Source organism: Scyliorhinus canicula, chromosome 14 (genome assembly GCF_902713615.1).
Source record: "Scyliorhinus canicula chromosome 14, sScyCan1.1, whole genome shotgun sequence".
Classification (NCBI taxonomy): Eukaryota; Metazoa; Chordata; class Chondrichthyes; order Carcharhiniformes; family Scyliorhinidae; genus Scyliorhinus; species Scyliorhinus canicula.
Genome location: NC_052159.1, coordinates 42384912 through 42961627, shown reverse-complemented (window position 1 = coordinate 42961627; position 576716 = coordinate 42384912). Strand labels below are relative to the sequence as shown.

At 47.8% G+C, this 576716-nt stretch overlaps 1 protein-coding gene and 1 pseudogene across 4 annotated transcripts; both read left to right on the top strand.

Moving 5' to 3' along the window:
- Positions 1–89983: 89983 nt before the first annotated feature.
- LOC119977793 (protein furry homolog) lies at positions 89984–573658 on the top strand. 4 transcript variants are annotated; one of them, XM_038819001.1, is made up of 63 exons: positions 89986–90722; positions 142826–143025; positions 159282–159335; positions 197588–197727; positions 221644–221734; positions 223417–223496; positions 223582–223662; positions 229985–230153; positions 231092–231184; positions 231267–231365; positions 239038–239139; positions 242638–242741; positions 252244–252352; positions 254980–255066; positions 256953–257124; positions 277756–277888; positions 291499–291606; positions 292260–292515; positions 298201–298356; positions 299047–299133; positions 302357–302616; positions 303458–303647; positions 308495–308619; positions 319021–319078; positions 331818–331909; positions 332850–333022; positions 338851–339011; positions 347445–347555; positions 348261–348415; positions 349480–349579; positions 367463–367634; positions 376398–376654; positions 388344–388490; positions 396680–396848; positions 406292–406382; positions 413121–413206; positions 436050–436200; positions 441503–441606; positions 443030–443215; positions 445565–445763; positions 455624–455745; positions 467512–467699; positions 469369–469463; positions 473485–474092; positions 480064–480161; positions 480259–480429; positions 490224–490364; positions 493878–494057; positions 498490–498651; positions 498787–498861; positions 499360–499533; positions 501994–502002; positions 507256–507456; positions 516134–516295; positions 522374–522522; positions 527049–527256; positions 528871–529020; positions 535760–535858; positions 539969–540052; positions 540846–540863; positions 556345–556455; positions 558025–558227; positions 571929–573658. In XM_038819001.1, the coding sequence occupies exons 1-63, from the start codon at positions 90653–90655 to the stop codon at positions 572176–572178; spliced, it is 9036 nt and encodes a 3011-aa protein (XP_038674929.1). In that variant the 5' UTR covers positions 89986–90652; the 3' UTR covers positions 572179–573658. The 4 variants fall into 4 exon arrangements, with proteins under 4 accessions (XP_038674932.1, XP_038674930.1, XP_038674931.1 ...); XM_038819004.1 differs by lacking the exons at positions 501994–502002; positions 540846–540863 and adding an exon at positions 519200–519233 and having other exon boundaries at positions 89984–90722; positions 516134–516279; XM_038819002.1 differs by lacking the exon at positions 501994–502002 and having other exon boundaries at positions 89985–90722.
- LOC119977921 lies at positions 564261–564465 on the top strand (annotated as a pseudogene).
- Positions 573659–576716: the final 3058 nt, after the last annotated feature.

Genomic DNA, 576716 nt, shown 5'->3' with positions numbered 1-576716 from the left:
TGTTCCGTCGAGGATCCCGGAAGATCAGCCACAGGACAGCCAGTGCTGACTGGGGTGAGGTGGCAGCGGCTGTGAGCGCCAGGAGTGTGACTAGGACTGTCGTCCAGTGCTGGAAAAAGGTCAACAATCTACATAGGGCAGCACGAGTGAGTAGACACCAACCCCCCCTTCCCCAGCGAGACCTTTCCGCCCCCCTCGCAAGCATCCACCCCAACTCTCCTTGCGATCTGCAACCCTCCCTCTACCCCTCTCTCCCTTCAACTCCCCAGCCCTTCCTTCACACACATCCCCTTCTCACCACTGTGAATCAAGCATGTTGCTAATGATGCCCTCTCTGTGCCTCCTCAGGAAAAGCTCTCCCACAATGGCCGGGAGAGGGCCCAAACTGGCGGAGGAGTGCCAGACATAAGAACCCTGACCTTTGCGGACACAGAGGTGGCTGATAGAGCAGAGGCGAGGAACCACTGGGCCCCAACCAAAGGATCTGTCAAAAGTGAGTTGTTATTGCCTTATTGACTGACCCATCCTTCCCACTGACCACATATCCATTCTTCCACAGGTCCTCCAGCCTCCCACCAGAACACCTCAGAAGAGAGCTCCGAGGAAGGTACGGTCGAGGTGTCACAGCTGTCATCCCCATCCTCCACCAGCGCAGCTACACGCACCTCAGTGGGAAATGTTAGTGGTCAGGCTTCTGGTGCACAATCTGGTGAGCATCACAGCTGCTGCTGCACATCAGGTGGAGGCAGAAATCCCCAGGTGAGACAGCAGTCGGAGATCTGCTGGATCCCAAGACCTAGCTGGGTCCCAGCCTGATGCTGAGCCTGTGGAAGAGGTATACCCAGAGCTGGTGGAGATGTTGTGGTGCAGCCATGTCATTCAGAGGGAGATATCAGCGAAACTCCAGCAAATTCATAGCCAATAGGAGGGTTCCCACAGGCTACGGGTGCAGAAGATGTCGCCAGCAATGCGTGGCACTGAGGCCAACACTGCTAGGCTGAAGGGGGCCATCTGGGATGGGCTAGGTATGGGTTGGAATTATTAATAATAATAATCTTTATTAGTGTCACAAGTAGGGAGAATTCAGAATGTCCAATTCACCTAACAGCACGTCTTTCGGGACTTGTGGGAAGAAACCTGAACATCTGGGGAAATGCATGCAGACACAGGGAGAATGTGCAGACTCCGCACAAACAGTGACTCAAGCCAGGGGCAGGAGTTAAGTGGGGAAGATGATGGACTGTAGAGGGGATTGGAGGTGTAAGCCTCCGGTAAGGCTGATAACATGAAGGTCCGGGGACTGAATGGGTTGGTTATAGAGCCATAGAGTCATAGATGTTTACAGCATGGAAACAGGGCCTTCGGCCCAGCTTGTCCATGCCACCCAGTTCCTATCACTAAGCTAGTCCCACTTGCCACATTTGGCCTATATCCCTCGATACCCACCCTGTCCATGTAACTATCTAACTGCTTTTTTAAAAAATAATTTTTATTGAGATTTTCAAAAACATATCAAAAACAGAAAATAACAACAAGAAAACAGTATTAACAACAACAGAAAGAAAAACACACTAACCCCCAAAAGCAAACCCCCCCCCAGTAACTACAAAAAGAAGAATTAGATAAACACCCGGCATATTCAATAAACACATATACACATTTCTCCCTTCCCCCAAAACAACCCCCCCCCCCCCTCATCTGGCTTGACCCTGGATCCTACCACCTCTAGACCGTCCTTGCTACCCTCTTCCAAAACTCCCCCAACGGTGGGCATGCCCAGAACATATGGGCGTGGTTCGCTGGGCTCCCCGAGCACCTAGCACACCTGTCTTCGCCCCCGAAAAACCTACTCATCCTCGTCCCAGTCATGTGGGCCCTGTGCAGCACCTTGAACTGTATGAGGCTAAGCCTCGCACAGGAAGAGGAGGAATTCACTCTTTCCAGGGCATCCGCCCACGTCCCCTCCTCAATCTCCTCACCCAGCTCCTCCTCCCATTTACCCTTCAGCTCCTCCACCGAGGCCTCATCTACCTCCTGCATGACGTGGTAGACGTCTGAAATCTTCCCCCCTCCAATCCACACCCCCGAGAGCACCCTGTCCCGTACCCCACATGGGGGAAGCAGAGGGAACCCCTCCACCTGCCGCCTGGCAAACGCCCTAACCTGCATGTACCTAAACATGTTCCCCAGGGGAGCCCAAACTTCCCTTCTAACTCACCCAGGCTCGCAAACCTCCCATTCACAAACAGGTCCCTCAACCTCCTAATACCTACCCTGTACCAGCCCAGAAACCCGCCATCGATGCTCCCTGGAACAAACCGGTGGTTCCCCCGTTTCGGGGACTCCATCGAGTCCCCCACCTCCCCACTATGCCGTCTCCATTGCCCCCAAATTTTGAAGGTAGCCGCCACCACCGGGCTCGTGGTAGACCTCGTTGGAGGGAACGGTAACGGCGCCGTTACCAGCGCCTCCAGCTCGTGTCCACGCAGGACGCCATCTCCATCCTCTTCATGCTGCCCCTGCCCCGTCCATTACCCACTTACGCACCATCGCTGCGTTGGCAGCCCAATAGTACCCACAGAGGTTGGGCAACGCCAGCCCCCCCCCCCCCCCCCCCCCCCCCCCCCCCCCCACCGCTGCCCCGCCCCTCCAAAAACACCCTTGTCACCCTCGGAGTCCCATGCGTCCATACAAATCCGGTAATACTCCTGTTAACCCTCCTAAAAAAGGCCTTCGGGATAAGGATGGTGAGGTACTGGAACAGGAACAAAAACCTTGGGAGCACCGTCATCTTGACGGACTGCACCCTGCCCGCCAGCGATAGCGGCAACATGTCCCATGTTTTGAACTCCTCCTCCATTTGCTCCACCAGCCTAGTGAGGTTAAGCTTGTGAAGGGCCCCGCAGCTCCTAGCCACCTGGACTCCCAGGTACCGAAAGCTCCTCCCCGCCCTTTTCAGCGGGAGCCTACCAATCCCCTCCTCTTGATCCCCCGGGTGCACGACGAACAGCTCACTCTTACCCAGGTTGAGCTTGTACCCAGAAAAGCCCCCAAATTCCCTAAGGATCTGCATCACCTCCGGCATTTCCCCCACTGGGTCCGCCACATAAAGCAAAAAGTCATCTGCGTATAATGACACTCGGTGCTCCTCCTCACCCCGCACCAGAGCCCTCCAATTCCTCGACTCCCTCAACGCCATGGCCAGGGGCTCAATTGCCAACGCAAAGAGCAAAGGGGACAGGGGACACCCCTGCCTCGTCCCCCGGTACAACCGAAAGTACTCCGATCTCCTCCTATTCGTGGCTACGCTCGCCTTCGGGGCCTCATATAACAGCCTCACCCAACTGACAAACCCCTCCCCGAACCCAAACCTTTCCAGCACCTCCCACAAGTACCCCCACTCAACCCTATCAAAGGCCTTCTCCGCGTCTAATGCTACCACTATCTCCGCCTCCCCTTCTACCGCCAGCATCATTATAACATTCAGAAGCCTACGTATATTGGTGTTCAGCTGCCTTCCCTTCACAAACCCTGTCTGGTCCTCATGAATGACCCCCGGCACACAGTCCTTTATCCTTGTGGCCAAGATCTTCGCCAACAGCTTGGCATCCACATTTAACAACGAGATTGGCCTATATGATCCACACTGTAGGGGGTCCTTGTCCCGTTTAAGGATCAAGGAAATCAGTGCCCGTGACATAGTCGGGGGGGAAAGCCCCCCCCTCCCTTGCCTCGTTAAAGGTCCTAACCAAAAGGGGGCCCAACAGGTCTGCATACATTTTGTAAAATTCGACCGGAAACCCATCCGGCCCCGGCGCCTTCCCCGACTGCATGCTGCCTATCCTTTTTGACCAGCTCCTCCAGCTCAATTGGCGCCCCCAGCCCCTCCACCTGTCCCTCCTCCACCTTCGGAAAACTCAGCCTATCCAAAAAGCCCCCCCCCCCCCACCCACCGGGGGCTCGGACCGGTACAATTCCCCATAAAAGTCCCTGAAGACCCCATTAATGTCCACCCCCCTTCGCATCACATTGCCTCCCCTATCCGTCACTCCACCAATCTCCGTGGCCGCATCCCGCTTACGGAGCTGATGCGCCAACATCCTACTCGCCTTCTCCCCATATTCGTACACCTTTCCCTGTGCCTTCCTCCACTGAGCTTCCACCTTTCTGGTGGTCAGCAAGTCGAACTTGGCCTGAAGGTTACGTCGCTCCCCCAACAGTCCCTCCTCCGGAGCCTCCGCGTATCTCCTGTCCACCCTCACCATCTCCCCCACCAACCTCTCCCTCTCTCTTTGCTCTCCCCTCTCCCTATGGGCTCGGATGGAAATTAACTCCCCTCTAATCACCGCCTTCAATGCCTCCCAAACCGTCCCCACCCGGACCTCCCCATTATCATTGGCCTCTAAGTACCTCTTGAAACACCCCCGAACCCGCCCGCCCACCTTCTCATCCGCCAGCAGTCCCACCTCCAGGCGCCAGAGCGGGGGCTGGTCCCTCTCCTCCCCCAGCTCAAGGTCTACCCAGTGCGGGGCATGGTCCGAAATGACTATGGCCGAATACTCGGCATCCTTCACCCTCGAAATCAGCCCCCTGCTCAGGACAAAAAAAGCGATCCGGGAATAGGCTTTATGCATGTGGGAAAAAAATGAATACTCCCTGGCCCCCGGCCTCGCGAACCTCCAAGGATCCACCCCTCCCATCTGGTCCATAAACCCCCTCAACACCTTAGCCACCGCGGGCCTCCTGCCCGTCCTGGACATGGATCAATCCAATGGGGGATCCAGCACTGTGTTAAAGTCCCCCCCAGTATCAGGCCCCCCGTCTCTAGATCCGGAATGCGCCGCATAAAACCCGCATCGTCCCAATTTGGGCCATAGACATTCACCAGCACCACCCGCTCCCCTTGCAACTTGCCGCTCACTATCACATACCTCCCTCCACTGTCAGCCACCACCTTTGACGCCTCAAACGACGCCCTTTTTCCCACCAGAATCGCCACCCCCTGATTTTTTGCATCCAGCCCCGAATGAAACACCTGGCCTACCCAGCCCTTCCTCAGTCTAACCTGGTCCGCCACCTTCAGGTGCGTCTTCTGGAGCATAGCCACGTCCGCCTTCAGCCCCTTCAGGTGCGTAAACACCTGGGCCCGTTTGACCGGCCCATTCAGCCCCCTCATATTCCAAGTTATCAGCCGGATCAGAGGGCTCCCTGCCCCCCTCCCCTGCCGACTAGCCATAACCCGTCCCCTGCCCGCCCCAGGCCAGCGCCCCCCGCTTGGCCCGTTCCCCACGGCGGCAAACCCCCACCCCGGCCCCTCCTGCATACTCCAGCTCCGTCCTGGCCATTTCAGCAGCAACCCGGTACCCCCATCCCCCCTCCCCCCCCAGGCTAGGACCTCTCCCAGCCGCGTTACTCCCTCTGTAGCACTCCCGTGAGCCAGCTAACTTCTGCTGACCCTGGCGACTCCCACCACACCTCCGACCCCCCCCAACGTGGGGCTACTCCTCCTCCCCCAGACCCATCAGCAAACCCTCCTCCTCCCCCTCCCGCCCTCGCGCGGGAAAAAAGCCCGCGCTTCTCAGCTCTGACCCCGCCCCCATCCACCCTCAGCGCGGGAAACAGAGGAAAAGCCCGCGCTTTCCCTCTGTCCGACCCCGCCCATGCAAAAAAGACAGCACCCCACCCGCCCCAGAACCAACACACAACCAGCTTAAAACAGCATAAAACAGAGACCCTTCCCACCAAAAGTTAACACAGTTATTTACAAACCCCCGACCCTCAGTCAGAGTCCAACTTCTCGGCCTGCACAAAGGCCCACGCCTCCTCCGGGGACTCAAAATAAAAGTGCCGGTCCTTGAAAGTGACCCACAGATGCGCCGGCTGTAACATGTCAAACTTCACACTCTTTCTGTGGAGCACCGCCTTCGTCCGGTTGTACCCGGCCCTCCGCTTAGCCACCTCCGCACTCCAGTCCTGGTAGATCCGCACTACCGTGTTCTCCCACTTGCTGCTCCGCTCCTTCCTGGCCCACCTAAGCACACACTCTCGGTCAGCGAACCGGTGGAACCGCACTAGCACCGCCCGTGGCGACTCATTCGGCTTGGGCCTCCTGGCCAGTATTCTGTGGACCTCCTCCAGCTCCAGGGCCCCTGGAAGGACCCAGCTCCCATCAGCGAGTTCAACAAAATGACCACATAGGCCCCCAGGTCTGACCCCTCCAGTCCCTCCGTGAGGCCCAGGATCCGCAAATTTTTCCGCCTCGACCGGTTCTCCATCTCCTCGAACCGCTCCTGCCACTTCTTATGGAGCGCCTCATGCATCTCCACCTTTACCGTGAGGGCCACGGCCTCATCCTCTCTTTCGGAGGCTTGTTGTCAAGGGCTGCCTGTGTCGCCAGCAGCTTGTCCGCATTCGCCTTCAGCGAGTCTAGCAGCTCCACTTTTAGCTCCTGAAAACATCGCTGGAGAGTCTCCTGCTGCACCTGCGCCCACTGCCTCCATTCCTCGAGGCCTCCGCCGGCCGCCATCTTGATTCTCTTCCCCCGCTTTTTCTTAGGCGCTGCCACCGCTATTTTGCTGGCCCCACTCCTGGTCAAGACCATAGACCACTGAGGATCCGCTGCAGACACCTTCCCACGTCGGGAACCGTCAAGCAAGTACCGCTGGGGGCCCTTAAAAGAGCCCAAAAGTCTGTTCCTGGCGGGAGCTGCCGAACGTGCGGCTTAGCTCCGCATAGCCGCAACCGGAAGACATCTAACTGCTTTTTAAAGGACAAAATTGTACCCACCTCTACCACTGCCTCTGGCAGCCCGTTCCAGATGCTCACCACCCTCTGTGTGAATAAATTTCCCCTCTGGTCTCTTTTGTATCTCTCTCCTCTCACCTTAAACCTATGCCCTCTAGTTCTAGACTCCTCTATCTTCGGGAAAATATGTCGACTAACTACGTTATCTATGCTCCTCACTATTTTATAGACCTCTATAAGGTCACCCCTCAGCCTCCTCCGCTCCAGGGACAAAAATCCCACTCTATCCATACTCTTCTCATAACTCAGACCATCAAGTCCTGGTAGCATCCTCGTACATTTCTTCTGCACTCTTTCTAGTTTAACAATATCCTTCCTATAATAGGGGTGACCAGAATTTAACACAGTATTGCATGTGTGGTCTTACTGATGTCTTGTACAACTTCAGCAAGATGCCACAACTCCTGTATTCAATATTCTGATCAATAAAACCTAGCATGCTAAGTGCCTTCTTCACCAACCTGTCCACCTGAGACTCCACCTTCAAGGAGTTATGAACCTGTACTCCTAGATCTCTTTGTTCTGTAACTCTCCCCAACTCCCTACCATTAACTGAATAGGTCATGCCCTGATTTGATCTACCAACATGCATCACCTCACATTTATCCAAGTTAAACTCCATCTGCCATTCATCGGTCCACTGGTTGAATTGGTCAAGATCCTGTTGCAATCTTATATAACCTTCTTCACTATCCACTATAGCACCAATCTTGGAGGTTTAGGCCAGCAGGGGAGTGTAGCTACGTCACATATCCTAGACCGGCAGAGCAGTCCTCTTCTAGGGGGTCATCCTCTGCGACCAAACACTGAGCTTTGGGAAAGACACACATGGAGCTGTGAGGGAATGTGGACACCCGCCCTAGCCAGCCAGATCAGCCGAATCAACCCTAGCGATCAATAGGGTGACAGATGGGCGGCATGGTACACAGTGGTTAGCACAGTTGCTCCACAGCTCCAGGGTCCCAGATTCGATTCCAGCTTGGGTCACTGTCTGTGCGGAGCCTGCACGTTCTCCCCGTGTCTGCATGTGTTTCCTCCGGGTGCTTCAGTGTCCTCCGACAGTCCAAAGATGTGCAAGTTAGATGGATTGGCCATGCTAAATTGCCCTTAGTGTCCAAAAACAAAAGGCCCTTGCCTGTCTAAATGCCTGTCTCCATGCCCGATCTCGAAGCGAGAGGAGCTGACAAGTGAGATGGCACAAGCCAAATTCTTTACAAAGCTGGACGCATCGCGTGGCTTCTGGCAGATTCAACTGGACGAGTCCAGCAGGAAGCTGAGCAAATTTAATACACCTTTCGGAAGCTATTGCTACAACCGCATGCCGTTTTGTATTGTTTCAGCCTCTGAAATCTTTCATTGAATAATGGAACAAATGCAAGAGGGCATTGAGGGTGTGTGGGTTTATGTTGATGACGTCATCATTTGGTCCACGACCCCGGAGGAATATATTTCTCGTCTGCAACAAGTCTTCAGTTGCATACATGCCAACGGCCTGAAGTTAAACAAAACCAAATGCTCCTTCGGCATGTCGTCAATTAAATTTCTGGGTGATCAGATATCCCAGCAGGGTGTGCAACCAGACTAGGACAAAATCAAGGCCATCAACAGAAGACCCCAGAAGACAAAAAGGCGGTCCTCTGCTTCCTGGGTATGGTAAATTTTTTGGGGAAGTTCATACCCAACCTTACTTCACACACCACGGCTCTCAGGCATCTGGTAAAGAAGTCCACCACTTTCCAGTGGCTACCCGCACATCAAACAGAGTGGCTTGAGTTGAAAGCGAAGCTAACCATCGCTTCTGTTTTAGCTTTTTTTGACCCAGCGAGGGAGACTGAAATCTCCACAGACGCCAACCAGGACGGCATTGGGGCAGTGCTCCTTCAGAAGGACGACTCCTCGTCCTGGGCTCCAGTGGCCTACGCATCAAGGGCCATGACCCCCACTGAGCAATGATATGCTCAGATAGAGAAAGAATGCCTGGGCCTTCTCACTGGCATTGTGAAATTCCACAATTATGTCTATGGTCTCCCAACCTTTACAGTAGAGAAGGACCACAGACCCCTAGTGCACATTATACACAAGGACTTAAATGACATGAGGCCCAGGCTCCAGCGTATTCTCCTTCAACTCCGCAGGTATAATTTTGAACTGGTTTACACACCTGGAAAGGATCTAATCATCGCGGATGCCCTGTCGCATGCCATCACCTTGCCATGTGAGCAGGTAGACTTCATACACGACATTGAGGCACAGGTGCAACTGTGTGCCAACACCCTCCTGACATCCGACGAACGACTCGTCATCATTCGAGAAGAGACCGCCAAGGACCCTCTTCTGCAGCGGGTCATGCATCACCTCACGAATGCCTGGCAGAAAGGGCAGTGCCCCCAGTACTATAATGTGAAGGATGATCTAACAGTTGTCGAGGGGATCCTCCTTAAATTGGATCGCATCGTCATTCCTCGCAGCCTCCAGAGCTTGGTGCTCACGCAGATCCACAAGGGACACCGCAGTATTGAGAAGTGCAGACGCAGGACCTGGCAGGCTGTCTATTGGCCCGGCATTAATGAGGATATATCAAACGTCGTCCTCTATTGCGTGGCCTGCCAGCGCTTCCAGTCTGCTCAGCCCAGAGAAACGCTCCAGCAGCATGAGATCGTGACCTCTCCGTGTCTAAGGTAGGAGTTAACCTCTTTCGCGCCAATGGGCATGACTATGTCCTTATAATTGATTACTTCTCCAGTTACCCCGAGTTAGTGAAACTGTCCGACCTAACATCCAGGACTGTCATAAAGGCCTGCAAGTAGACATTTGCCAGGCATGGTATCCCGCTCACGGTTATGAGCACAACGGTCCCAACTTCGCAAGGCAATACCAGTTCCAGCGCATTACTTCGAGTCCGCATTACCCGCAATCTAATGGGAAGGTCGAAAAAGGGGTCCATATCGCGAAGCAAATGCTCTGTAAGGCTGCGGACTCAGCTTCGGACTTTAATCTTGCTCTTCTGGCGTACAGGGCAACCCCTCTGTCCAGCGGTATGTCTCTGGTACAGCTCCTTATGATTTGTAACCTGCGGACGACTGTTCCGGCCATTCATTTACCTGACCTGGATCACCTTCCAGTGCTGCAAAAGATGCAGCAAATCAGAACCCGGCAAAAGCTGACATATGATGCTCATGCTACTGATCTGCCCGTGCTCTCTCCGAAGGACGCTGTTCGCATCAAGTTGCCTGGTGGAGGCTGGTCAGCTCCAGCTGTTGTTCAATAGGCTGCTCCCAGGTCGTTTGTGGTTCGCATGGCTGATGGATCCATTATCAGGCGCAACAGAAGGGCACTACGCAAACTTGCCTGACCACCTCTGGATCTCATGTTCCCAGATGTCGTTATGCCTTATCCAGACACACCTCCTCCACGAGGCCACCAGTCTGGCTGCATGCCAGCCTGTCAAGATGCCATCATCCCCACCTCCACCTCTCAGGCTGTCCACAAGAATCCGACGACAGCCCCAACAACTGGACTTATAAATAGTTCCTTTGGATATATACTGTTATGTTCCTGCACGCTAGACACCTTGCATGTACATATGCGTTCACTCACCAATTGCTGTAAATAGTTACTTCTGTAAATATGTCATATATGCGATAAGCAACCGACAAATTTATTTAAATAAAGGGGCTGTCATAATATGCACGCATGCACATCATGAGGTAAAAACAGGCAGTGACAGACACCCAGGTAAGCCAATCAACATACAGAACAGAACACAACCAATCACCAGACAGAACACCAGAGGGGGGATTCCAACTATAAAACACACGAGGCATCAGCACTCTGCCTCTTTCCACTGGTGACAACTATAGTGACAGTCAGGGTGTACAAATCATTCAACACCTTCTACACGTGGATAAGAGCTAGCCTGGTCTAGATAGTTAGAGTTAGTTTACTTAGAGTAGTAGAGAGTCAACTCACAGGCTGCTGTGTGCTTCGTTACTGAAGTTCAATAAATCTTATTGAACCAGCGCTTACGTTTGGTATATGCTTTATCGTTTACCTGCATCGTGTTGCAGTCCGTGTTACCCCAAGGTGAAAAACACGACAGGCACCGTCCCAGACTCGTGAGGGGGTCATCCTGGCCATTTGGCCTGTTTCCCCCCATCTCCCTTCCCCCCCCCCCCCCCCCCCACTCTTTTGGCCCTGGCAGGGCCCCCCCACCCCAGCTAGCCCGGCCAGTGTCCGGGCTGGCAGCCCGCAGTCACTCCTCTTCGTAACCTACCTCCCCTCTCTCTCCCTCAGCAGCCACCATGCCGGTTTCATGATTTGTAAAAGCACAAGTGAACCACGTCATCGGGAACTCGACCTATCGGAGGCGAAAAATCACAGAGAATACTGGGTTGGACCCACTAATGATATGCAAACGGTGCCTAATGTACGTGCGGAGTGAAACGCATTGACACCGTTTTGGAGGTGACGGAGAATCGCGATTTGGCGTCAAATCAGCGCCTGCCGTGATTTTGGCGTCGGAAGCTATTCTCCGCGCAATTGAAGTTCCCAATTTCGGCATCACCTACAGGCAATCCCGCCCCTTGCATATTGGTCCTAAGGAACGATAATAGAGACTAAATGTGGAGATTGACAGAATACATGATACAGCAAGTAAATTCTCTTTTTTACCCTTTTACTTTTAAGGATAACATTGTATTGTCATTTTATCTCAGTATACCATTAGAAAATAATCTAAATGATATGTTTTGCACAGGATAAAGTTATGGTTGTGTAACTGGGAATCAGTTTTGAGCCTGACAGCGATCTGCAAGAATGTTGTGATCCAAATTGGAAGGCCATCATTGCATTGTGTGTATGTATATCTTAATTTGTGTTTTTTGTTTGTCAAAGTTATAAATGTTGACTTTAGGAAACAGATCACTTTCCTACCTTTAGCGCCCACTGTCAACAACAAGCCTACTCAGATTAAGGTTATTCTACCTCAACAGTGTTTCTTAACCTCGGGTTAGTATAGCACACCTGTTTTGTTTTGCTTCCAAAGCCAGCCAATTTTACAGTATCACAGGTCAACAATTTGCCTCAAACCTGTTTTGCCATGTGCCTGTATTGTGCTCATAATGAATAGGTTGACGCTGCTTAATTAATTTCATGCAGAATCCTTGCAGCTAGCAGTCTGTTTTGAATTTACACCCAGCTCCCAGGGTTCTGTCTTCACAAAAGTGGACACAAATCAGATATCAGAAATGTTAGAGAATGAAAGGTTTAGTGAGAGGGAAGAACTGAGGGAGGTCAACATTAGTAGAGAAATGGTGCTGGGAAAATTGATGGGATTGAAGGCGGATAAATCCCCAGGCCCTGAAAATCTGCACCCCAGAGTGCTTAAGGAGGTGATTATGGAAATAGTGGATGCATTGGTGGTCATCTTCCGGGATTCCATAGACTCTGGAACAGTCCCTGCAGATTGGAGGGTAGCGTACGCCACTCCAATATTCAAAAAGGGAGCTGGAGAGAAAGCAAGGAATTTTTGACCAGTAAGCCTAACATCGGTAGTGGCAAAAATTCCTGAATCCATTATCAAGGGTTTTATAGCGGAACATTTGGAAAGCAGTGGCAGGATCAGTCAGAGTCAGCATAGATTTATGAAGGGAAAATCATGCTTGACAAATCTGTTGGAATTCTTTGAAGTTGTAACCAGTACAGTTGCCGAGATGAGCCAGTCGATGTGGTCTATTTGGACTTTCAGAAGGCGATTGACAAAGTCCTGCATAAGAGATTATTGTGCAAAATTAAAGTGCATGGGATTGGGGGGAATGTATTGAGGTGGATAGAAAACTGGTTGGCGGAGAGGAAACAAAGAGTAGAAATTAATGGGTCCTTTTCAAACTGGCAGGCAGTAACTAGTGGGGTGCCAGAGAGATCAGTGCTGGGACCCCAGCTATTCACAATATATATTAATGATTTGGATAAGGGAACAAAATGTAACATCTCAAAGTTTGCAGATATTTCCAAGTTAGGTGGGAGGATGAACTGTGACGAGGATGCAGGGATCCTACAGCATGATCTGGACAGGGTGGACAAGTGGGCAAATCAATGGCAGATGCAATATAATTTGGATAAGTGTGAGGTTATTCACTTTGGAAGCAAAAACAGGAAGGCAGATTACTACCTGAATGGTTGTAAATTGGGAGAGGGGAGTGTGCAGCGGGATCTGGGTGTCCTTGTGCACCAGCCGCTGAAGGTAAGCCTGCAGGTGCAGCAGGCGGTAAAGAAGGCTAATGGTATGTTGTCCTTCAATGCGAGAGCTTTCGAGTCTAGAAGCAGGGATATGTTGCTACAATTATACTGAGCCTTGGTGAGGCCACACCTGGAGTATTGTGTGCAGTTTTAATCTTCTCTGAGGAAGGATGTTCTTGTCTCAAGGGAGTACAACAAAGGTTTAACCAGACTGAGTCCAGGGATGGCAGAACTGTCATATGAGGAGAGATTGACTAGGTAGGGATTGTTCTCGCTGGAGTTCAGAAGAATGAGGGGGAATCTCATAGAAACTTATAAAATTCTAACAAGACTAGATAGAGCAGATGCAGTTGTTACCAGTGATGGGTGTACCCAGAACCAGGGGTCACAGATTGAAGATTCAGGGTAAACCATTTCGGACAGAGATGAGGAGACATTTCTTCATCCAAAGACTCGTGAGCCTGTGGAATTCATTACCACAGGAAGTAGTTGATGCTAAATCATTGAATATATTCAAGAGGCAGCTATATATAGCACTTGTGGAGAATGGGATCAAAGGCTATGGGGAGAAAGCCAGATTATGCTATTGAGTTGGATGGATAGCCATGGTTGTGATGAATGGTGGAGCAGGGTCAAAAGGCCTCCTATCTTCTACGTATCTATGAAATCGCCCAACCTTTTTCCTCCTCCTTCTGAAGGTGCTGAATTACACTTATGCTTTGAAGGTTTCACTCTCCAGAATACCTTGCTCGACTAGCTTTATGTCAGACTAAGAATTGTGTGCTGCAAAACCTTTCAGCTATGGAAGCACCACATGTGAGGCAATCTGTGTTTTGCGAGTTCCATACCTATAACTTCAATGGCGCATCAGAATAAAGAAAAGTGAGTGATAACACAGAACCAGGGAATGTTGGGTGAATTAGTTTGACTTCAGTTATAGGTAAGATGGGAGGGAACTTAAAATATTTTCTATATTAATACGTGGATAAAGAGGGGTTCAGCATGGACACTTCATATGGCTTCACATGGAAAAGGTCAGATTTTAATAATCTGATTAATTTTTTGGAAGACACATCGAGATTAGTGATGATTAAAACTTGGTCGCATAGATTGCCTGGATTTTCATTGATAAGATACTTCCCAATAAATTGCTCTGCAAGGTAGAATCTTAGAGAATTAGTGAGGACACCAGCTACAATGGGGGAAGGCAGATTTTGCAGGAATGAGAAGGGACTTGGCTGAGAAGGACTGGATACCATTGTTAAAGGGTAAACCAGTGGAAAACTAGTGATAAGCACTAAAAAGGGAGATCCTAAATGTACAAAGTTTACATCTCCCCTCCAAAAATAAGAGTGGCTCTGCCAAATATAGGCACCCCCTGGTTGTTGAGAGGAATACAGGGGAAGATCAAACAAAAAAAGGCGTATGATAGGCACAAAGAACTAAGCACTGCAGATAGCATAGATGAGTATAGGAAGTGCACAGACCAGTAAAAAGGAAATAACAAATCAATGAGAGAGCATGAAAAAAGATTAGCAAGTAAGGTTAAAAAAAACCAAAGATGTTTTACCAATATATGAATGGTAAAAGGTTAGTTAGAAAAAAGTGAGACCTATCAGAGATGAAGAAGGGAACTTGTATGTAGGTGCAGAGGCTGTGAGAAGGGTTTTTAATTAATATTTTGTCTCCATTTTTACAAGTAAAGGGATTGTGCAGATATGGTAGTCCCAGAGGAACACTGAGATATTGGACGGAATAATCAGAAAGAGGGAGGAAGTACTCAAAGGGTTGGAATCCTTGAAAGTTGATAAGTCGCCAGGGCCAGATGGATTGTTTCCGAGGCTTCTGAAGGGGGTCAGGGAAGAGATAGCAGATGCTCTGAGGATGATTTTGCAATCCTCACTCGATAGAGGGGAGGTACCAGAGGACGGAGAAATGCAAACGTAGTTCCATTGTTTAAAAAAGGATCTAAGGAAATGCCAAATAATTATAAATCAGTTAGTCTTATGTTGATGATGGGCAAATTAGTTGAAACAACCCTGAGGGATAGAATTAACTGTCAAGCAGAAAGGCATGGACTAGTTAGGGATAGTCGGCATGGATTTGTTAAAGGAAGGTCTTGCCTCACAAATATGATTGAATTCTTTGAGGAAGTGACAGGATGGGTTGATGAAGGTAGTGTGATGGATGTTGTGTACATGGATTTTAGCAAGGGGTTTGACAAGGTCTAACATGGCAGATTGGTCAAAAAGTAAAAACCTATGGGATACAGGATAATGTGGGAAACTGGATAGAAAGTTGACTCATTAACGGAAACAAAGGACACTTCACTTCGATGGATGCTCTTGTGAATGGAAAGTTGTTTCAAGTGGTGTTCCACAGGGCTCGGTGTTGGGACCCTTGTTATTTGTATTATATATTAATGATTTGTGCATGAACGTGGGGGGCATGATTGCGAAACCTGCAGATGACACAAAGATTGGCCGAGTAGTGGATAGTGTGAAGGATAGCTATAATCTCCAAAATGATACAGATGGGTTGGTGGAGTGGGTGGTAAAGTAGCAGATGCATTTTAACACAAAAAAGTGTGAGGTCATACATTTAGGGAGGTCAAACAGTTTTAGGGAGTACACAATAAATGGGAATATATTAAGCGAGGTTGATGAAGTGAGAGGTAGTGACGTACAATACACAGGTCCCGAAAGGCAGAAGCTCAAGTCGACAAGGTTGTAAAGAAAATATATGGAATTTTCTCCTTCATTCGCAGTAGTATAGAACATAAAATCAGGATATAATCGGGCAGCACGGTAGCACAAGTGATTACCACTGTGGCATCACAACACCAGGGTCCCAGGTTCGATTCCCTGCTGAGTCACTGTCTGTGCGGAGTCTGTATATTCTCCCCGTGTCTGCAGGGGTTTCCTCCGGGTGCTCCGGTTTCCTCCCACAGTCCAAAGACGTGTAGGTTAGATGGATTGGCCATGATAAATTGCCCTTAGTGATAAAAAAGGTTAGGAGGGATTATTGGGTTATGGGGATAGGATGGAAGTGAGGGCTTAAGTGGATCGGTGCAGACTCGATGGGCCGAATGGCCTCTTTCCGCACTGTATGTTCTATGTTCAATAATGTTGGAATTGTATAAAACACTGGTGAAGCCACAACTGGAGTATTGTGTGCAGTTCTGGTCACAACATTACAGGAAGGGCCTAATTGCTCTGGAGACTGCAGAGGAGGTTTACAACAATGTTGCCAAGGCTAGAAAGGTGTAGCTACGAGGAGAGATTAGATAGGTTGGGGTTATTTTCGTTGGAACAAAAAAGACTGAGGGGTGACTAGATTAAGGTGTATAAAGTTATGAGGGGAAGAGATGAAGTGGACAGGGTAAAATTGTTTTCCTTGGTGGAGAATTCTAGAACCAGGGTATATAGATTCAAGAAAAGTGGCAGAAGGTGTAGAGGGGACAAAAGGAAAAGTTTTTTCATGCAGAGGGTAGTGGATGACTGGAATTCACTGCCTCGGTTGGTGGTGGAGGTAGAGACCCAAAACTCTTTTAACCAAATCTGCACCTCAAGTGTTGTAAGCTACAGGGCTATCGGCCAGGTGCAGGTAGGTGGGATTAAAAAGGGCTGCTGGGTGTCCTTGGGCTGGCAGGGATAAGATGGGACAAACGGCCTTCTGCTGTGCTGTAACTTTTCTATAGGTCTAATGGATTAACAATTTTCTGTGAATTTCCTTGGCGAACAGTAATGTCTCACAGGAATCAGTGCTTGAGCTTTAGCATTTACTATCATAAGAACCTTTGTGCAGGAATTGAGGGAAGAATCTGCAATTTTATGAATGGGACAAAGATTTATGCTAGTATTAAGATGGTGCAAGAGAGTTAAAAACATGGAATTCCTATAGTGCAGGAGGCCATTCGACCCATCGAATCCGCACCGATGCTCTGAAAGAAAACCCTAATGAAGTCCACTTCCCCGCTCTATCCCGGTAACCCCACCTAACTCTCACATCTTTGGACACTAAGGGGTAATTTAGCATGGCCAATCCACCTAACCGGCACATTTTTGGACTGTGGGAGGAAACTAGAGCATCCAGAGGAAACCCACACAGACATGGGGCGGAATTCTCCGACCCCCCCGCAAGGTCGGGGAATCGCCCGGGGCCGGCGTAAATCCCGCCCCCGCCGTGGCCGGAATTCTCCGCCACCCGGGAATTGGCGGGAACGGGAATCACGCCCTGCCGATCGGCGTGCCCCCCGCGTCGATCAGCGTGCCCCCCGCAGCGATTCTCTGGCCCACGATGGGCTGAAGTCCCACCGCTGAAGGGCCAATCCCGCCGACGTGGTTTAAACCACCTCTGTGCCGGCAGGATTGGCGGCGCGAGTGGGCCCCCGGGGTCCTGGGGGGGGGGGGGGGGGGCGCGGGGCGATCGGACCCCAGGGGGTGCCCCCACGGTGGCCTGGCCCGCGATCGGGGCCCACCGATCGGCGGGCGGGCCAGTGCCGTGGGGGCACTCTTTTTCTTCTGCCGCCGCCACGGTCTCCACCATGGCGGAGGCAGAAGAGACCCCCTCCACCGCGCATGCGCCGGTGGTGACATCAGCGGCCGCTGACGCACCGGCGCAGGTGTGGACCGCCGAAGGCCTTTCGGCCAGCCCCGACGCCAGGCGACGTAGCGCCAAAGGCCGTTTGCGCCAGTTTTGGCGCCGGCCGGCGGAGCGGAAACCACTCCGGCGCGGGCCTAGCCCCTAAAGGTGCGGAGAATTTTGCACCTTTGGGGAGGCCCGATGCCGGAATGGTTGGCGCCACTCCGCTACGCCGGGACCCCCCGTCCTGCCGGGTAGGGGAGAATTGCGCCCCTGGGGAGAAAGTGCAAACTCCACACAGACAGTAACCCAAGTCCGGAATTGAACTCTGGTGTAATCTCAGCACAGCAACCACCCACAAAGAATAATGTGTTAATGATTAGGTGATTTGTTTTGTTGATGCTGGCTGAGGAACAAATATTGTCCAGGACATTGAAAGAGCTCCCACGTTCTTGTACAAATTATGGGTGCGAGTCTCCGCTGCCCACGACGGGTCGGAGAATAGCGGGAGGGCCTTCCCCGACATTTTTCCCGACCTCCCGCTATTCTCCCACTCCCACCCCCGCCCCCCACGGCCGCCCCACGACACGAATCGCTGCTCGCCGTTTTTTGCGGCGAACAGCGATTCTCCCCTGGCCGATGGGCCGAGTTCCCAGGCCTTTACGCCCGTTTTCACGAACGCAAACACACCTGCTCTCACCGTTCGTGAAAATGGCCGCAAAGTGCCGTCCCGGACAACCATGGCACCGACTGGCGCGGCTGCACCACGGCCGTGCCAAGGGTGGCATGGGCCCACGATTGGTGGGCACCGATTGCGGGAAGCGGGTCTGATACGCGCGCACTCTTTGTTCCACCGCCGCCCCTCAGGATCAGTCCGCGGGGCGGCTGAGGGGCATGACATCCCGCGCATGCGCGGGTTTGACGCATATGCGTGATGACGTCATCCGCACATGCGCGGGTTGGAGCCGTCCAACCCGCGCATGCGGGGCTGATGTCATCGTGCGCATCAGCCGCCGTGACGCTTGGCGCGCGGGCTTAGTGACGGTCGTTCTTCACGGGGCTGCGCTGCGAGCCCCGACCGGGGGGGGGGAATCGGGTCCCAGGAGGGGGCGTGGAGGCTGCCATGAAACACGGCCAGTTTCACGGCAGCCTTTACGACTCTCCGCATTTGCGGAGAATCGCGCCCAATGCCTCGGAATCTTTTAAGTCTGGAAAGACAACCTCAGCTTAACATTGCACCTGAAAGATGTCACTTTTAACAGTGCACAATTACCTGAGTACTGCAGAGAAGTGTCAGCCTAGATTGTGTTCACAATTCTCTGAAATGAGTCTTGAACTGACAAACATTTGACTGAGGAAATGAGCCAAGGCTAACATCTAAAGTAAATTGAGGTGTTAGGGCTTGAGGCATGATTATACTTTAGAATGAGTTTTAACTGATGTTAGTGTTCAGCATGTACGCAAGGGATATAGATGGAACACTTCACGGCAAGCAATGTTTGGGTTATCTTCAGGATTGGGGTGGGCTCCGAATGTATAATTTTACTAGTTTGGTGGGGAGGGTGAAGACTAATTTGGCAAGGTGGGACAACTTTCCTCTGTCGAAGGTTGGCCAGGTACAGGCAGTTAAAATAAGTGTGTTTATTTGGGAGGGGAAGGTGGTCAGGATTCGGAGGGTTGTCTTGCAGAGAAGATGACAGGCAGGGGGGGGGGGCTAGGACTGCCAAACGTACTGTATTATTACTGCGTGGCGAATGCGGAGAAGGTGCGGTGCTGGGTTGGGGGCGTGGGGGAGTCCCAATGGGTTAAGATGGAGGAGGTCTCGTGTAGGGCATCAGGGTTGAGGGCACTGGCAATGGTGCAACGCCCAAAGGCAACGGGTGAGTATTCAGGGAGTCCGGTGGTGGTGGCCACTTTGAAGATCTGGAGGCAGTTGAGACAGCACTTTAAACTGGGGACCGGGTCAGGGAGGATACCAATTAGGGGTAATCATGGGTTTGAGTCAAGGAGGATGGATGCGAGATTTCAGAGATGGGAGGAGAGGGGGATTACAGAAATGAAGGATCTGTTTCTTGGGGGACGATTTGCGAGCTTGGAGAAGCTGGGAGAGAAGTAGGGTTGGCTCAGGGGGAAGGGTGGGAGGATTCTGGAGGCGGATAGGGTGCCCATGGAGGAGGTTAAGGTGAAACGGGTGGAAGAGCGGGGGGGGGGGAAGGAAGAGGGTCTGTAGTGTGAGGTGCTATGAAGGGTGAATGCCTCAACCTCATGTGCGAGGTTGGGGCTGATACAGTTGAAGGTTGTGTATAGGGCTCACCTCAAAATCAAGGATGAGCCAGCTGGTTGAGGGGCTGGAGGATGTTTGTGAGCGGTGTGGGAGGGGACCAATAAACTATGTTTGTATGTTTTGTTCCTGGCCAAAACTGGAAAGGTATTGGAGGGAGGTATTTAGCACTATCTTGAGGTGTTGCATCTGGATGTGGAGCCTGGTCCCCATCAGACCATTTTTGGGGTGTCAGTCCGGCCCGAGTTGCAGCCGGGTGCGGGGACAGATGTTTTGGCCTTTGCCTTGATAATCACTCATAGGCGGGTCCTGCTGGGGTGAAGGTCAGATTCTCCGCCCTGTGCCTTGATGTGGCGGGGGAACCTGCCAGAGTTTTTGACCCTGCAGAAGGTGAAGTTTAAGCTGAGGGGGGTGAAGGAGGGGTTCTACAATTCTTGGGTTTGTTTGTCATGCACTTTCAGGAGTTGGTTGCTGTTGAATGCTAAGGCGGTGAGAGGGAGGGGGGCTTGTTTGTTGTCTGTTATTCGTTTTCAATCTATGAGTCGATATTTTAGGTTTTACATTGTTGGGGTTGTTTGTTGTTGTTTTCTTTTTTTGTATGGTGAAAATGATGAAATTATGGTGAATAAAAATATTTTAAAAATAAATTTGTGTTGTCTATATGAAACATGTTGTGATTGCGTACTGCTTCCATTCTTATCACCTGACGTGTACTTTCCTCAGGGAAGAGTGCTCAGAAATACCAAATTGAGCAATCCATAACATTGCCTCTGTAATAGCCCTCATGGGATCTTGGGGATTGGAATGATTATCTTCCCCATTGTTATTGCGGAGTATGAGCTCCCTCGCTATGAAATGCCGGCCAGTAAGGCACCGCCCAGAACAGGAACCCGGTAGGGATCTACCCGACGGTATACACATCATGTTGTTAATAAAATTATGTTTCTTTATTTTACTCGGTGTGGACTCTCCGTGTCCTTATCAAAGTCTCCTTCCTTTGCAGCTGCATGTTGACTTATTAATCTCTGAAACAAAGGAGTATCTGCTGTATCACTCACTCGTTGTCACAAAATTGTTTTTTTAACCTCCATATTTTTTTCCTTTCACTTTATTTGTTTCTGTCTTTTTCTTTGTTCTCACCTCAGCTTTTGTGAAAGGTCACAGATCTGTGAAATTGATTTTGAAGCTTGATAAAGTTGAAGTAAATATTTGTTCTCATGATAGCCATTCACCTTTAAATTGAACTTCATAACCAGAAGTTCCACTTTTTGCAAAGAGCTGACTGTTTTTGCAAGGGCAGAGCTGCACAGACAACTATGCATAGTTATTCAAATTACTGAATTGCAAATTTCAGTGCAGTCAATGCACTTCTGTGCAATAAGTGACACAAAAATCTCTTGCATCAAGACTGCAAAATCAGGCCTTACGGGGATGTGCTAAACATTGTTTAACACCTTCACTTTAATGTAAAACAGGTTAAAGGGATATGGGGAACAGTTGGGAGGTGGATTTGAGACCAGGAAGAGATCAGCCATGATGTGATTGTATGATGGAGCAGGCTTGAAGGGCCGAATTGCCTACTTCTGCTCCTAATTCCTATGTGATGCACGATCAATAACTCTCGAAGCGAGATTGGAGTACAATTGAAGGCTTTATTGGACTAGATGTTTCCCCCAGCAGTGCAGGTACAGAATGCAGCAGCTAGGGAGACACAGACTCTTATACTCCGCCTTACTGGGCGGAACCAGCAGGCAGACTTCATCAATGATCTTGCTGTCTCAGGTACCTCCCACACCAATGGTCTTACAGTCTCAACCTGGTTACCGTAATACCCCTAATACCGACTACCACACTATGTTCCTAGTATATGAGGGGTATGCCAGAATACCCCCTGAGCCTCTGAGCAGCACTGCTTCTAATGGGAATCACTTTCAGTAATATTTAGTTTTCCTTTTTAAAAGTCAGGTACGTTTTTTTCAATAAATGGCAAACTTGTGAATGATTTCCCTAAGGCAAGTTATGGATTGAATAAAATGTTCCCTGAATGGCAATGATTTCCACATAGGGGAATATAATATTAGGCATCATGATGTTGGGCTGTGTTTCCAATATCATTAAGCTGGATTTGAATCATATACTATGCAGGCATCGTCTAAATTCTGAAATTCGCCACATTATGTAAATGTTAATTAAAGTAGTAAATAAGGTTGATAATAACCCAGTTGAGTGCCAATATACACCTTTAGAGTCAGAATCATGCCATGTGGGGAATATTTTTATGAGTCAGCTTGTTAGGGTGAGTTTAAAACTGCAACTGAGATCAGAGTATCAGCATAGCAGTTAGTTCATTATTGTCTGCAGGGAGTGCTCATTTACATGTGTAGACTATCTACTTTGATATCCTTTGAAATAGGTGACTTTTTTCTGTTGCTCTGTTGAGTGCTGGATTTTATTCCTGCCCACCTCCCAAGCTACAATGTCACAACCTCCAGTGATAGAAGAGGATGAAGAAATTGAGGAGGAGAGTTGGAGGAAGCAAGGCAGAGTGGTAGGTCCATGATTTACTGCATGGAGGCGACAGAGGAGAGTGAAACCCTGAGGATCAAGAGACATTCAGACATCCTAGGCGGAGGTGTGGATAGTCTTATGCAGCCCCTGGAATCTACAGGCAAAGATTAAGCTAAATGCAACTGTTCTAGACTTAATGCAGGAGAAGACCCAGGCTATCAAGTGCCACTGACACATCACTCTGTGGCATACGGCCTGGATTCATGTGGGCGAGGTTCATTTGTGGTCTCTACAATTGTGAACCTGACGTGGTGGACCTCGCGGTAGTCCACAATGGCCCATCATGAGGTCCACCACGCCAGGACCATGATGGTAGAGGCCATCAGACCTCATCTCTCCTCTGCCCACCCACTCCGCACCACAAATCAACCCTGAACAGCCCCTCACTTCTCCCATACCACACAGCAGCCCCCCAACCCCGGATTGCTTGAGTGCACCCCCACTCCCAAGTATGGGGGTGACCTGACCTGCCCCCCCCCCCACCCCATGGGGACCCCTGTAATCTTGGAAGCCCCTCAGTAACCCTCTGCCTCTGTGTGGGGGGTTCAGAGAAGTGGGTTCCTTTAAGCAGGGGGTCCGACTTGCGGTTTTGGGGAGAGGGTGGCCAGCCACGGGACTCTGCTCCTGGGCCGCCTGCTCATGATCAGAGCCTGATATCAGGATTCCCTGCATGCCGTGGAAATCTGAATTGCATTTTGCTTTACGACTGCAAGGGGGATCGTAAAACTAGAACAATTCTGCTCCGTCGTAAGAACAGTCTCCCAAATGGAGAATCCCGCCCATGGCTATACAGCTGATGTAAATTTTTGAGCAAAGCAAATACCAGAGAGGAAACTTGGCTTACCCTTCTTTCTTTCTGTATCCTTAAAACAAGAAGAAAATGTACTAAACTTAGCTGCAGAAAACCCAATAATCTTTTTAGGATTTCAAAAGTAAAAGGTTTATTAAGAAGAAGAAAAGAAAATTTAAGCACACAAGATCACAGTTACATAATATGTTCCTGGAAGGGAGCTTTGCGATATGTTCCTGGAAGGGAGCTTTGCAAGTCGGAGGAGCTTGGAGGAGAAATTTGGGTTGGTAAAGGGAAATGATTTTAGATATCTACAGTTGCGGGACTTTGTTCGTAGACAGGTCCCATCTTTCCCACGCCTCCCGCCAATGGGGATCCTCGACAGAATAGTCTCTAGGAGTGACGAAGGGGAGGGTAGAGTCTCGGGTATATATAAGGTGCTCATGAGGGAGGAAGGGTCCCAGACAGAGGAACTGAAATTTAAATGGGAGGAGGAGCTAGGCGGGGAAATGGAGGATGGGCTGTGGGCAGAGGCCCTGAGTAGGGTAAATTCGACCGCGACATGTGCTAGGCTCGGGCTGATTCAATTTAAGGTCGTTCACCGGGCCCATATGACGGTGACTCGGATGAGCAAATTCTTCGGGATAGAGGACAAATGCGCTAGGACCAGCAAACCACGTGCACATGTTTTGGGCATGCCCTAAGCTGAGGGGGTACTGGGAGGGATTTGCGGGGGTCATGTCCCGGGTACTAAAAACAAGGGTGGTGATGAGTCCAGGGGTGGCAATTTTTGGGGTTTCGGAGGACCCGGGGGTCCAGGGGGAGAAAGAGGCCGATGTTTTGGCCTTTGCTTCCCTGATAGCCCGGCGACGAATACTATTGGCGTGGAGGGACTCAAAGCCCCCGAAGACGGAGTTGTGGCTTGCGGACATGTCGAGTTTCCTGGGTATGGAGAAAATTAAGTTCGCTTTGAGGGGATCTGTGCAGGGGTTCGCCCGGAGGTGGCAACCATTTATTGACTTCTTTGCGGGAGAGTGAGCGTCAGCAGGGGGTGGGGGGGTTGGGGGGGGGGTGTAGAGTAGAGTAGGAGGGAAAATATGGCGGGTAGTACCGGTGGGAGAGGAGCGGGCTTGTGCAATATGTTATGATTGAAGTATTGAAAGTACATGGATGTTTGTACATTTTTGCCTTTTTTTTTGCTTTCTTTCTGATGATGTCTGTAACTGTTTATAAAGCCAAAAACTACCTCAATAAAATTGTTTATTAAAAAAAAAGATCACAGTTACATAGTTAAAATTAGTTTTACAAACCATTTCTCCCACAAAACCCATGATAGAGTCCCTCTTGTCCTCACTCCTACCCCACCAGCCTTTGCATTCAAAGGACCATCCTCCACCATTTCTTCCAATTCCAGCGTGATTTCAGTATAAAACACATCTTCCCTTTACCTCCTGTCAGCATTCTGCAGGGACTGCTCCATCCATAACACCCTGGTCCACTCCTCCATCATTCCCAGCTCCTCAGCCTCTTCGCATGGCACCTTCCCTTGCAATCACGGAAGGTGCAACACCTGCCCCCCTATCTCCTTGCTTCTCACCATTCATGGTCCCAATTCCCAAACATACCTTTGAGGTGAAGCAACATTTCTCTTGCACCTTCTTCAATATGGTCTACTGTATTCACTGCTCCCAATATGGTCTCCTCTACATTGGGAAGACTAAATGCAGACTCGATGACCACTTTGTGGAAAATCTTGGCTCAGCTGCAAGCAGGACCTCAACTTACTTATTGCTTGCTGTTACAATTCAGCGTCTTGCTCTCATGCCCATATGTCTGCCCTTGACTTGCTGCAATGCCCCAGTGAAAGTAACATAGAACTGTACAGCACAGTACAGGCCCTTCGGCCCACGATGTTGTGCCAAGCTAGTCTGAAACTAAGATCAAATCAACCTACTCCTAATCATTCTAGTGCACTCCATATGCCTATCCAATAACCCCTTGAAAGTTCCTAAAGTGTAGCTGGGAGTGCGTTCCACGCCCCAACCACTCTCTGAATTAAGAACCTACCTCTGACATCCCTCTTGTATCTTCCACCATGAACCTTATAGTTATGCCCCCTTGTAAAAGCTAGTCACCTCTCATCCTCCTTGGCCCAATGCAAACTGGGGAAGCAGCATCCAATTTTCCAATTAGGAATGTTACAGCCCTCAAGAGTCAACATTGACCCTTTTTTTATATCCAAAACATTTTTTGTCCCAATGTAAACCTCCGGGAGACCTGTGAGCCAGGGTACACTGTCAGCAGGACCTGAGAATCCTGCTGGAAGTGAATGGCTGGAGAATTCCAGCCCTTACTTCTATGCATCTAGCTAGCATCCTCCCCTGTCATTAACGCTTCCTCATGACCTCATGACCTACCCATCCTTGTTGCATTCTCTTCTAGCTCCAAACAATCACTGTCCTACTCTGCTCCACACCCTCTTATACAGTATATAATCCATCATATCACTCCCTCTCTTTAGCTTTAAAGAGGTATTACAGATCTAAATGTTACCTTTATTTTCTCTTCCACAGATGCTGTCATTTCCAGCATTTTCTGTTTTTATCTCCACATTCAATCCTTCCCTACATTGACAAACACTGTGGGATTCTCTGTCGGTGAGATCCTCTGCTTCACCGGCAGCGCACCCACGCATGTGGGTTTCCTGATGGCGTGGCATAGCCACAATGGGAAACCCCATTGGCTGGCTGCATGAAGGGAGAATCCCACAGCTAACAAGTTTGCACTGCGCAGGAAAACGGCACTGACAGGCTGGAGAATGCCACCCACGATTCCTCCTGCCCATCCTCAAAATTTTCAATCTTCCCTCAATCTCCACAAACTATTAGCACAACCACAGCACATAATTAAAACTTCATTACGAGTGTATGTGAGCTGTGTGTTTATTTACAAATGTTAAAGTATTACTAACAACAAGAAATCTGTAAATCACGCACATGCCCGTTTTTGTGACTAATGTCGATTTTTCTTTACACATTGAAGAGTGCTGTCGTGCAGTGCACCCCATCACTTCCAGCTGCACTGGAGAGTGGCAGCTAATTTGTCACTTCTCTAGCCCTGGATGACCTCAGCAGTTATCCTCTGAGTGCTTATGGCCTTGAGCGGCCTACCACTTTAGAGATACCTTAGATTCTTCAGTCGCTGCGGTAATGGTCGAGGACTGTGTCAATGGCAGGTGCACAGAGAGGTGCATCCCTCATCAGAAGTGCCCTGAAAGATGCTTTGAGATGTGCGTAACTGCTGCTTACCGTCTGCGACAAGGACCGTCTGGTCCTTCCTGCTAACTGGTGAGGTTCTAGGAGCTGGATCTACAACCAAGCTTCGAGTTCTCCTGTAGCCCTGGCTCTGTGCACCTGAGCCATGTGATTGTGTGCAGGTCAGAGCACATCCCAACAATTGTGTCTGCAATGTGCTCAGTATGCCCCTCCAGGACCGATGCCAGTCTTCCAAGGAAGCTTGATGCTCTAAAGTGTGGGTGCACATGGTCTCGATGGACACCACATGGTCCCAACCAGAGCACGCAACCTCCTTGGATACCTGCCAATTCTTAACGAGCATCTCACTGGACATCCTGCATCGGCGGCCTTATGGATGAATCCAGAAGCTCATTATCCGACTCACACTCAGTTTCTTGATCATCCCGGACAGTCCTCCAACATCCCTGTTCCGCCACATGCTCCGGTAACTGCATGTGTGAATGTAAAGGGCTCTCACCAGTGTGTGGATGACCTATGAGTGACGTACTAATCGATTCCAAGATGTCGGTACCTCCGATGGTGCTTGGTGTTGAGAGATGATGTAATGCAGCATCTTCCGCGGCTTCTTCGTCCTCCTTGCAGGGGTGTAGCAGCAGGGTTTCTGGCGTGGTTCAGCAGAAGAGGCTTCTCCTGAGAAAAAGAGACAGAAGTCACGGGGTTCGTGGGCACCCAAGACATTGTCAGATCAGGACTATTACAAGAGGGACTTCTGGTGTTGACCATGGAGTAAGTGGTCACATACAGGGCAGCTCCTGCTTAAACTCACAGAAAGAGCTCTTTTTACCCAATAAGGGGCAGGATTTTGATGAAAAGACATAGGTGTAGGAGTACTTTCCCCCGGGTGTGGTATGCCTGTTGGTTTCTAAACCCGGCAGAAAACAGTGAGAGATTTGGCTGAAAAGTTGGAGCAGACTTGTGCTGCAGAAACAGCAACAGGACTATTACATGACTCTCAACAGAATCAATAGTGCAACATGACTGATAATACTGAAGCTTCATATGATGAGTTTGTCAGGATTCCAATGTATGAACTGTATTCAACAGCCTGATTGCTTAATATCAACCCGTCACTAACTTCCACTAGCCCTGGTCCATTTTGTATCTGAATGAGCCTTTTTACATCTCACCAGATGAAATGAAATGAAAAATGCAGGTCTTCTGCCAATATCACTGCTCCCTGTACTTCTCGAGGAATCGGGTTCAAGAAGATCAGAACCTCCTCTTTGAAAGGACTCAGGACTTTTTTGTGTGTTCTGCGGGTGTTTCATGTGGCACCGGTGCTAGCCCCTCACCAGTAGCAGAATCGGTGCGAGTGTGGCACCGATTTTTCCATCGTGGAACTCCACAGATCCTCCATTGGCGTCAGCACTTAGCTGCAGGAATGGAGAATCCAGCCCCATAACACTGAGAACATTATCAATACCCCCTAGGATTGATGACATTTTGTCTGGTAAGGTCTGGAGGCTTTTCAGAGGTCTCACAAGAGCTCTCTGCTGACAAGAGCTGCTATGCAGAGGCTTTCTAAATTTAAGATGTAGAATGGGAATTTCTCTGATACCCACTTTATGCGGAAAGGTAAGCAGAAGATCAAAACACAAACCTTACAATAAAATAATAAATTGCTAAAATTATTTTGATTGCAATGTGTGGGCCACACAGTAATCTCAGAGGTTCTGCGCAGGCCATGGACAATTCAGCATTATTAAGTTACTGTGTGTCCACAGCCATGCAAATAATTGTGAGGCCTTGCACACTTGCATAAATTAGCCACACAATAAATGAAATAGAGAATGCACTGCCCATTTGGGCAGCATGGTAACATTGTGGTTAGCATAATTGCTTCACAGCTCCGATTCCTGGCTTAGGTCACTGTCTGTGTGGAGTCTGCACATTCTCCCTGTGTGTGCATGGGTTTCCTCCGGGTGCTCCGGTTTCCTTCCACAATCCAAAGACGTGCAGGTTAGGTGGATTGGCCATGCTAAATTGCCCTTAGTGTCCAAAATTGCCCTTAGTGTTGGGTGAGGTTACTGTGTTATGGGGATAGGGTGGAGGTGTGGACCTGGGCAGGGTGCTCTTTCCAAGAGCCGGTGCAGACTCGATGGGCACAATGGCTTCCTTCTGCCCTGTAAATTCTATGAAAAATTCTATGACTGCAATTATTTATTTGTATCTGTATAAAGATCTGATGATCTTATAATCTAAACGGAGAGAGAAAGATAGACAGTGACGTGGAGACAGCGAGAGAGGTTTGATGAGTGAGATAATTTACAGGCTATGGGGAAATGGGGAGAGAAGGGGAATGGAACTAATTAGATAACGCTTTCACAGTGCTGGCACAGATTTGATGGGCAGAATAGCTTCCTGCACTGTGTCATATATCCCTACCCTTAGGTAACACCTTCCAAACGCACAACCACTACCATCTTGGACAAGAGCAGCAGATACCTGGGAACACCACCACCTGGAGGTTCCCCTCCAAGTCATTCACCATCCCAACTGGAAATATATTGTCGTTACTTCACTATCGGTGGGTCAAGATCCTGGAATTCCCTTCCCAACAGCACTCTGGGTGTACCTACACCTCAGGAACTGCAGTGGTTCAAGAAGGAAGCTCACCGCCACTTTCTGAAGGGCAACTAGGCAAGGGCAGTAAATGCTGCTCTAGCCTGTGATGCCCACATCCCGTAAACGAATTTTAAAAAACATTTTAGCATCATTTTCGTTTTCACGTGTACTCAAGTTTCTCAATTCTAAATTGACATTCCAAATTTGGAATTAATTTGGCATCAAATTTGATACTGTGGTCAAAGCTATTGAGAGCACCCAATCTATATCCATGTGTGCTCCAAGCTATCCATGCGTGTTGGAAACTATATAGCGTGGCCACTGTTTCAGGTGAGCTCAGCACTTGCTCTGCTTCCCCTGCAGTGGGACTGCGCTTCCAATGGGTGCACTGAGGAGTGGCAACACTGAGGAGTTGCAGCACCTGGTGGGCTACTGGTTGCGCTTGACCGTGCCCTATCCATTGATGGGTCAGCTTGGGTCTGAGGGTTTCCTTGGGGGTGGCCTCGGGGGCACCCAAATGACCGGTTGGGGTCTGCACATTTACAGGACACCGTGAGCAGTCAGCAGAGTGCGCAGCCAGGGGCCTGTAACCTGTACACAGTGGCTGCCTTGAAGTCTGCAGCAATGGCGGTCTGTACCCGATCACCCCAATCCTTAGGATACACCCCAAACCCACGGCACCTTTATGAGTTGATCCCACTACCCACCCTCCCCCTGGCCCTGCCAGACACCTTCTAGTCAGCGGCACAGCTGTCAGCACAGTATTGCGATTTTGGAAACTTTTCTTCCCTCCTTTCTCTCCCTCAGCAGCCACCTCGCCTGGTCCCCATTTTTAAGTACCTGTCGTGAACCGCACCTAAGTGACTTCCACCTGGCATGGGCGGAGCATTGCAGAAGATCAGAGAATGCTGGGCCGAAACCAGTAATGATATGTTAAGGCATGCAAATGCCGGTTTGCATACTGTCGCTGGCTCGGGGCGTGGAGCTTGTTGTTGCCACCGTAGGGGCCCTGGCGGTCGGTTCAGCACCTGGCGTCAACCTCTATTTTCGGCAGACGCCCAACTCGCCGTCCGAACGCGATCCACGTTTACAGCATTACGGGGCGGAGATTCCACTCCTTAATCTCCGAAACGGAAAATTTCAGCCATTGTTGGTGACACTTCTTGCATTTTGTCATCATGCAGATAATTGAATATCTATTAATAAGGTTGCTAATCAATGCAAGGATTTGCTAGATTCCTTGTGCCATTGTACTTCAGCACATGACCAGTATTTAGTACTTTACAAGAATATACTATTGTTTTAAGTAAAAAACTATAAATAGATGAACTGAAGTTTCAATGAGGACCATACCATCTGATTTTCAGGACATGTAGAGAAGTTGGAATGTTTGCACATGAAGAATATACCATCATATTTTTATGAGAATGTTTCTGAAAATTAATTAACATATTACAATTATTTCTACATCTTTGTAGCTGTTTGTGAGGAATATAATCTAAGGGCTGCGGGTAGCAAAACGGTTAACATTGTTACTTCACAGCGCCAGGGTCCCAGGTTCGATTCCTGGCTTGAGTCGCTGTCTGTGCGGAGTCTGCACATTCTCCCCGTGTCTGCATGGGTTTCCTCCGGGTGCTCCGGTTTCTTCCCACAAGTCCTGAAAGACATACTGTTAGGTAATTCTGAATTCTCCCTCCGTGTACCCGAATAGGCGGCGGAATGTGGAGACGAGGGGCTTTTCACAGTAACTTCATTGCAGTGTTAATGTAAGCCTATTTATGACACTGATAAAGATTACTATTATTAAGGGTGCAATCCTCCAGCCACGGTGCGCCGGAAGAGCAGCTCGTCGCAGCGCAGCGTGACCAGTGAAAGTCGGGAGACCCCGCTCCCGGGATCTACCCGGCCCGCAATGCCTCGCGAGATTCAATGCAATCTCGTGAGACGTTGCAAAGAGAATCCCACCTACAATGGAAGGGATCACTTTTTAGCAAATCTGCATATTAGAGACAGGCAGTAAGTCTGTCATGTGCAGATTCACGAGGCTTTGGGATTCAATCCCTTTGCCTCGGGGACTTCTGGTGAGCGTCGTTTGGTACTTTGTCCCCACAAACTGGAACCAGACAGAACCACACTCGTGGGGGTCTCCAAGGGGATCGGAGGCCCCAGCTGCATGCCCTTTGGCAGGTGCCCTGCCACTGTTGGTACCACCTGGGCACCCTGCCTTCCACCCTGGCTGCGCCACCTGTGTGCCAGCGTGGCACTGTCAAGGTGCCAGGTTGGCAGTGCCAAGCTGGCATTTTTTGTGTGCGCACGATTAGGCTGGGGTTGTCCGGTGTGGATGTTGGGGGTGTGCGGCGGGGAGGGGGTTGGCGTACTGGGGGATCCTTCCACGTTGTGTTTGGTCTGGGGCGGGCGGAGGTCAGGGATTATTTTTGGGGCTTTTTACGACAATGGGGAATTCCGGCGAATGGAGCTCCCCATTGTGAAAAACTGGACTATGTGAGCCTTAGCTGCGTGTTCCCTGTTCAGGCCCCTTATTCAAAGCAAGTCACGTTGAATAGTCATGTGTTTCTTGGCACTGCGGGTGCCGGGAAACACACAGCTAAGCCCGCTCGCTTGGGGACTTTATTCCTTTTTGAGAAGATCGTGCTCCAATAATTTTTTTTTTTTTTTTTTTTAAATTTAGAATATCCAATTAATTTTTTCCGATTAAGGGGCAATTTAATGTGGCCAATCCACCTAACCTGCACATCTTTGGGTTGTGGGGGTGAAACCCACGCAGACACGGGGAGAATGTGCAAACTCCTCACAGACAGTGACCCAGGGCCGGGATTCGAACCCGGGTCCTCAGCGCCGTAGGCAGCAATGCTAACCACTGTGCCACCGTGCCGCCCGTGCTCCAATTATTTAATTGTTTTTCTAACTGTGTTCTTAATCTAATAATAATAATCTTTTATTGTCACAAGTAAGCTTACATTAACACTGCAATGATGTTACTGTGAAAAGCCTCTAGTCGCCACATTCCGGCACCTGTTTGGGTGGACAGGGAATATTCAGAATATCCAAATTACCGAACAGCATGTCTTTTGGGACTTGTGGGAGGGAACCAGAGCACCCAGAGGAAACCCACGCAGACACAGGGAGAACATGCAGACTCCACACAGACAAAAAAGCCGGGAATCGAACCTGGGAGCCTGAGTTGTGAAGCAACAGTGCTAACCATTGTGCTACCGTGTCGCCTATCCACTTTTTGTAAACCACAAACGAGCCCGGACCAAGTAGTTTTAAGGAAACTTGGTTTATTAACACACATTAGTATTTACAATATACACCAGATTACAACCGGGTCTGAAACATACCTGGCTGACTTTATACAGAACTTAATTGTGGAGATTTAGGGTTCCCCGCCCCTTTAGTGTGGGAGTTTGTATTTGGTGAGACTCACAGGGAAGTTGATCGCTCCAACCCTGTAGGACTCGTGTGGGTTATAACACTACTGCTGCTAGGAGAAACTATTTTGTAATTCTACACCTGTGTAGACCTCGCCCATTAACTCACTGGACTGCTCTTACAAGAATGTGAGGTAAACCATAGGCAGTCAGACAGTTGAGAAACAAGATCCTCTGAGAATCCTTTCCACGTGAAGCTGAATTTAGTTCCTGTTGTTTTTGCTAAGTCAATTTCAATGGCACTTGACGATAGCAACTTGAACTCTGTGAACAAAGATACTGCAAATTTATGCCAGGATGAATTAAATTCAAGAAGGGTTAGCCTTCCACCAGAATTCTTGACGGGGTCTGATAATTACGAAAAGGGTAATAGACACTACAGGAATGTAGAACAGATCCACTTAAGGCGCCCTAAGAAACGACCGTCTATATTTCAAGGTAGGAAATGTTTTTATGATGTCTGTTGATTGTGACTGAAGATATCGAACAGTGTTTAAAACATGCAGATTTCAGGATAGATTTCAGTTTAAATTGACATCTATATGTGCCAGTTGAACTATATGAATAGAGAATTATTTGTGAAATTAATATGTTAGGGGTGTTGTCGATTTTAATAGCTCAATACCGCACAAGTAGTGTTTTATAAACAAGAGTTCAAAAAGTGCCCATGGCAAAAGTCTGTTTATGGCTAAGTTGAACTAATGGTTGCGCAGCTAGCAATTGGTAATTATTTTGAGTTATGCTTTGCATTCCTCTCCCTCAGCAGAGCTTGAAGATTATTGATATGACTGGTTATTTCAACCAATCACGATGTGTTCTATGTGAGAAAGTTGCTGAATGTAAAATTACTGTGAAGCAGTATTAAAATGTGAAATTTTAGGGCAATTGGCAATGTTTTTTATACTGTGATTAGTCATAAAACTTATTTTATTAATTCATGAAATGACTGCATCTCTGGCAAAGCCAGCATTTATTATCCATCCTTAAGTGCCTCTTGAGAAGGTGTTAGTGAGACACCTTCTTGAATACAACTGAGTCACTTGCATTCAAGACGATTTCAGAAAGCAGCTAAGTGCTTTGGTTCTAAATTAACATATGGACAATCCCAGCAGCAGGCAGGGCCGGATAATTCTGTCCATGCTCGTCATTACTGATGCTGTCTCTTCATTCTAATTATTTATTTATTTAATTAAGATTAAATTTCCATATGCCATGGTGGGATCTGACTGCATAGTCTCCAATGGGATCATTTAAATTCAGGCCTCTGGACTGCTAATCCAGTAGCATAATCACTATGCTAGCATGCCCAAAAAACATACATACAAAATATAGCATATCATGTATTTAATTTTATGTAATGCAGTAAGGTGCGTGTTATATTTATATGAAGGAGACGACTGTTTCTCCTGCAGTATTCCTCATAAATTGGAGTGGGTGGGGCGGGGACAGGTTAGGTGGATAGATTGAGAAATGTAGGATATGAGGTTTTGGTGCAGAAGGAAAGGGCTTGAAGCCAGAGGTGGACTAAAACTAAACTGGGTAAAATAGTTGTTAAAATAATAATATTTGTTGCGACATTCTTCATGGTAAAATAGCAGCAATTTTATTTTGCTAGTTGTTGGTTCCCTATCTCCCTTTGACGTTCTGTTTTGTTCATGGACTGAATAATACACTCCTTCAGTTCTGATACTGCTGGGTACTGCTTCATTCAAAAAGCAGAGTTTCCATTTAAAACTTATATTCATTAGAGGCCTTTTTATCCTCCTGCTGAGTGCTCCATTTAGTCCTTGTCCATCATCCCAGACTTTAAAGTATCTGAAAAAAAAAAGGATCTCAGAGGGTGACACAACCGCCAGTGAGGAGAATGAAGAGGTGGAAAGTGAGAGGAGGAAGGGCAAATCGGGAGGTCTAGGAAGCACAGGTGGTTCATGAAGGGGCCAGAACTACACTATGCTCAGAGCTGATGAAGCCGTCATTCACCCTCAATGGAACGTCGAAGGACTTCACAGAGGAAATCTCCACCAACTGCATTGGGGGACACCCGATGACTGTAGCTCTGAAGATCACGGAAGCACTCAACTTCTTTGCAACAGGATCTTTTCAAGTAGCATGTGAATGTCTCAGTGGCATAATGCAGCCTTCTATGTACCATTGGAGCAAGGTCTTCACTCATGTCTCCACCAACAGTGATTAGGCAGGGTGATCACTACCCAAAGGCCTCAAACACACCCTCTTTTGTGAGGGTCACGAAGAATCCAGCACAAGTTTGTAGAATAGAAAGAAATACCTTTATGTACAATTACATATATACAACAGCAGCAGTACTCCCTTGCTGCTCACTCCTCCCTAGCTGTTTTCATACTGGCCAGCTCTATTTATGCAGGGACTCTGCTAATGATTTCTCCACACCCCCCCCCCCCCCACCCCCTCATTCAGGAACCTCATACTCCCTAAGTATTGTGGGATTTCCATTAGTCCCCAGCCAGTGGTAAGCAGGTAGGTTATAACACCCTCCAAACTCAATTTGCCTGTTTCAAAGGCAACCCAGAAGTTGGAAGGCCGTCCACTTCTGCGTGCAGGTTTCAACCCCACACTGGAGCATGTGGCACAAATCTCCGGCTGTGTTGGGCCCTCGCTTGAGCACAAAAAGGCCAGTGAATGCCGGGAGAGGCCTCTAGCGAGCCTCCTGACAGCCTCTGTGCCTCGTGAGATTCTCCGAAGTCCAATGAGACGTTGGAGTCTGAACCCCACCCCAAATGAGCATGCCCGAATGACGCTCGCGGAAGTAGGTCGTAAACTTACTTATAACCAACCTGCGTGGGATCCAGTGGCCTCCCTCGATTCTTCGGCCTCCCTAGGGAGGCTGCAACCAGGCAAAGATCAATGCTGGCCCACACGAGCGTGGACCAGGCGTAACGGCACACGTGGGGTCTCCCGGGTCATTGGAGACCCCAGAGTGGTCAGGATAAGTGCAGGGTGGCTCTCTAGCCATCCCCCTGGAGCACAGGCACCTTTACACTGCCCAACTGGCACCTTGACACTGCTACCCTGGCAGTGACAAGGTGCCCTGATGGCACTGCCAAACCAGCAGGACCACTGCCTGGATGCCAGGGTGGCACTGCCAAGGGCCCATAAAGAGTTCATGCCCATAAAATGAGAGTTTGAAGGATGGGAGAGTGAAGGGCAGGTAAGTAGAGGCCCGGATCCAGGAGGAGGGGATGATGGGTGGGGGTCCTGGAAGGGAGGGAGTGCTGTAAGGTGGCAGGGGGCCTGAAGAGAGGGGACACCAGTCACCTCATAATGAGGTGTCCTCACTTCATGGAATTTACAGTGCAGAAGGAGACTATTCAGCCCATCGAGTCTAGACTGGCTCTTGGAAAGAGCACCCTACTTAAGCCCATGCCTCCACCTCATTCCCGTAACCCAGTAACCCCACCTAACCGTTTTGGACACTAAGGGCAATTTATCATGGCCAATCCACCTAATCTGCACATCTTTGGACTGTGGGAGGAAACCGGAGCTCCCGGAGGAAACCCACGCAGGCACGGGGAGAACGTGCAGACTCCGCACAGACAGTGACCCAAGCTGGGAACCGAACCTGGGACCCTGGAGCTATGAAGCAACTGTGCTAACCACTGTGCTACTGTGTTGCCACTTGGGGGTTGTGGAGTAGTATCCATGTGTGTGGGGGGTGACATTGCCCATGGGTGGGGTGGGGGGACCCACAAACTCACTTAGAGATTGGGGAACCCTTTCAAAATGATGGCTTGATCTCGGAGTTCAGCTCCCCAGTGCTAAAATAAATTCTAAGTGTGGCCTAAACTTCCCAGGGCCAAAAAATGTGACTAAATGTCATTGAATAACGGTGGAGAACTCGCCGGCAGAGCCTGACGGTGGGGAACTCCCTGAAAACAACCACCACAAATGAACTTTGAAATTGTTTGGTAGAATCGGGCTCATATTGTTCAGCCATTTGGGTGGGATTGTCCGCACGCCGCATGGCATATTTTGCCGATGCCATTGGCCAGCAGCAGGATCTTCCAATATTGCAGCTGTCAACGGGGATTCCCATTGTTCCCACTTTCCACCGCTGGGGAAGCCGCAGCAAAGGGCCACTATCAGCAGGACTGGAATATCCCGCTGGCGGGAATCGCCGGAAAATTCCGCCCTATGTCTCTGCACCTCTTGCATTCTCTTTGTTTTCTTACTAGGATCAGAATTCCAGATCTTGCCCCACCTTTGTACTTATGCATAGAAATACTGGACATCCTTGAATCCTAGTGGAGATGCTGGGCGTGATTCAGCGGACTTGAGTTAAACATGGGGCTGGTTTAGCACAGGGCTAAAGAGCTGGCTTTTAAAGCAGACCAAGGCAGGCCAGCAGCACGGTTCAATTCCCATATCAGCCTCCCCGAACAGGTGCCGGAATGTGGCGACTAGGGGCTTTTCACAGTAACTTCATTTGAAGTCTACTTGTGACAATAAGCGATTTTCATTTCATTTCATTTTCAACATCTCGCTATTCAATGCCACTTTGCTGTTTTTTTGGAGTCGGGGTGATTTTCTCCACCGAGGTCGCAAGAGGAATTTCCTGTGGGCAATCTAAACTCGTCAGCAGGAAAGGCTCCTCGCAGATCAGGGTGCCATTTTGTCTGGCTGCCCGGTCTCTTCCCCTCCCTTTCTTTTCAGGCCCTTCCTCCATTTTCAACCCCTCCTCAACCCCCTGGCCCGATCCCTGGCAGTGCCAGCCTGGCATCCTAGTAGTGCCCCTGTCAACTGGGAAGTGCCAGGGTGCACTGACATCGTGCCCAGGTGGCACTGCCAATGTGCCAAGCTGGACATGCCAAGGTGCCCAGGTACCAGGGGAGAGCCAGGGTGCCACCCTGCCCTGTCCCCGATCACCCAGGAGTCTCCGATGGCCTGGGAGAACCCCCCAGATGCTGTTACGCTTGGTCCACGTTTGTGTACTCTTCCAGGTGCGGTCGTTCAGACCCGGGTGTTGGGTGATTCCGGTGAATTTGTATTTAAATGAACAGTCTGGCTCATTTAACTATGCTGATCCAGGTCACGCCAGTAGGGGCATTTCGAGCATCGCAGATCTCACGAGAATGAACAGCCTCGTCCCAACACCAAGTTGGGCGCCTGCTGTTTCAAGATGGAAGACAGGAATATTCAAATACTCCGGATTAATTGACAGTTAAAGTTTATAATAATAATAATAATTGCTTATTGTCACAAGTGGGCTTCAATGAAATTACTGTGAAAATCCCTGAGTCGCATATTCCGGCGCCTGTTCGGGGAAGCCGGTACGGGAATTGAACCCACGCTGCTGGCATTGTTCTGTATTACAAGTCAGCTGTTTAGCCCACTGTGCTAAACCAGCCCAAATAATAATCTTTATTGTCACAAATAGACTTACATTAACACTGCAATGAAGTTACTGTGAAAAGCCTCCAGTCGCCACCTGTTCGGGTACACAGAGGAAGAATTCAGAATGTCCAATTCACCTAACAGGACTTGTGGGAGGAAACCCACGCAGACATGGGGAGAACGTGCAGACTCCACACAGACTGTGACCCAAGCCGGGAATCGAATCTGGGACCCTGGCGCTGTGAAGCAACATTGCTCACCACTGTGCTACCGTTTCTGAGAAGTGTGCACTGTAAAAGATTGGAGGGGTGCCACAGCAGTTGAATGGTGGTAAGAGGTCGAGGAAGGAAAGGAACAATTGCTAAATTTAGAAATTGCTTTTTGGGGTGCGAAAGGCCATTGTTCGAAAGGTAATTAATGTCCTGTGAGATTGACTACTTTTGTGTGCAGAACATTTGAGACATTTACTGTGCTATGATAAACTCTTGCCAACTGGCAACATCTCAAACCAAATGGGGACACGAACAAATTCTTGAAGTGGCTTGGGAACTCTCCCAGACATCCGCACTGTGATATTGGGGGAGGGGGAGGAAAACAACCTGCTCCCTTTTAGCTGATTTAAGAAGAAATCAAAAGCTGCTGCTCTGCATTCAGCTTTTGGTCACTGTCACTGAAAGCAAAACATTTGTAGTCTGGGTTTTAGGTGTGTCATAAATAGTTGTACATCCTGTTTCAGATTGAGATATTTCTGGAGCTAACCAGTTTGACTTGACTTAATTATTATGAAAATGCCATGAGAAAGATGTGCTATCTTTCTTAGATTAATTGTAACTATCTATCAGGATATGTATATCTATCATTAACATTTTGGGACTTCAAATCTCAGTGGACCGAATTTTAAGTATGGCACTTTGCAGAATACGAAAGTACCACTTCCACTTCCCACACAATTACAACTTAATTTGTGCATGGTAGCTTGCATGAGAGACATGCTATCCCAAGGTGGTGAGGCTTTCAGTAGTGAAACCCACTGTCAGTTAACAATGCAGCAGGCACCTATCTCGCTCCTCAATGTTGACGCTAAGTTGCTGGCGAAGATCCTGGCCACCAGGATAGAGGACTGTGTGCCAGGGGTGATACATGAGGATCAGACAGGATTTGTCAAGGGACGGCAGCTCAACACGAATGTGCGGAGACTGCTAAATGTTATTATGATGCCGGCAGTGGAGGGGGAGGCGGAGATAGTGGTGGCGCTGGATGCGGAGAAAGCGTTTGATAGAGTTGAGTGGGGGTACCTGTGGGAGGTGCTGGAGCGGTTCGGATTCGGGGAGGGATTCATCAAATGGGTGAGGCTGCTCTACGCGGCTCCGATGGCGAGTGTAGTTACAAATGGAAGGAGATCGGAGTACTTTAGGCTCTACCGTGGGACCAAGCAGGGGTGCCCCCTGTCCCCCTTGCTCTTTGCACTGGCGATTGAACCTTTGGCTATGGCGTTGAGGGAGTCAGGGAGATGGAGGGGTCTGGTGCGGGGTGGGGAGGAACATCGTGTATCGCTGTATGCGGACGACCTGCTGTTGTATGTGGCGGATCCAGAAGGGGGAATGCCGGGGGTGATGGAGCTGTTAGCGGAATTTGGGGGCTTCTCGGGCTATAAGTTAAATTTAGGCAAGAGTGAGGTATTTGTAGTACACCCGGGTGATCAGGAGGAGGGAATTGGGAGACTCCCATTTAAGAGGGCAGTGAAGAGTTTCAGATACCTGGGGGTGCAGGTGGCCAGGAGTTGGGGGACTGTCCATAAGTTTAATTTTACCAGGCTGGTGGAGCAGATGGAAGAGGAATTTAAAAGGTGGGACATGGTGCCGCTATCGTTGGCGGGTAGAGTGCAGTCCGTCAAAATGACGGTTCTCCCGAGGTTCTTGTTCCTTTTTCAGTGCTTGCCCATCTTTATCCCTAGGGCCTTTTTTAGAAGGGTTACGAGCAGCATCATGAGCTTTGTTTGGGCGCATGGGACCCCGAGGGTGAAGAGGGTCTTCTTGGAGTGGGGTAGAGATGGGGGGGGGCTGGCATTACCCAATCTCTCGGGGTATTATTGGGCGGCCAATGTGTCGATGGTGCGCAAGTGGGTAATGGAGGGGGAGGGGGCAGCATAGAAACGGATGGAGAGGGCGTCCTGTGGAGATACAAGCCTGGGGGCCCTGGTAACGGCGCCGTGGCCGCTCCCTCCTACGAGGTATACCACGAGTCCGGTGGTGGCGGCTACCCTCAAGATTTGGGGGCAGTGGAGGCGACATAGGGGAGAAGTGGGGGGCTCGATGGAGGCTCCGTTAAGGGGGAACCTATGGTTATAGGTTCGTCCCCGGGAACATTGATGGGGGATTTCAGGGTTGGTACAGAGCGGGCATCAGACAGCTGAGGGACCTGTTTATTGATGGGAGGTTTGCGAGCCTGGGGGAGCTGGAGGAGAAATTTGGGCTCCCCCCGGGGAACATGTTCAGGTATCTGCAGGTAAAGGCATTTGCTAGGCGGCAGGTGGAGGGATTCCCTTCGCTTCCCGCGAGGGGGGTGAGCGACAGGGTGCTTTCGGGGGTCTGGGGAAGTTATCTGATATCTACAAGGTTATGCAGGAGGCGGAGGAGGCGTCAGTAGAGGAGCTGAAAGCTAAGTGGGAGGGGGAACTGGGGGAACAGATCGAAGACGGGACATGGGCTGATGCCCTGGAGAGGGTTAATTCTTCCTCCTCGTGTGCGCGGCTTAGCCTCATCCAATTCAAGGTGCTGCACCGGGCCCACATGACTGGGACAAGGATGAGTAGGTTCTTTGGGGGTGAAGACAGGTGTGTCAGGTGCTCGGGGAGTCCAGCGAACCATGCCCATATGTTCTGGGCATGCCCGGCGCTGGAGGAGTTCTGGAAGGGGGGTGGCGAGGACAGTGTCGAGGGTGGTGGGATCCAGGGTCAAGCCAGGATGGGGACTCGCGATTTTTGGGGTTGGGGTGGAGCCGGGAGTGCAGGAGGCGAAAGAGGCCGGTGTGCTGGCCTTTGCATCCCTAGTAGCCTGGCGAAGGATCTTGCTACAATGGAAGGATGCGAGGCCCCCAAGCGTGGAGACCTGGATCAATTACATGGCGGGTTTCATTAAGCCAGAGAAGGTCAAATTCGCCCTGAGAGGGTCGGTACAAGGGTTCTTTAGGCGGTGGCAACCTTTTCTCGACTTTCTGGCTCAACGATTGGGTACGGGGACAGTAGCAGCAGCAACCCGGGGGGGGGGGGGGGGGAGGAAGGGGGAGGGAAAAGGTGGGGGGGGAGGGGAGGAAGGGGGAGGGAAAAGGTGGGGGGGGGGGCGGACGATGACTATGTTTGTTTATTTAATTTAAATTTATTTTGAAGTTCTTTTGTTGTTCATTGGGGTTGGGGGGGGTGGGGGGATGTGATACATGCGTCGATACGGTCTGGGGGTGGTACGGTTATTATGGGTTATTTTGTTGCATTTCATTGTTTGTCGTTATGTTTTATATTTTCTGTAAAAAATTCCAATAAAAATTATATTTTTTAAAAAAAACAATGCAGCGGGTACAGGGAATCTATAGCCTCCTGGACAAACAGGGAGGCTCTTCAACAAGGCCACAACTTTCCTTCCCAACCCCATTGCCATAAACATAAGGAAAGTGATTCTCCGGGGCTGCTAGCTCCAGGCTGAATTCCCAATGTGCCGTTGAATCGGGTGTGAATGCCAAAATGGGATTTTGGACAGGCATCAAATCCATTACAAGTCTCCTGGCTCACTGCATCTGGCAAGATCATGTTCCCGCCCAAAGAGGGTGAGAACCTGATCCAAACTAATTACCGTTCACCTGAATGTAATGAGCGATTTTTAAAAATAATTTACGGGATGTGGGCGTCACTGGTTAGACCAGCATTTATTGCCCATCCCTAGTTGTCCTTCAGAAGGTGGTGGTGAGTTGCCTTCTTGAACCGCTGCAGTTCTTCAGGTATTTGCACACCCACTGTGCTGTTAGGGAGGGAGTTCCAGGATAGTGTCCCAGCAACAGCAAAGGAACGGCGTATTATTTACAAGTCAGGGTGGTGAGTAACGTGGAGGGGAACCTCCAGGTGGTGAGTTTCTAGGTATCTGTTGCTCTTGTCCTTCGGTTGGTAGTGGTCGTGGGTTTGGAAGGTGTTGTCTAAGGAACCTTGGTAAGTTACTGCAGTACATCTTGTAGATGGTACTCAAGGCTGCTACTGTGCATTGGTGGTGGAGGGTTTGAATGTTTGTGGAACGAGGAGCAATCAAGCAGGCTGCTTTGTCCTGGATGGTGTTGAGCTTCGTGAGTGTTGTTGGAACTGCACTCATCCAGGCAAGTGGAGAATATACCATTACACTCCTGACTTGTGCCTTGTAGATGGTTGAAAGGCTTTGGGGGGTCAGGGGGTGAGTTACTCACTGTAGGATTCCTAGCCTTTGACCTGCCCTGGTAGCCACAGTATTAATGTGGCTAGTCCAGTTGTTTCTTTTCACTGGTAATCTCCAGGATGTTGATTGTGGGGATGCCATTGAATGTCAAGGGGCGAAGGTTATACCCTCTCTTGTAGGAGATGGTCATTGCCTGACACTTGTGTGGCGTGAATGTAACTTGCCACTTGTCACCCCAAGCCTGGATATTGTCCAGGTCATGCTGCTTTTGGACACGGAGTGCTTCATTACCTGAGGAGTCGCAAATGGTGCTGAACATTGTGCAATCATCCGCAAACATCCCCACTTCTGACCTTATTGTAGAAGGCAGGTCATTGATGAAGCAGCTGAAGATTATTTGGCATAGGATACTACCCTGAGGAACTCCTGCAGTGATATCCTGGAGCTGAGATGATTGATCTCCAACCACGCAACCATCTTTCTTTGTGTCAGGTATGACTTTAATCAGTGGAGAGTTTCCCCTCTGATTCCCATTGACTCCAGTTTAGATAGGGCTCTTCGATGCAACACTTGATCAAATGCTGCCTTGATGTCAAGTCACTCTCATCTCATCTCTGGCATTTAGCGCTTTTTTCCATGTTTGAACCAAGGTTGCAATGAGGTCAGCAGCTGAGTGACCCTGGCGGAGCCCAAACTGACCGTCCGTGAGCAGGTTATTGCTAAGTGAGTGACGCTTAATAGCACTGTTGATGACTCCTTCCATCACCTTGCTGATGATGGAGAGTAGACTGATAGGGAGGTAATCGGTTGGGTTGGATTTGTCTTGTTTCTTGTTTACAGGACACAACTGGCCAATTTGCCCCATTGCCGGGTTAAAGCCAGTGTTGTAGTTGTACTGGAACAGCTTGGCGGCAGTTCGGGAGCACAAGTCTTCAGTACTATTGCCGGAATATTATCAGGACTCATAGCCTTTGCAGTATCCAGTGTCTTCAGCCGTTTCTTGATATCATGTGGAGAGAATCGTATTGGCTGAAGGTTGACATCTGTGATGCTCGGGATTCTGGAGGAGACCGAGATTTTGAAACAGAGTTCTCCTGCCTCCAGAGATGCTCCCGCCCTCCCCCCTCTCCCCCGCAGCTGGAAGTCACCCGGGTGTAAATCACTACTAGTCCCTAAAAGCGGGGACCAGGCACGATGGACACTGAGAGGGAGCAAGGGCGTATGTACCCTTTCTACACTTACCTCCAGGGTGCTGAGGTGGTCCTTCAGGAGAGGTGGAGGTTGGGGAGGGCTCGGGGCTGTTGAGGCTCAGGTCAGGGGGTCTTTCCCAAGATGGGGGTCATGTGGCAGGTCTTCCCTCTGTAGCTTTGAAGATCATTAAACAATCTTTCAAGTTGTAGTTAAAAGTGCCTCATAGTTAAAACATTTTCCCTCTGATGTTTTTGAACCCTTTGATATTTGTCCCAGCATATCACGTTCAAAGAACTGACATAACGGGGCAATAGTCTCCCCGCTAATATGTTGGAAATCTTTGAAGTGCTTTTTTCACAGTCAATTTCATTCCTCTTTTTCAAGCCTTTGGGGCATGCTGAGAAGCCTAAAATCTTTGGGCAAGATCTTCCAGTGTTGTTACACTCGCGCTCAAGTGTAACGAGGCTGGTGAATAGCGGGAGAGGCCAAAAACGGGAACTCCACCATGCGCCAAACAGTTTGTGATGCAACCAGCCCACTCCTGTAGACAAAATCAGGATCTTGCCATAGCGTGGCCAGAAACCAATAGAACATAGAACATAGAACAGTACAGCACAGAACAGGCCCTTCGGCCCTCAATGTTGTGCCGAGCCATGATCACCCTACTCAAACCCACATATCCACCCTCTACCCGTAACCCAACCCCCCCCCTTAACCTTACATTTATTAGGACACTACGGGCAATTTAGCATGGCCAATCCACCTAACCCGCACATCTTTGGACTGTGGGAGGAAACCGGAGCACCCGGAGGAAACCCACGCACACAGGGGGAGGACGTGCAGACTCCACACAGACAGTGACCCAGCCGGGAATCGAACCTGGGACCCTGGAGCTGTGAAGCATTTGTGCTAACCACCATGCTACCGTGCTGCCCCATATCTGATATGGTCAATCAGATTGCATAGTACCGGGTCTTCTCAACGGTCAACCTCTCATCTGCCTACCACCAGCTCCCCATAATAATAATAATAATCATTGCTTATTGTCACAAGTAGGCATCAATGAAGTTACTGTGAAAAGCCCCTAGTCGCCACATTCCGGTGCCTGTTCGGGGAGGCCGGTACAGGAATTGAACCCGTGCTGCTGCCTTGTTCTGCAGTACAGGCCAGCGATTTAGCCCAGTGTGCTACACCAGCCCCTAAAAAGCCTCAGTTCCATACAATTATCAGGAGCCACCCCTTATCCAGTTGCTTCCCATCATTCAGTGGCCTCCCCAGCAAGTGGTTGCGTTGGCGCCGATTAGTACTCCTTTTTAAAAATGTAAACCTGATGAAAGGGCTTCAGTGCGGAGCTGAGGAGGCAAGTCGCCATCTTTACTCACAGGCAAAGAGCCTGGGGGCGCTGGGCTTGCTGCCCCTGTGCTCAGTGAGGGATGGGGGACCCTCGGCTGGGGGTGGGGCACCCTCGGCTGGGAGTGGGGGACCTTTCGCAGGAGTGGGCTTACATGGGAGGGTGGGGGGGGGGGGTGCTGGGGTGGCAACCAGGGGGGTAACTACTCACTGCACCACCATGCCAACCCCTGGATCGTGTGTACCTATTCCAAAAGCAACCCTTGTCCCTGCCTGTCTGTCCCAGACCACCCATAACCCTCACCGACTGCCGAGGCATCTCGCCGTGCAGCTGAAGGCTAATGGGGAATTGCCAATTGTGATTAAGTGAGCACTTCACACATGCCAAGTGTACTCCCGTGGGTGGGCGGGCCATGTAGCATGTGGGAACCATTGCCCAGCATCCCAATCAGACCACGATCAATGGACAGTGTACTTGAACACTGCGGGAGGCAACACCACACAGGCAGCAGCCAACATCCGAACACTCAGGGAATGAGACACAGCTCCGGGGGACATGTCCATGGCCGGAGGGTGGGCGAGTGCCACGGGGAGGGGGCAGCACCCTGTCCGGGTGATGTTGTGAGTGGGTGACTGGGGAACAGGGTCTGGGGCCCGGTGAGGGGGACCTAGAGTATGTGGGGAGGGCATTTTGGGTAGGGGGGGGAGGGGGGGCGGAATCAATGGGGGAATGGAGGGTCTCAGGGTGGGAGCCACTGCTGTTTGTCAGTCTAACACACTCTCCCAATGCCTTACAGATATTGAACACTATGGCAGGGCTGCTGGACACAGAGATTGTCCTAGTGGTGCTGGTGCTACACGATGTGGCCAGACGCCGGAGAAGGTTGCAGCAGCAGCATCTGCAGATGTACGAGACAGCGGCCCATGTGCCGGACCCTGCCCCACACCCTGAGGATCTGGCCACCCATCAGGCTCAGGAGGGACCCAGAGGGGGAATCCCGCGACAGCCCAGGGTGTACAGGCGTTGCTAGTCATTCGAACAAATGACGGACAGCATGTGCCACAGGAGGCTCCACCTTAACAAGGAGATGGTGCGACACCTATGCTATATCCTCACGGGCTCGGCACCGCGTAGAGGAGGAGGACATCTGCTCCCAGTGGCCGTCAAGCTCACTGCAGCCCTGAACATTTTTGCAACGGGATCATTCCAGGGCTCGAGTGGGGACCTGTGTGGCATCTCACAGGCCACAGGTGCACCCGGCAGTTCACGGATGCACTGTATGCCCGAGCGGAATACCACATTGTTTTTGACATGGGCCAGGCCCAACATAATGCTCAGGCAGCAGGTTTCTGTGCCATCGCCGGGATGCCCTAGGTCCAGGGAGTCATAGATACCACGCATATTGCCCTGGGCTCAACAGGCCATCTGCACTGCCCTATGTTAACCGAGAGGGGTTCCACTCCCTCAACGTACAGCTCATGTGCGCCCATCAGATGAAGAAAATGCACGTGTGTGCCCGCTTTCCGGGAGTGTGCACAACAGCTACATCCTGGGGCAGTCGGTCATCCCTGCCCCCTTCGAGAAGCTCCCCAGGATGGCTGGTTGGCTCTTGGCTGATAAGGGATATCCGCTGAGGACCTGGCTAATGATGCCAGTACGTAGGCCGGAGACTGAAGCGGAGACCCAGTACGAGGCCCATGCAGCCACCTGTGCTGTCATTGAGCGGTGCATTGGACTCCTTAAGATGCAGTTCTGGTGCCTCGATCGCTCCAGAGGTGCACTCCAGTACACCGCCCGGAGGGTCCCCCGCTTTGTTGTGGCCTGCTTTGTCTCGACCTTGCACAGTAGCGGGGTGTCGAGTTGGAGGTTGGTGACCAGGAACTTGTGGCCACCTAGGAGGAGGAGGGGGACAGTGACAAGGATGATGATGACACGCCGGGCCAGCACGAGGCCGAGAAGGAACCTGAGGCCCAGCCAGAGGCTGCAGGACAGGTGGCAGCGGTGAGGATCCGGCAAGCTGGGATGGCCAGGGAGGCCGTCACACTCACCTGATTTATTTAGGACATGGCCTGATCCATCATTGCATCCTTACCCACCCATCACCCCCATTTCCAACCCTCCCAGTATATGTGTCACATCATTTCAGGTGCTTGGACTGTGTCGGCACTGTCAGTAGGTCACTATCGAGGGCAGGGGGATGATGATCATCCACAGAGAACTGGGCGCTGGTGCTCCTCAATCTATGCCATAGTCTGACCCCTGCCTGTCTGCTGAGTGCTCCCTTACACCCATCACCTGCACGCGGTGATGCATTGCGGAAGAAAATTACAGAGGTTTTCTACTGGTTGTGCACAAGGGTATTTATTGTTCAATATATGGCCCCACTCTCCCGATGGTGCAGCACTACCCCACCCACCCACCCCTCACCCATACCTATCTTAACCCCCCCTCCCCCCGGTGTCCACAGTGATTCTCAATGTGTTTTTCCCTCCTAGCTCTAACACTATGTCTAGGTGTGTCCCAGGAAGCACATCTGAGGTGGAGGCAGCCAGCTGCTTACCTCATCCCGTGGCGTTTGATGCTCCTGGTACACGTCCTTCAGGGACTCTGGGGCCGGAGAGCCCCGGCTCACTTTTCAACGACACATGTACAAACGTGTCCCCCTGCCCCGTATGCTGACCCTGAGACATGGCCTCATCAGAGAGGTGACCACCGTCGCAGCCCCATGGGACGTTGGCACTCAGCGCCCCCTCCCAGTTGGTGCCCATCAGGCCCTGGGGTTCACCTTGGGACAGAGAGTCAGCTGGTTTGAGCCCCGGTTGCTCCTGCATCATCTGGCTCTGTCAACCCTGGCTGTTCCCATGGTCTGCACCATCGCGTCAATGCCCTTGGCGATGCTCCTCAGTGACTGGGCCATGCTCTGCAGTGCCTCAGCAATGCCCACCTGCGACTGGGAAAAGCTCCGCAGCGCCTCGGCCATTCCCATCTGAGAACGGGACATCTCCCACAGAACTTCATCAAGGTCGGCCTGGTACTAGGTGACATGTCTCAGCGAGGCAGACGTGCTGCCTAAACCCTCAGCCGTGGCTGTCACCGAGGGTGTCAACGTCGTGCACAAAGTTCTCCACTGCGGTCGCTACTCGAACAGTGTTGGCCTCGGTGCCGCTCGTTGCCGGCGCCATCTCCTGCGCATGTAGCCTCTGCGACTCCTCCAATCGGCTATGGATCTGCTGGAGTGACGCTGACATCTCCCTCTGAATGTCCCAGCCACTCCCTTTCACCTCCATCAGCTCCGGGTAACCCTGTTCCAGATGCTGAGCATCAGGCTGGGATCCATCTGGGTCCAGGGTCCAGACCTCCAACTGCTCTCTCACCTGGGGGTTCCTGCCTCCACCAGATAGGCATCATCAGCAGTGTGGTGCTCACCAGATTGTGCCCCAGAAGCTTGAGCTTGTCCACATCATGGACTGCAGCGGTTCAAGAAGCTGTCTTAGTGATGAGCAATAAATAGTGGCTTTGCCAGTGATGCCAACATCCTCTGAAAGAATGAAAAAAATTACTTCTCATTCTTCTCAACTGCAATGAGTACAGACCTGACCTGCTCAACCTTTCCTTATAAGACAACCCGTCCATCCTAGGTTATGCTGGTAGGGGTGGGAAGGGGCTCTTAATAAAGACAATAAGCGGCTCAATTGGCCACCCAGTGATGCTGCTGTTTCCAATGCTAACAATGGGGATGAGTTTCCAGATGCGTTGCTATGTTAAGAAAATTTGGGGAGAGGCCAAGAATGGGTTTTGCACCGGCCGCTAAATGATTTGTGATCTTCCTGGGCCCTTTCAGCTTGCACAAAGGGGTTCTCGCCCTTTCTGGGCAAGAAACTGATTAATATGCATGTTCATATGATTAGTGAGTTTAATGTCAGATTTTCTGACAATCCGGAATGTTCCCCTCTCAGCAGGAAGACACCTGGGTGCAAATCACTACTTGTCCATAAAGGCAAAGACAAGGCGTTATGGACAACGCGAGTGAGGAAGGAGGTGAGCACTCCTCCCCACTTAGTGCCAGGGTGCACCAGAGCAAAGTAACCACTGGCCAGATGCCGTGGGCGAAGGCCCTTTAAGAGATCTGGAGGTTGGGGGTCTCCGGCTGGGCTGGAGGGGACCAGATCAGGGGTTGCTATTGGGTTGGGTGTTGCTTTGTGTCTGTAAAGCCTTGAAGCCTGCTTTCTTTTATGTTTAATACTTCTTAAGAACACACACCACAGCTGCAGTCTGTCTGTCCTAAAAATCCCCTCACAGGACAGAGCCATTCTGCAGCTTGTCTCTTGGAGAAGCAATTCACATCCCTTGAAGCTTCAATAGGTTCTGTGGTTTCACTGTTGCAGTATGCCTGTTTTTATCTTTTTATACTTGTTTGTTTATATTCAATTTCAGACCCTATTGACTTCAATAAATCTTTGCAGTTTAGCCAGCTGCAGTCTGTTTAGTAGGGCATATGGAGATTGTTTGTTTACAATACATTTCATACCCCATTAACTCCCAAGAGCTTCCTATTGCACACTTGGGCCCAGACTGAACTCATATCTTTCCAATGGAATTTGTTTCATCCTCCATTATGACGGAGCTCTTGGCTTACTTGAGAGGTTTGTTTTCCCCATCCGAACAGCTGGCTGAACTAAAATATGAGAGTGCAAGGGTTCTTGAATGGTAATCTTCTCACAACCACTGTTGAATTTGCAGGCTGAGCATCAGGAAGCTGAGCAGAATCTCCCTAATTTTGGCTCCCAATCGCCTGGGGGATGGACCTCCTGATCTGGGTGGAATGGAGTATTAAAACGTACTAAGGGGCTAAATGCATGTAACACCTGAGCAATGGTCCTCAATGACTAGACCATACTCTTGAGGTGCTCAGCCATGATCCTCAGAGACTAAGCCATGCCTTGGACTCTGCCACTCATGGCTCGGATGACCTGCTGCAGGCTTTCTACTGCGGTTGCCGCACATGCAGTGTTGGCCTGGGTATCACGCAATGCTGGCAACATCTCCTATGACTTTGGGATTCCTCCAATCGGCCTTGCTGTGGGAATGTCGCTGATAACTCCTCCTGGATTTCTCGGCTCTGCCTTTGTATCTTCAGCAGCTCAGGCAGAAACTTTTCCAGAAGCACAATATCTGGCAGGGGGGCCAGCTGTTTCCTGGGATGCAGTAGGCTGCCTGACTGCCCGATCCCTGAGACAGACCTGCCTCCACCAGATGTGCATCAGCAGATGTGTTGTGCTCATCAGATAGTGACCCTGAAGCCTGTCTGCTGTGTCTCTGCACTGGTGAATGGTGTGATGGTGGATGTGACGTCGCATTGCTATATTCCTCAGAGCTCTCCTCCAAGGTGCTGCCGAGGGTTGCGGGGGGAGTGGGGTGTGGCTTTGACCCCGGATGACCCAGCCTCATCAGATTGTAATCCTGCAAGATATGAGACACGGGTTCTGTAATTGGGAAAGACAAGGATCTGGGAAACTTACAACTCACTTGAGACAGGTCATATGGATGAAAGTGCAGTGGATCCTCACTTCTCTGGCACAGGCCAAGTTCGCAGTCAGTCACGGCTCACTCCTAGCCCTCCTCTGTGATCTCCATCACCTTTTCCTCATAGGGAATTAGGAGTCGTAACTTGGTCGTTCCCCCCGCCCGTCTTTTTCCTCTCCCTTTTATTATGGGCTATCTTCTCCTGAGGGGACACAAAGAAGACATTGTGACCAGATGTCTCGTGGGTCGGGGATCTACAGCAAGTGACATATGTGGGCACTGCACCTAGGTTTTTGTATTTTTTTTGTATTTGTTTATTGTCACATGTACCAAGGTACAGTGAAACTGTTGTTCTGCGTACAGTCCATACAGATCATTTCATACATGAAATAAAACATAGGGCAAACATAAATACAAAATGTAAATACATAGACACAGGCATCAGGTGAAGCATACAGGAGTGTAGTACTACTCAGTAGAGCAGATGTGTGAAGAGATTAGATCAGTCCATAAGAGGATCGTTTAGGAGTCGTAACAGCGGGGAAGAAGCTGTTTTTGAATCTGTTAGTGTGTGTTCTCAGACTTTTGTATCTCCTGCCCGATGGAAAAAGGTGGAAAAGTGAATACACCGAGTACGAGGGGTCTTTGATTATGCTGCCTGCTTTCCCAAAGCAGCGGGAGGTGTAGACTGAGTCAATGGATGAGAGGCAGGTTTGCGTGATGGACTGGGCTGTGTTCACGACTCTCTGTAGTTTCTTAAGATCTTGAGCCGAGCAGTTTCTACACCAGGCTGTAATGTAGCCAGATAGGATGCTTTATATGGTGCATCTGTAAAGGTTAGCAAGAGTCAATGTGGACATGCCAAATTTCCTTAATTTCTTGAGAAAGTATAGGCACTGTTGTATTTTCTTGGTCATAGCGTGGACATGGGTCGACCAGAACAGATTGCTGGTGATGTGCGTAATTAGGAATTTGAAGCTGTCAACAAGCTCCACCTCGGCACCGTTGATGCAGACAGAGGTGTGTACGATACTTTGCTTCCTGAAGTCAATGACCAGTTCTTTAGTTTTTCTGACAGTGAGGGAGAGATTTTTGTCGTTACACCCCTCCACTAGATTCTCTATCTCCCTCCTGTATTCCGACTCATCGTTGTTCAGTATCCGACCCACTATGGTTGACAGGAAGGGGTTGTGATGAGGAGTGCCAGGTGGTTCTGATGAAGATGCTGGGAGGTTGGGTGTTGGGAGGCTGCGATTAATGGTGACATTCCAGGGGTGACAGACAGGACTGATGCCAGGAGAAGATGGGTGTAACTCACTGTTGCAGATCGTAGGAGGTCATTAATTTTCTTTCGACATTGGGCCTCGATCCTCCATGTCAGGCTGCTGACACTGACTGTAGCTGCCATTGCATCCTAGGTGAGATTAATCACGTGATTTTGGAGTCTCTATCCGCGCAGGGCTACAGGCTGCCCCACCCTTCCTCCATGGTATCTAGAAACCTGTTCAGGTTTCCCTCCAACAAACGAGGAACAGAACTCTGCAATACTATCTGTGATGTTTGTTTAAATTAATATTATTAAGGTTGTAGTGTTCCTAGAAAGAACATGCAGACTTTGTATTAAATCAAAGTCAATTTATTTACACTACACTATAAATTGAAAAGTATTAGATTAAATAATTACAATACACAGAGCTACTAAAAAACACGACTGTCTCCAACCCTCTCTACTAACTCATCTCCAAGAGCATGTGTATGGCCATGTGGGTTGTGAGATGTGCTCTTACTCCATCTAATGGCTGGATGCTGTAATTACATACTATTCTACATGATCATTCATATCAACAAAGATGATTACACATGAGTGCAGAGGGACCGTTTAAATGCAGGCCCCTCTTAGAACATAGAGCATACAGTGTAGAAGGTGGCCATATGGCCCATCCAGTCTGGACGACCCACTTAAGCTCTCACTTCAACCCTATCCCCGTAACCCAATAACCCCTCCTACCCCTCCTAACATTTTGCACACTAAGGGCAATTTAGCATGGCCAAGCCACCGAACCTGCACGTCTTTGGACTGTGGGAGGAAACCGGAGCACCCGGAGGAAACCCACGCAGACACGGGGAGAACGTGCAGACAGTGACCCAGCGGGGAATCGAACCTAGGACCCTGGCGCTGTGAAGCCACAGTGCTATTCTCTTGTGCTACCGTGCTGCCCTGTTAACAGTGCACAGCTGAATTCCAAGTTGGGCAAATCAGATGCCTGGGGATTCCACCTTGGCGTGTTTCATGTGGGGGTTTATTTATTGCACTAAGTGTGGGAAGATTGTGATCAGTTTTGTGTCTGGCTTTCGCATCCATAATGACACTTAGCCATGTTTTGGGAAAATACCGCCCAATATGCCGCGGCAACAGGAAGACATTGTGCTCCCTTCCTGATACCTTCCCCTTGCAGTATTTCCAGCCCTCCTACTACTAAGCTGTCTCCAAATGACTGTGAAAATTCATCCAATGGGCAGAATTACATATAGGCAATTGGTGTCTCGCCCACTGGCTGGTGAATCTCAAAGTCAACTGGAATCCTAATGTCACCATTCTGCACCATCAGGCAGCAGGAACCTTTTGTCGCTATCTCATTGCCATTGTAGTCAGCTAATCTACAAGTCGTTTTTTCTGAATTTTGGAAGGGTTTCTACTTTTCTCAAATCTGATTACATTATCAGATGAGCGAATGTGCCTGTGTCCAATTTGAACTGCACATCTGATCCATTTACAATTAATGTCTCAATCCAATCCTTTTTCAAATTGGGAGTTGCATAATTTGTTTATCAACTTTAGTTATGGCTTCAATAATAAAGGTGTCCAGTGAAGGAAGCACAGTGGAATTAATTTCTGACTTTAAAACTTTTTCTTCATCCTCATTATTTTGTATGCTGTAAACCTTTTTGTTTGGTTGACACACCTTTTTAAAATTGTTCTGCTGTGTCGCTGTATTAAATTGGCATTGTGCAGCAAAATTGGCATTGTGCAGCAAAATGATTAAATTTGTTACATACTAAACATCTTTATTCAAATGCAGGGCACTGTTGCTTTAAGTGGGCGTGGCCATAGCTTTGACACATCATCATGCTTGTGACATCATGCGCAAACCTCTCTCGTGCATGGTCGACTTCCTGTTAGCGTCGTTTTTCAAAGTGCGCATGTGCGAACTAGTCCTGCACATGCGCAAAACTTTCAGCATCCGAACCGTGTTTTTTTTCAACTGCATATGTCGAAAATGTCTGTCATCTGAAGCGCTTTTTTTTTATACATGTGTGCTTGCGTAAACTGGCCTTTTTCTATAGCGCGCTGTTTTTCCAGCTGTGCCACAGCTTCAACAGCATCAACTATGTTGAGTATTTTCGCGCCACTTTCACGCACTAACATTTTGGAACTTTTATTTTTAGTGACTTTGCTTGCACGGGATTTCTGAATAGATTCTTTACTGTTAGTTCTTTTTCTCTGAACCGGTTTCCATTGATGTCAGGCTCACAGTACTGATCAAATGTTTTAATTACCAGCTGATAGCTATTTTTATTATCTTCATTTTCAAAGTTAAATTATTTAAACAAATCTATAGCTTGTGGTCCAGCTATATGTAGGAGGAGAGATATTTTTCTACTATCAAGAGCTGATTCAAGTGCAGAGGCAATTATAAAAACTTCAAATTGTTGCTTGAAGTTTCTCCAATTCAAGCTTAGTTTACCATACATTTTTGAAGGCACTGGTTTGTTCAGACCTTCCATGCTGCTCTTGGTGTTTTCTTGAAGATTCTGAGATGTGTAGCGATGCAATGATTTTCTTTCTTTCTTCCTTATTGGTTACTATTCTGGAACACACTCCCTGGTACAATGTGGTGATCTTTGTGAGGGGTTTCCAGGACGGAAGGCGTAGTGATCACAAAAATCGTTTTAAGAACTAAACTAATTTTATTTGCACTACTAAATTAGAGTTTGACACTTATTCTAAATAGTAAACATATATATAATATGTAAGAATTAAACTACACTCACTAAACTATCTTTACCTACTAACTATGACTATAATATCTTAAGTAGCTCTGCAATACACTTCTAATCTTGTCTTCTTCAGCTCTAATCCACTCTCTTCCCAGAAGTTCAAGAGCCAGTGCAACATATAATACTGTCCCTTAGCTCCCTCTGGTGGCTAGGCTTAACAAATTAACTCTTCAATACTGTGTATTTGTATAATATCACACGTGTGTTAAACATGTGTTAAAGGTACACCGACAGATCCACTCGATAGGGTGTTCCTGCGTTATGACTCAGAGGCAATGAAGGAATATCAATATACTTCCAAGTCAGGATAGTGTGTAATTTGGAGTGGAAATTGCAGGTGTTCGTGTTCCTATGGACCTGTTATCCTTGCCTTTTGAAGAGGTACAGGACATGGTTATGGGAGATGTTGTTAAAGAAACTTTGGTGAGTTACTGCAGTGCATCTTGTATATTGAGTACATTGCAGCCACAGTATTCTGGTGTAGAGGGAGTGAGTGGTAACAAATAGGGTGCCAGTTAAGTGGGCTGCTTTGTCGTGGATGGTGTTTTTTTTAGTTTTATAGGAGCTGTATAACAAATGAAAACTTTATCTCACTCTTGAGTTATGCCTTGTTGATTATGCAAAAGCTTTAGGGATTGAGGAGGCAAGCCATTTTCCAGAGTAGCCACAGTATTTATATGGCATGTCTAGAGGTACTTCTGGTCAGTAGTGACACGCTCCATGATATTGATGGTGAGGTATTTGGAAATATTAATTCCACTGAATATCAAGGAAAGATGCTCTGACTTTTTAAAGTTCACAAGAATGCTCAATTTTTAATATTAACATTCACCAATTTAGTTCACCAATCTTGGGTCTTCAACAATTGGATTTTCTTTTTCAGGCAATCATGGACTCATGGGGCCAATTTCCCTCCACATTGACCCATATGCCCATGGGGGCCTGTTCAAGTTACACTCCTGTAATGACCCCTACCTCTGGGGAACAAGACAGAAGAAAATTGGGATGGTGACCATTTTGATGGATCATCTTCTCATTGTGCTTCTTGTGCAAGTACTGATCATGGGTTATAATAATAATCTTTATTATTGTCACAAGTAGGCTTACATTAACACTGCAATTAAGTTACTGTGAAAATCTCCTAGTCGTTACACACCGGCACCCTTTCGGGTAGACTGAGGAAGAATTCAGAATGTCCAATTTGACCTAACAAGCACGTCTTTCAGGACTTGTGGGAGAAAACCGGAGCACCTGGAGGTAACCCACGCAGACACGAGGAGAACATGCAGACTCCACATAGACAGTGACCCAAACCGGGAATCGACCCCAGAACCCTGGAGCTGTGAAGCAACAGTGCTAACCATTGTGCTACCGTGCCACAGGAGTTGCACTGTTGCATCTAAATAGGAACTACGATGCAAATTTAATTTATCAGGGCTGGCAATATGCCATTGAATTCAGCACATAAATCAAATAAAATTACTTGAACAAAAATCAACAGCAATAACTAGTATTTTTTCTTGTTTTTATGTAGTTACTTTTCTATAGTAAAGCACTTCAAGGACCTTCGCAGGATTGTAAATGAACGAAACTTGACACTGAATCATTTGCAGATTGCTCCCATGTTAACTGGGCAAACAATTTCCGAATACTACATTTGAAATCTGTCCTGTAACTCGGCCACTGTCCTGACAGAGTGCCCAGAGCATCGTGATCCACGGCTGATACATTCGCTCCCAAGGCTTCCACTGCGGACGCCACCCTTGCGGTGTTGGCCGGGGTAGCATGCGTGGTTGGCATCACCTCTTGTCTCTGCAGGCGGTTGGACACTTCCAACTGCACCTGCAGGTGCTGGATGATTGCTGACAACCTTCATGTAGTCCCTGGCTCTGTGCCTGCATCTCCAGCATCGATGGAACCGCTCTTTCCAGAGACCCTAGTCCCTGGGTCTAGTCCCTGGGGTCGTGCCGCCCTTTGACTGTCCACTCCCTCGGGGGTTCCTACCGCCAGCTGATGTACCATTGTGCATGTGTGGTGCACACCAGATAGTGCCCCAGGAGCCTCTTCACTCAAGTGCCTAACTGAGGTGAGTGTCACTGCGATGGTGAAGGGTATTAAAGACAACTGTGACGGAAAGTCAGTGTTTCCTTAGACTGGTGCTCCGAGATGTTGCGGAGGGGGACTTGTGTCGCTGTCCGTTGCTGCCTCGTCACTGGTAGTGTCATGGGGTTGTGGCCGGGGGCAGGGGACACCAAAAGGGCTCGCCTCGTCGCCGGTATTGTCTTGGGGTTGTGTCGGGGGCAGGGTACTCCAGAAGGGCCCGCCTTGTCACTTGGTGATACATAAGAACATAAGAACTAGGAGCAGGAGTAGGCCATCTGGCCCCTCGAGCCTACCCCGCCATTCAATGAGATCATGGCTGATCTTTTGTGGACTCAGCTCCACTTTCCGGCCCGAACACCATAACCCTTAACCCTTAATCCCTTTATTCTTCAAAAAACAATCTATCTTTACCTTAAAAACATGTAATGAAGGAGCCTCAACTGCTTCACTGGGCAAGGAATTCCATAGATTCACAACCCTTTGGGTGAAGAAGTTCCTCCTAAACTCAGTCCTAAATCTACTTCCCCTATTTTGAGGCTATGTCCCCTAGTTCTGCTTTCACCCGCCAGTGGAAACAACCTGCCCGCATCTATCCTATCTATTCCCTTCATAATTTTAAATGTTTCTATAAGATCCCCCCTCATCCTTCTAAATTCCAATGAGTACAGTTCCAGTCTACTCAACCTCTCCTCATAATCCAAACCCTTCAGCTCTGGGATTAACCTAGTGAATCTCCTCTGCACACCCTCCAGTGCCAGTACGTCCTTTCTCAAGTAAGGAGCCCAAAACTGAACACAATACTCCAGGTGTGGCCTCACTAACACCTTATACAATTGCAACATAACCTCCCTAGTTTTAAACTCCATCCCTCTAGCAATGAAAGACAAAATTCCATTCACCTTCTTAATCACCTGTTGCACCTGTAAACCAACCTTCTGTGACTCATGCACTAGCACACCCAAGTCTCTCTGCACAGCGGCATGCTTTAATATTTTATCGTTTAAACAATAATCCCGTTTGCTGTTATTCCTACCAAAATGGATAACCTCACATTTGTCAACATTGTATTCCATCTGCCAGACCCTAGCCCATTCACTTAACCTATCCAAATCCCTCTGCAGACTTCCAGTATCCTCTGCACTTTTCGCTTTACCACTCATCTTAGTGTCATCTGCAAACTTGGACACATTGCCCTTGGTCCCCAACTCCAAATCATCTATGTAAATTGTGAACAATTGTGGGCCCAACACTGTACCCTGAGGGACACCACTAGCTACTGATTGCCAACCAGAGAAACACCCATTAATCCTCACTCTTTGCTTTCTATTAATTAACCAATCCTCTATCCATGCTACTACTTTACCCTTAACACCATGCATCTTTATCTTATGCAGCAACCTTTTCTGTGGCCCCTTGTCAAAGGCTTTCTGGAAATCCAGATATACCACATCCATTGTCTCCCCGTTATCTACTGCACTGGTAATGTCCTCAAAATTCCACTAAATTAGATAGGCACGACCTGCCCTTTATGAACCCATGCTGCGTCTACCCAATGGGACAATTTCTATCCAGATGCCTCGTTGTTTCTTCCTTGATGATAGATACCAGCATCTTCCCTACTACCGAAGTTAAGCTCACTGGCCTATAATTTCCTGCTCTCTGCCTACCTCCTTTTTTGAACAGTGGTGTCATGTTTGCTAATTTCCAATCCACCGGGACCACCCCAGAGTCTAGTGAATTTCGGTAAATTATCACTAGTGCATCTGCAATTTCCCTAGCCATCTCTTTTAGCACTCTGGGATGCATTCCATCAGGGCCAGGAGACTTGTCTACCTTTAGCCCCATTAGCTTGCCCATCACTACCTCCTTAGTGATAACAATCCTCTCAAGGTCCTCAACTGTCATAGCCTCATTTCTATCAGTCGCTGGCATGTTATTTGTGTCTTCCACTGTGAAGACCGACCCAAAAAACTTGTTCAGTTCCTCAGCCATTTCCTCATTTCCCATTATTAAAACTCCCTTCTCATCCTCTCTAAAGGACCAATATTTACCTGAGCCACTCTTTTTTGTTTTATATATTTGTAAAAACTTTTACTGTCTGTTTTTATATTCTGAGCACGTTTACTCTCATACTCTGTCTTACTCTTCGTTATAGCTTTTTTAGTAGCTTTCTGTTGCCCCCTAAAGATTTCCCAGTCCTCTAATCTCCCAGCCATCTTTGCCACTTTATATGCTTTTTCCTTCAATTTGATACTCTCCCTTATTTCCTTAGATATCCACGGTCGATTTTCCCTCTTTCTACCGTCCTTCCTTTTTGTTGGTATAAACCTTTGCTGAGCACTGTGAAAAATCGCTTGGAAGGTTCTCCACTGTTCCTCAACTGTTCCACCATAAAGTCTTTGCTCCCAGTCTACCTTAGCTAGTTCTTCTCTCATCCCCTTGTAATCTCCTTTGTTTAAACACAAAACACTAGTATTTGATTTTACTTTCTCACCCTCCATCTGTATTTTAAATTCCACCATATTGTGATCGCTCCTTCCGAGAGGATCCCTAACTATGAGATCATGAATCAATCCTGACTCATTACACAGGACAAGATCTCGGACCGCTTGTTCCCTTGTAGGTTCCATTACATACTGTTCTAGGAAACTATCGTGGATACAGTCTATAAACTCCTCCTCAAGGTTGCCTTGACCGACCTGGTTAAACCAATCGACATGTAGATTAAAATCCCCCATGATAACTGCTGTACCATTTCTACATGCATCAGTTATTTCTTTGTTTATTGCCTGCCCCACCATAACGTTACTATTTGGTGGCCGATAGACTACTCCTGTCAGTGACTTTTTTGCCTTACTATTCCTGATTTCCACCCAAATGGATTCAACCGTATCCTCCATAGCACCGATGTCATCCCTTACTATTGCCCGGATGTCATCCTTAAATAACAGAGCAACACCACCTCCCTTACCATCCACTCTGTCCTTCTGAATAGTTTGATACCCTTGGATATTTAACTCCCAGTCGTGACCATCCTTTAACCATGTTTCAGTAATGGCCACTAAATCATAGTCATTTACGATGATTTGTGCCATCAACTCATTTACTTTATTCTGAATACTACGAGCATTCAGGTAAAGTACACTTATGTTGGTTTTTTTACCTCTGTTTTGAATCTTAACATATCCAGTTTTATTCCTTTTAGTATTACTGGGCCTATTCACTGAGCTCCCCTCAGTCACTGTACCTTGTACTGTCGCCCTTTTAGATTTTTGACTATGTCTTCTCTGCCTTGCACTTTTCCCCTTACTTCCTTTTGCTTCTGTCCCTGTTTTACTACCTTCCAACTTCCTGCATCGGTTCCCATCCCCCTGCCACATTAGTTTAAACCCTCCCCAACAGCTCTAGAAAACACCCCCCCTAGGACATCGGTTCCAGTCCTGCCCAGGTGCAGACCGTCCGGTTTGTACTGGTCCCACCTCCCCCAGAACCGGTCCCAATGCCCCAGGAATTTGAATCCCTCCCTCTTGCACCATCTCTCGAGCCACGCATTCATCCTATCTATCCTGACATTCCTACTCTGACTAGCTCGTGGCACTGGTAGCAATCCTGAGATTACTACCTTTGAGGTCCTACTTTTTAGTTTAACTCCTAACTCCCTGAATTCCGCTTGTAGGACCTCATCCCGTTTTTTACCTATATCGTTGGTGCCTATGTTCACCGCGACAGCTGGCTGTTCACCCTCCTCCCCCCCCCCCCCCCCCCCCCCCCCCCCAGAATGTCCTGCAGCCGCTCCGAGACATCCTTGACCCTTGCACCAGGGGGGCAACATACCATCCTGGAGTCTCGATTGCGTCCACAGAACCGCCTGTCTATTCCCCTTACGATCGAGTCCCCTATCGCTATAGCCCTGCCATTTTTCTTCCTGCCCTGCTGTGCAGCAGAGCCAGCCACGGTGCCATGAACCTGGCCTCTGCTGCCTTCCCCTGGTGAGCCATCTACCTCAACAGTATCCAAAGCGGTATATCTGTTTTGCAGGGAGATGACCGCAAGGGACACTTGCACTGCCTTCCTATTCTTGCTCTTTCTTTTGGTCACCCATTTGCTATCTCCCTCAGTAACTTTCACCTGCGGTGTGACCAACTCGCTAAACGTGCTATCCACGACCTCCTCAGCATCGCGGATGCTCCAAAGTGAGTCCATCCGCAGCTCCAGAGCCGTCAAGCGGTCTAACAGGAGCTGCAACTGAACACACTTCTTGCACGTGAAAGAGCCAGGGACAGTGGACGTGTCCCTGAGCTCCCACATCGCACACGAGGAGCATGACACGTGTCTGGGATCTCCTGCCATGTCTTAAACCTTAGGTAAACTTATACAACTACAATTTCAAAAAACGAAAGAAAAATAAATAAATTAGACAATGAAAAGAAAAACTACTTACCAGTCACTTACCAGGGTTAAAAAGCACCTCCTCACACTCTGCACCAAATTACCTCACTGCACCAAATTACCAAGTAAGACACTGAAAAGCACAAGACATGACGTATGGTTGGATTGGGGGATGGGGGTGGAGTGGTGTGGGGGTTGTGTGGGTGGTGTGGAGGTCATGGTGCGGTGGTGTGTTGGGGTTGTGCCATCGATGCTATAGGAATACCACAACTCAGCGGGAGCTCACTTGCCCAATGCTGACCTCCGCCACGACGACTGCGCTATCTCTGGGCCAGCCAGGTCCAGTGCCCGCTGCTCTACCCGGGTGAGGGCCTGGAAGTCTGGTGGTCCCACTCCAGTCTTCTATCTTACCGTGGTTGTGTGCCGCCTTCTCCTGGGGAGGTGGGAGGTGGGTGGTGGGGGCAGAGGCAGATTGCCGGTGGGTGGGATTGGATCGCCTTCCGGGTGTGGATGGTGTGGTTTGTAGTCATGGGTGTGTGGGACAGGGGTTGGTGCCAGGGGCACGGTGTTGGCTACTCACCCTGGCTGCCCTGAGGAGGTTGTGCAGCTTCTTCCGGCAAGTGCTGCTCGGCCCTGTACAATTACAAAGACTTCTTTATTCTTGTACTCCAATCCTCCTTGCAAAATGGGCCAAAACATGTGACTATACTATTCCCAGTGTGCATCTGCTTCATTTTAATGAGGTCCCAGAGGTTCTGTGTTTTGCTGAAGTATTGCCATAACACTTACGGCATGTTGCACACTAATTGCTCAAAGACATTGTCAGGAGAGGAAAATTGGTCCTATCAAGTATAAACTAGGCTTTGGGGGAGTTGGAAATCTTCAAATAAAATCCAATAGAGATACTAAAAAACACAAAAGATCAGTGCCTATAGTTTTCATTTCTTGTGAAATATGTAATTTAAAACTAACGAGCAGTGATTGGCATAAGGTGGTACTGGCATAGGGTGGAATGGTAGAACAGTGGTTAGCACTGTTGCTTCATTGCGCCAGGGACTCAGGTTCGATTCCCAGCTTGGGTCACTGTTTGTGTGGAGTCTGCATGTTCGTCCCGTGTCTGCATGGGTTTCCTCCAGGTGCTCCGGTTTCCTCCCACAAGTCCTGAAAGATGTGCTGTTAGGTGAATTGGACATTCTGAATTCTCCCTCAATTTACCCAAACAGGCACCGTAGTGTGGCGACTAGGGGATTTTCACAGTAACTTCATTTTAAGCCTACTTGTGACACTAATAAAGATTATTACTAGGGCAGCACGGTGGCGCAATGGTTTAGCCCTGCGGCTTCATGGCGCCGAGGTCCCAGGTTTGACCCCGGCTCTGGGTCACTGTCTGTGTGGAATTTGCACATTCTCCCCGTGTTTGCGTGGGTTTCACCCCCACAACCCAAAAAACGTGTAAGCTAGGTGGATTGGCCACACTAAATTGCCCTTAATTGGAAAAAACGAATTGGGTACTCTAAATTTTAAAAAAGATAAAGATTATTTTTACTTCCACCCGTCATTGGGAGGATGTTCCATCTTGGAGAGCTGCTGTCAAATTAGGTTGGCCGACAGCCCTTCACACCCTTTCGGAACATTGCTGCAGTGGCCAGAAGAGGAGGGAGGCCATATTGGACTTGGTGCTTGGCAACGAACCAGGCCAGGTGTCAGATGTCTCGGTGGGAGAGCATTTCGGTGACAGTGACCACAACTCCTTGACCTTTACCATAGTCAGGGTGAGGGATAGGAACATAGAGTATCGGAAGGTATTTAATTGGGGGAGGGGAAATTATATTGCTATTAGACAGGCGCTGAGGAGCATAAAGTGGAAACAATTGTTTTTATGGAAATGCGCAACAGTAATGTGGGGGTTGTTTAAAGAGCACTTGCTGCGAGTGCTGGATAGTTTTGTCCCACTGAGATAAGGAAGGAATGGTAAGGTGAAGGAGCCCTGGATGACAAGAGAAGTGGCGCTTCTAGTCAAGAGGAAGAAGGAAGCTTACATAAGGTTGAGGAACTTGTGCTGGAGTCTGAGGAGATGGGGGAGGACCTAAATGAATATCTAGCTTCAGTATTCATGAGAGAGAGCGACCTTGTTGCTCATGAGAACCGTGTGAACCAAGTTAATAGACCCGAACAGGTTGATATTAAGAAGGAGGATGTGCTGGAAATTTTGAAAAGTATCAGGATAGATAAGTCCCCTGGGCCTGACGGGATATACCTAAGGTTACTACGGGAAGCGATTGAGGTGATTGCTGCGCCATTGCCGATCATCTTTGCATCCTCACTCTTCACTGGAGTAATACCGGATGATTGGAGGGAGGTGAATGTCGTTCCCCTGTTCAAGAAAGGGAATAGAGAAATCCCGGGGAATTACAGACTCATCAGCCTTACGCCTGTGGTGAGCAAAATATTGGAAAGGATTCTGAGAGATAGGATTTATGATTATTTAGAAAAACATAGTTTGATTAAAGATAGTCAGCATTGCTTTGTGAGGGGCAGGTCATGCCTCACAAGCCTTATTGAATTCTTTGAGGATGTGACGAGACACCTTGATGAAGGTCAGGCAGTGGATGTGGTGTATATGGATTTCAGTAAGACATTTGATAAAGTTCCCCATGGTAGGCTCATTCAGAAAGTCAGGGGGCAAGGGATACAGGGAAATGTGGCTGTCTGGATAAAGAATTGGCTGGCCGAAAGAAGATAGCGAGTGGTAGTGGATGGAAAGTATTCCGTCTGGAGGTCGGTGACCAGTGGTGTCCCGCAGGGATCTGTTCTGGGGCCTCTGCTCTTTGTGGTTTTTATAAATGACTTGGATGAGGAAGTGGATGGGTGGGTTAGTAAGTTTGCCGATGACACAAAGGTGGAGTTGTAGATGGTGTTGAGGGCTGTTGCAGGTTACAGCAAGACATTGACAGGATGCGGAGCTGGGCTGAGAAGTGGCAGATGGAGTTCAGCCTCGAGAAATGTGAAGTGAGTCATTTTGAAAGGTCAAATTTGATTGCTGAATACAGGGTTAAAAGCAGGATTCTTGGAAGTGTGGAGGAACAGAGGGATCTTGGGGTTAACGTACATCGATCCCTCAAAGTTGCCACCCAGGTTGATAGGGTTGTTAAGAAGGCATATAGTGTGTTGGCTTTCATTTTTTAAAATAAATTTAGATTACCCAATTATTTTTTTCAATTAAGGGGCAATTTAGCGTGGTCAATCCACCTACTCGGCACATTTTTGGGTTGTGGGGGCGAATCCCACGCAGACACGGGGAGAATGTGCAAACTCCACATGGACAGTGACCCAGAGCCGGGATCGAACCTCGGACCTCAGCGCCGTGAGGCGGTTGTGCTAACCACTAGGCCACCGTGCTGCCCTTGTGTTGGCTTTCATTAACACAGGGATTGAGTTTAAGAGCCGCGAGGTTTTGCTGCAGCTTTATAAAACCTTAGTTAGACCACACTTGGAATATTGTGTCCAGTCCTGGTCGCCACATTATAGGAAGGATGTGGATGCTTTGGAGAGGGTACAGAGGAGATTTACCCGATGTTGCCTGGACTGGAGGGCATGTTTTATGAAGAAAGTTTGAGGGAGCTAGGGCTTTTCTCACTGGAGCAAAGGTGGAAGAGCGGTGACTTGATAGAGGTGTACAAGGTGATGAGAGGCATGGATAGAATGGATAGCCAGAGACGTTTCCCCAGGGCGGAAATGGCTGTCACGAGGGGACATAATTGTAAGGTGATTGGAGGAAGGTATAGGGGAGATGTCAGAGGTAGGTTCTTTACACAGAGAGTGGTGGGTGCGTGGAATGCACTGCCTGCAAAGGTGGTGGAGTCTGAGTCATTAGGGACATTTAAGCGACTCTTGGACAGGCACACGGACAGCAGTAAATTGAAGGGGTGTAGGTTAGGTTGATCTTAGATTAGGATAAATGGTCGGCACAACATCATGGGCCAAAGGGCCTATACTGTGCTGTACTATTCTATGTTCTAAGAGGCACTGCAGAGAGCTGCCTAGAACTGAGACTCGGGGCACATAGGAGTGGGGAGGAAGGTAGGGGAGGTTGGCTGTACTTGAAGTTGATAAATCACCAGGACTGGCTCAGTTAGATTTAAGTATACTGCTGGAAGTAAGGTGGAAGTTGTGGAGACACGAGCCATTATCTCCCAATCCTTCTTAGGCAGGGGTGGTGCAGAGGATTGCAAATGTTATATTTTTGTTCAAAAAATGATGTAAGGACAAGTCCAACAAATACAGGTCAGACAGTTTAACTAAAAGCAATTAGAAACAATTAACTGGGACAAAAGTAACAGTGAGTTGGAATGTGGATTAATTAAGGAAAACAACATGGAATTTTAAAATATTCATTTACTGAATGTGGGCATCGCTAGATAGACCAGCATTTATTGCCCATCCTGAATTGTTATTGAGAAGATGCTGGTAAGCTGCCTTCTTGAACCGCTGCAGTCCATGTGGTGTATGTACATCCAGAGTGCTGTTAGGGAAGGAGATCCAGGATTTTGACGCAGGGACTCTGATGAGAGGAATGTATATTGTGGGGTTCCCCAGGAATCATAATTCGGACCACCGCTTTTCTTGATCTAAATTAATGACCAGATTTGTGTGTATAGAAGACAATTTCAAAATTTGTGAATTCCACAAAACTTGGAAGTATTGTGAACTGTGAGGAGGGTTGTGATAGACTTCAAGAGGACATAGACAGGTTGGTGAAATAGCAGATGTAATTTAATGACGGAAGGGTAAAGTGATACATTTTCATAGGAAGAACAAGGAGAGCCAGTATGGGAAAAGCAAGAAGTGAGAGTAGCTAAGTTGCTCTTGTAGAGAACTGAGACATGATGAGCTGAATAGCCTTCTTTTGTGCTCTCACCATTCTATGATTGTAACTGAACTCCAGTGTTCAGGTCAGGCAGGATTATAGGACAGTTATAATTAGATCAAAGTGATGAAGGAGAGAGAAGAAATGAGGAGCGAGCAGTCAGTATGAGTAATTGAAAGGAAGAGGATAGAATCTGGATAGAAAGATAACATGGAGGACAAGGAGAAAAAGGGGAAATAAAGAGCAGAAGGCGGGGAAAAGTAACAGGATGGTGGAAGGACGGAGCAGATAGGGACCGACACCAGGCCAGCTAAAATCTCAATTCAAGGGGTTGAGTCAATTAGACCAGCACACATATAAGTGGAAAGGGGTAGCAATTGCGCAGTGGGTGGAAGGGATCAGCAAACATATTTCCTAGAGTTCAAGCCAAGGACAGTCTATCAATGGGAGAGATGGGAAAACATTATTATGGGGTGATGGGGTGGCCATAAAACTCTCAGTGAGAAGGTCATGAGCAGAAAATGGAATTAGATAGGGGATTACAATTGGGAAACACATACAATTGGGAACTGGAGGTGATTTGAAAAATCTTTCAGGGACTGGGAGAGGTGAAGTGTCATTTTCAGCAATTTAGGTGTGCTAACATTCTCATACATAGAAACATTCATAGAAAATAGAAGCAGGAATAAGGCATTCGGCTTGTCGAGCCTGTTCTGCCATACACTGCTGTCTCACAGCGTTGAGGACCCAGGTGGAATTTGCACTTTCTCCCCGTATCTTCATGGGTCTCACCCTCTCAACCCAAAGATGTGCAGGGTAGGTGAATTGGGTCACACTAACTTGCCCCTTAATTGGAAAAAAGGAATTGGTTACTCCAAATTTATAAAAGAAAAATGACCATGGCTGATCATCAAATTCAATACCCTGATCCCGCCTTCCCCCCATATCCCTTGATCCCTTTACCCCAAGAGCTATATCTAATTTCTTCTTGAAATCACACAATGGGTGGAATTTACTGGCTGTTCACGCCGACGGGAAATTCCGGTCCCATGCCGGCTGTGATAGACTTTAAGAGGACATAGACAGGTTGGTGAAATAGCAGACGCAATTTGATGCAGAGAAGTGTAAAATGATACATTTTCATAGGAAGAACCAATATCGGAAAAGGCAAGGTTTGAGAGTGGCTAAGTTGCACGGGTCTCCCAGCGACGAGGGGTGTTGTCAACGGGAAATTCCGGTAGATTTTGTTGGTGGGTTGCCTCTGTCGCCAAAAAACACGGCGAGGTGGTCGATAAACCCCACCCACCCAACATTTTGGCCTCAAATATTTTCTGTGGCAGTGAATTCCACAGATTCACCGGTCTCTGGGTGTTGGAATTTCTCCTCACCTCAGTCCCAAAAGATTACCCCTTATTCTCAAACTATGACCCCAAGTTCTGGACGCCCTCACCATCGGGAACATTCTTTTTGAATCTACTCTGCCTAATCCTGTTAGACTTTTATAAGTATCAATGAGATCCCCTCTCCATATTCCAATGAATATCATGCTAACCGACTTAATCTCTCTGCATATGACAGTCCCGCCATCCCAGGAATCAGCCTGATGATCCTGCAGAGGGCGGCAGAGCAGCGATGCTGATTGGCTGTTGCAGGGAGTGATTTGCCTCAGGTGCAGTCACTGCGACTATAAGGAGCTCTCAGTGAGGATAGACTGCGGGGACAAGTTGAGGCAAGTATTCTGCAGAGGGCGGCAGAGCAGCGACGCTGATTTGCTGTGTGGGGAGTGAATTGTGGAAAGCTGCAGGTAGTGTCTCCCACCCATCCTCCTCCTCCAACCAAAAAAAAGACTCTGTGGTCAGTTGGTGAGGTAAGCTTTTCTTTCCTTTCCCTCTCTCCACCCTTCTACCACCTCTACCCTGCGGGGAGTGTGAAAATCAGGTAAACATTTTTTTCCCCTCTGTAATTGTCAAGTGGATAAATGGAAGGGATGGCAGAGAGAACAATGCAATGTTCCTCCTGCAAGATGTTCGAGGTGAGGGACACCATCAGTGGCCCTGCTGAGCTCACCTGCGGGAAGTGCATCCATCTCCAGCTCCTCAAAGACTATATTAGGGAACTGGAGCTGGATGAACTGAGGATCATTCAGGAGGCAGAGTTGGTTATAGATAGAAGCTACAGGGATGTAGTTACTCCTGAGAATGAAGGTAGTTGGGTGACGTTTAAAAGGAGGGAGGTTTAAAAGTGCAGGGATCCTCTGCGGTTGTTCCCCTCAGTAACAGGTATACCGTTTTGGATACTGTTGGGGGGGGGGACTTACCATAGGTAAGCCACGGTGACCAGGTCTCTGGTACTGAGTCTGTCCCTGTGGCTCAGAAGGGAAGGGGGGAGAGCATTAGTTATTGGAGACTCTATAGTTAGAGGTACAGACAGGCGGTTCTGTGGCAACGATAGAGGCTCACGGTTGGTGTGGTGCCTCCCGGGTGCCAAGGTCTGTGACGTCTCTGATCATGTTTTCAGGATCCTTAAGGGGGAGGGGGAGCAGCCACAAGTCGTGGTGCACAGCAGTACCTTCGATATAGGTAGGAAAAGGGATGGGTAGTAAAACAGGAATTCAGGGAGCTAGGGTGGAAGCTGAGAGCCAGGACAGACCGTGTTGTCATCTCTGGTTTTCTGCCAGTGCCACGTGCTAGCGAGGTGAGGAACAGGGAGAGAGTGCAGTTAAACACGTGGCTACAGGGATGGTGTAGGAGGGAGAGTTTCAGTTACTTGGATAATTCGAGCACATTCTGGGGAAAGTGGGCCCTGTGCAAACAGGACGGGTTACACCTGAACCAGAGGGGCACCAATATCATAGAACATAGAACATAGAACAGTACAGCACAGCACAGAACAGGCCCTTCGGCCCTCAATGTTGTGCCGAGCCATGATCACCCTACTCAAACCCACATATCCACCCTATACCCGTAACCCAACAACCCCCCCTTAACCTTACTTTTATTAGGACACTACAGGCAATTTAGCATGGCCAATCCACCTAACCCGCACATCTTTGGACTGTGGGAGGAAACCGGAGCACCCGGAGGAAACCCACGCACACAGGGGGAGGACGTGCAGACTCCACACAGACAGTGACCCAGCCGGGAATCGAACCTGGGACCCTGGAGCTGTGAAGCATTTATGCTAACCACCATGCTACCCTGCTGCCCCTAATATCCTGGGAGGAAAATTAGCTGCAGCTCTTCTGGGGCGGGGGGGGGGGGGGTAAACTAATTTTGCAGGGGGATGGGAAACTGATTTGTAGTCCAGGAGATAGCGTTTCTGGTGTTCAGGAAGTTGAGGGTAGTGCAGTACTAAGGAAGGTACCAAGGTCACAAGAGTGGACCTGCAGGCATGAAGGTAGTTTGAAGTGTGTCCACATCAATGCGAGGAGCATCAGGAATAAGGTTGGTGAGCTTGAAGCATGGATTAGTACCTGGGACTACGATGTTGTGGCCATTACGGAGACGTGGATAGAACAGGGGCAGGAATGGTTGTTGGAGGTTCCGGAGTTTAGATGTTTCAGTAAGATTAGGGAAGGTGGTAAAAGAGGTGGAGGAGTAGCATTGTTAATCAAGGATAGTATAATAGCTGCAGAAAGGTAGTTTGAGGAGAATCTGTCTACTGAGGTAGTGTGGGCTGAAGTTGAAATGAAATGAAGTTAGAAATAGAAAAGGAGCAGTCACTTTGTTAGGCGTTTTCTATAGGCCCCCAAACAGTAACGAAGATGTGGAGGAAAAAATTGCAATGCAGATTGCGGATAGGTGTGGTAGTCACAGGGTAGTTGTCATGGGTGACTTTAACTTTCCAAATATTGTTTGGAACCACTATAATTCGAATAGTTTGGATGGTGCTGTTTTTATCCAGTGTGTGCAGGAGGGTTTCCTCACACAATATGTGGATAGACCGACAAGAGGCGGGGCCACATTGGATTTGGTACTGGGTAATAAACCGGGCCAAGTGTTAGATTTGGTTATGGGAGAGCAATGGAGAGGGATAGGAACATACGGCAGGGCAAGGTTTATAACTGGGGGAAGGGTAATTACGATGCGATTAGGCAAGAATTGGGGAGCATAAGATGGAAACAGGAACTGTCAGGGATAGGCACAATTGAGATGTGGAGCTTGTTCAAGGAGCAAATACTGCGTGTCCTTGATATGTATGTCCCTGTCAGGCAGGGAGTAAATTGTCGAGTGAGGGAACCATGGTTTACGAAAGAGGTTGAATGTCTTGTCAAGAGGAAGAAGGGGGCTTATGTAAGGATGAGAAAACAAGGTTCAGTTAGGGCACTTGAGGGATACAAGAAAGCTAGGAAGGAGCTCAAGAAAGGGCTTAGGAGAGCTAGGAGGGGGCATGAAAAGTTCTTGGCGTGTAGGATCAAGGAAAACCCCAAGGCTTTTTACACTTATGTGAGGAATAAAAGAATGACCAAGGTGAAGTTAGGGCCGGTTAAGGACAGTAGTGGGAACGTGTGTATGGAGTCTGAAGATATAGGAGAGGTCCTAAATGAATACTTTACTTCAGTGTTCACAAAGGAGATGGGCCATGTGTTGAGGAGGATAGTGCGATACAGACTGGTAGGCTGGAGGAGGTAGATATTTGGAAGGAAAATGTGTTCGAAATTTTGAGAAGCCTGAAGATAGATAAGTCCCCTGGGCCTGATGGGATATATCCTAGGATTCTTTGGGAGGCGAGGGATGAGATTGCAGAGCCTTTGGCCTTGATCTTTATATCCTCACTGTCTACAGGAATAGTGCCAGAAGACTGGAGAGAGACGAATGTTGTCCCCTTGTTCAAGAAAGGGAATAGGTACAACCCTGGGAATTATAGGCCTGTTAGTCTCACTTCAGTCATAGGTAAATTATTGGAAAGGGTCCTGAGGGATGGGATTTGTGATCATTTGAAAAGATACAGCTTAATCCAGGATAGTCAACACGGATTTGTGAGGGGTAAGTCTTGCCTCACAAGTTTGATTGTATCCTTTGGGGAGTTAACTAAGTACATAGATGAAAGTAGAGCAGTTGATATTGTATACATGGATTTTAGTAAGGCATTTGATAAAGTGTCCCATGGTCGGCTCATGCAGAAAGTAAGGAGGCATGGCATAGAGGGAAATTTGGCCGATTGGATCAGTAACTGGCTATCACATAGAAGACAGAGGGTGGTGGTCGATGGTAAATTTTCGTCCTGGAACCCAGTCACCAGCGGTGTACCACTGGGATCAGTGCTGGGTCCTCTGCTATTTGTGATTTTTATCAATGACTTGGATGATGGAGTTGAAGGTTGGGTTAGTAAATTTGCTGATGACACCAAGATTGGTAGAGTAGTGGATAATGTGGAATGCTTTTGTAGGCTGCAAAGGGACATTGATAGGATGCAGAGCTGGGCTGAAAAGTAGCAGATGGAGTTTAATCCTCATAAGTGTGAGGTGATTCATTTTGGTAGGACAAATTTAAATGCGGATTACACGGTTAACAGCAGGATTCTGAAGAATGTGGAGGAGGAGAGAGATCTCGGAGTTCATGTCCATAGATCTCTGAAAGTTGCCACCCAAGTGGATAGAGCCGTGAAGAAAGAATATAGCGTGTTAGCATTTATTAACGGGGGATTGAGTTTAAGAGCCGTGAGGTTATGCTGCAACTGTACAAGACCTTAGTTGGACCACATTTGGAGTATTGTGTGCAGTTCTGGTCACCTCATTATAGGAAGGAAGTGGAAGCATTGGAAAGGGTGCAAAGGAGATTTACCAGGATGCTGCCTGGATTGGAGGGTAGGTCTTATGCGGAAAGGTTGAGTGAGCTAGGGCTTTTCTCATTGGAGCGAAGGAGGATGCAAGGTGACTTAATTGAGGTGTATAAGATGATGAGAGGGATAGATAGAATAGACATTCAGCGACTTTTCCTTGGGTGGATGTAGCTGTTAGAAGGGGGCATAACTATAAGGTTCATGGTGGAAGATATAGGAGGGATGTCAGAGGTAGGTTCTTTACTCAGAGAGTGGTTGGGGCGTGGAACACACTCCCAGCTATGGTAGTGGAGTCGGACACTTTAGGAACTTTCAAGCGGTTATTGGATAGGCATATGGAGTGCACTAGAATGATTGGGAGTAGGTTGATTTGATCTTAGTTTCAGACTAGTTCGGCACAACATCGTGGGCCGAAGGGCCTGTACTGTGCTGTACAGTTCTGTGTTCTATGTAAACCTTCACTGCACTCCCTCTACAACAGGAACATCTTTCCTCAGATAAGGACGCCAAAACTACACACAATATGTGTGATTTAATAGCCATGATGCGCTTAAGTGACAGTGTGACAAGGCCGTTAAATTGTGGGAGAGGTCAAAATCGAGAACCACGCCGGGTGTCGATCTGTTTGCGATCTAACCGGCCTGCTCCCGTTGGCAAAATCAGAATCCAGCCTTAGCATAGCGAGAAACCAATAATCACCAATTAAGCCATACATTTACGGGAGCGGCTGCCTATTTTTTTAATAAACTTCGAGTAGCCAATTATTTTCCTTTTCCAATTAAGGGTCAATTTAGCATGGCCAATCAAACTAACCAGCACATCTTTGGGTTGTGGGGGTGAAACCCACGCAAACATGGGGAGAATGTGCAAACTCCACATGGACAGTGACCCAGGGCTGGGATTCGAACCCGTGTCTTTGGCGCCACAATCCCACTGCTAACCACTGCGCCACACGCACCCCTTGACTCCCTATCTAATGACCCACCCCCGTAATCTAATGGTCACCCCAGCAAGTGGTCATGCAAACGCCGATTAGTACACCTTTTTGAAAATGTGAAGCTGACGGAAGGGTGCCTGCGCAGACCTGAGGAGGTGAATCGCCACCTTTGCTCCCAGACAGTGAGCCCGGAAGCACTGGGATTGCTGTCCGGGTGCTTGGAGAGGGGTAGGAGAGTCCAGCCTCTTTCAGGGTGGGCTGCCATCGGGGGACCGGAGAGGGGGGGGGGGTGCGAGGCGGTGGGGTGGCCACCCACGGCCTGGGCTGGGAATGGGGGAGATGGGTATCTTGGCACCTGTGGGTCTGCCGCCAAGCCCTGGATCGTGTGGTCCTGTTTTGGAGGCAACCCCAGCCCCCCTGCCCTACCGACCACCCATACCTCCCATTAACAGCAGAGGCCTTGGCCACGCAGCAGAAGGCTATTGCTAAGTGGGAATTGGCAATCGTAGTTAAGTGAGTAGGCGTGCCATCTAGCATGTGGGGTTATTGCCTAGCATCCCAATTTGACTGTGATGCCTGGATACTGTGCCTGAACAGTGTGGAAGGCAACATCATGGATGCAGCGCCCAACATCTGAACACCCAGGATCTGGGCCCCAGCACCAGGGACATCCCCCCCGACCAGAGGGTAGATGTGTGACCGGGGAGGGGACCAGAGCCCTGTCTAGGTAATGTTGCTTGCCGGTGTCTGGGTACATGGTGTGGGGTCGGTTAGTAGGGGCCCCCACTGTGGCCAAGGATGCATGGGCAAACGTGGGGAGTTGGGGGGGGAGCAATGGGGGAAATGGAGAATCCTGGGGTGAAGGACACCGCTGGTTGTCAGTCTCTCATCCTCTCCAAATTCCTTACTGAAATGATACGGTAACGATATCTTGGACCCCGCGGAAGCTGTCGGCAGGCCAGGTAGTCAGATGCAGGTGGAGGTGGCGGTAACCGTGTCGACAGAGACTCGAGGTGGTGGCCTATGTGCAGGGACCCGCTCCGCACCTGAGGACCTAGCCTCCCATCGGGCCAGGGAGGCACCCTGAGGGGGAGGCCTGAACCTCTACGACATAGGATCATTCCAGGGCTTGAGCAGGGACCTATGTGGCATTTCATAAGCTGCAACCCACAAGTGCATCCGTGAGGTTACGGATACTCTGTTTGCCCGGGCAGTGAACTGTATAAACTTTGACATGGACCAAACCCAACAGGATGCCCAGGCAGCTGGTTTCTCCATCGATGGGATGCTCAAGGTCCAGGGGCTAATAGATGGTACGCATGTTGCCTTACGCTCACCGAGCCATCAGGGAGTGCCCTACATCAATATGAAGGGGTCCACTCCCTGAACATCCAGTTTCTGTGCGACCACCACATGAAGATCATGCATTTGTGTACACGCTTCCCAGGGGGTGTGCATGACCACTTCATCCTGGGGTAATGGACTGAATGGCCTACTGTTTTATGGTCCTCTTCACAAATTACTTTCCTACCTATCTTTGCGTCATCAGCAAATATAGCAACCATACCATCAGCCCCTTCATCCAAATCATTTATATAAACTGTAAAGAGTTGAGGCTCCAGCACCAATCGCTGCAGCAAACCATTTCTCAAATCCTGCCAAACAGAAAATGACCTTTTTATGGCTTATCTCTGTTTACTGTTAGCTAGCCAATCATCTATCCATCAGGAGCCTTTATTTTCCACAATAATCTTGGATGTGGCACCTTATAAAATGCCTTCTAGAAGTTTAGGTGCAGTGCATCAACCTGTTCCCCTTAACCCACAGTATATGTGGGTCTTTGGGTCTGTACTTGATGGAGTTTAGAAGGATGAAGGGGGGATCTCATTGAAACTTACACTACTGAGAGGCCAAGATAGAGTCTACATGGAGAAGATGTTTCTACTAGTAGGAGAGACTAGAACCCAAGGGCAGTGAAGGTACGAGCTTTTAAAACTGAGATGAGGAGGAATTTATTCAGCAAGAGGGGGGTGAATCTGTAGAACTCATTGCTGCAGAAGGCTATAGACGCCAAATCACTGAGTGATTTTAAGACAGAGATAAATAGGTTCTTGATTAATAAGGGTATCAGGGATTATGGGCAGAAGGCAGGAAAATGGGGATAAGAAACGTATCAGCCATGATAGAATGGCGGAGCAGACTCAATGGGCTGAATGGCCTAATTGTGTTCCTATACTTTATGGTCTTAAAGTCATATGATCATAGATCAAAAAAAAAAGTAAGGTTAAGGGGGGGTTGTTGGGTTACAGGTATAGGGTGGATACGTGGGTTTGAGTAGGGTGATCATGGCTCGGCACAACATTGAGGGCCGAAGGGCCTGTTCTGTGCTGTACTGTTCTATGTTCTATCATAGAATTTACAGTGCAGAAGGAGGCCATTCGGCCCATCGAGTCTGCACCGGCTCCTGGAAAGAGCACCCTACCCAAGGTTAACACCTCCACCCTATCCCCATAACCCAGTAACCCCACCCAACACTAAGGGACACTAAGGGCAATTTAGCATGGCCAATCCACCTAACCTGCACATCTTTGGACTGTGGGAGGAAACCGGAGCACCCGGAGGAAACCCACGCACACACGGGGAGGATGTGCAGACTCCGCACAGACAGTGAATCAAGCCGGAATCGAACCTGGGACCCTGGAGCTGTGAAGCGATTGTGCTATCCACAATGCTACCGTGCTGCCCTTATGTTACTTATGTTACTTTTTCAAAGAACTCCAATAAAGTGGTTAAACATAATTTCCCTTTCACAAAACCTCTGCCTAATTACCTTGAATTTATCTAAGTGCCTTGCTATAAGGTCTTTAATAATAGCTTTTAATATGTTTTTCTATGACAGACATTAAGCTAACTGACCTGTAGTTTCCAGCTTTCTGTCTCCCTCCCTTTTTGAACAAATGAATTACATTTGCGATTTTCCAATCTAATGGAACCTTCTCTCAATCTAGTAAATTTTGAAAATTAAAATCAATGCCATCAAATATGTCCTAGCCACTTCTTTTAAGACCCTGGGATGAAATCCATTAGGATCCAGGGAGGTGTATACCCGCAGTGCCACTTGCCTGGTGATTGTAATTTTCTTGGGTTCCTCCCTCTCTCCCTTCTAATTCCTGATTTGCAGCTATTGATGGGATAAGAACATAAGTACGTAAGAACTAGCAGCAAGAGTAGGCCATCTGACCCTTCGAGCCTGCTGCGCCATTCAATGAGATCATGGCTGATCTTTTGTAGACTCAGCTCCACTTTCCTGCCCGAACACCATAACCCTTTATTCTTCAAAAAATTATCTATCTTTATCTTGAAAACTTTTGATGAATGAGCCTCAACTATTTCACTGGCTAGGGAATTCCATAGATTCACAACCCTTTGGGTGAAAATGTTCCTCCTAAACTCAGTCCTGAATGTACTTCCCTTATTTTGAGGCCAAGCCCCCTAGTTCTGCTTTCACCCGCCAGTGGAAACAACCTCCCCGCATCTATCCTATCTATTCCCTTCATAATTTTATATGTTTCTATAAGATCCCCCCGCATCCTTCTACATTCCGAGTGCAGCCCCAGTCCACTCAACCTCCCCTCATAATCCAAACCCCTCAACTCTGGGATTAACCTAGTGAATCTCCTCTGCACACCCTCCAGCGCCAGGTAAGGAGACCAAAACTGAACACAATACTCCAGGTGGCCTCACTAACACCTTATACAGTTGCAGCATAACTTCCCTTGTCTTAAATTCCATCCCATTAGCAATGAAGGACAAAATTCCATTCGCCTTCTTAATCACCTGTTGCACCTGTAAACCAACATTTTGCGACTCATGCATGAGGACACCCAGGTCCCTCTGCACAGCAGCATGTTTTAATATTTTATCATTTAAATAATAATCCCTTTTGCTGTTATTCCGACCAAAATGGATAACCTCACATTTGTCAATATTGTATTCCATCTGCCAGACCCTAGCCTATTCACTTAAACGATCCAAATCCCTCTGCAGACTTCCAGTATCCTCTACACTTTTTGCTTTACCACTCATACTCATCTTAGTGTCGTCTGCAAATTTGGACACATTGCACTTGGTCCTCAACTCCAAATCATCTATGTAAATTGTGAACAATTGTGAGCCCAACGCTGATCCCTGAAGGACACCACTAGCTACCGATTGCCAACCAGAGAAACACCCATTAATCTCCACTCTTTGCCTTCTATTAATTAACCAATCCTCTATCCATGCTACTACTTTACTCTTAATACCATGCATCTTTATCTTATGCAGCAACCTTTTGTGTGGCACCTTGTCAAAAGCTTTCTGGAAATCCAGATATACCACATCCATTGGCTCCCCGTTGTCTACCGCACTGGTATTGTCCTCAAAAAATTCCACTAAATTAGTCAGGCATGACCTGCCCTTTATGAACCCATGCTGTGTCTGTCCAATGGGACAATTTCCATCCAGATGCCTCGCTATTTCTTCCTTGATGATAGATTCCGGCATCTTCCCTACAACCGAAGTTAAGCTCACTGGCCTATAATTACCCACTTTCTGCCTACCTCCTTTTTTAAACAGTAGTATCACGTTTCCTAATTTCCAATCTCCGGGACCACCCCAGAGTCTAGTGAATTTTTGGTAAATTATCAACAGTGCATTTGCAATTTCCCTAGTCATCTCTTTTAGCACTGTGGGATGCATTCCATCAGGGCCAGGAGACTTGTCTACCTTTAGCCCCATTAGCTTGCCCATCACTACCTCCTTAGTGATAACAATCGTCTTCAAGGTTCATAGCCTTATTTCCATCAGTTATTTGTTATTCCAGCATGTTATTTGTGTCTTCCACCGTGAAGACCGACCCAAAAAACCTGTTCAGTTCCTCAGTCATTTCCTCATTTCCCATTATTAAATCTCCCTTCTCATCCTCTAACGGATCAATATTTACCTTAGCCACTCTTTTGTTTTATATATTTGTGGAAATATGTGGAAGTATCCTCTATGCAGGGTTTCCAAAATTTTTCCAGCCACAGGAATCTTTTGTCCTCTCAAGGACACTGATCAAACCCCTCAGAAACATTCTTCTTATGTTGAAGAGTTAAACCAAAATAAAATATTTTTTTTGTGCAACAAGTACAAACATACTGAAACAACGTTATAAAGTATTTTCTGTTTCTTATATGTGTGCATTTGTTATAATTAAAAAGTTATCTTATTCATCTACTTAAATCTTACCTTATTTTTGTCATTTTTAATGGGAGGCTGCTTTTATTGCTCTCAATGTTTAATATTAGGGGTGCTGCTGAAGAGTTGGATTCTCATTTCAGACATGCTCAGACACATGCACACATATACACACTCACTACCTCTCTCACACATAGGATCAGGGGTTATGAGAAGGCAGGAGAATGGGGATGAGAAAATATCAGCCATGATTGAATGGCGGAGCAGACTCGATGGGCCAAGTGGCCTAATTCCTCGTTGGGATGAATTTCTGTTGTGCCTCCCGAATAACCCCCCAAAACTCCTGCCATTGCTGTTCCACTGTCTTCCCTGCAAGGCTCCTTTTCCAATCAACTCTGGCCAGCTTCTCCCTCATGTCTTTGTAGTCACTCTTATTTAATTGTAATACCGTTACATCTGATTGCAGCTTCTCCCTCTCAAATTGCAGGGTAAATTCTATCATTTTGTGGTCACTGCTCCCTAAAGGTTCCTTCACCTTAAGTGCCCTAATCAAGTCTGCCTCATTAGACATCACTAAATCCAGAATTACCTGTTCCTTAGTAGGCTCTGTCACAAGCTGCTCCAAAAAACATCTCTTAGATATTCCACAAATTTATTTTCTTGGGATCCACTACCAACCTGATTTCCCCAGTCCACTTGCATATTGAAGTCCCCCATGATTATTGTAATGTTGCCTTTTTACATGCCTTTTCTATCTCCTGATTTATTTTCTGCCCCATCTCCTGACTACTACTACTCTCCCACGGTGCAGCCTGAAATACTCCGAGCTCACCTGGTTCGTTCGCACACTCACTGTTGGCGCCTGGTACAACAGCCGGACCCAGTCCACAAACCCCTGCCCAAACCCAAACCGCCCCAACACCTCCCACAAATAGTCCCACTCCACCAAGTCGAAGGCCTTCTCTGCACCTATGGCGACCACCACCTCCCCATTTCGTCCCTCCTGGGGCATTATTATCAAATTTAACAACTCCCTGATATTAGCCGACAGATGTCTCCCCTTTACAAACCCCATCTGATCCTCCCCTATCACCCCCTGGCACACAGTCCTCAATACGCGAGGCTAGAAACTTGGCCAGCAACTTAGCGCCCACGTTTGGTAATGAAATTGGCCAGTAAGATCCACACTCCAGATCCTTATCCCTGTTTAAAATTAAGGAGATCGAGACCTGCAATAACGTAGGGGGGAGCATCCCCTTCTCCCTCGCCTCATTGAATGCTCCTTACCAGCAGGGGCCCCAGATCCCCCGAAAAAGTTTTATAAAATTCCACCAGGAACCCGTCTGGGCCCGGGACCTTCACCCGTATACCTTCCAACACCTCCACCAACCCAATGGGGGCTCCCAGTCCCGCCACCAGATCCTCCTCCACCTTAGGGAACATCAGCCCATCCAAGAAATACCTCATTCCCTCCACCCTGGCCGGGGGTTTCGACTCATGTAGCCACTTATAAATGTCCCCGAACACCCCATTCACCCCCACCGGGTCCAAGACCGTATTCCCCCTCCTATCCTTCACCTTTCCGATCTCCCTCGCCGCCTCCTGCTTCCTCAATTGCTGTGCCAACATCCTACTCATCTTTCGCCCCGTATTCATAGACCACCCCCCCAGATTTCCTTAACTGCCCTACCACCCTACCTTTAGATATCAGTCCAGACGTCATCTGGTGTTTCTGCCGCTCCCTCAACAACCCTGCCTCCAGGGCCTCCGAATATCTCCTATCCACCTGCAGAATCACATCCACTAACCTCGACATTTCCGCCCGCTCCGCCTTGTCTCTATGTGCCCGTAATGAAATGAACTCCCCCCTTACCACTGCCTTCAACACCTCCCATAACGTGGCAGCCAAAATCTCCCACGTGTCATTCAACTTCACATATCCCCAAATAGCAGCCTCACCCACTCACAGATCTCCTCATCTGCCAACAGTCCCATATCAACCTCCACTACGGGCACTGGTACCCCCTCCGATTTGTTGTGTTATGTAATTTGGAATAACACAAGCTGCCACTTGATGCAGTTTTGAGTAAAAGATGCTCCAGGCTTTGAAGTGAGTTCAATGTGTTTTATTGAACTATTAGCACAGTTCTCAATGAGTTTGACTCTCTGCTAATCTAAATGTAGTAACTCAGTCTAACTGAACCAGCCTTGCTCTAAGCCACGTGCTGGGGTGTGATGCTGAGGATACACCCTGTCTCACTGTAGATGTTGGTCTGTGGAAAGAGGCGGGGTGTGAGTGCCTCATCCCTTTTATAGTGAGATACCACCCCTGAGTGTCTTGACTGCTCATTGGTCGTGTCCTATTCTATGTGTTCATTAGCTGCATGTTTGCATATCATGACGTGATTCACCTGCAAGTCCACCCAATGCGGTTCGTTGTCCGAAACCACAATCGCCGAGTACTCCAAACCTCCCCCCCCCCGCCAACAAAGTCCTGTCCATCACGAAAAGATCTGGAAGATTCACCTATGTACATGGGAGAAAAACGAAAATTCCTTTGCCCTTGGCCGACCAAACCTCCACGGATCCACTCCTCCCATATGCTCCATAAACCTTTTCAATTCCCTCGCCACAGCTGATACCCTCCCCGACCTAGGACGCGCCCGGTCCAATTTCGGCTCAAGAACCATATTAAAATCCAACCTCCAGTTATCAGCCGGTGCAAGTCCAGGTCCGGGATCTTCCTCAGCACCCACCTCACAAATTCTACATTGTCCCAGTTTGGGACATAAACATTCACCAACACCGCTGGAATCCCCTCCAATTTCCCACTTACCATTGCAAACCTTCCCCTGGAGTCGGCTACAATGCTCCCCATCTCAAACGCTACCTGCTTATTAATCAAGACCGCCACCCCCCCTCGTCTTCAAATCTAACCCTGAATGAAAGACCTGACCTATCCACTCTTTCCTTAGCCTGGTTTGATCTCCGATCCTCAGATGCGTTTCCTGCAAGAATGCTACATCCGACTTTAAGCTCCTCAAATGCGCGAACACGCGGGACCTCTTGATCTCACATTCCATGCGATCAGCCTGGTCGGGGGACTCCCCCCACCCCACCAGGCCCACCGTCCACCGTCATCAAACCCTCTTATACCATACTTCAAAAGTCCCTCCCCGTCAGTATTTCCCCCCCCCCCGCCCCCCGACACAGAACAACAATCCCAACCCCCATCAACACACTACTCACTTGCTCACCCCCCACTGCGCTTCCGTGAACTTGCCCGCCCAGCTAGCCTGGCAGCCCCCACCCATGGCGCTTAGCATTCTACCCCCCGCTGATTACCCTTCCCCCCCCTCATTCACACACTACCTTGGTGCAAATAACAATATCAACAATAATGGGCAGAGAGAGAAAAACTCAGAAGAACAAAGGAAAATAGCCCCCCAGAGAAAAAAGCAGAACCCAATGCACTCACCCATGACCCAACCCCATCCCCTCAACACAGCCCTGAGTGCAGTCAACAAACAAAAAACCCCAATGAAGGTTCCACCCAAACCCCCGCATCCCAGGAAAACAAGAATATTACAGCCATAACATGCACATAAGAAAAAACAAACAACCATCCCAAGGGAAAAAAAAAGATGTGGGGGAAAGCCCGCAAACCCCGACCTCCCAGACCAGAGGGACAGGGAGAACCAATCTCCCCAAACACCGCCTCCAAAGTTCAATGTCCTCCTTCTCCTCCCATCCATTGTCTCTCGCAAACTCCATCGCTTCCTCCGGTGTCCCAAAATAATATTCCCGACTATTGTAGGTCACTCAGAGGCAGACCAGGTACAGAATCCCAAACTTCACCCTCTTCTTAAAAATATTCGAGGTCCCCCCACTAAGTGGGTGGGTAGCCCAAGGACATTTATGATTGAGATTTTCACTCTGTTCAAGCCCGCTCTCCTCTTGTCCAGCTCTGCACGCAGGTCCTGGTACACTCGAAGTTCATTACCCCCCCAGACACATCGCCTTGTCTGCCTGGCCCACCTCAAGATCCGTTCTTTATCAAGGAACCGGTGCAAGCGTACCACCATCGCCCTCGGCAGCTCGTTACCCTGAGGCTTCCCCATCAGCGCCATGTGCGCCAGATCCACCTCCAGGGTCCATTTGAAGACCCCCTTCCCCAGCATTGGCTACATACGAGCCAGCGTCCGTTCCCTCAATGCCCTCCAGCAACCCACAGTCCTCAGGTTCTGTCTCCTGGAGTGGTTCTCCAGATCTTCCATCTTCCATCTTCTCCTGAAGCCGCTTCTGGGTATCTCGCAACACCCTCATCTCTTCCATCTTCTGGACTCCTGACTTTGTGTCTCCAACCTCAGTGGTTGATCCCTGCCTTAAACGGATCCATCATCTTCACCAGGTCCTCCAGAGATTCCTTTCTCTGCTTGGTGAACTTCTCACTCAAGAAGTTGCTCCATGGACCATTGAGAAGATAGGGCTGACCCCTCTCCACCTTCTTTCCCTATGTCACAGAAAAGGTTTCTTGCACCGATAACTCCTTTTGCTTAAAATCACTTCTGGTCCAGAATCCATCCACAGGTGAAATAAACTCTTCCTCGACCACTCCTGCACCTTTTTTCATCAAAACATCTCCCTTTAATCGGGGAAATTGCCCAAAGACACTGGTACAAGCGGGAGCTGCCAAATGTGCGACCTCTCACACCATGACCGTCATCGGAAGCAGAAGCCCTGTCTTTTAATCAACATCCTCAGTTCTCAATTATTGTTCCCCAATCCTCTCCGCTCAGCAGCTGAAGCCTCTTGCCACCCAGCTCAGCAACTGAAACTCCCCCCGTCTCGCCCAGTTAGCAACTGAAGCTTTACTCATAACCCACACGAGACCTATGGGGTTGGAGCATCAGTCTCCCAGTGAGTCTCACCGAATACAAACACCCCCTGCTAAGGGGGTGTGGAGTCCAAGGACATTCATGATTGAGATCTGTATAAAGTTGGCCAGGTATGGAACCAGCAGGGCAGACCCGACTGGTATCTGATGTATATTGTAAATAGTTGCTTTGCAATAAACCAAGTTTTCCTTGGACCATCTGTAGCCATCTAAGATGGACACCAGTATACAAAATGGAGAACTGCAAAGAGTGCAGGGAAAAACGGACATAGTAAAGAGCACACAGCTTGCAGAAGCATTCAGCATTGAGACACTTGCAAAAACCGGTTTCCCGACAGCTGCAGAGTTCAGGCAGCGCTGTTAATGGGAAAACAGTTTACATATTAATGAGGTGATACCGGGACAGTCCCGGCACAATAGATACACTCAAGTATCTATTGATACTTTCATTAGAGAAGCAGACACGATGGAGCCAGCGAAACCAGGACAATGAGTCCTAAGAACCGCCCCAGCCATCAAGGAACGACCCTAGGATAGGAGGTTTCAAATCATATCGATTGGGAAAAGGCCCAATCGATCCCTAGCAGGTGAGGAAGCCCGCCCCAAGGGACACGGACCTCCTGGGACCTATAAAAGAAGGTCCCGCACATGGTTCGGTCTCCTGTCTCTGGCCTCCGACTCCAGCATCCAGACTCCTGTCTTTTACACCAGCCGTCGAGCAGCAGCCATCGATCAGTAAGTGCCAAAACGACGATCGCTACCTTGACCCAGGCATTACTTATACCCGTGCCGACCAGTAGTAACAAGAAGTTGCAGACCAGAACGGAACGAAGGCCTTGTTCCCTGACCTTGCCTGTTCCTTCTTAGATAAGTATTAGTCGTTTAATGGTAGAGAAGCAAGTTAGTCTTTAGTGTGTGCATGAGTATTTATTATAATTGTTATAATAAACTCTTAACTGTTTGGACTTACTAATTGGTGTATAGCTTTATTGCTTTGAACTTGACCTTGATACCTGTGACGGTGTCTCTTACGGCACCTGGCGACTCCAGAGCATAGAAATAAGAAACAGAGCCAAGCGAGTGTTAAGCACACTTCCTCTGTTGGCGGAGTGTTAAACACACTAACTCAAAACGAGCAACACATCTCACTTCGGACTTGTTTGTGGCCTACTAAAACCCACCACTCAGCAAATTAAGTGACCCTCACAATAGCTGACCTCCTCCTACTGAACAGCTAAACTCTTCCCCAACCCCGCTCAAGAATTGAAGCCTCCCCCCACATCCTGCCCTACTCAACAGCTCTTGTACCTCATTCCACATTTTTCAATCTGGGTTCACACAATGTCTAAGGCGTTAAAATGGGTGAACACCAGGATAAAGTTTGGGAACCACTGATCTAGTGACAATGATATAATACATTTTAAGACGATGATAGAGAAGGACATATGTTAATAGATTGGAGTAAAGATGATTTTGAGAGGCTGAGATCAGAAGTTCAGAAAATAAAATTGGTAATCATATTGGAAAACAATGATGTAGAACAATGGGACTTATTTTAGGCATGGCACGGGGGCACAGTGGTTAGCACTGCTGCCCCACAGCGCCAAGGACCCAGGTTCAATTACTGCCTTGGGTGACTGTCTGTGTGGGGTGTGCACATTCTGCCTGCGTCTGTGTGGGTTTCTTCCGGGTGCTCCAGTTTCCTCACAGTCGCAAAGATGTGCAAGTTAGGTGGATTAGCCATGCTAAATTGCCTCTTCATGTCCGGGGATGTGCAGGTTAGGTGGGTTTAATGGGACAGGGTGGGAGGATTGGTCTAGGTGGGGTGCTCTTTTGGAGGATTGGTGCAGACTCGATGGGCTGTATCGCCTCCTTCTGCATAGAATAAATTCTATGATTTTAAAAGGAACAAACTGAACACTAGTGGTGCTCCCTGAAAGAATAAAGACGTAAGGGAACAATTGAACGTTAGAAACAGGGCATAGGTTCAGCACAAAGAGAGCAGTGGAGTGTGTGATAAGAGAATGTATGAATTGATTACGTCAAAGTCAAAAAACAATTAGGAAGACAAAGAGGAACTATCAAATTATCAAGGAACATAAAACATTTAACGAATGAAATATTTTACGTAACAAAAATAAAAAGGAGGGTTGTGAATGTTTATTTCCACAACACCCAAAACATACCTCACACCTACTCCCTCAACCAGCAGGTACGCATACATAAGAAAATATGATTTGTTGAGATGTAATTTGCAGTTTGAATACTAACAGAGCAACAAAAGCAGGTAGCTTGTTTGCATTCCTTAAGGTTGAAAACATTACAGGCCTGATGGATTCTTCCTTGGTTCCTTGAAGACAAATGGAAGTTGTAAGTTTCTTGCACTCCAGGCAAAATTATGGATGAGCTCCTGTAGAGAAAAAGTAAAATCTTCCAGCTGAAACAAATTAGCCCATTTCCACTGCCTAAGATGACTGTCTTTTCCGTGTAAGATTATTTCATTTTGCTGGGTGATCTCTCCCTCTGAAATACTCCTCCCAAACTACCTTGCTCAGCTCCATCTCCAGCCAGTTTCAGTCATGTGATGTTAATATCATGTATTCCATTGCCCACACAATTGTGTTGGACATGATGTGGAGATGCCGGCGTTGGACTGGGGTGAGCACAGTAAGAAGTCTTACAACACCAGGTTAAAGTCCAACAGGTTTGATTCAAACACGAGCTTTCGGAGCGCAGCTCCTTCCTCAGGTGAATAAGAGTCACCTGAGGAAGGAGCTGCGCTCCGAAAGCTCGTGTTTGAATCAAACCTGTTGGACTTTAACCTGGTGTTGTAAGACTTCTAATTGTGTTAGAGCCAATGTAATTTAAACACAATGAGACAATGTTTCACATACTATCAACATTCTAATTATGATCATCTCATTGAATGGCTGTAATTGAAAACACATCTTCATGGTGCCAGCGGGTCCAGCAGTTTTTGTCATTTTAAAGTTTGTCCATTGAGATGGTGCAATTAGCACCTGGGAAAGACATTTGCATTTTCCAGATATATTGGCCAGGATTCTCCTTTTGAAAGACCAAGTGCTGATGCTGGAATGGATTTGCGAGAGTTCTACATGGACGAAGGCGGTGCCGGTCCCTGAGCGATTCAGTACATGTTAATGGGCTAGCACCAGAGCCACATGGATCTAGTGCAATTCTAGGGGCAGCACGGTGGCATTGTGGATAGCACAATTGCTTCACAGCTCCAGGGTCCCAGGTTCGATTCCGGCTTGGGTCACTGTCTGTGCGGAGTCTGCACATCGTCCCCGTGTGTGTGTGGGTTTCCTCTGGGTGCTCCGGTTTCCTCCCACAGTCCAAAGATGTGCAGGTTAGGTGGATTGGCCATGGTAAATTGCCCTTAGTGTCCAAAATTGCCCTTAGTGTTGGGTGGGCTCCTGGGTTATGGGGATAGGGTGGAGGTGTTGACCTTGGGTAGGGTGCTCTTTCCAAGAGCCGGTGCAGACTCAATGGGCCGAATGGCCTCCTTTTGCACTGTAAATTCTATGTCTAATTCCAACCAACGCTGGTGTCTGATAATGCCGCGATTGGGATTGACACTGTAGAGCCTGACAGCTGCAGCCGCATATAAGCACCCCACTCCCCACACACATTCTTTCGAGCCAGGATGATGCCACTCCAAAGAGCGGATCTGCGATTCACAGATACAGAGCTGGAGATATTGTTAGATGCTGTGGAGGGGAGGTGGGACACCCAGTTCCCCATGGTGGGAAGGATGCTGCCACCCGCGGATGTAAACTGCGCCTGGGCGCAGGTGGCAGAGGCCGTAAGCGCTGTGGACCTCACCGCCAGGATTGAACAGCACATTTGGGCAGCATGGTCGCACACGTGGCTAGCACTGTGGCTTCACAGCGCCAGGATCCCAGGCTTGATTCCCTGCCGGGTCACTGTCTGTGCAGAGTCTGCACGTTCTCCCCTTGTCTGCGTGGGTTTCCTCCGGGTGCTTCGGTTTCCTCCCACAGTCCAAAGACATGCAGGTTAGGTTGATTGGATTGGCCATGTTAAATTGCCCTTAGTGTCCAAAAAGGTTAGGAGGGGTTATTGGGTTATGGGGATAGGGTGGAAGTGAGGGCTTAAGTGGGTCGGTGCAGACTTGATGGGCTGAATGGCCTCCTTCTGCACTGTATGTTCTATGTATCTATGAACAGCAGTGCAGAAAGAAGCTGCATGGCCTTCTCACTGCGGCCCAGGTGAGTCACCACCTCCATGCCCCTGGTACCATCCCGTCCCACACGCATAACCCTCTCTGCTGAATGTTGCCCCCACCAGGCACGCTGGGTGAGGGTGAGCAACCACCCAGGCCAGCCAAGGTGAGCCACCTCCACCATCGTGCCCCTGGCACCAACCCTCACCCATAACCTCCCCCACGTAGGGGGCAATCGAACCCCATCCACTGGAGGTCCATGGGCACCACACCCTGCTTCACATGGCAACACCTATTCTTCCCACCATGGCCAGCTGCCCTGCACACACGGGCCACTGTGCTGGCCGCGTACGGTGCCTCCCACCGTGCATTGTCTGTTCCCCCTCTCCAACCCAGCAGAAGGTGGCCCACAACCCCAGGCAGAGAGAGAAGACCGGAGGGGACCTGCAGAATGTGTGACCCCTCACTGCCACGTCACACAGCAGAGGGTGTTAGACCTGGTTGGTTGTCCGGAGAGCGGGCAAATGCCGAGGCGGAGGTGGCACTTCCTCTCGACACCCCACCATCCTCACACCCTGACACCACCCCCATAACCCCACCACCCCAGCCTCGTAGGGTGACATGCATCCCATCGATCACCCCCTAGACCTGGGGCATCCCAATGATGGCGGCAAATCCCATTGCCCGGGCAACCGGTGGGCTCGGTCCATAATCAGCTTGATGTATTGCACAGTCCGTAACGGCACGGATGCACCTATGCATGGAGGTCTGTAGATCCTAGACTAGTCCCCATTTTACGCGTGGAAGGACCCCATCATGTAGAAGTTCAGGGAGACTGTCACCTTTACAACCACTGGGAATGGGTATCCTCCCCCTTACTGCTGCGGTTCCAGGTGCGCCATGATGCATCAGTGATGTTCCACGATCCCCCTGCTCAGCCGGAGCCTAGGGTGACACGCTCTGTCTGGCACGTCCTCGAATGACAGGCACTGCCAGTACATATGAGGCCTGATGTGGTGCCAACTTCCCACCTCCTCCTCAGTCTTTTGGATGGCCGGCTCTCCATTCTCGTTGGCTGGCCCCCTACTCCTCTGGCAGGCTTCTGCCCTGAACAGTTCTCCTCGAGTAGCTCCTGCTCGTACAGCCTCATGGCTTCCGCCAGGGCTTTGGCGGCCAGGCAGATGCCAACCATTCCTGGTTGTATACCAAAACCCATTCTCTGTAGGGGATGGAAGGCAGTAAAGTTAGCGGTTCCTTGTGCCCAACCAGGTCCAACGGATTACACCTTGGCCCTGTCCTGCACTGCAGCCTCTGCCCCACATGTCCCCCTGCCCTTCCCCATCCCCAGCCTATCCAGTCGTCCAGACACATTACCCTCCGCACTGCACCCTGGCAGTGCCTGTCTTCGGGGTCTTCTGACCGTGGCACCTGTCCCTGCAGGCAGAGAAACCAGTGGCTGGCACTACCCATGCCAGTGATATGCTCTTCTCTCCTTGTCCTGTGCCCTCCCGTGGGATCTACTGTGGGAATCCACCTTGGATGGGCCGCGTAGTGCCCCGCCAGCAGGTTGGCACCTGGTTGTGGGGGTGGGGAGCGTGGTCTGTGGGCTCCTTGGAGGGCAGCCTTGGGGGGGGCAGCCATACCGCTGGTGGCACCCTGCGCAACCACGGGCCACGGTGGGGGGTTTGCTGCAAGATAGCTTCCATTCAGGCCATGGCAATGGTGACCCGTGCCTGGCCACCCCGGTCTCGGGGGTCACCCTGACTCCATGGACCATGCCCTGGTTGACTCTCCCACTCTCCCCACCCTTGGCAGTTGCCCCCCGTCCAGCAGCAGGACTGGGAGATCTTGGTTGCACCTTTGGGAACATGTCTTACCTCCTCTCTCTCCCGCAGCAGCTGTGGCATCAGTTTCCTGATTTTAAGTACCACAAGTGAACCTCACCATCGATAATTTCTCCTGTAGGAGGCGGAGCAGGACTGGAGAATGCCGGGGCAGGCCTGTTAATGATATACCAACAGTGTTTACTGTACGGTTTGCATGCCCAAACCGGCATGCTGAATAGAATGTGGCCACGCCGCTGTCAAAGCACGAGATTATGGCATTTCATGTGGCGCTTGGCACCAGCCTCGATTTTTGGCCGGCACACAATTCTCCATTCGATCATGCTTCGCGATTCCGGCGTCGCTGGACAGAGAATCCATCCCATTATCTCTGCCTGTCCTCGAAATACAAGAGGTCATGTGACTTTCCAGGTTCATTTTTGTCAAGGCGCAGTATCCATCGTGTTGCTTTTCTCTAAAAGTAGTGTCCACCTCCCATCAAGATTTTTGGGCATGACTTGACTATAACAGCAAGGCCACGGGGAGAAGATGGGGGAAGTGACAATTGTCCGATTGTCTGTCATATTGTTAGGGCTTGTAGTTTACCAGAGCTAAATTCTGCACTTCTAATTTGTATCTAGCATGCAAATACAGCAGCTTCATAATAATGCAAACAGCAAAATGCTGTTTTTGTGCAGCACAGCAGCACAACTCGGACATCAACATTTGATCTTTGTGTTCATCTGCCTCTCGCCTGAAATTGCTTCATCATTTGCGCAGAAATAACGCAAGCACCATTTTGGTATTTTGATGGCAAAATCTGGCCATGGTATTCTGGGCCACGTGGGTTTGTACGTTGTTAGACCTGGAAGTAGATCATGCGTCCTGAGAGCAGTATTGGATGCAGTCTGCATTGATGCTGTCTTTCTGATGTACGCTTTCTTTACTGTATAAACGTTGTAATTGGTTGTTTGAACACTTAAAATCATTTATTAATCTGAAACAAGATGTTCCATTTAAATCGAGCTACATTGTATGATAATTGAATGAGTAAGATTATTCTACCTGTCCAGAAAAATAGTTTTGATCATTGACTGCATCCAATGATTGCATGTTTAAAATTTGTTGATTGGCAGTGTGAATTTAATGAGCCAAATATATTTTCCGTACAGGCCAAGTAACAGAACAGAGCCAAGCATAACGCCGAGCTGCTACTGATTGGCACGCGCACGCTCTCCCCCGGGATTGGGCTGGCTGATCAGTTTTTTAACGTCACTGCAACTAGATATATGGGTGCAGTTCTGTTTTACCGCAGCGTGATGCAGCTGAATATATTTCAGTGCAATCTGCTTGAAGAAAAGATCAAAACGTTGCACATGCCGAGTGTTCACTAAGGTTTTTTTTCGGGGCAGAAAGGATATCAGAACCGGTTAGGTTCCCGTGACTATAGAAAAAGCTTTCAACGCCTCTTCAGTGTGTTTCCAAGTCGGTGTTCTGTTTGCTTGTGGAAGTGCATGCATTCGGTGAATCAACGCAGCACTGTTCCCATTTTTGCATAGATGTAAGTCTGTCAGACAGCACAGCAATGAGCAGGACATCTCCAACACTATTGAAGGACCCATTCTAATAGTATTTGTCCAGCAATTGTTTTGAGCAAACATACAAAGAATGCATGTCGAAAGAGAACAAACGTCAACATCTCAGTCCACCGATAAATACCAGCCATTGACAGACAGAATACGGAGACGATAGAAGCCACACATCAACTAAAGACATCTATGCTCTTGAAAGGACTGTTAAGGACAAGGATAACAGTGTACACAGTATAAAGGTTTCTTGTCTCTCCAAACCTGCTGTTTGCGTTACTGATTGTGAACGGTACCTGCCATTGCTGTTTAGTATCACAGTAGCTTCTTTGTACATTGCTGATATGGCCAGCCAGCAAGATTCAGGCTTCTTTGAGATCAGCATCAAGTCTTTGCTGAAATCGTGGAGCAATAGTAAGTAAACACCGACTATATGTTTTTCTATTGGATACAATTTTATAATGGATATTAATTTTGGTTTATATATGCCATTGTTGAATATCACTGTTTTTGTTGTTTTACGCATGCAACTTGAAATCAAAATAACACGAATTTAAATATTTATCGTTATTTGCAGAGGAATTATGCAGGGTTTGTCTTGATTGAATTCCCTTATCAAACTGCGCTTAGGCCCACAATTGCTGGCAATCCAGAGTAGCATTTCCTGCCTTTATTTAATTGTGTTTAGTCTTCATCGGCTAAAAAATCCCTGCATTAAAAAAGCAAGCGGGAGGGTGGGACTCCATGCTACTTGTTTTTATAATTGCTTATTAGAACTGCGTAGTTCTGGTGGACAGCGGTTTAACGTTAATGCATGTTAACCGTCACATTTGACAATAGAATAATAGGCGACCCAACCACTCATTTCACGTGGCTGTGTTGGATTTTTTTGTCATTAAAAATAATAGTTTTCAGTCGGAATTATGTATCCCATATATTTAAATAGTAGGTGCAATGCTTTTACCTTGAATATTTGTTTATTTTGAACATATACATGGATGCTTTAGAATAAATTTGTAATACTTATCAGGCTTTAACATTTTATTGGTTTAGAAAAACAAAATTTAAAAATGTGGAGGTTTACATAGAATTTACAGTGCAGAAGGAGGCCATTCGACCCATCGAGTCTGCACCGGCTCTTGGAAAGAGCACCCTGCCCAAGGTCAACACCTCCAACCTATCCCCATAACCCAGTATCCCCACCCAATACTAAGGGCAATTTTGGACACTAAGGGCAATTTAGCATGGCCAATCCACTTAACCTGCACATCTTTGGACTGTGGGGGGAAACCGGAGCACCCGGAGGAAACCCACGCACACACGGGGAGGATGTGCAGACTCCGCACAGACAGTGGCTCAAGCCAGAATCGAACCTGGGACCCTGGAGCTGTGAAGCAATTGTGCTAACCACTATGCTACCGTGCTGCCCGTTATGCACAGGATAATCACAATTTGACAATAATTGGATAATGGTAGACTTGTTATGTATTACACAAAATTAGTAAACAAATATGTGAGTTTGAAAATTAACATTAGTGTGCATTAAGTGTCACATATTCTATCCGATCTCTGGACCCTGGTTTGAAAATGTTTTCTTTCTGTCTGACCTCTTGCATGTTTGTGCTCTTCAAAATATTTTAATGTGATGGCAATTTAGAATGGCCTAAACTAATGCTGTAAAAGGTCAGTAGAGTCAAAGATATGTGACTCTGCTATGCTGTTTACAGTACCTGTAACTCTCTTTTTAGGGTCTTTGTACAAATCCTTTGACTTTATGTTTTACATTCCACCCTCTAAATTTGATATGATACAAAACTCTGCTGCCCATACATTAGCTTGGAAGTCACGTTACTCTGTCAACCTTGTGCTCACTGACCTACATTGGCTACCAGTCAAGTATTGTCTTATTTTATAATTTCCATCCTTGTTTTCAAATCCTTCCATGGCGTTGCTCCTTTTTATCTGTATAATTTTCTCCAACTTCTCAACCCTGAGATATCTGTGCTCCTTTAATTTTGGTCTTTTGTGTATTCTCAATCATACTTGCTCCAACATTGGTGACTATGCCTGGGCCCAACCCCTTCATACACCTCTCTGCCTGTCTATCTACCCTGTTCTCCTCCTTTAAGGAACTTAAGAAAACTTACCTCTTTAACTAAGCTTTTGATTATCTGATCTAATATCCCCTTCCATAGCTCAGTGTCATACTTCATTTTATAGTGCTCCTGTGCAGTGCCTTGGGATGATTCATTATGACAAAGGCACTATATAAATGTAATTTGTCATGGTCTTGCAAAAATGTATTTACATCACCATTTGATTTTGAATTCCTTATGCAGTTTGTTGACATAATTCATAGCCATTTTACAATAACATAATTAAAAGCCCATTTTTCATTCAAAGGCGTAGACCATTAAAGATCTAGCACTACAGACTTTTATTCAAGGTTATTGAATTTTTGATTTTTGAGAAGGAAAAATAAGTACTATTTTAGTTACATAAAATTACATAGAGTACACAGTACTGAAACAAGGCCATTCAGTAGACTCCTGCCTTTACCAAACTTTCGCAAGCAGCATAATATTATTTGTTTCTTTTCTGTCATTAGCTTACCTAGCTCCATTTAAATGCATCTATGCTATTTGCTACAGCCACTCCCTGTGACAGCAAGTCTCACATTCTTACCACTCGCTGGATAAAAGGATTTCTTCTGAATTGATTTCTTGATGAATATCTTATATTGATAGCCTCTAGTTTTGCTCTTGCGCTCTCTCTCTCTTCCTAGTACCCTCTTTCTCTCTCTGCAATATTCAAAACCTTTCAGAATTTTAATGACCTATATTAGGTCATTCCTCAACCATCTGTTTTCAAGACCCAGCCTGTTCATCCTTTCCTGAAAGTAACATCAAAGTTCCAGTATCATCCTTGTGAATCTATTCTTCATCCTCATTATGTTATCTGATCACCAGGATTGTAAACAGTACTCTAACCAAGGTTCATTACAAGTTTAGTATAACCTCTTAATTTTTTAAATCTATCCCTCTTGAAATAATCTAAGGGCATTCTTATTTAATGGCCGATTAACCTTCAATGCTACTATTTAGTAATTTGCGTATTTGAAATCCAGATATATAACCCAATTTAGATCTGTTTTTCAAGTGATATGAAATGAAAATGAAAATCGCTTATTGTCACGAGTAGGCTTCAATTAAGTTACTGTGAAAAGCCCCTAGTCGCCACATTCCGGGGCCTGTTCGGGGAGGCTGTTACGGGAATCGAACCGTGCTGTTGGCCTGCCTTGGTCTGTTTTCAAAGCCAGCGATTTAGCCCAGTGTGCTAAACAGCCCCGGCACATGTTATGTTCTGCCCTTACATACGTGATATGTGCTGCCCTTGGGGTGACTTTTCCCAGGTTCTTGGAGATGGCGTGTGGTGGTAGCGGGAGATGGCTTCAGGGAATTTAGGGAAAGATGCACTGGGCCAGTTTGGAGCTGGCTGCTTTTCTGAGGGATGGGTTGGTCCTGATGCCGCAACCCAGTGTATCTAAAGTGGGAAATCAATTCAGATAGTTAAAGGATCAATTTCCAGTGATTTTCCTAATCTACCTTTACACTAAAAACATTTAACAAAGGAGTCTCAACTGCTTCACTGGGCAGAGAATTCCACAGATTCACGACCCTTTTGGTGAAGACGTTCCTCCTCTACTCGGTCCTAAATCTGCTCCCCCTTATTCTGAGGCTATGCCCCCCCGTTCTAGTTTCTCCCACCAGTGGAAACAACTTCCCTGCTTCTATCTTATCTATTCCCTTCATAATTTTATGTTTCTTTAAGATCCCCCCTCATCCTTCTAAATTCCAATGAGTATAGTACCAGTCTCCTCATAAGATAATCCTCACAACTCTGGAATCAGTCTAGTGAATCTCCTCTGCACACACTCCAGTGCCAGTGCATCCTTTCTCAAGTAAGGAGACTAAAACTGTACACAGTACTCCAGGTGTGGCCTCACCCGCACCCTATACAGCTGCAACATAACCTCCCTACTTTTGAGCTCCATCCCTCTAGCAATGAAGGACAAAATTCCATTTGCCTTCTTAATTATTTACTGTACAAGCAAACCATATTTTTTCGATTTGTGCACAAGGACAGCACAGTTGCTTTACAGCTTCAGGGTCCCAGGTTCGATTCCTGGCTTGCGTCACTGTCTATGCGGAGTCTGCACGTTCTCCTCATGTCGGCGTGGGTTTCTTCCGGGCACTCCGGTTTCCTCCCACAGTCCAAAGTTGTGCAGGTTTGGTGGATTGGCCATGCTAAATAGCCCTTAGTATCCAAAAAAAGTTAGGTAGGGTTACTGGGTGACGGGGATTGGGAGGAGGTGTGGTCTTAGGTAGGATTATCTCTCCAAGGGCTGGTGCATCTCTCGATGGGCCGAATAGCCTCCTTCTGCACTGTAAATTCAATGATTCTATGACACCCGGGTCCCTCTGCACAGCAGCACGCTGCAATTTTTTACCATTTAAATATTAGTCCATTTTTCTGTTATTCCTCACATTTACCAACATTGTACTCGATCTGCCAGACCCTTGCCCACTCGCTTAAACTATCTATATCCCTCTGCAGACTTTGTGTCCTCCGCACACTTGGCTCAACCACTCATCTTAGTGTCATCTGTGAACTTAGAACATTACACTTGGTCCCCAACTCCTGATCATCTATATTTTATTGAATACTGGCAAGAAATGACAGGGCTGTTGCAAAGTGTGAGAATTGCCTGGAGATTATCCTGAAATGCCTGCTACAAATCAAACAATTATGTTTAAATAACTTATATTGCGCCTTTTTTTGTGGTAAAACATCCCAAAGCACTTCACAGGACCATTATAAAGCAACATTTGACAACAAGCCAAATAGGGTGATCAGAGGACAGATGGCTAAAAGATTGGTCAATATGGTAAATTTTAAGAAAGGCCTCAAAGGAAGACGGAGAAGTAAAGAGGTGTTGAAGTGCAATGAGAAATTCCAGGGCCTATGCAGCTGAAGGCGCAGCCATCAATGGTGCGGCAATTAATATCAGGAAAGTACAAGAAGGCCAGAATTAAATTAGCACAGATATCTTGGGAGAGTTATGGAGCTGGAGGCAATTACAAAACTGGGGATAGGCAAAACCATGGAGGGATTTCAAAACAAGGATTTTAAAACTGAGGCATTATTTGAGCAGGAGACAGTGAAGATCAGTGAACTTGATGTGAGTAAGTACACAGGCAGCAGTGTTTTAGAAGACCTCAAGTTTTTGTTTAAAGCCAAAAGTATGCTATCTTTTTCCTGATCAATGTAATGGGGCTGGTTTAGCACAGTGGGCTAAATAGCTGGCTTTTAAAGCAGACCCAGGTAGGCCAGCAGCGCAGGTTCAATTCCCGTAGCAGCCCCCCCCCCCCCCGAACAGGCACCGGAATGTGGCGATTAGAGGCTTATCACAGTAACTTCATTTGAAGCCTACTTGTGACAATAAGCAATTTTTTTTATTATGTATTTTTTAACCCAGTTGTAGATTTTACTTTTTAAAAAAATAACTGTAAATTTTGATGGTTTAGTTATTTATTCTCTAATGAAGAACCAACATTCAGCACTTTCAAATAATATTATTAATGGAACTAGATGTTGGAGTTGATTGGTACACACATCAGTTTCATCTGATAAGGTAAAAGAGCCTCATATCCTCTCGTTACACATTGTTTTTATTCAAATTGGTCCAGGCAGTTGTAATTCGGCTTTTAATAGGTGTTATCTCCAGCTGAAAATGTACATAGCACAACAAATATTTGTGCAGCAGGATGCCTGATAAAGAAAATGCACATGGTCAACTGACAGTCATGCTACAATATGGGAAGATTGAGCGGGATTTTGCCTTGGATGTGAGAGTTATATATTTGAATAGAATGGGTTATGCTTCCGTGAAGCATTTTGGGATTTATTTTGTAATAAAAGTATATCAGTGCAAATTGTTATTGTTTGATGTTGACACCAAGTAACTAAATGAAAATTGTTCAATTTGCTATCACTGCCTTTCTTTATCACAAGAATACTGGTCAGTGGTGAAAACTTTTTGGTATCAGGATTATGTAGGTGGCCAGCGTGAAGGCCGATTTGTGATCCATGATGGAGCAGGTTGCATCTCGGAGGTCTGAGTTCCAGGCACTTTTCCACAAGGAGAAGAACAAATGTGGATTAATTAACGGCTCTCCCTGTCAGGGACTAGTCTTCCAATAATTTCCGATTTGATGCTGCGGTAAACTTTCCATCCTGAGATGGCTCCTGAGGATCTCACTTGAGATTTTGACACTTTAATATTAAGATAGTATTGTGGAAAATAAATTGCCCCTTTTGAGAAATGTACTCTCACTGACACAACTGCACATTACGGGTGTGATCTAACAGCCGCATTGCGCCCGGCGTGGATACGTGTGAGTCGGTTAGATCAAGTAGAGGCCGGGAACAGTGCTGGACACTGATTGGTTTCTGATCTAGCCAGCCTGCTTCTGTTGGCGAGTTCCAGATCCTGTCTAGACGTGGCGAGGTTCCAATTGAGGGCAATCTCCAAATTGTTAATGGGACGGACGCCCTATATAACGGCCTCCCGAAATGTAACCAGCTCCCCAACGGGAGGTCACACGAACACCCTGCCGAAATGGCTGCTGAGTGGATCGGAGAAGGTAAGTAGCCATCTCCAGCGCCCGGGGGCGGGGGGGGGGGGGGGGGGGGGGGGGGGAGACACACCCCTGGACTGGGAAGTGAGGGACTCAGCACCTGCGGGTTCCGCAGACCAACCCCGGGATTGTATAGCCCCATAACGGGCAATTTCAGCTGCTGCCTGTCCGTCCCACCTATTGCCCCCAGGGGCAGAACCCTGTCCATGGTAATATGACGTAGATATGCCGCCGTTGGACTGGGGTGAGCACAGTACGAAGTCTTACAACACCAGGTTAAAGTCCAACAGGTTTGTTTCAAACAGTAGCTTTTGGAGCACTGCTCCTTCCTCAGGTGAATGAAGTGGTATGTTCCAGAAACATATATATAGACAAAGTCAGAGATGCAAGACAATGCTTTGAATGCGAGCATTAGCAGGTAATTAAGTCTTTACAGATCCAGAGATAGGGGTAACCCCAGGTTAAAGAGGTGTGAATTGACTCAAGCCAGGACAGTTGGTAGGATTATGCAAGGCCAGGCCAGATGGTGGGGGATGAATGTAATGCAATATGAATCCAAGGTCCCGGTTGAGGCTGTACTCATTTGTGCGGAACTTGCCTATAAGTTTCTGCTCAGCGATTCTGCGTTGTCGTGCGTCCTGGGCTTGCCTGGATCTAGGATCACTGAGCCCGGGAGGGGAAGTGGGGGGGGGGGGGGGGGGGGGGGGGCTGGATCTAGGATCGCTGTGCGCGGGGGGCGGGCAGAGGCTGGGGGAAAGCGGAGGGAACAGGGGTTGGGATATAGGGCGACCCGCAACACGGAATTACGTAACAGAGGCTTCACAGGCCTCGGGTGTAACATGTTATAATGGTGAACAATCAAAACCCTAACTGTCCCAAGCTGCAGATGGTGCCTCAGCCACTATGACTAGGTGTGTCCCAAGATACATATTGGAGACGGAGACAGCTTGCTTCTTAATGCACCCTGTGGCCTTTGATTTCCCTGGCATGCATCCTGTGGAGGGTCTGGGGGCAGAGGGTCCAGGCCACCTTATCAATGGCACTCGCCTCGCCTTGCCACCCTGTTACGCCTTCTGACCTCGAAACGCACCGTTGTCTGGGTGGGACTCGGAAGAGATGGAGACCGCCGTCGTCTCTTGTTGGAAGTCTCTGCCGCGCGCTCCTCCCAGATGGTGCCCATAGGATAATGGAAGTCACCTTGGGATGGAGGGGCAGCTGTAGTGAACCCCCGAGGCCCTGGCGTTATCTGGCCTTGCCAGCCCTGGCTGTCCAAATTGTCTGCACTATGGTGTCGACGGTCACAGCGATGCTTCTCTGTGACTGGGTCATGCTCTGGAGTGCCTCAGCATTGTCCATCTGCATCTGGGAAATGTCCCTCAATGACTGGGACATGCTCTGCAGTGCTTTGACAATGTCCCCCTAAGACTGGGACATGTTCTGCAGCGTCTAGGCAAGTTCACCTGCGCCTGGGGCATGTACCTCAGTGACTGGGACATGATGTTGAGGTGCTCAGCTGTGGTTGTCACTGAGCAACTCCTTGTACACCATCAGTCATGTGGTGGGGAGGGGGGATGCGGTATCATCCGATGGAGATCCTGCGGGAGAATGGCATGTGGTCAGTGAGGGGGAAGGATCATTTTGTCGAACATGAACAACTCACTTGCGACAGGTTGTCTGGGTGAAGGATGGCGGATTCTTGCCTCTGCATCGCGCAGGCTAACCTCGATGTCAATGGCTGCTGTATCCTTGGTTAGCCCGGTGACCTCCAGGGCCATTCCTCATGGGGGGCGAGGACACTAATGTCTGGCATTCCGCCGCTTGTCAGGGCCACTTCCTTCCTGCTATTGGCCTACTTCTCACGCGGGGGTAGAGAGAGGGGGCATTGTGAGGTGCTTGCTACACGGGTGGGGAGGGAGGGGGGAGTTCAATGGCAGGAGACAGACATGGGCACCGCTGCTGAGCATGGTTTGGGTGTGCTGGTGGGTGCCAGGGTGTGCCGGGGCACAGGTATGGTATTATGCTGGGGAGGGAAGGTGGTGTGCGGTGCCAGTGGCTGTGCAAGTGCGGTTAGCCAAATCAGCTGGTGCGACAGCCATTGCTGCAGTGAAGCCTGTGGGGGATCGTTACGGTCACGGTTTCGCTGGGTCAGCCATCGGGAAGCATCAAACAAGCTGTCCTCGCTACCGCACATAGTGCTTCTCCTGTTAGATCTTACCCTTTTAGATTGCACCCTATGAAAAGTTGTGTGATATTGGATCTAAATGTGTATTGTTCCTGAGAATTATCATGCCAAACATTGCAAATTCTAAAGTGGAATTCTAGGGCCTGCATTAAGCTCAAAAGTCAGTGTGGCACAACGCGACCGATAGATGCTGGGTGACCTCTCTTCCAGGATCGATCTCGTTCGCCATGCCTCGTGGAACAAGATCCCATTGTAGGCGGGATCACTTTTTAGCAAATCTGCATATTCAAGTGAGACAGCTAGACTCGCTCTACTATGCATTCCGATCAACCCAAGGCATGTGATCTGACCCTCTTGCCTTGGAGATCTTGGGCGAGCATGGTTCAGTGTTGGTCTCCACAAACGAGGACCAGACGGAATGGCACTGGGTTCTCCCAGAGGATCGGAGACCCCCAGGTGCTTGCCCTGAAGAATGGCACCCTGACACTGGTGCCACCTGGCACCATGGCAGTGCTTCCTGGGTGCCAAGCTGGCATCTTTCCCGAGCTACAGATTAGGCCTGGGGGTGCCCTGTGCGGGTGCAGGGGGTGCAAGGGGGCCTGAGCTCCCTTAAGGTGAGTTGGGGCTTTGGGGGTGGTTCGGGGGTCACGTCGGGGGGGGGGGGGGGGGGGGGGGGAGATAATAATGGCTTACCAATCTCTCTGCATTGAGGAGTTCTGGCGAGCGAAGCTTCTCAGTACAGAAAACAGGACTAAGTGTGGCCTCGCGTTCCCCGTTGAGGCCCTCAATTTACCCAAATGGCCGTTCAATAGTGTGGCGTTTCTTGGCGCTCCTTGCGTCGGCAAACACTTGGTTAATCATGTGTACTAGGGGACTCTGTTCCCATTCGGGTAGTTCGCACCCCTAGGATCAGTTCATGACTGCAGTAAATAATGCCATGCTTAATATAGCTTGGGATAGACTGCAAGTCAAAATCATGTTGACAGAAAATGCATATGAAGCCAAAAAAGGTAGAAAATATTGGATTGAAACCAGCTGCAATTCGTTATCTGGTTATGGCAATGACAAGATTCAGAAGTGGGTCAAGTGGGATAAAATGCGCAGCATGTTTAATTTTTAAAAAGCAGTAGATGTGATTGGTAATATGATACATCAAGTTGCAGGTATCATCATTGTACTCTTCTCTACTTATACACAAGATTATATTGCAAACTTTTGTTTGATTTTGCTTACCTTTTCAGAGGTGTGACAGTGCAGGAGCATCATAATTTTCGACAAAGCCATTTCTACCATGATTGTTGCATAGAAAGTAACTTGAATAGTGTGTTTGTTTTCCCCGTAGGAGAGCACTGACTTTAATGGAAAATATAAAATTTACACTAAACATTGTGAATGGTATGATCACCTTTCAGAACTTTCATTTCTAAGAGTGCCATTCATCTCACTGAAGGACTGCAAACTGATTATAACAAAGCTGTTAATTCATAGATTCATTCATAGAATTTACAGTGCAGAAGGAGGCCATTCGGCCCATCGAGTCTGCACCGGCTCTTGGAAAGAGCACCCTACCCAAGGTCCCTATCCCCATAACCCAGTAACCCCACCCAACACTCAGGGCAATTTTGGATGCTAAAGGTGCATTTATCATGGCCAATCCACCTAACCTGCACATCTTTGGACTGTGGGAGGAAACCGGAGCACCCGGAGGAAACCCACGCACACACTGGGAGGATGTGCAGACTCCGCACAGACAGTGACCCAAGCCGGAAACTAACCTGGGACCCTGGAGCTGTGAAGCATTTGTGCTATCCACAATGCTACTGTGCTGCCCAAAAGCAGCATGGTAAGCAGAGAATCTGCTGGCAATAATCTAGTCATTCTTGCTGAATCATCCATTGTGTAAATTTAAACTTCAAATTGGAGTTAAGAACACAACATTGTATTTAATATTGTGCTCCATGGCCAACCAATTAAAATATATAACTTAATCATTCTCACATTTTACTTGTATCACCCTTCTCCCTGTCAGTCATCCAATCCCGCTGCAAGTCTCTTGCCACTACATCTTTCTATATGGTTTTCGGCCTTTTTCTTTTTCTTCCAGTCCCATCTCCATTACTCCCCTCACCACATTTCATCTGTCTCGCAACATATAACCATACAATTTCAATCTACTTTCTTAATTACTCCCACAATCTTCACTGACCGCCTTTTATATGATGGTTCTGATTTTGGGCGGGATTCTCCGTTGTTGCCTTCAAAATCGGTTGGGCGGAAAATAGGTTCCAACGCCAAAATCACGGCGGGTGCCAATTTGACTCCAAATCGCAATTTTCCGTCACCTCGACAGTGGTGTTAATGTGGTCAGGAATGCACGTACAGTAAACACCGTTTGCATGTCATTAGCGGACCTGACCCGGTATTCTCCAGGGCCTCCGCGATTCTCCACCACTGGTGGGCTGAGTTTTTGATGGCGTGGTTCACTTGTACTTTTAAAAATCATGAAACGGGTGTCGTCACTGCTGAGGGAGAGAGAGGGGGTACGGAAAGTGTCCAACATCGCCATAGTTTGCTGCTGACAGTTGTGCCACTGGCCGAGGGGCTTCTGCGAGGGCTGGGGGGAGTAGTGGGGGGTGGCCAGGAGGTGGGCTGTGGGTTCGGGGTGGACAGACTTAGAACACAATTGTTGCAGCAGGCAAGGCAGCCACGCCACTGACAGCCCCCTGTGAACTTAGGGCCACGGGTCATATAGGTGTCCCCTCAGGCCACCCACCTAGGTGCCCCCAGCCGATCCATCAGCTCTATGAGCGCACACCAGCACAACCAATGCCATCTTGTTGGCTGGGGCGAGTGTGAGCGGGGAGTGTAATGTGTATATGTGGCTGCAGCTTATCAGTCTCCTGAGTGTCAATCTGGGAAATCCAGCACCGTTGTTCATTTCAATTGATTGTGTTCCACAGGATACTGGTGCCAGCCCTTCCAAAGTCGCTGAATCGGTCCAGGTTCGGCGCCAGTTTTGCTGTCGTGAAAGTCCACGAATCCTGCATTGGCGTCAGCACTTAGTCTCAGAAACGGAGAATACTGCCCCATTCCTTTTCTCCTTACTCCACACTCACACCTCAGCATCTGCATCACATCCAGTTATTGTTAATCCCTTGTTGATGTTGCCCAAGCTTATGCGCTATGTATTTAAATTATACACTATCAGGTTGGCAGTACCATGGGGTGGGACCAGGGGCAAGGCCTCCAGGAAACCCCATGGGGGGTGCGGTTCCCACTATGAGGGTATTGGTATTGCTGGTGAATGGGAGGGGTGCCTTTTACTTTCACTTTGGGATCAGGGCACCTTTTCAAAGGGAGCCCCGATCTCTGTAGAGCCGGGTTTGCCAACCTGTTCCAGTAGAGTGACAGCACAAAACACGCCCCTCTGCTATTTTATTATAGATCTGGAGAGAGCGGCAGCACGGTGGCGCGGTGGTTAGCACTGGGACTATCGCGCTGAGGACCCGGATTCAAATCCCAACCCTGGGTCTCTATCCATGTGACGTTTGCACAATCTCCCCGTTTTTGTGTGAGTTTCACCCCCACACCCAAAGATGTCTGGTTAGATGGATAGGACACACTAAGTTGCCCCTTAATTAGAAAAAAAAAAATTTGGTACTCTAAATTTATGAAAAAAAAGATCGGGAGAGAAAATCTGGATGTTTCTGGGAGAAACATGTCGATTTTCAGTCAGACCTTGATACTTCCATTTTGGGGGAAAATTCTGCCCATTGTGATATCAGGCCCTGGAGATGTTACAGAATACCCCTGACATCATAACTCCACTGCAAAGTGAGAAATACCAAACTAAAAGACCAATGAATTTAAGCTAAAATTTATTCATGTAAGAAAATACATCAAAGCAATAAGATGTGGCAATATTTAAAACCAAGTTGGAATCAATCCACAACGATTTTATCTACTGTAATATTTTACTGTGCAATGTTTCGAAAATAACCAATTGATGTATATTTCAAACTAAAAATCCCTGGGGACAGAGCTGTCAGCCAGTTGAGATCAAAGGTACAATTGACCAGTGACACAATGAGTGCAGTATTGATTTTTATTCCATTCTTAAAGTTACAAAGCCAGTGTGCAGAGTGGACAGGTCAAGCCCTTTATCCATCTCATTGCTTGCTCCAAAACCCAATTCAAATTGAATCCAGTTCATGTTCTCCACAAGAGTGGAGGCGGTGATGTGGTAGTATTGTGACTGGACTAGTAATCCAGAGACCCAGAGTAATGCTCTGGGGATCCAGGTTCCAATCCGCCACTGCAGATGGTGAAATTTGAATTCAATAAAAACCTGGAATTAAAGAAGTCTAATGATGACCATGAAACCATTGTCGATTGTCGGGAAAAACCCATCTGGTTCCCTAATGTTCTTTGGGGAAGGAAATCTGTCACCTTACCTGGTCTGCATGTGACTCCAGACCCCCAGAAATGTGGTTTAACTTTTAACTGACCCCTCAGGGGCAGCAGGTTTCCAGCAGAAAATCACTGGTTTGCATTGGATTCACAGCTGAGCATGGCAGAATCCTGTACCAGCTTACCCGAACAGGCGGTGGAATGTGGCGACTAGAGGCTTTTCACAGTAGTCATACTTGTGACAATAAAAGATTATTTATTTATTTATTTAGAATGGAACAACTTAACATGTTGAGAAACGGTGACTGTCCGGTAGAAATTTAAATAACCCTTGGTTGTTTAAGAATAGAATTTTTGATAGATTTTACAGTGCAGAAGGAGGCCAGTAACCCCACCTAACCTTTTGGGCACTACGGGGCAATTTAGCATGGCGAATCGACCTAATCTGCACCATCTTGGTCTGTGGGAGGAAACCAGAGCACCCAGAGGAAACCCACACAGACAAGCGGAGGAAGTGCAAACTATACACAGACAGTCACCCGAGGCCAGAATTGAACATCGGTCACTGAAGCTGTGAGGCAGCAGTAATAACCACTGTGTCACCGAGCCACCCAGGACTTGGTAACGGAGGAGACAAGGAGAGCCTATGTTTTCTGAGGGAAAAACAAGAGTGAAATAAACTTCTTAAATGGTTTCTCGTGCTCCCTATTTGTTTCCTTGATTTTACAGGGAAAAGTTGTGTGGCTTCTTACTTGGGTTGGACTCAAAATTATAAATGTCGCCACAATCCCAGAGGACTATAAGCTCCCTTTGACAACTGACTGGTGGTGATTTTTGAAAAAAATATTTTATCAGGGTCTGATTTTTTTTTGGGGGGGGGATTTCACCCCTTCCATCTTCACCCCCCCTTCATAAAAAAACAAGCCAAAGCAAAATTATATAACATTATAAATAACCAACACCGCCAGCAGCACCGAATAAGATGGGGAAACAGGAAAATTAGAAAGAAAAGAGAGAGGAAAAAGAAAAACAAAGACAGCGGGGAACCACTGGAACGCGCAACCGGGGGCAGGGTGGGTGGGATTGGGGGGAGGGAGGGAGAAAAGGCTGGAGGGACACAAAAGGGACAACTTAGGAGGGAGGGAGAAAAGGCTGGAGGGACACAAAAGGGACAACTTAGGAGGGAGGGGGAAATCCCCCTCCCCAAATCACAGGAAAAGCACAGCCGAAGTTGATGGGGGAAGAAAACAAAGGTGGAAGGGGAGGAATCCCATCCCCCCCCCCCCCCCAAAAAAAATCAGACCAGAGGGACACGAGGGCGGGAAGGGGCAGGGAGAGCCGGGAGGGACCACAGGCCGAGCCAGAAGGCGGCAGAATGTAAATAGAGGAAATTAAGGGAAGGAAAATTAAGATCTCTGGGTTATCAGGGAGGCAAAGGACAAAACATCGTCCTCTCTCGCCCCTTGGACTCTCCGATGTTCCGACACAGAATAACGCTACCTCTGGACTCGGGGCCACCTTTACCCAACAACTAGGACGTAGGGAGCGATTCTCCCTGCCCCCGCGCCGGGCTGGAGAAACGTCGCAACCGTGCCACGCCGCCTCAACGCCGGCGCGCGATTCTGAGGTTTGGAGAATCGGCGCCATTTGTACCGGCGCCAGTCGCGGGCCACTACGAGACCGGACCACCGATTCTCTGGGCCGAGCGGCCGCATGGAAAAAGCAGAGTCCCATCGGCGCCATCCACACCTGGTCACTGCTGACGGGAACTCTGCGCGAAGGTTCGGGGGCGGCGGGTGGGGGGAGGATCCCGGGGGGGAGGCCTCCTATGGGGCTGGCCTCTTTCCTCCCCCCCCCCCCCCCGGGCTACATTGTTGCGTGTCCGGCCCCAGAACGCACGCGCCATGTTGCGTCGGGGCCGGTGCATTCCGTAAAGCCACCGAGCATTCGCGGGTTGGCTGTCGCACTGCGCATGCGCGGGTTGGCGCTGCCCCCAGTGCACGCCAGGAAGTGAGGCTGGAGCGACGTGAACCGCTCCAGCGCCGTGCTGGCCCCAATGGGGACCAGAATCGCAAGTGCCCGTGCCTGTTTTTGCGCCGTAATGAAACGCGACGGTGTTCATGACGGCACGGACACTCTGTCCCGCGATCGGAGAATCGCACCAGTAATGTCCACAAACACTGCCAGAACCCCTTCAGCTTCATACATCCCTAAAGCATGTGGACATGATTTGCGGGCCTCCCCGCGCACCGCCCAAACCGATTGGATTGGATTGGATTGGATTGGATTTGTTTATTGTCACGTGTACCGAGGTACAGTGAAAAGTATTTTTCTGCAAGCAGCTCAACAGATCATTCAGTACATGGGAAGAAAAGGGAATTGAACAGAATTCAAGAAAATACATGAGAATACATAATAGGGCAACACAATATATACAATGTACTACATAAGCATTGGCATCGGATGAAGCAGACATGGGTGTAGTGTTAATGAGGTCAGTCCATAAGAGGGTCATTTAGGAGTCTGGTGACAGTGGGGAAGAAGCTGTTTTTGAGTCTGTCCGTGCGTGTTCTCAGACTTCTGAATCTCCTGCCCGATGGAAGAAGTTGGAAAAGTGAGTAAGCCGGGTGGGAGGGATCCTTGATTATGCTGCCTGCTTTCCCCCGGCAGCGGGAGGTGTAGATGGAATCAATGGATGGGAGGCAGGTTCGTGTGATGGACTGGGCGGTATTCACGACTCTCTGAAGTTCCTTGCGGTCCTGGGCCGAGCAGTTGCCATACCAGGCTGTGATGCAGCCCGAGAGGATGCTCTCTATAGTGCATCTGTAAAAGTTGGTAAGGGTTAATGTGGACATGCCAAATTTCCTTAGTTTCCTGAGGAAGTAAAGGCGCTGTTGTGCTTTCTTGGTGATAGCGTCGACATGAGTGGACCAGGATAGATTTTTGGTGATGTGCACCCCTAGGAATTTGAAACTGCTCACCATCTCTACCTCGGCTCCGTTGATGCTGACAGGGGTGTGTACAGTACTATGCTTCCTGAAGTCGATGACCAGCTCTTTAGTTTTGCTGGCATTAAGGGAGAGATTGTTGTCGTTGCACCACTCCACTAAGTTCTCTATCTCCCTCCTGTATTCAGACTCGTCGTTGTTCGAAATCCGGCCCACTATGGTCGTATCGTCAGCAAACTTGTGGATGGAGTTGGAACCAAGTTTTGCCATGCAGTCGTGTGTGTACAGGGAGTAGAGTAGGGGGCTAAGTACGCAGCCTTGCGGGGCACCGGTGTTGAGGACTATTGTGGAGGAGGTGTTGGTGTTCATTCTTACTGACTGTGGTCTGTTGGTCAGAAAGTCAAGGATCCAGTTGCAGAGTGGAGAGCCAAGTCCTAGGTTTTGGAGCTTTGATATGAGCTTGGCTGGGATTATGGTGTTGAAGGCGGAGCTGTAGTCAATAAATAAGAGTCTGATGTAGGAGTCCTTGTTTTCGAGATGCTCTAGGGATGAGTGTAGGGCCAGGGAAATGGCGTCTGATGTGGACCGGTTGCGACGGTATGCGAATTGAAGTGGGTCAAGGCGTTCCGGGAGTATGGAGGTGAAGCGCTTCATGATCAGCCTCTCAAAGCACTTCATTACAACTGACGTCAGGGCCACCGGGCGGTAGTCATTGAGGCACGTTGCCTGGTTCTTCTTTGGTACCGGTATGATGGTGGTCTTCTTGAAGCAGGTGGGGACCTCGGAGTGGAGTAGGGATAGGTTAAAGATGTCTGTGAAAACCTCTGCCAGCTGGTCCGCGCAGGTTCTGAGTGCACGACCAGGGATCCCATCCGGGCCCATCGCCTTCCGTGGGTTCATTTTCAGGAAGGCCGATCTGACTTCGGAAACTGTGATGGTGGGTATGGGTTGCTGGGGCACTCGATAGCGGGTTGTTGGTTACCTGCTCAAACCGAGCATAGAATGCGTTAAGTTCATCGGGGAGGGGTGCACTGCTGCCAGAGATACTGCTCGGCTTCGCTTTGTAGCCCGTTATGTTGCTTAGTCCTTGCCACAACCGCCGAGGGTCTGTCTGTGACTCTAGCTTAGTTTGATATTCTCTCTTGGCATCTCGGATGGCTTTGCGGAGGTCGTACCTGGATTTCTTGTATAGGACAGGGTCGTCTGCCTTGAACGCCTCAGATCTGTCCTTCGCAGTTGAGCCATGGTTTCCGGTTGGGGAACGCACGTACTGCTTTCTTTGGCACACAGTCGTCCACACATTTGCTGATGAAGTCTGTGACGGTGGTGACATACTCATTTAAGTTAGTCGCTGAGTTCTTAAATATGGACCAGTCCACTGTCTCCAAGCAGTCACGTAAGAGCTCTTCTGTCTCCTCAGACCAGCACTGCGCAACCTTCTTAGCTGGATTCTCCCGCTTGAGTTTCTGCTTGTAAGCCGGGAGAAGGAGCACAGTCTTATGGTCTGATTTCCCAAAGTGCGGTCGGGGGATGGAACGGTAGGCGCCCTTGATTTTTGAGTAGCAGTGGTCAAGAGTGTTGTCGCCCCGGGTGGTACAGGAGATGTGCTGGTGGAATTTTGGCAGTACACTCTTGAGGTTGGCTTTGTTGAAGTCTCCGGCCACAATGAACAGGGCCTCCGGGTGTTCTGTTTCATGGTTGTTTGACTGTGTACAGTTCATCCAGCGCTTTCCTCACTTCTGCCTGGGGTGGGATGTAGACCGCTGTGATAATGGCTGAAGTGAACTCACGTGGAAGATAGTATGGGCGGCACTTTACGGTCAGGTATTCCAGGTCTGGGGAGCAGTAGGTCGCCAGGTTCACCACATCCAAGCACCAGGAGGAGTTGATGAGGAGGCAAACCCCTCCACCCTTCGCTTTGCCTGAAGATGCCGTGCGGTCCGCCCGGTGAATAGAGAAGCCTTCAGGTTGTATGGCACAGTCCGGTGAGGCGGGAGTGAGCCATGTCTCTGTGAAACAGAGCACACAGCAGTCTCTTACTTCCCTCTGTGAGGTAAGTCTGGCGTTAAGTTCATCCAGCTTGTTTTCAATCTGCCTCTCCTTCAGCAACCTTGCCTCGGGGGGCCTCCGAATACCTCTTGTTCACCCTCAGAATCTCTTCCAAAAGTATTGCCATCTCTGTCTGCTTTTACTGATAAACACCCTTCCCCCGCAACCCCATCCTGTGACCTCCTTCCCACCATCTCTCCCCTGTGTGTGGGTGCACCCTTGATCTGAGCAGTTGTGTGGATGTAGTACAGGCAACAACTATCGCACCTTCTCCCGCAGTGGTGGCATTGCTGAGTACAGGGGAGCTGTCAGCATCTTATTGGGCAGCAACGTTTCGAGGGTGGATCGTCCACCCCCAAGGGTCCTTGATTCTGGCCAAAGGCCCAATGTTGGCCTGAAAATGCCTGAATGGCACCAGATCTGGTGAGTCTTCTTGAAAAAAGGCGAAATGGCATTCTGACAAGGCTGAAATCTCCTTCAACTTGACAAAAATCTGTCTCAACATCAACACTGCCAGTGACCAATCTATAATACCTAATGTTCCATTACAAACTTATGATTTGGAAGGAAACATTAATATTCATTGCTGAAAAAGGGACATTTTGTTGAAGCGTTAATTTTGCATTCCATCAAGACAGTTTGCAAGCATACAATGTAAGGAAAAACAACACATTTATTCTGCATGAGAAGAGTGTGCTGATTAATTGGTAGATTGATTGGTTGAGGAGTTTCTATGGTGAATGCACAAGTTGCTGGTGACTGACAGTTAACTGTCAAGCATTGTTTGAAATTTAAACCAGACAAATTCACTCTGAATGGTCAAGGTATTACCCCGAAGAATGAACCAGTGAATGGCTGTCACTTGCGTACACGTTCTTTCTGTCTACGAAGAATGGGCAGCATGGTAGCATGGTGGTTAGCATCAATGCTTCACAGCTCCAGGGTCCCAAGTTCGATTCCCGGCTGGGTCGCTGTCTGTGCGGAGTCTGCACGTCCTCCCCGAGTGTGCGTGGGTTTCCTCCGGGTGCTCCGGTTTCCTCCCACAGTCCAAAGATGTGCGGGTTAGGTGGATTGGCCAGGCTAAATTGCCCTTAGTGTCCTAAAAAAAAATACAAGGTTAATGGGGTTTGTTGGGTCACTGGTGTAGGGTGGATACGTGGGCTTGAGTAGGGTGATCATTGCTCGGCACAACTTTGAGGGCCGAAGGGCCTGTTCTGTGCTGTACTGTTCTAATTCTCTAAGAAGGACAAGGCTCTGAGTATTAATATATGTAGCTTCCAGTACATGCAATTGTGCCACACTGCAAGCCCAGTTAACAGTCTTTAATTAGTTGTTAGCATGATTCTTATCACACTGACGATTATTTAGCTAATGGTGGACGGGATGCATGGTGGCCCAGTGGTTAGCACTGCAGCCTCACGGCACCGAGGACTCGGGTTTGAGCCCGGCCCCAGGACACTGTCCTTGTGGAGTTTGCACATTCTCCCCGTGTCTCACCCACACAACGCAAAGATGTACAGTTAGGTGGATTGACCACGCTACATTGCCCCTTAATTGGCAAAAAAAAGTACAATGTTGGATGAGTGCGAGCATGGGCTGATTGGATGCAGTCTGTACTTTGTTTGTTGCAAACAACGATCAGAACATGCTTTTTGATACAATTCGCCAATCTTTGGAACAAACGGCCAAGCATCACACTGGCATTGAATATATATTCCACATTACTCATTCGTGTGATGGGCAAGAAGTCTTTTTTGGCTTGATGGCAACATTCTATTAGTGGCAAATACTATTCATGTATATGTAGCAGCGTGAGCCACTTGCTCACCTTGCAAACCTGATGCTGCAATAGGGCTCATGAAAGGCACACTGCAGGATAATGGCTACCCAGATCAGATCATTTAATGCCGTAAATCATGTAAACGCTTGAAAGGGCCTAAGGCTGCCACTTTTGGCCCTGAAAGATGCCCAGCCTACCTGCGATGACCTATAGCAGTTAAGTATCTAAAAAATTGGAGCACAGCTGAATCTAGCTGTTTCACATACTACTAAGCAGTAGGAATATTTGCGATTAACAGGATGCTGCTGTCAAGACAAAAATATGTTCTGCCTATTATGCAATTGGGTAATGTGTGTGGATTTTAGTGCCAGTCTGGCGCCAAGTATGTAGGTCGTATATCCCAAAGACTGGCGGGTGATATCACAGCATGTCCTTTCCTCTGTTCGCAATGGGCAAGGTACAGACCGTACACAACATGCACATACTTGCAAAATTCAAAACACAGTGCCCGACCTCGGTGTGCTAAGAATTACACTGAGAACTAATTTAAGATTTGTCAGTAGAGCTTGGAGTGTGGAGCATGTGTGTACTGGAAGCTACATATATTTATACACGGGGCAGAGTGAAAGAACATGTACACACATGGCACCTGTTTGCACTAAACAAAATAAGTGACTAGTTAATCACTAGTTAATTCCTTTGGGCACTGCCTTGATCAATCAAAGCCAAGCTGCCTGGTTTAAATTTCAGACAATGCTTGGCAATTATCTATCAGTCACCATCAATTGGTGCATTCTCCATGGCAATGCTTCTACCAATCAGAGTCCACTTGTCAATCAACCAATCATACAGTAAAATTTGTTGTTTTTCTTGCATTGTATTCTTAAGAATTGTCGGCAAAAAGCTTCAACAAAATGCCTCCAAGTCGTTGGTTATCAAACGATTGGATATTGTTAAGCTCCCGTATCAGACCCCAACAGTTTTTAGAATACCGGATAAGAACCCCAAACACCTTTTTAAAAACATTTATAAAACAGTGAAGAAAGGATACTTTGCTCCAGAAGTGATTCCACTGACAAATAAGATATGGGGCGGGATTCTCCCCTAACCGGTGGGGCGAGCCGTACCGGCGCCGAGGAGTGGCATGAACCACTCCAGTGTCGGGCCGCCCGAACGTGCGGAATCCTCCACACCTTCAGGGGCTAGGCCGGCGCCGGCAGGGTTGGCGCCGCGCCAGCTGGTGCTGAAGGGCTTGGCGCCGTGCCACACGACTCCGATGGGCCTCTGCCAGCCGGCACGAGTTGGCGCATGTGCAGGAGCGCCAGTGTGTGCTGGCGACAGCCCAGCGCGTGCGCAGGGGGGTTCTTCACTGCGTCGGCCATGGCGGATCATTACAGCGGCTGGCGTGGAGGAAAGAGTACCCCCACGGCACAGGCCTGCATGTGGATCAGTGGGCCCCGATCGTGGGCCAGATCTCCAACCCCCCCGAGTACTCCGCAGGCAGCCCGCAGAGCCGGGTCCCACAAGTAAGGACCCGGTCTAACTTACACCGGCGGGACCGGCCAAAAACAGGCGGCCACTCGGCCCATCGCGGGTCGGAGAATTGCTGGGGGGGATCGCTACCGACAGCCCCCAACCGGCGCGACGCGTTTCCTTCCCCCGCCGAAAAGTCCATCAGCCAGCTTTGGGGCGGCAGGGCGAGATACATGCAGCCCCCCAGGCGACTCTCGGCCGAGAATCCCGCCCATGGTGTATTAAAGCAAACTTTAATATTAACAGAGCATTAAACTACATTAACATCACTGAAGATAGCTTTCAATTAACAGTAAAACATTCTTAATAACAGGAAAGACTTTCAAAACTCACACAATTCAAAAGGTACTTGCAAACACAGGGTTATTTGCTTTACATTTGAATAAATATTTCTTGGAAATACTGCATGAAGAGAGCGAGAGGAATCCTGCAAGAAACAGCCTGCAAATTTCTTGGGCGCAATTCTCACAAAGGGAGACAGAGTGCCGACGCCGGAGTGACGCGGCCGGCGGCGCCTAAATGACGTCACCCGCGCATGCGCAGGTTGGGCGGCGCCGACCCGCGCATGCGCAGTTGCCGTCCTCCCCGCGGGCGCCCCGCAAGGATGGAGCATTGATCTTGCGGGGCGGCGGAGGGAAAAGAGTGCGTCTTTTAGAGACGCCGGCCTGACGAACGGTGGGCACCGATCGCGGGCCAGATCCCTCCTGAGCACCCTTTACTGGTGCTCTATCCTCTTCCCCCCCCCCCCCCCCCCCCCCCCCCCCTTTACAGGCCCCACACGCAGTGGTCGCACGCTGTTCACGCCGGCAGCGACCAGGTGTGGTTGGCGCCGGCGCAAACTGGTCGGATTAGGCAGGTGAGCGGCGATTCTCCAAGCGGCCTGTCGTAAAACGCGACACGGTGGGAGTGGGAGAATCGCGTGCAGGTGCCAGGGAGGCGTGGCGTGAATCGCCCGGCACTCTCGTGATTCTCCCACCCGGCGTGGGGGTCGGAGAATCGCGCCCCTTGTATCTGTGTCAGGCTACAGCTCAACCTGAAGGCCTTTGGCAAAAGCAGCTCAAAGCTCCCAGGAAAACTAAAATCTAAACTGCTGCAGATCTGGCTCCTCTGTATCTAATTACATCATCTGTATCCCACGCAGATCCACTGACCTCCTTACCTAATCTAAACATAATTGTCTCAAATTATCTATTTCCTCAGGAATCTCCAGAAATTACAACAAAATTCCATTAAGCCTCTCTTTGCAAACTCACACATGATTGGAATGAATGATGATCTTATTTTGACAACATTTTAATTGCACTTTCTGAAGTCCGTGTCTGGGAAAACTTGACCTAGATTATTTAATAATATTTCTGCAACAGATAAAAAATACAATATACATAGCAATTTCTTACATTAATCATGCTATGCAAGAAGATATTGCACAAGAACACATAAAATAGAAGCAGGAGTAGATGAGACAAACCATCAAACCTACTCAACCACTTACTACAATCATGTCTGATGTTGTGCTTCAACTCCACTTTTCCGCCTGTCCTCCATATTCCTTGAGAGACCAAACATTCATCTGTCTCAGCCTTAAATGTATTCAACGATGGTGCATCCACATGCCTCTGGGGTGGAGAATTCGAAAGATTCACAAACCTTTGAGTGAAGTAAATTTTCTTCTCTCAGTCCTAAATGATTAACCCTTTATCCTGAGACTTCGTCCCATTGTTCCCCAGCCATCCGTGAATCATGTTTCCTCACAAAATGGACCCTAACTCCAGGAAAATAATGAGGGATTTAAAATGCCCACCCCAACAAAGGACTAGGCAAGGGAGGAATTCTTGTGTGCGGGCTCACAACCAGTCCCTTTATCCTGTGGCCATAAAAATCCTACACCCCAGGAATTGGTTGGGCATGGCGAGAGCCCAGAATCCCAGAACCCCGCCACAATTTTTAAATCCCCTTGGCTAAGTTCCAACTCTGAAGAGGCATAATAATCCAACCTGCTCTTGTGGCAGAAAATACAAACAATTTTGGTAATAATGGGGAATCAAGGATCTCATCCAGTGATAGTAAAGAAATAGTGGAAAACATTAATGGGACTTAAAGACACCAAATTCCCAAGAACTGAATGAGCTGGAAAGAAGAGAAATTAGATATAGTGGTCTCGATGTTCCAGAATTCCCGAGACTCCAAAACAATCCACATGGATTGGAAGGTAGCACACAACCTTACGATTAGTACTGCTGCCTCATAACGCTAGGGACCAGGATTCAATTCCAGCCTTGGTTGACTGTCTGTGTGGACTTTGCATTTCCTCCCCATGTCTGCATGGGATTCCTCGGTGTTCCAGATTTCCCTAGACTCCAGAACAATCCATATGGATTGGAAGGTAGCAAAGATAGCCTCACAGTGCCAGGGACCAGGGTTCAATTCCAACCTTGAGTGACTGTGTGGAGTTTGTATTTGCTCCCCGTGACTCCGTGGAATTCCTCCAGGTGCTCTGGTTTCCTCCCACAGTTCAAAGATATGCTGGTTAGGTGGATTAGTCATGTTAAATTGCCTCTTAGTGTCAAGGAATGTGCAGGTTAGGTGGGGTTACGGGAATAGGGAATAGGGGAGTGGGCCTAGGTATGGTTCTCTTTCAGAGGGTTGGTACAGACACTATTGACTGAATGGCCTAATTCTGCGCTGTGGGAATTCTATGGTTCTGTGGATTCAAGAAAGAAGGGAAAACTAAAACGGGGAACTGAAGGCCAGTTAGCCTAACACCAATACTAGGGAAAATTCTAAACAATTAGGGTGGAATAATAAAACCTTGAGAATTTATGACATGATCAGGCAGAGTTGTTAACCTTTTTGAGGTTGAAATTAGCATGGTAGTAAGGGGGTGTATTTGGATTTTCAAGACGTGATCTGATGTCACACAAGAAGTACACATCGTGGGATTCTGGGTAATATATTAGCATAGGCTGGTTAATGGACAGAAAACAGTAGGAATAAACAGATCACTTTCAGGTTGGCATTCTGTAACTAATGTGATACTGCTAGGATCAGTGGTGGACCTCCGCTATTTACAATCTATTTTAATAACTTAGATGAGTGGGCCAAGTGAACGGTCTTCTCCACCTTTCACCTCATTTTTATTTCAATCAATTTCTTTTCATTTCTTCCAGTGATTCATTTTTCTATCCCACTTCCCGTCTTAATTTTCCACTTACCCACTTCCCATCTTAATTTTCCACTTACCACCATCTCCCTTCCCCGCCAGCCCACCCCACTAAGGCCATGGGCGGGATTCTCCCATTCGGCGGCAGAGTGTCCATGCCGTCGGAAACGCCATCACGTTTCACAACTGCGTGAACGAGCCACTGGGAGTACCGATTCTGGCCCCTATAGGGGGCCAGCACGGCGCTGGAGCGGTTCACTCCGCTCCAGCCTCTCATTCCGGTGCGAACTGTGCTCCGCGGGATCCGCGCATGCGCAGTGGTGCCGGTGTCAATGAAGACATGTGCAGTGGCACCGGCGCCAACCTGCGCATGTGCGGTGGCCTCCCTCAACGCGCCGGCTCCGACACGTAAGAAAATAGGCCTGGAGAGTGAGCGGCCGACCCGCCGATCAGTGGGCCCTGATTGCAGGCCAGGCCCCATCGGAGTTTCCCCCCCCCCCCCCCCCCCCCCCCCACCCACCAGGCTGCACCCCTGACGCGCAGAGATCCCGCCGGCTGTGACCAGGTGTGGACGGCGCCGGTGGGACTCTGCATTTTTAGAGCAGCCGCTCGGCCCATCTGGGCCGGAGAATCAGCGGCCCAGCCGCCTGGAGCGGCCCGCGACCGGCGCCGTGTCAATGGTGAAGCGGAGAATCGCATGCCGCCGTCAAGGCGGCGTGGCGTGTTTGTGGGGATTCTCTGGCCTGCCGTGGGGCTGGGAGAATCCCGCCCCATGTTCCAATTGTCCTTTGACATGAGAATGTCACTTTAAGAAATGTTTGCTCAAGTTACTGCAGTGATGTGTGGGTGGAGCTAAGCTCTGGCTCTGCTTTTTAGTTTCATTTTGAGAAAGGCTTGGGTGTGTCTGTGTTTTTTGGTTTTGTTTTAGTGTTGGAGTTGGAGCCAGCCAAAGAAGAAGGTGTAATGTTGTTTCTCTCTGCCATGAAAAGACTATCTCTTGATCATTTGGTGAATTCAGAGTGATAACTGTCCTCAGTAGAGAATTTAAACCTGATGTGCTTCTGTTAAAAAAGTTTTTTTATGTCTTATGGATTACTTAGTAATGTATTCTTTGGGAGTTGTATTTGAATTGATGGTTGCTAAGTTGTTCACTGTATGTTTTAAAAAGATTAACTTGAGTTCATAGAATAAACATTGTTTTGCTTTAAAAAATACTGTTAGATGTCTGCTGCACCACACCTATAGAGTGGGTTGTGTGCTCCCCATACCACAATCTAGTAAATGTCGTGGGTCAGGTGAACTCCATGATGCACTTTGAGGTTCTCCATAACACCTTTGACACCCTGCTTATCTTTTGTTCTGCCATTAACACATTCTGATCTCTTAATGTGCTACAATCAGCACCCTTCTTAGCCTTGATCACCCCATTTACATTCCTTTTTGTTGTTTTGTCCACGACCTCTTTGGCAATCTCTCCCTAGCCTCCACCTATTGCTGGCCCTCTATCCAGTCCTACTGCTCCACCAATCATTCCCCCCTCCCCCACTGTATAAATCATCCTATTTCCAGTCTTCGCCAGCTAAAAACATTAGCTCCGTTCTCTCTCCACAGATCCTGTCAGGCCTGCTGAGATTTTCCAGCATACCATTTTCTGTTTTTTGCTTTATCCAGGTTTGCTGACATTGAATCATAGAATCTTTTGCATTTACAGTGCTGAAGGAGGCCATTTGGCCCATCGAGTCTGCACTGGCCCTTGGAAATAGCACCCTATCCAATCCCACACCTCCACCCTATCCCTGTAACCCAGTAACCCCACTTAACCTTTTTGGACACTAAGGGTAATTTAGCATGGCCAATCCACCTAACCCACACATATTTGGACTATGGGAGGAAACCGGAGCACCCGGAGGAAACCCATGCAGACACTGGGAGAACGTGCAGACTCCACACAGACAGTGACCCAAGCTGGGAATCAAACCTGGGACCCTGGAGCTGCGAAATAATTGTGTTAGCTACTGTGCTGCCATGTTAATTGGGAAAGTAAGTTGTGAGGAGGATTTCACCAGTTAAGTGAGTAAACAAGAAAATGGCAGATGGAATAAAATGAGCTTAAGTGTGAAGTGGCGGCACGGTAACACAGTGGTTAGCATTGTAGCTTCACAGCGCCAGGGCTCCAGGTTCGATTCCAGGCTTGGGTCACTGTCCGTGTGGAGTCTGCACGTTCTCCCTGTGTCTGCGCAGGTTTCCTCCGGGTGCTCCGATTTCCTCCCACAAGTCCTGAAAAACGTGCTATTAGGTCATTTGGACATTCTGAATGAACCCTCCCTGTTCCCGAACAATCGAATGTGACGACTAGGGGCTTTTCCCAGTAACTTCATTGCAGTGTTAATGCAAGCCTACTTGTGACAATAAAAGATTATCTAATCCACTTTGGATTGAAACATGTTTAGAGTAGGAAGGTGATTTAATTTAAAATTGTCTTGATTTCTCCTCTCACCACCTGTCCATACACCGAAGGTAGTTTTGACTTTTTTTTAAACTTAATTTACGGGATGTGGATGTCGCTGGCTAACATTTATTGCCCATCCCTAGTTGTCCAAAGATGGTGGTGGTGAGCTGCCTTCTTGAACCGCTGCAGAAATTGTCAACTTGTCAGACTACACCCTTCAACCAGATGAAATCGAAGTCCTCAGCAGAGGGCTCAATTTCTGCACCACCACCAAAATGGACCCCATCAGTCTCGTGGCAGACACGGAGGAATTCATCAGGCGAATGAGGCTCCGGGAATTCTTCCACAGACCCCAAGAGGCCGACAGCGAACCCAAGGAGATGACCAATGAACCGGTACAGCAGACCGCAAGATCTGCAAACGAAAAGGAAAGAGTCGAATTGGACCCCTCCGGAAGGCCGCTGCCCTAGACTCGACATGTATGCTGAAGCCGTCAGAAGTCGTGTCAATGCCAGATTCATCAGTCGCATTCACAAGGCAGCCCCGAACGTCACCCAAGTACAACGCAACGCCATCCGCGCTCTCAAAACCAACCGCAACATCGTCATCAAACCAGCAGACAAAGGAGGGGCCACCGTCATACTGAATAGAACGGACTACTGCAAAGAAGTATACCGACAACTCAACAACCAGGAACACTACAGACAGTTACCCGCAGATCCAACCAAGGAACACATCCGCCAACTCAACAGACTGATCAGGACCTTGGATCCAGTCCTTCAGAGCACCCGACGTGCTCTCATTCCCCGTAATCCCCGCATTAGAGATCTCTACTGCCTCCCGAAAATACACAAGGCCAACACACCAGGCCGTCCTATCGTTTCAGGCAATGGGACCCTGTGTGAGAACCTCTCTGGCCACCTAGAGGGCATCTTGAAACCCATCGTACAAGGCACACCCAGCTTCTGTCGCGACACGACGGACTTCCTACAGAAACTCGGCACCTATGGACCAGTTGAACCAGGAACATTCCTCGTCACAATGGATGTCTCGGCACTCTACACCAGCATCCCCCATGACGACGGCATTGCTGCAACAGCCTCAGTCCTCAACATTGACAACTGCCAATCTCCAGATGCAATTCTGCAACTCACCCGCTTCATTCTAGATCACAACGTCTTCACCTCCGACAACAAATTCTTCATCCAGATGCATGGAACAGCCATGGGGACCAAATTTGCACCTCAATATGCCAACATCTTCATGCACAAGTTTGAACAAGACTTCCTCACCACACAGGACCTGCAACCGATGTTATACACCAGATACATCGATGACATTTTTTTCCTTTGGACCCACAGCGAAGAATCACTGAAACGACCACACGATGAGATCAATAAATTCCATCCCACCATCAGACTCACCATGGACTATTCTCCAAATTCTGTTGCATTCTTGGACACACTCATCTCCATCAAGGATGGTCACCTTAGCACTTCGCTTTACCGCAAGCCCACAGACAACCTCACGATGCTCCACTTCTCCAGCTTTCACCCGAAACACATTACAGAAGCCATCCCCTATGGACAAGCCCTCCGTATACACAGGATCTGCTCAGACAAGGAGGAGCGTAACAGACACCTACAGATGCTGAAAGATGCTCTCGTACGAACGGGATATGGCGCTCGACTCATCGATTGACAGTTCCAACGCGCCACAGCAGAACACCGCACCGACCTCCTCGGAAGACAAACACGGGACACCACTGACAGAGTACCCTTCGTCGTCCAGTACTTTCCTGGGGCGGAGAAAGTACGACATCTTCTTCGCAGCCTGCAACACATCATCAATGAAGATGAACATCTTGCCAAGGTCATCCCCACACTCTCACTACTGACCTTCAAACAACCGCGCAACCTCCAAACAAACCATTGTTTGCAGAAAATTACCTAGCCTTCAGAACAGCGATCACGACACCACACAACCATGCCAGGGCAGTCTCTGCAAGATGTGCCAGATCATCGACTTGGATACCACCATTACACGTGGTAACACCACCCACCAGGTACGCAGCACATATTCGTGCGACTCGACCAATGTGGTCTACCTCTTACGCTGCAGGAAAGGATGTCCTGAAGCGTGGGACATTGGCGAGACCATGCAGACACTGCGACAACGAATGAACGGGCATCGTGCGACAATCACCAGGCAGGAATGTTCCCTTCCAGTCGGGGAACACTTCAGCAGTCAAGGGCATTCAGCCTCTGATCTCCAGGTAAGCGTTCTCCAAGGCGGTCTTCAGGACACGCGACAACGCAGAATTGCCGAGCAAAAACTTATAGCCAAGTTCCGCACGCATGAGTGCGGCCTCAACAGGGATCTTGGATTCATGTCGCATTACATCCACCCCCCACCATCTGGCCTGGACTTGCAAAATCCCACCAACTGTTCTGGCTTGAGACAATTCACACATCTTTAACCTGTGATTATCCCTCTCCCTGGATCTGTAATGATTTGATTACCTGCAAATGCTCGCATTCCAAGCATTGTCCAGCATCTCTGACTTTGTCTATATAAATGTTTCTGGAACATACCTCTCCATTCACCTGAGGAAGGAGCTGCGCTCCAAAAGCTCGTGTTTGAAACCAACCTGTTGGACTTTAACCCTGGTGTTGTAAGACTTCTTACTGTGCTCACCCCAGTCCAACGCCGGCATCTCCACTTCAGAAAGGTGAGCAGACTAAAACAGATCCAGTTTTCCACTAACATCCACAATGGGAGAAGCATGTGGAGATGAACTAGTCTCGTAATGGACGCTGGTACAGAAGTTCAGATGTCCCAGTAGAAAATAGTGCACATGAGAGCCAGAGCTCTGTTTCTGCTGCTGTTTTTGATGGAAGATAGCAGATAGGGCCTAGATACCTGTTTTTCTTCTGAGATTAAACAGAAACGGAAGGATAGAATCTAAAAGCTATATAATTAAAGACGTTCAAGTCTCGGTCATGTGACCTGGTGGTTTCCAGTCGAGCGATTCAGCTAACGGGACCCCTTGTTAAAAGTTAAAACCCACCAGGTAACTCTGGAATCATTAGTACAACAGTGGAGATGAAGAATCCCAATAGCTCAGCCATTGTCCAAGGCTGGCTGGTGCAGACATCTCACCTGCTAATCCATTATGTTGGCTTGGCTGGAAGGTTTATACAATGCAAGGAGGGTTACATTCCAGAAATTGAATAAATTGGCCATTTTTAAACTGCTCAAACTTCAAGAACCACCACCATGTGGTCAACTATGGTCATTTTATTAGTCCAGCCATTTGTCCTTTTTGTGAAAAAATACAATTTAAACAAGGGAATATGGAAGAATAACAAATTTCTTCCAGATTTTTTTCTTCTCTGTGCCTTTCCATCAGGCCACTAGGAAAACAGAATTTCTTTTAAATGGAAAGAGGCTGAGAAATATTGATATTCAGAGGGACCTGAATCACGGAATAAAGTTAACATGCATGTACAGCAAGCAATTTTGAAAGCAAATTACATGTTAGCGTAAGTAAAGAGTGATGAATTCTTACTGCAAATGTACAGTGCATTGGTGAGGTTACGCCAGGAGTATTTCCCTAAGGTAGGAAAAAACAGCCTTTGAGAGAGTGAAATGAAAGTTCACTAGGAACATAAGGGCCGGGATTCTCCCCTATCCGGCGGGGCGGGGGGGGTCCCGGCGTAGCGGAGTGGCGCCAACCACTCCGGCGTCGGGCCTCCCCAAAGGTGCAGAATTCTCTGCACTTTTAGGGGCTAGGCCCACGCTGGAGTGGTTTCCGCTACGCCGACTGGTGCCAAAATCAGCGGCAATGGCCTTTGGCGCTACGCCGGCCAGCGTCGGGGCTGGTCGAAAGGCCTTCGCCTGTCCGCGCATGCACCGGTGCGTCAGCATCCGCTGATGTCACCACCGGCGCATGCGCGGTAGGGGGGGGGGTCTCTTCCGCCTCCGCCATGGTGGAGGCCGTGGCGGCGGCGGAAGTAAAAGAGTGCCCCCACGTCACTGGCCCGCCTGCCTATCAGTGGGCCCCGATCGCGGGCCATGCCACCATGGGGGCACCTCTTTCCTCTCTCCTCTTTCCCCCCCCCCCCCCCCCCCCCCCCCCCCCGGGGGCCTGCTCGCGCCGCCAATCCTGCCGGCACCAGAGGTGGTTTAAACCATGTCGGCTGGATTGGCCTGTCAGCGGTGGGACTTCGGCCCATTGCGGGCCGGAGAATTGCCGTGGGGGGCACGCCGATCGACGCGGGGGGCACGCCGATCGGGGTGTGATTCCCGCTCCCGCCGATTCCCGGGTGGCGGAGAATTCTGGCCACGGGTGGGGCAGGATTTACGCTGGCCCCGGGCGATTCCCCGACCCTGCGGGGGGGTCGGAGAATTCCGCCGAAGAAATAAGAGCAGGAATAATCTTTTACAGCCCATCCAACCTGCCATGCCATTCACTATGATAATGACTGATCTTCGTTTCAACTCCACTTATCTGCCTGTTCCCCATCAGCCTTAATTCCACAAAAGAAACACTGTCTAACCCAGCTTGAAATATATCTGACGATGGAACATCTGGGATAAATTGTACTCCAGTCCTCTTGCAATAAAGGCCAACATGCCATTTGCTTTCCAAATTGTTTTCTGTACCTGCATGCTAACTTTATGTTCCTGGTACAATTTTTAAAATAACATTTGTAATGGGAAGCTATTGTTGCAGGCTGGGACACCATTTATTGCCCTTCCCTAATTTCCCTTGAGGGGGTAATTAAGAGCAACCACATTGCTGTGGATCTGGAGTCACATGTAGGCCAGAGAAGGATTGCAGATTTCCTTCCCGAAAGGACATTAGTGAACCAGATGGGTTTTAATGACAATTGACAATCGTTTCATGGTCATTAGACTTTTAATTCCAGATTTTTATTGAATTCAGATTTCATCATCTGCAGTGGCTGGGTTTGAACCTGGGTCCCCAGAGCATTACTCTGGGTCTTTGGTTTACTGGTCCACTATGTCACCACCTCCTCCATACCCAAGTCCTACTGGGGCAGCACGGTAGCATGGTGGTTAGCATAAATGCTTCACAGCTCCAGGGTCCCAGGTTCGATTCCCGGCTGGGTCACTGTCTGTGCGGAGTCTGCACGTCCTCTCCGTGTGTGCGTGGGTTTCCTCCGGGTGCTCCGGTTTCCTCCCACAGTCCAAAGATGTGCGGGTTAGGTGGATTGGCCATGCTAAATTGCCCGTAGTGTCCTTAAAAAAAAAAAGTAAGGTTAAGGGGGGGGGGGGGGTTATTGGGTTACGGGTATAGGGTGGATACGTGGGTTTGAGTAGGGTGATCATGGCTCGGCACAACATCGAGGGCTGAAGGGCCTGTTCTGTGCTGTACTGTTCTATGTTCTATGAACATCAACATGTACAAATTTCACATCTTTTAAAAATATTCTGATTTTCTATTCTTATAACCAGCCCCTTGCAGTAAAGTTCAATATTCTAATTGCTTTCCGTACCTGCATGCTAACTTTGTGTTCCTGGTACGAGTGTACACCCAAGTCCCTCTAAATGTCAACATTTACAAGTTTCAGGTCTTCTAAAAAAATTCTGCTTTTCTATTCTTACAAAGAAAGTGAATAACTTACTAGTTCCCACATTATTCTCTGCCACCATTTTGTCTACGCACTTAGTAATCTTTTTGCAGCTTCTCTGTGTCCTCTTCATGGCTCTATTCCTTCCTAGCTTTGTATCATATACAAACATAGATACATTACGCTCTGTCTCTTCATCAAAATCATTAATATAGATTGTTAATTGCAGAGGGCCCAGCACTGATTCTTGGAGTACTGCATTAGTCATAATCTGCCAACTAGAAAATTCCCATTTACCCCTTTGCTTCTGTCTATTAATCAATAATCTATCCATGCCAATATATTACCCCCAAAGAGCCCATATCTTGCAAATTAATCTTTTGTCTGGCATTTTATTGAATGCCTTTTGGAAATCCAAGTAAATTACATTTACTGGTTCCTCTTAATCATGCTAGCTATATCCTCCAAAGGCAGGCAGGAATAAATTTGTGCATGATTCACAAAATGTTGGCATGCAGGGACAGCAAGTATTTAGGAAGGCAAATAGAATGTTAGCTCTTATTGCAAGGGGGATGGAATGTAGAAGTAGAGAAGCCTTGCGGCAACTGTACTGGGCATTGGTGAAACTACACCAAAAGTACTGTGTAAACTTTTGGTCCCCGCCCTTAGGAAGCAGTTGGAGACAGTTCTTTTAAAAAAAAAATTTTAAAGTACCCAATTAATTTTGTTTCTCCAATTAAGGGGCAATTTAGCATGGCCAATCCACCTACCCTGCACATCTTTTGGTTGTGGGGGTGAGACCCATGCAGACCAGGGGAAAATGCGCAAGCTCCGCAGTGACCCGGGACCGGGATCAAACCCGGGTCCTCGTGCCGTGAGGCTGCAGTGCTAACCACTGCACAACCATGCTGCCATCATTGGAGGCAGTCCTGAGAAGATTCACTTGGTTGATTTCTGGGATATTTCATGAGGATAGTTTGAACAGATTGTGCCTGTACTTATTGGAGTTTAAAAGAAAAGGAGATGGATCTTTTTGAAACATGTAAGATTTTGAGCAGGCGTGCCAGTTTAGGTGGATAAGTCTTCTGGATCGGATGGACTACACCCCAGGGTCCTAAAAGAGATAGCTGAGGAAATTGTGGAGGCATTAATGATGATCTTTCAGGAATCACTGGAGGCAGGAAGGGTCCCAGGGGACTGGAAAGTGGCTAATGGAACACCACTGTTTAAAAGGGAGGGATGCAGAAGACTGGAAATTATAGGCCGGTTAGCCTGACTTCATTCATTGGTAAGATTTTAGAGTCCATTATTAAAGATGAGATCGCGGAGTACTTGGAAGTGCATGATAATATAGGACTGAGTCAGCACGGCTTCATCAAGGGGAGGTCATGTCTGACAAATTTGTTGGAGTTCTTTGAGGAAGTAACAAGGAAGTTAGACAAAGGAGAATCAGTGGACGTGATTTATTTAGATTTCCAGAAGTCCTTTGACAAGGTGCTGCATAAGAGACTGGTAAATAAGTTAAAAGCCCATGGTGTTAAGGGTAAGATCCTGGCATGGATAGAGGATTGGCTGACTGGCAGAAGGCAGAGAGTTTGGATAAAAGGGTCTTTTTCAGGATGGCAGCCAGTCACTAGTGGTGTGCCTCATGGGTCTGTGCTGGGACCACAATGTTTCACAATATACATTAATGATCTGGAAGAAGGAACTGAAGGCACTGTTGCTAAGTTTACAGATGATACAAAGATTTGTAGAGGGACAGGTATTGAAGAAGCAAAGGGCCTGCAGAAGGATTTCGACAAGCTAGGAGAGTGAGCAATGAAGTGGCAAATGAAATACAATGTGGAAAAGCGTGAGGTTATGCACTTTGGAAGGAGGAATGTAGGCATTGACTATTTTCTAAATGTGGAAATGCTTAGGAAATCAGAAGCACAAAGGGACTTGGGAGTCCTTGTTCACGATTCTTTTCTTTTGGTTAATGTGCAGGTTCAGTCGGCAGTTAAGAAGGCAAATGCAATGTTAGCATTCATGTCAAGAGGGCTAGAATACAAGACCAGGGATGTACTTCTGAGGCTGTATAAGGCTCTGGTCAGACCCCATTTGGAGTATCGTGAGCAGTTTTGGGCCACATATCTAAGGAAGGATGTGCTGGCCTTGGAAAGGGTCCAGAGGAGGTTCACAAGAATGATCTCTGGAATGAAGAACTTTCGTATGCGGAACGGTTGAGGACTCTGGGTCGGTACTCATTGGAGTTTAAAAGGATGAGGGGGGATCTTATTGTAACTTACAAGATACTGCGAGGCCTGGATAGAGTGGACGTGGAGAGGATGTTTCCACTTGTAGGAAAAACTAGAACCAGAGGACACCATCTCAGACTAAAGGGACGATCCTTTAAAACTGAGATGAGAATTTCTTCAGCCAGAGGGTGGTGAATCTGTGGACCTCTTTACCGCAGAAGGCTGTGGATGATAATTGAGTGTCTTTAAGGCAGAGTCAGATAGGTTCTTGATTAATAAGGGGATCAGGGGTTTTGGGGAGAAGGCAGGAGAATGGGGATGAGAAAATATCAGCCATGATTGAATGGCGGAGCAGACTCGATGGGCCGAGTGGCCTAATTCTGCTCCTATGGATAGGTGCTGAGAGAATGTTCCACCTCATGGGGGGATCTAGAACTAGGGGGCATAGTTTCAAAATAGGTCTCCCATTTCAGACGATGATGAGAGTATTTTTTCTCTTGAGGGTAGTTAATCTTTAGATTTCTCCACCCACAGAACAGTGGAGGCTGAGTCATTCAAGCTGAGTTCGACAAATCTTTGATTTACAAGGGAGTTGAGGGCTTTTCAGAGGCAGGCAGAAAAGTGGAGTTGATCGACAGTGAGATCAGCACAACCTTATCAAGAGGCTGAGCATGCTTGAGGGATCAAATGGCCTAATCCGGCTCCTATTTGTTATGTTCTTCTGACAATTAAAGGGAAGTGTCACAAAGTGGGGAGTAGAGTTACAGAAAGCATCAAAAGTAATCTCAACACATTAGTAACATTTACAATGGCTGAAGGAGAATTTGATGAAAGGAAATGGACCCCTAGTTGGCAGCTAACGGACAGCACAAAACTTGGGTCAGTATTTTACCAACCCTCCTGCCAGACGGATATTACGATCCGCCAAACTGAATGGAGATTTGAATGTGTCTCTGCATCCACTGGGGAGAGACACGCTGTGCTGGGGCTGTAAATCCCTGGCCATGGTCTCTGGCTGCTGAAGTTAGTTTGGTGCAAGGATGATATTTCTCAGTGCCACTCTGCAGCACCATCCTACAGGTAAGTAGTGCAGCATGTCTGCAAGAAGGTGCAGTCAGGTTTCTGACCACAACTGAACTTCACTCCACCAGCAGATGTGCAAGTTCAGTGACATGTGGGAGCTGCTGCTATCCTTGCAGCTGAGGGCAAACCGTGATTTATTTTCCTCCCCTGAGAAGGTAGCTCATCACTGTGATTTCTGAGTGGGTTTGTTAGAACTCACAGAAATGGTTATTGACATCTTGACAGGTAATACACTCACACATGTTCACCCTAGCATTTCTTTTTTTCATGTGGCACTTTGTACATAATGGCTTGCTGTGATGGAGAGACTTCTGAAGGACTTCCATGGTGGGAAAATTACTAGATACAATACCAAAAGCATCAAAAGTAATCTCAACACATTCGTAACATTTCCAATGGCTGAAGGAGAATTTGATGAAAGGAAATGGACCCCTAGTTGCAGGCATGAGTTGGCAGCTAATGGATAGCAGAATACTTGGGTCAGGATACCAAAATATTGATTCTTACTTGAAGATCATGGTTTACTATGGAGCAGCCAGCACAAATTTGTTAAAAGTCAAATCATGCCTGAGTAACCTGATTGACTTCTTTGATGATGTAATAGGGGCGGATTCTTTTATCCTGAGGCTAAGTGTTGACGTCGTCGGAAACGTCGTCGCGTTTCTCGACGGCATCAACACGGCCCCAGGATCAGCAATTCTGGGCCCTACAGGGGGCCAGCAGGGCCCTGGAGCAGTTCACGCCGCTCCAGCTGCTGATCTGGTCATGGAATGGGCACAGGGGGATGCTCGTGAACCAGCGCATGTGCAGTCCCACCGGCGCGATTTCCGCGCATGGGTGGTGTCTCCCTTGACCGCGCCGGCCCCGACCCAACATGGCGCAGGAGTACAGGCGCTGGCACGGAAGAAAGGAGGCCGGGAGACAGAGGCCGGCCTGCCGAATGCTGGGTCCCGATCGTGGGCCAGGCCACATCGGACCCCCCCCCCCCCCCAACACAGGCCTCCCACAGACCCTTCAACGCCGAGGTCCTGCCGGCTCAGAGCATGTTAGAACACCACCGGCGGGACTCGGGTTTCTTTACGGCCCATTTGGGCCGGAGAATCGTGGCCCCCCAACTGACGCTGCACTGTCCATGCCGGCCCCAATGCCACTGATTCTCTGCAGAGAATCAGGGCGGCATGGCGCAATTCGCGCAGCCCCCCCCCCCCCCCCCCCCCCCCCCCCCCCCCGGCGATTCTCCGACCCGGCACGGGGTCGGAGAATCCTGCCACAGATGTTTTCTTTTCACTTATTCACAAGATTTGGATGTCTCTGCTTAGGCCTGCATTTATTTTTTGTTTATTTGTTCAGGAGACATGGGTGCGCAGGCAGTGCCAGCATTTATTGCCCATCCCTAATTGCCTGTGAGCGGACAGTTAAGAGTCAGCCACATTGCTGTGGGTCTGGAGTCACATGTAGGCCAGACCAGGTAAGGATGGCAGATTTCCTTCCGTAAAGAACATTAGTGAACCAGATGGGTTTTAAGACAATCGTTTCATGGTCATCATTAGACTTTTATTGAATTCAAATTTCACCTTCTGCATGACTGGGTCTCCGGTTAAGTAGTACAATATCACTCCGCCATCGCCTCCCCCATCCTTAATTGCTCTTGCAAAGGTGGTAGTGAGCTACCTTCATGAGACACTTTAGTCCACGGGCTACAGGTCCACCCACAGTGCTGTTTGGAAGGAAGTTCCAGGTTTTTGACCGAGGCGGCAGTGAGGGAAGAGCGATTTTAGTTCCAAGTCAGAAATGTGTGTGACTTGGAAGGGTGTGTGACATGTCTGCATCATCTTTAGGTGTTGAGACTAATCTTAGGCCGGCACGCCTCATAGTTAGCATACGTCGTTAATTATGCGGGGAGGGGGGCATTTGTTCACTCGTGTCCATGTTAGATTGTACTCCCAACTTGCGGGATCAGCTGGCCCTTCATTCTATGCGTTATAGAGGACATTTGTTTGAGAACACACAGAAGGGATAATGGGAATGTTGTAAATAAACTCAAAGCCATTTAAGGACTCTGCCAGCCAACATTGTGAGACGGAGCTACATGTGAAGTGTATTCTTGACTAACTGGTCCCGCCACACCTAGAGCACCAGGCCATTCCTTCTTCTACTCCTCATGCCTTAACCCCACTCCACAGCAACCCCCAACTAGTGACTCGCACTTGCTTGTCCTGAACCTCCGAGCAAGCTTCTATTTACCTACTACCGTCTCTTATGTTGCAGTGTTCGACAACGAAAACTGCTGACCTAGAACACTATTGCACAAAGCCAATTATTTAAACAAACCTGAACAAGGTGCCATGAGATTCTTGTATGCCACTGACTTTATCTTGAATTTAAAAACATTTAATACCAATGAGTATTCATGGCATTACAAGAGGAAATCTGCCACAGAACTGAATCAGGCCCAACAGTCCACAAAGACACTCTTCTCTGCATCCCACCCTGTGGTAAACGCTGTTGCACCTATATTAGGTGATGTATGGTTGGACCTGTACTACAGGTACGTCGGTAGTCCCTGCCTGCTGGCTCCGCCCAGTAGGCGGAGTATAAATAGGTGTGTCCTCCATGCTGCAGCCATTTCACCAGCTGCTGTGGGAGGCCACACATCTTAGAGCAATAAAGCCCTTGGTTGTATCCAACTCTCGTCTTTATGCAATTGATCGTGCATTACACCCACCATCGGGAAATCAAAATTTTGGCGTCTGCCAAAATTCAGTCACCCCACGTGCAACGTTTCTGGCTTTTGCAAGCTTCATAAAATCTCCTCCTAAGTGCCAACTAGCTGGATGTAGAAGTTCCACAGAAATGGCCATTAAAACTCAAATGCATTTTATTTGATTCTATGGCGTTTATAAAGGCCCTCCTGTGCGCAGCATGCACATGGGGTATAAAATATTACTGAACCCTTCCACGCACACCCCTTTTCATTTTGGTAATGATGTCCATCCCAAATCTGGGGTGGAATTCTCCGACCCCCCGCAGGGACGGGGAATTGCCTGGGGCCGGCGTAAATCCCGCCCCCGCCGTGGCTGGAATTCTCCGCCACCCGGGAATCGGTGAGAGCGGGAATCACGGCACGCCGATTAGCGTGCCCCCCGCGGCGATTCTCCGGCCCGCGATGGGCCGAAGTCCCGCCGCTGATGGGCCTCTCCCGCCGGCAGGAATTGGAGCACCTCTGGTGCCGGCGGGATTGGCGGCGTGAGCAGGCCTCCGGGGTCCTGGGGGGGGGGGGGGGGGGGGGGCGCGGGGCGATCGGACCCTGGGGGGTGCCCCCACAGTGGCCTGGCCCGCGATCGGGGCCCACCGATCGGCGTGCCAGTGCCATGGGGGCACTCTTTTTCTTCCGCCGCCGCCACGGCCTCCACGCTGCCCTGGCACCCCCCACGATTCTCCCACCCCCCCCAAAAATGCCGTGTCGCGTTTTTCGACAGGCCGCTCGGAGAATCGCCGGTCGCCGTTTTTTATGGCAACCGCCGATTTGCCAGCCCGGATGGGCCGAGCAGCCTGCCGAACCCGACCGGTTCGCACCGGCGCCAACCACACCTGGTCGCTGCCGGCGTGAACAGCGCGCGACAGGTGAGTGTGAGGCCTGTGGGGGACGGAGGGAGGATTGAGCACCACGGGTGTGCTCAGCAGATGTCTGGCCCGCGATCGGTGCTCACCGATCGTCGGGCCTGCGTCTGTAAATGACGCACTCTTTTCCCTCCGCCGCCCTGCAAGATCAAGCTGCCATGTTTTGTGGGGCAGCGGAGGGGAAGACGGCAACTGCGCATGCGCGGGTTGGAGCCGGCCAACCTGCGCATGCGCGGCTGACGTCACTTCGGCGCCGCCGGCCGCGTCATTCCCTGGATTCACGCGCCGCCACTCCTAGCCCCCCGGGGTTGGGGGGGGAACATTGGGCGAGGAGCGGCCTCCGACGCGGGAGTGAAACACTCCGGGTTTCACTCCGTCGTCGGCACTCAGTCTCCCATTGGGAGAATCGCGCCCGAGGTGTTTACACTGTGTACCTTGTTTTGCCCTATTATGTATTTTCTTTTCATGTATTAAATGATCTGTTTGAGTTGCATGCAGAAAATACTTTCTCACTGTACCTCAGTACATGTGACAGTAAACAAATCCAAATCCACCTAATGTGTGCAACTGTGTGGTGGCCCAAAAGCCTGTCCACTACTTTCGCCCATCAAAGTATGTATCTCGTGCTGGTGAAGTGTGGGGAGACAGCCGAGATGCAGCATCTCCGAGGTGTTTTCTTGGATGGTGGGGGGGTACCCGGATGGACCGGCTGTGTCGGATGGCGGTTCTGCAGGAGAATGGACATGTGGTCAGTGGGAGGAAAGGATCATCATCCTTGCATGAGCATTTTGTGTGACGAGTCACCTGGGAGGGGTTGGTGGATACTCACCTCTGCGTCATCGGTTAATCTCGACATCAGTGACCGATCTGTCCTCGGCCACCCCCACAAATTCCAGGGCCCGTTCCTCATAGGGGATGAGGAACATGAGGTCTGGCACCCCAACGTCCGTTTGGGCCCTTTCCCGTCTGTTGTGGGCAAACGTCTCCTGCAGAGACACAGAGGAGGCATCGTGAGCCGCACGCTTCATGCATCACGGGTGTTTGGGGGCGTGCACCACTGCTGGCCATGGGTGGGATGTGGTGGGGGGGTGGGGGGGGATGCCAGGCATAGGGTCTTCGGGAAGGGTGGACCTCCAGAGGTAGCAGACAGGACCGGTGCCAGGGGGCCGTTGTTAACTCGTCAAGCTTCTTGTGCAATGGGTGATGGTCCCCATGATGACACTCCCCAAGCTGACGGCCACTGACTCTGCTGCCCTGTGGCTGCCCTCCGAGCCCCTGCGTGCATCAGTCTGGCCAGGTTGGCAGCCCCTCATTGCGGAGCTGGTCTGTGCAGTGGCCTGGCTGCGTGGTGTCTGAGGTTTGCTCTGCGAGTTCAGTTTGTGCTGCTTCCCCCATTAGCGGGGAGCTGCTGGGGACGGTCCCCGCGTTGATCAGCTGACGTGATGCCCATGGTGCATCATTAACTCTCCTAATTAACGTTAGCTACCAGTGACTGCCTCGCCGGTCGGCTGTCGGGAAACATCGGCATTTCCTGATCGCTACCCCACATAGAAACTTTTCAGTAGATCCCGCCCCAAATATTGGCATCCAGGATTTTTCTGCAACAATATTCTGAATACTTCTGGGTGAAAATTGTAACTTTGCACTGACTTGTGGCACTCACTGTGTGTTCTAGGGTTTACTGTGTTAGAATCTGAGGTATCTGTACCTTTTGCCAATATATGCTTGATTCAGCTGCATATTTTTAATATGTTAACCACTGTCATATCAATAATAGGTTAATGTATACAATTGTCAGTGTTTAGTGGCATTTATTTAATTTAAACTGTATATTGAACATCTAAAATCATTTTGGAGAGTGACAACTGTTTTATATAGAGACACTGCACTTGTGCCATCCACACTTATAGACATTTTAGTAATCCATAGCTTAGTATGTGGATAAATATAGACATGCAGCCACTATGCATGCGGTAGTCCAACATCGTGTACCTCATTTAAAAATGATCCTTTCTCTGACCTTCAGTTGTGGAAAGCTCAACTGCTAGGCAGTTGGGCGTAAGCTGTATTGCAACAATACATCCCTTCAGAACTTTATTTTAAATTGCCAAAATACTGGGTAGTTTCATATACTACGTCACGTACCTCAGGAAATGGGTGACAAAATGCCAGAACAAATATTTACGCATATCTTTTTAGCTCAGAAAGAATTACAGCAATTACATTGCACAGATAAACTGGAGCTAATGGAGATTACAACAGCCTGTTGGAGGAAGTCCACTGTGATGAGCTTGATAAAAGGGCTTGGTAGGTACTCTGTACTGAAGGATTTTTAATGTTTTTGTGAGGCAGGACATGTCAACCATGGACAATTTTTAAAAAATGTATCAAGGTTATCCAACAAAGTAGGTAGCAACACTAAACAACAGAATTGATGCCTAATACTAAAGTGCAACTGTATAATAATTAAATACTGTAAGGTAACAGAATTAAAAAAATGAAATTATTCTATATCATTGCTTTGAATTAGAAAATCAATTATCCACACAGGCTATTGGAATAACAAAGTAAATATACCTGTGGTTTTAAATCATAGCATCACTGTCAAAATTTCAAGCTAACTATTCAATAGTTGCTTTTTCATCATCTGACTGAAAAATGACTTTTTTGCTTGAAATTTGCTTTTGAATAGTTTTATTTCGCTGCTGCATTTTGGTAGTTTAATACTTTAAAAACTAGCAGTTGCCAATAGATATAATTTAATATTAGTAATTTAAAAATAATGAATGCAACCAGCTATGCAATTAGGAAATCCAGTTTCAAAACAGAAACTGCAGCAAAAATTATAATATTTTGTGGGCAAGTCAATTTGAGAAGCTACAGTCTTAGGAGCATATTTTAACTGTACATCAAAGTGTGTGTGAATGAAAGGAGTCCAATACCCTTTTTACACATGGAGATTGAATTTGGGTCTGGCAAACTTCTATGAAATTAATTCATGTTCCTTAGTGTTGATAGCTTCTGCCATTCTAAATAAGGAACCAGTGACTGACGGTATCAAATTACCCATATGATACTTGTACAAGCTTGTCAAATAGGAGCAGAAAGCTATAAGAAATCAGGATCTCAACTTGAGTGTGATTTTAAAGACCTCATGTTGAGACTATTTTGGAACATTTGCTTAGGATATAAAATGTATGAGATTAACTCCGGCTGCTTCCAATAATTAATATATTTCTGATATCCCAGAGTGTTCCTAAAAGTATGTGTATCGAAATGGCACAGATGACTGTCATCTTCCACTTCAAATAATTGATACATCTCGACTCAATAGCACCCACAATCTATTTTGAAGAATTTTGCCATCTTGAGGCCAATTTTGCAGTGACAGAACTCAATACAGAGATGGAGGGCGTGATCTAACCAAATTAGTTCTAAGTATGGTAGCGAGCGGGAATTGCTGGGTGTTTCCTGATGGCTGACCCGGCTAGGCCATCAGCGGTAGCGAACGTTACTTAGGGCACTTAATGATGCCCCATAGGCTTCACGCTGCAAATGACTGTCTCGCTGGATGATTCGTCAGGACCGCGCCAGACAGCTCCCTGCTAACGAGGGGAAGCAGCACTTCAACCGATGCAACCGAGCAAAGTAGACCAGCTCCACGATTTGAAGATGCCAACCTGCGCCCCCCACAACCGATGACCCTGCACCTTCCACTGCCACACGATGAATGAAGCATGCAGCTCACGATGCTCCCTCTCAGTCCCTGCAAGAGAAGTTGGCCCACAACAGACTGGGTAGGGCCCAGATGGATGGGGGGGTGCAGGACCTCGGGTTCCTCACTTCTACACAGAATGGGCCTGGAGATGATGGTGGTAGCCGAGGACAGATCGGTCACCAATGTCGGGCCTGAGCCGCAGATGGGGGTATCTACCCACATGACCTGTCACACGTGAGTTGTTCATGCCAGGATGATGATTCTTTGCTCCTACTGACTACATGACCACTCTCATGCTGGATCACCATCCGACGGCATTGGCCCATCTGGCCCCCCCCGTCATCCAAGAGAGCTCCGAGGATGCCACAATCGATGCTTCATGGGCGAAAATAGCGGACAGGCTTCCGGGCACAATCTGGTGAGCACCACACAGTTGGAGGCAGGAACGTCTGGGCGGAACAACATTTGGAGGTCTGCTGGATCTCCGGACCTAACTGAGTACAGGTCAGATGCTGAACCTCTGGACCAGCCAATCCTGGAGCTGATGCAGTTGATAGGGTGCAGCCATGACATTCAGAGGGGGATGTTAGCAACACTCCATGGAGTCATAGAAGTTTACAGCACAGAAACAGGCCCTTCGGCCTAACTTGTACATCCCTCACAGTTTTGACCACTAAGCTAGTCCCAATTGCCCGCATTTGGCCCATATCCCTCCATACCCATATAACTTGTCTAAATGCTCTTTAAAAGACAAAATTGTACCCGCCTCTAGTACTGCCTCTCGCAGCGCGTTCCAAATGCTCACCACCCTCTGTGTGAAAAAACTGCCCCTCTGGACCCTTTTGTATCTCTCCCCTCTCACCTTAAACATATGCCTTCTAGTTTTAGACTCCCCTACCTTTGGGAAAAGATGTTGATTATTTACTTTAACTGTGCCCCTCATTATTTTATAGATCTCTACAAGATCATCCTTAAGCCTCCTACTCTCCAGGGCAAAAAGTCCCATCTTTCCACCCTCTCCTTATAACTCAAACAATTCAGTCCCGGTAGCATCGTAGTAAATATTTTATAATAGGGTGACCAAAACTGTATACCGTATTCCAAATGAGGCCTTACTAATGTCTTGTACAACTTCAACAAGACGTCCCAATTCCTGTATTCAATGTTCTGACCAATGGAACCAAGCATGCTGAATATCATCTTCACCATACCCTGCCCACCTGTGACTTCACTTTCAAGGAGTCATGAACCTGTACTCATAAATCTCTCTGTTCTCTAATCGGCTATCGACCCAACGAGTCCACAGCCAATTGGAGGAGCTCCAAAGGCCACAGGGTAGGAGATTGCGCCTGCAATGCGTGACACCGAGCCCAACACTGCTAGGATCGTGACCACAGTGGAGAGCTATGGGCACGAGGTCAGCGCCATGACTTGTGGAGTCCAAGGAGTAGTCCAGTCAGTGACAGCCATGGCTGAATGCCTCAACAGCATTTTACAGTTAGTGGGGGACATATCCTTGAAGCAGGTGGACCTTTCCGAGGCGCTGCGGAGCATGTCCCAGTCGCTGGGGACATGTACCAGTCTCAGGTGAACCTTGACGGGGTGCAGCGGATCATGACCCAGTCTCGGCTGGGTAGCGCTGAAGTGTTCCAGAGCATGTCCCGGTTGCTGAGGACTGTGTCCCAGACGCAGGTGGACATTGGCGAGCTGCAGAGCATGGCCTGCTCACGGGGGCACCGGTGAGGGCATCAACACCAAGGCTAGCAGAGCCAAATGATGAATCTGGAGCTGAATCGAGCTGCCCTTCTGACTCGAGGTGACACCCAGGGCCCTATGGGCACCGATGGGAGGATGAAGCGTTGGAGATTGACCCGGAGCCTCCCCATGGGGTGGCGACAAGGGTCACCAGCTCTCCCGAATTCACCCGCCCGACAATGGCACATGTCTGGGTTAGCGTGCGAACTAGGGTGCGCATGTGCCACCACCAAGTAAGACTGGGCCCTTCAACCCCAAACTCTCTGGAGGACGCCCGCCACAGGGCATCAAAGGCCATGGGACGCAGTGAGCAGCAGGCTGCCCCACTAATGATGTGCAGCCTGGTGATACACCCAGATGTAGTGGTATAGTATAGAGAGTGCTAAGCAGATAGAGAATCATGGAGATGATGCTCCCCCACCCCCAGCAAGGCACACCATGTGAGGCCGATTGGTGTGAGCAAGCTGTCAGCAGACAGGCGGGGATCAGACTGTGGCATAGATTGAGAAGCGCCAGAGCTCCGCTCACAACCTGTTATCATCTGCTGACTGTGCTGACACAGCCCATCACCCTGAAGTGATGTAACACAGATCCTGGGATTGTGGAACAGAGTGATTGTGTGTGTGGGTGGGGGGGGGGGGGGGGGGGGGGGTTTGAAGTGGGGGAGTGGCCTGGGTTGGAGGAGGACAGTGAGCGGGGAAGGAGAAGAGATGAGGGACAAAGCCACGTGCTATGTGGAATGGGTGAGGATGACTGCCTCCCTGGTCCTCTGGGCATGCCGGACTCTCGATGCTGCCGCCTGCCTTCCACCTTCTGGCTGATCCCACGGGACCTCCAAGGGCTAGACCTCCAGCTCCTCCCGATCTGGCTCCTCACCGTCTTCCTCCTCAGAGGTGGCAGCACGTTCCTGAACCCGCATCACGTCACCGCACTGCTGTGCCAGGTTGTGAAGGGCAAAGCAGATCACCACAAAGTGGGCGACCCTCCGGGGGCTGTGCTTCAGTGCACCACCACAGCATTGGAGCCACATCTTGAGCAGTCTGTGGTGATTGTAGATCTGAGTAGATGCAATACAACTGAGCAAGCACCAGAGGGAGCACGGAAGAGCTATATATACACAGGGACAGGAAGTGACGACACACTTCATGGAAGACATAACTCGTAGCAGGACACAGGCAGGCAGCATTTGAGGTAGCCGTAAGTTAAGCTCTGAAGAGAGAACAAATTCACAATAAAGCATCTTCTCCACCTTTTGAGACTACGAGCTTTATTAAGACATGAGGAACAACACATGGTACCAGGAGTGAAAGCTGGTGTGCTTGCTTGTTCTGGAGCAGATGTGAGTTTGTGCGATTCGTTGTCATCCCATGGCATGTTTGTAGTCTTGTCATTGTTTTGCAGTGTGCTGTGGCATTGTCCTTCCTGTGCATAGTTGTACCATTTTGTACAAGTCGTTGTTTCATTGCTGTTGTTTGTGTCGTTCCTGTCTTTGTTGTTTTCGTTGCCGTTCTTGTTGCTGTTTTTGTCGTTTCTGTCTTTGTTGTTGTCGCGATCTTTGTTATGCTTCTTGTTGGTTTTGTTGTTCTTCTTGTAGTTTTTGTCGTTGTGCTTGTAGTTTTTGTTGGTGCTGTTGTTCTTGTTTCTGCAGTGCTTCTTGCGATTTTTGTTGTTCTTGTCGCGCTTCATGTTGCTTTTGTTCTTGCTGTTGTTGTTCTCGTTTCTGCTGTGCTTCTTTTGGCTTTTGTTTTTCTTGTTATGCTCAATGAGTGTCCTGTGTGGATAATTTGAGTCATTGTCACAGTTATTCGTGCGAGTGTCCTTTGTGGAATCTGTTACATTGAACGTTTTGTCTTGAGAATGGTGAGAATGATCTGATGTTGCATTGATGCTGGTGACATCAGTCATTTGTGGTGGATTTGATTCTTCGTCTTTGCTTTCTTGGTGCTCCTCTTCTGGAGTCAAATTCTTCACAATTTCATTTGACGCGGTCTCTCTGGACTCTTGATGCTCCTCTTCCGGAGTCCAAATCTGGATGATTTCTCTTGGCGTGGTCTCTCTGGACTCTTGGGTGGCCCTACTCTGTGCTTCTTTACAGACCAGCTGAGAACTGTCAGTCTCGCTGTGATCCTGTACCTCCTGTATGTCGAGTGTAATCACCTTGTCACTGTTTTCGCATGCAGTGGGTAGATGTACGTTGTCGTCTTCTTGTTTATGTGAGCTTGGTAGACTTTCATAGTCTGCTTGCGGTTGCTCAGATACGGCGGGTTGACCTTTATGGTCTTGTTCATGCATGGTGTTTGCCAGGGACTGTTTGCTTGCTTCCCTTTCAGAGTCTTTCATCATTCACTGTGGAGCCTGTCATCGCTCTCTGTGGAGTCTTTCTGTGCTCTCTGTGTGGCGTCATCTTTGTCTTGGGTATTGCTGTCATCCAATGTATCGACGATCTGCCATGGCACCATGGTATTGGATTCATCTACCACGAGTAGATTCGTGTTGAGCTTTGCGACCGTGTTGCTGCTGCTGTGATCAGCATATCCGAATAACTCAGCCATGTCTGAGTAGTATTCTTCGAAAAACAAATCATCTTTTTTTGTTTCGGATTTCTTTTTGTTCTCTTCACTTTGGGTGGTGCAGACTGCTTTTTCCAGGGTGTTGTGCGAGTTGTTTTCAACTGCTGGTCTAAGTTCAGGCGTTTTTCTGTCTTTTGAGGCAAGAAAGTTTGGTTTTACCGCTTTCAGTATCTTGTTTTCAATTATCGGGCATTTCCCTTTTAAGTAGGCGTGGTCCGGATGCTCAGACGTCATGACGCTCGTGACGTCATGCGTAGGAATGAATTGCGCATGCGCAAATCGGCCTTCCTTTACTGTGCGGTTTTGTATCCACTGCGCATGCGCATAACAATGGGGCGGGGCCTCCGCACATGGGCTGCCGCCTTCTGCAGCGTCTGGCCACCTGACCTGCCAACGCCACCACGGCATCAGCATCCGCAGGGCCCAGATTTTCATCCGTGATCTAATATCTGTAAAGAAATGGAGAGTATGCGAGTCTGACAATCAGCTATGGCTTCCACTCGGTACCCTCGGATGCCCCGAGCGTCCCCGCTTTTACACCCCCTGCCATCGTTCAGGGTGCCATCCAACACACGCACCCCCAGCTGCAGGGGTGGTCCTGGGCACTGGAGCCTAGATGCTGTACCCCAGACACATGCTGGTAATGTCATTGGACCAGGCCCTGGTGACCTCCCCACTCCACACACACATCCTCTGGTCTTGGGATGTCCCAAATACTGAGGCCCAGCTCTCGGGTATTCAAATGTTGGCTGCTGCTTCTGTGGTGTTGATGCCTCCGGAGTTCAGGACAAGTGTCCAGGCCTCGCAGCCTGCCTCATAGCACGTGTACCCATGGGAATCTACTTGGGAGCTGTGAGGTGCTCGCATTACTCCAATTGCCAATACTTTCAGATTGACGATTTTTCGAGGAAGGCTTTTCCCTCTTTCCTCTTGGCTCCACCCTCCTCCTTATTGAACAGTATTTTGTCTTTTGACGGGAATTATTTTGTTCCTGTACGGCCAGATGCTATCAGCTGAGTCAGCTCCATTGGATGAGGTAAAAGTTAAATGGGAGGGTGAATTGGTTCATATTCTGAATGATGAGTTGTGGAATCAAACTCGTCACAGGATCAACCCAACGTCCTCTTGTTCTCGGTTTGTTCTGATCCAGTTCAAAGTGGTGCACTGACTGGGCTCATCTGACCAAGACGAAGATGAGTGGATTTTTCTCTGGGGTGTGAGCGTTGTTCTTGATACCAACTAACCACACTCTCATATTAACTTTTGGGTCTTTCTTCAACACCATGTCAGAGATACTTAAAGTTGATCTAGAGTTATGTTCGTTGGTGGCCATTTTCGGCGTATTGGACTCAACGGTGGTGGGTAGGGTGGAGGTGAGGCGGATGTCCTCACCTTTGCCTCGTCAATAGCCCTGAGATAAGTTCTGCTTGGGTGGCAGTCTCCTACGATTTGGAGATGGTCAAGTACACCATTAAGGGGTCGGTAGAAGGGTTCTACCTAAGATGGCAGCCATTCATTTCCTTTTTTTTTAAAAGAGCGAGTCACCATCAGTTGTGAAGGGGTTTAGTTTATTATTGGGCCGAGTTAAGTTAATGAGTACATTTGAGTGTTTGCCGTGTTGTCATCGTAACTTGAATTAATTGTTTTATATTATTTTGTTGATAGTGTAACATTTTTCAACAAACATATTTTTAAAAAATGATATTGATAGGACTGGAAGATCCCGCGGGCTACCAATGATGAGCCATCTCTGCCGTGAGGTTGGGAGTTTCCTGCCCATATGTCTTTTTAATTACTTTTAGAAGAACCTTAAGTGAATGAGAACTTATATCGGGCCCAATGCACAATTGGAAGCCTGTCTTTTCTAATAGTGTAGAAATTGAGATTCCCAAAAGGGATTCTCCAAGCATGTCTGTGTTGCCATTTGTGATGTGCCATCTGTTTGTACTTTTTAAAAATGTTTTTTCTAATTAAGAGGGAATTTAGCGTGGCCAATCCACGTACCCTGTGCATAGAATTTAGACTTTACAGTGCAGAAGGAGGCCATTTGGCCCATCGAGTCTGCACCGGCTCTTGGAAAGAGCACCCCACTCAAGCCCTCGCCCTGTCCCCGTAACCCAGTAACTCCACCCCACCCCACTTAGTTGTGGGGGTGAGACCCATGCAGACACAGAGAGAATGTGCAAACTCCACATGGACCCGGGGCCGGGATCAAACATTGTGCTAATCACTGCACCACTGTTCCTTCCCCTGTTTGTACTTTTAATAATGGCGGCTTTCCAAATATCCTCCTCCTGTTGCTCCTCAGGCATCTGTTATGACTGCCCCTTCCCAGCCTTGACTGAAACCAACATTTCCTCTGCTTTCTCCCCCATTGTAACTGCCACTGTTTCTGATCCAAACAATGATTTCCCACTGTTACTAGTCATCACCGGGAACGTGACTTTAACTACTATGGGACTGGGATGGTAGGCATGTTGTAAAGCAGAGGCTTCCCTAGGTCAATCCTGGGAAATCCTTTTTTGCAAAACTTTGCAGAGTAAAGGTCGAAGTTCCACCGTATGCCAATCAATGCTCATTAGAGCATAACCTGGTAACTGTGCTGCTGGAGTCGGTGGGTTCCCTGTCACCCCTTCGGATGATGGGGGCCGAGCCCCTGCTATACTAAAAATTCAGACCAGCGATTCTATTCATCCAAAAAGTGCAAGTGGGTGCCCCTTTAAATATTGATCCAGTTGTGTCAGTCAGTTTCTGATATACATCCTGCAAGTTTTTGCCCAGTTAAAGCAGTATTGGGATCCCAATGACATCATGTAACCCCAATTTAAATATATTAAGCAGACACCTGCCAGTATCTGGCAGGCGATTTCCTACCTGAGTGGGATGGTTCATAAAAATCAGGATCATGTAATTTGTTTGGTCTTAATTCTGCCAGACAGATTACTTACAAGGTTTAATTTTCAATTGCCTGTGGAGACTTGGTCGGGTGCAGACATGCACTGAAAATAGCACGTCGTTTATCCAACATGCCCATGACGCACTGGAATTCTTTTACAGGCAGTCGGTGAGGCCAGGGGCCTAGCAACCTGTATCCTCCAATTAACTTGCGGTTAAGCTCGTTGAAGAACCCATTAACAGGCTGGAGAGGGACAGAATCAAATTTTCAAAGTTAAAAACAGGAAGTGTGAATAGTTTGGGGAATGTTAGTGCACAGCTGTCGGTAGCTTGGGTGGGGGCTGGTGAGGGGAGCACATTATTGATTGCGGCTGCTCGTGAAAAATCTTGAATAAGAAAGGACAGTCAAACAGAGGTATGCATTCAGTGGCAAAATGTTGCCATTGCTTGAGCAAAGTAGCTTGAGTATGTGAGGAGTGTGTATTTGGGCACTTGTCTGGACTGCAAGGCTGCTGGTCCTCTGCTCTCTTGCCATCTCCATTCCTCCAGGCAGTGGCAAGCCCAGTAATGGCTGTCATTTGCCTTGTAAAATCGCTCGCCAGAACTAATTCCTGCTTACCATGTTCAATGTCCTTAATTAGGTGTTGAACTTGCCTCTGGGCCAATTAAGACCTTTCCCTTTAAAAATCAGGTCGTCTCGCTGCATGATGGGGTCAGAACCCGAAAATGATCTGACTGTTGGAATCCTGACCAAGGATTGAAAATCCAGGCCATAATCAAGGCTATTACAACAGATGCAAATTATATTTGAACACTGGTAGCTTCAAGGCCACAACAGGAGTCATAACAGATGATGGGGGGAGGGGTGTGGGAGTGGGTGCGGACAATTTAACACACATTACAATATAAGAGGCTGATGTGATGCCCACCAGCATGGTAGCTGTGGCATACAAACCAAAGCCAAGGGTGCACCTATTCAACCTTCAGCACCTTTGAGTCACTTGTAAATCCTATTGGTGACAACTCTTCAATAGCAATACTGATACCCTCAGCAACTGAAGCCATGCTGCATTTATTGCCCTTGAATTGAGTAGCTTGCTAGGCCATTTCAGAGGGCATGTAAGAGTCAACCACATTGCAGTGGATCTGGACCAGAAAAGGATGACAGACTTCCTTCCTAAAAGGGTATTAAAGAACCAGGTGGGTTTCTACGATAGTGGTTGAATTCTAGAATTTCGTTGAATTCAAATTTAAACATCTGCCGTGGTGGGATTCAAATCCAGGTCCCCAGACATTATCCTGGTTTCTGGATTAGCAGTCCATTGAAAATACCACTACACCATTGCCTCCTCTGAAGTATGCAATTCAGTGGGTCCACAGTGTACGGAAGAGGAACATTTTTAATATAAAAGCACAACACTGGTGTTGAAAATCTGAAATAAAAACAGAAGATGCTGGAACGGCTCAGTGGGTTTTCAAACAATAACTCGGTTTCTCTCTCCACAGATGCTGCCAGAGCTGCTGAGCTTTTGTAGCACTTTCAGTTTTTATTTGACATTTTGAATACTTCTGTTACTTTTGTACCTGGGAAATGTCAGTGTTAAGCTTTTTAAAATTTCACCACAAAGGAAAGCTAAAGGATTGATGGTTGAAAGTAAATATTGTGTTAATCTCTGACTGCTTCTTACATGCTATGATGGTTAATACCATCTTCCCTATTCTTTCAGTGAAATGCAACCTTGAGAACCTGATTTTTTTGTCAAAATGTTTGTTTGCTAAATGTGTTGTTTAGACAGTTTACTGAATATTCTGTTTTTTTTGCCCAGCTTCCCCAGTAGGCAACGGATACATCAAACCACCAACAACACCTACAAGCAGCTTACAAGGTGACAGAGGTCCACCAGCCATGATGCCCGTCAATGTTGACCCTGATATTAAGTCAGGAGAATATGTCTTAAAAAGTGTATTTGCCAACTTTACCACTCAGGCTGAAAGAAAGATTCGCATCATCATGGCAGAACCGCTGGTAAGCTGAAGAAAAAATGTTTCTCATAGTTTAGGTTACTGTAAAATTAATATAGTCTTGCCAACTTGTATTTTTTTCCAGAGCTATCTTTTTAGATGAAGCTCTGGGCAATCCTGTTCATAAATGTTATTGCAGGTCTATTAAATTAAATTAAATTAAATTAAATTAAATTAAATTAAACTATGTTTTCCTTGGCACTGCTTGCTGATTAAAGCAAACAGTTTAGCAACCAGGCATGAAGCATCTTCTTTTGAATATCTCCCATGAAGCACCCTATTAATGAGTCGGTGTACAATTTAACCCATCTATTTGGCGTTTTGGACTTGTGTAGTTGTGATGGATGTGTTGGCATGCTGAGCACCTTCAGCCTCTCCACTAAGAAATCACTGTCTCCCGAGCACTGGCATGAATGTAAACCTGACTGGAGCCTGGCTCAGTCACGTCTCTTCAAGTATGTAATATAACTGCTTGTATGAAGCAGTTTTCTTCTCACTTGAGCTCCGGAAGGCCACATTTCTCTTCTCAGCAGAGCTGGGAGAAAACCTGACCTGGGAGAAAAGTGAGCTGTCTCCTGGGTGACCCTGATTACTAGTGAGAGCTGCTGGCCTAAGTGAAGACCTCTCCTCACTATCTAACCCAGCCAAGGTGTGAGTCTCTGTACCAAGGCATGAGAATAAGAGTTTCAGAAGGAGTTACCTCTGAGATGCCTATCTTGATGCTCCAGTTGTTGAGAAGAATGTAGAGGAAAGGAACAGAAGTGGATGATCCTGAGAGGATGGACAGAGGCATCACAATATAAGGTATATAGTCAAGCTGGGTGCTTATGGATTCCTCAGAGGTTCATGAAAGCATACAAAGAGTATTCCGAGATTCTGTAGAAGTATATGGCCTCCAAACGTCTTATTGTGTAATTCTTGTAGGGTCGCTGATCTCAAGCTCTGGCTTGAGTGGTGGAAGGTCTTGTTTATTTCTTTGTTGTTGTGCAGTGTCTTGTCCTGCAGAGGGAGAGCAAGGGAGTGGGAGTTATTGGGTGTTTTGTACAAAGGGAAATGCAGATATGCGAGGCTGTTGCTTGTTGTGCTGAGGTTGAGTGTGAAAAGAAGCAAGGGATGAACAGGACGGATTGTTGAATTGATAGCAAGTTGATGCAATGTGCAGTGAGGAAAGAGCCACTAATAAATTGTTAATTGTGTGAGATACCCTCAATTACGACACAGGAGAGAAGATAGCTAATTCAAAGGCTTTAATCATCTGAGAACTGAACAGAGCCGAGAAGTGTGCTCATCACATGCTGCCGAGTGAGCCTCATCTTGTATACCGTTTCCTGGGGGCGGAGCCAGAGGCAGAGTTATAGCCAGACCATAAACCGCTTTACGCAACTCGATGCTTACCCACTTCCCCGCATAGCAGAAATGGTGACTCACATCGCCCAGTATCGGGTATTCTCCACGGTCGACCTAAAATCGGCCCATCATCAACTCCCTATCCACCCAGAGGACCGCCCCTACAAGGCTTTTGAAGCAGCCGATCGGCTGTTTCACTTCCTCGGGGTCCCTTTTGGTGTTACAAACGGAGTCTCCGTTTTCCAGAGGGCGATGGATCAAATGGTGGACCAGTACGGCTTACGGGCTACCTTCCCGTACTTGGACAACGTCACCACCTGTGGCCATGACCAGCAGGACCATAACGCAAACCTGAGGAAATTCCTCCAGACTGCCCGGGCCCTCAACCTCGCATACAACAAAGAGAAATGTGTGTTCCACACAACCCGGCTCGCCATCCTCGGCTACGTCGTGGAAAACGGGGTCCTAGGCCCAGACCCCAACCTCATGTGTCCCCTTAAGGAACAACCCCTCCCCCGTAGCCTCAAGGCACTCGAACGGTGCTTTGGGCTTTTCTCCTATTACGCCCAGTGGGTCGCCAGATATGCGGACAAAGCCCGACTGAGATACCCTCAATCACGACATAGGAGAGAAGATAGGTGATTCAAAGGCTTTAATCATCTGAGAACTGTACAGCAGCCGAGAAGTGCTCATCACATGCTGCCGAGTGAGCCTCATCTTGTATACCGTTTCCTGGGGGCGGAGCCAGAGGCGGAGTTCCCCAGGGTTCCAAATCCGGTCTTAAAGGGCCAATGCATTAAAGGTAAGGTACCGTTACAGCAGCTACTGATAACATTCATCACATTGTGCAAAGGCTAGAAAGCTTGAAGAAAATAGTGCTCGCAGGTGTCATGTGAAGAGCCCCAGCACCCCCTTCCCGTAGGTGCCACGTGGCACTGCTGCCTGATATTTGTATCGAAAATGAAAGTGGTATCATGCGCTTGGTGGTGAAGGATATGATTTGGGGGGGGGGGGGGGGGCGGTGGGAGCATTGGTGTGGGGGAATGATTCATTGCCATGTGTTGTTGGATGATTGATAACTGTACTCATTCTTGTTACTCAGATTGTTGCTAGTCATTGAAGTACTTGCAGCAATGTGTTGCAGGAAACTTTCCTTGTTACTTATACTTCCAGGTCTTATGAATGATGTTCCTGGACCTGACACTCCTCAGCAGTAATGGACCTGGTTTTTGGATGTTTTCCTGGCTTTGGTTGGGAAGAGAAATTCACTCCTTGTGAAGATTTTTTGCATAGGACCCCATAGGAAGACTTTTGAGAAACAGTTTGAACTCATCTGTAACTCACTCTGACTCAGTTCCTCGCTGCACCAATCCAACATTGAAGTCTTGAGGCAGGTGGTTAAGTTCTGGAGTGCACTGCCTGCATGCGAGTGTGGTGAAGGCAGATTCAATCAAGGCATTCAATAGGGAATTAGACTGTTGGCAGTAAAGGAAAAATGTGCTGGGTTACGGGGAGAGTTATGGGAATGACACTTAAGTGAATTGCTTATTCAGAGAGCTGGTGCAGACATGATGGCTGAATGGACTCATTCTGTGCTGTAACAAGTCTGTCAATTCTATGATTCCGTGAAGTAAAATCAAATTTTCCTGAAGAAGTGCATTCTGACTTTAAATACAATTCCAGGTGGTTTGCCAGAAATTAAACTCTGGATGTGGACAGATTTTATCGTGGGTCATCGGTTTGAAAACCACAATGAAATTATAATTGGCAATTGGAAAGGCACTGCAGTGTCTGGAGTTGTAAGAGCCCCCCACCTGCTCATGGAGAAGGAAAGTGTCATTGGCAGTCTTGTGACAAAATATCAGTGGAAATGGGAGAAGTAATGGATAGGGTGAAAATTGATGGGGAAGGACGTACTGGGAAGGCTGGCTATGAGGACAAGTTTCCTGGTCCAGATTTCTTTCAGGTAGCACGTGGTTAGCACAGCTGTTTCACAGCTCTAGGGTCCCAGGTTCGATTCCCGGTTTGGGTTATTGTCTGTGCAGAGTCTGCACGTTCTCCCTGTGTCTACGTGGGTTTCCTCCGGGTGCTCCGGTTTCCTCCCACAGTCCAAAGATGTGCAGGTTAGGTGGATTGGCCATGCTAAATTGCCCTTTGTGTCCAAAAAGATTGGGTGAGGTTACTGGATTACGGGGATAAGGTGGAGGTGTGGGCTTGGGTAGGGTGCTCATTCCAGAGCCGGTGCAGACTCGATGGGCCGAATGGCCTCCTTCTGCACTGTAAATTCTATGATGTACGGAATGATCTGACTGAACTGTACGCCGAACAATACATTTCACTGTACCTCTGTACACGTGACAATAAACAAATCCAAGCCAATCCAACACCCCAGCTGCCATCCTTGCAGGATGCAGAGACTTCAGTTGACATTACAGGTGTACGTGTACAATATTACAACACTTGAATGACGCCTCCCATGCCCACTACATAGCCTCCTGTAGATATGCACGTACATTGTCAAGTAACATCCTCACTGCCCCTTGCAAAGCGCGGAAATTCATTCACCTTCTTCCAACTCCTGCAGCCAGGTCCTACACAGGAACCCATGGTACTGACCACCTCTGTCATTTCCAAGCAGATTTGCTTTTTCAAATGCCTAGTTCCCTCTTGCACCTCGTGGGAGAAGAATCTCTTGCTATTTGATGACAACCTAGAGAGTATGTAGAGATTCATCTGTGAACTGACATCCTTGAAAGATAGCATATGTTACTGAATCTTCAAAGACTTTTAAGCCTCTATTTTCTGTCCAGAAACCATCAGCAGAATTGTTACTGTGGCACCTCTGGTGAAGTCATTGAATTTCATTCAGTATTTCAACCATGCCCTGAAAGCTAAGCTCCTGACGTTCACCTCTTTGATGTCTGCCAGCTGGCAGCAGACCTGTTGCCTGGAGGACTTTACACCTTCTGAAGGGGAGGAGCATCTCTCTCTTCCCCTCCACTATCCAAGTCTTCAAAGCAGCATCACTGGTCCGGATTCTGACATGCTGAGGCTCTAAGACAATAAAAACAAAACTTTACTATTCTCACAGAAAGGACACTGAAAAAAACAAATATGAAAGTTTTGTATCTGCATACAATACAAAGTCGAAGGCACAAATAAAACATTATAATCTGACTGAAACACTCTTTACAAAATACCTGTTTAGATTAGTTACTAATTTCAAATTCAAATTAAAATATTTTATATTAAATCTTTTTATCAACACTAACAGAAAAGCTGTTACACAAATCAGCAACTTACAACCTGCAGTGTGTCTGCTAACACATCACATGAAGTAAAAAAAATTAAAACATTTCTTTCGTGATTTTTGGAGAGCAAAGGCATCAATGATGTCCTCAAACGATAAGCTACGAGATTTATTACTTTTGATGTAAGTAATGCTTAGGACAGAAAAATTTCCTTGCAGCATTGTTGTCTGCGGTTCATTCTTGATGATTTTCAATCACAAAAATGACCTTTTTCAGAAAAATGACCTTTCCCTTGAGCAGCTTGTAGCAATTAGACTCAAAAATAGCCATAATGTTGTTTCTACTTCAGGAAATGCCAACGGAATATGATCTTGGATGATCATTTGGTACAGGGCCTGGTGGCTTAAATGTATTTTATCTGCATATTATTCCTTAATGCATATTATTCCTTAATACAAGCATTCAAGTGCTCTATTTCCCAACAAGGTTAACATCAACATCAACATCTTCAGCAACGGTAAGATGGATACAGAGCTGGCTCGGTCACAGAGAAGGCAAAGGGTAGCAGTAGAAGGGTGTTTTTCTGAATGGAAGGTTGTGACTAGTGGTGTTCCGCAGGGATCTGTGCTGGGGCCTCTGTTGTTTGTAGTATACATAAACGATATGGAGGAAAACGTACCTGATCTGATTAGTAAGTTCCCGGATGATACCAAGGTTGGTGGAGTGGCAGATAGTATTGAGGATTGTCAGAGGATACAGCAGGACATAGATAGGTTGGAGACTTGGACAGAGAAATGGCAAATGGAGTTTAATACAGACAAGTGTGAGGTAATGCATTTTGGTAGGTCTAACATAGAGGGGAAATACACAGTAAATGGCAAAACTCCTAGAAATATAGAAAGTCAGAGATCTGGGCGTGCAGGTCCACAGATCTTTGAAAGTGGCAACACAAGTGAACAAGGTAGTCAAGATAGGCATGGGGAATGCTTGCCTTCATTGGACGGGGCTTTGAGTATAAAAACTGGCCAGTCATGCTCCAGTTGTGTAGAACCTTTGGTAAGGCTGTATTTGGAATATTGTGCACAATTCTGGTCGCCACACTACCAGAAGGATGTGGAGGCTTTGGAGAGGATGCAGAATAGGTTTACCAGGATGTTGCCTGGTCTGGAGGGTGTTAGCCATGCGGAGAGGCTGAATAGACTCAGACTGTTTTCATTAGAACAACGAAGATTGAGGGGTGACCTGATAGAGTTCTACAAGATTATGAGGGGCATGGATAGAGTGGATGGGCAGGTAGTCTTTCCCAAGTTGGAGGGGCCAGTAACCAGGGGGTGTAGGTTTAAGGTCAGTGTGGCAAAGTTTAGAGGAGATGTGCATGGCAGGTTTTTTACACAGAGGGTAGTGAGTGCCTGGAACGTGTTGCCAGGGAAGGTTGTGGAAGCAGATACATTAACAGTGTTCAAAAGTCATCTTAACAAATACATGGATGGGATGGGTATAGAGGGATATGGCACAAGGGAGTGCTGAGGATTTTGGATAAAGTTGGTATCATGACCAGTACAGGCTTTACAATAAATGCGTGCAGAAATTTTATATAAAAAGTGAATCTGGGTGTGAAACATCAATCTCAATTAAATTTTCTCTATATTTTCAGTGGATTTAAATGGTGCCCAATGCCAGCTTGCCAAATGTTTGATAATATTTAAAAGAAAAAGTCAGCATCACCTTTGTCAGAAGACGAGCATGTCGGGTTGATAGATTTGTGGATCAGTCCTACATTTGAGTAGAAGTGGCAGTTATAGTTGCACAGAATTATATATTAACTGTTTGGTTGTTAATGATCCTAAGTTTGGTTTCAAAGGGTGGAATCTTCCAATAATTTGATAGGTGGCATAGTGGCACAGTGATTAGCACTGCTGCCTCACAGTTCCAGGGTCCCGGGTTTCGGCCTCGGGTGACTGTCTGTGTGGAGTTTTCACTTTCTTCCGTGTCTGCGTGGATTTTCTCCGGATGCTCCGGTTTTCTCCCACAGTCTAAAGATGTGCAGGTTAGATGGAATGGCCATGCTAAATTGCCCCTTAGTGTCCAAAAGGTTAGGTCGGGTTACGGGGATAGGGTGGAGGCGTGGGTTTAAGTAGGGTGTTCTTTCCAAGGGCCAGTGCAGATTCGATGGGCCAAAATGCCTTCTTCTGCACTGTAAATTCTATGATTCTAGAGTGTCGGTTTCGGTGGGAAAACCAGTATGTAGCTCCCCAGCTGGACAACAGGTTTTGTTTCCACGTTCAGGCATTCTGTGCATAGCGAATCTGGGAGCAAGATGTCACTCTGGTGGACATGATTAGAGGCGGCAATATCGGCTCCACAGAGATCAGGGCACCGTCTTTGAAAATAAAGTCTCCCCCCCGCCCTCCCCAACCCCCCCACTGACACAGAGGTCACCCCTACAAGCATGGGTCAAGCTCCCCACCCATGCAGGTGTCAAGGTGACCTCCCGCAAAGAATAGGGAACCCCACCCAAGTGGGGCTCCCCCTGGCATATGCCCCACTGGCAGTGCCTATTTGGCATGTCCCTCTTCCCCTAGGGTTATACCTAGCTTTGCGCCCCCTCCCCCCAAAAGTCAGGTTCCCTTCAACTGTGTCAGGTCTTTATATTCTTGCTGTAGTCGGCAAGGTATGAATATTCAGTGAGGGGGGATGTATTGCAGGGAATTTATTTCAATTTATTGAAATAGAAAAGGTGGGAACCTCTTTACCTTACTGGTGAGGGGGTGTGGAAAAACAAAAACAAGATCTCGCTCCTTTTGTTTTGGAAAGGAGTAAAAGCAATGGGGTTGTTGTGATGGGAGACTTCAACTTCCCCAATATTGACTAGGACTCACTTAGTGCTAGGGGCTTGGACGGGGCAGAGTTTGTAAGGAGCATCCAGGAAGGCTTCTTAAAACAATATGTAGATAGTCCAACTAGGGAAGGGGCTGTACTGGATCTGGTACTGGGGAATAAGCCCGGCCAGGTGGTAGAAGTTTCAGTAGGGTAGCATTTCGGGAACAGTGACCACAATTCAGTAAGTTTTAAAGTGCTGGTGGACAAGGATAAGAGTGGTCCTAGGGTGAATTGGGGGAAGGCTAATTATAACAATATTAAGCGGGAACTGAAGAACCTAGATTGGGTGCGGATGTTTAAGGGTAAATCAACATCTGACATGTGGGAGGCTTTCAAATGTCAGTTGAAAGGAATTCAGGACTGGCATGTTCCTGTGAGGAAGAAGGATAAATACGGCAAATTTCAGGAACCTTGGATAATGAGAGATATTGTAGGCCTCGTCAAAAAGAAAAAAGAGGCATTTGTCAGGGCTGGAAGGCTGGAAACAGACAAAGCCTGTGTGGAATATAGGAAAAGTAGGAAGGAACTTAAGCAAGGAGACAGGAGGGCTAAAAGGGGTCATGAAAAGTCATTGGCAAATAGGGTTAAGGTAACTCCCAAGGCTTTTTACATGTACATAAAAAGCAAGAGGGTAGCCAGGGAAAGGGTTGGCCCACTAAAGGACAGGCAAGGGAATCTATGTGTGGAGTCAGAGGAAATGGGCGAGGTACTAAATGAATACTTTGCATCAGTATTCACCAAAGAGAAGGAATTGGTGGATGTTGAGTCTGGAGAAGGGTGTGTAGATAGCCTGGGTCACATTGAGATCCAAAAAGACTAGGTGTTGGGCGTCTTGAAAAATATTAAGGTAGATAAGTCCCCAGGGCCTGATGGGATCTACCCCAGAATACTGAAGGAGGCTAGAGAGGAAATTGCTGAGGCCTTGACAGAAATCTTTGGATCCTCACTGTCTTCAGGTGATGTCCTGGAGGACTAGAGAATAGGCAATTTTCCTTTGTTTAAGATGGGTAGCAAGGATAATTCAGGGAACTACAGGCCGGTGAACCTTGCGTCGGGGTAGGGAAATTACTGGAGAGAATTCTTCGAGACAGGATCTTCTCCCATTTGGAAGGGAGTCAGCACGGTTTTGTGAAGGGGAGGTCGTGTCTCACAAACTTGATAGAGTTTTTCGAAGATGTCACAAAGATGATTGATGCAGGTAGGGTAGTGGGTGTTGTCTATATGGACTTCAGTAAGACCTTTGACAAGGTCCCTCATGGCAGATTGGTACAAAAGATGAAGTCACACAGGATCAGGGGTGAGCTGGCAAGGTAGATATAGAACTGGCTAGGTCATAGAAGGCAGAGAGTAGCAATGGAAGGGTGCTTTTCTGATTGGAGGGCTGTGACTAGTGGTGTTATGCAGGGTTCCGTGCTGGGACCTTTGCTGTTCGTAGTATATATAAATGATTCGGAGGAAAATGTAACTGGTCTGATTAGTAAGTTTGCAGACAGCAGAAAGGTTGGTGGAATTGCGGATAGCGATGAGGACTGTCAGAGGATACAGCAGGATTTAGATTGTTTGGAGACTTGGGTGGGTGGAGAGATGGCAGATGGAGTTTAATCCGGACAAATGTGAGGTAATGCATTTTGGAAGGTCTAATGCTGGTAGGGAATATACAATGGATGGTAGAACCCTCAAGAGTATTGACCGTCAAGAGAGATCTAGGTGTACAGGTCCACAGGTCACTGAAAGGGGCAACACAGGTGGAGAAGGTAGTCAAGAAGGCATACAGCATGCTTGCCTTCATTGGCCGGGGCATTGAGTATAAGAATTGGCAAGTCATGTTGCAGCTGTATAGAACCTTAGTTAGGCCACACTTGGAGAATAGTGTTCAATTCTGGTCGCCACAGTACCAGAAGGATGTGGAGGCTTTAGAGAGGGTGCAGAAGAGATTTACCAGGATGTTGCCGGGTATGGAGGGCATTGGCTATGAGGAGCGGTTGAATAAACTCGGTTTGTTCTCACTGGAACGACTGAGGTTGAGGGGCGACCTGATAGTGGTCTACAGAATTATGAGGGGCACTGGCAGAATGGATAGTCAGAGGCTTTTTCCCAGGGTAGAGGGGTCAATTACTAGGGGGCATAGGTTTAAGGTGCGAAGGGCAAGGTTTGGAGGAGATATATAAAGCAAGTTTGTTTTTTTTTTTACAGAGGGTAGTGGGTGCCTGGAACTCACTGCCGGAGGAGGTGGTGGAAGCAGGGACGATAGTGACATTTAAGGGGCATCTTGACAAATACATGAATAAGATGGGAATAGAGGGATACGGACCCAGGAAGTGTAGAAGATTTTAGTTTAGACGGGCAGCATGGTCGGCACAGGCTTGGAGGTCCGAAGGGCCTGTTTCTGTGCTGTACTTTTTTTTGTTCTTTGAGAATTTTGTTTTCTGACTCTCGTGAGATTATGGGCCCACGTCGCCATTTATGTTGATGGCTAATGCAGGCTCAAAATCGCCCCCCAAATGTTATTGTCCATATGGTTATATTTAGATGGAAGAGTTCCCTGGTTCATTATTTGATCTTTATATATCAGTTTGTAGTTTCACTATAAAATGGATACAGGGGAAATCTTTCTTTATGGTTGTTCTGATTGAAATCCTTTGCACTAGTTAACTCTTGGGTAAATTAAAAAATTACAGTTGCAATATAACGACAGCTGTGATATTGTACATTGTTTTGGAAACAATTGGCTGTAATGTTAAAACGATGCGATCATCGGTATTTGTGTGTACTGTTTTTTAAAAAATCATGTTTTGTGTAAATTAGAACATTAAAGGATCAGTTATTGTAAAGTATTGTAGAGTTACTGGATGTAGCTTTAACTTTGTTGAAGTCCAACTTATTGGTAACAACTTGACAGCCCATTCTCTTGATTTTTATTTTCATTGACTATTCGCTATCACCAAGGTTACACAGTTCTACAAAGTCAATCCCATTATCCTTTCAAGACACAGGTCTTAGTCTCACGATGAAAATGATTCCAGGTTTGAGACTTCAACTGGATTTGACCAGTTGAACAGACGTCCTGACGCTGGGGCGACATGTACGTCACACGGGCAGGTGGTAGGACCTCCACTGGAATCTTTCCATCTACAACCACTTTGTGTGTGTGCGTGTGTGTGTGTGTGGTAGATGAATTGGCCACACTACATTGCCCCTTAATTGAAAAGCAATAATTGGGTACTTTAAATTTAACAAAATCTTTGCGTGCTAAACCAGGGTTCCATTCTGGGATTTTTCTATCCAGTTATAACATCAGCTAGCATTGTGACAGGAAGCAGGGAATTCTGCAGCGAGTAACTCAGAATTCCCCTGTCTCTCTTGTATGTCCAGCACCCAAAAGGCACAAATCAGCAGTGTGATGGAATACTCTCCACTTGCCTGGATGAGTGCAGCTCCAAAAGTACTCACAAAGCTCGACACCATCCAAGACAAAGGAGCCCGCTTGATTGGCACCCCATCCAGCACCTTACATTCATCCTCTCCACCACTGGTCTACAGTGACAGCAGTGTGTATCATCTACAAGGTGCACTGCAGGAACTTACCAAAGTTCCTTCACCAGCAATTTTCCAAACCCACAACCTCTATCACCAAGAAGGACCAGGGCAACAGATGCATGGGAACACCATTAGCTGCTAGTTTCCCTGCAAACCACACACCATCATGGCTTGGAACTACATCCCCATTCCTCCACTGTCGTGGGTCAAAATCCTAGAACAACCTTTTTTTAAAATATATTTTTATTAGATTTTTCAATTTTGTTTACCATTAACACAACAAAGGAAAGGGTAAACAATGCAAAACAGGTACAGGACAAACAAGAATTATTGTAAATTTAGGAACAAACAAGACAGGATAAGTTTAGAACCGTACACTTAAGGAACTAGTGCCTCATTTCAAAATTGCCAAAGCAGTCCAATAACAAGTTAACAACAGATTACAACTGAGGGAGAAATGAGGATAAGGCCATATTGATGGGAAAGAATAACAGTTCAGGACACATACCTTCATGTATTGCGAGGTCAGGACATACATAATGATATACCATACAATATGACTCATGCAAAGCCTAACAGATCAAGTCCGACAAGGTGCAGTCCATAAATTTAAGATAGGGATCCCGCACTTTATGGATTGCATCAGATTTCTGGCAGATAACCGATGTCAGGAACTAGTTTAAGCCAGTTTTGAATTGAAGGATATTTATCACTAATGCAGGAACACGGGATATTTTTACGAGCTGCAAAAGTCAGGATGTTGTACAACCATTTTTTCATGAGTATCAATAATTCTACCATCTGGAAGACCAGAGTTAAGAACAAAGGATTAAACTCTAAGGTTCTTTCAAAAATCTTCTCCAGCTCTCTGACTACACCAGACCAGTAGGATTGAATGTTAACACAGGCCCATACACACTATCATGACACTACATTACTAGGCACTATAGGCATATCGGGGATATATCAGGATCAAATCTGAGTCTAAGACTATGTAAGTGGTGCAGTATCTTAAATTAAGTCTCCCTCACTTTATTGCAAATGGAAATTTTACTGACATAATCCCATAAACTACCCCATGTCTTCTCATCAATCCTAGTCCCAAAGTCATTTTCCCAAGACTGCAGGGTATCCAATGTACTACCACAGGGTGTCGTAGAACTTACTAATTAACTCTTTCAGCTCCATAGAATTCAGGATTTTTTCCTTCAGGGGCATTGGAGGCCTATTAAATCGCCCTATTAAGGACAATTAATCTAAGCTGTAAATGCTTGAAAAAGGAATGCCTCAGGATGCCAAATTGTTTGTTCAAAGGATAGAACATAGAACATTACAGCGCAGTACAGGCCCTTCGGCCCACGATGTTGCACCGTCCTGTGAAACCCTTCTAAAGTCCCTCTGCACTATTCCCTTATCGTCCATATGCCTATCCAATGACCATTTGAATGTATTGGCGAGTCCACTACTGTTGCAGGCAGGGCATTCCTCACCCTTACTACTCTTGGAATAAAGAACCTACCTCTGACATCTGTCCTATATCTATCTCCCCTCAATTTAAAGCTATGTCCCCTCGTGCTGGACATCACCATCCGAGGAAAAAGGCTCTCGATGTCCACCCTATCTAATCCTCTGATCATCTTGTATGCCTCAATTAAGTCCCCTCTTAACCTTCTTCTCTCTAACGAAAACAGCCTCAAGTCCTTCAGCCTTTCCTCATATGATCTTCCCTCCATACCAGGCAACATTCTTGTAAATCTCCTCTGTACCCTTTCCAATGCTTCCACATCCTTCCTATAATGTGCCGACCATAACTGCACACAATACTCCAAATGCGGCCGCACCAGAGTTTTGTACAACTGCAACATGACCTCATGGCTCTGAAACTCAATTCCTCTACCAATAAAAGCTAACACACCGTACGCCTTCTTAACAACCCTCTCAACTGAACCTGTCTCCCAGCGTACTAAAGGCCCTATTGCCCCCATGTGTCGAATCATGGTCCATAAGACCCAGTGGGAAGTCTGGACTGCCCTGGATGGGAGAGAGAGTGGAAGTCAGTTTAGATCGACCAATCTCCCTGCTCTATGGGTATTGACAATAATAGGATTATCACATTTTGCAGTAGCAGCCTTAATGTCTCCAAATATAACAAGATCTGCCAGGATTATACTAACTGGCCAACCTCAATGTCGGGCCAAATGGAAGCGGGGTCCTTTCAAACCCAATTTCTTACGAACCTGAGGTGAGAAACAGTTGATAACAGCCTAATGTACGGGACACGCTTAGCCCCCGGAAGCTGGAGCTTAGTTAAACTTTAGGCATGGCTTCTTCTTATTCCAGATAAACAAACTAATCATTCCATTAATCTCCTTTAAAAATCTAGCTGACAATATTGGCAGCATCTGCAGGGAATTTAACAATCTTGACAACACATTCATTTTAATCAAGGAAACCCTGCCCCACCACGAGGATGGCGGGGACGACTAGTGAGCCAGGTACCACCTAATGGAAGCAATGAACTGAGGAAAATCAGCTCTGTACAACTTCTTAAAAATGGGTAATCATGACACCCAGGTCCTTAAACCACAATGTGGACAACCTGAGGGGAGGTCTACCCCTCAGCTCACCCACCAGCATGGCCTCTGACTTTGTAAAATCGAGCTTCTAACCGGAGAAGGCACCAAATCTATCTTATCACACCAATGTCAGCGGGGTTTGAGACATCTGGCTTTGAGACGAATAGCAGTACACCGTCTGCATAAAGCGTAATCTTGTGTTGCTTATCCCCAGATTCCAGCACTGATATTGGGGTTCCCGCCTAATGCCTCTGTCAGAGGCTCTGTGGCCAGTGCAAGTAACAAGGAGAATTGAGGGCAGCCCTTTCTGCTCCCGCCTTGAATCTCCAAAATTCTCAAACCTAAAGCTATTCGTGAGCACTGCTACAACAGTCCAATGATATAACACCTGAATCCATTTGTCAAAATCCTCACTTAGTCCAAGTCTTTGCATCGTGTACACAAAATAACTCCATTCAACCCGATCAAAGGTTTTTCCTGCATCCAAGGAGAACACCAAGCCATCCAGGGTGCTCTTTTCAACATCTCCTAATATTACTACCTGCCCGTAATAAACCCCGTCTGATGCCATTTTGCCATTACCTTAGATAATTTTGAGTCAGCATTCAAATAGGAGATTGGCCTGTAAGAGGCACAGTCCTCTGGATTACCTCTCTTCAAAATCAGGGAGATGTGGCTGGCAGCAGCCCTGCCTCGAAAGAGTAACAGTACATACCCACCAATGGATCCTTAACCTCCCTGTAAAACTCACACTCAAAACCATTTGGCCCTGGTACCTTACCCAGCTAAAGCTCCCTGATAGGTGCAGCCACCTCATCTTTAGAGATAAGTACAATAAAGGCTAAGGGCTGATCCTCCAATGCCACCAGGAGCCAAAGCAAAGAGAAAAAATGTTTGATGCCTGCCATCATATCACCAGACTAAAAATCTCTAAAGGCCCCATTAATCTCCTCCATCTTCATTAGCCTCCTACCCCCTGAATATCGCATGGAGGGAATACCTCTAGAGTCTGCCTTCTTCTTAGTCAGACAGGCTAAGCAAGTTCTCAAAGAACTTAACAGGAGCCTTACCCCCCCCCCCCCCCCCCCCCCACTCCCTCAAGCAGACTGACAACTTGGATATTCTTTCTCTGACCTCGATCCTCCAAATCTACCAGGATTTCTGACATGCCACATTGCTGGTTTTCTAAGAATGGAATACAAGCTTCATCTGAAGAAGCAACATTTCTGACCTTCAGGATTCTTTCCTTTGCTTTGTCAAATCTTTTATTGATATTCTGCAACTCCGTCTCATGAGCACTCAAGCCCTATGTCAGCACACCGAATCTCTGAACAATAACTAGGATAGTGCTGGAAGTCATCATTTTCAGTGCATCTGAGAGCACCTCAGCAAGCGCCAGGTCCAGAGACCTGCCAAGGATCAAGTCACCATATTGAAATGGTGGCTCCAGCCCCTGCTGAATCCAACTGTGCACTGTTATCGCCGGATATCTTCATGTTTTGCAGCATATTCTCATCAATACCAATCCAGAACTCTTCCGGGGACATAACATCAAATATTAGCTCATAGATTCAGCAAACCTGTGCTGGGCAATCAGGATAAATTATGGATTATAAAATGAGTGATGCCAGAACCCGAGGGCAGCTATTCCCGCGCCCACATCACATGGTCCCCCTGGAACGACTTTTCTAGTAGCACTTGCGGTGCAACAGTTGAAGAAGGCAGCTCTCCACCACCTTAATGACAATGGAATGGGCAATGAATGTTGGGCTAGCCAGTGACACCCACATCCCATGACAGATAAATAAAACCACACCTTTCGATAAATTCAATTAATGTTTCAGGGTCCCCAGTGCATTCATTTTGGATTGTTCTCTCAAATAGCCAGCACAATCACTGACTATCTAATGATATATCTGTGCTGTGTAACTTTGTGTACCACCCTCCCAGTACTGGTCTTCCTATGGCCCAGTGGTACTACAGCAGGAAGGCAAGAAAATTGTATGGTTGCACCAGATCAATCCCCCCAGATCCATGATTTAAATGTAGCAGGAAGGTCTAAGAGTAGCTGGCCAACACTGTAGCTAGTGGAAAGGCAAGGCATTTTGTAGGGCAGATGTGGGGCAGGGGTAGGCCTTTCTACTTCAATGTTGTATTATCCTAAAACTGCTTGAAATCAGGTGGTTTAATAGAATAAAACCCTGTCTAAAGACTGCTTCTAGAGAACAATCCAATATTATAGTTAGTTATACTTTCACATATTTTTGTGATGTCTTAAAATCTCCTTCCCAGTCTCCTTTGAGACGCGTAGCTTTTACATGTACCAAGCTAATGTCTGGCCACCTATATCTGCTTGTGTCGATGTATGACCACTGATGGTTGGGCAGAGAGCACTATAACTTGCAGCTTGACCAAGTGATGGTACAAGACCAGCAAATGATTGTATAATAGCAGCTAGTTTTGCTGCACACTAATACATTTCCACAACATCATTCTGATCTTTTTAATATTAGAATGCTTATAACCCACCATTTAAACACATTACTGGCAAATTTTAAGAAAACTCTTGAATAATTTAAAATGTTGCAAATGTGCACAGGAAGAATGTTACCCCGATAATGGGTTATTTAATGAATTTATGCTTAACTTTGTGACATTTTCTGTTGCAGGAAAAGCCATTGACAAAATCCTTGCAAAGGGGCGAAGACCCACAGTTTGATCAGGTAAGCAAAACAGAATAATTAATAAATGCTTGGCCCATTTATTTTAACAGGAAAGGATTTATTTACAAAATAATCAACAGGTGACAGATCATCAGAAAGCTGCAAAAAACGGTACAGGTTTTGCAAAACAATTTAAGAGATTGTAGTGATATATCTACCCTCAGCATTTAATTAACAGTTATGATATCTGGCAAAAACAAGAATATGCCTTTTATAGTAATGAATCAAGGTGGTTCACAGAAGTGTAATTATCTAAATGGATGCTGAACCACATGGTTATTGAGAAAGGTGACTAAAAACTTGATTAGACATCAAGGAGAAGTGTCTAGAGGGGCATAGACACTTTGAATTACTGAGCATAGAACATAGATTGTTGAAGGTAATTTTAGATGAAGTGAATGGGATCTGAAGAAAGATAATTTATTGAAGGTATATCCAAAGCATACAGAGAATACAGAGGAACAGTCCATAACACAAAACAACCTCTAATGACAAACTTTATTCATTCCAAATGAAGAAACTCAGTGAAGTCCCGTACCCATGACCCAGTGCTTGGTGGTTCTGTGGCCTGGTAATTAAGCACAATTCTCCCTCTAGGTAGGAGGGAAATAAAAGCCACGATATTGGCATCCTTTCTCACCATGACACCAGGATCCTCAGACACCCCAATGATAGCTACCCATGGAGAAGGCATGACCACCACCCGAGACAATACATATCTAACACCCTCGCAAAACCTCACTAGTTTTGGTCAGGATCAGAACTTGTGGACATGGTTCGCATGGGATCTGGCTCATCCTGGACTTTGATCAGCCACGTCTGTGAAAAACGGCCTAGCCGGTGTCATATGTGCTCTGTGCACAAACTTAAGTTGAATAAGACTGAGTCTAGCATACGATGAGGATGCATTGACCCGACACAGTGCTTCCTCAGCCCCGCACCACGCCTCTCAATTCTTCCTCCCATTTCTGCCACACCGTGACCATCGGAACTTCCTCCTGGCCAACTCAGCATACACATTGGAAATCTGTCCCTCCCCAATATCATCATCCGCGAGGAGCCTGTCCTGTAGACCCAAGGGCAGCAACATTGGGAACAAAACCACCTCTGGCTCTTATCTGGAGGTACCTACTGTTATGGGAGCGGCGTTTTCAGAACCCCAAAATGTATCATGGGGTTCAACCAACCTCTCCCTTTAATGTATTGTTGCTTTTGAAGCACACGGCTTGGTCTCCAGGTGTGGTATTACAATTATGGACATGTGGGTTTTTAAACACTAAACAATGTTTATTCCATGAATTCAACTTGACCTTATTGAATAAACATTGGATCACTTACCACCCCTTACTCCAAAGATAACCCCAAAAATAATACAACACTAAATAATCCCTCAAAATGTTCCTTCAAACCTCCAAAAGACTTAACACCTTTAAACTATTATGAGTTTAAATCACCCAAATGATTCAGAGATAGTCTTTCCTGGCAGAGATCACAGCAGATCCAGCTCACTGCAAACACAGACACACCCAAGCTCTTTTTCTTCATGCAGCTCTCAGCAAACCAGCCAGTCATTTTTCAGTTGCTCTCAAACTGAAACTAAAAGCAGACGTGAGCTCAACTCGGCTTCCCCCACCCTCTGACATCACTTCAGTAATATGAGCTGCTCCATTTCTTGAAGGTACATTGCTTAAACATCCATTTCTTAAAGGTACTCTCACATGATACTGCACTCATTACCGCTGGGTATTTGATAGGCCACCATCAGCTCAGTTAGGTCCGCAAACTTCCAACCAAAAACAGGTCCTCAAAGCATTTGTTCTCCAGCCGGTCCCATTCCTTAAACTTGCCATCTAATCCCACTGAGACAAATCTATGGTTACCACTAATCGGAGCCTTCCTGTACATGCCCTCCAAGCCAAAATAACCGTCACTGGTTTCAAACCCTCAGTGGAAACCACCACTGGGTTTGATGAGTACCTACCTGCTGAAAATGGAAAGGGAGCTAAAGCCAATGTCCTTAAGGAAGTCTCTCTACATGAGGCCTCCTCCACTCTGCACAATACCAACCCTTGGTGCATCCATCTTCGGACCATAACAATATTAACAGCCCAGTCGTAACATTAGAAATTGTGAATGCTCAGGCCACTCGTTCTCCCCGTGTGTGTGTGTGTGGGTTTCCTCCGGGTGCTCCCATTTCCCCCCACAGTCCAAAGATGTGCAGGTTAGGTGGATTGGCCATGCTAAATTTCCCTTGGTCTTGGGTGGGGTTCTGGAGATAGGGTGGAGGTGTGGGTTTGGGTAGGGTGCTCTTTCAAAGAGCCGGTGCAAACTCGATGGGCCGAATGGCCTCCTTCTGCACTGTAAATTCAATGATTCACTCCTCGTCTACTCCTCTCCGGACAAATTCTTTTAATATGGGGAACCCTCCCTGCCCAGGACAAGCATTTAATCTCTCTGAAAAAAGGATTTGGGCAGAAAGATTGTGTGGTTCGAAATGCAAAAAGGAATCTCGACAGGATCACCATCTTAATAGTCTTGTTATATTCACGAGACTTAAGCCGGAGTTGTGGTACAATCGTACAGTCTTCAACGTTACATGCTGGTACCACTTCTTTCTCTCCAATGCCGACACCTTTCACAACTTCTATAACTCCCAGATGCAGGGCTGTGAGACTGTCAGTTCCTTACACGGATTGGTTGCAATATACCCCATGGGACGTCCTTCGTCTGCCCCCCTCCCCCCGAATAGCAAAGGACAGAGTGGGAATCCCTGACTCGTCCCATACTGCAGAGTGACATACTCAAGAGTTAACCCCGTTAGTGGAGATGCTTGTGTTCGGAGCTCTATACAACAGTTTAACCCAGTCCACAAATCCTTGACCAAACCCAAATCGCTCCAAACCGTCAAATAGGTATGCCCATTCCACTCGTTTGAATGTCTTCTCAGCATCCATTGACATCACAACATCCACCTCATTTCCTCCAGCGGGCATCATGATTATGTCCAGCAATCTCTGTATATTGGTCGCCAATAATCTGCCTTTTACGAGCTCAGTTTGATCCACTCCAACCACATCTGGAACGTATCCCTCAACACAGGTAGCCAAGATCTTGGCCAGAAGCTTTGCATCTACATTCAGGAGTGAAAAAGGACGATAAATAAACCGCATCGCTCAGGATCTTTGTCCTTTTTTGGATATGGGGAGTGAGCCCCTCTCCAGCACTTCATCTTACATTCATACCGTTAACGGACCCGGCAACGTTTATAAAATTCGGCTGGGAATCCATCTGGCCCCGGGGCCTTCCTCTGACTGCACCGAATTCACACACCCAGCAGCTCCTGCAGACCTACTGGAGCCTTCAATCTCTGCGCCCTAGCCTGATCCATCCATGGAAACACCAGGAATCTATGTCTCATTTTGTCCCCCGGTGGCAGTACCAATTGATATAATCATAATCTTTATTAGTATCACAGGTAGGCTGACATTAACACTGCAATTAAGTTACTGAGAAAAACCCCTAGTCACCACACTACGGCACCTGTTCGGGTACAGAGTGAATTCAAAATGTCCAATCCATCTAACAGCATGGGTAGGATTCTCCCCTACCCGGCGGGGCGGGCGGTCCCGGCGCCGAAGAGTGGCATGGGCCACTCTGGCGTCGGGCCGCCCGGAAGGTGCAGAATCCTCCGCACCCTCAGGGGCTAGGCCGGTGCCGGCGGGGATGGCGCCGAACCAACCGGTGCCGAAGGGGCTTGGCGCCACGCCAACCACCACCGAAGGGCCTCTGCAGCCGCTCGGGCCCATTGCGGGACAGAGAATCGCCGGGGGCCGCTGCCAGCGGCTGCCGACTGGCGTGGCGCGGCGCGATTCCCACCCCCACCAAAACCCCGGCGCCAGAAAATTCGGCAGCACCTGGCGGGGCGGGATTCATGCCGACCCGTGGGGATTTTCCGGCCCGGCGAGGGGTCAGAGAATCCCGCCCCATGTCTTTCGAGAATTGTGGGAGGAAACCGGAGCATCCGGAGGAAACCTACGCAGTCTCGGAGAGAATGTGCAGACTCCGCACAGACAGTGACCCAAGTCTGGAATTGAATACGGTTCCCTGGTGCTATGAAGCAACAGTACTAACCACTGTGCTACTGTGCCGCCCACGATATAGCCTTTGATAAAAGGACGCAAAAGTTTTATTAATTCCTGCCGGGTCCGTAACCACCTCTTCCCCTCTTTGCTCCTAAGCGTACCTATTACCCTAGTAGCTGTCTGCTTCCTCAGTTGGTAGGCCAGCATCCTACCAGACTTCTCCCATGAACCCCCTGGCTCTGACCAGCTGTCTCACCGTCTCCTCTGAGGTGACGACCAAATTAAACTTCATCTGGAGCCTCTAACGCTCAGCACTGCTTCATCCTGTGATTCGAGGTAACTGCAATGAACTGCCAAGATCACCTCCACTAATCCCGATTGCTCTTCTCGCTCCACTCTTTGTCTATAGGTCTGTATCGAAATACGTTCTCCTCTAAACACAGCCTTCAATGCTTCCCACAACGCCCCAGCGGAGACCTCCTCAGTGTCGTTCTGATCATATAATTACGAATGACCCTTTCCAATCTCTCACATATTCCCTTATCTGCAAGGAGACCAACATCCAATCTCCACTGAAGTCTACAAGGCGACGGTTTTTCCCCTCGCAGGTCCACCCAGTGCGGGACGTGGTCAAACACCGCAATCGCCGATCTGCTCCTGCATCTCTAGGAATCAGCGACTTGACTAAAACAAAAAAATCTACTTGAATAACACTTATGAACGTGTGAAAAGAAAGAAAACTCCCAACCTTCGGCCTCCCAAAGCGCTACGGATCTACACTGCACTGCACATTCATGCACTGAATGAATTTTGACAGGCCCCCAGCCTTCACCGACATCCTCCCAGACCTAGGGCTTGATCGGTCCAACTCCGGGTCCAGAACTGTAATGAAGTCTGTCTACCCCTGGGATGAGTTTGTGCGAATCTAGATCCGGGATCAAGGACAGAAGCCACCTCACAAAGTCCACATCTTCCCAATTTGGGGCATGTATATTGCACAGTACCACTGGGGAGCCCTCCAACTGCCCACTCACCAACACATATCTACCACTCAGATCAGCAATGAACCTCTTCATTGAGACAGACACCCTTCTACTTATTACCACGGCCACCCCTCTCCTATCATATCCAGTCATGAGTAGTAAACCTGACTAACCCATCCCCTTCTCAGTCTTATCTGGGCTGCCAGCTTCAAATGAGTCTCCTGGAGAAACGTCACGTCTACTCCCAGGGTCTTCAGATGAGCAAATATGCGCAGCCTTTTAACAGGACCCTTCCAAGTTACCAATTGAGTGAGGGGGCACCTGTTCCCCCTCCCCTCGACAATCAGTCATATTTGTGCTTGAGCCAAACCCCCCAGGTTCTCAAGTCGCGTCTTCTGGGGCCACCACTAGGCTTCCACTGCTGTCGACTTCCACATCGCAGCACCCTAACAATACTTAAACGGTCAGCTATCCCATCCTCCCCACTCTCAAGATAAACCAAAATAAATAAATGTATTAAGCCCTAACCTCCTCACACCATTTTGACCCCCACATCCCTTCCGTTTATTGTTTTTCACACCAGTATGGTGGCCCCCGCACGAGGCCTGCGACTACCCTGAACCTGCCAAAGCACCTATTCCTGTTCGCAGACAAATAAAATGGAAAGTTCCCAAGCAGATACCCCCATCCCTTTCTCCCCATCCCCCCCCCCCCCCCCCCCCCCCCCCCCCCCCCCCCCCCCCCCCCCCCCTGCTCACGAGCACCAGACTCACCTCATTAGAACGAAAAAGAAAACTGGAAGGAGAATGATAGAAAGAGGAACATACCAACAGTATTAGAATACACAATCAAACTAACAATACAATCCCGAATGACAACAACAACATTCAACAATTTGACGTTTTTACAAATTCCTAATCCCCTGGTCTCGAAGAAACTTATCCACCTCCTCCGGGCTGATCAAAAAGTATTCCTGCTTATGGAAGGTGATCCACAGACGGGCTGGATACAGCATTCCAAATCTCACACCTTCCTTGTGGAGAACTGTCATGACTTTATTAAAACCGGCAGACTGTTTAGCCAGTTCCGTACCCCACTCGGGGTAATCCTGATTACGCTCCACTCCCAAAAAAAGGAGCCACCAAGTCCACGGCTGTCTACCGGATGGCCGCCACCAGAATCCAAGAAGAGGGAAATTTAGAGGAACAGAGACTTTTGGAGAGTTGTTGGGCTGAAGGAGCTTTCAGAGATAGGAAGGGTCGGGACCATGAACGGATCACCAACATTTTTAAAGTAGTGAGGGAACAGTTCCCAATGTAGATCAGCAAGCACAGGTATGTTGGGTGAACAGGACTTGGTACAGATTGTGATATGTGCAGTAGAGATTGGATGAGCTGATGCTTCTGGAGGGTGGGAAGTGGCCGTGAGATAATTGTGGCAGTTGAGGAAATATCTACTTTTAGCACGAGGGCTTCAACAGGAAATAGGATGTGACCGGGATGGAGGTGGGGAATGTTTGGGAGGTAAAAGTGGGCAATCTTTGTGAAGGAGAGGATACGGAGTATGAATTCTCTAACTCAGTATAGTTCTTGTACTTGGAGTACCCCAAGGATCCATCCTTGGCCCCTGCGATTTCCCATTTACTGCTACCACTTGGTGACATCATCCAAATGTTAGCTTTCACATGTACACTGTAAAGCCCAGCTCTACCTCCCCACCAAACCCCTCCATTCCTCCACTGTTACTAAATTATCAAACTGCTTATCCCACATCCAGTACTGGATGAGCAGAAATTTCCCATTTAAAATTGTGGCACGGTAGCACAGTGGTTAGCACTGTTGCTTCACAACACCAAGGTCCCAGGTTCGATTCCTGGCTTGGGTCACTGTCAGTGCGGAGTCTGCACGTTCTCCCAGTGTCTGTGTGGGTTTCCTCCGGGTACTCCAGTTTCTTCCCACAAGTCCCGAAAGACGTGTTGTTAGGTAATTTGGACATTCTGAATTCTCTCTCTGTGTACCCGAACAGACGCCGGAATGTGGTGACTAGGAGCTTTTCACAGTAACTTCATTACAGTGTTAATGTAAGCCTATTTGTGACACTATAGATTATTATTATAATTTCAACTTTGGTCCGTTAGGGTGCCACAGTTCTGAAAAGTCTGAATCAACCTTGGGCAGTGACCATCCCGTACCAGCCTCCCCGAACAGGCGCCGGAATGTGGCGACTTGGGGCTCTTCACAGTAACTTCATTGAAGCCTACTTGTGACAATAAGCGATTTTCATTTCATTTTCATTTTTTTTCATCAAAGGGGACAGAATTGGCTGGAAGGTTATAGCATGTGTGTCAGGGTCTGAAACCAATGGCTTTGGTTTTCCCAGTATTTAACCAAAGGAAATTGCATATTAACCAAAACTGAACATTGGAAAAGTATTATGTGAACAGAGGCATTGGAGAGGGAGAGGTAAAGCTGTTATGGCGCCTGAATGCTTGTATTTGGATTATGTCAAGGACAGCATGTAGACAAGTTCAAAGAGGAGTTCAAGGGTATATTCTTGGACCAATCCACAAGTTCAGGGATGGGATGAGAAACCCATACGAACTTAAGAAATACGAGCCCTTCAAACTTGATCAGACATTGAATCATAGAATCCCTACCGTGCAGAAGGAGGCAATTTGGCCCATCCGAGTCTGCACCGACCCTTTGAAAGAGCACACTATCTAGATCCACCCCCCCATTTACCCTGCTCTATCCCCGTAACCCCATAGCCTAACCTGCACATTCCTGGACACTAAGGGGCAATTTAACATGGCCAATCTACCTAACCCACGTTTCTTTGGACTGTGGGAGCACCAGGAGGAAACCCACGCAGATACGGGGAGAACTTCAAACTCCACACAGACAGTGATCCTAGGCCGGAATTGAACACTGGTCTCTGGTACTGTGAGGCAGCTGCCCCATGACTGATCTGTGTCAACTCCACTTTCCTGCTTATCCCAAATCCATTGATTCCTTTAATACCCAAAATCCGTCAAACTCTTTCTTAAATATAATAAACACCTGACTCATCCAAATGCCTTTGATTTAGAGAATTCCAAAGATTCAGAATCTCCTCAGTTTATCCCAATTCTAAATGATTGATTCCTTATTTTGAAACCATGCACCTGGTTATAGACTCTCCAGTAGGGAAGACAGATTCTCGGCATCTGTGCTGTCAAGCCCTCAAAGAATTATTTATATTTTATTGAGATCACTTCTCATTCTTTTAAATGCCAGAAAACGTAGGCCCTTTCTACTCAATCCTCCCTCATAGGACAACCTTCTCATCCCAGGAGTCAATCTGGTGAACATTTGTTATGCTCTGTCTGAGGTAAGTACCTCGGTGTGGTCTCACCAAACTCTATATAATTGCAGCAAGAGTTTCTTACTATTGTAGTCCAACCACCTTGCAATATGAATGTATGAATTAGGAGCAAGAGTAGCCCATTCAACCCCTCAAGACTGCTCTGTCATTCAATAGGTTAAGTGAATAAAGTCAAACATGCTCTCTGCCTTCCTAATGCTTGGCTGTCACAGTGGCAATGGATGTCATTTATGATTTTTAATGGGGCCACTTCAATGTTGTGATGGAGATTAACATATGAAGAAAGGTTTAAATAATGTGTTGCCTGTTGGATTGGCATAGATTCCAAAGGTGACAGCATGTTAAAGCAGTTTGGAGAGAGCTTGGAGATGGCATGGTAATTTTCATGCACAGAGGGATATGGTGGACAGAGGGTTAAACTTGGTTGGCAAGAAGAAGGTGGCACAGTAGTTAGCACTGCTGCCTCACAGCGCCAGGGACCCGTGTTCGATTCTGACCTTGGGTGACTATGCGGAGTTTGCATATTCTCCCAGTGTCTGCATGGGTTTCTTCCAGGTACTCTGGTTTCCTCCCACCATCAAAGGTGTGAAGTTTAGGTTTATTGGCCTTGCTAAAAATGGCCTTATATGCAGGTTAGGTAGATTGGCCATGATCAATGTTGAGGATAGTGGGGTGGACTAAGGTGAAGTGCTCTTTTGGAAGGTCAGTGCAGATGGGCTGAATGGCCTCTCTCTGAACTCTAAGAATTCTAAGACAGGATGATAGTGCAGGGGCAGCTGAGTGAATGGTTTCAATCACTGTTCTCCCTAACCTGAATGATCCCAAAAATATGTAGCAACCCAAGGTTTCCTTTCAGGCCAGGCAAAAGCTTGTCCTTTTAAGTTATTGCACAACAAAAATAAATTAAAGGTCCTGTACACTAAAATGAATAGGCCGTGCACAATTTTTCAAAAAAATTAGAGGTAGCATCAGTATCAATCTTTGCGACGAAGACATTATTGAGCCCTTCACATTTGTTAGATATAAGAATGTAAATGCAGTGGAGAGGGGTTTAGGGAGATGATTGTTCGTAGAGGATAGAAATTAGGCATCATCTTTGTCCTTCAGAATGCTCCTGGAGTAATGAGAATTTTTGACAAAGGGAATGAGGCACAGCTGTTCTTGATATGAATTACATAGGATAGACAGCACAGATACAGGCCATTCAGTCCAACCAGTCCATGCCCGTGTTAATGCTTCTCTAGAGCCTCCTCCATCTTCCTTCATCTAAATCTATCATCGTAACATTCCATTTGCTTCTCCCATACATGCTTATCTAGCTTCTCTTTAAATGCACCTCATCTTCATTTCAAATGCTACTTGTGGTAGGAAGTTTGACATTCTCACCACTCATTGGATAAAGAAGTTTATTTTAAGTTCCCTGTTGGATTTCTTGGTGACTGTCTTGTATTCATAGCTCTACTTATGCCTTCCCATATTATCTCTGCATCCACTCTATCAAAACATTTAATAACTTTAAAGACCTCTTTTAGGTCACCCAACTGCCGGTGCAGACTTGATGGACCAAATGGCCTCTTACTGCACTGTAGGGATTCTATGAATGCTCCAGCACCTCGAATCACAGGTTCCCTCTCCTAATATTGCTGCTCCTCCAGAGACAGATCGATGAGAGGAGGAGCAGCAAGGGCGGGAGGGAGGGAACCTGTCAATGGAGGTTGATAAGCAGTTGATGGCAGATGGTGAAATTTGGGAATTCAAGAAAAAAAATCTGAAATTAAAAGTCTAACGATGACTATCAATGCATTAACAATTGTTGTAAAAACACTTCTGGTCCTTTAGGGAAATTATTGGAGAAGATTCTTAGGGACAGGATTTACTTACATTTGGAAACAGATGGACTTATTAGTGAGAGGCGGCATGAATTTGTGAAGGGGAGGTCGTGTCTCACTAACTTGATCAAGTTTTTTGAAGCAGTGACTAAGATGATTAATGAAGGAAGGGCAGTGGATGTTGTCTACGTGGACTTCAGTAAAGCCTTTGACAAGGTCTCTCATGGCAGACTGGTACAAAAGTGAAGTCACACCTGATCAGAGGTGAGCTGACAAGACTGGCTCAGTCATAGAAGACAGAGGATAGCGGTGGAAGAGTGCTGTTCTGAATGCAAGGCTGTGACTACTGGTGTTTCGTGGGGATTAGTGCTGGGACCTTTCTTGTTTGTATATATAAATGATTTGGAGGAAAATGCGGCTGGTCTGATAAGTTTGCAGATGACACAAAGATTGGTGGAATTGCAGACAGTGAAGAGGAGATGTGCGAGGCAAGTTATTTACAGAGGGGGTGGTGACTGCCTGGAACACGCTGGATATAGATCGGTTGGAGAATTGTGTGGAGAACTGGCAGATGGAGTTTAATCTGGACAAATATGAGGTGTGCATTTTGGAAGGCCTAATACAGGTGGGAATTATACAGTAAATGGCAAACCCTTTAGAGTATTGACAGGCAGATGCATCTGGGTGTTCAGGTCCACTGAAAGTGGCAATACAGTTAGATAAAAAAGTCAAGGCATACAGCATGCTTGCCTTCACCAGTCGGGGCACTGAATCTAAAAATTGGCAAACATTGCTGCAGCTGTACAGAACCTTAGTTAGGCCATATTTGGAATATTGAGTAAATTCTGGTTGCCACACTATCAGAAGGATGTGGATGCTTTGGAGAGGATACAAAAGACGTTTACCAGGATGTTGCCTAAACTAGAGGGTATTAGCTATGAGGAGAAGTTGGATAAACCTGGATTGTTTTCACTGGAACGGTGGAGGTTGAGGGGCGACCTGATAGAGGTTTACAAAATTGTGTGATATGGACAGAGTGGATAGTCAGTCATATGCTTTTCTACAGGGTGGAAAAGTCAGTTTATTTTTTAAAATAAATTTAGAGAACCCAATTCATTTTTTCTAATTAAGGGGCAATTTAGCGTGTTCAATCCACCTACTTTGCACATCTTTGGGTTGTGGGGGCGAAACCCACGCAAAGACGGGGAGAATGTGCAAACTCCACACGGACTGTGACCCAGAGCCGGGATCGAACTTGGGACCTCGGCGCCATGAGACTGCAGTCTACCACTGCGCCACCGTGCTGCCCAGAAAAGTCAATTTCTAGGTACATAGGTTTAAGGTGCGAGGGGAAAGTTTAGAGGAGATGTGCGAGGCAGGTTTTTTACAGAGAGGGTGGGAGTGTCTGGAACGTGCTGCTGGGGAAGGTGGTGGAAGCAGATAAGAGGCATCTTGACAAATACTGAATAGAGGGCTATGGACCCCAGAAGTGCAGAAGGTTTTAGTTTAAACAGGCATTATGATTGGCGCAGGCTTGGAGGGCCGAAGGGCCTGTTCTTTGCTGCATTGTTCTTTGGAAAGAAGACTGCCATTCTTACCTGGCCTGGCCTACATGTGACTCCAGATCCACAGCAAACCCCTCAAATCAAGGACAATTGGGGATGGGCAATGAATTGTTGCCCAGCCAGTGATGCCCACACACTGTGAAAGAATTAAAATAAAACTTATGGGCGGTGACACCTTGCCCCTTTACCTGCCTATAATGTACATAAAACAGCAAAATCGTGTATTGCTGTTAATACAGACTTCATCCTGTATAACATATATTAACTGAATGAAAAGCTGACACGTTGAAGACATTGTGGTAATTTTACACAATTCATTAGCCCATAATCCTGACCATAAAATAAGTTAAACAAAAGCAAGTTTAATAATTTCACCTGTTTGGATTTTACTAATGATCTGATTATAAGAAGTGCTATAATTTCTTAATCAAGGGCAACTTGGTTACTTGGGTAACTGTCTGTGTGGAGTTTGCACTTTCTCCCCGTGTCTGCGTAGGTTTCCTCTGGGTCCTCCAGTTTCTTCCCACAGCCCAAAGATGTGCAGGTTAGGTGGAGTGGCTGTGCTAAATTGCCTCATAGTGTCCAAAGTTATGGCGGTTAGATGGATTGGGGAGGACACAGTAGCTGCCATGGACATGCATCCTCCTGAGTTGCTCATGCAACTACTTGGATGATAATGAATCCTTCCGTGTTTCTGCAGGAGAAGAAACTCCATAACAAGTGCAAGCTTTCACCGACCGGAAGTGGAATTCCGAATATTCAAATTCTCCCCCTATTAAGGAGCTGGCCGCAGAGCTGGCTGGGGAGGAGCAGGATTGTGCCTGTGTTATAAGAACATATAAGAACATAAGAACTAGGAGCAGGAGTAGGCCATCTGGCCCCTCGAGCCTGCTCCGCCATTCAATGAGATCATGGCTGATCTTTTGTGGACTCAGCTCCACTTTCCGGCCCGGACACCATAACCCTTAATCCCTTTATTCTTCAAAAAACTATCTATCTTTACCTTAAAAACATTTAATGAAGGAGCCTCAACTGCTTCACTGGGCGAGGAATTCCATAGATTCACAACCCTTTGGGTGAAGAAGTTCCTCCTAAACTCAGTCCTAAATCTACTTCCCCTTATTTTGAGGCTATGTGTAAGGGAGATAGGACTCTCCAAGGAAGCCAGTGAGGATGCCTCTAGTCTGTAGTTGTCTGCTGTGCCCACTGTCTGTCAGATTTATTTAATAAGGAAGCCTGCTTAGTCAATCTCACAACCATTCAATTCCCCAAAGCAGGTACCAGAAAGGAATGGGTGAGCTCAGCTTCCCCACACCAACCCCAGCCCAGATCCAACTCTGAGAAGAATGCCTCAGAACCCTCAAGAGGATGCACTGTTCACCTGCGCAGTGGGTCCAGGTTATAGAGTAGGCTCGGAGTCACAATCTGGTAATACATCACTGACATGCGTCCATAGCTGGTAGAGGTAGTGACTGCTGAGTTCTCGGAAGACTGCTGGAGATCAGGGGCTGGATTTTCTGTTTTTGGGACGATGTCCCCACGCTGGTGTGAAAGGGCCACATACTGCTAGTCCCGCAGGGCGCTAGCAGTAAACTGTACTGATCTTTACATGGTTATGTACAGAAGGGGCTGATGGGTAATGGAAAGACCACTAGGGGGAGCACTGGCGTGTATAAAAGAGGAAGCAAGCAGCTCTCTAGGTTGTTGGGTGGATTAGACTGTGAGGAGAACAGAGGCAGAGATTTAGCTCAGGGCTGCTAGTGTGGTCAGGCCTAGTTCTGGTGTATAGAAAAGTTGTAACCTTTCTACTAGTACAGTTCTTAAAGTAAGAACTCATGCAGTTATTGAAGTTGTGTTGCTCAATAAACCTGTAAAACTTCTGGATGACTTCCTGCCTTCTTCCAAAGCCTCTACTGTAACTGAGTTGAGTAGCACAGATTACCTGCCTTACAGGTAACAAAACATGAACCAGCATTAAACTAGCAGCTTTTGCTGCAGATATGGGTCCCTGCACTTCCAGGTCAGAGGCCGTGCATGCGCACGGTGGCGGCCTCCAGCGGCCACGCCATGCTCTATGGCAAACTGAATCTGCGGAACGAGACCTTAAACATAGTGCCCCCGATCGACCGCGCACCCGACCCGGACCACCCGCCCAAAAATTGCCTGGCCGCATACAAGGCCTCCCCTGACCGAGTCCACAGCCGCCACACTAGTATCCCGACTGGCAGGACCATGTTAGATCCACGCCGTCAAGATTTCGGGCGGTTGGGAGCGGAGAATGGCTGGGCGAGCATCCAGTAATGGCCGCAGGTGGGGGATATGTGGCGCAGCGTACTCCCCGAGTACGCCGCTTTTCGGGGCCCGGAGAATCGGGGAACTGCCACCGGTCCCGATTCCATGCCGGGGAAATGGATTCTCCGCCCGGCACGGCCGCGATTTGGGCGTCGGGGTGCGGAGAATCCAGCCCAGGACTTTGCTGAGCCCCATGCAACTGAGCAGCCTCTGGGCTCAGCTCCAAGAAACCTGTTGGAGAAGCAGCGACAGGCAGGGAGCATTGGGAAGAGATGGCAGAAGGTATGCTCAGACTGGACTAAAGGCTGGCGAAGTCCATCCACATTCTATCTGATGTGGGGTCTGGACAGTGTAGATGAGGAGAAGCTGTTCCTACTCTTGAAAAGCCATGATGTGGAGATGCTGGTGTTGGACTGGGGTGAGCACAGTAAGACGTCTTACAACACCAGGTGAAAATCCAACAGGTTTGTTTCAAATCTAACTAGCTTTCGGAGCACTGCTCCTTCCTCAGGTGAATCAAGAAAGGTGAATCACCCGAGGAGAATCAAGAAAGGTGAATCACCTGAGGAAGGAGCTGTGCTCCGAAAGCTAGTGATTTGAAACCAACCTTTTGAACTTTAACCTGGTTGTAAGCCTTCTTACTGTACTCTTGTAAAGATCAAGAACAAGAGGGCACAGATTTAAAGAGCTTCGCAAAAGAAGCAAGTGGTTAAAATCTGGAATTTTATTTTTACCTGGAATCTGATTGTGATGAAGGCAGGTTCAATCAAGACATTCAAGAGGGATTAGATGATTATTTAAAAAGAAACAACCTTCAGGATTACAAGGAAAAGAAAAGAGAATGGCACTTGGTGAAATGCACATTCAGAGAGCTGGTGCAAACATGATGGGCCAAATTGCCTCCTACTATGCTGTAACAATTCTGTGATCCTATGTCATGGCTCCAGCTTACATGTGCTTGACTGCCTCCAGGGATAAGGTGGCAGCCGCCTTGGACACCAACAGAATACACTGTGGCTGCCGGATATGAGCTTGGATCTGCACTCTGTCGCTTTAAGCATTAGTGCACTGCAGCAGTTGCTCAGGAAAGGGGAGTAAAGAGCACCTCAATCTTCCTCCAGGTGCTCCTTCTCCTCAATGAATTATGAAGGTGCCAACAGGCAGCCACAGCGAGGAAGATCGCGAGGTCTGCCTCCATGTCAGAGTCAGCAAAGCTGTATTAAACCATATTTCTGGCCTCCTCCTAGATTTGTCATCCCCAGCCTGCCCATTCCAGGTGAAGGATATCCTGGAGGATCAGTGATGGGTGTTCTTCCCGTTCATACATTGCTGTGCATGGAGACATTGCTCTTTGACCAAGTTGATGAGAGCCATTTGCGAGATGCCTCTCTTTGACACTATTCCGAACAATACTGAGTCCATTATTCTGTCCTCCAGACTCTATGAGAGACTATTGCCGTAGGATGCCAGAAAGACTAACCATAAGATCCCTTGTCGGGTGTGACCATTCACCTGGGAGGATGGAGGTTTTGAGTTATGAGTTGGCTGTAATTCACCAGCTGTACCCATTCTTGGCATCTACCCTTCGCCTTGCCTCTAACAGCAGAAGATAGCAAATGGCACTGAGTAAACGGCAGCTCCACACCTTTCGGAAACAAACCTGCTGCCGTGTGTGCTTCACCATTGAGAGAAAAAGACAACTGAGCATAATCATAAAAGCAAAATAATGTGGATGTGCACATCGGAAATCGAAAGTCCAAGAAAATGTCAGCAGGTCTGGCAATTATGTGGAAAGAGAAACCGAGGAAACGGTTAGGTGGAACAAAAAGGGAATGTCAAGATAGGTTAGAAGGCAAAGGAGATTAAATTACAAATATGTCATGGAACAAAAGACAAAAGAGTGAAATGGTGGTAGTAAAGGAACAAAACATTGGCTCAGGGAAGGTGTCATAACAGAATAAAGGCCAGTGCTATCTGAAAACAAAACATGAGAACAAGATATGAACTGGCATCTCAGCACTTTGTTCTCAGGTTTTGGAGGGGGACATAATTCCAGCGAGATGGCCTTGTCATGAGCATGCACAAGGTGTTAACACATGCAAAAGAGTTTCCCGACATTGTTTGTCCGGAGGCTCAGCCTGTTTTTAACCTGCCTTGCAATCCCCAAGAACAGAATTCCTATAGTTCATCCCAATCGCAGAAAACTGACTTTCAGCCTCACACCAAGTTCCCTCAGCAGTCAAACTTGTGGGACCGGAAGATTCCACCCAACATCAGGTAACTTAAATCTTGAATTATAATCTCAATATGTATCAAATAATTTTTCTTTTATAAACAAGTATAGAGCATTTCAAATTTAATTGCAAAATGATTCACTTCCGATCATGTCTAAAGTTCATGGACCTCAATTGTGATGACCGATCTTGGGCGGAATTCTGCCGTAATCGGCGGGGCGGGCAACTCCGGCGGGAAGGAGTGGCGTGAACAACCGGCGTCGGGCCGCCCCAAAGGTGCGGAATCCTCTGCATCTTCAGGGGCTAGGCCGGCCCCGGAGTCGTTTGCGCCATGCCGGCTGACGGGGAAGGGGCTTGGCGCCACGCCAACCAGTGCCGAAGGGCCTCCGCCGGCCGGTGCGAGTTGGTGCATGCGCGGGAGCGCCAGTGTGGGCTGGCGTCATCCCAGCGCATGCGCAGAGGGCTTTTTCTCCGCACCGGCAATGGCGGACCACTACAGCCACCGGTGCAGAAGAATAGAGTGCCCCACGGCACAGGCCGGCCCGTGGATCGGTGGGCCCCGATCGCGGGCCAGGCCACCGTGGGGGCAACACCCGGGGCCAGATACCTCCGCGCTTCCCCGAGAATCCCGGAGGCCACCTGCGCCGCCAGGTAAGGACCTACTCTAATTTACGCTGGTGGGACCAGCAAAAATCGGGGCGGCCACTCGGCCCATCGTGGGCCAGAGAATCGCAGGGGGCGCTGCCGACCGGCGCGGCGCGATTCCCGCCCCCACCAAATCTCCAGTGCCGGAGAATTCAGCAATTCTCCGACCCGGTGGGGGGTCGGAGAATCCTGCCCCTTGGGTTGCATTGCAACCTATCTCGTGCCTTCCAGATAGCTTTGTTTAACATTTTTTTAATATAAATATTTTTTATTCTCTTCCTTTTTCAAATTTTCTCCCAAATGTACAGCCACCAACAATAAACAATAATCAGTAACAAATATGTCAAACCCTATATCAATAACAACGATCCCATCCTCCCACCAAACCCCAAACATTAGCCCACATGTTCACATAAACAAATGACAAACACACCGCCCCCTCCCGCCCTCGTGAGGTGTGCTCTGTATACCACCTACATCTGTATCAGCCCCAGCCTCGCGCACGAGGTGGAGGCGTTCACTCTCCAGAGCACCTCACACCAGAACCCTTCCTCCACATCCTCTCCCAACTCTTCCTCCCACTTTTGCTTTGATCCCTTCCAGTGGTGCCTTCTCTTCCAAAATAGTCCCGTAAACTGCCGACACTACCCCCTTCTCCAGCCCCATTGTCATCAGCATCTCTTCCAGCAATGTGAAGGCTAGCTCTACTGGGAAGCCTTGTATATATTTTCTGGCAAAATCCCGAAGCTGCATGTATCTAAACATTTCCCCCTGCTCCAGCCCATACTTCGCTTCCAGCTCCTTCAGTCCTGCAAACCGACCCCTAAGAAACAAACCTTTGTGTTTTAATCCCCTTCTCCCATTTCCGAAAATTTCCATCCCACCTCCCTGGCTCAAATCTGTGGTTCCCCCGAATTGGCATTTCCCTTGACCCTGCCCCCAACCCGAAGTGTTGGCGAAACTGCTCCAAATTCTCAATGAAGCTATTATTACCAGACACCCTGAGTATTTCCCCGGGGCTATCGGGAGCGGCGTTGTTGCTAGTGCTTTCAATCCCGACCCCCTGCACAAACTTTCCTCCATTCTGACCCACTGGGAATCATCCCCTCTAACCCTTCTCCACATTCGCTCTTGTCTAGATTTAGTTTATACCCAGAGAAAGACCCAAAACACTCGAAGCAGCTCCAATATTCCCCCTATCGACACACTCGGTTCCGACATGTATAACAGCAAGTCATCGGCATATAAGGACACCCTATGTTCTATCTCCCCGCACTATTCCTTTCCATGCCCCCGAACTTCTTAATGCGATGGCCAACGGCACGGGCGACATAGGACATCCCTGCCTGGTCCCACGGTGGAGAGAAAAGTATCTCGAGCTGATGTTGTTTGTGCGAACACGCCCTCTGCTCCTTATATAGTAGTTTTACCCAGTTCATAAACCTTGGTCCAAACCCAAACCACTCCAGAACTGCCATCAAGTTTCCCCCATTCTATCCGGTCAAACGCCTTCTCAGCGTCCAATGCCACAACCACCTCTGTTTCCTTCCCCACTGCCGGTACCATAACAACGTTCAATACCCTTCTAATGTTTGAAAAGAGGTGCCTCCCTCTCACGAACCCCGTCTGATCTTCACCTAACACCTTCCAGAGGCACTCCTTCAGCCTACCTGCCAGTACCTTCGCAAATACTTTTGCACCCACATTCAGACGTGATATGGGCCTATACGACCCACACTCCATCGGGTCCTTATTTTTTTTAGCAACAGGGAAATCAATGCCAACCCCAAGGTTTGTGGGAACTCCCCCTTCCCTATCGCCTCTTCAAACATCCCCACCACCAATGGTGCCAGCTTATCCTTGAATTTTTTGTAATATTCCACTGGAAACCCATCCGGCCCTGCCACCTTCCCCGACTGCATCCTCCCAATCGCATCCTTTATCTCCTGCTCAGCTATAGCTCCTTCAAATGTAGCCCTGTCCCCCTCCCCTAACCTCGGGTACTCCAACCCATCTAGAAATTCCTGCATCTCACGGTCTCCTCCAGGTCTGACCTGTACAACCTCTCTCAAAATTTCTCAAAAACTTGTTAATCAGATCCGGAGCCACCACCAACTTCCCTGCCCTATCCCTCACCTGCACAATTTCCCTTGCCGCTGCTTCCCCCCGGAGCTGACCTGCTAACATGTGCCCCGCCTTATCCCCATGTTCGTAAACTGCACCCTTGCTCGTCTCGGTTGGCGCGCTGCCTTCCTGGTAGATAGTTAGTCAAAGCTTGCCTTTAGTTCCTTCCTCTTTTCCAGCTTTGCTAGGTCCCCATCTTCTGCATAACTCATATCTACCTCCAACATCTCATCTATTACCCACTGCCACTCCAACCTCCTCTTTGTCCATCCTGGCCTTAAACAAAATCACCTCACCCCTTGCCACCGCCTTTAGAGCCTCCCAGACAACTGCTTTTGACACCTCACCTGTACAGTTGAAACCTACATATTCCTTAATTACCTTTTCAATTTTGTCACAAACACTTGGTTCCCCCAAAAGTCCCACATCTAATTTCCACCCCGGCCTCTACGCTACCCCCTTCTCCAGCACCATATCCACCCAATGCGGAGTATGATCTGACACTGCAATTGCCGAGTATTCCGACCCCTTAACCCCAGCCAGCAAAGCCTTCCCCACCACAAAAAAGTCGATCCGCGAGTATACCCTATGGGCTTATGAGAAAAATGAGTACTCCCGTTCCCTCGGGTGCAGAAACCTCCCAAGGGTCCACCCCTCCCATTTCCACCATTAGCCCAGCCAAATCCTTCGCGCCCCCCCCCCCCCCCCCAATGGGACCAGCAAGCGCGGCCGTGACCTGCCAACCGTGGCTCCTGCACCAAGTTCCAGCCCCCCCCCCATCAGTTTGTGTGTGTCCAAGTCAGGGATGGCCCTAAACACCTTCTTTGCGAATCCCACATCATCCCAGTTGGGGCCGTATACACTTAACAGCGCCACTAACTTCTCCTCCAGCGCCCCTGTCACAATCACATATCTACCCCCTGATCTGCCACCACCTTCTCGATCTGGAAGCGTACTCTTTTGCTGACCATTAACGCTACCCCTCGAGCCCTTCCGTCAAATCCAGAGTGAAACACCTGACTAACTCGGCCCTTTTTAAGCCTCACCTGGTCCTTCACCCTCAATTGAGTCTCCCGCAGAATTGCTACATTGGCTTTCAAACTTTTCAGATGCACAAGCACTCTTGACCGCACCTCCTAACCCCATCACGTTCCACGTGACTATCCTAACTGGGGGTCTCTCACCCCCACCCCACCCTTCTTATCCGCCATCATCATACCACCGGGCCCTGCCCCATGAGCCTGACCCGCCCCTATCCATTATTAACATCGAACCCCTTCCCTCCCCCTCCCAAAAACCCCCCTTCATTTCCTCTTGAAAAAAACAACTCCCAGCATCAACCCCCCCCCCCCCGTCCTCCCCCCTCCCTCCCTTGCTCGCCTCGTAGGCCCATCGAAACATGCTAACCAGGTTCCAATGTCCGCGGCCCTCCTCTCACCTCACCTCCGTTCACTAGCCAACTTTAGTTAGCTAGCGCGGGTGGCCCCCTCCCCGCCAAGATAAACCGTCCCCTCCCACCCAGTCCCAGAGAAAGAAAAAACAAAAACAACAATCCACCCCATACAATTCACTAAACTAAGATATAACCGTCGCAACATAGAATGTCAATCAACCCAACCAATAACTTGAACTCTGTAACAATGTGAAGATGAGTAAATTACAATACACATCAGTAAAAAGAAAGTTGTAGCATTTATACATTTTCCAGCTCCCCAATCACAGTCCACATTCTCTCTTCCAGCTCTGCTCCTCATGTCTGTCCCAAGCCTTCTGCCCTCACGAATGCCTCAGCCGCCTCCGCTGTCTCGAAATTAAAGTCTTTGGCATCATACGTCACCCTCCGCTTCGCCGGGTATACCATACCAAATCGCACCCCCTTTTTGTACAGTGCCACCTTCACTCGCCCGAACGCCGCTCGTCTTTTTGCCAACTCCACCGTCAAGTCCTGGTAGATCCGAACTCCAGCACTATACCACTGCACCTCGCGCTTCTGCTTTGCCCAGCTTCAACCTTCTCCTTCATGCAGTACTTATAGAAGCAGATAATTACTGCTCTTGGCGGCTCATTCACTTTGGGCTTCGGCCTTAATGACCGATGAGCTCGGTCCAGCTCATACTGGGAGGGGTTGGCCTTGGACCCTCTGTCCCTTTGGGCAAGCCCACCATTCTCAGATTATGCTGCCTCGAGCGGTTCTCCAAGTCCTCGAGCTTTCCTCGGAGTCCTCTGTTGACCTCCACCACCCTCCGCAGCTCGTCCTCCATCGAGGTGAACTGGTCGCTGTGCTGCGACATGGCCTCCTCCACTTCCTTCATCTTCTCACCCTGCTCTCTCATCTCGGCTGATGTCTTTGCCACAGCTACTCTCACCGGGGCGAATGCCTCCTCCACCAATGACTTCAATGTGACCGCCGTCTCCTTTCTCAAAGCCTCCATGTGCCTCGCAAACTGCTTTTCCAGCTCCACCGCCATCACCTCTGTCATCTTCTCCACCGTAAGTAGTGCGGTCCCACCATGAAGTCCGGCATCCGCCGTCTTGTCAGCACTTTTGCTCGTTCTCTCATTCAACGGCGAGCCCGCGTTTCCTCCCTTCCTCGACGCTGCTTTTCGCATCCTTTAATGGCTTATTATTTTCCCTTTTTCTTTTTTTCACCCTTCCTTCCTTCTTCAATCTCAAATTTCTTTAAAACTTCTTTCTTTTCTTTTTTGGATTCCTCCAGAATTTCCCTGGGACCAGGCTTCAGTCTTCTGACCACATTCTCGGCGGGAGCCATCCGATGTGGGACATCTCACGTACATCGCGCCCTGGCTTCCGGCCTGCTGCCTCGGCCTCTATTTGCCTCCGCCCCCGCTGCTCCTTTCAAGTTTTCAGGAGAGAGAGAGAAAAAAAAATTAATGGAGAGTAGGTCTTACGAGGAAAGGTTGAGGGTGCTAGGCCTTTTCTCATTAGAACGGAGAAGGATGAGGGGCGACTTGACAGAGGTTTATAAGATGATCAGGGGAATAGATAAAAGAGACTTTTTCCCCGGGTGGAACAAACCATTCCAAGGGGACATAAATTTAAGGTGAATGGTGGAAGATATAGGGGGGATGTCAGAGGTAGGTTCTTCACCCAGAGAGTAGTGGGGGCATGGAATGCACTGCCTGTGTAAGTAGTTGAGTCGGAAACATTAGGGACCTTCAAGCGGCTATTGGATAGGTACGTGGATTATGGTAGAATAATGGAGTATAGATTAATTTGTTCTTAAGGGCAGCACGGTAGCGTTGTGGGTGGCACAGTTGCTTCGCAGCTCCAGGGTCCCAGGTTCGATTCCGGCTTGGGTCACTGTCTGTGTGGATTCTGCACGTCCTCCCCGTGTTTGCGTGGGTTTCCTCTGGGTGCTCCGGTTTCCTCCCACGGTCCAGGGATGTGCAGGTTGGGTGGATTGGCCATGATAAATTGCCCTTAGATTATCATAGAATTTTGGACACTATGATTAAACTAGGACAAAAGTTCGGCACAACATCGTGGGCCGAAGGGCCTGTTCTGTGCTGTATTTCTCTATGTTCTCTCTGTGCTCTTTGAGCCCTTCAGCTTTCAGGTTGTTTCTTAGGGAACAAAATCACGATCCCCTCTCCTCCTCCATGTGCAGCCTCTCCGCCGAACCCACCGGGATCAGTCTCTCCCCTCGCGCCTTCCAACCTGCCGGCTCCGTGAAACGGAGCCTTGATGCTTTAACAGTGCAAGGGATGCAGGGCTGACCCCGGAGAAGTTTAATTAAAAAAAATAAAAATAATAATCAGCGGTCTACTCGCGAACGCCACCGGAAGTCCCTTGTTTAACATTTATGTTAACCATTTGAGCGTATGCTCTTCAACCAAGATTCCCATCACGCTGCTGCAATTCTTTTTAGACCATATGCCTGAATTTTTCGAATAAGCTCTATCAAATGTCTTCTAAAAATATTTACACAGTGGCAGATTTCAAGCCCCTACCACCACCCTATCCCCCACGTGCTTGCAGGCAGGAATGTGGAGTTGTGTAAAATCAGATGGGATCGCAGGGGTGCCATGCGCATTGCCTCCCCACCAACGCTGGTATTTTACCAGTGGTGGAACGAAGCATGCCATGTGGTGAAGTCATCAGGTGGTGGTCCCGTCCTATTCAAGCACCCTGTGCCTACTGAAGGCACCCACCTACCCAGTGGCACAGGCTTCCATGTGGGCAGAGAACTCCACCCTCCCCTTGCATCCCAGCTCTTCACCCGTATCGACTTGATTGGCTCCGGAGGACACTGACTCCACTCACCTCTCTTCTATGCCTGCTCCAGCATCGCAGGTCAGAAGACTGTTACAGTCCCAGTAGTGGCAACTGTTCCTCGTGGTGCTGCTAGGACTGAAGAACTGCCAACTCTCTGATTGACCGGCGCTCTTGGAGGTGGAATATCCTTCTTCATGGGACTGGAAGTCACAACTTAAGACAACTAATTGCCTGAACTATGCAAAATAGCATTGTGGTTTTCAGGATTGGCTCAGGCAGGCTGAGCCCTGAATTTCTAGCCACCCTTTACACGTTAAATTGGGCCACTATATCTTTTGGATTCTCTTTATCCAATCAATTACCTCTTCAAAAACTCAAATAAATTTGTGAAACACAATTTCAGTGCTGGCTGGCTTGATTAGCTCATGTGTTTTATTGATTTTATCTCAGTTTTTGGTTCTGAGGTTTTGCCCACAAAATATATTGGGTTAACTGGTATAGCAATGTAAGGGTGATGATGTAAACAGTAATCTTTCTTGATTCCTATGTATATCAAACACCAATCTGGAATGGTCAAATGAGGTAGAAAAAAAATTACATGGCAAAGTTTAGCTTTTAAAATACACCTGTTATTGTTATAACTCCACATTAGTTGTTTTGAAATAAAATAATAATACATTTAGGTTTAATGTAATTTAAACTTCACACTTTTTGAAATCAGCTGTTAATAAATGAATTTGTTCATTCACAGAGTTTAAAAATGTGTCTGTATAACTTTCTAAGTAATGACAAAATAAAAAAACCTCTGAATTAAGATGATTGCTGCTTTAAAACCCAAGTGGCAGCATTATCCATACATATCTTGCAGTATAGTAAAGACATTGATTTGAAAATGTAAAATCTATGTGTGGTTGACAAGAAAACTTTCATTCAGTTTATTTATGTAAATGTGTGCCAGTAAAAATAGCACAGGGTTTCATTTTAAACAGACAAGTGAATTTTAGCGGTCGAAGCCCAAGGTCAAGACAACCAGGCATATGAGTGCATTGAAGTGATGTCTACCAACTGTATGAAGTTCATTTATAATGAAAGAAAATGAGTATTCATTGCAATAAGACCATATTTGCACATATATTTAATCTGTTCCAACTATAACACAGAGCTAGGATTCATCTTGCCACTGAGTGTGAATGAAGTCTGTAATTCACAGACTGTCCAGACTCTCCTCCCTTCCTGTTATAAATATGAAACCTTTACAAGGTCAACCCTTCCTTCCTGCTTTGACTTGAAGAAATTACTTTTCAAAAAGTCATGATAGATGAAATTATGCGAATCTCTTCCATGGCTAAATGTCTTAATTGTGACATATAAAGAACTAGAAAGAGGGGTGTTTAGTCCATTTAGTTGAAAAAAATTATTGGGCCGGATCGCCGACCACATTTGCCCGACGACCAGAGAATCCCGCTTGGGGGGAAATTTGCTAATGCTCTTCGGGAGGGTTTAAACTAATTCAGCAGGGGGTTGGGAACCTGAATTGTAGCTCCAGTATACAGGAGGTTGAGAGTAGTGAGGTCATGAGTAAGGTTTCAAGGTTGCAGGAGTGTACCGGCAGGCAGGTAGGTGGTTTAAAGTGTGTCTACTTCAACACCAGGAGCATCCGGAATAAGGTGGGTGAACTTGCAGCATGGGTTGGTACCTGAGACTTCGATATTGTGTCCATTTCGGAGACATGGCTAGAGCAGGGACAGGAATGGTTGTTGCAGGTTCCGGAGTTTAGAAGCTCAGGGAAGGTGGTAAAAGAGGGGGAGGGGTGGCGGTAAAAGAGGGGGAGGGGTGGCATTGTTAGTCCAGGACAGTATTACGGTGGCAGAAAGGATGTTTGATGAGGACTCGTCTACTGAGGTAGTATATGGGCTGAGGTTAGAAACAGGAAAGGAGAAGTCACCCTGTTGGGAGTTTTCTGTAGGCCTCCGAAAAGTTCCAGAGATGTAGAGGAAAGGATTGCAAAGATGATTCTGGATAGGAGCGAAAGTAACTGGGTAGTTGTTATGGGGGACTTTAACTTTCCAAATATTGACTGGAAACGCTATAGATCGAGTACTTTGGATGGGTCCGTTTTTGTCCAATGTGTGCAGGAGGGTTTCCTGTCACAGTATGTAGATAGGCCAACAAGAGGCGAGGCCACATTGGATTTGGTACTGAGTAATGAACCAGGACAGGTGCTAGATTTGGAGGTAGGTGAGCACTTTGGTGATAGTGACCACAATTCAGTTATGTTTACTTTAGCGATGGAAAGGGATAGGTATATATCGCAGGGCAAGAGTTATAGCTGGGGGAAAGGCAATTATGATGCGATGAGGCATGACTTAGGATGCATAGGTTGGGGAAGGAAACTGCAGAGGATGGGCACAATTGAAATGTGGAGCTCGTTCAAGGAACAGCTACTGCGTGTCCTTGATAAGTATGTACCTGTCAGTCAGAGAGGAAGTGGCCGAGCGAGGGAACCGTGGTTTACTAAAGTAGTTGAATCACTTGTCAAGAGGAAGAAGGAGGCTTATGTAAAAATGAGACGTGAAGGTTCAGTTAGGGCGCTCGAGAGTTACACGTTAGCTAGGAAGGACCTAAAGAGAGAGCTAAGAAGAGCCAGGAGGGGACATGAGAAGTCTTTGGCAGGTAGGATTAAGGATAACCCTAAAGCTTTCTACAGGTATGTCAGGAATAAAAGAATGACTAGGGTAAGAATAGGGCCAGTCAAGGACAGTAGTGGGAAGCTGTGCGTGGTGTCTGAGGAGATAGGAGACGTGCTAAATGAATATTTTTCATCAGTATTCACGCAGGAAAAAGACAATGTTGTCCAGGAGAATACTGAGTTACAGGCTACTAGACTAGAAGGGCTTGAGGTTCATAAGGAGGAGGTATTAGCAATTCTGGAAAGTGTGAAAATAGATAGGTTCCCTGGGCTGGATGGGATTTATCCTAGGATTCTCTGGGAAGCTAGGGAGGAAATTGCTGAGCCTTTGGCTTTAATCTTTGTCGTCATTGTCTACAGGAATAGTGCCAGAAGACTGGAGGATAGCAAATGTTGTCCCCTTGTTCAAGAAGGGGAGTAGAGACAACCCCGGTAACTACAGACCAGTGAGCCTTACTTCTGTTGTGGGCAAAGTCTGTGAAAGGTTTATAAGAGATAGGCTTTATAATCATCTAGAAAGGAATAATTTGATTAGGGATAGTTAACACGGTTTTGTGAAGGGTAGGTCATGCCTCACAAACCTTATTGTGTTCTTTGAGAAGGTGACCAAACAGGTGGACGAGGGTAAAGCAGTTGATGTGTATATGGATTTCAGTAAAGCATTTGATAAAGTTCCCCACAGTAGGCTATTACAGAAAATACGGAGGCATGGGATTCAGGGTGATGTAGCAGTTTGGATCAGAAATTGGAATGCTGTAAGAAGATAGAGGGTGGTGATTGATGGGAAATGTTCAGCCTGGAGTTCAGTTACTAGTGGTGTATCACAAGGATCTGTTTTGGGGCCACTGCTGTTTGTCATTTTTATAAATGACCTGGAGTAGGGCATAGTAGGATGGGTGAGTAAATTTGCAGATGACACTAAAGTCGGTGGAGTTGTGGACAGTGCAGAAGGATGTTGCAGGTTACAGAGGGACATAGATAAGCTGCAGAGATGAGCTGAGAGGTGGCAAATGGAGTTTAATGCAGAAAAGTGTGAGGTGATTCATTTTGGAAGGCGTAACAGGAATACAGAGTACTGGGCTAATGGTAAGATTCTTGGTAGTGTGGATGAGCAGAGAGATCTCGGTGTCCATGTACATAGATCCCTGAAAGTTGCCACTCAGGTTGATAGGGGTGTTAAGAATGCGTACGGTGTGTTAGCTTTTATTGGTAGAGGGATTGAGTTTTGGAACCATGAGGTCATGTTGCAGCTGTACAAAACTCTGGTGCGGCCCGCATTTGGAGTATTGCGTGCAGTTCTGGTCGCCGCATTATAGGAAGGATGTGGAAGCATTGGAAAGAGTGCAGAGAAGATTTACCAGGATGTTGCCTGGTATGGAGGGAAGATCTTACGAGGAAAGGTTGAGGGTCTTAAGGCTGTTTTTGTTAGAGAGAAGACGGTTAAGAGATGACTTAATTGAGGCATACAAAATGATCAGAGGATTAGATAACGTGGACAGAGAGCCTTTTTTCTCGGATGGTGATGGCTAGCACGAGGGGACATAGCTTTAAATTGAGGGGAGATAGATATAGGACAGATGTCAGAGGTAGGTTTTTTACTCCAAGAGTAGTAAGGGTGTGGAATGCCCTGCCTGCAACAGTAGTGGACCCGCCAACATTAAGGGTATTTAAATGGCCATTGGATAGACATATGGATGATAAGGGAATAGTGTAGATGGGCTTGAGTGGTTTCACAGGTCAGAGCAACATCGAGGACCGAAGGGCCTGTACTGCGCTGTAATGTTCTATGAGGTGAATGTACTTTTCCATTCTGCGCTGCTCGCCTCTTGTCTATTTAATGTGTTGTACGTTACTTCCGATAGAGAAAAGAGCTATGAAAAAGATAGGGACGAAATCAGCTTCCAGTGAAAATTCAGTGGCGTATTTGGAGTTTATGCTGAATGACAGAGGCCCAAAGTTTGTTCCATTTTGTGCCTCAAGCCTCATTTCCATAATACAGGCGAGTTGCATGCTTCAGGGCAACTCCCCAGTTAAGGCCTTCCCAATATCATAGAATTTACAGTGCAGAAGGAGGCCATTCAGCCCATCGAGTCTGCACCGGCCCTTGGAAAGAGCACCCTACTTAATCCCATACTTCTACCCTTTCCCCGTAATGCCACCTAACCTCTTGGACACTAAGGGACAATTTATCATGGCCAATCCACCTAACCTGCGCATCTTTGGACTGTGGGAGGAAATCGGAGCACCCGGAGAAAGCCCACGCAGAAACACAAACTCCACATAGACAGTCATCCAAGGCCGGAATTGAACCCTGGAGCTGTGAAGTAGAAATGCTAACTGCTGTGCCACTGTGCTACCCCTTAAATATCCGTTGGTTGAAACCTCAAAACCACTCACAGATAAGCTCTTGGGAGGGTGAACGGCAAATGTGAAAAGAGGCTCGTGCAAGTGGGCATTAACCCGCTTATAGGGGCACACAATAAAGCAAAACCTTACTTGTTCTTCTATAGCAACTGCTGGTCAGGACATGATGAACCTGCAAAACTGGGTAGAGTAAGTATGGTGCCTGCTGAGCCTGGTTTTAGCACATTTGGCATTGTTGCCTTAAAACGAGTGTTGGGCCCTGATTTGTATATTGAAGAAGCTTGTTTAACATGGGTGCCTATGGGATTTGGACTTCGACACCTACAACTTTAGCATATTTCAATAAACAGTGAGCTATCCAGTTCTGTAGACTGTAGGATTCCTACAAGTTTAAGGAGCCACTGAAGGAACATACACGCCCCATATGGTAAGCCCATCAGTTTTATGAATAGGTGAGGTTACTCTCTATTAGTGTGGGTGACATTTTCCCAAACTTTGTCAGAATGTCAGACACACAATCACACAAGTATCGGGGGGGGGGGGGGGGGGGGGGGGGGGGGTGGCTGCCCCTCTCTCACTCGCTCGTACCCCCTGTCTTCCACCCCTGCCAGACATGACCACGTGAGTATCAGGGGCGCGCCCCCCCCCCCCCCCCCCCCCCCCCCCACCCACCTGACCCATCATGGTGGCAGAATTGCAGGCATTACTTCCCCCGCCCATCTTCACAGGCATGATTTCCCTCCCTTCACAGGTATCGCGCCGCCGCCCCCCCCCCCCCCCCCCCCACCAAACATAAGGGAAACCCTTTCCAATGGAGCTCCCCAGAGGGCCTGCCCCTGACACTGCCCCCAGGCATGTGGGGCTGACAGCCTAAGCCAGGGATAGAAAATACTGAAATGGCTGGACAGAGTTGGTCCAAGAGAATGTTTCCTCTGACTGGGAGCCTAGAACATGTGGTCACAGTCTCAGATTACAGGGTAGGCCATTTAGGACTGAGATGAGGAGAAACCTCTTTACGCAGAGGGTGGTGAACCTGTGGAATTCTTTGTTAAGGTATAGGCCTGGATGAGCGCAGCTCCAACAACACTCACGAAGCTTGACACCATCGAAGATAAAGCAGCCTGTTCACAAACATTTACTTCTTCCACCATCAACAAAAAGTGGTAGCAGTGTGTAATATCTACAAGATGAACTGCAAGAACTCCCCAAGCCTCCTTAGAGAATATCTTCCAACCTTGACCACCACCATTTAGCAGGACCAAGGCAACAAAACACATGGGAACACTGCCAACTAGTTCCACTCTAAGCCACTCACCATCCTGACTAGAAAATATATCGCTTTTCCTCCACTGCCGCTCGGTCAAAGTCCTAAAACTCCCTCCCCAACAGTGCTTTGGATGTACCTACACCTTATGGACTGCAGCATTTCAAGAATGTGGCGCACCACCATCTTCTCAAGGGCAATTGGGGATGAGCAATAAATGCAGGCCTAGCCAGCGACGCCCACATCCCATGAATGAATTTTTTAAAACGCCAGTTTGCACACTGCAAGGGCTCAGAAACAATACTGATTGCATTACTCTGTTTTTGTGATGTTGATTGGAGGTAAATAACGGATAACGTTCTCCATATCTTCAAAATAGTGCTCTGGAGTTTATGAGAACAGATGTTTTAATGTTTTGGTTAAAGTTTCAACCCTTAAGGCATACCTATGGCAGAGAAACACTCCTTTTTAATATAGTTGAGTGTTAACTTATGTGCAGAAAACCATGGGGTGGAATGGAGCTATGTCCCCACACTGGCTTCAAAAACGCTGCGTTTCACTCCCAAGTTTCCTCATAACAATACAAGCTGATTCACTTACATTCAGGGGGCTAGCAGGGACCGGAGTGCTTCATGCAGCTTTGGCTGCAGATACAGGTCCCCACATTTCTGGTTTCAAAGTCCATGCATGCACACAGCTGCAGCCTCCAGTGGCCGCGCCGAGCGCCATGACTGACTCTGACCGCGGCGGCATCTGGATGATGTAGGTCCCCCCAAATGGTCGCCTGCCCGAGGATCCATTCGGCCCATTCTCTCCCCGGCTGCCCATTAAGGCCCCCCCCCCCCCCCCCCCCCCCCCCCCCCCCCCCCCCCCCCCCCCCCCCCCCCCCCCCCCCCCCCCCCCCCCCCCCCCCCCCCCCCCCCCCCGTGCCCGATCCCCTGCCACCCATTAGGGTGGCTGCGGACTGAGTCCTCAGTCGCCACGCAAGAGTCCCGACTGGCCATAGCACGTTAGTTCCATGCCGTTGGGAACTCGGCCAGTCGGGAGCGGAGGATTGCTGGGCGGGCTTCTGGCAATGGCCCCCCAGCCGCGCAGAGTACTACGGACACGTGCCGATTTATGGGGCCTGGAGAATCGCCGGACGGGCACCGGGCCCGATTTCGGCACCAGATTGAATCTCCGCTCCCGTGCCAAACATGATTTTGGCGCAGGGATGCGGAGAATCCAGCTCCATGTGCACTTTACACAACAGCTTTCATGAAAATGTGTATTACCATCATTGCTTTCACTACTCCATGAGACCATTTAATAGCCATGTGGTAAACCACTGTTACACGTTTATTAGGTGATGTATGGTATGACCTGCGCTACAGGTTCGCAGGTTGCCCCTGCCTGCTGGCTCCGCCCAGTAGGCGGAGTATAAATAGGTGTGTCCTCCATGCAGCAGCCATTTCGCCAGCTGCTGTGGGAGGCCACACATCTTAGAGCAATAAAGCCTCAGTTGTATCCATCTCTAGTCTTTGTTTAATTGATCGTGCATCAATTTATTGCTCTAAGATTTTCAAAAGATGGACCTCCGTATCAAGCCAGATCGCCTGCAGCTGGGTCCGCAATCAAGCGACGCCAAAAAGGACTTTAATCACTGGCTAGCTTGTTTCGAGGCATATATCAACTCGGCGCCCAGCGCTATCTCAGAGGCTCAGAAGATACAGTTCCTGTCCTCAAGGTTGAGCTCCAACGTTTTTCCTCTGATCCAGGACGCGCTGACCTACGCCGAAGCCATGACGCTTCTCAAAGAAAATTATGCGCAGAAGACGAACACGCTCTTCGCCAGGCACGTACTCGCCACTCGCTCTGAACTCCCTGGTGAGTCCATCAAAGACTTCTGGCGGGCCCTAATCCTACTCGTCCGGGACTGTGACTGCCAGGCCGTTACGGCCACTGAACATTCAAATCTCCTTATGCGGGACGTGTTTGTTACGGGGATTGGGTCGGACCTCATACGCCAAAGACTGTTAGAGGGGGCCATGCTCGATGTAGCTGAGACAAAGAAGCTAGCTCTCTCTATGACGGTCGCTTCGCGCAACATTCAGGCCTACACCCCCAGCAGCGCATCCCTCCCTTCCTACGCATTGTGGACTCCACAGACGGCCACCCCAGCGGGGCCCTTACCCAGCCAATACGCCTGCACCACACGCCAGCCAGCGCACCCCGCGGGCCGATGTTACTTTTGCAGCCAGCAGAATCACCCCTGCCAACGCTGCCTGGCCCGCGCTGCCCTTTGTAAAGCTTGTGGTAAAAGGGGGCACTTTGCCGTGGTGTTCCAGGCCTGTGCAGCCGCCGCTATCGCCCCCACCCCCCTCACTTGCGCACAATGGCCGCCGCCATCTTCCCCTCCCCGGACCACGCGCGGCCAGTGGGCGCCTCCATCTTCCCCCCCTTAGACCACGTGCGGTCCATGGGCGCCGCCACCTTGTCCAATCCCCGCAACGTGCGGCACATGGGCGCCGCCATTTTGTCCCCCTCAAGATCTTCAGGCGCCGCCATCTTGTCTCCCCCATGGCACATGGACACGGACAGCTCCCCAGCGACGACCAACCACGACTCGCCTCAGTGACAATCGACCAGTCTCGTCCGCACAACCTGGCCACCGCATCGACCAGCGTGAAAATCAACGGCCACGTAACCTCTTGCCTGTTGGACTCTGGGAGCACTGAAAGCTTCATACACCCGGATACGGTAAGCCGCTGCTTACTCGCGGTACACCCCGCCAACCAAAGAATCTCCCTGGCCTCAGGATCCCATTCCGTGGCGATCCGGGAGTACTGTATGGTCACACTCGCGGTCCAGGGCATAGAATTCAACGGCTTCCTCCTCTATGTCCTCTCTAACCTCTGCGCTGCCCTACTACTAGACCTGGACTTCCAGTGCAACCTCCAGAGCCTAACCCTGAAATTCGGCGGGCTCCTACCACCCCTTACTGTGTGCGGCATCGCGACCCTAAAGGTCGATCCACCTTCCCTCTTCGCAAATCTAACCCCGGATTGCAAACCCGTCGCCACCAGGAGCAGATGGTACAGCACCCAGGACAGGACCGTCATCAGGTCCAAGGTTCAGCGGCTGCTTCGGGAAGGCATCATCGAGGCCAGCAACAACTCCTGGAGAGCTCAAGTGGTAGTAGTTAAAACTGGGGAGAAACACAGAATGGTCTTGGACTATGATCACCCTACTCAAACCCACGTATCCACCCTATACCCCCCCCAACCTTACTTTTTAGGACACTACGGGCAATTTAGCATGGCCAATCCACCTAACCCGCACATCTTTGGACTGTGGGAGGAAACCGGAGCACCAGGAGGAAACCCACGCACACACGGGGAGGACGTGCAGACTCCACACAGACAGTGACCCAGCCGGGAATCGAACCTGGGACCCTGGAGCTGTGAAGCATTTGTGCTAACCACCATGCTACCGTGCTGCCCCATATCTGATATGGTCAATCAGATTGCATAGTACCGGGTCTTCTCAACGGTCAACCTCTCATCTGCCTACCACCAGCTCCCCATTCGTAAATCGGACCATCCATACACTGCCTTCGAGGCAGACGGTCGCCTCTGTATCACTTCCTCAGGGTTCCTTTCAGCGTCACCAACGGGGTCTCGGTCTTCCAAAGGGAGATGGATGAATGGTCAACCGGTATTGTTTGCGGGCCACCTTCCCGTACCTAGACAACGTCACCATCTGCAGCCATGACCAGCAGGACCACGATGCTAACCGTGCCAAATTTATTCATACCGCCACTCTCCTAAACCTCACCTACAACAAGGAGAAGTGCGTGTTTAGCATGACCCGCTTAGCCATCCTCGGCTATGTGGTCCAGAACAGAGTTCTGGGGCAGATCCCGACCTCTTGGAGCTCCCCCCTTCCCCATTGCCCCAAAGCCCTCAAACGCTGACTGGGGTTCTTCTCATACTACGCCCAGTGGGTCCCAAACTATGCGGACAAGGCCCACCCACTCATACAGTCCACCCACTTTCCCCTGACGGCCGAGGCACAACAGGCCTTCGCCCGCATCAGAGCCGATATCGCCAAGGCCGGGATGCAGATGCACGTAGTAGACAAGACACTGCCCTTTCAAGTCGAGAGCGACGCATCAGACGTCGCCCTAGCAGCCACCCTCAATCAGGCAGGCAGACCCGTGGCATTCTTCTCCCACACCCTTCATGCCTCAGAAATTCGGCACTCATCCGTCAAAAAAGAGGCCCAAGCTATTGTTGAAGCTGTGCGGCATTGGAGGCATTACCTGGCCGGCAGGAGATTCACTCTCCTCACTGACCAACGGTCGGTAGCCTTCATGTCTAATAACACACACTGGGGCAAGATTAAGAACGATAAGATCTTGAGGTGGAGGATCGAGCTCTCCACCTATAATTACCAGATTTTGTATCACCCTGGCAAGCTCAACGAGCTCCCAGACGCCCTATCCCAAGGTACATGTGCCAACGCACAAGTCGACCGGCTCCGGGCCCTGCACGACAGCCTTTGTCACCCGGGAGTCACACGGTTGTACCATTTTATCAAGGCCCGCAACCTGCACTACTCCGTCGAGGAAGTACGGACAATCACCAGGAACTGCCAGGTCTGTGCGGAGTGTAAGCCGCACGCCTACCGGCCGGACCGGGCGTGCCTGGTGATGGCCTCCCGCCCCTTTGAACGCCTCAGCGTGGATGTCAAAGGGCCCCTCCCCTCCACCAACCGTAACACGTATTTTCTCAGTGTGGTCGATGAGTACTCCATCCGTCCTTCCCATGCCCAAGGATGGAGAGGATTTCGGCACGCTTCCGGAGTCACCAAACATCAGGCCAGAATTGACATCGCTGCCACCACTACGTCGCTCCCAGTGGAACATTAAGGCCCCGGACCGTTTAAACCTCTAACTGGTCTACTGGACTTCAAAAGACATTTTTTTTGCTCTCAAGTATTGTAAATATAAATTCATGGCTGTATATCGTTCTCCACCACCCCAGCCGGACTCAGTTTTAACAGGGGGTGAATGTGGTAATCCACTGTTATACCTTTATTGGGTGATTTATGGTAGGACCTGTACTACAGATTTTCCAGTAGTCCCTGCCTGTTGGCTCCGCCCAGTAGGCAGAGAATAAATAGGTGTGTCCTCCATGCAGCAGCCATTTCGCCAGCTGCTGTGGGAGGCCACATATCTTAGAGCGATAAAGCCTCAGTTGTATCCAACTCTCGTCTTTGTTCAATTGATCGTGCATCAAGCCATTTAATCACTCTTTTAATAGCCTCAATGCTCAACAGTTGCATATACTGGCTTTCCCTTCAATCACGAGCACTGTTCTGAATTTCCCTCTTTTAAACCTATTGAGTGGCAAACAGCTGCCAAACATTTCTGCATATGTAATGAGAACTCAGCAGAAAATAGAAGCAGGCTTACGATGGAGTCACATGGTTTAGCAATAGCCTTGTTCTGACATTCATTTGATAATGGGAGGAAATGTCAACCCACTTTATGGCAATTTATTTAAACTTTGGGGCTACTCAAGTAGATGACAAGGGTATTATTTCTCAGGCCTTCCTGTTCCCATGGACTATATTTTCAGAATGGAGTGGGGAACTCCTTCCCCTGCAACTCCTGCCCTGCAAGACGCTAGGATCCAGTGCCGCCCTCTAGGAAAATAATTTGCAAATTGGGCCCACACTTGGCAATTGAAAATCCAGCCCTGTGTAACATTAGCGATTGAAAGTCAAACTTTTATTTCCTATTTTGAAACAAACCATTTTCTGACACCCTTCTAATTTGATATTGATTGAGAGAGCATAATGATTATCACATGCAAGAAAAGAAAGAACTCGTATTCATCAAAATGCCTTCCGTATCCTCGAGAATCCTGACGGCATCACAGCAAATTAATTATTTTGAAGTGCAGTTGTTCTGGACATAACCGAGCAGTCAATTTGCATAGTTTAATTGTTCATACAGAAAATGAGGTAAATGAATAGTTGATAGCTTCAAGATTTGGCTAAGCAACACCATATTTTCGGGTGCTAAGCCACCTCCTAAGCCCTCAATATGGCAAATGCTGTCCAACGTATTAGTCGAGGCCAAAACATTCTTGAAACCGGCACCAGACCGTTCACATATACAAATAAAAGCCCTCGCCCTTGTTTCAGAGCCCCACTGTAAGATTGATTTGCTCTAATGCAGCTGAAACCAATGCTTAAGGGACTGCCTGTTCGGTCAGAACCAACAAGATAACATTTTAAAATATACTTAATTGTGAGCTACCACCACTCCAGATGTTCTTCTGGCCACCAATTGTGTCATTCATCCCAGGAGAAAGTGATGGACATGGGTAGATACAAGTCCATGGACATAAGGTTGAGAATTTGAATTTTGTGCAGTGCTGGACATTGTAGCCATTGCTGGAATTCTCTGGCCATTTGCTGGTGGCTGGATTCTCTGGTTCCACCGGCAGCGCATCCCTGCCTGTGGGTTTTCTGGTAACGTGGGGTGGCTCCAATGGGAATCCCCAGTGACAGCAGTGGGACCAGAGAAACCTACCACCAGCGATTGGTGTATTGCCGAGAAACATGTGGCTGGGAGGCCGGAGAATCCTGCCCATTATATTTTTGGAGGCCAGCAGAGGAGTCATAAAGTAGGGATTACCATCCTGGGGGTATTGATGCGAATGCGCTCCGGCATCTGCCCCTTTCAGCATTTTTACCTCCGATGTTGAAAAAACTGTCTCCCCACTCGTGCCTGCCTTCTACTGCCCAGTATCTTAAGACCATAAGACCATAAGACATAGGAGTGGAAGTAAGGCCATTCGGCCCATCGAGTCCACTCCGCCATTCAATCATGGCTGATGGGCATTTCAACTCCACCTCCCAGCATTCTCCCCATAGCCCTTAATTCCTCGCGACATCAAGAATTTATCTATCTCTGCCTTGAAGCCATTTAGCGTCCCGGCCTCCACTGCACTCTGCGGCAATGAATTCCACAGGCCCACCACTCTCTGGCTGAAGAAATGTCTCCGCATTTCTGTTTTGAATTTACCCCCTCTAATTCTAAGGCTGTGCCCACGGGTCCTCGACTCCTCGCCTAACGGAAACAGTTTCTTTGCGTCCATCCTTTCTAAGCCATGTATTATCTTGTAAGTTTCTATTAGATCTCCCCTTAACCTTCTGAACTCCAATGAATACAATCCCAGGAACGCCAGCCGTTCCTCATATGCTAGACCCGCCATTCCAGGGATCATCCGTGTGAATCTCCGCTGGACACGCTCCAGTGCCAGTATGTCCTTCCTGAGATGTGGGGCCCAAAACTGGACACAGTACTCCAAATGGGGCCTAACCAGAGCCTTATAAAGGCTCAGTAGCACATCGCTGCTTTTATATTCCAACCCTCTTGAGATAAATGACAACATAGCATTCGCTTTCTTAATCACGGATTCAACCTGCATGTTTACCTTTAGGGAATCCTCGACTAGCACTCCCAGATCCCTTTGTACTTTGGCATTATGAATTTTCTCACCGTTTAGAAAGTAGTCTATGCTTGGATTCTTTTTTCCAAAGTGCAAGACCTCACATTTTCTCACGTTGAAATGCATCAGCCATTTCCTGCACCACTCTCCCAAACTGTCTAGATCCTTCTGCAGCCTCCCCACTTCCTCAGCACTACCTGCCTGACCACCTAACTTCGTATCATCAGCAAACTTCGCTAGAATGCCCCCAGTCCCTTCATCCAGATCATTAATATATATGGTGAACAGCTGCGGCCCCAACACTGAACCCTGTGGGACACCGCTGGTCACCGGCTGCCATTCCGAAAAAGAACCTTTTATCCCAACTCTCTGCCTTCTGTCAGACAGCCAATCCTCAACCCATGCCAGTAGCTCACCTCGAACACCATGGGCCCTCACCTTACTCAGCAGCCTCCTGTGTGGCACCTTATCAAAGGCCTTTTGGAAATCCAGATAGACCACATCCACTGGGTTTCCCTGGTCTAACCTACTTGTCACCTCCTCAAAGAATTCTAACAGGTTCGTCAGGCACGACCTCCCCTTACTAAATCCATGTTGACTTGTTCTAATCCGACCCTGCTCTTCCAAGAAATTAGAAATCTCATCCTTAACGATCGATTCTAGAATTTTACCAACAACCGAGGTTAGGCTAATTGGCAATTATTTAATCTTGTAGCAATGGAAGCTGAATGAGGCCCTTAATTGCCTCTTAATTAATTAGTAGGTGGGCTAGTGGTGCCTTACCCATGCGCAGTTCAGTTGGGAATAAGTCAGAGGTGGGCAGGATGCAGTGAGCTAGCCATCCATCATATTTGACGTGACCTCCATTCCTGCCCCCTGCTTAAAACATGCTCGGTGGGGGGTCGATAAAATCCACCCCTTTGTGATGGAGAAGATTAACTTTCTGACTTAAAAATGATGATGCAACCATTGAGCCAACTGGTTCAAACCTGGATCCAAATGTAATTGTTTTTTGTAAATTAATAGGTGTTTCACTGCATGTAATTTTTCATCTTTTGTGCTTTTCTCCCCCAGTTGATTATCTCAATGAGTTCACTTGCGGAATACTGTCTACCCTCTGTACTGCGCACACTTTTTGATTGGTACAAAAGACAAAATGGCACAGAAGATGAGTCCCATGAGTATCGGCCCAGAACGAGTACCAAATCAAAAGGGTAATTATTTTTCATTTTATTTTGGTGACTACTTCTGTTCATGCAGCTTGTCTTGTGGGCTCTGTTCCTCTGCCTATTGTTCTGGGACTTGCCACATAATACATCAGACTGTTTATTGACTCAAAGTGCCCAACTGGATAAAATTGTGGTAAGACCGCCTGACCGTCAGAATTATCTTTCTTTAGAAGCAACTGAATACTGCAAGTAGAGATTTTACACAGAATTTGAATGAATCAAACAAAGATTTAAGCTATGAGTAAAATGGAATGCACGTTAGCCTTTGTTTTAAGGTATTGGGAAAACCACAGAGGACCATATTTTCAATATGCACATGTCTATTTTTATACATACGCAAACAAAATTCCTTTGGGGATGTTCATAGAAAATCAGAGATATACTTTAGGTGAATTGGCCATGATATATTGCCCTTAGCGTCCAAAAAGGGTGGGGTCACTGAGTTACGGGGAGAGGGTGTAGGCGTGGGCTTAAGTGGGGTGCTCTTTCCAAGGGCCGGTGCAGACTCAGTGGGCCGAATGTCGTCCTCCTGCACTGGAAATTCTATGAAATCTATACTCATAGGTCTGCTGTTTTATAATGACAGGAGTATTACACTGTCTGATGCCCAATATAGTGCTCTGCCTCTAAAAGTATGCCTGTGATTCTTTATGGTCACAATGGGTGGAATTTTCTGGTCCTGCCAGCAGCTCGAGTTGTGACGGGTGGGGGTAGAAAATTCGGAGTGAGATCAAAAGTCAGGGCAGAATCTTCCCATAAATGCACAGTGTTGGCTCAGGCGAGAAAACTGTGTGAAGCTCGCAGACTTCACAGCTGGCTTTTCTCAGCGTATTGAACAATGCTCTGTGCATTTTAAAAGTGCTACAATCCTAGTTTTTATAAAATACCCAATTATTTTTTCCAATTAAGGGGCAATTTAGAGTGGCCAATCCACCTTTTCTGGACATCTTTGGGTTGTGGGGGTGAAACCCACGCAGATGCGGGGAGAATGTGCAAACTCCACACGGACAGTGACCCAGGACCGGGATGCGAACGCAGGTCCTCAGCGCCGTGGGCAGCAATGCTAGCCACTGTGCTGCCCGTTACACTCCTAGTTAATGTTATGACTGGACAGGAAGATTACAGATTGGAACCCTAGCTCAAAAGGTGGTGGGCGGGATTCTCTGACCCCCCTGCTGGGTCAGAGAATCGCCGGGGGTCGGCGTGAATCCCGCCCCCGCTGTCCTCCGAATTCTCTGGCCGCCCAAAAATCACCCCGGCATTAATCGCGCCGCCCGCTTTGGAGAATGGTGGGGACCGGCACGACTCAATGGGCCCTAATTCTCCGGCCCACAATGGGCCGAAGTCCCACCCGTTTTGTGCCATTCCCGCTGAGTAAATTGGAGTAGGTCCTTACCGGCGGACCTGGCGGCGCGGGCGGCCTCCGGGGTTCTTGTGGGGGTGTGGGGGATCTAGCCCCGGGCGGTGCCCCCACGGTGGCCTGGCCCGCGATCGGCACCGTGGGGGCACTCTATTCTTCTGCACCGGCGGCTGTAGCAGTCCGCCATTGCCGGTGCAGAAACAAAGCCCTCTGCGCATGCGCGGGGATGACGGCAGCACACGCTGGTGCTCCCACGCATGCGCCAACTCGCACCGGCCGCTGGAGACACTCTGGTGCCAGTTGGCGTGGCGCCAAGCCCCTTTCCCGCCAGCCGACGGGGCGCAAACCACTCCAGGGCTGGCCTAGCCCCTGAAGGTGCGGAGGATTCCGCACCTTTGGAGTGGCCTGTTGCCGGAGTGGGCACACCACTCCTTGGCGCCGGGACCTCCCGCCCCACCGGATAGGGGAGAATCCCACCCGGTAACTTTGACTTTTTTTATATAACACTCGGGGAAGAAAATTTGTTTTAACAAGAAAAATACATGAAAAGTTGGATGATTAACAATACTCCTTTACTCCTCCCTTAGTTTAACAAAAACACACTGATTTTAAGATTAACACGGTTTACAAAGTACATCTTAAACTACAATGGTCCGATTAACACAAAATATCTTTAAACGCATAGATTGGCTGTGGTCAAATACACACACGTTCTTTTTATCCTGGCACAGTTAAGAGCTGTTCACTCCCCAATGTCCTGTCTCCAACTGCTCTGGTTTCCAGTTAAAACTACGAACAAAGGAAAGCCTGTCCCTCTGGAAAGTGGCCTCTGTTGCTAAGCACTGACACATCTATTTATTCTTCATGCCGTATCCTCTCTAAGCACAATGGAAACATATTTGGAACTTAACCGACGACTCCTCATACAAACGCCTTCGGCCAGCAGGAATCTAACTGTAGGTTTTACCCTCCAGGCACAGAAACATTAAATTAAACACTTAAACTATAGCTTATTTCTAATGTTTACTAATACAAGTCTTTCTCTTAAAACTACCTTTGTTTTCTTGACAAAAGGAGAAGCAAGATTCACACCGTTGGCTGGAGGGGCAGGACCTAAAGTCACCAGCAAGGTCAGGAACCATGATGGTGCCCCGATCTCCGACTTAAATAAAAGCCCCGTGCCCAGGAGATTGTGACGCTCCTCTAAGCATCGAGCACTTCTTCCCACCACCCACAACAATGCCAAAATTGGGGCACCTCCTTTGTATCACAATGCCAACATTGGGGCATATCCTCCCACCACATGCCAACATTGGGGTATTCCCCACCCCTCATCACAATGCTAACATCACCTCCTCCTCCCTCACAGGCATCAAGGGTGTTCCAGCCCACCCCCCAAAACCACCACATGTAAGGGCAGATATTTTGGCGCCATGCTAGCCGGGGCCGAAAGGACTGCGTCAGCCGGCGTAAGTCCGCGCATGCGCCGGAGTGTCAGCAGCTGCTGACGTCACACTGGCACTTGCGCAGGGGAGGGGGACTCTTCCGCCTCCGCCATGGTGAAGACCATGGCGAAGGCGGAAGAAAAAGAGTGCCCCACGGCACAGGCCCGCCCACCAATCGGTGGGCCCTGATCGCGGGCCAGGCCACCGTGGGGGTACCCTCTGGGGTCAGATCGCCCAGTGCCGCCAATCCCACTGGTAAGGTAGATGGTTTAATCCGCGCCGGCGGGAGAGGCTTGTCAGCGGCGGGACTTCGGCCCATCGCAGGCCGGAGACTCACCGTGGGTGGCCCGGCGCGGCATGATTGCCGCCCCCGCCGCATCTCGGGTGGCGGAGAATTCGGGACATGGCGGGGGCGGGATTGACGCCGGCCCCGGGTGATTCTCCGACCCAGCGGGGGGTCGGGAATCCCGCCCCAGGTTTATGCCCTTTCTGGGTCTGATCACGTAGCCGGCGGGGAAGATCTCAAACTGAGATCTTGCTGCCGCAAATGCTGTTTTGGCGGTCACAAGATTTTGTGGCCATTATGGAATTTGCACCCACAGCTAGCACGGCTGCTAGATTTCTGCCAACAGGGAAAATCAGTTGGAATTTTTCCCTCAGGCTTTCCCTGTTCCACTTCTATTAACTCTCAGCTGCTCTCTGATAATCAGACGTAAATCATGTACATAGAACATAGAACGATACAGCGCAGTACAGGCCCTTCGGCCCTCGATGTTGCACCGACATGGCAAAAAACTAAAGGCCATCTAACCTACACTATGCCCTTATCATCCATATGCTTATCCAATAAACTTTTAAATGCCCTCAATGTTGGCGAGTTCACTACTGTTGCAGGTAGGGCATTCCACGGCCTCACCACTCTTTGCGTAAAAAAACCCACCTCTGACCTCTGTCCTATATCTATTACCCCTCAATTTAAGGCTATGTCCCCTCGTGCTAGCCACCTCCATCCGCGGGAGAAGGCTCTCACTGTCCACCCTATCTAACCCTCTGATCATTTTGTATGCCTCTATTAAGTCACCTCTTAACCTTCTTCTCTCTAACGAAAACAACCTCAAGTCCATCAGCCTTTCCTCATAAGATCTTCCTTCCATACCAGGCAACATCCTGGTAAATCTCCTCTGCACCCGTTCCAAAGCTTCCACGTACTTCCTATAATGAGGCGACCAGAACTGTACGCAATACTCCAAATGCGGCCGTACTAGAGTTTTCTACAACTGCAACATGACCTCATGGCTCCGGAACTCAATCCCTCTACCAATAAAGGCCAACACACCATAGGCCTTCTTCACAACCCTATCAACCTGGGTGGCAACTTTCAGGAATCTATGTACATGGACACCGAGATCCCTCTGCTCATCCACACTACCAAGAATTTTACCATTAGCCAAATATTCTGCATTCCTGTTATTCTTTCCAAAGTGAATCACCTCACTCTTCTCCACATTAAACTCCATTTGCCACCTCTCAGCCCAGCTCTGCAGCTTATCTATGTCCCTCTGTAACCTGCAGCAACATCCTTCCGCACTGTCTACAACTCCACCGACTTTAGTGTCGTCTGCAAATTTACTCACCCATCCTTCTGCGCCCTCCTCTAGGTCATTTATAAAAATGACAAACAGCAACGGCCCCAGAACAGATCCTTGTGGTACGCCACTCGTAACTGAACTCCATTCTGAACATTTCCCATCAACTACCACTCTCTCTTCTTTCAACTAGCCAATTTCTGATCCACATCTCTAAATCACCCTCAATCCCCAGCCTCCGTATTTTCTGCAATAGCCGACCGTGGGGAACCTTATCAAACGCTTTACTGAAATCCATATACACCACATCAACTGCTCTACCCTCGTCTACCTGTTCAGTCACCTTCTCAAAGAACTCGATAAGGTTTGTGAGGCATGACCTACCCTTCACAAAACCATGCTGACTATCCCTAATCATATTATTCCTATCTAGATGATTATAAATAGTATCTTTTATAATCCTCTCCAAGACTTTACCCACCACAGACATTAGGCTCACCGGCCTATAGTTACCGGGGTTATCTCTACTCTCCTTCTTGAACAAAGGGACCACATTTGCTATCCTCCAGTCCTCTGGCACTATTCCTGTAGCCAATGATGACCTAAAAATCAAAGCCAAAGGCTCAGCAATCTCTTCCCTGGCTTCCCAGAGAATCCTAGGATAAATCCCATCAGGCCCCGGGGACTTATCTATTTTCACCTTGTCCAGAATTGCCAACACTTCTTCCCTACGCACCTCAATGCCATCTATTCTAATAGCCTGGGTCTCAGCATTCTCCTCCACAATATTATCTTTTTCCTGAGTGAATACTGACGAAAAGTATTCATTTAGTATCTCGCTTATCTCCTCAGCCTCCACACACAACTTCCCACCACTGTCCTTGACTGGCCCTACTCTTACCCTAGTCATTCTTTTATTCCTGACATACCTATAGAAAGCTTTTGGGTTTTCCTTGATCCTACCTGCCAAAGACTTCTCATGTCCCCCTCCTTGCTCGTCTTAGCTCTCTCTTTAGATCCTTCCTTGTAACTATCAAGCGCCCCAACTGAAACTTCACGCCTCCTCTTCAAATAGGCCTCCTTCTTCCTCTTAACAAGAGATTCCACTTCTTTGGTAAACCACGGTTCCCTCGCTCGACCCCTTCCTCCCTGCTTGACTGGTACGTACTTATCAAGAACATGCAATAGCTGTTCCTTGAACAAGCTCCACATATCCAGTGTGCCCAACCCTTGCAGCCTACTTCTCCAACCTACACATCCTAAGTCATGTCTAATGGCATCATAATTGCCCTTCCCCCAGCTATAACTCTTGCCCTGCGGGGTATACTTATCCTTTTCCATCACTAACGTAAAGGTCACCGAATTGTGGTCACTGTTTCCAAAGTGCTCACCTACCTCCAGATCTAACACCTGGCCTGGTTCATTACCCAAAACCAAATCCAATGTGGCCTCGCCTCTTGTTGGCCTGTCAACATATTGTGTCAGGAAACCCTCCTGCACACATTGTACAAAGAACGACCCATCTAATGTACTCGAACTATATCTTTTCCAGTCAATATTTGGAAAGTTAAAGTCTCCCATAACAACTACCCTGTTACTTTCGCTCTTTTCCAGAATCATCTTCGCCATCCTTTCCTCTACATCCCGAGAACTATTAGGTGGCCTATAGAAAACTCCCAACAGGGTGACCTCTCCTTTCCTGTTTCTAACCTCAGCCCATACTACCTCGGAAGAAGAGTCCCCATCTAGCATCCTTTCCGCCACCGTAATACTGTCCTTGACTAGCAGCGCCACACCTCCCCCTCTTTTGCCCCCTTTTCTGAGCTTACTAAAACACCTAAACCCCGGAACCTGCAACAGCCATTCCTGTCCCTGCTCTATCCATGTCTCTGAAATGGCCACAACATCGAAGTCCCAGGTATCAACCCATGCTGCCAGTTCCCCTACCTTATTTCGTATACTCCTGGCATTGAAGTAGACACACTTCAAACCACCTACCTGAACACTGGCACCCTCCTGCGATGTCAAATCTGTGCTCCTGACCTCTATACTCTCAATCTCCCGTACCCCAAAACTACAATCCAGGTCCCCATGCCCCTGCTGAATTAGTTTAAACCCCCCCAAAGAGCACTAACAAATCTCCCCCCCCAGGATATTGGTGCCCCTCAGGTTCAGATGTAGACCATCCTGTCTATAGAGGTCCCACCTTCCCCAGAAAGAGTCCCAGTTATCCAGAAATCTGAATCCCTCCCGCCTGCACCATCCCTGTAGCCACGTGTTTAATTGCTCTCTCTCCCTATTCCTCATCTCACTATCACGTGGCACGGGCAACAACCCATAGATAACAACTCTGTTTGTTCTCGCTCTGAGCTTCCATCCTAGCTTCCTAAAGGCCTGCCTGACATCCTTGTCCCCTTTCCTACCTATGTCGTTAGTGCCAATGTGGACTACGACTTGGGGCTGCTCCCCCTCCCCCTTAAGGACCCGGAAAACACGATCCGAGACATCACGTACCCTTGCACCTGGGAGGCAACATACCAAACGTGAGTCTCTCTCGCTCCCACAAAATCTCCTATCTGTGCCCCTGACTATTGAGTCCCCAATTACTAATGTTCTACTCCTTTCCCCCCTTCCCTTCTGAGCAACAGGAACAGACTCCGTGCCAGAGGCCCGTACCCCATGGCTTACCCCTGGTAAGTCGTCTCCCCCCCCCCCCCCCCCCCAACAAGTATCCAAAACGGTATACTTGTTACTCAGGGGAATGACCGCAGGGGGTCCCTGCACTGACTGCTTCTTCCCAGTCCCTCTTACAGTTACCCATCTATCTCCAGTCTTTGGTGTAACTACTTCCCTGAAGCTCCTATCTATGACCCCCTCTGCCTCCCGAATGATCCGAAGTTCATCCAGCTCAAGCTCCAGGTCCCTAACACGGTTTTTGAGGAGCTGGAGTTGGGTGCACTTCCCACAGATGAAATCAGCAGGGACACTGATGGCGTCCCTCACCTCAAACATTCTGCAGGAGGAGCATTGTACTGCCTTCCCTGACATCACCTCTAGATTTAAAAAAAAACAAGAAAAAGAAAAAGAAAGGAAGAGCTTACCTGATATTCCCTCAAACCCTGCTGCCGCTGAAAGGTAAGCAAATTTAAAGGCACTCACTCACCTTCACGACAGGCCCCTGCTCCCGCTTCCCAACAACCGTGGTTTTTTTTTTGGTTAGAGGAGGAGGTAGGGTGGGAAACACTGACGAAGTATTTCGGGTTTAACTGTCACTTGACAACAGCCCCTCCACAAACCACCTTCAAATTAGGCTGACTGCACTGCACGTATGCAAATTTCCCCAGAACAGCTGATCAGTAGCTCTGCTCTGCTGCCCTCTGCTGGATGCTTGCCTTCACTCAAACTCCTTGAGTCTCCTTCGCAGGTTCACCTTCAAATTAGGCTGACCGCACTGCACGTATGCAAATTTCCCCAGAACAGCTGATCAGTAGCTCTGCTCTGCTGCCCTCTGCTGGATGCTTGCCATCACTCAAACTCCTTGGGTCTCCTTCGCAGGTTCACCTTCAAATTAGGCTGACTGCACTGCACGTATGCAAATTTCCCCAGAACAGCTGATCAGTAGCTCTGCTCTGCTTCCCTCTGCCAGGTACCCTGGGAGTTATGTGCCAGATACCCTGGGAGTTCTTATGGCACGAGATTGAGATGGTTGACAGCTTCAAATTCCTAGGTGTGCACATCAGCAAGAATCTGTATTGGTCCACCAACGTCGATGCTACAACCAAGAAAGCACAACAGCGCCTGTGCTTTCTCAGGAAACTAAGGAAATTAGGCATGTCCACATTGACTCTTGCCAACTTTTGAAGATGCACCATAGAAAGCAACCTATCTGGCTGCATCACAGCCTGGTATGGCAACTACTCGGCCCAAGATCATAAGAAACTTCAGAGTCATGAACATAGCCCAGTCCATCACACGAACCCGCCTCTCATCCATTGGCTCTATCTACACCTCCTGCTGCCTTGGGAAAGCGGGCAGCATAATCAGAGACCCCTCCCACCCGACTTATTCACTCTTTCAACTTTTTCCATTGGGCAGGAGATACAAAAGTTTGAGAACCCGCACAAACAGATTCAAAAACTCCTTCTTCCCCGCTGTTACCAGAATCCTGAACGACCCTCTTCTGGACTGATCTTCACACCTTCTCTACTGTGTGGTACTACACTTCTGTATGCTTCACCCGATGCCTGTGTCTATGTATTTAAATTGCGTATTTATGTTTACCCTATGTCTTTTTTCACATATGGAATGATCTGTCTGAATTCACTGTACCTCGGTACACATGACAATAAACAAATCCAATCCAATTCAGCTACACCCTAAGTCATCCCTTGGTGCCACATATATTCAAAGGGCCATGGACTTAGAGGTGACAAGGGGTACCGCTGAAGAGATGGCTCATCACACCCATGTGCTATCCTCAAAGTGTCTTGGTGGAGAGATATAATGTGACACGCTCTCAGGCAAGGTGTATCATTGAGCAAATGATTGTCATCCTGAAGGTGCACTTCCGTTGTTTGGACCGTTCAGGTGGGGCAATGCAGTACTCTCCAGAGAGGGTGTCACGCAGCCTTGTGGTTTGCTGTGCCCTGCACAACCTGGCACACCAAAGGAGAGATCGCTTGATACGGGGACAAATGGAGGAGGTAGAGATTTCCTTGGGCGAGGCAGACTTGGAGGAGCAGGAACTTGAGGTGGGAATGATGCTCAGCTTCCATATGAGGATGCCTTTGCAATGGCATGACAAGGTAGATGTGCCCGAGAATCACTGATGATCGCAAGGTTCCAGCAGGAGTAAGATCCAGGCAAGAGGTCTCAGAACACATTTCTTCTGTTCCTTAGCATCATGCCAGTAATTGGAAAAACCTTTACAAGCAGTAATATCACAAGTAAGGTAAGCTTTCGGCCTTGGACCCATGACTCTCAAAGATAACAAAGCCTTAATTCTTGGAAAAGACAGCACCCAAAGCTGCACATAACCAGTTGCAAGGTGAAAGGCAGCACATCATTGTGCAGTCGTTGCCGTCTGAAGGAGACACGTTCCGATGCCACGGAGATTTGCACATGGTTGTGGAGACCATAATGGCTCCAGGTCATGCGCATTCACAGACATGCTGCACACAGCTCAGCGTTGATGAAACAACATTACATTTAACCCTCCAAAGCACATGAGAACACGTAATTCTATTGTGTGTTGCAAGGCTTAAAGGATCAAATCGAAATGTCAATTGTAGGATATGGCTTGACACATCTCCCTTGTGTGACACAAGGAGTAAGAGACTAACATAAGTCTGCTAAATATCATCAGAATGTGAAACATAGGAATATGAGGCATGCAAAGTGAGTCAGTTATGGAGTGGAAGCTTGTGTCAACCTTCACAATAAGAGGGCACATAGATTCATATGCAAGAGGCATTAACTTGATGAGATGTTACCTTGAACTCAAAATATATTATGTACAATAAGTGAACACCTGTGCCACCCTTGTGCTTTCAGCATTCCTTATTTTTTCTTACCCTACTGCTATGTTTCGGTGCATCCCCAACATCCACAGGAGAAATGGAGGCAGCTTGCTGACAGCTGTGGTCTGTAGTGATGACCTTGGCAGTCATTTTCTGGAGGGCCAAGGCCCAGAGGTTTCCAGCCTGTTTTCGTACTTCTGTGATGGTGCAGGTGCAACCTCCTCGGCATGTGGCATTGAAGCTGATGGGGCCATAGGCAGAGGGTATTGTGAGCAGCTCGACGCTCGCGGAGTTCCCTGTGGTTTCCAGCTGATTGTTCCTCCTTTTGGGTGTCTGAGGACCCTTCCTTCATTCCTTGATGAGCAGTGAAACCTGGAAGAAGGTTGAGGTGTCCCTTGCCCCGCCGCTGAGCCACAAATGGATCCCACCTATGGCTATAACGATGAAGTGCAGTTCCGAGCACAACTCGGGCAGAACCTGCTGGACCAAGATCACCAAGGCGGCCACCACCCTTCTCATGGTGACCATGAGGCGCTCGCCTGTCGGAGCCACAACATTAGACAGAACATTGACAGATTCCTCTTTTCTTACCTAATCTCAACTCTATCTAATGTTCTGCAGCCTGTTTTTGCATCTCCAGCAAGTATGCCACAGCCAGCAGGAGGTGAAGGTGGCGATTGGGAGTATGCAGGCAGGCAAGGTAGCGGGGCCTGATAGGTCGAATTTTATAAAATGTGTCAAGGACAAGTTGGCACTATTGATGGTGGGAATGTTTGAGGATGTGATGGGTAAAGATGTCTTGCACAAACAATGGGGTAGACTTCCATCTGGTTGTTGTTGAAGAAGGACAAAGATCCGGTGGAGTGGGGTCGTATAGGTCCATATCTCTGCTGAATGTGGATGCCAAGAAACTTGGAAAGGTTTTGTCATTATGGTTGGAAGTGTGTCTCCCAAAGGTGATCGGGGAGGACCAGACGGGGTTCGTAAAGGGAAGACGGTTATTCTCGAATGTGAGGAGATTGTTGAATGTGGTGCTTTCTATGGCGGAGGGGCGGGGAAGAGAGATAATGGTGGCATTGGATGCGGAGAAGGCGTTTGATTGGGTAGAGTGGAGTTATTTGATGGTGGTTCAGAAAAGTTTCTGGATTGGGCCGAAGTCTGTGACATGGTTGCTATATAAGGAGCCGATGGCAAGTGTACAAATTCAGGTTATCTTGCATTACACTGGGGTATGAGGCAGGGATGCCCTATCACCCCCCCTCCCCCCCTTTGGGTGGTGGAAGGGGATAATAATGGGGTGGTGTGGTGGCACATGGGGTGTCACTATATGCAGATGATCTGCTGTTGTATATCTCGGAGCCAAGCACGGTCGTGGGGAACATAATGGGGTTGCTCCAGAGATTCAGGACGTTTTCGGGTTATAAACTGAATTTAGGGAAAAGCAAGTATTTAGTAGTCTCCCCACTAGGAGTGGGATCGAAGGTGGGGGACCTGCCATTTTGCCTGGCGGCGACTCATTTCAGGTATTTGGGGGTGCGGGTGGCCCAGGATTGGGCAGGGCTTCGGAAGTTTAATTTCACTAGTTTGGTGGGGAGGATGAAGGCAGATTTGCTGAGGTGGGACAATTTCTCTCTGTCGTTGGCAGGCGGACAGTTGAAATGAATGTTTTGCCGAGATTCCGGTTTTTGTTTTAATGTCTGTAGATCTGTTTTCAAGATGTCAGCATTTGACTGGGGTGAGCACAGTAAGAAGTCTTACAACACCAGGTTAAATTCCAACAGGTTTGTTTCAAACACTGGCCGGGATTCTCCCCTACCCGGGTGGCGTCGGGGCTGGCCGAAAGGCCTTCGCCGGTTCGCGCATGCGCCGGCTTCTGTTGACGTCACCACCGGCGCATGCGCGGTAGGGGAGTTCTCTTCCGCCTCCGCCATGGTGCAGGCCGTTGCGGCGGCGGCAGAAAAAGAGTGCCCCCACGGCACTGGCCCGCCCGCCCATCGGTGGGCCCCGATCGCGGGCCTGGCCACCATGGGGGCACACCCCAGGGCCCGCTTGCGCCGGCAATCCCGCCGCCACCAGAGGTGGTTTAAACCACGTCGGCGGGATTGGTGCCTCAGCGGCGGGACTTCGGCCCATCGCAGGGCGGAGAATCACGGCAGGGGGCTCGCCGATCGGCGCGCCGCGATTTCTGCCCCGCCAGTTCCCGGGTGGCGGAGAATTCCGGCGGGGCCGGGATTTCCGCCGGCACTGGCCGATTCTCCGACGCTGCAGGGGGGGTCGGAGAATTTCGCCCACTAGCTTTTGGAGCACTGCTCTTTCCTCACGTGAATTCATGCAAGGTGAATTCACCTGAGGAAGCAGTGCTCCGAAAGCTAGTGTTTGAAACAAAGGTGTTGGACTTTAACTTGGTGTTGTAAGACTTCTTACTGTGATCTATTTGCAGGGGGTGGATAGGTTGATATCCTCGTTTGTTTGGGGGAGGAAAGTGGCCAGGATTAGGAGGATGATGCTGCAGAAGGGATGGCAGGCGGGGGGGTGGGGAGGCGTTGAGGTGTCCTAAACATGCTGTATTATCATTGGGCGCTGAATGCACAGAAGTTGCCGGGGTGGAGCAAGGAGGGGGTGGGCTCTGTGGGTAAAGATGGAATTGGGCTCTTGAAGGGGATCGAGGTTACGGGCACTGGCAAGGGTGTCGCTCCCGATGGTCCAGGGAGTATTCGCCGAGTGCGGTGGTGGTGGCCACGTTGAGGGTTTGCAGGCAGTTTAGACAGCACTTCAGGCTGGGGGCCAGGTCAGGGGGGTGCCGATTTGGGGAATCATTGAGATTTTGGGGATGGGACGAGAGGGGGATTAAGGAAATTAAGGATTTCTTCCGGGGTGGGGGGGGGGGGGGGGGGGGCAGTTTGCGATTTTGGAGAGTTGGGCGAGACGTATGGTTGGTGCGGGCGGAAAGTTTTAAGTATATGAAGCGGGACTTTACAATGAAGGTTTTCCTGACTTTCCCGATAGCACGTGCCGCCTCATTTTTGGAGGCAGTGCTGTCAGAGGAGCAGTTGGAGATGAGGGTTGTCTTGGCAATTTATGGGAGGATTCTGGAGGAGGATAGAGCGTCTATGGAGGAGATTAAGGCAAAATTGGAGGGAGAGCTGGGGGCGTCGCTGGAAGAGGGATTGTGGTGTCAGGTGCTGTGGAGGGTAAATGCCTCGACTGGTGCATGAGGATGGGGCTGATACAGCTGAAGGTAGTGTACAGCGCGTACCTGACAAAATCTAGGATGAGCCCGCTGTTTGAGGGGGTGAGGATATCTGTGAGCAATGTGTGGGGGTGTCCCGTGAACCATGTTCATATGTTTTGGTGCTGCCCGAAACTGGAAAGGTTTTGGAGGATGGTGACTCTTGGATGTGGATGTGGTGCCCGGTCCCCCGGAAGCCATATTTGGAGTGTCTGACCGGCCAGAGCTGCAGGCAGATGTGGGGGCAGATGCTTTGACCTTCGCCTCGCTGATTACTCGCAGATGTGTCTTGTTGGGGTGGAGGTCAGCTTCTCCGCCCTGTGACTCAGCATGATGGGAGACCTGCTGGAGTTTTTGACGTTGGAAAAGATGATGTTTACGTTGAGGGGGGTGAATGATGGGTTCTACAATTGTTGGGTTTTGTTCATCATGACTTTCAGGAATTGGTTATTGTTGACTGCTGAGGTGGGGGGGGGGGGTCGGGTCGGTGCTGAGAGGGTTATCTGTTTCGGGTTGTTTTGTATTGTAAAATTGTTGAAAATTTGTCGAATAAAAATACTTTCAAAAATAAAAGTATGCCACAGCCACTTTCAAAGCTCATTATCTGAACCGGACTCACCAAGTGCCTGAGTATTCATTCAGCACAGTCTGATAAATTAAACTGAAATATTAGTGTCTCGGTCCAGTATCCTAGCCACTGTTTGGGACTGGTCTGGAATCATAATAGTCGTTTCAATCCCTTGAGTGACTTTAAGAACAGACACAAAACTGTTTAAATCAAAAGAAGAGACAAATGTTTATATTCACAATACCCGAAATGTAATCGGAACAAACACCCCATTCACATAGATCGATGAATTCTTAAATTTCCTAAAAACAGTTTCTCCAAGAAGGTCATCTGAAGCATTGCAGCCTGCAAATTCTCTTTCAGTTCACTGAAGAGAAAAATGGCTGTTGAAGGTCTCTGGTGATTATCTCATAATAGTATTCCATCTAAAAAAAGGATTCTGGTTTTTCTGTCGCATTTGTGGTCGAGTATCTGTAGTGAAGAAATATCATCTTGTAGATAAAACAAATTAGCCCTTACCTTTTTGCATATTATGGATTTTAATGCAGGTTCTCACTTGTGCTGCGTGAAATTGCTTTTGCCTGGTCTTCATATTCCAGACTGACCAAATCAGTACTCCCATTAAAGTGATTCGATGGCACAAACTATTGTCACATAATGAGGGATGAACAACAGCCATAGGGCGGTACGGTAGTTCAGCGAAACATAGGAAATAGGAGCAGGAGGAGTCCATTTGGCCCTTAGGGTCATTATGATCATGGCTGATCATCCATTCAATAGCCTAATCCCACTTTCACCCCCATATCCTTTGATCCCCTTCATCCAAAGTGCTATATCTAACTGCTTCTTGAAAACATACAGGGCGGGATTCTCCATTCCCTTCATTGGAAGGTCCTCCAAAGATTGTTTACAATTTAATGACTTTCCAGAGACAGGTCCTAACATGCGTTAGTTCCTTTCTGTGTAGAAAACAAGAAAAGGTAATTTTTCCATATTCTATGCTGATTTAAAGAATAAAAATGTGAATCGTTGTCATGCTTTCATTTTAACAAAAAAAAATTTAAATTAAAGTTTTACATTTTTACTCTGTATGAAACGGTTACAAATTACAGGTTGGTTTTTTTTTCAGTATTGTGCCCCCCCCCCCCCCCAACCCTTGCTCACCCCTCCATTCTTACGCTCTTTTAGGGTCTTTTACGTGTCCCTTTACTTCACCGTGGGTGGTTGTTTGGTGTTTATCTGTGGGAAGTGCTCTTCTCCCTTCCCCCTCCCTATCGCTTGGCCACCTCTCTCTTTTCAACCCATTGCTAGCCTGCTTTTGAGGGTTCTCTTTCATGTGGCCTTGTGTTGGGCCTCTGGCCCCTGTGTCAGCCACTTTCTAGCCACCCCTTGTTGTTTCCTCAGGTCTCCCATAACCCCCCCCCCCCCCCCCCCCCCCCCCATTCCTGTCTGCTCCCTGTAGTCCCGGCAGCTCATGTGCGTTTCTACACCCTCCCCTGCTCTATCAATTGTTGGCTTCAAACAGGTCTTGGAACAAGTTGGTGAATGGCCCCCACGCTTTGTGAAAGCCATCCTCAGACCCTTAGATGGTGAACTTAATCTTCTCCAGGTGGAGAAATTCTGATAGGTGTGCCAGCCGGTTAGGATTCTCCGGTTGGCGATTAGGCAAGCAAGGGCATCAGCCCTCTTCCACATATGTAGTTCTGGCTGGTCCAATACCCCGAAGTCTGCCACTCACGGGCACGGCTGCACCTTCATCCTACAACCTTGGACATTGCATCGAAGAAAGCTGTACAAAACCCAACAAGTCTGAGGCATGTACAGAACATGTGGGTGTGGTTGGCTGGGCCTCCCTGGCACCAGTCACATTTATCCTCCACCTCCGGAAAGAACCTGTTCATTCCTGTTCTTGTCAGGTGCGCCCTTACCACTTTTAGCTGCAAGAAGCTTAGCCTTGCGTAGGAGGATATGGAGTTGGCTCTGTTCAGTGCTTCCTCCCATTTTTCTCTTGTTTCACCCAGTGGGGAGCGTGTCCTTTCTAAAAGTTGTTCATATATGTCCCCGCAGTTCCCCTTTCCCAGACTGTCCGCGTCCAATAAATCCTGCAACATTGTGTTTGTCGGGTCCTTGGGTACGTTGTCGTCTTCTTGCAGAGAAAAATTTTGACTTGCAGATGTTGGGGTTCCTGTCCATTCGGTAGTTCCAGTCTCCTCGTTAGTTCCTCGAAGGTCACTAGCCTGTCCCCCGTTATAAATATCCCCAACTATCAGTGTCCCCACATCCTGTCTCACCTCTTAAAGGTGGTATAAAACGTGGCTGGTGGAAACCTGTGGTTGCCACAGATGGGGGCCATGGTGGACACCTCGGTCAGACTGAAGTGCTGCCTCATCTGATTCCAGGTTCTCGGGTTGTTATGTCCACTGGGTTTGTTGAGTACTTGCTCGGGGGAGGGTAATCATTTTGTCTACTGCTTGGAAAAAGACCTTGGGGATGTAGTTTGGGAGGGACCTGAAGAGGAACCTGGGCAGTACGTTGATCTTGATTGTCTGCAACCTCCCTGCCAGGGAAAGCAGGAGTGTATCCCACCTCAGTGGATCCTTTTTCACATCCTGCGTCAGACTACTCGGGTTCCACTTGTGGATCTGTTTCCAGTCATGGGCTGTCTGGATCCCCTGGAAGCGGAATTTGATTCGGGCTATTTTAAATGATAGACCATCAATCTCTGCCCCGACCACCCTCGGGTTCACCCGGAACATTTTGTTCTTGCCCAGGTTGAGTTTGTAGCCTGAGAACAACGGGCATCCCTGTCTTGTGCCTCTGAGTAGCTGGAAGTATTCCGAGCTGGTGGTGTTGGTACGCGCCTCGGGGGGCTTTGTACAGGAGTTTCACCCATGAGATGAACCCTGTCCCTAGCCCAAACCACTCTAGTACCTCAGTGAATTATTTCCACTCTGTCGAAGGCCTTCCCTGCATTGAGGGAAATGATCACCTCCGGTGTACTTTCCCTGGATGGCGTCAGTATCACATTCAGCAGCCATATGATGTTCGCAGTTCGCTGTCTACCCTTAACAAAGCCAGTCTGGTCCTCTGCGACCACCTCTGGTATGCAGTTCTCCAGTTTCTTGACCAGGACTTTTGAGAGTATTTTCGCGTCCACAGTGAACAGCGAAACGGGTCTGTATGATTGCCATTCCGTTGGGTCTTTGTCTATTTAGGGTATCAGCGATATGGTGGCTTGTGTTAGCGTTGGAGGCAGGATGCCCCTTGTGAGCCTGCGAACACCTCCCGTAGGTCCGGGGCGAGTGCTGGCTCGAATGTTTTGTAAAAGTCCGCCGGGAACCCATCGAGTCCCGGCACCTTCCCAATCTGCATGGAGTTGATGCTCTCTATGACCTCTCCCAGTCCTATTGATTCTTCCAGCTCCCTCAGTCTATCGTCCCCCACAACTGGCATGTCCATTCCATCGAGGAACCGTCTCATCCCCGAGTCCCCATCAGGGAGGCTCAAGAGGTGTACAGTCCCCGGTAAAAGGCATTGAATGATTCATGTACCTTTTTTGGTTCACCTACCAGTCTGCCTCTGCAATCCTTCACCTGTGCTATTTCCCTCATGGCTGCCTGATTTCTCAGCTGCTGAGCCAGCAGGCGGCTAGCCTTGTCTCCATGTTCATAAAAGGTTCCCTGTGCCTGGCGGAGTTGGTAAATTGCTTTCCTGGTGGATAGCAGGTTAAAGTCCAGTTGTAGTTTTTTCCTCTCCGTCAGAAGCTCTATGCTTGTCAACTGCCAGGACAGAGTCGATCAGTTGTTGCCAAGCCTCCCTCTCTTCCTTATCTCTACAGCCTTGTGGGCAATAATTTCTCCTCTAATCACAACGTTCAATGCCTTCCAGAACGCGGAAGCTGAGACTTCCCCATTCCGGTTGTTCGAAACGTACTCGCCTGTGGCCTGTGATATTTTCTGGCAGGCCAAAAGAGTCGTGTCTAACCTCCATGTAGGGTGTTGGGCTCGGCCTGTCTCCAACAACCACACATCCGTGTAATGTGGAGTGTGGTCGGAGATTACGATTGCAGAGTATTCCACTCTGACTATCTCTGGAAGCACCGATTTCCCCAATACTAAGTCGTCGATGTAGGTGTGGACCTTTTGTACTAGTGAGCAGAATGAGAATTCCTTCTCACCTGGGTGCATGAACTGCCATGGGTGCACTGCTCCCATCTACTCCATAAACATTCCCAGTTCCCTAGCTATGCCTGTCATTTTCCCCGTTCTAGGGTTTGATCTGTCCTGTACACAGTTAAAGTCTATCCCCCAACTATGATGAGTCGGTGCGTGTCTATGTCGGGGATTTCCACCATGGTCTTCTTTATAAATTTCCGTGTCATCCCAGTTGAGTGTGTACGTGTTCACCAGGACTACCGGTACCCTGTCTTGGACACAGCTTACCATGACGTACCGTCGCCCTTGGTCCGTAACCGTCTTTGTCACTTTAAACACTGTCCTCTTGCTTATCAAAATTGCTAACCCGCCCAGGCTGTCGCCTGTAGCAGGAATGGTAGGTCTGTCCCACCCGGCCCTTCCTTACCCGGAGTCGGTTCTTCTCCCTCAGCTGCATCTTTTGGAGGAAGATTATGTCGTCTCTAAAACTTTTCAGGTGGGTGGTGAAGACTATTTTTTCATTGGGCCATTAAGCTCCCTTTTCACTGGGCCATTAAGCTCCCTAACGATCAGGTGACTATCCTGGTGGGGGGTTTTTGACCCTGGCATCAACCATAATTACCTGGTGGATGCACCCCTGCACTCTGGAGTTTCTCTTTGTTCAGGAGCCATCCAAAATGTCTACTGTCACCGTTCTAACCCTGCAGCTGAGCCCCTGCCCCTCGCCATTTCCCTTTAACCAGGGGCCACCGAGCATGCCAGCCATCTGTGAGTACGCTAGGTGGGTGAGCCCCTTGACTCTGGGTTTCCCTTTGTTTAGGGACCTTACAAAGTGGCTGCATACGGTGCCATCTTGTTCCATCTTTCCGAATTGACCTGTTGAAGCCCTAGAGCCCTTCCAACCCCCTCTTATCACTGTAATCACCCCATGGTCTCGATTTCCCCCTTCTATCCCCCTCTCAGCCCTTCCCTACCTTCCTCCCCCCCCCCCCCCCCCCCCCCCCCCCCCCCCCCCCCCCCCCCAACCACCCCGCTGGGAGATGCACCACAGTCCCCTGCTCTCTCATGCTTCCTGGCACTAGCTTGACCCTCTAGTGTGGTGGCCCCTCCAGGGCTGCTCTGACCACTTCCTATACCTGTTTTGTTCGTGTCCTCTCTTTCTTCTCCTCACCCTCCCATGCACTCTGCTGCACTTGCCCCTTCCTATGAGCTAATTCCCTTACTCATAGCGAGGCAGTGCAGTCCCAGCAGGATTGTCCATTTTGGTCACTTCCTGTCTGTGTCTTCCTCACCACTGTCCCATTTGCCTTTTATCCAGTCCGTTCGTACCGACGTCGTCTCTGCCAGGGTAGTAAAATGGCGCTTTGCCAGGTCCGCCCCAATGTCCTGGTTTACCCTTATCTTGTGTCCCTCCCAACTGCTTGAATTTGTCTGCCGAACCCAACGCAGAATCCTCTCCTGATCCTCGTACCTGTGCAGCTTGGCTATTACCGCCAACGGCTGCTCCCCGACCTTCAGGCCCTGTCGGAGGCTAAGGGAAGCTGTCCCTTCCAACCAGGTTGGCCAGCATCTGGACCATGTAGTCGGTTGGGTCCTTCTGGCAGGCCCACTATTCGAATATTCTTTTGCCTGGATCGGTTTCTTGGTTCTCTACCTTCCCTTTCAGGTTCAGCAACCTCTTTATCTCAACCTCCAGGGTGACAATCCAGTCTCCTTCCCATCGTTTTCCTAGGCTTCCAGCCTCCTTCCCATCCCGTCGAGTGCCATCTGGATGGTGGCCAGTGCCTCCACCACCGCCAATTTGACCATCGTTTGGATCGCCATCTTGACCTCTCACTTCATTGTGGTCAGTTTCTTAGTTAGGAACGTCTTCCAACCATCTCCAGGTGCGGGGAGGGATCCCACCTTCCGGGTCGCCGGTCTCCCTTTCTCGGGGGTGGCTGGGGACCCCGCCCCTCGTTTGTCCGTCAACCCGCTTTCTTGCTGCTCCTCCCATTTCCCGCAGTTTCTGGCTCTCCTACGGCCTTTCAAGCTACTGCTTCCTGGCATTTTTTCCCTCTGTTGTCTTTGTGAGTGAGGGATGAATAAGTCCGATTTTCCGTGCTAAATTCTGCCAAAAGTGCCTATTTTGCTGTGTTCCGGAGGAGAGCCATCTGATGTGTGACTGCTCAGCTCACCCCGTCACCGGAAGTCGTCTTCAAGTCCATGAGAAGTAATGCAAGTGTGGCAGGTCCTTGAGGAAATTACAGAGATGGGAGGATGTGAGGCAATAGAGAAATTTGAAAACAAGAATGAGAATTTTAATATCAATTTTCTGCATCAATTGCTAAAAATTATGCCAAAACAATTGCTAAAAATTATGGCGGGGCGGGGGGTACCGGCATAGCAGAATGGCGCCAAACGCTCCGGTGTCGGGCCTCCCCAAAGGTGCAGAATTCTCCGCACCTTTAGGGGCCAAGCCCTCACATTGAGGGGCTAGGCCCGCGCCGGAGTGGTTGGCGCCACGCCGACTGGTGCCAAAACCGGCGCCAACGGCCTTTGACGCCGGCCTGCCGGCGTCTGGGTTCTCCTCCGCCATCGTGGAGGCCATGGCGGCGGCGGAAGAAAAAGAATGCCCCCATGGCACTGGCCCGCCCGCCGATCGGTGGGCCCCGATCGCGGGCCAGGCCACCGTGGGGGCACCCTCCAGGGTCCGATCGGCCCGCGCCCCCACCCCCAGGCATGTCAGGTGGTTGAAACCACGTCGGCGGGATTGGCCTGTCAGAGGCGGGACTTCGGCCCATCGCGGGCCGGAGAATCGCCACGGGGGGCACGCCGATCGGTGCGGCATGATTCCCGCCCCCGACAATTCCCGGGAGGCGGAGAATTCCGGCCACGGCGGGGGCGGGATTTACGCCGGCCCCGGGCGATTCTCCGACCCTGTGGGGGGTCGGAGAATTCCGCCCAAAATTATTTTTCTAGAGGGAGAGAGTTGGGAAATTATTCTAAATCAGCATTAACCACACTACTGTGTACAGTTCTGGTCACCGTATATAAAGGATAATATAGGCATTGGAGTCGGTACAGAGAAGAATTGCAACGTTGATACCAGAAATATCAGGAAAGGACTGACGGGCTGGGATTCTTCTCTCTTCAAAAAAGAAAGCTGAGGAGTGACACAATCAAAATCTTTCAAATTATGAAACATTTTGACAGAGTAGATACGGAGAGACTATTTCCTCTTGTGGAAAGAACATAATTGAGGCCGTCAATTCAAGATAATCACCACAAAATGCAATATGAATTCAGAAGAAGCTTCTGTATCAATGAATAGTGAGAATGTGGAACGTGCCACCACAAGGAGTATTTGAAACAAAGCGTATAAATGTGTTTAAGGGGAAGCTAGAAAAGCATATGAGGAAGAAAGGAACAGATGCCTACAATATGAGATTTAAGTGAGGAAGTGACAGGGACAGTTGATTAGATGGCCTCAAAGGCCATCTAATGTTCCTCACACCTGTTGGAGTTGAGGGTGAGGAGATGTTTTCAGCAGAGAAAAAAGTCTGGGGCTACCTGTGAAGGATGACCTTAGGATAAGTAAGTGATTTTTGCAGACAAAGCCAGGATCGGTCATGATGTATGTGGTCCAGTCACATTTGGCAGTGAAAACTGAAGCAGTTGTCGCCATATCTCTTTGACTTAAAGGATCAGAGATGAGGGACCCTGCTGGGGAAATAGCATTGGCAAGGAAGTGACTGTTTTAATGGGAACTGAGGCCCCGAAGGTATAGGTGGGAGTGTGGTTGATCAAATCAGGAGTTGCAGAGTTGTCTTGGGGACTGGAAGGGGACAAAGTGGTTAAAGATATAGTCAGGTCAGAGGCTTCAGTAAGGGGCAAAGCATCGTAATTCCCAACTATGGGATGCATTTTATGCAAATCGGGTCTGCTTTCTCGCACGAAAATAAAATTGGTTGTATTGACAGATCCAACCGAGATGGGAGACACCCTGCACTCCCTGACAGGGCAGGTACATATGATCAAGATCAACATTCTGCTCAGGTTCCTCTTCCTGTTCATGTCCTTACCACGCTGGGGGAACTATGGGAAGGAGGACTATGGCTAAATGGGAGGAGGAGTTGGGGGTGGAATTAGATGAGGGGGTGTGGTGTGAGGTCTTGGGTAAGCTGAACGCTTCTTCGTCATGCACGAGAGTGTGGCTGATAAAGTTGAATGTGATGCCAGATGCATTTAACTAGGGGTAGGGTGAGTTGGTTGTTTGAGGGGTGTGAGTATTGTGGGAGGACACTGGCAATTCATGTGCATATGTTCTGGGCATGTCCTGAGCTGGTGAGACTTTGGGTTTCCTTCTTTAGCATGATCTAGTCGATTCTACAAATGGAATTGGAGCTCAGTCCCCTGTTGGCCATATTTGGGGTGTCAGACCTGCTGGAGCTGCAGGCAGGTGTGGATGCCTTAGCCTTCGCTTCGCAGGAGGGTGCTATTGGAGTGCAACTCAGCTCTTCCACCCATGTCTCAGTAAAGCTGGGGGATCTTATGGAGATTTTGCATCTTGAAAATATTAAGTAGACGTTAAGGGGCACAATTGAGGGGTTTTATAAAAGATGGCGTCCTTTCATTCTGTTTTTTAAAGAGCTAGTCGCTCAACTTTCAGGGGGGGAGGTTGGGGTATTGCATTTTGTTTGAGGATTTGTTTTTTATTGTTCTGTGTTCATTAAAAAAGTTCAATAAAAATATTTTTAATAAGGAGTATCATACAGGGCAAAGCAGTCACTTGACTTCCAGATCATCCACAAGCATTAACTCTCTCCACCACCGATGCACAGTGGTAAGAGTGGGTGGGATTCTCCGACCCCCCACTGGGTTGAAGAATCGGCGGGTGGGCGGCGTGAATCCCGCTCCCGCCGTCCTCCAAATTCTCCGCCCCCCCCCCCCCCCCCCCCCCCCCCCCCAAAAGGTCGGCGAGGCGTGAATCGCGCCACCCGCCCCGGAGAATGGCGGGGACCGGCGCGACTCAATGGGCCCTGGCACTGGCCGAATTCTCCGGCCCGCGATGGGCCGAAGTCCTGCTGGTTTTTTGCCGGTCCCGTCGTCGTGGATCAGACTAGGTCCGTTACCGGCGGGACCTGGCGGGGTCCTGGGGCGTGGGGTGATCTGGCCCTGGGGTGTGCCCCCATGGTGGCCTGGTCCGCGATCGGGGCCCACCGATCTGCGCCCACCGATCCGCGGGCGGGCCTGAGCCATGGGGACACTTTTCCTATGTGTCGGCCGTGTCAGCCTCCGCGATGGCCGATGCGTAGGTGAACCCCCCTGCACATGCGCAGGGATAACGTCAGCAGCCGCTGACGCTCCCGTACATGCCCGGACTCTCGCCGGCCGGCGGAGTCACTTAGGCCCCGGCAGGTGTGGCGCCAAAGGCCTTCCACGCCAGCCGGCGGGACGCAAACCACTCCGGCACTGGCCTAGCCCCTGAAGGTGCGGAGGATTCTGCACTTTTGGGGTGGGCCGACGCTGGAATGGTTCACGCCACTCTGTCCCGCCGGGACCCCCAGCCCCACCGGGTATGGTAGAATCCCGCCCAGTGTGTCAGTGGGTACTATCTACAAAGTGCACTGCAGGAACTCACCAACACTCCTGAGACAATACCTTCCAAACCCACTGCTGCTACCATCTATAAGTACAATGGCAGCAGACACATCGGAACACCACCAGTCCAATCCCTCCAACAAGGGAACACTTCCTCAGTATTGCACCCAAGTGAGGGTGGCCCTCAGACTTGTAGACCACAGTGTTACTACTGGGCCCAAATTGATTCCAATATGTACTGTACCTTGGGAAATTTCCCCATTTGTGTAGTTGTCTTTCTTTTTTTTTAGAACAGTGACAAAAAATGTTACTATGGCACTTGAACTATATAACAGACTGGAAATGCAGACTAAATATATACGTTTTATAATTTATGCGTTTGCATTAAAAAAATAATCATCATTTGTATGTTACATTTGAAATAATTACATTTAGGTTTTAACTTTTATTCTTTCAGTGATGAACAGCAAAGGGATTATCTTCTTGAGAGAAGGGATCTCGCCATTGATTTTATTTTTTCTCTGGTATTAATTGAAGTTTTGAAACCGGTAAGTCACAAATTTCGATCTTGAATCTTGCTGAAAAAAAAGACATGGGGCGGGATACTCCCATCCCGCGACAGAGTGTCCACGCCGTCGTAAACGCCATCGCGTTTTATGACTGCGTGAACGGGCAGCTGCCAGGAGTAATTCTGTCCCATACAGGAGGCTAGCACGGCGCTGGAGTGGTTAATGCCGCTCCAGCTGCCGATCCAGGGGTGGGATCTGCGCATGCGCAGTTGCATTGCCGCCAACAAGCACATGCGCAGTAGCGCTGGCGCAATGCGCGCATGCACGGTGTCCTCCAACACACCGGCCCGACGCAACATGGCGCAGGAGTACAGGGGCCAGCACGTGGGAAAAGAGGCCGGGGGACAGAGAGGCCGACCCGCCAATCGGTGGGCCCCAATCACAGGCTAGGCCGCATTGGAGGCCCCCCCCACAGGCCGCCATCCGAACCTTGCACGCAGAGTTCCTGCCGGCTGCGAGCAGGTGTTGATGATATCGGCAGGTCTCAGCGTTTTAACTATGGCCGCTCGGCCCGGGATCGGGCCAGCTGTGTAGAGTGGCCCGCGACCGGTGCCGCGCCAATCCCGCCGGTGCCAATGGCGGAGATTCTCCGCTCTACGGAGAATCACGTGCTGGCGTCGGGGGGGGGGGGGGGGGGGGGTGTGGCCCGGTCGCACGGATTCTCCACCTATGATGCTGAATTTGTCTTGCACTTATCAGGACAAAAACAAGAATGCCAAATTTCAAATGATCACAACAATTTTTACTACAGAGGAAAGGGTGCTGATTGATTGGTTCAGGTGTTATCATTGAAAAAGAAATGGGGAATTATAGACTTCCCAATTTCCCGGGTAATTCAAAAAAGCCACAAAGCTTGAACATATTCCTTTGTTTGCCGCGAATGGGTCTCTGCATGAATGTATGTTGCTTCTCGCAAGGAAAGCAAGTGAGCCTCGTTGATGACTGGTTATCTCAAAATGCGTCTTAGTGTAGCTATTAGTGCCTTCAGGATTGTTCAACAAATACCACTTTCTCCGTGGCAACGCCTTGGCCAATCAGAATGTACATCCCATCCTATCAGTACCCATTTCTCCTGCAATTTAAATTGTTGTAATGATTTAAAATTTGAAATTCTTTCATTTGTCCTGATACATGCAAGCCAAAAAGCTTTGACAACATTTCTTTCTTTTCTGTAGAGTCCCTAAGGTGCAGAAGGAGGCCTTTCGACCCACCTAGTCTCACTGACCATCTTGAAGAGCATGCTACCTGTGAATACTTTGAGCAGCCATGGAGAAACATGAACCTTACTCCTGGCGCCACAAAAATGTTAACGAGAAAATCTAGATCTCGGCCTTTTCTGAGCAAACCTATAAGGACCAATGTACAGGTTCTTCGTGCAACTGAGCCCAATATGCATGCTCCATCCATTTATGAAGAACATTTCAATTGGGATCCCGCAACCTGCTGAGAATCCTGATTTGTATCGTTAAACAGCTTCCCACTTATTATGGATGGGAGTGTTGTGCATTTAAAGGCCTAGCTGAAAATTAAATCAGGGTTCAGATATCCAGGGTGACCACCCAATTTTCCTCTGCCAGTCATTAATGGTTGACCGACAATTGTAAGCCATCCACAATGTCCTCTATTTAATTAGATTAAAACTTTATTTTATTCCTTTTCAGATTTCTCTTCATCCTGTACCAGACAATTTGGTCCATGAAGTTATTAACTTGGCATTCAAGCACTTTAAATATAAAGAAGGGTAAAACACATATACTCATTTAAAACTTTATTCCCTAACTTCCTATATAATTTTATTGCTAATATTATACCCTGTTTTTGATTAGTTACCTAGGTCCCAACACTGGAAATATGCACATTATAGATGATTTATATGCAGAAGTAATAGGTGTTTTGGCACAATCAAAGTGAGTATTGAGCAACCTTTTACAGTACTTGATAAGTTTTGCATGTGCAATAATGAATAAAGATTGTTTATACTGGCCAGGATTTTATGCTCCTGTTTACAATTGGAACAAATGGGAATGGGAGTGCAAAACTTCCAGAGCGGTCCAAAACGCAATCTATGCTGGTGGGATTTCCTGTTGCAATTGTCACTGCAGCCAGGCACTGACATAATGGGAATCCTGAAATTTTCTTCCCCCCCAAGCATTCCCATTACATAATTCATTCACATCGACATAATTCATTCACATCGGCATGAATTACGACTGGTCTCCAATGGCTTGCACCTGACGAGCAGAATCCGCCAGAAAGTTCAGGTGAGCGCATCACTCGGGGGAGAGGGTATGCCTGGGCACTGCTCCCTGGCACTGCTTGGGCCATGGGGGCAAGGGTATAAGGGGATGCTGGACGGGGGGTGTGAGTGCGAGAGGGGTGCCGGTTACGCGAGTGGGGAGTGGTTTCAATGCAGAGGATTTTTATTTTTAATTTACCATATCGGGGCACCCTTTAACAAATGCTTGCAATATTTTGAGCCCGCCCCGCCAACGTTACCTAGTTGGACCCACCCCTTCACTTTTTTTACGGTTTTTGAGCCAAACAGCGGAGGAAGCAGCCTTTGGGTCCAGAGGCTTCCATACCGTTTTTCCCATCCACTGCGCCACTCTGCCGAATAATAGGACTATTCCGCCAACTAGGTTGTCAAGAATTTTATACTGTAATATCTGCAGTATCTTCACAAAATGAAAGACATTGATGAGGAATGTCAACAGAACTGTTACCAATCTTTCACCATGTATTTGCATTTTAGCTCCCCAGATGGAATCTTGGAGGAGCAGATGGCAACCCAGCATGGAATGTGCACCTGGCAGATTTTAACTGCCGAGCCTCATTGGAATTTTACCAACCAGTTGCTTACCTTTCAGGCAGAAAGTGTTAGCTAGTCAGTAAAATTGGGTGGCTGAGAGACTGCCTGCTGGAACTAGAAACTGTTGGAAACAACTTGCGTGCAAGGTCATCTCAGATTGAAACATAAACTCCGTTTCTCTCTATAGTTGCTGCCTGACCTGCAGAGTATTTCCAGCATTTTGTGCAATTATTTCAGATTTCCAGCATTTGCAGTATTTTGAAGGAAAATGGACCGTGTTTACATGATCTTAATAAATGCAATTGGAATTAAATCTATCTGAGCTAATGAGAGATTTACAATATTTTTTTGAAATGTCAATTTATTTTCAACTTTTCACAAAATGCCTCAAATAAACAAAATCAGAAAGATAACTATAGAAATCAATGTACAGCAGGTCCAGCGCAAAACAATAATCATTACATAATAGGAAAAAAATAAAACTGGATGAGTCAGTGATAAAATCCTCTACATCAGGGGTGGGCAAACTTTTCCGTGCAAGGGCCACATTCAGAAATTCACAATTTTAAAGGGCCGTATAGTATATTAAGTAAAATAATTAATATTTAAAATAGCCAAAATAAAAGGTTTTTGAAGAAAACAAAAGCAATTAATTTTTATAAATTAATATTTTAAAGTAGAAACTTTACATGAAACACATGTTGTGCTGAGCAATGATCACCCTACTCAAGTCAACGTATCCACCCTATACCAGTAACCCAACAGCACCCCCCCCCCCAACCTTAAAATTAAAAAAATAAAAATTTAAATAAAAACAATTTTTAAATTTTTTTTATGACTTAATCTTGGTGGGCCGCATAAAGACCTTTGACGGGCCGCATGCGGCCCGCGGGCCGTAGTTTGCCCACCCCTGCTCTACATGTTCCTTCCACATATAACTGACTTGTCTGTACCCAAGCAGGATATAGGCAACATTGTAGACCAACATCTCATCCATAGCTACAAAACAGAATGATAGACAAAGGAAACAACGAGGACCCCAGTGCTAAGGGGAATTCAACTTACACTTACAGTATAATTTAAACTCCTCCCCAGATCCAGATTGGGACAGGCAGCCTTCATACACCTTCTCCGATGGCCTGGGAGACCCCCAGGTGGCGTGATGCCTGGTCTATGTTTGTGTGGACCAGTACTTTTAAAGAAAAACTCAGAGTACCCAATTCATTTTTTCCAATTAAGGGGCAATTTAGTGTGGCCAATCCACCTACCCTGCACATCTTTGGGCTGAGGGGGCAAAACCGACGTAAACACAGGGAGAATGTGCAAACTCCACAAGGACAGTAACCCAGAGCCGGGATCGAACCTGGGACCTCGGCGCGTGAGACAGCTGTGCTAACCACTGTGCCACCATGCTGCCCTTTCTGTGTACCGGTGCTAATTGGCGGGCGTGCGACTGATCGCTGGGGAGCCAGTTAGATGATAGAGGCCATTAATGGGATGAAGATTGGCCTTAACTGGTGATTATGCGGCAGGATCTGGATCTTGCCAACGGGAGCGGGCTGGTTAAATTGGAACTCTCATGACGCCTGGCATGGTTCCCGATTTCAGACTCTCCTGCGATCTAACCGGCGCCCACAATGTTTCAGTAAGATCACCTCATTCTTCTAAAATCCAATGAATAGAGTCCCAACCTATTTAACCTTTACACACAAGACAATCCCTCCATACTAGGGATCATCCAGTGAACCTTCTCTGAACCACCTCCAATGAACTAATATCTATCCTTAAATAAGGGGACCAAAACAGCTCACCGCACTCCAGATGTGGTCTCACCAGTACCTTGTACAGTTGCAGCAAGACTTTCTCCTACTCTTATACTCCAACGCCCTTGATTTAAGGATCAACATTCCATTAGCCTCCCTAATGACCCGCTGTATCTGTATGTTAGCTTTCTGTGTTTCGTGCTTGAGTCCCATCAAGTCTCTTTGTATTGCAGCTTTATGCAGTTTTTCTCCATTTAAATAATACTCTGCTCTTTTGTTCTCCTTTAGAAAATGAACAACTTCATATTTTTCCACATTATACTCTAGTTGCCAACATTTTGCCCACTTAACCTATCAATTTCTCTGCAAACTATTTGTATCTGTCTCGCAACTTGCCTTTACACCTATTTTTGTGACGTCTGAAAATTTGGCTACAGTACACTTGCTTCCTTCTATATATTGTAAGCAGTTGAGGTCCCAGCACTGATTCCTGTGGAACCTCACTGATTATAGGTTGCCAACCTGAAAAAGAACCCCTTATCCTCACTCGCTGTTTCCTGCCCATTAGCCAATTCTCTATCCAAGCCAGTATACTACCTACAATACCATGGGCTCTTATCTTATGACTTACCCTTTTGTGAAGTATATTGTCAAATTCCTTCCGGAAGTCCAAATACAACACATTTGCTGTTTCCCCTCTATGCAGTCTGGTTGAGACTTCCTCGAAAAACTTTAATAACTTAGGCTAACACTATTTCCCTTTCATGAAGCCATGCTGACTCTGCTTCATTAGATTATGATATTCCAAATGTGCTGCTATTACTAAATAATTGATTCCAACATTTTTACAGCAATAGATGAAAACCTAAACGGCCTATAATTACCCACAGTAGTTAGAAACAGAGAACATCGTCCAGGATCTTCCAAGGATTCCAAAAATCAGAACATGAAACTCATTAGTTCCAACATGCCGGCTCGACTGAACCCAACCGGTCAACAACCCAGGTTCCAGCAGGGCCTGCTGTCTCAGGTGACCCCAACCTCTCTTGGCCGACAACAGGAATAGAACCACATAGAAGCAGAGGTTGGAAGACCAACCCAACCCCAGGCCTCGGAGACTGGAACAAATGCTCTTGATCGATTCTGAGCTGCCAAACCTTCAGATCAAGATTCCTGAAACATGGCAGTCGATTCTCATACTCTGCTGGGAACTTCTCCACCACCTCACTGGAGACACCAGGCACAGCCAGGTTCCCCATCGGTTCCTGTTAGTCCTCACCTGAACTCCCCAGGATGGACAACAGGTCCTGCAACAGAAACTCAACCATGCAGAGGCGAACTTCCACCAGAGACGGTGCTCTCTCTGCTTTAAGAACTTCCTCATGCATCGCCACCACCTCCACAAAGACACCTCACAGCCCTTAAGCTTGGGCTTTAATGTCCTGCATCATCCAGCCAAGATATCAGATCACCTTCAACGCAAGCAGCCATGATCCATCAGCGTACACCATATCATCAGGGTGGTAATTTCCCTTTTTCCGTACAAATTTATGCATGAGGAGAGTTTGCGGGATTCTGTCGGAATCCCAGTATCAGACTGCTATTTTTTTTAACTAAGTGGCCTGATACTGGCTCCCTCCCCCGCACTAAACAAACCCTCGACACCCCCCCCCCCCCCCACACACACACACACCACCACCATGGGTTAATGAATCACCCCCCCCACAGCACCTATGCATGAGGGTGACCCAACCCCATCCCACGACCCCGCCACCAAAAGCCCCCATCTAGACACCCCCATCAGCTCCTCCAATAGAGTTCCCCAATCAAAGATCCCCTCATAAGAGACTCGCCCATCAGAGATCCCCCCATCAGAGATGCCCCCATTAATGACCCCCCAACATTAATGAGACCCTCATTAGAGAGACTCCCCACATTAGAGAGACCGTGCATTGGAGAGACCCTCACAGAGAAACCCCCGCATTAGAGAGACCCCCGCCTTAAAGAAGCCCCCCCCCATTTGGGCGGCACTGCTGCCTCACAAGTGTCAGAGTTTGATTCCAAACTCGGGTAACTGTGTAGAGTTTTAACACTCTTGCTGTGCCTGTGTGGGATTCCCCAGGTGCTCCGGTTTCCTCCCACTGTCCAAAATGTGCAGGTTAAGAGGATTGGCTATGCTAAATTGTGCCTAGTGGAGTTACAGGAATAGGGTGGGGGATTGCTAGGGTAGGGTGCTCTTTCAGTGGGTCGGTGCAGACTCGATGGCCGAATGGCCTCCTGCACTGTAGGGATTCTATGATTAGAAAGACCTCCCCCATTAGAAAGATGCTCCCCATTAGAGAGAGCCCTAATAGAGAGACCCACCCAATAGAGACGTGCCCATTAGAGAGACCACATTAGAAGATCCGCCCCCCCACCAAATATGCTTCCCCGTCAGAGATGCCCCCCCATCAGAGATACCCCCCCCCCATTAGCGAGCCCACCATCAGACCCCAACAGAGACCCCCATCAAAGGCACTTGCCTGCTTGCCTGGAAGCTGAAGAGCAATCCAGGCAGGAGGGTGAAAAATTGCTGCATTTTCACTTACTCATTCCTAATATCTGGTGTCTCAGACAGAAATGTTTAAAACAGCAGCTCTTATAAGTGTCAGAGGCCTCCTCGAAAGCCAAGTACACTTCAAAGGGTTTCAAAACCTTTGACAGCCTCTGAAATACAAATCTTCCATCAATTTCACACAGTAATACATTACATTAGCCAGTGATTGACAATTTTATTACTCCAGTGCTTGGTGCATTGTTGTTCTGTCTTTCCTTTCCTCCTTTATTGCATTTCCATTGTCCTACTATGATGCTAACCACAATGATTATAAACACTTGGTATGATTGCCAGCTTCTCAAAACATCAAAAACCGCTAAGTGATTTGACTTCCTCGTTTTCCCCGCTGATTTGTGTTTGTGGAGGGATGGGGGGGAACTTCTGATGAACTTAGGAGGCACCTCCATTATGCACTGGCCCCTTGACTCAGCGTGGGATCCACCATGTCAGGGTCACGCTTGAAAATACCTGCACCAATCCACATCAGTGTGAATCCCAGCTGAGAGGGCTGAAGCATCATGTGGCTGGACAATCTGGCTTCCAGACCATTAATCAGATGCAAATGGGTGAAAATGGCACATTTGCATTGTGTCGCCCGGGCGGGCCATGTAGCTCGCTACTGCCTCCTGTGGGGGACCGGAGCATCAGAACAAAATCATTGCCCAGTGCCGATCCTGTTTTTCGGCCGTCACTCGATTTTTTTTTGCCGGATCAGGAAACTTGCTACCGGCAGCGGGCAACTGAGAACCCACTCCATCATCTCAATTCAAAAAAGCTGAAACGTTAACCAACAAATCTCAGATCATGGTAAACGGCATTTAAACCGAAAAAAGGACATAAAAGATGTGTACAAGGATAAAAATAAAGATTGAAATATAAGCAGAGCCAGCGCTCACGAAAGCACTCCCACACTCAATTTACAAAATATTACAACGTATACATGTTTAAAAATTAGTAACGGAGAGCAATTAATGAAAATAATCATGTATTTCACTTATAGGTTTCCAGCGGATTAGTAACGGAGAGCAATTAATGAAAAGAATCATGTATTTCACTTATAGGTTTCCAGCTGTGAAAAAGAAATTTATGTCAGAACTAAAAGAACTACGTCAGAAAGAACAGAACCCATATGTGATTCAAAGCAGTATTAGCCTCATCATGGGCATGAAGTTCTTTCGAATTAAGATGTATCCTGTGGAGGACTTTGAAGCCTCTTTCCAATTTATGCAGGTAAATGAGATTAAAGAATAACGATTGACTCCTGAAGTTTGTTTAATTGTATTACTTGTACTATAATATTTTAGCATAAAAGAACAATGGCGTTAAGGGCTTGACTTTAACTGTTAGTAGGTTTATGGTGTGTAGCTGTAAGAGTGATTTGGATTTCCTGTGGCAGAATATGGCCATACTGATTTTAACCAGCTACTTGCCTATTTTCCACTCGGAACTTAGGCTGCCCAGGTGGCATTTGTACAGCAGTTCGAGGACTATCTGGTGGTGCGAAAGTAGTGGTGGTGCATGACTGGAAACCAAGTCAGGGAGACCGGACTTTCCTTGTGTGGTTTGGAGAAGCATTTCTATTCATCCTGGCTGCATGAAAGAACTTGAGAAATTACGTTGAATGGCCTCTTCCTCTTGCAGCCTTCTAACAAGCTTTCACCGTTTGAGAAATCTGCAGCAGCTTTCCTACTGAGGGCAGAATTCAAACTGCAGTCCGAGATTAATAACACCACCAGACCATGAGCTGCATATTTCAAGAAGGATCCTGCTGACAGTGGAATAGAAAAATAAACCTGGCAGTGTCTAGAACTAGTTGATAATTCACTGTACCCATTTCACACTACTGCAAAATACTTCATTTCACCCCCACTAATGTGTAATTTAAAATAATTTCTAGAAAACCACTATTTGAAATACACTACGAGCACATATTGAATAAAGTTCCAGAAAGTCCCAAAAGATAGCTGTCAATTAATATGACCTGCAAAGGTTTAAGTGTATAGTAATTATAAATAAGCAATCTGAATAATTTATTTATGATAGTCCTGATTATGTTTATAAAATTGTTCGATTTTTATCAAAATGTTAAATTATTAACAATAAAACCATCGATGCAATTTTCCATTAGAACTAACACTCCTGCCTTTTTTTTTGGTTTGCTTCCTTAGGAATGTGCGCAGTATTTTTTGGAAGTTAAGGACAAAGATGTCAGGCATGCACTTGCTGGCCTTTTTGTGGAAATTTTATTTCCAGTGGCTGCAGTGAGTATAGACAATTATATTAAATATGAATTTGCGTTGAATAAATTGCACAGCATAGACATATTTTCATTTTATTTTTAAGGCCGTTAAAAATGAAGTAAATGTTCCATGTCTTCGAAATTTTGTGGAGAGTCTTTATGACACAACACTCGAATTGTCAGCACGCAAAAAACATTCATTGGTGAGTAAACCCTTCCATTCACTAATGTTGAATGTTATAATATTCTTCCTCAAGGAAACTGGAGATAGGTTGTTTGCAATAGTCAATATATTAACCTCATCATAGTCACCTGGTATATGTGGATATAAAAATTAAGTATTTAAAATATATCATAAAATATAAAAGTGACACTGAGGTGTTTGTTATTTTTAGGCATGTGTATAAAATGAATGTACGGTGGAGAAAGGTTCGATCCCAGCCCTGGGTCACGATCCGTGTGGAGTTTGCACATTCTCCCCGTGTCTACGTGGGTCTCACCCTCACAACCCAAAGATGAGCAGGTTAGGTGGATTGGTCACGCTAAATTGCCTCTTAATTGGAAAAAAAATTGGGTACTGTAAATTTTAAAAAATAAAAATAAAATGAAGTACTTAGGAATTTGGCATGCTGTGTTTATTTGATAATATTGCATTGTGTAATTTTCAGGCTTATGTTCAAATGTACTTATAAATAAATAATGCTTAATTAGTCAGCCTTAATTGTGCAGATCTTCCAATGTTGCCTTTCAAGAAAACATACTTTTATTCAGGTTCTGCATGTGAACATCTTTTAACCTTAGGTGAAAATTTAAAAAGTTGTGTTAAAAAATGATTTTGCAAAACCATAACATTATTTCTTTTGCAACATTCAATATAAAAGTGATAAACCATTCATCTAACTATATTAAGATAATATTTCAAAACAAACTATCCATTATTATGAGCTTTGACTGTTAGCAAAGACTTTTATGGAAACTGGATGTACAGAAAGTACTGATGTCCAGCAGTCGCAAAGCCAGGGGGAACCCCCGGTGACCATTTTCGGAAGCCCCCATGGAATTCAACGGCAATCAGACACCTTGGGTACGTTGGAATCGCTATGCTGTGCATGAAAATTAGCTCGCCGTGTGCAGCATGGCCGTTAGAAGCTGGGAGACCACGGCTCGCAATGCTTTGTGAGATCGCGTTAGATTTTGCGAGATGTTGCGATGTATACCCCGCCCTTTGTGGGCAAATCTGCATATTAAACTGGACAGCCAGACTTACTTTAATGTGCAGAGGGATCAACCTCCCTCGCCTTGGCGAGCTCAGGCAGGTGCTGTTCAGCATTGGTCTCCAGAAATGGAGACAGGATGGAATGGCACTCGTGGTGGTCGCCCAGTGGCAGAGTGATACATGAGCACTACTGGTACCACCTGTGCACCCTGGCATTGTCAGCCTGGCACCCTGCCAGTGGAACCATGACAGTGCCACCTGGATGTCAGGCACTGCCCATGTGGCACTGTCAGTTGGCAGATGTGCTGCCATTTTTTGTGTACTGGTGATGGAGCTGGGGTGCCTTGATGGGGGTTGTGGGGACCCACCCATAGTGCTTTGGGGGTGGGGGAAGGTCAGGGGTCATATTGGGGGCTACATTGAGATGTTCCAGTGAACAGAACTCCTCAGTATAGAAAATGGGACTATGTTTGGCCTCAGCCGTGCATTCCCTGTTGAGACCCCTTATCTAACGGCACAATCCTGCCTCCCAGGAGACCACCTAGGAGGAGAATTCCAAGGATGCAACCATTATAGTCGCGGCACAGCTGTCATCCTCACTGTCTACCATCACAGATACACACATCTCAGTTGGACATGTTAGTGGGCAGGCTTCGTGGGCACAATCTGGTGAGCACCACACTGCTTCTGATGCACATCAGGTGGAGGCAGGAACCCCCAGGTGAGAAAGGAAGGCTGCTGGTTCCCAGGACCCAGCTGAGTCCCAGCCTGATGCTGAGCCTGTGGTATAGAGGTACTAATGGAGACGATAGCATGAAACCGGGACATTCGGAAGAAGATGTCAGCGTCACTCCAGCAGATCCATAGCCGCTTTGAGGAGTCCCAGAGGCTACGGACGCAGGAGATGTCACCAGCAATGCATAGCACCGAGGCCAACTCTGCCAGGGTGGCGGCCGCAGTGGAATGCCTGGTGCACGACTTTGGCATCAGTAGTGAAGGTGTCCAAGGTGTCACGCAATTGGTGACGGCCATATCTGAGGGTCTCAGCAGAATGTCCGACTCGCTGGGGGATGCCACCCAGTACCAGGCTTGATGAGGTTCTGCGGGACATGTCCCGCTCTCAGATGGACATAGCCAAGGCGCTGTTGAGCATGTCCCAGTCACAGGTGGGCATTGCCGTGGCGCTTCAGAGTATGACCCAGTCACTATCGGCGAGGGTGTCGACACAATGGCGCAGACCATGGGGAGCTACCAGGCTGACAGTGCCAGACGACGCAGGGAAGCCGAGGCTCTGACTAGCTGCCCGTGCGTCCCAAAGTGAATCCCAGGGTCCTATGGGCACTGACTGGGAGGAGGGGTCGCTGGGTGCCAACCCGGACCCATCCCATGAAGTGACGATGGTGGCCACCAGCTCCCCTGAATTCCACCCATGAGGCCACATCTCGAAGTCAGCGCATGGGACAGGGTGGCACGGCTGTGCATGTGCCAGCAACAAGTGCACCGGGGCCCTCTTTCTTCAGAGGATGCCCACAAGGAGCATCAAAGGGCAAGGTAAGCAGCTGGCATCCTCCACGGTAGAGCTGGAAGGCTGGGCATGTTGAGGATCACGGAGGGCACCGGGGGAGGGGGGGGGGGGGGGAAGGTGGTGGGGGGAGTAGGTAGGGGGTGGGGGGATTGGGGTTGATGAGCAGCACCATCAGGAGAGTGGGGACTTGTATTGCACAATAAACACCTTTGTGCACAACCACTGTCATTGTGACACCTGTCACTTCCGCAGTGCGGGCTGACCTCTGATCCCTTGGCCCATGTTTCCAGGCAGCCCCCCTCCCCATGGCATCCACCCCACCCTCCGTCCGTAGACATGTCCATGTAACTGTATCCCATCCCCTGGGTGTTTGGATGTTGGCTGCGGCGGGTGTGGTGCTGTCTCCAGCAGTGTTCAGGCACAGTGTCCAGGCATCAAGGTGTGATTCAGATGCTAGGCAATGATTCCCACATGCCACATGGCATGCCTACTCACGGGAATCTATTTGGGATGTGTGAAGTGCTCACTGAACCACGATTGCCAATTCCCTATTCGCAATAGCCTTCAGCCGCATGGTCAGAGGCCTCGGCAGTTAGCGGGGGCTTATAGGCGGTCATTGGGGCAGACCCGGGCAGGGACAAGGGTTGCCCCCAGAATGGGTAAACGCGATCCAGGCGTTGGCATGGTGATGCCATGACCGGTTGCCACCTCCCCATCGCCTTTTCCCCACCCTCCTATGGTGGCCCACCCCTTCGGAGGATCCCTCAGCCGAGGTTCCTCCACCCCCCGACCGAGCACTGAGGTGGTAGGTCCAGCACCCCCATGCTCCTTGCTTGTGAGCAGAGATGGCTGCTCACCTCCTTGGCTCCCCACAGAAACCCTTTGCCAGGTGCACATTTTTCAAAAGGAGTACTAATCGGCGCCAACGTGGCCACTTGCTGGGGAGGCCACTGAATGACTGGAGACTGTTGGATATGGGGTGGCTCTCATTAATTGTATGGAAATTGGGCTTAAATGGTGATAATTGTTTTCTTGCCACGCTATGGCGAGATCCCGATTTTGCCATTGGGAACGGGCCATTGCATCGCAAACTGTTTGGCACCTGGCGTGTTTCTCGTTTTTGTTTTGGCCTCTCCCTCTATTCACAAGCCTCGTTTCGCTTGAGCGAGAGCATAACGAGGCCGGAGAATCGCGCCCTCCATACAGAAGCAGGCCATTCAGCACAACTAGTCCAAGCTAGTGCTTCTGCTCCACTCGAGCCTCCTCCCTTTCCTCATCTGTATGTCTTTATTATCCTCCTCAAATGCTTGTCTAGCTTCCCCTTAAGGGTATCCATACTATTTGGTTCAGCCACTCCTGTGGTGTCAAAGTCCATATTCTCACCATTTTTGGGTAATGCAATTTCCTCTGAATTTACATTGGATTTCATGGTGAATATCATATTCATGGCCTCTAATTATGTTCTTCCCCACAAATTCAAACATTGCACAGAATTTTCCAGTCCTTCCAACTGGTGGAATCTTTTGGTCCCACCTGAGGCGACCCCGCACGACACGTTCCCTGGCGGTGGGGCGGGCAAGCCGTGCAAAACGGCATGGACATCAATGGGGCCAGAAGATACTGCCGGCGGCCGATGATGATCCACCTCCGCCACAAGTAAACATACCATGGGGTCCAGAAATTACTGCCCATTGGCTGCAATTTTGCGCCCGCGGCAATCATCAATGTGGGTGCAAAACATTGCGAGTGTCTGAAAATGAGATAACTCTTCCCCATCCTTTGCTTGTGATGTAATGAAGGCTCCATCCAGTAAAGGGAACGTCAGTTCAATAAATTAACATCTGTTTAAAGGGCTTCTCTGTCGTATTGTCCTGCCACATTAGTAATGCCCGCCTCGCTGGCGTGACGTCAGGTCGGCAAGGTTTAAAACAGGTTTTGCAAAATGTGAAGCAGACAAAGGGAACCCACCGTGGGTGCAGAGTTACGCATACCCCTGGGGGAGAGGGAGATGCCCAGTCAGGGAATAGTGTCAGGGTGCCAGGGTGCAGTGTCATGGGGGCCCTCTGGTATCTCCATGGGGGCATGGTTCCCTTGTGCATATAGTGGGGAAGGAGCTCCCTTTGTGCGTATGGGGATGGTTCTCCGTTCCCATTGGGATGGGGAAAGGGGGGAGAGGCGAATTCTCACACAGTTCTGGGATTATCTTTGTAAGTCTTCTCTGGACTCTCTCTAGTGTTGCTACATTCCTTCAATAACATACCAGCACTGCATGTAATATTTTTAAATGTTGTCAAAGCAAGATTCAATTCGAGTTTTGCATATTTTCCAAATAAAAACTAGGCCTGAATTTCTCATTGGGTTTTTAGACAGGGTGTGCATGAAATTGAAGGAACGGGATTCCCTCTGGGTTCCCGCCCACCCCAACCTCGCCACGATTTTACATGAGGGTGGGCAAGGCCTCGGGCAGACCACCCTCCCTTGCCCCAATTGAGGCCTTTAAGTAGCCAATTAAGGGAAACTTCCCATCAGCCTCAATCTTTAGGCTGGTGGGAGGTATTACCTTGTGTGAAATGAAGAAAAGAACTCACCATTATTCTTAGAATTCCCCCAATACCAAAAAGGATCAAAAATACATTCTAAATAGTGAACAGGGATTCTCACTCCCTGACTCCTATGCAGTCTTAGGTGGGTGCTATTCGGGTCAATCTATATTTTCAAGTTATCCCCCGGTATAACCCATATCTTCATAGAAGAATTTTATCTACTTACCACTTAGTAGAATCGATCCTGGGTCCCGCGTTGCTAAGTAAGTACAGTAGACTTTGTAATAACCACTGTTTCAGGTTAAAACTTTAAAGTTATTTTGTTATTATATTTTTTTCTTTTAAAAGATTAAATCACTGTCTTTACAGGAAAGTATAAAGATCTTCCTTTTGGATTCTCCTGGTTGGTTGAAAAGACCTTCAGGTCTACCTTGACAATCTCTCTTCTTTAACGTTTGGTCTTCCTCAGATGGATTCGCTGTTCCGCTCGGTTTCTGTGCTCTATCCTTCCCATGACCGAGAGCAGCTATGAGAGCTGACTCTCTTCTTTAGCTTTTGGTCTTCCTCAGATGGATTAGTTGTTCTGCTCGGTTGCTATGTTCTATTCTTCATATGACCGAGCTATGAGAGCTGACTCTGCTGGCTGTCCCCGTTTTAAGGGTTTATATTCTCCTTCTAGCAGTTATTAAGTTTATATGACATTATGGTAAAGTAACTTTATTTTACTCTTGATTGTTCAAGGTACCTGTTATCTGAATTATTTCTAACATGACTATGTATTCGTGCTGAGCATGACTTCAGCTCATCAGACTCTGATTAAATTGTTCCCCTTGTGATGTTCAAAAGTGCTTTGATGCAAGAGGGGTGTCACATCTGGTTCCTGTCACTTCTTAAAGTTGCTTTATTACCAAATAGTGCCCCCAGCTCAGAACTCTGACTCCGATTTGGGTCTAACGTGTGTTCCCGTGGACACGTTGTCTCCAGCTTTCCATATTCACCTGGTGTCAGCAGAATTTCACACCTAAACATTTGTCACCTAATTCAACTGAAGATCCTAGCAATTCTTTTTTAACTGCTTACGAAAATAATTAACTTCAAAGAAGGTGCAAAATATTGTTTTTTTTCCATGTAACTAAAAGTTCAATCTGCTGTGATTTAAAAGACATGTGTCAGTTTTACAGCTTGAACAAGCTGTTTTCTTAACACCTGTTTGATAAAGGCTATCTGCATTTCAAAACCTTCTTTTGCAGCTGCTGTTAACCCTTCATGGGATTTTCTCCTACATTCTCTCATGTGCCTTATCCAGTTATTGCCAGACTTCCATGTTTCAAATGACATATTTTCCCATTTTTACTTTTACAGAGGGAAGCCCAAAAATGAACTGGTTCAAGCCTCAGGTGGGAAGGTGAGGGGTGTAGCTCCATCAGAAGCCCCTGCTGACTTCAAGTTTAAGGTCTTGTGGCTGCTGGCCATCCCTCCCCACACCCCGACCTTTCCCCCGACACCCAGTCACAAATTTAACAGGCCTTCCCTACCCTCCCCACCCTGGGACCCTGTAAACATATCTTACTGTTCAGTCCCAGGACTTTGGCTCAGGCACCTCCCTAAACTTCTTCTTCTGGTCACTGCAGCTCTTGTCGCTGTCGGGAGTCGAGAGTTGCTGACCAATCAGATTGACTGGCAACTCTCTAAGGTGGGACTTCTTCCTCAGTGAGGGGCAGAAATCCCATTTGCAGCCAATTGACATTTATTCAAGCTTCAAATGATAGCAGGGCAGTCAAAGTTGGCATCTCAGATGGCAGAAAGGGAAACCTGAGTGCCTGGTTTGCTTTTTTAAATGACCCTGCTAATCTGTGAAACAACTATTAGCGATTGGTGTATTTGTACTCTGAGATCCCTTTGTTCCTCAATGCCACCTAGACTTGCACATTTCAAGTAATAAATGACTCTCCCCCCACCCCCCTCCATTCTTCAACCAAAATGTGCTACTTCACACTTAATCTGTGTTGATCAGCCAACTATTTGTTAATTCTGCAAGGTTCTTAATGTACTCCTGTTATTTGTTGCAGTCCTTCTCAGTATTGACTATACCTCCAATTTGGTGTCATCCACAAATGTAGAAATTGGGTTTTTGATACCGAAATCTAAATCGTTAATGTTGAATTTGTGCGTTTTTTTCATTTTCTTTGAATACTTAGATTTATTAGTTAGAAACATTTGAAGATGGGGATGCTGGGTTATTTGATTGATGGTAAAGGATTATTCAATTGTTAACAAAGAGTCTGTTTACTTTCCAATTATTGTGGAAAAGCTGAACAAATGGACGTGTCAGTGATCAATGGCACATGTGGAGGTGAGGTAGTTGGAGGCAGAAGCTGATTTGTTGAAATGTCCAATGTGTCCAGGCAACACTATCCTGTCCAATGTCGTTCCTTAATTAACTAAGATCAACAAATGGATGAACTAACAGGTCACTCATCTCATTGTGTTTTGTGGGATCTTCTGTGAAGCACCGGATAACTCTTGAGAATGTGAAAGATATTCTCTATCCATCTGCATATTTCTAATAGTTTCCTTTGTTTATTCCACAGGCTTTGTTCCCTTTGGTAACCTGCCTTCTCTGTGTCAGCCAGAAGCAATTCTTCCTCATTCGATGGCATATATTCCTGAACAATTGTCTATCCAATCTTAAAGTCAGTAAACCCTTTTTAATTAATTATTTACGGGTTTGTGAGTGACTCCCAGGATGTACTTGTTTTATAATTCGCATATAGCTTACATAAAACTCCATGCCTAGTTTTTTTACATTGCCCATTCAATCGGCCAGATCAACTAATTTTGATAGAAAATGTTAATAAACAACGCAGGAAAATGTAGTTGCTCTGTATCTTTACTTGACAAATATCAGCCAGCAATCAGTGCACAATTTTTTCAGTCTTCCTTTTTCACTAAAATTTGGAATTCTAGCATGAGAGACCACACTTCTATGTTTCTGTCCAGCAGTTGCAAGCAGCACTTTGACCTTCACAGTGATTATTGAGGGTGTTGACCCTCACGATAAAATGCAGCATACCTTCCCCAGCTCTCTATTCCTATTGTGGTTGAACAAGAACTTAAATAGGAGCAGGAGTAAATCTATTGGCCCCACATGTCTGTTCTGCCATTTATTAAGATCATGGTTGATGTAATCGTGACCCCAACTCCACTTTCCTGCCTGCCCCTCGAATCCTTTGTCGGTCAAAGGGGCAGAATTCTCTCAAAACATTTCTAAGTGTGGTCTCCGATGGGAAACGAGGTGCGATTCCCGCCAGATGTTTCCTCAGATCGCCTCTAAATCTCCTGGCCATTACTTTGAATTTATGCCCCTGGTTATTGACCTCTCTACTAAGGGGAAACATTTCTTCCTATTTACCTTATCTGTATCCTTCATAATTTTGCACACCTCAATCAGATGCGCCCTTAGACTTCTCTGCTCGTAGGAGAACAATTCCAGAAAAACTAGCCTCTCTTCATAGCTGAAATGCTAAAGTTCAGGCAACAATCTGGTGAATCTCCTCTGTACCCTTAATAGTACAATTACATCCTTCCTATAGTCTGCCGGCCAGAACTGCACACAGTGGCCGAACAAGTGTTTTATATAGCTTCATCATTACCTCCCTTTTCTTATATTCTTTGCCTCAGCTAATAAAGGCAAGTATTCCATCTGCTTTCTTAACCACCTTATCTATCTGTCCTACTGCCTTCAGGGACCTACAGATCATCATAGAATTTACAGTGCAGAAGGAGGCCATTTGGCTCATCGAGTCTGCACCGGCCCTTGGAAAGAGCACCCTACCTAAGCGCAAACCTCCAGCTCAGGGTAACCCAGTAACCCCACCCAACCTTTTTTTTGGACATTAAGGGGCAATTTAGCATGGCCAATCCACCTAACCTGCACATCTTTGGACTGTGAGAGGAAACTGGAGCACCCGGAGGAAACCCACGCAGACACAGGGAGAAACTGCGAACTCCACACAGACAGTGACCCAAGCCGGGAATCAAACTTGGGATCCTGGAGCTGTGAAGTAATTGTGCAAACCACTGTGCTACCTTGCCTCCCTACGGATATGAAGCCCAAGGACCTTCTGGTACTCCATACTTCCTAACGTCCTACCATTCATTGTCTATTCCCTTGCCCCGTTAGTCCTCCCAAAATGCATCACCTCTCACTTTTCTGGGTTAAATTCCATTTGCAACTATTCTGTCCATCTAACCAGCCCATCTTTAATGTCCTGTAATCTAAGGCTTTCTTCCTCGCTATTTATCACATCACCAATTTTTGTGTCATCTGCAAACTTACCGGTCATACCCCCCACATTCTAGATTATTAATGTACGTTACACACAGCAAGGGTCCCGGCCCCAATCCCTGCGTTACACCACTGGACACGGTCTTCCAGTCACAAAAACAACCTTTGAATCTCTGCTTCCTGCCAATAAGCCAGTTTTGGATTCAATTTGCCAAATTGCCCTTAATCCCACAGGCTATTACCTTCTTGGTCAGTCTCCCATGCGTGACCTTGTCAAAAGTCTTGCGTGTAGATTACATCAGCTGCACTGGCCTCATCTTCATACCTCGTCACCTGCTCGAAAAACTAAAATTTGTTAGAAAAGATCTTCCCATGATAAAGCCATGCTGACAATGTCAGAAACTCGGACCTTAGTTCCTCAACTTTACGAGGTTCCTTAAGCTTCAGACGCTGTCGATGTGGTTGCTGTGGGTCACCCTGGTGTTCACCAAGTCCAACATGCTACAGCTGCAACACATCACCAGCCCTGCTATCTCTATTGCATTTTATTTAACTGAATAGGGTTTAAAATTTTGAAATATCGCTGTGATTATTTGTCGTATATATTAAGCAGTTTAATTAGTTAAGTTATAAATTTAATACCTTCTCAGTCATACTTTAAACTACTGCTCGGTTTCGAGAGAAAAAAATGTCATCAGCTATCTGCTCACTGTATAATGCCTACAGACCTCGGGGCCGGGATTCTCCCCTATCCGGCGGTGCGGTGTGTCCCAGCGGGGTGGAGTGGCGTGAAGCCCCTGCACCTTTAGGGGCCAAGCCCTCACCTTGAGAGGCTAGCCCCGCACCGGAGTGGTTGGCGCTCCGCCGGCTGGCGTGGACGGCCTTTGGCGCCACGCCAGCCAGGGCCGAAAGGACTTCGCCGGCCGGCGTAAGCCCGCGCATGCGCCGGAGCGTCAGCGGCTGCTGACGTCATCCCCGCGCATGCACATGGGTCACTTCCGCCTCCACCATGGTGAAGACCATGGCGAAGGTGGAAGGAAAAGAGTGCCCCCCACGGCACAGGCCCGCCCGCCAATCGGTGGGCCCCAATCGCGGGCCAGGCCACCGTAGGGGCACCCCCCTGGGTCAGATCGCCCCCCCCTCAGGACCCCGGAGCCCGCCCGCACCGCCTGCTCCCGCCGGTAAGGTAGGTGGTTTGATCCACGGCGGCGGGAGAGGGTTGACAGCGGCGGGACTTCAGCCCATCACGGGAGAATCGCCGGGGGAGGGGGGACCAGCACGGCGCAGTTCCCGCCCCCGCTGAATCTCTGGTGGCGGAGAATTCGGGACACGGCGGGGGCGGGATTGACGCCGGCCCCCGGCAATGGCGGGGGGGTCGGAGAATCCCGCCCCAGTTCTCTGGTCTTGCTGTCTTGTTCCCTCTCATGGGTGCTCCTTGCCTTGTAAATGACCAGAACCTTTTCACTCCCTGTACCCAATTCCATCACCTACCAGAGTTGCTTGTTATTGCTGGCATGGCTTCTCCTGCAATCCTGGAACAGTTATTCTGATTCGTTGAGTTTACCAGGATGATAGTTCCCAATCCATAGAATGCTACAGTTATTTTCAAGGTACTTGAGTTCAGCGTTTTCACCAATTTTATACACCATTGTTTTTAGGTAACCAAATGAGCAGTTGCCAGGAAAGTGAAAGACATGCGAGGTTCAAAAAGTATTTATATAATTACTTTACATATGTTAACCAACTTTTAATGCAAGGCAGTCCAATTGCTTTATCGATAAATTGTCTGGTTCTTATGGTATTCAGCTATACATGCCAGTGAAGTCCCAAACTTATTTCAAATCAGGATTTTTAGCAACAGTTAAAGGTAAACAACTTAATGATTTTATCTTTTTTCTTGTAGAATAGAGATCCTAAAATGGCTCGTGTTGCACTTGAATCACTGTACAGACTATTGTGGGTCTACATGATAAGGATCAAATGTGAAAGTAATAATGTGACACAGAGGTAAGAAAAGTCTACATTTATAAGGAATTATGATGATTCTGCCAATTTTTAAAGACCTTCCTTGAGTATATTTTTCTTCATCCACAATACGGCCCACTCGGTCAGAACGGAGCAGATTTGGGTCAAATATCCACTTTATACATTGTTTGATTTTACTCTCCATTGACTTCATGTTCTCACCTGGCACTTCAGGGCAAAAATCAGGGCTTTTCCCTGCCAATTTTGACTAAAATTAGTTAGCAGCGAGGAAACTTGAACATAGTTAGAAAGTGCTGAAGGACAATTTACTCATGTTTTGTTTAGCTCTCAGTAAACAGAGTATTAAAAAGGGAAAAAGGGCACTTCTGCTTTTAGGACCTTGATAAGATCATTAATGAATTTCTGTCACATTCCAGAATTGCATGATCCGATATCTCTGAACTGGATTTATTCGGTGGAATTCTCCCATCCTGCCTGTGGTGGATTTGGTAGTGGGCAGGAGCAGAGTGTGCAGCAGGAGCCAAAAAATCAAAAACCCGCCAGCATAAAAACACATTTCAATTCTCCTAATGGCGAGTAGGTTTTCCTGCTGCTTGGTGGCATGAATGCAATTTGCATTCATTTTAAAAAATATATATTTTATTGAGGCATTTATATTATAAATTTTAACAGAATAAGCAACCACACACCAAACAAACAACAAAACCCAGCCAACATGGCTTACATAAACCACCCCCCAACCACAATTCACCACCACCAACCTTCCCCCACCTTATAATTTGCATTCATTTGCATCTTATGAATGTTCATTAAAACAGCTGCTCACCGGAATCGCCACATGCCTTCCAATGTTGCATCACACCAGTGGCAAATTGTCAGCCTCAAATAGGTTTTTAAAATTGTGACGTGCACAAGGCGGATCTCAGTTCGCTCCTGTTGGAATGAACATATCTCTGCTAGGACAGACCAGTTTGTACCCTCCAGCTCCATGCCAACCGTGTCTTTATGGACACAACTGTGCTGTGGGACTCTTGGACCACTCATTTGGACCGACTCTGATCAGAGTGGTGCCTGGGGTTGGGAGTTTCAGGGGTCTCCTGCTCCCAGTGCCTGCCACTGTTGTCTGTACAGACAGGACTGTACTGAATGCACCCTCCACTTCGACCAACAGAGGATTGACTGTGGGTAGGGTGTGAGATAAGGGTGGGGCTAATAAGCTCAAAGGGGGCAATGGGAAGGACGGCTGTGCAAGGGAAAGGAGACAATAGAAGGCAGAAGGAAGACTGAAGGGAGGGAAGTTGGACCCCGACAAGGGTACATGCAAGGGTTAAAGGAATACCATGTTGTTTACTGGAAGGGGATGTACGCAGACTCTTGATTTGCGTGGGGGAATTGGGGTGGGAGCGTGGAGAGAGGAATTATTTTCACCAACACATGGAAGTTGGGAGTGCTGTGGTTTGGGAGGGTCATTGTTGCCTGTAGTCCTTTTTGGAAAGGGGAAATACGTGAAGGTTTCCGTTTTAGTTCAGGAGCTTGTAGACGAGTCACAGAGTGTAGAGATTCCTCCTGTAAAATAGAAAGGAGTTACAGATGACAGGCAATCCAGGGGCTATGTAGACCTCACATTCAGAAGCCAGAGATATGAGATAGGCCAAAGTGCAGCAGGAGCAATCATTGGAGGCATGGTGTATCCCAGCTGCAGAGAGGGGCAAGGGCTCTGTTGGGAAAAAGAACAGCTTGGTGTGCAGGGCTGTCTTATAACCGATGTCCTTGGGCTTGGGTACTGTATTAGGCTGCAGAAAGAATGATGATGGTGACTCGGGGTAGATAAGGAGAGTAACAGTGATTAGTTCCACCTGCGCATTGTGATGCTGCAGGTGAATTGGAGACAGGCAGACAGTTGGTGCCACTACAGTGGACAGGATCCAGGTCAGTTACAGAAGAGAGAGACCTTGTTGCCTGGGAAGTAACTGAATGTCAGTTATTTCATTCAGTGCTGTTATAGTGATGCACAGAACTCAATAGCTTCACATCAAAAGTCTCAGCATCAACAGAGTATAAGGTCAGAATGCAGCCTTGAAGAGTGAAGGCATTAGTAAATGGGGCAGTTATAGATTAACAATGAATGCCAAACCATCTCAGGCCAAACGGATTCTACTCATTGACCATAAGCAACTAAAAAGTCACTGGTATACCACTTCAAAGAATGGAGCATCATTTTTGATGAGCTTCCCTCAACCACCGCTGTCCCTTGAGGAATAAAGGTTCAACCCTTTCCCATCATACACTTTGAATAAAGATTTAAACACATCTACTTGACAACAGATAAGGATCCAGACACTAGGTCCACTGAGGTTGACATCACAGACAGAAATTTATGGATCCCATATGTGAGGTGGGGTAGGGGCTAGCATAAAATAATGTAAGGCCCTTAAGTGAAACAGAAAAGGTTCCCATCCTCAAGCTTGGACAGTAAAGAGGAGGAGGGATACCTCCATCAAAAGGTCCCTTCAGACTGGGGGCACCCTACACCTATGATTTGGAGACCTCCAGCCCTCCATCTCATCCCGGCCTACCCTGACAGCAAGAATGTCCCCGTTGTGGCCTCCCAGGGCCTCCCCTTCCTGGGACCCTGGCTACGGTTCTCAGGACTTAGTCTCAGGTACTGTACTACAGTACAGCTTCCAACCACTGCAGCACTATGCCTGGATGGGTTGGAGAGCTGTCGGCCAATGTGATTGGCTGACAGCTCTCCAAAGTGGGACTTCCTAGTGAGGATGGAAGTTAATAAATGCTCAGTAGAGCATGAAATGGTAACAAGCCTATCGGAGTCTGCTGGGATGTGATCCCCGTTGGATTTCTGATGACTGACTGGCACCGAGCTCTCCCTATCCTGAAAATTCAAGCCCATGTGAATGTTCATCTTATACCTATCACTGAGTGAGAGGATGGGTAAACCTTGAGATAAGAGGATTCCGATTCCAGAGCACAAAAGCAAAATCCCTTAGGTTGACCAAAATATTCACATACCTATCCAACGAATTTCAGTAAGTGCAATAAATGAGAACACACCGAGAACCAGAGATGACATAAAACTTTTTTAACTTTCGCAAACCTACTACTAAACTTTGATGCAGCACCGGTGTTTGCAGCAAAGTTGGCGCAACCTCCTCACTTTACATCCTGATGTCTTTGACGACCTTGGCAATGTCCTACGGTGGCATCAGACCTGGATGGTCCCGGCCTGATAAGGGTTTCTTGCTCAAGGACAGAAGCGCCCCTGGTGGCCTGTGCTGCTGGAGTGGGTACAGGCACGAACAGAGGGGACTCTGAGCGGCTATGCTCCCTTGGAGTGTCCAGAGTGAAAGCCCCCAGTCCACCTGACGCTCATCCTCCCTCGGCCTGACTCTTACAGGCGATGGACCCATGGAGAAAATTCAAGGTGCCCCATCTCCATTTCATCTACACTTTGGTGGTGCCCACCAGGGTGTGTGGCCATTCAGTGCAGGGCAGAGCGCAAACCCGACAAGACCTGCTGTACGAAGGTCTCCATGGGTTGCCAAACCTCCCATGATGATCACAAGGCGCTCGAATGTTGTAAGCCACAACATCAGATATAACGCTTATTGAAGTCTCCTGAGTGGACTTCTGCCTAATGTTCCGCTGCCTGTATTTGCATAGAATCATGGAATTTACAATACAGAAGGAGGCCATTCGGCCCATCGAGTCTGCACTGGCCCTTGGAAAGAGCACCCCACTTAAGCACACCCCATCCCCATAACCCAGTAACCCCACTTAACCTTTTTGGACACTAAGGGCAATTTATCATGGCCAATCAACCTAACCTGCATATCGTTGGACTGTGGGAGGAATTCAGAGCACTCAGAGGAAACCCATGCATCTCCACCATTGAGCTGGAAACCGCTTCCAGAGGCTCATGATCTGAAGGGACTGAGCGGATGGTTGATCTCCAGCAGCTTTCTAAGTACCGGAGACCTGGCTGTCCCCGTCTGACTGCTGCGGGGATGTGTCAATATCTGGCATTCTCCAGATATTGACCTCAAGTCTATTCCAGGGCTACTCCCCAGTGAGTTGTGAGCCTCTGTGCTGGTGAAGGGTGTGGTGAGCTCTGTGACAAATCTTTGTGAGCCCATTCTTCCTCAGACATGCTTTGGGGCTCGAACTGCTGCTCAATGCCAGACTGGCCTCGATCTATTGGTGCCTAGAAGAAAATAAATTCTTCGTGGATGACTTAAGCTATTTCAAAGTACATTTGACTCACTTTATTTGTCAGGATTTGATGAAGTGATGGTACTGAGATCCGTACCAGCTTGTTGGGAGAAGCAATCTCTGCTTCGCTACAGGAGCGATCCCTGGCCTCCCAGCAAGGTTGGCTGCAGCCTACTCACAATTTGTGAGGGTGAAGATCTCAGCCTGGGCTCACTCTCACTTGTTGTGCACCACCAGCTTGGCCTGTTGACGATGAAAGAAAGGCTTGTTATCAGAGGGGTGCGGCAGAGTGGTGAAATGCATGACCCCTGTGCGTGATGAGCCTTCCCCAGAAGATGAAGCGTGAACAGCATAACAGATGGGTTGGTGGTGATATGAAAGTGTCCATGAGAATATGAGCGCTGATGTGTGTCCCTCTAATGGATGTGTGAGATCTGTTTTTTTTTAAGATTACCTAATTCTCTTTTTTTTCCCCAATTAAGGGGCAATTTTAGAGTGGCCAATCTACCTACCCTGCACATTTTTGGGTTTGTGGGGGTGAAACCCGCAGAGACATGGGGAGAAGGTGTAAACTCCACACATACAGTGACCGGGGGCCGGGACCGAACCAGAGTCCTCGGTGCCGTGAGGCAGCAGTACTAACCACTGCGCCACTGTGCCGCCCCGATATGTGACATCTGTGAAGAGATTAGGCATTTGAGTACATGATGCGAATTTGATATTGGAGGGAGTTGAAGAATGACGTACCCTGGCAGAGCGGATGAGATCACTTATCCACTTCTTGTAAGGCGTGACACTTCTGGTGCAGCTGTCACCTACCCTGACCTCCTCGGTGAGGGTACCACAAGCCAGATAGGTGATGTTTGGGTGCTTTCTTGACCCATTCGTGGAGTAAAGGACATGCCTCTCCACCTGGACTCTTCGAATCAAGGTGTCGTCGGTCTGATGGCTGAAGCCGGCCCCTGCCTTTGAGGGAGGTGGCCTTTTGTTTTTGGCTGGGCAACTGGTGGACTGGAGAGAGTGAATGAGTGTGTTGCACTGGTGTTTAAGTATAGCGCCAGGACTTTTGAACCCACCAACTGACAGCGGGTGAACAAATCAACTCCTGACCCACCAGGTGATAGTGAGAGATACTCACCCGTGCATAATTAATGTGACTCCAAGCATTGAATCCGGCATGAGTTCATACCATTACAGCCATTGAGATTTCCGTCCATGATTTCTGCCCAATGAGTTTAATGAAGGAAAGATTTTTAAGTTTTATCCCAGTAGTGAAAGAAATGAATGTTGAAAAGTAGTTTTCTGTCTATTCTGTCATGGCTACAGTATCCATTGATAAGTGTATCACAGTGAAGATGGTTTGGAAAAGGAGATAGCCTCTGAATGCAGAGACCAAGGAGTTCTATGACTTTTAGAAATTATTCCCATTGACCACACTATCACTCAACAACTAGCATGCCCAGTAATCCAGAGCAGCAGTGCATGAAAAGGATGAGGATTAACAGGGGGGGTTATTATTGAGATGTATCAGCGATGCTATGATTTCATCTAGCTCCGGCAAAAATCTGCCAAATATTCTAAGTAAAGAGCATGGTCATCGCTGTCATTAAGATTTATGTCACAAAGGCCTTTTAGTCACTCAGAGAAATATGAAATGCTTTTACTGTGTCTTTTGGGCATTTGAGGCAACTCTTTCTGAATCACTGTGCCATCAGCAACACTTGCATGTAGCAAGCAACTTAAATGTAAATTGCAACTGCACTCCCTGTGATTTTCCAAGAAACACAGCCGCTACCCGCTGCTCGCAAGTTCACATCAGTGGCAGAGTTTTGAAATATTTACTTTTTCTACACAATGAAAGAATGCCAGATTGCACATTAATTTGAAGTGAATTGATTTAAATAAACTTTTCAGTGTTTGTGTCATGATGGACTGAACTTCACTCGCCCAACAGCAAACTTCTTCCTCCAGACAGGCACCCACCCATCACTTTCAGAACCTTATTTCCTCATCAATGCGGCTCAGTCCATTCACGTTTTAACTGCCCAAGGGATCCAAAAAAATTGATGGCATGGCAATAAGAAGGTTTCAAAAACTCAGGTCTTCAGTCAAGTCGATATAATCAATGTCACACGAACAACTAAATACCTAACTGATTTATTTGTGCGGCTAAGGCACTGTCCTTGCATGCTTTCCAAGTGATTTTACCCCTGTGGCTTTGGCAGAATTAGAGGCAGGGTGTTCATTCCCTTACTCTAGAGAAACCTGTAGCATCCTCTGGGTTTTGGAGCTATATGGGCCTTGCCAAAAAATTCCCCATTGGCATCTGTGGAGAGGAAAACGTGGTCATGGGGAAAGAACATTGTGTCTCTCAGTCAGAGTGGGGAAGGGCAAATTCAATGAGTGGATTCACCTTGAGAAGTAATCTCACTGCCGTCAGCCCTTTCTCCATCTTCCCTCTCAGGATCTCCTGCACTTCCCTGCGAACTGTGAGCCAAAGAGCTGCATTTCTATGTGGCATTCAGCCAGCAAGATGATACTTTGCTGTGTTGCAAAGTGGCAGCCAGACTGACCAGGCCATTTTTGGGGGGAGCATGCACTCAGTGGCTTGTGTATGCCTCTCCCTGAGGTGAGCCACACTTTTAATGCCAGAGACATCAAAGCACATAGGATAGAGGTGGACTCCTCCATTTATGGGCACTCCCTTGGAGAATTCTAACAGATTCTACTCCACAAGTTCATGACCCCTGAGGCTCAGCATCTGTGTCTAGCTGAGTGGAGCTCGAAGTATCCTGCACCATGCAGTGGAGATTCTCCAAAGCCATTTCTGTCTCCAGCACCTGTTCCTGCTCACATATGATGTGCTTCTCACCATGTACCCTTTCTCCAACTGAGATGCTGGACACTTTGAGGTTCAGGTATCTGCAATGTGTAGTTATGTAAAAGTTCATTAGAGAATGCCAATCCTTCACTGAGGTCTCCACAGCTCCCAGCCTCATCCCCTCTGCCACTTCTGGCAATGTACCTGTGGGAGTCAAAGAGATGGTGCTTAAAGTAGGTGAAATAGGATTCTAAATTAGCATATAGTGTACATTATGACATTTAATTGATTGGTTAAGTTGATTTTTGTTTTTCTTTCATGGGATGTGGGCATCATGGGCAAGGCCATCATTTGTTGCCCAACCCTAATTGTCCTTTAACTGAGTGGCTTGTTAGGCCATTTCAGAGGACATTTAACACCATAAAGACAGAGGAACATAAATAGGCCATTCGGCCCATCAGATCTGCTCTGCCAATCAATGAGCTCATGTGAGGGTTAAACAATTTCTGAAGATAGAGGGTCGACATTTGATATGGGTAACTGAGGAATGGGAACAGGAGAGGCCATTGTTTATGGGTCACTGAGTGCTGCCCATTGGAATGAATATTTGAGAAGGTGACTGGAAAGAAGAAACAAATGTGTCAGTCAGCAAAGTGCTATGCAGGACAATCCTAGGGAGATGGGAAAGTAATGGCTGTCAGATGAGAGTTGTAGGAGACTCACCTTGGCGGACCTCATGAGGTAATTGAACTGTTTCTAGCACTGGATTCTCAGTGCAACACTCCTGCTGCACACTACTTCAGCAGCTTCAAGCTATGCCTGTTTGGGAGGCTGACTGGTTTCTTCCTGCTATCCTCTTTAAAGAGGACTTCTCCTTGTCCCTTCACTGCTTGAATTCTGATGGGTCCATGATCCAGGTTCAGCCTTATCACATCTTGTATCCACACTCTTGCTCTTTGCTCCCTCACAATGAAGGCTTTTACTATTGCATTAACTGCTGCATCCCACCCATGCTCCCTGATTGGTCAGGAACCATACCTCTGGCTGCTATTTGGTTTACTCTGAGAAAGAGTAGCCACAAAGCAAGCAAATCAGGGGATTGAGTTCCCAACTTGGAAATGGTCCTGCCGTTGTGGCAGGGACGAACTAAGATGGTAAAAATCTGTCCACTGTGCCGAATTGTCGCTACCAAAAGGTATACCCAAATTTTTGATTTAGGCTATTGGGAGGCAGAGCTCCTCACCAACAATGCAGACTCCTGAAAATACACCTATGTTCAGTCTTTCCATTATATGCTATCACTTTTGATCGCCTTTGTATACATGGAACTTTTCTTTCCCAACCCCTTGCCACCCTGAGAAAAGATCACTGGTACCCAGGGCCTAAACAGTGACACCAGCTTTTTAAAAATTGGAATTTTTTCCATTTTTGCATAAGCACTGTGTTTTTCGTTAATGGTTGATGTTCTGTTCGAGGTTATTAAAAATGGATTTTATATTGAACGTTGCTGAATCCCACATTCTCTCAGATTTTTAGTGGACCAAAATATTAGCATCCTGGACTCGCCATGTAAATATTGTGGCTACAAGAGCAAACCAGAGACTAGGTATTCTGTGAGTAACTTACCTCCTGTGTCCCAAAGCCTGCCAACATCTACCACGCACAAGTAAGGAGTGTGCTGGAATATTCTCCACTTGCCTCAATGAGCACAGCTCCAACAACATTTAAGAAGCTCGACACAATCCAGGTCAAAGCAACTCGCTTGATTGGCATTCCATACACCATGTAAAATATCGCTACTTTCACCATCAATGCAAGATGGTAGCAGTGTGTATCATCTACAAGATTTACAGTAACTCACCAAGGCTCCTTCAACAGCACCTTGCAAATCTGTGACGTCTAGTAACTAGAAGGACAAAAGCAGCAGATGCATGAGAACATCATAACTGCAGGTTTCGCTCCTAGCTGTTCCTGCGCTGTCAGTGGGACAAAATCCTGGAATGTTGTCCCTCACAGCACTGTTGTTTTACCTACACCACATGGCCTGCAGGAGTTCAAGAAGGCAGCTCACCACTACCATCTCAAGTCAGTTAGGAAAGGTTAACAAATTCTGGCCTATTCTGTGATGGGCACATCCTGTCAAAGACTAATGAAAAAATGCAATTAAAAATTAACACATCCTATTGTTTTCAAGAGAAAACAGCAAAAATCTCAAATTTCGATGCAATGCCCTTTTCTAGGACTAGATTTTGCAACCGTTGTCTGTAGATCACAAAACGTTGTTTAAAACACAAATGTTCAAGGGAGAGAAGTGTTTGGTCGACACAAAGCAATTAGTTTTCGTGATTAATGTTTATTAAAATTGAGCAAATGTAGTCAATCATTGTCGGTGTGATTAAATCTGCAGCAACACTTTCATTACTTTCCATAGAGAAGAGGATTCAGTCAATCACCAATGTTTTTCTTTTATAGTCGACTTGGAAGCATTACCGCAACACTTTTCCCCAAAGGATCTCGAAGTGTGGTGCCAAGGGATATGCCTCTCAACATTTTTGTGAAAATAATACAGTTCATTGCACAGGTATAGGAAAGATACCAAAAATTGCTATATTTATCACTTCATTCTTGAAATAGCTCTTTGACAGAGTAGATTCAAATAAATAGAAACAAGGTGCATGAACTATTCTTTATACGATCAGTATCATAAGAATAAGTTTGTAACCTTAATATATAAATATTTTAACAATTGCAGAATTTTTTTCAATGTGCAAATGGTTCTTGCAGGAAAATAATTTGGAAAGATTTTGCATGCCAAAATATTAACAAAGAACTTGTGACGAACCACACTGCTACTCATGTTGACATTTGGGCAGGCAGAACTCCCCATGTGTATACTGAATTACAGGCTAGAATTTTAGAATCCCCTGCCATGACAGTGGGTCGGCAGGAGGTGTTGGGCAGTCTGCCCGCCCTCGAATCCCACCCTTCTCCGCCTTATCGGGACCTACCAAACCAGCTCCAATGAGCTAACGCACTTTCCTACTTCTCTGGCTTCCAGTGATGCTCCTGATGGGGTTGGCTGCAGTCCCAGAAGTTGCTGTTGGAGTTAGTGGCACTGGTGGGCCTGAAGAACTGCCATCCATCTGATTTGCAGACTGTCCTGCCTCAGGGGACTGAAGCCACAACCTCATGCAACAAATTTCCTGCCAACAGTAAAATCTGGTTGTGCCTTCAGGGGCAGTGGAGGCAGGCTCAAACACCAACTTTCCAGCCAGTGGGCAGAGCCTCTGCATAAAATCCTAGCCACAGAAATGAAGCACTGAACTGATTTTACTGATCACTGATTGAATGAACCTTTACGCTCGACTGCAACAAGGCCGGAGAATCGCGCCCATAGTCTTTCTTTATAGCCTAAAAAAGCAAAATATTGCTGATGGAAATCTGAAATAAAAGCAAAAAATGGTGGAATGTTGATGCTGACATACTTGTTGAATACTTCCAGTATTTTCTGTTTTTATTTGCAAAGATATAAAATAGGAGCAGAAGTAGACCACACAGAGCCTCATACCTGCTCTGCCACTCTACAAGATCATGGTCGACCTGTTTGCATTTCAAATTTTACATTTCCATCTACTCAAGATAATGTTTGATTCCCTTACCTAACAAGGATCTATCTATCTCCGCCTTAAAAATGACCCGCTTCCACCACCTCTTGAAGCAAAGAGTTTAAAGTCGCACAACCGAATGAAGGAAAAACATTCTCCTCTGTCCTAAAAGTGTGACTTCTAATTTTCCAACAATGCCCTCTAATTTTGGACTCACTTACAAGAGGAAGTATCACTTCCACGTCCATCTTGTCAAGACTGTTCCGGATATCACATAATTCAGTCAAGTTACCCCTCACTCTTCTGAACTCCAGTTGTAGTAATCCACGGGAGGCAGGAGTTCCGTCACCACACCAATATTTATTTACAATAACGATATTACAGGAGCAGCTACAAACAGTGCTGCTAGCAGTCCAGTCAACTTAAGACTGGCTCACAAAGCCTACACAGGTGCTTATATGGGCCCCCTCAATGAGCTATCAATGGCCAACCAATAAAGCCAATTGGAGTTCATTACACCAGTGAAAACAAGCCCAGTCTGTCCAACCTAACCTCATAAGATGTTATAGGCCAGGGTTTAGAAAACTCCAAAGTAGATCATGGAGTTCACCTGACCTACAACTGTTTATTAATTTTGGTTACAAGGAGCACAAGGGCCTTGAGCACTTTTAATCAAAAACAAAGTTTATTCTATGAATTTGGTTAACATTTTTAGAAACACACACAGTAAGCATTTTTATCAACTACCAACATAAATACCCCACACAGCTACAGTCATCTACTTATAACCTTTAATGAATTATCCTTATCTGTTTCAATTTAATAACAACATCCCATAAACCAGAAAATCCTTTTACCAATACAGTATTTTTTAATTCCTTCTAGAAAGCAGTTATTTCTTTTAAGTTATCAAGTGATCTGGAAATACCTTTTAACATGCAGAGAGAGACAAGACAAGACTTCTCTGTCTGAATCCAGCATCCAAATGTGAAAATGAAAGCAAAAAACTCAGAGCCACAAAACAGCCCAAACCAAAACGAGAGTAAAACCCAGAGCCACGACCCAGCTCCACCCACACAGTGATATCACTGAAGCCATTTGATAAGACAAAACATTTCTTAAAGGGACACTCCCATGACAAAGACATCCCACTCATTTCTGGTATCAATCTAGTAAATCTCCTCTGAAGCGACTCCAACTCATTTACATTCTTACTTAAATAAGGAGACCAAACATGCACACACTATTCGAGATGCGATCTCACCAATTGCCCGTATAACTGAGGTGTGACATCTTTACTTTTATTTTCAATTCTTCTTGTAATAAAGGATAGCATCCCATTAGCCTTCCTAATTACTTGCTGTACAAGCATGCTAACTTTTTGTGATTCATGTACTAGAACATGTAGATCTCTCTGCAAGGGGATTTTCACAGTAGCTTTATTGCAGTTTTAGTGTAAGCCTACTTGTGACACTAATAAAGATTATTATTATTATTAACTTGGAATCCTGCAGTCGTTATCCATTTAAGTAATGCTCTGTATTTGAACAACTTCACATGTGTGATTTTAAAGAAATGTAAGAAATATTTTTTCACTTATTAGGAGCGACTAGATTTTGCGATGAAGGAAATCATATATGACCTTCTTAGTGTCGGAAAGTCACCAAAGACCTTCAGTCTAAATCCTGAGGTACTTATTGCTTTCTTTCACTGTAGTATTTTGTTAATTTAAGGTTTTTACTAGAAAGGGTGGTTGCATGTATATTGAAAAAATCATCTGTCTTCTGTGCTAGTGATTTAAATTTCAAATTAATGTCAAAAAATATTAAAGTATTGAATAACAATATTTGTCAGTTTTGTACCATGGAAAGAAATTATAAATTAATGTAATTGAGAGTGTGGCACCTTCAAAATCCTTGGTTCCATAAACAACTGCATTTTGTCAGACTGCCTAGCTGGCATCAAGTTGCAATGAATTAGAACCTTCTCAAGTTGAATATGGGAAAATTGAATGCATTTTATATGGATTCCACCCAAAACACCGGTTTCTTTCCCTGCTGCTTGACCCAAACATGACACCATGGGCTGAATTTTTTGACAGGCGCCAAGAGTCTAACATTGGAATGATTTGGAAGCCCGACCCTGCATGCCGTCCCCATCCCTGGCACAGTCTCCTAAGAGATGCCTCCTAACTGACGGTCTCTGCTTTTACTGCCTTATTCAGCATTGCAGACAGTTCCTGAGGCAAGAGGCCTGACCAGAAGAATTGCAGCACATGCCAGCTAGCAGACTCAATGGCTGAGGTGGACGCTGCTGAGACAGAAAGGCATTCATAAGGGTTCCTCAACATGAAGGCTCTCTCTCATACCTTTCAATGTTGAGAATGAAGAGGCCCACAGCTGCTAAGGCTATAACATGTGGAAAGCTGGCCATAGATACAACATTTTCATCCTAACAGCTCCTTAATTTGGGAATGGAGCCTCTCGCACCGATAGCTCCACCTTCGGTGTTCCACCAGGAAGCTTTATCCAAAGAGCTGCCGACTGCTCACTCAGGGTCACTCCAATGCTACAAAACGTCTGTTGTCTTCAAAAAACAGCTCCTAAATAAGGCCTTAGTTGGCTGCCCAGTTTGGTGGACTGTGTGGTAGTAGGATCTGGTACCTAAAGGTTTAACATGAGACTGAATACAGTGCCACTCACATGGTGATGTAAGAAAGCACATGACCTAGAGCTAGGTCCAGTCCAGGGATGAGTACAGTAATGTGTAAGGATCTAGTATTGAGACAGCTCCATACCTACTGTAAGTATGTACATGGTAAGTATTGTTAATAAAGACATCTTTATAACTTGTACAAGACGGCTTCATGGTGACCGAGCAATATCCTTCAAGTGTAGTGACAACAGAATATATCGTGGTACCAGCAGTAGGATTCATCAGAATGGGCTTTGTTCCCTCAGTGGCAGGAGGTTTCAGTCAAACATCCCACCATGATTTCACTCTATTTTCCCTGCCCCTCTCATTTCGAAATCCATCTCCACAGAACCAGAAAGGTTTAGTCTGCTGCTTCATGATTTTGGCTTCCTTTGCCTATACCACCTGGAGCTCTTCTCTTGTTGGCAGGTCTTATTGGTCAAGAATTTTTATTGGTCAAGAATATAGCCTTATTGGTCAAGAATTTTCTTCCTAAACTACTTTACTTTGTATCCCTCTGCATTTCAGTTGTTACTTTCTCTCTTATCATTGGCCCCCCATTTCAATTGAATCAGCTTTCTTAAAAGTGCCGATTCACTCTGAGTCAGCTATCTTCTCAGGAGTTATTATTAGGTTTTTGTTATGAAAAATGTGTTTTGACTTTTAAATTATGACTAAGCTACGTTGAACCCAAGAAAATAATTGACATAAAATAGACAACATTTTCTAGAAATCGACATAACGCTTTGGACAACCATTAACGATTGCCATATTTTGGCATAATAGTGGGTGTAATTTTAATCCTGACTTATATAAATCAAGGAAGGTTGTTATTCCATAACAAAAAATTAACTCAGTGTAATTCAACAATGTACTTTGCAGAGAATGAACATTGGTTTGAGAGCCTTCCTTGTGGTTGCTGACAACCTGCAACAGAAGGATGGGGAGCCACCAATGCCGAACACTGGAGCTGTACTCCCTTCTGGCAACACACTGAGAGTGAAGAAAACTTATTTGAGTAAAACTCTGACAGAGGAAGAAGCAAAAATGATAGGTCAGTCATAAGTTGTAATATAAAAAAAGTTATATTTTTTGCTAGCAGTGGATGGAATGTTTGGGCTACAGCAGAAGACTAAGGGAACTCATGTTGAAATTTTAAAGTAAAGTTTCCAACAAGTTGAATACCATTCGCTGAAGGTAAGCATGCAGATGCAGCAGGCGAATGGTATGTTGGCCTTCATTGCAAGAGGTTTCAAGTATAGAAGCAAGGATGTGTTGCTGCAATTGTACAGTGCCTTGGTGAGGCCACAGTGTATTGTGTGCAGTTTTGGTCTCCTTCTCTGATGAAGGATGTTCTTACTCTTGAGGGAGTGCAGCAAAGGTTTACCAGACTGATTCCAGGGATGGCGGGGCTGTCATATGAGGAGAGATTGACTAGGTTGGGATTGTTCTCGCTGGAGTTTAGAAGAATGAGGGGGAATCTCAGGACTAGACAGGGTAGATGCAGGGAAGATGTTACCAATGATAGATGTGTCTAGAACCAGGGGTCACAGCCTGAAGATTCAGGGTAAACCATTTCAGACAGAGATGAGGAGACATTTCTTTACCCAAAGAGTGGTGAACCTGTGGAATTCATTACCACAGGAAGTAGTTGATGCTAAAACTTTGAATATATTCAAGAGGCAGCAAGATAGAGCACTTGGGGAGAATAGGATCAAAGGCTATGGGGAGAAAGCATGATTAGGCTATAGAGTTGGATGCTCAGCCATGATTGTGATGAATGGCGGAGCAGGCTCGAAGGGCCAAAAGACCTCCTCCTACTCTTATCTTCTATGTATCTATGTAATACCACTTACATTCTGAAATATTTTCCACAGACGTAATAAAATTACTAATTTGGACATTGAGTTCGAAAGATTGGTGTCCAAATTTTGTAGACGATCCTATAATGGGAGGCATAAGAAATAATTCTGACTACTAAATTAAGCTGTGTGTTCCGGGAAAAGATGCAGCAGATGAGGTCCACATCATTGAATGTAAACTGGTATATTGAAAAAAAGGTAATGATTGTACTTTTTTAATAATCTTTATTAGTGTCACAAGTAGGCTTACATTAACACTGCAATGATGTTACTGTGAAAATCCCCTAGTCACCACATTCCGGAGCCTGTTTGGATATACAGAGGGAGAATTCAGAATGTCCAATTCACCCAACAAGCACATCTTTCGGGACTTGTGGGAGGAAACCGGAGCATCCGGAGGAAACTGTGCTGACAGTGACCTAAGCTGGGCATCGAACCCGAGACCCTGGCGCTGTGAAGCAACTGTGAGAATCACTATGCTAAAGCTGGTCACATGGAACAGCAAAGAGATTTGGGAGTTGTTATTCACAATACTTACGAAGGCTGGATTCTCCGTTTGGGAGACTATGGGCGAGATTCTCCGCAAATGCGGAGAGTCGTGAAGGCTGCCGTGAAACTGGGCGTGTTTCACGGCAGCCTTCACCCCCGTTCCCGGGACCCGATTCTCCCCTCCCATTGGGGCTAGGAGTGGGACCCCGGGAATCACGACCGTCGTTAAGGCCGCGCGCCAAGATGACGCGCGGCTGGCGTCTGTTTGACGTCAGCCGCGCATGCGCAGGTTGGAGCCGGCTCGAACCCGCGCATGCGCGGGTGACGTCATCACGCCATTGACTGAACCCCCGCATGCGCGGTTCCGCATTTCTCCACCGCCGCCCGACAAGATGTGGCGGCTTGATCTTGTCGGGCGGCGGAGGGGAAATAGTGCGTCCCTTTTGGATGCAGGCCCGACGATCGGTGGGCACCGATCGCGGGCCTGTCCCCTCCCGAGCACAACGGTGGTGCTCCCACCCCAAACGGGCCTCTGGATGCCCCAAACGGGCATCCAGCGGCCGTTTTTACGATGGCAGCAAGCAGGTGTGTTTGCTGCCGTGAAAAAACGGGCGTAAAGGCCCGGCTGCTCGGCCCATCGGCCGCGGAGAATTATGGAGAGCGGCGATTCGTGACGCGGGTCGGGGGGGGGGGGGGGGGGGGGGGGGGTGAGAATAGCGGGCAGGCGCAAAAAATGTTGGGAGGCCCTCCCGCTATTGTCCCAACCGGCGTGGGCAGCGGAGAATCGCGCCCTATTTCTTCCAGCCAGAGCTCAATTGTACCAGTTTTACAGTCCAGTTGGGGTTATAAAGCGGGATGCAATTCAGTGTTCCATACCATCCAAATTTATACATGGCGTGGATTACAGGGGATTCCCAGGGAATCCTGTTATCGGGCCGCCATTTTGAGTGAGTGGCCTGAAAGTGAGGTCGTGTGGCCGTGCACCCCTACCCCCATACCACAAGCCCCCCTCCCTGGTTCCCTGAAAAGGGAGATGCCTGTAACAGGGACTCCTTCAATGGGGGATTTCCCCACAGGGATGCCTGTAATTGAGGAATACCACGCCCAACCCCCCGCCCCCCCACCCCAGAAAAGGAAAAGGTACCCATGTCTCGAAGCTAGAGAGCAGTCCAGCAGATAGGGGCAGTGGGAAGAATTATAGCTCTAATACTTACCTTGCAGCTCCAGGTGTCCATTCCTCGAAGGCGAGCAGCTGTGCCTGTGCCCGCTCCCACAGATGCATTAGTTGCAAGCCATTCATAGCTTTCAAATAGTGGTCTGTGATTGACAGCTTCTACAAACCATCTGCAGCTTTGATTCATTCATATCCCTTCATGGTCCAGTGACCTAGGGCGGTATTCTCCCCTACCCGGCGGGGCGGGGGGTCCCGGCGTAGCGGAATGGCGCCAACCACTCCGGCATCGGGCCTCCCCAAAGGTGCGTAATTCTCCTCGCCTTTAGGGGCTAGGCCAGCGCGGGTGGCTCCCGCTCCGCCGACTGGCGCCAACGTCCTTTGGTGCCACGCCAACCGGCGTGGGGCAGGCCGAAAGGCCTTGGCCGGTCGGCGTGAGTCCACGCATGCGCCGGTCACCACCGGCGCATGCGGTGGAGGAGGCCTCTTCCGCCTCCGCCATGGTGGAGGCCGTGGCGGCGGTGGAAGAAAAAGAGTGCTCCCACGGCACAGGCCCGCCCGCCGATTGGTGGGCCCCGATTGGGGGCCAGGCCACCGTGGGGGCACCCCCCCGGGGTCCGATCGCCCCGCGCCGTCTGCTCCCGCCGGCACAGAGGTGGTTTAAACCACGTCGGCGGGAGAGGCTTGACAGCAGCGGGATTTCGACCCATCGCGGTCCGGAGAATCGCCGCGGGGGGCCCGCCGATCGGCAGGGTGCGATTCCCGCCTCTGCCGATTCCCAGGTGGCGGAGAATTCCGGCTACGGCAGGGGCGGGATTTAAGAAGGCCCCGGGCATTTCCCAGACCCTGCGGGGGGTCGGAGAATTCCGCCCCTAGGCTGTGAAACCTCAATGTTTGTAACCATTATCCACGTAGAATCATAGAATCCCTGTAGTGCAGAAGGAGGCCAATCGACCCATCGGGTCAGCACCACCCCTTCGAAAAAGCACATGATCCATGTCCACTCCCCATCCACCCCACCCTATCCTGCACATTTCTCGATACTAAGAGGCAATTTAGCATGGTTAATCCGCCTAGGTCGCACTTCTTTGGACTGTGGGAGGAAACTGGAGCACCCAGAGGAAACCCACGCAGCCACGGGGAGAACGTCCAAACTCCACACAGACAGTGATCCAAGGCCGGAATTGAACCTGGGTCCCTGGCGCTGTGAGGCAACAGTGCTAACCTCTTGCTCCATGCTGCTTTTCGTATCAAAGAGATGTCTGTGCATTCCAAGCACAAAGTACAGTCCAATTACTCAATCGTGTGATTTCATTGTACTTACCATTAGGCTTATTTAATTAGTCGGACGTCGCTTTCACCGATGCACAGGAGTCAATGGCTGCGCCTGTGAGACCTTGCACTGATTTCCACAAATGTGGACCAGGTGTGATGGCACCTTGGGGGATTTCAACAGACATTAGAGACCTGCGGGTGGTCGGGAACAGGACAGGCTGGTACCTGGCACTCCCCCTGGCAACTTGGAACTGCAATGGTGCCAGGCTGACAGTGCACAGAAGCCAGCTTGGCAGTTCGAAGGGTCAGGCCAAGGGGGGGCCATGCCCATAAAAGCAGGGGTGAGAGAGGGTTTGAGAGCCCTTGGAAAGGTTGAAGGTGGGGGGGGGGGGGTGAAGGGAGCGATCCTGAAAGCTGGGGAGGGTGGTACGGGACTGAAAAGGTGGGAGGGGTCTAGAAATTGGGGCAGCCTTCCAAAATGATGCCCTGATCTGGACCAGCTGGTGAGATCAACTGCCTAAGTGTGGCCTCAACGAAGCCAAAAAAAACTCAAAGTGCCGTAGAATGGCGGGATGATTCTGAGCCGTGAAACACCCCACCAAATACGCCCAAAAGCGGACTTTTAACTTTTTTCTCTGAATCGCACCCAGAAATGTTAAAAGTTGCCATTTAGGCCCATATATCGACTCAACGAAGAGGTTCTTGGTCGTGACCAAAATCTTGGAATTGAACAGAATGTCAAACTCCCGCCCCGAACCTCGCATTTCCTCTTCGTGGGGACAGGACCGGGTTTTGCACATCCATTCAAATCACCAGCTGCTTCCACTGCTGCATGAAGCACGATGTACGCAGAGCAATGTGGTTGACTCTAAATGCTCCCTGAAATGGCCGAGCAAGCTACTCAGTGTTATTCAACGGCTACAAAGAAAATTAAAAAGAATGAACCGGACGGACCATCCAGCATCGACTTATGCATCGGAAACGACAACAGCAAATTTCGACTCTGCAAATTTCTCCTTGCTAATATCTGGGGGCTTGTCCCACAATTGGGGAGTTGTTTTATAGCAACAAGCTGAGTTAGTCATACTTACAGAATCATACTTTACATATGTCCCAAACAGCACCGTCCATCATTCCTGTCCCATCGGCATAGTGGTACACATTGGGAGGGGGGTTGACCTGGGAGACCTGAACATCAACTCTGGACCCCAAGAAATTTCATAGATTTTGATTTATAGATGTCATAGAATTTACAGTGCAGAAGGAGGCCATTCGGCCCATCGAGCCTGCACCGGCCTTGGAAAGAGCCCAAGCCCACACCTCCACCAGTGGCGGACTGGGTCTAAAAATATTGGTTGCCAGGAGACAAAGGGGGCCCACCCACAACTACAATGCTATCATTTAATTTTCATAATGAATAAATAAAATTTTCAAAAAATACATATGGAAAAAAGGGTACAATTAAAATTTTTGTGGAAAAAATGTGTATTTCTTAGTAATTACAGTGTACATGTACTGTACATATTACTGGCAGTAGATACCAAATGTAAATACAGAATGTTATAATTGAATTTTTTATTTTTTATTTTAAGTAATTGGTTGATATTTTTAAATAGTTTACTGCACAATTTACACATTAACACAATAGAGCATTGCACGCAGTACATTATATTAAGTTTGTGTTCACTAGATGATTGTGCGAATCTGCCAATAATTGCTTCTGCATCCAATTCATCTAACAATTCCTTTTCAATGGATAGCAACATGTATGATTCCAAATTCTCCTGAGACAGTGAATTTCTTAACCTTGTCTTTATGATCTTTAGCTTTGAAAATGTCCTCTCACATTGGACTTGAGTAACTGATAGTGTGCAGATGACTTTATAAAGTTCATAAAGATTATCATATACCTTGTCATGAAGTCTGTTGGATGCCAGAATAGTTAGTACACACGATGGGCAAGTGCTGCAAATTTTACAATTGTTGCAACTGGAATCCATATTCTCACCATCATTAAGCAATAGCTTTAATACATCAAAGTTTGAAGCAAAAGAAAACAATTCCAATATTACTTGATCTTTGCTGATTTGTGGAAACAGCTTAATAATACCTTCCAATGCTTCATCTTCAAGGCCCTTCTCTGCAATAGTTTTAAACTTTGCTGGGTCCAAGCAGGACAAATCTTTATACAACTGTTTGTGTTGTACAAAGCGTGATTCTAGTGACTGGACAATGCGATCCATTATTAGGTTAAACACATTTACTCAAAAATCAGCTAGAGAATCTGAGGAATTTCTTTCATCATCAATAAGCTCATCTGCCATTCTTTTCTTCTTCCTCTGCCTCTTAACTGGCAATGCTGTTTCCAACGCATCAATTTCCAATGTTTGATTTTCATCCATATTCATCTGTGAAATCCTGTCATTACATTTATTTACAAATTCCAAAGCCTTTCTGTGAACGTTATCAAATATTCTTGTCTGTTCCTTCAACTTTGTTGCAGCTGAATCTACCGAATTTCATGCAGTAAACATATCTAAACCACTTGTCTGTAGATAACTTGATAACGGGGTTGTAGTTTCAAATATATACAAGTAAGTAAATGCTGTCAATATGGTTTCAAACTTTAGAAGACTTTGAAGTAAAGCATTTGCTTCATGTTTTGTTTTTGCATCAAACTTTTCTGAATCTTGTATCATTGATAAGCATGTCAATAGATTTACGGAAGTATTGGCAGTGGCATCATCAAAACGTCCAAATATAGTTTTGCTGCATTGGATTTTCCTGACCATCTAGTCTCACCAATTAACTTTAATCGTTTCATTTTTTCTTGTCTTCGATGTTTTCCAACAACTTCTATCCATACAGCCATTCTCTTGTATGATGCTTTCACAAAAGTTGCTATATTCTGGAGCAAATTGAAAAAAGAAACTGCAGGCACACAACATTTTGTTGTTTCAGTTATCACTAAATTCAAGACATGGGCATAGCACCATATATGAACATGTTGATCAGCCACATCAGCAATTTTACCTTGTAAACCATTATACTGGCCATGGGAGCTTGCAGCGCCATCTGTGCTATCAGATAAACATTTTTGGGGGTCAATTTTAAGATGCTGTAATGTTTCAATCAATAGATCAAATAGTCCCTGTCCTGTACCATCATTACTTGGCACAACTGAAAGTAGTCGCTCACAGATAATACCTTTAAGCACATACCGAATAATAATGCTAAACTGATCGATGGAAGAATTATCTTGTGTTGAATCAACCTGAATAGAATAATATTTTGCTTGAGAAACTTCATGACTAATTCTTTCTTGTATCATGTTCTTCATAATTTTGATTAACATGTTTATAGTTGTTTTACTCAGGTATGTAACAAGTCCACCACGGCCTTTACTTTGAGCCTTTCCTTGTTGCTCTAATCGTTTGATTCTTTGTTTAGACTTGTTTTGCACTGCAGAAACGTGAGCTGCCATAATGGGGTCATATTTTGCCATCAACTGCACTGTAGCTAAAAAATTGCCATGATTCAGAACCTCATTATCTAGAGTGTAGGCCGATTCATTTCTGTGACCTCGAAAAGGAAGTGCTTGCTTGCCTAACATCTTTATGATGTCTATAATCCTCATGACAATACTTCTCTGCTTCAGTACTTCTTTCCTTTTAATTAGTGATGCTGCAAAAAATTTATCTAAGGTGCCATCATTAACCACATTATATATTGCTGAGCATTTCTGACATGTGTTGTCGATTCATGTAAAGTCAAGCTCTGGCTAATACGCCTGTAGTCACTAAAGCCACGTACAAAGGGTGATGGATTACAAGTGTTGGGAAACTCAAAGGCTAAGCAGTATGAACAATATAAGCATCTATTTTCTTTGTTATATGTTAGCCATTTTCTTGGGACTGAGTCATTCATAATTTTCCTCTCATACAAACGAGCATCAAATGGCAGATCATCAAATGGCTGAAGTGGATGTTCAGCAAAAAACTGTTTTAGCTTTGCTCATGATGGATATTGGAAGATTCCAGTAATTGATCTTTCATTTTCTTGCGTAGGTTCTTTTACAGGATGTGCTTCAGAAACCAAGTCATTTATGATTGAAGGAATATCTGATTCCCTGTCACTAGTTGAAGCTACGTGTTCAGATATTGCAACTACAGGCAGTACAGGTACCGGAACAAGGAAGCCAGAAGAAATATTGGGCCTGGGTTGATTAGTAATGGATGCACTTGTATTTGTCTCTACATTCAAAGTAGCTCTTCTCTGTTCTTGTAACTCGCATGTCATTGCATCATCACCATGAGCACTGTTTCTTGCTTCTTGATTATTTGTTGCAGAACTGGATATTGATGTGGATTGTGCTTGTGGTATTATAAACTCTGTAATAGACCTGCATCACTTGGCTGATTCCTTCCTTTCTGCTTCTTTTTGTTCTTTGCGTTTTAGTGACCCAGATTTATGCTTTTTCTTTTCCATGCTGGTAGGGTAAGATTCCTGAAATAAAAACTTAATTAAAAATAGCCCACATTGGGAAAAATGAATATTGATGATTGCAAGAATAACTTGAAGGAACGCCAGATAAACCCCTACTTGATAAAAAATATAAAATAACTTACTTACACTTCAATAGACTATGTTCATTAGTCAATACTATTGTGGCCTATGCAGCTTCAGAAGAGGAGACAATCCACTGTCCAGTGTTCACACCAGCAAGCAACTGAGACAACTGTTGAAACTTAGAAGTTTGGTCCGACTATAGTAAGACATTAAGAATGGTCCCACGACCAAAGTTAACATGTCCAGTTTGATACCAGTGTAGTGTTACAAGTCGCAACCCTTTGAGTTTACCGATCATGGCTTATCACTTCAATATCTTTGACCTCATGATTCACGGTCAAAGGTACCACTTCTCCTTTTCGGTGACCTCACGACCCTATGTACTGCTTGATATCCTTTCAAGTTGCCGACCATCTCAAATCACGAACTGTAACTTTATCTTTAAATTCACACACTTGCTGAAAACATAGATTTCCAACTATATCCAACCCGGGTGAACCAGCCCTCCTCCTCCTCCTCCTCCTCCCCCTCCCCCCCCCCCCCCCCAATTCCTTTTCACATCCATTTAACACTCTTTCGTTCCTTCATACACTGAGTGATTATTTGTTTGTTTCTTTATTGCATTTTTATTTGGTATTGCTCTATTTAAAAACAATTATATTTTATTAAGTTAGAATACAAATCTCAGGAAAGAAGTTGGAGATTTATTTATCTAATTAATTATAATTTTTAAGGGCCCTTCAGAGATTCACGGGCCCCTTCTTGGCTCTCCGGGTCCCGGACCGATGTACCGGCTGAACCAAGACTACTGCTTGATATCCTTTGGAGTTGCCGACCATCTCAAATCACGAATTGTAACTTTATCTTTAAATTCACACACTCTTGCTGAAAACATGGAATTTCCTTAATTATGCCCGACCCAGGCCCCCCTATTCCACATCCTTCCACTACCTCCCCTGCTTCGTTCCTTTTCATGCACTGCTTATTTGTGTCCTGTTCTCTTTTTTTTCTTATTCCTTTTTATTACTAAAACAGTTGTCTGTGTTTGTTTCTTTATTTCATTTTTATTTGATATAGGGGGCCCACTTCATCAGGGGCCCACTTGCCATCGGGCAAGCTGACACCCTGGCCAGTCCGCCACTGACCTCCACCCTATCCCCACACCTCCACCCTATCCTCGTAACCCCAACTAACCTTTTTTTGGACACTTAAGGGCAATTTAGCATAGCCAATCCACCTAGCCTGCACATCTTTGGACTGTGGGAGAAAACCGGAGCACCCGGAGGAAACCCACGCAGACACGGGGAGAACGTGCAGACTCCACACAGACAGTAACCCAAGCCGCAAATCTAACCAGGGACTCGGGAGCTGTGGAGCAACTGTAATAACCACTGTGCTACCGTGCTACCGTAACCACTCGTCATGGCACAAGGTCAAACATGGGCAAGGAAACCTCGCTCTGATTACCATTGTGATGATTGCCATGCCCCATAGCCAAGCTGTTCCAGTACAGCTACAACACTCTTCTCCTGACCTCATTGAAGTCTTGATTCAAACATGGACAGAAGAGCGGAACTCCAGAGGTGAGAATGACTGACCTTGACATCAAGGCTGCATTTGGCAGAATATGGTATCAAGGAGTCCTTGCAAAACTGGAGTTGATGGAAATTTGGTTGGTGTCATATCTGGCACAAAGGACAGTGGTTGTGGTGGTTGGAGGTCAATCATCTCAGCTCCAGGACATCACTGCAGGAGTTCCTCAGGGTAGTGTCCGAAGCTCAACCATCTTTAGCTGCTTCAAAAATGACTTTACTTCCATCATAAGGTCAGAAGTGGGAATGCTTGCAGATGAATGCACAGTGTTCTGCACCATTCGCGACTCCTCAAAAACTGAAGCTGTCCATGTCCAAATGCAACAAGACCAGGACAATATCTAGGCTTGGGCTGACAAGTGACAAGTAACATCCATGCCCCACAAATGCCAGGCAATTGTCACATCCTAGAAGAAATAATCTAACCATCACCCCTTGACATTTAATAACATTACCATGACTGTATCCCCCACTATCAAAATCCTGGGGATTACTCATGACCAGAAACTGAATGGGATTAGCCATATAAATAATGTGGCTACAAGAACAAGTCAGAGGCTAGGAACCCTGTGGAAAGTAACTCGCCTCCTTACACTGCAAAGTCTATCCACCATCTGCAAGGCACAAGTCAGCACTGTGATTGAATACTCTCCACGTGGGCAGCACGGTAGTATTGTAGATAGCACAATTGCTTCACAGCTCTAGGGTCCCAAGTTCGATTCCGGCTTGGGTCACTGTCTGTGCCGTGTCTGCACATCCTCCCAGCGTGTGCGTGGGTTTCCTCCGGGTGCTCCGGTTTCCTCCCACAGTCCAAAGATGTGCAGGTTAGGTGGATTGGCCATGATAAATTGGCCTTAGTGTCCAAAATTGCCCTTAGTGTTGGGTGGGGTTCCTGGGTTATGGGGATAAGGTGGAGGTGTTGACCTTGGGTAGGGTGCCCTTTCCAAGAGCCAGTGCAGACTTGATGGGCCGAATGCAGAAGCACTGTAAATTCTATGATGATTGCCTGAATAAGTACAGCTCCAACGACATACAAGATGCTCGACACTGTCACTGAGTCAAAATCCTGGAACCCCATCCCCAACAGCACTGTGGGTATACCTATTCCTCAGGGACTCAGCGGTTCAAGAAGGCAGCCCACGGACTTCCAGTGACGCATATTGGAGGGCTCCCGCTCGGGAACGGCATTTTCGGGTCAAACGCCCGGTCCCAGGGGTAACAGAGGCGGCAAAAGCAGGGAGAAGGCACAGTGAAGGAAGATGTCGAGAACAAGTAAAAAAAAAAAAACGTCCGTGAAAAACACAGCTGAAAGTCCGTCGGGGAGTGGTAAGGTCACCGCGGGGACGGCAAGAAAAATGGAGGCAGGGGCACCAGGGGAGGCCGCATTGCCCACGGCTGAAGAAATGACTAAGGTGATGGCCGCGGAACTTGAAAGGCAGTTCACAAAACACATGGAGGCGATGAGGAAGGTGATGAGGGCGGTATTGAAAGTGCTGGTGGAAGAGGCGATTGCCCCGGTGAGGGCGGCGGTATTGAGCACAGTGGTGGAGGTACGGGAGCAAGGCGAGGTGCTGAAGGAAGTGAAAGAGACATTGTTGCAGCACAGCGATCAACTTACCTCGATGGGGAAGGAGATGCGGAAAGTGATAGAGATCAACGAGGGTCTGCGAGCCAAAATGGACAACTTGGAAAACAGATTCAGGCGACAGAATCTGAGGATTGTGCGTCTTCCCGAAGGAGTGGAAGGCCCATGGCCGACAGTATTTTGCCACGATGTTGGCGAAGCTATTGGGGGAGGGGGATGATCCCTCCCGATATGAACTGGATCGGGCTAATCGGTCGTGGAGGCCTGTACCAAAGGAGAGTGAGCCGCCAAGAGCAGTGACTTTGTGTTTTCATTTTTTTTAAAAATAATTTTTATTCAAATTTTCACAAAAAAGAAAACAATACTAGAAAATTCTAAGAACAAAAAAAAACAGACCCCCCCCCCCCCCCCCCCCCCCCGCCGTAAATACAAAACAGAAACAATAAATTAACGCCCGTCATTGACAAAAAAAAGATATTCAACCCAAAACAAAAACAAAGAGACAACCTCCCCCCCCGGGTTGCTGCTGCTGCTGACCTTTTGTTTTTACCGTTCTGCCAGGAGATCTAGGAATGGTTGCCATCTCCTGAAAAACCCCTGCACTGACCCCCTTAGGGCAAATTTCACCCTCTCCAATTTAATAAACCCCGCCATATCGTTGATTCAGGCCTCCACGCTTGGGGGCCTCGCATCCTTCCACTGAAGAAGAATCCTCTGCCGGGCTACGAGGGACGCAAAGGCCAGAACACCGGCCTCTTTCGTCTCCTGCACTCCCGGCTCCACTGCAACCCCAAATATTGCGAGTCTCCAGCCTGGATTGACCCTGGATCCTACCACCCTCGATGCCGTCCTTGCTACACCCTTCCAAAATTCCCCCAGCGCTGGGCATGCCCAGAACATGTGGACATGGTTTGCTGGGCTCCCTGAGCACCTTATACACCTGTCCTCGGTCCCAGAAAACCGGCTCATCCTTGTCCCGGTCATATGAGCCTTATGCAGTACCTTAAACTGTATGAGGCTAAGCCTCGCACACGAAGAGGAGGAGTTCACCCTTTCTAGGGCATCCACCCATGTCCCCTCCTCAATCTCCTCACCCATCTCCTCCTCCCATTTATCTTTCAGCTCCTCCACTGAGACCTCATCTACCTCCTGCATCACCTGGTACACTTCCGAGATCCTCCCCTCTCCAACCCATACCCCCGAGAGCACCCTGTCCTGGACCCCACGCGGCGGCAGCAGGGGGAACCCCGCCACCTGCCGCCTGACAAACGCCCTTACTTGCATGTGTTCCCCGGGGGGAGCCTGGACGTCCCCTCCAGCTCACCCAGGCTCGCAAACTTCCCATCTATGAACAGGTCCCCCAGCCTCCTGACACCTGCCCTGTGCCAACTCAGGAACCCGCCATCAATTCTCCCCGGAACAAACCGGTGGTTCTCCCGTATCGGGGACCCCATCGAGGCCCCCACCTCCCCCTGTGCCGCCTCCATTGCCCCCAAATCTTGAGGGTAGCTGCCACCACCGGGCTCGTGGTATACCTCGTTGGAGGGAGCAGCAGCGGCGCCGTTGCAAGCGCTTCCAGGCTCGTACCCACACAGGAAGCCATCTCCTGCCTCTTCCATGCCGCCCCCTCCCCGTCCATTACCCACTTACGCACCATCGCTGCGTTGGCAGCCCAATAATACCCACAGAGGTTGGGCAACGCCAGCCCCCCCCCCCATCCCTGCCCCGCTCCAAGAACACCCGTCTCACCCTTGGAGTCCCGTGTGCCCACACAAACCCCGTAATGCTCCTGTTAACCCGCCTGAAAAAGGCCTTCGGGATAAGGATGGGGAGGCACTGGAACAGGAACACAAACCTCGGGAGCACCGTCATCTTGACTGACTGCACCCTACCCGCCAAAGACAGCGGCCGCATGTCCCACCTCTTAAACTCCTCCTCCATTTGCTCCACCAGCCTTGTGAGGTTTAGCTTATGCAAGGCCCCCCAGCTCCTGGCCACCCGAACCCCCAAGTACCTGAAGCTCCTCTCCGCCCTTTTGAGTGGGAGCCTCCCAATCCCCCCCTCCTGGTCCCCCGGGTGTACCACAAATAGCTCGCTTTTCCCAAAGTTAAGCTTATACCTTGAGAAATCCCCAAATTCCCGGAGAATCCCCATCACCACCGGCATTCCCCCCACCGGGTCCGCCACATACAATAGGTCATCCGCATAGAGCGACACTCGGTGCTCCTCCCCACCCCGGACCAGCCCCCTCCAATCCCCCGACTCCCTCAGCGCCATAGCCAGGGGTTCAATTGCCAGCGCAAAAAGTAGGGGGGACAGGGGACACACCTGCCTCGTCCCTCGGTAGAGTCGAAAATACTCCGACCTCCTCTTATTCGTGGCCACACTCGCCATCGGGGCCTCATACAACAGCCTCACCCAACTGACAAACCCCTCCCCAAACCCGAACCTTTCCAGCACCTCCCACAAGTACCCCCACTCAACCCTATCAAAGGCCTTCTCCGCCTCCCCTTCCACCGCCGGCATCATAATAACGTTCAAGAGCCTCCGTATATTAGTGTTCAGCTGCCTCCCCTTCACAAACCCCGTTTGATCCTCGTGGATAACCTGCGACACACAATCTTCTCTCCTCGTGGCTAAGATCTTTGCCAACAACTTGCCGTCCACATTCAGGAGTGAGATCGGCCTGTATGACCCACACTGCAGGGGATCCTTGTCTCGCTTAAGGATCAAGGAGATCAGCGTCCGAGACATCGTCAGGGGCAAAGACCCCCCTCCCTCGCCTCGTTGAAGGTCCTAACCAACAGGGGGCCCAGCAAGTCTGCATGCGCCTTGTAAAATTCAACCGGGAACCCATCCGGCCCCGGCGCCTTCCCCGACTGCATGTTCCTTATCCCTTTAACCAGCTCCTCAAGCTCAACTGGCGCCCCTGACCCTCCACCCGTCCCTCCTCCACCCTCGGGAATCTCAGCCGGTCCAAAAAGCGCCCCATCCCCCCCTTCTCCGCCGGAGGTTCGGACCGATATAGTCTCTCATAAAAGTCCCTGAAGACCCCATTAATGTCTACCCCCCACCACACCACATTTCCTCCCCGGTCCTTAACTACACCAATCTCCCTAGCCGCATCCCGCTTACGGAGCTGGTGTGCCAGCAGACTCTGTGTTTTCATAAGTACAGTGTGCTGGGCAAAGCAGAAGCGGGTGGTGCAGTGGGCTGGAGCTGGTATACGCATATATCAGGACTTTACGGTGGAGTTGGCGAGGGGGAGGGCTGCCTTCAGCCGGATGAAGAAGGCACTGTACATCAGTAAGGTGCAGTGCGGCATAGTATACCCAGCTAAGTTGAGAGTGACCTACAAATCCAAGGACTTTTATTTTGGGACGGCAGAAGCAGCGGAGGAGTTTGCGAAGGCAGAAGGACGGTGACTGAATTGAGAAGTGGTTATGTACCGATGTAGCCTCATGTAACTGTATTTTTTCACTGTGGAGGGTGTATGTGCTAAATGAGCCAACGTTGTATATACTTGGACCAGGGAAGAGAGGGGACTTTCACTTGCAATGATGGTTCTTTGGAGCTTGGGTGTGTATGCGAGGTTTGTGTGCTGAAGGGGATTTCTGGGTTTTCCTGAGGCCGGGCAAGGGGGAAAGAGACCCGGGCAGGGGCCTCCACGCTGGCCGGTTTAAGCCGGCCAGTGAACCGGAGTGAGGTGGGAGGAGGGGCTGCAGCCATCGGAGCCTGGCAGAATAGTTCCCGATGAGTCTAGCCGGAGTGGAAAGATTGGGGGAAGGAACCGAGGTTTGGGGGAGGATTTTTGTAAGAGGAAGTGGAGGGGAGGAGCCAGGGGGGCTTGCAGTGCATTGGTTTCATCTACGGTACTCTTTCAGGGATTGGATGACATTGAATGTTAGGGGGAGGGGGGACTATAGGTTAATGGTGACCATAGGCGATTCCTAATTCCTTTCTCTTTTATTTCTCCTTTGTTTGTCCCACCGAGGGAGGGTTTGTTCTATTTGAAGCTTATGTTGTCAGGTGGGTCGTTGCTTGGGGTGGTGGGAGGATGGGATCATTGTTGTTGATAAGGAAATTGACTTTGTATTTGTTACCGTTTGCTGCTTGTGGGTGGGATGTAAATTCTGGAGAAAACATGAAAATGGAGAATAAAAATATTTTACAAAAAAAAAGAAGGCAGCTCACTCCCACCTTCTCGAGAAATTAAGGACGAACAGCGATGACCGGATGTGAATTTCTGAAAAATCCATGCCGAGGTCAAGAGGAGGCCTGTTTTCTGTGCATTTCATTTAGAGAGCCAGAGTACCCCTTGGATAGGTGAGGTATCCTTATGAGTGTAGATTGAATTTTTCATTTTGTGTCCCAGAAATGCCAGGACCCTAACTCCCACTGTCCTCTCATGACCCAAGGGAGTGGGAGGTTGGTCTGCCAGGGCAATTTTTTATTGCCCCATCTGATCTCTTGCAAACAGGTGCCAGGGAGAAACTAGCTCTGGGAGTGTGCATAGCACTTCAAGGAATCATAGAGGATGAGCATGGCACTTCCTCACATAGAGCGAGTAGAAGTTAATCAACATGAACACCCGAAGCTCAAAGGAAAGGCTCACAGTCATGTGGAAAAGGCAGAGGCACAAGCACCAGGAGAAAGAGGAGAGGGAGGACAACCAGGTTCTACTCTGTGAGGAAAGTGTCCAGAATAAGAACATAAGAACTAGGAGCAGGAGTAGGCCATCTGGCCCCTAGAGCCTGCTCCACCATTCAATGAGATCATGGCTGATCTTTTGTGGACTCAGCTCCACTTTCCGGCCTGAACACCATAACCCTTAATCCCTTTATTCTTCAAAAAACTATCTAGCTTTACCTTAAAAACATTTAATGAAGGAGCCTCAACTGCTTCACTGGGCAAGGAATTCCATAGATTCACAACCCTTTGGGTGAAGAAGTTCCTCCTAAACTCAGTCCTAGATCTACTTCCCCTTATTTTGAGGCTATGCCCCCTAGTTCTGCTTTCACCCGCCAGTGGAAACAACCTGCCAGCATCTATCCTATCTATTCCCTTCATAATTTTATATGTTTCTATAAGATCCCCCCTCATCCTTCTAAATTCCAACGAGTACAGTCCCAGTATACTCAACCTCTCCTCGTAATCCAACCCCTTCAGCTCTGGGATTAATCTAGTGAATCTCCTCTGCACACCCTCCAGTGCCAGTACATCCTTTCTCAAGTAAGGAGACCAAAACTGAACACAATACTCCAGGTGTGGCCTCACTAACACCTTATACAATTGCAGCATAACCTCCCTAGTCTTAAACTCCATCCCTCTAGCAATGAAGGACAAAATTCCATTTGCCTTCTTAATCACCTGTTGCACCTGTAAACCAACTCTCTGTGACTCATGCACGAGCACACCCAGGTCTCTCTGCACAGCAGCATGCTTTAATATTTTATCATTTAAATAATAATCCCGTTTGCTGTTATTCCTACCAAAATGGATACCTCACATTTGTCAACATTGTATTCCATCTGCCAGACCCTAGCCCATTCACTTAACCTATCCAAATCCCTCTGCAGACTTCCAGTATCCTCTGCACTTTTCGCTTTACCACTCATCTTAGTGTCATCTGCAAACTTGGACACATTGCCCTTGGTCCCCAACTCCAAATCATCTATGTAAATTGTGAACAATTGTGGGCCCAACATGGATCCCTGAGGGAATGGGAACATCATACCTTAACATGACGGAAACCCAATGCCTAAGAAGACCTGGGTTGCAGGGTGCATGAGCAACTTGAGCTGCAATCCATCGACCCCCGTTCCCTGCCAGTGGCTGTGAAGGTATCCGTCATACTGAATTTCTATGCCTTAGGCTCTTCCCTGGGTTTACAAGGGGACGTGGCTGATATATCCCAGTCAGCTGCGCACAGATGCATTAAGGAAGTGACTAACGTCCTGTTTGCTCACAACAGGGAGCAGATTAGTTTCCTCATGCATCCTGATTCTCAAGAGTCAATTGAAGGCTTCCCTCGGGTGCAAAGAATTATTTGCTGCACTCACATTGAAATAAACATCTAACTTAGCATCAAGTCACCGTTGTGAATTGCAAGTAATTTCACTCCACCGGTTTGTGACCACAGTAAGGTTTTTTTTCAAGGATGCACAAGGTTCCCGGGCAGCTGCCATGGCTCCTTCACACTAAGGAATTCAGATCTTCCTGGTCTATTCATCCACCCATGCAGGTCCAGGGATGGCTTCTTGGGGACGAGGGTTACCCACTAAGAGCAGGCTAAAGGCACCCTTTAGACATCATAGTCAGAGGCAGAGAGAGAAAACAATACCATTGAGCAGTACATTATGTTTTGATGCCTCAATCACTTGGGGTAATCTCTAAAATTCCCCAGCAAGGGTTTCAAGAATAGTTGTGTGCTGCAAACTGCATAACATTGCACAATGGATGGGACTCCAACTTGATGATGGTGAGGCTATGGGGTAGAGCATTTGACTGAATGTGCATCAAGGAGCCCTGGCAGAATTGAAGTCTGAGAATCAGGGGAAAAACTGATTAATCATGCTGTCTTGCTGTCAAGGGCAGTTACTCTCGCCTCACCTCTGTGTGTTCAGCTCTTTTGTCCCTGCTCAGACCAGGGCTGTAGTGGAGTCAGATGCCAAAGGCCCTAGCGGAACACGAGCTGAGCATTAGAAAGCAGGTTATAGCTGTGCAAATGCTACTTGAGCGGTCAATAACCCTTTTCATCATTTTGCTGATGATTGAGAGTAGACTGTTGGGGCAATAATTGGCTGGGTTGGATGTATCCAGCTTTTTGCATACAGGACATGTGGACAATTTTCCAGATTGCTCGGTAGTTGCCAATGTTGTATCTGTACTGGAACAGTTTGGCTACTGAACAGCAATAAGTACTATTGCCAGAATTTTGTCAGGGCCCATAGCCTTTGCAGTATCCAGTGCCTTCAGCCATTTCTTGATCTTGCTGATGGAACCATCAATTCACCAGACACGTGTTTCCGAAGTGAATCTAGGCTTTAATCGACTTACTTCAGAGCCAGCCTATTACCTGTTGATGAACTCGAAGTGACCCAGGCTGACTCTGGACACGGATACTTATACAGTTGCACTAGGGGGAGGAGTCGTGGGCGGAACCAAAGGTGGAGCCCAGTACAAGTTCCTCAGTGCTCCCAGCGCTACTTCCCCTAGTGGTAGGATGGCGCTACTGCGCTTACAATAACAGTGTGAATTATTATATACATTCATATATTACATTCACCACACTCACATGGAGTCAATCGAATTGGCTGAACACTGGCATCTTAAGGTCAAGTCACCATAGTCCCAGATGGCCATTGGCTGCTTTCCCCTTTGAGGGGAAGAGCTGACTGGTGGTGATTTAACCTGAGGATCACCACACCGAGGCAGGGGGCAAGTTTGAGAAAGCGGGGCCTTCATGAACCTCAGGTGGTACAGGAATTGAACCAGTGCTGCTGGCCTTGCTCTGCATCACAAACCAGCTGTCTAGCCAAGTGAGCTAAACCAGCCCCCTTTTTACTGGTATCTATAATGCTCGGAACCTCTGGAGGAGGCCAAGAGTGGTCATCAACCTGGCACTTCTGGCTGAAGATGTTTGCGAATTATGCAAATTTACTTTTGCACTGATGTGCTAAACTCCCCCATCATTGAAGATTGGGATATTTGTGGATCTTCCTCCTCTGGTGAGCTGTTTAATTGTCCACAGCCATTCATGACTGGATGTGACAGGAATGCAGAGCTCCGATTTGATCTGGTGGTTTTGGGATTGCTTAGCTCTGTTTATTATCTTTTTATCTGTTTATTGTAGGACATGGGCAGCACGGTGGCACAGTGGTTAGCTCTGCTGCCTCACAGCACCAGGGATCTGGGTTCAATTCCTGCCGTGGGTCTTTGTGGAGTTTGCACATTCTGCCTGGTTTGCGTGGGTTTCTTTTGGATGCTCTGGTTTTCTCCCATCCAAAGATGCGCAGGTTAGGTGGATTGGCCATGATCAATGGACAGGGTTATGGGAATAGTGCAGGGGAGTAGGTCTAGGTAGTGAGCTCTTTTGGGGGGGTTGGTGCAGACTCAACAGGCCGAATGGCCTCCTCTGCACTGTTGGGAGTCTATGGATATTGCATGTTGTTTCCGTTGTTTGGAATGCAAGTAGTTCTGTGTTGAAGCCTCACCAGGTGGCATTGCTGCACAACAAGATAGAAACTATGATGAGTGTGTGGAGTCGAGACTTCACAAAGACCATGGCCAGGATTCTCCACTGGGAAACTATGCTCTCCCACCAGAGATGGATTGCAAATCTTGTAGTGATTCACAATCCCTTACCACACAAATTTATGCATGGCTGTGATTGTGACGGATTCCCTCGTGAATTGGACTATGGGGCTCCCATTATTTTTAACTGCAGCTGCCACCGCATTACAGGCGGAATTAGTTACATGGATTTGGGGTCTCCTACCCACTCAGTGGTACAGGGTGCCCCACCTTTCCTCTCTAGTAGCCAGAAGCCTGTTCAGGTCTCCCTCCAAGAAGTGAGGAGCAGCTCTCTGGGCTGCCATTTTCCTGGCTTGACTGTGTGAGTGGGTCAAACGTTCTGGTTTATTGTCAGACAGTTGCCAAGGAAAAGGATGGAGTTGGTATTTCAGGAAAAGAGTTTGGATATGGCACTAAACAATAACATCAGTCTTCCCATTATTGGAGAAAAATGAAAGAAAAATTGAAAAAAAAACATTTGTTTTTTCAGTTCCCAGTGGACAGACTTGTTAACCTGTGAACTAGCATGACAGCCAGGGATGTTACTCATGCTGTTTGAAGGAAGGTTACACAGATGTTACACGAAGACTGCTGAACAGAGTCACATCAGCACCAATTCCATCACTATCCTTCGCCACTGGCTGAACCAGATTGTTCGCAATCCCAGCAACCGTTTTTAATCTATTTATACAGTGCGTTAAAACTTAATTGCAGTAAAATAAAATTTTCTAGCAGTGCCTTAATGGTATAGGTGCTGCAGGTAGCATGGACATTCAGGGTCGATACTTCAGGTTAATGAAGTCTGTCAAATGTATTCTAAAGGTATATTTTACCCTCAACTCAACAGGAATATCTCTGTACTATCCACAACTAAGAAAAGCCCTAGATAGCATCTTAAGGCACCTCGACAAAGAGGTTGGGCGTTGTATGATGTTGACCAATACACAGATATTGAACAAAGAGCCTGAAGACATGATCACGTAAGCAAGAATTCCGTTTTGAGTTAATGGTGAAAGGATGAAGCTGATTTTATGTACAGGTGTACATCAGTTACAAATGGTTCAAAACTGGTGGAAAGATAATTTAGAATAATCACATGCTAATAGCAATAAATTTTTGTAGTCAAGTTATTTGAATAGTTCAAGATGCAGATTTGAGCATTTACAAGGAGTGCACTAGTACCCAATTATTTTCTTACAATTAAGGGGCAATTTATTGTGGCCAATCCACCTACTCTGCACATCTTTGGGTTATGGGGGCGAGACTCACACAGACACGGGGAGAATGTATAAAAACTCCACACGTGACAGTGACCTGGGGCCTGGAATGAACCTGGGTCCTCGGCTGCATCAGGCAGCAGTACTAACCACTGCGCCAACATCCATTAATGGGTCCTTTTCAAATTGGCACGCGGTAACTAGTGGGGTACCACAGGGATCGGTGCTGGGAGCCCAGCTATTCACAATATAAATGATTTGGATGAGAGAACAAAATGTAACATCTCAAAATTTGCAGATGATACCAAGTTGGGTGGAAGGGTGAACTGTGGCGGGGATGCAGGGATCCTACATCATGATCTAGTCAGGTTGGGCAAGTGCGCAAATCAATGGCAGATGCAGTATAATTTTGATACGTGTGAAGTTATTCACTTTGGAAGCAAAAACAGGAAGGCTGATTATGACCTAAATGGTTGTAAATTGGGAGAGGAGAGTGTGCAGTGGGACCTGGGTGTCCTTGTGCACCAGTCGCTGAAGATAAGTATGCAGGCGCAGGAGGCGGTAAAGAAGGCTAATAGTATGTTGGTCTTCATTGTGAGAGGTTTTGAATATAGAAGCAGGGATGTGTTGCTGCAATTGTACAGGGCCTTGGTGAGGCCACACCTGGAGTATTGTGTGCAGCTTTGGTCTCCTCTCTGAAGAAGGATTTTCTTGCTCTCGAGGGAGTGCAGCGAAGGTTTACCAGACTGATTCCAGGGATGGCGGGACTGCCATATGAGAAGAGATTGACTAGGTTGGGATTGTTCTCGCTGGAGTTCAGAAGAATGAGGGGGGATCTCAGAGAGACTTATGAAATTCTAATGGGACTAGACAGGGTAGATGCAGGGAAGATGTTACCAATGATGGGTGTGTCCAGAACCAGGGGTCACAGTCTGAGGATTCAGGGTAAACCATTTCAGACAGAGATGAGGAGACATTTCTTGACCCAAAGAGTGGTGAGCCAGTGGAATTCATTACCACAGGAAGTAGTTGATGCTAAAACATTGAATATATTCAAGATGCGACTAGATATAGCACTTGGAGAGAATGGGATCAAAGGCCATAGGGAGAAAGCAGGATTAGGCTATTGGGTTGGATGATCAGCCACGATTGTGATGAATGGCGGAGCAGGCTCGAAGGGCCAAAAGGCCTCCTCCTGCTCCTGTCTTCTACGTATCTATGTATGTAACATGCCGCCCCATAAGGAGTGCACTAATGATTGGAATGGAAAATTACATGGTGTTGACATTTTAAATGGATGAGTGAAAATTAAAGGGAAGTGGCGATAAACGACAGCTTACTGTCATTGACTGTCCCAGCACAAGAGATTTGAGATTTTACAAACAACTCTTCTGTTTACAAGATCTTTTTTTTTAAGTATTTTTATTCAAGATATTTGCCATTTTACACAACAGACACTCAAATATTATCCCCACCAACCGATCCTATATGTCCTTTTTTCAACTTCCCCATCCCCTCACCCCCCCAACCCCTCTCTCTCTTCTCCCCCCCCCCCCCCCCCCCCCCCACTTTTTTACCCTTCCCCTCCCACTTGCTGATGTTATGGGCCAGGGTTTAGAGAACCTCAAAGTGTATCATGGAGTTCACCGACCCACAACTTTTAATAGATTGTGGTATGGGGAGCACACGGCCATAGAAAAGTATTTTTTAAAGCAAAACAATGTTTATTCTATGAACTCAAGTTAACCTTTTTAAAGCATAAAGTGAACATCTTAGCAACCATTAATTCAAATACAACCCCCAAAGACTACAACACTAAGTAATCTTTTAAGCTTTCCTTTTAACATCCATAAGACTTAAAAACAAAACCTTTAGCAGAAGCACATCAGGTTAAAGTCACTACTGAGAGAAGTTATTAGTTTTAAATCACCAAAGGATTGATTTACAGGTTTTGATTACAGAGAGAGCGAGAGACTAATACCCCTTCTGGCTGTGACTGCAGCTATCCAGCTCTGAAAACGAAACTAAACACACCCTGCAGCAAATTGCCTAAAATGAAAGTAAAAAGCTGACAGACAGCCCAGCTCCACCCACTCCCTGACATCACTGAAACACTCATTTCTTAAAGGTACATTTCTTAAACACCCAATTCTTAAAGAAGAACATAAACAGCCTCCAACTCAAATAGAACCCCTCCTCCGACCCCTTAATGGAGTACTTGATTATTTTTTCCACGTGCAAAAACCCTGACAGGCCCCCCAACTAAGCCTTTGCCTTAGGCGGCTCCGCTGCCTGCAACCAAGCAGACTCCTCCTCCGGATTGTCAGAGGGGCAAAGGCCAAGACGTCAGATCTTCCCCTCCTGCAGCTCCGGCTCATCTGATACCCCAGAGATCTCCACCCTCAGGCACTGCACCACCGTTACCCTCAAAATCTCCAATACAATCTCAGAGAAGGAAGCCCAGAATTTCCCCAATACAGGGCAGGACTAAAACATGTGCAAGTTGCTCACCGTCCCTCTTGAACAACATTCACATCTATCCTCCACCCCTGGAAATAACCCACTCGTGTGTCCTAATCATGTGTGCTCTGTACACCATTTTAAACTGAATCAGGCTCAGTCTTGCACATGAGGATGTAGAGTTTACCCTGTGTAAGGCCACATCACCTCCTCAAATGCCCAACCCAACCCTCCCTCCCACTTTCTCTTTTTGTCCTCCAGCGAAGTCCTCTTCCTCTCCATCAACTGCCCATAGATATCAGAGATCTTCCCTTCCCCATCTCACATAAAGACACTAACTTATCCATCAAAGAAGGGTGCGGCAACCGAAGAAACATAGGAAGCTCCTTCTGAACAAAGTTGTGCATCTGTAGATTCCTGAACCCATTCCTCTCCGGAAGCTGGAAATTCTACACCAGTTCTTCCAACCCCACAAAGCTACCCTCCACAAACAGATCCCTGAACCTCTCTACCCCCTCCCGTTTCCAGACCCTGTAAGACAAATCCATTCCCACCGGAATAAATCTATGGTTCCTACATATCGGCACCCGTAACAGCATAGATTTCAGCTTAAAATGCTGTCTAAACTGGTTCCATATTGTCAGAGAAGATATTATTGGATTTGATTTATTGTCACGTGTACCGAGGTACAGTGAAAAGTATTGATCCAGACAGATCGTTGCACACATGAGAAAACCTAGGACATACATAAATATGCAATGTAAATACATAGGCACAGGCATCGGGAGAGCATACAGAGTGTCATACTACTCAGTAGAGAAGATGTGTGAAGAGATCAGTTCAGTCCATAAGAGGGTTATTTAGGAGTCAGGTAACAGCAGGAAGAAGCTCTTTTTGCACCTGTTAGTGCGTGTTCTCAGACTTTTGCACCTCCTACCCGATGGAAGAGGTTGGACGAGAGAAGAACCTGGGTGAGAGGGGTCTTTCCCAAGGCAGTGGCAGGTGTAGACCGACTCAATGGATGGGAGGCGGGTTCGCGTGATTGACTGGGCTGTGTACACGACTCTCTGTAGGTTCTTACAGTATTACCACTGGCCTCGTAGAGTACTTGGCCAGTGAGAACCGAAGAGGAGCCGTCACCTGTGCTGTCAAACATGACCCTATACAAGAAGCCCCCTCCATCCACCCCAAACTGTCCTCTCGTGCAAGACCCATCTCCGTACTTTCTCAATATTCGGCCCCCAGTAGCAATTAATCAAATTAGGTAAAGCAAACTCCCTACTGCCTATCTCTCTGTAGAAACGCACTCTGGACCCGATGGGTCTTACCGGCCCATTCAAAGGTTGAGACCAGTTTGATAATTCTACAAAAGAATACAAACAAGAACTTTGAAAGGATAGCATTTTCATCATTCCTTCCATGATAACGGAAGGGCATCCCATCTTTACAAATCCACCTTCACCCCTTTTATCAGACTGGCCAGATTCAGCTTGTGCAGCAAGGCCCAATCATGAGCCACCCATATTCCCAAGTTTCTAATACTAGATCTGGTCAGCCGAAGCGGCACTTTCTCCAGTTCCGTACCCCTTCCCAGAGAGTTCACCGGAAACACCTCATTCTTGCCGACATTGAGTTTATAACCCGAAAATGAACCTTCTTACTTAATACCTCCAAATCTTTCCCACATTAGAGAGGGGGTCCGTGATATGCAACAGTACGTTGTCCGCATAAAGGATCCGATGCTCCATGCCTCCCCTCACTATACCCTTCCACCTAGTTAATGACCTCAGTGCAATTGCCAGTGGCTCAATTGTCAGAGCAAAATGTAATAGGGAAAGTGGACATCTTTGCCTTGTACACCGAAAGTACAACGGTCTAATCCATGAAATAAACCTAGGTACAAACCCGAACTGCCTCAGTATCTCAAACGATACTCCCATTACACCGAGTTGAATGCTTTCGCTGCGTCCATAGAGATTATTACCTTTGACTTGGCATCCGACGAGGGTGACATCACAGCATTCAGGAGTCTCCTTATGTTGGTGAAAAATTGTCGGCCCTTAACAAACCCTATCTGATTCTCAGAAATTACCTCCGTCAGACACCCCTCCAATAAATTTGCATCAACATTCAACAGAGATATAGGCCGATATGTCCCATACTCCTCAGGATCTTCATCCTTCTTCAGGGTTAAGGAGATGGAAACCTGTGCCAGTATGGCCAGCAGTACCCGCTGGGACAGTGAGTCGTTGAACATGTCCGTACCCCTTCCCAGAGAGTTCACCGGAAACACCTCATTCTTGCCGACATTGAGTTTATAACCCGAAAATGAACCTTCTTACTTAATACCTCCAAATCTTTCCCACATTAGAGAGGGGGTCCGTGATATGCAACAGTACGTTGTCCGCATAAAGGATCCGATGCTCCATGCCTCCCCTCACTATACCCTTCCACCTAGTTGATGACCTCAGTGCAATTGCCAGTGGCTCAATTGTCAGGGGCAGGGGGGGACAGGGGCAGCAGGGTAGCATGGTGGGGGGCAGCAGGGTAGCATGGTGGGGGGCAGCAGGGTAGCATGGTGGGGGGCAGCAGGGTAGCATGGTGGTTAGCATAAATGCTTCACAGCTCCAGGGTCCCAGGTTCGATTCCCAGCTGGGTCACTGTCTGTGTGGAGTCTGCACGTCCTCCCCCTGTGTGCGTGGGTTTCCTCCGGGTGCTCCGGTTTCCTCCCACAGTCCAAAGATGTGCGGGTTAGGTGGATTGGCCATGCTAAATTGCCCGTAGTGTCCTAATTAAAGTAAGGTTAAGGGGGGGGGGTTGTTGGGTTACGGGTATAGGGTGGATACGTGGGTTTGAGTAGGGTGATCATGGCTCGGCACAACATTGAGGGCCGAAAGGCCTGTTCTGTGCTGTACTGTTCTATGTCTATGTTCTATGTCAACTAGATGCGGCCCTAGTTCTGTCCCAAATCTTTTGTAAAATTCCACTGGGAATCCGTCTGGCCTGGTTCCTTCCCAGACTGCATGGAACAAATGCACTTCATAACTTCCTCCAGCCCGAGCAGAGCCTCCAGCCCCTGCACTCTTTCCCTCTCCACCATTGGGAAGTCCAATCCATCCAAGAACTGTACCACAGCCGAGCCTCCCTCTGGAGGCTCTGACCTGTACAACCCCCGATAAAAGGTCTCGAGGCCCCATTCACCCTTTCTGAATCAGAGACCACTGATTCCTTAACCTGAACTATCTCCCGTCAAAACTGGTGAGCCAATAACCGACTGGCCTTCTCACCTTGCTCATAAAACACCCCTCTTGCACGACAAATGTTGGCCAGCCGCTTCCCCGTCGATACCAACTTGAACTCCATCTGGAGCTTCTTCCTCTCCGCCACAACTCTTCCTTTAGGGTAACAAGAATATTGCCAGTCCACTGCCAGAATAACCTATATCAACCTTAGCTTCTCCGCCCTTCCCGACTTGTCCCCGTGAGCTTTAATTGAGATCAGCTCCCCCCTAATAACTGCCTTTAACTCCTCCCAAAATGCGGAACATAAGACCTCCTTGTTCTTATTAAACTCCACATTATGTCCCAATAGCAGAGGCTATCCTCTCACATGCCCACCTACATGCAAGCAACACTGTAACCAACCTCCACAGGGGTTGCTGAGCACAGCTCTTCTCCAAACACAAATCCACATAGTGCAGAGCGTGGTCAAATATAACAATTGCCTAATACTCCGCCCCCACCACCCCAGGGAGCATCATCTTGCCCACTGCAAAGACATCAATACAGGAGTAGACATGATGCACGTGTGAAAAGAAGGAGAACTCCTTCTCCCTTGAGTATCTAAATCTCTACGGTTCCGCTTCTCCAATCCGCTCCATAAGCACTACTAGCCTCTTCGCTACCTCTGATGTCTGAAGGGATTTTGGGCACGGCCTGTCTAGTCTGGGAACAAACACACAATTAAATCACCCACCCTCCCATGATCAACTGATGTGAGTCCAAATCCAGGATGGCCGACAACACCCTCTTGATAAAATCCGTATCCCCCAATTCGGCGCGTATAGATAACCAAGACCACAGGAACCGTCTCCAACCTTTCATTCCCCTCTGAGTCCCCCATTATGTTACCCACTGAGAAGGCCACTCTCTTATTAATGAGCTCCACCGTTCCCCTCGTCTTTGCGTCAAAGCTTGAATGGAACAACTGTCCTACTCACCCCCTCCTCAGCCTCATTTGAACCTGTACATTCAAATATGTCTCCTGCAAGAAAGCCACACCTGCTTTCAAGCTTATTAAATGGACGAACACCCAAAATCTTTTAACCTGCCCCTTTCACCCCCTTACGTTCCATGTGTCCAGTGTGGTCGGGGACAGTTGGGCCCCCCCATCCCTCCCCACCCTGAGCAGCCATCCCCTATCTGCAAGGAAGTCCAACAGGGTCCTGTCTTGCCCAGATGCCAGGCCCACCGCCACCCTCCTCCACCCAGTAGCTCAACAAGGAAACCTTCACCATCTGCAGCCCTCCAAACCCCTCCCCGAAACACCAAGCCAACTGTCCATCCCTCTCCCGCCAACCCCTCACTTTCCCCTCCCCCGTCCCAAACAAAGAAAATCCAACCACCCTAGTCTCATTACCCAAACAAACAAAGAAAACAACCCCCTCCCCCGCCAGATAACCAGCTGTCTCCCTCACTTCACTCCCGTTAACTAGCATCTTTGCGGGCAGGGTGACCCCCATCTGGGGAGAACTACAAATTATATACTCAAAAGTTCCCTATACATCATACCAATCTATCCACTCACCCACTCCCTAGTCCCCGACATTTCCAAACATTACCATTACCAACAATGCTTTAAAACACCAAAAAGCCCACACCCCAAATATAGGATTGCAGATGGAACCGAAACATGAAAAATACAATGGGAAAACCAAGAGAAGAAAAAAACACAAATCCAAAACTTCACCATCCAGGTGAAACCACCCATTACAGTCAAATGCCCCCCAGTCAATGTTCCTTGACAAAGTTGTTCGCCTCCTCCGGCATGTCAAAATAATGGTCTCTGTCCCCACACGTGACCCACAGGTGAGCCGGGTACACCACTCCAAATTTCACTTTTCTCTTCTCAAGAGCCGACATGGCCTTATTAAACCCCGCTTCCCTTTTCGTTAGGTCCACTCCCAAATTCCATCTGCACTGTCACATTTCTTTCGTCCATCTCAGGATCTTTTCTTTGCCTAAGTACTTTTGAAGTTGGATTATGAATGCCTGTGGCAGTTCCCCAGATCTGGGCTTCTATTTCAAAGACTGTTGGGCTCAGTCCACTTTGGGAGGATGCGCAAAGAAACCCGCCCCCACCAGCTGTCCAAATATCCTTGCCACATACTCTGTGGCCTGGGCACTTTCTATGCCCTCCAGCCGCCTGGCGATCCTCAAATGTTGTCTTCTGGAGTGATTCTCTAGGTCGTCGATCTTGACCTTTATTGTTTTTTGTTCCTCCGCCAACATCGTCACTTCTGCCTCTGAGGAGGCCATCCGATCAGTGGCGCAGTGGTTAACACTGCTGCCTCACAGCGCCAGGACCCGGATTCAATTCCAGCCTTGGGTGACTATGTGTGGAGTTTGCACTTTCTCTCTGTGTCTGTGTGGGTTTCCTCCGAGTGCTCCGATTTCCTCCTACAGTCCAAAATGTGCAGGTTAGGTGGATTGGCATACTAAATTGCCCCTTAGTGTCCAAAGATGTGCAGGTTATGTGGGGTTATGGAGTTACGGCCTGGAGTGGGGGAGTGGGCCTAGGTAGGGTACTCTTTCAGAGAGTTGGTGCAGAATCAATGGGCTGAATGGTCTTCTGCACTGTAGGAATTCTATGAAAGTATTATGATATAAGATCGTCTCCTCCACCTTCTGGATCGCGTGTTCTGCGCCTCCAACCGCTGTTCCACCCTTTCCAGAGCCTCTCGAATTGGCTCCGTCACTTTTGCCAGATAATCCATGACTGCCTGCCTTCTAAACTCTTCCATCAAAAACTCCACCAACCTCTCAATCATCCACTGAGTGAGCAACAATGGCACACATTAATCCGCCATGTTTTCCCCTACTGTGTACTTTTGAGTCCGATGAGGGCCCTTTACTCGAAACACTGCTTGTGTGGTAACCTTTAGACATCCCACACTGGAGGAGACCTTTAAACTCTTCAACTATATCACTTTTTCACCTGCACAGCATGGGTTAAATGGGGAAAAAAGGGCCAATAATCGAATCCCCAGGCAGGAGCCACCTTATGTGTGACTGCTCATTTCATGGCCGCCTTCAGAACTCCTGTTAACAGTTCTAACAAATAGCAGCTAGATCCTTATCTTATTTGTCTCTAAAGACGTATTTTACATATAATTGCTATGTGTTGATACTGTCTATTACCATACTTTGTCTTGAGAGGGAAACCACATCAGGGAAAGTGTTAAAATCCTTTGGGTAATTCATTGCATCATTTAACAGAGACGTCTAGAGACTCTATCCTCTGTCATTCACCTTATTTGTAAATTGGGTTTCATTGTAAGTGGAGGATGTCTCATTTGAACAGTAATGTGACCCTGCAAAGATGACAACTTTACTCTCTCTTTAAACCCAAGGCCACACATTCTCAGTAAAAACAATTAACAGCAACCTTATCACAGGCCCCTCAATGTTGTGTTGTAATCTTCGTCACAAACTATACCAGTGTAGCCTAAACTGATTTACCGGCCAATTCTTCATCCTCGCTCTGCGATGTCGTCTAGTTAGGTTTTCATTAAGCTCACATTGTTTTTTTTGAAAATCAAACAAATATTTGCAATGGCTGTTTATTAATCAGTTAAGAATATATATTTATATGTACATTCAGAAATATTTCTGGAGCCATTCGCGCCACACAAGTACGAGGCAATGACCATCTGCAACAGGAGCAAATCTAGCCATTACCCTTGACATTCAATGGGATTACCGTTGCTGAATCCCCCACTAGCAACATCTTGGGGTTACCATTGAGCAAAAACTGAACTGGACTAGCCATATAAATATGGTGGCATTGAGAACACGTCAGAGGCTGGGAATCCTGTGGCAAGTAACTCACCTCCTGACTCCCCAAAGCCTATTATGACCCCTTGGGCTAGTGAGTGGTCAATTTTAGCCACAGTTGACCCGGAGTCACAATACAATTGAAATTAACAACTAATTCTTAGAAAATAGTCTGGTCTTTGGCTGCTCCAAGAACTAGTCACCAGACTTGTAAATGTGAACACAAAATTAAACACAATTAATTTTTATTAATAACAATTTCTATAATTAAATATACAGCTGATAAAAGTGGTTAACACACGCACACACACACGCACACAAGACAGGCAAACACAGAGGGGAAAGAGGGGGTGTAAAAATAATGATGAAAGTAAAAGGATAAGAGTCTTTGTTTCAAATGGTTGTCTTCCAGTACATCTTTCTTCAATTTAAGCTTTCAATTCGAAGATTTTGCTTTCAGCCTGGAATGGTTTTCACTGTAGATTCATTCAGGTTCTCTGCAGGTTCAGAAACCAGCAGGTGGCAGTATTTCTGGAGAGGGAGGGAGAGAGCGAAACTCGGAATTACTTCTCTCAGCATCCAGGATCCGACTGACACGTCTTGCATCCTCTGAAACCATTCCTATCGGGTAGGACCCAATCACCGCCTGTTGCCGGGCAGAATGAAGATGAAAATGAAAATCACTTATTGTCACGAGTAGGCTTCAATGAAGTTACTGTGAAAAGCCCCTAGTCGCCACATTCCGGCGCCTGTTCGGGGAGGCTGGTACGGGAATTGAACCATGCTGCTGGTCTGCCCTGGTCTGCTTTAAAAGCCAGCCATTTAGCCCAGTGTGCTAAACCAGCCCCTTTTTTCCAATTCGTTGGCCACCAGCCAATGAATTCCTCACTCTCTGGGGTGCCAAAAAGCTTGAGGTCTGCTGTTCAAACACAGTGTACTATATTGCATCTTTTGATTTCCTTACTTCCTCTGCTCGACTTAAAGGTATATACAAAGAACATTACAGCACAGTAACAGGCCTTTCAGCTCTCCAAGCCTGTACCGGTCATGATACCAACCCTCAGCACTTCCTTGTGTCGAAACCCTCTATAACCATCATATCCATGTATTTGTCAAGATGTCTTTTGAATGCCGTTAATGTATCTGCTCCCGCAAACCCCCCCCCCCACCAACGCGTTCCGGGCACTCGCCACCCTCTGTGTAAAAAAACCTGCCTCAAACATCTCCTTTAAACTTTGACCCACGGACCTTAACTCTATGCCCCCTGGTGACTGACCCTCCCGCCCTAGAAAGCGTGCCTGCTCATCCACTCTATCCATTCCCCTCATAATTATGTAGACCTCTATCAGGTTACCCCTCAACCTCCGGCGTTCTAGTGAAAACAGTCCGAATCTATTCAGCCTCTCCGCATAGCTACTACCATCCAGACCAGGCAACATTCTGGTAAACCTTCTCTGCACCCTCTCCAAAGCCTCCACGCCCTTCTGGTAGTGTGGCGACCAGAATTGCGCGCAGTATTCCAAGATCCTTGCGTCCTTACCAAGGATCTATACAACTGTAGCATGACTTGCCAGTTTTTATACTTGATGCCCTGTCCAATGAAGGCAAGCATTCCATATGCTTTCTTGACTACCGTGTCCACTTGTGTTGCCACTTTCAAAGTTCTGTGGACCTGCATGCACAGATCTCTCTGACTTTCTATATTCCTGAGTGTTTAGCCATTTACGGTATATTTTCCTTCTGTGTTAGACCTACCAAAATGCATTGCCTCACATTTGTCTGGATTAAACTCTATTTGCCATTTCTCTGGCCAAGTCTCCAACCTATCTATGTCCTGCTGGGTCCTCTGACAATCCTCAAAACTATCTGCCACAAACCTTGGTGTCATCTGCGAACTTACATTAAAATGCAGGCATCTTTTAAAGTGAAAGTGAAACTGAAAGTCTCCTTAACACAACTGCAGAAATATAACTTAAACTTAAAGCCAAATCTTATGCCCAAGACATAAAAATACAAATATAAATTGTAGGTAATATAAATTACCTAAACTATGGGCAGAATTTTCCCCAAAAATGGCAAATTTTCAGTTTCAGTCATAAAACTGGTGTGTTTCTCCCCAGAGAAAAGGTTGTTTCCCGACAAGATCTTCCCACACTTAGCTCATTTATTTTAAGCCATCATGGCGAGGGGCGAAGACTTAAACACACCGGCAAGCTTGGCTTCACAGTGATCGGCAAACTCAGAGTGAAATTAAAACCCCACCCCAGCCCAAACATAGGTTGCCGGCATCGTGACCGTCCCAATGGATCACCCTATATGCCTCCCCCTTGGCAGTGCTGGCCTGGCAGTGCCAGGTTGGAAACTGCCAGGGTGCCGAGGGCAGTGTCCTGTCCCCAGTGATCCATGGGCTACAATGGCCTCTGAGCCTCCCGGTCAATCATTGTTGACATCTGCAGCCTCTTGGAACAAGACCTCTGTAATGTTCTTGACCGGTGGTCTGATTTATATTACAAGAACACTTGTAGCTAAAGCTATAAACAATTTATTAACATTACTGTGGGCCAAATATATACAAAAGAACAGATGAATAACAATATGACCATGCACAAACAACCTCTCTCCCTAGTCAGTCTGAAGTCAAACAAGCTCCCTAGTCAGTCTGAAGTCACCCGACTCTAACATTCACTAATATACAAATAAGATTCCTAGTGGTCAGTCGGTGAATTACACACAACCATGATATCACTCCAATCTCCTTCCCAGTAGACCAGGTGAACATACATTATCATTGACCAACAAGGTGACCATCTCCCCGAGGTTGTTAACTATATTCTGCGAGGAGAGAAAGCAGAGAGTTATGAGTGTTAGAAATGGATTGTGTAGATAGGAGGGATGGACAGTATTTGTGGAGGGTGACAGTAAGGACTGGATGAAAGAGGGCAATATATGAGGGTGAGTTTGAATGTTGACTCCTGATGTGAGATGCCTGCAAGGAGAGAAATGAGTGCAGCTGCAAGATGTATTGTTCTTAAGTGATATACAGGAAAATGCCAGGGAAGTCAAGAGTATGAGGCTTGGCACCCAAGAACCATTCATGTTACAAGTCCTCATGAGGTCCAGCATCCTTTTGGTATACTTTCATCGGGCTGGTGGGGCCACATCTGCTGTTGCCTTCCTCGACCACATCCATCCATGCCTGCTTGGTTATAGAGGCTGCTTTGACCTCCCACCCTTGGCAAACATCCCCTCATTTCAGTCCCTCAGATCTCATTGTAAGACCTCCAGGTAAGAGTCCAATACCTGGGGGCCAACCTTCCCAGATCTTCTTTCCATTTTTGCGGTTGCTGACATTAATAAATGTACTTTTCAACTATTCCGTGCTTCCCTCAGTGACAGATCCTTCCATTGACCGGTTTTGCACTTTATCCTGCTCCCTCTCGTGATTGATCTGGAAGCCCGTAAGCAGGACGCTAATGCCATGATTGAGTTAAGGAGCCATGGCAAAACCCGCTGACAGATAAACAAATTCTGCCCATTACTATGAATTTCTCTGCACAAATGCTGCCCCACCTGCTGAGCATTTCCACAATATTTTGACTTTCATTTCGGGTCCAGCATGTGCAGTCCCTATGCTTTGTTTATTATTCTAGCCACACACTGTTTAATTAATGGGGCATGATTTCTTACAGCTCTAAGCTGTTTAAATTGTTGTATTTATTTGAGTGAAATTCCTGCTTAAAGGTTGTGTATAAATGGATAAGTTTTTCTAAATAGTTAGTCAGATAAATACAAAAAATACAATATTATCATTTATTTTTGTTTTAAGTTATCAACTGACTGTTCTCTACATTGATCCAGGGGTGAGAGGAAACCAAAAATCGACCTTTTTAGGACCAGTGTAGCTGCCATTCCACGAATAATACCTGATGGAATGTCAAAACTGGAATTGATTGACTTACTTGCAAGGTATGTGTATTACTATCAGTTAAAATTATCTATGTAAGGATCATTAAAGCCCCACATTCACGGCACGCACAATGTCTCCCATGTTATCTGTACCCTGCGCTCAATAATAATCTTCCTACTTCGGACTATAGGGGACATCTTGGCATGACCTTGCACTGACTTACTTGCAAGGTATGTGTACTACTGTCTGTTAAAATTATCTATACAGGAATCATTAAAACCCCGCATGCATGGCATGCACAATGCCTCCCTTGTTATCTGTTACTACTTCAGATTATAGGAGACACCTTAGCATGACCTTACACTATTTGTTGTCAACTTACACTCTCATACACTCCTTGTTTTTGTCGCAGCACAGCTTGGCTTATCATGTATTTTTTTACATCAGTTAACAAACTTTACACCTCATTCAATAACATTACTATTGGTGTTTTCCAATTGATCACTTGTTTGTGCTTACACACCACAATGAATGTATAACTTCCAGAAAGTGCACAACCTAACTTTGTATATTCCAAGATGTGTATTAAAATTGATATAAAAGTTTAACTTACACTTAACATTCTGTCAATATGCTGAGTAGAATGTTCTCCTCCAGTGTGGGAAAAATTACATATTTTCATAACTTGAAACATTTTTCATCTTCAATTTAGGCTAACCATCCACATGGATGACGAACTTCGCCACATTGCACAAAACTCTCTTCAGAGCCTTCTTGTTGATTTTGCTGACTGGAGGGAAGATGTATTGTTTGGTTTCACTAACTTTTTACTTCGCGAGGTGAATGATACTCAACAGAACCTTCTTGATAGCTCTCTAAAATTGTTGGTACATTTACTCACCCAGTGGAAGCTTGCAATACAGACTCAAAGCAAAGGCCAAGACCAAACTAAATTAAGGACGTCAGAGGTATGTTTTAATTTATCTGCTGGCTAAAAAGCTTTTCTTTCCTTGAAATAGCAATGATGGCATGTGATTCATGTATTTAATATGGTTTTCTTTTTGATGTATTAGTAATTAAAAAATGCTTCCATTGTACTGGTAAAACCAAATTGATCAATATTTCAACTTTGTGAGGCTATAGAGCTATGATAAGTTAAACATAAATTCGCAAGCTAAAGTATGGTTTAATTCTATCTTGAATTCTATGGGAACATTTTACTTGCACAAAGTAATATTTAGTAACCCAGATCTGACCCCAGTAGCCGTAAATGCTGAGACATTTGCTACTACTGAGGATCGCAATGGCATCAGGGATTCCGGGGAATCAATTTATGTTGGAACCAGGAACTTTCAATACTTCAGAAATTGCTGAAGATTCCTTGGGACCTGCAAAACACGAAACTGGGCAGAATTCCCTATACTTACCCTGGTTTTCAAGCCAATTTTCTTAACAATGCTTCTAGCAGATGTAAATCATGTGGACCGTCAAAGGACTCCAGCAAATACGGCAACGCAGATACTGCTTACCCCTGTAGGGATGTGGTCTGTAGGGACTTGAAACATTACCTCTTATTAGGCTTACATTAACACTGCAATGAAGTTACTGTGAAAATCCCCTGGTCGCCACATTCTGGCACCTGTTCGGGTACATTGAGGGAGAATTCAAAATGTCCAATTCACCTAACAGCACGTCTTACGGGACTTGTGGGAGGAACTGGAGCACCCGGAGAAAACCCACGCAGACACAAGGAGAACGTGTAGACTCTTCACAGACAGTGACCCAAGTGCTACCCACTGTGCTACCATGCCATTTCTTGTCCGCAGATTTTGCCAGACCCGCTGAGTCTTTCCAGAATTTTTGTTTTTTATCCCAGGGAACTTAGGTGGGTCTTTTAAACAACCCACCTTGGAACAATCTGCACCCAAGAATTGCAAGCATGACTCCATCCTGCACCCGCTCCCCCTACCCCCACCCGGCAGAATAAAGATCCTGTCACTTGAGGCACTTTTTCCCCCGAGGCAGGTGTGCTGAATTTGGAAACCTCCTGACTCGGGCTATCTACTCACTCCACTGTTCCAGATATCCCATTCTTTGGCTCAATGACAATATTTTCCTATGCATCTCTGAATTATCTGGACACATTTTTTGCATTAAAGGTGCTCACCAAATTAAACTGTTGCTATATGTCAAAATGTATTTCATATCATTTTCCTGTGTCTGAGGAGAAAGAGCCCACACAGTGGTACACCACTGAAACTGCACTTTACAGGTTGTGCTCAGGTTAGAGGATCTGAGCAAGTCCTGTCAGCAACTTCATACCTTTGAGCGGATCAGGACATTTAAAAAATACCACCAAGGAAGAATAGTCTGGCTGTAGGCCACCTAAATTTACACAATAGCCAGTGGGCCCCAAAATTGGCAGACAGTAGCATTCTAAAACTTGTAGCAGAATTCAAATTCGCTTCCCAGATCTGATGTACACGCCCATTTAGTGTGGCATTTGTGTGCCTGGCAAAAGGCCAGAGATTGCTAATTAGGCAAACCACGTCATTGTTCTAGGCTAAATTTAGTTCCATTTAGTGCAGAGCAACAGCACACTGCTCAAACATGCTGGAGTGGGAAAAGGGAAAATAATCAGCTTAAACATACCCCAAGAGTCATAGCATGGTTACAGCACAATGAGAAGGAGGCCAAGCTGCTCATGCAGTGTATTCTAGCTGGCTCTTTGGGAGAGCAACTCGGCTAATCCCATCCACCGGCCCCCCTTTTCCTCATCGTCCTGCAAATATTTTCTCCATGTAATGATCCTGTTCCCTTTTGAAAATCAATTTGCCTCTACCACACTCTCAGGCAGTGCATTCCAGATCCTTACCTCGCTCCATGAAACATTGGTCCGCATAGTGCCTCGCGTTCCTTTGCCAATTGGTTTTCTCTGGTTCTCAACCTTTCCAATGGGGACAGTTTGTCCCTCTCTGCTCAGTCCAGACCCCTCATGATGTTAATTGTATCAATTGAAGTTAAGTACATACATGTGGAGGCCATTGATTAAATGGTTACTTCAGCTCATACAAAGAGACATTTACTGATACAAGAATGGATTCAGAAGATATATACCAGTAATCTTTCACCGTGAATAAATCTATTCCAAGTAAACACTGACTCTAGTTTCCTCCTTCACCAGCTGGCTATCATGAATAAAACACATGGGTCGGAACATTCTGGCCATTCACTACAGCTGGATCTTCTGGTCCCAGCGACGATGCACTCCTGCACCCGCGGGTTTCACGGCAGCGAGGAGTGCATTCAATGGGAAATCCCGTTGACAATGGCGGGGCCAGAAGACCCCTCTGCCAGCCAATGGCGGATCATCTCCACCATGGTGAAACACGAGGTGGGTTGTGCAGCAAATCCCACCCAAAATATGGAACACCTCAATTTTCTCGAAGGAGAACATAAGACCATAAGACATAGGAGCAGAATTAGGCCACTCGGCCCATCGAGTCTGCTCCGCCATTCAATCATGGCTGATATTTTCTCATCCCCATTCTCCTGCCTGCTCCCCATAATTCCTGCTCCCCTTATTAACCAAGAACCTATCTCTGTCTTAAAGACACTCAGTGATTTAGCCTTCACAGCCTTCTGCGGCAAAGAGTTCCACAGATTCACCATCCTCTGGCCGAAGAAATTCCTCCTCATCTTTGTTTTAAAGGATCGTCCCTTTAGTCTGAGGTGGTCCCCTCTGGTTCTAGTTTCTCCTACAAGTGGAAACATCCACTCCACGGCCACACTATCCAGGCCTCGCAGTATCCTGTAAGTTTCAATAAGAACCCCCCTCATCCTTCTAAACTCCAACGAGTACAGACCCAGAGTCCTCAACCGTTCCTCATACGACAAGTTCTTCATTCCAGAGATCATTCTTGTGAACCTCCTCTGGACCCTTTCCAAGGCCAGCACATCCTTCCTTAGATACGGGGCTCAAAACTGCTCACAATGCCGGCGGGCCTGTTCCGTGGGGGGACTTCTTTCCTCCGCGCTGGACCCCTGTAGGGCTCCACTATATTGCCCGGGGGCGCAGCGCGGAAATACGGCGGCCATCTGCGCATGCATGGAAATACGCCAGCTGGTCTGCGCATGCGCGAGATCACTCCGGCCGCTCTGTGCATGCGCAAACTCACGCCGACCCTTCTGCACCGGCTGCAAGAATTCCTCACTTTCGGGGTCTGTTGACACCGGAGCGGTTGCGCCGGTTTTCCCACCGGCATGGGGACTTAGTCCCCAGAAGGGAGAATCCCACCCGTGGTGTCCAGTATATCACTCCATTTGAGTGAAAATCAATATTTTATAAAGGTTTATTATAACTTGCTTTTGTTCACCTTGTCAGCCGGTAGCACAGTTGCCTCTGAATCACAATTTTCAGGGTTCAAGTTCCACTCCTGGGCTTGAGCACAAAAATCTAGGCTGACACTCCAGTGCACTGCCATGTTGCAGGTGCCAGCCAGCAGATGACTTTAAACTGCGGTCCATCTGCCTGGTTGAATAAATAAAAAAGGGCCCATGACACTGTTTCAAAGAAGAGCAGAGGAGTTATTCTTGGCTAATGTTTAACCCTCAATCACAAAAAAATTATTGTTTTATTTTTAAATATTTTTTATTCTCCTTTTTCACATTTTCTTCCAAATTTGCACCCAACAAATAGCAATAATCAATAACGAACGTAATGTCAATTCCCTAATCAAAAACAACGATCCCATCCTCCCACCAAACCCCAGACATTGGCCTCCATGTTAACATAAACAAATGACAAAAAGGAATCAGGAATCACCCAGAGTCACCATTAATACATACGGTCCCCCTCCCCCAACCCTCCCAGCCCCCAACCCCCCCTAATGTTCAATGTGATCCAAATCTCGAAAGTGCATAATGAATAACGCCCATGAATTGTAGAACCCCTCCATCCTTCCACTCAGTTCAAATTTGACCTTTTCAAGTGTTAAGAATTCCAGCAGGTCCCCCCGCCACGCCAGGGCACAGGGTGGAGAGGTTGATCTCCACCCTAACAGGATCCGCCTTCAGGCGATCAACAAGGTGAAGGCTACAACATCTGCCTCCGCGCCCGTTTCCAACCCCGGCTGATCCGACACCTGAATATGCTGCAGGAGTCTCCAACCCCCCACCGGGTTGGAGAATCCCCGGGGGGGGGGGGGGGGGGCGTGAATCCCGCTCCGTGCCGCCTGCCGTATTCTCTGGCGCCAGTTTTCAGTCGGGGGCAGGGATCACGCCACGCAGGTCAGGGGCCGTTGGCAGCGGCCACCCTGGCAATTCTCTGTGCCCCGATGGGCCGAGCGGCTGTCAGTTTCTGGCCAGTTCCGCCTGCGTGAAATGGACATGGTCCCACATGGCGGGACCTGACTGGTAGGCCGGCTGCTGCGGTTCTCGGGGCGGGGGGATCCAGCACCGGAGGGAGGAGTCCCCACGGTGGCCTGGCCCGCGATCGGGGCCCACCGATCCGCGGGCATCCCTGTGCCGTGGGGGCACTCCTTTCTTCCGCGCTGGCCTCTGTAGGGCACCGCCATGGCCAGCGCAGAGAAGGCACCCCTTGCGCATGCACAAAAATACGCCGGCCGCTCTGCGCATGTGCGGAACCACGGCAGCGGTTCTACACATGCGCTAACTTGCGCCGGACCTTCGCCGCCGCTTGGCACACCGCCAACCCCTCCGAAACTGCCTCCAAATTCTCAACAAGGCTATTACTACTGGACTCCCTGAGTATTGCCCCGGGGGGGTCGGGAGCGGCGCTGTTGCTAGCACCTCCAATCCTGACCCCCTAACCCAAACTCCCCTCCATTCTGACCCATTGGGAGTCAACCCCTCTGACCCAGCTCCGTACCTTCTACACATTTGCTGCCCAGTAATATTACATCAGGTTCAATCCCTTCAATCTCTGTAAAAAATGCCTTTGGCAGGAAAATCGGCAGGCATTGAAAAATCAACAGGAAGCGCGGCAGCACATTCATTTTAACCGCCTGTACCCAACCCGCCAGTGACAGAGGGAGACCATCCCACCTTGCCAGATCAGCTTTCACCCTCCCCACCAAACTAGAAACGGTGTACCTACAGAGCCTCTCCCCCAATCTTGGGCAACCTGCACCCCCAGGTATCTAAAGTGAGTCCCTGCCTTATGGAATGCCAGCCCCCATCACAAAAAACTTATTATCTGTTGCTGTTTGCGGGAGATTGTTAGGTGCATATTGGCTGCGTTTCCTGAAGCAAACTTCAAAAAGTACTTTATTGGCTCTAAAGCCCTTTGAAGTCTCCATAGTCACGAAAAGCATGACATAAGCATGTCTTACTTATTTTTTCAGTGCCTCAGTTTATTAAGGCGAGGACCCTAAATGCCTTCTAAAATTTCTCAATCTGCTCTGCTAACTTCAACAATTTGTGCTTATGTACCCCAGGTTCCTCTGCTTCTCCTGTGTCCCTTTTAGGATTGTCGCCTTTTATTTATATAGCCTGTCCCCATTCTTCTGAAACAAATGTATCCCTTCACACCTTTCTACATTAAGTCATCTTCCAAGCATAATGTAAAATAATATGAATGTATAACAAAAATGTTTCACAATTTTGAATTAATATCTAATTATTACCATTAGCTTCAACAGGAAAGGAATCCACATTCAAATGTACTACATGCTGTGGAAGGATTTGCACTTGTTTTACTTTGTAGTTGTCAGATTGCAACACGAAAGTTGGCAGTTTCTATCCTGAAGGAAGTCCGTGCTTTGTTTTCAGCTTTAGGACAATCAGAGGTATGGACACTTTCTCCCTCTATAGTTAAAAAAAAATTACACATATTATGAATAAATTATACTCAAGACTGTTTTTTTGCATTTATAAGACAGGAGGTAATTCAAAATTGGTTATTTTACAAACATAATGCCATGGACATTCCTGGGGTTGAGAGGGAACAGCAAAAATCCCAGTATGGGAATGGGTTGGGATTTGTTCCACAACATGATTCTATTGGGTTCAATTAATGTTCTAAAATTCAACTTCATAAGGAAGAGATCAAAAAGTGGATCCTTTCAGAAGGTGCCCAGCCACCATCAATAGTATGGGAGTCTGTGCCATCTCAAGTCCAATTCGTATTTGGACAGCAAGACATTTTATTCTACCCCATTTCTGGCAAAGCAGAGCACCCCACCCCTGGCCAAATAATAATATTCTTTATTATTGTCACAAGTAGGCTTACATTAACACTGCAATGATGGTACTGTGAAAATCCCCTAGTTGCCACACTCTGCTGCCTGTTCGGGTACACAGAGGAATAATTCAGAATGTCCAAATTACCTAATAATAAGTTATATTTATAAAGGCAACCATATTTTTATGTAAAGTCAAATATATTCAAAATAATTGTATTTTTAAAAATTATGCCTAACCTGGAGTGGTTCAATATATATATGCATATACTCACAAAATTGTTCTTTTAACAATAGGATGATGATAAGCCAATGATTGAAGTTATGGATCAGTTGAGTTCATCAATTCTGGAGAGTTTCATTCATGTGGCAGCCTCAGATTCAGTAAGTACAAATTAATTATTGCCTCTTTCAGAGACTCTGGATGCTTTCCAAAGTTAGCATAAACATTTTGATAAACTACTTCAGGCTAAACAGTGAAAGTGGGTGATTTTTAGGTTGCATCCAAAAAATAGCCCATGAGGAGTCATAAAGCAGTGAGTACTGGTGTTTGTTTCACAAATTATTTACATTTTTCCACAACCAGTTGTCTCATTTGTCATTTCTTTCCTTTCCCTTCCACCCTTAATTGCCTTATCATTAAGCACAGCTCACCCATTCACTGCTGCCCTGGCTGACTTGGTCTCTTGCCATATCTCTACCTCACCTTCCTCCTTTAAACTCTTTGATCACCTTTTAATATCTCCATTTTTGGCTCCTTGTCTATTTTTGATTATGCCTCTGTGAAGTACCAATTTTCTATGTTAAAGACACAGTATCATAGAACCATAAAATTGCTGCAGTGCTGAAGGAGGCCATTTGGCCCATTGAGTTTGCACCGACCCTCCAAAAGAGCACCATAACTCAGGCCTACTCCACCGCCTTAGCCCCATAAACCTCACCTATCCTTTGGACACTAAGGGGCAATTGATCATGTCCAATCCACCTAACCTGCACATTTTTGGACTGTGGGAGAAAACAAGTACCCGGAGAAAACCCACGCAGACACAAGGAGAAAGTGCAAACTCCACACAGTCACCCAGGGCAGGAATTGAACTCAGGTCCCTGGCACTATGAGGCAGCAGTGCTAACCACTGTGCCACTATGCTGCCCTATTCAAGATGTGAGTAACTGCACTTGTCATCAGGCAGAATTTCACCAAGTATAGTATCAAAGAGCCCTAACAATACTAGAGTTAATGGGGACCAGGGAGAAAGCTCTCTGTTGGTTGGCACCTCGCACAATGAAAAATGGTTGTGGTTGTCGGAGAGCATCCCAGTCACAGGACATCACTCCAGGAGTTTCTCAGGATAGTGTCGTAGGCTCATCCATCTTCAGCTATTTCATCAATAACATTCCTTCCATCGCGAGGTCAGAAGTGGGGAGGTTCACTAATGATTGCACGATGTTCAGCACCATTCTCAACAGAAACAGCCCATGTCCAAATGCAACAGTGGCAAGTAACATTTGTACCACACAAGTGCCAGGCAATAACCACCTCCAATAAGTGATAACTTAACCATCACCCATTGACATTCAAGGGCATTACCATTGTTGAATCCCCCACTATCAACAACCTGAGAGTTACCATTGACCAGGAACTGAACTGGAGTACCACAAGAACATGTCAGAGGCTAGGAATCCTGTGGCGAAGTGCGGTTGGTTAGCACTGTTGCCTCACAGTGCCATGGACCCGTCCACAACAAAGCAGTCCGCTTGATTGCTCCCCCTTCCACAAACATGCAAACCCTCCACCATCGCCGAACAGTGGCAGCCGTGTGTACCATCTACAAGATGCATTGTAATAACTCGCCAAGGTTCCTTAGAGAGCACTTTCCAAACCCACGTCCACTACCATCTAGAAGGATAAGAGCAGCAACTACCTGGGAACCCCACCACCTGGAGGTTTCCCTCCATGTCACTCACCACCGTGACTTGGAACTATATCGCCGTTCCTTCACTATCGCTGAGACAAAATCCTGGAATTCCCTCCCTAACAGCACAAAGACTCTAACATTTCAAGAAGGCAGTTCACTACCACCTACTTGAGGGTAATTTGGGATGGACAATAAATGCTGGCAATGCCCAAATCCAATCAATTTATTAAAATGCCAAGAATGGCTCATTCTAGTTAAATTTTTAATCAGAAAGATCATGCGCGATTTACCAGCCTCGTCGCACCCGACTTGGAGTAGCAATGAGGCCGTTGAATCTTGCGAGATTAGAGACGTCTTTCGAGATTCAACCAAACCATTACATTTAGATTTCGATTTATTGTCACATGTCTGAGGTACAGTGAAAAGTATTGTTCTGCGTACAGTCCAGGAAGATCGTTCCGTACATGAGAAACATAGGACATTCGATAAATACACAAAGTAAATACATAGACATAGACATCGGATGAAGCATACAGTTTCTACAATGGAGCGGATGCATAGAGAGATCAGTTCAGTCCATAAGAGGGTCATTCAGGAGTCTGGTAACAGCGGGGAAGGAGCTGTTTTTGAATCTGTTAGTGCGTGTTGTCCGATTTTTGTATCTACTGCCCCTTGGAAAAGTTTGGAAGAGAGAATAACCTGCTCATTTAAAAAGCTGTTTGTGGGATTCTCCCAGTGCCCAGGACCTAATGGCCTCACCTGGAAACTTCGCCAAGACACCATTTAGTACTGGTCCACCCAAATGTGGACCAGTCATAATGGCACCTGGGGGGTTTCCCAGGCCATAGGAGACCACTGGGTGGTCAGGAACAGGGCAAAGTGCCACCCTGGCACTCCCACTGGCACCTGGGCATCTTGACTTTGCCACCTGGGCACCCTGGCACTGCCATGTTGGCAGGTGCACTGCCTGGATGCCAGTGCCAAGGTACCTGTGTGTCAGGTTGCCCTTGCCAGGGGTTGGGCCTGGGGGTGCCTTATCCATAAGAGCTGGGGTGAGGTGAGGTGGAGGACCCCGGAAGAATTAAGTTGGGTAAAGTGGAGGGGGGTGTCCGGAAGCTGTGGTAGGGTTGTTGAGGGGGGTCGAAAGATCGGGGCTGCCTTTAAAAATTCAGCCCCGATACATGAGCAATCCTCGGTGAGGAATGCACTGTCAAGGCCAAAGTTTAGTCATTTCCTGAGCTGACAAGCTGAGCTCACCAGTGCAGGAAATGACTAAAGTGTGGCCTCGATGGGACATTTCTTGCCGAGGCCAAAAAAAACAGCAAAGTGCCGTTAAAGAGCAGGGTCTTTCTCAAAGAACACTCTGCGAAATGGGCCTGAAAACAGACATGGAAATTTTTTCGATGAATTGCGCTAAATATATTTAATTTTCTTGATTTTAAAAAGGATAAGAATCAGTGAAATGCAGTACTTAATATTGCAGGCCTCAGAATGAAGATAAGTCTTCAGGAGGAAGGTTGGGGTGGGAAGCCAAAGGACATGTCCGCCCCTCCATTTCAAGATTTACTTCAGTCAGTGGAGATTAAAAAACACCCCTCACCTACATTGCAGGATTGGCGAAAATTTGTGCTGAATGCAAAAGTAACTTGAATATTGATTTCTGGATAATTATTGTTCATAATTTTATATAGACCACATTAACCTTTGGACACAACGGGGATTTACAATGGCTGGTCGAGTGGAATGCAGTTTTGGTTAACAGCCATTATGATGTAAAGAGTCCTTCTCATGTATGGATATTTGCACAGTCTGTGAAGGATCCCTGGGTTCTGTGCCTCTTCAGCTTCCTCAGACTGGAGAATCTTCCAAAGCATTGCCCTACTGCACTTAGCTATGCCTGGCCATATGCCTTTACCAGATTGCAGCTGTTAATGCCTCACATTGATCCTAAGTAAGTAATGTTGAATATATTGGTTTATTTTTTAAAGGTATTGAAAAATCACACAAAAAATTATTTTATTGTGCTAACGTTTCCCTCCTTCTATTGCGCTCCTCAAGATAGTAGTTTGGAGCAAAACAAGATCTGGTTTAGGGTTTAGGCATAATGAAAAGATTTATTTTTTCATCTAAGTACAGTAAGTCCCTGTTTTAAGTTATCACATTCAGGAGTAATCTGTTTTAGTGTTGTAGATATAAAAGGGTCAGTCAGTATGTGCATTTAGTGTTGGAATTCCCACATTACCCTCATTTTGTGACTGATGTAGCATGAGGTGACCTGATTGAAGCAGCCTATTTGAATTCGCATTCTCTGACTCATGCACCACTTCCCTTGCCAGCCTGCCTGCTTTTACAACAATCGACAATGGTTTCATGGTCATCATTAGGACTTAATTCCAGATTTTTAAAAATTGAATTCACCCAAACAAGCAATCACTTTCATTTCTGGTAAATTGGTATTCCATAAATTCGGGATGTACCTGCACGAAGTTTAGTGAGGAATTACTGTAATTCTGAGCAAAGAATACATAGACGGCTACATAGTGGCTAAACCACTCAAAGAAATTGATTAGCAGGAAAGAAATAAACCAAGGCAGCTTGTGATGGCATTGTTGAATGAAAATGAGTAGGCAGTGTGAGGGGCTCATGTGGAACATGATAAATGTTAAACAATTGATAAAATCTATTGAGCTGAATTATTCATATATTATATGTACTTCTGTAGAAAATTCTAGAAGACAAATTGTTTGAGATCAACTAAAATTTCAGATTTCTGCTGTTCTGTTATTTTGCAGTAGTCCTATGTACACCAAAAAAGTGAGTACAACAAGTGGTGGGGACAACTATGTGACCCTTTGGAGGAACTATCTTATCCTTTGCTTTGGAGTTGCGAAACCCAGTATTATGAGCCCTGGTCACCTTAGAGCGTCAACTCCAGAAATTATGGCTACAACTCCTGATGGTAGCTATAGCTATGATAACAAGGTACCAATTTTGTTCTGTAACCTTGGATGTAAATTCAATGTTTTGTAGCTGAGTAACTTTCTGCAACAAAATTAAAGCTGTTGAGATGATAGATTTATGAATTTATTGTCAGAATATTGTTAATTTTTAAGTGATTCCAATCAGTAGTATGGTACGGGATGTTTCAAAAACAATGAGCGGAACAATATTGTGAAATCCATTTGCATGTACTAGCATATTATGAGTACTCATTAAAAAGCTACCTTACCGGAATCATTTTCAAAATTAATCAACATATCTTCCTCCAGACAGTTATGGTTGCCTATAGATTTCGATTGTTATGATTACAGTGTCGAACTGCAGTTTCTCACCCCGAAAGTTATCCTTGAGACACATGGTTACGATTTAAGTCCCTCAACTACTTTTTAAGTCTCCACGAGTTACCATGCCATCCGCACACAACTGACATCAGTGCAATAGCAGCAGTAAATGTGATGAGCACATGTCCCGAGACCACAGCATTGGTAGCTTTCAGGAGTATTGACTAGGCTGCACACTGATAAATGATGGCTTTTGCCTAATCACTCTGATGATACTGTGGGAAAACTGAATCAATAGAAGCTCCTGATTGGACCTGATTAGTGGCCAACATTCTTGCAATGAAACTGAAGTAACCATTAGAAAAATGGAATCCATGAGACTTGCAAATGGTTAATTTCAATATATATTTACAAATGTGAAGACTGTACACAATGAGTATACACCCGTGCCATCTTTCTGCATTCAATACTGCTTATTTTTTCTAACTCTGCTGATACACCTTGGTGTAGCCGCAATATCCGCAGCTGGGATATTGACTGAAATGACTTTGATGGTGGCCCGAGTCCTAAAGGGCCCCAACCTGCCAAGAGTCTCCTGCAGGTGCGCCCTCTTCGGCCTGACCTGCTGGAAATGATGTGGTCACTGGAAAATGGGTACAGTGACCTGGCAACCTAGGAGTTTCCAGGGCCAGTGCTCCTGGAGTGACTGGTTGGCGCTCCTCTTCCCTGTGGGTGCCTGTTGACAACATCCTGACTCCTTACGAAGAATGAGCACTAGGAAGGAGGTTGAGGTGCCCTGTCCCCCTCTCACTTAGCCACTGCTGTGCTGCACCCAGGACTCCTCCGACCACAATCAGTAAGAATAAACAACAACACCTCCTCCACAATAGTCCTCAATACAGGGGCCCCACAAGGCTGCATACCTAGCCCCCTACTAAACTCCCTGTACACACGTGACTGCATGGCAAAATTTGGTTCCAACTCTATCTACAAGTTTGCCGACGATATGACCGTAGTGGCCAGATCTCAAATAACGACAAGTCAGAATACAGGAGGGAGATAGAGAACCTAGTGGAGTGGTGCAGCGACAACAATCTATCCCTCAATGCCAGCAAAACTAAAGAGCTGATCATTGACTTCAGAAAGCAAAGTACTGTACACACCCTTGTCAGCATCAACGGGGTCGAGGTGAGATGGTAGCAGTTTCAAATTCCTTGGGGTACACATCTGCAAAAATCTGTCCTGGTCCACCCACGTCGACGCTACCACCAAGAAAGCACAACAGCGCCTGTACTTCCTCAGAAAACTAAGGAAATTCGGCATGTCCACGTTAACTCTTACCAACTTTTACAGATGCACCATAGAAAGCATCCTATCGGGCTGCATCACAGCCTGGTATGGCAACTGCTCAGCCCAAGACCACAAGAAAATTCAGAGTCGTGAACACAGCCCAGTCCATCACACAAACCTGTCTCCCATCCATTAACTCCATCTACACCTCCCGCTGCCTGGGGAAAGCGGGCAGCATAATCAAAGACCCCTCCCGCCCGGCTTACTCGTCCAACTTCTTCCATCGGGCAGGAGATACAAAAGTCTGAGAACACGCTCGAACAGACTCAAAAACAGCTTCTTCCCCCCCCTGTTACCAGACTCCGAAACGACCCTCTTATGGACTGACCTCATTAACACTACATCCCTGAATGTTTCACCCGATGCCGGTGTTATGTAGTTACATTGTGTACCTTGTGTTGCCCTATTATGTATTTTCTTTTATTTTCATATACTTAATGTTACCTTGTGTTGTCTTACCTTGTGTTGCCCTATTATGTATTTTCTTTTCTTTTCATATACTTAATGATCTGTTGAGCTGCTCGTAGAAAAATACTTTTCACTGTACCTTGGTACACGTGACAATAAACAAAATCCAAATCCAGTGCAGTGTGTGGACGGCCTCTAGCAATTCTGCCTCATGCCCCTTGCCTGTCTCTGCATCTCCAAGAGATCTCTCAGGTCTAGTTGAGATGGTGAATGCTGTGAGTGTGCTTCCTCTAAGGATACTGAGACTTCCTCTTCAGAGATGGGTTGGAGGTTGGGCCTGTGGCGTGTCTAGTTGCTGTCTTCTCCCTTTTCTTGTACCTGAAATAGAGAAAAGAGATTTATTGATTGATTAAGCAGACACATATTTTAAACACTACTCACATTAGTTGCATGCATATTGGAGCTGGAGACTGGATGCATACTCACTGGGTTCTTGGGGAAGGCTTATCCCACCTTCTGCATTGCCATGGCCTTGCTCCTCACCTGCAGGCACTGTGATCTGCTCCTCCAAAGTACTAAGGAGATGAAATTCAGGCATTCCAGCTCCAGCTTTGGCCTGCATGTGTTTGTTATGCATAATGTTAAGACAAACGGATTGATTGTGAGGCCATTAGGTGAATGAGCAATTTAGAAGCATGCATGCCTATTGTTGCTACTGAGCCCATGGCAGTAAGTGATTGTGAAGCCAATTGTCCTTGAACTAATATGAGATGGAGGCGCTAAAATGGCTAGCATTCGTTCAGTGCTGATGTCCCATTTGCTGGTCGCATGTGATGTCCCTGTACACTGTAACCCTTGGGCTGACTGATTGCCTTATTAGAGCGAGGAATTTACAGTTAGTTAACAGTGCACATACCCTGGCAGACATCAGCAAATCATTCATCCTTTTTCTGCACTGCAGCTGGGGTCTATTTTGGACCACATGGATGCTAACCACCCCAGTGATGTCCTCCCAGGCTGCCATGGTCTGAGAGGAGGGATCATCCCAAGGAAACAAGACCTCCTTTTTTTCCTGGGCAACCTGGGGAAGGTATCGCTGAATTGTGGGGCTGAAATTTGCTTCCTTTTCTTGGGCATTTCTCTTGCAGCATAGTCTGGAGCTTCAGGCCGGCAGTGAGTGAATGGCTATCTTGGTGCCGTTTAAATATGCTGCCAGAACCTTCGACGCAATGAGATAGAGGTGAGCACCCCGCCACAAGATTCACGAAGACCTGAAGATACATAGCTAATGAACTGAACAGTGGAAGATCATGCTTGTTCAGCTGCCCAAACAAGCAATGGAAATTATTCCACTTCCCCACCCACCACCAAATTTAGAGCTATAGATTTTATTCAACATGTGTAACGTTTATGAGCTAACATGTAGGTTGAACATGTACTCTGCTGAATTACTTGTCTTGGCTAGCTTCGACAGAGAGGAGCTGAGAGAAACAGTGGCCGAGATACAGCCACTGCGTTGGGTCCAGCGCTTTAGAGACACTCTGGGTAGTTGGGGACAGGGCAGGGTGGTACCATGACATACGAGCACCTTGGCACTGCCAACCTGACACCCTAGCGGTCCACCCGGACATCCTGGCAGTGTCACACTGGCAATGTCTGAGTGGTGCGGCCAGGGTGCCAGGTGCACTGCCAGTTTGGCAGTGCCAAGGTGCCCGAGTGCCAGGTTGGCACCAAATGGAGGTCTTGATCGCACAACTTGTCGGAAGCAGCAATCCAACATTAATTTTAGCTGAATTAGTCAATTTTGGGCCAGAGGGCATACTCTCCATCCTCACGGGTGGACTCTTAAAGCTGGAGGGTCAAAATGAAATGCTCAAATACTGAAGGAGCTGAAGCCTGCAGCTGCAAATCTGCGGGAGAGTGGGCTGTTCAAGGTGGAGACATTGTCTCAGCACACAAATTATTTAAAACAAAAATTGACACAGTTGCAAGATCAACATTGTGACTGTAGCTGTGAACAGTTTATTGATTGGGCAGCACTGGACCGTTAGTCTGTAGCCAGGCTCCCCACGCCATGGAGGGCCCATATGCCGAATGCAAAATCCTAGTCAGTTTCTGATCAATGGCCTGAATTGGTCTTCTCATTGCTTTAACCAGCAACCTAACAGCCATTCCACACCTGATCTGTTCTTCCCAAATATGGCTCTGGGGCCGGATGTACCAGCATGCTGGACAAGGGTGCAAAATAACCCACTTACCTGCTTCAGTTGCCAGCCCCATCAGCCTTTGAAAATCCTTTCCCGAGACTAACGTTTCAGTGCAGTATTGAGGAAGAGCGCCAGTGTCAGATATGCCGTATTTGAATGAGTTACGAAACCAAGGTTCTGTTCAGGTGGATGCAGAACACCCCGTAGTATTTTTTCAAAGAAAATTGAGAAGATCTTCCAGTATTCTGTTCCGTTCTCAAATCAACTCCACCAAAAAGACTAACTGGGCATCCTATTTGCTGTTAGCGGGAACTTGTGCTCAAATTTGATTGCTGATTTTGCCTATATAACAACAGTGGCTTAACTTTAAAAATAATTTATTAGACATGAAGTACTTTCGGAAGTTGTGAAATGTAAGTTTTATAGTATCATTGTTGAATTTTAGACAACGATATTAGCAGCATTTTTAGTACTTTTCGTTATGAAATGACTAAAGGCCTTTGAGGTAAAAGATGAAATCATCACCTATGTATACTAGGAACTTCTTCAATGTATTTTTGGGTTATTTTTTATCATTACGCAGGTCATAGGAACGCCATCTGTAGCAGTATTGTTGAAACAACTGGTTCCACTGATGCGTGCTGAAAGCATAGAAATTACAGAATCACTGGTACTCGGATTTGGAAGAACAAATTCACTCGTGTTCAGGTACCGCAAGAATCATTTTTGGCTTTACCTACTAAAATTTTGCAGTTAAAATAAAGTCAGCACATGTTTTTAAAAATCTCTTTTACTGTTTTTATTACAGTGATCATTACAAATTTCAGTGAAGGAATAATCATCTATGTATTTCAAGTTATTTGCTGAATAACCTGTCAATTCAGGGTTCTCTATCTTTTCTAAAGGGAGGCTCTGGAGTTGAGGGTCGAGGCTGGGCGTTTTCAGAGCCTGGGGATTACCCTCCACCATTAGGGGAGGGGGTCTCCCCTTGTTTAGTGGGCAGCACGGTAGCATGGTGGTTAGGACAGTTGCTTCACAGCTCCAGGGTCCCAGGTTCGATTCCCGGCTGGGTCACTGTCTGTGTGGAGTCTGCACGTTCTCCATGTGTCTCCGTGGGTTTCCTCCTGGTGCTCCGGTTTCCTCCCACAGTCCAAAGGTGTTCGGGTTAGGTGGATTGGCCATGTTAAATTGCCCTTAGTGTCCAAAACATGTTAAGTGGGGATTACTGGGTTACGGGGATAGGGTAGATACGTGGGCTTCAGTAGGGTGCTCTTTGTAAGGGCCGGTGCAGACTTGATGGGCCGAATGGCCTCTTTCTGTCCTGTTGATTCTATGAGTGGGGGCCGAGGGGTGCAGGCCGTCAAAGGGTTGGGGAGAGGGGGAGAGAGTGGCCCCGATATTTCCGTGAGGGGGGAGGGGGGCAGGGTGTTGGAGAAAGACGCCCCGATCTATGTGCAGCCAGGCTTGCCGGCTCACTGGCTGTATAGGCCCCCCTCCCCCTCATCAGAGTGCTGATTGAGCCCTCCCCCCTTACTGTCGCTTGGTATTTTTCAGAAGATCTGGACAGAAAACCTGGCGCTGTTTCGAAAGAGAAACATGACTGTTTTCAGTTACAACCTGACACTGCCATTTAAAAAAAACTCCGTCCTGTGTCAACCTTTAAGCGTATATTAGATGGGTGGTTGAAGTGAAGAAGTTCAAAAGGACCTGGGAACAAGGTGGTCCAAGGGGTTAAGGGGTGAAATTCTGACATGATGCACACCAAATGCCATCTTGACAAAAAGGTTAGTATGTGCACTTAACGTCTGCTAGAAGTATGCAGAGGAGACAAATCACAACATGATGCCGATTTGACACCAATGCTGCCATTTTGAATGCCCATGCTCTGGCCATTATCCTCTCCTCAGCCTCAATCAGTTGAACACCTATAAAGTAGCATGATGGAGGCAGAACTCCGTTCACCAGAATCCCTTTGGTTAACAAAACCAACAGGAGTACGACCATATGCATTCAGCTTGTTGTCTACACTGCGAGTGCAGAGGATCTGACACTCTCTGTTATAGAAGAGGTTCCATGATTGGCCCACTATTCAGGGAACTCATATTCCAATTGGCCGATCTCAAAGGCCTGGTCTAAGTTATTACACTCCGCCAGCACAATTTCAAAGAGATCATCAACTACTTCTAGGTTAGTTGCTGGTTTATTTCTTCTGGCTGTTGCTATAGTTCTACAAGCTTTTGCTGCTTTTCCTAATTGTTTCAAGTTTCAAAAGACTACAGAGTGGTGTGGCAGGTTTGCTGAAAGACTTGATGCTCACTTTAAGGTTTGCACAAACCAATTGCTCTCAATAATGGGGGCACAGGTACGCCTTCCTCTTCTAATCAACCGTGAGGCGGAAAATGAGCAGAGGCCATTCCGAGCAGGCCAAGCTATAGAGAAGGGTAAGAAGCGCTCTCAGCATGAGGCCATATTCATCTGGGTTGTTGAGAGAGTAATTCTTCTATCTGATCGATAATAGTGACAAATGTTTCATCACAAAACTCTGCCAACAGCAGCAGCCACAACTTGAACCTCAGAGTACATAAAAGACTATGGGCAGGATTCTCCCGCACTTGTCGCGATGGCCCGACACCAGCTCAAAGAACGGCGAGAACCACTCCGGCGTCGGGCCACCCGGAAGTTGCGGAATCCTCTGCACTTCCGGGGGCTAGGCCGGCGCCGGAGGGTTGGCGCCGCGCCAACCGGCACCGAAGGACCGCCATAGGCCGGCGCGAGTTGGCGCATGTGCAGAACTGCCGGCGTGTTCTGGTGCATGCACAGAATTGCTGGCGTGTTTCAAGCGCATACGCAGGGGCTTTCGTCTCCGCGCTGGCCATGGCAGAGCCTTACAGAGGCCGGCATGGAGGGAAAGAGTGCCCTCATGGCACAGGCCCGCCCACAGATCGGTGGGCCATGCCACTGTGGCCGGATCCCCCCACGCACCCCTGAGTATCCCGCTAGATGGCCGACAAGCCAGGTCCCGCCAGGATGGACCATGTCCATTTCACGCCGGTGGGCCAGGCCAAAAACGGGTGGCTGCTCGGCCCATCGGGGCCCGGAGAATTGCCGGGGGGGGGGGGGGGTCCACTGCCAACGGCCCCCGACCGCTGCGACATGATCCCCACCCTTGCCTGAAAACCGGCGCCGGAGAATTCGGTCGCCAGCGTCAGAGCGGAGAATCCTGCCCTATGTTGCCAGTGGCTGTTGAAGTGAGTGTAGCTATTAACTTGTATGCACTGGTTCCTTCCAGACGAGTGCTGGAGACATTAGCAGCATCTTGTAGTTTGCAGTGCAATCTTTCTAAGAGGCCACTGTGGCTCTGTGTTCAAAGGGAGATAACTTAATTTAATTCCATCTTCCCAGAGGAAGCACTCGGGCAATGGCTTCCCCATTGTGCTAACTGCCATTATCACATGCTCATTGCTCTGCATCTGCAGCATGTCAATTCTGTCACGTACTGAAATTGAAAGGAATTCTATTCTTTTAACGTGCATCTGATAGGTATGCAGATGCAGAGCAATGTGCAGGTCAAAACTCAAATCCTCACAGCAATCATGATCCCTTCATTCTGCAGCAGTCCACTCTGACAGTAGTATTTCAAAGTAAGCAATGACTACGGCAGGGACTACTTGCTGATGACTTGGCTCATGACTCCGATTCGGAAACCATGTCTAATCAATGAGAGCCGTGACATTGCAAGAAGTGAGATAGATAAAACCATTGGCATGCTGATTTCACTGCCTGGATTGCTCTGGAGGTCGTCTGCTGTATCCAAATAAGCTGGACTCAGTGGGCTGGATTCTCCGCCCCGCCGCGCCACATTTCTGCCCCGACCCGCCGGCAGGATTCTCTGTTAAGCCGGCCGGTCAATGGGGTTTCCCATTATGGGGCAGCCCCACGCCGTCGGGAAACCCCCGGGAGCCGGCATAACGGAGAATCACGCCGGCGGAGAATCCTGCCCAAGGTTTCGCAAGATTTCTTAAGGTGTATATGGTATGTTACACGCTGCACAATCTTGCCAGCATGATGGCACGCAGTCTTTGCCATTACCTATGAAGTAATACTTTTCCCTCCTTTACCCAATCCATAAGTATTCCTAGACCTTGCTACTCTCAGCCCACGCTTAAATCCCTCTTAACTTTCCTCTCTGGGCATCTTGAAGAAGACCCATCAAGGCACTTCATGACACTACTCTCTTGCAGACCTTCCCAGCACTCCCACTCAGGGTTAATCTTGCTTATCTCCTCCCCATCTGACTCAACTACTGAATCTTGAACTCTGCCGGCAGATCGCTATCATCACCTAGACCTTTGTTGCCGTCCAAAATATCTCTTCTCTTGCCATCCAGGAGTTCTTTGTGGATGATTATATCACCATCACGGCCTTGGCAGAAACCTGCCGAGGGGTAATGTCATCTTCACCTAAATTTACTTTCAAACCTTTGGCTGTCCATTCATTACAAAATTTCTGCAGCTACTGATTTGTTCAACAGCACTCTCACCTCCACTTTTGATATTGTGGTCCCCACTAAAACCAGTCTCACTGAAACAATTACTGCAGATGCTAGAAATACTAAACAAAAACAGAAAATACTGAAGATATTCAGCAGGTATGGTAGCATCTATGGAGAGAGAAACAGAATTAACGAGTTGAATTTTTAAAAATAAATAATTTTAATTCAAATTTTCAACAAATTTTAACCAACAAAACAGAAGACTAGAGAAGAACAGTAACCCCCCCCCCCTCAATACAAAAGCAATAGAAATGGCTGCCACTGCCGGAAGAACCCTTGCACCAACCCCCTTAGGGCAAACTTGACCCTCTCCAGTTTGATAAACCCAGCCATATCATTGATCCAGGATTCCGCGCTCGGGGGCTTCGCATCCTTCCACTGCAAAAGAATCCTGCGCCGGGCTACCAGGGACGCAAAGGCCAGAATACTGGCCTCTTTCGCCTCCTGCACTCCTGGCTCCGATGCTACCCCGAAAATTGCGAGCCCCCAGCCCGGCTCCACCCTGGAACCAACCATCCTTGACAACGTCCCCGCAACGCCCCTCCAAAAGCCCTCCAACGCAGGGCATGCCCCAAACATGTGGGTGTGGTTTGCTGGGCTCTCCGAACACCTGACACATCTGTCCTCTCCCCCAAAAAATCCGGATCAGCCTTGTCCCAGTCATAGGTGCCCTATGCAGCATCTTTAGTTGAATTAAACTAAGCCTCGCGCAAGAGGAGGAGGAATTCACCCTCCCCAGGGCATCCGCCCACGACCCCTCATCGATCTCCTCTCCCAGCTTCTCCTCCCACTTATCTTTCAGCTCTTCCAACGAGGCCTCCTCCCCCTCCTGCATCACTTGGTAGATTGCCAAGATCCTACCCACGTCCCCGAGAGCACCCTGTCCTGAACCCCCCCCCCCCTTGGCGGCAACAGTGGAAACTCCGCCACCTGCCGCCTAACAAACGCCCTAATCTGCATATACCTGAAGGTATTCCCTGGGGGGAGACCCCGCCTCCCCTCCAACTCCTCTAAGGTCGCAAACTCCCCATCGAGAAAGAGGTCCCCCATCCGCCTGATACCTGCTCTGTGCCAGCTCAAAAACCCTCCGTCCATCCTCCCTGGTACAAACCGGTGGTTCCCCCGTATCGGGGACCAAACTGAAGCCTTCACCTCCCCCCTATGCCGCCTCCACTACCCCCAAATTTTGAGGGTAGCCACCACCACCGGACTCGTATATCTTGCTGGGGGGAGCGGCAACGGCGCCGTCACCAGCGCCTCTAGGCTCGTGCCTACACAGGACGCCGCCTCCATCCTCTTCCATGCAGCCCCCTCCATCACCCACCTACGTATAATCGCCACGTTTGCGGCCCAGTAGTACCCACATAGGTTGGGCAACGCCAACCCCCCCACATCCCTACCCCGCTCCAGGAACACCCTCCTCACCCTCGGGGCCTTCTGCGCCCACACAAATCCCATAATACTCATATTGACCCTCCTGAAGAAAGCCTTCGGAATCATGATAGGGAGGCACTGGAAGAGGAAGCTAAACATCGGGAGCACCGTCATTTTGACCGACTGGACCCTGCCCGCTAAGGAGAGTGGCAACACATCCCACCTCCTAAACGCCTCCTCCATCTGCTCCACCAGCTTCGTAAAATTGCGCCTGTGCAGGGCCCCCCAGCTCCTAGCTATCTGGACCCCCAGGTATCTGAAACTCCTCTCCGCCCTTTTCAGCAGGAGTTCCCCAATCCCCCTCTCCTGATCCCCAGGATGCACCACGAACAGCTCCCTCTTCCCCACATTGAGCTTATACCCGGAGAAGTCCCCGAACTCTCCAAGAATCCTCATCACCTCCGGCATCCCCCCCACCGGGTCTGCCTCGTACAATAATAAATTATCCGCATATAACGACAGCTGATGCTCCCCCCCCCCCCCCCCACCCCGCACTATTCCCCTCCAGCCCCTCGACTCCCTCAGCGCCATGGCCAAGGGTTCGATCACCAGCGCAAACAGCAGGGGAGACGGGGGGCACCCCTGCCTCGTCCCCCGGTAAAACGAAAATTCTCTGACCTCCTCCCATTCGTAACCACACTCGCCACCGGGGCATCATACAGCAGCCTCACCCACCTAATAAATCTCTCACCAAACCCGAACCTCTCCAAGACCTCCCAAAGATATCCCCACTCCACCCTGTCAAAGGCGTTCTGCGCGTCCATCAACGCCACTATCTCCGCCTCCCCATCCACTGCCGGCATCATTATGACATTGAGAAGCCTCCGCACATTAATGTTCAACTGCCTCCCCTTTACAAAACCCGTTTGATCCTCGTGTATGACCTGCGGCACCACGTCCTCCACACTCCTGGCCAATGTCTTGGCCATCAGTATCGCATCCACGTTGAGGAGCAAAATCGGCCTATACGATCCACACTGAAGGGGTACTTATCCCGCTTCAGAATCAGTGAGATCAACGCCCTGGACATCGTCGGGGCCCCCCCCCCCCCCCCCCTCGCCTCGCCTCGCCTCAGTCAAGGTCCTCACCAGCAGCGGGCCCAGCAGATCTGAAAACTTCTTATAAAATTCAACCGGGATCCATCGGGTCCCAGTGCCTTCCCTGACTGCATGCTCCCCAATGCATTCACCAGCTCCTCCAGCCCAACTGGTGGCCCCAACCCCTCAACCTGCTCCTCCCACCACTCTCGGGAACTCCAGCTTGCCCAGAAAGCAGTCCATTCCTCCCTCCTCCACTGGGGGCACTGACCGGTACAACTCCTCATAGAAGGTCCTGAACGCTCCGTTAATGCCCTTCGCACTCCGCACAAGACTCCCTCCTCCATCCCTAACTCCCCCTATCTCCCTAGCCGCCTCCCGCTTCCGGAGCTGGTGCGCCAGCATCCGACTCGCCTTTTGCCCATATTTGTATACAGCCCCCTGCGCCCTCCTCCACTCCGCGTCCGCCTTCCTGGTGGTCAATATATCAAACTCCGCTGGAGACTACGACGCTTCCTCAACAGCCCTTCCTCCGGGGCCTCCGCGTACCTCCTGTCCACCCTCACCATTTCTTCCACCAGCCTCTCCCTCTCCCTTTTCTCCCCCCTCTCCCTCTGTGCCCTGATGGAAATCAGCTCCCCCCTAACCACCGCCTTCAGCGCCTCCCAAACCACCCCCACCTGCACCTCCCCATTATCATTAATTTCTAGATACCCCTCTATGCACCTCCGGACCCGCCCGCATACCTCCTCGTCCGACAGCAGCCCCACATCTCGCCTCCACATCAGGTGTTGGTCCCTCCCCTCCCCCAGCTCTAGATCCACCCAATGCGGGGCGTGATTTGAAATGGCTATCGCCGAATATTCCGCACCTTCCACGCTCGGAATCAACGCCCTGCTCAAGACAAAACTGTCAATCCAAGAGTAAGCATTGTGGACGTGGGAGAAGAACAAAAACTCCCCTCATGAACCTCGACGAATCCACCCCTCTCATCTGGTCCATGAACCCCCCTCAGCACTGTGGCTGCCGCCGGCCTCTTACCCGTCCTGGACCTAGAGCGATCCAGTGCTGGGTCCAGCACTGTATTAAAATCTCCTCCTATTATTAAACCCCCCGTCTCAAGGTCTGGAATCCGGCGCCGCATAAAGTCCGCATTGTCCCAATTTGGAGCGTACACATTAACCAGCACTACCCGCTCCCCCTGGAGCCTATCGCTTACCATCACATATCTGCCACAGCTACCCACCACCACACTCGACGCCACAAACGACACTCTCTTCCCCACCAAAATCACCACCCCCCCGGTTCTTCGCGTCTAACCCCGAATGGAACACTTGCCCAACCCACCCCTTTCTCAACCTTACCTGATCCGCCACCCTAAGGTGCGTCTCCTGGAGCATAGCCACATCCGCCCAGCCCCTTCAGATGCATGACCATCCGGGCCTGCTTGACCGGCTCATTTAGCCCCCTTACATTCCATGTGACCTGCCGAATCAGAGGGCTATTCGCCCTCCCTCCCCCCCGATCAGCCATAATTCTCCCTCGGCCAACCACGTGCGTGCAGTCCCCGCACGGCCTGTTCCCCACAGTGGCAGATCTTCGTCCCGACCCTTTCTAATACCGTCAGTTCCCCTTCGGCCCTTCTAGCAGCAACCCGGTCCCCCCCTCAATCCTCAGTCCGAATCCAGCTTCTCTGCCTGGATAAAGGCCCAGGCCTCTTCCAGGGAATCAAAGTAATACCGGCGATCTTTATAGGTGACCCAAAGGCGCGCCGGCTGCAGCAGGCCAAACTTCACTCCTCTCCTGTGCAGCACTGCTTTCGACCAGTTATAACCGGCCCTTTTCTTCGCGACCTCCGCGCTCCAGTCCTGGTAAATCCGGACCTCTGCATTCTCCCACCTGCTGCTCCGCTCCTTCTTGGCCCAACCAAGCGCACATTCTCGGTCAACGAACCGGTGAAACTGCACCAGCACCGCCCTTGGCGGCTCATTAGGCTTGGGCTTTCTCACCAACACTTGATGGGCTCCCTCCAACTCCACGGGCCCTTGGAAGGACCTCGCTCCCATTAGCAACTTCAGCATCGTGACCACATAGGCCCCCAGGTCCAACCCCTCCAGCCCCTCAGGGAGGCCCAGGATCCTCAAATTCTTCCGCCGCGAGCGGTTCTCCATTTCCTCAAGCCTCGTCTGCCATTTCTTGTAGAGCGCCTCCACCTTCACCGCCAGGCCTGGGATTTCGTCCTCATTCTCCGAGGCCTTTTGCCGGACCTCACGGATCTCTGCCCCCTAGGCCGTCTGGGTCACCATGAGCTTGTCGACGGGGCCTTTAGCGGTTCCAGTAGCTCAGCCTTAAGCTACCTGAAGCATCCATGGAGCAGCTCCTGCTGCTCTTGCGTCCAAGCTGCCGGTTCCCCGCCCGCTGCCGTCTTGGTCTTCCTCCCTCGCACCTTTCTCTGCTCCAGTGCCGATTTTTTAACCACCCCGCTCCTGGTCCAGTCCATCCACCGGCCGAGAAGCGTTGCCGATGTCTTCCCGCACCGGGAAAAGCCCGTCCAGCACCGTTACGTGCCCTAAAAAGAGTCCTAAAGTCTGAAAATAGCGGGAACAGCCAAACATGCGGCTTAGCTCTGCATCGCCGCAACCGGAAGTCCCCAACGAGTTGAATTTTACACTAGCGGCAGAGTCCCCACCCCCTGACATGGAAGTTGGGTGCCAGCTCATCTGAACTTGGCTTGCTCTGCAGCTAGTTGTCATTATGTCTTTGATTGGCACAATGACTATTAGGAGCTGCTGTTAACTAAATGATCAGCAGCACCTATGTTCCAGCACCACCACCTGGCGTGAACTATTGCAATAGTTTCTGAAGAAGGCAATGGAGTCCATACTGTAAGCTGAGTCCAAGGTCTTGCCAGAGCCAGTCAGGCAGGTCCTGGCAAAGGGGTGGTGGGAGAGGGGTTGACAGATCTAATGGGGGGAAGACTGACAAAATATTGTTGCTTAGGACAAAGCCTTGGTCCATGATAAAGGCTCGCAAATGCTTCCTCCCTACATTTGATCTCAAAAGACCTTTTGGGAGTCAGTGAAAACAGACATGAACCTCATGCCGAGACACAGCCCTGCCTCTGACGTGATATACAGCTGCCTGATCTTTGCTATTGATTGGATGGTCACTCTCCTCTCCACCTTCTTGCATCACCACAGGCATGCCCCAAAGAGCAAACCATCAAGGAGGACTCAACTTGTTGGAGCAAAGAAGGTCATTGGCATAATTGGAGCCCTGCACCTAGATGTGGGTTGTGACCCAACAACTACGGACTTTCTCTGCACCCTCAGTTCAGGCTTGCTTTGTCATGTCTCTTCCTGTACCTTGGGAAGAGGACCTCTTGCCTGCCATTGCAGCCTAGAGGAGAAAATATATGGTCTCAGCAGGGTCCTATTCAGCTCCTTTTGGGGCTTCTGGCCAGTTATGCAACAGTTGTGTCTTCTGACAGTAAGGCAGACAATCATTTAAAATAAGGGACTAGTGTATGCAGAGCTGTTAGCCCTTTAAAATATGGCATTAGCACTTGCCATTCAGTCAACTAGTGCTGTCATTGGCATCTCATTTCCCAACTCTACTCTTGAATTCATTGTCGACCGCCCCTAATTTAATTGGCCAGCCACCGCATGATTGCATGTTGTTTGATCAGGTACAGTACCTTTTATCCACCACTTAAATACAGGTGTTAACCTAGCTTTTTAAATTGGTTAAGTTTTAAATAGGTTTCTGGCCAGAATTTTCCGGCTGTTCACTTGTAAGATCTTCTGGTCCCACTGATGGCGCACCCCCACTGCGGGTTTCCAGGCAGTGAGCGCTGCATTCAATGGGAAACCCGTTGACAACGGCAGGGTGAGAAGATCCCGCTGCCGGCCAATGACGGGCTGCCTCCACTGTCACAAAACACATGGTGGGTTGTATGGAAAATCCAGCCCACTATCTTTGCTTAAGCAGTGGTCTTCTTCTGTTCAAATTGGGACCAATGATCTCTAAGTTTATATGCCTTATCGTTGAAGACGTAGTCATTTTTTTTCTCTTCCTTTAATTCAGGGAGTTAGTTGAAGAGCTACATCCATTGATGAAAGAAGCTCTTGAACGCCGACCAGAGGTTTGTTTTGAGATTTTTCTTTCTTGGTAGAGAAAGAATTTGCATTTCTGTGGTAAACCTGATTATTTTTCTTGAACATCCTAAGTGCTATCGATCATGTTTGTTCAGATCAAACATCATTGTTTAGTCACTTATGACAAAATAGAGAAAAATATAGTATTTAAAAATACATGTTTATTCAGAATTTTTATCTTGGCAAATCTAAAAACGGAGAAGTTGGGTTGCAAGAATAAAGGGCACGATCAAATGGCCTTGTCGTGCCCGACTTGGTGACACGATGAGGCCGTTAAATCTCACGAGAGGCCTCATGAGGGCGGCATGGTGGTTAGCACTGCTGCTTCACAGCTCCAATGTCCCGGGTTTAATTCCGGCCTCGGGTGACTGTGTGGAGTTTACATTTTCTTCCCGTGTCTGTGTGGGTTTCTTCCAGGTGCTCTGGTTTCCTCCCACAGTCCAAAGATGTGCAGTGTGGTGATAATCACTCTAGATATGCATACTTGCAGTAGGGGGATGTATGGCTGTACCTTTTTTTTAAATAATTTTTATTGGAATTTTTTCAGAAAATATAAAAATATAACAACAAGTATAGCAACAAGCAGTAATATGCAACTAACAGCCCCATAACACCCACAATTCCCCCCAAACCGTAACATCACATGTATCACACTCCCCCCAAACCCCCCCCAACAAGAGAACTTAACCAAAATAAGCAAATATAATCAACGTCTCTCTTCCCCCCCCCCCCCCCCCCCCAAACACCCCCGGGTTGCTGCTGCTACTGTCCCAGTACCCTATCGTTGAGCCAGAAAGTCGAGGAAAGGTTGCCACCGTTTAAAGAACCCTTGTACCGACCCTCTCAGAGCGAATTTGACCTTCTCTAGCTTAATGAAGCCCGCCATGTCATTGATTCAGGTCTCCACGCTTGGGGGCCTCGCGTCTTCCATTGTAGCAAAATCCTTCGCCGGGCTACTAGGGACGCAAAGGCCAGCACACCGGCCTCTTTCGCCTCCTGCACTCCCGGCTCTACCCCAACCCCAAAGATCGCGAGTCCCCATCCTGGCTTGACCCTGGATCCCACCACCCTTGACACCGTCCTCGCCACCCCCTTCCAGAACTCCTCCAATGCCGGGCATGCCCAGAACATATGGGCATGATTCGCTGGACTCCCTGAGCACCTGACACACCTATCTTCACCCCCAAAAAACCTACTCATCCTCTTCCCAGTCATGTGGGCCCTATGCAGCACCTTGAATTGAATGAGGCTAAGCCGCGCACACGAGGAGTAAGAATTTACCCTCTCCAAGGCATCAGCCCATGTCCCGTCTTCGATCTGTTCCCCCAGTTCCCCCCCCCACTTCGTTTTCAGCTCCGCTACTGACGCCTCTTCCACCTCCTGCATAAGCTTGTAGATATCGGATATCTTCCCCTCCCCGACCCCGAGAGCACCCTGTCACTCACCCCCCTCGCGGGGAGCGCAGGGAATCCCTCCACCTGCCGTCTAGCAAATGCCTTTACCTGCAGATATCTAAACATGTTTCCCGGCGGGAGCCCAAATTTCTCCTCCAACTCCCCCAGGCTCGCAAACCTTCCGTCGATAAACAGGTCCCTCAGCTGTCTAATGCCCGCTCTATACCATCCCTGAAATCCCCCATCCATGTTCCCCAGGACGAACCTATGGTTCCCCCTTAACGGAGCCTCCATCGAGCCCCCCACTTCTCCCCTATGTCGCCTCCACTGCCCCCAAATCTTGAGGGTAGCCGCCACCACCGGACTCGTGGTATACCTCGTGGGAGGGAGCGGCCACGGCGCCGTTACCAGGTCCCCCAGGCTTGTATCCCCACAGGACGCTCTCTCCATCCGTTTCCATGCTGCCCCCTCCCCCTCCATCACCCACTTACGCACCATTGACACGTTGGCCGCCCAGTAGTACCCCAAGAAGTTGGGCAACGCCAGCCCCCCCCCATCTCTACTCAGCTCCAAGAAGACCCTCTTCACCCTCGGGGTGCCATGCGCCCAAACAAATCCCATGATGCTGCTGGTCACCCTTTTAAAAAAGGCCCTAGGGATAAAGATGGGCAAGCACTGGAAGAGGAACAAGAACCTCGGGAGAACCGTCATTTTGACGGATTGCACTCTTCCCGCCAGCGATAGCGGCACCACGTCCCACCTTTTAAATTCCTCCTCCATCTGTTCCATTAGTCTGGTGAAGTTAAGCTTATGAAGAGCCCCCCAACTCCTGGCCACCTGCACCCCCAGGTACCTGAAACTCTTCACTGCCCTCCTGAAGGGGAGCCTCCCAATTCCCTCCTCCTGATCTCCCGGGTGCACTACAAATACCTCGCTCTTTCCTAAGTTTAGCTTATAGCCCGAGAAGCCCCCAAATTCCGCTAACAGCTCCATCACCCCCGGCATTCCCCCCTCTAGGTCCGCCACATATAACAGCAGGTCGTCCGCATACAGCGATACCCGGTGCTCCTCCCCACCCCGCACCAGATCCCTCCATTTCCCTGACTCCCTCAACGCCATGGCCAGCGGTTCAATCGCCAGTGCAAAGAGCAGGGGGGACAGGGGACACCCCTGCCTGGTCCCACGATAGAGCCTAAAATACTCCGATCTCCTTCCATTTGTGACTACACTCGCCATCGGCGCCGCGTAAAGCAGCCTCACCCATTTGATGAATCCCTCCCCAAATCCAAACCTCTCCAGCACCTCCCACAGGTACCCCCACTCAACTCTATCAAACGCTTTCTCTGCATCCAGCGCCACCACTATCTCCGCCTCCCCCTCCACTGCCGGCATCATGATAACATTGAGCAGTCTCCGCACATTCGTGTTGAGCTGCCGCCCCTTGACAAATCCTGTCTGATCTTCATGAATTACCTCTGGCACACAATCCTCTATCCTGGTAGCCAGGATCTTCGCCAGCAACTTAGCGCCTACGTTAAGGAGCGAGATAGGCCTATATGATCCGCACTGCAAGGGGTCCTTATCCCGTTTTAGGATCAAAGAGATCAGTGCCCGCGACATCGTCGGGGGCAAAGCCCCCCCTCCCACGCCTCATTGAAAGTTCGCACCAGCAGGGGACCCACCAGGTCCGCATATTTTTTGTAAAATTCTGCCGGGAACCCGTCCGGCCCCGGGGCCTTACCTGACTGCATTTGCCCGATCCCCCTGACTAGCTCCTCCAACTCTATCGGCGCCCCCAGCCCCTCTACCAGCCTCTCTTGAACCCTTGGGAAACATAGCCTGTTCATGAAGCTCTCCATCCCCTCTCTCCCCCTCGGAGGTTCCGACCGGTACAATCCCTCGTAAAAGTCCCTAAAGACCCCGTTTACTTCTGTCCCCTTCTGCACTACATTTCCACCCCCATCCTTCACTCCCCCAATTTCCCTAGCCGCATCTCGCCTACGGAGCTGATGCGCCAACATCCTGCTCGCCTTCTCTCCATACTCATATACCGCGCCCTGCGCCCTCCTCCACTGTGTCCCCGCCTTTCTGGTGGTCAACAAGTCAAAATTGGCCTGCAACCTGCGCCGTTCTCCCAGCAACCCTTCCTCCTGTGCCTCCGCATATCTCCTGTCCACCTCCAGAAGCTCTCCCACCAGTCTCCCCCTCTCCTTCCTCTCCCTCCTTTCCCTGTGGGCCCGGATGGAGATCAGCTCCCCCCGGATCACTGCTTTCAGAGCCTCCCAGACCATCCCCACCTGGACCTCCCCCGTATCATTGGTATCCAGATACCCCTCAATGCTTCTCCGAACCCTCTTACACACCTCCTCCTCCGCCAGCATCCCCACATCCAGGCGCCAAAGTGGGCGCTGGTCCCGCGCCTCTCCCATCTCCAGATCAACCCAGTCCGGGGCATGGTCCGAAATCGCTATGGCCGAGTACTCGGCATCCTGCACCCTCGGAATCAATCCCCTGCTCAGGACAAAAAAGTCTATCCGGGAATAAACCCTATGGACGTGAGAGAAAAAGGAATACTCCCGCGCTCTCGGTCTCCCGAACCTCCAGGGATCCACCCCTCCCATCTGGTCCATGTATCCCCTCAGCACTTTGGCCGCCGCCGGTCTCCTACCCGTCCTTGAACTGGACCGGTCCAGTGTGGGATCCAGCACTGTGTTAAAATCTCCCTCCATGGTCAGGCCCCCTGCCTCCAGGTCCGGGATGCGGCCCAACAATCGCCTCATGAAGCGAGCATCATCCCAATTCGGGGCATATACGTTCACCAGCACCACCTTCTCTCCCTGCAGCCTACCCCTCACCATGATATATCTGCCCTCCTTGTCCGACACCACCTCAGCCGCCTCAAACGCCACCCTCTTCCCCACTAGAATCGCCACCCCCCGGTTCTTCACGTCCAATCCTGAATGATAAACCTGCCCCACCCACCCCTTCCTCAGACGGACCTGGTCCGCCACCTTCAGGTGGGTCTCCTGGAGCATAGCCACGTCTGCCTTCAACCCCCTTAGATGGGAGAACACCCTGGTTCTCTTAACCGGCCCGTTCAGCCACCTCACGTTCCAGGTAATCAGCCGGATCAGAGGGCAACCCGCCCCCCTCCCCCGCCGACTAGCCATAGCTTGGCAGATGTTCGCCCCAGGCCAGCACACCCCGCTCGACCCGTTCCCCATGGCGATAACGCCTCTCCTCTTCCCGGCCCCCATCGGCTCCTTCCTAGTCGTTCCAGCAGCAACCCGGTATACCCCCCCCCCAGGCTAGGACCCCTCCTAGCTGCAACGCACTCTCCATGGTACTTCCGTGAGTCAGCTGATTTCTGCTGACCCCGGCAGCTCCCGCCAAAACCTATCCCCTCCCGGCATGGGGTCATCCCCCTCTTGCCACACCTCCTTGGCACCGCTTCAGCGCGGGAAAGAAAACCAGTAGAGGCCCCCCCCCCCACCGCAAGCTCCACCCCCCCCTGCCCCGCAGCGTGGGAAACCAGAGGAAAGCGCTTTCACACTGCCATACCCCACCCTTCTGACGCAGTACCCCAAAATCCAGTTTCCCCTCAATCCCCAGCCCCGTACAGAAGAGAACATATAGAACACAAACCCCCAACACTCCCCACCTAACCCACAACCATGCCCAACATACAAACCCACCCATAAACAGAGCAAACAGAAAACCAGCATACATAACACATGTCAAAGTTAAAAAAGTTGAAACAGTTGGAACAAAACAGCCACAGCGGAAACAACGCCGGCCAAAGTATGTCCCCAGGCCCTAGTTCGAGTCCAGCTTCTCCACCTGTACAAAGGCCCACGCCTCCTCCGGGGACTCGAAGTAATGGTGCCGGTCCTTGTATGTCACCCACAGGCGCGCAGGCTGCAGCATTCCAAACCTGACCTGCTTAGCATGAAGCACCGCCTTTGTCCGGTTGAACCCGGCCCACGCTTAGCCACCTCCGCACTCCAGTCCTGGTAGATCCTCACTACCGAATTCTCCCATTTACTGCTCCACTCTTTCTTGGCCCAGCGCAGCACACACTCCCGGTCACTGAATCGGTGGAACCGCACCAGCACAGCCCTCTGGGGCTCACCTGCCTTGGGCCTCCTGGCCATCACTCTGTGCGCTCCCTCGAGCTCCAGGGGCAAATGGAAGGACCCCGCTCCCATCAACGAGCTCAACATCGTGGTCACATACGCCGGGAGATCCGACCCCTCCAGGCCCAGGATCCTCAGATTCTTTCGCCTCGTGCGAACGTCCAGCTCCTCCAAGCGGTCCTGCCACTTTTTATGAAGTGCCTCGTGCAACTCCACTTTCCCCACGAGGACCACGGCCTCCTCCTCTCTTTCAACGGCCTGCCGCTGCAACTCCCGAATAGACTCCTCCTGGGGCGCCTGGGTCCCAAGCAGCTTGGTCGTAGTTGCATTCATGGAGTCCAGCAGCTCAGCCTTCAGCTCAGCAAAACAACGTAGGAGCGAGGCCTGTTGCTCCTGCGCCCACTTCCACCAGTCCTCGGGTGTTGCGCCGGCCGCCATTTTGTTTTTCTTCCCCCGTTTTTTTTGGGGAGTTACTGCAGCCTTTTTCACCATATAGTGTGGGGCAAGTTCTTCCAGGCACCTTCCCCCACCGGGATGCGTAGAAACAGCGCCGTTTGGGGCCCTCGAAACGGCCCAAATGTCCCTAAATAGCGGGAGCGCCGGCCGCCATTTTGTTTTTCTTCCCCCTTTTTTTGGGAGTCACTGCAGCCTTTGTCACCATATAGTGTGGGGCAAGTTCTTCCAGGCACCTTCCCCCACCGGGATGTGTAGAAACAGCGTCGTTTGGGGCCCTCGAAACGGCCCAAAAGTCCCTAAATAGCGGGAGCGCCTGCCGCCATTTTGTTTTTCTTCCCCCGTTTTTTTGGGGGAGTTACTGCAGCCTTTTTCTTCTTCCCACTCCGGGTGAGCACCATATAGTGTGGGGCAAGTTCTTCCAGGCACCTTCCCCCACCGGGATGCGTAGAAACAGCGCCGTTTGGGGCCCTCGAAATGACCCAAAAGTCCCTAAATAGCGGGAGCTGCCGAACGTGCGGCTTAGCTCCGCATAGCCGCAAGCAGAAGTCCCCGTATGGCTGTACCTGTAATACACGTTCCTCCGGTAAGCCCCTGCTGGCTAGTTCTGCCCACAGGGAGCTTGTGTATAAATATGCGTATGAGTCACTCAGACTCTTGTGTTCAGTTGCAGCCGGAGGAATAGCATCACACAGCAATAAAGCCTCGATTGAACTTGTCTCTCGTCTTTGACTATAATTGATAGCGCCACAATGTATTGCTGTGTGATTTTCCGTACACCATGGATATCAGAATCAAGCCTGACCGTCTGCAGCTGGATCCGCAGTCGCCTCACGCCAGGAAAGACTTTGTTCACTGGCTTGCAGTTTTCGAGGCCTACATCTCTTCAGCGGACCCTCCCCCGACGGAGGCTCAGAAAAAGCAACTCCTGTACTCGAGACTTAGCTCCAGTGTCTTTCCGCTAATTCGAGATGCGACTGACTACACTAGAGCTATGGAACTGCTCAAGGAGAACTATGCACAGTCGACGAACACCCTGTTTGCGAGGCATCAACTCTCTACTCGAGTCCAGCAGCCGGGTGAGTCAATTGAGGACTTCTGGAGGGCCCTTACACCTCTGGTACGAGACTGCGATTGCCGGGCCCTCACAGCCACGGAACACTCTGACTTATACTCATGCGCGATGCCTTTGTCACAGGCATTGCATCGGACCCCATCCGGCAACGGCTACTGGAAGGGGCCGCCCTCGACCTCGCGGCCACCAAGACTCTGGCGCTTTCCATGACGGCCGCCTCCCGTAGTGCGCGAACTTACTCCGCTTGCCGCTCGGCCCACCCGTCCTACCTCGCAAACGGCCCCCCAAGCTCACCCGTCCTACCCCTCGTGGACCCCGCAACCGGACCCCCCAGCAGCCGCCTCCTTGCACTACGCCTGCGCTGCTCACCGCACTGCACTCCCTAGGGGTCCCCACTGTTACTTCTGCAGTCAGCAGAAGCACCCCCGCCAACGCTGCCCGGCCCGCACCGCGACCTGCAAAGCTTGTGGCAAGAAAGGCCACTTTGCAGCGGTGTGTCAGTCCCGGACGGTTGCCGCTATCGCACCACCGGTCCCCTCGTCTCAGCCGATTGCACAATGGGCCCTACCGTCCGCTTCCCCCGACCCCACGTGTGATCAGTGGGCGCCGCCATCTTTCGCCGCCCCCGCCACGTGCGCTCCATGGGCGCCGCCATCTTCATCCCCCACCGCCATGTGCGTTCCATGGGCGCCGCCATTTTGTCCTGACCCCACAACGTGCGCTCCATGGGCGCCGCCATTTTGTCCGCCGCCATCTTCTCCCACACAGGTACTCTAGACGGCACCATTTTGTCCTCCCCCGGGACGGGGCCACGGGAACGGGTCACTACCGCTCCTCGTCGGACTCATCTGACGCGACTGCTGATCACCCGCTACTCGCCTCCGTTACGCTCGACCAGTTGCGTCCTCGCAACCTGGCACCCTCTTCCACATTGGTGCTGGTCAACGGCCACTTGACCTCCTGCCTCATCGACTCCGGGAGCACCGAGAGCTTCGTCCACCCGGACACGGTAAGACACTATTCCCTTGCGATCCATCCCGCCAACCGGCAGATCTCTCTCGCCTCCGGTTCCCACTCTATCCCGATCCGGGGTTTCTGCCTGGTTAAACTTACTGTGCAGGGCGTGGAATTCGACCGTTTCCGTCTGTACATTCTCCCCAACCTCTGCGCTTCACTCTTACTAGGCCTGGACTTCCGTGCAATCTCCAGAGCCTCACCCTCAAATTCGGCGGACCCCTACCTCCCCTCACCGTTTGCGGCCTCACGACCCTCAAGGTCGAGCCTCCCTCACTCTTTGCCAATCTGACCGCAGATTGCAAGCCCGTCGCCACCAGGAGCAGACGGTACAGCACCCAGAACAAGGCCTTCATCAGGTCCGAAGTCCAGCGGCTGCCTCGGGAGGGTATCATCGAGGCCAGCAACAGCCCTTGGAGAGTCCACGTGGTAGTGGTTAAGACCGGGGAGAAGCACAGGATGGTCGTGGACTACAGCCAGACCATCAACCGATACACGCAGCTCGACACGTACCCCCTCCCCCGCATCTCTGATATGGTCAATCAGATTGCACAGTACCGGGTCTTCTCTACTATTGACCTGAAATCCGCCTACCACCAGCTCCCCATCCGTAAATCGGACCGTCCCTACACTGCCTTCGAGGCAGATGGTCGTCTGTACCAATTTCTTAGGGTCCCCTTCGGCATCACGAATGGAGTCTCGGTATTTCAACGAGAAATGGACCAAATGGTTGACCGGTACGGACTGCAGGCCACCTTCCCGTACCTCGACAATGTCACCATCTGCGGCCATGACCAGCAGGACCATGACGCCAACCTTTCTAAATTCCTCCACACCGCATCTCTCCTTAATCTCACGTACAACAAGGAGAAGTGCTTGTTCTGCACAGACCGCTTAGCCATCCTTGGCTACGTAGTCCAAAACGGACTACTGGGGCCCGACCCCGACCGCATGTGCCCCCCTCATGGAGCTTCCACTTCCCCACTGCCCCAAGGCCCTCAAACGCTGCCTTGGGTTCTTTTCTTATTACGCCCAGTGGGTCCCACAATACGCGGACAAGGCCCGCCCACTTATCCAGTCCACACATTTTTCACTCTCGGTCGAGGCACAACAGGCCTTCGCCCGCATTCGATCTGACATAGCCAAGGCCGGGATGCACGCAGTAGATGAGACACTGCCTTTCCAAGTAGAAAGCGACGCTTCAGATGTCGCACTTGCAGCCACGCTGAATCAGGCAGGCAGACCCGTGGCATTCTTTTCACGGACCCTCCACACCTCCGAAATTCAACATTCCTCTGTTGAAAAGGAGGCCCAGGCTGAAGTTGAAGCGATGCGTCACTGGGGGCATTGCCTGGCCGGCAGGAGATTCACCCTCCTCACTGACCAACGGTTGGTAGCCTTCATGTTCAACAACACGCAGCGGGGCAAGATCAACAATGACAAAATCTTGCGGTGGAGAATCGAGCTCTCCACCTTTAACTACGAGATCTTGTATCGCCCCGGCAAGCTCAACAAGCCCCCAGACGCCCTCTCCCGAGGTACATGTGCCAGCGCACAAGTGAACCAGCTCCGTGCCTTGCACGAGAGCCTTTGCCATCCGGGGGTCACTCGCTTGTAATATCTAATCAAAGCCCGCAATCTGCCCTACTCCGTCGAGGAAGTACGGACAGTCACCAGAGACTGCCAGGTCTGTGCCAAGTGCAAGCCGCACTTCTACCGGCCAGATCGCGCGCGCCTTGTGAAAGCGTCCCGCCCCTTTGAACGCCTCAGCGTGGACTTCAAAGGGCCCCTCCCCTCCACCGACCGCAACACCTACATCCTTCGTGTGGTAGATGAATTTTCTAGGTTCCCCTTCGCCATCCCATGCCCGGATATGACGTCTGCCACCGTCATCAAGGCCCTGGATTCCATTTTCGCCCTGTTCAGTTTCCCCGACTACATCCACAGTGACAGGGGATCCTCATTCATGAGTGATGAGCTGCGTCATTTCCTGCTCAGCAGGGGTATCGCCTCCAGTAGGACGACCAGCTACAACCCCCGGGGAGATGGGCAGGTAGAGAGGGAGAACGGGATGGTATGGAGGGCAGTCCAGCTGGCCCTACGGTCCAGGAACCTCTCAGCCGCTCGCTGGCAGCAGGTCCTCCCTGACGCGCTCCATTCCACTCAGTCACTACTGTGCACCGCAACTAACAGTACACCCCATGAACGTGTTTGTGCCTTCCCTAGAAAGTCTACAACCGGGGTGTCGCTCCCGACGTGGCTCACGACTCCGAGCCCAATCCTTCTCCGTAGGCATGTCCGGCACCACAAGGCGGAACCCCTGGTGGACAAAGTACGCCTTCTCCACGCCAACCCTCAGTATGCCTACGTGGAGTTCCCCGATGGCCGCCACGACACAGTCTCGCTCTGGGACCTGGCTCCCTCGGGTGCCGATCCCATGCCCACGCCCCTTTCCCCCCCCGCGCCACCCTCCTTTTCCCCGATGCCCCCCTATTCGTCCCCACCAGGTCCATCCCTCGTCCCCACCAGGTCCATCCCTCGTCCCCCTGCCCACACTGGAGGACACAGAAGATTTCGGCTCGCTCTCGGAGACATCTCGCCAGCAGCCAGCACCAACACCGCCAGCACCTGCACCGACGTCGCCACCACAGCTACGCCGATCACAGCGGAACATTCGACCGCCAGTTCGGCTCAACCTGTAACCTGCTGACCGGATGGACTCTTGGTTTTCTTTGTTTGGACCATTTTGTAAATATTTCATCCTTTGTATCACAGTTATACGTCACCCCCGCCGGACTCATTTTTACAGGGGGTGAATGTGGTGATAACCACTGTAGATATGCATACTTGCAGTAGGGGAATGTATGGCTGTACCTGTAATATAGGTTCCTCCGGTAAGCCTCTGCCGGCTAGCTCCGCCCACAGGGAGCTTGTGTATAAATATGCGTGTGAGTCACTCAGACTCTAGTCTTCAGTTGCAGCTGGAGGAATAGCATCACACAGCAATAAAGCCTCGATTGAACTTGTCTCTCGTCTTTGACTATAATTGTTAGCGCCACATGCAGGTTAGGTGGATTGGCCATGCTCAATTACCCCTTCGTGTACAAAAGGTTAGGTGGGGTTACTGGGTTACAGGGATAGGGTGGAGGCGTGGGCTTAAGTAGGGTGCTCTTTCCAAGGGCCAGTGCAGACTCGATGAGCCGAATGGCCTCCTTCTGCACTGTAAATTCCATGATTCTAAGCCTCTCGCAAGGGTGCGAGCGACACTGAGGACGCCTCGTAACATTTAACGAGATTTCGCGAGACGTTGCGATCTGGACTGGCCAACACTGTGCTTATTCCAGATTTTTATGTTTAAGTGAACAGTTAGCTTCATTTAAATATGTCTGCGCTGGAATGTTCCAAGGCCCGGGATCAACCCGCCACGCCTGTTATACCTCACCGTAGCGCCATTTAGCACGGGCTTCCATAAACGTTGACCAGGCGTAACTCCACTTGGGGTGTCCTTCAGGCGATTGGAAGCTCCCGGGTGATCAGGCTCTGGGGAGATGCCACCCGGGCATCTTGGGCATGTTGGCACTGCCATCCTTGCACCTTGTCACTGCCACCTGGGCACCCTGATAGTGTCATCCTGGAAGTGTAGGGTGCCCCGGTAGCACTGCCAGGCCGGAAGTGCCAAGGTGCCATGTTGCCCATGCTGGGTATTGGGCCCGGAGGGGCTCTGCCCTTATGAGGTGGGATGAGGGGGGAGCTTGAGGACTCCGTAATCGGTAAGGTGGGCCGTTGGGGGGGGGGGGGGGGGGGGGGGGGGGGGGTCCGGAGGCCATAGTGGGGATTTTACAGATTGTCATTGCAGGAAGTGAGGTAAGTGTGGCCTTGGTGGGGCATTCCCGCAGAGACCCCAAAACAACAAAGTCCTGTTTAATTACAGAGTCGTTATCAGCTCTGCAGGCGCCCAAAACGGGACTCTTGTCTTTTTTCCTGCTAACTCATGCCCAATACCTAGGTGAAAGACAGCCGCTGATGTCCTGCTTTGCAGGTGGAAGAGCATTTTTGGAACCAGTCTCTTTAATTTTGCATCCCACCCTGAGGCCATTACATGTCTTAAACCTTTCCCCTCCTTCCCAGTTCTTAATATTACCACACTTACTTCTGGCTAAATTTTTAATTGGCAGAAAAATTGGGGGGGGGGGGCACTCAACTGGATCCCAAACTAAATTGCATACTTCCAATTCCCCACCACCACTCCTCTGACCCTTTGGCACTTCTGTGCTGATTTCAGAAAGGAAATTCAGAGACTTTTTAATCTGAAGTAATGCATACAGAAAGAGGCCAGTTAGCTAAGTGGCTAGTGTGTAGCTCAGAATAATGCCAACAGCGCAGGATGCATTCCTGCTCTGGCTCTGGTCGCCTGCCCTTACCCTTCCTTTGAGAGTGGACGACAATGGCAACCTATTATCGGCAAAAACTGCCAGAAAATAGCTCAGGATGAAGCACCATCAGACAATGAGCTAAAGACCCGCCTTGAAGCAAAGCACACAAATTTATTTACAACAGAGATAGATTTGAATTTACTATTACTTTCCACAAATGTAATCTTGTTATGCTTTACCATTCAGTCTGTATGGATTTCTGTTTTCCATAATTGCTTTAGAACAAGAAGCGCCGTGAACGTCGAGATTTATTGCGACTGCAGCTTTTAAGGATATTTGAACTTCTCGCTGATGCTGGGGTTATAAGTGACAAGTAAGTTTGCAATAAAATGAAAGAAAATATGAACAACATTTTCTGTTATGCTGCACATAATTCAGTATTTAATATTAGATATGTGATTGGTACTTCAAATGCAAAACATCAACAACAAGGCTAATATTTGATTTATAGAATGCATGCTAAGGCGCTCACTGCAATTATGAATGTAGGCACTGTTGCACCTATTTGCCTCCATCCATGTCTTAATAGATCCTGTAGTTTCAGAAAACCAAATGCAGATTTGTGGCATTCTGTTGCTCAGACATCTGCAGCTGTCATGTAGCAAGTGGCTGCACCATGCGTGAAAGTAATGGTCACAGCACCGTGAGCCTGCCCCCAAATCTTTCCAAGCATTTTGCAAAGGTAACCTATAGGAATGGTGCCATTGAGTGGCAAACAAACCTGCTCACTTTACAACCATCTCATGTGAGACCATTCCACCCCATTGCCATTTGTAAGTGGTCAGGTGCTAACTATTACATTACTAGTCTACAGACTCCTGCCTACATATTCCCTTTACTGTTTGCCAGTCACATTTTTCCCTTTCTTCCAATGGCCTTTAGAAAGGCCGCCAATGGGCTGGAACGATTTTCCCAAAGATTGCAAGAAGTTTTGCCTCTGTTCTGCAATTTTTTGTTAATCCTCCAAAGCCATTTAAGTGTAACCTACAGTTTTCTGCTCTTACAACTAATACACACATCCAAAATGTTCTTGCAACTGTTAATAATAATACAAATGGACTGATTCTGGAAAACAGTACCATTAGCACACACTGCTTTTCTAGCAAGATTTGTACCACTTTCTAACCATTTAAAATCAATTTAAACTAATAGATGACAATTATGCCCATTGTGTTTAAATTCATTGTTGTAAATAAATGGCATTTAGTCTTCATCCGCATTGAATAAACCTTAGTTTTCTTTCTTTTTGCTAGTACTAATGGAGCTTTAGAACGGGATACTTTGGCACTGGGAGCCCTGTTCTTAGAGTATGTCGATTTAACCAGGATGCTGTTGGAGGCAGAAAATGACAAAGATGTTGAAATTCTAAAAGACATTCGAGCTCATTTTAGTGCAATGGTAGCCAATTTGATCCAGTGTGTTCCAGGTAAAGCCATTCTGCCTGTGCTGTTCCTTTTCTACTGTGAGGGATGGTTGTCAATTTCTTGAGCCCTGTGTGACAGATTTTGTCCTGAATTTTCCAAAAGTAAATTTAAATCTTACCAAACCTTTTTTATAGTATTTTCTAATAAAAAGGCTTGAAAGACTTCGGACAAACAAAAAAACTAACTCTGACTTCAAACTGATGGCAGAGACCTTCAACTTCATGGAGCACATAGCAGAAATTTGGGGACCATTTCTAATCATTAATCCAGGTGGTTATAAAATGATAAACAACGTGTGCCCATACTTCCAATATGCATTCCCAGCACGTTGGGCTGCCAAAGTCAGAAAATTACCCCTCATTTTTAAATGTAGCCATTCCTAAACTATCAACAAGACTGAACAAAACAGAGTAGACCTATAATACATTTTAGTTAAGGGTTACACATATTTATCATTCTTTTAAATACATTTTTAAAGTTCTCCAAACGATGGATACAGTGGGACTTTTTTTTAATATTCCTTATAATGCAGTAATTATTGATTTGTCCAGAATACAATTTTGTTTTGATTAAGTACTACTTAACTTTTCTACCACTGCTGCAAGAAATAGGAAATATATGATTACATATTGCCCACATTTAAGCTTGTGAATGCCAACAGACCATTTATAATGCCTAAGAATGAGAATGGACTCAAATGGAATTTAAAAGTCCGAGGACACTGGAACTTTGTTTTGTGCTTGTAAAGAGCTGAGGTGAACGTAATTGAGCTGAACCTGGCTTGTTAATTTGAGTTTACAAATGTTAGTAAACGGGCAGCACGGTAGCACAGTGGTTAGCACTGTTGCTTCACAGCAATTCCCGGCTTGGGTCACTGTCTGTGCGGAGTCTGCACGTTCTTCCCGTGTCTGCGTGGGTTTGTTCCTGGTGCTCCAGTTTCCTCCCACGAGTCCCCAAAGACGTGCTGCTAGATGAGTTGGACATTCTGAATTCTCCCTCTGTATACCCAAATAGGAGGTGGAATGTGGCGACGAGGGGCTTTTCACAGTAACTTCATTGCAGTGTTGATGCAAGCCTACTTGTGACAATAAAGATTATTATTAATAATAGTAAGTGCTAAGATAGATGGCTATACTGCTGGAAATACTTTGGATTTTTTAATGTCAAAAAGACCAACTGTGGAAGCACAATGTTCCACACATGTTCAATTCCAATCAGGCTTGGACCTTTTCTAGGTCATGGGCACATTTGTGTAAAGGCAATTGTATACACTAGTAAAGTTCTTCACATAATAGTGGGATAAAGAATAGTATTAGTGATAATAGTTTTTGATGACACTCAGTCCACTGTTTTATCAACACAAAAACAGGAATAGCCTTTTTGGCCCAGTGGCACTGCTTTTTTTTCAGTTAGCCATGTCAATTTTACCATTTAGACACCTTTTTCTCCAAAAATGTCTGTTTTTAAATATCCCAGTTGATTGTAAGGCCTACTGGAACAGTGCATTTCACATTCTCATGATTGTTTGTGTTGAATACATTTTTTTTGATTTAGCTTTAAACCACCTTGTCATGAATTTTATGATTATATCCCAGAAGAAAGACATATCCTAGCAATCTAGTGTTATTTTAAAATAAATTGATTAAAAACTGATTAAAATGTCGAGAAGGAGTCTTTTTTAAAAATTAATTTTAGAGTACCCAATTATTTTTTTCCAATTAAGGGGCAATTTAGTGTGGCCAATCATCCTAGCCTGCACATCTTTGGGTTGCGAGGGTGAAACCCACGCAGACACGGGGAGAATGTGTAAACTCCACATGGACGGTGACCCGGGGCCAAACCCAGGTCCTCAGTATTGTAGGCAGCAGTGCTAGCCACTGTGCCGCCTTCCTAGAGGGAGTCTTATAAGTACATTAAGAATTCAACAACTTACGTCATGTAAGTAATTTCTACCTTCAAGTTACGTAGTAAATTAAATTACTCGCAAATTTCATTTGAGTTTATGTTCCTGAAGTGGGATGGTTGAATGATGGCAAACCTAAATATTTGAGCCTCAGTTTATGCCTTAATCTCCATTTAATAAAAAACAGTCTGAAATGGTACTGACGGGTACATTCAAGTCCCAGCTTTGAACCTTAATGCAGCATGGTAGCGCAGTGATTAGCACCGTTGCTTCACAGCTCCAGGGTCCCAGGTTTGATTCCCGGCTTGTGTCATGTCTATGAAGAGTCTGCAGGTTGTGTGGGTTTCCTCTGGGTGCTCCGGTTTCCTCCCACAGTCCAAAGATGTGCAGGTTAGGTGGATTGGCCATGCTAAATTGCCCTTAGTGTCCAAAACGTTTAGGCGGGGTTACAGGGATAGGGTGGAGGTGTGGCTTTAAGTAGGGTGCTCTTTCCAAGGGCTGGTGCAGATTCGATGGGCCGAATGGCCTCCTTCTGCACTGTGAATTCTATCATATTCAGTTACCGATGTCAGCTCGGTAACAGTAGCAGATCTATAATTGGCCGTATTGTTCCTGACGAAGGCTCCTCCTTCCAGGAGAGCAGTAAGGGGAGTAAAAATGAAGACAAATAGACTGCTGAATGAAAACTGAATTTTTGGAGCAGTCTGCTCACTGTCTACATTCCCTATTCATTAAGCTGTAGCACATATGCCATATCAAAAATGTTTAAACTCTGATGTAAGTTATTCTCATCAGTTTATCAGTTTCACATCAATAGAATTGTGTGTGCTCTGATCTTGCATAACAGTTTACACTCAATGGCATAAATACATTTTTGAACCAATACCAAAACTGAATGGACTACTTCCTTTAATTAAACCTTGATGCTCATGGCCAGTAGTTTGATTGTTCATATATGTTTCTAGATTTGAATTATAATAAATTTTGAATGTCTAAGTGCAACTCATTTGACATGTACCATTGTTAATGAAGTATGTTTTAATTTTACTCAGCACTAATTATTTACAGAGTGAGCTAATATTCCTTACAATTGAATATCAATTTGGCTGTATCCATCTCTTAAACATGTTTTATCACCACATCAGCAGGCTGTTTCGTTGTATTTTTATCATTCTGTTTTGCCTTCTTCAAAGTTTAATAATTTTGACGAAAAATCCCAGTATTTGGATTTAACCATCAGTATCTTATACAACCCCACTGAATACAGCATTTTAAAATTTACATTTTCTCAAAACAATATGGCACATGCATCTGCTTTCTATATCTGCTCTTGCTTGCCATTTCTGCATCGGGTCCTTTCTTTGACCAACGTTAGTTTTTTTTAATGTATTTTATCACAAACGTGTATCAAAGCAGGTGACAGCCAATAAACACCCCGGGAAACATACTTCACAAACATCCCCCACCTTTTCTCAAACCCCCCTGAAGACCCCCTTAACTCATACCTTATGTTCTCCAACCGCAGGAAATCGTACAGGTCACCCAACCAAGCTGCTATCCCTGGTGGCGATGCCGACTGCCACTCCAGCAAAATTCATCAGCCTGCAATCAGAGAGGCGAAGGCCACGACATCGGCCTTCCTCCTCTCCATGAGCTCCGGCTTCTCTGAAACCCCAAATATCGCCACTAAAGGGCCCGGGTCCACCTCCTCCTCCACTACCCTGGCTAAGACAGCGAACACTCCCGCCCAGAATCGTCCCAATTTTTCACAACCCCAAAACATGTGCACGTGATTCGCTGGCCTCCACCCACACCTCTCGCACTCATCTGCAACCCCCTGAAAGAACCCACTTATTCTCACCTGAGTCATATGCACCCTGTGCACCACCTTAAACTATATCAGACTCATCCTTGCACAGGAGGAGGTCCCGTTTATCCTTTGCAATGCCTCACTCCATACTCCCCAATTGATCTCCCCTCTCAACTCCGCTTCCCATTTCTCCTTGATCCTCACCACCCGCTCACCTCCCTGCTCCCCCAACCACTTGTATATATCTCCAATTCTTTCCTCCCCTTCCACATCTAGAAACAGTAGTCACTCTGGCATGGTGTATCCTGGCAACCTCCAGATCTTTTACGCAAAGTCCCTAACCTGCAGATACCTGAACTCACTCCCCCTCGGCAGCTCTACAGACTGGTGAACCCTTCCTCCAAATACAAATCCCTCGCCTTGACCAGCCCCCTTTCCCTCCACCTCCTGTATACACTATCCATCCCCCCCTGCTCAAACCCATGATTCTCGCACAACGGCATGAGGACTGACATCCCTTCCGTCCTAAAATGTCTCCTCAGCCATATCTTCACCGTGGACTGCACCACTGGGCTCCCTGAATACCTACTCGGAGCCATTGGCAATGCTGCCATCACCACAGCCCTCAAACTAGACCCCTTATTAGATTCCACTTCCACCCCAAGCCACTCTACCCCTTCTTCTTCCCACCACCACCGCACCTTGTCCACATTCGCCGCCCAATAATAATGAAGCAGGTCGGCAACTTTGACCAACGTTCGTGCCCACATCCTCCACAGGGGAGATTTTAATGGCACAATTTACGTTTTTACCTAACAAACAAGTAGAAACTAAACAAAATGCCTGAATAAGATATTATATTCAGTAAATACAAAAATGGACCAAAAATGAATATAGTACAGGAAAAAGATAAATGCCATAATCACAGTTCTGTTCAAAATGACCTAATGGAAACTTTAAATTTGCAATGGCAATTCCAGGAATATTATTTAATTCTCCATCACGATTAAGCTTCTTGTTTCAATCTTATGGAGTGTTAAAATACTGACTGTGGGCGAGCCCTTCTGGCTGTTCACACCGCGGGATCTTCCCGCCCCGACGACGGCACCCCTGCCACAGGTTTCCCGGTGGTGTGGGGTGGATTCAGTGGGAAATCCCATTGACATCGGCGGGACCAGAAGGTGTCTCTCCCCCCCCCCCCCCCCCCCCCCCGGCCAATGACGGGCCACCTCCCACTGCCGAGAAACAGGCTGCGAGGAGGTCAGAGAATCTTGGCCATAACTAATTTTCAAAATAGATTTTAAATTACTTCAATAGGCTATGTCCCAATCTTGACCAGCTGAAAGTTTCAATAAAAGCTTTTATATTTTGGATTTTGGCTGCATCATAGAGTCGTAGAAGTTTACAGCATGAAAACAGGCCTTTCAGCCCAACCTGTCCATGCCACCCAGTTTTTACCACTAAGCTAGTCCCAATTGCCAGCAGTTGACCCATATCCCGGTATGCTCAGCTTTCCCATATAACTGTCTAAATGCTTCTTAAGACACAAAATTGTACCCGCCACGGCTACTGCATCTGGCAGCTTGTTCCGACACTCACCACCCTCTGTATGAAAAAAATTACCTCTGGACCCTTTTGTATCTCTCCCCTCGCAACCTAAACCTATGCCCTCTACTTTTAGACTCCCCTGCCTTTGGGAAAAGATGTTGACAATCTAACTTATCTATGCCCCTCATTATTTTATAGACCTCTATAAGATCACCTTCTACGCAGTCGGGGAAAAAAGTCCCAGTCTATCCAGCCTCTCCTTATAACTCAAACCATCAAGTCCCAGTAGCATCCTAGTAAATCTTTCTTGTACTGTTGACAAAATAATTGATTTCATCTACTTACCTGGTATTGTGCAAAGCACAGTAACAGAATAGCTATAAATCATTTGTGCCAGGAGTAACCCATACCAAAGCAATATTTTATCAGGTTCATTATGAAAGCATGAGGTATTGCATTTTTAAATAGTTTATTTGTCATCTGAAGCATGTAACTGATTCACTCCTGCAATTTTGTCATCTAGCTTCTTTCAAATAGTAGAGATTAATCTTTTTTTTTTCCCTATGTAGTACATCACCGCAGATTCCTATTCCCACAACAGAGTTTACGTCATCATCTTTTTATCTTGTTCAGCCAATGGGCAGGGCCATTTAGTGTCATGTTTACTCCTCTGGATCGTTATAGTGACAGAAACCACCAAATTACAAGATACCAATATTGTGCATTAAAGGTATGTTTGCCATGTATTATTGATTCCATGTTATACTTATTAATAATTCAGCGAGCCTTTTCAAAAAATATTGTGTGCTTCAACTAACATTTTGCAATCTTATGCTTCTCGATAATGCAAGATGTTTTCTCAAATTGTTTTATATTTTCACATTAACTTTAACTAGATTTTAATTTGAATTTGTTCTTTTAAAAATCTTTCAAGATGTCAATGTTGAATTTAAAATAATATAAAAAGATCTTTTTGGGTATTTTTTTTCTGGTCAGTGACAGTAACAGAAATATTAACCTGGATCATCCAATCCCAATATCGACTAAAAAACAGCTTACACTGAAAACCAGGGCTGGATTCTCCGTTTCAGTGACTATGTTCCCACGCCATCATAAAAACTGGCCTTTCACACCAGTAGAACTGGCGTGAAAAGGCCATATATTCATAGCCCTGCAGGAGGGATAGCATGGACCCACCGTGAATCTAGCAGCTTTAGCTGCAGGTACAGGGCCCCGCACTTCCAGGTCAGAGGCTGCGCATGTGTACAGCGGCGACCTCCAGCGGTGGCGCCATGCTTCATGGCAAACTCAGACCACGGAGCTTGTCCTCCTAACTAGTGCCTTGATTGGCCGCGTGCCCGACCCGGACTGCATCCGACCATGGAGACCACGAACTGAGTCTGCAGCCACCACGCGAGTATCCCGAATGGCAGGACAATAAGTGGTCCACGCCGTCAAGACTTCGGCCTGTCGGGGGCGGAGAATGACGGGGTGGACCTCAAGCAATGACCACAGGTAGGGGATATGTGGTGCGGCATACTTCCCGAGTATGCTGCTTTTCAAGGGCCGGGGAACCGGCACCAGTCCTGATTTCATGCGTGAAAGTGGATTCTCTGCTCCGGCGCCGGACGCGATTTCGACATTGGAGTGTAGAGAATCCGGCCCCAGAACATGCAGTTCTGCAGAAATGGCTTAGCCGGAGCAAATGCTGATGATCCTGTCGGGACCTGTCACATGGAAATTTGAGTCGTTTGCCTACTCTGCTCAGCCCCTGCCTTGCTGTCCCACTTCTATGATTCCACCAGATTCTTCTCAGCTTTTACTCCCATGCTCTCCTCACTCCCTCCCACAACCAAGATCTGCTGACTTCCTCCTCCCTCCACCAAGATCTGCTCATCCTCTCCTTTTCCTGCCCAAACTTTGCTCACCCAACCACTCCTTCCCAAGTTCTACTCACGCACTCCTCTTCTTCCCAACTCCTGCTCACGTCCTTCCCACCCACCAAGCTCTGCTTACCCTCTCTTCCCTGCCTAATCTCAGCTCACCCCACCGCTCCCTCCCAAGCTCTGTTCAACCCTCCTCTTCCCCCCCCCCCAAGCCATGGCCACGTCCTTCTTTCCCCCCATCCAAGCTCTGCTACTCACCACCCCCTCTCCTCCCAAGCTCTGCTCACTCCCTCCCGGAGGAAGTCCCAGCTGCCCCAACATAAAAAGGTTACGAAGCACTCCCACATGCGGTCATTGGTGTATGCCTCAACTTTGCCGCTGACCAGAAGATCTAGACATTGCCTTTGCCAGTATAAGCTCATATTGATATTTTTGCTGGCATTAATGGAAAGAAGTAAATATACCATTGCTGCAACCATATGTAGCTCCCTAATTTTCTTGTGTTTTCTATTACCACCATAATTTCTGCAATGGCTGAGATTGTTTCTCCCAGTCCAATTCCCCAATTCTCATGAAGGCGATTTAATTTTGAAATGTAAGCATTATTAATTGTGTATTTTTGTACTTTTAAAAATTGATCAAAAACACGCGTCTCGAGGTTCTGGCACTAAACCAGTTGACAAATTAGAGATAGCCTTTTAGAGAATTAGATTAGTTAATATATATGTTGTTAACATGGCTTTTCAATAGTAGCATGCTCTTGATTCATTTCCTGCATCCATCTGTGATAGAAATGTAATAGGAACATTTTCTCCATTGGTCATCACAGTTCCACTGTTTGGACATGTTTAAACTAATATTAAAATGTTAAATTAATATTACATGTAATTGGTGAACATAAATTGGGATTAATAATGCCACTATGTACAAGTTTTAGACATTTTCAGAATTCTGGGGTCGGATTCTCTGGGAATCGGCGTGGCAGGCAGAAATGGTGCAGTGGCGTGGCGTGAACCACTCCGGCGTCGGGCCGCCCCAAAGGTGTGGAATCGTCCACCTCTTCAGGGGCTAGGCCGGTGCCGGAGTGGTTTGCGCCCCGCCGTCCGGCGTGGAAGGCCTTTACCGCCGCGCCAGCCGGGGTCGAAGGGACTCCGCCGGCCGCCGCGGGTCCGCGCATGCGCAGGGGGGGGGGTTCACCTTTGCGCCGGCCATCGCGAAAGGCTTACTGGGTCGGTGTGTAGGAATAGAGTGCCCCCACGGCACAGGCCCGCCCGTGGATCGGTGGGCCCCGATCGTGGGCCAGGCTACCATGGAGGCACCCCCCTGGGCCAGAACGCCCCGTGCCCACCCCCCCGAGGACCCCGGAGTCCGCCCGCGCCACCAGGTCCTGCCGGTAAGGGACCAACTCCAATTTACGCTGGCGGGACCTGCATAGAACGGGTGGGACTTCGGCCCAATGCGGGCCGGAGAATCGCCGGGGAGAGCCCGCCGACCGGCGAAGCGCAATTCCCGTCCCCACCAAATCTCCGGTGCCGGAGAATTCGGCAGCCGGCGGGGGCGGGATTCACGCCACCCCCCTGGGGCGATTCTCCGACCTGGCGGGGGGTCGGGTCTAACACACTCTCCCACGTCTTTACAGATATTGAACACTATGGCAGGGATGTTGTACGCAGGGGTTGCCCTAATGGTGCTAGTGCTACGCGATGAGATCAGGCGCCGGAGAAGGCGGCAGCAGCGTCTGCAGATGCTCAAGGCAGCGGCCCATGCGCCAGACCCGCCCCACACCCTGAGGTCCCGGCCGCCCATCAGGCCAGAGAGGGCCCAGATGGGGAGTCCTGCGACGGCCCAGGGTGGTCATTTCAACAGATGTTGGACAGCGTGTGCTGTAGGAGGCTTTGTATCAACAAGGAAACAGTGCAGCACCCTGTGCCTTGTCCACGCAAACTTGGCACCAGGAGGAGGAGGAGGACACCCGTTCCTGGTGGCTGTGAAATCACTGCAGCCTTGAACATTTATGCCACAGGATAATTCCAGGGCTCGAGTGGGGACCTGTGGATACCTCACAGACCACCGCCCACAGGTGCATCCAGCAGGTCACAAATGCCCTGTATGCCCGGGTGGAAGACTACATCCACTTTGACATGGACCAAGCCCAACAGGATGTCTGGGAAACAGGTTTCGCCACCATCGCCGGGATGCCTCAGGTCCAGGGAGTCACAGATACCACGCATGTTGCCCTGCGTTCACCGGGCCATCTGGGGGTGCCCTATGTTAACCGAAAGAGGTTCCAGTCCCTCAACATACAATTCGTCTGCGATGAAGATAATGCACATGCGTGCACGTTTCCCTGGGAGCGTACACAACAGCTATATCCTGGGGCAGTCGGTCATCCCTGACCTCTTCGAGGAGCACCCCACGATAGCCGGTTAGCTCTTGGGGATAAGGGATATCCATCGAGGACCTAGCTTATGACGCCACTGCGGAGGCAGGAGACCAGAGCAGAGATTCAGTACAACGAGGCCCATGCAGCCACCTGGGCTGTCATTGAGCGGTGGATCGGACTCCTCAAGATGAGGTTCTGATGCCTCAACTGCTCTAGTGGTGCACTCCTGTACACTGCCCGGAGGGTCTCCTTTGTTGTGGTCTGCTGTGGCCTCCACGACCTTGCACAGCAGCGGAGCGACGAACTGGAGGTTGGTGACGAACATGTGGCCATCTCCAAGGAGGAGGAGAAGGGGGACGAGGTTGATGAGGAGGCGCTGGACAAGCAAAGGCTGGAGGACGATGGAGGAACCTGAGGCACAGCCGGAGGCTGCAGGACAGGCGGCAGCGATGAGGTTCCGGCAGGCCAGGAAAGCCAGAGAGGCCGACATACCCGCCTGATTCACTTAGGGTGTGGCCTGGTCCATAACCGTACCCACCCACTACCCCCATTTCCCACCCTCCCAGAGTATGTGTCACATCACTCTCAGGTGCTGGCTCAGTGTCGGCACTATCCGCGGGTCACTGTCGAAGGCAGGGGGGTGATGATAACCCGCAGAGAGCTGGGTGCTGGTGCTCCTCAATCTATGCCACTATCTGACCCCTGCCCATCTGCTGAGTACCCACTCACACCCATCACCTGCACGTGGTGATGCATTGCAGAAGAAAGTGATAGAGGCATGCTACTGGTTGTGCACAAGCGTGTTTATTGTTCAGTATAGGTCCCCACTCTCCCAAGGTGCAGCCCGCCGCCACCCCCTACCAACCCTGTCCCCCCTTCCCCGGTGCCCTCAGTTATCCTCAATGTGCTTTACTCTTCTAGCTCTACCACTACATCTAAATGTCTCCTCAGGATGCTCATCTGAGGTGGAGGCAGCCAGCTACTTACCACGCCCCATGGCCTTCGAATCCCATGGCGGCCGTCCTCTGTGGGCAGAGCGCCCCGGCACACTAATCATTGGCACATGCACAGCTGTGCCACCTGTGCCATGTACTGCCTGGGCTGCCTGGCAGGGGTGACTGATGGGGTCTCTGGGGTGCGGTCTCTGTCGAGGGTCTATAATGGGGTTCTGATTGGGATCTCTGATGATGGGTCTGAAGGAGAGATCTGACGAAAGGGGTCTGTGGGTTCACCCTCGTGTGTGGTGGGGAGTGCGGGGGATGACCTCTCATTGCCGTGGTGAGGATGGAGGGGGCCCTGAGTATGCACTGACCTCCTTGGCCCACTGCAGGTCCACCGCATCACTATCACACTTGGGCAAACTTGCATCCTGCCTGGATGATTGCCCGCTGTGGGGCTTGGTGCAAAATGGGTTGAGGGGGCGAGGGGATGGAGACTTGGCTTCCAGGCCTTTAATCAAATGGAAATTGATGACATTGGTGATTTGCATCCTCCCGCCAATGCGGGGTGGGTAGTGCACTGAGGCCACCGACGGGGGATCAGATCATTGCAGCGATACAAAACTTGCTTTTTCCCCAGTGCCCCATTCTCCGCCCGATCAGGAATTCCGATACCCGAATGGGCAATGGGGAGTCCACCCCTTGAAATTGTCCTCTTTGAAAGCAAGAACAGAAAAACTTAATGTCACTTAAGTAGAGGAAAGTACAGAATTCTGCAATACAGAAAGATCTGGGTGTCCTCAAGCACGAAAAGCAATAGGTTAGCGTGCACGCACAGCAAGTAACGAGGAAGGCAAATGGAATGTTCGCCTTTATTACAAGGGAAATGAAGTATAAAAGTAGGGAAGTTTTATTTCAACTGTACAGAGCAATGGTGAGACCACACAGAAGAGTACTGCATATAATTTTGGGCCTCCTTATTTACCTAACAAGCAAGTCTTTCGGGACTTGTGGGAGAAGCCCATGCAGACACGGGAAGAACATGCAGACTCTGCACAGACTGACCCAAGCTGGGAATCGATCCCGAATCCCTGGTGCTGTGAAGAAAAGGTGATAACCACTGTGCTATTGTGCTGCCCCAACAATTGACAAGTCTTGCTCAGTTACAAGTTACATTAGAGACTGATCAAAGAAAGTTCATTAGGTTGATTTCTGGAAGAAAGGGTTGTCATATGATTAAAGATTGAACCAGTTGCATCTAGATTCATTGGGTTTCAGATGAGTGGGAGGTGACCTGATTGAAACATATAAAATTCTGAGGGGGCTCAACAGGCCAGATGCTGAGAGGATGTTTCCCCTAGTAGCGGGATCTAGAAATAGAAGGCACAGTCTCAAAATAAGGAGTAAAAATAAAATAACAGTAATGTTGGGAGCATCCTTTTGAGATTTTCTGGTATAAAGAATGTGCTAGAAATGTAGCATTTTTAAAAAATACATTATTTCACAGGGTGTAGGTACCATTGGCAAGGCCCACCCATAACTGCCCTTGAACTGAATGACTTGCTCAAGATTTCGACCTCCCTTTCGGCAAGAAATTGCTTCTGGATTTCACTCCTAAATGTCAACTTTAAATTTTCAGATGGTGACATCTTGTTCTGGATCTCCTCCTCACACCAGAGCAAATTGTTTCTTGATATCTAACCTATTTAATCCCTTTGTAATTTTACTCCTTCACTCCAATAAGAACTAGGAACAGGAGTAGGCCATCTGGCCCTTCGAGCCTGCTCTGCCATTCAATGAGATCATGGCTGATCTTTTGTGGACTCAGCTTCACTTTCCCGCCCGAACACCATAACCCTTTATTCCTTTATTCTTCAATAAACTATCTTTATCTTGAAAACATTTAATGAAGGAGCCTCAACTGCTTCACTGGGCAGGGAATTCCATAGATTCACAACCCTTTGGGTGAAGAAGTTCCTACTAAGCTCAGTCCTAAATCTCCTTCCCCTTATTTTGAAGCTATGCCCCCTAGTTTTGCTTTCACTCACCAGTGGAAACAACCTGCCTGTATCTATCTTAGCTATTCCCTTCATAATTTTAATGTTTCTATAAGATCTTCTAAATTCCAATGAGTACAGTCCCAGTCTACTCAACCTCTCCTCGTAATCCAACCCCCTCAACTCTGGGATTCACCTAGTGAATCTCCTCTGCACACCCTCCAGCGCCAGTACATCCTTTGTCAGGTAAGGAGACCAAAACTGAACACAATACTCCAGGTGAGGCCTTATACAGTTGCAGCATAACCTCCCTAGTCTTAAACTCCATCTCTCTAGCAATGAAGGACAAAACTCCATTCGCCTTCTTAATCACCTGGTACACCTGTAAACCAACTTTTTGCAACTCATGCACTAGGACACCCAGGTCCCTCTGCACCGCACCATGTTTTAATATTTTATCATTTCAATAATAATCCCTTTTGCTGTTATTACTACCAAAATGGATTACCTCACATTTGTCAACATTGTATTTCACCAGCAAGACCCTAGCCCATTCTCTTAAATGATCCAAATCCCTCTGCAGACTTCCAGTATCCTATGCACTTTTTGCATTACCACTCATCATAGTGTTGTCTGCAAACTTGGGCACATTGCACTTGGTCCCCAACTCCAAATCATCTGTAAATTGTGAACAATTATGGGTCCAACACTGATCCCTGAGGGACACTGATTGCCAACCGGAGACACACCCATTAATCCCCACTCTTTGCTTTCTATTAATTAACCAATCCTTTATCCATGCTACTACTTTACCCTTAACGCCATGCATCTTTATCTTATGCAACAACCTTTTGTATGCCACCTTGTCAAAGGCTTTCTGGAAATCCAGATATACCACATCCATTGGCTCCCTGTTGTATACCACACTGGTAATGTCCTCAAAAAATTCCACTAAATTAGTTAGGCATGACCTGCGCTTTATGAACCCATGCTGCGTCTGTCCAATGGGATAATTTCCATCCAGATGCCTCGCTATTTCTTCCTTGATGATAGATTCCAGCATCTTCCCTACTACCGAAGTTAAGCTAACTGGCCTATAATTACCCACATTCTCCCTACCTCCTTTTTTAAACAGTGGTGTCATGTTTGCTAATTTCCAATCCACCAGGACCACCCCAGAGTCGAGTGAATTCTGGTAAATTATCACTCATGCATTTGCAATTTCCCTAGCCATCTCTTTTAGTACACTGGGATGCATTTCATTAGGGCCAGGAGACTTTCCTACCTTTAGCCCCATTAGCTTGCCCATCACTACCTCCTTAGTGATAACAATTGTCTCAAGATCCTCACCTGTCATAGCCTCATTTCCATCAGTCACTGGCATGTTATTTGTGTCACGCACTGTGAAGATCGACCCAAAAAAACTGTGCAGTTCCTCAGCCATTTCCTCATCTCCCATTATTAAATCTCCCTTCTCATCTTCTGAAGGACTTGATATGCAGAGTTTATTTAGCCACTCTTTTTTGTTTTATGTTTTAACAGAAACTGAAAATATTCTGAGACTGAAATGTTAATGTAAAACTTAAACTTTCACTGGAAAATAACTTATAACTGAGCATGACTTGTCAGTTGTTGGGGCAGCATGGTAGCACAGTGATTAGCACTCTTGCTTCACAGCGCCAGGGCCTCGGGATCGATTTCTGGCTTGGCTCACTGTCTGTGCGGAGTCTGCATGTTTTCCCCGTGTCTGTGTGGGTTTCCTCCTACAAGTCCCGAAAGGCGTGCTTGTTCGTGAATTGGTCATTCTGAATTCTCCCTCAGTGCACCCGAACAGGTGCCGGAATGTGGCAACTAGGGGCGTTTCACAGTAACTTCATTGCAGTGTTAATGTAAGCCTGCCTGTGACACTAATAAAGATTATTATAAAATATTTTTTTTGTTTTTCCTCTTACTTCTTAGGCGATGTCAGCTGTATTATGCTGTGGCCCAGTGTTTGACAATGTGGGACTCTCCCCAGATGGATACCTTTATAAATGGTTGGATAATATTTTGGCATGTCATGATCTACGGGTAAGGAAATTGTGAAGTTTTTTTATTAATAATGAGTGCAAAAGAAATAATGTTATGGTTTTGCAAAATAATTTTTTTAACACAACTTTTTAACTTTACACATGAGGTTAAAAGATGTAAATAGACAGCTGTTCACATGCAGAACCTGAGTAAAAGTATGTTTTCTTGAAAGGCAACGTTGGAAGATCTGCACAAATAAGGCTGGCTAATTAAGCATTATTTATTTATAGATACATATGAACATAAGCCTGAAAATTACACAATGCAATATTACCAAATAAACACTGCATGTCAAATTCCTCTAAGTACGTCATTTTATTTTTATTTTTAAAAATTTACAATACCCAATTATTTTTTTTCCAATTAAGGGGCAATTTAGCGTGACAAATCCACCTAACCTGCACATCTTTGGGTTGTGGGGGTGAAATCCACGCCAACACATTGAATGTGCAAACTCCACACAGATCGTGACCCAGGCTGGAATTCAAACCCGGGTCCTCAGCGCTGTAGGCAGTGGTGCTAACCACTGTGCCACCATGCTGCACTAAAGTACATCATTTTAACGGAAGTACCTGACTATTCAAAATAGCATGTAGGAATATGAAAATGAAAAAATGAAACCATTTTAAGCAATAATGTAATAATATATAATAATGTGTCTTGGGCCACATTGAGGGGATTCAAAGTATTTTTATGATATTGTAGGTCCATCAGCTTGGCTGTGAAGTTGTGATATTACTGCTAGAACTAAATCCAGACCAAGTGAACCTTTTCAATTGGGCTGTGGATCGTTGCTACACAGGATCTCACCAGTTGGCATCAGGATGTTTCAAAGCAATTGCTACTGTATGTGGAAGCAGGTAATCAACTTCAGATTGCTAGGCACTGTTAAGCAAATGCTATACAAGAAGCCAGACCTAGTATTTCTGATTTACTCCTGTGTCATCTTACTCTTAAAAAGCTTTAGTGCTCTTTGTATAATTATTTGTCTGCTTCACAAACTCCCAGTTAGCTTTAGATGACAGGTACTGAAAATAAATTTTCACATTTCGGCAGCCAACTGGGGGAAATGTCTCAGTCGCCTGCTTTCGAATGGGCAAGGAGGCTTTGCCCATTCAAGTTTGAGTTTACTACATTGAGTTTAGATCTCATTTAAATCTCAGCAACAGGCACCAAACAGATGTGCTGCACCTTGCCAGATGTGGACCAATTCAATATTTGGTACCGTGAAGACCACATCAGCCCACAAATAGCTACTGGGAGGTCGAGGTGCAAATGCAGAGCAGAGTGCTTCTGGGCACCTTGCTTCTCCTGGCTGCAAAAACTTATAAGTCAAAAACTTCACTGAAACAGTGGAAACCTCTCCCGATTTTCAGTTTGACTGTCATCAATAGAAAAAGAAATCAGGAGTTAGCTAATAGGTGCCCAAGTCGATTTTGTGCATTTTAAACTATTACCAAAAGTCAAACTAATTGCTAATATCTCAGCAAACTTAAATAATTGATTGATGCAATATGGCAGTATTGTGGTATTGGGAACCAAATACTACAAGAAGATGTATTGGTCTGTGGTTGCAGCATGTTCATAAAACTTATAGAGACTTATTCAGGGTTATTCACAGTGATACTGTGGATTCAGGAAATCTGAACTTCAAACAAAAAATGTTAGAATTACTGAGGTCTTCAAACACCCGTGGAACTAGAAATAAAGTTAATATTTTGTGTCAGTGACCCGTAGTTAGAACAGTACTACTGAGTATTTTCAGCATTTTGTGTTATATTTGGCATTCCTGAGATTTATTCAACATCGAAAGAAAATGAATATTGATTATTTTATTTATTGAATTGGTGATGTTGAAGCTGTGTTTAAATATCAACAAGCATGTTTATAGTGAGTTGTGAAATATTTTCAATTTTCTTCCCAGGAACTATCCACATGATATAGTGACACTGCTGAACCTGGTGCTTTTTAAAGCTTCTGACACAGACAGAGATATTTATGAAATATCAATGCAGCTTTTGCAGGTATAAAATAATCCATGTGAAATCTTGCAGAGTATAACTATAAATATTGAAACAATGAGCTGTTTTACCAGCAGGGGATAATTCTCCCGATCAGAACATTCTGACATAATTTTTACTTTCATGTGTACTCAATGCTCTCAATTACAATTTGACATCAATAGCTCTTATTTAAAAATAATTTGATATCAAGTTTGATAACATGCTCAAAGTTGTCCCGGCGCGTGCAAATCTATCCCAGCACAGCTCAAAGCCACCGCAGTAAACTTAAAGCTATCAAATACGCTTAGCAACCTGCATTGAAATATACAAGGACATTACTTACTTAAATATTATCTGATTTATTCAGTTTTTCATTAAAGAAAATAAATTGTTCTGTTTTACAGTACATGTTTGAGAGCACCACCTGATCCCATCGGTTCTTAATTCATTTTAGTCCCAGGGTCACTACTTTTCACCATGGATCCCCAAGGCTCCAGGTCAAAACTCTTTCCCCCAGCCTCCACAAGCTGCCCCTCGCACCTTCCAGCCTAAATAACCACTCCCCTCCCTCCCTCTAGTCTCCACACTCTCCCCCTCATTTGTTCCAACCTACACTCTCCCCTCCCACCCTCTAGTCTCCACACTCTCCCCCTCATTTGTTCCAACCTACACTCTCCCCTCCCTCCCTCTAGTCTCCACACTCTCCCCCTCATTTGTTCCAACCTACACTCTCCCCTCCCTTCCTCTAGTCTCCACACTCTCCCCATTTGTTCCAACCTACACTCTCCCCTCCCTCCCTCTAGTCTCCACACTCTCCCCCTCATTTGTTCCAACCTACACTCTCCCCTCCCTCCCTCTAGTCTCCACACTCTCCCCCTCATTTGTTCCAGCCTACACTCTCCCCTCCCTCTCTCTAGTCTCCACACTCCCCCCCCCCCTCATTTGTTCCAGCCTACACTCTCCCCTCACTCCCTCGGTCTTCACACTCTCCCCTTTGTTCCCTTCAGTCACTCCCTCCAGTCTCTACTCTCTCACCTCTCATTCTCCCCTCGCTCCTTACAGTCTCCACACTCTTCCCCTCCCTCCCTTCACCCCCTCCCTCTCTCCAAACTCTACTCTCCCTCCAGAACGCTGCCGTGGGTGCTGACCTTGCCCACAGAAATAGCATGGGGAACCCCCGGAGTGAGCGGATCGCCGTACGGCGCAGGCCTGTAGCGTGGCCAAGTCTGGAGGGGATCGAGAGGGGTTTGCAAGGTCCGTGGAGTATGTACGAAGGTTATGGTGGGCCGTTTCTAGGGAAGAGGCGTGCGTTACCGTGCCTTGCAGATCCTTTGCCCCGTCTTCTAGGAGCCGCTGCCGGATGTACGAGGACCTGATACCGGAGACAAAGGCATCGCGAATATGCAAGTTCATGTGGGTTTCTGCCGTCACTGCTTTATGGTTGCAGTTCCTCGCGAACACAGTGAGTCTCTCCACGTACTCGTCCATAGTTTCCCCGGAACGCTGGCTGCAGGTTGAGAGCAAATGTCTGGCGTGTACCTCATTAATCGGCTTCACAAAGCATTTTGTCAGTATCTCGACCGCAGCCTCGTAGTTTGCAGCGTTTACGATCGCGGAGGAGAGTTGGTGGCCCACCCAAGCATGTAGTAAACGCAGCTTGCGAGCGCCGTCGACCTCAGTCGCTGAGGAGTCAATATAGTCCTCAAAACACCGCAGCCAATATTTAAAAATCTCCGGGACTTCCGGAGACCGAGCGTCCAGGTTGAGTTTCTCCGGCTTTAGAGCGCTGTCCATCTTGATGTATCAGATGATTAAATTGAGATACCTTCAATCACGACACAGGAGAGAAGATAGATGATTCAAAGGCTTTGATCATCTGAGAACTGTACAGCAGCCGAGAAGTGTGCTCATCACATGTTACCTGAGTGAGCCTTATCTTATATACCGTTTCCTGGAGGCGGAGTCCCCCAGGGTTCCAAACCCGGTCTTAAAGGGCCAATGTATTAATGGTAAGGTACCATTATATCAGCTACTGATAACATTCATCACAATACGTATACCAGCTCCAGCCCACTGCACCTCCCGCTTACGCTTTGCCCAACACAGGACCTTCACTTCACACGGTACCTACGGAAACAACTAGTCACTGCAATAGGCGGCTCATTCGCCTTTGGTTTAGGCCTCCACGACCTATGAGCCCGATCCAGTTTATACCAAGAGGGATCTTCTGCCTCCCTCAACAGCTCCGCCAACATCTTGGCAAAATATTCAGTCGGCCTTGGGCCCTTCAGGCAGGCCCACAATCCTCAGATTTTGCCGCCTAGATCTGGGGCGGGATTCTCTGAGCCTCCGTGGCGAAATCGCGCTTGGCGCGGGGGCAGAGAATGGGTGTAAATCCATGATCGGATCTGACGCCGCTCCCGCGATTCTCCGGTCCCCGGAGAATCGCCGGCAATCAGGCGCGCAAGGTCGCTCACTGCCGGTCGGGGGCCATTGAAAGAGGCCCCCGCGGCGATTCTCCGAGTGCAGCTGGCCGAGTTCCCGCCGGCGTGGTTCTCTCATTGTTCCACTCGATGAGACGGCTATGGACTCAGTCCGCAGGCATCCTGGGGGGGGGGGGGGGGGCACCAGGACGGTCAGTTATCGATCAGGGGCCACCGATCCGCAAGCGGCGCGATCTGGGGGGGGGGAGCTATCTTCTTGGTGCAGGTCCGTGGTGTGGGTCGGCCATGTCGTGCGAGGTGGCCGACAGAGGCCGCCGTGCGCATGCGCGGACCTCCGACCAGAACTGCAGGGCCCCATATTGGCAGCTGGAGCTGTGAGGAGCACTTCGGGGCCCTTCTAGCCCCCTCCAGGTAGGTAAATCACTCTGGACTTTCTCCAGGTAAGTCCAGAGTGATTTGCGTGCGTTTTTCCGCGGGCGTGGGGACATAGCCCCATTATTGGAGAATCACGCCCCTGTTTTCTAGGTTCTCCACTTTTGCGCGCAGACTCTTGTTGGCCTACACCAGCCTCTGCAGCTCCTCACCCATCAAGGTGAGTTGATCACTGTGTTTCAGCAAGGCCTCTTCCACTCCTTTCAGTTTCTCACCCTGTTCCCGCACCTTCGCCGGGTTCACCGGGGCAATCGTCTCCTCCACCAGCACCTTCAATGCTGCCATCATCTCCTTCCTCATCACCTCCATGTGCTTTGTAAACTGTTTTTCAAGTTCCACAACCACCACCTTGGTCATCTTTTCTGCCGTGAATAGTGTGGCTCCACCCAACGACCCAGCCTCTGCCATCCTTCCAGTGCCGAGCCGACTCCTTCACTCAACGGTGAACCTTTATTCGCCCTTCTTCATGGCAGCTTTCCTTTGGGGTTTGGACATCTATCTTCCTTACGTCTTCCTGCACTTATTTAAGCAAAAATTGCCCCTGGCACCGGGCATTAAATTCTAAAAAATCAAACCTCGAGCAGGAGCATTCCAGCGTGCGACCTCCTCCTACATGCCGCCACCGGAAGTCCCCTCCTGATGACAATTATGATCCCTTCATTCTGTGGTAGTCCACTGTGCCAGTTGCATTTGAGCCACTGGACAACAATGACTATTCTTTGATGACAGGGCTCATAAGTCCAGTGCATGTGGGGACAGCATGCTGCTACGTGAAATGTGATAGAGCAGATTATTGAGGTGATGAAGAAATGCTTCCAATGCATGGACTATTCTGGAAGAACCCTGCCTGTACTCTGAGTGAGTATGAGAGTGAGTGATGGTGTTTTTGCTTCACTATCTTCCCTGCTCTTCTGCCTCTTAGTCTTCCACCACTGCCTGGCCAGGTTGGCGTTCTTGGGGTTCTGAAAGGAGAAAGGCACATGGGTGGGTTAAGGAAATGATGTGGAAAGCAAGAGGGATGTTTTCATCATCTACAACTAATGTTTCAGAAGAGATTGTGTGTTGAGGGAGAAGATAACTAAAACACAGAAGATTAGTGCCGGGATTCTCCCCTACCCGGCGGGGCGGGGGGGTCCCGGCGTGTTGGAGTGGCGTGAAAAACTCCGGCGTCAGGCGGCCCCTAAAGGTGCGGAGACTTCAGCACCTTTGGGGCGGCCTGACGCCGGAGTGGTTCACGCCACTCCAACACGCATTGAGGGGCTAGGCCCGCGCCGGAGTGGTTCCCATTCCGCTGGCTGGCGTGAACGGCCTTTGGCGCCACGCCAGCCGGGGCCGAAAGGACTTCGCCGGCCGGCGTAAGTCCGCGCATGCGCCGGAGCGTCAGCGGCTGCTGATGTCATACCGGCGCATGCACAGGGGAGGGGGTCTCTTCCACCATCGCAATGGGGAAGATCATGGCGAAGGCAGAGGAATAAGAGTGCCCCCATGGCATAGGCCCGCCCGCCGATTGCGGGCCAGGCCACCGTGGGGGCACCCCCCGGGGTCAGATCACCCCGCGCCCCTCCCCAGGAGCCCGGCGCCCGCCTGCTCCCGCCGGTAAGAGAGGTGGTTTAATCCACGCCGGCGGGAGAGGCTTGTCAACGGTGGGACTTCGGCCCACCGCGGGCTGGAGAATCGACGCAGGGGGCCCGCCGACCGCCGCGGGGGGCCCGCCGACCGGCGTGGTGCGATTCCCGCCCCCGCCGAATCTCGGGTGGCGGTGAATTCGGGACACGGCGGGGGTGGGATTGACGCTGGCCCCGGGCGATTCTCTGACCTGGCGGGGGGTCGGAGAATCCCAACCAGAGTCTTCAATCATTCAAAACCCATTGCTAACCACAGTCCAATGATGGCCATTCCAATAATGCAAAGCACCATTTCTTCCCTCATGGTAAGGAAATGCAGCCCTTCATGTTCCACCAGTTAGTGCCTACTGGCTCTAGCAATGTCTCCACTTGTACTGCAAGGGAGAGGGAAGTGTGTCACTGAGTGTGATGCAAGTGATTAGGTGGTCCAGTTGTCACAGCTGAATAACTAGCAGTGTGTGCAACTTTGAAATGTGGATATAAGGCTTGCAACAGTGTTAAGAGTGTCGATGAGGTGAAACTATAATAATAATCATATTATTTGTCACAAGTAGGCGTACATTAACATCGCAATGAAATTACTGTGAAATCCCATAGTCGCCACATTCCGGCGCCTGTTCAGGTACACAGGGAGAATTCAGAGTATCCAATTCACCTAACAGCATGTCTTTCGGGACTTGTGGGAGGAAACCGGAGCACCCGGAGGAAACCCACGCAGACACAGGGAGAACGTGCAGACTCCACACAGACAGTGACCCAAGTGGGAATCAACCCTGGGACCCTGGCATCCTTCTCACAGTTCTCCCTCCCAACCAACTTTGTGTCATCTACAAATTTAAAGATATTGGGCGGGATTCTCCGACCCCCCGCCGGGTGGGAGAATCGCCGGGGGTCAGCGTGAATCCCGCCCCCGCCGTCCTCCTAATTCTCCCGCCCCCCAAAAATTGCCCAGGCGTGAGTCGCGCCACCTGCTTCGGAGAATGGCGGGGTCCGGCGCGACTCAATGGGCCCCGAGGCTGACCGAATTCTCCATCCCGAGATGGACCGAAGTCCCGCCCGTTCTTTGCCAGCCCCGCTGGCGTAAATTAGAGTAGGTCCCTTACCAGCGGGACCTTGAAGCGCGGGTGGGCTCTGGGGTTCTTGGGAGGGTCGCGGGGGGATCTGGCCCCGGGAGGTGACCCCATGGGGTGGCCTGGCCCGCAGTCGGGGCCCACCGATCCGCAGACGAATCTGTGCTGTGGGGGCACTCTATCCTTCCGCACCGGAGGCTGTGGTCCTCCGCCATTCTCGGTGCGGAAGCGAATCCCTCTGCGCATGCGCGGGGATGACGCCAGCACGCGCTGGCGCTCCTGCACATGCGCCGGCTGGCGGAGGCCCTTCGACGCCGGTTGGTGTGGCGCCAATCCCCTTTCCCGCTGGCCGTCGGGACACCAACCACTCCGGGGCAGGCCTAGCTCCTGAAAGTGCGGAGGATTCCGCACCTTTGGGGCAGCCCGACGCCAAGTGGTTCACACCACTCCGTCCCGCCGGGACCACCCGCCCCGCCGGGTAGGGGTGAATCCCGCCCATTATATTTAGTTCCCTCATCTAAATCATTAAGATATATTGAGAGTATTTGGGGTCCTTGCACTGATCCCTGTGGTACCAACTCGTTTTTCATCCCTCTCAATACACCATCCCAATACAATGCAATTTCATTTTACACGCTAATCTAACTAACGGGAGTTTGTCGAAAGGCTTCTGAAAGTCCAAACAAATCACGTCCACTGGCTCCACCTCGTCAACTCTACTAGTTCCATTCTTGAAGAATTCCAGTAGATTTGTCAAGCATGATTTCCCTTTTGTAAATCCATGCTGACTCTGTCCGATCCTGCCACTAGTTTCCAAGTGCTCTGCTTCTAAATCTTTGATAATGGATGCTAGCATTTTCCCCACTACCGACGTCAGGCTGACTGGTCTATAATTCCCTGTTTTTTTACTACCTTCCTTTTAAAATGATGGGGTTTCATTATCTACCTTCCAATATGTAGGTACTGTTCCAGAGTCTGTGGAATCTAGGAAGATGACCATCAATGCATCCACTATTTCTAGGGGCACTCTCACTAAATCTTGTGCTCCCCAGAATTTCTGGTATGGGTTATTTGTGTCCTCCTTTATGAAAGCAAAGTACAAAAATGTATTTATTTGGCCAGCCATTTATTTGTTCCCCATTATAAATTCCCCTGTTTCTGACTTTAAGGAACTCCATTTGTCTTCACCAATCTTTTTCCCTTCACATTCCTATCGAAGCTTTTACAGTCAGTTTTCATGCTTCCCGCAACCGTACACTAGTACTGCTCCCAATCCACAGGTTTTTCTGGCCAATTTGCTTGCATCTTCCTTGGACTTAATACTATCTGCAATTTCCCTTTTAAGCCATGGTTTGGCCACCTTTCACATTTTATTTTTGCACTAGACGAGAACGAACAATTGTTGCAGTTCATCCATACGCTCTTTGAATGTTTGCCCTTGCCTATCCACCGTCCTGCTTTTAAGTAACATTCCCCACTCCATCATAGCCAACTCATGCCTCAAACCATGGTAGCTTCCTTTTAGATTCAGGACCTTAGTCTCAGAATTAACTCTCCATCTTGATGAAAGATACTATAATATTATGGTCCCTCCTCCCCAAGAGGCCTTGCGCAACGTGATTTGTATGATTAATTCATCCATTTTATTGTGAATGCTCTGTGCATTAAGGCATTAAGATTTGTCTTTTCAACGTTCCTTGTCCAATTCCCATTATTTTTCACTGTGGCTCTGTTTGATTCTGGCTCTTGATTTCTCTGCCTACCATTTGTCTTATTCCTTTTCTGTCATTCTGTTCTTGACCTTCGTTCCCCCTTCTCTGACTCCTTGCATTGGTTCCCATCCCCCTGCCATTTTAGTTTAAACCCTCACCAACCACTATCGCAAACTCATGGTAACACACGATAGCACTGTTACTTCACAGCACCAATGGACCCTGGGACCATTGCTGAATACCCCATAATCAACATCCTGGGGGTTACCATTGAGCAGAAACTGAGCTGGACTAACCATATTAACACTGTGGCTACGATGACAGATGGTAGAGGGGATTGGAGGCATAAGCCGCTGGTAACGTGGAACGTTCGGGGATTGAAAGGGCTGGTTAAAAGGTTGCGGGTGTTTGCGCACCTCAGGAGCTTGAAAGCGGGGGTGATCTTTCTGCAGGGGACGCACCTCTGTGTGAAGGACCAGGTTAGGTTAAGGAAGGGGTGGGTCGGGCAGGTTTTTCACTCAGGGTTTGATTCAAAATCGAGGGGAGTGGCGATTTTAATGAGCAAAAAAATGGGATTTGTGAGTGTCAAGGAGGTGAGGGATCCGGGTGGGAGATATGTGATTGTGAGTGGGGTATTGGAAGGGGCACCGGTGGTGTTGGTAAATGTGTATCCCCCAAATTGAGATGATGAAGGGTAGGGTACAAATGGCGAGGGAGCTGGAGGGTGGGTTTATGGAGAGGATGGGTATGATGGATCCATGGTGCTTTCAGAACCCAGGGGGAAGGGAGTATTCCTTCTTTTCACACGTCCATAAGGTGTATTCGAGGATTGATTACTTTGTTGTGAGTCGGGAGATTTTGGTTGGGGTGGAGGGGGCAGACTATGCGGGGATAGTTACCTCGGACCATGCGCCCCACTGGCTGGAGATTCGGTTTAGATTGGGACAAGAGCTAAGGCCGGGGTGGAGGTTTGACTCGGGGCTGTTGGCGGATGGAGGTTTCTGTGATAAGGTGCGGGCGGCAATTAAGGAGTATGTGGAGTGAACCAGAATGGGGAGGTGTCGGCGGCCATTTTTTGAAATGAAATGAAATGAAAATCGCTTATTGTCACGAGTAGGCTTCAATTAAGTTACTGTGAAAAGCCCCTAGTCGCCACATTCCGGCGCCTGTTCGGGGAGGCTGGTATGGGAATTGAACCGTGCTCCTGGTCTGCCTTGGTCTGCATTAAAAGCCAGCGATTTAGCCCAGTGTGCTAAACCAGCCCCTGAGAAGCACTGTAGGCAGTGGTCTGGGGGGAAATTATTTTGTTTAAGGCCCATGCAGCTAGGGAAAGAAGGGAGGAGCATGACTGTCTAGTGAGTGATGTACCATCAATTGGATGCGAGACACGATGAAGATCCAAACTGTGGCTTTAATCAGCTAGTTGTTAGCCCGGTGGTCGACTACAGAGAAAGGCCGACCGCCGGGAAACCTGAGTACTTATACCCCGCCTCGGAGGCGGGGTCTACTTGCCTCTCGACGAATTGGTGAGCAGTCACATGACTAGTCCCAGCCAATCAGATGAGAGGCACATGACCAGCCAGAGCCAATGGGAAACCAGTGCTCTGCACCAATGGCAGTGCTCCTACTCATATCACCACATTCACCCCTTGTGGAGAAAGGGTTGAAGGGGGGGGGGCAAGGACTGGTGATATAAGTAGAGATAATCGAAGATATGGGCTGCCCACTGGCTCATGGCAAAAAATAAACAATACTACATACTACATTAGGATGCAAACAAAATTACAATAGAGTCCAATAAAGTCCCATGGTTGCATCAGATGGTCACGATCAGCCTGTCGGGTGCCCATGATGTTCTGGGGGACCGTCGCAGTGGAGCCGGTGACGTTGGGCCAATGGTCGTCCTTGCCTCCGGGAGCGTCGGTCGTAGATGTGTCTCCGTACCCCGGGCCGGTGGTGGAGACGCTGTAATCGGGGAAGGGGGGGTATATGCGCTGGGTCCGGGGGGAGCTGGGGGGAATTGGGGTGGGGGGGGTGTTGATGAAAGAGGAGAGGGCCGCACGCCGGTGGGTGCCAGGTCCCAAAGCGAGACCGTATCCTGACGACCGTCGGGATACTCCACGTACGCATACTGCGGGTTGGCGTGGAGTAACTGGACTCGCTCAACCAACGGGTCGGACTTGTGCACCCGCACGTGCTTCCGGAGCAAGTTGGGCCCGGGAGTGGCGAGCCAGGTCGGGAGAGGGGATCCTGAGGACGACTTCCTGGGGAAAACAAGAAGACGTTCATGAGGTGTTTGATTAGTGGTAGTACAGAGGAGAGACCGGATTGAGTGAAGGGTGTCGGGGATGACCTCTTGCCAACGGGGGATAGGGAGATCTCTGGACCGTAGGGCCAGCAGGATGGTCTTCCAAATGGTGCCATTCTCCCGCTCGACCTGACCGTTACCCCGGGGGTTATAACTGGTCATCCTGCTAGAGGCTATGCCCCTGCTGAGCAGGAATTGACGTAGTTCGTCACTCATAAAGGAGGACCCCCGGTCACTGTGGATGTACGCGGGGTAACCGAACAGGGAGAAGATGGATAGGAGGGCCTTTATGACGGTTGTTGTGGTCATGTCGGGACAGGGAATGGCGAAAGGGAAGCGGGAGTACTCGTCGATAACACTCAAGAAATATGTGTTACCGTTGTTGGAGGGGAGGGGACCCTTGAAGTCTATACTGAGACGTTCAAAGGGGCGGGATGCCTTGATCAGATGCGCTCATTCGGGGCGGTAGAACTGTGGTTTGCACTCGGCGCAGACGTGGCAGTCCCTGGTGACGGTCCTGACTTCCTCAACGGAGTAGGGCAGGTTGCGGGTCTTAATAAAATGGTAAAAACGAGTGACCTCTGGATGGCAGAGGTCCGTGTGGAGGGAGCGGAGGCGGTCAATCTGCGCGCTGGCGCAGGTACCGCGGGATAGGGCATCGGAAGGCTCGTTGAGCTTCCCAGGATGATACAAGATATCGTAGCTGTACGTGGACAACTCGATCCGCCACCGCAAGATCTTGTCGTTCTTGATCTTGCCCCTCTGTGCATTATCGAACATGAAAGCCACTGACCGTTGGTCTGTGAGGAGAGTAAACCTCCTGCCGGCCAGATAGTGCCTCCAATATCGCACAGCTTCGACTATGGCATGTGCCTCCTTTTCCACCGAGGAGTGGCGGATTTCGGAAGCGTGGAGGGTTCCAGAGAAGAAGGGCACGGGTGTGGCCGCCAGAGCTACGTCAGACGCGTCGTTCTCGACCTGGAATGGGAGGGACTCGTCGATAGCGCGCTTCGTGGCCTTTGCGATATCCGCTTTGATGCGGCTAAAGTCCTGGCGGGCCTCTATCAACCATGGAAAAGAGGTGGACTGGATGAGGGGGCGGGCTTTGTCGGCGTAATTGGGGACCCACTGGGCGTAATAGAAGAAGAAGCCCAGGCAGCGATTGAGGGAGTTGAGGAGAGGGAGTTCCATCAGGGGGCGCATGCGTTCGGGGTCGGGGCCTATCACTCCGTTACGCATTACGTACCCGAGGATGGATAGACGGTCGGTGCTAAACACGCACTTATCCTTATTGTAGGTTAAATTAAGGAGTTTCGCGGTTCGGAGGAATTTCTGAAGGTTGATGTCATGGTCCTGCTGATCGTGGCCGCAGATGGTGACGTTATCGAGGTACGGGAAGGTAGCTCGTAACCCATGTTTGTCGACCATTCGGTCCATCTCCCGTTGGAAGACCGAGACCCCATTTGTGACACCGAATGGAACCCTGAGGAAGCGGTAGAGGCGCCCATCTGCCTCAAACGCGGTTTACTTGCGGTCACTCGCGCGGATGGGGAGCTGGTGGTAGGCGGGCTTAAGGTCCATCGTGGAAAAGACTTTGTCTTTCGCGATCCTGTTAACCAGGTCGGAAATACAGGGGAGAGGGTACGCGTCCAGCTGCGTAAACCTGTTGATGTCTGACTGTAGTCGATGACCATCCAGTTTTTCTCCCCAGTCCGAACTACCAGCACTTGGGCTCGCCAGGAACTGTTGCTGGCCTCGATAACTCCTTCCTTAAGGAGCCTCTTGACCTCGGACCCGATGAAGGTCCGGTCCTGGGCACTGTATCGTCTGCTCCGAGTGGCGACAGGTTTACAATCTGGGGTGAGATTAGCAAACAAGGAAGGTGGGTCCACTTTGAGGGACGCGAGGCTGCAGACAGTAAGGGGGGGAATAGGACCGCCGAATTGGAAGGTCAAGCTCTGCAGGTTGCAGTGGAAATCCAGGCCCAAGAGTGCTGGAGCACATAGACGGGGGAGAATGAGGAGTTTGAAGTTTTTGAAAACCCTTCCCTGGATCGTGAGATCCGCTATGCAGCACCCGGTGATTTGGACTGAGTGCGAACCCGAGGCCAATTCGATTTTATGCTTAACTGGGTGGATGGGGAGCGCGCAGCGCCTTACCGTGTCGGGATGGACGAAACATTCTGTGCTCCCGGAGTCCAGTAGGCATTTCGTCTTGTGTTCGTTGAGCTGGGTCGTAGTCTGGTCGAGAGTGATGGAAGCAAGTCGTGGCGAGAATTCCAGGTCATCCTCGGTGGCAGAGTAAACGCTGGCAGGGCCTTCCGTGTTGGCCCAAGATGGCGGCGCCCAGGACCCGCACGTTGAATCGGGATCCCAAGATGGCGGTACCCAGGACCCACACGTGGAGCCGGGGCCCCAAGATGGCGCGCCCATGACCCGCACGTGGCGTCCGGGGCCCAAGATGGCGGTACCCGTGGGGACCTCGTGGCAGCTGGGGGCAGTGTCAGCGGCGACTGCGGGCCGGTCGGGGCAGCCGGGAGCAGGGGTCAGGAGGACCGTGGGCCTGTTGCAGGGCCGGGAGGCGGGCCGGAGAGGTCGGTGCGCGGCGCGGGGCCCGGGGGGGCGATCCGCGGTCGCTGCGCGGAACAGCAGCGACCGACTTGGTCTGGCAGACCACCGCGTAATGGCCCTTCTTCCCGCAGCTCTTACACAGAGCGGAGCCGGCCGGGCAGCGCAGGCGGGGGTGCTTGGAGAGGCCACAAAAATAGCAGCGGGGCCCCAATAGCTCGTCAGAGCGACCCGCAGCGCAGGCCTGGGGGGGGGGGGGAGTCGGCGGAGGACGGGGGTGGTGCGTGCCACGATGTCCAGGGGGTTGCTGCACGGCCGGGGGCGTATGCGCGGGTGTTCAGGTCAGCGACCTCCAGGGAGGTTGCAAGGGTCCGTGCCTCAGCTAGGCTGAGGGCGTTCTTCTCCAGCAATCGTTGGCGGATAGAGGAGGATTGCATGCCGGCAACATAAGCGCCTCTAATTAAAAGTTCCATGTGCTCGGTCGCCAAAACCTGGGGACAGGCGCACATTCTCCCTAGAGCTGTGAGGGCCTGGTAGAATTCGTCGAGTGACTCACCAGGGAACTGCTGTCTAGTCATCAGAAGATGCCGTGCGTATACTTCGTTGACCGGCCGGAGAAAGTGTCAGGATATCCATGGCCGCATCATTATCGCTTTCGTCCTCAATCATTGAATATGCCGCCGTGCCCACGCACGAGTGGAGGATGTGGAGTTTCTGCTCCTTGGTGGGTTTGCTGGCTGCAGTTGTCAGGTAACTGTTGAAACACGCCTGCCAATGTTTAAAGATTGCAGGCGCATTTGAAGCATGTGGGCTGGTGTGGAGGCAGTCAGGCTTGATGCGTAGCTCCATTCCAAAATTCTAACTGATTAAATTGATGTACCATCAATTGGACGCGAGACACAAAGAAGATCCAAACTGTGGCTTTAATCAGCTAGTTGTTAGCCCGTGAGCAGTCACATGACTACTCCCAGCCAATCAGACAAGAGGCACATGACTAGCCAGAGCCAATGGGAAACCAATGCTCTGCACCAATGGCAGTGCTCCCACTCATATCACCACAGTGAGCAAGATAGTGGAGGTGGACAGGAAATATTTGAGGGTGCCTACCATGGAGGGATTGGCAAGGAGGAAAACGTTGCTGGGGCAGTTTGACAGGCTGACAACTGGGAGGGCGGTAGGGCAACTATGCAGGGCAAGGGGGTGCAACATGAGTATGGGAAGAAGGCGAGCCGCATGCTGGCGCACCAGCTGTGGAGGCAGGCTGCGTCCAGGGAAATATTGAAGATACGGACTGAGGCTGGGGATGTGGTGTCAGAGCCAGGGAAGATAAATGAGGCATTTAAGGAGTACTACCAGGGACTTTATGAGACAGACCTGGGAGGGGAGGAGAGTGACATGGGGCCGTTTTTGGACAAGCTGGAATTTCCCCAGGTGGAGGAAGCAAAGAGGCAGGCGCTGGAGGAGCCCCTTGGGCTGAGGGAAGTGCTGGATGGTATCAGGGGTATGAAGTCAGGGAAGGCCCCTGGGCTGGATGGGTACCCGGTGGAATTCTGTAAGGAATTTGCGATGGACCTGGCACCACATCTGTTGGGGGCATTTAATGAAGTACTGGAGAACGGGGGAGTTGCCGGAGACGATGACGCAGGCAGTAATCCCACTAATTCTGAAAAGGGGAAGGACCCGGTGAAATGTGGGTCGTATCACTATTGAACACGGATGTGAAAGTAGTGGCTAAGTTGTTGGCGGGGAGAATGGAGGAGTGTGTCCCCGGGATGGTGGCAGAAGATCAAACAGGCTTTGTGAAGGACAGGCTGCTCGCGAGTAATGTGACAACTGTTGAATGTGGTGATGAATCCATCGGGAGCTCTGGTACCGGAGGTGGTGGTGTCCATGGACGCGGAGAAGGCATTTGATCGGGTGGAGTGGCATACTTGTTCAAGGTTTTGGGACGGTTCGGGCTGAGATTTGTGGCATGGGTACGGTTGCTGTATGTGGCACCAAGGACGTGGGTGAGAACAAATGATGGCCAGAGCTCGCAAAGCTTTGACTTACACATGGGTATGAGGCAGGGATGCCCGCTGTCACCGCTGCTGTGTGCGCTGGCCATAGAGCCATTGACGATGGCTCTCAGGGGGTCGGCAGAGTGGCGGGGGATTATGAGGGGACAGAGGGAGCATCGGGTGTCGCTCTATGCCAATGACCTCTTGCTGTATGTTTCGGATTCATTGGAGAATATGGGAAGGATTATGGTCCTGCTGGGGAGGTTTGGAGGGTTCTCGGGGTACAAGCTGAATGTAGGGAAAAGCGAGGTATTCCCGGTGAATGAGCTGGCACAGCGGGCTAATTTAGAGGGGATGCCATTTACAGTAGCGAGGGATAGGTTTAGGTATTTGGGGATTCAGGTAGCAAGGGAATGGATGGGGCTCCACAAGTGGAACTTAACAAAGCTGGTGGAGGACGCTAGGTAGGATCTTAAGAGATGGGATACACTGCACTTAACGCTGGCAGGGAGGGTCTGTCATGTGAGAGTACCTTTAAGAAATGGGTGCTTGTAAATGGGTGTATATATAAATATCTGTAGTGAGAGTACCTTTAATAAATGGGTGTGTATTACTGCAGTGATGTCAGAGAGTGGGTGAAGCTGGGCTGTCTGTCAGCTTTTTAATTTCGTTTTAGGCTGTTTACTGCAGGGTGTGTTTTAGTTTCATTTTCAGAGCTGAATAGCTGCAGTCACAGCCAGAAGGTGTATTAGAGCCTCTCTGTAATCTAATGGCTGTAAATCGATCCTGGTGATTTAAAACTAATAACAGTAGTGACTTTAACCTGATGTGCTTCTGGTAAAAGGTGTTTTAAGTCTTATGGATGTTAAAAGGAAAGCTTAAAGGATTACTTAGTGTTGTATTCTTTGGGGGTTGTACTTGAATTAATGTTTGCTAAGATGTTCACTGTCTGTTTTAAAAAGGTTAACTTGAGTTCATAGAATAAACATTGTTTTGCTTTAAAAAGTACTTTTCCATTTCTGCTGTACCACACCTGTAGAGTGGGCCGTGTGCTCCCCATACCACAATCTATTAAAAGTTGTGGGTCAGGTGAACTCCATGATACATTTTGGGGTTCTCTAAACCCTGGCCCATAACAGGTCCAAGTGGTGTAAATGAATATTCTGCCGAAGTTCTTGTTTATCTTTCAAGCTCTCCTGATCTTTATACCAAAGGCCTTTTTTCGGAAAGTCGACACGATAATTTCTGACTTTGTATGGGTGGGGAAGGTGCCGAGGGTGGGGAGGATCCTACTACAGAGGCAGCAAGAGGGGTTGGCGTTGCCGAACTTGCTTCATTATTATTTGGCGGCGAATGTGGACAAGGTGCGACGGTGGTGGGAAGGAGAAGGGGTAGAGTAGGTTAGGATGGAGGAGGAATCTTGTAAGGGATCTAGTTTGAGGGCTATGGTGAGGGCAGCATTGCCAATGGCTCCGAGTAGATATTCAAGGTGCCCGGTGGTGCAGTCCATGGTGAAGATATGGAATCAGTTGAGGAGGCATTTTAGGGTGGAAGGGATGCCGGTGCTAATACCGGTGCGAGAATCATGAGTTTAAACCGGGGCGGGAGGGGTGGATAGTGTATACAGGAGGTGGGAGGAAGTGGGGCTGGTCAAGGTGAGGGATCTGTATTTGGAGGAAGGGTTCGCCAGTCTGGAGGAGCTAAGGGAGATGGTAGAGCTGCTGAGGGGGAGTGAGTTCATATATCTGCAGGTTAGTGACTGCGCGAATGGTCTGGAGGGGGTTCCCCAGCAACTGCTGTTCCCGGATGTGGAGGGGGAGGGAAGAATTGGGGATATATACAAGTGGCTGGGGGAGCAGTGAGGCGAGCGGGTGGTGAAGATCAAAGAGAAATGGGAAGCGGAGTTGGGAGGGGAGATTAACTGGTGAGCATGGAGTGAGGCACTGCGTAGGGTAAACGGGACCTCCTCATGAGCAAGGATGAGCCTGATGGTGCACAGGGTGCATATGACTCGGGCGAGACTGAGTGGGTTCTTTCAGGGAGTAGGAGATGAGTGTGAGAGGTGTGGGCAGGGGCCAGCGAATCACATGCACATGTTTTGGGGTTGCGAAAAATTGGGAAGATTCTGGGTGGGTGTTTGTAGTCTTAGCCAAGGTAGTGGAGGAGGAGGTAGACCCAGACCCTTTGGTGGCGATATTTGGGGTTTCAGAGAAGCCGGAGCTCCTGGAGAGGAGGAAGGCCGATGCCTTGGCCTTCGCCTCTCTGATTGCACGGCGGCGAATTTTGCTGGAGTGGTGGTCGGCATCGCCACCGGAGGGTAGCGGATAGGTTTGGTGACCTGTACGACTTCCTGCGATTTTAGAAGAGAAAGTATGAGTTAAGGGGCTCTTCAGGGGGTTTGAGGAAAGGTGAGGGATGTTTGTGACCGTGTTTGAGGGGCTGTTCGTCGTGAGGGAGGGGGGGTGAAAAAGAGGAAAAGTCTGTACAGGCTGTATAGTTGATTGTAGGAAGCATGTTTCCTGGAGTGTTTGTTCGCTGTAACCTGTTTTGATACATGTTTGCAATAAAATACATGTAAAAAAAAAGTACTGTGGCTACTAGGGCAGGTCAAGGCTAGGAATCCTACGGCAAGAAACTCACCTCCTGACCCCCCCCAAAGCCTGTCCACCATCTACAAGGCACAAGTCCGAAGTGTAATGGAATGCTCTCCACTTGCCTGGATGAGTGCAGCTCCAGCAACACTGAAGAAACTCAACACCATCCAGGACAAAGCAGCCCACTTGATTGCTCCCCCTTCCACAAACGTTCAAACCCTCCACCACCGACACACCGTGGCAGCCGTGTGCGCAATCTACAAGATGCACTGCAGTAACTCACCAAGGCTCATTAGACAACACCTTCCAAACCCACGACCACGACCATCTAGAAGGACAAAAGCAGCAGATACCTGGGAACCCCCACCACCTGGAGGTTCCGCTCCAAGTCACTCACCACCCTGACTTGGAAATATATCGTGAATACAGGGACTGCAGCGGTTCAGGAAAGGCGCTGACCACCAGCTTCTTCTCAAGGGCAATTGGGGTGGGCAAAAAATGTTGGCCCATCCAGCGACACCCACATCCCATCAATGAATTTCAAAAAAACATCTGTAGCAAAATTTGTCTGGATAACCTTTTGTCAATCGATGACACCATCTCTCCACCTCCTCCACCAAGACATCCACTGCAGCATCAGAAAACCTTACAGCATGCTCTGTCCCCTATTGTGCAACAACTCTCTCTTCCTGCTGAGGCTCCCACAGTAACTGTAAGCCTCTTCAGCCAAAATGCACCTCCCAGTTAACTAATTACTACAGGCTAGCTTTCAGTGATGATGTCCTTGCATGAACTTGTGCCCGCTACTCAGGCAGGCATTTAATTACACGATTATTATTGGTTTCACATAGCAACCTTTCAAATTTGTGGGGTACAAGAGGTTGGCAGGCTGCCTGCAGCAGATGCAATGGACATTTATAATTGTGCATCATAATTCATGAATCTGTTTTCAGCTTCTCCCCAGTTGAGCACCATCCCACCCCAGCCACCTGATTTTAACCCTCAAATGCAACAATTCTAATCCAGGATTAACAGAAGACATAAATATCATGTAATCAGTCCAGAATGTATACAATAACATATATATTGTATTTGTGACATGCAGTTTGAGTTCACTCTAACAGTTGGTTTTGCAATCTTCTCTTTTTTCAGATTCTGGAAGCAAAACTATTCCTGTATTCCAAAAAGCTGGCTGAGCAGAAACCCGATAGTATTATGTTTGGAACGCATGGTCCATTACCTCATCTGTATTCGGTATCATTGTCTCAACTGTCAAATGAATTAGCAAGGATGTATCCTGAGCTCACACTTCCTATGTTTTCAGGTATTTTCCAATATAGTACATTTAGGGCATATAATTACAGCAATGAAATAGGCCCTTCAAAGCAAGTCCTCTTCGAACTGGATGCTGATAGGCTAGTTGTCATTCAATCAGCATCCAGTGATCTGAGAGGCTTCTCTCTGATTGGCCCATTTGATTTATTCCATCTCACTGTTGCCAAGAAGAAAAGCCCATGGCCAAGAGCGGGTATTGATCTTGAGCAGGGAGCAGGCAGCAAAAAGAGGTGATGAAGGGCCTTGGAGAGGTGTGGGAGACCGGGTGGGATTCGGGCCTTCAAGAGACGCATATAAGAGAGCGGAGGGTGGTCGGGCCTAAGAGAATTGCATGTGTGAGAGAGGAGGGTGAATATGTGTGTGAGAGAGGTGGGATGAGTATGTGTGTGAGAGATGAGGTACGTGTAAGTAAGAGGGGTATGTGTGTGCATCTGTGTGTGAGAGGGGGTGACTGTGTGTTGATAGGAGCATGTGAGTATGTGTTTTAGAGGAGGGGTGAGTGTGTCTGAGAGAGCGAGTGTGTGTGTGAGAAGATGGGGTGTGTGTGTGAGAAGAGGGGGTGAGTGTGTGTGAGAAGAGGTGTATGTGAGAGAGGGAGTGAGTGTGTGCGAGAGGGAGTGAGTGTCTATGAGAGAGGGTGTGAATGTCTGAGAGAGGGAGTGAGTCTGAGAGAGGGAGTGAGTGTGAGAGAGGGAGTGAGTGTGAGAGAGGGAGTGAGTGTGAGAGAGGGAGTGAGTGTGAGAGAGGGAGAGTGTGAGAGAGGGAGTGAGTGTGAGAGAGGGAGTGAGTGTGAGAGAGGGAGTGAGTGTGAGAGAGGGAGTGAGTGTGAGAGAGGGAGTGAGTGTGAGAGAGGGAGTGAGTGTGAGAGAGGGAGTGAGTGTGAGAGAGGGAGTGAGTGTGAGAGAGGGAGTGAGTGTGAGAGAGGGAGTGAGTGTGAGAGAGGGAGTGAGTGTGAGAGAGGGAGTGAGTGTGAGAGAGGGAGTGAGTGTGAGAGAGGGAGTGAGTGTGAGAGAGGGAGTGAGTGTGAGAGAGGGAGTGAGTGTGAGAGAGGGAGTGAGTGTGAGAGAGGGAGTGAGTGTGAGAGAGGGAGTGAGTGTGAGAGAGGGAGTGAGTGTGAGAGAGGGAGTGAGTGTGAGAGAGGGAGTGAGTGTGAGAGAGGGAGTGAGTGTGAGAGAGGGAGTGAGTGTGAGAGAGGGAGTGAGTGTGAGAGAGGGAGTGAGTGTGAGAGAGGGAGTGAGTGTGAGAGAGGGAGTGAGTGTGAGAGAGGGAGTGAGTGTGAGAGAGGGAGTGAGTGTGAGAGAGGGAGTGAGTGTGAGAGAGGGAGTGAGTGTGAGAGAGGGAGTGAGTGTGAGAGAGGGAGTGAGTGTGAGAGAGGGAGTGAGTGTGAGAGAGGGAGTGAGTGTGAGAGAGGGAGTGAGTGTGAGAGAGGGAGTGAGTGTGAGTGAGGGAGTGGGTGTGTGAGTGAGGGAGTGGGTGTGTGAGTGAGGGAGTGGGTGTGTGAGTGAGGGAGTGGGGGTGTGAGTGAGGGAGTGGGGGTGTGAGTGAGGGAGTGGGGGTGTGAGTGAGGGAGTGGGGGTGTGAGTGAGGGAGTGGGGTGTGAGTGAGGGAGTGGGGGTGTGAGTGAGGGAGTGGGGGTGTGAGTGGGGGTGTGAGTGAGGGAGTGGGGGTGTGAGTGGGGGTGTGAGTGAGGGAGTGGGGGTGTGTGAGAGAGGGAGTGAGTGAGGGAGCTGGTGTGTGAGAGGGAGTGAGTGTGAGAGAGGGAGTGAGTGTGTAAGAGAGGGAGTGAATGTGTGAGAAAGGGGGTGTGCGTGTACGCAAGAGGGGGTGAGTCCATGTGTGAGAGAGGAGGGTGAGTACGTGTGAGAGATGAGGGTGGGTGCGTGTGTATGAGGGGGAGGAGGGTGAGGGCACGTATTAGAGAGAGGAGTGAATGCATGTGTGAGAGAGAGGGATGAGTTCATGTGTGAGAGGGGGGTGAGTGTGTGTGTGAGAGAGGGGTGAGTGTGCGTGAGAGAAAAGGGTGAGTGTGGTAAACCACGTTTTTGTATTATATGCATGGTACTGTATTGTACATGCCTGGGCTTGTCCAGGCTGGCTCCGCCCGTGGCTCCTCCCCTCAGGCTTCTGTATAAAAGTCCAAAGATGTGCGGGTTAGGTGGATTGGCCATGCTAAATTGCCCGTAGTGTCCTAAAATGTAAGGTTAAGGGGGGATTGTTGGGTTACGGGTATAGGGTGGATATGTGGGTTTGAGTGGGGTGATTATTGCTCGGCACAACATCGAGGGCCGGAGGGCCTGTTCTGTGCTGTACTGTTCTAAAAGTGGAAAGTCTCCGCCTCCGGACCCAGTTCGGGTCCAGAGGCAGAAGGCTTGCTGTTTAGTGTATTAAAGCCTCAGTTACGTTTATCACTCGTCATCTATTATTGATGGTGTCTCAATTTAATACACTAAACTTCTAAAGATGGACTCTTCACTCAAGATGAACTCCGCACTCAAGCCTGATCGTTTGGAACTGGACCTACAAGCAGCTGACGCTACAGAGACTTTTGAACACTGGCTAAGCTGCTTCGAGGCGTAGCTCGCATCCTTCAACAAAGACTTCACAGACCTCCAGAAGAAGCACGTCCTCCACGTACGTGTGAGCCCAAGAGTCTTTAACCTCATCAGGGACGCCCCCTCGTACGCGGAGGCAATGACGCTGCTAAAAGGACATTACGTGAAATCCGTTAACCAGGTATATGCTAGGCACCTCCTCACCACAAGACGCCAACGCCCTGGGGAATCAGTCGCGGAATTCCTGTGTGCCTTGCGTATCCTCTGCCGGAACTGTGACTGCCAGGCGATATCGGCTACCCAGCACGCGGAGATGCTGATCAGGGACGCCTACATCGCGGGCATGCACTCCAACTATATCCGCCAGCGATTATTAGAAGGGGGGACACTCAGCCTCGCAGAGACAGTACAACTCACTGGAGATGGCCTCCCAGAACATGGGGGCCTACACCTCCGACTGCGCGGCACCCTTGTGGGTGCAGCCATGAACTGACCCAGGTGCGATGCAAGCCTGCGCCACACGGCGGGCCGCCAACGCCAGAGGTCCGAAGTGCTACTTCTGTGGCCAGAGTAATCGCCCCCCGACAACGCTGCCCGCCACGGAACACAACTTGTAACAGCTGTGGGAAGAAGGGCCACTTCGCAAAAGCCTGCCAGGCCCGACCCACCCCCTAAATCTTCTAGGCCCAGCAGCGCTGCCTGCTCCCTATCGGGGCCACCCCCAGCTGCTGCGCCACACACCGTGTGCAACCCGTCGGCGCCGCTATCTTTAATTTCGGCCGACATGTGCGACCCACGGGGGGGTGCCATCTTGGAAGCCATCATGCTCCCCCTCCGCCACGTGCGACTCATGGGGCCGCCATCTTGGGACCACTCCGCACCTCCCGGGAGCCCTGCTCACCCGACCATACGCTGGCCGCCGCTACCTCCGACCGGCCTACCGATCACCATCCAACTCTCGCCTTGTCACACTCGACCATTCCCGGCCGCACCACCTCACGAAGTCCACGATGACCGTCCGGATCAATGGGCACAAGACAGCCTGTCTCTTCTACTCTGGGAGCACAGACAGCTTAATTCATCCAGACACAGTAAGGCGCTGCACCCTCCCCATCCTACCCGCGACCCAGAAAATCTCCCTGGCTTCCGGATCTGCAGCCTCGCGACCCTTAAGTTAGCCCCACCCTCCCTCTTCGCAAACCTCACCCCGGACTGTAAGCCTGCCGCTATCAGAAGCAGACGCTACAGTGCCCAGGACATGGCCTTCATCAGGTCGGAGATCCAGCGTCTCTGCGAGAAGGGATCATTGAGGCTAGTAACAGCCCCTGAAGAGCCCAAGTGGTGGTCGTCAAGAATGGGGAGAAGCACCGGATGGTCATCGACTATAGTCAGACCATTAGCCGGTACACGCAGCTTGATGAGTGCCCCCTCCCTCGCATATCTGACATGGTCAATCAGATTGCGCAGTATCGAGTCTTCTCTACAGTCGACTTGAAGTGTGCATACCACCAGCTCCCTATCCGCCCGGAGGACCACCAATACACTGCCTTCAAGGCAGATGGCCGCCTCTATCACTTCCTCAGGGTTCCCTTCGGCATCACCAACGGGGTCTCGGTCTTCCAAAGGGAAATGGACCGAATGGTTGACATGTACGGGCTGCGGGCCACGTTCTCGTACCTAAACAACTGTGGTGGTATGAATGTGAGCACTGCCATTGGTGCAGAGCATGGGTTTCCCATTGGCTCTAGCTGGTCATGTGCCTCTCGTCCGATTGGCTGGGACTAGTCATGTGACTGCTCACCAATTGGTTGAGAGGCAAATAGATCCCGCCTCCGAGGCGGGGTATAAGTACCCAGAGTTCCCGGTGGTCGGCCTTTCTCTGTAGTCGACCACCGGGCTAACAACTAGCTGATTAAAGCCACAGTTTGGATTTTAATCGTGTCTCGAGTCCAATTGATGGTACATCAATAACGTCACCATCTGCAGCCATGACCAGCAGGACCATGACGAGAACCTCTCCGGTGCTTCCTCCACACCACAAAACTCCTGAACCTAACATACAATAGAGAGAAATGCGTCTTTCGCACAACCCGTTTGGCCATCCTCGGCTATGTCGTGGAACACGGAGTCCTAGGGCCCCGACCCCATGCGCCCCCTCCTGGAATTTCCCCTGCCCCAAGGACCTGTAGAGATGCCTGGGGTTCTTCTCTTACTATACCCAGTGGGTCCCCAACTATGTGGACAAGGTCCGGCCACTGATCAAATCCACCATTTTTCCCCTGACGACTGAGGCCCGACTGGCCTTCAATTGCATCAAAGCAGACATTGCCAAAGCCGCGATGCATGCTGTGGACGAGTCCATCCCTTTCCAAGTGGAGAGCGATGCGACGGACTTTGCGCTGGCCGCTACACTCAACCAGGCGGGCAGGCCCGTGGCTTTCTTCTACCGTACCCTCCATGCCTCCGAAATTCGACACTCTTTCGTCAAAAAGGAAGCCCAAGCCATCATAGAAGCTGTGAGACATTGGAGCCATTACCTGGCCAGCAGGCGATTCACTCTCTTCACTAACCAACGGTCGGTTGCCTTTATGTTTAATAACACACAGCGGGGCAAATTCAAGAACGACAAGATCTTAAGGTGGAGGATCGAGCTCTCCACCTACAGCTATGATATCTTGTATCGTCCCGGGAAGCTCAATGAGCCCCCAGAGGCCCTCTCCCGCGGTACATGTGCCAGCACACAAGTAGACCGACTCCGGGCCCTCCATAACGGCCTCTGTCACCCGGGGTCACCCGGTTTTTCCATTTCATCAAGGCTCACAACCTGCCTTACTCCATTGAGGTCAGGTCCGTAACCAGGGACTGCCAGGTCTGCATGGAGTGCAAACCACACTTCTATCGGCCAGCCAGAGCACATCTGGTAAAGGCCTCCCGCCCCTTTGAGCACCCCAGCATGGACTTCAAAGGGTCCCTCTCCTCCACCAGCCGTATTGTGTACTTCCTCAACATCGTTGACGAGTACTCCAGATTCCCCTTCGTCATCCCTTGCTCTGACATGACCATAGCATCCGTTATCAAGGCCCTGCACAGTCTTTTCACCCTGTTTGGGTTCCCCGCCTACATCCACAGTGATTGGAGCTCCTCCTTTTATGAGCGACGAGCTGCATCAGTTCCTGTTCAACAAAGGCATCGTCTCCAGCAGGACGACCAGCTATAACCCCCGGAGAAACGGACAGGTGGAGAAGGAGAACGCAATGGTCTGGAAACCATCCTCCTGGCCCTAAGGTCGAAAAGTCTCCCAGTCTCCCGCTGGCAGGAGGTCCTCCCCAATGCGCTCCACTCCATCCAGTCGCTCCTCTGTACAGCCACTAACAAGACTCCTCATGAACGTATGTTTGCCTTCCCCAAGAAATCCACCTCCGGGGTCTCGCTCCCGTCTTGGCTGATAGTCCCGGGGCCCATCCTTCTCTGGAAGCATGCGAGGAGCCATAAAACCGACCCCCTCGTTGAGACGGTCCTGCTGCTCCATGCAAACCCCCAATATGCCTACGTGACACACCAGGACACGGTCTCCATTCGGAATTTGGCTCCTGCATGCTCCCCAACAACCATCACCACCACCCCCCACCCTACATCGTCTTCCCCTACCTCCGCCCACCTCCCTCACGAACTAACACGCGCAGGCCCACCGGCGACAAGCAACACCACCTCCGCCCGTACACCGCCCTCCCCTTCACCGACTCAACATCTGGGTGACGAAGAAGAAAAAAACAACACACTCCTGGACGCGCAGGTCTCGACGCCGGCGGCCACACCACAGCCAGGACTGAGGCGGTCACAGCGGAAGGTCAAGGCCCCCGACAGACTTGACCTTTAAGACCACTTCACCCCCGCTGGACTTTTTTTGAACAGGGGGTGAATGTGGTAAACCACGTTATTGTATTATATGCATGGTGCTGTGTTGTACATGCCTGGGCTTGTCCAGGCTGGCTCCGCCTGTGGCTCCTCCCCTCAGGCTTCTGTGTAAAAGTGGCAAGTCTCCGCCTCTGGACCCAGTTCGGGTCCAGAGGCAGGAGGCTTGCTGTTTAGTGTATTAAAGCCTCTGTTATGTTTATCACTCGTCGTCTGTTACTGATCGTGTATCAGTGAGTGCACGTGTGAGAGAGATGTGAGTGCATGAGAAAGGGGTTGAGTGCTCATGAGAGAGAGGCGGGTGAGTGCGTGAGAGAGAAGGAGTGAGTGTGTGTGAGAGAGGGAGAGAGTGTGTGTGAGAGAGGGAGAGAGTGTGTGTGAGAGAGGGCGAGAGTGTGTCAGAGGGAGTGTGTGCGAGGGGGGTGAGTGTGTGCGAGAGGGGGAGTGAGTGTGTGCGAGAAGAGGGGATGAGTGTGTGTATGAAAGGGGGTGAGTGTGTGTGTGTGAGAGGGGGTGTTATGTGCTAAGTCTGAGTTTGGGGGTGAGTGTATGAGAGAGGGTGAGTGTGTGAGAGAGGGTGTGTGTGTGAGGGGGTGAGTGCATGTGTGAGAAGGGGTGTGCGTGTGTGAGAGAGGAGGGTGAGTCCATGTGTGAGAGAGGAGGGTGAGTCCATGTGTGAGAGGAGGGTGAGTATGTGTGAGAGATGAGGGTGGGTGTGTGCGTGAGAGAGGGGGGTGAGTGCATATGTTAGAGGGGTGAGTGCATGTGTGAGAGAGAGGGATGTGTGCATGTGTGAGAGGGAGGTGAGTCCATGTGTGAGAGGGGAGGGTGAGTCCATGTGTGAGAGAGAAGGGTGTGTGGGAGAGAGGGGTGAGTGCGTGAGAGAAAGGGGTGGGTGCACGTGTGAGAGGGGTGAGTGTATATGAGAGAGAGAGATGTGAGTGCGTGAGAGAGGGGTTGAGTGCTCATGAGAGAGAGGCGGGTGAGTGCATGTGTCAGAGAGGGGGTGAGGGTAAATGTGTGAGAGGGGTTGAGTGTGTGTGTTGCGTTTCAAAGCGAGAGAGACACTCTCATGTGAGGGAGAGGTGCGTGTTGATGTGAGAATCAGCTTTCCAGCATCATTCCTCCCATTAAAAATGTTATAAGTTAAGACTTAAACATTTTTTTAATAAGAGCACTTCTTAATTATTACCAGACTATCCACTCCTAAAGTAGGTACTTATTCCAGGAGATAATATTAGGGAGCTATGATGGGTGGCTTGGCCAGAGGTTAGTGTGAGGGGGCCCTGTAGCTGATGACTGTGTGACTTTTCTTAATATATGCAGAGATATAGCTAGAAAAGACTCGTTTATATTTGATTTCTGTGTTTGCACATATTGCGTGGCAAAAAAAAAGGCGGCAACATTATGAGAATGCTTGGGCTTCCCTGTGCTCTTTAAGAGATCACCAGGGGTTCCGCGGTTCAAAATGTTTGGGAAACCCAAAGTAAAAGGAATAACAATGTCATTCAGAATTAATTCTTTAGTTGCCAAAACAACAAAATGTGAGTACAAAAGCATGCCTTTATTTAAGAAACAATGTTCTGGGTATTTCTTACTACACAAATGATGTAAAATCACAAATGTTTATGAACTTTTCTTAAGCAAAACACATCCATAAATGCAGGAAGCTCTCTAACAGCTTTGCCTGATGCTGTCTTTCAAACTAATGCCCAATGTAAAGCTGGCATTGCTGATTGGCTCCCCCTTATAGAATCTGCCTAATTTTCACTTTGAACTTCTTTTTAATAGACAGTTAATTGAACTGTCCATTAACAAATTGAAAATCTAACCCAAAACTTCTAAAGTTACCCATCTGTGAAGTGTCAAAAATATTAATGATTAATATAATTATTTCCCACCGTTGTGGATTTTGATTTTCATGCAATACTGTTCCAACCATGATTACAGCCACACAATTGTGGTTTCTTTTATATATGCCTCAAAGTAAACATTGTTATTTTAAGAAGTTTTTCTCTTCCAACCTCTGTACTTGGACAGTAAACAATATCTACTTTCACTATTTCATTTTTATATTTGGGATTTCCTTACAAACTGGAAAGTTCTGGGAGCAATATTGTAAAATAGTGAAGTGATTTAGCACTTCCTGTAAAATAACTGAAAGAAGTTTGTATCTTAAAAACACAGTAACTTCTAGACTATTTTGAACTGACATGATTACTGTTTCTACATGTCTACTTTTAGAAGTACTGAGGGAACTCAATATTTGTTTACATCTCTTTGACCAGAGGTTAGCCAGAGGTTTCCAACCACTCACCCAAATGGCCGTCAAATTATGCTCACCTATCTTTTGCCGTGGCTTCGTAACATTGAGCTGGTGGATGGTGGACTTCTTCCCATAACATCTAACCCACAAACTCCTGATGAACAAGCTAACTACAAAGAGGAGGAAATGATTGAGGAATATGGATTAAAAGGAAATGGCTGGGGGTCTCCACAGGCCACCTCTCTGGTTCTTAATAACCTCATGTATATGACTGCCAAGGTAATGTTTTATTTACTTTTTCTTTATCCATTCTTGAAATGTGGATGTCACTGGAAAGGCTAGCATTTGTTAACCATCTCTAGCTGCTCTTTAACTGAGTGACTTACTATGCTATGTCAAAGGGCATTTAAGAACCCACCTCTGTGGATCTGGAGTCACATGTAGACCAGACTAATTAAGGATGGCAGTTTCCCTTCCCTCAAGGACACTGGTGAACCAGATGGCTTCTTACAACAATCAATGATAGTTTTATGGTCACTATTATATCGACTAGCTTTCAATTCTAGGTTTATTCATTAAATTCAAATGCCACCAGGTACCATGGTGGAATTTGAACCCATGTCCCCAGAGCATAGCTTGGACCATGGGATTATCAGACCAGTGACATTACCACGGCAACACTATCTCCCTAAACTATGTACGCAAGAGGGAGCCTGCTATCTTAGTTGACCAGATGGTTAGAGTGTGGTGCTTAATATTAATAATAATAATAATAATCTTTGTCACAAGTAGACTTAGATTAACACTGCAATGAAGATACTGTGAAAATCCCCTAGTCTCCACATTCCGGCGCCTGTTCAGGTACACAGGGAGAATTCAGAATGTTCAAATTACCTAACAGCACGTCTTTCCGGACTTGTGGGAGGAAATCAGAGTACCCAGAGGAAACCCACGCACACACAGGGAGAACATGCAGACTCTGCACAGATAGTGACCCAAGCTGGAAATCGAAACTGGGACCCTGGAGCTGTGAAGCAACAGTGCTACCCACTGTGCTACCGTGCTCTCCTGCCAACAGCATGGGTTAACCCCTGTACTGGCTTAAGTAGTTCTTTGGGTCTGATTCTTCTCCTTCCCCATTGTGATATCATGGCATGAGCCATGAGTAGCAGTCTTCGGACAAGGACGCTACATGAAGAGAGAGAAGGTTATCGGGAGTAGGCGGGATGCAGATTTGAGGGCGCTATCAGATCAGCCGTGATCTTATGAAATGACGGAGCAGGCTCGAGGGGCTGAATGGCCTACTCCTGACATGAATTCTTTTTAAATTTTAGAGTACCTAATAATTTGTTTTTCCAATTAAGGGGCAATTCAGCATGGCCAATCACCTAATGTGCACATCCTTTGGGATGTGTGGGTAAAACCCACGCTGACACGGGGAGAATGGGCAAACTCCTCACAGACAATGACCTGGGACCGGGATCAAACCTGGAATCTCAGCGTCGTAAGGCAGTAGTGCTAACCACCATGCCATCCCGTATGACATGAATTTAATTAGATTTCCTCTTTATGCTAACAATGAAATTAATAAAGTTTGACATGTTGTATGAATTGGTTATATTTGCTCAATGATAATATTTTGGGGCGATTCTCCGAGCCCCGCGCCGGGACGCCCTGACGCCGGCGTGTGATTCTCCAAGGTGTGGAGAATCTGTGCCTATTGGCGGGGCTGCCAATTCCACGGCCCAGATGGGCCGAGCGGCCGCGTCAATACAACAGAGTCCCACTGCCGCCGTTCACCCCTGATTGCTGCCGGCGGGAACTCTGCAGGAACGTATGGGGGACGGCCTGTGGGGGAGGGAGGGGGGCTCCTTCACCGGGGGTAGCCTCCGATGGGGTCTGGCCCGCGTGAACCACTCCAGCGCCATGCTGGCCCCCTATGAGGGTCAGAATCGTATGTAACTGGGCCCGGTTCGCACCGTCGTGAAACGCGACGGCGTTCACGACGGCGCAAACTCTTGGACCCAATATTGGAGAATCGGCCCCATAATGTGGTTTTATAGCATACTGCTGGTGCCTTTTTTATTTCAATAAGTATAAAATAGTTTGTAGGGTAGAGTTTCAATTTAAAACATAGGCATGGAGTTCATTGGCTGGATTTTCATGTCCCCGTCTGTGTCAGAATGGAGGTGGGTAGAATTTTAAAATGGTGAAAAGGTAAGTGACTATTACATTGACCAGCACCGTGAAAGTGTTCAGATGCATCAAAATACTTTAAAGTGCTATTCTGAATTCAGCAGTAGTGAGATTCAGATTTGAATGTATCAATTTCCCTTTGGTTTTAATCTTTGCATCGATTGACCTGTTGAGCCATCTGTTCCACAACTTCAAGGGTAGATAATTGTGGACAATGACCGTCTGCAACAAATGAAACTCTAATATGTAAGAAAGGAGGGAGGAGAGAAAATGTGGACGTCAGTTCTCGGGAATATATTCAAATCTATTGTAAAGTATGTGATAACTGAACATTTAGAAAATAATGACCTGACGGGGCAGAGTTAGCATGGATTTATGAAAGGAAAATCATGTTTGACAAATCTGTTGGAATTTTTTGAGATATTAAAAAATATAAGTTTTAATATAAGTTTAAAATATAAGGGTGGACAAGAGGAATCCAGTGGATGTGGCGTATTTGGATTTTCAGAGGTTTTTGATTGGTCCCATGCAGGCGGTTAGTGAATAAAATTAGAGCACGTGGAATATCGGATAATATACTGGTATGGTTAATGAACCAAAGACAGAGTAATAATAAATAGGTCACTCACAGGTGGCAGGCTAGGACTAGTTTGGTCTCACAAGGATCAGTACTTGGGCTGCAGCTGTTCACCATCTGTATCATTGATTTGGACATGGGGACCAAATGCAATATTTCCATTTTTACAGATGACACAAAACTAGGTGGGAATGTGTGTTGTAAGGTTGCTGTAAAGAGACTTCAAGGTATTTGGACAGACTTGATGAGTGAATAAGAACATGGGAGATTAAATACAATATGAGGTTATCCCTTTCGTAGGAGGACTGGATAGGCAGAGTATTTCTTAAACGGTGAGTTATTGGGAACTGTTGATGTCCAAAGGGACCTGGGTGTCCTTGTTCATAAGTCACTGAAAGCTGACATGCAGCTGCAGCAAGCAATTAGGAAGGCAAACCATGTGTTGGACATTATTGCAAGAAAATTTGAGGATACAAATAAAGATTGTCTATAGATTTGGTCCCTTTACCTAAGGAAGGATATACTTGCCATAGTGAGAGTGCAATGGAGGTTCAGCAGACTAATCCCGGGGATGGTGTGTCTGCCCTTTGAGGAGACTGGGCCAGTATTTTCTAGAGTTTGGAAGAATGAGAGGTGTTGTGATTGAAACTTACAAAGTTCTTAAGGGACTAGACAGGATAGATGCAGAAAGTATGTTTCCCCTGACTAGGGGGGAACCAGAACCAAGGGACTCTTTCTCAGAATAATGGGCAAGCCATTTTGGACTGAGATGAAGAGGAATTTCTTCAATCAGTGAGTAGTAAATGTTTGGAATTCTGTGCCCCAGATGGATATGAAGTTCAGTAATTGTCATGTTCAAGGCAGTGATTGATATATTTCTGGATCCTAATTACATCAAGGGATCTGGGATAGTTGAATGGCGGAGTAGGCTCAAAGGGTTAAAAAGCCTACTCCTGCTCCTAGATTCCGAAGTTGAAAATCTACCACGATTGTAACGCATTTAGATAGTCAATCTTGGGGCGGGCATGAAAAACAGTGTTCAACGCGCCACCTGCAATGGCGGATTTTCACGCTATATTGTCCAATTCCCGCCGCATTAATTATGCACCCATGGGAAACACGCTGGTTTGCGGGCAGGTGGTGTCTCGTTTGCCTGCCTTGCCATGAGCTCACCGTTTCCTCATACTGAACACCATATTTTAATGGGACAGCATTTTTAATGTAGCCCAAGACTAGTCCATGGAAAATGTGGCTCCAAAAGGGAAAAAGCATGCCGCTCCAAAATGCGGTGACACTTCATCAGAATGCCTGCTGGATGCGGTCGAGGCCCAGCGTGATGTCCTCTAGCCCCTTGATGGCTAGATGAAGTTCACCAACCTCACCACTCCAGCTTGGCAGCAGTGTTAGTGCCAACACACCACAGAAAAGGAAGCCACCCAGTGCAGAAAGAGGATGTCTCAGCCGTGTCGCCAGGATAAGTAAACCATCTCATGACTCTCAACTCACACTCCAACCAGCCCACCATACATTCACTGGCATCTCACTGCCATCTGAGGGGGCATTCACACACACACATGCACAGCTTCATCTGGCCTCGTATCTTCTGAAGTTGGCGTCCTTAGCCTATCCACGGCTCTGCGCTCCACCCAAATATGGCAAGCATCCTTTTCAGCTGCCCTAGCATGTGACCTGCTCGCATTCTCTATCTTTATGCAGGAACATTGCACACAATTGAAGGAAGAAGTCTCAGACTATGGTGGAGTGGCCAAAAGCAAGGTCCTCACTCCCTAGGAGAATCGAGCTGGCGAGAACATGGACCATGCTTGTGCCGACAGTGAAGTGGACCGCACACACCCAAGTGAGGATCTTGCGCCTGCTCATCCTTCAGACAAACTTATCCCTCAGACAATCATACTCTGACTGCATTGTCCTGTTTTAGAGTTGCCTGCCATGCACTAATCATTTCTCTTTTCCTTCATAGGCACATCTGGAAAGCATTCAAGGGCGCCAGCCCAGACGACACCTTGAATGAGAAACCAGAGGAAAGCACCAAAGAAGATCCGTCACAGTGCTCACCTACACCCTGCAGCATCACAGAGACACACACCTCGGTGGGAACCTAGTTCTAGAGTCGGCTCGGTTCACAATCTGATGAGTACAGCACACCGTCCGGTCCACAGCAGGCGGAGGCAGGGACATCAGAGGTTGCCGACCCTCATAAGATTGCTGAAGGCCACTATTCTAGTTATATGTAGATGATAAGCCTTAGGACTTGGTCCTAACTCTGTTTAATGAGCTGCTGTGGACAATCCCAGGAACACCAGGAATGGATGTCAGCTGCATTGCAAACAGATGATGGAGGAATCCTTCTATGTTCAGACTGAGGTAATAACACCTGCATGGCAATGCACCTAGGCCAATACTAGGAGAACGGCAGCCGCCATGGACACCTGAATCCAAGACATCGATCCTGCACTGCACCAGGAGCTGTAGTCATTGGTGGCATCCATCAGCGGCTAAGCAAGTGAGGGACTGATCACCTAGAACTCACTCCAGCTGCCCCTTCGCAAGGTTTCAACCATGGGATCACGGAAACCCATAAGGAGGATGACCACGGGGCCATCCACCTAGGTGATTCCACGACTACCCACCGATCACCATTTTCTTGTATCCTCATCATATCCAGCTCTGCATGCTGAGCAGTGTGCAGATTGAGGCAGAGGTATTCTCCTATTTCATCTGCATTCTTGAAAGGTGATGGTGTAGTGTACAAGGAGAGATGTGTAAATGCATGGAGAAGGATCATATATCATGCAACTCCATGTGCTCTCTGTCTTCGGCAGGGTTTTCATGCTATGTGTCCACACTCAGAGCTGATGTGCGTTGCTGTTTGCCAACTAGATTTGTGACTGCCAGTGTGTACATCTGCCGAACCCACCAATAAGAGGACCGTACCATCTCAAAATGCAAAACTCTTTGCCTTTCAGCCACATTATTCCCCTGATGCTTGAACCTACAACTTTGAATGTTTCTCAACCTTTAATTGTCTGTATTACAGCCGCAAGGCTCTCATCACAGAGCTGTGCCCCCCATTACCTAAACACACGCCAGGATGAGTGATGTTAATTGCAATTGGCAATATTTGGTGGTCAGTAGAGTCTTTGAGCATGCTGTGGAAGCACACATTGTCGCTTTGGACAGTGTTGAGGGGAACAATGGGACAGAAGCGAGAATGTACTGAAGCTGAAGTATGCTCTTTATTTGCAATGACTCGTGACTGTGAGGGCTTCATGTTGTCAGAGAAGTTTCGAGTTCGCATGGGTCAGGGCTGGCCATGAGGGCATAATGTATATTTTAAAGGGGAGGCATTTTTGTGTCTGGCATGCAGGCGGTTGAAGGTTGTCATCCTCAGGTGCTCCACATGCACATTAAAGTGAGGATAAAAGCAGACCAGCACCCCCTACCGGAGAGCGCAGACATTAATGTGATAAAGAAGAGGGTAACACAGAGGATTGAGTCATCTCAGAATAGATGCATACCTGCAGAATGTCCTTGGCTGCCTTGGCCCAAGTGTCACCTATCAGTTTCACGATCAATATTGCATCGAATGCATTGTCCCGTTGTTGGAGATGGATTTCCTTGAAGAATTTTGTCAGGTTGAAGGCATACAGCTTCAAGCCCACTGAGGATAGTGGAACAGGTCTTGGCTCTTGTAGGCTGCCATTGAGATTGGTATGCTGGAGACATGCTTGAAGAAGCAGCACCTTCTGAAATCTGATGCCAGAACTCCCTGCTCCAGTTTACACCTCGCCTCATCTCAGCAAGGACACAATGCTCCTGAGGCTTCATCATCCTTCATGTAAAGTATGCTTCATGTGTAACTATTCACTCTCATATTGAAGTGGATGGTTGAAATGAGAATAGCATTCATGTTTGCCCATGATGGAGGGCAGTTCCCCAGGAAGCAGTTGTCCTCACTGCAACTCGTCCTCCTCATGGAATCTGGTGGCAATGAGGACTTAATGTGCTTCATCAAGCCCATGCCAGGACCTCGTCCCCTGTAACCTTGATTTCCACCAACTCCGTGCACTCACCGCTTTGATGTCTCTCATTGGAGATGTGCAGCTCTCCATGTTGGCATCTGGAAAGTCCTCCCCTCTTTGAAGCGACAGGTTGTGCAGCACGCAGCAAGCCCTGATGATCTGTGACACCTTCTGGAGAGTATACAGGAGTGCACCACCAGATCTGCCCTGGCATCTTAATTGCATTTTTAAGATCCCTATGATACGCTCCACCAATGTTTGTTTAGTGGCATGACACTCATTTTACCTTCTCTCTGCAGGAGTCTGCGGCCACTGCATGGGTGATTTCAGCCAGGTCCTTTACTTTCAGAGCCACTGACATTGGATGCCCTCCTAGTCCCCCTGGTGCAAATTTCTGTGGCAAATATGAGTCACCAGATCCCAGATATGTGGAGGCATTAGCGACACTGGTTCTCGCTCATTTGCAGATAAGATATGCAAGTTCTGTACACCCCGGTCTTGCAAGTCGCCTAAGCACGTTTCAGAGCATCATCCTCTGCGTCAGGAGGAGGCCCTGCTAGTTCTTGGTCTTTCGAGTTTTGTTCCTCCCTTTGGCGAGCCAGGTGATTTCATCGCAACTATCTCTCTCTCTCCTGTTTGTAAGTAATAATGTAGGCAGCCCTAAATCCAGCCTTCAAATACCTGATGGTCTCCTCCCTGCATTATCAGTGAGAAACAGACAATAGTGAACATTAGTTTCCAACGGTTCTCTTTTTGTCAATGGCTCATCGGTGAATGTGGTTCAAGTTCTTTTGCCCCTGAAATGCTGGCCAGTGCAGGATGAGTATCAAGGTGCTCCCCCTCACAATATAACCTACTACTATGACATTGCTTTGGTCAGGCACTTGGATGTGCTGCTTTCAGCCCAGGTGCTGGGATCCTCATTCTCTGCACTCTAATAATACTTTTTGGAATGAACATGAGGATAAATGTTGTTGTTTCTTTTTGTGTACCTAGTGGTTCACAAGGCAGACTTTCATCTTTTTACATAGCTAGCTTTCCCTGGAACAGGTCGCTAGCCTGTCGCCAGAGGCTTATAACTTGAAGGTCACTATTCCACATCAAGTATAGCTGACCAGGAGTTTCTCCCGCCCATACCACCTGCCATTAGCGTGTGTTGGAAGGATTTTGTATGTTGATATTCAACCTCTTGGCCACGGTATGAAACCTTCCTTGGCCATCAAGCCCTTGGGTGGGACTCGAGCCTGGAGCTCCTGGCTTGGACACAGTACATTATACCCACTGCGCCACAAGACTCTGGATAAATGTTTAGTCAGGATATTATTTGAGGGGCCTTGGGCTTGTCTTCAGTGAATTATCCAGCGCCACAATTCTAACACGCTTCTAAAGCTTGTCCAGTTTACCAGCTGCTCTGGAACCCATTCTAGCTCTGGGAAATTTCCACATTGTGAACAAGGGGTTTAAATCGGGAGATCAATTAGTGTTACTTTGCAGATTGGTCTTGCATGCTTCACTTTCCTGATTCCCTGAATTGTCATTGAAAGGCTCCTAACACGTCTCAGCTGTGCCTCTCTCTTCATTTGGGACTGCTCACTTCAGTTGGGTGCCCATTTAATCAGTCCCCCCCTCCCCAGTGCATGCATCTGCCCTCACCAGCGGAGCTTCTCATTTTAATTTATTACTGCACCATCAATGCAGGTTGGAAGATGGCAGTGCTGAGCTTTCACTGCCAGACCAGCTTGGACCCTGCCTGTGTGAGTATGAAAACTCCTCCATTGTCCTGGAGGAGCTTAATGTTCAGGTTTCCCTTCTTCAAAGACCTCTCAATCCTGCCCATATTCCTTGATCCCATCGTAGTGGATATTGGTTCACTCGCCCCTGAACATTTTGAGGGAGATTTACCAGTGCCCCATGTGGACTTCACCACTCCCCATCCTGATGCTACATGCACAGCTAAGTATTTACCCATGCCCACCACTGCACACACCCTCCCTCGGATACCCCACTGCAGATGCCTCCCCCGACTCAGTGTGCCATCTGCAACCCAGTATGATCCAGAAATCCCATGGACTGAGGTTGATAATGTTATGACAGCTCCCTGCGCATAACATGCTGGGCACAACTGAGACTGGACTGACATGCCCTCCCCCTCCTTGGACCTGGACAAGGACCGTCTTTGCAAGCTGAGCAATGTAAATTGAAGCACTACTTCACTCGGTACTCATCCCATTCTGGCCCGAAGTGGCTTATGTCATTCTGTAACATACTCTCCCCAGTCTAGCACTGAGGACCCTAAGCCTTTGTACCCTCCCTCCAACCATATGCCTGAGTGCAATCTTCCCCACTTGTACCCCCAACTCCCTGCCACTGTCACCAGTATAGCCCTAGCCCTGCAGCCCCTTTCTTTGCCTGAGGTCAGTCCTCCGCTTTCCCAGTATAGCCCTAACCCTTGAGGAGGTCACAAGATCAGGAAAATTAGATTCCAGATGACCAGATGTTTGCAGATGCAAACATTTCTCTTTCCACTTCCTCCACCAAGGTCTCCAGTGCAGCATCTAAATACCTTGGATGGCACTCTCTCCCATGAAGTGATATATTTTAATGTTTCCCAGGTCAGATGCCCTTCTTACAGGACTGCCAGCACCTGCTCCAGCCAGAATGCATGTCCTCAATGAGGTGCAATCTCACTTTAAGTAGTGCAGGCTAGTTTTAAGTGGTGCTTTCAACTCACGATATTTGCCATCCACTGCATTCAACTAATCAGCAGCATAGTCAAGACAAGCTGAATGCTGAAATCATTGAAATGAGCAGGCAGCAAGCACTACCTGCTTTGGAATCAGAGGGTTTATCATGTATCACGACCCTGTGCCTGTCCCAGCCAGTCTTGGTCTAATAACTGTATAATTTAATCATCTTCATTGTCACAGAAGGCTTACATTAACATTGCAATGAAGTTGCTGTGAAAAGCTCCTAGTCACAACAGACTTGTCTGTTCAGGTACAGTGAGGGAGAATTCAGAATGTCCGATTGACCTAACAGCACATCCTTCGGGACTTGTGGGAGCAAACCGGAGCACCCGGAGGAAACCCAGAGAACGTGCAGACTCTGCACAGACAGTGACCCAAGATGGGAATCGAACCTGGGATCCTGGCGCTGTGAAGCAACAGTGCTAACCACTGTGCTACTGTGTCACCCATATAAAATTGGCAATAAATTCCCCTATGTACTTTTAGGTATAATCTTACTGTTCACTAACCAGTATAGAATATATTTAACTATCAGTTACTTGGTAGTACAAAACCTGAATATTGATGAAAACAGGGACATTGCTGAAGCTTTTCATACTCCACACATCAGGAGAAATGTAAGAATGGCAAATTTCAAATGGTCCCAATAATTTATATTACAGGAAAATTAGAATGCTGATTAATTTGCAAACTGTCTCTGATTGGCCAGATTGGCCAGGGCATTGCCATGGAGAAAGCAATGGAGAATTACAAGCTCCCAAGTAATTCAAAAAATGCACAAGGCTTGAATATATTCCTTTTGTTTGCAGAAAACATATGAATGTAGGTCACTTCTAGCAAGCATAAATGAACCACATTACAAGCTTGACTATTATCTTAAATTGGTTGTTAGCATAGCTATTAGCACACTCAGGATTATTCAGCAAATACTTTCCAAATTGTGAATCACATCTAGCAGTAAACATTTTGCCTTTGGTTTTGCAAACGTGTGATAATCGAATCCACACCGGTTGGTGAAGTTAAAACTAAGATACAGCTGCTTTCCTTGTCAGAGGGATTGAATTAGTTCAGTTAACTACTTCCACCCTCAAATGTCCCAACTATCCTCAGTTATAGATGCACATATACCCATTAACTGTTTAACAATGTTGTCATTAAGCCTTAACAATGTAATTGACGAGACATTGACAGCACAGGCTGGTTGAGTAGTCTGTTGTCTGACAAGTATGAACATGCTGTTTAGTTCAATCAGCCAATCATAGGGATGTACAGCCACATATTTAGCATCACATCGACACTGAAATTCAAATACAATGGATGGGATTCTCTGGCCTCCCAGCCGCATGTTTCTCATCGGTGGGAGGCAGTGCGCCGTTCGCTGGCGGCGGGATTCTCTGCTCCTGTCATTGACAATGGGAATTCCCATTGAAGCCACCCCATGCCACTGCAAAGCCTGTGGGCGGGGTTTGCACCGGCAGGACCAGAGAATCCTGCCACCAGCAAACGGTTGGAGAATTCCAGCCAACATTGCTCTACTATGTGGTAGTCAGAATGTCTTTTTGGACTGACAGTAGCATCGCTAAAACAAAATGTCTGCTGTTAGATATAGTTCCATGGTTAGGGCAACGCTTGCTGAACAATCTTGATTATGCTAATAGCTACATTACAACCAATTAAAGGTAATAGTCGAGTTCGTAACATAACTCATTTACACTAGCCAGAAGCTACATTCATTCATACACAGGGATCCATTTTCTGGAAACAAAAGGAATATATTCAAGACTTGTGCCTTTTTGTTATTTCAGGAGCTTGGAAGCCTATGGTCCTCCATTGCTTTCTCTATGATAATGCCTCAGCTAATCATAATCAACGTACCAATCTCTCACATCCTTTTCTCCTGTAGTACAAATTGTTTTTGTTGTTCAAAATTTGACATTCTTGTATTGTCCTGATGAGTGAGTGAAAGGCAAAAAGCTTTGGCAACATCTTTAACTATATATGCCTTCAAAATTCTTCATAATATTGGAACTCTCTGGGTAATTTTAACCTAACCTACCAAATGGGAAATTGACAGCGACACATTGGCTGCCTGTTTTACACACCATCCAATTTGACTTTCCAATTGAGATTAACCTCAATATTTCAAGCATTACCTCTCAACACTGCAATTGTTCAGATGAATCTTTGGTTCTCTTTCCATGGATCTTAAATCGTTTTTAGAATGGGAAGGATATTATTGAAAGGCAATGTGATATCAATCATAGAAACATTATGATAACTGAATATTGCTGATAGACCTTTTTTCAAAAAACAGAATCAGATCAGCCTCAAAAGCTGACATCTTGAAGTGGATGCCCTCATAAATTGACTTCAAATCTACAATTATAACAATCTTTTTTTTTCAGTATGGCGATGAAGTTCCTGGATCAGAGATGGAAAATGCCTGGAATGCACTGGTAGACAATGAAAAATGGAGCAACAATCTCAGGGTCGCCTTGCAATTTCTCATCAGCCTATGTGGAGTTAGCAGTGACACATCCCTTCTGTTGTATGTGAGTAGATTTATTCAACAAGTGATGTGATGTACAATGGTTAGAATTTAAAAATCTTGCTGAAAAGAGAGAAATGTTGCCAAACATATGTCTGGCACTCATCAGGACAAACATAAGAATGCCAAATTTCAAATGATCATAAGAGGGCTGAGCTGCCTGCATCCACCATTATGCCATTCTTCACAAATTGCAGCTTAGAAGTGTGAATGGCGCATTAATGATACAGAGAGACCATTCAGCCCATCAAGTCCACGCCAGCGCTCCACAGAGCAAACCAATTAGTCCTCCTCTCCTACTTGACCCCTTTAGCCTTGCAGGTTTATTTCCCTCAACTACCCATCCAATGTCCTGTTGAAATCATTGATTGTTTCGCTTCCATCATCCTTGTGGGTAGTGAGTTACAGGCTATTACCACCTGCTGTCTAAACAAAGGTTCTTCCTCACCTTCCGCTTGCATATCTTGCCCAAATTCTTAAATCTGCAATCCCTTCTACCATCAGCTAATGGGAAGAGTCTACCTTCTCTAAACCTGTCATAATCTTGTACATCTCTGACCAGCTGCAAAATGTTCCTCCCAGACTTTAAAGACTTGGACAGGACTTGTCCAAAGCATGGCCTGCTGGATATATCTGGCCCACTAAGACCACTATGCAACCTCGGAGATTGTTCAAGAGGAAGTTCCTCCAATTACCAACTGGATTTCCACCGCATTTGCTGCTGAAAAGCTCATACTGAGCCCATCAGCGGCAAATGTGAGAGAAACAATCTGTGATTGAAGGTAAGTAAACAGTAATGGCAGAGAGTTCAAGCCTGGGTAAACAGCGGGGAGTGGGACTAGGCAAAAGACGGGGCCAGGCAGTCAGCAAGCAAGGGAGCAGAGCCAAGCAATCAGCGAGCAGGGGAGGGGGGGAAGGGGAGCGGGACAAGCAATCAGCGAGCAGGGCAGCGGGACCAGGCAATCAGTGAGCAGAGGAGGGGGGGAGGGGAGCGGGCCAGGGCTGCGGGACCGGGCAATCAGCGAGCGGGGCAAGCAATCAGCGAGCAGGGGGGGCAGGGCAGCAGAGCGGGGCCAGGCAATCAGCGAGCAGGGGAACGGGAAAAGCAATCAGCGAGCAGGGGTGGCAGGGCAGCAGAGCGGGGCCAGGCAATCAGCGAGCAGGGGAACGGGAAAAGCAATCAGTGAGCAGGGGGACAGGGCAGCAGAGCGGGCCTGGCCATCAGTGAGCAGGGGAGCGGGGCCAGGCAGTCAGCGGGAAGGGGAGCGGGGCCAGGCAGTCAGCGAGCAGGGGAGTGGGGCCAGGCAGTCAGCGAGCGGGGCAGGGGAGCGGAGCCAGGCCATCGGGGAGCGGGCCAGGCAGTCAGCGAGCAGGGGAGCGGGGCCAGGCAGTCAGCGAGCAGGGGAGCGGGCCAGGCAGTCAGCGGGCAGGGGAGCGGGGCCAGGCAGTCAGTGGGCAGGGGAGCGGGGCCAGGCAGTAAGCGGGCAGGGGAGCGGGGCCAGGCAGTAAGCGGGCAGGGGAGCGGGCCAGGCAGTCAGCGGGCAGGGGAGCGGGGCCAGGCAGTCAGCGGGCAGGGGAGCGGGGCCAGGCAGTCAGCGAGCATGGGAGAGGAGCCAGGCAGTCAGCAGGCAGGGGAGCAGGGCCAGGCAGTCAGCGGGCAGGGGAGCGGGGCCAGGCAGTCCGCAGGCAGGGGAGCAGGGCCAGGCAGTCAGCGAGCAGGGGAGCGGGGCCAGGCAGTCAGCAGGCAGGGGAGCGGGGAAGGGGAGCGGGGCCAGGCAGTCAGCGAGCAGGGGAGCGGGGCCAGGCAGTCAGCAGGCAGGGGAGCGGGGAAGGGGAGCGGGGCCAGGCAGTCAGCGAGCATGGGAGAGGAGCCAGGCAGTCAGCAGGCAGAGGAGCGAGGCCAGGCAGTCAGCAGGCAGGGGAGCGTGGAAGGGGAGCGGGGCCAGGCAGTCAGCGGGCAGGGGAGCGGGGCCAGGCAGTCAGCGAGCAGGGGAGCGGGGCAGGGGAGCGGGCCAGGCAGTCAGCGAGTGGGGAAGGGGAGCGGGGCCAGGCAGTCTGCGAGCAGGGGAGCGGGGCCAGGCAGTCAGCAGGCAGGGGAGCGGGGCCAGGCAGTCAGCGAGCATGGGAGAGGTGCCAGGCAGTCAGCAGGCAGGGGAGCGGGGCCAGGCAGTCAGCAGGCAGGGGAGCGGGGAAGGGGAGCGGGGCCAGGCAGTCAGTGGGCAGGGGAGCGGGGCCAGGCAGTCAGTGGGCAGGGGAGCGGGGCCAGGCAGTCAGCGAGCAGGGGAGCGGGGCAGGGGAGCGGGCCAGGCAGTCAGCGGGCAGGGGAGCGGGGCCAGGCAGTCAGCGAGCAGGGGAGCGGGGCAGGGGAGCGGGCCAGGCAGTCTGCAAGCAGGGGAGCGGGGAAGGGGAGTGGGGCCAGGCAGTCAGCGAGCAGGGGAGCGGGGCAGGGGAGCGGGCCAGGCAGTCAGCGGGCAGGGGAGCGGGGCCAGGCAGTCAGCGGGAAGGGGAGCGGGGCCAGGCAGTCAGCGGGAAGGGGAGCAGGGCAGGGGAGCGGGGCCAGGCAGTCAGCGGGCAGGGGAGCGGAGCCAGGCAGTCAGCAGGCAGGGGAGCGGGGCCAGGCAGTCAGCGAGCAGGGGGGCGGGGCCAGGCAGTCAGCAGGCAGGGGAGCAGGGCCAGGCAGTCAGCAGGCAGGGGAGCGGGGCCAGGTAGTCAGCAGGCAGGGGAGCGGGGCCAGGCAGTCAGCAGGCGGGGGAGCGGGGCCAGGCAGTCAGCAGACAGGGGAGCGGGGCCAGGTAGTCAGCAGGCAGGGGAGCGGGGCCAGGCAGTCAGCGAGCAGGGGAGCGGGGCCAGGCAGTCAGCGAGCAGGGGAGCAGTGCAGGGGAGCAGTGCAGGGGAGCGGGGCCAGGCAGTCAGCGAGCAGGGGAGCAGTGCAGGGGAGCAGTGCAGGGGAGCGGGGCCAGGCAGTCAGCGAGCAGGGGGGCGGGGCCAGGCAGGGGAGCGGGGCCAGGCAGTCAGCAGGCAGGGGAGCGGGGCCAGGCAGTCAGCAGGCAGGGGAGCAGGGCCAGGCAGTCAGCAGGCAGGGGAGCAGGGCCAGGCAGTCAGCAGGCAGGGGAGCGGGGCCAGGCAGTCAGCGAGCAGGGGATTTCTAATTAGTAATAGGTTGAAGGGTTATGGAGAACGGACACGAAAGTGGAGTTGGGGACGAAAGGAGATCAGCCATGACCGTATTGAATGGCAGAGCGGGCTCGAGGGGCTGAATTGCCTAATCCTACTCCTAGTTCTTATGGGACCGGGGCAGGACCTCTCAGGAACATTGATGCGGGTGGGAGGCAGAGAAGCAGGGGTCTTTAAATGCACTTTGCGATCGGGCGCCCTTCTGTGTAGTCGGACTTGCCAGCTCCCTGAGGCCGCCAGAGTGATGGCGCAAAACACGGCCCCCTGCCTTTTTGGTCAAAGTGTTAAAACATCTTGAGTGAAAATCTGGTTCTGTTCTCTGAGAGAAACACACCTGTTTTCAGTCAGAACCTAGCACTTTGTGAATTTTTAGAAAAATTTCACCCCTTTCCGAAATGTTCTTGTTGATAATATGTAAGTATGGTCCCCCAATCAAAAAGGTTGGACAAGTCTGATGTAGATACTCCATGGTTCAGCAGGGCTGACACTTCCATCTGCTTTCCCACAGAGTAGCAACATAAGCACAGCCTCTCTGCTCAGTTTCACCACATTGCTAAATTTATCAAGGAACCAGAAATTATTCTCCACCACTATAACACTCTGGGCAGCAAAGTTACAGCTCCTTCATTAATATCATCATTTGCTCCACCTGAGCTTTGTACTTGGATCGATCTCATACAATTGCCTAATGTTTATTAAGTGTATTCTCCAAGGTGTATGCAGTTGTGCTGGTAATTTCAAATGTTTTGTTTTGGAAAACATTTTATTGAAGCATTTATAATTTTAACATTTAAACATTCTAAACAACAGAGTGGTCCGACACACGCAACAACATCACAATAACATACCCAACTCCCCCCTTCCGCCCTACCTCCTGACTGCCCGTATATTAGATTCCCTATCCTTATTCTACACTGCCATGCCTCCTTTCTCCCTCACCGCCCCCCCCTCTTCTGCTGATGGTCAATTGTCCTTAAAGAAGTTGATGAACGGTGCCACCTCCGAGTGAACCCCTGAATTGAACCTCTTGCGACGAACTTAATCTTCTGCAGCCTGAGAAATCCTGCCATGTCCCTGATCCACACCCCTGACTTTGGAGGCTCTGACTCCCTCCAATCCAGCAACATCTGTCTCCGGGCCACCCTCTGAGCTGTCGGGGCCGGACCCTGCGCATCTGCCATTTCCACACTCGATATCTGCTCCTCACTCACCATCAACTTCTGATTCCTCCTTTTCCGACTTTTTCTGGGCTGCGGCAGCATAAACTGGGGGTCCCCTCCTTCTGATCCTACTTCTACACCTTTATCAACAATCTGGCGTAAAAGCCACAAAAAGACCACCATGAATGGGAGCTGCCAAATGTGCGACCTTTCACTTCATGGCCGCCACCGGAAGTCCAATTTCAAATGTTAATTTGTGTTCTATGAGGACTTTCTTCTGAATTATTGTCCTGCGCTGACACTGGTCTTCTTGGCCTACAAATACCAGAAACAAATTATAGGAAAGGATGTTATAATGGCGAGCACCATGTCTTTCCGAGCACAACGGCCGAAGACATGCAAAATGCCAGCGATGCCCAGCATACCCTATGGCAGGTAGCAAGTGTATAGTGGTTACAGCCTGTGTAAAAGGGTCACTGGACGCATGTAGTTGACACAAATTATATAGACATCCCATGACATCACTGAAGCATATTGGTAACATTGGAACAGAGACTGTAAAAGAGACTGTTATAAGCCAGAAATTAATTCAGGAACCTATGCCTTTCATACCCTTGCCCCTCCCCCATTCCACACGATAGTTGTCAATCCCTCAACAACTCAAGTTTACAATTATCATGCTTATTTTTAAATTCCATCATGGATTCACCCTGCCCAATCTTATAACTTCCTCCATTCTTTTTTTTTTATAAATGTTTTTTATTGAGTTTTCATGTTTTATATTGAACAAATTACAAATTATTAGAGAGAAAAAAAAAAACACCCAAAAATTAACATATATATTTACAGGTAAGCATCTTCGTAATAACAACTGTGGCCGCCCCCCCCTTTAGCCGGCATACATATTTTACATCCTTAAACTACGTTCAAACACTTTGTTGGTCTGATTCTAGCATCATATGCATCTTCCCTCCACTTTAGACTCACTCTTCCATTGACAGCCATACCTTCACCTGCCCAGGCTCTATGCTCTGCAATTGTCTCCAAAACGCTCCACCTGTTTTTCCTCCATTAAGTTTCTCTTGTAATACCTAGGTGCTTTTGAGGGAAAACCCATAGGGCGCTATTTAATGGAAAAGTTTCTCAGTGCGGTAGCGAACGGGAACTTCCCGACGCTCAGCCCAGCAAGGCCGTCACCAGTATCAAACGTTAATTGTACCGGTAGGGGCTTTTCACAGTAACTTCATTTGAAGCCTACTTGTGACAACAAGCGATTTTCATTTCATTTCCACTTAACAAGGCTCCACGAGCTTCACTTGGCAAATGATGGTCCCACTGGCTGGGACCGCGCCCGCCAGATCCCCGCTAACAAAGAGGAGCAACACTTAAACGGATCCTGCAGAGCAAACCCCACACAGCCCGCAGCCATTCCACTGAGTAGACCAGCCCCATAATTCAGGGATGTCAATCTGGCAGATTGTTGGACGGGGTGCAGACCAGGCGGGATGCTTTGTTCTCCCGAGAGGCTCGGAGGGTCAGCCACAGGGCAGCCAATGCCGCTGGGAGAAAGTTACAGGGATCTTCAGCTTGGGGGAGCATCACCGGGATGACCGGCACCTATTGCCGAAAGTAGATCAACGACTTCCACTGCGCCACACAGGTGTGTTGGTACCTTTGCTCTCACCCCCCACGAGCATGCGCCTGGCACCGCCCCTGCTCAGCATTGTGCTATGCCATGCCCTGACCCACTAATGTTCAGCAGTGCCACCCACGCCACCCCTTCCCCGCCAAACTCCGGGCTTGCCGGACCCTCCCGCTGCCGCAGTTCTCCATACTCCAGCTGGTCATGCGGGTTCTTCCCGGGCTTGTCCTCCAGCCCTTTCTGGTCCGGTGACTTCTCTTCCTCCTCCTTGAAGGTGGCCACATTTTCCTCCATGTCCAACACATCACCCCGCTGCTGTGCCAGGTTGTGGTGCACCACTCAATGACAGTCCGGGTGGCCGCATGGGCCTCATTGTATCGGTTCTCTGCATCGATCACCAGTCTCCACACCGGCGTCATTAGCCAGGACCTCAGTGGCTACCCCTTATTCCCCCGAGAGCCAAATGGCAATCCTGGGGTGGTCCTCGAAGAGGCCAGGAATGTCTGACTGTCCCAGAATGTAGCTGTCATGCACACCGCCTGGGAAGCGTGCGCACACGTGCATGATCTTCAGGTGGTGGTTGCACATGAGCTGAATGTTCTGGGAGTTGAAGCCCTTCCTGCTGATGCAGGGCACTCCCTGATGGCCCGGTGCATGCAAAGTAACGTGTGCCATCTATTGCCCCCTGGACCTGGGGCATCCTGACAATGGGGAGAATCCTGCGGCATGGTCCATGTCAAAGTTTATATAGTTAGCTGCCCGGGCAAATAAGGGATCCACGACTTCAGTATGCCAGATGCCCGCATGTAACATTACCCAGACTGGGCGCTGCCCCCCCTCCCCCCTACCCCCTCCCCCTCCCCCTCCATCCTCCCCCCAATGGGGTCTCTCTCTTCCCCCACCCGACCCTGAGCACTGGGGCAGCAACCCTGTGCCCCGGGCTCATTGCCTCCTCGGATCCCACAGCAGCCATTCTGCCAGCTTCACGTTTTTAAAAAGGTGTACTAATCGGTGTGCACGTGACGCTGGAGAGGCGGTTAGATCACGGGAAATCACAGATAAGGGCTCATTCCCATTAATTGGATGGAGATTGGCCTTAAAAGGTGACTGTTGGTTTCTCATCACGCCATGGCAGAATCCTGATTTTTGTCAACGAGAGCAGGCCAATTAGATCGCAAACTGATCAGCACCCGGCACGGTTTTCAATATTGGCCTCTCCAAGATCTAATGACTTAATCGCGCTCTCCCTCAAGCGCAACGCAGCCACTAAATCGCGTCCATAGTTTATTTTGAGGTGATGGTACATTTAAGAATGATATTTCTCTGGAAAATAATTTCTTGTAAAAAGCAACTGGCTTGCACTAACTGATCATGTGACCAAGCTGCAGAGAAGATAATAGTAAATAAAAGGATAAATAAGCAGTTAAATACATGGATTGCAGGTTCTATGGGTGTTTCTGTTATTTTAAGCAATTTAGTTTAGAACAGTCGAGCTGCATGGAACATGCAGGCTAAAAGGGTTTGAATCCTTTGATAGGGAGTTCTGACATGAGGTGGCTACACTTAATATGCTGGTGATGCCTGTTTGAACTAGGCGTCTAAAACAATGAGACAATTGGAGGGGATTAGAAGGCACAGCCTTACAGGAACGAAACAGAAGGCATGCAAAATCTCAAACTTTATACATATCCTTGAAACAGTACTCAGACCAAATGATTAATCTTCCAATCTTGAATAAGTATCTATCTTTGAATTTTTTGTTTGGGGTTTAAGTCAAATGGGTGCAGAAGAAGGTTGGAGTTAAGAAGTTCAGTCTAGTGTGTAAGTAATTGTGTGCATTGTACTTTTAATATCATAACTGGCTATTTAACATAGAGTGCAGTTATTGATATTAATGTTCATTGATTTTTATATCTTAAAATTATTTTGTTTTAAATGGTGAACCTTGTGCTTCATTCCTTTAGTAAATCCCAGGGTTTTTAGATTTTCCAAAAAAATGAAAATGTTTCTGATCTCTACTGAGATCATAACACTCCTTAAAAGTCACGTTTTTGACAGCCAATAAGTTTTTGGCCATAATCCCTAATATCTCCTTCCTGCGATCAGTGTCCCATGTTTTCTTATCCTTCTGTAATGTGCATTCAAACTTTTTCTACATTGAATATGCCATATAAATGTTGTAATTTAAGTAATAAATCTAAATCTATCATGTTTCAGATAAAGAAAGTAGTAATCTACTTATGCCGTAACAACACTATTCAGACAATGGAAGAGTTGTTGTTCGAGATGCAACAGACAGAACCTGTAAACCCTGTTGTCTTGCATTGTGATAATCCACCTTTTTACCGCTTTGCTGCAAGCAACAAAACCTCCACAGTAGCATCAGGTGAGACATGTGTTTTTTTTTTGAAGTTTTTTATTTAACACAAATTTGTAACAGTTACAGAGCGAAAAATGGCCCTGTGCAAAGAGCCTTAACATAGTGAAAACGAACAGTGGGAAAGAATAAACATGTTAATAAGTGTTGAAGCCAAAGATCCTTCCATAAGGCACTTTCCCTGCCAGCTCTGTTTGCCCATGCCACACGTGTTCAACTAAACTAACGTGGCCCTAACCCTCTTCCCCCTCCCCGCCCCCCTCCGCCTGGTCTCCCCTACTCCCCAAGGCCTGACCTGCCAGGTCAGCCCTGCGCTTGGCCCTAGCCCGCCCCGTCCCCCCTCCGATCTCCCTGGTGCCCCCTGACCTACGCTAGTCACACTGACCCCTGCCCTTGGCGCCTAACTGTCTCCCGTCCCAGCGCTCAGGCCCTCCCCCCACACGCCAGGGACCCATTAACCTAATTGTATCCCACCGAGCCCTTTCAAGTCCCGTGACTAGCCCCTAGCCCATCCCCCTATCAGAGGACCCGATCTCGCGCCAAAAGGTACCAAGCACAGCCCCCCCCCCCCCCCCCCATTGCAATCCCCCCAAAGGACCCTAAACAGTGCGCCCTCCAGCCCCCACTCTCTGTCCAGGCTGAAAACAATCTTGGATAAAACATTACAGTACAGGATAGTTTAACAAACCGCCGCCACACAAAATGTCTGAGAGCCCCGAGTCCTTTAGTTCCAGTCCAGCTTCTTCTTTTAGTAAAAGTCCTAATCAGAGCAATTTTGAGTTAACAGGCCGCCGCCACTGTACAGCACTGAAAGAACTAAGTGCCCATTAGTTCAAGTCCAGCTTCTTGTCTTTAATAAAGGTCCAAACCTGTTCTGGTGTCTCAAAATAGTAGTGGAGTTCCTCAAACGTAACCCAAAGCTTTGCAGGATATAGCATTCCAAACCTCACCTCCTTTTTGTAGAGGGCTGCCTTTACCTTGATGAATCCTGCACGCCTCTTGGCCAGCTCCGTTCCCAAGTCCTGGTAAATGCGCACCTCGCAGTTCTCCCATCTGCTGCTCCTCTCCGCCTTGGCCCATCGCAGCACACGTTCCCTGTCAGCAAGCCGGTGAAAGCGGACCACCAAGGCCCTCGGTCGGTCGCCCGTCCTGGGCTTCCTTGCGGGGGCTCTATGTGCCCCATCCAACTCCAGGGGTTGAGGGAAGGCCTCCGGTCCCATCAGCGCCTCAAGCATACCCATCACGTATGCACCCACATCTGACCCCTCGCAGCCCTCGGGGAGGCCAACGATTCGTAAATTCTGCCTCCTGGCTCTGTTCCCCAGCTCTTCAAGCTGCTCCTGCATCCTCCTCTGACGGGCGTTCAGCTCCTCCACCTCGTGCTCCAGCTCCGTTACCGTGCCCGCCTGACTGGAGAGCTTCGCCTCGACCTCCCTGAGCGCCTTCCCTTGGGCCGCCTGTGTCTCGACCATTCGGTCCATCACCGCTCTCATCGGGTCCAGCGTGTCCCTCCTCAGCTCGGCGAAGCAGTTCTTGAAAAACTCCATCTGCTCCTCCCTTGGCCAGTGAGCCTCCGCTCCCCGGTCCCCGCCGTCCGCCATGCTTGGCCGCCCGGCCTGGGTTCCCCGCTGCTCCCGCTTCGATCCTTGCCGCTCCACTCGACCGCTTCTGGTCCAACTGCCCATACCCCGGGAAGGAAGCCTCTTCCCTATCGTCTCCTCCACCGATTCAGGCTGCCAGGTCCCTAAAAAGTCCGTTGACAAAGGTCCGTTTGCCCATCTCGGGCGGGAGCGATCCGACCTGCGACCTGCCTCCTCGAGGGCGCCCGAGACATGTGTTTTTAATGGATCGTGATGTACTGTAAGATCTATAGTAATAGATTGCCAGTTGTTGCTGTCAGGGGTGTCAGCCTTGACTCAGTGACAGCTCTCTCACCTCCCAAGTCAGAGGTTCTAGGTTTAAGCTCCTCTCCAAAGATTCAAATGCATAATCTAGGCTAGTACTTCTGCAGTACTGAGGGAAATGTTCTCTTTTAGATGATATATTAAACTAAGGCCTTTACTTTCCTTTCAGAGACATATTGGAACTTTTCTTACCCATAGACATCACTTCACAGCTACAGTGTTGTTTTCCTGTTTTGACTATAAATATTGCACTTCTTTATGCTGTTACACACTCTTAAGAAGCTGTAGTAACTTTGTGTTTCCTCTCTGCTAATTGGTGAGTTGCCTGTGGTGAGCATGTGCCTTGCTGGCAGCTTGCCTCAACCTTGCAACTAGAGGCAACTTGAAAATTAAAATGAGCCCCTAGCTGACTCCTCCGGATGGCTGTTGCTCTTACCTCACTCACCTTGTAACAGTTCCAAGTGTTATTAAAATACATCTGATTGACATTTCATAGAACTGAAGCACAATGTGAAATATTAATGAACTGTGTCCAAGCTTTCAATGAAAATGCAACCCCATAAGAAGAGGACCTTAACTCTTTTTATGCTCAGAATTTAAAAAGCTTACTACTCTTGTTGGTATTTAAATTTAGTGGTTTGTGGGGATATTCATTGTTAGCATTTGCTATTGCCTTACTTATATATTGAACTGTGGAGAATTGGAGCAACAAATAAAACATAAAATTTGTTGTAATCACGTCCTCAAAATTCCAAGACTCCAGGATACAAAAAAATCCAATGGCTGTTTGTGATATTCGCGTAGAGAATCTTAGTATATTTTTATGACATTCCTTTCTTTACTATTTTAACCCAGATGTTAACTTGTCTATATCAAACAAAACATAATTAGATATAATATTATGAAGCAAAAAAAATGCACTCAGAGGGGTTTACCCTCTGAATAGAGGAACCTATCTGCTGATTCCTCTGATTTATTTAGTTTAAGTTTACCCCTCTGAGGCTGCCTTTACAGTGAGGGGCCCTCAAGGTGACCTACCCTCCTCAGCAACTCTCCCAGTGAGGCTGTCACCGCTTTGGAGCCACCATTCCAATGATTGGGCTTAGACTATAGAAACTAGGAGCAGGAGTAGGCATTTCAGCCCCTTACGCCCACTCTGCCATTCAATACAATCATGGCTAATCTTCTTTCACCTTCAAATCCACTTTCCTACCCATTCTCCATAACCCTTTAACCCATTACTAAATAAAAATCTGTCTATCTCCTGAAATTTACTCAATGTCCCAGCATCCACCACACTCTGGGGTAGTGAATTCATGATCCTTTGAGTGAAGTAATTTCTCCTCACCTCTGTTTTAAATCTGCTACCCCTTATCCTAAAACTATGATCTCTTGCTCAAGATTGCCCTACAAGAAGAAGCATCCGCTCTATTTCTACTTTGTCAATACATTTTATCATCTTATATGCCTTAGTTTGATCTCCTCTCGTTCTTCTAAACTCAAGAGTATAGGCCTAAACACCTTAATCTCTCTTCATAAGACAAACCCCTCATCTTTGGAATCAATGTAGTGAACCAGGCGGAATGGCACCTCAGGAATCTCCCGGGCCATTGGATGCCCCTGGGTGGTCAGGGTAAGTGCAGGGTGGCTCCCTGGAACATGGGCACCTTGGCACTGCCACCTTGCACTGCCAAAGTGCCTGGGTGGCACTGCCAAGCTGGTAGGAACACTGCCCAGATGCCAGGGTGGCAGCGCAATGGCACCAGGATGGCATTGTCAAGGGTCAGGGCCCAAGAGGGGTCCCGTCCATGAAAAGAGGGTGCAGGGGGGTTTAAAGTGTGGTGTATGCACGGCAGGTAGGTAGGGGCCACTGGGAGGTTGGGGGTTGACGGGTGGGGATCCTGGATGGGAGGGGGTGCTGTAAGAGGGCTTGTTGAGGGAGGGGGCTGAAGAGGGGGACCCCAAGGGACCCCATAGCAGGATGTTCTCACTTGGGGCGTGTGGGATAGTGCCCATGTGTGGCAGGTGACATTGCTCATGGGTGGGGGGTGTGGGGGACCCACTAGCTCACTTAAAGATCGGGGCACCCTTTCAAAATGGAGGCCCGATTTCTGAGTTCAGCTCCCCAGTTCTGAACAAAATTCTAAGGGTTCCTGCCAGCTTGGCAGTGCCACTCAAGCAAGAGCACAATGCGGATGGAGAATCACGGGATTGGCCTCCAGCGGACCTGCCGACAACCTCTGCGTCTCACAGGATTCACCAAAGTCCTGCGAGACGTCGGAGTCGGATCTCTGCCCAAAATAGGCGGGACCAAATGATGCTCGCGGAAGTAGGTTGTAAACCTATTTATGACCTACCTGCCCGGGATCCACTGGTCCACACAAATGTGGACCAGGAGGAACGGCACCTGGGGGTCTCCCAGGCCATCGGCGATGCCTGGGTGGTCAGGGTAAGTGCAGGGTGGCTCCCTGGCCCTCCCCCTAGAACGTGGGCACCTTGGCACTGCCCATCAAGCACCTAAGTGGCAGGATAACACTGCCAAGGGTCAGAGGACGAGGAGGGACAAACCCATGAAATGAGGGTGGAGGGGATTTGAAGGGCGGGGGAGTGCAGGGCAGGTAAGTAGGGGACTCTGGGAGGTTGGGGGTCTGAGATGGGAGCGGGTGGCTTGGGGAGGCCTGGTGGGGGGACCCCAGGGATTTCTTTGTGGGGTGTCGTCAATTGGGGGGGTGGGGTCTGGGGTAGTGTCCATTTGGTGGCATTGCCCATGTCTGGGGCTGTGGGGACCCACAGGCTCACTTAGAGATCAGGGCACCCTTTTAAAATAGCAGCATTATCTCTGAGTTCAGCTTCCCAGTGCTAAAAAAAAATTCCAAGTATGATGAACCAGTGAGAAACTCCCCAGGGCCCAAAAAAGGGACTAAGTGTTATTGAATAGCGGTGGGGAACTGGAAACTCCCTGAAAAACCCGCCACAAATGAACTTTGAAATTTTTCCGTTGAAACGCGCCCTTAAGTCCAACAGGAGTCCACTGAGGACGGCAAACTCAGAGTTGGCCAATTAGGAGGCCACTGTGTTGTTCCTTGTCTCTGAATAAAGCTCGTAGTCTTAAAGTTGAAGTAGATGCTTTATTGTGAGTTCGTTCTCTCTCCAGCGCTTAACTTAATGTTACATCTGAGCTGCCTGTCTGTTCTGCTTCCAGCTGCCGTTCCTGTGAAGTGCCTCTAACTTCCTGTCTCTCTATTTATACCTCTCCCGTGCTCCCTCTGGTGCTTGCTCAGTTGTATTGCCTCTACATTGACCCCTTGTATATATACAGATCACTACATCCCCTTTTTTCTTTTACATATTTTCTGTACAGTGGTAAAGAAAATTGTACAAAACAGTTAGTTTACTAATGATATGCTTATGATATGTATATCTGTACAAGTGGTGATGACATTGGTTATTATACAAAGTCAATTGATATTTATGAGTCCAATCTGAAAAAAAAAACATTTGTGAGTCCAAACTTTATGAATTTGTTCGGTGAGTTGTTTTTTTCTTTTGTTGACGTGGTGATATTAATATTGCAACTCCTTTGAGAATGTTGTCAGTGTTCTTGTGTGTTAAGTAACCAACAAGTCATCCCAAAGTTTTTGAATGGTCGAACCACTGATGTTGACTGACGTGGACTTTTTTTTGTGCTTGTGGTATCGATTTAGTGTGTCATCTGCATTGAAAGCTGGTGTGCTTGCTTGTTCTGGAGCAGATGTGAATCCATGAGATTCTTTGTCATTCCATGGCATGTTTGTAGTCTTGTCATTGTTTTGCAGTGTGCTGTGGCATTGTCCTTCAGGTGCATAGTTGTACCATTTTGTACAGATTGTTGTTCATTGTTGTTGTTTCTGTCGTTTCTGTCTTTGTTGTTTTAGTTGTCGTTCTTGTTGCTGTTTTTGTCGTTTCTGTCTTTGTTGTTTTCATTGTTCTTGTTTTTGTCGTGCTTGTTTCTGTTGTTGTTTTGTTGTTCTTGTCGTGCTTGTTGTTGTCTTTGTTATGCTTCTTCTTGTTTTTGTTGTTCTTGTAGTTTTTGTTGTTGTGCTTGTAGTTTTTGTTGTTGCTGTTGTTCTTCTTTCTGCAATGCTTCTTGCGATTTTTGTTCTTGTTGCGCTTCATGTTGTTTTTGTTCTTGCTGTTGTTCTTCTTTCTGCTGTGCTTCTAGTGGTTTCTGTTTATCTTGTTGCGCTCAATGAGTGTTCCGTGTGGATAATTTGAATCATTGTCACAGTTATTGATGCGAGTGTCCTTTGTCGTATCTGTTACATTGAGCGTTTCATCTCGAGAATGGTGAGAATGATCTGATGTTGCATTGATGTTGGTGACATCAGTCATTTATGGTGGATTTGATTCCTCTTCTTTGCTTTCTTGGTGCTCCTCTTCTGGAGTAAAAATCTTCACGATTTAATTCTCTTGTGGGTCCTGGTGTTCCTCTTCTGGAGTCAAAATCTTCACGATTTCATTCTCTTGTGCGTCTTGGTGCTCCTCTTCTGGAGTCAAAATCTTCACGATTCCATTCTCTTGTGGGTCTTGGTGCTCCTCTTCTGGAGTCAAAATCTTCACAATTTCTATCGACGTGGTCTCTCTGGACTCTTGGTGCTCCTCTTCTGGAGTCAATATCTTCAAGATTTCAATTGACGTGGTCTCTCTGGACTCTTGGGTAGCCCTACTCTGTGCTTCTGTACAGACAAGCTGAGATCTGTCAGTCTCACTGTGATCCTGAACCTGCTGTATGTCGAGTGTGATCACATTGTCACTGTGTTCGCCTGCAGTGGGTAGACTTACATTGTCTTCTTCTTGATTATGTGAGCTTGGTAGACTTTCATAGTCTGCTTGTGGTTGCTCAGATACGGTGTGTTGACCTTCATGGTCTTGTTCATGCATGCCGTTTGCTATGGAGTGTTTGCTTGCTTCCATTTTTGAGTTTGTCACCGAGCTGTCTGTGGAGGCTTGCGTCGCTCTCTTTGTGGAGGCTTGCGTCGCTCTCTTTGTGGAGGCTTGCGTCGCTCTCTTTGTGGAGGCTTGCTTCGCTCTCTTTGTGGAGGCTTGCGTCGCTCTCTTTGTGGAGGCTTGCGTCACTCTCTTTGTGGAGGCTTGCGTCGCTCTCTTTGTGGAGGCTTGCTTCGCTCTCTTTGTGGAGGCTTGCGTCGCTCTCTTTGTGGAGGCTTGCGTCGCTCTCTTTGTGGAGGCTTGCATCACTCTCTTTGTGGAGGCTTGCTTCGCTCTCGTTGTGGAGTCTTTCATCGCTTGCTCTGTGGAGTCCTTCATCGCTCTCTCTCTGTGGAATCTTTCTGTGCTCTCTGTGTGGCGTTGTCTTTGTCTTTGGTATTGCTGTCATCCAATGTATCGACAATCTGCCATGGCACCATGGTATTGGATTCATCTACCATGAGAAAAGTAGTGTTGAGCATTTCAACAGCTGATGCTGTGATCAGCATGTCTGAATAACTCAGCCATGTCTGAGCAGTATTATGTGTATTGTTCGATAGCCAAATCATCCCTTTTTGTTTCGGAGTTGTTCTCGTTGTCTTCATGTTCAATGAACAAATCACCTTCTTTGGTTTTGGATTTTTTATTGTGTCCTTCTCTTTGGGTGGTGCAGACTGCTTGTTCCAGGGTGTTGGACTTGCTGGTATACGTTCAGGCATTGTTCTGTCTTTTGAGGTAAGAAAGTTGGGTTTTATAGCTTTTAGTGTCTTGTTTTCAATTTTCGGGCATTTCCCTTTTAAGTGAACGTGATCCGGGTCCTCTGACGTCATGACGCTCATGACGTCATGCGTAGGAATCGATTGCGCATACGCAAATCGATCTTCCTTTACTGTGTGTTTTTTTGTCCACTGCAAATGTGCACCCTGGGCATGCGCAGAACCATCTTCGAATGGTGCAATCTTTCCTTTCAACTGGGCATGCGTGGCTGGCGCATGCGCATAACGATCCGTGACCAAAACTTATTTTTCTAACTGCGCATGCTCGGCTTGTGCATGCGCAGAACGCAAAACAGCAGATTTTAGCTACGCATGCGCGGCTTCTGTTTCCTGCACATGAGCACATGCAGATTTTTGTCTTTTGTTCCCCGGAGACTGTAAAATGTGCTCAGACGCCATTTTACAGTGGATTTCAGCGCTTTTTTCTTCGTAAGAAGTTCAAGTTACTTTTCCTTTCGATATGGACTTTTCACTCTCGATTTCTAGTCTGAACCCTTTCTGTTCTGATTGTCTGATTGTGATTGTTTGAGTTTTGCGTCACTTATTCCCTGTGCAGTTTGGTCTCTGAGCATACAGTGCTCTTCAAATTTTTTTAGTATTACTTCTAATTTGGTGCTGTCTTCACCTTTCAAGTATTTAAAGCAATTATATATTTTTCTAGCTTCATGTCCTGCGATGAGCAGTGCTATTTTCATTTCTTCTGAGGCTGCTTCTAAATCATTAGCTGTGATACATATTATCGAACATTTGTTTAAATATTTTTCATTCGTTACTTAAATTACCGGTTGTGTTCAGCTGAGGTGGGGTTCCAATAGATATCATCGAATTAGCGAAGTCTTCCCACGTCGAATGTCCGGTAGGAGTTCTCCTTGTCATTTTGGTCTTTCTCTGTGTGCAGCTTGTGTAATCTTCTAGTAAGTGTTCTGAAGTATCCTGGTACCATGTGTTATTCCTTGTCTCGGAATAAAGCTCGGAGTCTTAAAGTTGAAGTAGATGCTTTATTGTGAGTTCGTTCTCTCTCCAGTGCTTAACTTAATGTTACATCTGAGTTGCCTATCTGTTCTGCTTCCAGCTGCCGTTCCTGTGAAGTGCCTCTAACATCCTGTTTCTCTCTATTGATACCTCTCCCATGCTCCCTCTAGTGCTTGCTCAGTTGTATTGCATCTACATTGACCTCTTGTATATATACAGATCACTACAGCCGCTTCTGGAAAAATTGCTGTGCCAGTCTCACTGCTGTTAAGTGCAGGCCCCATTTGGTCACAATGTCTGGATCCTGAATCAGGCGGGAAACTCTTGCCCAATGACTCGGCCTTTGTGCTAAAATTGCAGTGTAGGTTAATGTTTCTGTTGCCACAGCAGGCAAAAGAATGTCATGAAAATTGCTAAGTGTTCATACTAAAAAGAAGAATTATTCCAGCAATACTTTTTGAAAGTGTCAGCCAAAATACAATACCTGTGCTGAATGTTTTAATTTAACTGTGCCACTGCTGGGGCCAGTGCCTCCATGCATAAAAGGTGAAATAAAGAAATAAGTCACACCGCCCACCAGAAAACAGCTCAATCAGAGACCTAAATTTATTTTCCTGCACAGTTCGGCTTTGCAGTTGGAGTCCAAAATTATACATGGGGCCCAATATTATTGCAGACAAACATTCAAAACTGGCATTATTCTTAATATTTTATTGTCTGTTGGTTCAATGGTCCAGTAACCTGTCTTTCAATAATAGGAAAATATACCTTTGCCAGCTTGTTAAAACTGTTCTTGAGTAACCGGTGTCAATGTGGTTATTATTTTTTTTTACAGGTACTACATCAAGCACTAACACTCTGGTAGCTGGACAGGAAAGCTTCCCAGAAATAGATGAAGGACGAATGATGAAAGAAACTGATGAAAGGTTTGTGTAAAATCCTAAATCTCATCAATAACTTGCAGGCTCAGTGCTAAAAGCTGCTGCACAATAATTTCTCGATAAGTGGCAGCTAAATGGTAATGTATTTTGATTAGTAGTAAGCTGATTTCAAGTTCAAGGGGAAAAAAAACTTCAAAATGATTTTTTCTACATTACAAAATATAAACTGTACCCTAAGATAAAGCCTCTGTAGTGAAGAATGCTTGGTGTGTTAACTTCAAATTGTCTCAGCCTATATTGGAGGAGTTCATTTCCACAGATAAGAAATAGAAAAAACACACCTGGATTGATGGATTCTCCTGTCACTTAAACGGATGAGTGTTCAGCAAGTAAAAAATAAAGACTGGTTTGCAGTCGAGGTTAATATAGTCTTGTGTGGCACTAGACGAAGTCTTGATTTGCATAACCAGTTGCAAAGTCCGTATTGGAGGGATGGATGGAGGCATTGGCCTTTAGAGTACAGCCTTTTGTACATGGGAATCTTCCATGAAAACCACATGACCAACCTAGCAAAATTGAGATCTGATGAGCATGCTGTCAATGTCAGGTATGCATCTCTCGACAAAAACCTTGGTGTTGCGGGATTTTGACCTGCCACGTGTTACAAATAGATCTCAAAAGTCAAAGATGAAATACTTCTAGTTGTTTTCTGTGCTGGTGGTCGGCTTTCCAAGACTTACATCCATAAACAAATTATACTTGGTAGTTTTGGATCTTTGCTCTGAAACAAACTCCATGCTCTTTCCAAAGTTTGTGGGTGAGCCTACCAAATGCTCACCTTGCTTCTGCCTGGCAATGGTTGATTTTGTCATCCCATAAAATGTTATTGGGGTTGATACTCACAAGATAGAAAGATTTCTGTACTGTGGTGGGGTGTGCTGTTGATAGTGACTGTGACATCTTGGAGCACATGGCATGGGCGAGTTGATACAAGATATTTCTTCAGTCTTATTGTCAGGTGTGTGTTCTGAGGCTAGGATAAAGTGATCAACAAACAGCTTCAATGTCCTCTGGAGTATGTGCTAAGAGAGCGCAGTCATCCACAAACAAGAGTTCACTCAGTAACTGGTCACTAACCTTTGTGTAAGACGTGAGCCATTGCAAGTTGAAGAGGTTTCTGTCTGTCCTGAATTGGATGTGTACACCTGCTTCAAGATCTTTGAGTGCATATAAGTACATGGCCAAGAAGTATATGTAAAATAGAGCTGGAACCAATGCACATCCTTACCATTCATGACAGAAAAGCCATCCGGTGACATACCCTTTGCTTAATGCTGGCTATCATTCTATCATAAAAGGAGCGAATGACACCAAACGCCTTTCCAGGGCAAACATATTTGTACAGAACCTTCCACTGCCCATCCCGGTTTTCTTTTATTCATTCATGGGATATGGGCCCAGCATTTATTGTCCTTTCCTAATTACCCATTGAGAAGGTAGCAGGGAGTCACTTCATTGAACTGCTGCAGTCCACATATTGTAGGAATAGGTCCTCGTGGGCGGCACGGAAAAAATGAAAATAAAATGAAATGAAAATCGCTTATTGTCACAAGTAGGCTTCAAATGAAGTTACTGTGAGAAGCCCCTAGTCACCACATTCCTCCACCTGTTCGGGGAGGCTGGTACGGGAATTGAAACGTGCTGCTGGCCTGCCTTGGTCTGCTTTAAAAACCAGTGGTGCAGTGGTCAGCACTGCTGCCTCACGACGCCAAGGGCCCGGGTTCGATGCCGGCCCTGGGTCACTGTCCGTGTGGATTTGCACATTCTCCCCATGTTTGCATGGGTCTCATCCCCACAACCCAAAGATGTGCCGGGTAGGTGGATTGGCCATGCTAAATTGCCCCTTAATTGGAACAAAAAAATTGGGTACTCTAAATTTATTTTTAAAAAAGGATTAGATCCTAGGCCCAACCATCTTCAACTGCTTCATCGATGACCTCCCTTTCATCATAAGGTCAGAAGTGGGGATGTTCGCAGATGACTGCCTAATATTCAACACCATTCACAACTCCTCAGATAATGAACAGTCCATGTCCAAATGCAACAAGACCTGGACAATATCCAGGCTTGGGCTGATAAGTGGCAAGCTGCATGTGCGCCACACAGGTGCCAGGCAATGACCATCTCCTACAAGAGAGGATCAAACCACCGTCCCTTGACATTCAATGGTATTGCCATTGCTGAATCCTCCCAATCAACGTCCGAGGGGTTACCATTGATCAGAAACTGAATTGGACTAGTGATATTAACGCTGTGGCTACCAGAGCTGGTCAAAAGCTAGGAATCCTATGGCGAGTAACTCGCCTCCTGACCCCAAGCCTGTCCACCATCTACAAGGCACAAGTCAGGAGTGTAATGAAATACTCTCCACTTGCCTGGATGAGTGCAGCTCCAACAACATTCAACAAGCTCATCACCATCCAAGACAAAGAAGCCAGCTTGATTGCTCCCCCTTCCACAAAACTTCAAACCCTCCACCACCGATGAATAGTGACAGCCATGTGTACCATCTACAAGATGCACTACATTAACTCACCAAGGTTCCTTCGACACCACCTTCCAAATCCACGACCACTATCATCTGGAAGGACAAGACCAGCAGATACCGGGGAACCCCACCAACTGGAGGGTTCCCACCAAGTCACTCACCACATCGACTTGGAAATATATTGCCGTTCCTTCACTGTCACTGGGGCAACATCCTGGAACTCCCTTCCTAACAGCACAGTGGGTGTACCTACACCTCCAGGACTACAGCAGTTCAAGAAGACAACTCACCACCACCTTCTGAAGGGCAATTAGGGGTGGCCAACGAATGTTGGCCTAACCAGCAATGTTTTCATCCCTTAAATGAATAAATAAATAAGTAACAACAGTGCTATGAGGAAGGGAGTTCCAGGATTTTGACTGAGCAATAGTGAAGGAACGACGATATAGTTCTAAGTCAGGATGGTGTGTTACTTGGAGGGGAACTTGTAAGTGATGGTTTTCCCATGTGTTTGCTGCACTTTTCATTTTTGGTGGCAGATTGCATGAGTTTGGAAGGTGCTGCTGAAAGGGCCTTGGTGAGTTGCTGCAGTAGTGGTGCACATTGCTGCTACTGCACATCGGTGGTGGCAGGAGGGAATGTTTTGGTGGAGGATGGGGTACTCGTCAAGCAGGCTGCTTTATCCTGGATTGTGTTGAGCTTGAGTGTTGAAACCACATTCATCCAGGCAAGTGGAGAGTATTGTGTCACACACCTGACTTATGCCTTGTTGATGGTGGACAGGCTTTGAGGAGTCAAGAAGTGAGTTATTCCCTGCAGCTTCTTGTAGCCACGGTATTTACATGGTAGATCCAGTTCAGTTTCTGTTCAATAGTAGCCCCATGATGTTGATAATGGGGGATTCAGCAGTGGTAATGCCACTAAATTTCAGGGGAAGGTGATTAGATTCTCTTGATGGAGATGGTCATTGTCTGGCATTTGTGTGGCGTGAACATTACTTGCCACTTATCAGCCCAAGCCCAAATATTGTCCTGGTCTTTCGGCATATGTACATGGACTGGTTCAGTATCTGAGGAGTCGCCAATGATGCAGAAAACATTGTGTAATCATCTGCGAGCATCTTCACTTCTGACTGGAGGAAAGGTCGGTGATGAAGCAGCTGAAGAGTTTGGGTCTAGCACAAATTCACTGGACAGGAACCCCTGTAGCAATATCCCGGGACTTAGATGATTGACCTCCAACAACCACATCCATCTTTGTCATAGGTGTGACTCCAACCAGTGTATAAATTTCCCCCTGATTCTCAATGGCTACAGTTTTGGAAGGGCTCTTGATGCCACACTCAGCTAAACACTGCCTTGATATCAAGGCAGTCACTCTCTGAAACAGTTCACTGGTTCCAGATTGACAGTAGACCAGTGGGTTTCCTAACCATGTAAATCACGGCATACTTGAGTACTTCATATGGAATGCCGTCATCAACTGATGACTTGTCCATAGAAAACTGCTTTATGGCTTGCGTGACTTCTGCCTGAGAAGGTTCAAGAGCAAGCTCTTCCAGAGTGTGGTGCTGTGGAAGTGACTCAATGTAGACTCAATGCACACCATGGATTGTTGGTTCAGGAGATGCCTAACAAGAGAGAATTTCATGCCTGTTTGTTTGGAACTGATTGCCATCTTCTGAGAGGATGTGTATCCCACCACTGATTTTAGGGCCATAGACTGACCACAGACCTTCATGTTGAGTCTTCAGGTCATTTTTATCGGCAGTTGCCTCAAATTAATCGGCCATGTTTCCCCACCATTGTTCTTCATCTCTCTTAGTTTGGTCTGCAGTATGTGTTTTGTGCAGTGATATCTGGTATTCCTTGCTGATGATTTCTTGTCAGACAGGTAAGATTTGTGAGCGTCATGCACCTAGTCTAGAAGCTTGCCTATGCCTTGGCTGTTGTTGTCGAAACCAGTCTTGATGCTCCCATTTAATGAATCCTAGGACCTCAGATGCTGTGGTGTGAGTAACATTCTTTAAGTTTTTCCAAGAATCTTCAATGGAGTATTGCCATCTGGGATATTAGCAATTCCTGTGGCAAATTTGTGTTCCAAGCCGATGGGAAGACCAGCATTCTGCACCTCGAAGGGAGCACTTCCTGAACTCTCTGTCGTAAAATAATGTAGTCCAACATGTGCCAGTGTTTGGACCTGGGGTTCACCCGTGTTTATTCCAGTTTTCTGCTTGCTGGAATTCTATTTTTGTGATGATTAGGTCCAACTCACAGCACGTAGAGAGAAGGAACTGGCCATTGAAGTTTGCTCTGCCATTACAGTGTTGTCCTAGTACTGCTCTCATGTATTACAGTCTGTGCCCACTCAGACGTTGAAATCACCAAGAATAATGAGCATGCCCTGCTGGTGTATTTATCAATTATCTTGCTGAGGTCATCATATAATGCTATGTTCAGTGAATTATCACCTTTCTTATAGGCTATAAAGATATTATTATCTGACATTATTTGGTGTGGGAGTTAATGAAGGACAACTAATGCAATTATATTGCTGAAAGGACAAACATGTTACTGAAACTTTCATCTTGCCCTCATCAGTGTTAAAGTCCGTTTTTGTACATTGAGTAAAGGACAAATCTGGAGCTAACCTTTTCCTTAACACGGGTTTATTCACAAAACCACAGAGCACAAACACTGACTCCCCTTTTCCTCCCTTACAGTGGTGTAAACTAGTTCTTGTATATCATAGAAGTTAATTGTAGAATTTACAGTACTTAAGAATAATTCCCTAATCTTTCACCAATTAGTAACCTCTGCTCTCACCTGCAAACAAAAGCATACACTTCATTGTCACGGGATTCCAACATTAACAAGCAGGACAAAGACAAGAATGCCAAATTTTTAATGATCCCAGCAGTTTATACTGCAGGAGAAAAGGGTGTTGATCAACATTGGGAAGTTTACTCAGTTGAGGCATTGCCATGGAAAAAGACCTGGGAGACCAGGGCTCTTCACCCCCCACCCCACCCCGCTTTCTCCGCCTCCTCTTCCTCCTCGACTCCCCCCCAACGTTTCCTGCCTGCTTCAAAATGAGGTCAGCTAGCAAGTGCCCTTAAGTGGCAAATAATTGGTCCTCAATTGGGGCGAGGGATGGCATGCTGCCCTGGGCCTTGCCTGCTCCCCTGTAGAATTGCAGGCAGGTTAGGGGCAGAAGAGAAAGTGGGGAGAAATTTCCCATCTGGGAAAAGTGGGGAGGAAATTCCCACCTGGGGAATTTTACAGGCCCTGCAAACCTGCCAACACAGGGCTGTAGCATTCTGCCCAATAATCATCATTTACACAAGTATAGATTATTTAAGGAAAGCTAGCACAGATTTGTTAAAGACAAATCAGTTTTAACCAATTTGGCAGAGTTTTTTGATGAGTTAACAAAAAGGGTTGATGAGAGTGGTTCATGTAGTGTAAATGGATTTCCAAAAGGCGTTTGACGAAGTGCCCCATAGTAGGCTTACCAGTAAATTGGAAGAATGTAGAATAAAGGGCAGTGGTAGCATGGATCCAATGATGGCTGAGTGATATGAAACAGGCAGTAATGATGAATGTTTTTTTAGAGACAGGAAGAAGGTATACAGTGGGAGTCGGGGGGGGAGGGAGGGGGGGGGGGGGAGTCAGTCAGTACTAGATCTATTGCTTTTCTTGTTCTTTTTTAATGTTCAACTTGAATGGAACAACCTTGAAAATATGCCTAGCCACAGTTACAGGAGAAATCAAGATGTAGTGGGGGTGACGGGGGCGGCTGGATAAGAATAGTGGAATAGGTGTTGCATGTTGCCCTGCTGACTCAGTAGGCAGTTGCAGTACTGAGCCTCCATACCTCTCGATGAGACATGGGGGGGAAATTAGCCAAAGTGCCTAATCCTAACTCTTGTTCATCCACCTTGCTGCAAAGTATATAGTTGTGGCTGCTGAGTGAGGACATGGTTGAGCGCTTTAGGGATGGTTAAATAATGCTAATTAAGCATGCACATAAAAAATGACTATTAGAATGTTCTGGCACTGTCACTTGAATTACCATTTTTGGAAGAAAAAGAAAAGCGAAGAAAATTGGAATATTGCCTAATAAATTAAAAAAATCATACATGTTTTTCATTAAAAGTTGCATATTCCTTTAGGTGGCTAAATATCCTGTTTTAGAATGTTGTCAGTATGCAGATTTTTTCATATTTTCTTCAGGTTCAACAATGTTGTGATAAGAGCACATGCTCGTCTTGAATCAAGGTACAGCAACAGCTCTGGTGGCTCCTATGATGACGATAAAGGTAAATTACTTATTCTAGTTATTTGTTTATTTCAAACTGTTTGCAGTAGAAGTTGAATAAATGGGTTACTTCAGCTCTACTACTTGGCTACAAAGTAAATGTTTGTTCAAACTGAATTAAGTAATGCTGTCTGTGTGAATATGCCAAGTCTAAATGCTAAAGACTATGTTAACTGTTGCTTGAAAAAAAAACATCAGTTTCTCCCTTGCATGGGTGCCTTAAGTAATTGGTTCCAGGACTTCGTCCTGAATATTACAGTGGCTAGCACTTGCATATTTCCACACAATGATCCATTTAGGAACTGCATCCTGTGCTTGATGTCATCAGGGAACTTCTAAAGACTGAAAAATTCTTCAGATGTTGTTGTAGCCTGCAAAGGCCTCATGGATCACCTATTAGTCAAATATACACTTCAGCCAATTGAATCTGTGAAAATAAATCATACACCTCTCAACAAACATAATCCATCAATAATATTATCGACATGACTTTGGTCAACCCAGAGATTAGCTTCCACCCGCCATAAAATATGTTTAACAAGGTCAGACATAAAAAAGCTTTCTGACACGGATTATTGACTTCTACAACACTTGCACCTACCAAATTGACAGGGTTGTCCTGCCTCCAATAGGACAATGTGGAGTTTGCACATTCTCCCTGTGTCTGCGTGGGTCTCACCCCCAACAACCCAAAGATATGCAGGTAGGTGGATTGGCCACACTAAATTGTCACTTAACTGGAAAAAGGAAAGAATTGGGTACTCTAAATTTTAAAAAAATATATCAAGACAGATTTTGACCCAGTGACAGTGAAAGAATGGCAATAGATTTCCAAGACAGGATGGTGAGTGACTTCCAGTTGGTGTTGCTCCCTTGTATCTTCTAGATAGTAGTGGTTGTGGGTTTGGAAGGTGCTGCCGAAGGAGCTTTGGCGCACACTACTGTAACATATTGACATTGAAAGAAGATTGGCTTGCCAACAGGAAACATAGAGTAGGCATAAAGGTTCACTTTCTGGTTGACAGGATGTGATGAGCAGTGTGCCACAGGGTACATGTGGTGAATCACAGTAGCGTAATTCACACTGTATTACACATGTTATACTATGTCTCTGTAAGCTCGGCACACGAGCAGTTGCGCTGTTCTGCCACTAGGGGGAGATGCACTGGGAGTGTACGGGAGTTTGTACTGGGCTCCACCCACGGCTCCTCCCCCTAACCGGAAGTATAAAGGTTGATGCTGAGAGCCTGCCTGCCAGTTCATCTGGAGTTCATCTTGTCACAGGCAGACTCTGTTGTAAGACGATTAAAACCACTGTTCACTTCTAACCACGTGTCGCGTGAACTGATGGTCTCATCAATTTAATCGTCTTAAGAAACAGTAAGGAATGACCATGGAATCAGCCCTCGAGCCTAATCGACTGGAACTCGACCCGCAGGATGCAGAGGCGAAATAAATCTTTTCACATTGGCTCCGATGTTTTAAGGCCTACCTGGCTGAAGCAAGCACCCCAGAAACGACGGAGGAGTAGAAACTCAGTCTACTGCATGCGAGGGTGAGCCATCGTATATCTACTCAGCTAAACTGTACCGGCTCATATACAGAGGCCCTGGCCCTACTCGATAGAATGTACGTGAGGCCTATCAATGAGGTCCACGCGCGCCACGGTTTTACTACTCGCCGCCAGCGCCCTACAGAATCGCTAGAAGAATTCCTCAGAGGCTTAAAAGCCTTATCCCGGGACTGTAATTATCAGGCTGTAACTGCTGCAGAACATAGAGAACTTGCTGTCCGCGATGTCTTTGTTGCAGGCCTTAAATCGAATTACGTGCGCCAGCGACTGCTGGAGAAGGGGGCCCTAAATTTAGAAGATACTGTTGAACTCGCTACAACTATGGAGGTCTCATTTCGTAGTCTCACCTCATTTCCTGCCGACTGCGCGACCCCGTCATGGGTCCCCGACCAGCGACTCCCCCAGGCCTGCGCCGTGCGGCCACCCAGCCACCACGCTGCCCCAGCCTGCCACTTTTGTGGACTGCCCCAGCACCCGCGGCAGCACTGCCTGGCCCGCAAAGCGACCTGCAGCAGCTGTGGGCGAAAAGGCCACTACGCCAGAATGTGCCTCGCAAGGAATGCCCCAGCCCCTAAACCTCCAGCGGCACAAAGTAATCGCCCTCCGCACTCGCAGGCCCCGGAACGCAGTGGCCTATGCCCTGACTCCGCCCCAACCCGCCACGTGTGATCCATGGGGGCCGCCATCTTGGCGGACCCCCACCACGTGGTCCACCATGGGCGACTCATGGGGGCCGCCATCTTGGACGCCATCTTCCTCGCCACCCGCCACGTGCGATCTTGGGCCCCATCCTCTCCACACTCAGAAAACTCGATTGAAGTCTGCGACCTCAGCGGGCACTCATCGCGGGGCCATCCCAGCGCAGCCGACCAAGCCGCTGACTACCCGCAACTCAACGCAGTCACACTGGACCAATTGCGCCCAAAGCATCTCCACAACTCGATGACGACGGTCCAAATCAACGGGTACAGTACACCGTGCCTTTTCGACTCCCGGAGCACTGAGACCTTCGTACACCCAGATCTGGTAAGACGCTGTTCGCTCCCTGTTTTCCCTGCACGGCAAACTATCTCCCTCGCTTCGGGTTCCCACTCTGTCCATATCCAAGGTCGCAACTCTAACAATCCAAGGCGCTAGCTACTCTAATTTCCAACTATACGTCCTGCCCGAACTCTGCGCCCCACTCTTATTGGGACTCGACTTTCAATGCAATCTCAAGAGTCTCACCCTCCGCTTCGGCGGACCCCTACCCCCACTCACTGTCTGCAGCCTAGCCACGCTGCGAATCCACCCCCCTCCTCTCTCTGCCAACCTCACTCCGGACTGTAAACCCGTAGCCACTCGCAGCAGACGGTACAGCCTACAGGACAGAGTGTTCATTCGATCCAAGGTCCGGAGGCTTTTACGTGAGGGGATCATAGAGGCCAGTAACAGTCCCTGGAGAGCTCAGGTGGTGGTCGTCAAGACCGGGGAAAAATTCCGCATGGTCATAGACTATAGTCAGACTATTAATCAGTTTATGCTCCTCGACGCGTACCCCCTCCCCAGGATTGCAGACATGGTGAATCAGATCGCCCAGTATCGGATTTTTTCCACGGTGGATCTGAAGTCTGCATACCACCAACTCCCAATCCGCCTGGAGGACCGCCACTTCACGGCGTTTGAGGCCGATGACCGCATCTTCCATTTCCTCCGGGTCCCCTTTGGCGTCACGAATGGGGTTTTGGTGTTCCAACGAACAATGGACCGAATGGTGGACCAGTACGGGCTGCGGGCCACGTTTCCGAACTTGGATAATGTCACCATCTGCGGCTATGACCAGCAGGGCCACGATGCCAACCTCAACCGATTTCTCCAGACGGCCCAGAAGTTTAACCTCATATACAACAGGAGAAATGCGTTTTCCGCACAACCATACTAGCCATCCTCGGCTATGTCGTGGAAAACGGAGTCCTGGGTCCCGACCCGGACCGGATGCGCCCTCTCCCTCATTGTCCCAAGGCCCTCAAACGGTGCTTGGGATTCTTTTCGTATTATGCCCAGTGGGTCCCTCAATATGCGGACAAAGCCCGCCCACTCTTTAAGGCCACACTTTTTCCCCTGTCAGCTGAGGCTTGCCAGGCCTTCAACTGCATCAAGGAGGACATCGCCAAGGCTGCCATGTTGGCGGTGGATGAATCCGTCCCTTTCCAGGTTGAGAGCGATGCCTCAGAAGTAGCTCTTGCAGCCACACTAAACCAGGCAGGGAGACCAGTCGCATTTTTCTCCCGAACCCTCTCCGCTTCGGAACTTCGATACTCCTCAGTCGAAAAGGAAGCACAAGCCATTGTGGAGGCTATTCGTCACTGGAGGTACTACCTCGCAGGTAGAAGATTCACCATCATCACCGACCAAAGATCGGTTGCCTTCATGTTTGACAACTCGCGAAGGAGCAAATTTAAAATGACAAAATTCTGAGGTGGAGGATCAAACTCTCCACCTACAAATACGATATTATGTATCGACCGGAGAAGCTCAACGAGCCCCCAGATGCCCTGTCCCGCGGGACGTGTGCCAGCGCACAGAGTGACCGCTTAAAAGCCATCCACAATAACCTCTGCCACCCAGGGGTCACCCGGCTCGCCCACTACATTAAAGCCCGAAATCTGCCTTTCTCCACCGAGGAGGTAAAAGCCATCACCAGGGATTGCCCGATCTGCGCGGAGTGCAAACCGCACTTCTACAGACCAGACAGGGCCCACCTGGTCAAGGCTTATAGGCCCTTTGAACGCCTCGCTATCGATTTCAAAGGGCCACTCCCCTCAACTAACAGGAATGTGTACTTCCTGAACGTCATCGACGAGCTCTCCCATTTTCCCTTTGCTATCCCGTGCCCCGATATGACCTCCCACACAGTCATTAGGGCCCTGCATAGTATCTTCACCCTGTTTGGTTTCCCCAGCTATGTACACAGCGAACGGGGTTCGTCCTTTATAAGCGACGAGCTGCGTCAGTACCTGCTCAGCAAGGGCATCACCTCGAGCAGGACTACCAGCTATAACCCCAGGGCGAACGGGCAGGTGGAGAGGGAGAATGCGACAGTCTGGAAGACCGTCCTACTGACCCTCCGGTCCAGGAATCTCCCGATCTCCCATTGGCAAGAAGTCCTCCCTGACGCGCTCCACGCTATTAGGTCCCTCTTATGTACCACGACCAACCAGACCCCTCACGAGCGGCTCTTTACTTTTTCCAGGGGCACTACCACGGGGGTTTTGCTCCCGGCATGGTTGAAGACACTGGGCACAGTACTCCTCCGGAGGCACGTCTGGGCGCACAAAACTGACCCACTCGTAGAGAAAGCGCTCCTACTGCATTCGAACCACCAGTACGCCTTCATAGAGTTCCCTGACGGCCGTCAGGACACTGTATCCCTCTGGGACTTAGCACCTGCAGGATCCAACCCCCCCACTACCACCACCAAGGTACCCCTCACACCACATCCCTCCCAACTCGCCCCCCACGCCCCCGCACCTACCAGTTCGCTACATTTTTTTCGCGCGCCCGCGCCAGCTAGCTCCCAGCGCCTCCAGTCGAACCAGACGGGTATGAAGCTCGGGCGGAATCGCCCCCGGAGTCCGCCATCATACCCCAACCGACGGTGCTCATCCAGCCACCTGAAGGGCTTGCAACCCCGGTGCTCCGACGATCACAGCGGACAACTCGGCCACCGGACAGACTCAATCTGTAATATACAACCCCCGCCGGACTTGATCTTTTACAAGTGGTGAATCACAGTAGCATAATTCACACTGTATTACACATGTTGTACTATGTCTCTTTAAGCTCGGCATACGAGCAGTTGCGCTGCTCTGTCACTAGGGGAGATGCACTGGGAGTGTACGGGAGTTTGTACTGGGCTCCACCCTTGGCTCCACCCATGGCTCCTCCCCCTAACCGGAAGTATAAAAGTTGATGCTGAGAGCCTGCCTGCCAGTTCATCTGGAGTTCATCTTGTCACAGGCAGGCTCTGTTGTAAGACGATTAAAACCACTGTTCACTTCTAACCACGTGTCGCGTGAATTGATGGCCTCATCAGTACACCAAAAGTATATGGTTCACACTATCATCACTGTTCATCGGTGGTGAATGTTTGTGAAGTGAGTGACAATCGAGTGGACTGCTTTATCTTGGTGGTGTTACGTTTCTTGAGTTTTGGAGCTACAGTCATCCAGGCGTGGAGATTATTTCATCAGACTCTTAACTTGTGCCTACTAGTTGGTGGACAGCTTTGGGAAGGCATAAGATAAGTTTCTCGCCACAAAATTCCGAAATTCCGACCTGCTGTTGTAGCCACAGAATTTGTATCGCTAGTCCTGTGCAGTTTCTGGTCAATGGTAGCGCCCAGGATGCTGATAGTTCCTTGAAGAGTAACGTGAAGGAGATGAAGAAGAACCAATAGCTGTAATGTATTTAAATTTATTATTGATGAGACCACATTTGGAGTATCTTATTTAAGGAAAGATTCCCAATGAAGTTTCTCAGTGTGCTCGGTGCCTTCCTGATTGAACCTTCTTTATTTTGGTTGCTTAAAGACCAGGGATCCCATGAAGATGATTTGAGGACATTGTAAAGCACTTCCTCTATCCTTCTGAGAGTCTCCTGCTGTGACTTGGTACCGAGTCGATCAGATGTTTCTGGAGTCTAGTGTCAGGCAAATGAATAAAATGTCCTTCCCATCGAAGCTGGTTTTGAGTGATTAGTGCCTTGATGGTTAGCATGTTGGCTTGGGAGAGGACACTGCTTTGGACTGCCTTTCTTGCCGTCTGAACTATAGAATCTTGCGTAGACACCGCTGGTGGTATTTCAAGATGTAGGATGTAGTTTGTCCAGGTCTCCAAAACATATAAGAATATGGGGATCACTGCCTCCCTGAAAACCATTACCTCGATGTTGGGTTTGAAACCCTGGTCCTCAAATATTTTTTTCCTCAGCCGACCAGGTGGTGAGCTGGTAAATTGGAGGTGATGATGAATTTCATCATCTACATCTGAATTTGTCTTAAGGTCAGCCATTTAATCTCCACCACAATTGACTTTGTGTGGCCAATCCTATTACAATGAAAACATTTAAGCTTTTTTGGTCTGTGCATGATGATATGCTGGTGCATATATGGTCACAGGTACATGGATTATTTACGTCCTCGCCACTGTTATCATTTTTTTTTAAAATAATTTTTATTGAAAAATTTTGAATTTACACAACAACATCAAACCATACTAAAATACCAACGATAACAGTAATAACAACAATCATAAACCTTCGCCCCTCCTCAATGAACAACCCAAGATATTAACAACAACTTAAGTTAACCCAGTGTTAAGTTACATAACCGTAGCAAAAAAAAATATAGAAACTATAGTTAGGAACCCCCCCCGGGGTTGCTGCTGCTATTGACCAAGATACCTATCTTTGAGCCAGAAAGTCCAGAAAAGGCTGCCACCGTTTATGGAACCCTTGTACTGATCCTCTCAGGGCAAATTTAACCCTTTCCAACTTTATAAATCCCACCATGTCATTGACCCAGGTCTCCACACTTGGGCACAGTAAGAAGTCTTACAACACCAGGTTAAAGTCCAACAGGTTTGTTTCAAACACGAGCTTTCGGAGCACGGCTCCTTCTTCAGGTGAACACACTTCAGGCCCCACACTTGGGGGCCTCGCATCCTTCCACTGTAGCAAGATCCTCCGCCGGGCTACTAGGGACGCAAAGGCCAGAACACCGGCCTCTTTCGCCTCCTGCACTCCCGGCTCCACCGCAACTCCAAAAATCGCGAGTACCCACCTTGGTTTGACCCTGTCAAACCTCCGTGGATCCACCCCACCCATCTGGTCCATAAACCCTCTCAGTACCTTGGCCGCCGCCGGCCTCCTACCCGTCCTAGAGCTGGACCGATCCAGTGAAGGATCCAACACCGTATTGAAGTCCCCCCTCCATGATCAGACCTCCTGCCTATAGATCCGGGACCCGCCCCAACATACGCCTCATAAAGCCCGCGTCGTCGCAATTTGGGGCATACACACTAGCCAGTACCACCTTCTCTCCTTGTAGCCTTCCCCTAACCATAACATACCTACCCCCCTTATCCGCCACCATCTCCGATGCCTCAAACGACACATTTTTCCCCACCAGAATCGCAACTCCCCGGTTCTTCACATCCAACCCAGAGTGGAAAACCTGCCCCACCCATCCCTTCCTCAGACGGACCGCCACCTTCAGGTGGGTCTCCTGAAGCATTGCCACATCTGCCTTTAGCCCCCTCAGATGAGCAAGTACCCTCAACCGCTTCACCGGCCCATTCAATCCTCTCGCATTCCAGGTGACCAACCGGATCAGAGGGCGTCCCGCCCCAGGCCAGCACCCCCTGCCCGACCCAGTCCCCACAGCGACAGCACCTCACCTCTGTCCCCCCGGCCCCCACCAGCTCCTTCCTGACCCTGCCAGCAGCAACCCGGTATTCCCCCCCCCCCCCCCCCCCCCCCCCCCCCAGGCTAGGAACCCTCCTAGCCGCGAACCGTCCTCCATTGTACTTCCGTGGGTCAGCTAACTTCTGCTGACCCCGGAAAACTCCCGCCAATAACCCGACCCCTCCCAAAGTGGGATCATTCCCCATCCTATCCCTCCTCCAGGCACCGCTCCAGCGCGGGGAAGAACCCGTTAAGGCCCCGCCTCCCCCCATCATCGTCTCCACCCCCCCAGCGGGAAACCGGAGGAAAGCCCGCGCTTTCGCACTGCCCCACCACACCCTTCTGACGCAACACCCAAATACCAGCCCCACTCCATACCGCCAACCCGACATAGAATACAACAAACCCCCCCAATCCTCCCCGCAAGATACAAAACTCAAACAATGCCCCACAGCAAAAACCATAACAGAACAACACCCCCATAAATAACTATATCAAAATTGTAAAAGTACAGAAAAAGAGAACACAGCAACAGCAGAATCCAGCAATAAAGTATTACAACCGACCCCGCAACCCCCAACCCCTAGTTCAAGTCCAGTTTCTCCGTCCGCACGAAGGCCCACGCCTCCTCCGGGGAATCGAAATAATAATGCCGGTCCGAATAAGTTACCCACAGGCGCGCAGGCTGCAACATTCCGAACTTAATCTTCTTCTTGTAAAGCACCTCTTTCGTCCGATTAAACCCGGACCGCCGCTTAGCCACCTCCGCACTCTAATCCTGGTAGATTCGTACTACCCCATTCTCCCAGTTGCTGCTCTTCACCCTCTTGATGTGGAGATGCCGGCGTTGGACTGGGGTGAGCACAGTAAGAAGTCTTACAACACCAGGTTAAAGTCCAACAGGTTTGTTTCAAACACGAGCTTTCGGAGCGCAGCTCCTTCCTCACCTCGCCATTCACCTCAGGAAGGAGCTGCACTCCGAAAGCTCGTGTTTGAAAAAAACCTGTTGGACTTCAACCTGGTGTTGTAAGACTTCTTACTGTGTTCACCCTCTTGGCCCAGCGCAGCACACACTCCCGATCACTGAACCGGTGGAACCTCACCAGCACCGCACGCGGGGGTTCATTCTCCTTAGGCCTCCTGGCCAGTACTCTGTGTGCTCCCTCCAGCTCCAAGGGCAGATGGAAAGACCCGGCCCCCACTAGCGAGTTCAGCATTGTAGCCACGTAGGTTGTCAGATCCGACCCCTCCAGCCCCTCCGCAAGGCCCAAGATCCACAGATTTTTCCGCCTCATGCGGTGATCAAGCTCCTCGAAGCGGTCCTACCACTTCTTGTGGAGCGCCTCATGTCCCTCCACCTTACTCACGAGGATCCCGGCCTCTTCCTCTCGTTCAGTGGCCTGCGTCTGCAACTCCTTGATGGCAGCACCCTGGGTCGTCTGAATCTCCGAGAGCCTTTTGTTTGTTTCCTGCAGAGAGCTCAGTACCTCAGCCTTGAAGTCTGCAAAACAGCGCAGGAGAGCAGCTTGTTGCTCCAGGGCCCACTGCTTCCACTCCTCTGGAGCTCTGCCGGCCGCCATCTTGGATTCCTTCCCCCGTTTTTTCTGGGGAGCTGCTGCCGTTTTTTCCCCCTTTCCACTCCGCATTCGAGTCATGAACTGTGGGGAAAGTCGATCAGCTCACCTTCTCCCACCAGGAGACATCGAAAAATTTCCGTTTTGGGCTCTAAAAAGAGCCGAAAAGTCAGTTTGAAACGGGAGCTCCCAAATGTGCGGCTTCCTCCGTCATCGCCGCCACCGGAAGTTCCGCCACTGTTATCATTAGGATACATAAAAACATGACAAAGGGGCAATAGGAAATAGATTGTGATAATTGGATGAAGTCCAGAGTTAAAGTCCGAAATCCATGGTGAAATAAGAACGGCTTGGTAAGGTTGGAATCAGGATGAAACATCAACATTAATAAAAACAAAATGCTGCAGGAGCTGGAAATCTGAAATTTAAAAGAGCATCAATGAGCTGTTGTGGGGGCAGGTGAAGCGATTGAAGTCCAGAAGTTGTTTGAGTGTAGACTATCAGAGGATGCACTGATGGAGGTATTTTCATAGAAATGAAGATCCAGGAGGTATACAAGCTCAGTTTCAAAGTTAGAGGACAGCATAAAATCCAAAAGCAGCAAGCTGAGGAATTTTCTTCTGAATATTATGGCTGGAAGCAGACTGAAACTGAAAAACAAGTAGCCAGACATAGGCACAACAGGAGATTGAAGATTCAGCAGTGGTGAGAGAAGTGGACTGATCCAACATACTTCAAATATTGTAAAAGAGCAGCAAAGCAGAGACAGAAGCTATGGTTGAACTAGTGTGTATCCCAGAGCAAGAATATCTCATTGGTGTTGAGAGAAATCTGGGAATTTGAACCCAAGCTTGAAAGTTGATGCAGATTCAGATGTTTCAGGTTTTTACCAGAGGTCTCAATAAAAAAAAAACAAGCAGCAGATTTTAGACAGAAGCAGAGTCTTTTGCTTATTCCGCTATAGTCAAGTGTAGAAACATGGACTAGATGTTAAGCGAAGATCAGGAATCTAAAGTCAGATTTGAGAACTTAATCAGCAGAAATTAGGATTTAAAGGAGAGAAAGTGAAATGGATAGCAGCAGATGGTTTCAGGTAGACAGGCCTAGTGAGGAACTTGCTAGGGAACTGACTGCACAGCAGACTTCTTAGAAAAAAAGTCTAAGCTTGTGTCATTTGCAAATTATGAAAACAGCCCTGCAGTATCGGGGCATTAAATAAAGAAAAACAGTGGTTCTAGTACCAATCCCTTTGGTACCCCATTATGTATACTCCTCCAGTCTGAGAAATCTCCACACTCGGGCGCCTGCTCGGGCACGTTAAGGGAAAATTCAGAATGCCAAATTTACCTAACAAGCACATCTGTTTGGGGCTTGGTGGGAGGAAACCAGAGAGCCTGGAGGAAACCCGTGCCGACTCCGCACAGACAGTGATCCAAGCCGGGAATCGAACCCGGGTCCCTGGCGTTGTGAAGCAACAGTGCTAATCACTGTGCTACCGTGCCACCCATATTGAGACATAACCCAGACCTGAATGAGGGTTTCAGCAGCAGATACACTAAGACAGGGATGAAGTTGGGTGATGTTACAGGGATGAGATCTTTGTGGTGGCATATTATGAGGTCAGAAGCTCATCTCGGGGTCAGATGTGACACGAGAGTTGCAAACAAACTGGATTCATTTCAGGCTATTGTCAGGGAGAGGGATGGACTTGGTAACTCGGGGACAGAGTTTGGAGCAGGGATGCAATGGCTTAATTTTTCCCAATATTTAACTGGAGGAAGTTTCGGCTCACCTGGAACTGGATGTCGGATCAGCAGTCTGATAAGTTAGTAGCAGTTTAGAGAAGCGGTGATGCAGTAGTGCTGGGTGTCATCAGCGTACCTGTGAAAACTAATACTCTGCTTTGGATGGCATTTCCAAGGGGCAGTATAGAAATGAGACATAGGTTTGATGATAGAAACTTAGTGGGCACCAGAGATGGCACAAACCTGTATCCCCTGCTGAGGCATTTAGTGCTGGGCTGCTATCATTTAAATTAACAAGAAAGTTTGCATGCTTCTGGCATTGCATGAGCATGTGCAGCCTAATCATGTGTCACAATCCCAATGACCATATTAGGTCTTATTTAACTCTTTCCCCAATTGAATATTAAAAAAAAGAAATTCTCACAGATGTAAACATAAATGTTTCCCCTTCAAATGGTTAAACATGAGCTTTCACAGATTAAGCTAAATATTCTATTGCGTCTTTGACATCCAACTTTTGCGCTTCATACCCATGATACAAGATAATAAAAGTGAAGAAGATAATTATTCCATTGCTGCATTGGAATGGAAGATAAACAACAGATAACAATGGAATATCCATACAATTATCGAGAGACACCCCATATCTAACGGCCTCCTGTCATTCCGCAGCCAAGAACCCGGGCGCGCTGGGCTTGCCACCCTAGGGGGGGGGCAACTGCTCACAGCTCCTAGATCGTGTGTACCCGTTCCGGGGGCAATCCCTGTCCTTGCCCATCTGCGTCAATGACCACCCGCAACCCCCACTAACTGTTGAGGTCTCTGGCTGTATGGCTCAAGGTAATTGCTAATAGGGAGTTCGCAATCATGGTTAAGTGCGCACTTCACACATGCCAAGTGGATTCCCATGAGTGGGCAGGCCGTGTAGCTTGTGGGGGTCATTACCTAGCATCCCAATCACACCCTGATCCCTAGACACTGGGCTTGAACACTGGGGGAGGCAACACCACTAACGCAACATCCAAACACACAGAGGATGGTACACACTTCTGGGGACAGTCCCAAGCCAGAGCGCCATGGGGGAGGGGGGGGGGGGGGGGGGGGGCAGGGAATGCATGGTTAGATCGGTACAGGGTTCGGAGGTCAGCCTGCATTGTAGAAGAAAGTGAAAGAGGCATCATAATGGTTGTGCGAAAAGATGTTTAATGTGTTGTACAAGCCCCACCCATGATGGTGCCGCCCCTAACTCCCTCCCTACCCCACCCCCTTCCCCCTACCCAGGTGCTCTGTGATTCTCAATGTGCTTGGTCCTCGTAGCTCTACCACTAAGTCTAGGTGTTTCCCCAGATTGCACATCTGAGGTGGAAACAGCCAGCTGCTTGCCTCATCCCGTAGCCTTTGATGCCCCTGGTGGACATCCTCTGGAGTCGGAGGGCCCCAGCTCATTTGTCAATGGCACATGCACAGCCGTGCCACCCTGTCCCATGTGCTGACTGCAAGACACGGCCTCATCAGAGGGGTGGAACATGGGGGAGCTGGTGGCCACCGTCGCCACTCCATGGGACGGGTCCGGCTTGGCACCCAGCGCCCCCTCCTGTCAATCGGTGCCCATAGGGCCCTGGTGTTCATCTTCGGATGCAGGGGCAGCTGCTTCGAACCACAGCTTCCCCTGTATCATCTGGCTCTGCCAGCCCTGTCGGTTCCCCGTGGTCTGCACCATCCTGTCGGCCGCCTCAACGCTGCCCTTCAGTGACTGGGACATGCTCTGCAACGTCTCGGCCATGCCCATCTGAGAGCAGGACATGTCCAGCAGAACCTTATCAAGGTCGGCCTGGTACTGGGTGACATCCCCCAGCAGGTCTGACATTCTGCCAAGACCCTCAGCCATGACCGTCAATGACTGCGCGACACCTTGGACACCTTCACTAATGGTGCCGACGTCGGGCACCAGGCTCTGCATTGCTGTCATCACCCTAGCAGTATTGGCATTGGTGTCACGCAATGCTGGTGCCATCTCCTGCTCCCATAGCTTCTGGGATCCTCCAATCGGCTGTAGACTTGCTGGAGTGACAATGATATTTTCCCCTTGAATGTCCCGGCTGCACCCTATCATCTCAATCGGCTCCGAGTACCTCTGTGCCACAGGCTCAGCACCAGCTGGGTCCTGGAATCCAACAGCTCTCTAATTGCTGTCTCGCCTCGGGTTCCTGCCACCACCAGATGTACATAATCAGAAGTGTGGTGCTCACCAGATTGTGCCCCAGAAGCCTGTCCCCTAACATGTCCCAACAAGGTGTGTGTGTCTGCACTGGTGGAGGGTGGGAATGATAGATGTACTGTGACTATAGCGGTTGCAACCTCAGAGCTCTCCTCCAAGGTGTCCTGCTCGGAGTCAGGAGAGAATGCCGCCCGGGATGGGCAACGCCGTCGGCTGGAGGGCCTGCAGGAGAATGGACATGTGGTGAGTGGGAGGGATGGGTCAGTCAGTGAGGCAATAACAACTCATGTTTGACAGGTCTTCCGGGTGGAGGGCGGTGAATCCTCGCCTCTGCGGTGTCCACCAGCCTCCATGTGGGTGAACTATCTGTCCTCAGCCACTGTCACCTCCAGGGCTTGTTCTTCGAAGTAGCTGAGGATTCTTAAATCCAGCACCCCTCCGCCAATCTGGGCCCTCTCCCAACGATTATGGGAGTGCTTTTCCTGAGGAGACTTAGAGATGGCATCATTAGCCATATGCGTGGTTCACAGTGGTGATGGGGGATGTGTGAAGTGGGGTGGGTGGGGGGGTTTGGGAGGGTGTTGAAGAGGGAGGAGGTGGAGGGAGAGTTGGGGGCCTGGATGCTCCTTGGAGGGAGGGGGGAGCATTGGTGTCTACTCACTCATGCTGCCCGGTGTACAGTCGTTGACCTGCTTACGGCACTGAAGGCCAGTCCTACTGGTCACACTCACCGAGCTCACAGTTGCCACCACCTCATCCCAGGCAGCACTGGCTACCTTGTGGCTGACTCTCCGGGACCTCGGAGGAACAGGACATCCTTCCCGACCTCCATGCCATCTAGCAGGCTCCCTAGATCTGCATCCCTGAATCTTGGGACTGGTCTTCTGGGCGCCATTATTGCGATTTGGCTGGGATTGGCTGAGTAAGTGCTGCTCGATCTTGTTAGGGGGAAGCTGGCGAGCCAGGTCCCGGCGAATCAGCTGGCGAGCCTTCATTTGCGGCAAGATGCCTGTGAGGCCTCATTAAGTGGACCGATTAACGTTGAATTGAATTTCAGGTCTTGCTGGGCTGAGCACCAGGAAGTCCACGACAACTCCTGCTTGCTACCACACTTAGAAATTTTTCTGGAGATTTGTGCCCTACGTTCCATGATACTAGACTCCCTAGCCAGGGGAAACATGTCAAGCGCAGTAAGACTTTTGCGTGTTTGAATAGGATCAAGTCTCATTCTTTTACATTCTTGAGAATGTGGGCCCAATTTCCTAATACAGTAGTCCCCCGTTATACCGCGCTCCGCAATACCGCGGTTCGCGATATACGGCAGGGGGGCTTATGGACCCCAACTGTCAGCTTCCCTCTCCGGATCAAAGTGAGCCGGCCGCTGAAATTGACACTGCCGGCTGCTCCTCTCTCACTGAGATTCAGTGAGAGAGGAGCAGCTCACACAGCGTCCGGAAGTGGATAGTGCAGAGCTACAGCTGGTACCTCCATAGTGGTTGAGGTAGGGTGGGGGTGGGGGTGGCGGTGTGGAGAAAGGCCTGAACTGCAGGGGTTTGGGACCGAGGAGAGATGCGACACCCCCCTGCCACTTGTTCCCAAACCACCAAGTTGACAGCCCTGACACCTAAAACTGAATCCCAGCCTTGCCTTTGAAACTGACATGCAGCGCAGGGTGCAAGCGCGTGCGGCAGATGGGGTGCAGACAGCAAGACCTTGTAAGTTCCTGGTAAGTTTCTGTGGGTTGTTTTAATTAGATCCACGATGGGGGTTTTAAATTTATTTAAAAATCTATGCATGCGCTTCCCATTGTGAGTCTACGGGGGTCTGACCTCTCCCCCCGCCCCCCGTAGACTCACAATGGGAAGCGCATGCATAGATTTAAAACCCCCATCGTGGATATCCGCGGCTCGGATGCAACGCAGGTGGCTGTTTTGGACCCCAACACCCGCGTTATAAAGGGGGACTACTGTAGGACGATCCACCATCTCAGGAAACAGACTGGTAAACATTTGCTGCACTGGCTCTGTGGAACTATACCCTTCCTTAGGTAAGGGGACCAAAATCCTACACAATACTCCAGGTGTGGTCTCACCAATGCTCTGTACAATTTCAGCAAGACCTCTTTACTCCTGTACTCAAATTCTCTGACAATAAAAGCAACGTAACCATTTACCTTCCTAAGTACTTGCACGTTAGCTTTTGGTGACTCATGAAGAACAACACCAGGTCCATTTGGACATCAACACTTTCCAATATCTCACCATTTAAAAAGTACTTTCCACATTATAATCTATCTGCCATGTTCCTGCCCACTATTAAACTGTCTGAATCCCCTTGAAGCCTCTTTCCAACCTCCTCACAACTCACATTCCCACCTAGGTTTGTGTCATCAGCAACTTGTAAATATTACAATTGATCCCCACATCCAAATCATTGATATACGTTCTAAAAAGCTGGGGCTCAAGCACTGTTCCCTGCAGTACCCCTGCTAATCACAGCTTGCCAACCTTAGAATGACCCATTTATTTTGATCCTCTGTTTTCTGTCCATTAACCAATTCTCAATCCATGGCAGTATGCTATGTCCTAACCCATGTGGTCTAAATTTGTTTACTAACTTCTCGTGTAGGACATACGACCATGGATTTGTTTATTGTCACGTTTACCGCGGTACAGTGAAAAGTGTTTTTCTGCGAGCAGCTCAAACAGATCATTTAGTACATGAAATGAAAATAAAATTAAAATTAAATACATAAAAAGGCAACACAAGGTCCACAATGTAAATGCATAAGCTGGCCAACCTTAGGGTGAAGCATACAGGAGTGTGGTATTAATCAGAATATATGAATTAGGAGCAGGAGTAGGCCACTCGGCCCCTTGAGCCTGCTCCGCCATTCAATAAAATCATGGTTGATCTGATTCTAACTTCAACCCCACATCCCTGAATACCCCCAATCACCTTTCATCCCCTTGTTAATCAAAAATCTATCTAGCTCTGCATGAAAAATATCCAAAGGCTCTGCTTCCACTGCTTTGAGGGAGAGTTCCAGAGACCCTCAACATTTTGAGAGAGAAAGATTCTCCTCATCTCTGTCTTAAATGAGTGACTCCTTAGTTTTAAACAGTGACAGCGAGGCCCTTCGGCCCTCGATGTTGCGCCGACCAGTGAAACCAATCTAAAGTGCATCTACACTAGTCCATTATCATCCATATGTTTATCCAATGACCACTTAAGTGCCCTTAATGTTGGCGAGGCCACTACTGTTGCAGGCAGGGCATTCCATGCCCCTACTACTCTCTGAGTAAATAACCTACCTCTGACATCTGTCCTATATCTATCTCCCCTCAATTTAAAGCTATGTCCCCTCGTGCTAGCCATCACCATCCGAGGAAAAAGGCTCTCATTGTCCACTCTATCTAATCCTCTGATCATCTCGTATGCCTCTATTAAGTCACCTTTTAACCTTCTTCTCTAACGAAAACAGCCTTAAGTCCCTCAGCCTTTCTTCATAAGATCTTCCTTCCATAGCAGGCAACATCCTGGTAAATCTCCTCTGCACCCTTTCCAATGCTTCCACATCCTTCCTATAATGCGGCGACCAGAACTACATGCAATACAGCTGAAACATGACCTCATGGTTCCAAAACTCAATCCCTCTACCAATAAAAGCTAACACATTGTACGCCTTCTTAAAAACACTATCAACCTGGGTGGCAACTTTCAGGGACCTATGTACATTGACACCGAGATCTCTCTGCTCATCCACACTACCAAGAATCTTACCATAAGCCCAGTATTCTGTATTCCTGTTACTCCTTCCAAAATGAATCACCTCACACTTTTCTGCATTAAACTCCATTTGCCACTTCTCAGCCCAGTTCTGCAGCTTATCTATGTCCCTCTGTAACCTGCAACATTCTTCCGCACTGTTCACAACTCCACCGACTTTAGTATCATCCGCAAATTTACTCACCCATCCTTCTACGCCCTCCTCCAGGTCATTTATAAAAATAACAAACAGCAGCGGCACCAAAACAGATCCTTGTGGTACACCACTAGTAACTGAACCCCAGGCTGAACATTTCCAATCAACCACCTCCCTCTGTCTTCTTAAAGCTAGCCAATTTCTGATCCAAACCACTAAATCACCCTCAATCCCATGCCTCCGTATTTTCTGCAATAGCCTACCGTGGGGAACCTATCAAACGCTTTACTGAAATCCATATACACCACATCAACTGCTTTACCCTCGTCTACCTGTTTGGTCACCTTCTCAAAGAACTCAATAAGGTTTGTGAGGCACAACCTACCCTTCACAAAACCATGTTGTGTCCTCTATCAGGAAGACAGATGCAAAATGCCTGTTAATTCATATGCCAAAGCCTTCTTTCCATTACCAATTCCCCAGACACACTTTCTATAGAACCAATGCTCATTTTGTTAACTCTATTCTTATTTAAGTATCTATGGAAACTCTTAGTACTCTCTTCTTTCCCTCCGTATGGTTGTAAAATTCAATCATATTATGATCGCTGCTACCTAGGGGTGCTGTCACTTGAAGGTTATTGGGACCTTCTCGAAAACCTTCTGAAAATCAAATACACCACACCCACTGTTTCCCACTTATCTATTGTGCTAGTCACTTTCTCAGAAAACTCCAAAATTACTCGAACAAGATTTCCCTTTCATAAAACTATGTTGACACTGCCCAATTCTACCATTATTTTCCAAATGTCCAGTTATCATATCCTTTCTAATATATTCTAGTTTTTTCCCCTCTACTAATGTCAGGTTAAGAGGTATGAAGTTCCCTGTTTTCACTCTCCTTTCTTTCTTAAATAGTGGGGTTACATTTGCCACCTTCCAATCTGCAGGAACTGTTCATGAATCTATAGAATTTTAGAAGTTGACTATCAACTTGACCATGACTATCTCTACACCCACCTTTTTCAACACTCTGGGATGTAGATCAACAGTTCCAGGGAATTTTCATTTTTCAATCTCATTACTTTCTCCAGTACTATTTTTTTTATTAATATTCATCTCTTTCAGTTCCTCAAGCTCACTAGTCACTTGGTTCTCCAGTAGTTTTGGAACAATGTCTGTATCTTCCTCCTCGAAGACTGGCATAAATGATTTGTTTAGTTTCTCTGCCATTTCCTATTCCTCATTATAAATTCTTCTGTCTGCCTGTAATGGACCCACATTTCCCTCTGTTAATCTTTTCCTTTTTACATTGTTATGATCAGGTGAGAAGGGGTGAACTGGCTCCCCTTTATTCAACCAACACCATTGGTCACAATAATGGTTAATGTTCTTTTTTTCACGAGGATATACCAAATCAGAATGTGTTTAATCATTTAAGCTGTGTGGAATAAGGCAGGGTTTTTCAAGGTCAGGGTAGCGACCCACAGTTGGGTCGCGGGCAGGTGACAGCAGGGTCGTGGAACGATCGGGTGCGCCATTCCTGCAGTGGTCCCGATCGCGGGAGGAGAGCCCTTACTTTGAGAATGACGGCCAAGTTGGAAAATCCGGCAGAGTCAGCAATAGTTGGTGGTCAGCGGGGTGGAGAGAGAAACAAAGATGTCCGCGGCTCGGGGCTCACCCCCAGTTTATGCAGAGATGTCTGAATGTTGGCTGGTGTCCGGGAGGTTTTGTACCTGGCGCTCGGGGTGAGTGAGACTCAGTGCATGAGGGGGAGACGAGACCACTCCATCATCATGGGCAGGAGCTAGATCTCCCCCTTTTGAGAATTTGGAACCGATTCCCGGTGCACCTGCACCCGAGGCTCTGTGTGCTGCTCCCCCACCATCCCACTGGCACAGCTCCTCTCGGTGATTTATCCGGGGAAACTATGCTTGTGTGGGCCCAATATTCATCTGCGATACAGGCCCTGGTGACTGATCTTCCCACCCTCTGTTTGGGGTGAGACCCAGCTCCTGATTTGTGATTTGATTGTAGGGGTTACTGGGCTGAGGGACTGTATTTGGTAAAGACCTGGGCGCACTAAGTGCCGGGCTCAGAAATTACAATCAATGTGGTTATTCTCAGGAGTTGTGTTCACGACTTTCTATATTTTATTTTAGTAGCTGAGATTGCATTTTGAAACAAATTCCCTGTCTCTACTGAGTTGTGATATAAACCGAATTTTGGTGTAAAATGACATGAACCCTCATAATCGTATCGCTTATTCTGGTTTTGGTGCAGGAGAGCGTAATGTATGGAGAATGCAGGCTTCAGTGTTGCTTCCATTCTCAAGCTGCTGGCAGGCACTGCAAGTGAACTGAAGATGAATGGTTTTCTTAAAAGTAAGAGATGGCCAAAAACTCAAATAGGCAGTTTACCTATTGGGCAGGATTTCACAATAGAATCTGCTGGAGAGAGCTGCTCAGGAGAGTCCAGGGCAGGACAGAGCAGTGCTAGTGTTAGCTCTGTGCAGAGCTACAGGGCCTCTGGTTAACAGCCTGCAAAGAAGAAACTTAACTCGGGAACAAGGCAGTATAAAGATGATTTCTTGAGCTATGGTTTTGTCCTTCATGAGGACCTACATGTGCGAGGTTGGTGAAAGATGAAGATAGCACAAATGAATTGGCTGAAGTCTGCACCTGATACGTGCATTGTCCTCTCCTTGGCACCTGATTCAAGTGAGACCGTGAGGACCACAGCCCCCTTTGCATTAAAGATAAGCAAATGTGGCGTTTGTCACGAAGGTCAGCTGGCGTGGGTCACGAAATTCAGCCGGTTGGTAAAAGTGGATCACGGGAAAAAAAGTTTGAAAAACACTGCAATAAGGTACCAGTCAAACAAGATTTTTGAGCCCAGGAAAGAACAAATCTAAAAAATCTAAAAGAAACCACTAAACTTGAGAAAAATAATAAAATACATGGGGCAGGATTCTCCAATCCTCGGCGCCGAAATCGCGTTCGGTGTAGGGGCGGAGAATTACCCAAAATAGGCGCCCACTACGGCACGCGATTCACCAGCGACCGGAAAATCGCCGCCATTCAGGGGCGCGTGATCGACGCGGCGCCAGTCGGGGGCCATTGGAAAAGGCCCCTCCCGCAATACTCCGCGCTCGACGGGCTGAGTGCCCGCCGAGTCCCACCGGCATGATTCTTACGTGGTTGCACCCAGCGGGAACTCGGAGTCGCGGCTGATGGGGGCGTTATGATAGGAGAAGGCGGGGGGGGGGGGGGAGTGTGGGGATCGGACACCGGGCGGGCCTTTGACGACAGGCAGGTCCGTGACCGGGGGCCACCGTGATCCAGGAGCAACCTATCTTCCTCCGCGTGGGCGCGCGCTGTGTGGCTCCGCCATGTCGACGGCGCCCGCGCCGAGATGGGTCGCCCGCGCAAGCGTAGACCCGCTTGAGGCCGCTGTGCACATGCACGGCTGCGCGGTCTGTTCAGCAGGGCCTCGCCGGCAGCCAGAGCTGCGGGACGCATGCCGGAGGGCTGCTAGCCCCCTGGAGAACGGGGAATCACCCTGGACTTTCAAGGAAAAAGTCCAGCTTGATTCTCGCCCATTTTCCGGTGGGCATTTGTACTTAGTCCCCCCATACGGCCCATGGTGTCAAACATTCGACCCTCATGCAGTCATTCAGGCCAACAGACACACACACGCACAGGTATCAGAAATAAAGTGATTTAGAGTTCAATAAGAATATATATTGAAATTACTCTGAGATCTTGGTTCACTGGTAGGTTTCTGGTGTAGTTTGCAGTTTCTTGAACTGGGCGACGTGCTAGGCAGGGTTTTCTGCACCATCTGGCACTAGTTTAAAGGCAGCGGAGGTGGCCCACTATCAGCCAGCGGCAGAATCTTCTGGTCCCACTGTTGTCAACAGGGTTTCCCACTGAAAGCGCCCCTCACTGCTGGGAACCCCGCAGCTGGGGTGCACCATCAGTCGGACCGCAAGATCCCACCAGTATGAACGGCCAGAAAATTCCAAAAGAGAGAGAGGAAAATAGAGCAGTGTTCAGCCTGTCTCCACTGCTGAAGACTTACTTCATACCACCTATGCCATTCACAATCTCTCTCGAGTGACTGGGCAACCGGGTCTTGAAATACTTTATCATCTTATATTTCCACGAGGTTTTGGGCATTTTGCCATTGTTTCAGTGTTGAGTACTTTGCAGTTTCTTCCTTAGACAGTTACAAGTTTCGTTTTGGATTATAGGAAATGTCTCTTGTCAGACTCTCCTAAAGGTGATTTGTTTGGTTCTCATCTTCACCTTGGAATCATAGAATCCCTCCAGTGCAGAAGGAGTCTGCAGAGACCCTTCGAAAGAGCACTGTACCCATGCCTACTCCCCTGTCCACTCTGCCCTATCCCTGCAACACCATATTCTAACCTGCACATCCCTGGACTCAGGGGAATTTAGCATGGCAAATCCAACTAGCCTGCGCATCTTTGGACTGTGGGAGGAAACTAGAGCACCGGGAGAAAACCCATGCAGCCAAGGGGAAAATGTGCTCACTCCACATAGTGATCCAAGACCGGAATTGAACCCAGATCCCTGGCGCTGTGAGGCAGCAGTGCTAACCACTGTGGCTTTTCATGGCCCACTGAATGTAGCCTTTCATTTTTAAACAGTGTATTCTGTCTAAATTCAAATTGCAAAAGTTTTAGTCAGTTGAAAGTCAAAAAATCATTCTCAAAGAATGACAATAATAATCACTTATTGTCACAAGTAGGCTTCAATGAAGTTACTGTGAAAATCCCCTAGTTGCCACATTCCGGCGCCTGTTCGGGGGGCCGATACAGGAATTGAACCCGCGCTGCTGGCATTGTTCTGCATTATAAGCCAGTTGTTTAGCCCACTGTTCTAAGAGCTTTCACAGTCGTGTTTATGTGTCTCACCAGTCTCATCTCATATTCTAATTTCTCTTTCTTTATCAGTTTCTTTGCTGAATTGTAAAAAGCTCCCAATCCTCATATTTCTTCATAATTTTGTCATTTTTTCAAAATGAAGATTTAGAATATACAGATACTTATGAATATATTTCATAAGCCCTGCTTATGCTGAATGGAACTCACACACGGTCAATATCTGCAATTTTACTAGATAACTAATTGTGTCAAGCTCACCAGACATTTTTTGATATGCATTGCCAGCAAGCAAGGCAAACCTTGTAAATTCACAAGGATGCCTAAAGTTGGCATCTGTCTTATGACATGTGATTAGACAGTTATCTTTTTTAAGTGATAAGATAGCTATTATCATTATGCACAGAATATATTTAATATTGAACAGCTACGTCAATATTGTTACATCTATACTCCTCAGGTGATCCATTGCCTCCTTATGCTAGTTGGTTGATGAAAACTGTAGAGGCTAATGTACCACAGCCCCTTCCAATGCCTGTTAATGGAGGGTGCTGGGCCCCCCTTGTGGATTATCTCCCGGAAACTATCACACCTCGTGGACCACTTCACAGGTTAGATGATTGTCTTCAAAATGCTGTCTGTACTTTCGAAGATATTTCTCAGAGGATTTGAATTATGTGTCAAATGTGTAGGTATTTTGTGTCCAAAACAAGGAAGAGTAGTTTTGATCTGTACACTTTCAGACAATAGCATACTATCACATAAAGTAACACTTTTTAAAACTTGAGTAGACTGATGACAGTCTGATTATTTACTGTGATTGACTAAAATATGAGGCACGATCTAACCAAATTCGTCCTAAGTGAGGTAGCGAGTGGGAATTGCCAGCTGTTTGCCGACGGTCGACCCAGCGAGGCTTTCACCGGTATCAAACTTTAATTAGAGCACTTAATGATGGCCCACGAGCTTCACGCTGTAAATGACTGTCCCGCCAGCTGATTTGCTGGGACTGCGCCCAGTGGCTCCCCGTAACGAGGGGAGCAGCACTTAAACCAGAGAGCATACAGTCATGCCCCACGCAGACCAGCTCTACAATTTGGAAATGCTGACCTGGTCTGACTGATGAACGCAGTGGAGTCCATACGGGATATCCTGTTCCCCCGAGGAGGTCGGAGGGTCAGCCACAGATCAGCCAGTGCCACCTGGGAGGCAGTGACAGCGGCTGTCAGCTCGGCGTGTCACCAGGAGGACTGCCACCCAGTGCCGCCAGCAGCTCAACCACCCACACCGGGCCCCACTGGCATCGTCCCTCTCCCCCGCCCCCCCTCCCCCCCCCCGATGTGCCTGGCAACCCCCTCTCCCCAAAGCATAAGACCGCAAAATGCCCCAGCACACCCTTTCTTAATCTGGTGGTGACACAGTAGCATAGTGGTTAGCACTGTTGCTTCACAGCTCCAGGGTCCCAGGTTCGATTCCAGGATTCCCGGCTTGGGTCACTATCTTTGCGGAGTCTGCATGTTCTCCCCGTGTCTGTGTGGGTTTCCTCCCACGCAGACACGCTGCAGGTTAGGTGGATTGGCCATGCCAAATTGCCCTTAGTGTCCAAGGAGGTTGGGTGGAGTTACGGGTATAGGGTGGAGATGTGGGCCTCGGTGGGGTGCCCTTTCCAAGGGCCAGTACAAACTCGATGCGCCGCATGTCCTCCTTCTGCACTATAAATTCTATGATTCCATAGGGAGCACCACAGAGTTGCAGATGCATATCAGATGGAGGCAGGAATGTCCAGGCAAGACAGCAGTCGGAGGTCTGCTGGATCCCCGGACCTAGCTGAGTCCCGGTCAGGTGATCAGCCTTTGGACATGGCAATCCCAGAGTTGATGCAGTTAATAGGGTGCAGCCACAAGATTCAGAGGGGGATGTCAGCGACACTACGGGTCCATAGCTGTTTAGAGGAGTCCCAAAGGCTACGAACGCAGGAGATAGCGCCGGCAATGTGTGGCACTGAGGCCAACACTGCTAGGGTGGTGACTGCAATGGAAAGCCTGGAGCACAAGTTCAGCACATGAGTGGTGGTGTCCAAGGCGTAGCTGAGTCAGTGACAGCCATGGTTGAGTGCCTCAACAGCATGTCCGAGTCTCTGGGGGACATGTCCTTGATGGAGGTGGACCTTTCCAAGCCACTACGGAGCATTCCCAGTCTTAGGTGGGCATCGCGGAGGTGCTCCAGAGCATGTACCAGTTGTTGAGGACCATGTCCCATTTGCAGGCAGACATTGGCGAGCTTCAGAGTATGACCCACTCAGAGGGGCATCGATGAGGACATCGACGCCATGATACAGACATTGGGGAGCCGCGAGGGCTAGCAGAGCCAGAAGACGCAGGGAATCCAGAGCTCAATCCAGCTGCCACTCCATCCCGAGGTGACATCCGGGACCCTGAGGGCACCAGTTGGGAGGAGGGAGCACTGGAGATCGACCCGGAGCTTCCCAATAGGGTGACGACGGCGGTCACCAGCTCTCCCGAGTCCATCAGCCCCCCGATAATGGCATATCTTGGGGTCAGCATGCGGAACAGGTTGGCACCGCAAGGCATGTGCCACCACCAAGTTGGACGGGGCACACTGGCTCCAGGCCCATCAGAGGACGTCTGCCAGAGGCATCAACGGCCACGGGACATGATAAGCAGCAGGCTGCCCCCACCCTTTATGTGCATCCTGCAGACAAACCAAGGCAGAGAGGTAGAACATGGAGGACTAAGCAGATAGAGGATCACTAAGAGGGTATTTGTTGGGAGGGGAGGAACGGCACCATTGGGAGCTAGCTAAGGACGGTTGGGGTCATGATCGTACATCATTTAAAGAACGCTATACCCAATATATGTGAAGCCTCTGTCCCCTTGTTCTGTACTACGGGCCAGCCTGTACCCTCCTTTCCAGGTAGCCCTTCTTCCTTCTCTCTCTCTCCTCCCCCCCCCCCCCCCCCCCCCCAAGGCATAACATGTGCAGGTGATCGGTGTCACCCTGGAGTGATGTAACATACACCTTGGGAGGGTGGAACAGGACGACAGAGGGGGGTGGGGGATGGGAGAGGGGGGGGGCAGGGGGTAGTATGAGGCGTGGGGGTGGAGCACGGGTGGGAAGGGGCAGTGAGCAGGAAGGGGGAGAGATGACGGATGAAGCCATCTCCCATATGAAGCGAGTGAGGATGAGGGCCTTCCTGGTCCTCCGAGCATGCCAGCCACTCGCCGTTGTCACCTGTCCTCCAACCTCCGGCTGGTCACGCAAGTCCTCCCTATGCCCGTCCTCCAGCCCCTCCTGTTGTGGCTCCTCCTCGTCCGAGGTGGCCACATGTTCCTCTACTCCACCGCATTGCCCCGCTGCTGTGCCAAGTTGTGGAGGGAACAGCAGACCATCACAAAGCAGGCGTCCCTCATGGAGGTGTACTGCAGTGCACCGCCATAGTGGTCGAGGCATCAGAGCTTCATCCTGAGAAGTCCGATGCACTGCGCAATGACAGCTCGGGTGGCCTCATGGGCCTCGTTATATCGGGTGTTCGCATCAGTACTAGCGTCATTAGCCAGGCCCGGCCCTTACCCCCAAGTGCCTGCTAGTCACCCTGGGGTGTTCGTGAAAGATGTCGGGTATCACAAGTGCCCGAGGATGTAGCTGTCGTGCAGGCTCCCTGGGAAGCATGCACACACGTGCATGATCTTCAGATGGTAGCCGTACACAAGTTGGACTTTCAGGAGTGGAACCCGTTCCTGTTTATGAGGGGCCCTCCTGGATCGCCCGGTGAGCGCAAGGTGACATCCGTGCCATTTATTACCCCCTGGACCTAGAGCATCGTGGCGATGGTGGAGAATCCTGCTGCTTGGGCATCTTGATGGGTTTGGCCCAGATCAAAGTCAGTTTATACAGCCAGCTTCCCGGGAAAACAGGGTACCTGTGACTTCACGGATGTATTTGTGGGCTGTTTGTTGGGATATGCCACCGAAACCCTGCTCAAGCCCTGGAATGATACTGAAACATAGAATTACCGGGCTGCATTGACCTTAACGACCCTGGGAGCAGATATTCTCCTCCTACACGTGGTGCCAAGTCTGCAAGGACATGGCACAGGTGCCGCACCATCCCCTTGTTTAGATGGAGCTCCTGCAACATAGGAATTAGAGAGGGTGTGAGACGAACAATCAGTTTCCCCCACAGTACCCACTGATCCCCCAAGTGTCCCCCACCCTCGCATCCCCTGCCATCCCACAGGGTGCCATCCAACACGCCCTGCACATGCACCCCCGGCCGCAGCAATGATCCCTGGTAACCAGACCCCAGACCCTGTACTCTAGACACCCACTGGTAAAGTCACATGGATTGGGCACTGGTTCCCTCCCCTGTCCACGAACACACGTTCTGGGCAGGGGGATGTCCCCAGGGCCAAGGGCCAGCTGTTGGGTGTTCTAATGTTGCCTGCTGCCTCTGTGGTGTTGATGCTTCTGGCACACAGACAGTTTCCCAAGGCCGGAACTAATCCTAAGACCCTGCAGATGTGAGATAGCAGTGCTAATCACTGTGCCACCATGCCTCCCTGGCTGCAATGATTTGGCTGTTCTAACCACCCCGAAGACTGCCAACTCAGGCATAGCTCCATGCTCACCTCCACCACCAGAACATGTGGGCATGGTTGGCCGGGCCTCCTTGGCACTGTTCGCATTTGTCCTCTACCTCCGGGAAGAACCTGCTCATTCGGGTTCTGGATAAGAGGGCTCTGTGTACCTCTTCAGCTTCATTACGTTTAGTCTTGCACATATGGAGGTAAAGTTAACCCTGTTCAGTGCTTCGCTCCAGAGTCCTCATTCTATTTCAAACCCTAAGTCTTCCTCCTACGGAGGCCCAGAGTAATGCTCCGGGAATCCAGGTTCAAATCCCGCGACTGCCGATGGTGAAATTTCAATTCAATACAAATTTGGAATTAAAACTCTAATGATGACCATGAAACCATTGTTGATTGTCGTGAAAACCCATCTGGTTCACTAATGTCCCTTACGATCTGTCATCCTTACCTGGAGGTGACATGAGGAGTGGGTGGAGGGTGAAGGCTGGAGAGCCCAATAATCTTTAATACAAATGGGACAAAGATTCACAGAACCGACATAAGTCTTCTAACCTGCCTGCCTCAGCACTCGCCTGCCCTTGTGACCACATCTGACCTTCTTCTAGAGTCGGCGAGCCCAATCTGATCCCGTCCTCACCTCCTCAAAGCGAAAATGTCGAATTGGGAGATTTTCTGACTTGAGCTTCCCACCTCATTAATGAAATTCTGGCCCAATATTTCAGGTTTGTGTCCTTGCTTCCTGACCTGTTGAGTATTTCCAGCATTGTTTTTTATTATTTCAGATTTCCAGATCTCTAGTATTCTGCTTATGAAAGAGAGTCAAGAGGTGTAATTGCACTCTACTCACCCAGCATGTTATCTGAAATATGTGATTTGATCCATTGGCTGTCAGACTGTACACTGATGTGTGTTTTCAAGCAGTGCTTGACAATGCAGAGATAGTTGCCAATGTATAAAGAGACTGAGGACAACATATACCTGCAGACAATGTGCTAAAGTACTGTAGAGTTCAGACAACACACAGCACTAAAACATCCCTGATTTCAGAAAAACACATAGTGCTAACATCTCCCAGTCTGGGTCCTGCTTTGGAATGCTGGCTTCCTGACAGCCTCACATTCTATTACAAATCACCTTCCAAACAGCCAGAATGATTGTATCACGTTTTACACTAGTACTTGCCAATGTTCTGTACAGTGTCATCAACAACTGAATTCCAAGTAAGGAAATAAATTTAAAAACTAAACCATTGCTTAGCCGAACTTGCTATGCTTCAGTACTCACATTTTGCTTTTCTGTGGGAACAGGTGCAACATTGCTGTCATCTTCATGACAGAAATGGTGGTTGACCACAGTGTTAGGGAAGACTGGGCTCTACATCTGCCTCTGCTAATTCATGCACTCTTTCTGGGTAAGGCCAAATGTTTTATTTTGTATTTAAAATTGTCACATCTGGTCGCATATGCCTTTTAATGTGCGGTGTAATTGATCAGTGTTTGCTTGTCAATTCATACTTACCTCATGGTAATTCTGAATTTTAGAGTATAAGGTAGATATTGTAGATAGTTTTACTTTTCTGACTTGTTATGGTTTATTTTGTTTGTTTAAAACAATGGAATCTTGTGGCTTTATTCTCATTGTTATGACACCCTCGGCAAGTGCGTAGTGAATTCCAGCCCCACTTGTCACAGAGCCAAAGCACAAAGTGAATTAACCAATAATTCTTATAGAAATACCCAAAATCTTTGGCCCTTGGCTGTTCAATAATTACAGTCACCAGGTTTATAAGTTTAAACACAATAACACAATTACTATTTATTTATAACTGGACCAAACATGAAATATGCAGTGTATATAGCTGTTTAATGTCAAACTAATGTCTGATCTTCTTCCCCCCCCCCTTTTTAACTGCCCCACCCTCTACCCTTACACACAAGACAAACAAACACAGGGGCAGAAAGGGGTAAAAATAATAACCATTAAGGTCAGAAAATAAGAGTCCTTGCTTCAGATGTTGAGTTATTTAGTACACTTTCTTCACAGTATGAATGTAGATTAAAGCCTGTAAAGATCTTCCTTGCAGCTAATAATAGCTTACTCACAGCTTCCAGGAGTGGGCCTGGCATCACAACAGCCAGTTCTACAAAGAGAATTATCAGATCTGGTTTCTCTTTGTATTCGTCTTTTCTGCAGAGACTTATCAGATTCTGGATGGTGCTTATATCAGCCTTTTCTACAGAGAGTTGGTTCCCACAGTGGCCTTTTGGTGAAAATTCTCTTTTTTTTTCTGGAGAAAACAGAAGGAAAAAATAGATTTTCTCTCTTAGCTGCCAAAGCAAAACTGAAAGTTCCTTAGGTTCTGAACCATTTTGGTGGGAATAGATCCAATCGCCACCTGTTACTGGGCACAACGTTTTGGCCTTTTGGGCAAATTAATTGGTCATCAACAAAATCAAGACTCAGCCAATCTCTGTCTCATGGTGCCTGTCAGTCTACCACTCCAGTATAAACCAGCACAGACGTCTGCACAAATTAAAGGCACAGGCCACTTTCCATAAAGACACACGTCCATAAATAATCCATGGATCAAAAATGTAACAGCAAAAGTAAAAAAAAGGGGAAATAAAATAATAAACAGGGACAAATAGGAAGGGCCATTATATCAAAGTGAGCAACTGGGATTTCAAACTTCGTCAACTTTAAACAAAATGGTACTGGTCCCTAACTGGATCGTGGCAAAATCTATGTCTGTATTACAAACCTTGTTTACCGATGTGATAACTGAAGAACAAGGATAAGGTTGCACTTAATTTATTTTCCTGTCTTTTTTTAAGGTCTTGATCATTATCGCCCAGAAGTATTTGAACACAGCAAAAGATTACTTTTACACCTCTTGATAGCCTTGTCTTGCAATGACAATTTCCAGGCTGTGGCTACAGTTCTTCTGCTTAACAGAGAAGTCAGTGAAAGTAAAACACTTACAGTAAAACCAGTTTACCCACCAGAATATCTCTATTCAGGTAAAGATAAAATTGAAATAAATTGAGACTCCACCAGTTAATTACTCAAGGACGATAAATAAATAAATCATAGTTTACAGAATTAAAGTCGTAAATAATCTTAAATGTTTTTGAAACACATTATCCTATTTTATGTAGACATTTTTTGAAGGCCAGGTAATTTGCATAAATGTTTCTCAATGTCACAAGTTATGAAATATTACTTCAATATACACATTTTGGAAACCCTGTTGTTTTGATATTGAGCCTCTTCTCTGTCTACACTGTTCATTCCAACAGAGAAAAAAAAATGACTTATACCCAAGCACTGCCAACAATGTTAGTTGGTTAGTACTTTATGTGCAAAAATGTTCCAGACGAACTTCATGTCAACAGCGTATAAATTAGTCTCTGCTTCTTTTTGAGCCCAGACTCGTAGCAGTTCATATGCAAACAGAGGCATAAGGTTATGCCAAAATTGGGCATCATCTAACTATTTCAGGCAATCTGCTGACATCTGCTTCGCCATCACCCTTCTCCGAGATTGAATTTCAGTGGGACTAACACCTTTGCAGATTTGACACAGCCCATCCCACTGCTTAAATTGGTTAGTGTTGCTCCCATATTACACCTGTTAAAAGAAATTGATCGCACACACCAAATTCTACCACAATATATCGATATTTATCCTACGGAGTAGAACTCTGATCTAATGGGAGCACCCCTAGGTAATGGGTGGCACGGTAGCACAGTGGTTAACACTGCTACTTCACAACACCAAGGATTCAGGTTCAATGTCAGCCTTAGGTGACTGTGTGGAGTTTGCAATTTCACTCTGTGTCTGCGTGGGTTTTCTCTGGGTGCTCTGGTTTCCTCCCACAGTCCAAAGATGTGCAGGTTAGGTAGGTTTACGCAGATAGAGCGGGGGAGTAGGCCTAGGTTGGGTGCTCTTTCAGAGGGTCTGTGCAGACTCAATGGGTGAATGGCTTCCTTCTGTAGAGATTCTATGAGTCCATGATTACTCGGCCGAGAAGGCATCATATAGGAAACTGAAAACTCAAACCCATTTTCCGGAACTCAGCTGGACAAATAGGTGAATTTAGTCTGAAAAAAGGTACTGAAAGCTTCAAAAAAACAGATGGGAAATTCATAGGAATTTGTAATCAGCAGGTTTTGACAGTTTTGTCTTTATCCACTGATTATAAACTTCAGAATCCCATGTAACATAAAATAACATTTCATTGATTCAGTTGATGGCATCTCATAGGAAGAAGAACAAAACCTTGGACTATAACTTGGTAAGCAATGCTCCCATTTTACGGGTGCAATGTGAGTGCAATGCGCATTCTAATTAATGTTTTGAATTCTTGAGGAATGGATGTTGCTGGCCAGGTTAGCATTTATTGGTGGAGGTTTTAACACAATGTGAGTGGCTTTTTTAGTCCATCTCAGAGTATATAAGAAGTAAATGTCACCACAGTCCCAGAGGACCATAGGTTGCTCTCCCCTTTAAGATCTGACTGATGGTGATTTAACCTGAGGATCTCAGGCGAGGGACAGGTTGAGAAGGCGGGCTCTTCATGAATAACCTCAGCCAGTACGGGAATTGAACCCATGTTGTTTATATCGCTCTGCGTCACAAACCATCCGTCAAGCCAACTGAACTAACTGACTCCCGTATACAATTGACTGTACAATTTCAGACTATAGTTAAGAGACAACTACATTGCCAAATATAGACCATGCTGGGTTATAACAGCAGGCTTCCTTCACTTGCATCTTAATGAATATTTGGGTTTTTCCTTTCGGATATCAGAATCTTATTTACAATTTTTTTTTTAAAGACCTGAATTCAGGTTCTCAAACTGCTTCAAGCAGTAGAATTTGAGCGACATTCTCTGGATTACCAGTCTAAGCCACTGTATAACGAGGTCAGTTACAGAACCACAAAACTACTATTATCCCAAAATTAAATATTTTGTGGAAGTTTATGGTTGTTAAGGTAATGAATCCTGCACATTTCTTACAATTAAAAGTTTAATTGTAAAAATCCAAACAGATATTTTTTCACAAATGAAGAAAAGATATTTGTTCTTTGCAAAGGCTTTGAAATATGTTAAATTGATAGCTTAGGTTCAATGAAATTCACTTCCTGAAAATTTACTAGCCAAAGTACATAATAGCAAATGCTTATATCACCTAATGTATCATATTGTGAGATAATTAGTTCCAAAAAAACATTGGATTAAGAGGGCTGTTTGCACACTTGGAATAAGCAGGTTAACATGTGTACAGCATTCAGATTCACAGTGCTAAGTGTATGTATTTTGTATTGACTTTTCCAGTGACAATCTTGTCTACTTGCACTAGGTGGTTTTGACTTCTTAAGAGAGTATCAGTCTTCGCCAGTTCCAGATTCAGGATTAAGCTCAAGTTCCACATCTTCCAGTATCAGTCTGGGAGGCAGTAGTGGAAACCTCCCACAGATCTCGCAGGAAATGGAAGAGATTGAAACAGCAGCTGAAATAGATGAGAAGGCTCACAAGCTAATTGAGTTTTTAGCAACCAGGTAATAAATTTAAGACATGGGTTTCACTGTCCACATCTTTAAAGCATTTTGTGTTCACGGTTGCGAAAGCTCTTGCTTTAAAGTATAAGAAAAACACTGAAGATTTAGAAAGTGTGATCCAGCCAAAAGGTGTTGCACTAGTTCTGAGAAAATGATCGCATTAAATTGAAATAATTGGCATAATGTAATTTCCGCTGATGGAAAAAGTCAAGCAGGTGAGGAGGCTTCACATTGCATCTGGAAATCCCATTATTGCCTAATTAATCTTATTAAAGAAAATCAAAGGACCAAATATTTCCAATAATTTTTCCAGACTTCTAACAAAAAACAAATAAAGTAACAGAGGACAGACAGGCAACCATTTATTTATTTGACCTCGCAGAGATAAAACCTGAGAATGGTCAAAGTAAGGCAATGAACATGCGTTAATACTTTACAGTATTTCTGACACAAGAAACCACAATGCTTTTAATACTTTGCACATGAGTTTTCCGTGGCGTGACAGTGACTTCCTTGCATAACAATTCCACCAGAATGATAGAGAACAATGACATTTTTATCACTTGGTCAGAATTAATGTGGGGTATGATCTAGCAGTGCTTGGTGCTGGGAACACGTCTGGCATCCAGGGTTGCTCTGGTGGCATGAGAGTGATTTAAACATTAAAGAGAGTTACTTTAGCCATTGCAGCCCATAAACCAGCTCATAGAATTTTATTTTTTTTTAGAAAATATTTTATTGAAGCATTTAAAATTTTCACAGTTACACATTAACATTTCTTAAAAGAGTTGCATGGGCCGACACATATGTATATATATATTAAAAAAAGAACCCGCAAAAAAAACACAATGTCCCCAACTGGCCACGCCCTATTTCTAAGCTACCCGTCTACTGAGTTCCCTGTCCTTATTTAAAACTGCCATGCCTCCTATTTCCTTCCCCTAAACACCCCCCCCCCCACCTTAATGCTAATGTTCAATTTTCTTTGAAGAAGTCGATGAACGGCTGCCATCTCCGGGCGAACCCCTGAGTTGATCCTCTCAAGGCGAACTTGATATCTTTCCCGGCTGAGAAACCCTGCCATATCGCTGACCCACACACCTGACTTCGGGGGCTCCGAGTCCTTCCATCCCAGCAAAATCCGTCTCCGGGCCTCCAGGGAGGAGAAGGCCAGGACATCGGCCTCCCTCCCCCCCTTGGCCCCCGGATCATCCAATACCCCAAATATTGCCAGTTCTGGACTCGGGGTTACCCTCCCTTCCAGGACCTCTGACATAATGTCTGCAAATCCGTGCCAGAATCCCCTCAACTTCGGACATGCCCAGAACACATGTACATGGTTTGTCGGACTACCCCCACACCGCCCACATCTATCCTCCACCTCCTCAACTTGCTCATCTGGGCTACCGTCATGTGAGCCCTATAGACCGCTTTGAACTGGATCAGGCTAAGTCTGGTACAGGCTTGTGAATTAACTCTCTTCAAGGCTTTTTCCCACTTTTCCATTTCCAGCTCTCTTTCCAGATCCTCTTCCCACTTCTGCTTCACCTCCTTGATCGGGGCCCCTTCCCATTCCATCAACTCCTTGTATATTTCCGAAGTCCTCCCTTCTCCAACCCCAGTTTTTGACATCGCCTTGTCCTGTAGTCCCCTCAGGGGGAGGCGATGGAAGCTTGGAACCTGCCTCCGGACAAAGTCCTGGAGCTGAAGATATCGGAACCCATTCCCACCCGGTAACTCAAACTCCTCCCCGAGTGCCTCCAAGGTCCTGGATAAATACGTCCCCAAATCTCTCGATCCCTGCCTACTGCCATCTCCTGAAACCCTCATTCAGCCTCCTGGGATAAACCGGTGATTGTTCCAGATTGGAGACTACACCGACGCCCCCTCGAATCCCATGTGATGCCTCCATTGCCCCCACACGCTTAGTGCTGCCACCACCACAGGGCTTGTAGAGTACCGAACCGGCGAAAACGGCACCGTTAGTAAAGCCTCCAAACTCATACCCTTACAGGATGCTGCTTCCACTCGCTCCCAGGCCGACCCCTCCCCCATTACCCACTTCCGGGCCATCGATATGTTGGCCGCCCAGTAATAATTAATAAAGCTCGGGAGGGCCAGGCCCCCCTCCCCGCAACCCCACTCCAGAAGTGCCCTCTTTACTCTCGGGGTTTTCCCCGCCCATACAAAACCTGTAATCGCTGCATTTATTTTTCTAAACAAAGCCTTTGGGACAAAAATCAGAAGGCATTGAAAAAAGAAAAGCAGTCTTGAGAGGACTGTCATCTTCACCATCTGGACCTGTCCCGCTAATGTCAGCAGGAACATGTCCCATCTGTGGAAATCCCTTTTCATCTGGTCGGCCGCTTTGCCCAGATTTAACTTATGGAGCTGCCCCCACTCTTTAGACACTTGAATCCCGAAATATCTGAAACTCCCCGCCACCACTTTAAAAGGTAACTAAGTCTCCTTTCCGGTCCCCGTGCCTGGATCACGAACATCTCACTCTTTCCCATGTTCAGCTTGTAGCCTGAAAATCTCCCAAATTCTCCCAGTGCCTCCATGATTTTGGTCAATCCCCCCACTGGGTCTGTAACATAAAGCAGCATGTCATCAGCATAAAGAGAAACCCTGTGCTCCACCGCCCCCCTCACTATTCCCCTCCACGCACTCGATGTTCTAAGGGCCATTGCTAAAGGCTGTATGGCCAGGGCAAACAGTAATGGGGACAACGGGCACCGCTGCCTTGACCCTCTCCAGAGATTAAAATATTCTGACCGGGTTCGGTTGGTTCACACATTTGCCACAATACAACTGATACAACAACCGGACCCAGTCCACAAATCCCTGCTCGAACCCGAACCTGTCTAAGATATCCCATAGGTACTTCCACTTCACCCGGTCAAAAGCCTTCTCCTTGTCCGTGGCTACTACCACCTCAGCCTCACGCCCCTCGGCTAGCATCATTATAACATTGAGAAGCCGCCCAGTATTAGACGTCGGGTGCCTGCCCTTCATGAACCCCGTCTGATCCTCACCTATTACCTCCGGGACACAATCCTCTATTCTGGTGGCCAAGATCTTTGCCAGTAATTTAGCATCCACATTCAAAAAGGAAATTGGTCTGTACGATCCACAGCTCTCCGGGTCCTTGTCTCGCTTCAGGATGAGAGAGAGTGATGCCTGTGATAGCGTTGGGGAAAGCATTCCTAACTCCTTGGATCCATTGAAAGCCTTGACTAACAGCGGTCCCACTAGCCCTGAGAACTTTTTGTAGAATTCCACTGGGAATCCGTCAGGTCCCGGGGCCTTATCCATTTGCATTGCCCCCAATCCGTCTATCACTTCACTGAGCCCAATTGGGCCCCCCAAGACTTCCACCAGCTGCCCATCTACCTTCGGGAACTCTAGCCTCCCCAGGAATTGGTTCATTCCCTCCTCCCCCCCCAAGGGGGTTTAGACTCGTAGCAACGGCTATAAAATTTGCGGAACACGTCATTAATCACCCCCGGGTCCCTCACTACTTTCCCCCTTACATCCTTAACTTTCCTATTCTCTCTTGCCGCCTCCTGCTTCCTCAGCTGATGCACCAACATCCTATTAGCTTTCTCCCCAGTATTCGTACACTGCCCATTTTACCCTCCTCAGCTGTCCCTCCGCCTTGCCTGTGGAAAGGAGCCCAAAATCCATTTGAAGTATCTGGCACTCCTTCAGGAGTTCCTCATTCGGGGACTTCGCATATCTCCTATCCACAGCAAGATTTCTCCTACTGGCCTATCGAGCTCTACCCGTTCAGCCCTCTCCCTATGGACCCGAATCAAAATAGATTCCCCTCTGATGACCGCTTTCAATGCCTCCCACACCACCCCAGCCGTGGTCTCTCCCGTGTCGTTGGTTTTTATATACCCGCAAATGGCCTCCCTCACTCGCTCACGTATCTTATCGTCTGCTAACAACCCTGCATCTAGCCTCCACTGTGGGCGCTGAGAGTTTCCCTGTACAGCTGTAGGTCTAGCCAATGTGGTGCATGGTCCGATACTACGATTGCTGAATATGTGTCCACTACCCCCGCTAATAATGTTTTGTCCAATATAACAAAATCAATCCTGAAGTACACCTTGTAAACATGGGAGTAGAATGAATATTCCTTACTCCTTGGCTTCTCAAATCTCCACGAATCAGCACCTCCCATGTGCTCCATGAACCCTCGCAGCTCTTTTGCAATTGCTGTCACTTTCCCCGACTTAGAACTCGACCGGTCCATCCTTGGATTTAAGACCGTATTAAGCCGTAAGACATGATCAACCGGTGTGAGTCGAGGTCCGGGATTTTTCCCAGCATCTTCCTAACAAATGCAACGTTGTCCCAGTTTGGGGCATATATATTCACCAGCACCACTGCCATTCCCTCCAGTTTCCCACTCACCATGATAAATCTGCCTTTCGGGTCTGTCACCATTTTCCCCACCTCAAACGCCACCCTTTTGATAATCAGGATGGCCGTCCCCTTTGTTTTGAAGTCCAATCCTGAATGAAACACCTGCCCTGCCCATCCCTTTTTCAGTCTAAATTGATCCCCCAGCTTCATGTGTGTCTCTTGTAACATGGCCATGTCCGCCTTTAACTGTCCCAAGTGTGCGAACACACGGACCCTCTTGACCGGCCCATTCAGGCCACGCACATTCCACGTAACCAGTCTGGTCGGGGAGGGGTTCTTGCCCCCTTTCCCCTGTTGATCGCCCATGACCTTTCCTAGGCCAGCTCATTGCCCGCACCTCCCCAGATCCGCCCATCGGCAGCAACCGCCATCAAGTCTGCATCTCCAGTCTCCTGGAAGTCCCCAAATCATCAGCAGTACCCCCACCCCCTCCCTCCTACCTCATCACTTTTCAGCTCACCCCCCACTTCACTCTTTCGGTGAATTAGCCTCACCAGCTAGCCTAGCAGCTCCACCCCTGAAGCCTAAAAGTCTACCTGCTGCTGGATCTTTTACATCCCAGCTCTTAACTAAGTTTTCAGAACAATAGCACCGAGTGCAAAAAGCAAACACACCCTCCACTTAAGGCCCAAACTCAATGGTCCACCCCTCCCCCTTTACACCACCTTATCAATCCCATCACCTTCAACTAGAGCCCCAAACAATAGAAGTGTAAACAAACAGGGTAAATGGAGAGACAGAAAAAATTATATATGTAAAAACTCGAACAGATGTCTTTCCCTCCTGGACCAACTTAATTTGAAAACTTTTCTTCTCCTCCCTCCATTCTTTTTTTCCCCCTTTATTATTATTTTCTCTTTTATACCTTTTATTTTACAAACACAAACAAAAAGGCAGAAACTGTACCTTACATACACTGAAAGGTCAAAGTTAGGTAACTCCAAAAGAAAAAACAATCGCTTTTGTCTTCCCGGTCATCGCAACTCTAGTTACAGTGCAGCACAGACCTTTTTGATGTAAACCGCTACCGACCAGTTTTCTCTTTTCATTAAGTCCTTATGGGTCCCGCAGGTTGTTGTCTTTCATAAAACCCGCTTCTTCTAACGGCGAGCCAAAATACAGCTCCCGTTCCTCGTAGGTTACCCAAAGAAGTCCAAATTTTATTCCCTTCGCATACAGCGCCGCTTTAACTTTATTGAAACTTACCCTCCTGTTAGCAAGTTCTGCTCCCAGGTCCTGGTAGACCTGGATCTTGTCTCCCGAGCCCATCTCACGATGCGTTCCTTGTCCAGGAATCGGTGAAGCCTCACCCGCAATGCCCCTGGGGGCTCACGACCCTGGGGCCTGCGCATAAGTGCCCTGTGAGCCCGGTCCACCTCCAACGGCCTGTCGAACGTCTCTACCCCATGATTTTCTAGCACATCCTCACAACATACACACCGGCATCCGATCCTTCCTTTCCCTCCAGGAGACCAACGATCCGAATGGTCTGCCTCCGGGAACGATTCTCCAGGTCCTCCACCTTTTCCAGCAGCCTCTTTTTACCGATCTTGTAAAATACCAATTTGCAGTGCCATCCCAGTGGACTGCTCCTCTTGTTCCATCACCTGCTCCTGCAGCTTTTGGATCGACTGTCCCTGGGTCTTCACTGTCACCTCCATCTGGTCGACAGTCTCCTTAATCGAGGCAACCACCTTGGTCAGGTCCTCCGCACACTCCTTACGGTGCCAGGCGAACTTCTCATCCAGGTAAGCAACCAACTGATCTGTCGACCATTGGGCCGACGGGGCCGTATCTCGCTTCTCTGCCATTGCAGCCAACAAGCTCAGATCCTCACTTCCAACCAACTTTTGATTCCTTCTTTTGCGATTATTTTTCAAGCGTAATTCCATAGGATAGGGGTCGCCTTTTCCTCCTCTCACTTTTATTCACTTATGTTAGAAAACAATTTCTGTGAAAATCCAGCTTAAAAGCCGTCGAAAACCACCAAGAGCAGGAGCTGCTAAATGTGCGACTATTCACAGCAAAGACGCCACCGGAGGTCCAGCTCATATAATTTATGCTGTTAAATCTAGTCTCTATGGGCAAAACTGAGTTTGTAAGAAACCAGATTTGATATTATCCATGCTAGAACCACTTCATAGGTGTTGAGCTCCTGCAATCCAATTTAAAATAAAAATGTAGAAGTGCTATAGTTCGAGCCATATAAATGATTGAACATCGCCATCTGCAGTTTGATTAAATTGCTTTTTAGAACCTCCGTTAAAAGAAAAGATTCATACAAAAACTGTTGTACATATTTTCAAATAGATGCTTTGAATTGAATGCATGGTAAATAATGTATTTTTTTCATTGCTTAACAAATTATTTTGTCATCATTCAGTAATGGTGACTGTGTGTTAATGGAAAACAATTATTTGGGTACAGTACTTTCAATTTCAAGGACATCTGGTCTCCTGCAGAGCCAAGTTCCATTGGGGAGGATTTTTAAAGAATGCCCAACCCCATGCCATCTGAATGCCAGGTACTTGAAACTCGCCCGCACCACCGTGAATGGAAACTCCCCCAACTTCCTCTCCTGCCCTCTGGTGTCAATCGGGAACACCTCACTCTTTCCGATGTTCATTTTGTATCCGGAGAACCGGCCAAAGTCCTCCAAAACCCCCATAATTCTGCCAATGCCCCCCAGTGGGTCCGAAATATATAGCAACAAGTCATCCGCATAGCCAACTCTGTGCTCCATGCCTCTCCCACACAATCCCGTTCCAACCCCTCAACACTCTAAGCGCCATTGCCAATGGCTCTATTGCCAAGGCAAAAAGCAATGGGGAAAGCGGACACCCAGAGCTGTGCCTGGCCTGGTCGGAGAGCTGTCAGCCAATCTAATTAGCAAACAGCGCTCAAGAGCAGGACCTCCTTCCAAGGATGTGTGAATGTCCCACCCGCTGCCAATCAACACACTAGTGAGTATTAAATAGAGAGACTAACAACCCTCTGGAAATAAAATTCTCCTCATCTCAGTCTTAAAAGGGAGACCTCTTATTTTTAAAACTATGTCCGTTAGTTGTAGTCTCCCCCACAAGAGGAACATCCTCTCGGTATCCCCTCATAGAATCATAGAGGTACAGCGAAAAGGAGACCTTTCCACTGACAGTGCCTGTACCAGCTCTCTTTCTCAGGATGTGGGCAGCCTAGCTAAGTCAACATTTTTATTGCTCATCCCCAGTTGCCTTTTAGAAGGATTTGCCTTCTTGAACCACTGAAATTCATATGGGTGCCGATACTTCGCCATCCATAAAACCCTATACAATATGATTTAGGTACTTTGTCCAGTCCCAGAGACTGATCTTTCTTTGACACGCGTGTAATCCGTATTATCCTGCACCAGGTGAGGTTATTAATGAAGGCCCGCCTTCTCAACCTCATCCCTCGCCTGACGTGCGGTGACCCACACTTAAATCAGCACCAGTCAGCTCTCCCCCTCAAAAGGGAAAGCAACCTATGGTCATCTGGGACTTTGGCGACTTTACTTTTACAATTAAAACAGCTGCATAGTCAAAAAACAAAGAAGAATACAGCACAGGAACAGGTCTTTTGGTCCTCCAAACCTGCGGCAATCACGTGTCCTATCTAAACCAAACCGCCTGTATTCTTCTATACCCTGTGTCTATCTAGATAAGTCTTAAAGGTTGCTAACGGATCTGCCTCAACCACCTCACTTGGCAGTACATTCCAGGTCACCACCACCTTCTGTCTAAAAAACTTCCCCTGCACATCTCCACTGAACCTATCCCCCCTCACTTTGAACTTGTGCCTGCTTGTAATTGTCATTTCCGCCCTAGGGAAAAGCCTCCAACTGATCACCCTATCTATACGCCTCATAATTTTTATAAGCTTCTATCAGATCGCCCCTCAGCCTTAGTCTTTCTAGGGAGAACAATCCCAGTTTATTCAATCTCTCCTCATAGCTAATACCCTCCATACCAGGCAACATCCTGATAAACCTTTTCTGTACTCTCTCCAAAGCTTCCACTTCCTTCTGATAGTGTGGTGACCTGAATTGGACACTGTATTCCAAATGTGGCCGAACCAATGTTCGATATAACTAACATAATTTGCGAACTTTTATGCTCGATGCCCCGTCCGATGAAGGCAAGCATGCCATATGCTTTCATTACCATCATTTCCTCCTGTGCTGCCACTTTCAAGGATTTGTGGACTTGCACACCCAGACTCTCTGTGTGTCTATGCTCCTGAAGGTTCTGCCATTTATTTTATAGCTTCCACCTGAATTGCATGTACCAAAATGCATCACCTTGCATTTGTCCAGGTTAAATTTTATCTGCCATTTCTTAAGCCCAATTTTGAAGCGTATCTATATCCTGCTGTATTCTCTGACAATCTTCATCACTATCCGCAACTCCTGCAATCTTAGTATCATCTGCAAACTTGCTAATCAGTCCAGCTACGTTTTCGTCCAAGTCATTTATATATATTATAAAGAGCAGAAGTCCCAGCACTGATCCCTGCGGAACACCACGAGTGTGGATCCAAGTGAGGATCCAAAACTTTATTTATGAATATGATTCAAAACAAACCTGTTGGACTTTAACCTGGTGTTGTAAGACTTCTTACTGTGCTCACCCCAGTCCATCGCCAGCATCTCCACATCATCCTAATTATGAATGTAAGAAATTAATAAAATTGTCTTCAGGGGAGATTATGAGGCCTACTACCTGTCCAATTCCTGGTTGTTCCCTCATCCTCGGAATTGGGTAAGAAGGCCAGATCTATTATTATGCAAATTAGGATATCATGGTACATAAAAGACGCCTGATTGCCATCTTAGGACAGTAGCAAGTGCCACCCATGCTCGACACATTATCAGCTGGTTATCCAACAATAGAGGAGCTAGCAAACAAGTTTTATCTTTTTGGGGGCAGCTGTTATTGTAGCAGTCTGAAGCCAGCACACAGCTCTGGGGCATTCATTTTGCACACACTAATTTATGCTAATAAAGCCAGGTCTCAAAATTGACCAGGTTTGGCACTGGACTGTTATGTGGTCACCTGAAACCTACCACAGCAAAATCTATTTCCAGGTATTTTAAAAATTAGATGCTAATTTTTACATAAACAGAGAGGCATTTGATACTGAAAGTATCCTTCCATGTTGTCTTTATCCTGTAAATTAAATCAATGACCAGTAAGGCTAAAAGCTACAATATTTTAATTTCAAAATAATAATCTTTATTAGTGTCACAAGTAGGCTTACATTAACACCGCAATGAAGTTACTATGAAATATCATTTTTATCAGTACCCTTATGTGATTACGTAGCTCTGAACACAAATCACAAGAATCCAAATGTGAAATACATGGTTCTTAATAGACTCAGTTACAGAATAAAGTTATTTTGTACAGGGCATTTGGACCTCTATGGTGCCATGAAGACATTACTCCAAAGAACCACAATTCTCGAAGTGCTGAAGAGTTAACCAACTTCCTACGTCATGTTGTGTCCGTATTCAAAGATGTAAAATCAGGTACTTTACTATTTCAAGGTATTTACTGTTCAAGGAATGTGTAACGAATGTAAAGTGAATTGTATATTTTCATGTTCCTTTGAACAGAGGTCATTGGAGCAGACGTGGGCCATTTGGCCCTTCAAACCTGCTCTGCCATTCGATAAGATCATGGCTGATCTGGTTGTGGTCTCACCTCTACTTCATGTTTGCCCCCATGTTTGCCTTCACTCCCTTTTATATCAAAAAATCTATCCAACTCAACTTTGAATACGTTCAGTGACCTAGCCTTTATCTGGAAACAAAATTACACAGACTACACAGAAACACTAACACAGAAAAATACACAAGACACTCACACCCTTGAATAAAAAAAAAATCTCCTTACATAAGAACTAGGAGCAGGAGTAGGCCATCTGGCCCCTCGAGCCTGCTCCGCCATTCAATTAGATCATGGCTGATCTTTTGTGGACTCAGCTCCACTTTCCGGCCCGAACACCATAACCCTTAATCCCTTTATTCTTCAAAAACCTCTATCTCTGTCTTAAACAGGAGAAGACCTCTTATTTTTAAAACTGTGTCCCTTAGTTCTAGTCTCCCCGACATGAGGAACATCCTCACAGAACCCCCTCATAAATTCATAAAGAGGCTTCCGGTTGCGTCTATGCGGAGCTAAGCCGCACGTTCGGCAGCTCTCGCCAGGAACGGACTTTTGGGCTCTTTTAAGGGCCCCCAGCGGTACTTGATCGACGATTCCCGACGTGGGAAGGTGTCAGCAGCAGATCCCCAGTGTTCTATGGTCTGGACCAGGAGTGGGCCAGCAAAATAGCGGTGGCAGCGCCTAGAAAAAAGCGGGGGAAGAAAAACAAGATGGCGGCCGGCGGAGGCCTCGAGGAATGGAGGCAGTGGGCGCAGGAGCAGCAGGAGACTCTCCAGCGCTGTTTTCGGGAGCTAAAAGTGGAGCTGCTAGACTCGCTGAAGGCTAACACGGACAAGCTGCTGGCGACGCAGACAGCCCAGGGGGTGGAGATCCGGGAGCTCCGACAACAAGCCTCCAAAAGAGAGGATGAGGCCGTGGCCCTCGCGGTAAAGGTGGAGATGCATGAGGCGCTCCATAAGAAGTGGCAGGAGTGGTTCGACGAGATGGAGAACCGGTCGAGGCGGAAAAATTTGCGGTTCCTGGGCCTCACGGAGGGGCTGGAGAGGTCAGACCTGGGGGCCTATGTGGTCGTCTTGCTGAACTCGCTGATGCGAGCTGGGTCCTTCCAGGGGCCCCTGGAGCTGGAGGGGGCCCACAGAATACTGGCCAGGAGGCCCAAGCCGAATGAGCCATCACGGGCGGTGCTGGTGCGGTTCCACCGGTTCGGTTCCACCGCTTCGTTGACCGAGAGTGCGTGCTTAGGTGGGCCAAGAAGGAGCGGAGTAGCAAGTGGGAGAACACGGTAGTGCGGATCTACCAGGACTGGAGTGCGGAGGTGGCTAAGCGGAGGGCCGGGTACAACCGGACGAAGGCGGTGCTCCACAGAAAGACTGTGAAGTTTGGCATGTTACAGCCGGCGCGTCTGTGGGTCACCTACAAGGACCAGCACTTTTATTTTGAGTCCCCGGGTGCACGACGAACAACTCACTCTTACCCAGGTTGAGCTTGTACCCTGAAAAGCCCCCAAATTCCCTAAGAATCTTCATCACCTCCGGCATTCCCCCCACTGGGTCCGCCACATATAGCAACAAATCATCTGCGAAAAGTGACACTCGGTGCTCCCCCCCCCCCGGCACCAGATCCCTCCACTTCCTCGACTCCTTCAACGCCATGGCCAGGGGCTCAATTGCCAACGCAAAGAGCAAGGGGGACAGGGGACACCCCTGTCTCGTCCCCCGGTACAACCGAAAGTACTCCGACCACCTCCTATTCGTGGCTACGCTCGCCATCGGGGCCTCATATAACAGCCTCACCCAACTGACAAACCCCTCCCCGAATCCAAACCTTTCCAACACCTCCCACAGGTACCCCCACTCAACCCTATCAAAGGCCTTCTCCGCGTCTAATGCTACTACTATCTCCGCCTCCCCTTCTACCGCCGGCATCATTATAACATTCAGAAGCCTACGTATATTGGTGTTCAGCTGCCAGCTGCCTTCCCTTCACAAACCCCGTCTGGTCCTCATGAATGACCCCCGGCACACAGTCCTCTACCCTTGTGGCCAAGATCTTCGCCAACAGCTTGGCATCCACATTTAACAGCGAGATCGGCCTATATGATCCACACTACAGGGGGTCCTTGTCCCATTTAAGGATCAAGGAAATCAGCGCCCGTGACATAGTCGGGGGCAAACCCCCCCCCCCCCCCCCCCCCCTCCCTTGCCTCGTTAAAGGTCCTAACCAACAGGGGGCCCAGCAGGTCTGCGTACATTTTATAAAATTCAACCGGGAACCCATCCGGCCCCGGCACCTTCCCCGACTGCATGCTGCCTATCCCAGTAACCAGCTCCTTCAGCTCAATCGGCGCCCCCAGCCCCTCCACCTGCCCCTCCTCCACCTTCGGAAAACTCAGCCTGTCCAAAAAGCGCCCCCCCCCCCCCCCCCTCCACCGGGGGTTCGGACCGGTACAATTCCCCGTAAAAGTCCCTGAAGACCCCATTAATGTCCACCCCCCTTCGCACCACATTTCCTCCCCTATCCTTCACTCCACCAGTCTCCGTGGCCGCATCCCGCTTACGGAGCTGATGCCCCCAACATCCTACTCGCCTTCTCCCCATATTCGTACACTTTTCCCTGTGCCTTCCTCCACTGAGCTTCCACCTTTCTGGTGGTCAGTAAGTCGAACTTGGCCTGAAGATTACGCCGCTCCCTCAACAATCCCTCCTCCGGAGCCTCCGCGTATTTCCTGTCCACCCTCACCATCTCCCCCACCAACCTCTCCCTCTCTCTTTGCTCTCCCGTGTCCCTATGGGCTCAGATGGAAATCAACTCCCCTCTAATCACCGCCTTCAATGCCTCCCAAACCGTCCGCACCCAGACCTCCCCATTATCATTGGCCTCTAAGTACCTCTTGATACACCCCTGAACCCGCCCGCCCACCTCCTCATCCGCCAGCAGCCCCACCTCCAGGCGCCAGAGTGGGCGCTGGTCCCTCTCCTCCCCCAACTCAAGGTCCACCCAGTGCTGGGCATGATCCGAAATGACTATGGCCGAATACTCGGCATCCTCCACCCTCGAAATCAGCCCCCTGCTCAGAACAAAAAAATCGATCCGGGAATAGGCTTTATGCACATGGGAGAAAAATGAATACTCCCTGACCCTCGGCCTCGCGAACCTCCAAGGATCCACCCCTCCCATCTGGTCCATAAACCCCCTCAACACCTCAGCCGCCGCCGCGGGCCTCCTGAGGGTAGAGAATTCCAAAGCTTCACAACCCTCTGAGTCAAAACAATAACATTCTCATCTCGGTCCTAAGTGGCTTCCCCCTCATTTTGAAATTGTGTCCCCTGGTTCTAAGCTCCCCAACATGGCAAACATTTTATCTGCCTCTAACCGGCCTATCCCTTTACAAAATTTGTAGGTTTCAATGCGAACACCTCTCATTTTTCGAAACTCCAGTTTCCCCAATCTCTCTTATCTCTCATCATAGACCATCCCACAACAAGTCTGATGAACCTTCATTGCACTCTCAATATGGCAACAGTATCCTCCCTAAGGTCAGGGGACCAAAACTGCCCATAAGTCTGGTCTAACCAAAGTTCTATGCAATTGAAGAAAGACCTCCCTAGTCCTGGGCTCTAATCCTCTTGTAATAAAGGTGAACTTACCATACAGAGAAATGGTAGAGAAGCTTTACTTTGTGTCTGTCTTCACTGAGGAAGATACAATAAATCTCCTAGAATTGGAGGTCCAATGGACTAGGGCGTCATACCTTTTAATGTATTTTCCCAGTTTGCACCTGAACCTTCATAATTACCTTTGTACAAATGTAACACCCTGGCTTTATATTCAAGTACCGCACTTTCAAACATGATGCAAAATTTTGTCATATCATGGCAATTCTTCCCTAAAGGTTATTTGACAACAAGATTATTAATTAATCCTTTATTGTTGCAAAATACCCCATAGAGTCGCCCACTTTGTCGTGGTCTGCTGTTCCCTCCACAATCTCGCACTACAGTGGGGCAGCGTGCTGGAGAAAGAGGAACATGCGGCCACCGAGGAGGAGGAGGACAAGGTGGTGCCAGACCAGGAGGGGCTGGAGGACGAGCCCTTGGAGGGCTCACAGGACCAGCCGGAGGGTCCCATCGCCGTATTCCACCCTCCCACGCCAGGGTGATGGACCTGTGTCGGCACTGTCAGCGGGTCCATGTTGAAATGAAAAAAAAGAAATGAAAATTGCTTATTGTCACAAGTAGGCTTCAAATGAAGTTACTGTGAAAAGCCCCTAGTCGCCACATTCCAGCCCCTGTCCGGGGAGGCTGGTATGGGAATTGAACCGCGCTGCTGGCCTGCCTTGGTCTGCTTTAAAAACCAGCTATTGAGCCCTGTGCTAAACCAGTCGAGGGCAGGGGGGTAATGATAACCCGCTGTGAGCTGGGCACTGGTGCTCCTCACTATGCCGTAGTCTGACTCCTGATTATCTGCTAAGTCGCGTTCACGCCCATCACCTGCTTGTGATATGCCTTGGGTAGGAATGGGGGTTGCAGATCCAGGACCACCGTTCCCGGGGACTGAGGTGGGGGACTGGATTTTCTGCCCCTACACGCCACATTTCTGTTTCACCCTGCCGGCGCGATGCTTCGTTACGCCAGCAGGTCAATGGGGTTTCCCATTGTAGGGCAGCCCCATGCCATCGGGAAACCCCCGTGCTGCCGGAAAAACGGAGCTTTCTGCCAGCGGAGAATCCAACCCAGGGGGTTGGAGGTCAGTCTGCCTTGCACAATAACGTGTCAGAGACTTCACATGTCTCGGGTGCAACATGTTTTACTGTTGAACAGTAGAGACCCCCAGCTGCCCCTAGCCTCCGATAGTGCCTCTGCCCTTCCACCGCACTCCCCTCTTCCCCACTCCAGTACCCTCTCAGTGATCCTCTTATCTACTATTCCTTTCAGCTCTGCTACTACGTCTAGGTGTTTCACTAGGATGAACATCATCGGTGGAGGTAGCCTGCTGCTTACCACATCCCGTGGCCTTTGATGCCGCTGGCGGGAGTCCTATGGGGCTCCTGGGGCTGGGAGGCCCCAGGAAACTTGCCAGCTGAACCTGCCATGCCACCTCATTCCAGATGCTGATTTCGTGACGCAGGTTTGCCTGGAGGTGGTTCTGGTGGTCGCACTCACCACCCCTTAGGGAAGCTCCAGGTTGGTCCCCAGCCCCGCCTCCTTCTGGTCAGTGCCCATGGGGCCCTGGGTGTCGTGTTATGTACTCTGGGATAACACAGTAAGAAGTCTTACAACACCAGGTTAAAGTCCAACAGGTTTGTTTCAAACACGAGCTTTCGGAGCACGGCTCCTTCTTCAGGTGAATCCGTGCTCCGAAAGCTCGTGTTTGAAACAAACCTGTTGGACTTTAACCTGGTGTTGTAAGACTTCTTACTGTGCTCACCCCAGTCCAACGCCGGCATCTCCACATCATGGGATAACACAGGCTGCAACTGGATGCAGCTTTAACCAAAAGATATTCCAGGCCGTGAAGTTAGTTCAATCTGATTTATTGAACCAGTAGCACAGTTAGCACAGTTCTCCATGAGTTCGACTCTCTGCTAACCTAAGTGTGGTTACTCTGTCTGACTGAACCAGACTAGCTCTTCGCCACGTGCTGGAGATGTGATACTGTGCATACACCCTGACTCACTCTGTAGATGTTCATCAGTGGAAAGAGGCGGAGTGTGAGTGCCTCGTGCCTTTTATAGTGAGATACCACCCCTGAGTGTCCTGCCTACTCATTGGTCATGTCCTGTTCTCTGTGTTCATTATCTGCATGTCCTGATATCATGACACTGGGGATCACCTCTGGATGGAGGGGCAGGTGGACTGATTCATAGAACATAGAACAGTACAGCACAGAACAGGTCCTTCGGCCCTCGATGTTGTGCCGAGCCATGATCACCCTACTCAAACCCACGTATCCACCCTATACCCGTAACCCAACAACCCCCCCTTAACCTTACTTTTTAGGACACTACGGGCAATTTAGCATGGCCAATCCACCTAACCCGCACATCTTTGGACTGTGGGAGGAAACCGGAGCACCCGGAGGAAACCCACGCACACAGGGGGAGGACGTGCAGACTCCACACAGACAGTGACCCAGCCGGGAATCGAACCTGGGACCCTGGAGCTGTGAAGCATTGATGCTAACCACCATGCTATCCTGCGTGTCATTCCTCTGTGTCATTTGGCTCTGCCAAACCTGGTGACTCCCCAGTGTCTGCACCATGGTTTCAACACCCTCAGCGATGCCCCTCTGTGAGTGGCCATGCTCTGCTGTGCCTTGTCAATGTCCACCTGAGTCTGGAACAAGGTCCTTCGTGACCGGGTTATACTCTGGAGTGACTAAGTGATGCATACATGAGACTGGGACATGCTCCGCAGCGCCCTGGCCAGGTCCACCTAAGACTGGGACACATCCCCCAGTGATCAAGACATGCTCCGCAGCACCTAGGCAATGCCCACCTGAGACTGAGATATGCCCCGCAGTGCCTTGAAAAGATCTAACTGCATTTGGGACACATGCCCCAGTGACTGAGACATGCTGCTGAGGCACTCAGCCATGGCCATTACTGACTGAGCAATGCCTTGGATACTACCACTCTGCTGGCGTTGTGCTACAGGCTCTCCAGTGCGGTCGCCTCCCTAGCCGTGTTGGCCTTGGTGCCACACATTGCTGGCACTATCTCCTGCACCCTCAACCTTTGGGATTCCTCCAATCGCCTGTGGACCTGCTGGAGTGACGCTGACATCCCCCTCTGAATCTCTCGGGCGCACCCTATCAACTGCATCAACTTCGGGTAAATCTGATCCATAAGCTGAGCATCTGACTTGGTCCCAGCCGTGTACTGGGATCCAGCAGATCTCTGACTGCTGTCTCGCCTGGATATTCCTGCCTCCACCTGATGTGCATCAGCAACTGTGTGATGTTCACAAGAATGTGACCCAGAGGCCTGTGCACTACATTTGCCCACCAAGGTTTATGTCTCTGCACTGGTGGAGGGTGAGGATGATGGCTGTGCCATGACTGTTATGGCAACATCCTCAGAGCTCTCCTCTGGTGTTCTCTTGGTAGGCATGGTGGGCGGACCACCCCGGATGTGCCGGCATCATTGGATCCTGTGGGAGAATGGACATGTAGTCAGTGGGGGGCAAGATCAACATGCTGGCATGAACGACTCACATGTGACCGATCCTCTGGGTGGGGGCTGGTGGATACCCATCTCCGCAACACAGGCCAATCTCGACGTTGGTGACCAAACCAGCCAAGGGGCTGGTTTAGCTCACAAGGCTAAATTGCTGGCTTTTAAAGCAGGCCAGCAGCACGGTTCGATTCCCGTACCAGCCTCCCCGGACAGGCGCCAGAATGTGGCGACTAGGGGCTTTTCACAGTAACTTCATTGAAGCCTACTTGTGACAATAAGCGATTTTCATTTTTTTCATTTTCATCTGTCCCCGGCCAGCCCTAAACCTCCAAGGCACGTTCCTTGTATACGGTGAGGACTCTGTTGTCCGGCACCCCGCTGCCCATCTGGGCTCTCTCCCTCTGTTATGCAAGGACACAGAGAGGGTATTGTGAGCCGCACACATCATACACCGGGAGTGGGGGGGGGGGGGGGGGGGGGGGGGGGGGGGGCATGGGTGAGGTGGGATGCGGCATGGTGCTGGGCAGGGCGATGCCAGGCGCATAGTTGTCGGGGGGGGGGGGGTTTGACAGGCGGGACCAGTGGCAGGGGCTGATGCCAACTCACCCGTGTGGCCCGGTGGACATCATTTGTGGAGGTCCTCTGGATCACACCACCTGCGCCATTGTTAACAAGGGCCTGGCGAGCGTTGCGGTTCGGGCAAATTAGCCAATGGGACAGTCATTTATGGCGTGAAGCCATGGGGCCTCATTAAGTGGACTAATTAACATTGGAATCCAGTGATGGACTTGCCAGGTCAGCTGTCGGGAAACTCCCGGCATTTTCCACTCACTACCGCACTTAGAAACCTTTCCATTAGATCGCGCCCCTGACCTTCTGACTCACGCCAGGTGAGAAATTAAGTGCAGCAGGTTCCCAAGGCCTTCAGTCCAGGGCAACTGAAAGGAAACAATGAAAGGAAGCCACGCCCCTCTTTTTCAAACCCCAGCTGCTGTAAAGCAGGTAAGTTTAAAAGTCCCATCCACTTTGAGATCCAAGGAGAAGTTGAGTGGGTTAGGACTATATTCGTTGGAGAAGAGTGAGGGGGGAGTCTCATTGAAAGCTATACAATTCTAGCAGGACTAGGGCTAGACAGGTTAGATGCAGCAAGGATATTCCCGATGATAATGAGTCCAGAAGAAGAGGTCACAGTCTAAGCACACAGGGTAAACCATTAGGATTGAGATTTGGAGAAATTTCTTCATCCAGAGAGTGGCGAGTCTGTTGAATTCTCTACCACCAAAAGCAGTTGAGGATAAAACATTGTGGGTGGAATTCTCCGCTCCCCACGTGGCGTGGGAGGGCTTCCCGACATTTTTTACGCCCCCCTGGCACCCCCAGCAATTCTCCCACCCCCGCTCGCCGTTTTTCATGGTGAACGGCGATTCTCCGAGCCCAATGGGCCGAGCGACCGGCCCTTCACGCCCGTTTCACCACGGCAGCAACCACACCCGTTTGGGGCATCTAGGGGCCCGATTTGACGGGAGCACCACGACTGTGCTCAGGAGGGGACAGGCCCGCGATCGGTGCCCACCGATAGTCGGGCCAGCGTCCAAAACGGACGCACTCGTTCCCCTCCGCCGCCCGGCAAGATCAAGCCGCCACGTCTTGCCGGGCGGCGGTGGAGAAAGACGGCACCGTGCATGCGCGGGTTCATGCCATCTGCGCGCTGATGTCATGCGCGGGTTGGAACCGGCAACCCGCGCATGCATGGATGACATCAGAAAAGCGCCGTTTCCACGGGGGCCCGCTCCTAACCCCCGGGTGGGGGTGAATTAGGTGCAGGGAGCGGGCCCCGAGGCCGTCGTGAAGCTCGGACGATTTCCTGACGGCCATCCCGATTTTTATCGGGAGCGGAGAATACCGCCCCGTATGTTTTCAATAAGGAGTTAGATATAGCTATTGGGACCAAAGGATATGGGGGAAATGTGGGAACAGGTTACTGAGTTGGATGTTCAGCCATGATCATAATGAATGGCAGAGCAGACTTGAAGCGACAAATGGCCTATTCCTGCTCCTATTTTCTACGTTTCAATGTTAACTGGGTAGAATTGGGGGAGGTGTTCAGTGTTGGGCTGGGCGTTTAGACGGTCCAATGGTCAATTGGGTAGTCAGGAGGTTTGTTGGGGGTGCATCAGTTCTATAGTTACCTAGGAGTTAAAGGTAGTTTTGATTTCAACATTTCCTTGGTAACTATTCTGCTAAGACAGTTGGAACCATTCAAAGTCTCCAATTTAAATCACAGTATTGTTTGATTCCCAGTATAGTGTAATTGCCCCTCGGAAGTTTGTACTTCCTGGGCAATTCCCATGCAGTCTTTTCATGGAGACTTCTGGGCGTTCCCCCCCCCCCCCCCCACATTGTATGGGGTACCTCCTGGGTACAAGTCCCCAGGGATCAGAAGTTATGGTCCAATAGCTTTTATTTATTAATCCATATATTTTTGAAGTGCCAAATATTTCTCTGCAAGGTTAATGTCTCTGACGGTTTCTTTTTAGACTGGTGGGCCTGTAATTTCCAGATTTATCCCTCTCCCCCTACTTTTGGAAAATGCTATGGACAACCTCAAGCTATGGTTGCCAGGTCCTCACCACACCAAAAGCAGTTAAGTGCTTTCTACTCAGAAAAAGAGGAAGTGAAAGCACTTATCTTCTAGATTTTTATAAACATTGTGGTTAGCTTCACAGCAGGGTATTTGAGATGCATTCAAGAATGAAGGGAAATGACATTATTCCAGACACCTGGCTGTCTAGAAGCTATTACCTTGTCAATTGCAGCCTACTAAAAGCTAATTCTCTTTGAAAGTGAATGGAAGCCTTACAGATCAACGGCTCCAAGAGTGTTTGAAGCCTTGTGATATGTTTTGGCTTTCTTTGAATGAACCGCTGTTGCTTTCAACACTTCAGTCTGAGGCAGAAGGTGTCTCGACTGGTAAAAAAAAAAAGCAGTGATTTTACACTGTTTCTGCCTGGACTGCTCTTTAGCTTCCAAGCAGGGATGACTGATATGGGGGCCTCTGATATGGGGGTCTCTGATGAGTGGTTCTCTGATATGGGGGTCTCTGATTATGGGGGTGTGTGTGATATGGGTGTCTCTATTGGGGGGGGGCGTCAGGTGACTGTTGTGTGTGTACTCTGGGTGGGGGTGATCTGTAATTCCGTAGTGGCCTTGGGGGAGAAGAATGCCCCTACTTGTAAGCGGGACAGGCAGGATTTGCGTTGGGGGAGGCGCCAACTGCCAGACCTTGGTATCGAACCGCCCGCTAAAAATGGTGCCCCGACAGCACGATTCTGAACAGAACCTGGTGAGCTTCCTGCCATGCATAAATTTGCCTGGCAAAGGAGAGTGAATCGCTCCCGGGCACTGCTCCTAGCACCAGTGCAGACTAGGAGCAATTCTACTCTTGCAGGAGAACTTACGGCTGGATTCTACGATTCTGAGGCTATGTCCAGAGCACATGTCGAAGTATTACAACCAAAAAGTCAACGCCACCTCTGCACCGATAAAACCCCTGGCTTTCCCTGCAGATACAGACGGAGAATTGCCGGGTCTGTGGCCGCACAGGCGCACGGCGGAGAACTATAGCAGTTGTGCCATACAACTTGGTACCGGCCGCACGCGGACCTGGCCTGTCAGGTAGTGCCCCCCTGTAAACCACCCCGGACCAGTCCCTCCAGCTCCCGCCGAAGCCCCCTGGCCAATGGAGCGGCTCCCGCCGACTGGTGGCACTGGACACAGTCTCCAGCTGCCATGCAACGTTGATGAAACCTCAGACCAGAAGTGATCCACGCCTGCGGGAAGTCGGCCCATCCGTCACGAAGCATCGGAGGAGGGCCTTCAGGCGACATGCACCGTAGTCAGCGATGCCAATTTTAAACAGGGAACTCACCGGAATTGTAGATAAGAGTCACACTGCTATGATTCGAACAAATTGCTATCGGCCTTGACTGCTTCAATTCCCTGCTTTAAAATCAAGCTTTAACTTTCAGCGATATGGAATTAGTATTTTGTTCTACATTACTTAATTTAAATTAATAATAGCTAATATTGTTGGTAGTTTATGGGCTGGCTTCTCCGTTTTGGAGATTAAGTCCCCACGCCAGGAAGACTGACGTAAAAGACCATGAGAGTCCCACGCCGTCGGGAATTCAGCCAGTCGGGGACGGAGCATCGCAGGGTGGGCCTCAGGCGATGGCCTGAGGCGGTGGATAATCGGCGCGGCGTACTCCCCAAGTACGCCACTTTTCAGGGGGGGTGGAGAATTTAAAAATCGGCGCCGCACCTGATTTTGCCGCCAAAACGGATTCTCCGCCCCGTCGCCGAACATGATTTTAGCAACAGGGTGTGGAGAATCCAGCCCCTTATCTATTAATAGAACATTTATCATTAAAACACTCTCTATTTTTCCTAGGTTGCTGTATGGAACAACGATTGAGTGAAGTTGCTCTACAAACAGCACTTTCCAGCTCATCAAGGCATTACGCAGGTCGCTCATTCCAAATCTTTAGGGCTTTGAAGCAACCTCTGTCTGCTCATGCTTTATCTGACTTACTGTCAAGACTGGTAGAAGTTATAGGAGAACATGGTGATGAAGTTCAGGTATACTTTACATGATTCACTGATCAAATCATTGATTAAACTCTCTGCAAGTTTCTGTAAAATAAACTAAATTTTGAATATTTTCCCTCCTAGTTTAGTGTTGAATACAGTGCCTGTCTAGTGTGAGACTTAGTCATAGAAAGCAAGAAGGTTTGGAGTTGGATTTCTGGTCACTGCTGAGTTAGTTTATCCCAGCTGAATAAATTAAGGGTGCACTGTGATTGGTTTTGATCTCCCCAGCTAGCCCTTGTCAGAGTTCTTGATCATTGTACATTGAATCCTTCTGGTAAAAAAACAGTTCTGTGGTTGTGAAGTGAGAATTAGGTCATGCTTGGTTGATAGCACCAAGCTCGACGAGCCATTGAACATCACTATCTGAGCCCACACGGGTTGGATATCCATATGGATGAACTACTGAGAAAAATCCTGGTGGCCTGGAACTCTAATCAAATATGAGTCAATATTTTCTTAAAACTTAAGAAAACCTGAAAATAAACTACTATAGCTTGATTTTCTTCCGGGCCAGTTGTTTTGGGTCACACCAACAATGAGCTACTACAGCTGAATTTCAATGTTGTGATATCTATTGCGTGGATTTCTCCTTTTCTGACATCAGCTTGAATCTGGTGCCAACCAAGGGGTTCTCCAGACGTACAGCAACAGTCATGTCATTAAGCAGTAGAAACATTGAAGTATTCTCACAAACACCAAACCAGGAGATAAAAGCCATTAAATCCCTTCACTTTAAATTTTCAATTTTACAGAGCGACCCTAATAAATAATTGAGACATACATGAGATTAAGGTAGATGCTAAAATATCATGGGCTGCATTTTACGGGCCATCTGCGGGAGGGAAAGCAGGCGGATGCTAAGCCATTGGCAATGTACCTGCCACAGGGTGATGCTGAGGGCAGCACGTTCAATGGGCTGACTGTTGCCCCATCGCAGCTCTCAAGTGTGCAATTAGTGCCCAATTAAGAGCCTCATCCCACAGCTGCTCCTATAAAATGGACGGCGGAAGAGGCCTGTGCCCAACTTGTAGCTGGCAGGATCAGCTTTGGACTAATGGTCATGAAAGTGAGGTGCCTCCTTTTCAGATCCCCTCTGTTAATCGGAGGCAACACTCTCAGAATGTTGCCTCCTCACATCCACTCTCCCTCCCCCTACCCTGTCCAGCATGCTCCCTCCAACCTCACTGGGGCCTATCAGCCTGGCCCGAACAAGATCTCAGACTTAGCTGAACATATGGGTCCACCGCTAAACTCTTTGATCTATCTGCAGCACCAGTAATGGCCATCGTTCTTGTATGGCATTACCAGTGTGGAGAGTTGGCAACCTCTGAGTGGCCAGCAGTACTATGAGGCAGGACATCCTCCTGGAGATGGATGGAAGTCCCACCTCGTACTAATCTTGGGCTATCGCCCAAAAACTAAAGCAGGGTGAGTCGGCTAAGCAGAGATGAGCTCGCCCCCATTATTGCTCAATGACTACTGTATAATCATTATTTTGCAAACTTTTCTCTATAGTATAATTCTCAAGACTTCCAATTTATTTATAAGTGTTATTATTCTTTAGAAATGAAGGCTCAGTGGAATCTGTGAATTTATACTTTTAAGAAAGTGCTGCTTAGTAAACTCTAATTTCAAATATCATTATGACTTATGCTAGGGTTATGTAATGGAGGCACTCCTGACACTGGAAGCAGGCATTGACAATTTGGCAGATTGTTTGAAGAATAGTGATTTGTTAGCTGTTCTGTCTAGGTAAGACCTTTTACTCCTTGCACAGTGTTCTGTGATGTATTGAATGTACAGTATGTTATTTCAAGAAAATATATTTATTGCAAAGCCAAAGAAGCAAGATTCCAATTTCATACCTTATTCTCTACTCGAATCAAACACAATTTATTAGACAAACCATTTAATATATACAGATATAGGCAGGCTAAATACCAACCCATATCAGATGTAATACTGAAATCACCAGAATGGCAGGAAAATAGGAAATACCTCATATGAGACTGCTAACATTACAGTTTGGGAAAATTAACAGGGATGTAGCCTCTTAAAAGTAAGTAGCCTCATAAATTAGAACAAAAATTTGTAAAGTTTTTCTAAAGGCTGTACTAATGAATTGAACTTTAAACCTTTATAAGCTTACAATGTAAGAAGATTAAAATGCAGTTTAAAGGCTGCTGAGATAAAAATATTGGCTACCAAAGAATGTTATGGGCTATAAAGATTATTGATCAGAACTTGGCAAAGGCAGATATCTGGGAGCAGGTCATGTCTCCATTTCTGTCCTCTGATCAAAATCAGAGTTGGGGGTAAGAGGACATGGTTGCTGTTTCGAGAAGAAAATTATTTTTCTCACAGCTTTCACTGTTACTAAGTTATCGAACATTTTAAGTAAATTGACCCTGTAGTTGGCAGTTCAGCACCTCCATTTTCCCCCTTAGGCTCTCACATGCCCCCTGTGCCAAGCTCTCCCTTCCATTTGTCTTCTCAGGCCCCTCATGCCCCCATGCCAAACCATGCCCTCCTATCCACTCTCCTGTTCCTTCATGTCTCCTATGTCAAGCTCAAGCTCTCCCCTTATGTCTCGCCAAGCTGCCAGGCCAAACTCTGACACTTCCACGCCCATTGACCCATCGGACGGGATTCTTCAGCTGCATTCCCCGGTGACCAGAGAATCCCCCCCGAGGTCAATGGAATTTTCCATTGTCGGTGTCTCGCCTGTGACGTTCTTGCGGCAAGCGGGGTGGTAGAATACAGCCAATTGTACACCTTCTCGAACCAATAAACAGCACAATGTGCATTAAAAAAAAAACCTTTGGAAAACTGTAATCCATTGATAACTTACTCCTGTGCTTGAAAAGGAATTCTGGACCAAGCACATAAAAGTGTCAATCATCCAGGCCCTTTGAAGTTACAAAAACTACAAATCCTTGAAACTAATTTAATTTGTGTCAAAAGACATTGTGAAATTAAATGCAGAGATCAGAGAGCCTGAGCTGTTAATCAGTTAGTGTTTCCTCTTGGGAGCAGGTGTTCATATTTTAATCGCTGTCAGAGTTCTCAGCCAAGCTTCATATGCAGCTTGGTTGAGGGCTCAGGCAGTTATTACAGTATGAGAACACCTCCCCAGAGGTAACATTGTTTGGTCAATGGACATGGAAGTGCCAGAGCTCAGCATGGGAACATGAGGGAACATTGGGGTGTGGGTTGAAGGACTGAGCTTGGCATGGGGGCATGAGGGGAACATGGGGGAGTGGTTAGGGGACATAAGTTGGCGTAGGGGACATAAGGGGACGTTTTAAATTTACCTCTTTAAAAAGTCCCCTCATGCACATTAGGATTCACAACTCTAAGGAACCATGAACCATGACTGTTTAAAATCTGACCCAACTCCATGAAAATTGTAGCCGAGTAGGAGATATCTATTTCCCCAATCGAGACTGCCAGATCAAGAGCTCTGTATGTGGGCTTCTGACAGGAAGCAGTGTGCACCCTTTTCTCAGCACTCCAGGAAATTAGACAGCCCCAGAATGGATTCAGGAATTCTGGAATCGGAAAGTGCTCCCGAGTCAATCCCAACTCGGTGCAAAACCCAGAGCAGATTGGAGGAGCAGCAAGAGAAGGATGGAGAGAATCTGTAATTGGAGAAACTGGAGCAGCTGCTGTCCAGACCTACAGCTTCTGGGAAACTGGAGGGCACTAATTTGGCCCTATTCCCGTCTAGTGATCCTGCATTAAGCTTCTGATGATTTATCTGCTAACTGAGTGCAGAACTGTTGAATGAGGTGAGTGTGTCAGTGTGTGGGGCAGTGACAACTCAGGTTACAGGGTTGGCCGTGCTGACTATGGGACAGGAAGTGGGCAGGGTGTAGTTAGTGGGGGAGGGAGAGAGGTGTTTTTCCCTCTAAAATTAAATCAAAATACTATGGCTGCTGGAAATCAGAAATAAAAGCAGGCCTGGCAGCATGTGTGGAGAGAAAAATAGAGTTAACATTATACAGACTCTGTTTCTCTCTCCACAGATGCTGGCAGACCTGCTGAGTTTTTCCAGCATTTTCTCCACTCTGATCCATAGCTACTCCCAAAATCCCACAGCTGGCTATCCTCCCATGTCAGACTGGACATGCCACTCACCAGCAAATATGCTGTGGTACTCAAACTGCAGTTAACAAATAGGAAACTCCCTTCTACCACTTCCCCCACCCCACCTCCCCTCACTCTCTCCTCCTCCCCCCTTTCCCCCTCCTCTTTTCCCCTCCACTCTCCCTCTCCTCTTCCCCTATTCACTCCTTCTCCCCCTCTTGGGGTATCACTGATACTTTGGGAGGGATCGCATTCTGTTCCGTAGCTGGCAAGTCAGCATCGGGGCCAAATCAAGATACGGTTAGGTTTAGAATCCAAAAATGAGCCCAATTGCACTTATCTTGTTGTACTTTTACAATTCCACCCATTTGAAGTGGCTTAGAAATATTAGCATTTAACCACAGATGGGGCAGTGATGACAGCCACATTCTTCATTGCTAGGCAGCAGTGACAGATGGATACTGTGAGCAGACTCATACATGGATGATGGCCACTCAGGCAAGACACTACATGCAGGGTTTGTGGAACTATACCCCAGAAAACATGAACAAATTATCGATGAGGAAAAATAATAATACATATATTAAAATAAAATAGAATTTAATAGAATTAATATAATATAATTAATAAAAATAATAATATTGCAGGCTATTCTTAATTGTGGATCTCGTACAAAGTTTGCTTCATCATTCCCAGGAGCACATTTAACAGTAACATCCATTGTTGTCAACATATTTTAGGTTAAAGACTCAGATATACATATATTACACAATATATGGGATTTTACAGAACAGATGGAATTCAAATCAGCTTATTGAACCTGTGCCAACATTTTGAAATAGTGATCCACCCACTTAGTCCATTCCCAATCTTCCCCATTCTCTCTAAAATTAAATTTTGCTATTACGTATTCATTTTTCCAAACATCATGGACTCCTTCAGTGCTGTAACTATTCTATGAAAACTAAAATGGTCCTTGTTTCCACTGCTATTTTCAATGATCTCTTAGCAATTTCCCAGTTTAATTCAATAAAATCTTAGATAATTTTAAATACCTCCATTAGGTCACTCTTAGCCTCCTTTTTTCTTATGCAAAGTGCTTCAGTTCCTCTGCCATCTTTATGATTAAGCCCTGGAATCTTTTAGCCCTGGAATCATTTTAGTGAATTTATTTTCCATGGCCTTTATATCCTTCCTATACTAAGGCACCCTAAATTGGATACAATTTCTGATAAATTGAATGTAAAGAAGTAAGTTTCCGCATCAAGACTTTTTAAAAAATTAAATTTTGGACAAATGTAATTAATCCTAACTTTTTGAACTCTCATTATTTTGAAACATATTTTAAATAATGAATACTGATTGTATAATCAGGGAAATGACTTGGAGGAGCTGAAGAGCAAAATAGTATGAGTGGGCTAGATTAACTTCTGCCGAGAAACAGGCAAAATTAAGAGAAGTGAAGGAAAAGTGACACATTTAACCATAATATTTTAAAAGGGACCCTGATGATACAATTCACTCATTCAGTTGCTAAGTTAAAGTATGCAACAGATTTATTTACAACCAACAAAATAATGGAAATATAAATGAGGAATGTTTCATGCAATAAGAATTGCTTAATGCATCTAGGAGTAATTTGGAGAAATTATGCAATATTAATTTTTTATTTTGCTTTTATCAGGTCTTCTTCTCCCGATTTTATGATGAATACCAAACTGGCATCAAGTCGGAAGAGCACTGGGCAGCTAAACCTAACATCAGGCATATTGAACAGTGGTGGTATTACTGCCGAGCGCAGTAGACATCAGAGAAGCTTTTCTGTGCCAAAGAAGTTTGGTGTTTCAGACAGATCCTCTGATCCTCCACGTAGTGCTACATTGGACAGAATCCAGGCAAATGGACAACAAGTTATTGTGTCGAAAACCCGGAGCTCATCCTCTCTTAAAGACAGCATAATTGACCCAACCAATATTAATAATCCCATGAATCTTTTGGCCACTATTTTCTGGTCTGCTGTAGCACTGATGGAGTCAGATTTTGAGTTTGAATACCAAATGGCACAACGATTGTTAATTAAGCTTCTTATACATCTTCCTTTGGATAAGACTGAAACTAGGGAAAAACTTGAAAAACTACAAGGACAGCTGAAATGGACAAACTTCTCAGGGTTACAGCAGCTATTGCTAAAAGGATTTACTTCCCTATCCACCACAGACTTAACTCTACAACTCTTTAGTCAACTGACTCCTGTTTCTCGAACACCTGTGATAGATTTAACGCAAGCAATAGGTAAATGTATGGAATAGTTACAATCACCAAATAATACCATAGAACTATTTGAAACTGGGTTTGGCCTTTGATATCTAAGTGACATATTTATTTATTGAGTGTTTTTAATTTTTACTAATGTTTAAGGAAAGCTCTAGGTCGTGTTTAAGTAAGGCTTGGTCACAGTGGGCAATTTTTCATCTGTTGGTGATTTTTCTGACATGCAATATTCAGTTTAACATCTCAGTCAAGCAATAGCGATAAAAGCAAATCACTGCAGATGCTGGAATCTGAAACAAAAACAGAAAATACTGGATAATTTCAGCAGGTCTGACAGCATCTAGAGAGAGAATTAATCTTTGTCATCCAGACTCAAAACGTTAACTCCCTTCTCTCTCCACAGATGTTGGTAGACCTGCTGAGATTGTCCAGTATTTTCTGTTTTAGTAGGCTATAGAGATGCTGGTTCCAATTTCTGTCAGTTTTATACTGAATAAGACCACTGTTAACTGAGTAAGAACAGATCCAATTAATTGTATCCACAGTGCATTTTACAAATAATTGGATCTACAAGCAGAACACTAATTTGATATCTGTGAGTATCATGGGGTTCAGAAGTGCCATTAAAACTGCCGAAAAGGCATATCAAACTTCAGGCTCTTCAGGAAAGCACTTTCAAAGGACACGGGGCATAAATACAACAGTAATGGATCACCCAACTAGTATACACACAACCTTTTGTTCCCACTAAGAGGTGATGGAAAAGAAAATTGGATGGGGTATAAAGAGAGTTACCAATTCTGGTTGAACATACTCTTGGGGTTTTATCACATGACCTGTTTACTGCCTCTGATTCAAACAACCTTTCATCCCCCCCCCCCCCCCCCCCCCCATAAACTATGGGCGAGATTCTCTGGCCACCCTGCGGCATATTTCTCAGTGGCGGTTGGCCAGCAGCGAGATCTTCTGGTCTTGCCGCAGTCAATGGGATTCCCGGTTGAATCCATCCTATGTCACCGGGAAACCCACAGCAGGGATGCGCCATCGGCGAGACCGGAAGATCCCACTGCCGTGAACAGCCGGAGGATCTCGCCCTATATTTTTTTAAGTTATAAATGAAAATATTCAAAAAGAATTGAATTATATATATATTTTTTAAAGTATTTTTATTAAGGTTTTGCAGAATTTTTCATAATAAAACAGTAGTAACCATGATAACAAAACAAACTAGAGTGAACATTAACATAGTGCAAAAAGAGAATATACAATAACAATTAAATAGACATTACCCCACGTGACCCAGTCTTCCCATGCCATCCCAATGAAGCCCCCCCCCCCCACGGATTGCTGCTGCTGCTGACATTTTAATTTTCCCCGAGAAAGTCGATGAATGGCTGCCACCTCCGAGAGATCCCTAGTGTAGACCCTCTCAAGGCAAACTTTATTTTCTCGAGGCTGAGAAACCCAGCCATGTCGTTAACCCAAGTCTCTACACTCGGGGGCTTCAAGTCCCTCCACATTGATAAAATTGGTCTCCGGGCTACTCGGGAGGCAAAGGCCAAGACATCGGCCCCTTTCGCCCCCTGAACTCCCGGGTCTTCTGACACTCCAAAGATCGCTTTCTCTGGACTCGGCACCACCCGTGTGTTAAGCACCTTGAACATTGCCCTCGCGAACCCTTGCCAGAACACTCTAAGCTTCAGGCATGCCCAAAACATGTGGACATGGTTTGCAGGGCTGCCCTTGCACCTCATACAACTGTCTTCTACCCCAAAAAACTTGCTCATTCTCGCTGCCGTCATGTGTGCCCAGTGGACCACCTTAAATTGAATTAGACTTAGCCTGGCACAAGATGAGGATGAAGTAACCCTGCCCAGGACCTCTGCCCACAGACCTGCTTCCAACTCCTCATCTAGCTCCTTCTCCCACATGCCCTTGAGCTCCTCCACCGGGGTTTCCTCCGCCTCCTGTAGTTCCCTGGTAGATATCCGACACCCTCCCCTCCCCCACCCAGGTGCCGGAGACTACCCTGTCCTGTATCCTCAGTGGCAGCAGTGTCGGAAAAGGCACTACCTGTTTTTTCAGGAAGGTTCGTACTTGCAGATATTTAAAGGTGTTTCCTGCCGGCAGATTACATTTGTCCTCCAGCGCCTTCAAACTGGGAAAGCTTCCGTCTATGAACAGATCTCCCATTCTTCTGATGCCTGCCCTCTGCCAACTCTGGAAGCCACCATCCATCCTACCCGGGACAAACCTGTGGTTGTTGCATATCGGAGTCCAGACCAACGCTCCCTCCACCTTCTTGTGCCTCCTCAACTGTCCCCAGATCCGCAGTGTCGCACCACCACCGGACTTGTGGAGTAACGGGTTGGCGAGAACGGCAAAGGAGCCGTTATCAAAGCTCCCCGACTAGTACCTTTACATGACGCCGCCTCCAACTGCTCCCACGCACCCCCTGCCCCAATCGCCCATTTCCTAATCATTGCTATATTAGCCGCCCAGTAGTAGTTGCGAACGTTCGACAGCGCCAACCCACCCACCACCACCGCCTCCCCCTCCCCTCCAACAGCGATCTCTTTACTCGCGGGGTCTTATTCGCCCACACAAAGCCTGTAATAAGCCTACTCGCCCGCTTAAAAAAGGCCTTAGGGATGAAGATAGGGAGGCACTGAAAGACAAGCAAAAATCTGGGGAGGACAGTCATTTTCACGGTCTGCACCCTCCCTGCCAGTGACAGTGGGAGGATGTCCCACCTTTTAAAGTCCCCTTCCATTTGCTCCACCAACCGGGTCTGGTTGAGCCTATGCAGGACATCCCATTTCCTGGCCACCTGTATACCCAGGTAACGAAAACATTTCTCCACCATCTTGAGCGGCAGCTCTTTCAGTCTCTCCTCCTGCCCCTTGGCCTCGATCACAAACAACTCGCTCTTTCCCATGTTCAGTTTGTACCCTGAAAAACTACCAAAATCCCTCCGGATCCGCAGAATCTCCTCCATCCCCTCCACAGGGTCCGAAATGTACAGCAACAAATCATCCAAGTATGACGAGACCCAGTGTTCCACCCCCCCGAACCAGTTCCTCGAGGCTCTCAGCGCCATAGCTAGTGGTTCTATAGCTAGTGCAAATAGTAACGGGGAGAGGGGACACCCTTGCCTCGTTCCCCGGTGAAGCTCGAAGTATCCCGACCTCAGCCGGTTTGTACATACACTTGCTACAGGTGCCTGGTACAGCAATTTCACACAGCCAATAAAGCCCTCACCAAACCCGAACCTCCCCAGCGTTTCCCACAGGTACTCCCACTCCACCCGGTCAAAGGCTTTCTCTGGGTCCATCGCTGTTACCACCTCCGCCTCTGAGGGCATCATAATAATATTCAAAAGTCTCCGGACATTGGTATTGAGTTGTCTGCCTTTAACAAACCCAGTCTGGTCTTCCTCTATCACCCCTGGGACGCAATCCTCAATTCTTGTGGCCAGAATCTTGGCTAACAATTTGGCATCCACGTTTAAAAGTGAAATCGACCTGTATGACCCGCAATGTTCTGGGTCCTTCCCTCGTTTAAGAATGAGTGAGATTAAAGCCTGTGATATTGTTGTGGGGAGGGTTCCTTTCTCTCTAGCCTCATTGAAGGTCCTCATCAGGAGTGGGCTCAATATTTCCGAAAATTTCTTCTAGAATTCTACCTGATAACCGTCTGGCCCAGGGGCTTTACCCGATTGCATGCCCTTGACAATCTCCTCCAATTCAATAGAGGCCCCCAGCCCCTCCACTAGGTCCTCTTCCACCTTTGGAAACCTCAACTGGTACAAAAATTGCCTCATCCCGTCGGGGGCTCTGACTCGTATAGTTTACTATAGAATTCCTTAAAGTCTCTGTTCATCCCCCCGCTGGATCCAAGACCATGTTACCCTCCTTATTCTTTACTCCCCCGAATTCCCTGGCCACCTCCCTCTTTCGCAGTTGGTATGCCAGCATTCTACTTGCTTTCTCCCCGTACTCATAGACTGCCCCCCTTGCCTTCCTCAGCTGTGCTACCGCTTTCCCTGTGGTCAGCAGTTCAAACTCCGCCTGCAGACTCCACCGCTCCCTCAGTAGCTCCGCCTCGGGGGCCTCCGCGTATCTCCTGTCCACTTGGAGTATCTCCTCCACCAGTCTCTCCTTCCCCGCTCTTTCTCACTTTTCCCTATGGGATCGAATTGAGATGAGTACCCCTCTAAGAACTGCCTTCAGAGCTTCCCAGACCGTTGCCGCTGCTACCTCACCCATATCGTTTGTTTCCAGGTAATCCTAGATGTTCCTGCTAATCCGCCCGCAAACCACTTCGTCCGCCAGCAGCCCCACATCCAGTCTCCAGAGTGGGCGCTTCCCTCTCCTCACTAAGCCGCAGGTCCACCCTGTGCGGGGCATGGTCCGAGACTGTGATTGCTGAGTATTCTGTCCCCGCCACCTTTGGGATTAACGCCCTGCTCAAGACAAAGAAGTCTATGCGGGAATAAACCTTATGAACGTGGGAGAAAAAAGAGAACTCCTTCGCTCTCGGCCGCGCAAACCTCCAGAGATCCACCTTCTCTTCTTCTCCCCCCCCCCCCCCCATCTGCTCCATAAAACCCTTCAGTTCCTTCGCCACTGCCAGTTGCTTCCCTGTCCTAGACTTCGACCGATCCAGCTTGGGGTCAATGACTGTGTTAAAGTCTCCCCCCCATGATCAGGTTGTGTGACTCTTAAGTCCGGGAATTTGCCTAGCATGCGTCTCACAAACTCCACATCATCCCAATTCGCATAGACGTTCACAAACACCACCCGGACCCCCTCCCACTTTCCACTCACCATTATATACCTGCCCCCCTTATCTGCCACAATTCTCCCAGCCTAGAATGCCACACCCTTACAGATCAGAATTGCTACCCCCCCCCCCCCGGTCTTCGAATCCAGTCCTGAATGGAACACCTGGCCAATTATATATATATATATATATAATGCCCCTATCATTCTTTTCCTGGATTTCTTTCGGAACATTGGTAACCCCAGCTGTATCCTAGGAATATCCTAGATTTTGTTTTACTTAGATTTTAAGTTATTTAGATTTTGATTTATTACATTGCTGTAATATTGTTATGAAAATACTTCTTTAAAAAGACCACAAACATTTCCCAAAAATCATTAAATGATTTCACAAATTCAAGCAGGAATTGTAAATTGGTTAAAAGAGTGTAAAAAGCAATAGAGTGTCCTAATTTTCTCAGTGACAAGGGTTCCTGGAACTTTAGTTTTGCAACCTATTACCTCTACTGATGTAAATTTTATGAGAGAGCTAATTGTATTGATGAAGTGGATCTTATTCTCATTTGATTTGCACATGTAATTGACACTTGAATAAATGTTAAATAATACATGTCAAGGCCAAGGAAATTACAGCCCAAAGAGAAAATATAGAATACAGCAAAGAATGGAACAAATCCACCACAGAATGTGAGGTATTACGTTTATATATTTAAAATGAAGTTTAGCTTATCATACAATATAAGTTAGCCTCTTTTGCTAGGGTTTTACAAATACAATCTTTTTGCACATATCTCTCACTTTATCCCCATTTTATGTTTTTAAATTGAATCTTGAAAGCAGTGGATCTTTGTGTGAGACTAACTATCCCTACAGAGATGCCATAATATTATGATTTCAAGATGCTATCAATTTAATTTGTGATGCCTCAAGACCAGGATTTTGCCATGTGACTTTTACACCAATTATCTGCTCTCTGTCTCTGATTAACAATTATGAAGCATAAAATACAAAAACGAGAAATGATAAAGATCTGGTGAACAGTGTTCCCGCACAGTACCTCACAGGCTATGTTCAGGGAAACCGTGCATATGTGTGGCAGCACAAAGAAATTAAAGGGGTTTAATAGAAAGAGTTCAAGAAACTAACTTCAGCAATTGATCATAATGCAGTAGTTTTTCAGTTATCTTTGCATTATTTGGCTATTTCAGGATTCCCCTTGAATGTTCTCTGCCTCCTTCCACATTTGATTCAGCACTTTGATAACCCTACCCAGTTCTGCAAGGATTCTGCCGATCGCATTGCCCAGGTTTGTGCTTTTGGCAGTACATTTGACAAGCAAATTTATTACAACAAACTTGTTTTAAAAGTTAACCGTGTAATGTTTTTGTGTACTTCCCTGTTAGGTCTGTTTGGAAGAAAAAAACCCCAAGCTTTCCAACTTGGCACATGTAATGACCTTGTATAAGACCCACAGCTATACACGAGATTGTGCTACATGGGTTAATGTTGTTTGCCGTTACCTTCACGAGTCTTTCGCTGAAATTACTTTGAACCTTGTTACGTATCTGGCAGAGGTGTGTGTAATATATATTTTTTGCTGATAGTATTTTGGTTTCTTTAAATGTACATTGTTCAGTATTGTAATCTGAATTTGTTTCACATGGAACTAAAACTGGAAAAGCTATAAAGATATAGCAAAATAGACAGTAAAATCTTTGTACTCTTCTTTAAAATTGTTCTGAAGACAACTATATTTGTCTCTCTACAAAAACATTGATTGACCTACTGTGTTTCCGGTACTTTCTATTTTTGTATCAGATTTGCAGTATTTTGTTTTTATAACTAAGAAGCAGTAATGCAGTGTTGTTCCAAACCCTAATCATTCGCAATTTGGTAGGTTTTGAATGCCCAAATTTAGTCCAGTTTGGTAGTTTGAGTTCAATGTATCAAAGTTTTAAGCAAACATAAAACACCCCTCACATCCCCTTATCCCCACACACCACCCATGTCTCTTCCATGCCATCTCATGTCCCACCCCACCCCCATTTCTCTTTAAAGAGAAATACTGTTCACCTTACACTGAGAAATAAAATCTGCACAATTCATCAGTACTGTTTTAGCTAAAATCCTGTTCTGATAGATTTTACTGTACAGTTACAACCAACGCTTGAGACTTCGGGTGAAATTCTCCCATGCCCTCACCAGTGGATTCAATGGTAAGCAGAAAGGAAGCATTTGGCGGGAATCCAAAATTTCCTGTGGTATCTTGTGCTGCATGGCGGATCGGGAAACCTGCTGGAGGCCAGCGTAAAACTGATTTTCATCCTGCTAATAAGATGCTAATGAAGGCCCGACCAGAATCGCCGACCCACACCCAATTCTCCACAATGCCAATAGAAAAACACGCCGATCCAGAACATGTCTGGAACAACATGGCTTGCAGAAGTCAGGCTTGCTTGAACAATGCCTGGGGCTGCCTCAGAATTCAGATGGAAGCCACCAGGAACCCTGGACCCCCAAACACCACAGCAGTGGGTGGAGGGAGTACTGACAGGTTGATCTTCCCTGTTCAGTGTCATCGAGGAGGTCCATCTTTCAGCCTCAATGTTCCTGAAGGTTCATCTTTTTCCTTCAATGGGTGGGACAATGATGCTGGGTGGCTTTAAATACAGAACCCATATACAATATAGTGCCATCATGCCCTCACCCCCGCCAGATAATACTATGCTAAACCCCAGGTACATAATTAATGAGGTCGATATGACATAGCTTCCCGCTGGCCTTCACAGCGCTAAACACTCCCAGTTCCCACCCCCACCACAGGACTTAGTCACAGATGGGAGAATTCTACCCATAATGACAGGGTAAGTTTACACTATTTCTAATTTTTAATTGTTGGTTTAATGGATAGTTGGTATCCTGAACTTAAGGAATTGATGAATATATCTGACATGTGATACGTCTCATGAAGTGAAGCCTTGTGGTAATACACATCCAATTATTCAAAATAAGGAGGCAAGTATTGTAGAAGTAAATATTATTCCTTCTTATTGACTGGTAGAAAGACTCAACAAAGTTAGTTCCGACAAAATAAGTAGTCTTTATTTACAAAAAGACTGCATGCAGTATTGGCTGCAACTTGAGTTCAGAGAGCAGTTGTTACACACTTCTAATTCCTCCTCAAGTCCGTGCTTACACAGAAAATCAGTTCAGTATTTATACATTATCAGTGATGCGTGACTACAGCTTAGTCAGGAATTCGATCAGAGGTAGAAACATAAGCAGTGTCATAAAACAGGCACAACCTGCTGACCTCCTGGGACTCTTTGTCTCATCACTCATACCATTATTTTGTCCTTTGATAGAACATTAAAAAGTCGGTGACTCCTTCATCCCTGACCTTATCTTGTCTTACTCATGCAGCCCTGGGTCATGAGGAGTTAACCTTATCAAAATTTACAGAGGTCAGGCATTTTGGAATAGCTTGACCTTCTCTGATCTTATTCATTCTTTAAGTTATGCGGAGTCAGCCTTATCAGTCTTACAGGGGTCTGGCATATTGGAATGGCTAGGTCAGCTTTTCCTACATTGTACCAAGTAGTTGACCAGTTTTCCCATCATGCCATTACTTAATTCGTACAACATCACAGTATGCAACCTCTGCCTAGTTACCTAAACAAACCCTTTGGCCTGGATTTTAGCTTCTGGTTCAAAAGTGCAGAGTTGGAACAGGTTCCCCACTTCCCAAACCCGACCGAGGAGAAAGTGACCCAAAAGGTGGGATTTTTGTTCTGGGGTGGCATGGTTCCTTGGGAGTTGGGCCGGATGACCCTAGATCAAGTGTGGAGGATGACATGTGCAGAAACGGTCTGGACCAAAGGCCTGCTCAGTGCACTAGCACTGTCAAAAGTTTTTTTAAAGAAAGAATATAAAATAACCCTCGATCCCAACCCACTCCCTGTGGTCCATCCATGTTACCTCATGCCCCCACCAAAAACCCATGGCCCTCATATTCTCCATACAAACATATGCAACCCCTTCCCACCCTCATGGCCTTTCAAACCCTCCATACTAACCTATGCCCTCTGGCCAACCTCGTGGCCCTTTGTGCACTCCATATCAAGCTATTCCCTGGCCCACCTACAGGGCCCCTCATGCCAACCTATGCCCTCCATCCCCTGCCCTTTCTAACCCCTATGCCAACTTAGTGCAAACACGTGACCCTCCACCTATCACCAACCCATCCAGTATCCACGCATGCTGAGTTTAAATAAAATAGTTCAAAGTGTCTATTGCAAATGTTATTTTTATCAAAAACATTCTCATTCATAAAAAAACATTTGTTACATTTACATTCCTTCATAAGTGTATTATCCCTTACAACAACCATTTCACACAATTGTAAAATCCCTTAATAAGATCAAGTATTGAAATTCATAGTCCCACTTCAGATAACAATTTGGAGCAATCATTCAAACTGAAATGGCAGGCACCCTACTGTGAAAGTGAACATTTGTGAAATCTAACATGCAGCACTAATATAGTACTAGTAGCCTTAAGGTTTATGTTTGCAGACAAAGGGAAATAGCAAGCCATTTAAAAAAAAAACTCCAGACAGTCTCTTTCAGAGTTAGAAAACAAGAGTTTTAAATGCCTTGACAGTCTGACATCTCCCCTGGGCAGTTCATCCTGATACTTTTGACAGTTGATCTTGACAGTTTTTGACAGTCCCATGGGATTCACATTTCCAATGAGTTGGTGTACATTTTACACATATTCGTGCCCACTTTAGAAATCACAAAGGGCACCTGACCTCTCCCAAAAGTGCCCTGGGACCATATCCAAAGATACCTCCCAAAAGGGTACGTTAGCTATCAAAATAAATCCAGATAGTTCAAACCTACTCCTACCATTTCCAATCTGCGCATGTCAGGTTTCAACATCTCTCACACCAATCCATGGGCAGTTGCAGAACCTGACCTGGGCTCGTTCCCGAACCCATGATTCAGGGATGGGGCTACCAGATTTGGGCCATTTCTGCCATTGACACAACAACTGATGAGTTCAGACTTCCAGTGGCATTATATAGGTAGAAGTCATGCACGAGGTGGCTCCCTCTTGGGCACTGTCCATTTAGTCCTTTTCTCTTAGTTTCAGGAGTTTATTTTTCATTTAAAACCCCACTTGTTTAATGGAATAAGGTGCTGACATAGGTGAAATGCCTAGAAAACCCAGTGGGAAAAAGCCTGAAAGTAAAAGCTTGTTGATTGAATCAGAGGCTTCTCAGGTGTAGGAAATGGCGGAGGCACCTTCTGGCCACTCCACTAACTGCCGAGATACTTAATACTGCTGGGTTGTGTTGGGAGACCTCCATAATTCGATGGAAGAGGCCTTGGCTCCCTTTCATTTGGCGTTGGAGAGACCCAATGAAATAGTAAAAGTGCACGGTGACACGATACAAGGCATGAAGGTGGCCCTTTCGAAGCATAACAACCACATTGCCTCTCTGGAAGCGGAGATATCTCTGAAATGAAAATGAAAATCACTTATTGTCAAGAGTAGGCTTCAATGAAGTTACTGTGAAAAGCCCCTAGTCGCCACATTCCGGCGCCTGTTCGGGGAGGTTGTTACGGGAATTGAACCGTGCTGCTGGCCTGCCTTGGTCTGCTTTCAAAGCCAGCGATTTAGCCCAGTGTGCTAAACAGCCCCGCTGATGGCCAATGCGAAAGCACTGGACCAAAGTGAATAATTTGAAGACTCATTCCAGGAGGCAAAATATCCAAATTGTGGGATTGTGAGAGTGATGGAAGGCCCAACTCCCATAGAGTATTTTGCAAAGATGTTTGGGAGGATGGTGAGGGAGGATAAACTCACATCCCCTCCTGAGCTCGACCAGTCCCACTGGACACTCTCAACAGAAGCCCCATTCCAATGAACCACAGTAATTATGAAGTTTCACAGCTTCCAAGAAAAGAGTGTGTCCTGAGATGGCAAAGGAGCATTGCAACTACAAATGGGAAAACCACGCTATCAGGTTTTATCAGGACGTGGGAGCAGAGCTGGCAAAGAAGCAGACAACGTTCAACAAGGCTAAAGCTGCCCTGTATAAAAACCGTTTTGGGTGGTGCACCCAGCACGGCTAAGAGTGACTTTTAAGCAGACTTTTTTTGATACGCCGGAGCAGGATTCCTTTGTAAAGAAACATGGGCTGGCAGGATGGCTGAGGTTTTTGGATATTGGGGATGGGCATATTATTAGGGAGGGGTGGAGCATAGGATGCCCTTATACTTGGATCACCTGCTTCTTTATATTGCGCACCCAGTCTCCACTATGGATGAGATAATGAAGCTGCTTGCGAGCTTTGGCTCCTTCTCTGGATATAAGTTGAATCTGGATAAGAGCGAATACTTCCCGGTTAACCCACCGGGGTGGGAGCCCATCTAGGGATGTTACCTTTTCGCCTTGCCAGATCTAGCTTTTCTTATCTGGGAACCAGGTGACCCACAATTGTGCCTCCCTTCATAAATTAAATTATACTACCCTGGTTAATGCGGCCAAATCTGACTTATATAAGTGAGATAGCCTTCCCTGTCCTTGGCGGGCAGGGTTCAGACTATTAAAACTAATGTGTTGCTGAGGTTTTTATTTATTTTTTCACTGTCTCCCCACTTTTCTTCCCAAATCCTTCTTTGTCAAAATTAATAAATTAGCATCCTCATTTATTTGGCGGGTAAGACCCCAAGGATCCGTAGGCATTCCTCCAGAGAGATAGGCCATTTGGAGATTTGGCTTTACCCAATTATTTTACTATTAGGCAGCCAATATTGAGAAGATACTGGGGTGGTTTAGTGATTGAGGTTCCATATGGGGGCAAATGGAGGCGAGTTCCCGTAAGGTGCATTAGTAACTACATCGTTGCCATTCCCTCTGGAAAGATTTTCCTTGAATCTGGTAGTGGTGCCCACCGTGAGCATCTAGAAGCAATCCAGACAGCAGTTTAAACTTATTTCCATGTCTTTGCTGGCCCCAATCTACAATAATCATTTTTTTTTGCCAGCGGGTTAGACTCGACATTTAGGTCATGGGAGGGGGAGGGTTTGTAAAGGTATGAGGACTTGTTCATGGAGGGAAGATTTGCCAGCTTTAAGGAGCTGTCAAAGAAATTTCAACTCCCTGGTTCCAATCTGTTTAGATACTTTCAGATTCCCGATTGTTCGCTGAAGGCTAGTCCGACTTTCCCCTTGGCACCACCACCCTCCCTGTTGAGGAGGATTTTGTCTTTGACTGGGTCTGGTGGGGGAAATATTTCACGCATATACGGCCAAATCCATTGAATGAGGTAAAAATGAAATGGAAGGGTGAATTAGTTCCTATTCTGGATGATGGGTATGGGGCGAGGTTCTTCGCAGGGTCAACTGCATGTCCTCATGCGCTCGGTTTGGTCTAATCCAATTCAAGGCGGTGGGCAGGGTTCACCTGACCAAAGCGAGGATGAGCGGGTTTTCCTTTGAGGTGGAGGACAGGTGTGAGCGTTGTTCTCGGGAGTTGGCTGACCACACTTGTATGTCTGGTCTTGTCCCAAGTTAGTCAGCTTTTGGGCCTCTTTCTTCAACACCGTGTCAGAGATATTTAATGTCCATCTGGAACCATGTCCACTGGTGGCCATTTTTGGGGTATCTGCAAAATGGTGTGAAGGCGGCTGTCCTCGCCTTTGCCTCATTAATAGCCCGGAGACAAGTTCTGCTTGGGTGGAAATCTTCTGCTCTGCCCAGTTCCTTGGCTTGGTTAGATGACCTTGTGTCATTCTTACATTTGGAGAAGGTCAAGTACACCATTGGGAGATGGTAGAAGGATTCTACCTAATGTGGCAGCTATTCATTTCCTTTTCTAAAAAGCCGATCACCGTCAGTTGTTAAGGGGTTTGGTTTAATGTTGGGTGGGGTTAATATAATTTGTTCTTTTGATTGTTTGTCATGTTCTTTGTTATTGTAACTTGAATGAATTGTTATTTTGTTAATTTTTCACGATCAGTAATCGGATTTTTGAAAAAAAACAATAGATGGGCTCTCCCCCATTATGAAAATCCAAGCCTTTAATATTGGCTTCATCCACATTAAGCCACAGATGGAATGGTAGCAGATCTTAGTCATTCTCCTTGACAGAAAAATAATGTTGCTGTCATTAGACAATAGAACAATATCCCTATGCCCAAAGGCATGAAAAGGAACTTCCATTCTTTTGACTTTTCGCAGTAGTAGGAGGCTGTAGTTTCTCCTCAAGGTGCAGAGCAGGAATCAAGAAAATTCCTGGCTCAGCCCGCCCTCCTCCAAAGAAAGTGCCGGCATGGATGGGATTTTCATTGGGGGCACAATGGGTGCGGCTGCAGTCGGAGCAGCCAACCGGGAAAAGTTTGAATACAGCCACAAGGTGTGGAGAGAGACAGATTAAAAGGCCGACCTCGGTGCTGTGGGACATCATCCCAGTTATAATAACAGAAAAACGCTCCACACCCCATCCCTCAAACCCCACCCAACTATGCCGCTTCTTACCCCCGCATCTTTCGCTACGGCACCTTATGCCTTCCCCCCCCCCCCCCCCCCCTCCCCATGACAAGATGTACCCCCAAAACAACCCCTGTGTGCCCTAAATTTCCACCCCCTCCCCCCCCCCCCCCCCTCCGGCCAAGGCATGCCCCCGCTCTTACCCATACCCTATGGCTTTTCATGCTCCCCATGCAAAAGTATGCACCCAGGCATCCCCTAATGCCTGACTATGGCATTCCATGGGAAGAAATTCTGCCATTCTTATTTGGTCTGGCCTACATGTGACACCCACAGCTGCCCTCTAAAATGGCTTAGCAAGCCACTCCGTTCAAGGGCGATGATGGATCACGTGAAAGAATTTAAAAACTGCAAGTACTTGAAGCTTTACAGCTTAGATCAGAGAGCCAGAACTGTCAATCAAGTTTTCCCTGGGACTCGGGTGTTTTAATACATGAATGGATGTTGTGACTCTTGATTAAGAACATGTAATGAGGCTTGGCTGAGAGCCCAGAGCTTCATTAGGGGTGGTACGGTAGCACAATGGTTAGCACTGTTGCTTCACAGCTCCAGGGTCCCAGGTTTAATTTCCGGCTTGGGTCTCTGTCTGTGTGTGGCGTCTGCATGTTCTCCCTGTATCTGTGTGGGTTTTCTCCTGGCGCTCCGGCTTCCTCCCGCAAGTCCCAAAAGACATGGGGTGGGATTCTCCCGTACCCCGCGGGGCGGGTGGTCCCGGCGGGATGGAGTGGCGTGAACCACTCCGGCGTTGGGCCGCCCTAAAGGTGCGGAATCTTCCACACTTCAAGGGGCTAGGCCCGCCCCAGAGTGGTTTGCGCCCTGCCGGCCGGCGGGATAGGGGCCTGGCGCCACGCCAACCGGCGTCGAAGGGCCTCTGCTGGCCGGTGCGAGTTGGCACATGTGCAGGTGCGCCAGCACGTGCTGCTGTCATCCCCGCGCATGCGCGGGAGGGTTCGTCTCTGCATTGGCCATCGCGAAGGACCACAACGGCCGATGCGGAGTAATCGAGTGCCCCCATGGAACAGGCCCGCCCACGGATCGGTGGGCCCCGACCGCGGGCCAGAACATCGTGGGGGCACCTCCCGGGTCCAGGTGCCCCCACGACCCCGCAGGAACCCCGGAGCCTGCCTGCGCCGCCAGGTCCCGCCAGTAAGGGACCTACTCTGATTTACGCCGGCGGGTCCGGCTACAGGCGGGCGGCATTTCGGCCCATCGCGGGCCAGAGAATTCGGGGGACCCCGGCGGCCATTGAATCGTGCCGGACCCCGCCATTCTCCGAGGCGGGCGGCACGACTCACGCCGGGCCGGTTTTTGGGGGCGGGCGAATTGAGAGGACGGCGGGGGCGGGATTCATGCCAACCCCCGCCGAGTCTCCCACTCAGAGGGGGTCAGAGCGTCCCGCCCATGCTGTTAGGTGAATTGGACATTCTGAATTCTCCCTCTGTGTACCCGATTAGGCGCCGGCCGGAATGTGGTGACTAGGGGCTTTTCACAGTAACTTCATTGCAGTGTTAATGTAAGCTTACTTGCGACAATAAAGATTATTATTTATTATTATTAGCTTGTTGGAGAGCCTGAATCCCAGGAAAAATATTGCTTGATTGCTTGATTGACATCTCACTCCCTTTCTGATCGATGCCAAATTTATTTTATTAATACAAGATTAAGAGGGTGCATAATGGGCCAAAGGGGTTGTTTGGGGGGGAATCCTTTGCTTGGGGGGTGCATAGGGGTTGGGTGAATGAGGGACAATAAGGGGTAGATGTGACATGGGGGCATGCAGAGGGTCTTTTAAACTTGCCTTTCAAAATGTTCCCTCATGCAGACTAGGTTCACAATACCTCTAAGATGTCAGAACCACGAATTTAAGAAGCTGACCCAACTCCATGGAAATTGCAGAGGACCAAAATATGTCTTATCAGTGCAATCTAGCCTGCCAGGCTGGGAATGCTGGTGTGGGCCCACGACCCAAAGCAGCTCACACCCTTAAAACACACTCCTGAAAATCGGAAACCCCAGGAATTTGCATTAGCTATGAGGAGAGGTTGAATGAACTAGGTTTGTTCTCACTGAAACGACGGAGGTTGAGGGGTGACCTGATAGAGGTCTACAAAAGTATGAGGGGCATAGACAGAGTGGATAGTCAGAGGCTTTTTACCAGGGTAGAGGCGTCAATTAGTAGGGGGCATAGGTTTAAGGTGAGAGGGACAAGGTTTAGAGGAGATGTATGAAGCATGTTTTCTACACAGAGGGTAGTGGGTGCCTTGAACTCGCTGCCGGAGGAGGTGGTGGAAGCAGGGACAATAGTGACATTTAAGGGGCATCTTGACAAAAACATGAATAGGATGGGAATAGAGGGATACGGACCCCGGAAGTGCAGAAGATTTTAGTTTAGACGGAGAGCATGGTCGGCACAGGCTTGGAAGGCCGAAGGGCCTGTTCCTCTGCTGCACTTTCCTTTGTTCTTTGAATGGGGTCAAGAATCAGGACACTGCTGCCATTTTTAAACGGCTCCCAAGTCGGTGAAAATCCAACCCAGAATTCCGAGTCCAGATTTAGTTTTTGAGAATCTGAATTGTAGATCTCTAAATTGTTGGTCCAAATTTACTCAAATGTGTGCTCAATAAAGGAGTTTTGATTTTATTCGGGAAAATATAACAGAGTAATATAAGTAGATTTAATGTTTATATACATGCAATTATTCAGTTTTGGCAGTATTCAGAATTAATTTATATTAATCTCTTGGCTTAATGACATGAAGGTTGAATCAACTTTGAAATTAGCTAATTAATATACTTTTGACCTAACAGCTGTTGGATAAAGGCCTTCCCAGCATGCAACAGTCATTACTACAGATCATTCACAGCTTACTAAGCCATGTAGACTTATCATCTATACCTGTTAAACAACTTAACATGGAAGTCCTGAAGATCATTGAAAAGTTTATTCAGGTAAAATATTGACCAACAAAGAGTTTTTGCTTTTTGGCTTTGCTGTTGCTATTCGCGTCAGTTCCTGAAATCAGCAATGCTAGTTTTCCATGTAGCAAAGCTATTGGGTTTAAATTTGACCATCTACCATGGTGGGATTTGAGCATTGAACGTCAGAGCATTGTTCTAGGTCTGAAGATTACCAGTTCTGTGACCTATACCACTTGGCCATAAAGCGTTTGGGACCGAACATAACAGCCACCTTGCTTGTTTTTTAAAATAGACTCATATCTGTGTCCAGTACAGGGATTGAACCTATCACCTTGGCATTATTAGCACCATGCTCTAACCATCAGAACTAATTAGCATGAGAAATCTAGTGTTACTTAAACCCACTACTTAACAATTAAGAGCTTGTCAACGACTGTTAATGTAGCTTTTACGTTGTTTTCCATTGGTTACAATAAATTATTCGTGACTGGGCAATGTCGCAAAACTGAATTAAAGCTATTGGATTTGAACCTCCTCCAATGGCAGCAAATCCTCAGCAGGATTTTACTTTTATTCTACCTAATATTTGCACAACCTGGCTCATTTTCTAGAACAGGAGGAGCATTTACATACTTTTGGTAGATTACCTGCACCATTTACAGTGATCACCCAAGACCGAGGAAGGAAATTCACTGTTAAGCATTTCCATGTGAATTAATAATCGCTTATTATCACAAGTAGGCTTCAATGAAGTTACTGTGAAAAGCCCCTAGTCGCCACTTTCCAGCACCTGTTCGGGGAGGCCAGTACGGGAATTGAATCCGCACTGCTGCCCTTGTTCTGCCTTACAAGCCAGCTGTTTAGCCCACTGCGCTAAACCAGCCCCCATGTACTTGGGCCCAGCAGTTTCACAGGATTACATACTATATACAGTGCAGAAACAAGCCATTTGACCCAACCAGTCATGTAGGTGTTCATGTTGAAGAAATAAAGAGATAAAGGCATCCTTAAAAATAATCTCTGTCATCAAGTGTCATAGGAAATTAGCTTTTTAAATTTAAATGCCTACCAGAATTCAAACTCGACTTGCGGCGTGTTTAAAATTAAAACATAGTTGACTGTACCTGTGTGACTATTGAGGCACTGTTTAACAATGCCTTTTGGGTACATAAATCAAAATTCACTTAATATGCAGATACTGGTTGATTACCAGTGTAAAATTATGTATGTGGCTATCCACTTCCCCACAAGTAGCTCATTATTGAGTGGCAATCTAGCTTTTCAGAGCTCTTACAAGGAGACTCAATAGCTAGCAACTGGCCAGCAGATTTTGCAAACTATGCACTAAGATTGAGGCAATACAAAATTAATCCCATGCCTAGGAGTAAGGATTCTGATCAAACTGAACTTTGTCATGTTCAAATAGGTTTTAAGTAACCAAAATGGTAACTGTAATAAGTCCACGGAGGCAGAAGTCCCGTCACCAGAATTCCTTTTATTTACAAAACCAACAGCCGAACAACCAAGGTGCATTCAGCTTGCTGTCTGCACCGGGAGTGCAGAGGATCTGACACTCCCTGTTACATTGTTATGGGAGTGTCCCATTAAGAAATGTTTTGTCTGATCAAATGGCTTTGGTGATGTCATTGTGTGGGTGGAGCTGGGCTGTGGCTATGGGGTTTACTTTTGTTTTGGAGCTGGGAGCTGTTCTGTGGCTCTGAGTTTTTTTGCTTTAATTTTCACATTTGGCTGCTGTATTCAGACAGACAAGCATCTTGGAGTCTCTCTCTGCTGTCTCCAGGTTACTTGATAATTTAAAAGTGATAACCATTTCCTGGAAGGAATTCAAATCTACTGTTTTGGTAAAAGGTTTTCTGGTTTTTGGGATGTTGTTATTAAAATGGAACAGTTAAGGGAATTTATTAAAGGTTATACATAGAGTACTGTGTGGAGTATTTATGTTTGATAAAAATGCTTACTGTGTGTGTTTATAAAAATGTTAACTAAATTCATATAATAAACTTTGTTTTTTGATTAAAATGCTTAAGGCCCTTGTGCTCCTTGTAACCAAAATTAATAAACAGTTATAGGTCAGGTGAACTCCATGATCTACTTTGGAGTTTTCTAAACCCTGGCCCATAATAATACATAGAGAAAGGGATTCCCTGATTGGGCCACTAATCAGGGAATTCTTATTCTAATTGGCCAATCTCAAAGGCCTGGCCTAAGTCATTACAGTAACCATGCTTTGCATGTCGTAGATCATTGCAGCAAGTAGAGGCAGTTGATTGTTAATGAATAGGTATCAGTGCAGAAAGAGAATAAGAAGGGGCAACTACATCTGCTTCCTGAAGAAGAAGGATTATTGAAAACACAAGGGCAGCGATGGCACTTGATTGATGTCTTCTTCCTTTGAGTTTTGTCACTTGGGCAGTTACACAGCTGGCCTCTGGAAATTGGTATAGCCCGTGGCTGTCTGCCAGTATGTGGAATAGAAGGTTCAGGGAAGCCCTGGGGAGGCCAGAACATTCTTTCTAGGGGTTGCAGAGGAATACAGTACTCTTGCACCTCCTGGTCTTGAATGTTCTCTTTTAGACCGGGATCCTATTTTTCAAATAACTTTACCTGACAGGAAGGCCCTGGCAAGTTCCTCATTCAGACCAGCATTAATATAGTAGCTGCATTCCAATTATGTCATTGGACCCTGATCTGTATATGCCCATGAGAATCCCATGGCTTTGGGCAGGTAAAAAATCTTCAACATTTTAACTGCAAGCTTACACAGTTTCTCTGGGGAGCTACTTAAATCATAAGTCACAAAGCTCATGAAAGCCTTAATGGAAGCTGAGGTCTTTTAAAAAAAAAAAAGGAACTACTAGAAAAGCCTACTTTAGGAATGTTCATGTATTTTATACATCACCTCCCCTCCCAAGGCCTCATTCTTACAAAGCATTACTGCAAATGGACCAGAAAATAGCATGGTGCCCTTCCCACCTATTTTTGCATATGGTAATGAAGCACCTGCCTGCTTTGGACAGATGCTTTCAACACCTCTACTGCCAAAGGTGATTTGAATAGAGAAAAATGCAGGGGAAAATCCACACCACGGCTATGTGAACAATAAATTAAAATGAATATGCTGTCAATTTTTATACCAGTTTGGATTACAGACCTCTGCATTAGAATAGAATCCCTGCAGTGCAAAAGGAAGCCATTATCAAGTCTGCAGCTACCCTCTGAAAGAGCACCCTACCAAGGCCCAAGCCCCCTCATTATCCCTGTATCCCAGTAACCCCACCTAACCTTTTGAACACTAAGGGGCAATTTAATGGCCAATCAGCCTAACCTGCACATCTTTGGACTGTGGGAGGAAACTGGAGGACTCAAAAGAAATCCAAGCAGAGAATGTGCAAACTCCACACAGTCACCTGAGGTTGAAATTGAACCTGGGTCCCTAGTGCTGTGAGGCAACAATGCTAACCATCGTGTTGCCCAGTTCTTCATAAATATTTGAAATCATTTATATTAGCTTTATCTTTACAGAGTGCTCACTGGAAGGAAGCCTTGAACATTCTTAAGCTAGTAGTCTATCGATCTGCAAGCCTGGTCTTGCCATCTTGCCAACACAGTGACCCGTCTCAAGTAGATATGCATCGAATGTGGAAAAATGCTTCGAAAGAATTACCAGGCAAGACAATGGAGTTTCACTTTGATTTTTCTGAGGTATGTTTGTCCTTGTGCTACTCTTCTGATACCACGGCAGGAATTCTCCGGTCCCTACAGCAGTACATCACCACCCACTGGTTTCCTGATGGCATGGGGTGACTTCAATGGGAATTCCCATTGACAGGAGCAGAGAATCCCTCTGCCAGTGAAGGCCACACCGCCTCTCATTGCCAAAACATATGTAGCTGGGAGGCCGGAGAATCCACCCCATATCCTATCCAGCACAGAGACTGCTTATTTCCATCTCAATGTAATTCTGCTCTGCGTAGGGCCATCTGCTGCTGAAAACTCATCCATGCCTTTGTAATCTGCAGACCTACCTATTCCAATGCTTTCCCTGCTGGCCATCCATTCCAACTCCAGAAACACATTCAAAAATCCCTTTTCTTATTGAACTATATTGACTCCAGCCCCTCAAATCTTTCAATTTAAAGTTCTAATTCTTGTGTATCAGTCCCTTCTTGGGGGTAGCATAGTGGTTAGCACAATTGCTTCACAGCTCCAGGGTCCCAGGTTCGATTCCCGGCTTGGATCACTGTCTGTGTGGAGTCTGCACGTTCTCCCCGTGTGTGCGTGGATTTCCTCCGGGTGCTCCGATTTCCTCCCACAGTCCAAAGATATGCAGGTTAGGTGGATTGGCCATGCTAAATTGCCCTTAGTGTCCAAAATTGCCCTTAGTATTGGGTGGGGCACTGGGTTATGGGGATAGGGTGGAGGTGTGGGCTTGGGTAGGGTGCTCTTTCCAAGAGCCGGTGCAGACTCGATGGACCGAATGGCCTCCTTCTCCACTGTAAATTCTATGAAACCTCTGTATTCTCCTTTACCCTCCAACTCCCCCCCTCCCCCTCCTCTCTATGCAGAATTTTCCATTCCTCCAACTCCGTAACACTATTCTCTTCAATCCACCATCGGTGACCATGCCTTCAGCCATTTAAGTTCCACAGTTTTGAAATTCCTTCCCTATATCTCTTTGCCTCTCGTGTTCCCTCTCTTCCTTCAGCTCTTCCTTAAACACCATCTCTTTGACCAGACACTCTTTCTATGAATCATTTTTCTGGCTCGGCATCCATTTTTGCCTCATTATGGATCTGTGAATTGCTCTGGGATATTTTGCACATATAAATGTAAATGTGCAAAATATTAATGCAAGTTGGTGTATTTTCCTGATATATTCTTTAGAGCTATTCCCTCATTTCACCATAGTGGAATGGAATCCCTGTTTACACGTTTTTCATTTCTCACGCCAGCAATCATTTGATCTTTCTGAGTGAAATTGGCAGTTAGTGCGGAATAAAGACAATTTTGCACTGTGGGCCAATAGTTAATGGGAACAAGATTTATACCACATCTAGTTAAACTTACATATTACTAAAGACAAAATAATATCAATCATAAATGATAGCATAGTGGTGATATCACAGGACTAGTAATCCAAAGGCACAGGCTAATACTTGGGAGGTTATGGGTTCAAAACCCACCATGACATCTGGTTGAATTTATATTCAATTAATAAATCTTGAATATAAAGCTAGTCTCAGTAATGGTGACAACTATCATGGTGAAAACTTATCTGGTTCACAAATGGTCTTCAGGGATGGGGGAAATTCTTCGCCCTTGCGCAGTCTGCCTACATGTGACTCCATGGGCGCGATTTAATGGCTGTGTTGCCCTTAAGCGAGAGGGCAACAAGGCCGTTAGATCACAGGAGAGGCCAAAATCGAGAACTGCGCCGGCTGCCGATTTGTTTGCGATCTAAATGGCCCGTCCCCATTGCCAAAATCAGGATCCTGCTGTAGCGTGGCAAGAAACCAATAATCATCACTTGACCAATCTCCATACAATTGATGGGAGCGACCCCTTATCGAACGGCCTCCCCAGTAAGTGGTCAGCTGATTAGTATGCCTTTTTAAAACGTAAAGCTGACAGAAGAGCTGCTGCGGGAACGCGAAAAACTTCATCCCTGGGCAATGGCCACAGGGCCACTAGAGTTTCTGCCCCGGTGCTCGGAGGGGGGTGGGGCAGAATATCCAGTGCCAACCCCCAGGATTGTGTTTTACCACTCCGGGGACAACCTCAGCCCTCCTGTCAAACTGATCACCCATAACTCCCTCTGGCTGAAAGCTATTACCAATTGGGAATTGATCCCAGTGGGTAGGTGTGCCATGTAGCATGTGGGAATTATTGTCTAGCATCCCAACAGACCATGATGCCTAGACACTGTGTCTGCACACTGCAGGAAGCAACACCAACATCCGAGCATCCAGGATGGTCGTGTGCACCGGGAGGGTTCAGCGCCCTGTTCATGTAACATTACATGCGGGTGTCTGGGGTCAATGTGTAGGACCTGGTGAACAGGGGCCCCTTGTGCGGCCGGAAGGTGCATGAGCAGTGCATGTCGGATGGCAGGGGATTGGGGCGGGGGGGGGGGGCAATCGGAGAATACAGGGTCCCGGGGTGAAGGACACCCCTGGTTGTCAATCTCACACCCTCTCCCAATTCCTTACAGATATTGCATGCAATAGTCAATATCTTGGACCCCGCATAAGCTTCCCTCGTGGTGTTGCTGGCAGGCGAGGTGGCCAGATGCCGGAGGAGGCATCTATCCTATCTATTCCCTTCATAATTTTATATGTTTCTATAAGATCCCTTCTAAATTCCAACGAGTACAGTCCCAGTCTACTCAACCTCTCCTCGTAATCCAACCCTTTCAGCTCTGGGATTAACCTAGTGAATCTCCTCTGCACACCCTCCAGTGCCAGTGCGTCCTTTCTCAAGTAAGGAGACCAAACCTGAACACAGTACTCCAGTGGTGGCCTCACTAACACCTTATACAATTGCAGCATAACCTCCCTAGTCTTAAACTCCATCCCACTAGCAATGAAGGACAAAATTCCATTCGCTGCCTTAATCACCCGTTGCTCCTGTAAACCAACTTTTTGCGACTCATGCACTAGCACACCCAGGTCTCTCTGCACAGCAGCATGTTTTAATATTTTATCATTTAAATAATAATCCCGTTTGCTGTTATTCCTACCAAAATGGATAACCTCACGTTTGTCAACATTGTATTCCATCTGCCAGACCCTAGCCCATTCACTTAACCTATCCAAATCCCTCTGCAGACTTCCGGTATCCTGTGCACTTTTTGCTTCACCACTCATTTTAGTGTCGTCTGCAAACCTGGACACATTGCCCTTGGTCCCCAACTCCAAATCATCTATGTAAGGGAAGCTTGTGGCGGTTCCCACTCACTATCATTCTTAGAAAAGTTTTGGTTAAGTCACTCTCCATGTTCCTCTTAAGTGCCTTCTGAAATGGCCAAGCAAGTTACACAGCTCAAGGGCAATTAGATATGGGCAACAAATTCTGTCTTACCCACATCCTATGAAATAATTAAGAAAAAATTATGCTTTATCTGAGAGGAAAAAATAAACTAAATTTGAAAAAAACACTTTTATCAAGCCTCTTTCTATGGATCCATTGAACATGGAAAACGTTTATTATAAAATCAATACAATGGGCTAACTAACTATAGTGGAAAGTTTTAAGGACAACATTTTTATCATTATAAGGAGTTATTGGAAGCTTTTCAAGTGTCAGTTTTGTGGATTTTATTTTTAACTGCCTTCAATCCTATTACTTCCAAATTACAACAATGTATCGAGTAAATTTAGATTCATATTTAGAGGTACAGTGAAGCGTATTGTTCTGCATCCATTCCAGGCAGATTGTTCTATACATAAAAACATAGAATATACGATAAATACGTGGATGTATATAAATACATAATGAAAATACATAAACATAAACAATGGGTGAAGTATACGGTATATTGCGCTACAACTGTAGAGAAGGTGCGTAGAAAGATCAGTTCAGTCCATAAGATTAGTTCAGACACTAAGAGGACAATTCAGCAGTCTGGTAACAGCGGGGAAGAAGCTGGTTTTGAATCTATTGGTGCATGATCTAAAACTTTTGGACCCTAATTCGATCTTACTTTACATTATGATACAAATCCCTTTTTAACAGAGATGAAAATTGTTAGCAAATTTGGTAAAACACAAAGCATTTACCTCTGAAAATAGTTTGAGCCTATAGTTAACAGAGTACATATTGGCAATTCCTAAAGATGAAATAAATACTGATGTTTTTATTAAATATTTATGACTCATGCAATTTCTACTACTTTAATTATAAATCTTGATTATTTTCTGGTTCCTCCATGATTGGTTATATTGTGTGCAACTTAAACAGTATACTCTGTCTATGCCATAAACCATTGATTAGAGATCATGAATCTCTTGAAGATATTAACTGTTAAGACCCACTTCCTGTTTTGTAGATTGATTTTTAATGAATACAGGATATTAGAGTCAGTTAATTAATGATTTCTGGGATAAGATTGTTGTACAATTTTCTCTTTTTGGAGACTCCTGTGATTGGAAGAAGTTATGATGATCTGCATGGTCCATCTGGGAGGGATGGAAAACCTAGAGCAATAGCCGTTACTCGAAGCACCTCATCTACCTCATCAAGCTCTAATTCAAATGTTTTGGTCCCTGTGAGCTGGAAGAGACCCCAATTCTCTCAGGTATGCTTGAAATATGTTATTTGTTATCTCGCAGTGAAATGTTGCAAGATATATACTTAAAAGCAATGCACAGTGTATGAAGAGAACAAATAGATAAGTGACATTGTTTTGATGTTATAATTTTCTCTTCTACAGAAAAGAACACGAGAAAAATTGGTGAATGTTCTGACATTGTGTGGTCAGGATGTAGGCCTAACCAAAAATCCTTCTGTAAGTTGACTTTATTCACTCAGTCCTTGCACCACAGCCAAATCTTGTTTTACTTTTCAAAAGATCATATGAAATGTGTACTTTTAAGTCGTATCAAGCTATTTATTAAGTATATGGTTGTCAAAATCATTAATGGAGATTATTATTCATTATCATTAATTGTATTTTGTATATATCAAGCAACTAATTGCAGTTACTACAGGATAATAAATAGTAATCAGTAAATGTATCTAAATGCAATGATTGAGTAAGATCTCGGAAGACTGGTGAAATGCGTTTCACAATGGAAACAGTATTGCCTGAATGACATTAATTCCTTGTACAAATGTTATTGCAACACTGCAGAGCAACTCTCTCAAATAAATAATTGATTGGTATTCTTATAGTTACTTCTAACTGTCCATGGTATGCGTTACACTGATTTTTTTTTACACAAAGTTAAAAATTCCATTAAATGGAAATATGTATAAACTGAGCTGAGGATATTATCCTATTTAGGTTATTTTCTCCTCAAGTGGGGATCTTGACCTTATTGAGCATCAGGCAAGCCTGGTGTCATCTTCAGAAGATGGCCCAAGGGATCAAGAAAATATGGATGACACAACAAGCGAACAACAGTTCAGAGTTTTTAGAGATTTTGACTTCCTGGATGTGGAACTCGAGGATGGAGAGGTGAGTTTGATTAAAATTTGCATTAAAAAAATCTGTAGTTTGGTGGAAAGGGCATAGACTAATGTTTCTAACAGAGATATGAACAAAAAAGAACAAAGAAAAGCACAGCACAGGAACAGGCTCTTCCGACCTCCGAGCCTATGCAGACCATGCTGCCCGTGTAACCTAAAACCTTCTACACTTCCGGGGTCCGTATCCCTCTATTCCCATCCTATTCATGTTTTTGACAAGACACCCCTTACACGTCAATATCGTACCTGCTTCCACCACTTCATTCGGCAGTGTGTTCTAAGCACCCACCAACATCTGTGTGAAAAACTTCCCTTGCACATCTCCTCTAAACTTTGCACCTTAAACCTATGCCCCCTAGTAATTGACTCTTCCTACCTGGGAAAAAACTTCTGACTATCCACCCTGTCCATGCCCCTCAGAACTTTGTAGATTTCTATCATTTCACTCCTCAACCTCCATCGTTCCAGTGAGAACAAACAGTTTATCCATGGTAAACCTCTTCTCCAAAGCTTCCACATCCCTCTGTGGCAACCAGAATTGAACACTATATTCCAAGTGTGGCCTAACTAAGTTTCTATACAGTTGCAGCATTACTTGCCAATTTTTACACTCTCTGCCCCAGTCGATGAAGGCAAGCATGCTGTATGCCTTCTTGACTACCTTCTCCACCTGCGTTGCCACTTTCAGTGACCTGTGGACCTGTACACCTAGATCCCTCTGCCTGTCAGTACTCTTTTTAAAAAATAAATTTAGAGTATCCAATTCATTTTCCAATTAAGGGGCAATTTAGCATGGCCAATCCACCTAGCCTGCATATTTTTGGGTTGTGGGGGCGAAACCCACACAAACACGGGGAGACTGTGCAAACTCCACACGGACAGTGACCCAGAGCCGGGGTCGAACCTGGGACCTCGGCGCCGTGAGGCTGCAGGGCTAACCCACTGCGCCACCCTGCTGCCGCCTGTCAATACCCTTAAGGATTCTGCCATTTACTGTATATTTCCCACCTGTATTAGACCTTCCAAAATGTATTAGTCACATTTGTCCAGATTAAACTCCATCTGCCATCTCTCTTCCCAAGTCTCCAAACGATCTATATCCTGCTGTATCCACTGACAGACCTCATCACTATCGGCAATTCCACCAACCTTTGTGTCGTCTGCAAAGGTACAGCAAAGGTCCCAGCACTGATCCCTGCAGAGTAATTATTTTCTTCTGGTAATTATGAACCAGACATAAAACACAATTGTTTTGATGCCAGAACGGTTAATGAATTTTACATCCATATTAATTTTGGATGGATAAGTTGTTATCTTTGTTGATCACTTCCTGGAAAAATGTTCATTGAGTTTCAACTTTATATGCATAAGAGAAAGAAAATGGGTGCATGAGCAAATTTTCAAAACATCTAGCTCCAAAACCTCATATTTTTCGCTCTACCGTTTTAGATCCCTCAGTAAACATATACATCTGTCTCCTCTAACATGTGAAGTTTCAATCCTGCCAGATATAGTCTGAGATGTGAAACAGAAACTGTTTAGAAGCAAAGGATCAGGATGGTTAAAATAATTATTACAAAATATCAATTGGTTAAGGTTATCCTTTTAAATACACATTCAGGGAAGTGCAGTGAAGTTTAAATCACAAAATCCCTACAGTGCAGAAGGAGGCCATTCGGCCCATAGACTCTGCACCGACCCTCCTAAAGAGTACCCTGCTCGGGCCAATTCTCCTGCCCTATCCCCGTAACCCCACCTAAGATTTGGACACTAAGGGCCAATTTAGCATGTCAATCCACCTAACCTACACATCTTTGGACAGTGGGAAGAAACCAGTGCATCTGGAGGAAATCCATGTAGACACAGGGAGAAAGTGCAAACGCCAGGTCCTTGGTGCTGTGAGGCAGCAGTGCTAACCACTGTGCCGCGTGTGCATGGATTAATTTCATTAATTTGAGAGGAAATGTTTAGCAAAGAAATAAAGAACTCAAAATACCTAATTAGGCCAGCTTAACATTTTGTCTTGACTATCAGCTCCCATTGACATACCAGCTCTTCAAACAAGTTTAACTCCTTCATGACTGGACAACTAATATAGCAATAAATAGCTAGCGGCAAAATGGTGCAATTCTATGGAAAATATAAACTGGAAAGATACAAACTCTTTTCTTGTCAGGTAAAAGTGTAGTTCTGGTGGGGATTATCAGCTATTCTGTTAAAAGATTAAATTTGATTTGATTTATTGTCACATATACCGAGGTACAGTGAAAAGTATTGTTCTGTATACAGTCCAGACAGATTGTTCCGTACATGAGAAAACAAGAAAATATGACAACAGTGGGAAGCCTAAAACAGGATTTTAAGTTTCATACAAAGTGAAAATGTCTCTATTTCTTAGAAACTGAATGTTATAATATTTTTTTTAACTCTTTTTTTTATTGCTGTCTAGGAACTTCAGGTAAGATGCTCATTATGCAGCTTTTGTGATGTTGTGCAGTGTGCAAGTAGAATATTTGTGCTGCATTGTAGTTCAACAGCTTGTTGCATTATATACTGTAATTGGCCTCCTGAATTTTGCTAGATTGGGAAACTTGTTTTAAGTGCATGTAAAGCAGAATTTGTTGCTTGTACAATATTCACAAGAATAGCATTACCTTTACATTTGTGGATGCTTAGAGAAGATATTCTGGTAATAATGATAACAACAAACTGCACTTTGCCATGATTTTGTTTCAAAAGAATGAGTAACTTCTAAAGGCTATTGTGTTAAGCCTGACTTTCCAACGTTTTTAAATGTTAATTGTAAAATTTGTGATAGGCTTTGGCATTCCATTGATAGCTTTGGTATTATTGATGTAAGGGAATCCACAAAGGTCCATGGGCATCTCTCTCTATTAGAGAGACACAATTAGTTATATATAACTTGAGGGGCACCACGGAGAGGAGACGAGAGGAGACAAGGCTCCATGAACTACCGTAGCCAGTATGGGATTTGAACAGGTTTGCATCCCTCTGCATCACACTCTAGCCATTCAGCAAACTGAGCGAACTGATACTTTATTGACTTGAGCTAAATTCTGTGATTAGTGACCTTGCCTTTTATTTTGCCAAAAAGTTGAACTTCTCATTAGCATATTTGTAACAAATAATGCTATAATGTGTTACTTATGATGGTAATATAAAAGTTATATAAAAATACCAGGTGCTTGCAAACAGGAATTGCTGTTATGTTTCTTGCAACTACTTTACAATAGTTGAAAGTTTTAAAATATACAGGTACAGTGTCCCAAAGCCAGTGATCCAAAAGACAGGAAATGTTCAAAAGCAAGACATTTTTCTCTGGGGCGCCGCTCCTGGAACAGAATACGTGCGGGAATGAAGGGAACATTCCCGGGCTGATCACAGAGGATGGAATCAATGAGAGTTGTGCATACACAGGACCTGAGTCCATTCCAGTGCACTGACATCTGCCTTCTCTACCAGCACCACTAACCCAGCCCTTCCTATTCTCCAGACAAAAAGCTGCCTGTTCCACCAACAGGAACATTGTGATTCCAACATTCCTGAATGCTTTCAAATGAGAGGATCAGAGGGGTGTTTCTCTTTGTGCCTGTTATTGCAACCCAGCGAATGCTCTTTTCTTGCAAGAATCACTACACTGTAAGATTAATAGATTTTTAAAATTTCGTCCAATCAAACTTCTAAGTCTTTCAATGTTTCTGCCCACAATGGTTTGTAATGGTTTGTAATTCCCGTGATCTACAACCTAATTATATTTTATGGCAATGATCTGTATAGGAGTTTGGTCCAAAATCAGAAATCTAGCATGATCTCAGTCCCAGGAGTCTGAGTTTGACACATTGCACCTGTTCCATTAAAAGCTTTAACTATGTTCCTTTATTTAAAATTCTGAACAAGTATTTGGGAATATTTATCCCAATTTTTCTATTCCTCTTTATAAACAATAACTCATGCTTTATACCTTTTCTGCAACTTCCCCAAATGTTCATTCTTCATGCGAACCTAGGTATTGCCTGTTTTTAGGAAGGAAGAGTGCATTACAGCTGAGTTCTCCCATCCGCAATAGTAAATTTTCCAACAGTTGGCTCTGTGAACTTTGTTGATTAATTGTACTGTTTCCTCACCATCGAGCTGAGGTCACCGAAACCCATAACAACTTGCATTCATATGGCAATTTTAATAGATAAAACATTCCAAAGTTTGAGGGGAACAAACACTGAGACAAACAAGGAAAGATTAGAAGGGGTGATTGGTCACACATTTGGAATTTGAGGAGGATACTAATGAAGAGACATGGATTAAGAGATGATTTGTGGTGGGGGGGGGGGGGGGGGGGGGGGCGCACCTCCAAACCATGAGACCTAGGTTGCTGAAGAAATGATTTGTAATGCAAACCAGGTTGGCACTACCCTGCCATTTCGCGACCACCCGGGGTCTTCAATGGCCTCTGAGCATCCCAGCGTGGCTATCACGAATGGTTGGCATTTTTAGAAACCAGTAGTGATTCCTAACAGCCTCGCACTGCGTTAGCAGGGCCGGTGAATCCCGGGAGCTAAACCTGTACATGCATATTTAAATGAGTTTAAATACTCATTTAAATATGCAAGTTTAATTCATGGCCAGTAAGGGCATGAACCAAATTACATCCGGTGCTGCGGGCCGGGTGCATCACGGTCTACTCGGAGTCCGGCACAGGTTCCGTTTGGGGCTCTCCCCCTATTCTCCGAGAATAGCAGGAGGTGCACTGGGCGCAACACGGGGGAGGGGGGATCGTGGTGGGATCACACCCATTATGTTCTGAGTTTTGCAAGCATAGGCTGGTTGAGTACGGTGAATGCTCTACCGATTGCAGGTGCATAGGCAGTGCATCCTAACATCAAAGTAGCATCCTTTTGGCAATCTACAATCATGGAAACGTTTCAAACTTTGCACTAATGTCAACAGACAAAGCATAGTGAACACCCTAACAAAAGACGTGGATAACACCATATGATATAGGAGCATAATTAGGCCATTCTCGATCCATCGGGTCTGCTCTGCCTTCAGTCATGGCTGATATGTTTCTCGTCTCAATTCTCCTGCCTTCTCCCATAACCCCTGATCCCCTTATTAATCAAGAACCTATCAATCTCTGTCTTAAAGACACTCAATGACTTGGCTCCACAGCCTTCTGCAGTAATGAGTTCCACAGATTTACCACCCTGTGGCTGAAGAAATTCCTCATCCCTCAGTTTTAAAGAATTATCCTTTCAGTCTGAGGCTGTGCCCTTGGGTTCTAGGCTCTCCGACTAGTGGAAACATCTTCTCCACGGCCGCTCTATCTAGACCTCTCAGTATTCTGTAAGTTTCAATAAGATCCTCCCGATCCTTCTAAACTCCATTGAGTACAGACCCAGAGTCCTCAACCGCTTCTCATATGACAAGCCGTTCATTCTAGGGATCATTCATGTGAAACTACTATACCCCCTCCAAGGCCAGCACACCCTTCCTTAGATATGGGTCCCAAATGTGCTCTCAATATTCCAAATGGGGTCTGACCAGTGCCTTATATAGCCTCAGCAGTACATCCCTGCTCTTGTATTCTAGCCCTCTCAAAATGAATGCCAACATTGCATTTGCCTTCCTAATTGCCAGCTGAACCTGCATGTGAACCTTAAGAGAATCCTGCACTAGGACGCCTAAGTCCTTTTGTGCTTCAGATTTCCAAAGCCTTTCCCCATTGAGAAAATAGTCTATGGGCTGGATTCGTCGCTCCCCAACGCCAAAATCGGGTTCAGCAACGGGGCGGAGAATCCATTTTAAAATTCTCCGCCCCTCGCGCTGAGTATCCACCGCCTCGGGCCATAGCCTGAGGCCCGCCCCATGATGCTCCATCCCCAACTGGCCAAATTCCCGACAGTGGGGTCTCTCATGGCCACACCGTCTGGGATTCACGTGTGGCGGCTGTGGACTCAGTCCGGGATCGCCACAGCCGGGGAAGGGCCGATCGACCGGCAGGGCGTGCTTCCTTCGGGGCTGGGGGTAATGTGTGTGGGCGGTCCAGGGCGCGCTAGCGGCCGATGCGGGGCTCTATTTTGCCGGTCCAAGTCCATGGGCTGAGTCCCCCACGGAGCATGGCGTGGCCGCTGCAGGCCGCCACTCTGCGCTTGCGCGGCCTCTGACCCGGGAGTGCTGGGGGCCGTATCGGCTGTGACCTCTATGACGGCTCCCTGCCAGCCCCCAGCAAAACGGTGAATCTGTGGCCTTTTGACGCCAGTTTTCCTGGCGTAAAAGACCACCGTTTTCACTATGACATGGGGACTTAGTCCCAAAGACGGAGAATCTAGCCCCATGTCTCTGTTCTTCCTACCCAAGTGCCTAACGTCACACTCTTTCACATTGTATTCCATCTTCCACTCTAACCTGTCAAAGTCCTTCTGCAACCTCCATGCTTCCTTTACACTAACTGTCCCTCTACATATCTTTATCATCTGCAGACTTTTTTTTATTCGTTCGTGGGACGTGGGCCTCACAAACTGAGCCAGAATTTATTGCCCATCCCTAATTGCCCTTGAGGGGGCAGTTAAAAGCAATCACATTTCTGTGGGTCTGGAGTCACATGTAGACCAGACCAGGAAGGATGGCAGATTTCCTTCCCTAAAAGACCTGATGGGTTTTTACAACAGGCAATAATGGTTTCATGGTCATCGTTAGATTTTTAATTCCAGATTTTTATTGAATTCAAATTTCACTGTCTGCAGTGGCGGGATTTGAACCTCAGAGCATTACTCTAGATCTCTGGTTTACTAGTCCAGTGATAATACCACTCCGCCACCCCCTCCCCATTAATGACCTCTTAGTTAAGGATCTTCTAGAGAAGAGTGCCACCACGTCCCCATTAGCAACAATGCCCTCAGTTCCTTCTTCCAGGTCATGAACATATATCGTGAATAGTTGTGGTTCCAACACTGACACTGCGAGCAACACTATTCACCAGCTACCAGCCTGAAAAAGATTGCGGTGTTAATGTAAGCCTACTTATGACAACAATAAAGATTATTATTATTACCGTTGTATCCGGTTCCAGCTTCTCCCTCTCAAACTGCAGGGTGAATTCTATCATATTGTGGTCACTGCCCCTTAAGGGTTCCTTCACCTTAAGTTCCCTAATCAGGTCTGCCTTGTTAACACGTCACCAAATCCAGAATTGCCTGTTCCCTAGTTGGCTCTACCACAAGCTGCTCCAAAAAACCATCTCGTAGACAGTCCACAAATTCCTTTTCATGGGATCCACTACCAACCTGATTTTCCCATTCCACACACATATTGAAGTCCCCTGTGATTTTTTTAAAAATCGTTTTATTTTCCTCATTTTCAGCAACGTTTCCCATGTTTATTGTAATATTGCCTTTCTTATGTGTCTTTTCTATCTCCTGTTATTGTTCCAATTATTGGTGAAAAGGGTGATCTGGCGGCCCAAAAATGGTTACTAGGAGCAAGTAAAATAAGTTAGTACCAATTATTATCTATGGGAAAAAATGTTTTAGAAGAACCAGCAAAGGTTTACCAGTATCTGGATTTGTACTTCTGAATTAAAGTTTTACAGACTCGCCTATTACGTTTTATACAAACATTTATAGATTAAACATTGTACTTTATGATCTGGTGACTACTTATATTTTTTGAGAATAATCTTGTACTTTTCTTTCAGGGTGAGAGTATGGATACGTTCAATTGGGGAGTACGAAGGCGTTCCCTTGACAGTCTAGACAAGGGAGATATGCAGCTTCTGGAGGAGAGCCAGCTTTCAGGAAGTACACACAGTCTACATAAAACTAACCATGAGGATTCAGACGAGTCGTCTGAAGAGGAGGCACTTACAGCAAGTCAGATTTTGACACGATCGCAACTAGTATGTCAATACTTTATAATATATCCTGCAAATTTTGAAAATAACTAAAAATAAAATACACAGCAGAGATTATCATTTGGTCGCATCGTCCATCAAAGCCTACAACACACAAAATTAGTGGAAACCAGTTAAAGTGGATTCTAAAATTAAATATATATTTCAGGTTGAAGTACAGTTTTTCTTTTTGAAGTTATTTTCTCCTGTTCCTTTACTAGATCTTCACACACCACACATGAACACCTGCCAAGAAAATAAGCAAACAGGCAAATAGAATATTTCTCTTTGTAACTTTGCTTAAAAATTAAAATGTCTTATAATTGATTTATTGCATTAATAAACAAATTTACTCCACAGTCCCATTGCATCACACCCACACTCATCAGTTCATGATGTTTAATTTCTTTGTACAAAAAATCGTTAAAACTTTCACACTTAAAAAAAACACTCCGAAGCGAGGGTAATTCTAGTACCATGTTTTGTTGAACCATACTTCAATGCTTGTAACAGTTCTGTTTATATTTTTGACTGTTATGAACTCATCACCTACTTTAGCAGTATTAATAAGAGTAATTTTACAAAATTATGCTCAAAATTAATAGTTTGTTTTATATAGGTTCTGCACTATATTTCCAGTTATGATCAAAGCCAAGATGCAGCAATAATCCCCTGTTTAAAGTACATGCTTAAATTCCAGATTTTTGTCTTTAAAATTCCTTAATGTATATGAAAAAGTATAAGAAAATCATACAGTAGACTAAATTCTCCACCCCTCTATACCAGGATTGCAAATCGCGACCAGGTGGAGAATTGAGCATCCAGCCGAAATTGAGGTTCATACTAAGTGCCAAACTAACCACAATGCTCCGCTTCACCCTCCCACCCATCCACCCTCTGCCGGCAGTCGGATCAGTGTTCACACCCACGCACCAGTGGGAGGATGCTAATGGGTCTTAATGACCCACTTGCATCCACTTAGCAGCCCGGGCACTGTATTCTCTGGCCCTGCCTGATTCTCCAGACCAGGAATGATGTAGACAGGATTTACAACAGGTCTCACCAAACGTGAGCCTGATGTGGTGGACCTTGCAGTGGACCAAGGGGGTAACTCCTTAAGGGAGTTTCCCCCATAGTTCAACTTAGACCCCTTAACTGGGGACCCCCAAGGACCTCCGAACTAAAGGAACCCCCCCCCCCCCACTGAGACCCCATAACTGGAGAACCCCCCCCCCCCCCCCCAGGGGCCCCTTAACAAAAAGGACCCCCACACATGGACCCTTAAATAAAGGAACCACCCACGAGACCCTTAACAGGTAAGACCCCCCCCCAGCACTGCTGCTTCAGGGCACCGTGGTCCCAGGTTCGATCTGGGCCACTGTCTGTGTGGAGTTTACACGTTCTCCCCGTGTTTGCCTGGGTCTCGCCCCACAACCTAGAGATGTGCAAGGTAGGTGGATTGGCCACGCTAAATTGCCCCTTAAATTGGAAAAAAAAGTTAATTGGATACTCTAAATTTATTTAAATCACACCCCTTCAGGTTTGAGTGATGATGAAGTGCTGAGGTGGAAATGGAAAGCACGTAACTCTCTTTGATGTGGTAGGTGTTTGTAAACAATATGGGGAATGTCCCTATTAATGGGGTTTCCCTATTAAGGGGGTCCGTGTGGGAGGTGTCCCTATTAAAGGGTCTATGTGGAGGGGTGTCCCTTTTAAGGGGGTCCCTGTGGAGGGTGGTCCCAATTTAGGGGGTCCCCGGGGGTATTGATCAGGTCACTTTCATACTTGGGGGAAGGGGGCACGCAGACTATCCGGAGGGAGGGTAAGAAGCTGATTTGCGGTGCAGTGGGGGGGCTGGCCATCCGGGGAACTTCGCTATCGGGCCACCCATTCAAATTGGCAGCCCAATAGCGGGCTTCCTTGGGAATTCCTCGTATTCCTTGCCATGCATTAATTTGCATGGCGAGGGATGCTGATTTGTTCTGTGATTGGGGAGCGCAAATCACGTGCGATTCATCTCCGGCAGGAAAAAGTAGTCTCCCAAATGGAGAATCTCGCCCAGTAAGTTTACACACCCTGGAGAGCTGTAATTCAAATGTCAATCATTTTGATATACCTTATATCATGTCCTGCTTCACATTGTTGAAATTGTCTTTGTGATTCCTGGTGGGAGAAATGGATAAGCGAATTAGCCTTGTTTACTTGCCTCTGTGTGGTGTCAGGCCTTGGTCAAGTTCAGAAAGTACCTCAATAATAGTTGTTTCTGCAGATGATCCAGTTACAGTATGGTTTAACCCCCATCAGCACCCAATAAAATAGCTTTTACTGTTGCACAATATCTATATTAAGTCAAAAAATGTTAAAAAAGAAAACTAAATGGAATTGAAGCCAAATTATTCACCAGTTTAATAAATGTATACTCAAATTAAAGGAATGTGACTATCAATGTATCAGCAATTACATTGTATAACAATTACCTTGTTAAACCAATTGCATTGTTAAAGATAAGTGATGAGCAATAGCTTACCTACAAATGGGCACAGCTGTAACAGTGGGATGGAAGGTATTGAGAGAGTTGGTCACTTTGTTGAGCTGTCTCAAGAATAAAGCTGCTTGAAGTAAAAGATTAGGTTAAGGCTCATTCTTCCACCATATACAATTATTGGAATTAACAGTGACAACGGTTTTCTCTGGTGCCTCGCTATTCGCTATATTTATTAATGACTTCGATAACACGGTACATAGAGCAACATAACTGACATTGGAAGCAAAGTAAATAACAACATTACAAAGATGCATTGATAAATTTAAGGTGTGGGCAAAACTGTGGATGGATTTCAATGCAGGGAAATGTGAGGTCATCCATGTTAAACCAAAAAACAATTGGGATCAAAGTATTTTTCAAATGGTCACACGCTAGGAATAGTAAAGATCTAAATTGACTTCGGGGTCCATGTAAACAGATCACAAAAATGTAGTGGTCAAGTACAAAAATGGTAATTAAAAGACTAATAGTTAGCTTTATATCTAGATGTCTCGGATATAAAGGGGATCAAATAGTTCTACAATTATACAAAGAACCTGTTCAACCAGTATTGAGTACAGTTCTGGACAGCACATCTTTATTGGCCATTGGAAGGTTTGCAGTGCAGATTTCACCAGAATAGTACCAGACTTCAAAGTGCTACATTATGAGGAACAATTAAATTAGTTGCCTTTACTTGCCTGGAATATAGAAAGTTAAGACACAATGTGATTGGTGTTATTAGCACTGGGATTTTGTGCTGCCGTTTGCATCGTGCGTGATAGCAGCGGGAGTGCAAAATCTCATGAGATGCTCAAATCACATTATGCATCATCAGGAAGTCCCATCACGATCATCCCTGCTCCCTGACAGTGATGTAATTGGACATTGGGAATCCCATTAGGAGAAATATAAATCTAGTTATCAGGCCTCTACACCTGATAATCCTATCCCATCCACCCATTACATTATCCATTCACACTGATGTGAAGTACAACTGGTCTCCTCTCCCATGTTGTGTGCCTGGCGAGCAGACCTGCCGGAGGAGCTCGGCTAAGTGCATTGCTCAGTGGGGAGAAGGTGGGGGTCAGTGTCGGGGAGGGGTTGATGGGAGCGGTGTTCTATTTTTACTATTTTATGTGGGCACCCTTTAAAAATGGCACCCGATCTTTAAGAAACCAAGTTGATAGCGGGGAGTGAAGTCATGAGACACACCCCTTGGATTTATTTTTTCAAAGTTCCTCCTGATGCAACAGAGAAAGCAGCCAATGGGCTGGAGGCTTCACTGTTACTTTTCCCTACCTGTTGCCACAATAAGATCATGGTCAATCTGATTATAACATTAGCTCTGCAATCCCACATAGCTCCTATAACCTTTCACCCTGTTGCTTAATAAGAATTTGCCAATCTCTGTCTTTTTTTTTTATAAATGTTTTTATTCAGTTTTCATATTTTATATTGAACAAATTACAAATTGTTAGGAGAGAAAAAAAAACAAACACGCAAAAATTAACATACATATTTACAGGTAAGCATCTTCGTAGTAGTAACTGCGCCCGCCCCCCCCCCCCCCCCCTCAACATGTTTATTTAGTTTGGTTTTGGGCCTTAGCTAGCCATCAAACCCCCGTACCGAACCTGTAGCCCCCCCCTCCCGCTACCTTCCCCCGACTATTCTTCCTCTTGTACATTGGCCACAAATAGGTCCCGGAACAGTTGCATGAATGGCTCCCACGTTCTGTGGAAGCCGTTGTCCGACCCTCGGATGGCAAATTTGATTTTCTCCATTTGGAGAGATTCCGAGAGGTCGGACAGCCAGTCCGCAGCTCTGGGCGGTGCTGCTGACCGCCAGCCAAACAGGATTCTACGGCGGGCGATCAGGGAGGCAAAGGCAAGGGCGTCCGCCCTCCTCCCCAGGAATAGATCTGGCTGTTCTGAAACCCCGAAGACCGCCACTATCGGGCATGGCTCCACCCTCACTCCCACCACTTTGGACATAACCTCGAAGAAGGCTGTCCAGTACTCCACGAGTCTGGGGCAAGACCAGAACATGTGGGCGTGGTTGGCCGGGCCTCTTTGGCACCGTTCACATCTGTCTTCCACCTCCGGGAAGAACCTACTCATACGGGTTCTTGTTAAGTGGGCTCTATGTACCACTTTTAGTTGCGTCAGGCTGAGCCTTGCGCACGTGGAGGTGGAGTTGACCCTATGCAGTGCTTCGCTCCAGAGTCCCCACCCTATCTCCATCCCCAGGTCGTCCTCCCATTTCCTTCTTGTTGCGTCCAGTACGGTGTCGTCCCTATCTACCAGTCGGTCATACATGTCAATACAGTTCCCTTTCTCTAGGATACTTGCGTCCAGGAGGTCTTCCAGTAGTGTCTGTCGTGGCGGTTGTGGGTACGTCCTTGTCTCCTTTCGTAGGAAGTTTTTGAGCTGCAGGTACCGTAGCTCGTTCCCCCCAGCTAGCTGAAATTTCTCTGTCAGTTCGTCCAGTGTTGCGATCCTGTCGTCCGTGTATAGGTCCCTGACTGTCAGTGTCCCCCCGTCCTGCCTCCACCTTTTGAAGGTGGCGTCAGTCAGTGCTGGTGTGAACCTATGGTTGTTGCAGATGGGAGCCCTGTTCGACATTTTGGTCAGGCCAAGTTGCTGCCGCAGTTGGTTCCAGGATTGGAGGGTGGCTGTCACCACTGGGCTGCTGGAGTGTTTTTTGGGTGGGGATGGGAGTGCTGCCGTGGCGAGGGCCCGGAGGGAGGTTCCCATGCAGGAGGCCTCCTCCGCACGCACCCACTCAGCTTCTGGCTCCTGGATCCATCCCCTTACTCGCTCGGCTGTTGCTGCCCAGTGGTAGAATTGTAGATTCGGGAGGGCTAGCCCTCCCCTGGTTTTTGTTTTTTGTAAGACCTTCTTTGGGATCCTAGCATTTTTACCCCCCCCATACGAACGCCATGATGAGTTTGTCCAGCGCTTTGAAAAAGGCCTTGGGGATGTAGATCGGAATGGATCTAAACAGGAAGAGGAACCTGGGCAGTACGTTCATTTTGATCGTCTGAACTCTCCCCGCGAGGGAGAGTGGGAGTGTGTTCCATCTTTGCAGGTCCTTTTTAACTTCCTCCGTCAGGCTGGTGAGGTTCCATTTGTGGATCCCTTTCCAGTCATGGGCTATTTGGATCCCCAGGTAGCGGAATTTATGTCGGGCTTGATTGAACGGCAGCCCCTTTAGTGCTGCCCCCCCCCCCCCCCCCCCTTGCGGGTGTACTGAGAAGATCTCACTTTTGCTCATGTTGAGTTTGTAGCCCGAGAAGGCTCCAAATTCTTTCAGGAGCGCGATGATTCCGTCCATGCTGCTTTGTGGGTCCGAGATATAGAGGAGCAGATCATCCGCATAGAGTGAGACTCTGTGCTCTCTACCTCCCCTTCGGATCCCCCTCCAATTTTTTGCTGCCCTGAGCGCGATTGCTAGCGGTTCAATTGCTAGTGCGAACAGCAGCGGGGACAGTGGGCATCCTTGTCTGGTGCCCCTGTGCAGCTGGAAGTATTGGGAGTTGGTATTATTGGTCTGTACACTCGCCATGGGAGCGTTGTACAGGAGCTTTACCCAAGCGGTGAACCCTGTTCCAAGCCCGAACCGCTCCAGTACCTCTATGAGGTATTTCCACTCGACTCTGTCGAAGGCCTTTTCTGCGTCCAGGGAGACGATCACCTCTTGTGTTCTCTCCCCGGAGGGGGTCATTATCACGTTCAGCAGGCGCCTGATATTCGCGGTAAGCTGTCTACCTTTGACAAAGTCCGTCTGGTCCTCTGTGACCACCTCAGGTACACAGTCTTCTAGCCTCTTGGCTAGGATTTTGGCCAGTATTTTGGCGTCTGCATTCAGCAGAGATATGGGTCTGTATGACCCACATTCCGTTGGGTCTTTGTCTTTCTTAGGTATCAGCGAGATTGAGGCCTGTGCTAACGTGGGTGGCAACGTGCCCCTAGCTAGCGAGTCTGTGAACATCTCCCGCAGGTGCGGGGCCAGCGCTGTCGCAAATTTTTTGTAGAAGTCCGCCGGGAATCCGTCCGGTCCCGGCGCCTTCCCCGCCTGCATGGAGCTAATGCTGTCCATGATCTCTCCCAGTGCTAGTGGTGCTTCCAGATCCCGTTTTCTGCTCTCTCCCACAACTGGTATGTCCAGTCCGTCAAGAAACCGGTTCATCCCAGCCTTCCCCGTTGGGGGCTCTGAGGTGTACAGCTCTTGGTAGAAGGCCTTGAAGGTTTTGTTAATCCTCTCTGGTTCTGTTTCCAACGTGCCTCTGGTATCTCTGATTTGCGCAATTTCTCTGCTGGCTGCCTGCTTTCTCAGCTGGTGGGCCAACAGGCGGCTGGCTTTGTCTCCGTGCTCGTATAGGGCCCCGCGTGCCTGGCGGAGTTGGTGTACTGCTTTCCTGGTGGAGAGCAGGTCAAAGTTCCTTTGTAATTCTTTCCTCTCCGCCAGGAGTTCGCCAATCTCTGTCTTAAAAATATTGAAAGACTCTGCTTCCACTGCCTTTTGATAAAGTGAGTTCCAAAGACTCATGACCCTCTGAGAGAAAAACATTCCCCTCACCTCTGTCTTAGATGGATGACCCCTTACTTTAGAACAGTGATCCCCCTAGTTCTAGTTCCCCCAAGAGGAAACATCCTTTCTGCGTCCACCCTGTCAAGATCCCTCAGGATTTTATATGTTTCAATCAAGTCATCTTTTACTCTTCTAAACTTCAGTGGATACAAGCCTAGCCTATCCAACCTTTCCTCATAAAACAATCCACCTATTCCTATTCCGTCTAGGGGCTGGTTTAGCACACTGGGCTAAATAGCTGGCTTGTAATGCAGAACAAGGCAGCAGTGCGGGTTCAATTCCTGTACCAGCCTCCCTGAACAGGCGCCGGAATATGGCAACTAGGGGCTTTTCACGGTAACTTCATTGAAGCCTACTTGTGACAATAAGTGATTATTATTATTATCTAGGAAACCTTCTCCGAACTGCTTCTAATGCATTTACATCCATCTTTAGATAAGGAGATTAATACTGTGCACAGAATAAGGAGACTACTCCAGATGTGATCTCACCAATATCCTGTATTACTGAAGCATAACCTCACTACTTTTGCATTCTATTCCCCTTGCAGTAAACAATAACATTTTATTGGCTTACTTGCAGAACTTGCATTTTATCTTTTTGGAATTCCTGCACTAGGGCACCTAAATCCCTCTCCTTCTCGGAGCTCTGCAATTAGTCACTGTTTAGATAATATGCTTTTTTTAATCGTTCTGCCAAAATGGACATTTTTACATTTTCCCACAATACATTCCATTTGCCAGGTCTTTGCCCACTCACCGGGCAGCACGGTAGCACAGTGGTTAGCACTGATGCTTCACAGCGCCAGGGTCCTGGGTTTGATTTATGGCTTGGGTCACTGTCTGTGTGGAGTCTGCACGTTCTCCCTGTGTCTGCGTGGGTTTCCTCTGGGTGTCCCGGTTTCCTCCCACAGGTCCCGAAAGACGTGCTGTTAGGTGAATTGAACATTCTGAATTCTGTCTCTGTGCACCCGAACAGGCGCCGGAATGTGGCGACTAGGAGCTTTTCACAGTAACTTCATTGCAGTGTTAATGTAAGCCTACTTGTGTCAATAATAAAAATTATTATTATTATGAATTGTACTAATCCAGAATAAGTAGGAAATATTCCATGACATTCCTGGCTTTATGCCTTGTTGATTAAGTCTTTGGGAAATCGGAAGCTGAGTTGCTCACTGCAGAATGCCTAGCTTCTGACCTAGTCTTGTAGCTGTGGTATAGACAATAAAGATTATTATTTTTTTACATTAACTTCACAACTTATTTTCCTACTTATCTTTGTGTCCTCATAATTTAGGAACCACCCCTTCGGTCCCTTCATCAAGTCATTTATGTAAAAAATTCAACAAATGCTAACTGACTTTTTAATGTCAAAAATTACATTTTTCTGTTTGATGACTTCCATTTATTTACTCAAGGGTCTTCAAATTATACTGTACAATATGCTACAGGACTTCATTAAACTTTATATATATCTTGGTTATAACCAAAACTGAATTAAATGTTAAACATGATCATTTAAAATGGCATTACTGATACGCTTGCTAAATTTTGTGTTCTATAGATAATGAATTTTTTACCTACTGAAGGCACAAGTCATATGGATTCACTCTCAACTTCAGGTGACACAGCCTCCGCAGATCCACTTTCAGCAAACACAAGGACCCCTAGCTTGGAGGTCTCCCTGGCTGATGAAACAAACCAGCAGGTGCCTGGGAGATCAAAGGTGAAGGAGCTTTGGTGGCATGTCAATGAACATTCATGATAACTAAGTATTTCCAGATTTATTCTCTGCGTTTATAATAATTTTGGGAGTAAATGGTGTGTGTAGTCTTTGATTATGGTGGCTTGGTAATATGTGGATATGCATGTTTTTGCAACCTTTTGCTCAATTTTCTTGGTAATGGACAGGGATTATTAAGGAGTTTGCACTTTAAGAATATCATTATTGAAAACTGCCTGCTAATTTATACTAATTTATTTTGCTACAAAACTTGATTTTGCAAAGCTGCTGCAATCATGAAAAGTTCTGAATGGGTTGAGGCTATTCTTTATTCTGTTAACCATATGCTCATATCAAAGTGGTTGATATCTACATGTTTACTATAATCCTTTTGGTGCCTTGGAGAATACTTTATTGCCCTAAGTCCATACTTGCTGGTATCCAGCCAAAATATTACACTGCAGTTCTTCAAAACTTACCCATAGTATTTCACACACAAGTGGATACTATCAACAGTCCAATGAGGACACTGTTGCTGTTGCTGACATGAAGGTGGGTGAGAAATAAACTAATTTCTAAGTGCTTAATTAAGATGCATAGTAAAAATAATTATTTAAGGAAAAATATAGTTCCAAGATAAAAGCAGATTGTTTGAAGCATTTTTAAAATTCTACGTTACTTTTAACTTATACTGTTAGGAATTAAACTATAACCATATAAAATTGTACTTAAATCTGTGTATTTTAGAGTTGTTTTCCATTATTTTTTCTTCATGCATCCTACATAAATAGCAGGTTGTTGCTGTTTTTTGACATTTTCTAGATATTCTCTTAAATTATTGGGGTTCTGCCTGCTTTCTGCTACCATGTTGTTAAAATTGAGGATGCTCATCCATCCAATAGGAAATCTAACTGCTGTCAGAAACACAGGTGCTGGTAAAGATTGGCCCCTTATCGTCACTAAGCACTTAACGCTGCATTAAAGCAAAACTCTGGAAACACAACCAGGACTGAACTGCATGGTCCAGGAAATTGAAGCTTATAAATGAGGAGTGGGAAATACTGTGAGATATTGGATAGGATAAACATAATGAGAGAGGAGTTATTAAGGGGCTGAGCAGTTTTGAAAGGGGATGAATTACCAGGCCTGGGTGAAAATCCTGTTGCCAACATTAAATCAGCCCTCTGTCTTTGTACATATCATTTGGAAATGAACTTTCCAAAGATGTAGCCGCAAAGAACAGTGCAATAAATGTAATCAACAATCAGCAAAGAGGCCTGTTAACAAACAAGTAAAACTTAAACTCATTCCAAATAATTGTTCAGATTCAATCCCATTTCATTTGTGTATTTTATATTTTTACTAATACCTGTAGATTTATTTTCTCCCAGACATTAATTACTCTCCCATTTCTAATATGGGATGACAGCAATAGGAACAGGCATACAAAATATAAGCTGAAGCAGGCCATTTGGTCCCTCAAACCTGCTCTACCATTTAATAAGAATGAAATGAAAAAATGAAAATCGCTTATTGTCACGAGTAGGCTTCAATGAAGTTACTGTGAAAAGCCCCTAGTCGCTACATTCCGGCGCCTGTCTGGGGAGGCTGGTACGGGAATCAAACCGTGCTGCTGGCCTGCTTGGTCTGCGTTAAAAGCCAGCAATTTATCCCAGTGAGCTAAACCAGTCCCTGTTTGTGTTGAGCTCCACATTCCCATCTACCCCGATAATGTTTGATTCCCTTGCGTAACAAGAATCTATCTAATTCTGCCTTAAAAATATCTTGTGATCCTGTTTCCACCTTCATCTGAGAAAGTCACACAATCTTCTGAGAGAAAAAAGTTCTCCTCATTGTATCTTATAAGGGCGATCCCTAATTTTAAAACGGTGCCCCCTAGTTCTGGACTTACCCACAAGAGGAAACATTCTTTCAATGTCCACCTTGTCAATACCATTCATGATATCTCTTCAATCAAGTCACCCCTCACTTCTAAACACTAGTGAAATCAAGCCCAACCTGTCCAACCTATCCTTTATAAGGCAACCCATACATTCCAGGTATCAACCTGGTTAACCTCCTCCAATGTATTTACATCCTTTCTTAAACAAGGAGACCAAAACTACACACAGTATTTGAGATTCAATCTCACCAATGCCCTCTATAACTGAAGCATAACATCCTTATTTTTATGTTCAACTCCTCTTGTAATAAATAGCATTCCATTAGCCTTCTTGGTTACATGCTGCGCCAGCATGCTAATTTTTTGAGACTCATGCACAAGAACACCTAAATCCATCTGCATCTCAGAATTCTGCAGTCATTCCCCATTGTTTTTTTATTCTTCCGAAGTGAACAACTTCACACTTTCCCACATTATACTCTATCTGCCAGATTTTTGCCCACTCACTCTCAACCTATCTATATCCATCGGCAAACTCTGTCTGTTACTACCTATTTTTGTGTCATCTCCAAATTTAGCTACCATGCCTTGGCTCCCCTCATCTAAATTCGATGTAAATTGTAAAAATTTGAGGCCTCAGCGCAAACTCCACTCATCATATGCTGCCAATCAGACAAAGCCCCATTTACGCACACTCTCTGTTTTCTGCCAGCCACAGCCAATCTTCTTGAACAGAGAGGTTATATTTGCTACTTTCCAGTCTGATGGAACCTTTCCAGAATCTAACGAATTCTGGAAAATTAACACCAACATATCTACTATCTCATTAGCCACCTCTATTAAGACCCTAGGATGAAGTCCACCTGGACCTGGAGACCTGCCAGCATAGGGCTTCTTCACATGAATAGAAAGCCTGGGATGGCAGCAAGAGAACAGAAAGGTCATGAAGGGTTGGGAGGGCTGAGCACCTGAGAGTGAAAAAGTGAAAGGAAGCATGAGAATAGGAAAGAGGGGTCTAGGAGGAGTAAAGAGAAAGAAGTTAAAAGAAAAATCAAATATTTAGGCTCGGGTCCAGAGCAGCAGCCAAAATACACACGCAAATGGACACAGGGAGAGCTCAAGTTACATAAGTCTTGTTACAAATTAGGATACATAAAAACCTAAAGGTAAATGGAAAATGATTCCATGGATTTCAGATTGAATTAAAGTCAGAGATTCCTTGGATGGAATAACGTTGACTTTTGAAGGCGGAGTCAGGGTTTGGACATAAGTGAAGTGAGTGGAATCTGGAAGTGAAGTGAGTGAAATCTGGAAGCTATCTGAAGGTAGAGTTTTGGAAGGTGCATTGTAAGAATGAAGATCCAAGAGGTATACAGTGTAATTGCAAGATAAAAAGATGATAGTGAACGTAAAGTACATCAAAAAATCCAGAAGCAGCAGAGGTTTGTTCTTCAGCCTGTCATAATATGTACACACAAGTATATGATGGTGCACAGACAGGCATTGATTAACACACAGGATGACCAATGAACACACAGAACACAGCAGCCAATCACCAGACAGGACACGGCCACTATAAAGCCAGAGGGCACTAGTTTTCCCGCTCTCTTGGGAATCAGCCTCTGAGACAGTCAGAGCCCGTGAGCAACAACGAGAACATCCACCATGTGGTAGTAAGGTAGTCTGGTCAGGTTAGTCTCAAATCTCCAGTCAACTCAGCATAGTGTCAACCCACAGTTAAAGTATGTATAATAGTTAAGAGTTCAATAAAATAGAGTAGCATTTCTTCAAGTGTTGGAAGCCTGTCTCTCTCACTGCTACAGTAAACGCAGTCCTCGCAGACCCAGCTTACCCAACACATCACAGACTAGGTGAATAGTTTTCTGACTGGAAACAGACTGAGGCTCAAATACAGTATAACCAGTGATTAGTCACAAGGTTGGCAGGGGACTGAAGTCTCGCATCATAAAAATGCTGGATGAAGGACAGTAAACTGATCAAAGTAACTTTAAATATTGCAGAAGAACGGTTGATTTCATCAGATGTATGGGCGGGTGAGGATTCGGAAGACAGCACTTCAGAGAGGGCAACAGTCGGGGGATTTGGCTCTTCTGAATCTGATGTATTACTATTGAGCGGCGAATGCCGAGAAGGTGCAGGGCTGAGATCGGGAGCCGGAGGCAATGTGTGTGAGAATGGAGGCAGGCTCTTGTAGGAAGTTGGGTTGCAGGCGCTGGCAATGGTGCCGCTCCCATTTGCCCCAGGGAAATACTTAGGTAGTCCGGCTTTGTAGCCACGCTAGAGCTATGGAGGCAACTTCGGCAGCTTTTTAAGTCAGTGGTGGGATCGAAGTTGATGCCGGTTCGAGAAAGTCATGCGTTTGAGCCGTCGAGTCTGGATACTAGGCTTTGGGAATGGGGATGGGGGGGGGGGGGGGGGGGGGGGGGGGGAGTAGGGGGGTGATGGAAATTAAGGACCTATTTTTGGAAGGGCAGTTCGTGAGTTTGGAGTAGTTGGCAGAGAAGTTTGAGATTCTGTGGGGGCAGGCTTTTAGATATATGCAGGTGCAGGACTTTGCAAGGAAGATTTTCCCAATGTTTCCGGTTACTCCTCCCTCCATGTTGGAGGGGGTGTTATCGGTGATAGGGCTGGAAGGGGTTCATCTCGCCGATTTATAGGTGGATTTTGAAAGAAGATATGGGGCGCGATTCTCCCAAAGGGAGACAGTGCCGACGCCGGAGTGAAACCCGGAGTGTTTCACTCCGGCGTCGGAGGCCGCTCCTCGCCCCCTATTCTCCCCCCCCCCCCCCCCGGGGGGCTAGGAGCGGCGTTGCGAGAAACTCTGCCGCCGGGCCTTGCCGCTTGCGTCAAAGCGGCGCGCCAAGAATGACGCGGCCGGCGGCGCCTAAGTGACATCAGCCGCGCATGCGCAGGTTGGCCGACTCCAACCCGCGCATGCACGGTTGCTGTCATCCCCTCCGCTGCCCCGCAAGACATGGCGGCTTGATCTTGCGGGGCGGCAGAGAGAAAAGAGTGCGTCTCTTAGAGATGCCGGCCCGACGATCGGTGGGCACCGATCGCGGGCAAGTCACCTCCTGAGCACGCCCGTGGTGCTCGATCCTCCCTCCGCCCCACACTTACCTGTCGCGCGATGTTCACGCCGGCAGCGACCAGGTGTGGTTGCCGCCGGCGTGAACCGGTCGGGTTCGTCAGGCCGCTCGGCCCATCCAGGCCGGAGAATCGCTGGTCGCCGTGAAAAACGGCGAGCGGCAATTCTCCAAGCGGCGTCACGCAAAAGCGACACGCCATTTTAGTGGGGGGTGGGAGAATCGCGGGGGGTGCCAGGGCGGCGTGTCGTGATTCGCCCGGCCCTCCCGCGATTCTCCCACCCGGCGTGGGGAGCGGAGAATCGCGCCCATGGTGTCGCTGGAGGCGATTAAAGCCAAGTGGGAGGAGAAGTTGGCGGTGGCATTGGAGATGGGTTTGTGGTGTGAGGTGTTGCAGAGGATGAATGCTTCAACCTTGTGTATGAGGCTGGGGTTATACAGTTAAAGGTGGTCCACAGGATGCAACAGATAAGGTTGAGAATGAGCCAGTTGTTTGAGGGGGTAGAGGACACTTGTGTGTGGTATGGGAGAGGTCCGGCCAACCATGTACGTAGGTTCTGGTCCTGCCCGAAGCTGAGAAACTTTGGGGTTAATTTTTCAGCACTGCGTCGCTGATCTTGGTTGGTTGGTGTTGGTTGCTAGAGGAAGGGGTTGTTGTTCTTCTTGTTTTACATTTTTTTATGTATAAAGTGTTAAAAACCAAAAAAAAATTTTTCAAAAAATAAATAAATATCTCAGAAGAGCAGCAGATTAGACACAAAAATTGAGACTTGTGGTACAGCGAATGTAGTCCAGAACAGAAGTGTCATCTTGATGTCAAGAGAAGTCCAGGAATTTTAAGTTAAGTTCAAATCCCATTATGTAGAGGAGAGACTTTGATAGACGTGCGTTATTCATGTATTATTGTTTACTGGTACTGCAGAATTTACATTTTAAAATGATCGCTAATTTGTTTGAATAATTTTAAAGAAAATTAATGATAACATATTAATGATGTTGAATATTCACATAATGTTGAATTCTACCTTTCACTTGGCATCACATACAATAATGTATGTTCCCAATTCTTAGGACATTGAATTCATGACTGAGGATGATGAACTTTCTGGATCCACAAGTGAACTTCCATCAGCTCTTGAGGGTAATGATAGCTTCAGCCTTGAGATAATAGAACCAGAAGAAAAGGGTGATGGAGATGTTGATCAGTCAGGGCTTTCAAGGTGAGTTAAACTTCACATTGTCTTCAATACATTTGTGTTTAAGATTATTGTTAATGTAGTTAATTTGCCAACATTATATAGGTTTAAAAGAAGGAAGTTTGATATTTAGACTTGATTTAATTTAGTTGCATGCAGCCTAATTACTCGATCTGTAGAAGTCAATATTTTTCCCGCTCTAGACTGTGATAGAAAGATTCAACAACGCTCGTTATGGAAAAATAACAAGACTTTAGTTACGAACAGACTGCATGCAGTAATGGCTGAAACTTGAGGTCAGAGAGCAGTTAGTATTACTGCTGATTCCTTCCTAAGTTTGTGCTTTCACAGAGAATCAGCTCAGTATTTATACATTATCAGAATCAGGATTACGTGACTACAGCTTAGTCAGGAATTCGATCAGAAGTATAAACATAAGCAATATCATAAAACAGGCGTCACCTTGCTGACCTTCCAGGACTCTTTGTCTCATCAGTCATACCATTATATTGTCCTTTGATGGAACATTAAAAGGTCGGAGGAGACTTATGCCTTCCTGACCTTCTCTCATCTTATTTAGACTGCCTTGGGTTATGACAAGTTAATCTGATCAAAAGTTGCGGAGGTCAGGCATTTCGGAATGGCTTGACCTTCTCCAATTCTCCAATGTCAGCTATTCTTACATTGTACCAAGTAGTTGACCAGTTTTCCCATCATGCCATTACTTATTTAGTATATCACAGATCCCAAATTAACCCTTTTAAAACTGATTTAGTTCAACGGAGATAGAACCATCAGACAAAGATTCAGACATTGATTAGCAAATAATACAAAAGTTTATTGAACAGAAGCAAAATAATCAACAATACACTTCTCAATCAATTAATTAACTAATCAAGCAATACTAGACTTCATGGCTGGATTCTCCGACCCCGTGCCGGGTTGGAGAATCGCCGGGGGGGGCGTGAGAATCACACCATGCCGCCCCGACGCCAGCTCGCCGATTCTCCTCCTCCGATTTTCAGGCGCCCACGGGATCGCCGCCGCGCCGGTCAGGGGCTGTTGAAAGCGGCCCTCCCCAGCGATCGACGGGCCGAGAGCCAACTGAGTTCGGCCGAGCCCTGCCCGTGTGGGTTACGTATGGTCCCACACAGCGGGACCTCAGAGTTCTGTCTGCGGGGTCCATCCTGGTTGGGGGGGGGGGGGGGGGGGGGGCGAGATCCGACCCCGGTGGGGGGGGGGGGTGGGCCTCCACAGTGGTCTGGCCCGCGATCAGCGGGCAGGCTATTTCCGTGGGGGCCTATCTTCCTCCACACCGGGCCCCTTTAGGGCTCTGCCATATTGCCCAGGGGCCAGCGCGGACACAGGAACCCATGCGCGAACTCGCAGCGGCTGTGGGGCGCATGCACGAACTTGCGCCAACCACGGCGCGCTTGCACGAACTCGGGCGTTCGGCTGCCGGAGCTGCAGAGACCACTCCAGCGCCATACTAGGCCCCTAGGAAGGGGGTGGATAGCTGCCAAGTGAGGCCCGTTGACGCCGGAGAGGCTCGCGCCACTTTTCACGTCGCGTCAGAACTTGGGCGCAGGATTGGAGAATCCAGGCTCATGCCTTCAAATGGGTTGCCATTCCAGAAGAAGCTGAAATGTATCTCAACCCTTTGCCCCAACAGCCTCTTCCTCTGAAGGAACCTGCACTAATCAGGGTCCACGCTGACAGGAATTCTGCCTCTGTTCCTGAACCATACTGATACCTGTGCCAACTGGAAGTCCTTCTGCCCCTAAGCATCTGAAGATAAAACCAGTTTCCCTCTCCTTGGTGTAAAGAAACAAAATGATTCCCAAACACCTCTTTTATACCTAAATCTGACATCACCCCACCTTGATCCAAAATTGTTGCTTAATAGCTAATTGGTTAATAATAGTGGATCTAGCCATTTGCGCATGTTGCATTGAACGTAAAACAATGGATTATTATTTTCAAGATGTATTCTTTACCTTAATACTGCACAAATGCCCTATTGATTATGCCAGCACTGGGCCAGTCAAGGACAGTGTGTTCTCTAGATTCCTTTATCACAGCTGTTGTTATGTTGCAGGCTTTTACTCCTAAAATAAGATTTTTATTAAGAAATACAGAAATAAATATAATCAATTACAGAGCACTTGAGGTATTTTCTTCCAATACAGTCATCTGCTGCTTATTGTTAACTACTTCACAATACTATACCAAATTAACTAGTAAAAGGTCAGCAACATAAACCTGGCTCCTTTTCTGATGATGTGTTAGTCCAAAATGGCAATTTGACCTATCTGGTCTGTTACCGATACATGTTTGTATAAAGCCTTTAAAATAAAATGATGAAGCAGTGGCTAAGAGGTATTATCACTGTACCCACTAGTAATGTTCTTGGCACCCAGGTATGAATCCCACCTCAGCACGTGTGGAAATTTAGAATTAAAAGTCCAGTGATGACCATGAAACCATTGTTGATTGTCATAAATATCCATTTTGCTCACTAATATCCTTCAGAGAAGGATATCGTTCCTGGTCTTGCCTACATATGACTTCAGATCCACAGCAATGTAGTCCACTGTCTTCTTAAATGGTCTAGCCAGTCGCTCAGTTCTTTAAAAAAAAAATTTTTTTTTGTAAAGTGCCCAATTTTTCTTCCCAATTAAGGGGCAGTCTAGTGTGGCCAATCCACCTACCCTGCACATCTTTCGCTTGTGGGAGTGAGACCCACACAAACACGGGGCGAATGTGCAAACTCCACACGGACTGTGACCCGGGGCCGGGATCAATCCTTCGTCGTCAGCACTCTGAGGCAGCAACGCTAACCACTGCGCCACCGTGCTGCCCCAGTCGCTCAGTTCCTGGACAGTTAGGAATGAGCAAAAAATTGCTGGCCCAGCCAGCGTTGCCCACGTCCCACAAATGAATTAAAAAAACAATAATTCCTACTAAAATAAAATCTAGACCAGTTTACAATTGAAAGTAGCAGTGAGGGTTGTTGAAATGCCAGGATGACTTAGAATGTTGGCAGATGGAGTTAAATGCAAAGTGTGAAGCAATGCACTCTTGAAAGGACTAATATGGAATGACAAAATACTATGAATGGAACAATAGTGTAGATTGTTCATATACACCAATTCTTAAAAGTGGCAAGGCAAGTTGATGAGGTGTTTAAAATGGCATATGGGTTACTTGGTTTTTTTTTAAATAGAGACCTGAGCTGTGGCATTGGGGACATTCTGGGCATCAAACTTTGGAAAAGTTTCCCATAGAATCTCTAAAGTGCAAAGGAAGTCATTCAGCCAATCGAGTCTGTACCGACCTTCCGAAAGAGCACCCTACCTAGGCCCACTCCCCCCAACCCCTCCCTATCCCCGTAACCTCACCTAATCTGCATATCTTTGGACACTAAAGGGACAATATAGCATGGCCAATCCACCTAACCTGCATATCATGACTTAGAAAGGGTAAAGAGGAAGTTTATCAGAATGTCACTAGGAATGTTAAACTTCAGTTATGAGGAGAGGTTGAAAAAGTTAGGTTGCTTTCCTTGGAACAGGAAAAGTGTTCAAGGTGATGGGAAGTTTTGATGGGCTAGATACCGAAAAAGTATTACCAAAGCAAGTGCAGAACTAACCAAAGATCATTGAGTTAAAATTATTGGCACAATATCTAAAGAGAAGGTGAAGAGAATATTTTTCACTCAAAATGTCAGCATCTGGAACACTCTACCTGGAACGTTGGTGGAAGTTAATTCCATTAATAGTTTTATAAAGGTGTTGAACAGGTACTTGAGGGGATGAGGGACTGACAGAATTGCAGACAAAAAGCCAGAATTTGGGACAAAGCCTGACTGCTCCCATAAAGAACTCACATAAGCATGAAGGGCCTCCTGTGCTCTAGATTTCTCAGATTGCAATGCATTTTTAAAGTGCAAAACATAAAATTAGTTGGATGTTCAAAATTACCTGGTTTTTTATAGCAGTAAGCTTTCAAATCTTTATACTCAGCTTTAAGTAGGTAAACCCAATTTTTTTTCAGGCTTCTAGTAGTCTGAACATTAGCTTCAGGCAGTTGAACCACATGGAAAAAAATCTGAAGTAACATTGCATACCTCAACCTTGATAATTGCTGTTTTGCTTTGACTTAATTGCAGCGTAGCTAGAATTAATTGCAATTGCTTAATTAAAGCACAGACTAAGTCTCAATCTGCTCCAGCTAACCTATGCATTCTACAAATAAATAAGAACCCTGGTCACCCATCTGCCCTTTACTTTATTGCTGTTTAATGAAAGGGTTTAATTGGAAACCAAGCTTGCCAGTGCGTGGAACAGGAACTGAATGGGTATATGAAGCAACGGCTGACATGCTAAGCTAAGCAAACTAAGACTAGAAGAGCGACTATCAAGCTCCTGACTGGAGCAGAATTGATTGGGCTTGCAGTCCAAAGGGAGAGCCACTAAATGTATTTAATTTTGTTAATCCCATTTCTTAAATGTAAAATTAGCAATGAGGTTTTTGTTTTTTCCTTGCAGCTTTGCTGAAGGGGACAGGGATGGGCTTCATGACCTTCGTACATCACCCCTTCCCTCGCCTTTCTTTTCTGCAATACTTGCAGCCTTTCAGCCTAAAGCATGTGACGATGCAGAAGAAGCATGGCGAACACACATCAATCAACTCATGTCCGATTCTGATGGTTCATGTGCAGTCCATACTTTTCATGTGTTCTCTTCCCTGTTTCAGGTGAGAATCAACCTTCGTCTTTACACACTTTTCCAAAGTACTATACTTTATATCCTATCTGAATATATACATTTGCAGAGATTCTTTCCAATTTGTGAAATGTTATAAATGGATAGAAAAACCAATGGTATTGCTATTCCTCAAAAGGTGACTCAAGCTAATTATTTACCAATAATTTTGTTAAAGTATAAGTACTTATTTAATTGAAAAGAAAAATGTTTACTTTTTCAGCATTTTCCTTCAACGTTTTTAACAGAATTACTTTTGGTATTTCTTTGCTTTCAAATTTGTAAAATTAAATACATTTGGAGAATTTCCCTTTTTGGATATGTACTGTCATAATCATCATATTTAATTGTAACATGCTGGAACATTGAACCTGCCAAATCCCCCACTCTTATCCACCCCACTCGTATCCACTGTTTCTCGAGCTCTTGATTTGCTTTGTCAGGGTACCCCACATCTTCCGAAGCAAATAATAATTGGAGCCGAGCCAAAAATGCAGACTAACTTGCACCTTTTCTCGTGGCTCAGGTTGGAATTGGTATGTCTATGGAGGCTGGTATAGCCACTGAGAAACGATTACTGACTTCCATGTGAGCAGCTACAGGTTTCACCAGTGGAGTTAAGGCCAGTTTATCAGGTTGGCCTCCGAAAGAAAGGTCCCATGATTTATTTTTAAAACTCCTAATAGAAAGAGCCATTGAAGAATTGCTTCTCGGGCCCGCCAGCATGCTGAACTTGAGTTGTTGCACATAAAGTGGGCATGCTAATATCTACTCCATAAATCTTTACACATTAAGCAAATTATAAGTTCCCTTTTTCCTCCTTATCCTATCCTTTTGTGTCTTTTCACATCTCAAGGGGAGATGCTTACATGCTTCTCCAATGCAGTGTTCAATGGCCTAAGAGGTTTACTTCACTCTGAGGAAGCACCTGTCCATACCAGAGGAACATAACTAAAAACATGTTGAGTGAACACTCTACTTGGAATGCGTGATCCTACCTCCATGCGCTACGTCATAATTCCATTCCTGTATTTCAGTTCTAAATAAAATTACAGCATAATTGGATATGGAATTTGCTGAGTGACAGGAAACAGTGGTGATAAAGATTGAGGGTGCAGAAAAGATTCACTAGAATAGTTGCAGGGATGAGCTTCAGTTACGAAAATAGAATGAAGTTGGGAATGTTACCTTGGAAAAGAGAAGGCTGAGAGGAGACAAAGTTTCCACTCGTAAAAGGATCAACAAGACGGCACAGATGTAAAGTAACTGGTAAAAAGAAGTAAAAGCAACATGAGGAAAAACTGGAATGCACTGTCTGAGAGTGTGGAGGAGGCAGATTCAATCAAAGCACTCAAAGGGAAATTAGACTGTTATCTGAAAAGGAAGAATATGTATGAGAGAAGGCGAGAGAATGACACACTGAATTGCTCGTTCAGAGAGCCGGTGCAGATACGATGGACCGAATGGTTCTGCTGTAAAGATTCTGTGATAATTAATGGAGAATTGTCAATGGAAAAACAATTGAAAATAAGTATAAATCGATTGAACTGAACCAGATACTGAAAACATACATAGTGGTAGTAAACTGATTTTAATTATTTTTCAGTGTATTCGGAAGAAGTTCTGTTCTCTAACCTGGGACGCTACAAGTTTCCTTGGGGACAGTCTGCGAGGAATAGGATCAAAATTCATGAGTTCTTCAGAGGTACTCACTTCATGCTCAGATTGTCCCACAGTTTTCCTAGATGCTGAAACTGTAAGTATCCGTTGACTGAATTTCTTTCATTAGTTTATCAGAATGAAGATGAATATTTTTAATTTGATGTCCGTTGAAACCTCTTGCTCTTTTCAATTTACTTTGATTAGAAGTACATTTAATGTAATCTGCAGATGCATTTCAAATGTTCAGCACTATAATTTTCCAATCTGTTTATATCGACAGGAAATTTTTAAAATACTGGTAGTATCACAACTCAAACATTTCTAGAAGCGAATTAATAATACTATAAATGTAAATCACTGGTACCCAGTTTAGAGAACTAAATCTGGATAAATTACAATGTTGCAATTATTTCTAGAGCATACTTAGTGAAATATTATTGCTGGAGCAAACTTGTTGAAATATTGGGCGGGATTCTCCGACCCCCCCCACCGGGTCAGAGAATCGCCGGGGGCCGGCGTCAATCCCGCCCCCGCCGTGTCCCGAATTCTCCGCACCAGAAATTCGGCGGGGGCGGGAATCGCGCCGGTCGGTGCCCCCCCCCCCCCCCCCCCCCCCCCCGGCGATTCTCCGGCCCGCAATGGGCCGAAGTCCCGCCGCTATCAAGCCTCTCCCGCCGGCGGGAATCAAAACACCTACCTGACCGGCGGGACTGGCGGTGCGGGTGGGCTCCTGGGGTGGGGGGCATGGGGCGGTCTGGCCCCGGGGGTTGCCCCCACGGTGGCCTGGCCCGCGATCGGGGCCCACCGATCAGCGGGCGGGCCTGTGCCGTGGGGCACTCTTTACCTTCGACCTTCGCCATGGTCTTCACCATGGCAAAGGCGGAAGTGACCCCCCCTCCCCTGAGCATGCGCCGGGATGACAGCAGCTGCTGACGCTCCGGCACATGCGCGGACTTACGCCGCCTGACGAAGTCCTTTCGGCCCCGGATGGCGTGGCGCCAAAGGCTGTCCACGCCAGCCAGCACCAACTGCTTAGCCATCCTCGGCTATGTGGTGCAAAATGGAGTTTTAGGGCCCGACCCCGATCGCATGTGCCCCCTCATGGAACTCCCCCTCCCCCACTGCCCCAAGGCCCTCAAACAATGCCTAGGGTTCTTCTCATACTACGCCCAGTGGGTCCCTAACTATGCGGACAAGGCCCGCCCATTCATTCACTCCACCGCTTTCTCTCTGATGGTCGAGGCTCACCAGGCCTTCAACCGTATCAAGGCCGACATCGCCAAGGCCGCGATGCATGCGGTCGACGAGACGCACCCCTTCCAAGTTGAGAGCGATGCATCAGACGTCGCTCTGGCCGCCACCCTCAACCAGGCAGGCAGGCCCGTGGCATTCTTTCCACACACCCTCCATGCCTCCGAAATTCGGCACTCCTCCGTTGAGAAGGAGGCCCAAGCCATCGTAGAAGCTGTGCGGCATTGGAGGCATTACCTGGCCGGCAGGAGATTCAATCTCCTCACTGACCAACGGTCGGTTGCATTCATGTTCAATAACACACAGCGGGGCAAGATCAAAATGATAGTATCTTAAGGTGGAGGATCGAGCTCTCCACCTACAATTACGAGATTTTGTATCGCCCCGGTAAGCTCCCGAGGTACATGTGCCAGCGCACAGGTGGACCGACTCTGGACCCTGCACAATGATCTCTGTCACCCAGGGGTTACCCGCTTCTTTCACTTCAAAAAAGTCGGCAACCTTCCCTACTCCATTGAGATATCACCAGAGACTGCCAGGTCTGCGCCGGATGCAAACCGCACTTCTATCGGCCATACCGCGCGCATCTAGTGAAGGCCTCCCGCCCCTTTGAACGCCTCAGTGTGGATTTCAAAGGGCCCCTCCACCGACCGAAACACGTACTTCCTTAATGTGGTCGACGAATACTCCAGATTCCCCTTCGTCGTCCCATACCCCGATATGATGTCTGCCACAGTCATCAAAGCACTCAACACCGTCTTCGCCCTGTTTGGTTTCCCTGCCTACATCCACAGCGACCGGGGATCCTTCTTTATGAGTGATAAGCTGCGTCAGTATCTGCTCAGCAAGGGCATCGCCTCGAGCAGGACGAACAGCTACAACCCCCGGGGAAACGGGCAGATATACCGGACGAGGTGTGGACATTCATTAAACATGAAAAGCTGGACTTGAACTAAGAGGCAGCTGCACGTGGGTGAAATGCGCTGGCGGAGATGTGTAACCGGGTGTTGGCCTGGTGTAAGTTTGTTAGTAGAATTTAAGTTTGTTTGCTTTTCTTTTCCTGTTTATTTGTTTCAGGGGGTGGGGTAACGCCCAGGTTGTGTTGTCCGGTGCATGGGAAGGATCCGGATGGCTCTTGCCCTCTTACCCTGCGGGGGAGGGGGGTTGGGGGCCCGAAGGAGGAGACGATAGTAAGTTTGGCGATAGAGGCTGGAGCGGCCGGGGTCAGCATGGGTCAGCTGACTTACGGAAGCCCAATGGGGGTGAAATCATGGGGGGTTGGGATTGGGGGGTAGGGGTGCTGCTTTGATGACTGAAGGGGAGCCAACTGTTGGGGATAGATGGAGAGTCGGGATGGGGGGCCTCCGGCTGGAGGGCTGGAGCGAGCGGGGGGCGCGGGCATGTGGCTGGCTGAAAGAGGGAGATGGCTAGTCGGCAGGGAACACCCCATCCAGGCTGATCACGTGGAATGTGAGGGCCCTGAACGGGCCGGTCAAGAGGTCCCACGTGTTCACGCATTTGAAGGGGTTGAAGGCGGACGTGGCCATGCTGCAGGAGACGCACTTAAAGCTTGCTGACCAAACGAGGTTAAGGAGGGGATGAGTGGGTCAGGTGTTCCACTCGGGGCTAGACTCAAAGACCAGAGGGTGGCAATTCTGGTTAGTAAACGGGTGGCGCTTGAGGCAGGGAGCATCGTGGCGGACAAGGGGGAGCAGGTACATAATGGTGAGTGGCAAGCTGCAGGGAGCCCGGGTGGTGTTGGTGAACGTGTATGCCCCGAACTGGGATGATGCGGAATTCATCAGGCGCATGTTGGGTAAAATCCCGGACTTGGAGTCAAGTAACTTGATCATGGGGGGGGGCTTTAATACGGCCTTGGATCCGGCGCTAGACCGGTTTAAGTCCAGGTCGGGAAAGAGACCGGCGGCGGCCAGGGCCCTGTGGGAGTTCATGGATCAGATGGGAGGGCGTGGACCCGTGGAGATTCGCGCGGCCAAGGGCGAAGGAGTTCTTTTTCTCCCACGTCCATAAAGTCTACTCGCGGATTGACTTTTTTGTGTTGAGCAGGGCGTTAATCCCCAGGGTGGAGGGGATTGTGTATTCGGCCATTGCGGTCTCGGACCATGCCCCGCACTGGGTGGACCTGCGACTGGGGGAGGAACGGGGGCAGCGCCCTCTCTCGGGACTGAATGTGGGGCTGCTGGCGGATGAACAGGTGTGTGGGCGGATAAGGAGGAGCATTCAGAACTATGTGACAACGAATGACACAGGGGAGGTAACAGCAGCAGCAGCAGGAGGCTATGAAAGCGGTCATCAGAGGGGAGTTAATCTCCATCAGGTCACACAGAGAAGAGGGAGAGGCTGGTGGGAGAGATGCTTAGGGTAGACAGGAAGTACGCGGAGGCCCCCGAGGGGCGGCTGCTAAAGGAGCGCCGGAGATTGCAGGCGGAGTTCGATTTGCTGACCACTGGGAAGGCAAAGGCACAGCTGAGGAAAGTGCAAGGGGCAGTCTACGAGTATGGGGAGAAAGCCAGTAGGATGCTGGCACACCAACTTCGCAGGAGAGAGGCGGCCAGGGAGATCGGGGGAGTGAGGGATAAGGAAGGTAATACGGTGTTGAGCCCAGAGAGGATCAATGAAGTCTTCAAGGAGTTTTATGGGAAGCTGTACGAGTCTGAACCCCCGAGGGGAGGTGAAGGGATGAAGCAATTTATGGATCGATTGAAGTTCCCAAGGGAGGACGAGGATCAGGTGGAGGGACTGGGGGCCCCGATTGAGTTGGAGGAGATAGTTAAGGGACTGGCAAGTATGCAGTCGGGCAAGGCCCCGGGTCCGGACGGCTTTCCTATAGAATTTTATAAGAAGTTCTCGGAGCTACTGAGCCCGCGCATGCTAAGAACCTTTAACAAGGCAAAGGGGAGCGGAACCCTCCCACCGACGATGTCGCAGGCATTCATCCCACTTATTTTGAAGAGGGAGAAGGATCCGCTTCATTGTAGGTCCTACAGACCGATATCACTCCTGAATGTAGATGCCAAATTGTTGGCAAAAATTCTGGCTACCAAAATAGAGGACTGCGTCCCGGGAGTGATCGAGAAGGACCATACGGGTTTTGTTAAGGGCAGGCAACTGAACACAAATGTGAGGAGGCTCCTGAATATCATAATGATGCCCTCGGAGGGAGGGGATGCAGAAGTAGTGGCTGCAATGGATGCCGAGAAGGCCTTTGACAGGGTGGAGTGGGAGTACCTGTGGGAAGTGTTAGGTCGGTTTGGATTCAGGGAGGGATTCATAGGGTGGGTCAAGCTACTGTATCAGGGCCCCGTAGCGAGTGTGTCCACAAACCGGCTGACATCGGAGTATTTCAGGCTGTACCGAGGGACGAGGCAGGGGTGCCCCCTATCCCCATTACTATTTGCCCTGGCAATCGAGCCATGACCATAGCGCTGAGGACTTCGAGGAACTGTAGGGGGGGGAGGAGCACCGGGTTTCCCTCTACGCGGGTGACCTGCTATTGTATATTTAGGACCCGCTATTATAGACTCAAACGCTCTCTTGTGAAAAGCAGATGAAAAACTGGGTCAGTTCAACTCTACTGCAGCAAATTATACAGTAAATGCCGTTGGCATACCATTAACAGGCCCGGCCCAGCATCCTCCTGGTCTCCCGCGACACTCCACCTCCGCCAAGAGGAATTACCAATGGCAAGGTTCACATGTGGTATTTCAAATCGGGCAACAGGATCCCTGGCTAATGAGGGAGAGGTAAGATATGTTCCCAAAGGCACAGCCATGGGCTGCCAGTCCTGCTGTTGGCTGGGGTGGGATCGACCACCAGAGCCGGAGAGAGTAGCGGGGGGGGGGGGGGGGCGGCTGGGGATGATCCGTGGGGTGGGGACAGGGGTGTCAAGGCACACACCACTATTGCCGTGGCCTGCAATGCACCCCACCGACCACCCAATGTGGCCCAGAGATGCGCAGAGCGCCACCATCCATATGGGTGCCCCGCCAAGGCCACCCCATGAGGAGACCACAGAACCACCCCTCCCACAACCAGCCACCACCCTGCTGGTAGGGCACCACACATCCCATCCAAGGGGAACGCCCACGGTAGATCCCACGGGAGTGTGCAGGACCGCAGAGCGTACTGCTGGCATGGATAGCGCCAGCCACCAGTACCTCTGCCAGCAAGGTGCCAGGCTGGTACTGTCAGGGTACCAAGGTGACACCAGCAGTGCCAGGGCACCACCTTGCCCAAAGGGCATGCAGCTGAGGGCCTTGATCCCTTGGGAGACCCCCACAAGTGCCCTTACGTCTGGTCCCCGTTTGTGGGATCCAGTGCTGAACGGCGCTTGCCCGAAGTCTCTGAAGCAAAGGGGTTGAATCCCAAAGCCTCTGGCACCTCAGGAATCTGCATATTAGAGTGAGACTAACTGTCTCGCTCCAATATGCAGATTTGCCAAAACGTGATCCCGCACATTGTGGGTGGGAAGAATTACATCGCGTTGGATCGAGATGGTGAGCCAGGTAGATCCTGGGAGCGGGGTCTCCTGGCTTTCATCACCCACGCTGCACCGCGACGAGCTGCTTTTCCGGCACAGCGTGGTCATTGGATCGCGTTCACAACATTTTAAAACAGATGTACTGAGAATCATGTTTTCCATATTTTGACCATGGCATCCGTGCCCATGAGTGTGGCAAACAGGAAGTCTTATTCTGATACCTGCACATTTATATTTGATTTGATTTATTGTCACATATACCGAAGTACAGTGAAAAGTATTTTTCTGCGGCCGAGGGGACGTACACAGCAGTACATAGTAGACACAAGAATAATCAACAGAGAACATTGACAAATGGTACATCGACTAAACAGTGATTGGTTACAGTGCAGAACAAGGGGCCAAACAAAGCAAATACATGAGTAAGAGCAGCATAGGGCGTCGTGAATAGTGTTCTTACACGGAACAGATCAGTCCGAAGGGGGGAGTCATTGAGAAGTCTTGTAGCTGTGGGGAAGAAGCTGTTCCTATGTCTGGATGTGCGAGTCTTCAGACTTGTGTACCTTCTGCCTGATGGAAGGGTCTGGAAGAAGGCAATGCCTGGGTGGGAGGGGTCTCTGATAATGCTGTCTGCTTTCCTGAGGCAGCGAGAGATGTATACAGAATCAATGTGGGGGTGGCAAGTTTGTGTGATGCATTGGGCTGAGTTCATCACAGTCTGCAGCTTCTTGCGATCTTGGACTGAGCAGTTGCCATACCAGAATATAAAGACTTTCCCACCCTGCACTAAATATGACTATCTAATCTCACGCCCTACATTACTTTCTCAAAAATCAACCTTAATTATAGGCACCCCTCGCCACTCTAGGGCAATTTTCAGGAAAATATAGAATCAAACACTCTTATGAAAAGCAGGTGAAAAACTGGGTCAGTTTAACTCTACTTACTGCAGCAAATTCACAGGATTCAAATACTTTCAGCAAAAATTTAATTCTTAAGATTTGGGAGAACAAAGTCTGTATTTTTAAAGTTTATCTATATTCAAAATAGTATATACTTATAGTAACTCTTTCTCCTCCAGCTGATTTCTTGTGGGCTTCTTGAAAGACTCAAGTTCAATGTCTTAGAACTACAGGAATATTTGGACACCTACAACCACAAGAAAGAGGCTGCACAATTGGTTAGTCAGCTTTCAAAACGTACCAAAGAATACTCTGATGTTGCATTATTGTTTACTGTTCAAATTTAAAACTTGACATTTTTATTATCTCTAACTAATTATAAATGTGCTTTTCTCTTTTTACCTTCTTCTCCCCTGCTCCTTTGCCAAATAACATTGGTTAAGATCTCGTTATTTCCAGTACATGGGCCACTAATTCCTGCCTCCTTGCTGCACATGCTCCCCGTGTCTTTGTGTGGGGCTCACCCCCACAAACCCAAAGATGTGCAGGGTAGGTGAATTGGCCATATATTTTTATGAAAACAGTAAACAATACATAAAAGGCCAAACGGTACAAACACTAATTTTGTGTTGGAGAAACAGGGTACCCTCCCCTCACTTCCAACATAGGATACTCTGATTATTAAAACAGTTCACAACACAGTTGTACAAAAAACAAACAGTACAAGCACTAAACTTTGCACTGGAGAGACCAGATACCCTCGCCTCTGTATTAACAGAAGGGAAAGGAAGGGAGATGCTGGGGAAAGAAGGGAAAGGAGGGTGGTGGGGAGGGACAGAGTCGGGGTGTTGGCGGAGGCTCAATAGGAGACTGCCTGAACTATCTACAGAGGCAAATAAACAAAAGAACCTTCAATTATGATGTGCCAGATTCGGGGAGTTCCCCAGAATGGGTGAGAGGTGACATAGTGTCAGGCACGAGTGAGCCCTGCACCCCACTGCAGATAGCCTCATAAGAACCCTCCGCTCCCGACACTGGGCGGCTGACAGCCTTCGGACAGTCGCCCTCCGGGCCCAAATCCTCCACCACACAGAGTGCGGCGGGCGACACGGGCCCACCAACCAATCCAGGGCCTGGCCACTCTAAATTGACCCTTAATTGGAGCCAAATAATTGGGTACCCTAAATTTAAAATGCATTTGTGTTGTTTCAATATGGATCTCCAACAGAGAAGCACACCTGATTTGGTATTAACTTGGCAATCACACTCAGAGGAACCACAGTATGACTGGTATTGTTAATGCAAAAATGTTTCACCTGGTAGAGAATCACAAACTCTGCAAATTGTTGAACCATGGGGATTTTGCCCTGTATCTGTGGTATACATGATCTAGGCAAGTTGATCATCTAAAATGAGAATGTATCTTTTTATATTAACACACACAATTTTAATAATTTTAGAGATAAGCTAGTTGGTTACCAAAAATGCATACAGTTCAATGTGCAGTGTGGTAATAACCTAGAGACTCGGATTTGACCTCTGCTGTGGGCTGAGCTAGCTAATTTTGGCAAATGTGGCAGTTGGGGGATTCTACATTTGGACTTACTTAATTTGGGAGACATTGACCACATTGCAAACATTTTCTGGGTTTAAATTGTTCTGCTCTTTCTTTACGGGCACTGCTATATTGGTAAAGGCAGCCAACCTCGGTGGCCACCCTAAATGGCAATAGCCTGCCTGCATATGATGCAAAAAGCTCTTGAGGGCCCCTTTAGGAGATTAGACACTTTTTTTCCACGCTTATCTCCATATGGAGCTAGTTGGAGCAGGAGTGCTCCCCCAGTTCCACTGCTGCCTCATTCACGCCTGTTTTCTGTTTTCCTCCCTCACCTTCCCAGGACTTACCTAAAGCTGCTCCTGATAAGGCAGTTGGCCTAAATTATGATCATAAAGAAGTGATGTGTAGAAAGAGACCTTTTGGTGCAACAAACCTGCCCCAAATAATGATTATTGAAATGTCATGAATAGATGTGTCCCACCCCTCTCGCCTGCAACTATCTAATCTTCCAAGTGAAGAAAATTAACAAAAAAAAAGAAACCACAGCCAATATAGGGAAAACAAAACTTTGGAAAATTTGTTTGAGCCCATAGGTGATCAAAGCTAATCGATAAGAGCACGTGGACTATGGTATCAATCATATTTTATTTGCGATACCTATCCCAGTCAAGAACCTTCTAGTTCCCTATTAAAGCCACACAGAGAGTCAGCACACATACCAGTTGCCAACACATTACAGAAGCTCATTACTGTCTGAAAAAAATTATTCCAACCTTGCATAGTATAAACACATATAAATTCACGGGAAGCAATGTAATGAACTACCTCTGGAGGCATTACAGTCACTGGCAGCTTGCAACAAAATAAATAAAATTAGATCTGAAGCCTCACTCAATCTGCAGCTTCTATAGCATACTGAAATTAAATGTTCTTTGCCTGAAAACGGGTCTTCGCCAATTTCTAGACCACCATCCCTGGCCTAGGATTTGGAACAGTTGACTAGTTTCTGGTCCTAATCACAATCCATGAACCACCTCTGGGAGTCTGTGACTTTGTGGTTTTGTGTAAGTATATGGCAGGAGAAGAATATAATGTTCACCACAGTTGAATAACCTATTGCTATTAATTAAAGATTGTCTTTTGGTTGAGTTGTCACTAGAGGATTCACTGCTTTCAGATAACTGAGAATAAGGGGAGAATAATCTAGATTTATGATTTTGCAAACAAATTTAACCATCAGATATACAGAATGAGAGATGATATGGAAATAAATTATACTTTAAAGTGGCTTAGTTATCACATTGTCTTTTCACATCTAGGACTTGGGTTTGAATCCATGCGATGGATGAAAGTCTCTTGTTACCAATAACAGTATTGTGTGATTTGGAATCCAACACATGTCCATTTAACATTAGTTTGTTGGTCTCAAAGTCCTCGGGATGACCAATAATGGAATTTTCTTTTATGCCATGCAAGGCATTTTCCTACATTGGACACCAGCAACTGACTTAATTGTGCTTGCTGTTGACTTTAAGCATTAAAGGCAGAAAATGTCTCTCTTCTGTCACTATCACAATGGTGGGGAGGAGCAGATGCCAGAAATATAACTGACAGAGATCAAGAGTGGCCAAAGAAACTCTCATTTCTACCTTCATAAAATTATTGGCTCACTAAAATCAGGGCCAGAATTTTACACTCCTCCCCCTCCCCACCCTGGATAGATTCTGAGGCAGTAGGGCATGAGCTTAAAATAGCATGTACAGGAGTTCCCTCCAGGATTCCGTCCATCTCAAGCCAATTTTATAGTGGACGAACAACTACTCAGACAGGAAGAGGGCCCATGCACCAATTAAGGCTCCTAAGTAGCTACTTAATGGCCATTTAAGGGCTTTTAAACATGCCACCACAACCTTTAGGCTGATCTCTGGGAAACAGAAAAAGCTCTCACCCTTGATTTGGGCAGGAGCACCTCAACTGGAATCGGAAGGACCCTTCAGACAAGGGAATCCTCCCTTCATGAACTGGAAATCTCTGGCCCTCCCTCCCCAGACCTGATCCCGAACAGCAAGATGATCAACAGCTCTCTGAGGTGAGATTTCCTTCCAAGTGCAGGCAGAAGTTCCGTTTACTGCCAATCATCGCTCATTTGAGCATGAAATGATAGCGGGCCAGTGTCCCTGACGATTCTGGATGACGGACACTCACCATCCTGAAAACTTAGGCCCAGATCTTTCTCAGTCCTTTAGAGGTATACAAGGGCTATTTTGATTAGGATCCAGCAGTGGCACAAATTAGAAGATTGAACTCTATAACTTTTATTTTGTGTGATGTGATTTTGGGGAAAGCTCCTGTAAACAAACCAAACAGGCATGTTATTTAAATTATGCCCATTATGACATCACTCCAATGCCATATGCAAAAGATTTTAATGGTTCCTCTACACCTGTTTCAAGCATGGGTTTCCTCAGGAAATACACAAGGAAGACCTGGGGCAGGTCATTGCCTTTTTTCTGCCATTTCAGAAATGAGTATTCATTACCCGTAGTCTCAAGAATACAGGGAAATGAAATGAAAATCGCTTATTGTCACGAGTAGGCTTCAATGAAGCTACTGTGAAAAGCCCCTAGTCGCCACATTCCGGCGCCTGTCCAGGGAGGCTGGTACGGGAATCGAACCGTGCTGCTGGCCTGCTTGCATGCAGTCTGTTTTTTATATATTATTGTATTGCTCTGTTAGCTCCAGTATGCATTTTATAAAGATGCATATTTATCAGAGGAAAGTATTATTTTGAAACTAATAAAAATACTATTTGTATTTTCTTCCAAAATAGTGGTTGGCAAACTGTAAAGCATCATTTCCTGGAACTATGGGAGATACAGTCATTACAAACCAGCCGGGGGACTTGGAGGAAAAGGTAAAACAAATCATTTGTAATCTTAATAAATTATGTTTGAACGTGATGTTATTTATAATTTATCACAATCTCCATATTGCAACTTAAAAACTTGAGAACCTGTATAGTTCAGTTTTTATGAACCCAGCATTTGGTTACAACTTATAACAAGTTTGAATTGGTCACCTTATTACATACACTTGCTAAAAGAACGGTCAATCCTGGCATGTTATACCCATCCTCTTTGTATTTAAGTGGTAGATTGTGAGCTAATTGCTTGATACCGATCAAAATTCTTTGGATATTCAGGTAGATTTTACAAAGTCCTGGCCATCCCCTCAGCCTTGCCAGCACATGTCAGAAAATCACAGGTGCACTCCTTGCAATTTCTGTTAATTGGAATTAATTCTCCAGTAAAAAAGTTGAGCATGTTAAGTTTTCATACGATAGTAATTTCTGGACTAGAACACTAACCCTATATAACTATAGTTGCTTTGTTGTATAAACTACATACTTATAATAATCCTTCATAAAATCTAGAACTGATTATAACTATCATATTGTACACCTCAGAACAGACAATCAAGTCTGATGCAAACTAAATTGCATGTGCTCATGCAGTTGGATATATTTGAAATAATTCTGAATGGAAAAAAACTCAAATTGACAGTTGTTTTCATCTTGTTTCTTTCAAATATAAATACTTCTATGGTTATGCCTTGTATGGAACTGTGCACTTTAATGCATGTTTTACAATGATCTTCTATACTCTGTTTTCTTGGCTTTTTGCTCCTGTGACATGCTTGCTGTGTAGCAAATGGAATCCCTTGCAGTAAGTTACAATTCTTGAATATTTTCTAACTATTAAATTGTTAAATTTTGCTTACTAATATGTACACATCTCAAGTACTAATGGCATTCTTTGTACTTAGGATTGATCTAAATTACTTCAAAATTTTTCCAATACTGTCACAGCTTGATTTCTTTTCAATACTTAATTATACAATCTCCATTTTAGTTAGTATGATAATAATTAGATTGAGGAACCCTTATAGCTATGAAGTAGAAAATCTCAGAATTCTTTCCCTATCTATTTCAATGATAATACATTGTTTAACTCGAAGCAGAGTCGAGCAAAATCTGTTCTTCTCAAGCAGCTCAGAAATGAACTTATTTAGTGCCTCATTAGGCGATTAAAGGGGCCTAACACCTGTTTCAGCTGGTTGCCCAAATGCCTGAAAAAAAATGACCGGGTGCAATGTCGGGTCAAATAATTTTCAGGGTTCCTTGAGGCCCAGAATACTGGGCCTCAATGCATCTGTTTTATCCAGTTTCATGTTCCTGTGGGATACAGAATTTCCTGCGAACTGTTCATCACATTCTTGCAAACATTCAGATGTTCACCAGTATTGAATATTAAGATTCACAGGATGTTCAGGTACCCATACGTCCGTAGAACCCTGGGAATTTCAAACTGCCAAATGGGCAGAAATATGTTGCCTGAAACCCTCTGTGGATGCCTTCGACACTAATCCCCGCCATTATAGACTTGGGCTAGATGCCCCTGAACTTGCCCAGAAATTTACTCTAGATAATCATGCCTGTCAAACAGATGTATAGGATCTAATTTGGAAGGGAGTTTAAAAAGAAAAAATTTCGTTCAGGTATTTGCATTAACAACCAACAAACACAACAGATGAAAGCAGAAGTAAAATTATACAATGTAATAAATAACCAACATCCACCCTTCGCATTACCCCCTCCTCCCATCCTGCCTTCTCCATTTTAACCCCCTTAACCAAACCCCCCCCCCCCCCCCCCCCGCCCTCTGCTGACAGCACAATCCTCCTTAAAGAAGTCAATGAACAGCTTCCACCTCCGAGCGAACCCATCAACCGGCCCCCTCAGGACGAACTTGACCTTTTCTCAGGAACTCCGGCAGGTCGCTGACCGACACCCCCACTTTCGGAAGCTCCGAGTCCCTCCATCCAAGCAAAATACGTCTCCGTATGGGCTATCAGGAAGGCAAAAGGCAAAACATTGGTCTATCACACCCCATGGACTCCTGGGTCTTCCAAAATCCCAAATATTGCTGCCTCTGGGCTCAGGGCCACCTTCACCCCCAACACCTCGGACATTACGTTCGCAAACCCATGCCAGAACCCCTCCAGCTTCGGACATGCCCAAAACATGTGGGCATGATTCGCAGGCCTCCCCACACACTGCCAACACCTATCCTCTACTCCCTCAAAGAACCTACCCATCCTCGCCACCGTCCTACGCACCCTGTGAACTACTTTAAACTGAATAAGACTGAACGTCGCATAGGGCGAGGATGCATTCACCCTCCACAGAGCCTCCTCCTACGTCCCGGCCTCCACTCCATCTCTTCCCCCCCCCCCCTGAGCCCAACCCCGCATCACCTGAATGCCCGAGTATCTAAAGCCCGCCCCACCACCTTGAATGGTAGCTCCCCTAACCTCCTCTCCTGCCCTCTTGTCTCAATCGGGAACACCTCACTCTTTCCCATGTTCAACTTGGACCCGGAGAACCGACCAAAATCCCCATAATGCTTCCAATGATCCTCAGTGGGTCCGAAATAAATAACAACAGGTCATCCGCGTACAGTAAAACCCTGTGCTCCACACACAATTCCCCCCTCCCCATACACACACACACACACACAAAACCCCTCTCCAGTCCCTCAATGCTCTAAATGCCATTGCCAATGGCTCTTTAGCCAAGGCAAAAGCAACAGGGAGAGTGGGCACCCCTGCCTTGTCCCACGGTACAGCCCGAAATACCCGAGCTCACACGGTTCATCTGCACACTTGCAACCGGCGCCCTATAAAGCAACCGGACCCAGTCCACAAACCTGTGCCCAAACACCTCCCACCGGTACTCCCACTCCACTCGGTCCAAAACCTTCTCCGCGTCCATCGCCACTGCACCTCCACTTCCTGCCCCTCCGGGGGCATCATACTCATGCTAAGCAGCCTCCTCACATTTGCCGACAACTGTCTCCCTTTCACAAACCCCGTTTGGTCCTCACCTATCACACCCGGGACAGAGTCCTCAATTCGCGAAGCCAACACCCTCGCCAATAACAAAGTCCACATTCAACAATGATATCCTTATCCTTTTTCAATATCGGGGAGGTGGATGCCTGCGACAATGTAGGAGGGAGTATCCCCTCACTCTAGCCTCATTGTATTCCTCACCAGCAACGGTCCTAGGTCCCCTCAAACGTTTTACAAAATTCCACCGTGAACCCTTCCCTGCCTGCATCGCCCCCATACTCTCCAATACCTCTCTCAACCCAATAGGGCCCCCAATCCCTGCACCAACTCCTCGTTCACCCTGGGAAACTCCAACCCAACCAGTAACCGTCGCATTCCCTCCCCGCCCCCAGCCGTGTGCTCAGACTCATACAACCTCCTGTAAAATTCTTCAAACACCCCATTCACCCACACCGGGTCCAGCACCACCCTTCCTGTACCGTCCTTCACTCTACCAAACTCCCTCGCCGCCTCCTGTTTCCTAAGCTGGTGGGCCAAAATCCTGCTCGCCTTCTCCCCATACTCATATAAAGCGCTCCTGGCCCTCCGCAACTGCCCTACTGCCTTCCCCGGGGAAACCAATCCAAACTCTCTCTGGAGCCACTGCCTCTCTCAAAAACCCTGCCTCCTGTCCACCCTCAGAATCTCTTCCACCAGCCTTGCCGTCTCTGCCCATTCTTCCTCTACCCTATATGCCCGAATTAAATCGAAATGAACCCCCCCCCCCAGTGAATCACCGTCTTGAGTGCCTCACACAGCATGGTGGCCATGACCTCCACTGTGTCGTTCAGCTCCATGTACCCCCGATGGCAGCCGTCACCCACACACACAACTCCTCATCCGCCAACTGCCCGACAACCAGCCTCCACTGTGGACAATGGGAACCCCCCCCCCCCCAACCCCCTCCGGTCCACTTGCAAATCCACACAGTGCGCCGTGCGGTCTGAGACCACGCTCTCCGAGTCAACCATCCCCACCAGCATCCCCTTGTCCACCACGAAAAAGTCAATCCAGGCATACACCCTGTGTACTTGGGAGAAAATTCCTTCGCCCTCGGCCTCCCAAACCTCCATGGGTCCACCCCCCCCCCCCCCCCTCCCCATACGCTTCATAAACCCCCTCAGCGTCCACTGACACCTTCCCCAACCTCGGGCTCGACTGGTCTTAGCTTGGCTCAATGACTGTTAAACCCCCCCCCCCCCCCCCATGATCAACCGGTGCAAGTCCAGGTCGGGGACCTTCCCCAGAACCCACCTCATGAAATTTGGGGCATAAACATTTACCAGGATCACCGGCATCCCCTCCAGCTTCCCACTAACTGTCACAGACCTCCCCCTCCAAATCTGCCACAATATTCCCCACCTCAAACGTCACCCGTTTATTCTCCAGCACCGCCACCCCCTCGTCTTCATGTCCAATCTTGAACATGAACCTGCTCTACCCATCCTTTCCTCAACCTTGTGTGGGCCCCAATCTTTAAACGCGTCTCTTGCAGAAAAGCCATTTTCCACCTTCAGGCTCCTCAGGTGCGCAAACACACGTGACCGTTTGACGGGCCTATTCAGCCCCCTCATGTTCCATGTGACCAGCCTGGTCAGGGGTCTCCTCACCCCCCCCCCCCCCCCCACACACACACACGCACACACACACACACACATGGCAACCATATCCCCTTTTGGGCCAGCCCCCAGCCCATATCGCGCGACCCTCCAATCCCACCCTCGGATGTCCATCATCATCACTCCTTTTCCAACTGTGCCAGTCAGGGGAAGTCCACCCAGGCTAAAGAGTTTAAACAGCCACCTGACTAGTAACATACCTCTAAGGGATAGGAAGTCCCAACCCCTGACCGGAGAAGCATTCCAGTGCCAGCAGTGGCCACTGCTAGTATTGCACTTGGAGCTTGAAAAGCCAAGGTTCCAGAGGCCAAAGAGGGAGGGTAACTCCTTGGGGGTGCCGTCTGATTGGAGCGGGGACCCGTTAAGTTGGAATGCCCTCAATGCATATCAAGGAACTGAACCATAGATGGGTGGGCTGCCTGATGCCACCTCTGCCACTTGTAACATTGTGGTAAGGACAGGTAGGTAGTGGGAAAACTGCCTGCTAGATTTTACCTGATCCCATTTTCAAACCTGCCTGAGGGCTTGGGGAGGGTACAATGCAATCCATAAAAGCAATCAAAATGCTTAGAAATTGTTACTTATCTTACTAGTTTATACTTACAACACTACAAAATGTACTTACCATTTATTTAATTTTAACTTCTTAAATTCACTTCAAGACCTCCACGCTTATTTAGTTTTTCCTAAAGCTTATACAAACTTATAAAAGTAATTAAAAGTCTTTGAAAGATTAGAAACAGTTAAAAAATAACACAATTTTGAAAAATCTCACCAAAACATTACAAAACTCTATACAAGTGTGACACGATTCATTGCTCCGTACTAGTCATTTACACATTTTTCTAATTGAGACTTCAGTTTGTATTGTGGGGCTATGGAAAATTGGGACATCGATATTTTACTATCAATCTTGCATTTCAAACTGCATTCCCAGATGTAAAAGATAAATGTGCTAATCCACTGCACCAGTCAATCCCAGAGTAAATACCTTATTTACATACCTTATTTACATACTTTGTTTACCTCACTGTAATTCCAAATAATTGCAAGTAAAATTCACACCACACAAGTGCCAGGAAATAACCATCCTCAACATGAGAGTCCAACCACCTCCTTTAGAAATTTGTCAGCATTAACATTGTTGAATACCACACTGCCAGCATCCTGGGGATCGCCATTGATCAGAAACTTAACTGGACCAGCAGTATAAATACTGTAGCTACAAGACTAAGTCAGAAGCTAGGCACTCTGCAGTGAGCAACTCAACTCCCAACTCCCCAAAGACTAAATCAACACCTACAAGGCATAAAGTCAAGAATGTCGTGTAATACCTCCTACTTATTCTGGATTAGTACAATTCATAATAATAATAATCTTTATGATTGTCACAAGTAGGCTTACATTAACACTGCAATGAAGTTACTGTAAATATCCCCTACTCGTCACTCTCCGGCACCTGTTCGGGTACACTGAGGGAGAATTCAGAACGTCCAATTCACCTAATAGCACGTCTTTTGGGACTTGTGGGAGGAAACCGGAGCACCCGGAGGAAACCCACGCAGACGCAGGGAGAACGTGCAGACTCCACACAGACAGTGACCCAAGCGGGAATCGAACCAGGCACCCTGGTGCAGTGAAGCAACACTGCTAACCACTGTGCTACCGTGTTGCCCATTGCTACCGTGCAGCCCATTCTAACAATTCTCAAGAAACTTGGTACCACCCGGGACAAATTGGCCCACTTGATTTGCACCCTATCCATCACCTTAAACATTCATCTCTCTTCACTGCACATTGTCACTACAGTGTGTACCATCCACAAGATACACTACAGTAACCACCAAGGCCCTTTCAACAGCACTTTCCAAACCTGCAAAAATACAAAGACCAGCAAATGGTCACAAAGCAGCTGAGCTACTAATTTAATTTTTTCTGTCCAATTTGGGGGGAATTTAGCGTGGTCAATCCACCTACCCTACACATCTTGGGCAGGATTCTTCAATCCCGCGGCAGATTGTCCACGCCGTCGTAAACGCCATCGCATTTTACGGCGGCGTGAACGGGCCGCTCCCACGTCTAATTCTGGCTCCTACAGGGGGCCAGCACGGCGCTGGAGCCGTTCGCGCCGTTCCAGCTGCAGATCCCAGCGCGAACTGTGCGCCACGGGACCCGTGCATGCGCAGTTGCGCTGGTGCCAACGAGGACCTGCGCAGTGGCGCCGATGCCAATGCGCGCATGCGCAGTGGCCTCCTTCAACATGCCGGCCCCGACGCAACATGGCACAGGGCTACAGGGGCCGGCACATAGGAAAGGAGGCCCCCAGCCACAGAGGCCGGGCCAGGCCCCCCCCCCCCCAAACAGGCCGCCACCCGACCCTCACACGCTGAGGTCCCACTGGCCCAGAGCAGGTTAGAACGGCGCAGGCGGGACTCGGCTCTTTTCCTACGGAAAGAGCGACCGGCACCGCGCCAACCACGCCGGCGTTGGGGCGGCGTGGCCCGTTCACGGGGATTCTCCAGCCTGGCACAGGACTGAGAGAATCCCGCCCCTTGTGTTGTGGGGGCGAGACCCACGCAGACGTGGGGAGAATGGGAAAACTCTACAGGGACAGTGACTCGGGATCCAACCCGGGTCCGCTGCACCGTGAGTCAGCAGTGCTAACCACAGCGCCATCGTGCCGCCCATCAGCTGAGCTACTAAAAGGGATCATGAAAGGAAACTTGCAATGGACATAAAAATTAATAAGAAATTTTATAGATATGTCAAGGGAAAGCAGGTGGTCAAGAGCAGTGTAGGCCCACTAAAAGTTGAAAATGGAAATATTGTCAGTGATATTGGGGAAATGGCAGACGTGTTGAACTTTACCTCATTATTTATAGTTGAAAAGGAGGATAACTTGCTGGAAGTGGAAAAAAAATAATAGTAGATAGAGGAGGGACTTACTACAATTAACGTATGTACAGCATTAGTAACTAGGAAATTAATGGAACTAAAGAATGACAATCTGCAGGACCTGACGGTTTCCATCCAAGGGGAAGAAAGTAGGGGAACACATTGTAGGTGCCCTAACTATAATTTTTCAGAGTTCCCTAGATTCAGGAGTAGTAGATTTGAAAATTGCACATGTCATTCCACCATTTAAAAAGGATAAAAATGGGGGAAACCAAGATATTACAGACTGGTTAACCTAACATCTGTGGTGAGGAAATTGCTGGATCTTTTAACAGGGATGGGGTAACTGAACACCTCAAAGTTTTCATCGATCTGGGAGAGCCAGCGTGGATTCGTGAAGGGAAGGTCCTGCCTGACTAATCTTATTGAATTTTTTGAAGAGGTGACTAAGGTAGTGGTATCGATAGCAAGAGGCAATATAGGATCAGAAGACATAGAATCTGTGTGGGTTGAGTTGAGGAATCGCAAAGGAAAGAAGACCCTCATGGGAGTTATGTACAGGTGCCCAGCAGTAGTCAGAATGTAGGATAGAAAATAAATCAGGAATTAGAAACGGCATATAAGAAAGGCAATATTACAATCATCATGCGGGACTTGGTGGACTGGGAAAATCAGTTGGTAGCACATCCCAAGAAAAGGAAATTGTGGAATGTCTACGAGATGGTTTTTTGGATCAACTTGTGGTAGAGCTCGGGGAACAAGCAATTCTGTGCTGTATAATGAGGCAGACTTGATTAGGGAACTTAAGGTGAAGGAACCCTGAGGGGCGCAGTGACCACAATATGATAGAATCTGCAATTTGAGAGGGAGAAGTTAGAATCAGATTTAACGGTATTACAATTGAATAAAGGTAATGATAAATACATGAGAGGGGAGCTGGCCAGAGTTGGTTGGAAGGGGAGTCTAACAGGTAAGATGGTGGGACAACAATGGCAGGAGTTTTGGGGGGTTATTAGGGAGGCACAACAGAAATTCATCCAGAGGAGGAGGAAACATGCTAAAAGGAGGACGAGGCATCCATGGTTGATGGGGGAAGTAAAGGACAGCATAAAATCAAAACAAAAAGCATGCAGGGTGGCGAGGATTAGTGGGAAGCCAGAGGATTGGGAAGCCTTTAAAAGCGAGTAGAGGACAACAAAAAACGCATTAAAGCAGGGAGAAGATGAAATATGAGTGTAAACTAGCTGGTAATGTAAAGGAAGAGGAATGATTATTGGGTGTAGGTGAGCTGCTGGAGTTGAGATTACAATTAGATCAACCATGATTTTATTTAGCTCAGGTAGGCTTTTTGTTTGGCATGGATCAGTTTAAGCCGAAGGGCCTGTCTCCGTGCCGTAGATTCTATGATTCTAAGATCACACGAGTTTTTACAATATGTAGCTGGAAAATTAGGCTGGAGAAGTAGTAATAGGAAACAAAGAAAACACAGAGGAACTGAATAGTTACTTTGCATCAGCCTTCACAGTGGAAGACACCAATGGGATACCAGAGCTCCAGGAGAATCGGGGCAGAGTTTAGTGTAGTGGCCATCATAAAGAAGAAGGTTCTGGAGAAACTGAAAGGTCTGAAGGTGGACAAATCACCTGGACTGGATGGACTACACCCCAGGTTTCTAAAGGAGATAACTGAGGAGATTGTGGAGGCATTGGTGGTGATCTTTCAGGAATCACTGGAGGCAGGGAGGGTCCCAGAGGACTGGAAAATGTCTAATGTAACACCCCTGTTTAAGAAGGGAGGGAGTAAGAAGACAGGAAATTATTGGCAAGATTTTAGAGTCCATTATTAAAGATGAGATTGGGGCAGTACGGTGGCGCAGTGGGTTAGCCCTGCTGCCTCATGGTGCCGAGGTCCCAGATTCGATTCCCGCTCTGGGTCACTGTCCGTGTGGAGATTGCACATTCTCCCAGTGTTTGCGTGGGTTTCACCCCCACGACCCAAAGATGTGCAGGTTAGGTGGATTGGCCGTGCTAAATTGCCCCTTAATTGGAAAAAATGAATTGGGCACTCTAAGTTTATTTTAAAAAATTAAAGATGAGATTGCGGAGTTGTTGGAAGTCCATGATAAAATACGACTGAGTCAACACGGCTTCATCAAGGGGAGGTCATGTCTGGCAAATCTGTTAGAATTCTTTGAGGAGAGGGCGCCACGATGGTGTAGTGGTTAGCACTGCTGCCTTATGTCGCCGAGGACCCGGGTATGATTCCGGCTCCGGGTCACTGTCCATGTGGAGGTTGCACATTCTCCCCATGTCTGCATACGTTCCACCCCCACAACCCAAAAAGATGTGCAGGATAGGTACATTGGTCACGCTAAATTTCCCCTGAATTGGAAAATAATTGGGTATTCCAAATTTATTTTTTTTTAAATAATTCTTTGAGGAGGTAACAAGGAAGTTAGACATGGGAGAACCAGGCGTGATCTATTTAGAATTCCAGACTGCCTTTGACAAGGTGTCATATTGGAGGATGTTAAATAAGTTAAGAGCCCATGGTGTTAAGGGTAAGATACTGGCATGGATAGAGGATTGGCTGACTGACAGAGGGCAGAGAGTGGGGATAAAAGGATCTTTTTCAGGATGGCAGCTGGTGACTAGTGATGTGCCTCAAGGGTCACAATATATATAAATGATCTGAAAGAAGAAACTGAGGGCACTGTTGCTGGGTTTGCAGATGATACAAAGAAATACAGAGGGACAGATAGGAAGCAGTGGGTGCTGCAGAAGGACTTGGACAAGCTAGGAATGTGGGCAAAGAGGTGGCAGATGGAATACAATGTGGAAGAGTGTGAGGTTATGCACTGTGGTGGGAAGAATGGAGGCATTGTGTGGAAGGGAAGTTTCTAAATGTGGAAATGCTTAGGAAATCAGAAGCACAAAGGGACTTGGGAATTCTTGTTCAAGATTCTCTTGAGGTTAACATGCAGGTTCAGTCGGCAGTTCGGAAGGCAAATACAATGTTACCATTCGTGTCGAGAGGGCTAGAATACAAGAGCAGGGATGTACTGCTGAGGCTGTATAAGGCTCTGGTCAGACCCCGTTTGGAGTATTGTGAATAGTTTGGGGCCCATATTAAAGGAAGGATGTGCTGGCCTTGGAAAGGTTCCAGGGCAGGTTCACAAGAATGATCCCTGGACTGAAGAACTTCTCATATGAGGAGTGGTTGAAGACTCTGGGTCTGTACTCGTTGGAGTTTAGAAGGATGAGGGGGGACCTTATTGAAACTTACAGGATACTGTGAGGCCTGGATAGAGTAGATGTGGAGAGGATGTTTCCACTCTTAGGAAAAAATAGAACCGAAGGGCATAGCCTCAGATTGAAGGGACAATCCTTCAAAACTGAGATGAGGAGGAATTTCTTCAGCCAGAGGGTGGTGAATCTGTGGAACTTTTTGCCGCAGAAGGCTCTGGAGGCCAAATCACTGAGTTTCTTTAAGGCAGAGATAGGTAGGTGCTTGATTAATATAGGGATCAGGGGTTATGGGGAGATGGCAGGAGAATGGGGACTCGATGGACTGAATGGCTTGATTCTGCTCCTATGTCTTATGGACAAGATGTTATTTACATGGACTTCCAGAAGGCATTTGGTAATGTCCCACGTAAGAGACTGTTAACCAAGGAGTTGAGGGCAAATTATTGACACGGTTAGGAAATTGTTTGAGTGGCAGGCGACAAAGAATTGGGATTAGTCTAATTGAAAGGAGGTGCCTAGTGGTGTACCACAGGGATCTGTGTTGAGGGCTCAATTATTCACATTATTTGTTGATGACTTGGATAATCGCAGAGAAATTCATATCCAAATTTGCTGATGATACAAAGTTCGGTGGCATTTTAGACAGCCTAGATGACAGCATACAATTGCAAGGAGATAGTGACAGAGTAGGTGAATGGCCAAAATTGTGGCAGATGGAATTTAATGTAAGCAAGTGTGAGGTTATCCACTTTGGACCAAAAGAAGATAGAGCAGAATACTTTTGAGATGGAAAGAGGTCAGGTATAGTGGGTGGCCAAAGAGACTGGGGACTTGGCGGGGGGGGGAGTTCAGGTGCATAGCCCCTTAAAATGCCACGGAAAAGTGCAGCAAATAATCAAAAAGGCAAATACAATGCTGGCCTTTATATCTAGAGGATTGGAGTTTAAAGACACAGGGGTTATGCTGCAGCTGTCCAAAACCCTTGTTAGAACCCACTTAGAAGTACTGTGAGCAGTTCTGGACACTACAGCTTAGGAAGTATATATTGGCCTTGGAATCAGTGCAATGTAGGTTTACAAAAATGATAACTGGGAACTTCTGGTGGCGGCGATGGTTTGAATAGTCACATGAAAGGGACTCTCCCCTGGAAACTTCAACTTGGGTTTGAAAATCGGCCACTAAACCAACAACCCCCCCCCCCCCCCCCCCCCCCCCCCCCCCGCCCACACCCTTACCCTGAACTACCAACCACCCGAGGAAATGCCCCAAATCAGCAAAGGAGCTGGAAAGGCAATAAGAGGATGCTCTGAGTCAGGAGAGGAAGATCTAGAGCGCAGACACGAGGAGCAAAGCCAGCCCACCCACTGACAGGGCAGTGGATGGAGCCCCTTACATAAGAGCTCCTAAAACATAGGGACTCCATTAAGGAGGACCTCATGGTGACCATGAATCCGGCGATAGTAATCACTGTGGCCCCCTTCGAGGAGGCGCTGGAGAGGACCGAGCAGCGATTGGAGACCCAGAAGGTGATGGTGCAGAAATTGGAAAAAGCGGCCACCGACCAGAGTGATCGGATCATCCCACTTGAGGCAGAAGTAACATGGTTGGTGGCGGCCCAGGGAGCACCCATGGGGAAGATGGAAGACCAGAGAACAGGTCTCGCCACCAGAACCTCGGGATTGTCGAACTACATGAGAGCAGAGAGGGTAGAAACCCAACAGTATATGTAACACAGATGTTATAAAAGCTGGTCAGGGGAGAAAACGTCCCCAAGCCCTCGGAGGTGGACAGTGCCCATAGGTCGCTCTGGCAGAGGCCCCAAATAGTAGGAGGACCACCATGGACGATTATTGCAAAGCTCCACAAACTCCAAGACAAGGAGGGAATCCTGAACTAGGCAAGAAGCACGCAGTCCTGCAGGTGGAAAGAGCATACAGTCCGCATATATCAGGACATTGGGGCCAACGTGGCCAAGCGCTGGGCAGAGTTGAATGGGGCCACGGCGGTTTTATTCAAGATCAAGATGTGGTTTGGGATGCTGTACCCAGCAAGACTCTGGATGACTTACAGCAATATGGAGCATTATTTCAACACGCAGGGAGAAGCAGACGTGTTCATCTTGAAAAACGGGCTAGAAAGAAGGAGAAACATGGGAGGGCTCAGTGGTGGTGGCCATGCTGAGTATGTGGAACCAACTCGGGCACCATTTCAGTCTGGTAGCAATGTCCACCATGGCCCCCATCTGCAAGAACCATCAATTTATCCCGACAACAATAGATGCCTCCTTTAAAAGGTGGAGAAAGGTCCCTGAAAGTTGTCACCCAGGTTGATAGGGTTGTGAAGAAGGCCTATGGTGTGTTGGCCTTTATTGGCAGAGGGATTGAGTTCCGGAGCCATGAGGTCATGTTGCAGCTGTACAAAACTCTGGTACGGCCGCATTTGGAGTATTGCGTACAGTTCTGGTCGCCTCATTATAGGAAGGATGTGGAAGCTTTGGAACGGGTGCAGAGGAGATTTACCAGGATGTTGCCTGGTATGGAGGGAAAATCTTATGAGGAAAGGCTGATGGACTTGAGGTTGTTTTCGTTAGAGAGAAGAAGGTTAAGAGGTGACTTAATAGAGGCATACAAAATAATCAGAGGGTTAGATAGGGTGGACAGTGAGAGCCTTCTCCCGCGGATGGAGGTGGCTAGCACGAGGGGACATAGCCTTAAATTGAGGGGTAATAGATATAGGACAGAGATCAGAGGTAGGTTTTATATGCAAAGAGTGGTGAGGCAGTGGAATGCCCTACCTGCAACAGTAGTGAACTCGGCAACATTGAGGGCATTTAAAAGTTTATTGGATAAGCATATGGATGATAATGGCATAGTGTAGGTTAGGTGACCATTAGTTTTTGACTTCCCATGTTGGTGCAACATCGTGGGCCGAAGGGCCTGTACTGCGCTGTATCGTTCTATGTTCTAAAGGATGAAGGGACACTGATGGTAGGGAACTTATACATTGACAGCAGAGTGGCAACCCTGGGTGAACTGATGGACAAGTTCCAGCTCCCAAAAGGGAACGAGTTGCGATACATTCAATTAAAGAACTTCCTTCGCAAGGAGACAACAATGTTTCCCCCAGCTACCAGAGCATTCCCTACTGGGAAGACTACTAACCGTGAGGGAACTAAGGGGTGGTAACTGCGCTGACATGTACAGGTGGCTACTAGAGGAGATACGGTCACCACTGGATGGGGCAAGGGAGAAATGGGAGGAAGAGCTAGGCATAGAGATAGGGGGAGGACTCTGGAGCAAGCGCTGCATTGGGTGAACTCCACCTCCTCATGTGCAGGGCTGAGCCTAACGCAGCTGAAAGTGGTGCATAGAGCGCACTTAACAAGAAGAGGGGAGGAGAACGAATGCACCTAAGAGGAACACAGGAGGCAGGCAGAAGGGAGGAAAACTGCAAGACACTGGTTTGCTGGCAAATTAATGCCTGAACCCCACTGTACATAAACCAATATTGTTACAGTCGGCGGTTGGAACTTCTTTTCTTAATATATGTGTTTATTTTGATTGGCTTTGTGAATTTGTATTACAAAGTGTAAATAGCTCAATAAAAATATTTTCCAAAAAAACGCATGCCCAGGTGGTGCCAAACACGCCCCCCTGGTGCGTTTTAATACCAGGAGGTGACACACAAAGTAAGTCCGACACGGAGGGGTAGCCGATGACGGGAGACCCGAAGCCAGGGCTCTGGTATCTGCCGTATCTGTATCTATACACACACTACCCTTGTATACATATCTGTGTATGTTCCTATAGTTGTGACTTTTCATTTTTTCCATCTTTGCTATTGTATATACACACATATACCCATTCTGTAGATGTCTCTATATTACTGTACAATGTTACTATAAATGCTAACCAATAAAAGACTTTTTTTTAAAAATGATACCTGGTCCTACAGGGGTTACATTACGAGGTGAAATTACACAGATTAGGCCTGTTTTTGCTAGAATTTAAAAGATAAAGGAATGAGCTGATCGAAGTATTCAAGATATTAAACAGGGAAAGACAGGGTAGACTGTGTACCCTAACAGTGCCGGAATGTGGTGACTAGGGGCTTTTCACAGTAACTTCATTGCAATGTTAATGTAAGCCTACTTGTGACAATAAAGATTATTATTATCATTAATAATAAAGTTTCTAAAACTAGGGACAGTAAGACGTCTTACAACACCAGGTTAAAGTCCAACAGGTTTGTTTCAAACACCGGGGCATAGTTTAAAAATTAGGGCTAGACTGTTAGGAGAAATGTTAGGAAGCACTTACCAAGTGACTAAAATATAAAATAATGCATTATTTTTCTGCATTTCCAAGCACTTGTTTTGTTGTATATTTTTAATAAAACAAATTCAACCTTTATTTAAGAGGAATAAGTCCTACACAGAATGCCAGACAGATCACCATCTATTCTTCATTTCTTATGTTTTAAATGTAAATTCAAAAATTGATTTAACATTTCAAACATTTTTGAATAGCATTTAATTTGGAGCAATTTGTATCTCCAGAATACTTAATTGTATTGAAATTGAAAGTTTGATACAGTGAATGACTTTGAAAACATAGTGACCTTTGTATATTTGATTTAGCTGAAGCTTTCAATAGCAAAAGATACTTGTATGAAACATTAGACTACAACACTGAAGGGGCGGCACGGTGGTGCAGTGGTTAGCACTGCTGCCTCACGGCGCCGATGACCCGGGTTTGATCCCGGCCCCGGGTAACTGACCGTATGGAGTTTGCATATTCTCCCTGTGTCAGTGTGGGGTTCACCCTACAAACCAAAAGATACGCAGGGTACGTGGATTGGCCACGCTAAATTGCCCCTTAATTGGAAAAAAAGAATTGGGCACTTAGTATTCAACTCTAATAAGCAGTAATTACAAGCAATGACTTCTAACTCTTCATTGATCAGACCAGATAATGAATATTTCTCAAAATTATAAGAAGCTTCAAAACTCCTAACTTCACCTATTAAGCGGAAAACTAAGAAAACAGGTTGATTCTCTATCAGATATTCAAGGGAACTAAATTATTTAAAATGAAATATATGACAAATTAAAGGAGTTCAAAGGACTTAATTTACTTAAAGGAGAATTGATCTTTTTCAAATTAGAGGTATCAAATAACACCTTTCTGCCTAGTTAATGACAATACACTTTATAGAAACATCGTATCCTAATAAAGTTCATTTGAATAATTTACATGCTTTAATTCCTATTCTTAGGAGGAGAGTGATGGATAGCATTGCACTGCAGTGGTGGACAACTTATACATAAATATATAATTGTGTCTAGTCTCGCAATGTTAATCATCTTTAGGCATAATCTCTGTTTTGTTATTTAGTTACTTTGGTTAGTGGCTAAGTCTTCATAGAACTGAAGAAATAATCAATATTATGAATGCCTTTTTTAATGCATTTGATTTATTTACCCTTTATAGCAACTTGAGTTGTGTCAAAGACTCTACAAGCTTCACTTTCAGCTGCTGCTGCTCTTCCAGTCCTACTACAAACTAATTGGACAGATCCATGTTGTCAATTCAGTGCCAGAGGTAAAGGTTACCTTTTTGACTGACACTAATCAACATATTCCCAAAAACATGTTTAAAATCTACTACTCCATAGCATCATTTTTTTTTTTTTAATAAACAATTTTATTGAGGTAGTTTTTGGCTTTATAAACAGTTACAGACATCATCAGATAGAAAGCAAAAAAAGTCAAAAATGTGCAAACATCCATGTACTTTCAATACTTCAATCATAACATATTGCACAAGCCCGCTCCTCTCCCACCGGTACTACCCGCCATATTTTCCTTCCTACTCTACTCTACCCCCCCACCCCCTGCTGACGCTCACTCTCCCGTAAAGAAGTCAATAAATGGTTGCCACCTCCGGGGGAACCCCTGCACAGATCCCCTCAAGGCGAACTTAATTTTCTCCATACCCAGGAAACTCGACATGTCCGCAAGCCACAACTCAGTCTTCGGGGGCTTTGAGTCCCTCCACGCCAATAGTATTCGTCGCCGGGCTATCAGGGAAGCAAAGGCCAAAACATCGGCCTCTTTCTCCCCCTGGACCCCCGGGTCCTCCGAAACCCCAAAAATTGCCACCCCTGGACTCATCATCACCCTTGACACCACCCTGCGGACTCTATTCTCCAGCTCCTCCACTCTGTCCAGCAGTCTTCTCTGCCACTCTTTCAGGCCGTCAACTTCTATCGCTGCAACCGTCTGCGCATCGGCCTGCTCCTCCACCACCTCTCCCAGCGCCTTAACTTTAACATCCTGCACGTCCAGCCTCTGGTTCAGCTGATCCACCACTTTCTGGATTGGGTCCAAGCTGTCCCGCTTCAGCGCTTCAAAACTGGACTTCATTACCTGGACATGTTATCCAGCGCCTGCTGGATTGCCGAGTCCAGGTCCGTGTGTCCGCCATCTTAGGTCCCAGATAAGTTTCTTCAGGCCCTTGTCTCTGTCCCTTTTTCTCCTTCTTTTTCTGCCTTCTGGACTCTCGCTGTTCCATATGCCGCAGCCCGCTCCTCAGCGCCTTCGCTGCCGCTTTCCTTCGTCCAGCTCCTTAAATTTTACCTTCTGGGCCTCTGAAGTGGGTCCAAGTTGTCCTGCTTCAGCAACTCCAAAACTTATTTTCTTCTCCTGGAGGAAGGAAGGTCCGTGGGTCCGCCATCTTACTTTCCAGGTCCGTTTCCTCTGCTCCTTGCCTCCGTCTCTCTCTCTCTCTCTCTTCCCCTACCTGCTGGTCTCCCACGCTTCCATCGCTGTCAGCCCGCTCTCCAGCCCTTTCCCGGCAGCCTTTTTGCCGCCCCCGAGGTCCCGCTATCGCGGGGAATCAGCTCCAAAGCCCCGCCGGAGTGAGAGCCCACCGAATGTGCGGCTCACTCAGGCATCGCCGCCACCGGAAGTCTCCATAACATCATATTTTAACACAACATTCTAATATTACCATGATACTTTGAGATAAATAAACTTAAACTTTACAATAAAAAAATTTCAGTGATGCAGACATTATAATCATAATGCTAGCTAGCGTATGTTGGTAGGGAAATGGTTAAAATGAAAAGCTGCTCTGATTTGTATTGTGTTACTAATATTTGTTTACTAGCTACTGAATATGTCAAAAGAATTGAATGACCTGAGGGATAACCTGAAGGAAGCTTCAGCTTTAATAGCAGTTGAACCGCTCAAAGATGAATTCAGTTCACATGGCCTCACAGTAACCTCCTCTGAAACTGCTGTTCATACCATGCTGGAGTGCCTGAAGAACAGGGATCTCCTCACTGCCCTGCGTCAAATCAGGGATTGCAGGTTAGACTTGATATACTGTTCATAATCTGTAAATACTTGTTATATTGTATAATAACTCTATTTCTCTTGCTTTGCTTACTTGATACAAGGGAATTTTAATGAAAAAATACATTGTTGTCTTGTTAACATTACTTTTTTCTTCCACCAAACACAGTATTACGTTCCAAGCCTTGATAGACTGTATTAATAGTATTGTAGGCTATCAACAATACTCCACAATTTTTAACTTAAAACAAACAAGCTATGATAAATACTAATGGTATTCTAAATTTATGCCAACTAACTGCTAATACCATTAGCAATACCAGCCCTGTGGTATATGCTAACTGTCAAGGGTGGGGCTAGCACAGACAATTGAATTGCTGAATTATACACAGTTTAAATGGAGTTCAAAATTGTCTCCATTAACATACATAGTGTTGATGCCACTGTGATATGTTTCGACCTTGGGGTACCTCACTAATGGATAACTCAAAATACTGCATCTCAGAACCTACAGGCAATGGTCGGCTGGTGGTCGCACAGGACATTTATCTCGTCAGGAGAATTATTGCTGTTGAATATTCAACTATTGGGAGGTGACTTCACCATCAACAAAGTTAAGGAGATGGTGGGCTGTGGTAGTGTACAAAAACATTTTGCTCTAGTTAATCAACATGTACCCCGGCTTTAAAGAACAAGCAGCTGACCATATGCCAGCAGCTCCCACTGCTGCTAGCAATGTCCTAACCAGTCACTCTGGGCAGTGACTTCAACTGCATCATCAATGAGGTTGGACAATCCGGAAGGGCCAGCAAACTAAATACTGCGTCAAAATTCCTGATGGAAGTGGCAAAGGACACCAAGCTGCATGACGTTTTCAGAAACCCTACAGATGGGTGTGCCACATAGTTACATCTGGGCAAAACCAGACTGGTCCGTCCCTTCCAAGATAGACCTGTACTCCTATCAGATCCACCAATTTCAAGCCATCCTCATAGAACTCCTACAGTGCAAAAGGAGGCCATCTGGCACATTAAGTCTGCACCAATCCTCTGAAGGAACACCCTACTGTGGTGAATGTACATTGCTTAATTCACACTGTATAGTATTGTGTCTTTGTGGGCTCTGTCTGTAAGCCGTTGCGCGGCTCTGCCCACAGGGAGAGATGAGGAGCTTGTACAGGGCTCCGCCCATGGCTCCGCCCATGGCCCCTCCCACTACCGGAAGTATTAAGTGCTGCCGCCTTGTGAGTCTGCCCTCAGTTCTTCTGGTCGCAGGCAGGCTCAGTTGTAAGTCTATTAAAGCCACAGTTTACTTCCTATCATGTCTCGAGTGAATTGATGGTCAAATCAATTTAATAGACTTAAGAAAACCACTATGGAATCAGCCCTCAAACCTGATCGACTAGAACTCGACCTGCAGGCTGCAGAAGCGAAGGAAATCTTTCTACACTGGCTTCGGTGCTTCAAGGCCTACCTGGCTGCGTCTACTACCTCCGCTACTGCAGATGAGCAGAAACTCAGTCTACTGCAAGCACGGGTGAGCCATCGCATCTCTACACAACTCAACAGTACTCCGAGCCCCTCTATGCTCGACCGACTATACGTGCGGCCTGTAAACGAAGTCTACGCACAGCATATTTTCGCTACCCGCCGCCAGCGCCCCGCTGAGTCACTAGAGGACTACCTGCGCGATCTAAAAGCCCTTGCTCGGGAATGTAACTTTCAGGCTGTAACTGCCTCCCAGCATATGGAACTTGCTGTCCGTGATGTGTACGTTGCAGGGGTCCGGTCTAATTATGTGCGCCAGCGCCTCCTCGAAAAAGGGGCTCAGAACTTGGAGGACACGGTAGCGCTAGCAACCTCACTGGAAGTCACGATTCAAAGTCTTAACTCATTCCCCGCAGACCACGCGACCCCATCGTGGACCCTCGACCAGCAACTGCCCCAGACCTGCGCCGCGCGGCCACCCACCCACTGTGGAGCGCCAGTGTGCCATTTTTGTGGTCAGCCCCAACACCCACAGCAGCACTGCCCGGCCCGCAACGCGACCTGCAGCAGCTGCGGTCGAAAAGGACATTATGCTAAAGTATTTCTGTCGAAATCGAAACCCTGTAACTCCCCCGCGGTCCACAGCAATCGCTCCCCCAACTCGCAGGCCCGCAGACCCCGTAATGTCGCAGCGTGTCTGCTGACTCTGCCTCCGCCCGACATTTGCGACTCATGGGGGCCGCCATCTTGGCAATCCCCCCCAAGCGGCCGGCCACGTGCGAGTCCGGGGGCCGCCATCTTGGGCGCCATCTTCCTCGACGCCCACCACGTGCAATCCACGGGGGCCGCCATCTTGGGCGCCATCTTCTTCATCGCCCGCCACGTGCGATCAACGGGGGCCGCCATTTTGGCCATCACCCGATGTTCACCTCGACGACTACGACCTCTGCAGACAGTCATCACGGGGCCACTCCAGCACTGCTGATCGAGCCGCCGACTACCCGCAACTCAACGCAGTCACTTTGGACCAGTCGTGTCCAAAGCACCTCAGGAGCTCGATGATGTCCGTTCAGGTCAACGGATACAAGACACCGTGCCTCTTCGACACCAGGAGCACCGAGAGCTTTGTGCATCCAGACCTGGTAAGACGCTGTTCGTTCCCTATTCTCCCTGCACGGCAAACTATCTCCCTCGCCTCGGGTTCGCACTCGGTCCAAATACAAGGGCGCACCATTGCGACCCTAATAATACAGGGCGTCAGCTACTCTAATTTCCAGCTGTACGTACTCCCAGACCTCTGCGCCCCACTCTTACTCGGGCACGAGTTTCAGTGCAATCTTAGAAGCCTCACACTCAGCTTTGGCGGACCCCTACCTCCTCTCACGATATGCAGCTTAGCGACTCTAAAAATCGACCCCCCCCTCCACTCTTTGCTAACCTGACGGCTAACTGTAAACCGGTAGCCACTCGCAGCAGGCGGTATAGCCTGCAGGACAGGGTATTCATTAGAGCCGAAGTCCAGCGGCTCCTACGTGAGGGTGTCATAGAGGCCAGTAATAGCTGCTGGAGACGCAGGTGGTGGTCGTCAAGACCGGGGAAAAGTTCCGGATGGTGGTTGATTACAGCCGAACCATTAACCGGTTCACGCACCTCGATGCGTACCCCCTCCCCAGAATTGCAGACATGGTCAACCAGATCGCCTAGTACCGCATATTCTCCACGGTGGATCTGAAGTCTGCATACCACCAGCTCCCAATCAGCCCGGAGGGCCGCCACTACACGGCGTTCGAGGCAGATGGCCGCCTCTTCCATTTCCTCCGGGTCCCCTTTGGCGTCACGAATGGGTTTTCGGTGTTCCAACGAGCAATGGACCAAATGGTGGACCAGTACGGGTTGCGGGCCACGTTTCCGTACCTGGAGAACGTCACCATCTGCGGCCATGACCAGCAGGACCACGATGCCAACCTCCGCCGATTTCTCCAAACCGCCCAGAAACTCAAATCGCACCTACAATAAGGAGAAATGCGTTTTCCGCACTACCAGACTAGCCATCCTCGGCTATGTCATGGAAAACGGAGTCCTGGGCCCCGACCCGGACCGTATGCGCCCCCTCTTACAACTCCCTCTCCCTCATTGTCCCAGGGCCCTCAAGAGGTGCCTGGGATTCTTCTCCTGTTACGCCCAGTGGGTCCCCCAGTATGCGGACAAAGCCCGCCCACTATTTAAGACCACACTCTTCCCACTGTCAGCAGAGGCCCGCCAGGCCTTCAACTGCATCAAGGAGGACATCGCTAAAGCAGCCATGCGGGCGGTGGATGAATCCGTCCCCTTCCAGATGGAGAGTGATGGCTCAGAGTTCGCTCTCGCAGCCACTCTGAACCAGGCAGGGAGACCAGTAGCTTTCTTCTCCCGAACCCTCTCCGCTTCAGAACTTCGACACTCCTCAGTGGAAAAAGAAGCTCAAGCCATTGTGGAAGCCGTACGGCACTGGAGGCACTACCTCGCAGGTAGGAGGTTTACCCTCATCACCGACCAGAGATCGGTTGCCTTCATGTTCGACAACTCGCAAAAGGGCAAAATAAAAAACGATATAATCTTGAGGTGGAGGATCGAACTCTCCACCTATAATCATGACATCATATATCGGCCGGGGAAGCTCAACGAGCCCCCAGATGCCCTGTCCCCGCGTCACATGCGCCAGCCACAAGATAACCGATTACAGGCTATCCACAACGACCTCTGCCACCCGGGGGTCACCCGGCTCGCCCACTACATCAAGGCCCGCAATCTGCCTTTCTCCACCGAGAAGGTAAAAGCCATCACCAGAGATTGCCCGATCTGCGCGGAGTGCAAACCGCACTTCTATAGACCAGACAAGGCCCACTTGGTAAAGGCTGCCCGGCCCTTTGAACGCCTGAGCATCGATTTCAAAGGGCCACTCCCCTCGACCAGTTGAAATGTGTACTTCCTCAACGTCATAGACAAATTCTCCCGCTTCCCGTTTGCTATCCCATGCCCTGATATGACCTCCCATACAGTCATCAGAGCCCTGCACAGTGTTTCACCCTGTTCGGCTTCCCCAGCTACGTACACAGCGACAGGGGTTCATCCTTCATGAGCGACGAGCTGCGTTAGTACCTGTTCGACAAGGGCATCGCCTCAAGCAGGACTACCAGCTATAACCCCAGGGGGAATGGGCAGGTGGAGAGGGGGAACGCGACGGTCTGGAAGACCATCCTACTGACCCTACGGTCCAGGAATCTCCCGACCTCCCACTGGCAGGAGGTCCTCCCCAACGCGCTCCATGCAATTAGGTCCCTCCTGTGCACTGCCACTAACCAGACCCTTCACGAGCGATTATTTGTTTTCCGTAGGGGCACTAACACGGGGGCTTCGCTCCCATCTTGGTTGAGGAAACCGGGCCCGGTTCTCCTCCGGAAGCACGTCCGGACACATAAACGGACCCACTAGTAGAACGGGTACTACTGCCACACTCGAACCCACACTACGCCTTTATAGAACGCCCCGACCGCCGTCAGGACACCGTTTCCCTCTGGGACCTGGCGCCTGCAGGATCCACCACCACCACTACCGCCGAGGTACCCCTCACACTACACCCCCCTGCGCCCCCACGCCTACAGGTTTCCTGCGTCGTCCGTCGCACCGGTCAGGAACGATGCTCTGAATGAACCACCCCCGGAGTCCACCCTCAGATCTACACCGCCCGTTACCACTCAGCTATCCGAAGAGGCTGCAACCCCAGTGCTCCACCGATCCCAAAGGACGACTCAGCCACCGGACCGGCTCAACGTGTAGACCCGTCACCCCCGCCGGACTTGATTTTTTTTACAGGGGGTGAATGTGGTGAATGTACATTGCGTAATTCACACTGTATAGTATTGTGTCCTTGTGGGCTCTATCTGTGAGCCATTGCACGGCTCTGCCCACATGGGGAGATGAGGAGCTTGTACAGGGCTCCACCCTTGGCTCCGCCCATGGCCCCTCCCACTACCAGAAGTATAAAGTGCTGCCGCCTTGTGAGTCTGCCCTCAATTCTTCTGGTCGCAGGCAGGCTCAGTTGTAAGTCTATTAAAGCCACATTTACTTCCTATCGTGTCTCGAGTGAATTGATGGTCACATCACCTACCTAGGCTCATTCCCCTGCCTTATCCCTTAACCCCACCTAACGTATACATTCCTGGACACTAAGGGGCAATTTAGGATGGCCAATCCACCCAACCTGTACATCTTTATAGTGTGGGAGGAAATCGTAGCACCCAGAGGAAACCCACGCAGACACAGGGAGAAAGTGCAAACTCCACACAGGTCACCCAAGGCCGGAATTGAACCCCGGTGTCTGCCGCTGTGAGGCAGCAATACCAACCACTGGGCCACCATGCTGCACCAGCCTTCCCCGACCACTGCCTCCTACTGGCAGACTGTTGCTACAGGAAGAGCACTGAATGGAACATAAAACTATCAACACTAGAAAACAGAGGACTCACCAAGTCCCTGATGTACAGGTGGGAAGCAATCTTAATCCTCAAAGACGTTCAGAAGTATCGCTTCTCGGCCTTTTGGCTAAGATCAAGTGTGGTATCTGCTCAGCCTTTTGGCCAAGATCTGGTATGTCTCTTTTGTGGGGACCGTAAATTGGATTCAATTTGAATTGGTTTTTGGAGCAGGCAAGGAGCTGGATTGGGGGTCGTCCCTGTCCACACTCTGAGCTCTGGTTTTGTAACTCTGAAAAAGTAGTTTAAAAAAAAGGTGTTCAGAGGTGAGAAAGACTGAGGGAAATGTCTCAACTTCAGAAAAGAATGCAGAATGTACCTTTTCTAAAGTCGATGGGGTTCGATGTCAGGAAGGTGAAGAGCCAGCAAAAAAGTTATACGGAAAGAGCGCCATGATCGCAGCATGAAGGAGCAAGATAGCCGAGTTGCATCCTGATATACTCCGTATCAGCAAATCTTTTTATGCTGATGTACGACATGAAAGCCATAGACAGCAAGACTCTCACTCCTCTGTTATAAAGGTCTTAAATAACAGTAAGCAGGAAAATCTGGACAAATCACTAATTCTGGATGGGCTCACAAAGGCCATCAAATCCTCTGAGATGAGTAAAATCCCAGGAGCAACAGTTTAGCAGCCAATCCTTATTCGGCTATTTGACTGCATCAGTCCAGATCTGTTGGAAGAGTGCGAGAGTATGCTTCTCGCCAACAACATGTCAGGATCCATGAGAAAAGCACAATCACCCAAATCTACAAACCGAAGGAGGAGAGGAAGGAAATCCGAAACTGACAGCAATTTCACAGCTTAACGTCGACTGTCCAAGGTCATTTCCAATCAGGTTAATTCTGCTGTAGAATTGGTGATCCGCATGGACCAGACTTGTGCTGTATCCAACAGGAAGATCTCTAACAGCCTCATTCTACTCAGGGATGCAATCATCTATGCACAGGACAGGAAGAAGGACATCTGTCTGATCAGCTTGAACCAGGAGAAGGGCTTTGGCAGAATAACATGCACTCACATTATGGATGTGCTTTTTAAAATAGGGTTTAGGAGCATTAAAAGTTGAGGAAAATTAATATTAAACAATTAATATTAAAAAATAAAACCGGGAGTTGATAAGGGGAGCTTTCTGAAAAGAGTTTTGATATGCAAATTATCATATCAGTGCAAAAAGCAAGGGCACGATTCTCCGCTCCCCACGCCGGGTGGGAGAATTGCAGGAGGGCCCCCCAACTAATTTCACGAACCCCTGGCGCCCCCCGCGATTCTTCCACCCCCCGCTCGGAAGAATCGCTGCTCGCGTTTTTCACTGCGACCGGCGATTCTCCGATCCGGGTGGGCCGAGCGGCCTGCCGTTCGCGACCGTTTCACGACGGCGGCAACCACACCTGGTCGCTGCCGTCGTGAAATCACAGTGAGATTCTCGTTTTGGGGCTTGTAGGGGGCCTGGTGGGGAATGAGCACCACACTTGTGCTCGGGAGGGGACAGGCCGATCGTCGGGCCGGCGTCTCAATCGGACGCACTATTTCCCCTCCGCCGCCCCGCAAGATCAAGCCACCACGTCTTTCGGGGTGGCTGAGGGGAAAGACAGCCACCGTGCATGCGCGAGTTCGAGCAGTCAGCCGTCGTGACATCAGCCACGCATGCGCGGGTTGGAGCCAGCCAACCTGCGCATGCGCGGCTGACGTCACATAGGCGCCGCCGTCACGTCACGCCGAGAGTTACGGAGCGCCGCTTCTAGCCCCGCCGGGAGGGGAGAATAGGGAGCGAGTAGCGGCCTCCGAGGCCGTCGTGAAGCTCGGCCGAGTTCACAACGGCCCTCCCGATTTTTCCCGGGAGCGGAGAATTCCGCCCCAAGTGTTTACCTATGTGACTATGAAAACAATGGGGTATAGAAGAGGCAACTTCAAAAGGGAGAGACAAGGAAATTGACAGCTATATGCTAAAAGCCGGATCTACAGAGTGGGTAACATCAAAGGGAAAGAATTATATATCTATAACACAATAACTGGAGAAAGAGACACAGTAGCAGCTATCATCGCAACCAAACCCAGTTGCCAAAACAATCTCCCGATAATAAGTTATTGCTAAACAGGCAGCCGGTTAAGATCCAGAACATGAACAGAGAAGATTTTGCCTTCGCTGAAACTGAAGATGGTTTTACCAAGTGTGGCCAAATAACCTGTGCATGGTAATTATCAGTTGGATTTAGCTCCAAGTTATATAATGGTGGACGTTGTTTGGGAACAAGGGGGTGTCTCAGAGTTCAGGAAATTTGGGAACCAAGGGATAACTTCATGTAATACTGTGTGTGTACAGCCAGCGTAATTAGTGTTGTAATGTTTTATAATCCTTGGTCATTTTTTAAAAGTTAATAAATAATCTTTATTAATTGATCACACAAGTGGACTATTCCTCCCTGGTTCACATACCTTTTCTCACAGTATACCAAATTGAAAATATACACCATTCAGTGTTCTAAGTTAGCCTTCTGGCATATCCTCGCATTTAACATCAGCGAGGTTCTTAACAGGAGGGAAACTACAATTGGATCCAATTGACCAATAGAAACATCAGTAATGTACTATATCAAACAAACTTTCCACTAAAATCTGGATTCAGTCAAGGCTGTCCTCCCTCTGTCTTGCTAAATTCAATACCAAAAAGAGTGATGAGGATGTAAAAATTGCTATCACAGGAAGCAAATAGTGTAGTTTATATTAATTTAAGGGGAAGCTAGACATGTATTTGAGAGAGAGGAAAATAAAGACTTAACATGATAGATGAGAAAATATGAGGGCAGGGGGATGCCTGATGGACCTGCCTCATCCCCAGGAGGTCCTGCAAAACACAAAACAAGAAGCATGATTAGACCAGGGGTCGGGGGAGGAGTGGGGGTGAGTTTGGTGTGGAGTGAGGGTGATGTGGGGGTGAGAGGGTTGGCACACATCTCAAGGGGAACTCCAACTAAGCAGGATCTCGCAGCCGAACTCCAATTCAACGATCTCCCTTTTCTCCGGCCACCGTCCAGGGTCCTCTGCTCGGCCATGGTGAGGGGCCGCAGTTCCGGCGGTCGCCCTCCTATCTTGTCCTGCTCCCGGCATTCTGCGTGGCCTTCTTATGGGGGGGGACTGGCCTGTATGAATGGCAACATGAGGTACAGGGTGGGGATTCGGCAACCCCACCCCTCCTGGGGGGGGTAGCATTATGGGTGTGTGTGAGACAGGGTTTAGTGCCAAGGGCACAGTGCTGCCTACTCACCATGGCCACCTTGAGGAGGTCATTGAGTTTCTTCCGGCACTGCTGGCTGGTCGGGACTACGTTGCCCCTGCGCCCACCGCCTCCGCCACCTGCGCCCAGGCACGACGAGCGGCAGAAGCTGGCAGCCTCCCTCCCTGGCTGGGGTACAGGGTCAAGCGCCTCTCCTCCAATATGTCCAGGAGGGTCTCCAGCTCGGCTTCGGTTAAACGGCGGCTCTCCTTGCTGCTACTGTATCACCAAATCGCAATGCTCCAGCACCTCAATAGCGGTGTCAATGCGTTCCGGAATGCACATACATTAGACACCATTTGCATGTCCTCAGAGGGCCCGACCCGGTATTCTCCGGGGCCTCCGCAATTGTCCGCCTCCGATGGGCTGAGTTCTCAGCAGTGCGGTTCACTTGTGCTTTTAAAAATCGTGAAACCGGCGTGGCGGCTGCTGAGGGAGAGAGAGGGGGTGAGGAAGGTGTCCAACATCGCCAGAGTGTGCTGATAGTTGTGCCCCTGGCTGGGGGGGCTTCTGCCAGAGCTGGGGGCAGTAGATGGGGGTGACCAGGAGGTGGGCTGTGGGGCCGGTGTGGGTGGGCATAGAACACCATTGCCGCAGCCGGCAAGGCAGCTATGCAGCTGCACACACCGCTAACAGCCCACTGTGAACTTAGTGCCACGGGTCGTAGAGGTGTCCCCTAGGGCACCACCCCGGTGCCCTCTGGCCCCAGGAGACCCGTCAGCTGTATGAGCACACTCCAGAACAACCAATTCCATCTTGTTGGCTGGGATAAATGTGTGTGGGGAGTGTAATGTGTATGTGCGGCTGCAGTTTGTTGGCCTTCCGAGTGTCAATCACGGACCCGGCGAATCCCATACCTTTTTTCATTGGAATCGAATTGTGTTCCACGCGGCACTGGTGCTAGCCCCTTAATAGTAGCAGAATCGGTTCAGGTCTGATGCCATTTTTTCTGTCGTGAAAGTCCACGAATTCTGCGTTGGTGCCAACACAGTCTCACAAACGGAGAATCCCACAGAATAGCTGAAGTCATTATCAGAAATGTAACATTGAAAAACAAAGCAAGTGAGATTGTGAGAACTAAGCAGGCTCCCTTGTTACATAAAGGTAAGTGAAGTCGGTGGGTCACGAGGTTCGGGCAATGCGAGTTATGAAGGTTGGCCTGTGTGGGACCCAAAGGATGGCCGGTTGGTTAAAATGGGTCCCGGGCAGTGTTTGAAAAACACTGCCTTATATTCCCAGCATTGAGAAGGATGGATTTGGAAAAGTTGCAAGGAAAAGCTCCATTCAGTTGGACAGTGCCCTACCACCTAACCCTTTTGAAATGTTTGCTCAGAAAAGCACCTTTGACCACAAGTTCATTGGGCAGTTGTCCACACATAACATCAAAGTGAGGGGAAAGCAGTTGGTTACTCCTGTCGGATGGCTTCCTTGGTTCATTAATGTCCTTCAGGAAAGAAAATCTGCTGTCATTACTTGATCTGGTCTATATGTGACTCCAGATTCACAGCAATGTGGTTGACTCTTAAATGCACACTGAAGTGGCCTAGCAAGGCCCTCCAGTATATCAAGCTGCCAAAGAAATGAAACCAGACGGATTACCCAGCATCAACCTAGGCCCTGATGTCAAATGACAACCCTGCAAAAATCCTCCTTACTACCATTTGGGGGCTTGTGGCAAAATTGGGAGAGCTGTCTCGTAGATTAGTCAAGAAACATTCTGACAAATCATACTCAGAATAATACCTTACATGTGTCCTGTCCCACTGGCAGGACAGACCCAGCAACGGTGGTAGCACAGTGGTTTACAGATAGAATGGGGTTGCCCTGTGAGTCCTCAACACTGACTCCAGACCCTATGAATCGCATGACATGAGGTCAAACATGGGCAATGAAAACTGCTGATTACCAGGTAATTCCCCCCACCCCCGTCTGCCGCCTCAGTTGATAAATCAGTACTCCGCCACATTGAACATCACTTGGAGGAAGCATGGAGGGTGGCAAGGGGACAAAGTGTACTCTGAATTCTTCATAAGAGTGGCTTGGTAGCACCATAACTGACCAAACTTGACCAAGTCCTATAGAACATAGTTGCTATACTTGGTCTGCAGCAGATGGTCAGGGAACGAAAGAAGAGGAAAAAACATACTTGACCTCATCCTAACCAACCTGTCCATTGCAGATGCTTCAGTCCATGGAAGTGTCAGTGGGAGTGACCACCGCACAGTCCTTGTGGAGACAAAGTCCCATCTTCAGATTGAGGATACCCTTCAACATGTTGTGTGGCATAACCACCATGCTAAATGGGATAGATTCCAAAAAGATCTAGCAAAGACTTGGCAAGCACAAGGCACTGTGAGCCATTGGCAGCAGCAGAATTGTACTCGACCATGATCAGTAACCTTAATGTGGAGATGCCGGCGTTGGACTGGGGTGAGCACAGTAAGAAGTCTTACAACACCAGGTTAAAGTCCAACAGGTTTGTTTCAAACACGAGCTTTCGGAGCACGGCTCCTTCTTCAGGTGAATGGAAAGGCTTGTTCCAGAAATGTTTATATAGACACAGCTCAGACAAGGAGGAGCGCAACAGACACCTACAGATGCTGAAAGATGCCCTCGTACGAACGGGATATGGCGCTCGACTCATTGATCGACAGTTCCACCGCGCCACAGCAAAAAACCGCACCGACCTCCTCAGAAGACAAACACGGGACACCACTGACAGAGTACCCTTCGTCGTCCAGTACTTTCCTGGGGCGGAGAAACTACGACATCTTCTTCGCAGCCTCCAACACATCATCAGCGAGGATGGACATCTTGCCAAGGTCATCCCCACACCCCCACTACTGGCCTTCAAACAACCGCGCAACCTCAAACAAACCATTTTTGCAGCAAATTACCCAGCCTTCAGAACAGCAACCACAACACCACAAAACCCTGCCAGGGTAATCTCTGCAAGACATGCCAGATCATCGACATGGACACCACCATTACACGTGGAAACACCACCCACCAGGTACGCGGCGCATACTCGTGCGACTCGACCAATGTAGTCTACCTCATACGCTGCAGGAAAGGATGTCCCGAAGCGTGGTACATTGGCGAGACCATGCAGACACTGCGACGACGAATAAACGGGCATCGTGCGACTATCAACAGGCAGGACTGTTCCCTTCCAGTTGGGGAACACTTCAGCAGTCAAGGACATTCAGCCTCTGATCTCCGGGTCAGCATTCTACAAGGAGGCCTTCAGGAGACGCGACAACGCAAAATTGCTGAGCAAAAACTTATAGCTAAGTTCCGCACGCATGAATGCGGACTCAACCGGGATCTGGGATTCATGTCGCATTACATTCGGCCCCCACCAACAAGCCTGGACTTGCAGAGGCCTACCGACTGAACTGGCTTGGGACAATTCACACCTCTTTAACCTGGAGTTACCTCTCTCTCTGCATCTTTGATGATTTGATTGCCTGCAGGTGCTCGCATTCCGGGGCATCTCTGACTGTGTCTATATAAACATTTCTGGAACAAGCCTTTCCATTCACCTGAAGAAGGAGCCGTGCTCCGAAAGCTCGTGTTTGAAACAAACCTGTTGGACTTTAACCTGGTGTTGTAAGACTTCTTACAGTAACCTTAATGCCTGGCATATTCAATGTCCTACCTTTACCAGCAAGCTAGGGGATCAACCCTGGTTCAATTAAGAGTGCACAAAGGCATATCAAGAGCAGCACCAAGTATACATAAGAATGAGGTGTCAAACTAGTGACGCTACAACGCAGGATGACTTACATGCCTAACACCTAAGCAGCAAGTGATTAACAGAGCAAAGCAATTCCTCGACCAATGGATCAGATCGAAGCTCTGCAGTCCTGCCCTATCCAGTTATGAATGACGGTGCACAATTAAATCACTCACTCTACAAAGATTGCCTCTTGTGATGGGGGAGCCTAACACAAATTGGAATTGTATACAAACTGCAAGTATCCTCACAGATAGTCCAGTTTAACACCAGGCTGTACTCTGACTTGGAGCCTGTGTTGCAAATTGCACATACATAAAGTAAGCTGAATAAAATGACTTAATAGTGGACACCATGAAGCTGTACAACTTCAAATATTAGTACAAAACTTTGTTGTGGACGAAAGTGAAAAGAAATGCCAAAAGAAAAATCACAATTTTGAAATTTACTTCCAAAAAGCGCACTCTATACACCCCAATGGAACCCAATTTTCTTACAATTAACAATAAATGGACTGACACTTCTAGTGCCCGTACATGGACTGACACGTCTAGTGCCCGTACATGAACCAACTGGAAAATTGGATGGAATGTTACGTGAGTGAAGTGAGGTTGAATTCATAACTGGTTATATTCTGTAATAAGTGAATCAATGCAAAAATGATTTATTATTTGATACATTAACTCTCTTTAATTTTGTTACAGGACCATATGGCCCAATGACATATTTGGCAGTAATGTGGAGGATGAGGTCCAGACACTGCTTAATATTTACTTCAGACATCAAACTTTGGGACAGACAGGCACATTTGCACTGCTCGGCTCCAATCACGATCTGTCAGAAATCAGTTCGAAGCTCATGGAGCTGAATGGAGAGATTCAGGATATGATTCAGAAGGCTCAGAGTTATCGTGTCATCAGTACTTATCTTCCAGATACCAGCACTAGTCTCTGACAGGGGTGTTCTGTCTCCCTTTTGTTTACGACTGGAAATGCTGGTCTGATGTCCTTCAGTATCTTTTCAATCTTAGAAAAACTTGGCCAGGCTGTTCTCACATTTGTGACACTTAATAGTTTCAGTAAACTTAAGTGGAATGAAATAAAAACATGCAGCAATATCAAAAGATCAAAAAAAGTAAAAGTAAATCAGATATAAAAATAACTAATTTTCAAAGCACACATTTACTCTCATTTTGAATAACTATAAGCTTACAAAATACAAATTCACAGATACCATCACAGATACCAAAGGTTATCACACATTAGAGTTATTCTTCCTGAAGAACTATTTTGAGAAAGATGTAATTTTACTTTTAAGGTGTCAACGATTGATGCTATTGCCACAGAATGGTTGCAAATTGTACGCTGAAGTGAGGTTTGTGACCACTGGCTTAATAAATGACCCAATAGCAGGCAACATGAAGCTGTATGTAATGAACAAGAAAGCAGTTTTATCAAGCTGAAAGCCTGTGTTTCAATCTTTTTTAAATGCTAAAAACTTTATTGTATGCCTAGAACAAGAGCATTGTTACTATATCGGTACTGTTCACACTGAGCTGCTATAAAGCACATTTTTATTAGAAAAATGGCACTTCATTATTGTCTACGGTGTTTTACTGGGCCATACAATGGGATTTGTACTGTATTTGAAATATCGTGAACAGTTCAGATGAGAAATGTTTGTGTGTTGGCTGCTTTTCTACTAGATGGAAGCTATTACGGGCTAATTTATAAATAGAAAGTGCTGCTTTTAACAGTTTTGTAGATGAGGCTAAGATATTCACATCCAATTAGTTAATGCCTGCTGATCTGTCAAGCATGCACATTCATATATAAAATATAAATTCTATTGAAATGTTTTTGAAAAACAACAGCCTATGCTTTAACTTTACAAATTCAGCCACGTAGCTCTGAATTTGTAATGTGGGGGAGGGGGGTCTGCTTATGCCAAGATTCTTCCTCATTTTTGAAACTCATTCAGAAGCTATATAATTAATTTTGCATGTAAAAACCTCTGCGCATTTAATGACATCCCTGGAATTATCCATATAACTTATTTACCTTGTAAATAATTTTACAGCTACTGTGAAGCATTTTAGGTTAGTGTTTTGTTCTGTAAATTCATGGACTGTGTGTATAACTGCAATATCTCATAACTGTTTAGTGATATTCCTTGTGGAAAAGTGAGCTTTTATTTAATGTTTTCCATTGCACTTATTACACTTCCAATGTATCAAACCATCAAAACCACCAGTAAAAGTTTGGTAGGTTACAAATTTGGCTGCTTCTCTATTATACCTTTATTGAAACTCAGCTTAATTCAAATGGGTGGAATATAAATCTGAAGGTACAGGATTCTAGGAACTGTAATTGTAAGAAAATTAGGATGTAATTCTCCCAAACTGGCCTATATTAAACTTTGTGCATTTGAGTTATTATTTTGTTAAGTGGTTGTGATTTCAATGTACCACAGCTCAAGGACTGCATTTCAAATTAGGTAGCACACACAAAAGATGAAAAATAATTCTTCCAAGTTTCAGTAATTATGAAATAAGCTAGGCAATGACACTGCTAATTAAGTATATAACCAGAGTCTCGAGGTCATCATCTTTCCAGCATAGTATCCTGAGGAACTTCTGCAACAATGTCCTAGACACAATCATTTTCAGCTGCTTAATCAACAACCTTCCATCCATCACAAGGTCAGAAGTGGGATGTTCACTGATGATTGTTCAATGCCATTTGCAACTTCTCAGATACTGATTAGTCCATACAAGTATACAAACAAGGTGCAGGAGTAGGCCATTCAGCCTCTCAAGCCTGCTGCACCATTTATTAAGATTGTGGTTGATCTGATAGTAACCTCAAATCTGCATTCCGGATATCACCCATCTGCTAACAAAGAATCTATCCTCCTTTTGCTTTAAAAAATATTCATGGACTCTACTTCCACCATCATATCAGGAAAAGAGTACTAGACTCACTACCCTCAGAAATGTTCTCGAGCCAACCCCTTATATTTAAATACAGTGACACCCTAGTTCTAGATTCTGCCACAAGAAGAAACATCCTCTCCACATCCACCCTGTTAAGGCTTCTCAGGATCTTTGGTTTCAATCAAGTCGCCTTATTCTCCTAAACTCCAGTGAATACAAGCCTAGCCTGTCCAACCAACCCTCAAGACAACCCTTCATTTCCAGGTATTAGTCTGGTAAACTTTCTCTGAATTACTTGTAATGCATTTACATCCTTCCTTAAATAAGGTGACCAATACTGTATACAATACTCCAGACGAGGTCTTATGAGTGCTCTGCATAACTGAAGAATAGCCTCCATACATTTGTATTCAAATCCCCTTGCAGTCAAATAATAACCTTCCAGTAACTTTCTTCCTCACTACCTGTATACTAGCCTTTTGCAATTCACACACCAAGAAAGCCAGATCTCATCTCAAAGAGCTCTGCACTCTCACTATTTGGATAATACACTTCTCTTATTCTTCCTGCCAAAATGGTCAATTCACATTTTCCTACATTATACTCCATTTGTCAGGTCTTTGCCCAATCACTTAACCTATCTATATCCCATTGGAGCCTCCTCGTATCCTCTTCACATCTTACTTTCCCAACCATCTTTGTGTCATCAGCAAATTTGCCAACCATCCCATAGATCCTTCATCCAAGTCATTTATATAAATTGTAACCAGTTGAGCTGCCAGCACTGATCTCTGTGGCACACCACTTGCTGCACCTTGCCTTCTGGAAATTCAAGTACAATACATAAACCAGTTCCCCTTTATCCACAGCATATGTTACTTTCTCAAAGAACTAGACAACATTCAGGCTCAGGCTGTTAAAGGCAAGTACCATTTGTACCACACAAGTGCCAGGAAATGACCCACCTCCAACAGGAGAGAATCTAACCATCTCCCCTCGACAGTCAAATGGCATTACAATCACTGAGTCACCCATCGGTTTGCACTGAGTGCTGGGCTTGTTGCATTTGAGTGCTGCAGTGACAGTTTGGTGACGGAGGGAGTAAGGTGCTCCTTACATTTCATTCCTATATTTATCAAAGAGCGTGAAGGGAGCCAGGAGTTTAGAGTACAGCTGACTGGAAGCAGAGTCGGAGGGTGGAGGTCCAGTTGGTCCACAGGGCAGCGAATTCTGTAAAGTAAGAGGGGATGGAGGCTAGGGCAGTTGCATGCTCCTCCTGTAGGATGTGGGTGGTGAGGGATACCACTGGTGTCCCCGCTGACTATACCTGCGGGAAGTGCACCCAACTCCAGCTCCTCAGAGACCGTGTTAAGGAACTGGAGTTGGATGAACTTCGGATCATCCGGGAGGCAGAGGGGGTTATCGAGAAGAGTTACAGGGAGGTTGCCACACCCAAGGTACTGGACAAGAGTAGCTGGGTTACAGTCGGGAAAGAAAACTAACAGGCAGACAGTGCAGGGATCCCTCGTGGCCGTTCCCCTTTAAAACAAGTATACCGTTTTGGATGCTGTGGGGGGGGGGGGGGGAAGAGATGACCTACCGGGGGAAGGCCCCAGCGGCCAGGTCTCTGGCACTGAGTCTGGCTCTGGGGCTCAGGAGGGAGCATAGAAAAGCAATAGTAATAGGAGATTCAATGGTTAGGGGAATAGATAGGAGATTCTGTGGTCGCGAGCGAGACTCCCGAAAGGTATGTTGCCTCCCGGGTACCAGGGCCAGGGATGTCTCGGATCGTGTCTTCAGGATCCTGAAGGGGGAGGGTGAGCAGCCAGAAGTCGTGGTGCACATTGGTACCAACGACGTAGGTAGGAAAAAGGGTGTGGAAGTAATAAACAAGTTTAGGGAGTTAGGCTGGAAGTTAAAGGCCAGGACAGACCGAGTTGTCATCTCTGGTTTGTTGCCGGTGCCACGTGATAGCGAGGCTAGGAATAGGGGGAGAGTGCAGTTGAACACGTGGCTGCAGGAATGGTGTAGGAGGGAGGGCTTCAGGTATTTGGATAATTGGAGCGCATTCTGGGGAAGGTGGGACCTGTACAAGCAGGACGGGTTGCATCTGAACCAGAGGGGCACCAATATCCTGGGGGGGGAGGTTTTCTAGTACTCTTCGGGAGGGTTTAAACTAATTTGGCAGGGGAATGGGAACCGGATTTGTAGTCCAGCAACTAAGGAAGCCGATATTCAGGACGCCAAAGCACGTAGTGATGCAATGGGGAAGGTAACTGACAAAGGAGAGTACATGCAGGCAAGGAGATGGGTTGAAGTGTGTATACTTTAATGCAAGAAGCATCAGGAATAAGGTGGGTGAACTTAAGGCATGGATCGGTACTTGGGACTACGATGTGATGGCCATCACGGAAACTTGGATAGAAGAGGGGCAGAAATGGTTGTTGGAGGTCCCTGGTTATAGATGTTTCAACAAGATTAGGGAGGATGGTAAAAGAGGTGGGAGATAGCATTGTTAATTAGAGATAGTATAACAGCTGCAGAAAGGCAGTTCGAG

Bases quoted from the DNA above. Each gene is read 5' to 3' on its own strand.
- LOC119977793 (XM_038819001.1), top strand. From the start codon at position 90,653: ATGGCCAGCCAGCAAGATTCAGGCTTCTTTGAGATCAGCATCAAGTCT. The intron at 299,134-302,356 runs GTAAGTACAAAT...AATTTTATATAG, and splicing joins ATGTGGCAGCCTCAGATTCA to ACCACATTAACCTTTGGACA. The intron at 441,607-443,029 runs GTAAGGCCAAAT...TCTTTTTTTAAG, and splicing joins AATTCATGCACTCTTTCTGG to GTCTTGATCATTATCGCCCA.